The 576,716-nt window shown below is 23.6% G+C and overlaps 21 protein-coding genes, 1 long non-coding RNA gene and 5 other non-coding genes across 32 annotated transcripts; 14 read left to right on the top strand and 13 right to left on the bottom strand.

Moving 5' to 3' along the window:
• Nucleotides 1-20,875: 20,875 nt before the first annotated feature.
• On the bottom strand, nucleotides 20,876-20,973 carry LOC129612289 (small nucleolar RNA U3). Its single transcript, XR_008697219.1, has one exon. It is a non-coding gene; the product is annotated as a small nucleolar RNA U3 (small nucleolar RNA).
• A 34,484-nt stretch (nucleotides 20,974-55,457) lies between these two features.
• Nucleotides 55,458-55,529, bottom strand: Trnah-gug (transfer RNA histidin (anticodon GUG)). Its single transcript has one exon. It is a non-coding gene; the product is annotated as a tRNA-His (tRNA).
• Nucleotides 55,530-120,614: 65,085 nt separating this feature from the next.
• On the top strand, nucleotides 120,615-123,020 carry LOC129612267 (trans-1,2-dihydrobenzene-1,2-diol dehydrogenase). The gene is made up of 2 exons (XM_055525822.1): nucleotides 120,615-121,535; nucleotides 122,558-123,020. The coding sequence occupies exons 1-2, from the start codon at nucleotides 120,798-120,800 to the stop codon at nucleotides 122,807-122,809; spliced, it is 990 nt and encodes a 329-aa protein (XP_055381797.1). The 5' UTR covers nucleotides 120,615-120,797; the 3' UTR covers nucleotides 122,810-123,020.
• A 15,874-nt stretch (nucleotides 123,021-138,894) lies between these two features.
• Trnah-gug (transfer RNA histidin (anticodon GUG)) lies at nucleotides 138,895-138,966 on the top strand. Its single transcript has one exon. It is a non-coding gene; the product is annotated as a tRNA-His (tRNA).
• Nucleotides 138,967-148,591: 9,625 nt separating this feature from the next.
• On the top strand, nucleotides 148,592-149,719 carry LOC129612242 (uncharacterized). The gene has a single exon (XM_055525782.1). It carries the CDS (start codon nucleotides 148,592-148,594, stop codon nucleotides 149,693-149,695), a length of 1,104 nt encoding a protein of 367 aa, XP_055381757.1. The 3' UTR covers nucleotides 149,696-149,719.
• Nucleotides 149,720-154,003: 4,284 nt separating this feature from the next.
• On the top strand, nucleotides 154,004-157,748 carry LOC129612276 (spore coat protein SP96-like). The gene is made up of 5 exons (XM_055525831.1): nucleotides 154,004-154,143; nucleotides 156,582-156,635; nucleotides 156,714-157,037; nucleotides 157,116-157,266; nucleotides 157,331-157,748. The coding sequence occupies exons 1-5, from the start codon at nucleotides 154,099-154,101 to the stop codon at nucleotides 157,510-157,512; spliced, it is 756 nt and encodes a 251-aa protein (XP_055381806.1). The 5' UTR covers nucleotides 154,004-154,098; the 3' UTR covers nucleotides 157,513-157,748.
• A 1,727-nt stretch (nucleotides 157,749-159,475) lies between these two features.
• LOC129612285 (general odorant-binding protein 66) lies at nucleotides 159,476-167,644 on the bottom strand. Its single transcript, XM_055525841.1, has 5 exons — nucleotides 167,197-167,644; nucleotides 164,828-164,881; nucleotides 164,048-164,149; nucleotides 160,112-160,268; nucleotides 159,476-159,715 (listed from the first exon to the last, which is right to left on the bottom strand). Exons 1-5 carry the CDS (start codon nucleotides 167,251-167,253, stop codon nucleotides 159,492-159,494), a joined length of 594 nt encoding a protein of 197 aa, XP_055381816.1. The 5' UTR covers nucleotides 167,254-167,644; the 3' UTR covers nucleotides 159,476-159,491.
• A 6,023-nt stretch (nucleotides 167,645-173,667) lies between these two features.
• Nucleotides 173,668-174,448, top strand: LOC129612259 (40S ribosomal protein S24). Its single transcript, XM_055525809.1, has 2 exons — nucleotides 173,668-173,762; nucleotides 173,958-174,448. Exon 2 carries the CDS (start codon nucleotides 173,967-173,969, stop codon nucleotides 174,357-174,359), a length of 393 nt encoding a protein of 130 aa, XP_055381784.1. The 5' UTR covers nucleotides 173,668-173,762; nucleotides 173,958-173,966; the 3' UTR covers nucleotides 174,360-174,448.
• Nucleotides 174,449-175,389: 941 nt separating this feature from the next.
• LOC129612216 (NAD kinase 2, mitochondrial) lies at nucleotides 175,390-179,655 on the top strand. Of its 4 annotated transcripts, none has more exons than XM_055525743.1 (8): nucleotides 175,390-175,553; nucleotides 176,086-176,353; nucleotides 176,687-176,915; nucleotides 176,973-177,179; nucleotides 177,245-177,381; nucleotides 178,054-178,178; nucleotides 178,241-178,366; nucleotides 179,364-179,655. In XM_055525743.1, the coding sequence occupies exons 1-8, from the start codon at nucleotides 175,517-175,519 to the stop codon at nucleotides 179,465-179,467; spliced, it is 1,233 nt and encodes a 410-aa protein (XP_055381718.1). In that variant the 5' UTR covers nucleotides 175,390-175,516; the 3' UTR covers nucleotides 179,468-179,655. The 4 variants fall into 4 exon arrangements, with proteins under 4 accessions (XP_055381718.1, XP_055381716.1, XP_055381717.1 ...); XM_055525741.1 differs by having other exon boundaries at nucleotides 177,245-177,417; XM_055525742.1 differs by having other exon boundaries at nucleotides 176,675-176,915.
• A 29-nt stretch (nucleotides 179,656-179,684) lies between these two features.
• On the bottom strand, nucleotides 179,685-181,711 carry LOC129612215 (probable ATP-dependent RNA helicase Dbp45A). Its single transcript, XM_055525739.1, has 7 exons — nucleotides 181,546-181,711; nucleotides 180,780-181,488; nucleotides 180,581-180,723; nucleotides 180,433-180,517; nucleotides 180,227-180,357; nucleotides 180,018-180,171; nucleotides 179,685-179,940 (listed from the first exon to the last, which is right to left on the bottom strand). The coding sequence occupies exons 1-7, from the start codon at nucleotides 181,622-181,624 to the stop codon at nucleotides 179,688-179,690; spliced, it is 1,554 nt and encodes a 517-aa protein (XP_055381714.1). The 5' UTR covers nucleotides 181,625-181,711; the 3' UTR covers nucleotides 179,685-179,687.
• Nucleotides 181,712-182,309: 598 nt separating this feature from the next.
• On the top strand, nucleotides 182,310-184,286 carry LOC129612218 (putative uncharacterized protein DDB_G0282499). Its single transcript, XM_055525744.1, has 4 exons — nucleotides 182,310-182,488; nucleotides 182,591-183,206; nucleotides 183,451-183,790; nucleotides 183,846-184,286. Exons 1-4 carry the CDS (start codon nucleotides 182,434-182,436, stop codon nucleotides 183,966-183,968), a joined length of 1,134 nt encoding a protein of 377 aa, XP_055381719.1. The 5' UTR covers nucleotides 182,310-182,433; the 3' UTR covers nucleotides 183,969-184,286.
• Nucleotides 184,287-184,766: 480 nt separating this feature from the next.
• Nucleotides 184,767-187,748, top strand: LOC129612214 (diacylglycerol kinase epsilon). Its single transcript, XM_055525738.1, has 8 exons — nucleotides 184,767-185,110; nucleotides 185,171-185,745; nucleotides 185,811-185,910; nucleotides 185,985-186,098; nucleotides 186,158-186,364; nucleotides 186,434-186,599; nucleotides 186,674-186,828; nucleotides 186,897-187,748. Exons 1-8 carry the CDS (start codon nucleotides 184,955-184,957, stop codon nucleotides 187,014-187,016), a joined length of 1,593 nt encoding a protein of 530 aa, XP_055381713.1. The 5' UTR covers nucleotides 184,767-184,954; the 3' UTR covers nucleotides 187,017-187,748.
• A 79-nt stretch (nucleotides 187,749-187,827) lies between these two features.
• LOC129612219 (nascent polypeptide-associated complex subunit alpha) lies at nucleotides 187,828-189,110 on the bottom strand. The gene is made up of 2 exons (XM_055525745.1): nucleotides 189,014-189,110; nucleotides 187,828-188,818 (listed from the first exon to the last, which is right to left on the bottom strand). Exon 2 carries the CDS (start codon nucleotides 188,786-188,788, stop codon nucleotides 188,126-188,128), a length of 663 nt encoding a protein of 220 aa, XP_055381720.1. The 5' UTR covers nucleotides 188,789-188,818; nucleotides 189,014-189,110; the 3' UTR covers nucleotides 187,828-188,125.
• Nucleotides 189,111-189,459: 349 nt separating this feature from the next.
• On the top strand, nucleotides 189,460-190,957 carry LOC129612240 (nucleoporin seh1). Its single transcript, XM_055525780.1, has 4 exons — nucleotides 189,460-189,687; nucleotides 189,750-190,399; nucleotides 190,459-190,604; nucleotides 190,660-190,957. The coding sequence occupies exons 1-4, from the start codon at nucleotides 189,577-189,579 to the stop codon at nucleotides 190,833-190,835; spliced, it is 1,083 nt and encodes a 360-aa protein (XP_055381755.1). The 5' UTR covers nucleotides 189,460-189,576; the 3' UTR covers nucleotides 190,836-190,957.
• On the bottom strand, nucleotides 190,886-192,622 carry LOC129612238 (methyltransferase-like protein 25B). The gene is made up of 3 exons (XM_055525779.1): nucleotides 192,282-192,622; nucleotides 191,216-192,226; nucleotides 190,886-191,155 (listed from the first exon to the last, which is right to left on the bottom strand). The coding sequence occupies exons 1-3, from the start codon at nucleotides 192,486-192,488 to the stop codon at nucleotides 191,000-191,002; spliced, it is 1,374 nt and encodes a 457-aa protein (XP_055381754.1). The 5' UTR covers nucleotides 192,489-192,622; the 3' UTR covers nucleotides 190,886-190,999.
• LOC129612237 (presequence protease, mitochondrial) lies at nucleotides 192,589-196,285 on the bottom strand. Its single transcript, XM_055525778.1, has 4 exons — nucleotides 196,086-196,285; nucleotides 195,204-196,010; nucleotides 194,239-195,137; nucleotides 192,589-194,165 (listed from the first exon to the last, which is right to left on the bottom strand). The coding sequence occupies exons 2-4, from the start codon at nucleotides 195,890-195,892 to the stop codon at nucleotides 192,697-192,699; spliced, it is 3,057 nt and encodes a 1,018-aa protein (XP_055381753.1). The 5' UTR covers nucleotides 195,893-196,010; nucleotides 196,086-196,285; the 3' UTR covers nucleotides 192,589-192,696.
• A 930-nt stretch (nucleotides 196,286-197,215) lies between these two features.
• On the top strand, nucleotides 197,216-198,418 carry LOC129612279 (ARL14 effector protein). The gene is made up of 2 exons (XM_055525834.1): nucleotides 197,216-197,436; nucleotides 197,524-198,418. The coding sequence occupies exons 1-2, from the start codon at nucleotides 197,318-197,320 to the stop codon at nucleotides 197,867-197,869; spliced, it is 465 nt and encodes a 154-aa protein (XP_055381809.1). The 5' UTR covers nucleotides 197,216-197,317; the 3' UTR covers nucleotides 197,870-198,418.
• A 10,301-nt stretch (nucleotides 198,419-208,719) lies between these two features.
• Nucleotides 208,720-413,224, bottom strand: LOC129612220 (diacylglycerol kinase 1). The gene is made up of 20 exons (XM_055525747.1): nucleotides 413,176-413,224; nucleotides 330,459-330,531; nucleotides 325,496-325,572; nucleotides 282,206-282,404; nucleotides 280,495-280,668; nucleotides 276,975-277,151; nucleotides 276,733-276,858; nucleotides 274,007-274,131; nucleotides 265,072-265,180; nucleotides 263,283-263,414; nucleotides 245,912-246,114; nucleotides 242,625-242,762; nucleotides 241,000-241,183; nucleotides 237,501-237,587; nucleotides 232,905-233,126; nucleotides 230,738-230,781; nucleotides 229,534-229,689; nucleotides 225,376-225,604; nucleotides 222,797-222,978; nucleotides 208,720-208,895 (listed from the first exon to the last, which is right to left on the bottom strand). Exons 2-20 carry the CDS (start codon nucleotides 330,529-330,531, stop codon nucleotides 208,806-208,808), a joined length of 2,727 nt encoding a protein of 908 aa, XP_055381722.1. The 5' UTR covers nucleotides 413,176-413,224; the 3' UTR covers nucleotides 208,720-208,805.
• Trnah-gug (transfer RNA histidin (anticodon GUG)) lies at nucleotides 377,189-377,260 on the bottom strand. The gene has a single exon. It is a non-coding gene; the product is annotated as a tRNA-His (tRNA).
• Nucleotides 379,915-379,986, bottom strand: Trnah-gug (transfer RNA histidin (anticodon GUG)). Its single transcript has one exon. It is a non-coding gene; the product is annotated as a tRNA-His (tRNA).
• Nucleotides 413,225-450,188: 36,964 nt separating the features above from the next.
• LOC129612272 (NADH dehydrogenase [ubiquinone] 1 alpha subcomplex assembly factor 2) lies at nucleotides 450,189-450,969 on the top strand. Its single transcript, XM_055525826.1, has one exon. It carries the CDS (start codon nucleotides 450,284-450,286, stop codon nucleotides 450,731-450,733), a length of 450 nt encoding a protein of 149 aa, XP_055381801.1. The 5' UTR covers nucleotides 450,189-450,283; the 3' UTR covers nucleotides 450,734-450,969.
• Nucleotides 450,970-453,507: 2,538 nt separating this feature from the next.
• LOC129612260 (tyrosine-protein kinase transmembrane receptor Ror2) lies at nucleotides 453,508-456,510 on the bottom strand. Its single transcript, XM_055525810.1, has 5 exons — nucleotides 456,432-456,510; nucleotides 455,498-456,266; nucleotides 455,155-455,434; nucleotides 454,859-455,101; nucleotides 453,508-454,798 (listed from the first exon to the last, which is right to left on the bottom strand). The coding sequence occupies exons 2-5, from the start codon at nucleotides 455,795-455,797 to the stop codon at nucleotides 453,621-453,623; spliced, it is 2,001 nt and encodes a 666-aa protein (XP_055381785.1). The 5' UTR covers nucleotides 455,798-456,266; nucleotides 456,432-456,510; the 3' UTR covers nucleotides 453,508-453,620.
• Nucleotides 456,511-457,428: 918 nt separating this feature from the next.
• LOC129612261 (serendipity locus protein beta-like) lies at nucleotides 457,429-459,730 on the top strand. 3 transcript variants are annotated; one of them, XM_055525812.1, is made up of 6 exons: nucleotides 457,429-457,511; nucleotides 457,578-458,189; nucleotides 458,245-458,504; nucleotides 458,565-458,884; nucleotides 458,949-459,087; nucleotides 459,147-459,730. In XM_055525812.1, the coding sequence occupies exons 3-6, from the start codon at nucleotides 458,269-458,271 to the stop codon at nucleotides 459,454-459,456; spliced, it is 1,005 nt and encodes a 334-aa protein (XP_055381787.1). In that variant the 5' UTR covers nucleotides 457,429-457,511; nucleotides 457,578-458,189; nucleotides 458,245-458,268; the 3' UTR covers nucleotides 459,457-459,730. The 3 variants fall into 3 exon arrangements, with proteins under 3 accessions (XP_055381787.1, XP_055381786.1, XP_055381788.1); XM_055525811.1 differs by having other exon boundaries at nucleotides 457,449-458,189; XM_055525813.1 differs by having other exon boundaries at nucleotides 457,449-458,189; nucleotides 458,245-458,517.
• A 2,683-nt stretch (nucleotides 459,731-462,413) lies between these two features.
• LOC129612229 (zinc finger protein 287-like) lies at nucleotides 462,414-513,560 on the top strand. Its single transcript, XM_055525769.1, has 11 exons — nucleotides 462,414-462,848; nucleotides 462,911-463,161; nucleotides 463,244-464,109; nucleotides 464,177-464,235; nucleotides 464,409-464,495; nucleotides 464,567-464,727; nucleotides 464,790-464,882; nucleotides 468,821-468,905; nucleotides 498,171-498,665; nucleotides 500,256-500,477; nucleotides 513,209-513,560. The coding sequence occupies exons 1-11, from the start codon at nucleotides 462,622-462,624 to the stop codon at nucleotides 513,399-513,401; spliced, it is 2,739 nt and encodes a 912-aa protein (XP_055381744.1). The 5' UTR covers nucleotides 462,414-462,621; the 3' UTR covers nucleotides 513,402-513,560.
• A 3,867-nt stretch (nucleotides 513,561-517,427) lies between these two features.
• Nucleotides 517,428-521,779, bottom strand: LOC129612230 (protein HID1). The gene is made up of 13 exons (XM_055525770.1): nucleotides 521,539-521,779; nucleotides 520,692-520,832; nucleotides 520,590-520,620; nucleotides 520,289-520,482; nucleotides 519,981-520,231; nucleotides 519,511-519,922; nucleotides 519,365-519,455; nucleotides 519,183-519,308; nucleotides 518,543-519,118; nucleotides 518,355-518,482; nucleotides 518,071-518,285; nucleotides 517,844-518,002; nucleotides 517,428-517,772 (listed from the first exon to the last, which is right to left on the bottom strand). Exons 1-13 carry the CDS (start codon nucleotides 521,602-521,604, stop codon nucleotides 517,709-517,711), a joined length of 2,454 nt encoding a protein of 817 aa, XP_055381745.1. The 5' UTR covers nucleotides 521,605-521,779; the 3' UTR covers nucleotides 517,428-517,708.
• An 18,853-nt stretch (nucleotides 521,780-540,632) lies between these two features.
• Nucleotides 540,633-555,989, top strand: LOC129612277 (uncharacterized). The gene is made up of 3 exons (XM_055525832.1): nucleotides 540,633-540,896; nucleotides 553,059-553,177; nucleotides 555,613-555,989. The coding sequence occupies exons 1-3, from the start codon at nucleotides 540,804-540,806 to the stop codon at nucleotides 555,779-555,781; spliced, it is 381 nt and encodes a 126-aa protein (XP_055381807.1). The 5' UTR covers nucleotides 540,633-540,803; the 3' UTR covers nucleotides 555,782-555,989.
• Nucleotides 555,990-558,378: 2,389 nt separating this feature from the next.
• LOC129612236 (uncharacterized) lies at nucleotides 558,379-571,348 on the bottom strand. Its single transcript, XR_008697215.1, has 4 exons — nucleotides 570,942-571,348; nucleotides 559,175-559,304; nucleotides 558,733-559,010; nucleotides 558,379-558,651 (listed from the first exon to the last, which is right to left on the bottom strand). It is a non-coding gene; the product is annotated as an uncharacterized LOC129612236 (long non-coding RNA).
• Between the last annotated feature and the right edge of the window lie 5,368 nt (nucleotides 571,349-576,716).

Below are 576,716 nucleotides of genomic sequence, written 5' to 3'. Positions count from 1 at the left end.
TTAGAAATAACATTTAGGAGCGTTTTTAAAACATTGGACATAAATTTATAACAATTAATAAGTAATTAATCATTCAGTTGGATTTTTTTGTAAAGAACTCTGACTAAAATAAATCTAATTCTTTCATTCATATCTGATATAATTTTCATACTTATTACAAAAACTTTATAGCAATAAATTTTATAACAAAATTTGTTGCCGTACTTGATACTAATTACCTTGGTTAAGCTATATTAATTTGTTGCAGTTACCTGAGTAACTTTACGGTAAAGTGAACTCGTCGGGTACCATTGATTCGGAATATTTTCGCTTACACCTCTTGAACCAGCTCGAGCTCTTGAGAAAGTCTATTAAACCAGCTAATCTGAATATTTATATTCAGTTTTAGTACTTTTTTTTAATTTACCGGCTTATAATTTGTTTTACTGCCGCTTATCATTGTTTGTGTTTACTGAAATAACTAAACATATTTTCATTTATAAGCAGAATTTCTACAAATCTTCCATGCCTTGTTGTCAGCGTGTTTTTTTTCCGAGCTTCATTGTGTCTTAAAACCCAAATCACATTCAAAACAAATTACCATGCCATTTCATTGAATAAATATGTGGAATAGCAAATATAAATGCGTAGATTTGAGAGAAAATTTTGTACAAAATTTATATTATACAAAATAAGATAATTAATTACATAAATATATGTATATACATATAATTTAGTTACGCACAAATAGATATGGATTTTCAATTAAAACTTTATAATTAAATTTCTTATTTTTAAAATCAAAATTCACTCACTACACTAAACTTAAAAATTTAAACTAAATCTACTTGCCAATGCTGTCGATATTTTTTTATAACTGGGTTAAAAGAAATTTTTCTTTCCATTTTTGTTTTTTACATAAATTTTAAATACAATCAATATGTCAAACTTTTAAATATAATTTCTTAAAACTTTAAGGATAAAAATTGCTTTAAGCAATAAATAATTATTCAATTTGTTCCGCAAAGAAAGAAATATGTATATAAGGAAATGAAAATATAAGAAAATTTTTCGGCAATACCACAAGCAATATTCGAATAAAAATTGTGCTATAAATGAATTTGAAAATTTTCAAATATAGTGCTTGGTACATGTACCTACAACATATTGTATATGTACATAATATGTATATTTATGTACATACATTAAAATAAGAATAAATTCAAAAACACAAGGTCGAAATATAAAATTTTTAATATTTTATTTTTTAGCATCCTTTTTACTAATTTTCATTAAAAATTTTATTTGGCCTTGATTTAAAATATCTTAAAAAGTTTTTTTTAAAGTAACAAAATTATTATTTTATATACTTTCTTTAAATTTTTGATTTTGAAAATAAATAATTTCCGATCGCCTCCACAGTTGCTCCCAATTGAAATAAATTCTTATATAATTATTTATATGAATAGGTACGCAGGAAATCAATAAACCGATAAATGATACGCAAATTTTTCACTTAGTATACTATTGCTGTTCAAATTTTAAATTCAGGTCATCAGTTAAACTAAGTTAGTTATGATTAAATCAAAGTATAAATCATTCAAAGTTTTATATAAAACACAAGTTTCATATAAAAACCTGCTATGTACCTCCGTGATGATTTGGTAGAACATGGACAAATATTATGTTATTTTACGTTACTTGCGAAGAATAGCAAGTATATGTATATTGAATAAACATTATTCAATATACATATATATATATATATTCATAAACACTTGATACCTACTACTATTAATATTTGATTATTATATTTGAATTTAAGGTAAGACTTTTATAAATGCAAACAGATACTTGACATATTAACTTAAACTTTTCATAATGTAGGTACCTAGATTGGTTTTGCAAATATTTTCGAATATCGTTTTCACATTGTAAAAAAGTATTTATATTACTTCTCGTAATAAGCTATTTTGCACAAAACTTACGTAATATAATTGTACAATTATAAAATAATTCAATTTTTAGTTCAAATAAACAATAAGCTCAACGATGTTGAAAACTTGGAAAATATAAACATTTTATGTGTGAATATGATGTAAACATAACCTATAAGATAAGAGATAAGATATGATTTATCAATTTTATTTACTTCAAAATGTTGAACTCTGATAAGAATATAAAAAAATGCCACATTGTCTACTCTGCCGCTTTATAAACTTTTTTAAAAAAAATTTTGAAAAATAAAAATTATTTTTAATTTTTTTTAAATCTTAAGTAACATACCTACATACGTTTAAGTTTAAATGCTTAAATGGATCATTAGTTTAAGACAGTTCGCCTTTGTACCAATTATAGGAAATATTCATCAGTAAATTACCTGGAAAATATTAAAAATAAGATTCTTATTAGAAAATTTTGAAAAGTATAATTTAAAATATCTGAACTAAATTTAAAATTTTAAATAACTTTATTCTATTTATCATAATATTTAGTTAATAATATTTGAAAAATAAATTCTTAGCTGGAAGATACATAATTGTTAAAATTGGAATATGCATAATTAATGACTTTATCAATATTTTATAACAATTTGCTAATTCTAACAGCATGTTTAATCAATCAATTAACAATAATTTTTATACACTAAAGATACTGTTAATTGATAAACTGTGTACATATAAAATTTTTTATTTAATTAAGAAAAATTAAATAATCATTTTATATAAATCTAATTTATGCCAGATTAATCTGATATTTACTGTTATTGCATATTTATTATTTCCATACACATTGCACAATTATTGTGGTTATTGATTTTATAACAAGTTTTTTGGAAAGTATTGCTTAATATTGTTTTCAGTACATTTGATACAAACATTTGCAAAAATACCTTGTTAAGCTTCCTGTGGGATCCTGCTTTGTACTCTCAATTGCAATGTCCAACAATTTGAAAATGCATTGGATCACAATTTATTGCTAGAATTATCTTTACCGCAACTGCAACAATCTAATCTAACATCCAATATCGAAATATAATAATTTGGTGGTTTTTAATCGGACATTTTCCGTGTATTCTTTGATTTAGCATTTCTAAGTTTCATTCCCGATTCTAATTCTTAATAGCAGGGTTCAAAACTGGAAACTACATTGTATCACAATTTATTGTAATCAATTGTTACATATTATATAAACTGCAATTTGTCTTGTCCAACATCCAACAACGACTAAAATTTGGAATAAACATTTCAACTATATCTTGTTAGGCTCTTTATGAAGCCCCGCTTTTTACCACCAATTTCACTATCCAATACATTAGCTACTTGATTACATTGGATCACAATTTATTTAAAGTCATTGTTATAGAATAAACTGTAATTTATCTTGTTTTGCAACTGCAATTTCATTAAAATCGAAGTATAAAAATAAATTTGTAGAAAATTTTAATTGTAGTTCTATGTACATATACATACGTACGTGTATGTTTCTAGTATAATCTTTTATTCGGCCTTTCTAACAAGCTCCACTTCAATTTCAATAAGTAATTTCAATATGGTGGTGAATATTGATGTTTTTTTTTAATCAAGAAACATACTTATTTCCAATTAATAATTAATATTACAAATTATCTATTTATATGAAAGTAATGTTAAAATTATAATGGAAAAAAAGATGCAACACTAAATTAATAACTAAGACCGTAACGGCGGTAAACTGTAATGACGCGCACGTCATTAAAAAAACTAGTACATCATTCACAATGGTATTTCAGTCAACTATTATCTCTTTAAAACGACGACAGATGTCAAAAAACCTAGTAGAAGTTAATTTGGCAAACTGCAGTGGTCATTGTTAGATCATCTGTTTAATACCATAAAGACCTACAATAATTGTACTTCTAAATCATTTTACAAGAAATAAACCAGAAAATTCATCAAAAAAAAAGAAATAAAAGGAACAAGGTATAATGAATGCGAAGCTGAAATACTCCGAAAATTGAAAGAAGTAAATGAAAATTCCCTACGCCAAACAACTCAAAATTAAAGAATTATTTTTTATATGTCCCGATTGCACATAAATTTGCACCATCTTCAACATTAAATTTAATTTTTAACAAAATTTTTATTAAAAAACTTTAAAACAAAAATTTTTGAATTAAAAAAAAAATAAATATTTTATTTTCTCATTTCTATATTAAGACAAATTGTATCACAAATTATTTATTGACTTCTTATATTTACCATTTTTAGCACTTTTCCAAAAATTTTTTGAAAAAAAGTGCTTATTAGTTTCACTCTGTCCGTCCGTCCGTCCGTCCGTCCGTCCGTCCGTCCGTCCGTCCGTCCGTCCGTCCGTCCGTCCGTCCGTGTGTCTGTTTACAAAACTTTTACACCCTTGAAGATAGAAAGCTGAAATTTTGTACGTACATAGACCTTTACTAGAAACTTATTTCCGTAGAACAAAATTTTCACCTATCTCCCCCCCTCTAGAAGTTATACCCCCCCAAAACACTAAAAATGGCCTTTTTTAACTATTTGTTGCAATGAAACCATAAGCATTTTTTAAATTTTGCAAACGCATAAAAGCAGCGGCTTGCTTCCCCTAGCCCGGTATACTATGGTTAAACTTTAGAAAAACAAAATGGCCGTTCAAATTTACCGTTATCTAAAGTCTTTTTTTTCCAAATTTTTGATGTCGTTTTTCTTCTAGACCCCAGCTTGTAGAAGCTTGAAATTTTAGGGGCTTTTAGACATTAATAAATAGTTCATTTCATTAGAAGAAAATTTTTTTCCATCTCCACCCCCTCACAAGTTATCGCCTCTTGAAATTTGTAAAATTTGAATTTTTGACACCTTATATTTCCGAAACCGCAAGCTTTTTCAAATTTCTATAAACACAAAAAGCTAACGGTAAATTCCATGAAATTAAAAAATATAATTATTTTTCTTATCTCACACAATTAACCTTTAAAATCGAGCATTATGTTAACCCTTTTTTATATTAATTTTTGCTTTATTTCAAAGACTGCATATATGCGTCATCCTAAATATATGCCATCCTAGCAATAGTTTTGTATATGAATGAAAATAATTTTAATAGTATGATAGGTATACATAGACTGTATTTAAAAGCAGAATTTTCCCTTGTTGAAGGGAAAAGTGCTATAATACAAACCATTGGTTTGACCCAACTTTATTTTTTGTAATTTGAATTTTTCTTGTTTTATTGAAATTTTAATCTTTTCATTTTTTCCTTCTCTCTATTTATAAATTAAAATAATCAATAAATTTATCAAAATCTATTCATAAAACAATTTTGTTTTTTGCTTTTTCTTTAATAAATTAATAAAAATTATCAACATAATTTCCTTAGAATTCCCAAAGTAACTTTATAAATAATCACGATTTTCAAGACCTATATGAATTAAAAACAAAAAATAACAAAATCATTATACATAAATCCGGTTTCAACTCAATTTCATTCAACTTGTATACGAGAATAATATAAGAATGTTATGTCATCTGATAGTTGGTTAACAATGTTTGACTACTATTATTTTTTATATATTTTTTTTTTTTAAATGTCTAAAAGACTTGAATATAATTTTTTTTTATATAAAAAGTTATAAAAATCTCATCAAATTGGTCAACCTTGCTAATTGAAATGTATATTTCAATTTTAGAATTAATATTCTACAGCTTTATATTTTTGCAAAAAACAAAAAATACATTAATTTTGAAATAATATTATACAAACACACAAACTCGTCCAGATGTATATTTTCATTTCTAGTTTTTTTGTTAAAACAAAGAAAAAAAAATTTTCATTGTTAATTTTTCTATTTGTTAATAATGAATGAAAAATATAAAAAAATGCATTAAAATGAATACAAATTCAAATATGTATATATAAATAGAAGTTATTGTGAACATAAAATATAAAATGTTAAATAAAGATGAAAATTAGCATAGATTAATATTAAGTGACGCGACTTTTAGTATTAAAGTGCAATCCAGTCTCTGATTATGTGACAATGCCTAAGTTTAAAAAAACATACACTTACCTGTTAAAAAAAAGACAGGTTATTGTATAATCACATAAAAGGTGGATTTATTGATTCATCGGTTTCAAGTCAAACAATTTAAAATCGAACTGTATTAATTTGGGATTGATTCAACATACTGAGAGGGAGAAAAACAGCTGTGCAGAAAATAAAGAGAATGTCACATTACAAATTTTCAGTTTAATACGTCAAAAATTCAATTGAATATTTTGCATGAATGATACAAGAATAAAATTGTGAACTGAAAAAATATGAAAAAAAAAATTAGAGATGTGGTTGCGGCGAAAACGGGGTGACTTGTATCAAACTATTCGCATTTTAGCTTGACATCATTTTCATTGTCATCGGCGTCATTTCTTTCCGTTTTACAGAAAAACTGTTATTCAAACAAAATCATTCCTTCATTCTTTATGATTCCTTCTATTTTTTGAACTTTTTAGCAAATGTCCTTCGAGGAATTACTACAAGATATTGATGGATGGCTTTTCTTTTGCGATTTCCAGAAATTATTTGACATGGTCCCAAACGTATTTTAAGGAATCATATTATATGTATGTGTATCTCCTCTTTTTTATTTAATTGTCGCGATTTACCATAAATTTATAAACATATGTATATAAATATATATATACTTATATATATCTATATATATATATATATATATATATATATATATATATATATTTATGTATGTATGTATGTATATATGTATATTTTCTATCCTAATAAAGTGAATTTGAATATTTTCGATAGCAAATCTAATCATCTAATTATATTTGTGTAGTTGCATTTGCTTAAATAAGCCATTGAATTTTCCAAAAATGTCTTTTATTTTAATTAACTATTAAAGATTTTTGACTATAACTTTGTAACTTGCAATTATAAGACTTTTATTATGTAAGTGGTAATAAAAAATTTTGTTTTTATGCTATAATTAATATTATTTAAAGAGGACATAAAATTTAAATATAGCTGAAAATTGTGCGCCTAATTTCAATTTATTTTCGAACTTATCTTTATTAGTTTTATTAATTCAGATAAAACCGGAAATCAATGTCGACGCTAATCGGTTAATTTTGTACGTTATACTCGTAAAATGATAAAATTTAAGGTGCATACATAATATGTACACAGAGAGAGAGAGAACGTAAATGTAACTTAAATTGCGTTACAATCATTTTACTATGTCATGTAGATTACATTATCATGGCTCGTATTGTTAAGATAGGAATATGTAAAAATGATAATAGAGATCGGGATTAGTGATATGCAAGCATTAGATTTAAAATATGTATTATGTACTTCAGTTAGCGAAAACGGAATTGTAATCACATGAAATTGAAAAATAAGTTTTATAACAAGATGCGATACCATACAGATCAGCTCAATATTGCATAAATTTATTTAAGATAAATTAAATTACTAAGCTAAGTCAATTTTGATTGGCTTCCATACATTAAAAAATGATAAATTACATTTAAATAGTATTGCCGTAGACTGCACAATAAAGTAGAATATTATCAACTTTTAATATAGAGATTGGTACAGCAAAAATATTAGAACAATTCTTAATTTTCCAAATTCTTTTATTTTCAAGGACAAAATTGAATAACGTACAACACTCATTGTGTTACAATTTCAAAAATTAATTTGTTCAACTTATATTGTTTTTATACTATATAAGCTGAAAAACAAGTTCTTAAAAATTTTAAGCTTTTACACAGATTTGTAATGTGAACATACACTTTGGGAATGTTCCATATTATATACTTATATATTTGCAGAACATTATATAATTAAGTTATAGTTGTTATGACTATGCAACTAAGTGTGTACAAATTCACTTTTATCCACCGGCAGTTAAAATTGAAGCGTGACATAAACAATATTTGCAAAACCTAAAAAAATTAACGATAATAATAAACAAATTAAAATTATATATACACAGTAATTTTTAAAATAAAAAATTACAAGCCGCTGACTATATAAAAAATATTCTTAATTCATATTGTGTTTGGAAAATTTAGCAAAAAAAAAAAAACTTTCCGAATTCTAGGACATTAAGACATTTTGATCATTAAGTTTTTCCAAAGTTTTAATTCCAATATAAAATGCTGGTTCGTTTGTTGTGATCCGATCAGTGTGTATCCAATTTTGTACAATTTTTATATATTTACAAGAAATCCAACTATTTAGATATCAGATCATAGAGTTTTTTTTCTATGTAATTACTTTTTAATGTTCAGTATAGTAGTGGTGTAGTTTGTGACCTGCCATACCATTGATTAAAGAAATAAATATTAATTTGGCATAAAAAGAATACGAAATAAAAATGTTCATAAATAAAATAAACCAATGAATATTTTTATGTCTACAAGAATTCGATCGTATACATATCTATGCCCATGTAGGTACCTACGAGCATACATCAAATGTAAACAGAAAGGTAACCATTCTATATAACACGAAATATCTAAAAGATACACCTGAAAAGAATTTTAGTTTTTGTTCTGCGCAAATAACATAAAATATTGTTAAAATTGCATTTTTACATGAACGCGCGATTTCCTTCAAATTTTTTTATATTTTTCTTTTTTCATTTTTGGTGTTATTTAAGTTTTAACATTTTGATTTTTCTTTTATTTTTTCTAATAAAAAAAATATTCACATTTAAATCGCAAAGAAACCTACATGCATGGTGTTTTCTTTCTTGTTAAAATAAATCTATAAAATACAATATAATATAGAATCGATCAATTGCATGTTCAAGTTAGCGCCATGCTGAGATTCATGATCTCCGCGTTTACTTCTGATTATTTTTAACTTAGAATTTTTAGTTTTTACTACTTAGTGTATAGACATTGTAGACATACTGTAATTTTTCTACGTTACTTATTGTACATACATGGTACATAGTTCGTAAGAGAATGCGTTACCATACCATACTTTACTATAAAATGCAGAATGCCAACTGTTTCAAATTTACGCGTTACTTATGTAATACATTTAAATAATTGTCGCAGTTATAACAAATGCTAGAATGAAAAATACGTAATACATATAATGTATAAACTCTGAAGAGGTTTGGAAAAAAAACCATTTAATTATTGCGCTACATTGTATTTATAAAACTTTTTGCTTAAGTATCGAACATTAGAAAACATTTAGCTACAAACCAACATTGTTAAATATGCCAGTTTACACGACATTTTTGACAGCTGTAAACTTTTTACGTATATTTTTTGAATTTGGTTATTTTTGTCTGCATCCTGTTGCTGGTTTTCAGCACAATACTACTGATTAATATTATTCTGATAATATTATGTACTAATTAATATTATTAATTTACTAAATCAAATGAAAATTGAAGCATGCAATTTTTCAATTCTTCTGTTGAATTTTTGATTTTTGAAAGAATCTTCAAATTTACAAAACGGCCCAGTTGTCGCGAGGTCATAATATATTATCTAAAGTGTGCGATCACTCAGGTAGCCGATCGATACGTATTTATACGCATAAACTTATACGCTTGGCAATCCTCTTATATCAATTCAGGAAAATATTTGTCTTAATAGCAAATCAAGTTTTATAACTCTTATACATACATATTAATATTATTATTTACTTAATGTATGATTTATTCTCATTATTACTATAGGAAAATGAATTTTAAAGCTTGTTTTAATGTAAGTTAAGATTTTATTATATAATATACAACAGTTTTTATTTTCATATAGAAGTAAATTGTATTTTCTCTTTATTTACTATTTTTATAATATAAATAGATATACTTATGTACAAAATCTATATCTTTGAAGATATGGCGGCGATGACATTTTGCTGCTGTTTTCATTTAAAATTTTTTGTTATTATTATATAAAATGGGGTAAAATATAACGAATAACTAACAACTTATAATACATGACGGTTGAAGACAATAACGCCGACGATGATGGCGACGACGACGACGAATTTTACTATACTAACGAAACTGTAGTAATGAAGAATGATTATGATGACGACGATGATAATGATGATGATGACAGTAGTTTCATATGGTGTATAATTTCAATTAAAATTGACAATTTTGTACATTTTCGCAAATAATTTTTTAAAAAAGTTATTATTACCCAAAGAGGAAAATATTATTGATATTTTATGTAAGTATGCATGTACATAGTTATTTATACAATATATTATACAAAATATTCAATTTCGAGAGTACTAAATTTAAATACAGAGTTTTTTTCTCTAAAATGGAAATTAATTTTTTTCATTTCCAAAATTTTGAATTTATCCAAAATTAAATGAAAATATCTTGTATGCACACAATATTGTAAAATATATTTGAACAATTTAAAAATTTTACATATTTACTTTGCAATTTATAAATGAAAATTTTTTTTTAGAGGAAAAATATGGCAATTACAAGCGATTTATCAGTTTGCTTATTATATTTTTACGTATGGGTACATTATTTATAAAAAAAAATAGTTAATGAACCGTCATTAGTTCGTTGTTAACACAATATGTGCACAATAAAATAGTTGATTAAGTCAAGCGCTTATAGAATTCATGTAAGAAAAATACCGGGCGATTGTGGTAAATCATGTGAGAACGATTTCCAGACGAAAGGAATATTAATATACAAAAAAAAAAAGAAAAGCTAGCCATCAACTGTATAAGAAAAGCTAGACATACTCGTAAGTATGTGCATACATATGTACATCAAATCGTAGAATGACATTAAATTGTAAAATTTGTTAGTGACTTTATTATTTTGGTTTTTCTTTGCCTTTTATAGAATAACTTAAGCTGTAAAGTTGGTTTTATTAAAAGAAATTAAATTTTCCTTAAAAAAATTTTAATGATGTTTTGTATAAACAAGAGTGTTTTTCAATCTCTGCAACTGCAATTCTTATATTGGGGTTTCAATATCAAAATATTCATCACCATAAGTTGTTACAATAATAAAACATTCCAATTTTAACAAATTTTTGTTGCCCAGCTAAAGGTCTTCGGATAAAAGAAGAAAATGAAATAACAAAAAATAAAAACATCTTGTATTTAAAAAAATTTACCAAGATACTTTCATATGTTGGTAGGTACCTACCTTCTTAATTTTCCACGTTTTGGTAAGAAATTTAATCCAAATAAATTAATTTTTATGATAAAATTATTTCAGATCAAAACTGCACGTCCAATAGCGAGATTAGACTTGGTTTGATTTTACAGCAATATCATTTGACAAAAATATTTTGTTGATTCAAAATCATCTGCTGTTGAAATTCATCAGGGAACAATTTTCTTACTATCAATTCATCAGAGATGGGTACAGGGAATTATCCTACCAAATGCAACCAATCTAGAAATTGCTAAATCAATTCTCCAACCAGGTACCTTCCAACCAGTTTTAAAATTGGATTGAAAAGCAACAGAACCATTTAAAAAAGTTGAGAAACACTGCTAATATTGCCCAAATTATAAAATGATTTTTCAATTAAAAAAAAAACTATAATTTTAATTCTCACAAATTTCAATTTAAAATTTTTTTATGATTTTAATGAGGTAGACACAAATACAATAAGAAAAACATGCCTTTTATATACATATGTATATACATACATATATGTATTCACATAATTCAATTTTTTAATATTTTCAACTTTTTCTTTTTATTACTTAACGTGTTTGTGTATACGTTAACTTCCTTTCAAAAATGGGAAAGTTAAAAAAAATAACAATATAAAATACAATTTTTTTTTAAATATCTTAATAGTGAACGCATTTAAATTAAGTTAATGCACATTAAGATTGCGAAGCGATGAAGCGAGTTATGTCACCATTATAACATTATAATAATGAATTTTATGTGACATACAAGATGATCCTAATGTAAGAGGTAAAATGAAAAAAGTTGTTGATGTACACAAGAAGTATTTAAAATAAATCTAAAATACTAATGTTCGTAGATGTCGACTGGATTTTATTTAACAATATTCCAATGTAATCCGAGTTAAAGGTAAAATTTTTGGATAATTTTCTTACTAAGTGACTTAAAGTTACAGAAATTACAGTACAATCGAACTAAGGAACCTCCAGTATACACAACATACCTTTTACCAGGTTCAAGAAGAAGGTCGCCTCGAACTGCCACTAAAATTGTCATATATGTAGTCTCATTCTCTTTCCAAAAAATAATACTCGTTCTGAAGTTACTTTTCAGTTCGTATGAGGGAATCAAAGTAATAATCATGAGTTTTAAAAACTAATTCTGGTAATTCTCAAGATATTTTTTTAGGATTTTTTTTTCTTTTTATATAATACCCCCGGAGAATTATTTTTTTTATAATACTTTACGAAAATTTGTTTTATATTACTTTAAAAATTGGATTTGGAACACTCTATAAATTACTTATAAAGAATAAATATCTTGTATTATAATTTAATGGAATCATCATTTTAGATTTTGACGGTGTCTTCTGATGATTATGGATACCATATGAAATGACACAAGAAAAATCACAAAATTTAAGAAGTGTGTTTTAATGTGATTCAAAATGACACATAAATGTTGGCGTGATATGAATTTGTTGAGTTTTATATGCACACATAATTACATACACTATATGTATATACAATTCATAAAATTAAAACATAAAAATAAAGAATGTATTTAAAATCTTTTATGTTTTAATTTTTAAAAAGTGACTTAAGAGAAAAGAAGTTACTCAACATATATGGGAATTTTTACAACTAATTCATTTTTATTCAATTCTTTCCTGTAGCCGGTCTTTTTAAATTCCCTTAGTTAACTATTTTGTCATAAAGATTTTAAATCTTAATCGATAAATTTTATTTATTAATTTTTTTTTATTATGATTCGATTAAATTCATTAAATATTACAATAGAGATTAAAATTTTTTCTCTGAATAATTTTTTAGTTATAATATAAAGGTATTTTAAATTTTATGTTCTATGCTTAATTTTTATTGCTATTTTAATACTAGATTGCTTACATTTTTATGATGAAAATATATATTTAAGATTTGGACAGCCCATGAATATTAAGGTAATATTTTAATCTAATCATTTGTTTATCGAGAATAATAATGAAATTGAAATTGACTTTTAGTATATCACAAGCATCCAATAGAAAAAATGATTTGGAATAGAAGAAATAAATCCAACAAATTCAATGTTTCCAAAGTTTCAACCTCCTAAGAGAAAACTACAGATTATAAAGTTATTGAAACGCTCAATGTGAAATCGCAGTTGTTACTTAACGCTGCCTTTTATGCAACTCACATTAGAGGAGTAAATATTATTAAAATTTCAAATTATCTTACTATGATGCTGCTCTCCTTCAGTAGATTTAGGAATCTAATAGAATAATTCCAATAGGATATTTCTAATAGGATAACAGTCTACAATTTTAAAAATTCTTATTTAAATAAGATTCTGCATACACACAGAGCACTAAAACAATATTAAATCAAAAAGTAAATTACAGTGAATCCTAGTTTTTCTCATAAAACAGAAAAAGTGGAGAATTTTTAAAGTCCTTTTAATATTCATGAAATACAAAGAATTGTAATAAGTGTTCATAGTCTTATTTTCTTAGCCATCCCGTTTTGTTCTTTAACATAATAATTTAAACTTGTAAATATGATTTCAAGTCTATGTTATGTAACTACATATGTAGAAAATATACGAGACTTAAATATTCGCTAGAAATACTATATGTATTTAATAAAGAATGTAAGACTGATACAAATACTTATTAAGTAATTTAAAATTAATTTTCCGAATTCAAAATATCAGCCAACGTTTATTACATATGTAATTCAATTAGAAAAATGTACATTATGTATGTATGCATGTATGTAGTCATGTATATGTTTAAATACTATTTCAATCTTAAAAAGACAGACACAAAATAAATATCTACTTGAAAGGAAAACGGGTACAAGAATTTTAAATGAAAATCGTGTTTTCATTTTTTAAAAGTTTAAAAATTTTTTTCTAATTCAAGTCATAATAATTTGTACAATTTTAAAAATAATGTCAAAATTAATTCTTATTTAAGTGATATATTAAATTTAATTGTTTGTTTCGTTAGAGATTTCATGATGTGCTGCTGGTAATAAATTTAAAACATTTTCTTTTTACCTACATACGTATATATACTTATTTCTCAAGAATGTCTGCCAGTTGCAAAAATTAATTGTAACGAAATACGCGTTGGGGAATGTTTGCTTCTTAAATTTATATGTATGTTTGTGTATGAACATAGATGACATGTAATTTTCAACATAATACGAGCATGAACGTGGAAGCTAATAAGTATTGTTGAAAAGTTAAATATGTATGTGTTAAAAAATGTTATTAAAAGATTTACAAAGTAGTAAACTAGAATACTTAATGACTGCTAAAGTGTAAAAACAGAATCAAATAGGATAATGAAGACGACGAACGATTTTCGTTGCAGCACAGCGGAACGGAAAAATCAACTGTTCAGCATTTTGCACTAAATCCCACCCACTTATGGAATAGGATGTCAAAAAACTCGCCACAAATAAAATAGGAATTCAAGTTATTTTATCGTTTTGGGCTAAATTTCCGGTGGTTATTTGATTTGGTTCTGGCAATCATATTTATTTATGTAAGTATCTAAATGAATTTTGATACTTTGTTAAAAAGATCGGCTCAGGATTTCGACTATTAGCATTTTTATTAGCATTAGAATGAAAGAGTATGTCCACGAAAAAATTAGTCAGAAAAGATATTGAAATTAACGATAGATTAAAGACAATATATATGTATATGAAATCACCAGAGGAATAAATACTCTCTTTGGAAACAATAGCAGAAACTTTATCACTCTGTACCTGTGTTAGAAATTAATCTGTGATTATCATTAATCCTTTAACATCAAACTGTAATTTCAGTGACATTTACCACAGACATTTTTATTCCTATGAGCCTGTGTTTACACATTACCTATAAATTTCAAGTGTGTTCACACTAAATTATTTTATGGCAAATAAGTATTGATTTAAAATGAGCAAAACAAACTCATCATCTGTTTAACTCTTTTTCTTTTCAAATTAAAATTAATGTTTATACAAAATACGAAACACTTTATTTCAAATAAAGATTAATTAATTTCTTATAATATTTACATATAAGTATGACATTAAAAAATCAAAAACTTAATAGGCGTTTTATAAATTCATCGTTCAAACCTGAATTGACCTAAATAATTGTTTACTTTAACATTAAACTTTTAAGGTTCTATATATGTATATATAAGCTTACCTACCACACAGATCGAATTTTAACGAGTAAGTCACGTTTTATTTTATATTTATTTTACATATCTACATCGTAACATATATAAGTACGTAAATAAACTAAATGAGTACGCAAAATTAAACCGTGATACAAAACAGAAAATTCTATATACAAAAAAAAAAAAAAGAGTTTTGTGTCAAAAGATTTGAGGTTTCATTTTTTTTTTTTGCTTTTTTTCAGTTTTTATATCGTGTCCCAATTTTATACATTTATTAATTAAATTTACCTTAAAAAATGTACATGTAAAATATAACAGTGTTGTTTTTTACCATTTTATTTATATTTTTTTTATCATCAAATACCAATCAAGTCACCTTTCTTTTTGTTTTTGCTCTGTTTTTTTTTTTCGTTCATATTCCAAATGATGTCTTGACAGTTCGTTTTTTTTTTGTACTACATATTTCTTTTTAAATGACGTATAAGGGAAATTAAATTTGAACAAAAATAAATAAAATTAAAAAAAATTGTTTTTCTACGTTGCCATTCAATTAAATCCCACAAATTACAGAAAATTCTGTTACGAAAAATACTTTAAATTAATTATTAAATAAAAAAAAATTAATTTTAATTTTGAAAAAATTCCAACTTAATCTACTCGTTAATGATAGAAGGCAAATGATCTCAGATCAAATTTTGATTTTGATATGATGAAATCCGTAAATGAATTTATTTTGCAAAGAAAAAATTATTATCAGAGTTCACTGGTAGATTTATTGAATCAAGATGTAAGCCTAACGTACTGCAAAAAATCAAAGAACGTAAAAGTATTCCTTTTATTAATTTTTCAAGTTTTGACAGCATCAAGTGACAATAAGCTTATATGCATCTCAAACAATATATGGTACAATTTTTTACTGCTAAAAAAGTTCAATTAATTCAAAAAGCAATTTTTTACTGCTGAAAGTTTAACTTTATTATAAATTTCTCGTGCTTTAATAATTTCTAAGCAAATAAGCAAATATTTCTTAGCAAACAATAGACTAGAAAATGATTTGTTTCAATTATTTTAGGAATTTGTTGTGCGACCCACCATAAGTCTCAGCATGTATTCATAAATTTTTATAACTGTCAAAAAAAATAAGTCCTATTTCTTAAGAGAGTGACGGTTCACAGCTGATGAATTTATACGTGTTCTTATAGGAGCTAGAGAGAACCTTTTTTAAATGTCAGTGGAATTTTACATATGTATTACTTTTCAAAGCGAAGCGTTTCGCCGTGCAAAATTTATTTTTATCGAGTACAAATTTTTATTTCATACAATGGTGTATTACTTTAAACAACATGAAAATTCAAATTGCAATGGAATGCAAATTTCATATTATTTTCAGGATTCTGGGTGTCATTGAAATAAAAACATTAAATACAACCATATATACGGGTACGTATTATGTAATTTACAAATAACTATGTAATTATATTATATTTTTTCATTTTTCTTGTTTGATAATTATTTTTAAGTAAAAATTTTTGAAAAGTACACAGGTATGTATTTAAGTTACAAGTCACAAGTAAGTGTTGCCAATGTTGAAAAACTCGTTCAGAAAAAAAATCTCATATGTATTATCTGCCACCTGTTAACATTTTTAAGGTCACGACCATAGATAATAAATAACCCATAGATAATAGGATATCTGTCATTTATGGTCACGACAGCGCTACAACATTTTTAAAGCTTTGTTTAGTGAGAGTGGTGACAAAGAGACTTATTTATTAAAATCAAAAAACTTGTTGGTAACCCTGTAGTAAACGAAATTTGTAATTAAATTTGAATTTTTATAATTTTTTTTGTTATTTAATTTTTAAATCAGACATTTACATGTGAAATTAAATACAATTAATAACTTTTTAAAAAACTGAAAAAATGCAAGAATAAAGAAGAATTTTGAAATTTCATGATTTAAGATCTTGATTCAAAAGTAAAAATCTTAATATACCAACTTTGATGCAGAGATCTGAATTGTTCACATTCGTGTTGGAATAAATTACGAGATGTATTTGGCTGTAATGTACTGCATTGTGTAATTTACTTAAAATTTTTAATGTTATTTCTTATTCTGTTGTAGAATATGCAAGATAACAATAAAAAAGTGACTACAAAAGCACAAGATGAAAAAAAAAATTGGCTCAAATGTAATTTAATATTTTAAATCAGGAACCTGTAGGTCTTATGCATCATTTATGATGCTTTCATAATTAATTTTTTAAGACATTTTCGAGTCATCAAAAAAAAAAAAACTTCTTTTATATTAAATATTATTTCAATGCACATAAAATACTTGTTTGTGTAATTAAGAATAATGAAAGGAAATGATTTAATAAATTTTTTGTAAATGTAATAATTTGACAATGAGGATGCGCTGTGGCAGACTAAAAAAAATGCATGTGTGTAATTGAATTGAAAGCAAAAAAAATTAATTCTTTGACTTATAAATTTTCTTTAAAAAAAATAATATTTTCCATTATGAAATTTTTCAGGTATTACAATAATAAAGAGTATGAGACCGATATTTATTGTGTGTTACCGGATCATGTACTACATATCTCTTAAGTATATGTACAGATTGACTAAATTCAGAGTCGCATTTATTAGCGTTACAATCCCAGATTGAAGTTTTAACAAGAAACACACGCTTACTATTAAATATCTATGAATATATTTTTATACCCTAATGGTGCAATGGACCAGTGTCAGTATATGTAAGATATCTTAGTCTCATTATCTTCAATAGAAATTAATTGTCATATTGCTTCGCTATATGGTTTCGCCGGATTCTGGAATATTTCCTCAAATTGAATTTAACATTGTAAAAAAATATCAGATTTTATATTTAAAGATACCATAAATATCTTCTGAGCTGATGGAATAATGCTCTGATGAGTAAACATGACTGCGTGATGTTCATAATTTTGCATTACACTGGATGAAATCGAAAAATAAAATGAATATGAAATGATTTATTTACTTTTTACTGGAGCTGGGATTGAGGGATAATAAACAACAAAAGTTAAAGTAATAATTTTTGATACAATTTGAATGGCAGTAGCAGTTATCTTAAAAAGGCTTGCTTTTTAAAACTACACTAACAATTATTTGCAAACACAACTCAAATATTCTTCCACAGAATGTGAATCGCATTGCTTACTTGTTTACGTTTCATCAATGGTAAGATATTTTTTTCTATGTAATAAGCCTAAAAAATAAACCACTAATTTGATTAAATTCATTACATTTTTCAATTAATTGAAAAATTGTTTAAAGAAAAGACAATGTACATACATATAATAAAATAATTAAAAATTTCGTTTTTTTTTTTTATAATAAAATCTCTATGGGACCATAAAAATAACTCCAAGCTTAAAAGAACCTTGTTGTAAATTTTTTTTTTGAAAAACAAAAATTGTAATTTATTAAAATTCCGTCCCGCATAAAAATAAATATATAGAAATAAAATACTTCTGTATGTACATATTTTTTGGCATCATATAAAATATAAAATAATTATTATATTTTTTAATTAATTTGGTTTATTGAATTAAAATGTATGTACGTATAGATATAAAATTAAAATATGAAATATAAGAACAAAATTTTTGATATATTTGCAAATACCATTTAGGGTTCTCGCAATTCCAAATTTATTTGGGTTTATATAAAATTTTTAAGAATTTTTGAATTTATTATCAATATTTTCAATGGGTTCACACTACACGATTCTTTAAATTCAAAAAATTCATTTTACCTTGCAGACTCTATATTGTGGTTAATTTAAATGTAAATTATGTTTTTCAGAATTCCTGCTCATGCAAAACCGTATATATACTGCAATTTATATTTTAAAATTTTTAGGAAATATTACGGGTTTGTACATCATTATGAAAAGTTTACTTACCTGGTGGTTATTTTATTGCATACATAGAAAGAACAAATGCGCTTCTTCGTGGAACAGCATGTAGAATTTTAAAAGAATCAGAAAAGAGAATCACATTTACGTTTTTGTTTTACTATCCAGCATATTTTTCAAGATATTAGGGCATGGAAACTGTACATTTACTAGGACCCAGTTAACACTCTTTAAGCATATCTAAGGAAGTGATCAACAAAATTTTCTTAAATTATTTTTGTCAACAGAATAAACTAGAAAACTTTTTAGTGAACGATCACAAATTTAGATGTGATGATAATACCAGCTTAATAATTTAGCAATCAACATTCTAGAAATACACAATGCGGTCACTTTGTGCTAACTACATCAGAATTTGTTTCTATTTTTTCCAACCCTCTGGTATTCTTGTACGCGACAAAAATGAGTACACAAAATAAAATTTTATCCTGAACAAATTTATTCTTTTTTAACTGTCGAAATCAATTTTTTTTTTTCTGTGGTTCGAAAATCGAAAATATATAATTGCAAGTTTTTCATGAAAAAAAGTTTTCCTTTAAAAAAAAAAATTTAAACAATACAAATTGGCAGTGAAAACAAAATATTAAGACAAAAAAAGAGAGAAAAAGGAAATTTCAAAATTGTATAAAAATTTTTTTATAAATAAATTCAGAAGAGGTGCTTTTTTTTTAATTTATTTATTTTGTAATTTTTATTTCGAGTTTCATGAAATTACCCAGGAAAAAAAAACGAAACATCTCGGAATACAGTATGCAAATAATTTTGGTTGTATATGGCATTGGAAAAAGGAAAAGAAATACCAAATTGATTCAATTTATACAAAAGTTATGATTCACATCAATATTTTCAAAAAATTTTACAATAAATATAACGAATGGGAATAACGAAATTTGTACATAAATTTTTTTATATTTTATCAATTAAAATTTATATATAAGTACGTAAAATTCAATTGAAAACTTAAAAAAGAAAATTATTTTATGCAATTATTCAAAAAAAAATGAAATAAAATAATTGAACGAGGACATTTGAATTTTTCAGGAAGGAATTGAAATTGATAAATGATGCCAGAACGCAAATCAAATGCGATTAACAAAAAAAACTATTTTGTAGTATCAACTAGGCGAAATACATAAATTAAATCTTGAATTGTGAATATCAAATGAGAATTTAAGGACAATCATGAATTCCGCTTTTGAAAACAGTTAAAAATATATCAGATCCTTCAAATTTTGAACTTAATAGAAAATTCTGTCGAAGATAATTAATAATTTTTTGTCATATTTTTGAATTAATCCGAAGATTTTGATAAAAGTTGGATATCATGAAAGGAGAAAATTAAAACATTTAATGCATAAATCAATTCGGTATGTTCAGTTTCTTGAATCACAAGGAATAATCTGCTCTTAAAGATGTCAGAACCGGTGTACCGCAAAGAAGTATACTAGGACTAATATTAACACTTATACTGCTGTAACCACCGAAAAATGTTAAATACTTTAATTAATTTGCTGGACACAACAGTACAATAATTGAAACAGAATGACAAGTAAATGAAATCGGATCATTTGAACTTTAATAACAGAAAAATTAGCAGTTTGGTTTAAGCTCAAATTAATCGGAAAGTATTGAACATTTACTACAGATATGAACCTGTGAAGTGTAGTCTTTGAACTTCTGTAATACAAAAATTAGCAGTTCGGTTTACATATACTACCGATATGATCCTGTGTAATGTTTAGTCTAGAATCAATGGTTTCCAAATTAAAGGTTTGACCAACGTTATTCTATTAAAAATTGTTTGATTAGTGTTCTCTTTAAAAATAGTGTAGATTTCAAATTAATTTCTTTTTTTTTTTTTCAAATTTTCCTCAAAAAAAGTTTTTTCCTCTCAAAGTTTTTTCCTTTAATTTAAAATTCATAATCAACTTAAAATAACTAACCTATCATTTATTACGGTTGAATTTTTAGAAAATATTTTTCCAAGTGAATATCCTTTTTTTTATCTACTTTCTAAAAAAGCCCAAATAAGCACTTACAAAATGCACCTCAATTCTGATTAGGTTAAAAATTGTTTCAATTTATTTTTGTATATATAATAAAGATTTTTATCCAATTTTAACACAATTTTCTATAAATTTAATCAAAATTCAGATTATAAAATAAAAATAAATTATTTTTGTTTCCATTTTTTTTGTATAAAATCACGTAAATTATTTTATTCTAAATAACATATTTAATTTCACATTCCATGGTTTTTTGTTTATTTGAATTTAATTTATTTAGAAAAATCATTTTATGTGTTTTTGCTTTTGGAGATTTTCCAATAAATAAATTTTAAGTGTATCAATGAGAATTGCATTTTAAGCTCACAGAATCATGAGATTTACTTATATGTATATAGAGAAAAACTTGCCTTTCAGTTATACAAAAAAAAAATGTATTGATTTGAAACAAAAGCCAAAAATATAATTTGGAAATCATGCAAACACATATGTACATACATAAAATATTTTTTGCTACAAAATTTTTATTTTTTAAAATAAATTACTGCACATACTTGCCACATATATTTGCCATATTATAATACATTCGTAATAAAAAAAATATTAAATTTTTTCATCCTTTTTTTAATTCTATTACAGTTTTCCCGGTACATATGGTTAAAATATTAAGGAATCAAATCAGAATCAAAAAATTAAATGTGGCTGTTATGTTAAAAGTTAAACTGTTAGTTCAAATGTATGTATTATTTGGTAGAATTAAATACTTAATTCTAAGTAGCAAGCTTTGTATATTTATAGCATTATTATTTATAGAAAGGTGTAGACATTACCGAAATTAGCACGTTGTCACATACTATAACTAAAAATATTAAAGCAATTCCGAAGAAATATACTACAATTGAGTTTGGGGATTTAAAATAACTTCGTGAAAGTAAAGATCAACAAACAATATATGTAATAATGTTAACAGTTCGAAGAAGATCATTGTGAAAAAAAAATACTTCACGTAATACAAAAGAAAAATGTAAGCTATCGTAGAAAATGTAATCCGCAAGATAAACACGTTCTGCAGCAGTTAAGTATTTATTTCAATTTCATTACAGCTACATAATTTTTCAAGGACCATATAAAATTTTCATAATTTTTTTTATTTTTTAAGGTTGAATACCACAAAAGCCACTTACTTTTTTCCATGCAATTAAAATAAATTTAAACAAAAATCCGATTTACATACAAAATTCGATTGTTCGCTTTCAAAAAATTTAATATCCTTGTATACTATCAAATCACAAAAGAAAAACTAAAAAAAAGGATCAAAATCTATAAATAAGGCTCAATTTTTAGAACAACTGAACGTGCTGAAATTTAAAATTGAATTTGAATTTTTATAAATTTGTTTTTGGTACGCTCGTACACGTGTACCGGAAATTTTTGTATTTTTCTTTTTTAGACAAAATAACGATCAATGACTATATATGTACTAGTATACATATTATATATATCGAAACAAAAAGGAAGGACTGTACACCTCAAGGACAACAAAATTATGTTTTCCGTTTTCTATCCTATACTTGCTATTGTTGTAATTTTTAAAAAATTCCGAGAGTTACAAATTTAAAACAATGAAAAGGGAGGAAAAATTGTATTATTTTGAACACGTATCGGTTATGATGACTGTAACCATCTGAAAATGTCACACCAAAAATAAATCACTTGTGTATACCAATAAATTTTATAAATTTCAAAGAATTGAACGTGTAATTTTGGACGTAAAAAAATTTTTTTTTGATTATTAAAATTTGAAAATATTTGAAAAATATTTTTAGCTAAAAATTTTTAATTTCGAAAAATTTCGTACGTACAATTATATTGAATTTGATATTTGTTACGCTAGCAATGAAGTATTTGACACAAAAACACCCAGAATTTCCATTATATAAGCATGGAGAATTGAAATTCATTCATGTACGTGAGTGGTTCAGTATTGCAACATTTAATTTTTGTGGTGGAATAGACCTTTCATGAAAAACGTTTGTATTTGGCTGCTTCCTTTTTCAAAAATATAGTAAGTAGAGGAATTCTTATTTTGTATTTAATTTTTAGGCTGACAAGGAAATTGATAAATAATCTTCAATCCTCTTGTCAATCTCATACGAAAAAATTAATTACCTTAATAAAAATTAAATGCAAAATAAATATTTGTACATTTAATAAAAATTAAATGCAAAATAAATATTTGTTTTTACAATAGTTAAAGATCTAACATGCAACAATTCATAACGGTATTGTTTGTTTATCTATAATTAATTAATTAAAAATAAACAAAATTCGTCTTAATTAAGATAAAATCAATTTTATGGCACAAAATTAAATTTGAATTAAATTTAAAATCCCTCACAAACCGCTCACCATTTTTAACCTAATTTTCTTTTATTAAAGATATTTTCAAATTTACCACCATCCAATTAAATAATTATTTCTAAATACATACCATATATATGTATGTATATATTATGCATATATTTTGTAAAATAAATAAATATAAACTATCACATTACGTAATTTATTTTGATTCAAATTAAATTATTAAAATCAAATTCTAATTATTTTTTAATAAACACAATAATTCTGTAAATTTATGTTGAACATTTTTAATATTATTTAAAGTACATATTGATAAAGTATATAATTTCATTGTTTTTACAGGTTGTATGACACTGGAATGTTGGTGTTTCCGTGTCTAAGGTGGTGGAGTATGAATCAAGAATCAATACCGAACAAAATTAATAATGAAATTGCTCCTGTTCAGAGATGCGATCAGCTGATTTTTAGTTTGGTTATAAATTTTGTAAGAAAATTATTAAATTTTGCTGCAAGGTCTAAACTTTAATCGATATTTTCATTTTGATATGTAAACAGTCATCAGATTTTGTCTTAGATTTAATCATGGATTTTGTTGTGGTAGTTTTTACACACCTTGCGGTATAAATTAGAAGCGAAATCAGTAAAAGATAATTACGGGTGAGTGAAAAAAATCATTTTTAAATTTTTGGCATCATCGAGTTTCGAACACACTGTTTAAAGCACTCACCACTACACACACATATAAATAACCATATATAGTATATAACAGAATATTTATTTTTTTTTTTGTGTTTTAATAACTTGCAAAAAAAAATTTAACCACTAATATTATTTAATTTAACCACAATCTCATCACAAAATCAAATTTTCATTGAATTTTTATTATTTTGTACAATTTTGTATTTTTTTTAGTGATTATTTATGTGCATACTTTCAGTGTTATATGTTTGGGAACTTTAAATAAGCTATCGCTGCTACTATAATTTTTCTATTATGCAGTTTTTTAAATTCTAATTTACTTTACTCTCTTATTATATTCTATTTTACCTTGCAATTCCTAATTTGATTTTCATACATGAACCAATTCACATTATAAACATTTAAATTGCATTATTTTGTCACTTCTATTTATTTTAAATGAAAATTAAACAAAAAAAAATAACACTTTGCCGACCACAAATTCTTGTCAATTTATATTATAAAATTTTTAAATTTTAGTTTATATTTACATATGTATGTATGTGCATACATAATATATTGGTCAACTATTTACTATTTTTTTTAGTTCATAAGTACTGTTATTATTTATATTGTTGGCTTATAAAATAGCAGTAAGAATATTTTTTTTTGTTTTGTTGGTTTTATGGTTTTCGGTAATATTTTGATTATTTATAATAATTTTGACACTCCTTTGTAAACAAATTAAATAAATATATGTATATATATGTATGTGTAAATACATAAAGAGCTGCCATATATCACAAATTACGAAAAAAATCTAAAACGAACACATAACATAAAAGTACTATTATAACAACAAAAGTACTATTAAATTTTTCTCAGAAAGAGCTTAATTATCTAAAAATTAAAGAGAGTTAAAAAAACACAAGATTATTTGAATCGGCTGCATTAAATTCTAACAATCTATTTTCATTTTTACAAAAAATGCAGTTTTTTAATAATTTTGGAATATATATTTGTCTTTGACATAAAATTCTAAAATGGCTAGATATGTACACCCATGTTTTCCAAATGTCGTGATATACATACAAATTGCAATATTATTCAAGATTGAGTATAAGTGTCGCAGGAAATATGTATGCATATAATATATGTATAAGCACCAGTAACTTTTTGGGAATGAAGGAAATTATTGGAAATATTGTGTAAAAGCAAAAATTTTGAGCTGCTTTGTATACATTCACCGGCAATTTGTTCAAATTAATTTGTCTGGCAACACTCATTTTTAAAGAATATAATTTTGTTTTTTGTGTGTGTGAATAATTTTTCTATATTATTATAATTTATTTTGTTAGTTTATCATTTAAATAATTTAATTTTATTATTTAGAATACCATAAATTTGTTTTGAATTTTCGTGATTATAAAATTTCAATAAATCATGAGCCACATACGTTAATATATTTATGCATACTAAACACAAATCTATGCATATGCCAGTGTATATACATATGTACATAATTTAGCCATATTGCAGGCACACCAATAAAATATAGAATTTTGCCAATAAACTTATATGGTATGTATGTATGTACATACTATGTGTAATTATTACAAAATGCGTGTCAGAAATAAAGCCAACCATACCGCTAAAAATAAAGTTAAAAAAAAATTTAATAAAAACATTTTCAACTTCAATAAAAATCAAACCACCGCCAAATCATCGGGAAAAACCAAAAAAAGAACCACCATACAAAATAAAAAAAAAAATACCAAACTCTAAAAAATGTTTTTCAAAATGATTTTATGTCGAAAAATGAAAAATCATTTAGAAAACAGAAAAAAAAATCCTGGTCGCGTGCTAAAATAAAGTTAAATTCAGAAATGAAAAATTACAAAAAAAAAAAAATAAAATTATTTTGCAAAAAATCAACTGACATACACGGTTCTTTATACTTTTCTTTTTTCTCTTTCGCACACTCTCAGTCAATCAATTGAAATAATTTTTTCTTGCTTTTATTTTTGTTATATGTAATTTTTTTTTCTTGTTTCAATAAGTTAAACGTGAAACTATTTAAGTGAAAAGGCGGTAAGCATGGAATGACGAAAACAAAAAAAGCAAAACACTCAATGATTCGACACCACAGGAACACAATTTTGTGTGATTAAAGCATAACGTTTATAATAATTTAAAACAATAATAAAGAAAATTAGAGGGCGAAAGAGAAACAGAGAGAGAGATAGAGAAAGAGAAAAACAGTAAATTACAAAAGCCTTTTTCTTATTTCTTCTTCGACACTTAAAAGTTTTATTGCGTACAAAATTGTCATTTCCCCTATATTTTTCTTCCCGTTTTATAGTATAATAATTTTGAATAAAAATTCATTTTGTCGTCCTGGTGGCACTTTCATACCCATAGATACATAGATTTTTGAACTAATATATACCCAAATAAACTGAAATATACACATACAATTTAGGGGTTTGTGTATAGAAATAGCGACCTAGATGTAAATATATGTACATATGTATGTAGTGGCAAAGCAAGGTATTCTAACAAGGAACGTTATTAGAAGCCATAATTTTCGGAAGAAAAAAAAATCCAAAATTTATTAACTGTGTTTCCCCAAAACGTCTTATCCTAGTAAAATAAAAGAAAAAATAAATAAATAATGATAATAATAAGGCAAAAACAAAAAAAACAAAAAAAAAAGAGGAAAGTATAAAATGGCACGCATAAATATTTTTTTTCTCTTTCTCTTGCACTGTAAAACAAAACTAATTTGTTTGTGTTTCATTCCCTCACCTGTATTTTTCATTTAGATAATTTTATTAATTGATGCGTTCCTTTTACAAGAATATAATGCTCCATAAATCCAAACCACAGTATAATAGTTAGTGCTCTTATGCTAGTATGCAGTTTGTGTTAAAGGAATGTTCAAAACAATATTGAAATCGTTTAAATCTTTCAATAGTAAAGAGACCTATCACGATAAATGTGAATTTGTACAACACTCAACTCAATTCCTATGGAAGTTTAGAGTGTCACATACCAAAAGTGTTCTACGTTTAGGCTTTTATAACTTTAAAGTGTTATACACCATTAAATGAAATGTCTTAGATATTATTTATAACTGTTATACACATTTGGTATTCATAATCTGGTAATAAATGTATATATTTTTGTTTTGTTTTATTCGGTACGACAACAAAGTGTTCTATGATTAGCATCTTATAAGGTCGGTAAAAACCTACGAGAATTTTTTCAAAACTTTAATAGCATTTTCCATCTACCACTTTTAAAGAAATATAGAGATTTTCAGTTATCCACGTTTTGTCGTTAAATTGTAGTCGTTCGTTTTGTCGTTAAATTGTAGTTTATAGTTAAAAGCTAATCTTCTGTAAAGGGCTATAATAAAATACATTTAACTGAATTTTCAGCCAAGTACAATTTCCAATATTGAACGAAATTTGTTATATAATTTCTTCCATTTTATATTTACCGTGTTTCCATTTTATAATTACCGTCGACAATTTCTCATTTGTAAATAACGTAGAAATAAAAATAAATAAAATCCTTTTTCTCCCCTCTCCAATCGAGTCAAATCAAAAAGGAAATAAAAGGACATTTTTCATAATTTTGTTTATGATCTCATCTTTAAAATTTTCTGATTAATTTTATTATATACTACTTATAATTTTTTCTTTCTTTAATAAAATGCTACAAACTTATTTTATTCTTTGAATTTGATAAGTGTGGCTGATAATAAATAAAAATGGAAGAAAAAGTTTATTTTTTTTTGTAAGAATGTAATTTGAAACGTAGGAGTGCAAAATATTTTATCATATTTCAGGAGAATCTCATTAAAGACAAAGCAAAAAAAAAATGAAATTTATGTTTTAAAATATTTTAATAATTTATTAATAATTTATATTTAAATTAACTACGTATATCGTATACATACAATGTGGATATATTTTTAATTTTATGAAGATTATAAATTATAAAAGTATATTTTATGAGTGAAATTAATTACATTTTGGTATTCATTTCAAAGTTAATATTTATTTTCTTTAATTGTATATAAAAATTTATAATAAAAAAAGAGTACGAATTGAATAATTAAATTATTCTTAAACTAATTAAATTTATTTCATATTTTACGAGATATATGGCAGAAGAAGGTGTTCGTATACAATAACACGAAAATTTCAATAAAATTTTAATTAAAATTATTAATTAACCTCAAAGTTCTTTCATTGTTATTATTCGAAAATTATTATTCGAAATTTAGTTTAAGGAAAAAAATGTCTATTTTTAGGATTAGAATTAATTAGAAAAGTCCGAATTGAAAATCCGTACATATTAATTATTAGTTAAAAAAAAAAAAATTAAGACAAAGGTTAATTTGAACGGCCATTTTGTAATATTAAAGTTTTATTAACTTAAAGTAAGAACGAGCAGGTTTCGACCAAATATCCCAGTATCGTATTAAATAATGGTAGTTTTTGACTTTGAGGCGAAAAATTTTTCGAAATAATTGCAATGGTTTTAGAATTTTTTCCCCCTTATTATTTCTTTACCGCATTCCCTCATATATATACTTAATATATTAAATTTATATAAATTATCCTCGATTCGCACATTCCTATATATATAGATGAATTTATAAAAATATTTTTCCAAATATTCATTTGAATCTTCAATAATAAAATGAATTTCGTGATTTTATTGCTGATTTTATAATTAAACGACGTTCAAGAATTGTAGTAGAAAATAATTAAGAAAATTTTAATACGTGCATAACATAATGAAAGTAATATGAAAATCATTTTTAATTTTAATATTATTTTATTCTTGAGATCATCATTTCATATCTCCCTCCTTCCCTCTTTTTTTTATATATTTTTCTCTATTGCTCGTTCTATAATTTACTCTTGCTTCCCTTTATATAGGCTTATATATATGTAGGTATATAGATATTTATTTATTACTGTCATTTAAAGTCCTTAAATTACTGTAAGAGATCCTGAAATAGGATAATTTTCTTAATTTCATATTTTATTACAAGATCTTCCGATTATTTTTATATTATTTATGTACGTTGTATGTATGTATGTATATATGAATGTTTTACCAAAAAAATTTAATGAAATATAACTAACTGATAAAATCAAATGTATAATTTTACAAGGTTATATTAATTTAAGAAAAAAAAACGTTGTTCCTTCTTATAATAGGAATAACCTAATTGTTTCATAACATAAAATTTTGGAATTTTCATTTGCCAAGGGGAATATAGATCTATATATTATGACGTTATTGAGTCTATGCTTCAATTCGTGTGTCATTTTGAATTTTTTATTGGAAAATTGCTACTCTGTCGTAGTAATATACTTATTCTTGTTGGGATAATATTTTTTCCGCTTAAGCCGTCAATGCAAATCTGTACAACCCTTAACCTCTTCGGTGATGTTTAAGATTATTAACTAGGTCAGATGTCAACTGTTTTATAATTGTGATTTATATTTAAAATTTGTGATATTAAAAAATCGTTGCCAAGTGAATGTAGGTAGCATTCATTTCAAAGAATGAAACCAAGCATAAAACTAGAGGATATAGAAGCACCGAAGACGAGTTTTCGCTCTTTAATCTACATTTTACAAAAATTTAAATTTATAATAATATTTTCTTGTTCGCAAAATATCTAAGAACATGTCAGAATTTTATAATACAGATCCAAAGTGAAAAATAAAATTGCATAATATGCTTTCATGTTATAAAAATATAAAAATATAATAAAAATAAAAAATGTTTGAATAATTACTATATATACCTGTAATATAGATAAACCCCAGTACAAGGAGTTAGAAATGATTCTTATAATAGTGTAGGAAGAAGTTTTTATATAATATACGAAATCGCATACAACCTATGTATAAATATGAATGAAATATTGTTTTATGTTAATGAAATTACCAAAAAAAAAAATTGTTGGGCTTGTACATTTTTTTACCATAATTTATTTTCTACTATACCAATTAATTATTATTTACATTTAAATTAGAAAAAAAAAATTTTTTTTTTTATTATTATTTTAGCTAAAGGCTAGATTTAGAATAGTTTATGACATTTTAACAATGATATACACTAAATGTACGGTATATACATTTATATAAATATAAGCGTAGCTCTTATGATATGTGAGAAAATAAAGGATATTCAAGGATAAATGTGTATACAAGGTAGAGTTGCCACGCCAAAGATAAAATCTGTTTCGTTTACTGCGAAAAATTTCGAAAATTTTCTTAAATTTCCAAAAACGAAATTTTGCTGAAAACAAATTGATAGTCGAATATGAATTATAATTGCTAATTGTGCTGAAATATCAAACACAAAATTTTTAATAGACGAAAAATAATAAAATTTATGTTTACCACCATAAACTATTGTGAACAAACATTCAAAATTCAGCCATTTTAACAAAATTTCATGAGAATTAGATTGTGACCGATTTTTTCTTTCAAAATCTGATACCAAATAATAATCTGTGGTAATTTAAAAAAACAATATATTCTTAAACATTGTTTAATGTGTAAACACTGTCCTAATCTATCAAAATAAAAGTAATAAAGCAGCACAATAATAATTTTGAACGCATTCATATGAATTTTATTAGTAAATTTTATTGCGTAGAGAAAGATACTGTCATGGTTATTATTATTATTGTTATAGCAAGTATAAATTTTTTTTTTGTTTTTATTTGTGCTAGGGTAAATTTATATGTATAATAATTCTTTAACGGGAATCTGAATATGGATAATATTTAAATTTTTTGGAAATTCTAATTTACCTGAATTTAATGGATAATATAAGAGAAAACAGTGTATTTAATAAGGTGTAGCTTTTATTTTAATTTTACTATCAGCTACCTTCTCTAACTATACTATTATGACAGTAAAATTTAGAATATTATGCATTAAAAAAGGTTATTCTTAACTGCCGTAACAACTCAACTAGCTGTTAATGAATAATTTTGTAATATAAGAATGAGAGTGCTGCAAATAAATTACAACGTGAAAATTTGATTTTTTAATATTATAATTTTAATTAATATTACGAGTATAAAATACATACATATATAATTTTCTTTTAATTAAAAATTTTTAAATTAAAATTTTGATTTAAAATTTTTAGGGATTCTTTTTGTATACAAATGACCCTTATAAATTTACAAGTCAACTCATAAACAATATTTTAACTGTTATACTAGTTATACTATAACTGTTATACTGTATAACAAAATTAATTTTTGTTAAAATTGTCATTTTGATCTTATTTAAAAATAAAATTTAATCGTAAAATAATAATAAAAAAAATTTAATTTAGAACAATTTTATTACAATTGTTTAAAACTCATATATGAAGGTCATAAAATAAATTAAAAGATGTGATTGGATTATTAAAAATTATATTATATAGTGGGTGGAAAAAAATATTAAATTTATATGCACAATATAATAAAAATTAAATGTGAATTTAGTTTAACAAAAAATAATTAAAAAAATATAATTTGCAATGTTATAGAGAATAATTTGGGCCATAAAATAATTTTTACTATTGCTATCTTCTTGGTGGTATAGGAAATTATGAATTTACATAATTACATGTACGCAATTTCAAAATTTTTAAATTAAATGACATTGTCCGCATTATCTTTCACCGCCAATTTACTATTAAAAATCGCTATAATAGTTTTAAAAATTTCAGCATTTATGAAGGAAATTAAAGATTTTTTTTTCTAAATATACGCAAGTACACCCGCCCCATATTATGTTTATGTAAATTTAAAATAATTATTTCTTGATTGTACAAAGTCATACTTTAATTAACTTGAATTTGATACTTGTATACAGCATTTTACGTATAGTGTTATTATGTACGCATGGTAACGCAATGATTTCACAATAAACTTACTTACATATGTAGATTCAACCTCAACATTCTTTCTTTGTATGACATACACACGTAGGTATGGGTTGTGTACATGTACATATGTTGTACATACTATGTGAAGAATTGTATTACAATGAACTTCATTAAAATCAAAGTTTTAAGAAAAAAGTATTTATTACAAGGCAAAATTTTTCTTTTATACAGAAATTTTATCAAAGTTAAAGCAAAACTATTTAAAATTTAATTTAAAAATCTTGGTTTTTGTACCTTTATTTTTCGTATTAGTTGTTTTGTAATACCACATACCTGAAATTAAAATGAAAAAAGAAAAATTAGTAAATTTAAAAAATTAAAGAAGAGAAAAATATACAAGAAAAAATTTTTATCTTATAATTAACATCTCAATCTGGTAACAACTCAATTCTTAAATTACAAAATAAGACCACAAAATTTTTTCTATTCAATCATTCACATTGTTACCATATAGAAAATTTCTTTTTATCTTCAATTCAGTTGAACTCTCTTGACTCTTTCCATTATGCCTTAAATATAAAAATCGATTTTCTTTAACAACTTATTTTATTCTTATACTTATACTCTTCTCTTGCAGCACCTATAATTTACCAATTTACAAATTAAATACCAAATCAAATCAAAATAAATAGAAGAAGCAAATAAAAAACAAAATAGAGAAGATTTTTTTTTAACACAAAATTTTTCTAAGAAAATTTCTTTTTGTATAAAAGTTACAATGTTAACCATAAAATAGCATGTGCCTAGTACTCGTATATACCCTATAGCCAAAAAGTAAAAATTAAATTAAAGAAATTATAAAAAAAAGATTTCAACCCATTTTTTTTATTCTTTCTAGCATTTTAATCTTTTTTCTTTAAAAATATGGCTATACAAACAGAAAGGGGCAATTGGCTCAAATAATTTAAAATTAACCTATTGTCTATTGAGTAAGTATAACTATAGAGTAACAGTAACTGTCTATTGAGTAGGTATAAGGAGCCTATATCAAACCGTTTGATAGAGAACTTGGCTACATAAAAAATTTGGAACTAAAATGGGTTTTTTCTAGATTTTGTAGTTCTAACTTATGTTATTGATAATTCGAACTCTGAATAGCGGTAATGTGATGTTGCTCCACAATTCAGCAATTACCACTTATAAGCTGAATTTTATAATATCATGGTATTACTAAAATATTTTTATGTGTATGGCAGTTTTAAAATATTTTTATGTGTATTTATATGAATAGTTCAAATCTTGCATTGTTTTTTTAAAATATCAGAAAAATCAGGCAGACTGCCAAAGCGTATATTAATCCCCGTTTAGCTTCATAATCAATAAAAGCAAAATTAATTGAAAATTAAAAAATATTTTGGCTTACATATTATGTATTCGTTGACTTATATATTATGTAGCACTTACATCTGGCATTACTGATGAAATATTTACATTATGTATGCCGCAACTTAAAAAATACAGTAATACCATATTGCTACACAATTCAGCAATTAAAAGTCATAAGCTGAATTGTGTATTAAATACGGTACTGTTGCGCTTTTAATCAATCTGAACGCCTATTTTGATGTATTCGAATAAATTGTTAGAAAATCATACAACAGAGCATGCCATAATTTAATAAATAAATTGAAAGGTAATAGCGGCGACAAAGAAAGTTATAGTTCAGTTTTTTTAAATAAATATTTTTTTAAAACCAAGACCAATCTGATCAAACTTTAATTTAAATTCAATAAAATGGATGTTTATTTTTTATTTCATTCGTAAATTGAAATTTTTGTAAAATTTTCCATTCTTTCACTAAATAAATTTCATAAAAAAAAACAACCGTAGTATATTAATGAGAGTCGATGTAATACTCGTATTACAATGTCCTGATTTATTTATTCCAATCGAAAAACGCAAATTAACTCAAGTAAATTTCCATATTATCAATACAATACTCGTATACCTACAATTTATTCATTCGTATTAAATAAATATGCACATAAGTATGTATGTCGAAGGAAGGTTCACAATTGTTCGCATTCGTAATGAAATTGACAACATATACGTCTACGGGTATAAAACGTTCATACAGATGTTTGTGTGTTTTACATGTTCGCATACGCAATTTAGAGTTTCTTTATAACAATATTCTTTTAGATATTCTCCAATATATTTCATTTCATTCTTCATTGTAAATCAAATGAAATTTCAATCTCTGTCTAATATAATAGAATTTTTGTTTGAAATTTTATTTTTGTATTTTTGTTGTTATTCATGAGACGCCTTTAATAAGTTATCCAGATTCCAAAATGTTATAATATTCTTATTGCATACAACACATATTAACTGTACCAGAAAGTTTGTCAATTTCATTTTGTAGCAAATACATACAGCTATAGTTTTTAAATTAATATATACAGAAATTTGTACATAACCTTGCACACACACAATATATTTAAATGCATTCATATGTATATATGCAAATATTTCAATTTTGCACCACGCGGTTTTCTATCTAAAAGATTGGGCGAATCACTAAATAGCTATAGAGAGCAATTCAAAATAAAATGAGAAAAAAAAATATAAATAAAAAAGAAAAATTATAAATCAGTTAAAAAGTTGAGATTGAAGCACTGTGCTTTACATACGCCTACACTTAATTTTCAAAAAATAAAAAAAAAACAAAAAAAGAAAACTATAATAACAGCAAAAACAGAAAATGCAGTAAACTACAAAAATAAATTAAAAAACAAAAATGGAGAAAAAAAAACATAAAAATTAAAATAAATATAAGAATTTTTCAATTGTTCCCGACATCTCCAGAATATTTATAGATTTTTTCAAAAAGAAATGCTGTCGGAGGTGTTACAAGATAAAAAAAAAATGGTTGATAACAGTAAATACTTAACTTAAAAATTTCTGGCAGATGAATTTTGCGGTCTGAAACTTCAAAATTCAAATTCTGTACAAAAAGAGCAGGATAATCCATGCTGTTTTCCGATTCTGCATTAAGCTAATACAACGACTTCCAAATCAAAAATTTAAAGTTTTAGTTTCAGTGTATCAATTTAGTTTCAATGTATTAAAATACATTGACGAACATTTTACATTTCTGACCAAGGCCGAATTTCACCCTCGCCCGTAATACAAAATTTTGCTGAAATGGAATTATTAGTTCGCCGGAAAAAAGCTAGTTTCGAATGTAGCAGTCTACAAAAATTTTAAGATTTGAACATGTTATTACCCAAATTTGACATTTTTTTGCATTTGCAGTTGACTCTTTCCGGTAAATGACGTTTTTGATTATTGTCCTCATGTTTTTCACAGTAAATTTTTTTTCAAATGAAAGTTGGATCATAAATGAAATAATAAAAAATTATACGAAATTTCCATATTGAAAACAATAAATTAACATTCAAATGATAATCAATTCTTAGAAATAATCACTAATGATCTTATCAAAATCTGTATTGACAAGGTAATAATAAACAAACTCTATAACGTTATAAGAAATTTGTCATACCTTAACCTTATCGTATTTCAAGAGAAAATTCAATTTTGCTTTCCTGTTTTTTTTTTTTTTTTTTGTTTTGAATCTTGGATAAATAAAACAGACTTTGAGATAATATTGACATGAGTTGAAGCTGCTGGTTCAATTGAGCTCAATTTATAAAGGCACATATTATTTTTAAATTCGATCATGTACAAGGGAATTGTTCTGCACGAGCTAAAAAATAAAAACAAAAATACGCAAGAATAAACACAACAAAAACGTTTGCAAAAATTAAAAACAATATTTTGAAAGAGTCAGCCAGTATGCATTTAAGGAGAAAAATTTAAATGACAACGCAAAGAGAAGAAATAAAAATATTCATTTACTATACGATGACTCTTACATGTAAAGCATAATGAACAATCCCGCAATAATATCAATTTTTATTACACAGGCTGACATCCAATAAACTTAACTTTAATTTAATTTTTTACAATTTAAAAAATTAATTAAAATATTCAAAAATTAAAGAAAAACTGAATAATTTTTCTTAAAATATCAGGATATTATAGCCTGCAGAGAAAGACTAAAATCAATTAGTTTAAGGCAGGTCTAATGCCAATTTGACTTTTTTTATGGATTCAAATTGTGTTGTGACGTCAAATCTACATTCACGAATAAGTCAAATAGAAAGCATGTAAGCATATCAAGATCTGACTTTAAAACGACATTAAAACGGTATATCGTGAAATGATATTGCAGCAATTTCAAAATTATGGTTTCTCAATATCTGTTATAGCAAATTTTAATTATATATTTTTGTATTAACTTAATGCTTATATGAATTGGTAGTCATGTAATAATTGCAATTGAGATTCAACTTTCCAACTTTTATTTAACGTTAAGATCGCCTTACGCGCATTGTCACTTACCGTGTTTTCACAATACGAATAATAATGGTAACCTTAACCCTCGGTAACAATTACGAAATAGTATAATCGTAATTCACATGTTTCTTTTTCTAAGGTTTTATTTAAGAAATCGCATTTTGATTAACGTATTAACGCCTCCAGCAATTTTCATACATTTATAGAACTATTTGAATTAGATTTCTGTTTATACCGTAAAATTTCAATTGTCTTTAGAATAACATTTAGATTACAACATTGTTTCACAATGACAAAATTGTGACATATGGAACTATATGTAGTTCGTAGAGAAATTTTAAAATCATTTCAAATCTTGAAAGATTTATTATTCATTTTATTTATCATTTAATCTGTCATCTATGAATTTAGAAAAAATAAAAAAGAAATTTTAAATTAATCTTATCGGTTTTAAAAGAAAAAAAGAGACACCACAATTTCTAAAATCATTAACTTACTTTTCGTACAATCAAGCAAATTATAATAATAACGTGAATGTAACGAGGACGATTGCAATGACAACGATTGCAACGACAACGACGACATATCAAAGATGACAGTTTATACTTTTAATCTAAGTAAAATATTCACCCAAACAGAAACTTAAATGCTATGTATACCTACATATTACCAATATATTAAAAATCAAATTATAATTGAAATTCACAATATTGCAACAATCGTGAACACAACCACACATTATTTTTTGCTTTAATATACAAATAAGAAAAAATTCGCCTACTCTGAAATTTCAAAAGAACTACATAAATATTGCAAAATTTTTGCCTATATCGTTAAAAATAGGTATGAGAACGACTTATATTAAATTTTATAATTCAGAAAATCTTATTAATTTTAAATCAGTCTGTATAGGAAAACATATACAGGAAAAAAAGAGAGACAGAGAGAGAGAGGTCCGCATGTATTCACAATAAGTAACTATATTTAAAAAATATTATGATATATGCAAAATACTTGAATTTTAAATTCAATATTGAGAAAAAAAAAAATTTATTTTTTTACTGGAAAAAGTCGTCATAATACAACAGAATTTTAAATTGAAACAAAAATAAAATTAAATTCACAATAAAAAAACAAAAAGAAAATATCGCCTGGGGCTTACTATGGTTTTAACCTTAAATTTAAATATTTAACTTTCTTTTGTTTTTTTATTTTTTAACAAGAACAACCATAAAAATTATTTTTATTTACATACATGTATGTATATCGTATGTATATCGTAAATTTTCAAATTCAATTTTCCAATATTAAGACATACCTACACTTTTCAGATTATTATTATTATTTTTTTTTGTTTCAAATTTTCAATTGCAAATCTTTTCAATTCAACATTATTTTTTTCAGTGTTTTTTTTCAGTGTTTGTTCAGTTGTTTTTCTCTTGATCCAGTTAAATTTTTTTAAGCTATAAAATATGTAACACGATTTAAGTGTAAGTATATTTGGATTTATGTATATAGCGTTCTAATTCATGAATATTATTGACAAAAAGGCTTCAAGCGACAAGAAATTTTCACTTACCTTAAAATCTGGAGTAGGCACTTATTTATACACTTAAAAATTATAACAATATGTATATGGTAGGTAGGGTACGTATCTATTTTGTGAAAGAAGGTTAAGAAAATTATGCGAATTTAAAAAAAAAAAATAAGTGGAAACGCATAGTACGCCACCTATATTCATAAGTAATACTTATATATAACAGCTTTTATATGCAAATTATTATATGAATGTGGTTAAGTACTGGCAGACTTACTTGGATTAATCGAAAGAAATGCATTCGCAAAATTATACTTAAATTTTGTAAAATAAAATTTAATTCACAATCTTTAGTGCGTATGGAGAATTTCGGGTGCAAGGAATGTGTATACTGTAATTGGATCTTGTTTTCACAATTTGCTTAATGAAATTCACAGTGGGAAACATCAAGAAAATAATTGGTTATAGGTACATAGCCAAAAGAACACCAAAATTATTAGAAATTTTTATGAGCAAAAATATACTGATTCCTTTCCTGATTACATTATTGAAGAGAAAGTATGCGAAAAGGTAATGATATTGTTTTTGTATTTTGTTTTCCTTTACTAACAAAAATTTAAATCTTAATTTTTAGGTTCTTTACCCGTAATATATAATTGGCACTGGTAATTATAATTATGTGCCAACGTAATTACTGATGGCCTTACCTATAGCGTAAAAGCAGCAACAGTCAGCAAAACGAAAGCATTCCGGATTTAACAATTTTACACACTAGTCTAACTAGAGGGTGCAAAAAGAGGGAATATTCATATTCTACTATTAAGATTATTTGCAGTCCATATTTAGAAAATTTCAATCAGGAAATGAAATTAGAACTTTAATTTAGCAATTGACTGGTATGACACTTGCATGACCAGCTTGTATACTTCTGAATTCTGGGGCCAAAAATAGTAGAAGATGGTCAAAATACGCCTAAGAACCAATGAAGAATGGTTTTAAAAGAGTCAAAATTAGGTAGTCGTTTCAAAATTCAACTATTAAAATTGGCTGGACATGTATCAAGAATGGACTAAAATAAAGCAACATATAAAATATTTAAATATGGTTCAGAAGGAAAGAGAAATGTCGGTCGGTTAAAATTACGTCAGCTAGATAAAATCTTTTAAAGGAGGCCAATATTCAATATGGATCGCTGAGTCAACAATAATGATGATGAATGAAAAACGTTTTTTATATTGTAATTTTAGTGTTATAAAACTACCACGATAACATCACCGAATATTGAATTTTTTTGCTTTTTGAAGAAATTTTCACTCCTGAGTCCGGTGATTTTAATATTATTTTACAAATTTACGATTTAAATTAATTTCATTCAGCTTCTATATACGTAGTACACACATGTACTTTTATAAGAACATAATAGGTGAATAAATAAATATAATTGATGAATCATGAACACTTCGACTTCCCTCTGATTTTTACACATGTAAAAATGATTTTAAAGAATTTTCAGTGATTTTAATATTAACAATAAAAAATAATCAAAATAATAATAACGAAATAAAATATAACATTGAAAGCCTATACACACACAAGCATATGTACATTTTATTATAAAATTATTTGTATGTATGTATGTATATAAATTGTATATAAAATGTAAGCATTAAAAAAAAAATGTGAGAGAAAAAATATAGGCTTGACGCCATGATGATTTACGTTCGATTAAATGTCATGCTGTTTTTAAAAGGCGATCTACACTGACTATACTGGAATCCCCAGAGAAGAAAATTTAATAATTTTTTTTTGATGATGACTTAAAAATTTGTTTTATGTCTCGACTTTCGAGTCTTTTCCCATGTTTTATTTATTTATTTATTTTTTTTTTAATTTCTTTTTGTTCTTTGTTAAATTTTTTGCTTTTATAATTCTAAAAAGAAAATTTTTTTAACATCCATAGATGGGATTTTTTTTTTGTTATTCATAAATTTTCTATTCTTCTTCTTCTTCTTGTTATTCTTGTGGTTTTATTGAAGATTTTATTTTGTAAATCTCCTATTATTATTGTAGGGTTAACTAATTACAATCAAAGGAAAAATGTGAAGCACAAATTTATTCTATCCTAAAATATTTTTAAAATGTTATACATAGTTTTGTTAGTGTTCCATGGGCAAGATAAAATTTTTGGAATTATTTTGGCCATATAGGTACTAGGTATAAGTATGTTTATAGTATCTATAGCCATAGTTATTAGTTAAATTCTTAAGATTGATGTTTTGAGGTCAATGAGGTTAATGGATGATAATTAGTGTAAATAAATCTAAAAATTTTTAAATCTGACTCTCTTGTATAATATTATTAAAGTATAGTTAGGTAGTAGTTGAAAGATCCTATATATATGTATGCATACAAAATATAAGTAGAATAATAACTGAAAATCACTTTTAAATAGAAAGAATTTATAATAAATGTAGGTAGGTAGATGTGTCATACTATGTGACCATACTATTACTTTTAATAGGGGATTTACTTTAAAATCATGGTATAAATTAGAACAAAGGTGCATTTTTCAAAGGGTGTTACTTAAAAAAAAAAAAACAAAAACGGAAGTCAAATTTATTTTAATAAATTTTAATATATTTTTTAAATCCGCTGAGATTTGTTAACGAATTTTGTATGCACACTTATAGTGACTTACCCTATATCAATGTGAAATATTGGGGATCACATAAATTCTAGTGAAATTTTAATATTTTTTTTTTATATTAGTATAGAACATTATAAAGGTGCGGTTTCGATTCTGTATGTTAAGATAAAGGTATAAGATAATGCCATGTATGTGTATGTAATGCAGGAGAAGGAAGATTTCTCATAGTATGTAGGCACACAAAGTTTTCTTATAACAATTTCTATATATGGTAATGAAGACAGAAGGAGACATTTAATTTTTTTTTTACCTTAATTATTTCGAAAATATTAAATATTTTTTAATTTTTTATATGTACATGTATGTATATATGTATGTGCATATTTTAAATGAGTAATATTTCATTTAATCTTCCATTTTTTATAACTTATTTTTTAAGTAGCTTAAAAATTGAATCAGCTTAACTATAACTTAATGGTTTAAAAAAAAATTATGTATAAGACTGTAGGTATAATATTAAAGGTAGAAGATTTTAACCCTTTATTGGTTATTATTAATATTGAATTGGTTATTATTAATGGCAAATCCCATTCAATCAAAAAAATATAATTATTTTTCTTAATCCACTCAATTAACTGTCATATTCCACTACTATGGCGATGCTTCATTAAAAATTTTTCTCTTGCTAATTAAAATCTCTTTTAAAAAAATGTGATTTTCTAATCTTTTGATTTATAATTTTTCATAAGATTTTATTGACTTGTATCCTTCGATGAACTCTGAAATCATTTTTACACAATAAAATTATTATTCACTGTTGCAGGGAAGCAGAAAACAAAATAAACAATTTTTTTCTCTTCTCATTTTTATTTTTTTTTTCTGTTAATTCTACCATAAAAAAATGCTTAACATTTCCATGAAAAATTTCGCATTTTACACGGTTTTTTGTGTTTTTTTTTTATTCTTTTCTTTTTTCATTTTTATTATTCCAAATGAATGAATTTTTAAAATGTCACAAAAGTACAAAGTATATAGAGATGTACGGAGCGATGCAAGGGGTTAATTTTATATATTTTCACATATTCACATGTGATATATTTAATATTATTTTCATATTTCTACTGACATATATGAATAATAAGAAAATGGAAATTTTGTTTTTTTTTCTCTCTCTCTTTATGTTCCCATTTTGAGCTTGAGTGCACTTAAACAAAATTATATTTGCTATGCACAAATTTAACCTTTCATTCAACTCATCTTACATATTTTCCCCGCGCATATACCTTCCTTATTGTTTTATAACTCATTTTAGTGTTCTAAAAGGAAAATTAGAAGTTATAAAAATGATTTTTGCAATAAAAAAATAATTATACGATCAAATTTACGTACGCACCCTATGTATTACAATGCGAGTTTGCAAAATTGTATTTGATTTTTAATTTTACGGAAAAATTTGAATATTATTACAGTTGATAAATTAGTTGTTAGATAAGAGTAAAATTTTAGGAAATTTAATGGGATTTTTTCTCAGTTCATATAGAGAAAAATTACACGAAAAGATTAGTTAATAAAAGTAATTTACGTAGAATAAGGTCACATGGGTTTACCGAGTTCGTTTTGTAATTTTATGGATCGAGGACATATCTATGTGTATTTAATCTTTTTTTCATTGAGTTCCATATTGTAGAGAGACACTATTTCAATCCGATAGCTTTAGTCGTACATTATTGAATTTATCTTAAACATACATTTCTGAATTTTACTCAAAAAACGTATATGAGTGTATTTTACTCGTAGGAAGAGCCATTGAGCTAACAAACTCTGTTCAGAAATTTTCATTATTTTTTTTTATCCACTCTAAACGCTATTTTCAATATTTTTCTATTCCTTTCCAATTTTATTATTTTTAGAAAATTAATCTCTTATAATAACAATAACTTTCTTTTAATTTTTTTTTTATTAATTTTACACTCAATAAATTCTTATATTACTACTTACTTAAAGAAAAACACTTAGGAAAATATTTATACATATACATACACGCATACACCTACAAACATAGAAATGCGTATTGAATGTATACTAAAAACTTTATTAGCCGAGATAATTGAAATAATCATAATATTCAAATTTATAACGCGTTTCAAAGTACATGTGCCCGGTGCCTGTACCACCCATTCCACTCCAATTCAATATTACACATCCATATACTTATGAACATTCAAATGTAAACACAATATACGAGTATACTCACTCAACTTTAAATAAAATAATAAAATGTGCAAGAGCGACCATAAGAATGGAAAAAAAAAACAAAATAAAAAAAATAAAAAACGATAACAAAAAATTATTACAATTGGAACGAAATGCACAATTTATTTTCTTTCCCACTCATTCACAATCATTTTACAATATTTCCTTTAATGAGTTGTTTTTGTTTTCTCTTTATTTCTTTTTACATTTTCAATATATTTATAGTGAGTAGTTTGAGCGTGGGATGAAATTGAAAATGTAAGTCAAGAATAAAATGTTCATTCTAAAAATAGAAGATCTTGGGTACATTGACCATAAGGTTCAAAAAGAAGAAAAAAAAGAGAGAAAAAGAAAAAACGGAACAAAAAATATTATTGTGTATACGTAAATGAATTGAGTGAAGAATGAAATTTTGTATTTTATTCTTTTCTTATTTTTTTTTTACTGCAGTTTTTGTGCTTTGAGTGGAAAATTATGCCTTGCAAAAGGTATAAGGTAAGTATAACAAAAAGTTGATATTTACAATAAGTACCTACATATTATACCTAATGCATTTTTCAATATTATTTTTATTCTTGACTTTTTATGTTATTTTGTAGTTCAAGATGAATTGAAGAGTTAAAAAGAAAAAAAAATTTTTTTGCATTATACTCTTAATAAAAATTTTGAAAAATATCGGTTTGTAAATGATTTTCTATAGAAATAATATTTATGGTTCAATACTTTTAGAAAAATTTTTAATAGTAAGCACAAATTGTATCGAGTAAAAAAAATGTTAGAAAAGTTTTAATGCAACTGTTTGATAATACTCATTGTTCTTTGAAATTTTGAACCTATTCAGAATATTGTGCAGATAATGAATAACAAATTTAAAGTTAAAAAATTTATAAATATAAATTCAAAAATTCATCGGCATTCATATTATACAATTCAGCTCAACAGAATTATATGCTGAATAGAATATCACATGAATGGATCAATTCAATTATAATTTCACGAGCAGTTCAAGTAAGTTCGTAAACAATATTATCAATTATAATTTTTAACATTTTAAAATTTTGAAATTGTAATAGTACTGCATTTATTACAGAATTCAGCAATATAATATCATAAGCTGAATTGTATAATAATATAGTATTACTGCAATCAATGCAATACTTTCATAATCAGAACATTTTTCATAATCAGAACATTTATTTCATTAATTAATACAAAATTTTAACAGCTCTCATTCATGAATTGAATTATTTATTATCATGGTATTACTTAAAAAAGTTTGGAGTGAGAATACTCCTCAGATTGGAAATATAATACTGTATTAATACAAAATTCAGCTTTGAAATGCCAATTGCTGAACTATGTACAAATATAGTATTATTACAATTGTCAGGATATATCAACATGTTTGGGATATTACATTGCTAAATTACTGGACCATTCAGCTTTTAATACTTGTAAGCGGAATTGATTAATAATACGGTATTACTGCAAGCTTAATTAAAATACTTAATGAAAGGTTGCAAATTCAATTATAAATGCTTGCATTCAATATTTTATAGTACATAATATATAGTGGTGTTGGTTGTATTATTCAATTTCTTAACTTACTTTGATTTCTAAATTGAAATTTTAATGTGTTTATAAGCAATTCAGCTTATGACTTGTAATTGCTGAATTGTGTATTGAAACGGTATTATTACAATTCTAAGGGATAATAATTATTACAGTCCATTTTAAACTGAGCTGTCGGCACTGAATTAAATTTTATTAAATCTAGCTGCTATCATACTACTATTACTATTATACTTTCATCCAGATAGAGTTATGATCAACCTTACTTAAATAGCTTTACCCTTTTTTTATTTTTATTGTTATACTACATTAAAACTTTTATATTATTATAGAACTTCTCCTTGATGAAGAATGATTTTAAAAGTGTGATGTCTGAGCTGACATTTTTATTTTTTTATTTTTATGTTCTCAGTTTTGTAAATTTGTTATACATACTGTATAACTTAATATTTTTGTACAATTTTATTTTTCATTGTTTTGTTTTTTTTTTTTTTAATAGTTTTGCAGTGGTTTATGACACAATTCATAGGGTTCATGAACATATTTTATAAGCTTTTGTATTTTTTGTGTTTTCTTTTTTTTTAGCTAAAAGGCACGTACAAAAAAGTGTCTTTTTGTCGGCATTTTTCAGGTTATTTTATTTGTACATACACTCACATATACATGTATATACAAATATTAAAATATATTATTTTTCTTACTTAAATTTTTAAATATATATATTTTTTTTATTTAATATTTGTACATTTGTATATGTGTGTATATCTTGCTTAATAAATAAATAAAATGTGGGTATAAAATGCATTAATTTTGTAGGAGTGAGAACAAATTTTTTTGTTTATTTTTATTTAGTTGTTATTGTTATATTATATAGTTGTTGTATGACTCTAAAAATGAGAGGACTATATTTTTATTTGCCAGGATATTATAAGTTATTGTTATTATTATTATGTGTGGTTAATGGAATTTTATGTAAAAGAAAAAAAAAGTGTTTATATTTTTTTTTTTGGTGAATTTTTCTTTTCTCTTCTCATTTTTTGCTTAAATTAATAGAAATAATATGTGCAAGTACGTATATACATATTTGTATGAATGTATATGGGGTACGTGTATATTAACAAAACTAAAAATTGCTTTTGTGTGTTATTTATGATTAACTTGTTATTTACTTGCTTTTTATGAGTATAAGGTTAAATTACCGTATTAAGAACTAATGAGGTTTAACAGAAAGAAAAACAAAAAAAAAAACAATAAATAATAATAATGATAGCAAAAGATCAATTACATACGTAGACTTTGCCGAAAGAAAAGCAGAAATTAATAGCCTGTATATTTTAAATTTGAAAATATTTTAGGAGAGAAATAAACAAAAATTTCATATAGAAGAACGTGTGAAACGCATGCTTGTCTTAAATTCAATAAAATATTTAATGGTTAATGTCACTTTGAATCTAATCTTAAATTATTGCATCTGTCACACAAAAATTTTGAAAAAATAAATATGGTTTATAACCATATACAAGAATTTTTATAAACCATGTAAGAATGGTTATAAACCACATATTTCAATGTATAATAGCTCAAAAGTATATTAATGATGGACATTTGAAAATTAGATCTCAAAAGTTCTTTCAATGCATGAATTTGATGATAATAATATAGAAAAGATTAATGATTATATTTTAGAAAGATTTGTCCTTTATAGAATCAAAAAAATTATTAATTAACCAAATTTTTCATTTAAATAACAATACTATAGTTTTTTTCATTGTTATAGGGTAAATTCTATTGAATTTTTCTTTAACAAAAATTTATTCAATAGAATTGTTGTACTCATAAAGTGTTCTTTTCACATTAATACATGTACAAATTAGTTCAGAGTATATGGGTAGTAGTAGTTTGCAATTGGAACGTTGCTCTGTACGGTGATAGTACACGACAATATAGTTTAAGATTTTACCTTTATTATTTAGTTGAAAATGTGGAACCATCTAGTGAAATTAATGTGAGTAACTACACCTATTGATTACTTTTTTGATACGCTGATGTGAGCGTGTTTTTTGCTGTTGGAAAAATCAGTTGCCCCGATACACACAAGAAAGAATAATACGCCGTGATAAATTTAATCGAAATGAGATAGTAGAGACACGAACCTTTTATAACAAAATTACGTACATTTATTAAATTTATTCAGCAATTACTAATAAAAAACTTAACTAATCTAATACTTACACCCTAATTAACACTATTTGTGCATTCATGTTGCACTTACGTGTTACTAAGACTTTTGTTCAACCATCAATATTTTTTATATCATCTGAGTTATATTTAATGGCCTTACATGTAACTCGTCTATTATAGTTGTTGTCTATTATAGTACATGAATTTGTCCTTGAATATAACCATTTTGATATAAAAAAGATGAAATGCTCAATGGCTATATATCACATAGGCAAGGTCTTTTTAATGTACTCCCCATTGCGGTAGAATATACGTGATATCAGACAATTTTCAGAAGTATTTTGTGCTTTATCATAATGATTTCGAATAAATTTTATAAGAAAATTATCGATTCTGTGTTTGATTCCTTATACAAGTTGTTTGTTGGAATAATAGGGCTTGTAATCGGTTTCGGGTTTTCTGTATATTACGGTGTAGACCCTTATATGCATTGTCTTTGATATATCTACCTTATGCAAGCGTAGATTTTACTTATGATTGGTAACAAATTATTTTTAGCCTGTTAACAATGTTTTCATTGTAAAATATTTTTTTTTGCCATCATAAAGGATTTGTTACCTTTGATGTGCTCAGAATAGTTTAAGTTGCGATGTAAAAATACTCCGAGATATTTAACAGATATTTTGTTTGTTAGAGGTGTGCTTTTACAGTAGTCTTTAGAGTGAAGCATTTCAATTTTTTTTTATGTTGAAACTTACTTTATCAACCGTATTATGAAATGGCACCGTCTTACATTTATTGTAGCTCAATTTTAATATCGAAATTTTGTAATTATCGTAAATTATATTAACATTTTTTGAAATACAGTTTGCGCTGTGTGCTAGGAACGAAACAGCATGCATAATTACAAAATCTGAGAAAAAATTTATTAAATTTTCAAGTCAAACAAATGAAACAACTTTACCTTTGGAATTAAAATCCTTATTATTAGTAAAAACTAATGCATTTGAATTCAATAGAAGAAGAAATCTAATTAATGATAATTCAACTTGCAAAATTAATAAAAATTTCAAGAAAACAAAAATTTATTCAATTAATTTCTAATGAATTCAATTAACTGCTTGCTCCATAATTTTTTCATATATAAATTTCAAATTTCTTCCAATCAACGAGCCCAATTTCAACTCCTCCATTTTTTTTTATTTATCAATCTTATATTTATTCATGGTTAGATATTTTACTTTCATATAGAAACAAGTAAAAACTATATGTACACATTTGAAACACATTAGTAAATTATTTTGTATATATATTCTTTTTGCTAATTCATATACAATGCACGTTGTTTAAAATCGAAAAATATTTTCTTCCTTATAGAAAAAATAGAAAAGTCCAAGAAAGCAACACAAGAATCCAAAAAATATATTCACGTTTTGTTGAATTCTGTCGAGTGTATTACATTAAAATATTCAATATCTAGCTATATTTTAATAGTTTAGAAAAGCAAACCTACTTATATAAAAAAAACTAAATAAATGAAAAGAAAAATGATTTTAGATTATAAATTCAAATATTCTATTTCCTTTTTTTGTATTACAAAACCATATACTTACACATATGAAAAAAAGCAAGCAAAAAATGAAATGGAAAATAGATTTTTCCTTTAGGCAAAGGAAAAGAATAGCAGTTTTTGCTCTCTTCTTCTTCTTCTTTTTATTTTCTCCTTGATAAGCATATATATACAGTGTTCATAGAATAGAAACAGACCGATTTAAAAAGAGAAGAAAAAAATTACAACGCCTTGATTTATTCCATACGTTTAAAAACGTGCCAAAATAAAAATTTCATATGTACTAGCTAAGACATACATGAAAAAGCAAAAAAAAAAAATTTTTTTTTCGAAAATATGCATAATTTAGAATAAAATACAAAAAATATCGAATTTTTAGAATCAATTCATATCATTTTTGCTACATAGAACATTATTATCGTAAATAAAATATAATATGTATACTATGATATAAAAAAAATACTGGAATATCCATATTTTTGAGTTAAGCCTCTTGATTAATTTCTAATAGCACATTTCCTAAAATTTTCAATACGGATTTACCTCAAAATATTAAGTAAAACAATAAATATAATATAGCATACTTTTAGGGGCATCCGGATAATTCATTAAAATGGAAAATTTATATTTAAAAAAATTAAAATATTCGTTGCTAGCTCAAATCCGTGCTGCTTTACGCAAATTAAGACGAAAACCAAAAGAATACTCTCCGGTGCTACTATTTTCTGCGGTAATATAAAAAACAAAAAAAGAAATCGAAGAAATGGCGGCAGTTTTCACAAAGAGATCAAAGCTTAAGTTATTCGAATAACATAATTATTTAGATTAAGTCAGGCAGAAATTAAAAGAGAAATGATAGCTATTGGTTAGAATAAGAACAGAATATCCAAGAAAAGGCATTAGGAAGGCTATAGTGATGTGGGTACAGAAAGAACCAGACAAAACTATAGGCTATAGCTATGTTAGAAGGAGCTATAAAGAGGGAACAAAAATTAAAATATTCGATGCTAGCGCAAATTCATGCTTTTTGACGATTATTTAGATGAAAAAGCCGTAAGTGTTCGTTAATATCTTATTAAGCAAGTGTGCTTAGGTGCCTAATATTAATGTATTGTATTTTCTTTAGTTCAGAAGAATAATTAAAATAACAAAAACCAATCTGAATCTATATAAAAACAGAGTCGAAAATGGAGACTTATAGGCTGCATTCTAAAAAGTATTTACCTGCCCGCTAAGCAAGGAAACGCAGAACAACTTTAAGGAGGATCGCGTGTGGGCGGAATATCGTCGAACCAGTGAAATATGTTCTAAATTTATATTTATTTTTCTATTTCTAATTTTTTTTTTTATTTTTCCTCTATATTATAATTCCTATTTATTATTATTATTATTTTTTTTTAAATATCCTCTATTTCTAGAATTATTTATAAAGGTTAGAAAATCCTAGTTAAATAACTGACCTTTCTTTATGTATTATGTATTTTTAGTTATCTACCATTATATATTATTTACGTATGTACGTATTTAGTAAAAAAAAATATTGTTAGAAGAATAATAATAAATGTTGCTTTTCTTTTTTAGAAGAAGAAGAAAAAGAAGAAGAAGAAGACAAAATATTCAAGGATTTGAACCGGATTGAAATTATTTAAAAATTTTTTAGTTAAAGATTAGATTTTGTATAGGAAATAAGAAAGTAATATAGAAAAGGAAGTGTATAGGAACATTTTTTTTTTCTAAACTTTGAAATTCTGAAAAATTTCTAAATTACAAAAAAAAAAATTTATTTGCAAATACATGTATGTTTATGTATATGTAAGAGTAAATTATTTTAATATTTTTTTCAAAATGATTTTTTCTAAATGGAACAGCTTTTTCCTTTCCGTGAGGGAGTACATCCGTTTCTTTTCATTTTTTCTTGTAAAATTGGGATTTTTAGGTTTTTTTTTTTTTGTAATTTAAATCACATATATTCCATTTATTTTTAATATTTTGCTTAAAATTAAATTAGAAAAGAAAAAACCTTTTTTTTTTTTGTAAAAATAAACCTTTAAAAAAATTTTTCTTTTTCTATTAGGTTTAGGAAATTGTTTAAGATTTTCAATCAATTTTCATATTAAAATTCAAATTTAATAAAGTATAAGTAAACAATATTTTATCCATAAAATATCTAAAATTTTTAATCTAAACACACATATGTCGGTAAATCCCATAATTCAAGAATATTTTTTGGAAATGAGTAAAGTTAATGTTGATTTTAATCCGACAACTTATCTTAATAAGTAACCTATTAAATGAAGAAGTAAAGATCGAGAAAGTGAATATTTGTTAATTCAATAACATTCTGTAAAAAATGATATTTTAAAATACAAAGTATTTAAGGTCCTTTCGGCGGAAAAGAGAGATATTTTCTTTGTATCGCTCTTACTCGATTAATAGTCTATTAATTTTGTGATCGGAACATTCGTATTACTTGTACTCTTAAAAATGGCATAAAAAATAAAAGTTTTAGTCGATTGAAAATATTATTGTAATCAAGAGATCTTTGTTTCCATTTTGTGTAAAATTACATTTTATATACTTAATTATTGCAATTATAATTGTTCCACATAAATAAACACATAAAACTCTAATGCAATACACAATTTTTTTCCCAACTAGTGCAAATTTACAACAAAAAAATGTTACTTAACTCTCAATTTAGAGTATATTGTGTTAATTTACACGAAAATTGTTCAAATGGTGTAATTTATGTAAATATTCAAAAATATTATAGGATTTTTGATTAAAAATTGATGTATATAGTTATTACGGAATAGCTTTTTGGCTTTAAAGTTCTGATCTTTGAAACTATCTTACGTCAAATAGCAGAGCTGCGTTATTTAACACAAATATATACTGCTAAATATTAATAAAAATAATATGAAAATAACAAATATCAAAGAAAGTGAAACACAAAAAAATAATAAATAATAAAAAACATTGTTGCCTAAAAACAAAAATGTTGTTTAAAAATTTTATACTATAATTACAAAGAAATGGTAAATTTACACTCAGAAGTTGTAGTTTTGCCTAAATAATTTTTGTGTATTTTTGCAATAGTGTAAAATTACTACTGAATTATTAGTTTGTTATTTTTAGTTATTTTCTACTAAATTTTAAATACATATTTAAATTTCAAAATTTAGAATTCAAAAATTCAACTCACGAGCAAGATTTCTCAATTTTGTATTATTCTCCTACAACTCTAATCTGTTATTCAACAGTTACATACATATTTAATTCACTTATAATAGCATGCTATTTGAAATATTTTTCACTTTACACAAACTACAATTCAACATTTTTTCATTTTTCACTATTCTTTAATAGTAAGAGCGTGGTATAATTATTAAATTATAAATCTAGAATGGTAAATTAAAATTTTTAAAAAAATTAATATTCTTAATTGTATTTGTCGTTAACAATTGCTATTTTAATTAAATTATGGTCTTAAGAACAAGGTGTTTTACACAATTACACATTTAAATATTTTCTGTTCTCTTATTTCGTTTTTTTTTTTTAATTCCCTCTCTCTCTTTTTCTCTATTATTAATTAACATGACATTTTTTTATAAGTATGAATTATTCACAATATAGTTAATTAAAATACTATTGTGTTCTAAAATGTTTAACAAGCTATATAATTACCATTTTTAAATTAAATTATTAAATTCTTATATTGTTATTAAAAGTACCATAAAATGTATGCAAGTATTAAAAGTAATTTTTTTTTTATATAGCAACATTGTTGTTGCAATATAAATTAAAATTACAAATAGTTACAATCGAATTGTATAGATAAATTTTATACATGGAATGGTAAAATTGTGAATAGCAAAAAAAAAAAAATTGTTTTTGTTAATAAATTTTTTTTAATGTTTATTGTTTTATTTGCTGCATTTTAATTGAATTTATGGCAACGGAATAAAAATGGTGATTAATGAAAAAAAAAACAAAGCGAAGTAAGAATTGTGACTGGTGTTCCTGATCATTTAGATTTGGCTTCTAAAGAAAAATAAAAGATTTTTGAGTTGGCATTAGCGATGTTGAATTGTATCACGGGATGTTGGAAAATTAACATGAATACAGAGTAGACAAACCCCTTAGAGTAGACATACTTTTTGGTGAATTCTATAGTTTTAGTGTATAAAGCGAAAATCTAAATTTAGCGAACTTTATATGAAGTTTCTGTATTTCGAACAAAATTTAGGAAGTAAAATTTATTTCACAATCGTTTTTTAATTATTTTACAATTGATATTTAATTTTTAATTATTTTAACAGCTTAATTTGACGACTTAATCTAATTCGTTAAAATTAACCCTATTTTTACTAATAATTATTTAACTAAAATTACGAGTAGGCGTATTTCCGTTTTCATGCAGGTTGTAGGCAAGACACAGTTGTGTCAGCAATTTCAATGGAAGTCATAATTCAATGTTTTTCTATAAAATTTTCCCGATTTGTCCTAGACATATGCGATTTTAGGTATATGCAATATCAGTACTTTTGATGTGAACAAAATAATTATTGCAATAAAAATGTAGTTTGACATTCACTAAATAGATGGAACTTGCCATGCCGATAACTTACATACTCGTATAAGTGCTTACACAAACCAATTAGCTTCAGTTGCTTATTGCTTTATTTACTCTGTCGAACGAAATCTATTACTAAAAATTTAAGTTTATATTTTAAAATATAAATCCGGAATTAAAACTACTATAATTTTCAAATTTCAGAAAGAACTGTATATAAAATTCATCAGTTTACAATTATAAAATTAAAATAAAAAATATTTCCCTTGGACACAAACCTAATGAATTTATAAAAATTCAGATCCGAACCCATATATTTTCAGGTAAAACCAAATTTATGGAAAGCCTCTATATTATTAAACAGGTTTTTGAAGAAGCCACCATCTTATATAACTTTGTGACAACATATGAAGAAGACTAGAGAATTCTTGAAGGGTATTTTAGACTTGCTTCGAAAACATTTGTCTAAAATGAATCAATACTTTTTAAAACCGCGAATAAAAAATTCGTATATTAAATTTTATGTAATTACATACATATTTATTAACTACTTACATAACATATTAAAATTAATAAATAAATAGAAAGAAAAACAAAAATTCAATTAATATTTTTTTTTTATTATTATTGTAAATCCCCACCTTACAAGTCTTAAAATGGATTATAAATTAAATCGTATTAAAATATTGCAACAACCCAACTTTAACACTTGGTTTTTTTTTTAAATTTTATTTTTCAATTCACTGAATATTAATTTTTGTTATTAAAATGTTAAAAATAATTTTTTTTTTAATACTTATGGCATAAATATTATTTTATTAAGTAAAATTTTTAATCTTTTAGATTCATAGAGCCCATATAAAAGAAGGTGTTTTTAAAGGGTGGATATTGAAGATCCGAAAAAAACCAAACACAAAATGTAGAGATGATCATAGTCTATAATGTATGCCCTTGCATATTCTATACGTACTAGTAATATGTAAAGACAAAAAAGGTGTCATGATGCTAAAAGATAAAAAAATAAAAATATGTGGTTTTTTTTCCATGCGTCTAGCATATTTTCAAAAGAAATCTTAATAAATTGTGTTATATACGCCCAACATCACATAAAGAGTTTATTAAATATAAATTACTTAAATGTGTATTATTTATGCACACAATAAATAACCATGGAACTGACAAAAATAGGTTTTTGTAAGTACAAAATTTATTTTATTTTTATAAAAAAAAATTTCCATTATTTTTAGAATTTGAGAAAATTTTAAATATTTATAGATTTTGTCTACAATATTAAGAATAGTCCCATAAATGTTTATTAGAAATTTACACAATAATGAAGGTCTACAAAAGGTTTAAAAACTTTTGCAAAAAATTTGTTTTGCCCATGAGTTTCCACTAATTTTGTGTCAGAGAAAATTCAACCACTGACCCTATATATAAATAATAATTCTGGTGCAAGATTTTCAAAAATGCTCTAAATACGAATTGCAACAAATTTAAAAAAAATGATGAACTTGGCTCTTTACAATGCAATTTTTTTAATATGCCCCCTAATATATGCAATTTTTCACATATTTCCCATTTGCTATTTTGTTTTATACCAATTATATTTTGATTCTTTTGATTTTGATATACAAAACAAATTGCTAGTTCTTGATATATTTTTTTCAAATTTAATGACATTTAATTTTGCTTTTAAATACGTCATAATAATTAACTTTTGATTATTCAGCCAATGACTGTTGTTTCTCTATAATTAAAAGCAAAATAAACTTGCACTTATTTTTTCATTAACCTAGAAAATAAATTTTCTTTTATTTTTGCATTTGCCTTTTGACTTTGCGAAAATTTTCACTTTTTATTATTTAAATGAAAGGCAACCATTTTTAATTTAGAAAATTTATTTTTCAAATCAAAATCACATCAAAAGTTATGAATAAAATTTAGAACATAAAATAAAAGCGTAAATGAAAAGAAGAGTTTTCTTTGAAAATAAAGAACTTAAGACAGCCTTCATTTATAATTTTAAACAAAATTTGTTATTTTCATTATTACTGCATTGTTTAGGCATTTTTCAGAATTATTTCTTGTATCTTTTTGCATTTTTTTTTTTCTCAAACAGACATAAAGGGGTTATTTTTGTTCACACTAAAAATTTCACTAAATAATTATAAAAATGCAATTCTCAAAACAATGAAATATTTAGGTTGCAATTTGAAAGGAAATGAAATGAATTTAAATTAGATTTTTAAGTAAATTTACTGAAATGAGGCAAAAAATATTAATAATGAATAATGTTAAACGGTAAGGCTAAACACAAAATTAAAATAGAATTAAATTTCATTGATTTTAAATTATCACAAAAAAAAAAAAAACTGTTCTCCAATCCGTGACAATGAATTTTTATAATCATTGCCGTGACCAGGATTCGAACCTGGGTTACTACGGCCACAACGTAGGGTCCTAACCACTAGACGATCACGGCTATATGAAGAACTGAAATTTATTTATCAATTCAATGATTTTTATTTTTAATTTTTCACCTTTATGCCTTCACCTCTTATTCACATCAGTTATTTTTTATACTCTTTTAACAGCCTTTTCAATAATGAGTACTTATATTGGGTTTAATACGATAATTATATAATAACCAAAAAAAAAAAAACCTCAAAAGAGGAAAAAAAAAGCAATGATTGAAAACAAAATTCGATTTTGCTTGAAGCAATTTCGTTTTTTCTTTGAATATTTTTTTTTTGGTGTAGTGCTAATTTTAGTGCTTTTAATGTGCCTAAATTGAGTATACTTGTGATTTTAATTCATTTTTAAGGTTTTTATCACCTATTTAAGAAGAATAATTATAAGATTATTAATTAATAATGAAACCTACAATTAAACCTTTGAGATTTGAATTTGTATTGTTAAGGCAGATAATTTGCATCTTATATGTGATAGGTAGGTGTATGTTATTGGAAGAAATGAAAATTTAATGGTGTGATAATAGACCTAAAAATATACATGTACCAACCTATTAGTATGTGACATGATGCAATGTTATTATTGGTAATATTATGAAAAAATAAACCTTAATTTAATATTCAAATTTAAAATGGATGAAAAAAAATCTAAATTAACTTCTATATAGGAATTGGCTATAATTGTTTTTAAAACGTACGAGTGGATCACTCTCCAAGGCCAATAAGATAATGTCCTATTATAACCAATATCACAGCTATAACGTTTCCGTTGCAGAGAGACATCAGAGGCATTCTAAAATCTTGCATTAAGGTATAGAACTTTAAGAGTCGTCCCATTCCATCATACAATTTCTTTGGATATCGCTGTGTTCCAGAATCCAAATCAGTTCAATTTCGACCTGATCCATAATTTTGTTGAGAAATTGCTTGCAATCCGTGAATATTCTAAAAGTAGATGTCCCTGATTATAAAGCTTTTATCGCTGCCTTGCTGCTAATTAAGATGCAAATTATTAAAAAATCAGTACAGAACGCTGTTTGATGCGCCCCTTTCCGTTATTTTTAACTAATTATCAAGTATTTGAGCTGCAAATTATTAACATTTATTACACTATTAAGTTTCAATTCATGTACTCACTCTTTTGCCTATACACTCTTCTGTTCTACCTCATTAAATATAACTTTGAACTTGCATCGATAAATACCTTCTAACACCCTCTTTAAAATTAACGGAAATTGAAATTAAATTGACAGGAAATGAGAAACAGGTAAAAATATAAATATAAAGGGTCATATTAAATGTAATTTCCTACCATTCCTTTAATTTATTTCACTATGGTAACCACCAATTAACGTGTAATTACATTTTAATAAATTCGATTTTCTGATCTAATTAACCTTATATAGCACAGTGTCTCAATAACAGCGAGCAAAATTTTTAGAAAAATTCCAAAGTATGCAACACTGAAAATATTTGGTGTGCGCTTAAGAGTAGTAAACAAAAAAAATTTAATATCTATATTTAATATGTAAATATCGCATGAGATAATTTTTCAAATTAATTCATACATACGCATACAGACTCGTACATATCGTACATATCTAAAAATTATTGCTGTCATAAATTTTATCAATGAATTAATTTGTTTTATGATTAAATTATTTTATTAATTTACGAGTATCTATATTCTTGTTAAGTGAGTAAATTTATCGATTAGTGAATGAATTATTAATCTAAATGTATACATACAGACTTTCACATGCTTTTCATAATATAATAACTACTAGTATAACATATAACAAATTTTAATATTTTTATTTTTAATTACAATAAATATTTTATTACAAATTATAAGCATAAATAAAATATTTATGAAATTTAATTGAAATTTTTTATATTAATTTTAAATATTAATTGAATTAAAACCGATTTTTATTAATTTACGCACATAAGCGTGTTAAAAGGTTAACATGCTTATGTGCATGTTATATGTGTGTGTGTATATGTATGTGATATTAAATGCATTAATTCAAAACGAGATTAATATTTTATTGCAAAAGCTTTTATTGAAAAATTCTAAAAAAAATTTAAAATTTAAATTTTTGTTACTTTGATCTTAAACGATTTATTATTATGGTGCTCCGGATGTGTCAAGAATTAATTTGCCCGAGCGTATTAAAACTGTTTACCATCAAATATAAATTCACTCTTTCAATAATTCATTCTCTCAATTATTGAGGGAGAGAGAATGATAGAGAGAGAGAGAATGAATAAGGAGAAGACTGAGGATAATATGTTGAACAGTTGCTCGGCTATTATATTTCAAAGGTGGATTATTGGACGATGTACTAGAGTTAAACATTTTAAATTTCACAAATCAATACTTAAAAACAAAAATTCAATATTTAAATGAACCGAAATTATTTAGGACAGTGTGTATTTCTGAAAAATTCTTCATGAATCTCAATGAAAATTCTATAATCCATTCACCTAATTGTCACATAATATAAAATCAAAATCGCCTAGCTTTAAATACAGCAAGGTATAATATTGACATAAATTTTCAAAAAGGATTTTTTAAAATTTGTGAAAATTTAAAAAAAAAATTCTTATTCAAAAAATGTGTTTCTCCTTTTCTCCTTTAACCGCAAGAGCTATTTTCATATTAATTTTAAGATCATTGTCACTTCTTTGTAAAATCTTTCTTTTATTTTTCGAAGATTCGATTTCTGTAACGAAATAATCGAAATATTAAGAAAAAATTGAAATTATTTCATAAAACGACGACATAATGTAATTTTCCCGAGTAGTTGTACTTTAAATTCATATAGGAACTACAGTGAAAATGTTAAATATAGGTTGAAGGAGTTCTCCAGTACTGAAACATTTAATAAGTGCCGACATAAAACACGATTTTGATAGCAACTTGAGCTGCATGGAATTTCTGTTTTTGATAAAAATGACGATGAATTTTTCTCAGTTAAGTAGTTGCTTATTTAATCAATAAATTCCCCTAAATATTCTAAAAACCCAAAACTCAACTATGTTTATATGACAAACATATTATTCGTCTATACACAAAAAAATACACTCGAGTATAATAGTTACGTGTTTCATCGGAAAATTATTTTTAAATTGACAATAGCATAATATTATTGATATTATCATTCTATTCTCAATTTAAATAAATTGGTATGTATTTACAGGTGTTCTAAGAGTACAAGACTCCCAATAGAATTAAATAGATCCTACCATTATGTCATGTCTGGCATAAAGTAAAAAAAAAAATAAAATTGAATGGGTGTTTGTTAAAACACCCTAATCCTTTTTATAATAATCAGAAAAATAAAGATTTTAAAGATACTTTTAAATAAATAAAAAAAATAAAAAAAGAAAACGGCAAAAGTACAAACAATTTTTTTGCTTGTTTGAATTGGAAAAAAAAATTCGGTGTCTGCCTATATTCCATTGAGAATACATCGATTCTCACTTCATTATCTGAACGCAAAAACATAATGTATAAAAAATAAGAAGAACAGAAATTCGAAACGCCAAAATAAAATCAGAAGAAATAAAAAAAATTAAAATCCTTTTTGTACTTGCGGTTTCATTATAAATTTTTTTATTCCTTCTTTGTTATTCCGAATCGCAAGTCGCAACTTAACTTATCATTATTTTTGTTCCCCAGGATGAGTCGAAAAGATTGTAGAGAACTTTAATTTCAATGTACGCAGCACAAAGCAGTGAATAATTTCGTTTGTCGTAAATATACGAAAGCAGTTCATTCCATCCCATACTTCTTCATAAAAAGGACGCTTTAATATTTACTTTTACTTTCTTTTTTTTTACCATCATTAAAAATTAAAATACAATTTTTATATTTCTGTTGATTTTGTTGTGATTTTTTTTAATAAAAACCAATAATCATCGAGCATCTTAAATTTTTTCTTTCAGAATTACCCGTTTTTAATTAAATTCATTAAAATCTCTTGATTTCTGGAGAAATTTCTTTACAAACTTATCCTTTAGATTTTGTCGCCAGTCACTATATGGTAGGAACTTAAGTTTTAAACATGTACGCACTTTATAAAATAAATTTCGAAAAGTACTTAAACTAGATGAGAACATTGGTGAGAAACATAACTGCAAGTTGTACTGGATTTTTCAGGGGTAGTAAGTACAGTTTTAGCAGAATTTTGGAGGAATTTGATTCAAATATCGGCGACCTGCGGACGGAATATCTGTTGAAGACAATAGCCGTTAATATCAGGTAATATAACGTACTCATTGCAAGCAACGGCAAATGGCGATGAGAATCGTATTTGGTTGAAGACATTTTCATTTACACAGACGACTCCAATATAGCTGATGGAATAGAACGTGAAATATATATCTGAACAGCTTGACTTTATTTATTAGATCGCCTGAATAATGCAGCGTACATTTGAGGAGCTTACAGTGTACAGAACTGTGTTGAATACGAGATTACCACTGTAATTATTAGCTAGATGATTGTAATGGAACTGGGTTTTTATATCTGTATCGTCAGATTCTTAGGGATCTTGATTATACTAACGGTATTTTGACCGAGCACTGTCTGTTAAATAAGATTTGACCAGAATGTTATGGCTGCTGGGGATGTTGTGGCACTCGCCTTGATGTTAATTGCAATTCTTGTTGTAATGTCTGAAGGAATTACCAAAAACATTATTGGAGGGACCCACTCACATTTAATGGAACATATGCTACCGTATACTTGAAGGTTTTTTGAATTTTTATTGTTTTGAACACAGTAATCCTTTTCGTAAGCATTTCTGTACAAGTACACCAAACAATCCAACTAAACAATTGTCATCATCAATTCTATTATTATTATCACAATTATAGTGACATCATGATGATCACCACTATCATTATCGTGCCATCCCTATCATCATTAATACTTTTTTTTTCAAAATACAAAAGGAATTGAATATTGTGTTTAACATACGCTTATATTTACAGTAAGTCCCCAATTTTTTTTTTTTTTTTGAAATTGAACCCTTCATTTTCGTTTCTTTTCTTCTACAAAAATTGTTTTAGATATAAAATCAAAATACAAAGGAAAGAATTCATAAAAATTGTGTTGATATTTTTTTTTTGTTTCTTCTATCTTTGGTGCTGTTTAAAAACCTACATATTATATGCAAATTATACATTCAAAAACAACGCTATAAATTAAAGAATAGAAATTTTGATAAGTCCAAAGTTATTCTAATATAATAATATTAGAATAATTGTTTAAAATCAACTGTGTAGAGTCGAAATTCATTCAATATATTTTGTACACTGCACTTAGTTTCAATGCGAAACTGTGACACAAGTTCTTTCAGTAAATTTTAAAATTATTGGTAAACTACGAATAACTCTCAACCCTGCTCAACGCTATTAGTCATCCTATCTCGTAAACGAAAGGACAAAATTGATTATACCATTCGGAGAACGCATTTAATATATATATGACAAATATTTAATGAAATTCTCAAAAGGAAATGTTATCCAAAGGCTTAAAATAAAACAAAATGAAAAAAAAAAAACTCTCATAAATGGATGAATTGTGTTAACCGTCATTTTCTTCTCGTTTCTATATTCAACTTTTAATTTAGCTTTGTATTCTTCCATTTGCTTTTCTTTTGTATAAATGATGAATAAATTTGGAATTGAGGTTGTGGTATATCTTTTAAAGAACACATTAATATTTTTTAAGCGCTAAAAAATTAAAACCAAAAAAAATAAGAAAAAATACAAAAGAACAATATTCTTAAAGGAATACAAGAAAAAAACAACAACAACAAAATTCAGACTTGAAATGAAAAAGCAAATCAAAAGTGCAATTCAATCTATAAGCGGTGTTTGAACCATCAGATACAGTGATCAGATCCAGAACTTTTACAATACAAATTTCTTGTATTTCAAGAACAAAAAAAATAGAATAACTTGGAAGATTTATAAGAACTTTCAAGGATATTTAATATGCGTGTGTGTGTGTGTGCGGGTATGTAATTGTAAATTTTTTATAATTGCATTTACAAAGTAATAAAGAGGTGTGGTAGGAAATGCAAATTGTCTTAAATTATACCATCCAATTTTACTTATACTTGAAAAAAAAAAATTTCAATTAATATGCGATTTGAATATGATGAGATTTATGTGAGTATATAGAAACTGCGCACAAACTGCACAAATTATACAAATGAATCAAAAAATATTAATGAATAGTTATAGAGTTGGCCATAAATTATGTGCAATTTTTATTGTAATTTAAATCCTTTTTCTTTGTTTTTGCTTTTTCTTTTAAAAAGTTTAATCGTTTACACATTTGAACTTGGTTTTTCCTTTAACATATATTTATATTTGTGCCGGTGCTTATTGAAAAGTAAGTGATTTTCAAAGATGTTGTTTTTATAAAAAATGTAAGTGTTTGTAAAATTTAATTTCTTCCCTTCTTTTGATTCTATATTAAATGTTGTATAATTCTACATTAATCACAATTTACGATTTCATTTCTTTGCATATAATTATTAATTTTAATATTCTGCAATACATATATAGAGTGTCTCAGGTTGATTACAAAAAAAAAATCTACAGTTAAGAGAGGGTCAGCTAAAAAAATATTTTAGTTGATGTAAAAATAGTTGATAATGGCAAGAGCATAGTGGAATTATTGATTAATTTGATTAATTCAGTTTTCAGCTCTGTAATCCCGCTACATGTCATTACTTCCTCTGTCATTTTCTTCTATATTCATTTCTCTCTCCCTCTTTTAATTCAAAACGATTGTATTACCATTAAATACAATCACTTAAATTTAATTGAGCATCATTGATAAAATATTTTTGGTTTTAATTGAAATTAAAGCTAAAAACTAACAGGATTTATAAAATACAGAGTGTATACTAATAATATAGAGTTGTAAGACTACATAATATTATCAAAATCACTGTATAAGTATGAAGCAATTCAAACTAAGCTTAATTGAAAATTAAATTGTATTGCAATTAAAAAATTTTTTAATAAAGTCGCAGAAATAAGATTACGTGAAACTCTGTAGAAATACATATGTAATTATTTTTGTACACAAAGCCATATATGAATTTTAATTGCAATTATATTGCAATTTCTACTTTTCCTTCGCTTTTATATAACACCGAAATTGTATTCGATTATTACAATTAATTAAAATCGGGTCAAATATGCTATAAACCTATGAAATAAAAAATAGTACAATTACTAAATTAAAGCAACTATTTTAAATGAATAGGAAATAAAGGCGGTATATGTACACCTGTGTATTTAAACTGAACAAAAACAAAGTTATTTTTAGCCTTAACGCAAAAATATTATGAGCAAAGAGCAATGAAAGTAAATGAAAGAGAGGAGAGGATTGTAGAGAACAAATTATTAAGAAACACGTTTTTAGAACAAGTTTTTAGAAGTGAATTTCATAATAAGAACAACTTCTAACCTAAAAATTTAATTTTGTTTTATAACACTAAGAAATATATGACGAAGTTTTTACTTCTTCTTATTTCACCCCATGTAGCATTTCTTTTTTTATGATTTAAACTCTCATTTTGAACATAAGCTCAATTATTCCCAAACGAAAAGTATATACATATACATTTATTCCATTCAAATTTCATTCAATTGATTATCCTTATACAATTACCCCACAAAAAAAAATTATTGCCACAAAAAAAAAAATTAATTTTTTTCATATCAGAAAAATTCAATAAGAGAATAATTTGCATACTTAATGTAAATATTTCCGAATAACACAAACATACACGTAAGTAGATTGCATTCACGTATATTAAATTTACATTTAAGGTGCTGGTGACCACAAAAAATAAATTCAACTCTTCTCCTCTCTTTCATTTACTTTCGTTGCTCACAAGTCATAATATTTTCGCGTTAAGGCTAAGCTCTTTTTAAAAATGACTTCGTTTATGTTAATTAACCAAAGATTGCTGGTGATTTTCACTACATGATACATAAGGAAAACAACAAAAACAAAAGAGCGTGACTTCAAAAAAATAATTTTCTCAATTTTTTTTTTTGTTGTTATTGTAAAACATTATTAATGAGCAATATGGAAAGGAAATTTTGAAAAGAAAGAGATCAAAAAAAAAAATATCCCACAAAATTGTGGATAACCACTAGAAGAACCACCAAAAATATAAAATGAAAAACACAAAAAAAAATGATAATTACAAACACTTTTATAATGAAAAATCGACCAAAAACTTCATCCAAAAACGCCATGTTACTTTCGGGAATTGTAAAAGCAAGTTGTTCGTTTCTGATGCTTCAAAACAAAACAAAAAAAAAATAATTTTAATTTTTTTCTCTCCATTTTTACAATTGTTTTTCCTTCGTGACAATAAAAATTACAAAACGAAAAAAAAAAAAAAAGACAGGAAAATTAAAAAAATTTTTTTTTTTGAGTAAAAAGTTTTCACGATAATCCCTTTGTCCTACTTGTGCTTTTACTTTTAATTTTTTTCATTTTTTTTTTCATTATTTTTATTAAAAAGGATATTAGTTTTAAAATTCATTTTTTTCCCCATAATTTTCTATTATTTTTTATTTTTTTTTTTTGAGGTGATATGAAAAATATTTTCGTGCAACCGTGTAACTTTAACATTACTGAAGCGAAAAAAAAATCGAGTAAATTAAAAAAAATTAAAAAAAAAAAAATTATTTAGGTTAAAACGATTTTGCATGACAAAGCGAAAAAAAGTCAAAAAACCAGAAGAAACAGAAAAAAAATAGACAAGATAAAAGTTCCGTTAAGCTTTTTAAAGGGAACAGATTTTTCCCTTTTTCATATTTTATTTTTTTTTAACTTGTAAACTCTTTTGTATTGTAAATATAGTTTCTAGTTAACATACTTTTCAGTTCAATAATTAAAGGTATTAAGACTATAATAAAGAAAGGAACGAGAGAATCTATTCTTCCCGTAACCCGTCTCATATTGTAGGTACTTTAAAAAATTGCAATTTTAAAATTATGAATTTCTTTATAAAATATAGCACCAAGCACGCCACAAGATCTTTATAGGGTAAAAATATAATGATAATGATGAAAAATCGAGGATTATTTTAATATTAAAATTAAATATGGAAAATTAAATTAAAAATAATTTAAATATATTTGGCAATTTAACTGGTTTTTATTAAAATTAATTTAGCTGAATTAATATAGCTGAAATCTTTAATAGCTTGTGGCATGAAATTAAAATAATTGCTAATAATTAAATAGCAAAATGCTAAATTTAAAAAAAAATAGACCACATAACTGTAGGAATTTTTACATAGGTCATGCTTAAACTGTATGGTCCTGCGGCAAATAACGTAATACTAGGTAATTATCGTAAATTCTCATTACACGTTAAGTAAAAACAAATATTTTTAATTTATTTTAAATTTTGTTACACCTAAAATTTAATTGCCTACATAAACATGTAAGAAATATTTGTTGGCAAGCATTTTTTATATAATTCTTATTGTTCATATTCTTACGAACTATTGTGAAATCTCTCTGAATTTATCATAAAAACAATTAAAACTATCCTGCTATCGAGAGAAATCTGTCTAGAGATTTTGGAATCATAGCGTGTATAACTCAAAATTCGTTTGCAATTTAATAATTTTTACAAAATCCACTTTTATTTTACAGATTTTAAGCAATTTTAAATCCCCAATATATTAAATTTGTTTTATATTTTTTGGAGTTTTATAAGAATAATTTAAAAAATTCAAATATTACCGAGAGCTTTCATTTTAAATCCTCGCGCCTTATTTTCTTCTTTCTTAAGTTCTCGTACCTTATTAGGTGTAGCTACATAAACTGTTAACTCCAACAGGTATACTTGAAAGTATTGAGCAAATTCAAATTATTATCAAAGGGAAATATAGGATTCGATAATACCCCCAAAATTCTGTTACAATTGGCTTATCTTTACTGTATTCAAGTCCTATACTAATATTTGTTCAACAAAATGCAAATACTTTTGTTATTGAAACAATTCTTGATTCAAAACAATTCCAAATCAGCCATTTATAATTTTCCAAATTCAATTTAGTTTTTAATTTATTAAATAAAATTATTAATTGCCTCTACTTTGTTCTGTTCATTTTTAATTGACACACTTGAGTGAAAATTTGTGTTAGAAAAATTTCCGAATTTTTTAATTTATTCTCACTTTTCTATTTTTCAAGTTTAAAATACAAAAAAAAAAATAAAATTCTTGTTGACAAATTTTTTTTTCTCTCAATATAAAAATTTTCAATTTTTTGAAATAAATGAAAATTATATTTGACAATTCTATTTGACATTTTATAAACTTAAACTTCAAAAATATTAAAAAAATTTTACTAAATGCGAAAAACTTTCATCTTTTTTATTTGTACGCCTCCTTTTTTTTTGAATTAAATTTATCAATTCATTTTAATATTGAAAAATCGCATATACTTTAAAATATAGCAATTTTTTTTTGTTCTTATTAATTAAAAAATTGCAACAAAACGAGTATAATTTGTCAACACTTGCATAAAAAGGCGTAATACTGTAGCCGACAACAAAACTGCATAACGACAACAACAAATAATAATATGACAAATATCCATTAATAATTTTATAAATAATGTTGTAAATTTTAATGCCATGATGAAGAACGTTTCCTTTTACAATAATTAAAAAAAAAAAGAGAGACAAAAAAAATTAGTAAAATTTTTTTTTTCATCTCCTTTCGGTTGGTTGTTCGTTCGGTCGGTAACGCAAATCTATTTAAAAACGAAAAAAAAAATTAAACAAGAACAAATATAAGAAAAAAAAAATATTTTAAGTCTATAATAACAATTTATTGGTGCTATGTAGGACATTATAATGGCGCCAATAAGTATTTGTAATCTCAAAGACATGAAAATTGCACACAAACTTTCCAATAAATCAAAATCAATTCAATTTATACTCATAAAATTTATTTATAAAAGATTAAAAGAAAAACTTGAGAAAAAAGAAAATCAAAATTTAAAAAAGCTTACCAACCGTGCAAATATTCCTTTCCACATATTATCCGGCAACCTTAAACAAGACTTTTTAACAAGTCCAGCTTAATTGTGATATATTTTCATAAACAATTCGGTAATCGACAAAACCTTTATTTAAGGTTTTACACACCATTCCAAACAAGATTCAAGACTGTTCAAGTCTTCAATAGAAATTGCAGATTAGACAACCTGCTATACTGCATGCAAAAATTCCGATTAATTTGAAATCACTTATTCATTTGTATCGGTTGTATACTTATTTATGTGTGTGGAACGGCTGACCATATTCTCTGCTTTATATGCGACACAGCATATACACTGTTTTATAAAGTTGAAAGTGGATTAAAACATACGACAACGCCCTCGAACTGGCTCCTCAGCAAAAACTTGGATTTGTAAATAACGTGGCTCTAGCAGAAATTTTAAAGCTTTAATACTTTAGCCTAGGGTCGACCCCTACTAAAATCATCCGGTTATTGGAATCTACTTATCTCTCTCAACAAATGACAACTTATGTGAATGTGCAACTTATTTTATAACATTTTAACAAACTGTGAATGACAGTGAATATTTTTATATTCTAGTGTATGTATCGTATGTGCTCACCGTTTTTAAACTCTTTCAAGGTGGTTGCAAAATACAATTTATTTTTTGAAGTGAAAAAAAAAATAAAGGAAACTAAGAACAAGAAAGAAAAAAAAAAACTCAAAACCTTGCGTTTTCCTTTTTAATTCAACTGGACCAGTTATTAATTTTTAATCCGTTTTGTCGAAACTCAAATGTCGCAAAATTTCGATTTTTCATTCTATAGAAATGAAAAACGAAAAATTAACAAGGAAAAAAAATTTTTTTTCTGCGTGGCTTCAAAATAACATTACAATAACAGTAATAATAAAAAGTTTGCATTACATGCGAACATTGTGTAGTCGCAAATGCATTTGCCATGTCAATTTTGATCGTCAACTTTAAATTTAGATTTTTTCCCTCTTTTTCTTCTTGCTTTTCCTTCTCTTTTCTTTTTTGTTGTTTTAGAATTTGTTGCAATATTTTTTAAGATTTTTTTTTTTAATCTGTCATATTATCTACATTTTGGTGCCTACTGAAACTCAAATTTTATCGCATGACATAAATAATTTAACGAGAAAAAATAAAATTAAATTTTAAAGTGAACAAACAAAAAAAAAACAAACAACATTGTGTCTTAGTTTGTTTTTGTCACAAAAGAGGGCAATAAAAAAAAATAAAATATATTTTATTGATTTGCTGAGAATATTGTTCATTGACAGATAGAAAGAGAAAGAGAGCAAAGCGAAGGTTTCTCGTTTTATGTATTTTTTTTCTCTTACGTTTCTTATTCAATTTCCGAAATAAATCAGAACATATTAACAAAGATCAGTCGGTATCTTTAAATATAAAAAAAAATCCTAAAATTTATGACAAGTAGACATTTTGAATTCACAGTTTGCACGTTATGACATTCAACTAAATTGGTTTTTAAAAAATTTTGAAATTTTACCTCAAGAAATGCAATGCCTAATAAATGTGTTTAAAATGAAAGAAAGTGATTTAAATGATTTACAAAATTATGACTGCTATTAAAAGAACTTATCAAAACGAATTCCATTTTTATAAGTTTTTTTTTTTACTTTTAAAAAGTGACCATCAACATCAGTTGATTATCAGTAAAATAAAAAGCACTGCATACATGCATAGAGTGTAGATATTTAAAATGGGGATAGTGGTAATAAAATGATTAATTTTTATGATTTAATTGAAAATAATTTTAATTAAAATGAAAGTTTCTTTTCCACTTAATGTGTGCTCACATTAAAGTTTTTTTTTTATAAAATTAAAAATATTTTCATTGGTATATTTGAAATTTTTAAATTTTCCATTTAAGAATGACATTAATCGGAACCGACGTAGCATAATATCAAATTAGTCTTGCAATTTTCTGTCATCTTATTAAACAAAACTCTTTAGTATGAAAATCATGATTTTTATCAATTAATTTTAAAGTTTATTTTATTATACTTTGGCATGAATTCACTTAGTTTAGTTAAGTTTATAAAAAAATTTTTAAAAGAATGTTGGCGTTTAATTTAATTAATATTCTTTAATAAATTTTAAGAGAAATTTTAGTTATTTTAATCAAAATTTATTTAATCATTTTATGGTGATATAAGTTGTTGATTTTAAAGTGTTTATTAAAAAATAAACATTGAAAAATTGGGAGTTTATATTCGAATCGAAAGTATATTTAGTCTATTTAGTATTTCACTTTTAGTAGCAGAAAATTTCGGCTAATATAGCGGTTATTATTATGGAAAGCAATACAGACGGTATCGTCTTTAAAGAAGTGCGTGTTGAAAATTCTTCCTGCCTCCTCAACGTTTTTAATTCCGTCAGTTGTTAATCTGACAAGGTATAATAATTTTGTTAATAGTGTGATAATAGGCTGTAGCAAAAATATTTTTGGAGATATTTAAAAAAATCTTTTGCAAAACTTTCAACGCGTTTTCTGGCTAAACTAGAAGAGATAGAGCGATTCTAAGTGTTTTTTGTGATCACTGGGAATTCACAGATTCTGCCAATATATGATAATAGGCTGTAGCAAAAATATTTTTGGAGATATTTAAAAAAATATTTTAAAAAACTTTAAACTCGTTTTCTGGTTAAACTAGAAGAGATAAAGCGATTCTAAGTGTTTTTTGTGATCACTGGGAATTTACAGATTCTGCCAATATATGATAATACGAGTAGGCTGTAGCAAAAATATTTTTGGAGATATTTAAAAAAATATTTTAAAAAACTTTAAACTCGTTTTCTGGCTAAACTAGAAGAGATAGAGCGATTCTAAGTGTTTTTTGTGATCACTGGGAATTCACAGATTCTGCCAATATATGATAATAATCTGTAGCAAAAATATTTTTGGAGATATTTAAAAAAATCTTTTGAAAAACTGTAAATGCGTTTTCTGGCTAAACTAGAAGAGATAGAGCGATTCTGGCTAAACTAGAAGAGATAGAGCGATTCTAAGTGTTTTTTGTGATCACTGGGAATTCACAGATTCTGCGAATATATGATAATAGGCTGTAGCAAAAATATTTTTGGAGATATTTAAAAAAATATTTTAAAAAACTTTTAACTCGTTTTCTGGTTAAACTAGAAGAGATAGAGCGATTCTAAGTGTTTCTTGTGATCACTGGGAATTTACAGATTCTGCCAATATATGATAATAGGCTGTAGCAAAAATATTTTTGGAGATATTTAAAAAAATCTTTTGAAAAACTGTAAATGCGTTTTCTGGCTAAACTAGAAGAGATAGAGCGATTCTGGCTAAACTAGAAGAGATAAAGCGATTCTAAGTGTTTTTTGTGATCACTGGGAATTTGCACATTCTGCCAATATATGATAATAGGCTGTAGCAAAAATATTTTTGGAGATATTTAAAAAAATCTTTTGCAAAACTTTAAACTCGTTTTCTGGTTAAATTAGAAGAGATAGAGCGATTCTAAGTGTTTTTTGTGATCACTGGGAATTCACAGATTCTGCCAATATATGATAATAATCTGTAGTAAAAATATTTTTGGAGATATTTAAAAAAATCTTTTGAAAAACTGTAAATGCGTTTTCTGGCTAAACTAGAAGAGATAGAGCGATTCTGGCTAAACTAGAAGAGATAGATCGATTCTGTGTGTTTTTTGTGATCACTGGGAATCCACAGATTCTGCTAATATATTGTCTTTGCCGCTTCGCGGAAAATATATTTTTCACGGAATGTACGTTTTTATAACAAAATTCGCTAGTGTGGAATCGTCGTTCGGCCGCCAATTTCTGAATGGTAAAATAACAAAAAATCATGAATGCAGCTTAAAATCATGAATCATGAAATCAGCTTAATAGTAATGAATTATCGTTAAATCTGTTTTAAGTATAGACAGTCTATTCTTTGCTGTAAGTTTTTTGGTAATTATTTCGCCAATTAAATATAAGAGAAGTTGAAATTTTCAACAACAATATTTTAATTGCTAAGACTCTTTTTCTCTTTGAATGAAAAAATTTAATTCAATTTCATCAAAAATTTGTTACATTTTTATTTGCATGGTTTTCCAAATTAAATTGCTAGTTCTTAATAATTTTTCATCTCCAAAAAAAATTATTAACCCTAGAATAAGATCAAATTATTTAGATTATTCGATTGTAAAATAAAAAAAAAACGATATTTGTGCAAAACAAGATCCAAAAGACTAAACATTGTTGGATTATGGTTAAATAAAAAAATTCATTCTGGAATTGAAAATCTAGAACAATTTACAAATAATTTTTTTTAACAAACTTTAAAAATAACATTAATGTTTCTTTTCAATTATGGCATACCGTGAGATAAAAAATCATCATTATAAAATAAAATAATGCAACCAGCTATAAATTTTAATAATGATTTTTTTTATATTTTATGATATTTTTTTTTTTTTAAATTTATTATTTCTGATAATATCCTTTTCTTCCAAAGATAACTGGAGCATAATCAACTCTTAAAACTTGGCATGATTATTGCACACGGAGAGAATTTTTGTTTTTATTTTTCAAATTACGTATGTACATTTGTAAGTATATATATCGTAAACATGCACGTAAATATTTTTTTATTAAAAATAACAATATTTTTTTTTACAAAACCATTATTTTAATAAAAATCTAAAAATATAGTAGAAAAAAAATTTATCTTAAAAAATTCATCTAGGATTTTTAATGTTTTTGTTATATTAAATATATAGGAGGATAAAATATAACATTGTTATATTGTATAACAATATGTTATCCTTCAAATTTCATTATCGATAATAAAAAAAATATATATACTTACCAAAAAACAAGTGCATTCGCATTGCACTCCTAAACGATTAAAATTTAAAAAAAAAATTATATAAGCACCCTCTATATAACTGATATACTCGTAATATGTATATTATAACAAAAGAGAGAGAGAAAATTTTTTAAATTGTACTTATTTTCAAGAGCACTTTTTTTTTTTTAAGAAATTGAGGTTATATATATTTTATGGTCTCATATACAATTCAGTTCAACACTTCAGAGATTTGAGTATAGTTTATATATAAAAATATATTGTTATACAATATGCTTTTAGTTATACTGTTAAAACTATAACTGGTTTAAGAGGAATTTTTACGATAATTCTATAATATATTTTTCAATGTTTAATTAAATAGGGTAGGAATACTTATGTATATTGCATATACATATGTATATGTTCTTACTAACCGTGCGCTTGTATAAAATTTTAATTGCTGATATGCAAAACACTTACTTTTATATTAAATGAAAACTATATGATTTATTTCCATGCATGTTATAAATATATAGATTTTGATAATTTGCATCCCATATTATTTGTATATTTATGTATAAAGATAGTGTAACCATGACATCGTTTTGAAAAAGATCTAGTCTATCTTGATATGAGCTTCAACATTTTTGAAGTTTGCATATATTTATTATATAAATCTTGAAATTCTAGTCAAAATCTTTATTTTATATTTTGATAGAAACAAACTTCAAGAAAAATTATTTAAAATTTTCAATTTATTTTTAGCTGTATTTTTATTCTGCATGTCTGCATGAAGGTGGTTTTCTGCACACTCTATAGGATGCACATACTTTTCAAAGCAAGGACACTATAAAAATAATATTTATTTTGTAAATATAAACTAAAAGTTTTATGCAAATTGCGAATTAGTTGACGACACTTAGAACTTCTCAAATGGTATGCCTGGAGTCTACTATACAACACAAAACGCTAAAATATCTAAAAGAATGTTTTGCTATATCTACTTCCAGTATAGCAATTATGTCATTTATGTCGGGCACATCACACCATGATCATCTCAGACTATATTTTCACACACTTTTTCCAGCCACCTCGACTTAATTTATAAAATAATCATAAATTTTTTATTTTAAATTTAATAAAACATAAGATTACAAAATTTAATACTTTAATCTTCATGAATTTCAATACTAACCACAAAACAGAAAAACCAAAATTACAAAACAACCTTTTTGATAATTTTCAAGGACAATATTCATTCAATAATATTTTCTTCTTTATACCAACTTCAATTTACCATTTTTTTTTTTTGATAAAATCTGCGTAATTTTCTCAGTTTTCATTTAAATTCATCTTTATAATATTTTGTAAAATGACCAGATCAACTTCAATTACAAAATAATAATTAAAATATAAATTGCAAAAATTAATGTAACAAGTTTTAACACTCAAAATTCACGATTATTATGGCTCTCCAATCGAATTTGCTGTTTTTTAAAGTATACCGCGGGATTGTATATGTGCGTTTAAAAAGAGTTGCAGTTTCAGTATCTTTGAGTATTCAATTAATTTATTTCAAACTTAATTATCATCTTCTTCATAAAAATCATAAAAGACCGGTTTTAAAAATGAAGTGGTACAACAACTTACATACCTACACATATAGTAGTCTTTGAATGCATCTATTATATAAGGTCACTGTTACATCACTATGTAGACGATGAGTTTTCGTACATGAATGCATCTGTTAAGGTGCACTAACTGGAATATGTACAATAGGTTTTCTTATTCTTCACAACTGTTTTTTTCTTTTTATTTCATTTCGATTTTATGCCCTTACAATATATGCTCATAAATCTTAGTTCAAATAGCATCCTTGAAAACGTAATAATAATGATCATAATAAAAATAATAACGATAATAAAATCACAAGAATATAAAGATGGTGGAAAGGTAAAATTTTATTCAGATTGTACATTTATTATACAAATAATAATTATATTGAATAATCTGGTTAATATACTGTGCATAATGCAACTTAAAACGCGTAAATTTAATAAAGAAATAAAATTTTGCATTAATTAATTAAAAAATACTGTTGAGCGATCAGGTTTAATTAAAATTTAACTCACAGAAACTATACAATTTAAATGAAAAAATTACAGTTAATACACAATAATTAAAAAATTATTTTTGGAAAGATATTACATTCATTATTCACTTCTTGGGACGCAGTGTATGGTTACCCCATTCAAAAATCTAAAATCTCTAATACATTCATTAAAATTCAAAATATTATACTTTAAAAAGAAGGCTCGTTCAGTCATTATTAACGCTCATTAGCAGTAATTGATTGTAATCAAAAGTTGCATTGATATGTCAAAGTATTAAAGCTTTTCACGTGATAAACAAATTCATTTACTTATTTAGCGATCAGTTCGATAATAGCCATAAAATTTATTGTATATTATATATTCAGTGATTTTATAACAAAACACTGACGTTTTTCTAGTACACTTATATGAATTCTCGTAAGAGGCACTAAATTACATAATTTTGTTTTATTAAAATCAATTTGTAAATCATAAAAAATTGTAATATGAACTCGAACCTGAGTTTACTATTGAATGAAACTTAAAAATCACAAGAATTTACAGCCAAAATAATTTAACCTTATATGCTTTGTGAATATCCTTAGATTATTCTAACTTCAACTGGATAACTTAGAATATATTAATTTTTTATTTTCATATAGTAGCTCGTTATACAATAAATCGATACCATCGTTACCTACAAAAATCAAGTAATAAATCATATACGAGTACTACCAATTTTTTACAAAAAATAGAAAAAAACGATTGTCAATATTGAACAGGTAGCTAGCTGTACTTGGATATGTTCCATGTTTGTATATGTATATATACGTAATAAAACAAGTGTCATTTGATTTTTGTTTTATATTCTCTCCTTCACCTTTTTTCTCTTTTTTTATTTTTTGACTTACTTATTCTGTTTTTTCTTATACTCTTCATTTAAATTTCATAACAGAATGGTGATCATTATCCTTCTGCATCATTTAATTTTGCTTTTGTTTTTCGAATAATTTTTTTTTTGTTTTTTGTATTCTTCATTATTCATTCTGGTTGTTTATTATGGTTTACACACTAAATAATAGCTCTAGTACAATACTTGGTTATATTGTCGATTATCATTATTTTTTTATAATTCCTGTTTTATTTTTGTTGTTTTCATTATGTCAAAATATCTGACATTCAGGTAATTTAAAAAATACAAAAAAAAAAAAAATGTTTTTGTTTTTTGTCATTGCTTTGCTTCAAGTTATGAATTTTGATATTTATTTGTTTAATATGTAGTGAAGAATATGACACATAAGGTATGTATTTGTAAAATCATTTATAAGTGATGAAAGCGGTATGCAGCAAACGGCATGAAATTGTCAAAAATTCTACATTGGGTTGGTGAAAAGCCGAATTAGTAACGGGACTGGGCGGCAATATTTGTTCTTATAAGTGATTGACATTATTGTATAAAATGTCAAAAAGGGTCGAAATTATTTTATTAATTGCAACACCGACCGCTTAAAATTAAAATTCGAATTCGGTGCGGTTGTTTTCTGAATTCCTATTTTGGTATTTTTAGTATTTTAGTTAACGCAGGCCCCATGTTACTCTCCGTTCCAAATATTTTAACTCAATATTTTCAATTTTTTAAATTTTTATCCTATAGTTAACATCATTTAAATTCTATTTCCTTTTAAAATTTTTTACTATTTTTTCTGAACATAAGAACTGGAATAAGGATTAAAGGAAAGGAAACAGATTAAAAAACTATCAGATGTAAATGAAATGATAAAGACACTACATTTATACAAAAATAAAATAAAAGACTGGCATGAATAAAACAAGAAAAGAAAATGATTTTTAGCTTCCTTAACACGTAAAGTAAAATCTAAAAAATGGAAAGAAAAAAAAAATTAAAAAACAAATGACAACTAATCATTTTAATATTTTTTTTTTATTTTGACAAGTAAGGGATCAAAAGGGACTAATATTCAAAAAAAATATAAAAGAATTTTATTTTATGTTTAAAAAAAAACACACAAATTCAAAAGGAAATTATGATTATGACAAAGCCCTCGCAATTCAAATTGAAGAATTTTGAATATTAAATTGAATTTCTATTAGAAAAACAAACGTAAATGTACAAAGACAATGTTTTTTTTTTCAAATTATTTTTGTTTTACAAAATTTATGACTTAAAATTTAAAGTGAATTTAAAAATTATTTGTGGTTACCTGAATATGAGTGTAGTGTTACCAAATATTTTAAAAATAATATTTCAGGCATAGAAAACTTAATAGAATTTTTGCAAAATTATATAAAATTTCTGCAATTATAAAAAAACCGGATCAAATCAAAGGTTTGTAAAATGGCGAACCTCTCGAGCTATATGTGGGTCAGAAAAAGGAGAAAACCAATATTTCCATCATTTTCTTAATACCATAAATTTACTCCTGTTTAAAGTTATGCCAAAAATATCTTTAAGAATCTAGAATTCCAGGTGGTCTTATTTGCTAAGATCTCGGACTTGAAACTCGCTTTTGCAGAGTCTATCAAGCATGCCAAAATTTGTGTCAGGAATGTTAAACCGGGTGTATTTGAATACCCTGACTTCGCAAACGGTACAAAAGCTATTGTTGATGCTGGTTAATGAATTTAAAAGCTTCAATATATTATAACTCCACCAATATACATACATAATTTAATAATTACTTCCTTAAGTCAGTAAGTCACTCTAATATTCTAGAATCTAGATATTTATTGAATATATTTTTATATAATTATTAACTAAATTCTATTTAATTCCATGAATATTAAATTTTTTTTTGTTTTGCTATGTGAAGTTCAAAAACTACAATAAATTATTATTTTAATCCGATAAATTATAGTGACATAAATGTAATAAAATAAATTATTTTGCTGTGTCATGCTAGCATATTATATTGAAATGATTGAAATAGATAGAAAGAGTTGCCAATCACAATCATTTTATTATTTAAGAACAATAAAAAATAAAATTCTAAATAAACTGAAAATCATTATAATTTTTATTCTTGTAAAACTAAATATATAAATTTTAAAATTTTCTCGCCGTAATTCATAAAATGGAAACTAAGGCGAAAAATAAGTCACCACAATTTCTAACATAATGCAAAATATTGAAATGCCTATAAATAAATGGAACAAATTAACAAAATAAAAAGTGAAATATAAAATTATTCAAAAATTTCAATCATTTTCACACTATTCCTTCTTATTCTCTGATAAATTCACTTTAAAATAAGTACTCACTATCTATACTTTACACATTAAGTTAAGTTTGTAAGCTACTCGAACTACAACGCTATGCATTATTGTGAATAAGTTGTGAATACGCTATGCATTATTCTTGATCTTTTCATTCCTCTTATACTTTTCAATTCATATAATTTAAATCACTAATCTTCACGTCTCCACCTTGATAAACGTGTATTAAATTTTAAAAGCGAAGAAAAAAACAAAATGTAAAATAAGTGATGGTTAATACTTAAAATAAGACATGTCACACGTTGTTATAATCACATGTATATAGACTGAATATTGGTAAGAAGAATAAGAAGACTATATAAAACTCAATAATAACTATTATAACCTAAGCCTTCAATATTAAAAACAAAAACCAAAATCAGCAGAAGAAGAATAAATTTATAAAAATAAGAATAAGTGAAAATCGAAAAAGGTTTTTTCTTTAAAAACCAAAAACAGAACAATTTTTTAAGTTAAACTACGAATAAATTTAAATTCGTTCAAAACGTATAAGTACTTAGTAAGAAAAAAAACTGAATAAATCTAAATAAAAGAGAAGCAAGAATAGTAAAGATAAGATCACGGATTATCTGATATCAGAAAGTTGTTTTATATTTTTTATATTATTCTGACATGTAAAACTACAAATTACCAGACAACTAAAGTATGTTAGTGTAAGCCTTAAGCAAAATCAAATCAATAAGTATGTACTATACCTGAGTTATATGTATAGCTTTGATTACCTACGTCTATAAAACAAAATATTCTTATTCTTTTCATTATATTTATAGTCTAGCATTAAAATATTCAAAAATTTAACTATATTATTTTAAAAATTTAAGAAATAGGGAATGACAATCAAAGAAGTTTTGGTTTACTATAGGATTTTTTGAAAATTTGATAAAATATTAGAAAATATTCTAATTGACATGAAAGTCAACCCTGTCATTAATTAAAATTAAAATTAAAATTTTTTGATTTTCTCTTAGTTCGGGCACAATGTTAGGCTATTAAGCTTGTTTGAAATTTTTTTTTAAAAATACCCCCCTAACTTACAGGTTATGGTTCGCAGCTCCTTCACTACAAAGTTTACATCTATTCTCCTGCAGACAAATGCTCCACATTCTTAAAGAAAGTGCATCAAAAATCGCTCTGTATCCCCGTCAAACCTATTGACAACTTTAGCCTTTAGATCCAACTTCCTCAGGTTTTCTCCAAGTCGTTAATGCCCCGTCAGGAGAGCCCTTAGAATTCCAAATCGCAAAAATGTTCTTGAGTCGCCCGTGGTCAAAAGCATTAGAACTTTATTTTACTTGCTGAGATACTGAGGAATTTCTCCTCTGGTCCAATAAGGGTTGCATTTTCCCCCTTTCGCTGGCATGTTAGACACCTAAATATAGGTTATGTTTATTAATAACGTTTTTCTAAACGTTACCAAACATTTATAATTCTTTTGTTTCCAAAAATTTGTTTGTTATTTTTGTTCACGAGTATGAAATTTAGCACATATAAATTTTATTATTGTCTACGCTACACACCATCATTCTCTTTAGTTAGTGTTTGTGTTGTTTTAAAATTTACAAAATTACAATGGTAATAAAAGTAACAAATTAGAGTAAAAAATAAAATTATTCTATAAATTTACAATAGTTACGATCACTTGTATACAATAAAAAGTACCAATATGTAAATGCACAATATTTTCAGTTTTTATTTTTATTGATTGTTAAAACTTCAGGCGTACACAATATAGAGAGAATATAACAATTTATACAATATGTACATATATTTGTATATACATATACTTTTCGAAATAGTATTAAAAATCAAAATAAAATTTTTTGTCAAGCCCATTGAATTGAAGTGTTCATATATTATTCGTATATTATTATGAGCATTCAACATGTTGTATAAGTGTAGTAGAATATTTTTAATTTTAAAAAGTATACAGTAAAATTCAAAAATATATGAACATGTGCTAGTGTTTAAAGTTTCTGTGATAAATAATTTCGAATATTTACGAATATTCAGCTCAGACGTTAAATATAAAAATACAGTTTCTTAAATCTATTTGTATCACTTCCAATATTGAAGAATATGCAATAAATAATAGGGCAATTTTATAGCGAAGAATTATTTCGACAAGTTGTTTTTCACCTTCCTATAACAAATGTTCGAGAAATACTTGTATTTTGCCTTATAAATAAAGGAGAAATACTCAATTTGCCTTATAGGAAATGCTAAGAGCAGCCATACCGTTGAAAAAGTTTTTATTCCATCTTTAGCTGTTTCGAACGAACCCCGCAAACCAAAAAAACAATACTGCTTTAATACAAAAGACTTGTGCATTGAATTTGGCTTATTTTGTTTTATTAATATAAGCGTCCATATTTGATACAACAAAGTTTCTATAATATACTGAGAAATTCATGTTTGTGTACGTAATGTGGAAGAATGAAGGTATCAACTCAAAGATGGCTTACATAGCACAAGACTTAAGAAATATTTTTATAACTTTTACTGTATTTAATATAGAAATCTATAATAGTAAACTAAAAAAATATCAGTACATCAGTAGTTAAATTCAAGCCCTTAAAAATTTTTATTAAGTTTTTATTATGCTGATTTTTTTTTGTACTTAACTTGATCATTATATTATTTTTGTTTTAATCCGTAACTCTAAAGTATATATATAGAATTAATATATTCATCATTCTAAGCAAGATAAAGAACAGAAGCAGCAATCAATTTAACCATCAAAAGTGAGATCAAAATGATGTACGAGCACATAAAAAGAAATCTGCAGTGTTTCTATTAGAGTGGTTTTTTTTAAATTAAAATTGTAAGTGTAAACGTGCGTTTACATACGTATACATGGTATGAGTACTAATATGAAAATTCAATAAAGAATTCAGATAGATTTTTGTTATAAACTGGTTCTTTGATTTAGTTTCAGAATCAGTTGCATAAAATATAAGAATGAACAAATTACAGAAAGTTAGTTAATACTTACAGCACTTTGAAATGAAATACATCAGAAATTAATTTGTTACTTCTCCTTCTCAAAATAAATTTTTAATGAATGACGTAAAATGCAATTAGTGTACATCAAAGATATTCAAGTTAGTGTCTAACACTTACATCAAAGTTCAAGAGATTTAGTGTAAGAAAACATAATACTCATAGACCCTTATGATACCAACAATCACTTATTTTCTAGGTAAAAATTCAATTTTATACTTTATCGGGATATAAGAATGAAAACTTGTATGAAATATGGTATGAAGCATGGCTGGAAATTTAATTGGAAAATTTATTGGATTTCTCCGCGATTCATAATATCTGGAGCAGAAAACAATTAATTAACGTCAGTCTTTTGACTACATACGTCATCATCTAAAATTCCAACGTACTCTAGAAGTTTTCGCTTTTTATTCAGTTAGATCAGTTTTAGTGAGGCGGTGCAGGCACAGATAGGAAATTAAAAAAAGGAGCCACCACCTTGTGAGAGGAGGCTCGCAAGTGCGTGATGGTCAGTACAGTAGAGATGAAAGTAGATGAAGGCGGTGTTGAGATACGGTAGGGCTGATCTCACGGACTTCGCGTGGGTGGCCTGATGTGTTCCCCCTATCTTACTGCTACTGCTTCTACTAAATTTCAACATTTTTCTCGATGTCCAACCTTTATTCAACAAAAATCCTATGAAAGTAGGTACTTTTTTAGAAATCGATTACTTTTATAAGAAATAACTTGAAATTGGTTGGAGTTTGTAGAGTATTTGGTACTCTACAAACAAAGAGTAAGTTTTGAATAAAATAATCTTACAATATATGTAAGTATATTTATTGACTATTAAATCAAACCAAGGTGAAGCAAAATATTATTGTTATTTTTAATTTTTGACAAATAACATCCGCCATATGGTCACAAAACTTATTACAATAATATTAATCGGCTTTATAGTCTGAATTTATCTCAACAAATTGATAAAATGTGTTAATATATTACAAACTGCTGCACAAATGACTTGCTCATAATATACTTGAATCTTGAACAAAATTAATTTACTTTTTTACTACTATAGTCAATATATATTGATAACATTAAAAACTAATAAACTTACAAATAAATTTTTTCTCCTTTCTTTATTGCACCCCTTATGTGCCATTACAAATTGAATACTTGTTTAGTAACCAATAGCAAAATCATAATGTAATGAAAGTACTTCTTAAATTCACAAACAAAATTCTCAGAAATACAAGACCCAATTTACATCCTCATGTATGCACACAATAATACTTTAAAATTCTGATATACTTAACTTAAGTACATAATATTGTAGAATATTTTCTACTTTATTTATTGTATATATAGAAAAATTATTTTACAAAAATTGCATCGTGACATTGTAAGCATATATAAGCAAGTAATTTTATGAGTAAATATTAGAAACGGCAAAATAATTGAAATTCAACTATTCAACTATAAGAACTAACATTCATACATATAAGATGATGACAATGACAACAAACAAACAAACAAAGAGAAAATCTAGTTAATTAATGATGTGCCTAGTACGATAAGAGATTCTTATGGAGAAAAAAACTATGCGCTTACTACGAACATACAAAACCATGAAAATACATAAATGCAGGTATGTAATTTAATTCTTGACTCCTCGCATACTTAATACAAACTACATATTTTTATTTTATTTTCATAACAATTTGGAAGCTATACACAGGGTATATGCTCATATAATCTGCACAAAGTAACTTAGTCATATTTATCATTATATTTAATAAAACCTCTATAATTCTATATAGCCTTCATATGTACACAGCATAGTATATAATAACTGCATATAGTATATACGATATAAGGTAAGTGTAGCTAATACTGACAGTGGCGGTAATACTGACATATATGAGGTTTTTTATAATTATTAAGAGATTTTCTCTATACAACATATATATATATTTTTATTTCTAGATTAATTCAAATTATCGCAATACTTCCTTTTATTTAGTTTTGAAATAACTCCAAAATATTGAACATAAATCAGTTTTGTTTCCATAGACATAGCAATGGTGGGTTGAATTGGAGAATTTCTTATACTTTTTGCTTAATTTTTCCGATTTTGTTTTTATTGCTTTTTGACTTATTTGAGGGTTAAAAATATATGTATTTATATTAAATTAAATATTTTGATTATTTTTTATCTTATTTTATAAGTAATTCGGAGTAAAAACGTTAAATAAATAAGAATTTTAACAAATAATTTCTGTCAGTATTAGAAACATCTAAAATTCGACCATGCTTCTATTACTGACATATGTGTCAGTAATACGTCAAAAATCCGTATTTTTATAAATTACGTCATTTTTAAAATATTTAAATTTTTATTTTCGTATTTATTTAATTAAAATCGAATTTGAATTTTCTTTCTAATGTCCGAATTCTGACACTAAGAATTTACTACAGGTTCGGAGTATTTTACCTTTAAAAACTGGTGTCAGTAATACGATCTAAAGAGGGTCAATATTATGTACAAAATTATGTCAGTATAAAGTTTTAATTTTTATATTCATTTTAATTAATTAAAATAATTTCTTTATACTTTAAAATTGTTTAAACTATTTCAGTCAAATAAAAATCGATTACATTTGTGAAAACCTATATCTGACTACGACCTTTTTACCTTTTTAATAGTGATATTCGTCTAATAAATTGTGTATCAATATTGTATACAATACTGTCAATAAAACAGTACAATTCGGTTTCTAAGAAAATGCTTTAAAATTACTGTAAACGTTAACGTTATAACAAATATCACAACGGAAATGGTTCTCTTTAAATAAGAAAAGTAGTCCTTTTTAATAACCCAAAATGTTGTTCTAAAAATTGAGAATGGGTTGCTTTCGTTACGTACTTAATACATAAATAGTCTTTGTTAAAGCAAAAAGCAGCTTTAGAATAGGCTTATTAGCAGCTTTAGAATATATTGATCTGATTTCTTATAATTTCGTGTGATATGGTACATCATATTTTAGGTATTATTTATAAGAATACATTTGTAGCAAATATTACTTATAATACTTTATAAAACATTATGTAATTTCGAATTAGATTTTTATAAATATCTTTTAAAAATTTTTATTTATTCATTGTTGCATATTAAGACTACTAGCAAAAGTACATTCTACAGTAATAATAAATTCAAATCAGCTGAATTTCACATATTTTTACCTTTAATTCAATAAAAAATATGTTTTTTATTTTTGTTTGAATTATAATATGATAAATTTTTAATTTTTTTTTTAAATAAAATGAAATATCCGTAGAAATCCAAATTATTATTCCATTTTTATTGAATATTATCATTTTAACCATTTTAAACTATTATTCATAAGTATATAGAATATGGATTACAGCATATAAAATTACATTGTCAGTATTAGGAACACAAACTGTCAGTAATAGGCACAAACATTTGCGGTTATGTCAATATTAGGAACATTTTTGCTCTTCATTTTTAATGGAAAAATTATGAATTAAAAAATATTTTGATTAAATAATTTTATAAAAAACATTATTCTCAATTATCCAAATTATTCAAAAAATCGGAAACACGATCATTTATTGTGTCTCACATATAAAATATCTCACGCCAAAGTTGAATTTGTTGCGAAATATGTCAGTAATAGGGACACTTACCTTACTATATATAGTATATATACTATATATAGTATATATAAAATATATATAGTATATGTGGTCATACAATATATTGGTAAAAACGGATAGCTGATGATTGTAAATGGTGATTACAAAAAATAAATATAGTAATATTCAAGTATATATTTATATACATAATATCAAATATATCCAAAGTATATATTAATACAAAAAAAACAAGAAATCGAATTTTCCTTCTTCTTTATCGTTTAGTTTGCATGCCATCAACATATTATATGTGACTTAAGCATCCACGGATTCTGATCTTAATTTGGGTGTTAAACTTCAAGTCACCACATATATTTTGGTACCAGCATTATAGACATATATACATATATATGCAAGATATATATAAGGTATTTAAAGTGCAATGAGATAATATCATATATATACATTGGAAGCAACGTATAAGTGAAATAATAAAGTGACTCTTAAAGATTGAGAAGAAACGATGTAAATAATATGTAGAAAATGAAGAAGAAGAGAGAAAAAAATGTTTCTAGTTAAACCTTTTTAATGAAACGGGCCAAAATAAATTTGGCTTCATGAAAGAAAGCTGCGTCAAGTAGCTAACTATTAAAAAGACATCAGAAAGTTAAATAACTGTGTTCGACACCTTTTTTTTTATTGCCGGACTTATACTGTCCCAACTTCCGGAACCACAATGAAATTCTGGGAAGATGCAAACAAATCACTTTCTTAGACCATTCTTATGTATATGAAGAGGAATAAAGAAGCTGATAAACTGGTGAAATGCAGAACAGACTCGTACTCTATATAGAGCCAGAGCCATTATGTATTATTGAGTCAAGCATGGACTGTGAATATCGCCCATGCGTTACTATAGAAAACGCTTTAAAACGATCATCTTGATCGGGGGGCTTCTAACATGGTATTGTACTTTTCAGGAGCATCTAATAAAGCTAGGATTACCGAGAGGTGAGTATACAAGAAATAAGTGTATATTGCTAAAGAATATCGCTTGGAGATGTTGGGACGGAGAAACCACTTCATGGGTTGTTTAGAAGCAGGGTTTATGAGAAAATCTTCTCGACAAAACACTGACTGAGAGGTACAACAGATATTTAAGATTTCGCGAGGCATTGTCACCTCAAACTTCAATTATCAATCATCTAATCAATAGTCTTCCGTTTAAAAAATTTTTTTTGATCACATATTTCTTTAAAATTTCGCCGTGATATATGGTGGGCCTAATGTTGCTCATCTCTTAATCTACATTTAATACAAATTTAAATGAAATACAAGATGCAATACAATAAACTTTTTAAAGCGTTAAAAATTTCGTAACTTTAAGAATAAAATCGAATAAAGACGAGAAAGAAACAAAAAAATTTTAACATTTTAAATTTACAAAAAAAAAAAAAAAATTTGCATTTTATTTAAATAAAAAGAAAAAATTGGCAATTCTTGATTCCTACTTGTTATTTTTGTTACTTGAATTTATAAAAAAAGTTGAAATTTTCCTATTTTTTTTTTTGTTTTTTTGTGTGTGTTGTATTTGGGCGAAAAAAAGATTGTATTTCTATGTTTTTCATAATCAAACGATTTGGAAAAAAAAATTTTATGTATTGAGTTTATTTTTGAAAATTGTGAATATTGTGAATTGTGATATCAAACCACACAAATTTTCTTTTATTTGATTTGAATTTTTTTTTATTATTTTTTTTTTTCTTAGATTTTCTCTAAGATTTCTTTTATAGTTTTACCGGTTGATTTCTTCCTCCTTAAATTTTTTTTGTTTTTAGTTTTCTTTAATGTCATTTTTAAAAGGTATTAGCTGTGTAGGCATTTTGGTAAAGATTACACAAAAAAAAAATTATATTTTTAGTTGAAGAGAAAATTATTTTACAAAGGATGATTTCATAAATTTGCTACTTTTGTATGGAAGAATATGCTATATATGTAGTCGAATACGATTTACTTATAAAATATATGTGTGGGTATTTATTAGACTTAACAGAATATGAACATATATTTCAATGAAAATATATATATACTTATTAACTATTATAAATATTATTACAAATTTTGAATTAAGAAGTGCGATTTTAAAATCATTTTGTTTATAATATAAAATGTCGGCTATGTTATACATGATTAATTAATTCGAATTATAATAACAATTACGAGCAAGTTTATAAATGTATTTAAACCGAAGATATTGTTAATAACATGAGAAGATGACTAGGGTTCAAAATTATTAACAGATTAAATTAAGCCGAAAATAGCCGAACATACTCGAAAATAGTTAAATATATGACAGAAAAACTTTAAATCTATTTTGCAAACCATAAGATTACAAAAAACACGAATTTTAAATCAAATTTTAGTACTTATTTAATTAAATTATCATTTAGAAAATTGTAGAAAATGTGAGTAAACTGCATTTAGAGGTCAAGAATGTTAAAAAAGTTTAAGTCAATTTTACATATTATTGCTGTATTAAGAAATAAAATTATCTATTTTAAAGTTAGTAATCTTAAAATTGCAATAATATTCTATTACAGTACGATTTGAATTACAGCCCGTATTTTATTCAATTTTGTGAAGATTTACGGAATTCTGCTTTCGGTATTGATAAACACAACAACTGAAAACGTTCCTATATCACTTAATTGTTTATAGTTGTGCAAAAAGACAATCTTACTGCAATTTTAATACCAAAGAACGCTACAGATTGAAATATTATTTTTCACACACTATAGAATTCAGTAATAGATGTAATTATAAATAAAGATTTTTTAATTTTACAATTTCGTTATAGTCGTTATATATTCGTTAAATAATAATAATTATGACTGCGCTATAATATACTAAATTATTTAATAAATTAATTATATTTTCTCAACAAGTATGATTGAAGTTACAATTCGCTAGAATTGTTGAATAAATAGAAAGCAATATGTAAAATGTACTGTAGCTTTAAGTACATAAATAATTACAAAATTATTTTATACCTATACCTAATAAAATACTTTTAAAAATAAAAAATTTATAAGATTATAAAAATTAGATATAAATTTTATTCATAACACCCAATGAAATTCTTTACACTCAATACAATCATTTAGAAATTTTTCTTTAAAATAAAACAAATAAACTGTAGGTTGTCTTATATGCAAATGTAAAATGAAAAAAATATCTTAAATATTCCACCTTATAATCCCATATTTATAAGATTTGATTTCACCACCTTAATTATTTCTTTAATATTAAAATAAAAATTTCACTTTAAATTTTAATTAGATTTTCAATTAACAAAAAAAAAAACCAAACAGAAAATCAAGAAAAATAAACATGATTTTTTGTTATACAATATACTTAGAGTTTACTGGATTTGAGAGTTCAAGTAAAATTGCACGAAATTAAACTTGTTATACTTATTGTTTTTAAAAAAAAAAATTAAATTTTTATTGTTATATATGTAGCTGTTATAGTTATATTACTAATATTATAGAAAAACATTTTCTAGAAATTTTGAAAGCATAATGAGTAGGCCTTTTCATACTTTTTTAATGTCAGTAGGATCAAAATAAAATTTTTTTTGATAAATTTGAAAATTTTTGTTCCTGAAATATTTTTAAATAAAATTCTAATAAATTTATTTGTAAAAGGTGTATAATTTTTTCATTAATCGTTTCGAAATATTTTAGACGTATATGGGGAACATAAATAAAAATATTAAGAATATTATGTAGGCTGTATCACCTTGAATACATCAAGCAAGATTCGGCTATATCGGATTAACACTGAACTGTATAGAGTGAAGTAGTATTCATGGTGTATGAAAGAAGATTCAGCTGCATTGAAAAAATATTGAACCGTATTGAAAATATATTGAATGGAAGGCAATGCTGTAGTATGGATTTAATATGCTTAATGAATTATGCTTTGAAAAGATATCAATGTTAATTAGTATTTCGATATTACGTCCAAACATTTCATTTACTTATTAAGTACATACAATACACATTTATCATCTAGCTGAATAAGGCGTCTGTTTTTCCGTATAATAGTATTATGATTTAATTATATTGAATTTGAGAAGATATTGCATCCGACAATAATAATTATAAAAGTATCAAAGTACCATACATGTGATTATTTTGATCTGGTGATTTTCAACACACCACTCACCAAATATATACGCAATTATATACCATTTTTTATAAAATTTATTTTCAAATTTTTTATACCCAAAATTTGAATTTTAATTATCCAAAACGGATAATTAAAATATTTGGATTTTTAGGCATACAATAACAATTTTTCTCATACTATTATATTAAAAAAATTTATAAATTTTCATATTTAAAAGGGTAATGTGTAAAATACACAATACTTAATTTTATAAAATTATTTTACTTCAATAGTCAATGATATAGGCCTCAAATATTCATAAATAATGGCTGTGTAACATCATTATAACATTTTAATAATAACCCTTAAAAAAAATATACACAAATAAAAGTTTCAATGTTTAATAAATATTTAAATAATGGCCTTGTGCTGAATACGTGCTTTCGTCTTCATCTACACATATACTGTATTGGTAAGGTTATATGTACGTAAGCATATCAGGATATACAATAAGCGCTTCTGCCTATGGACGTTTGTAAAATTCATGTTTATTATAACAATAATAATTTATAAATATCCTTTTAAAATTTTAACTATGTATTTAATCGTGCTATGCATTAGAATAAATTTAGTATATATAAGTATATGAGTAAATTTATGAATTCAGTGAAATTATCGAAAATAACAATGAACTTAAAATATAATTTACTACCTTTTAAATTTTTAAAGTCGATTATGTGTTAATTATATTATTTATTTCTGTGTTTTTATTTTAGAAATGGATACTAGATATATTGCATCCCATACACGTACGTTTTACGTACATATTCAGTGGAATATACAGCAGATTATGTTAATATTAACAGGCCATTCATTTTATTTTTATCCTGTTAAAATTCGTTTAAGAACAATAAAAACGTGTTATTATGATCTCAAATAGAATAAAGCAAAATGAAAAAAAAATAAATGTATAAATTTTCATTTTAATAATAATAACGTATATATATGTTTTAAAAAAGGATAAATATAGGGTTATTATAAGAATATTCTGTGTAGTTTGTATATATTAAGAAAATATTATTATTTATTTCTTAAATTTTAATAAATGGTCTTATAACTATAATATAAATAAAAGTAAATGAATCGACAACCTGTAGCATATAGTTAAGTTGGAATATCAAGTTACCACTAACCAGATTTTAATAATCACGTAAAATTCTTGAAAATTTTAAATATAGCTTTAAATTTAAAAAATTATATAATTTATTTCAGTAGATTCCAAGTAGATTCCAATTTTATAAACAAAACTACATAAGTTTGTGTGATTGAATGTTTTAGCTTGATATGGCTTGAGATCATATTTAAAAATTCAAACCCATTAAAATAGCCCATTATTATTGCCACTGAATATGAGAAACACTTAAGCTGAAAAAAATTATTTTAAAATTTTCTTAAGCAGAGCTCTCCCATACACTATCTATATGTATATTATATGCTCTCGCACCATCTATGTGCTACATCTAAGCATATTTAGAGCTATGCGCTCACCCAGCGGGATATGCAGCGGTGGTCAGAAGGAAATAAACGTTCCTTTATCCATACTTACATTTCTTCAATAATCTACAATCTACAAGGATAACGTTACGTTGACTTATTCAGCAAACACATTTTGACTGCTGAATAAAATATATAATAAATTAAAGTGCGGTTAAAGTCCCATTAAATTAAAATTTGCCTGTAATCGAAAAGTTTATTTGCTAGTTACGTTTCCAATATCCAGCTTAATATGCAATTAATGATTTTGTTCTTATATTTAAAAAATTTAGTTATTAATAAAATATTGTTCTTTTGGCGGCAAAATCTTTTTCAAATAATCACATTCAATATTCTTATATTATTATTATATTAAGTGTTATACATCACAAACAATAAACTCATAAAAATGAGATGGAGACCCAGAATTTTCTTTATAAAATATTTATATTTAAGTGTTAATAATGCATATTTATTGTACAAAGGAAATCGGGCAAGTATTAACACAAGCATAAAATCAAACACAATAATTAAATTATTTTCTATTACATAGTGAGTTGTACATAAATAAATCACCAAAAATATAAAAATATTTTCAATTCAATTCATTCACATAGGATAAGCATTAAAATTAAACGTCATTTATTTCTAATTCAATATACACTTACATCAACCACTATGATGACAGCAATATTTTTTTTCTATTGAAAAATAATATCAAAAGCCATCAAAAATCGAACCAAAAAAAATAATTTATCATTTTTATATATGTATATATAGATCTATAGAAAATTTATAACAATTTATTTGGTTAATTGGAGCCTATTAATTGATAATAGGGGTATATTTATCAATAAAATAAAATAATAATTATAAATAATGTAGTTGTTCCGAAAAAAAGAAGAGAAATAAAGAATTTTTCTACTTTTAACAAAATTTTGCTTCAAGCAAATCAAAATAAATCCAAGTCTCATCAAAATTGAAAGAAAAAAACATCACAAACCTCAAATGAAAAAAAAAAGAAGTAAAACAAACCGAAAAATGAATTTGAACAATATTAAAAAACAAAATGTATTGACTAATAAGTTTTAAGTCAAACTGTCCAGATTTCAAGTGTTGCCGTACCAGAAAAAAATTACCCCTGCATTCTTTTCCCGAAAATTAAAAAAATTTGCACCAGAATTACAATAGAACTTTCTTTACAGAAGAAAGTGCTATATTTCTAAATAATATAGAAATTAAAGCGCATAGGCGGGATATCAAGAATTTTCGGCTACACGCAGTATTAAAGCTCTGCTGTTTTTTTTATATTTTTTACTAATATTAATAATTAAAGTTATTATTTAATCTGATATGCGAGGTGTTCAAAATTTAAAATTTTTTAACAGTGAACTTTATTCAAAATAATTGAGTTTCAAGGAAATGTGCTTTCTAACAAATAATATTAGTTATTTTAATCAATATGATAAAAGAAATTTTTGGATTCTTCTACCCGAGTGGTTATACAAAAATGATTTATATTCATTATTAGTTTATAACCTGAATGACGATTTGTTGTATATTTTAAATTATATAATACGCATACACATACATACATATTCATAATAAAATATCGAAAATGAAAGTTTTATGAAAATACTTGTATACTCATTTGTTGATTTTGATAAATGATCTAAATTTTGACAGAGAAATAACAGATATACCCGCCGCTGGGAAAAAATTTAAACAAAAAAAATCTTTGATTTTATTTTGATTTCGGCTTTTCAAACTCAATTGTACTTGTATAATATAAAAGTTGAATTAAAAATAATTTTGTGTACTAGCTACATTTCGATTTAATTATTTTTTTTTATTTATTGCCCTTATCAAATAATATTAACTATACACTCATTAATGCAGTATAATACCTTTAATTTCCAAAAATATAGGAAAAGGAAAATAAGTGAAAAAAAAAATTTTGAGAATAACATGAATAGCCCGCCATTTTACATAAAATAACGGTATAACATTGTATATTTAATGTTTATTTATTCACATTTTTTATTATATTTTCTTAAAAATCCCGCTAGGGGATTTAAAACAAAAAATAGAGAGAAAGATGAAAAAATTAAAAATAAATTAAAAAATTCTACAATATTTTTTCAACTCTACTTTCTTTTGAAAATTTCTTTTTTTTTTCGTTTTTCAATGATATAGAGAGGAAGAGATGTATGATTCTCTACGTTTTTATAGATCCAGAGGGCATTATATAAAAATTTTAAAAAATAAAAATTTCCGGATATTAAATTATTTTAGCAGACATTCCGATTTTCGTTTTTAAGTAATGTAAATGTGTATGATATTTTTATGATATTGTGATTATTCTGTAAAATAAACTGTTTATTTTTAAAGCTCCAAGAAAATTCCCAAAATTCATTTAAGGTTCCTGTTATGTTGAAAGGAATTTTATTTAATTTCTGTATTTTGTTTTTCTGTTTCTGGAATTTGAATAAATTTCAAATAATTTATTTAAATATGTAAGAGCAATGTATTTAAATAAAAATAAAGTAGATACTTGGAAATGTCAACGATATTAGGAATTTTAATAAATATTTTAATAAGAATTTCAAATATTCAAGTACGTACCTAGTGTCTATACCTAAGTTCATTAATATTATTAATTTTAATATTTTTGTTAGGTTTATTTTTTGTACTAAATTTTCATTATTGTGAATTATTACTGTTATTGAATTAAATATCATTCCTGTCAAATTAAGATTTTCTGTACTTAAACGAACTCAATTTTGAATATTGAATTCAGATGAATATTTAAATTTGCTAATCAAGATATTATGTATTTTCCTCGGTAGTGTAGTGGTCAGTATCCCTGCCTGTTTGCTACTACTGACTTGCTAATCAAGATATTTAGGTATTCTCCTCGGTAGAATAGCGATTAGCATCTCTGCCTATCTACTGCTATTAACTTGCTAATCAGGATATTACGTATTCTCCTCGGTAGTATAGTGGTCAGTATCCCTGTCTGTCTACTACTACTAAGTTGCTAATCAAGATATTCCGTATTCTCCTCGGTAGTATAGTGATCAGTATCCCTGCCGGTTTACTACTATACTAACTTGCTAATCAAGATATTACGTATTCTCCTCGGTAGTATAGTGGTCAGTATCCCTGCCTGTCTACTACTACTAACTTGCTAACCTGGATATTACGTATTCTCCTCGGTAGTATAGTGGTCAGTATCCGTGCCTGTTTACTACTATACTAACTTGCTAATCAAAATATCACGTATTCTCATCGGTAGTATAGTAGTCAGTATCCCTGTCTGTCTACTACTACTAAGTTGCTAATCAAGATATTACGTATTTTCCTCGGTAGTATAGTGGTCAGTATCGCTGCCTGTCTGCTTCTACTAACTTGCTAATCAGGATATTACGTATTCTCCTCGGTAGTATAGTGGTCAGTATCTCCGCCTGTCTACTACTACTGACTTGCTAATCTGAATATTTGGTATTCTCCTCGGTAGAAATGCGATCAGCATCCCTGCCTATCTACTGCTATTAACTTGCTAATCACGATATTACGTATTCTCCTCGGTAGTATAGTGGTCAGTATACTTGCCTGTCTACTACTACTAGCTAACTAATTAAGATATTATGTATTTTCCTCGGTAGTGTAGTGGTCAGTATCCTGCCTGTTTGCTACTACTGATTACCCGAAATGCAGATTAACGTGAATTTTTCAGTAATACAGTTTTAATTATTGAATCAAGTGGACAATTTCTTTGCATTAACTAATGCGATTTGCAATATTAAACAAAAATCATATTTTCTAATTTAATTTTGTTCTAACTACTGTCCGACTCCTTTGGGGATATCTCCAGCTTTGTACTTGAAACATCAATATTATAGGTGAAAGTATGGGGAGGCTACAATAATAAAGTCGCGAATGGCTGCGGTAGGTCGTGGGATCCTCCTGCCTCACTCCTTTAAAAACCTACAATCTAAAATCGATAGATATTTTAGAATATATTTTAGTACATTAAATAATAAAAATCACATTCGCAATTTAATTTTGTTTTACGTAATAATTAATAATCTAACAGTTGCAAGGATTTTTGTAACCAGTTCCATTAATTACATAATTATTATATAAGTAAATAGAAGAGGTTGTAATTATATTAGCATTTTACAAAAATTAATTAATGATTATTAATATACAAAGGAAACAGCATTCAATTTCGTAAATAAGTAATTTATTTTAACTACAGTTACACTTTAGAATATTAATGATGTCATAAAATATTTAATTAACTATGATTGAACATCTTAGATCATTATAAAAAGGCTGAAAACAACTACGTATGAATAAGTAGATTTAGTTAGAAAGAAATTAATTAAATTTTAATAAAAATTTGACATTTAACAACAATGTGTCCAATTAACTAAGATTCTTGTATATTTTTTTCTCAAAAATAAACACAACTTCAAAACTAAAATATTAATGATTTCTAAATAATCTTTAAAATATAATCTCATATTTTATTTTTTAATTTTTGCAAAAAAAAACATTGAAAATAAACATTTTATCTAACCAAATTCTCTAAGATATTCAAACATACTCATACAGAAACTAATCCAGATGTATACATTTATACACACATAAATTTCATATTTATGTTTTCATTTATTTCAAACCAACTTTAAATAAATTACTTAGATTAATTATTCAGGTATGTAGTCTATTCTATAATTCTTTGTTACTCCATTTAATTTCTATAAAGAAATCCAATCCAAAAAATTTTAAAAATACATTTAATTTTTTTAGTACATTTATTTTTTGTTGAAAATTGGTGCTTATAATAAAGAACCGAACCTTCGAGTAACTTCTCATATTTCATTTGTAATAATAATAATTCTATATTTTACATTCTGATTCATACATATAAATTATACGTATACATACATATACACAAAAAATATATTCATACTCATACATAATACTCATACTATATGTATGTATGTGATTTAGTTATTTCCTTTTGATTATAAATTATTATATTTTGCAGGCGCGATAAATAAATTTATAATTTAGAAGTTTAGTTTTCGTTCTTATTTTTTTTTTTTAATTTTCGGCTCATGCAACACCATAAAATTACAAAGAAACAATCAAAATTGTGAAAATATAAAACGGAGATGGAGTTATGGTCGACTCAAAGGAAAATATATTCTAAGGTAGTATTTAGACATCTAACATTGCTTGATGAGAATTGGATATTATAGTTTATCAAAAAAGTCAAACAAAATTGGCGGAGGCTTACGCTTCACATTTACATCAAAATTTAATAAAAATCAAACAATATCTATGAACAATGTTTGAGGTGTAAACCCTGACTAAAACAATTAATTTCATACATCAAACACTATTCAAGAATTTTGTTTGATCAAAATTGTTTAATGCAGGGTGTATGCAAATAAAATGTTTTATCACAATTCAAATTAAGACAAGTTAAACGAACAGGAAATAAAATTGGTTTGCATAAAATTTTAAACTGCTCATTAATAAGAGTATCTTTTGTGATTCGTGATCCACTCACATGAGAACTATTTCTAGGTCCCTGATAAATACCAACATCCCCTGAGACCTATGAAGCGGTAATAAAGGCACCACAACGTTACACTCGTATAATAGATACTATGCTGTGTCATCCTCTTCCAGGCAGAGACAACTTCCCACCTTAGTTGTTTTAATTAAAAGAGATTATTTCTTCTGATTCCAATTTTAGAGCTAAACAAATATTTTTAACTCTCTCACATATTCAAATTATCGTCAAAAATTGGGCATCTGTCAAATTTCGTTTGAAAATCTGTAAAATTTTCGTTTTGTAAAATCTATAAAATTAATATTTTTTCAACAATATTACCATACTAAACATTCTCCAAAATGTCAATTTTAAATCGAAGTTAAGAATTATTTGTAAATTTTTATAAGATAAAGAAACAAAACAAAGGAAAGAAACAATGAAAAAAATAATAGAAAATAAAAGAGAACAGAACAATATCAAAAAGTAAAAACAAAAGAGTGACCCACCCAGTTATAGGGTACCCTAGTTATGCCTTGGAATCGAAATAACTAAAATAAATGCTAATTTTTTTCAACAATATTTTTATTTCCTTCTCTTTTGCATCGTCCAAAAATTTATTTTTTATGGTTTTTCTTTTTGTTTGATTGGTTTTGATACTCCAAAAATAAATTTTTTCTTCATTTCAAATATTATTATTAAAGTGTTATCGTTTTCGTTTTCTTCTTCCTTCTTCATTTTTTTTATCTCAAAATCAAATCTTTCTACCTGAATTAACTCATAATAAAAATAAATAATAAGAAAATCAGAAAAAAAAATTAAGTTCAAAACATCATCATCGTCATACACTGTGACATGAAATTGATACGACAATATTTTAAAAAAAAAATTGAAATTAATCATGGAGCAACAAAATAATCATAACATCACCTACAAACAAGAGAAACAACAACAAAATTAATACAAAAACCAAATAAGTACAAAAAAAAAACTTGATTCGTTCTAGAATTTTTAATATTTCGAATTTAATTTTTATCGTAATTTTTTTTTTAATAAAAGTGGGTAATTGGAGAATAATATTCGTTAATAATATTGTAAAATATTATATAATTTAAAAATCTACTTATGTAGGTATATGACACCATAATAACAAATAATAACCAATTTCATGGAAATTTGAGATTATTAATTAGAATTTTTTCCATTTTGAATATTATTTTCAATTTGATTATAGAGAAATAATAAGCAATTAATCAAAAAAAAAAAAAATGTAACCTAGAAACGATAAGTATATGTGCATATAATTTTATTATTATTAAATTACAACGAAATTCAACCATTTTATTTTCATATTATTTACGTATTTTACATACATTTGTATATTTACAAAAAAATAAGTAAATTATTTAAGAAGAAAAATAAATTTGACTTATATTTAACCTTGAAATTCGAAATATTATTAATTTTGTTATCAATTTGTTGAGAATAATCATAAAAAATAAGTGATTCTATTTAAGTAATTAAGGTATATAATGGTAAATAGATAAATTTATTGGAAAAATAATAATTGCAAGGTTAAACTAATACAATTACATGAAAATTGAAATTTTTTAGGCATGCACGTAAAAATATTTTCTAACTAATTGCTATTACACTTTTTGTTTATGAGAAAATCTAAAATTTTTCAACAGAATTCTTTTGAAAAGTTCGAAATAATGTGATTAAATAAAAAAAAAATATATAAAATATTTTACAAATACTAGCTCTTTTCGGTTATTATTTACCTTACGATCTAAAAATTTCAAATTTTTTAATAAGTTAATCATGAATTAAAATTTTTTGTTTCTTAAATTTTTACAAAATAGTTAAATGAGAATTAATTTTTTTCATAATATTCCTCTTAATATAATTTAGATGTATTTGAGATTCAACCCATAATATACATTAAGTATTTCTATTTAATAATGCGCTCCAAAGAATGACGTTTGACATCAATATTTTAACAAGACAATTTAAGAATATTTGATCAAAAATATGCAGTTTTTTTCAATTTCATTAACAGACCAAAAATTTTTCCAGAATTCTATAAATTCATGAATATTATATCGTAAACAGTGCCGAATGCCCGAATCTAATGCAAGCCCGAAACTAATGCAAAATTTGAAAAAAAAAAAAAAAATTTTTCCAATTTTTTTCCATTACGTGTTTTCCAAAAATGTTTTTATTTCTATTTATCCAAAACTGAATGTTTAATCTCAAGGTTCTATGACTAATCTTACATTAATCATTATAAAATTAAGGGCGCTGAATAAGTTGAACCGGGCCTGATTGTAAATCTTGCAATGTAACATTGAATAAGCAATATTTTTATGAAAGAAAATTCAAAAATCTAAAATTATGAAACTTGAAAATTCTCTTTAATTAATTTATAATTACTTAATATTTATTGCATTTTCTTTCAGATTATATGTATTATACCCATTATAAAATATATAAATTATTATAAAAGTTAATGACTTCATCTATGATAGATCTAGCATTGCTTAGATCTAAATTAAAAATACAGCATTATAATGTGATTATAAAATTTCTAAATAATCTAATGCAACCTCGCATATGTTAGTATTAGTTACATTGACATACGAATGTATGATTTCCATAAAATAGAACTTGTTATATAATTATTATAACTGTTATACCATATTCAAATATAACATTTTAATCTTATTATTTTTGTTTCTTTTTTTATATAACTAAATTAAATGCATTATAGTAACCAGTATATCTACCTGGCTTGACCTAGCCTTAATTCATTTATTAAACTATATTAATAGAAAAAAATTTAAGTTAAAAAATTTTTTTTACAGCTAAATCTTCAATTTATGATATTTTTATGCATAAATATTTTAATTTTTTATTTTCTTTACTCTTCCAAATAAAAAAAAAAAAACAAAAATTCTTGCTAACTTCCAATCCAATCAAATTGAAATTTTTTATATAAAACACAACAACAACAAAAATTTATATTTTGATTCTATTTTCCGTTTTAACATTATAGGTACAGCAATTTTATATGCAAAGTTAGTTAATTTTAATCAACAAAATGTTAAACATATACCAGTGTCTATTCTAAGAGCAATTCATCCAAGTATACATACATGCATACATATTATGAACAAGGAAATCTAGTCAAATAAAATCCGAATAAAAAAGATGCTGTATACACACATAATGATGGCCAACAGTTACATTTTTTTAATACCTACCACATTTCGAATTTTACGCGTATTTCTTTAGAAAAAAAATTATTTTTTTTTTTGCTTATTATAAAAAAAAAAAGAAAATTAAATAGAGGAAAAAATGTACAAGTGAATTCCGCCGAAAGATAAATATTTCTCTCATAACTAATCAATAGATGATTATAAGTAGTAATGATGGGGGAATGATGCAGATGATGATAGAAATGATGATCAATAGTTATTGATATTCGAAAAAAACTAACATATTTTTTTGTTTGTTATCTATAATAGTTTACGATAAACAAGAATTCAATGTTTGTATATAAGGTGTTTAAGAAAAAAATATTCTAAAATCTAAATCAAATTAATAAGATTTATGGCAACACTGATTCTAGATTTTTGAGTTTATAACAGTAATTCAAGGTTATTATATGATTCAGAACTTACATATGCTTGATTATCAAGTTAATGCATTCTTTTCCAATTAAGTAGAATTCGCAATTGGTACCAATATGTTGTGATTTTCATTTCGGATATGTGGTGTGGAATGTGGTAATTCATGTAACTAAAAGCCTGTTCCTTTAAATGAAAATTTCTTCTAGTTTTTGGAATATTATCCATTTTCCAAGAAGTTCATCGAAAATTTCTAAGGAAAATTGTTTGGTTGGTTCAATATTCCAAAATCTCATTTAAGTACGCCTTATATTAAAATTTTATTATACAATAATTTAACTTGTATAAAGCTGTTATAATACTTAAGTCTACTATTTTCTAATCAGTTAACTGTTGGATTCACAACCACTTATTTTCTTTATTTAAAAATTTCTGCTCATGTCATAATTATCCGAAAAATTTACTAATTTTCCTCTTAAATCCTCACAGCCTTTATTCACCTTGTAACTACTTGTATAACATATATACCTATACAAACAAATGAATATTCTTTACAAAAATTACAAAGATGTTTAACTTAATTTTTTATTACAACAATATTTTAATACTTACTTGCATTAGAAAAGAAAATCGAATTGTAATCATTAAAGTTTTCCCAACAAAATCGAAAAAAGAAAAAACTGTAACCACGATTACTACAAACCATAATATGTACATACTCTACACAATATAACATAAGAATTATATAACATCGAACATACTATTATTAGATATAAAAGTTAAAAAAAACAAAAGATAATAAAAATATCAAAAATCTTGAAATAACACTTTTCAAAAAAAAGAAAAAAAACTTGACCGATAATTTCATACCATTACCATAAAAGTAAAAACTTGATATCACAAAGCTATTAAATTGAATCGTGATATTAAATCAGAGAAAGAATGAGAGAGAGAAAGATTTGAGAAGCGAGCAAACTAAGTTAAGAAAAAAATATTAAACCAATAGATCTAATAGTTTTTTTTCATTTCTTATTTCTTAATATTAAGTACCATCAAAGATCTTAAACACGTAAAAAAAGTATATCAATCAGTCTATACATTATATTATTATACGTAGACCCATATCTATATATAAATGATATAATATTATATTACATTTACAGAGACTCGGTTTAAGGTTCATATAGAAATGAATGTGTGTAGAACAGGAATGCACTCTTTAGTAGTTCAAGAAAGAAAAAAAAATTATGGTTTTTCTTTTTTAATTTCAACTTTCAACTCTAGATATTTTCTTATCTATATATTTTCTTTAATGATTTTGTCGATTAAATTGTATGTATATATAAATGCAAGTATCTCAGATATTTGATATACTAGTATATCTAGTTAATACTGTACGATTACAAGCTCACATACAATATGCTTACATACATATCAGAACAATTTATGTATCAAATTTCAAGAAGTTATTTAAAGTATAACTATAGGATGTTATTAGACGACTTGATAGGCAAATTATTTCAAATTAATTAATTAAATTTAAAGATATTGACATTAAAAAGTATAAACTTACTTATATTGAACGAGAAAATTAATATAAATGAATTGAACAATAATAATAAATTAAAATGTTATACAAATATGTGGTCATTGCACTATACTCTTATATACTCTTAAGAGAGAATATGACAAAAAAAATTTTGAACTAAAAAAAATATATGTAAGTATTTTGAACTTTAAAATCAATTTTCATTTATTTTTTTTTAATATTTTTTTATAAAATATATATATATATATATATGTATATATATATATATTGATAAATTACAAAATGATTAAGTTAAACAAGGAAGATCAAATATTTTGGTTGTCATTTTAATTAAAACAAATTAAAAATTTTTTTATGGAATTCTCTGTAATAATAAAAACAAGATTTTAAATTCTATTTTAATAATTTTATTGAACTTCTATTGAATAAATTTAATGTATAGGTAGTCGCATTACTAATGAAAATCGCACTGATTATACAAATAAAATTTTGCATTAACCCTTTCAGACCCAAACATAAAATTGTTTGCTTCTATTTATTTTAATTAGGTAAAACAAATCAAGCAAAATACCTTGTGTTGCCTAAAAATAATATGTTTTTTTATGCTCATCTTTGAAATCATTACTTAAATTTCGAATTCGAGATAAGTGAAGTTGGGAATTCGAATAATGCATGTATACAATTAAAATCTGGTTTTTAACATTAAAATTAAATTTGAGAATATGAAAGAATTTAAAATTTTAAATAAATTTTACTTATATCCAACATAATCTCTTATATTTTTTTGGATCTGTTATAAAATATTTTACTTCTGCTTTCCTGTCATACAAGCAACTGTCATATTAAAATTTTCCATATAAAAATATCTTTCTCACCAAATTTCAATTTCAATTAAAGATGCGATCATCTCTTAAATTTACAAAATACTACAATATTTTTATAATTTAAAACAACTTACAATGCCCTCTATTCTTAAATGTTAAAAAAAAAAAACAAAATAATAAAATAATTTTTATGGTTTCGATATATACAATGTACAACTGACTGTAATCCTTAAATACTGGTAATTTCAAAATTAATTTTTATACGTCAAAAATTATTATACTAAAGTCATAAAAGAATACAAGAAAATATTAGAAAAAATTTAATTGACACTCGTAATATTAAAAATTCAAATAATTTATTGAGAGCAACTTTTTTAATAGCGAATCGATTATTTTATGGTTATCGATATAAAATGTAAAGTAATAGAAAAATTATAGCAGCATTACAAATCTTAATTTAGAATAACGAAATTGTTACACACATATTAGTTCTCTATCTCTCTCTTTCTCTAACACAGTTTGTTACTCTTTAGTATCACATTTTGTTGGTTTTTTTTTTTTGCTTCTTAAATCTCTCCTTTTCTTTACTTAAATCAAAATGTCATGATGCAACCGATGATAGACGGAAAAAACAAAAACCAGAAAAATCGAAGAGAAAACTATAAAAAAAAATTTTCTATTTTTGATTCTTGATTTTCTTTTTAAAGTTTTTGCTGGTTTTTAATGCGCCTTCTGGGAAGTAAATCTTGTAACAAATGTACAAGAAACCATGAAAAGAAAGAGAAAAAAAAATAATTTTTCTATATATATGTATATATATATTTTTTTTTAAAAATACACACAGAAGGACTTTAAATATAAAGTAAAAAGAGAAATGATGGTGAGCATTTTCTCTTTTTTTTTGTTTTTGTATTTTTAACATAAAAATTCTTTTTTTTTTTATAAATTTCACGTTTTTAACGTTCTTTCTATTGTGAATTCTAACTATTTTATACGAATAGAATATTGTGCTTACAATAACGAAATATAATCTTATTAAAGAAAAATGTTCACATATTAGCAGTCATCCATTTTCGGAATTTGTTTCAAGTCACTAAAATCATCAATAATTTTTCTCTTTCTATTTTTTTTTTATGGTTATTTACTTGATCTGTTTTTCTTATAATATTATACTTTTTTATATTTTATTCGTGTTTTTGTTTGTGTTTTATCGATTTCCACATGATGGCACTGGATTCCGTTCCCTATATTATATTTTATAGTTATACTTGTTATACGTTTTCTTATTATGTACAACTACTTAGATAAATGTACGTGTTTTTTTGTTTACATATTTGATAAAGATGAAAAGAGCGAATTTTGTGTATTTTTCTTATTTTATATTATCAAGCTCATTTTATTTTATAGTGTTGTGTTTTTGTTTTATTATCACCCTTCGTTATTTAAGTATAACTATACATAAATAGTTGTAATTTAGTATGTAGTGGTTTATAGTTATGTTTTAAATGATAACAAAGTATAAAGAAAAAATATGAGACTGATTGGGTTTTCAACCTGCTTTTATAAACAAAATGTGTATGATAAAATAAACAAAATTGAAATATAAGTATAGTTTAATATTTTAAATAGGGAGTTATTCAAAAGTTAAATAACAATAATTAAAAGAAATTTATATAATATTTAAAATTTGGAAAATAATAAAAAATGGTCTAATTTTTCATATAGGGTTTTAAGCACGTATTTAATGCTAAAAATAGAAGTATAACACTTGTTCAAAAAAACAAATATCTTTTATTCCGAATGAACTTGAGGTCGGCAATTTCTACTTTATCTTAAAATTTTTTATTTGACGATATTTAATATATTTTATGGTCAATTCAAGTACTCCTATCACAACCTAAACCCACATAAGTACCGCATAATAATTATTTTCGAATTCCGTTTCATTATTCGTCCCGTAATTTAAATATCTAATAATTTCATTTTTACGTCTAAATATCTATATTCACCATGTGGTGAAAAAAAACTATATTCCCCATGTGGTGAAAAAAATATATATTCACCACATGGTGAAAATTTTATATTAATCGTTCTATTACTATAATATTCACTAAAATTATATTCCCCTATGCTCACACTTATAATTGCTATCCCCCAACCTAATCACAGAATTATTTAAATGGAATCAGTTTTAAAATAGCCGTACGATTGATTTAAACAAAATTTTCAAATAAAGGTCATTCAAGGTTATATGAACTCTAAAATGAAAAAAACATTTCTTTTTTTCTTTTAATCAATAAATCGATTCTTTTTCTTTTTTGTTTCTCTTTCATTCAAAATATTTTATTTAAATTTATAAAATTTAATTGTTTTGAAACTTTTTGAATGATCCTTTTATATGAATTATAAAAGTTGAATGTACTTGATTCTCTCTTCCATTATAAAATATAAGAAAAAAACATATAATAAAAACAAAACAAAACAAAAAATATAATATCGTTTTCTTTGGCTTATTATGCTCAGCTGGCTACTGACAATTTCTCATTCTGTATACACACATAGTTTATCCGATTTTTTTGCGAATTATTCGATTGCTGTTATCGTTTAAGTATAAAGCAAAGAGAATATAACGTGCAATTTATTTTAAAGGCGACGGTTGTTATTAACTTTGTTTTAAGGATTTTATTGTAATACGTAAACGTGTATGAAGTACATTGTTAAATACATAATATTACATACATGCATACAAATATACGTTTACACATAATAGTACTCGTATTCCTATAAACAATAAACCAGTTCCTTATTATCTATATATGGTGTTATACGTAAGTTTTTATTTTATTTTATTATTTTGAGATTTTTTTCGGTTATATTTTCACCCTCTTAAATAAGGGTATAACTAGATAGAATTTATTTTTTTCTTTTTTTTTTTTTTTAGATTTAAGGATACAAGCGAACATATATACATATTGTGTCCCATATACTAAATGGTATGAATTTTCAGTTCACTGACGCTACACGATGGTTAAATGATAAATGTTTCTTCGTATTTTAATTTGAAAATAACAAAAAAAAAATTAGAATAAAAATAAGGAGTAAGAAAAATAAGTTTGTTAGCCTGTTAGCCCAGTTATAAAAGATTTTCATCTTTTCTTCATCAGAATCGTGTAAGTATACTTTATTATAGTAAAGCAGTTGAGAAACAGTTAAGGTCTCTGTATATGAGGAAATTAAAATTTTTCACATTTTAAGTATTTATTTTAGTTCTTCTGTCTCTTTTTAGCACAATTGTCAACAAAAACGTACACATATACATTTATACATATAAATTTTTGTCGTCCATGCATAACTTAAGTACAATTTTTTTTTTTTAGGTCATCTAAATTTTTTTTTTTTTTAGAACACTCGTAACTCTTGTTTATTCTTTTTAGTCGTCTTTTTTTTTTTTTGGGTAAAAAAAAAAATTAGAGCAAGTGAGGAACATAAATTTGGTTTTTTCCCTTCTTCCATTTTTTTTTTGTTTTTTTTGCGTAAATATTTTTAAAAGTATAATTTTTGTTGTTGTTGTTATTGTTTTTTTAATAATATAGAAAAGGTTAAAACCGTAAAATTTTCCAGTTCTGTTTTGTTTTTATGATGCTTTTTACTCTTATGTGCTACTAAAATATTATAAAATTGTGGACTTTAAGACGATATTTTTATCGATTTTGTATGTTAGGCCTAGATAAAAAAATATTATTTTATATTTTATCTATGTATGTATTAAATAAAATATTGTACATAGTTACATATGTACGTATGTATGAAATTTTTATGTAAAATTATATTTTGTTATTCGTTTATTGAACGACAACAACAACAAAAAATTAAAATGGAAAATTATAAGAATTTTTTTAGGATGACATAAAAATTGTTTATGTTGAAAAACAAAAAAAATATATGTAGGTATATATGATAACAATAATGATAATAACAATAATGAGTAAAGGTTGTTCACCAAATATTTAATTTATATAACTAAATAAATGTACTAAAGTTTCCTGCCAACTCCTGCCCCACGCTATTCAGTTTAAATTTTATTAAAGCGTTTATCGTAAAATTAATGTTTAGCGAATGTATAAAATTCGTAAAAAGAAAAACAATTTTTTATAAATAATTAAATTTTATCTGTTTTTCTTAATAATGTAATTGTAAAAGTGAAAAGACTAGGAAAAATTAAATCCAAAATAAGCTGCTCCAAAAAATAAAAATTTGAGTATAAATTACATTTTTTTTAATATAAAAAATCATGTTAAATTAATTTTTTTTGACTTAAAAAAATAATTAAATGTCATAATATTTTCACTCAATTTTGTGTTAATTAAAAACAACACACATTAAAACGCTTTCTCATTTTGATAATATTATGTATAACACAAAGTAATAAGCGCATAATAGTAAACACAACAAAATCAAACTTGTATGAAACGAAAGAGAAAATAAAGTTAGATCATACCAATAGTTTGTAGAGTAGCAATTCAACAACCGCTATTAAAAATAATCTATCATATTATTTAAATTACTTTTATTGATATACCAAAATATTTCAAAAGATTGCATACATTTAGGATAAAAGAGGCGATTAAAAATTTGAAAAAAAAAAAAAAGGATTCTATGTAAAGGTTAATATTAACAGCCATTTTGTAATTAAACATTTGCAGATTTTAAAAAATGTTTTTGCTGTCGTTACAATAAATACTCGAGCAGAGGCATTTTTAAGGTTTTGGGGGGGGGGGGGTGGGAGCCACGTATAGTTTCTAGTAAAGATGTATTTATGCGTAAAATTTTAGTTAACTATATCTTAAAGGATATGGAAGTTTTTTAAAGGGGTTAATAGATGGACGGACAGGTAGAAACTAATAGATATTTTTTTTTTTTTCAAAAAATTTTTGGAAAAATACTTATAATACCATTCAATATGAAATGAAATGGCATAACACTAATAAGATAATATGATTTTTAATCATCCTTTCCCCTATTGGACAGGATATAGCAATACTTAAATATTTCTTTCAATAAATTTACCTACATGCACGATTTGTATAGCATAAATTAAAATTTTAGCAAATTATGCGAAAAAATTCTTCTTTTTAAGTACATTATGTAAATGGAAACGTTTTTAACAAAAGCAATAGTAACTTATTCATGATGCCTTAACACAAAATCAGTCAAAATTTTACTTGAGTAGAAAACATATCTACTTATATGTAGAAGAAAGCCTACACAATTAACTCGCAATAAATTCTCAGAGGGGAATTCACGCAAGTTTTATTGCGTTTTCTAAAAAAAAACAAAAAATTTTTTTTCCCCGGTATAAAATAAAATTTACAATATGTTCAAAATCATATTGGTAAAATTACTTAATCCCCTTTTTTTCAATTTTTACCTTTATACCATCAAAAATAAAAAAAAAATTAAATAATAAAATAAAAGAATATCAAAATTAAAATATGTAAAATTATTTTTATTTTATTTTTGTTTTTCTTCTTCTTTTGTTTGTTATTAAAATATGTGTTTGTGTTGAAAAGTTCCTTTATTTGCTAGTATAGCATGTTGTGTATAAAATTTTATTTTTAAATAAGGCAAGGACAACTTTACCATAAAACGAGTAAAATAATAATTTTTTAAAAAACACTTATATAAACAAGATTTATTTTTGTTATTGAAGGATTCTAAAAATGCGTTTTTGAAATTATGTGAAAGAATCAGACAATATGGTGAATTTATTTGTGTCAATATAGTGTGCGTATATACATATGTATGCATATAATTAAAAAATAATTGTTTTATTTCATATTACTCAAAATGCTTAAATATTTGAATATGAAGGACTTGAAACAGTAGACGTGCAGCTCGATTATTACTTTGCAACAGTAATTGTGCAAAACAGTAGTGCTTAACGATTAGAATCGTAATAATAACGTAAATCTTGAATAACAATATACCCATACCAAATCATAAAGATAAATAAGTTCGATATATAAAAATTTTACATCTCATTTTTTTAAATTAATAAAAAAATTTCTAGCACCATTCCTTGCACTATTTTTAAATGTATAATTAAGAATTTCGTTAGCAGATCGTCTCGACAATTTGTTGTAATTTTATTACAATTTATTCTTATTTACTCCTACTACTTTTTTAATATAACAAATTTTAAATTTAATTTAAATAAAGAAACAAACCATTTTTAAATAATTTTGGAAAATTTTTTCTTTAAATTATTTTAAATTTATGTAAATTTTTTTTTTAACCCCAAACCATTAGTTTCCATGAATATATGCCTATGAGAATAAAATATAATGCTTATCCTTGAAAGTATCATAATAAAATTAAAGTAGGAATGAAAAAATACAAAAAAAAAAAGTTTTCATTGTCATTTACTCTCCTATCGCAATAAAAACGAAAAAATAAAATAAAAGAGAAAATTCCTACACAAAAATAAAAATAAAAGATAAGCTCCCAAATCATTTACTTACCTTTTCTCTAGAATTTTTACTCTTACTCTTCTACATATATACGTAATACGTTTATATAGAATATATTTTCTAAAATGATATTATCAGTCTTATACAATATAACAAAAATAAAATATTTACACATACACATATTATATTAAATACATGTATATACATATATGTATAGTTAATGGAGAATAGAATGATTTCTGAATTGTATAAAATTTCATTTTTAAGTTAAAATGAAGTTATTATTATTTATAACATATATGTATATACATATTATCACATATATTACATACATATATTTAAATTGAATATAAAGTTTACTTTTTTTTCCTGTTAAAAGGTCACATCTCAAAGGAATAGACAAAGTACTTATTTTAGAACTCACAGCTTATGTCAGAACTGTTATATATAATTATGTATATATATATACGTAAATGTAAATTAAATGTGTGTGTCCTATTACTGACATTTTGTTAACGTATTTGAAAAAATAATATAGTAACTAACAGACAAGAAAAATTTAAAATAAAAAGTAAGTATACAAGAGCAAAAATATGTTTATTTTAAAAATAAAATAAAAAAAAAATTGAATGGCTTGAACTGTATAACAGTATAACAGTATTTAATACGTATTATTAATATACTAAATTACTTATAGTATACAAATATTTTGAATTTTATTTGAGTTTTATTTTTAATTTGGATTTTCGAAAATTTTTGAATTATTCATTGAAAACTTTTAGAAAACAATAATGTTATATGTATATACTTTATAGAAATAAGACTAAATTTATATATTGATTTAAAAAAATCCCCTGACTTTTGATTCGTGTACATTCAATTATTTTAAAATTTATTTGGAAAATTTGAATAGTACCTATAGCAAAAACACTAGAGTAACATTCAACGCCATGTTGAATATACCGTTATATAAGAGTAATACCGTTCTGCGTTTAAAGAGAGTTGCCGCTCTCTCTTGGTCTCTAGTAATTCACACTTTACTGAACTTTAATAAAAAAAACATATTTAAATTTTCTCCCCATTGTACTACTTGAGATGCTCTTTAAGGGGCAAATTTAGATTAAGAACTTGAATTAGAATATAAATTTACACAAAAGTAAGGAAAGAAATATACTTTGCTAGAGCCCTTTAAAATAATTTAATTAAATACTTATTTAAAAAATAATAAGATAAAATAATAAAATTAAAATAATAATTCAATACTTTTTTTATTAATGTAGCTAGACGGAAATGATCAAAATTTGGCAAAGGATACTGCCTCAAACTCCCACATTTCCAACACATTTTTTTTTTTAAATCAACTTAAATACTTACACAAACACATAAATTCAAGCTAATAATTATATTATGAAAGTATATAAAAAATATTATTAATAATGGACAGGGGAAAAAATATTTTTATTTAACTTAAATTTCCCTTTCAATTTTTATATATTTCCATTTTTATAAATAAGCATATGTATGTATGTCTGTATATATGAACTTGGTAACAAAAGAATAAAATATAAAAATAAAAAAAAAACAGAAAGAAAAATATAAATGTAAAATTGATATTTTTTGTTTCATTCATACTCATATATGAATGTATGTATATATAAATCAAATTTAAGCCTCTGCAACATACGCATACCTATATAGAGAGAACGTGCAAATTTATGAAGGAAGTGATTCAATACTTCAAAAAAAAAAAAAATACTCAAAAATGAAAAGGTGAAGTGAAATGAAAGTGCATTTTAAAGAGCAAAAAAAATAAAAACTTAATTACTTAATATTATATAAAATAACAATAATAATAGAAAAGATGAAAAGATGAAATTAAATATTAAAGTATTTTTAGATAAAACATTATGGTTATGGTTAAGAATTTTCATATCCTGTTAAAATATTGTTTTAGCATTTTAACAATGACTTTCATTTTATATTTTTTTTTATGCTACTCTTAAAAAGGAAAACAAAAAATATGGTAGGAAAAGGAAAATTATTTCAAAGTACAAATAATTCATAGTTATACTCGTATGGGGTGGAGGATATTGTTGCTTTTATATTTAACTGTACGTCTGTAACATATAAAATAATTGTTTTATACACACATACAAATTTTGTAATATTGTATATAATTCTTGATAAAAATTTTATCTAATTATTAAAAGCATAATGAAAATATCCACCATATTTTTTTTTGCTTTGTAAAAGAATTTCATTATTGTAATTGTTTAATATAAAAGTAGCCTCCCTCTTTACTTATTATTTTCAGTTTATTCTTCAGCAAGTTCATTAACAGAAAAACAAACAATATTCTCTTTTTAATCTCCAGACCATTAATTAAACAATTGAAATAATTAAGTATTTTAATATATATATATATATATATATATATATATATATATATATATACTTATATATGTAAATCTGTAGTCTATTTATTTTAATCACAATTATAATCACAATAGGCCTTCATGATGCAAAAATAAAAATAAGATTTTCAGGACAATGCTGAATTTGCACCAAAGATTCTGATAATTAGTTATATATCGAATCGGAGAAAATGTATATATAACTTGATTTTTTAATTAAATTATTGATTTTCTAAATAATTTTGAAAATATAAATTTGTTTTCTGGAATTTAAAATCTTCTATTTTTCAATTTTTGTTCAATTTATTTAATCAAAATTATTGACTAATTTTATTCAATGAATTTGAGTATAGGAAATATAGAAAATAATTATTGTGCAGAAGCGCGATTGTATTTAAAGTGTTCCAAATCATCCCATACAGTCGAATAAGACCTTTTATATTTATTTACTTCCTCACGCATATAAGTAATGCTGATGACAGATCGGAATAAGAATTCTTAGTTTCATCCCTTATGAGTTAATAGAACAGATATTCTATCCTACAAACTGACGATAAACTGAAAAATATTTCTTGAATTTGTTTTGAAAAAGAACGTATCGGTACAGATTAGAATGTATCAAATAATATATCACGTAAATTCAAAGCTTATTAAAAAGTTTCAGATCAATTATAAGTCATGTTGCGAACTATTCGACAAATAGTTTAAATATTTTATTGACTTTAGATTTATAAGGACTTAGTAAAACCGAGTCTTCATATACTTAATATTATTTTAAAATGCAAATTTTATTTATGATCTTTTAATCTCATTTCATGCTTTTCAATTCGAAATACTCGTAAGTCAACTTCAATTTGAAATCTAATAATATTTTTCACATCTTACAATCTACTATACAATAAAGGTAGATTATAGTACAATTGGTTCGAGAACCGACTGTACAAAATAATAATATTTGCATATAATTACTTAATTAATAAAAAAAAAAATAAAATAAATAAATATTTATAAATTCATTCAAATAATCAAATTTAATTATTTAATTATTCTCCTAATAGACGCCTTTTTCTATACATTAAGTGATATAAGTATTACTTATTAGCCGGAAAGCATAATTTAAGAATATGATTGCAATTAATCTTTTAATTAATGCATTAAATACAAATTTTATATGCTTAATAATTAAAATATAAAATAACATTTTATTATAATTAAAAATTTTTACCTTATATAACAATTATTTTTTTTTTAATATTCAAATCAACAGATTCGTTTTACTGACACAACTTATACTTTTGCATATAAGCATATAACAGAAATAAAAATTTAATATTTATTTATGAGTAAATTGATGATGGACAACAACACTATTTATTTGCATTAAAATTTTTAATATGGTAATTAATCATCATGTATCGAAGTAAAATAAAAAATAATTAAATCAAAAATTTTTTTTTAATATTTGAATATTAAAATACAAGACGCATATACTTATAAGTAGAGGAATTTCAAATCAAGAGTGAGGAAATGATTGATTAATAAAAATGTTGAAATATTTCCAACACCTTTTTTAATAATCACTATTTTCTATAAGTAAATAAATCTAAAATTGATTAAAATGGTATTTATTGCTTAAAATATAAGGCACTTCTAATAGAGTACTAAAATTTGTACTTAAGTACTTGACTGACAATTAATAATTTAGTAAAAAAACCCTTTAAGAAATAGTTTCATACCATACAGTCAATCATACATTATGTTTGAGACCAAAACAAAAAGAAATTGATAGTGACAGATACATGATTTTAAATTTAATTTTTTTTTTTCTTATACAAAAAGGTTAATAGAAAATTAGCATTTCATTTACCATATCTACAAATATATTTTAAAATTTTATATTTTTTTTTGCAATCTTAAATTTAATTTGTTAAGGTTGAAGGAAATATAATTTTATGTTAATTACAACCATAAATTAAAATAGAATGGCAAAAAAAAAAATATCGTTTATGCCAGTAATGGGATGGTGATAGTAAAAATTTATTTACAGTTAAAAAATATTCAAGTTACTTAGTTATTTTTAAAATTTTCTATATACCTACTTTGTTAAAATTTAAAACCGCATGTTTAATTAAACAGGAACTACTATAACATTTAAATGTTGTACTAATTTGTTTAAATTAAAAATGAATTTTTTTATAGCGGGCTACATAAGAGAGAATGATATTTTAATGCTATTGTTTATTATGAATTGTCATCTCTCTTTATGACATAAACATTTCTTTGTAGTATGAGTTTTAATTAGTGGAATAATTTTGATTAGCAAATAATAATTGTCAATACGTTTTGTGCAATGGCATGCCATTACCTGTTCTCGTCCAGCTAAATCTAGTTAATAATTTAATTATAACATATGTATATGGTAGAAATGTTTTTTTTTTTGACATAAAGAAATTAATTTTTGTTTATGATTAAACATGGTAGTCATAATTCTAGTAATTGTTCCCTTGACTCACAATAATCAAACTAAACTTTCGGAAATTCAAATACTTTAATATTATGCAAGTACATATTATAATTAATTTATTTAATTAATCAAAGAAAAATTTATCATTGATTCAGTAACTTCTTAATATCTGTCATTTTTTGACAGCATAACCGAAAAATTTTGACTTGATGAGAGAATAATATAACTTATTTCTTCAGTATTGAGAGAAACAAGATGGTATAGATTGTATAAACTATAGTTGAACTGTTCTCAATTTATTGCACATTTTTTAACGATTTATACATGTAATTTTTGAACGATTGGCGAAAATTAAAGCCAACGATTTCAAAATTTTCCAATAAAAGCACTTTTGTTTTTTAAGTGAATCGGTTATAATAAATTTTCTCAAAATTAAAATTACAAAAAAATCAATTTAGCCCATTACGAGTACAAAACTTAAACTCAAGTTCTCAAATTTAAAAAATTTTGACATACGTCAGAGTTAGAACGACGAATTGATGATATGCACATATGTATGTTACTCATTACATATACTAACATTATATTCACCACAAACAATGTTACATAAAATAAGCATAACTTTCGAAAATATCTTACAAATGTCAATATCAAATACATATTTTTAATTTATGATGCAATTATAAATTTTTTATAGTTATAAATTAATGTAAAAATGAAGCTCGGTCAAATGTCATGGATTATTTCACATGTATTCACATTGTGATTTACTCTTCATTGGTGTCAAAACAAAATAACATTTTTTTTTTTAACTATTCTTTTGCATTTTCATTTAATTTTTTGTTGTTTAATAAAATCAATTATGACGAAAAAAAATAATAATTTATTTGAATGCTTTTTTAATGATTTTTATTAATGTTTTGTTTTGTCTTTTTTCTTTATCAATTTTTTTTTTTTTATATAACCAAGGCCGAACCTTAAATTAAATTTATTACCATCAATGAATATTATAGGCATTATAATTAGATTAATTAGTTAAAATATGAAAAAAATCTTTTAGTATTTAAGTATATAGATAAAATCTCGAATTTACATAATTAGAAATACCAAAAAAAAAAAATTTAATATTTTAATAAATATTATTATTATTTATTGAAAATTATTATTTTGAAATTCTATACCAACATTTTATTTATTACTGTTAAAAAATATAAAAGTTTAGGGTTTGAAGTAATAAATTTAATTTTGTAATAAAAATAAAATATGACAGAAATTAGTTAATACACTTATTTAAGACAAAAATTATTAATTAATTCAAAAATTAATTAGGAAATATATTAAATAACTTTGTAAGACTCAGAAGATATGAATCTTTAATAACTATTTTAAATAGCAAATTCAAACAGTAAGAAAATTAGGTGATGAAATTTCGGTGAGTTTACACAAAATTATTGAAATCATTATCCAAATAATCAAATAATTTTATATTCGCTTCTGTCATTTAAAGCATATAACCAATGTAAATAGAGTTTTAAAGTCACAAACATTTAAATAGGTTGAGAGTATCACATCGCTTTTAAATTCGTAAACATTTAAACAGGCTGGGACAGTATTACGGTCTTGACAATTATTTGTGAATGTAAAGTTTAATTAAATTTGTTATACAAAATCCAGATAAGAACAAAATCAAAATATAATAATATATTAAATAAATTTGTAATTGAAATTAATATACTTAATATTTAGTAAGTATATAAAATAAGCAATTTCAAAAAATCACAATATCATAATAGTTAACATCCAATACCAAAAACATCCTATAATAATTGACATAACTAACTACATTCGCCGTATATTTAAAAATTTGCAAATTTGGAAATTATTTTTTAGGTTCTCGTAAAATATAAATTTTAGCTTTCTCTATCATCTTATACTAGATGATAATGAATTTGATATTATTCATTAATAATTATGACTACATTATTAATTATACTTATTAATTAATGATTTTACAGAATTTTCTTTCGTAATTTGATTTTTAATTAGAATTTCGTATAATATTAATTACTAATGCCTTTAGTAATACGAACAGTATGATTTCATATTCTTCGTGTATTTCTCAAAAATATGAATTTAAATTGAAGTTTATAAAGTATAGAACATTATTTTTAATAATATTTTAATATCATTATTTTATACATTATTTTTAATAATATTTTTATAGTATATAAATAATATGAACATCTGTAATAAATCAATAGAATCTACAAGAATATTATTGGTAAATTGGTATATTGGTATATTGGTATTGCAAAAAAATTTAAATATCAGATTTAAAAAAAACTTAAATTCTTGTATGAATTAAAAAATTGAAAAATTTTTATGCTTATTAAAATTATTTTTAAATTAAATTCAAGCAAAAATAGAAAATTTCAATTAATTTTTTAGAAATTTCCAAAAAAAAAACAGAAAAAAAGTCATCATACCTAATTCTCATGCAAATTTCAAAATTATTTTATAAATAATAAACAACAATTATTTAAAAACTTGAATATCTCACTTGAACATCTTAAATTTGAGGTTCTAGATCGGAAATCTAAAAATGTCCGAGTCTTCAGCTGCTTACCTCATACTCATTTACTATATATTCAATAGTAATTTCATAAAGAATAAGCTCCTATTTCTGAATTAAACAAAAAATACCGAAAATTATGATTTTATAATTGAATTTATAGGTTGAGTAATTGTCAAACAAATAATTTAATATTTATAACTCTTCCCTTCATTATAACTTATTAAATTCATTTAGATATACTGAATATAATTTTATGCTTATATTAAATATTTTAATTCTATATTAAATTCATTTTATCAATTCCAAGAATTATAATATGATGCATATTTAATTAATTAATCACGAAGTTCTCATAATAAAAAATATTTAAAAAACATAAACATAAAAAACATAATAAAATTAAAATAAATAATAAAATAAATAATTAAATGCATAAGTTCAATCCAGCACAACAACAACTAATAACAATAATAAGAGAGAAATGTAAACAAATTTTACCTTGACTTGCATGACATTCAATCGGAAATGTAGCCACTGCAAAGAATATCAAACCAATTGTTAATGTATTGAATAGCAGCCCTTGTTGTTGTTGTCGCAGCCGGTTCATATTTTCTCGTTGTTTTTCTTTTTGTTGCTTTTCAACTAACTGAAATTGTAGTTTGTGATAGGTTTTTTGTTGTTGCTTTCGTTTCATTTTTATTTGTATTTTTTGGTAAAATAAAATAATAAAAGGAAAAATAAAAATATCAGGAAATAATTTTAGCACTTCTTTTTCCCTTTTTTTTAATATTTTTTTTTATTTTTTTGAAGAAGCAAAAGATTATTTATATGAAATCACAATAATATTAAAGATTTTTTTATAAAAAAATTTAAGCATTTTCAAAATATTTGAATTTTTTTTTTTATAATTTAATTTAAAAAGTATTTAAAAATTTTTAATTGAAAAATTTTATTTTTTGTAAGTTCTAATTTTTGAGACAACAAAATAATTTTTTATTTCATTATTTTCATTTTCTAATACAATTGAAAGAGTAAGAAAGAAATTTCCTTCCAATTCGAAGAAATAAATTTAATAAATTCCTTTTTTTTTTACCAGAACTCCACACACAATAAATAATGCCACCTACACCATTATAAAATTTTCTCTTCTCTTATATTTTATGATAATTTCAATTTTATTAAATTTTAATATTAATAAATAGAAAACAATATTATTTAAAAATAATATAAAAATAATGAAAGAATTTTTTTATAAAATCACACAAATATTAAAAAAAAAACTATTTTAATTCAAATAGAATTTATTTTTCATTTTTTGTAATTATAATTTTTTTTTCTCTTAAAACATGGTATGACAGATAATATTAAATATGAAACACAGGAAAATAAAAATTTCACGACGCGCTGTACACATCCAAGGAAATCAAGTGTGCGATATAAACTAAAATCAAAATTCAAGAGAGAAATCAAATTTTTGTTTACAGCGCTTTACGCAAATAAAATAAAGAATTATTTGTTTTTTTTTTATATTTGTATATACATAAATATAATATGTATGTATGCATTTTGTATATAAAAATACAAATAAATTGTATGTATGTATATTTATATTTATACTTACGTTTATTTACAATAAACATTGTCTACATATTTTAATTCTTTTAAAGAAGTTATAAAACTACAATGCTACAATAAATATGAAACGAGTTTTGAAGATTGCGCATTGCACGGATACATAACTGTTTAAAAAAGAATATGGTAGAAAATAATATATGTATAGAATAAAGAGAAAAAGAGAGGAATACTATACATGCAAAAATAAAAAAAAAAACGAAAATAGTAAAATAAAGCTGTGAATTGAAGTTAAGCGACAAAACGGCAAGCTATAAAATGTAGTTTCAAGCATGTTTTCAAAAAAAAATAAAGTAAAAATTTCAAATATAATTTTATTTTCTTCTTTTTGAGTTTTACATTTTATTTTGTAGCTATAATAATAGTCTAGCTACAAAAAACAAACATTTACATTTAAGTATGGACATATTCACATTTATAACAACTAATACATACGCACTCTTATATGTAAACACTTACATATTGTCAACTTTTAAATACTATGCATATGAAACATGAATTTTATAAATATTTACGACGACCAAAATTGTATAAAAAATACTTGATTAAGTGCACCGAATTGGACACAATGTAAACAAAAGTTCGATGTCTATTCAAATGTCAAAATTGATGACAAAAAATATGAGGACAGTTTTTGATTTGGTGCACGCACCGAATTCAGGACAGTGTTTTTCTTTCGATATCTATTCAAGCGTCATAATCAAAGACTGATAGTAAAATCAAATCGAACTCATCAAATAATATTATGAAACTCAATTAAATAATATTTATCACTTACTTTGCCCCAATTGTATACTCGATAGCACGAATATCAATTTCATATACATATACTATACTCTACTATCTTTCGAAAATTCAATAAATTTTAAACATGTCCTTAGAATTTGTCTAAAAACAACAATTTACACTCAGCTCTTTACTACTCTTTCTAAGGAATACAAAATCTATATACTATTTCATATTCACGCATATACAAACATATGAATGAATATGTTGCATACATGCGTAAATAAATATACATATTATAAAATATATTTATAAATTTTTTTACAAACACAATCGCAAAACATGCCGGCTACAACACTTTCAATAGTATTTATAATATTATGTTTATAAACATATTTATAAACATTATACCCCTATATTTTATGTTAAAACGGTCTTTGAACCGAAAAAAATCTAGTACTTTAATGACATTGAAGCAAATACATAAAATTTGTAGTTATGTAGTATTATGATTGATTGTGCAGAATATCAGCTGCTAAAATAAATCTAAAAAATACAATTAGTATATGAAATTGTAAATTGCATTTTGTATCAGGTTTTTTCTTTAAAAAAAATGTAAACGCTGCAATAATTTTTGTTTATAACTACATGACATATATGTATGTATGTATATAAGTACATATATTTGTACATAAAATTAACAATATCAGTTATGTCAGCATATTATGTTTATAGTTGTATATGTAAATATACTTTATTAAGTCTTACTGTTTTATTTAAAATTATTTTTACGAGTTAGAATTTGTAGTTTTTTGCTAAGCCAAAATAAAAAAAATCAATAAGCCGCAACATCAGCCGCATTTAATGTAGATTTGAGCCGTTTAAAGTTGCTTTGACTTGTTTATCTTCAAAATTGTTATGTTATATAACAGCATTTTAGTAAAAGAAAATAAGAATAAGAGTGGAAATATAAATGTGTAATTTTGAGCTTGAGAATAAAAATTAAACTAGTATAACCGAATGGCTAATATGTTATACATATAATATTGTATAATACAAATTTGTTTGCATATGGACGTGTGAACAAACATTTTCAAAAATGTTTACATATTTAAAATTTTTATTAATTTAAATAAATTGTTCCAATTTTCCAAAACCGTGGTTTCTTTTAAAATAGACTGATTGAAAGAAATTTAGTAACTCAATGAAAAATAGACTAAACATTAAAAACTCTGAGCTATAGTGTTTTTTCCGGACTGTTATATTACTTATTGTGTAGATATTACGCCTACAGATATGCAAAAAACTTGATTTTTTTTTTAACTCTTAATGAAACTTTTATTTACAGCAGCCTTATGATTTAAAATTTTTGTAATTAACAAGATAATTAAATCTTTTCTAAAATATTTAATTTAAATGGTTTACATTAAAAAATGAGTAAATAATTTGCTTGTCAAATATGCTCAAAATATTCTCTTGGAAATCAATCGTATGGTAAGTTTGAAAAAAAAACTTCACATACTTGCTATAACAAAAAAAAAATTTATCATAAAAATTATGTTACCACATTGATAACATTTACATTTTTGCTATTTTATTATCAATTTAGTGATAATGTCATAACACAACACTGATAATACATATGTTCACTCTACCTACCTGTATACGTACCTACACAAAAAATGATAATAATAAAATAAATTTTGGCTTAAATACAGAACGTCGTATACATATTTATGTATTTACAATAAATTATGACTATTTTTAGAATCTAAAATTTTGCCTCACTGGCGAGGAACACATGAATACATAAAGTGTGCGTGTATATACCTACATACTAACAATTTTTAAAGATATGATATTAAAAATTATTGTCACTTCCACGTTGATAATTAAAAAAGAGTAATCGAAACTTAAAATTTGATATTCTTATATAGATATTCGTATTCAATAATTTTAAAATATTTAAATTGTAAATAAATTTATATAAAGAAGAGAAAAAGTTAAAATAAAAATAAAATGGTGTGACAAACTAATTTTAAGTGAGTGCCACAAATAGCTAGATCTATAACGCAAAATTGTAGTAACAAATTTAATTGATGTTTTATTCCAATAGTTTGTATTGCAGTTTGATATTAAACTGTTATAATACAGTTAAATGAATTGAATTATATTAACATCAACACCATGACAAGTAAATGGCATCATACAAATGTAGATAACGCATTCTAAGCATTATAAAAAATAATCATTTCAAAACATGTAATTATATTACAAAAATTAACATTAAGAATTATAATTCAATGGCAAAATTTTACAGTATAGATTATACCTAAAATTTCAGAAGTTTATTTTATACGTGTTTGAAATCATACAAATGGTATGCGAAGCAAATGTATGATATCAAACATGCATTAAGCAAAATATTTTAGCTGTAAATTAATTTAAAAGTTAATTACAAAGAAAAGGTTTGAATACACTGATAACTACTCAAAAAATATCATAGACAAATTTCTTTTCAATTAATATTTATTTTGCAAAATTTGTTTTTCATATTATTAAAATTATTAAAAAAAAATAATAAGAAAAAATACAAATAGAATGAAAAAAAAATTCACTTGAACAAATATGAACGCACAAAATTCATATTTTAATTTGATATGTACACACTCTTATAGGTACATATATAATATAGTACATATTTACAAGAATACATAAGACCACATAATATCGTATATTATATAAAACATTTGTACAAATATTTTTATATGTATTTCTATACATAATTAAATTATGTGTTTATTATAATAATAATATTCTCCGATTATAGACATGAATATAATAAAAAGCTTCCATCTGAAAAAAAATTAAGCAAAACTAGAAATTAAAAATAAAATAAATTACGAAAGGTAAAAATGTTTACGAGATCAATAATAATTACTTTTATCATAATAATAACTATTATGACAATAATTATTACTAAAAATTTCAAGCCACAAACCAAAAAAAAAAAGAAAATTTAAATCACGTTCCGTATATTCCATAACAATTATCTATATACATAAAAATATGTAAATTATATATACATACATACATACATATTAGACACTAGTGTACATATACAAATTACTAATTTATTTACTAACTATTTTATAATAGTTTTATTCATTCATATTATTCACTCTTGCATACTAACTAAAAACATGCTGATCTAATGTTTTACGATATTACAAAAGGTTTATTATTATTTTCATATATGTAATTCTTATATGTAATTTGTACTCATCATCTGTGAAAGCACATTAGAAACACAAAAAAAATCAAATATCAATTAAATTCATTTTACATTCTTCTTTTTATATACACACATTCATACATACGAGTATTCATAATATACATTTATATTAAATATTATTAGTTTTATTTATGTACTCAATATATAGTTACTTTTTAAAGTACTCTCTTAATACCTACAATATAAATAATACCTAAAATAATTGAAAAAGCTTAAAATTTTATTTAGTTATATTTAAGCTTTCACCGTTGCTTCTTGGTTTGCTAAATGATCATTTAATATAATAAATTCGAAAATATAACAATAATTGTTAAAAATAGACAGTATAATATAACAATAACAACAATAATAAAAAAACAACAAATTATATAACACAAAGATAACAATAGTAATAATTAATAAAAGGTAACACATAACAAAAACCAAAAAAAAGACAAAAAATGGAATTATGTTGGGGTATTGCTGCTGCTGGCCGTATAACACATGATTTTGTTACAGCACTTAATACATTACCAAATGGTAATCATAAAATTATTGCTATTGCTGATCCAGAAATACAAAGAGCAATAGATTTTGCAAATAAACATCAAATTAAAAAACATTATGGTAGTTATGATGAACTTGCTAATGATCCTAATATTGGTATTATATATATTGGTACTATAAATCCATTTCATTATAATGTATGTAAATTATTTTTACAACATGGTAAAAATGTATTATGTGAGAAACCATTATGTATGAGTTATACAAAAGCAGAAGAATTATATCAATTGGCCTATATTAAAAATGTATTTTTATTAGAGGGTATATGGTCAAGATTTTTTCCATCATATAAATATTTAAATGAATTAATTGAATTAAAAAGTATTGGTGATATTAAAGAAATTCATGTTGAACATGGTTTTAAAGCTGATATTGATAGAATTTTAACAAGAAAACTTGGTGGTGGTATTACAATGGATATTGGTATTTATTCAATACAATTAGCACAATTAATTTTTAAAGGATATCCAAAAAAAATTAAAGCAATTGGTAAATTAAATGATGATGGTATTGATTTAGAATCAAATATTGAATTAGATTTTGGAAATGATTGTAAATTGTATGCTCATACATCTGGTTTAAAAAATTTAAAAAATCAAGCAATTATTAAGGGGACAAAAGGTGAAATTTTGGTAAGAAAATTTTTAATTTATAATTTTTTTATTGTATGTGTTTAGAATTTACATTAAGCTTTTTACAATTACCGTTAGAGTTTTAGCCTTTTACCCTGATAGTTTCTAGTAGATCTTGTGGAAAAAATTTTATGATGAAAATTTTTTGAACTAATATGCTTGGAAACTGAAAAATATTAAAAATAATCATGTTATTACAGTAAACTGTATTTGGTGGGTCCAACACAATTTTAATCAAAATAATTATTTATATATTTTAAAAAAATATTTTGTAGGGCAAGCATTATATATTAATTTTTTCGCAATATTTTCAAATCTTATCAACTGCTGCCTCAGTTAAATTCAATTAAAATTATTTAAAAATCAATATTTATAGCCTTATCATGCATATGTTCAAATTTAATATAATCTCCTTGAAAATGATCAATAATAACAGTGATAATTGACAATATAATCTATGTATGTATATAAATAACCTGCTATGATTTCTATTTTTTAATCATATCTCTATATACATAAATATATTTAACATATAACATACTTGTATATTTAAGATGACTTTTATTTTTGCAACTTACGATCATTTTATTTTTCTGTTCTATTATACTTGACTTGATATTTATAACATTTAAAATTAAAAAATTACCCTTGGTTACTATAAGAATCATATATTAACTGATTAAGTTATCAATAGTATTATTGATCTTATATAACATTAAATAATAATTTGGATAGCAATTACTGTACTGTTAATTCGAAATTAATATGGTATAATTAGATAAATCTGATGATAACACTTCTCTTAAATAATTGTGATTGCTAATATTTCGTGCTAATATTTATTTCTTAATTTCCTCTTCATCGAATCCATTTATTCTACAATTAAAGTCATAATTTTTTAAAAATTTCTTAAAAATTTATAATTTTGTAAAAAAAATTTATAATTTCTATTATATTAAATTTTATACAATTTTGATTACTGAAATTTTATTTAATATGAGTACTTTTCTTATTTTATATAGTTGAAAAATTATTGGTGTTGTGATAGTATTGTTGGACCAGATGGTAAAATTAAAGAATTTCCATTGCCAGAAGGAAAATTTCCATTTAATCATTTCAATTCATGTGGATTACGTTATGAAGCTGAAGAAGTACGTAATTGTTTAGAAAAAGGACTTAAAGAATCACCATTATATACATGGAAAAATAGTTTAGAAATGATTGCAATCGAAGATGAAATACGACGACAATTAGGAGTATTTTATGATTTCTAAATGAAAAATTCATTTGATTTATGATATTAAAATATTATTGTACAAAATTTATATTTTATATGTAGTTAGAAAAATGTTAATAAAATTCAATTTATTGCATGCTTATGTTATTAGGAAGACGTGCAATAGATATTGAAACACAATCAAGTTACATTAAGATTTTATTAAAACAAAATTGTTAATTGAAATAATAAAGATTGATTCAAATATAGTGTAACGGTAGAAATTTGTTCGCGGAACAATAACTAAAAAGACCGGCTCATTCCATTAAACTAAAAACTTTAATTTTTAGTTTAAAAATGATTTGGTTATAGTTTATTATACAAAATGTTATTAGTAATGGAGTTCTGTTTAAAATTTGGTAATGGGGTCTTTGAATCAGTTATTGCTAGATTCGGACTTACCTGTGGAAGTTTAATTTAGAGGATGTTAGCGCCTTCAAGTTCTTTGAGAAAGCTTCAATGAACATGCTGGGTAGACAGTAGGGAAGATACTAAAACTTACAGAGGCGTCATATCATATACATAGTAGGAAGGCACAGCAAATGTTATTTCAGCAGAAGATACTGGGATTTATTAAGTGTCGGGAAAACATTTCAGATGTCATTTCTGATACATAATCAAGTGGCACGCCAAATACTATTTAAGGGAGCTACTCATTTAGAGTCATAGTATTAGAGTCTTAGTATTTATTCGATTTCCTGTTCAAATTTTATTTCCATTTATTTCCTAAATACTTTATTATTACAATTTACAAAGAAGAATCTTCGAGCATTTTATTTTATTGTTAATTTTTAAAAAAAATAAAATAAAATCGATTGCTGAAGCATAAATCTTCCTAAATAATGCTTCTCAACATGTTTTAATTAAATAGTTATGTAAAATATTTAAAATAATCCTAGAAAATCGTTCAGTAATCCTAGAAAATTTAAGAAAACATACAATAAATTCTGCACACAATACGAGTATCATTATGAAAAAAAACCCAAACAAAATGAAAATTATTATAAAGGTGAATAAACTTTAATAACCTTTATTTATAATAAATAAAATCAAAATAAATGTAGGTGCATCTACCTAACACAATATATAGGTATTATAAAATTAAAGTCATCAAGGTAAATTCTTAGAATTTTTGATCATCTATTTCGTATTGCTATTTTTTGCTTCTTCTCTCGAGTTATTATTATTCAAAATTGGGCTCTATATAAAGTGAACTTTCCTCCTTAAGAGATAGAGCGAGAAAACTAGAAGAGAGAGAGAAAGAACCTGAAAAGTTGAACCAGATTTTTTGGTTATTTTTCCTATCTCCTCCGTCTCCCTTCCCAAAAACAAAAATTTTCTCCAACAATTTCTTTACATCCTTATTTCATCCGGAAAAGCTAAAATTATTCTAAATTATTTTGAATAGTTTTCTTAATACTTATTATTTATGCTTCGTTTTAAGAAAAACAAAAATAAGAAAATTACAAAAAAAAATTTCTTATTTTTTTTTTTTTTGTTTTTTTTTTAGATATTTTTAAGGATAACTAACTAAAGGATAATTAAGTTATGAAGTTTTCTATTACGTTTTTTCTTTCCTTATTTTCTTGGTTCGGTTTCTTTTTAAGTTGAGGTTGCGTGAATTACAATCAGGGTAAGAAATTTTTCAAAAAAAAAAAACAAGAAGAAAAAAAAATAATATTAAATTAAAAGTAAAGTTTTTCTATTGTTATTATGGGGTCTATATGGTAAATTAACTTTAATAGCTTTTATGGTGAAAATATAAAAAAAAAATTAGAACAATTTTTCAGTAAATAAGGAAGGAAATTTTTTATATGCATGTTTGTATATGTATAGGAAGCATTTAATAACAATTTATTTAATATTTACATCATGTACAAAGAATTTTCAAGTATAACACAAAAAAAAAATCATTTTTTATATTTTCCTTTTGTTTTTGTTATTTGTTTTTGTTTTATAATCATGTTTGCATGTATGTTAGTATTTAAATCTTTTATATAAGAGTAAAGACAAATTAATTTAATTGAATAAAATTTCTATATGGTGAATGATGTAAAACAGTAATAAATAAATGTGATTGTAAGTATAAGAAAAATTTAGGGTTAAACCAAACAACTTTAGGATACTTTAATGAAAATTTTGATATGCCATGAAAATAGCAAAAACTTTGAATTTAAAATGTGGAATAAAATTGATTTTGGAAATGACATTGAAAATATTCTCAACCGTAATAACATAAACGTATATAGTGGTGTTGTACGGTTTGGCCGACTACCATAAATAAATTCATATTCTAAATTAAGAGTTTTAACTAGCTAGGATTACTTTGCCGCAGTTTTTTTTTTTTTTATATCAAATATTTAAGGTTATTAATATTTATTGTTTGTTTTCTTAGTTTTTTAATATCGAATATTATGAATATATGAAAATTATTTGTATAATAATTTTGTTTATTCATAATTTTTATAGTGCCTGACCGGGTTTTGAACCCAAGACCCTTCGATTAAAGGATCGGTGCCACAACCCAATGATCAGCTTATCACATTAGAAGCATTTTCTAATTAACTAATTTCGTAATTGATCCCATTATAGTGCCACATATACATATTGAAGGAAAAGCATAGCTATACGTACAATATAACATCATCCAATACTTGATTTTCTATTTTTCCATTTCATTATTTCAACAATTCCTCCAACAAATAGAAAAAAAATTATTATAAACTTTAAATGATGTTCATGTAAGTTTTGCAAAAATTTAAATAGAATTTAAAAAACAACAACAACAAATAACTGCGGCAAAAAAATTAATGAAAATTTTAATAAAATTATCTTGATTGTTTTTTTTTTACAAAATGACCTCTGAATTCTTACGTATATTTTCACTATTTTACATTTTATTAAAAAAAAAAAATTCCTATACATCTACAATATTGAAATTTAAGATTCCTTCAATTAATAAAAATTTTTTTAAATATTCAATTGCATTATATGCACATAATTGAACTGAAGATATAAATTAGTAAATAATGTATGTATGTATGTATATATAAGCGACCACATGTAATAATTTCATTATTGCAATAGAATTCATTTTAAAAGCTTTATTCCAATATAATTATGATCTAAACTATTTTCTGAACAGCGAAAATTTAATTTAAATATTAAATTTATTTAATAAGGAAAAAATTTAATATGATGCTTATGAAATTTCATTAACATTTTAAGGTAATCAATAGCATTTATCTACTAGACGGTATATATATATATACTAGAGTGTATAACAATACTGTATAACATAAATGATGATGTAAAATTATTATGAATATGTGCAATGAATTTGAAAATTTTTATACTATGAATAAATTCTAAATATTTTTTGGATTATTGATTTAAGATGAAAGAATTTTGTAAGGTAAAATTATAAAAATTTGTGGTTGCGGTTAAAATTTAATTTAATTATTATTTGAAGAGATTTTTATTTTCTCACACAGATATGTGTGTTTGTTCGCATATATATGTAGATAAGAAATGACTGGATGCTTACACATGCAATTAGAAAATCGGATTTGTGGAATTGAAGTCAAATATTTTTTATATATCTGAAGGTATTAATGTATAATATTATTTTACAAAATTTATTAATAAATTATTGCAATTGAAATTTTTGAAATTCAATATTGAATTTTTAAAGTTTAATTACAATATCCGCAACAGACAAGTAATGTATTTACACTTAATATGAGTAATAATAAGTCCGTAAACCTCTGAAAAACATCTGTAATGGCTCAGTAATTTCCTCGTATTTTCACAACATCCCGTCATCATATACGACCCACTTAGTGTAATTATTGTTATATGCTAAGAGAATGTAGAGAAAATATTAACTTTTCCTATGGATATTTGCTAATTTTTCAATATGAAAACTTGATTCATAAATTGTGCGTTCCAAAACCTAAAAAAAATAAGTCAAATTAGTCAACAAATTCCACTTAATATCATTTTTAGTTATAAAATTAACTATTATATTAATGTATTCTTCCATCAATAGATTCAAAGACTTTATAATAGAATTGGAACGGAAAGCAATCTACTTACAAATTTTCTTTATCTCATATCCTTAATAATTTTATATTTGTTTAATCTCATAATGATAACATTCCAACTAAAGCGCCAACTAACTAACAATATAACATCTAACTATCGTATAATATAAAATATTTTAATTATATATGTATTTCTATAAAATATTTAAAACATGCTAATTCTTAATTATGATATTATTCAAACTATTATACAAGTATTCATATAACATGATTAAAAATTCAAAGAGACAATTACAATTCAATTTTATTGTATAATAAAGAATAATCGGAAATTTTGTATTAATTTTTATTTTGGGGAAAAGGAAAACAATGTAGATATAAATTTTTATTAATTATATTAAATATACAAGTTAATTAATTGAAAACGTTTGACCTAATTGAGGTATTAGATATTATATACTTGTATACAAGATTCTTTGCTTCATGCTTAAACAATATAACAAAATTAAACTATGTATATTGTGCCATTATAATTGAAAATAATAAAGTGTGTACGAGAGGTCTGTGTTTAAAAATTTCTTTTAATTATATGATGTGTTCCTTTTGGAGAAATAGGTGGAAATTGTTTATAAATTGAACGCTATTTAGTTAAGAAATTCTGTTATATAGGAATACAACTTATTAATTTAAATATTGAAAATAAAAAGAATATTTTCCATAATGCATAAGTATTCTCTCGAAATGCAACGAAAGCTGTACATAGCAACGAATGCTGTGCATAGGCTAGCAGCCGGCTCTGGTGTCGTCCGGAATATTATTCATATTATATTGAGCGTTGCTCATATGGACTACAGAGTGTTGCGCGTTTAGAGTGTTATACGGCCTTTAATGGAACGCTTCCTTATATTTAAAAGATTTTTATATGTATATTAAAAATATTTTGTTCACAATAACCTTTGAATCGGTTTTAGAATTTCAAGTAGATTTAAATAAAGAGAACAATATTCTTACACATTTATATATAAAAATTATTTCATTTATATTTTCTTATTATCCTTTTATTGTTCATATTTTGTTTCATATTAGACTCTTTATACATAAGTACATACATACATATAAAAACAAAAGAATTTTTAATAACATTAAATGAAAGGAAAAATAAGAAAAAAAAAAATTTCATAAACACATTCAGACAAAATCACTTATAAGAACACTCAAACTACAAAAAAATAAAAATAAAATGAACTATCAACTTCTTAAAGTTATACAAAAGAGAGAGGAGAAAAGCATAATAAAAAAAAATTCCTTAAAAAAATGTTAAGTTTTAAAAAAATACTTTATTATATTGCATTCTACCTACATTTCCATTGTGATACAAGCACACAAAACAATACAAAATTGTTATACCCACATCTCAAGTGTATAACAATACAAATTGTTATACACTTTAGATTTAAAAAAAAATGGAGCATTAATTTGTAAATTGATAAAATTTTAGAATTTTAAAAGAATTGCACTTTAATTGCTTTAAAATAATCTTTTATATTGTCTTAAGAGTATAAGAGTATAATGTACACAAAGAAATTTTAAACAAAATATTATTGGAATTTTCTAGGTAAAAGTTTTGGTCACCTGTTACAAATTAATTTATGCTACTAAATTGACGTCAGATATAAGAGAGATATGAGAGAATACAATACGATAATAAAAGAAGAATAGTACACAAGTTCGGTCATAAAGGTAATGCTGTACATGCCAGTATGGGGTCGGGTGAAAGAAATGCGTCGCAATTCAATTGTAGCTCACTGGTGTTCTACGTATATAAATTAAGTTTGAAGGTATAGATATTCGTGCCGATGGTTATTGCACTGTATTCCAGGAGGAAGTGCAAGTAATTGAGTTGTACTTGAGATAGATTGACTTATATTTGAGAGAAACTACAGCAATCATATATTAGCAATCAGACATATATTCTCCCGAGCAGTAGAGCAGCTCTATTTCAGTTTTCAGTTAATAATAACGTGGAATATAAGTTAACGTGTGAATGTAAATGAGCTGGCAGTTTTAAACAGAGTTAAGTCAGGTCAATACGAAGCACAGGGAAATAAGGCGGACGCCTCTGATGTCAAATATGTGGGATCGCCACCACTCTGTGGATTATGTACCGCTATCATCAAGATGAGAACAGAAGACTAGCTAGGCTTCGAATGCGAAAAACACTTGTTGAATAAAGCAAAGCACCGCCACGCACTCTACGCACTCCAAGAAATTTTCTTTGGAATACGTCTGTAAAATATTTAGCTAAAGGGAGTATGACCAAATGAGTCCACTCCTTCATACGATACGGATGATGAGACGGCACTTCACATTTTATGTACACGCGATATGCCAGATATAGGGAGAAGACTTTTGTATTTGTGATGTGGTTATTTAAACCTCCTGGATGTTATGTTCAATTTATTCTGCAATATCTAAGGATGTGTCTTCACACTACAATCTATCATCTACAATTAGTTTGATCAAAGTTCATTTAATTATTACGACGAAAATTAATTTGTTGTCATAGACGTATAAGAGCTCCAAAACCTATTTTCTTACACAAACTCTAACAACAGCACTTTATATAAGTTTAAATATTAAACAAAACTTCATTATAATAATGTTTACATAATAATAAAAACAACATAATCAGAGGAGTAAAATATACAAAAAACCGATTCCCGCCAGCTCTTATTATCATTTTGGTATACAATCAAAGAAAAAATCTTTGAAAAATATCCTTAAAATATTCTATTCAAAATTTATTATATTTAATAAACAATATATATATCTATATATATATATATATATATATATATATATACACATAAATATTTAGAAATCTTTATAACTATATGGAAGATTAAAATGTTTTCTCGCTGTCTGCTAGAGTGTGCATATAAGTATAACAATATCTTTGGTATATTCTAGAACTTAAATGGTTTCTTGTCTCTGATTATACAAACTTTGCCTTAAAACAATCTTTTAACTGTTATTTTAACAAATCTATATCTTTTAAAATAATCACAATTTCTTTAGTCTTCTTTATTTTTTGTTATACATTAGATAACTTAAGGGAAATTATACTCGTACATAATTAATTTTTAATATAATACACAAATTTTGTAAATTTTTTGTTTTTGAAACTTTTTAGCTGCATATAAAACAATATCCGTGGGAATATATACAAAAAAAAAAAAAACCAATTTACCAAAATAAATATCAATATATAAAAATCTTATTTTCTCAAATGTTATAAAATTCACTTTAAAATATTTTAAATTGATGTTTTTAAGTATGTAAAGTAAATTAAAAATTAAAATAAATATTAAGTTCAAGTTTATTTGCAAAAAATGTTATGTTGTGATATGTTAAAACATTACAAAAATTACATTAATGGGGAGGGGGAGGGCAATGGGCGGAACCTTCCCAGGATGTTATCAACGTGATGGTCGTATCAATCACGACAACTACTTTAATTTGCAAATAAAGCAACTTTAACCAATTAATTTGCAGTAACACCATAAATAAACCGGGAAAGAAAATAAAATAAAAACTGATAATCACTTGCGTTAGCAACAAAAACTGCAACTCATGACGCTATAACCTCAAAAAATATTGGATTTCATGACTTTTGCAAATTGTGTGCAAATTTGGGGAATATGTCACATTGGTCTTAAGGAAATGTTGCCCGAAATATATGCATATCTGTAATAGTTTCTTGTTTGATGATTTTGCAGCCTCGAGGAGCAAATAAAGCAGTCTCCAGGAGCATTTCTAAAAAAATAAATTATTTTTGGAAAACTTTCTTGATGGAACTGTTTGTTTGATGTTCAATAAAAATTATAATTTAAACCTAAAATACTGGCACTCCTTTGTATTCTGTAAGCAACAAAAATTGATCTTCTGTATCGAAACAGATATGGCAATCAAATTTTTCTGCGAATTTAAATAATTCAAAACAGTTTAAACAATTCCGCAAACACAATAGAATTACGGAAATTTCTGAATTGTAGATTTCTATAGTGCACGCAAACTAAACAATAGGTATGTAATATTAAATGAAACACTTTACTAATACTTGCCCCTTAATTTAAAACCCCAACAATATTTCATTCATACTTACTAGAACAAATCATTCAGTAATTATTCTAAGTACCAATTTATTTACATAGTTATTTTTATATTCTTTATTTATTTATACATTGTATATTTTAATTAAAAATTATTTATTAATTATGTATAACAGAAAAAATATGTTTTTATATTTAAATATAACAAAACCATGTCATTATATTTAGGAAATCTTGAATAATATTTACTTTTATGGTTTTATATAATAAATTTTATTTATTGTATTTAAATAATTCAATGAATTATTCGAAATTAAAAAAACGGAAACGGGATTATAGATATAATAGTTGATCGTGTCGACTCTGTGATTCCTTGAGTTGTGTGGTAAATCGCACAATGATTCTACCCACCAACGAATTACGTATTATCCTCACCTTCGCCATATTTCTTATTAAATTTAAGCGCTGTAGCTTGAGTATTTTCTAAAAAATATAATTTAAGAGTTATTGGATCAATGGTGATAATTGACTATATTACTATATCCCTTTTGGAGCTTAATTTCAAAATCATATACCTTTATTAGCTTTGAAAATCACTGAAGTGTGTTTCAGACAGAGTTTGGTTTCAATTGAGGAAACTTTGCGCTGCCTTAGCTATAATGAGCTGTCAGTGAACTGGTTTAATATCTGCACAGACAGTTAAGCGCTAGACTCTGAGACTTCTACGTTCAGAATGATCCTAGATAGCATGTCATCTCTCAATGAAATGGCGGGGCAGTTCGAGTTTAACTTGATTTGGGTCCATTTCTGTGCGTTACGAACAGAATGGTTAATTTACAATACCTAACGAACATATGTTCTTGCGGGTATAAAAGGTACTAAACCCCAGTACCATAACACTGCCAACGCATATGTGTATACTCGTATATACAATGTGTGATCAAAAAATTTGCAGAATTTTAAAAAGTTTAATTGAATATTATTAGTTTTTATCAATATATTTCTAGTTTGAGATATTTACTTGTGGTAAACAATAATTTAATGTAGACCTACATACATATATATTCTTACTCATAGTAGATTTACATATTGCACTGGTCATATGGTTTTTCGAGCAAGATAGCTCAAAACTTCAAAAGTGTTATACTTGTATCCTTAAAAGAACCGGTTGGCTTAGATAGACCACCTGTAATTGTACGCTCAATAAAGACCTAGTGGCAACAAGATGGTGGTAGAAAAACAGCACATTTGTTCTAATTTCGGTACCGTAAACTTACTGCACCGAACATAACCAACCAATCAACCAATTATATTGCATTTTATGAATAAAACCTATACTTAAAAAATCATCCTGTTGATGTTAAAAATTCTAATTACTGTTTCTTATATACAACTCTATTGAAACTGACAACTTCCACTGTAAATTTTGACACAGTATTAATACAGTCAATTTCGTGTAGAAGAATGACCTTGTTCTTAAAATACCAGAAATCTCAGAGTTTTCAAAAAACTGAACTCTAACTCGTTTTGAAATTCATAACACTAAAATCTTGCTCGTTTTAAAAGTCAAAACCAATGATACACCCTTCCATAGATTGCTATTTCAAAAATAAAGTTGAATAAACTAATTTAATTGTTGAATAAGGAAGAAAATTATAAAATCTATTCAACAATATTATCAAAATTATGCAGTACTATACCAGAATCTGTTAAACAAACTACGTTTGTACGTATATACATAGTCTTGACTTATATCATAACGATATACTCAATTGATATAAGCGATGAGTGCAAATAATTTCCACCAATTTCCCATATATTGTAATGATTTTCTATTTTATATCTTTTTAATTTTTTTCAATTTTGTGAGTATTTTGTAATTTTTATATTATAAATATTAACATGTATGTATTCATAAATTACAATATTTATATGTATGTATGTATATTTAATAACACTGTATAGAATATAATATTCACCATCCTATATTTATAAACTAACTAACCATTTTGTTAAGTATGATTTTCCTTTTGTTCTCCAAACAAACAAAAAAAAATCCTTTTTCTCATTTCTTATTCTATTCTCTATTCCGCTTTCTGTATACCGTCTACATACGAGTATTATAAAAATTCTCAATTTCTTTTTAAAATTTTCTCTTTTTTTTTTTTGTTGTTGTTTTGTTTTTCTCCTATGTTCTTTATCATCTGTTATATTATAATAATCGGATTGAGTTTTTGTTTTTTTTTTTTTTGCTCTTTCTGTTTCTTTTTTCCCCATTTTCGCTTTATTTTAAATAAGTTGTTTGTTGAATAGCTTTTGCTATATCAGAGAGTTTAAAAAATAAGAGTTTTTTTTCTCATTCTTTAAAATTATCCTTATGCTCTAGCGCTTTTATTTGCATTTTGGTTTTTACTCCTTTTTAAGTATTAAATAGTAACAAAGAGAAAATGATAGTTACTATATGCTACTGTTTTTTTGTTTTTGCATTTTAATACCCAAATTGTTCACATATTGTTATGCAATCTTAGAATATTTTTTAAAAAATATTTTTTCGAATGAAGCTTAACAAGTTTTCTATAATAATTTTAAAGAAGTCAAGAGAATTAAATGAAAAATATTATTTTTGTTTCTGTTTTCTATTTTATGCTATTTTTCGAGTTTTATGCTACGAGTATGTATATTGTATCCTTATATATGTATATCAATTGTAATGCAATTGTATATAAATTTTGTATGTATAATTTTGTATAAAAAATAATGTCATATACGTTGGTGATAACATTTCTCTTATCTTTTTCATTATAATTTCAATAAAAATTCTAACATAATATTATTATTTTAAGAAAAGTTAAAAACATTTAAGATTAAAATTTTTTAAAATTGAAACATATAGGGAATATTGTTATATCCATTAAATTTTAAAATCTTATTATATTTGTATTCTTATTATTACTTTTAAACAATTTTAAGGAATATTTAATAGTAACGTGTATGTAAATTTAACAAGATTACTATCTAAACTATGTAGTAATTGTCACTATAATAAAAATGATAATATTTGTGCAATAAAAATAAAGAAAATTCTAAATTTAAAATCTTATTCGTAATTTAACTGAATTTAATAGAATGAAAAATATTTCCAAATTAAATGAAATAAATGGAATTTAAAGAATATTTTTCTTTGGGATTCAGATTTTCTCATTGATTTTTATATTAAAATCTGGAAGTATGAATGTTTTCTCGAAAAATTTAATACTAAAACCTATGAGAATTACACGTAACTTTCTATGTCTTTTACAAGAAATATTCAAAATTAAGGACTTAAATTCTTTAAAATCCTAAGATGTATTAAAATTATATGCTGAATTACCCTTGATTTCATTGTTGGTTAAAATTACTGAGACATTAAAGCGAGTATATATTCATATTTAGCTAATTTATATTTATTTAATTACACGAGCAAGTAATATTACATTTTATTGCTGTAGCAATTGACATTCTAATTTCAATTTAAAATTACTTAAAATAGGCTCAACTAGTTAAATTGTACTAAATGAATGTCGCCTAAATATATGCAATTTTTTTTTTTAAAAAGTTTATTATATTGAAATATTGTAATTCATATTCAAAATTTAATTGAATATAGTGGAAAATGTAATATTTACTGTAATTAATTATAGGTAAATGTAATATTAATGTAAATATTACCTGTAATATTTCTAATATTATTTTTTGTTAATTATTCAATAATAATTTCAATTTTCAAGATCATATATTGTATACATAGTATAACTATACAGCTACTTAACAAACAATTTCTAACAAGAATTTTAAAAGGTATATTCAATGAGTGTAATTAAGGAAAAATTAATTTCTAGGCGTAGACAAACAATATTACAATATTACTCTTAATAGCAAAATGCTCATAAACAAGAAAAAAAAAACTCGAAAATTACAAAAAAAAAAAAATTTATTTCAATAAAAACCTAAAACTTCAATCCATTTATCAATATTTTGTTTAAACTTACATAATTATATATATTTATTTATATATTTTCACCCCTTCTCTATAATATAAGATCTTTAACAAAAAATAAATCGTCTAATAGCACCCTAATTAGAATTCAATGAATTGCCCTACTATAGCTATGTATCAAAATTTTATTAAGTAAAGAAAAATTCTTAAAAATTCTTATACAAATTATAAAATTACTTATATAATAATTGTTATACAGAAATATAAACATTTTATATTATAAAAACATTTGCGTATTTATAGACAAGTGAAATTTTATTATAATTTATTGCCTATTAAATATATTTACAAAAATTAACAAGAATATTTAGAAATAAATGATAAAAATCATTTTTTGAAATATTTTATATTTATTTCCTTAATATTACAAGCTTATAATTTTAAATATTTTTGGCATTATACTATAGTTATACATTGTGAAAAATTTTCATAAAATCATATAAAAATCCTTTAAATGTACAAAATTATTTATTTTATCAGGATATATGAAAGGACTTTTTTTAACAAGGCATTTTATTATATTCTTATAATATTATTTGAATCAGGAATTTTCTCTGAACTTTAAATTATTATTTATTCGAAAATTATTCAATATAAATATACAAAATATAATATGAATGTATTATCGATTAAGAAAATATTTTACTTTTATTTGTATAGAATATGATAGTATTACAATTTGAGGAAAAAAATAAATGTCGAATAATTACAAAATTAAAATGAGCTATATCAAAATCAAGGGAAATAAGAACACATTAAATTTATATTTTATAATTTCAATAATATGCTAACAGTAATAGGGAATTAATGTCTACAAACTGTTATGTACAATACTAAAATTCATTGTTAGTTTTAGTTCAGAATTGAAAAAATTTGATTCGAAATTGAAAATTAAAATTTACTCTAAAACTAAATTTAATAATATATTCTATTATTTTGCTTTATGCTTATGGTGAAAGTATTGGAGTGTTACAATTAACATTTAATGATGAACTGAAATTAGATTCCATGGAATGAGGGTAAAATAGCAAACGGAATCATTGCATCCTATATAAGATTTATTACAACAAACCATTTCAGTTTAATCTGATTAATTCAATATTGTAATTTTACAAAATAGTTTCCAAATATTCAAATTGAATTCCCTTAAGGTATGCAATCTAATATTTTATTTTAAGAAAAAAATTTTTAAAATTATAAAAATCTATACTCAATTGAGATGCAACATTTTGATTCTACTGGCCCTGTAGAAAGTATACAAACTGTTATGTTATATTTTCATATAAATAGACATATAACCAGATATCGTGTGTCTTAGGCAAAATTATGAAAAAATTTATATTTTTATTATAAAAAAAATATTACATAAGAAACATATTATTTACAATGGATTTTCCATTTAAAGCTCCTTTTGAATTTTATTTCAGTAACTGAGAAATTTTTATAAATTTTGAAATTTTCCTACAGGCCATAACTACTATATAAAGAAAATTTCTTTAATTTGTTTATGAATTTCATTTTATGCAATTGATTATATTATTTATTTTAATATTGTTATATTTATAGTGCCAATAGTATATATGAGAATTTTTCTTTAAGACATCATTGAATATTTTAGAAAATTTCTTTTCTAATATAGCATATAATTGGTAGCCTGACAAAAATATTATAAAAGGGAGTATAAAACAATTAATTTTAATAAAATTCAAAAGTATATTACTCCAATTATTGTTATACATATACATATATTATGTTATTTAGTTTCTAAAATGAAAATAATTGAAATTTAAGGAAAAAAATGACCACAAAAATTTGTTTATATTTTTTTTTTATATACAAACAGGAATTCTAAAACAATTGACCTATTATGATGAGGACATGACAAAACAAAATTAAAGAATTTTCATTTGACCTGTGCTTTTTATTTTATTTCTTTTGTTTTTCATATTTTTTCTCGGCTTTGTTAAGAAAGAATCTTTGTATATTGTGCTCATAATAATTGGTCCTTAAAGGATTTTATTTTATTCTCAAATATATATTAAAATCTTTTTGTATTCAAAAATTTTTGAAAAAGACAAAAAAGTAAAAATGACATTTTTTTTTAAACAATTTAATTTTGTTAATTTTGTAGGTCAAACAATTCCTTTTGTATGCTTGTTGAATAATAATTTAAGTACAATATAAAATATTTTTATATTTTAGCAAAACTATTAAATTAAAATTGTTAAAATCCTTTTGTATTTAAAAAAAAAAAATGGGAAAAACTGAAAATTTATAAATTTTTTTTCTTGTTTTTTTAACAAATAATTTCTAAATTGCTTTAATAAAAGTAAAATTGTTTGTATATCTATAATAAAATTTAAACTTTTTTTGAGAAATTAATAAAATTTTTGAATTATAATTAAAAAATTATTCAAAAACAAATTTTTTGAAAATTCTTAAATTTCATTCTTAGAATTGAAATGATATTTTTTATACAAGACTACAAAATGCTGGTAACATTTACGTTCATTTTAATTAAAAACGTGTTTCGTATTACAGGACTGTACTGTATATGAAATATTTCAATAACTCATATGAAATATTAGAATATAATAGTACTATAGGATATGAAATGACACTAGGTACTCATTGGGATATGAAGTACACTAGTTACTCATATTACAGTATTCCTCATGAAAGGGGGCAATATTATGAATTTATCTCATATTAACTTTTTATTTCTACTCGTGTTAACTTTAAATCTACTCAGATAGTAGATTAGTTACGATTTATTTAAAATATCTTGATTATAGTGACTGATTTCCATATATATGGCGAAAATATAGAAAGTAGACTAAAAAGTAGCAATTTTATTTTACAAATATTATTATGATTTTAGTATTTCTCATGAAAGGAGGCAACCAATTAGTAATTTGTGATCTCATCACCCTGTCAGCTTTGTTATATAATTATTTTTCAATCGCATTTTAAAATTTCAGTTGCTTATTAATTAACTTGATCTTTTTATTGCAAAGCTGATTGAAAAAAATTATTTATAATTTTATAATTCCGGATGAATATTTACTGCAAATCATTGAGTAAGAACAAAATTTTAATTTCTCCTGTAAAATTTTAGTAATAAAAATTATAATTTGAACTCTCAAGTATTTATTCTCAGATATCAGATTTTGATCTGATCACTAGTTAAAATGATTAAAGTCACAGTTTTCGAAAAATTAAATTCATCATCTTACAGCATCACATGAATTTTTTAATTGTGTTGAACATAATCTCGCCAATCCTCATCACATACCACTACCATCACAATATAACTGTCTGCTTTGGTTCGATGGACCATTTTGTTTTTTTTTGTTATTTTTTTTTATTTTTGTTTGTGTGTACTTTCTTCTGGATAATTTTTATTATATTTTATGCCTTTTCTTTTTCACAGTCAGATTTAATTTTCTTTTCAATTTTTTTTTGTTCTTGTTTTATTTCTTTATTGTTGTAATTTATGCTTTTATATTTCACTACATAAAATGTTATGGTGAATGATTACAATGTTTTGAAAGCAAAAATGCTTTAATTTTTTTGGTTTTTCTTATTATGCTTATTTTTTCTTGTATAAAGATTTTTTTTCTTTTGCCATAATTGCCATCGGCTAAATGGTATGTGCATTTGAATGTAAATGTACTATAGAGATTCATATATACCATATTGTGTGTACCAATATTTTTGGTTATTAATTTAATATCTTTATTTTTATTTTATTTAATTTTTTTATTTCGTTGATTTTATACAAGTATATCAAGGTAACATTGTTACAAATCTTTATAATGAATTTTGTTTATTCTGTTTTCTCATTTTTATACAATTTTAATATAATGTATTTATAGTTCTCCATATAGCCGTGATCGTCTAGTGGTTAGGACCCTACGTTGTGGCCGTAGTAACCCAGGTTCGAATCCTGGTCACGGCAATGTCCGATAACAGGTCATTGTCACGGATTTGGAGAATTTTTTTTTTTGTAATTTCTTTAATTTTTCTTCCATCAGTTTGAATTTTTTGTTTATTAAAAATTAATGTGTGCTTTAGTACCGACTGCAAAATATTTTCTTAATTACTATTCAATAATGTGTTAAAAATTTTCACATGGTTTTCTTCGCATACCTATATAGATTGCACAAGAATTGACTACATCTGCAATATATTGAAATTATAATTTTGATATAGTTTTAAAATATGTGTTACAAGGCCTTTCAATTATAGAAAATTGTAAGTCATCAAAGTGTGGTCAATACCGCTCTGCCTCTTCTAATTAAGATTTTATCGCATATTTTTCCCGTAAATAAATCAATTTCAGATATCTCTCTTCTAATTTATTTATCTCTGGATTTTATGAATGAACCATCATAATAATTCAATAAATTTGTCAGAAAATTGCTTTATTTCTTCAAGTTTTACATCCCGTTCAAATTTTCCTTAATGTTTCTTTCACAGTAATAATTCTTAATTTTGTTATTTTCAAGATTTTCAAATAAAATTATGTATTACAGATATTTCTCATTAATTTTTTCTCTCATTTTTTCTCAGTGATTCTAAAATTATGATCTGAAATTAAATTAAGAAATTACAAAGATTTTTTATAATATTATAAATGTATTCGATACTAAGAAATTTTTTTCTATATAAATAATAAAATAATTGCTAAAAAATTGTCTAAGGAATATACGAACAAAAATAATAACACAAAACTACCCTAATATAATGCATGATAAGAAGGTTAATATTGTATTATTTTTGTAAGAAAATTTAATATTCCAATTTTAATTTTGTTATCCAAAGAAAGAAAAAAAAATTCATCCTGAAACTGCCTTCAAAATAATATCAGTTGAGAATACTAATTCTATGGAAAATAAATATATTTTCCACATCATGTATACGATTCACCTTATAAAATATTCACAATTTACATAACCTTATATACAAAGGTACGCATATGCGTTAAGCTATATATATGTATATATATAAAAATTTAATTATATAAAAATTTTTTTTCCAAAACTAAAACTCATATTTGTTTTTTTCCTTACAGTACACGTTTACCTACATTTTGTTTTTGTTCCTGCTCCTAAAATTATTAAATATTAATTTGATATTCCTTGTGTATATTGTGTATATACCAGTCATGAAAAATTAATATTACATTTACACATTTATATATATACATAAATGTAGATATATTTCGCGTTGAAAATTTGATCTTATTTATACTGTTTTTCTTATACTTTTACATGAAGTTCAGATTTCTTTCAATTAATCAATTTTATAATTTTTTTTATACTTATACCCCCAAAATTGCCTCTCTAATGTATCAAAAAGCTCATAATATACTATATAACAATAAATATTAATGGTGTTAAATGTTTGTGTACGTATTATAAGAATGCCAACAATAAATCCTTTAAGACTAATCTCAAGACAACCATTTGTTAGCTAACAAGTTTTAGAGAAGATAAAATGTTAAGTCACAAAAAAAAAAAATGGCAAGAAATATAAAAAAGGAAGTCAATATAATAAAAGTGGTGGCAGGCAACACAAAAGAGGACAACATATAGCAAAGGAGAATGAGTAAGATATTAAGCTTATATAATTCTATAAAAGTATATGAGAAAATTTAATTTTACTTACTCTTTCTTTAATATTTTAGGGAATAGGAACTTTTTCATGTTTAGATATTAGTACAAGAGAGTGTAACAATAATTTACCATTTTCAAGGTTATTTACACAAAAAAAAAAAAAAAACAAAAATTTGTTATTCAACAAAGTCACCATTTAGATTATTTTTATCTCATTTTTTCTTTATATTATTTTATTTCTATCTCTTATGTAATAAATTTTCATAATACAACAAAGCAATAAATAAAGAGAATGAGAATTAAAGTAATATCAAATGGTAAACATATTGGCAAATATGATGACATAAATTTAAAATATTCGATACATGATTAAATTAAAGATATTTTCAATACCTTATACAATTGAAAGAATGGATAGGATCAGGAATTGTTAATATTCATAGAGTACCTAGAACTCTTTACTTAAATAAAATAAAATTTTGCTAAAACGAAATACAATATTGTGTAGTAAAAATACTGTAAAAATTGTGAATTTGTGAATTGTTATTAAATATTGCATACTTATAGGTTAATATTTGAATTAAAATTGCCATAGTTATTGTTATTATCATTCAGTAAGGTACAAATAAATTGCATATATTTAGGATGCTGCGGAATTATTGAAAAAAGAAGTAGATTGAATTATTGAAATAGAAATAGAAGTAAAAATTGACTTACAATAGTAAAATTGAAAAAAAAATTAAAATTTTTTAAATAAATTTCAATTTATTACAATTAATAAATTACAGTTAATTCTAAAACAGAATATAATAATAGCAATAACCGGGAAATCTTATTAAAAATAGAATTTGTATATGTTATTATAAATCACATTTTCAATTGAATTTAACTTGAAATTGATGTTAATGTACTTAGACCGATTTAACCCTAAAATCTTATAACTTATTTACTCATCTGAATTAAACCGTACAGCGTATTATTCTTGTATTTTATACTTTTTGGTACTTTCAAGCTAATTCCTTAAAAAAGTTTTCTCTTAAATAATTTTTAATTTAAGAGCAAATTTCTTTCCAAAAATTTTTAAACTATGCCAATATATTATTGTAAAAATATATTGTGAATAGTTTATTGTGAAAACCATACTATTATATAAAATAGATTACATACATACATACATGCGTGTTCTAATTTAAAATTTCGTTAGAAAACTTTGAAGAAGCCAATACGCGCACTAATATTCGAAAATAAAATAGAATATTACATAAGCAAAATAGTCGTGTCCCTATCCAAATACGTGATTGCATATATAAATCCTTCTCAGTCATTTTTCAATCGCATGATTATTTAAAGTTGATTGATTTAAGTTTTATTGCATCGTCGTTTAGAAAGTTTTTTAGAATGACAATATGAGTTTATTGATAAAAAATATGTGATTTTTTTTTAAATTTTCAGTTAAATAAAAGATTTATATTTGAAAGAATGATATAGGCTGAGTGGTCATATATATTTTTTTCTTCTCGATTGTCATTCAACTTTATTTTATGCTTTTATTCTAAAAGCTAGATTTATGGGTCAAATCACTTATCTTCTTCAAAATATCCTTATATATATATTGTACAAAATATGTATTTTATTCTTCTTAAATATAACGACGTAAGGAAATATATGGATTAATTGTTGATATATAAGTTGAATATGATATATAAGTATTAAGAATATCAAATATTTATTTGTTAGTCCTCTAAAGGAATTTGTTATTTCGTGCAAATTTATTTGAATTTTAAGTTTCCTTATAATTTGAATTGAAAACTCTTATATGATTTACCTGATTTTCCTGCCAAAGTGTAATTTATAACAAATAATTACTTAGCTGAACTATAATTGCTGAACAGATGCATGACGTAATCACAAGAACGAGTCAAGGCAGAAATTTTAAAAAATGTTTCTCTTCGGAAACTAAACTCAAACAGCAGTGACCTTCCATTGTTTTGGCTGACCCTTTACCAACTGAGCTACAGAAGTATGAAACAAAATTGCTGGCAAATTATTCTTCACATTGCTTTTTACCGAAATTTACATGATTACTGTTTACATGAGGTGCTACATGCAATATTTTATTTGAAACACACAATCAGAAAGAGCATGTAAATTAAATTATGCATTTTGTATGCTAGCTTTTGATATTAATATTTCAAAATGAATACAATATAAAAAAAAACTTCATAAATTCGATTCTTTTTCATATTTTACTCAAACTCCAACTTCAACTCATACTGATTTCCGAAAGTAAGTCTTACAATAATTTCAACATTTTTAACACAAAATCTTATACACTTTTACTTGCATTGTTCAAAAGTTTTGACAGAGTCAAGAAATTATACCAGAACAAAATAGCATTTAATTTAACAACTTTTAAATTTGACGAGTATAATTAAATTCATTTAACAAAATGCTGAACATTTCACCCAATTAACTGTTGCAGTATTATACAAGTACGTACACACACTCCTTCACACATCCAGTCTTCTCTATTCATAAATGAAAAATATTTTAGATAAAAAAAAAAACAAAAAAGATTTTAATGAAATTTTTTTTTTTATTTTTTTCATTTCGAAAACAGAAAATTCCCTATTTTTTCACGATGGAAACAATTTTTAATCTTTAATGTAAAAAAAAAAACAACATTCTCCCACCAGATAGCGCATTGCTTTTCATCCATTAACAGTTCGAAAAAAAAAAGCCTTGATTTTTATATAAAAACGGAGGAAAAGTAAAAAAATTAAACAGAAAAATTCATAAACCTTAAGGGTATTGAAGTTTTTTGTTTTTATTTTGATTTTTTGTTGTGTTTGTGCACCCGCCGCTTTTCCTATAAATAAAAAGATACGTATGTATGAATGTATGAGAAAAAAAAAAAACACCCTTAAAACAAATTTCATCAAAATCTTTAAAATTTGTTTTACCTGTAAATGACTCATAAAAAAAAAAGAAGATATTTTTTCATATATAAAAAATAGAGAAGCAACAACAACAACTTGAACGAGATGTAAATTAATTTTCTTAATGTAAATTTTATTTCCCTTTTGTTACTTTTTATTTTACATACATATTATAATGTGCACGTCAACAAAAACACCGTCATATACAAAAATTTAATGTAAAATATTATTACACATAAGTATATGTAAATGTTTTTCTATGTATGTAATGTTAAATTGTATAAATATACAAGGTGTAAACGCTCACCTCATGTTACCCTATATATTATGTCAAATGCTAATGTCAAATATGGCAATAGAAAATATGCCAATAAGAAAACGATAACGAACTCTATGACCTAGAAATTGTTATTTGGTACCAATGGTGTACTACAACCCCTAAGGCAAATGTACATACTAAAAAAATTACGAAATATTTAAGAAGAAAAATGATTTAAAATAAAAATTTACCGTATAAAATCTACATCATGCATAAGAGAATTTTCTCCATCACATTACAATTATACGATTTCGCAAGATCCGTGTTCGGCCCACGTATAAAAATTGGGTAAAAATTCTGCAGTTCACCTACTTCTTTATTTATTGCTCCAACATTGCTTCCATATCTATAGTATTCGTATTTTCGTCTGCAGTATTGCTTCATTACCAGCGAAAAGTGAACGTTTCTTATAAATTTTCCATCTTTTTAATGCTAGCAAGCCAATCAAAATTACATACGATTACGAAGACAGCCGCATCCAAAATCACGCAATAAGAATATATTACCCAAAAAATTCCCAACGTTGTTTCGAGCACAATGATCCACATCGAAATCCACCTGCCCGAATCTACGCCTCATAAAATATTATCAATTGGGATAAAAATCAACTAAAGACGTCTTTTAAAAAACCATCGATATTTTTCATTAACCTGCTTAGTTGGTTTGTGACTGCAAACGGATATACTGACAGAAGTTTAATATTTTATCTAAATTTATCACTATACACAATCTTGATTGCTTCTACTCGAATGGCAACTGATTTGAAATCATATTACATATACTTTACTTAAGAATTATATATGCGAATATCCGGTCTCTAAGCAACACCCTATATATACATATGTAAAATTTCTAAAAGTGTATAATTTAAATATTAAAGAGATATAAAATATGAAATAAAAGAATGGAAGCTTCATACATTTTGTTTTATCATGAAACGCGTAAACAAATTATGCCTATAAAAAAAAAATTCTTAATAAATTTAATTTCAATGTTTTTCATTTTATATTTTTGAAATTAAGAAGTTAAAATATTTTTGTTTAAATTAGTTTAAAATTTTATAAAAATAATTTCTTTATTTAAATTTTTTTCATATTGATAGAATTGTTGATAATAAATTAAATGAATTCGGAGAATATGAGAACGTGTAATGCTTATAAAGCATATAAAAGTGAAAAATTTTAGTTGAAAATTAAGATTACACACACGACATATGCTCCTAACAATATTATGAATAATATTGTGATACAAAATTAAATATTGAATTATATATTATAAGGTTAATAGCAAAAATATATCAAAAACTTTTAAAAATTATTTTCATTAAAATTTGCTAAGCGAATGATAAGAAAGTATACCTCAATTCCTGTCAATCAACGTTTTTCTGTTACTTAGGTATAGATGTTAGAATAATCTTACAGTATTGCTAAATACATTAAAGGGTCCGCACGGATTCTGAAAAATAATTTGTAAATTTGTAAAATTTTCAGATCCACAGGAGTTCTAGCATAACTGTATTGATATTTACCATTAATAAATCATTTTTTAATAATATGAGCGGACAAATATACTGCCCCTATAAGTAGGCAACAATATGAGAATGAATGTACTATATAAATCAAAATTTACTTTCTTTTGTTCGAATATCACTATTATCTCTTTTGATAATACGGCATTTTTTCATTACAAATTTTATCTTAAGCAACGTATCTAGCAATATTTAGCAACATACCGCAAATTATAAATGAATATCAATAAAATTAAATTATTGAAAATTAATTGCTTGTATCACATACAAAAACATAAAATCCAACTAGTTTTTCTTACAATCCTTAAGGGTTAAAACATTAATTCCTTTACGATAAAATTCCAATAAATTCACAAATTCAATAAGTTTATTATGTAAAATTAAAATACGACCGTGTAGCTCATAATACAAAATTTTAATCTTATTTCCATTATAATCTCATAAATTTTCAAAATTTTACAAAAGAGATTTTTCAATATCTTTATTATAAGTTTCACTTGTACTACATAATACTTGGTGTTTCATTATCATATAGGATATTTTATATAACATAATCAGGACAAAATATAAATTCAGATAACAAAAAAGATAACAATCAAATAAAAAACATGAAAACTTTTCTTATTATCCTGTTCCCCTTGATTTTGGAATCGATATTCGATGATAATGATTTTCATGTTCATGAAATAATAAAAAATATGTTAAAAAAATTCATTGAAAAAGTTGAAAAATTTTGTAAGGAAAATAATAAGAGGAAAAACTGAAAGAGATGAAAGGTGAGAGAGGATTAAAATTTTGTAATAATTCAAAATATTCATAACCTATCGAGTGCAGAGAAAGAAAAAACAACGAAAGAAGAAGAGAACAAAAGCAAAAAATGAGAATTAAGTTAAACAGAAAAAAAAAAATTATATAAAATGGACGTATAGGCGGCGGCATGTTTATTAATGTGTGCGTATATGTAAACAAGGAGTTCTAATCATAAATTCATATTATTCCTTATTATAATGAATGATTGGAATATAAAATGAAAACAAAAAACAGAAAAAAAAAAATTTCCTTTTATTCCTGAATTTTTACTTTTTATTTTTATATTTTGTTTTTCACTTGTATCACGTATTCTACAAGGATCTTTTACATTTTTTCTCAATTTTTTCTTATTTTGTTTTGCTTTCCTATACATAAATATTATGTTTTCTCTTTTTGACATACAAACTCATTATATACATTTTCATATATTGTACATAATAAGGTCCTATTGCGTATATAGAGAATAATATGAAAACAAATGAGAAAAAAAAAATAAAAGCAAATAAAAATTTAATGAAATCACAAAAGTGTTAAGTGATTTTATAAAGAACAAAATATAAAAACAAAAAAAAAACATATTGAAAATGTTAAACAGGAAAATTTATTTTATAATCTCACTTCCTGCGGTTTTTTTTTTATTTTGTCTTCTTAATTGTTATTTGAATAACGTCTGCAAAGGATGCAAATTAGAATTTTTGTTTTTTTTTTTTATAAAAAGAAAAGAAGAAAAATACAAAACCTATATGATTTTTTTTTTCTTGTTTCAATTTTAACAATGATGACGAAATTTCATAATCAAAGTAAAGAAAAAATTGAATACTTTTAATCCCTTATCTTGATTTTAAAAATATCTGAATTCTTTTAATTCAGAAACGAAATATTATTTGTGTTAATAGTCTAGTTTTAACAATGAATTGAGAAATTTTGAAAAATTAACAAAAAAGACTCTTTATACTTCTTGAAATTGTTCTTCGTATAGAATTCAATAAGCACATTATATAATATTTCCTCTTGCTCTCAGATGTCTGAACGTTATTCATTTTTAGCTGATTTTTATTAAGTGGGTGAAACAATGATCATTAATTTAAGTTTCGAATGGTTTTTCTTCGTGTTGCATGACTCTTGGAATTCCTCTTCCATTTACTTTTTCAACTTCCAAATAAATAATTAAGCAATTAAAATCGAAAGTGGGTTACCAATATATCCAGAAAGTTTTTCTGATAATCTCTATTCTCTAGCAGCAAATACCTATCTTAGCCACACTCCTTCCGAGGTTTTTCTGATTCTTTAGTACACACCACAATTTCGAAATTTATTTAACACTAAATAACACTAATAATTTCAATTTAAATTGAAATAAAAAATATTTCTCTGTTTGAAAATAAAATCAATAAAGAAGCTTTAAACAAAAATTTCATTGATTCGAAAGTATATATGTATGTATGTATGTACATGTACAAATAATTAATGAAAAATATATTGGCTACACGTGGATCACTTTTCTAACCCATAAACATGTCATATTCAATCCGTCTAATACGTAAAAAGTAGCGAGCATAATTTTCACCTTAACAATGGAAATTATTAATATAATCTAATGTACATGAAATATAATTCAAATCATACAAATATAACAGTTATGTGTATGCACATAAATCTTTTGAAAATTTTAATTCTATCATGTCATTAACCTCAATACTTTCTCTTCAAATCTTTTCAATGATATCAAACATCATTATTCTCTGTCATAAATTTTTACTGCACTGTTTTGTCATTATGATTGGAAATTATTAAAATTTACATATTATATGAATAATATTGTTAAGCCTTCTATAACTATGACAATTATAATACTTATTTACCTATACACACAGATATACGTACAGAGTTGTTTATAATAAATTCAAAAAAAAAAAAACCATTTAATTTGTAGCATCAGATAAAGTACACTATAATTAGTTTTCTCTGTACACACAGATTATATCAAAATTGACGTGTTATATTGGTACTTAATTTCATATAGTTGATTTTAATAAAATAAACCAAAACAAATAATTTCTCATTTTAATATTATTGAATAGAGAAAATTATAATTGAATTTTTAAAATATATTTTTAGTGTGAAAATTTCATAGTATATTAAAACATCTTTCCGGTATCGGACAATTTCAAAATAAAAAAGTACCTTATATGATTAATTATTCGCAAAACAATTATGAGTGAATTAATATTTATAACAATTCTAGTTAATTATAATTTAATAATATATTTAACACAATATTTATAACAATTGTTTTTTTTTTTTTTTAGATATCAAATGCATTAATTTTAATTAATAAATCATCAGTGCAATGTTATTCCCGGAACAATATGAAATCGCATGATTTCCATAAATTTATCAGAAATATACAATCAGATATTAATAATTATGAAAATGAAATACCTAATTTAGGATATTTACCAATTTTTGCTCAATTAAATTATAATAATTCTTCATATAAATCTGTACCAGTAACAACAACCACAACACCAGAAGATACAGTAATAAATGAGACTGAAACTTCAACGAATTTCTCATCAATTTCAACAACAGAAAAATTAGTCACTATGTCACATATTACTACCAACAGTAATCCTAATATAAATATAACAAATGAAATTCTTACACTACAATCTAGTATGAATAATTTTCTTTTAACAATGATAAATTTTATTACATCTGAGAATAATACAATATCTTCAACAATTTCAACAATAAATTCAACTATTTCGCCAATATTAGCATCTAATGAAAATTCAAATTTAATGCAAAGAATGATTAGTTCTAATTTAATAACATCTACATTTAGTAGTGTTACATTTGCTCCAATAAATTCAACAGCAAGTTTAGCTACAGTTACAGTTTCTTCCCTTACTTTAGGACCACTAATATCAACATTAGCTGCAGCGGCAGTAGCAGATAGTTCAACAACTCCAAATTCACCTGTTACAACTAGTAAAACAACACTTAATACGTCACCAACTACTAATCCGACAGTTTTATCAACTTCTTCAAGTATGGCACCGAATACTGTAGTAACTACAGCTTTAACCAGTACACCGAATATTACCTCATCTCTTGGAACAACAACATCTATGCCCTTAACTACTATAAAAACTTCGGTTGCTACAACACCTGGACCTTCAACTTCACAAACAACTTCAGTTAATACTACAACATTGAACTCGAATGCGACCCAGTCAACACCAACTACTCCTGCTGCAATAACGACAGCAGCAATCCCTCCAACTACTTTAACACAAGCAACTACTTCTAAACCTCTTGTTACTACTCAAAAATCACTAACTTCAACAATAACCACACCTTCTCCCGTTCTTACCACGAAGGTTATAACAACGTCAACAACAGCGAGTACTGCGAATTTAACAACACCCATAACAATCGGAAGTCCTTTTACATTTTCGAAATTATAAAATTTTAAGTATGCAAGTATTAATTAATGAAATTGTTTTGTACATACAATGATTGTAATAAAATTTGAATAAATTGAAGTAGATAAGTTTTAAATGGAAAAAAAAAATATAATACAAACTTAGAAACTTTATCTTAAAAACTCCCAGAGAAGATAGCACATTTCGCAGTTTACGTAATGCATTCTGTGAATCAACAAAAAAAATATTAAAAAATTACTGACCACATCGTATACAATAAGGGAGATCATGTACCAAATTTCGGATGTTGTGTTTTGGGCGGCAATACACTTCTCTGTGGTAGGGAAACCTAAATAAAGTTATTTTCGAAAGATGTCTGTTTTTCGGTTGCTCTGTCTGTCAGTCTGTGCAGATCAGTATCTCAAGTTAGACCGTACCGATTTTCATAAGAATTTTTATCTAAATTTGCATAGGTCACGGATTGATCAACTTGTACAATATGTTAGGTGTCGCGGACTGAATTTTTATTACAGGCCGATTCGACATTTTTGCCTATATTTAAGAAAACATTCAGCGTATTTTCCTGAAAAATTAAAAGCTTTTTTCATCACAGAGCTTTCGTGTTCAAAACTCGACATCTCAAATTCGCTGTGATTACATAACCTTCCTTACCGTATTAAATGCGGTCAGTAAATAAAGTGATAGTTTATTTTTCGATATGATGAAATGGGAAATTTTAATTAAAAAATTTCACTTTAATTAAATTATTTTGTAACATCGTAACAAAATATAATTTTCTTATTAAAAGTAAATAAACAATTTTCTAATAAATATTTTGATGATAAATAAAAAATCAAACTATTTATGTTTGTTAATATTTTTTATAAGGAAAGCAGTCAATAATTTAAAATGTTAGGTAAAAATTTTTTTTTAAATAAATATTATCGATTAAATACAATGAAGTAATTTGTTAATTGAAATGAAACAAATTTTTAATTTTTGGTTTTTTCCTAATTGTGAATATTGTAATCAGTAATTTTTCAATTCTTAAATTGAAATAAGGTTTATGAAAAGCTGCTTGCTTCAAAATAGGTACCTTACAATAACTTGTTTGCAAATATATGAATAATAAATTTGATCCAGTCAATCCTCGAAAATCTAAATAATTATTTTTTAATATGGTTAAAATTTTCCGCATTCAATTATGATTGTCGAACCAATTGAGATATAATTCACAATTGAGATAGTCGAATTTTTCATAAAATATTCAATTTAATTTTACACAATCTAAAAATTAATCCAATTTAGAATTTAAATATGGCACTTGTGAAATAAATACTGTCGCATATCGAAAATTTACGGTACTCAAAGTATTATGGTAAAATCATGTGGACTCCATGAAAATGAAGCAAAAGAAGACTCACTTTGTATTTTCATTACCTAATATATTTACCCTATTTTTGTATTTTGACAGTGTTTTTTTAAAGGTGCGAATTTATAGAGTAAAATAATTATACAGGCAGTAGCTACTCGTTTATGATTTACTGATGTTTTTCTGATACACAAAATTAATTTTGTTGATAATAATCTTTATTTTTTAAAAATAATTAAACAAATTTTTTGTCATTCAAATATTTTTAGAAAATCCCCAAAAAAAAAAATATTTAGAAATTAAAACTTTTATACTGTGTATAATAAAATAACTAAATAACTTTATACAATATAGAATTCATTAGAACAAAAGAAAGTTTTTAATTAATCTGTTGAAATTCAACTAATTTCTCGTTTTATGTATTTTGACTTTTTACCAAAAAAAAAGTTTTACCACGAGTATTGTTTGCGTATTTAATTTACATATATAAAATTAAAAGTATATTTTATGGTTTTTCTAACTGGTATACGTATATAAAGTTTCGTATATGCTTGCATGTATGTGAGAGAAGATTTATAAGCGCGTCGAAAACGCGACATAAAAGTTATAAAATTGTTTTGCTAAATTGAAAATTAACAAAAGAATATTTTATTCGATATTTTTGTTTTATTTATTAAATTATTTTCAACTATATAGAAATAAATTCACCATGATTCATTGTTATTTGTACACTTTATACTTTTACACTCAATTTTGCAAAAAAACTTATCCAGAACGAATTCGTTATTTCATTCTTTCATAATCAGTGCTTGTTTAAGAATATTTATTTTTTGAATAAAAATTTAGTAATATTTAATCGAATTGTCAAACGTACAACATTCATACATTTAAGTTGTAAATTATAATAGATTTTGAATGATCTAATTTCTCTGAGAGCATTGTATTGGCAAAACGTTACAACAGTGGCATTTAATGAGAACAAATTATTATAGTCAAGACACAAACCTTTGCAATCTACGTATTGTACTTTCATACTAAACATATGAAATGAAATTTAATTTATTTCTACACATTTTATTCCGAAATTATATGATGTCAATGGAATTTTTTCGTACTTAAATTTTGTAATACATAAATCTGCCTTAATAATATTCGAGTATAATATTATTAAAGAATAAAATAGAAAGAAAATTATAAAAAATAAATTACTTTATACACATTTATGCACAGGGTTTACTTTGTTTATATTTACTACACTTCATGTATTTCCTGTGGTTTTCAAATTTTTAATTATTAACAAAACTTCGACCACATTATGACCTTGTCCACGCAATCCGACACCGCTAAATAATATAGCTTACAGGTAAACTTGAAATCAATTTTTATTATTAACTGCAATTTTCCTGAGAACATTAGGGTCTTTCAGTTGATTGTTTTAAGAGGCAGGCTTCAGTTTCAAAAGTCATTGGGTAAATTAAGCGGTAACCAACCTGCCGTAGTTTTTCTTTATAATAAATATTGAAGATTTTATTAATAAATATTTATTGTTAATTTTCATTGACATTTAATATCGAATATTATGAATACTCTGACCAGATTTGATGCCGAAATCCTTCAGTTCAAAGACTGGTACCATAAAAACTACACTGTTAGTTAGATATTGAATGTTTAATTGGCTCCTAATACTCCAAACGAAATATCTTAAAAATGTACTTTAAAATCTGACTATTCGAATAAGCCACTTAAAATTTAAGGGTGATGCCAATGAAAATTGACTAGAATTGATTTGTCGATTTAATTAAAAAATTACATGCAAATTTTTTGAAATCACCCCTTATTTTTTTACACTTTTATCTTTATAAATCCAAATTATTCTATTAAAATCAAATTTATAATAAGATCATTTTAGAAAAAATTAAAATCTATTTGGGTTGCATATATAGACATAAATGTATATATATGTTTACATATTTAGAAAATTTAATTAATTAATTAGAACTTTTTATACAGAAATGATGTGTTTGCAGTCGTAGCCGATTTCAAACAAACAAAACTATAAAAGTTTTAAAGAAAACAATTTTTTTTTTATACGTGACCAAATCGTATAACTACACAAATACCTATATAGACCTGAACATTTTATAATTTTAAAATTTATACGATTACAATTTAAATTATACACCATTTTAAACGCATATATAATAAATTTCAATTTATTATTTTTATAAAATTAAAATCTACAAAAAAAAATAAAAATAACAGCAAATTTTTTTTTTTTCTGTTTTAAATTGAAACTAATTTATGCAAGTTTTAAAGGCATCATAAATAAAAATTTTTCTGTTTATATACAATTTACCAAATAATAATAATAATAATATAGAAACAATGTATTTATATTTTAAAATTTTATGCCTAATGCTCTAAAATTAAATTTATAACCTACTATTCATTCTATTAGTCGTTTATTAGAGAGAAAGAATTTTGTACTAAAATAATTTAAAAATTTTATAATATAGCCGCGTGTATATTCAACAGGCCAATAGCCATTGGTACAATGTGTATAACAGTATATATAACATTAAAATGACATTAAAATGAGCTGAAGTATGAAGTGATATTCTTTGTATATATGTATATGAATTTTAAAATGATTTTAATTACAATATTACTAATTAGAATAATATTAGTCACAATAAGATAAAAGTGTTAAAACAACAATATTATAAAACGCCATTTGAATTTCATTTTTATTCTTGGGTTTTTTTTTTATTTTTTTATATTCAATTTAATTTTGCTTCAATTTAAAATACACCTATTTTGGGTTTTAATAATAAAAAAAAAATTAAATAAAGAAGAGAAAAAAAAACCTAATTACATTTTTATCCATACTTTTTTATTTTATTATTTTTATTTTTTTTTGTTATTTTATTCTACCGTAATAAAACTACAGGCTAGAATTAAATTTCTCTTAGTTCATTTCAATGTTGTGAGTCGTTCTGTTCGGTTCCATTTTAAACAAAAATTTAAAATATTATTTTGGAAATTTTACCCAAAAATAAAAAATAATTTAAAAATGTACGGATTCACGGTTTTTACATTGATATTATGTGTTACAAGTGTAAGTGAATAAGAAAATATAAAATGTTTTTAATGTTCATTAATGTGTTGAATTTTAATGGTTATTTAAGCTAAAAAACAAAACAAGTTTAAAAAATTTTAATAATTGTAATTTTATTAAAATTAAATTTTCAACTCATAAAAGGACTGCGACTACACATATACTTAGTAATTTTTGTGTCGTATAATTTGAAGACAACGAATTCTATTATAAATTCTGCATTAACCAATACCGGCAACCGTCTGTATATTAGTCAAAATTTGATCAATAGGGTACTTGTATATAAACCATGAAGAAATTAAGAGATTGTCTGCATTACTATCCAATTTCGTATTCTCGTATACGAATATAGATTGTCCGTATTATTTCCCAAATACTCGTATCCTCCAAATACTTAATTCTGCTACTTCTGAATAATATTATAAATCTGAAATGAAAATATGCATTATATTATTTATTATTAATATCACAAATTAGATAGCCAGATCTACTTAAAAAAATTAAAATTTTGTAGAATAATATTTATAAAATAATGCAAGAGAAACTTACCGGTAACATAAACTCGATTAAAACAATTACAATTTCAGTTTTCTATTTATTTTATTTAAGAAATTATAATTTTTGAATATTTTGATTAATTATTAAAGAATATTACAAAAAAAGGGAATATTATATTTATATAACAAGTGCGTGTCACTAATCACCTTGACAATACACTATAACAAATTCAGATATATACATAAATTAATTTCCGCGTGGTCGTTGAATAATAATTACAGTAAAATAATCAATAATAATTATATCAGTCCTTTCTAATAAAAAAATAAAGAAATTTATTAAAAATTTGTCAATAATTATTCAATAAAATAGTAAAGTTGAAGTTTTATGTTAAATTTTAATCAATTTCATTAGAAATATTCTCATTATCGTATTCAATACAAAATCCGGAAAAAACATAAAATTTTATTTAGTATTCATGTAGTGTCAAATTAATTTAACATATTTGCGAATAAAGTTTTACGATAATTTACCATTTAATCTTGAATAAATTTTTAAAATCAGGTATGGTAAAAAAAATAAAAGATTATGCACATTCCGTTAATATTAAACCAATAGGTTTCTGTACTTAATTCTACTTTATTCTGGTTACTTATTGTTTTACGTCAATAAGTTTTTAAAATCAATAAATTTAACTTAATCAAGTTCACTAGCTGACCTAAAACCAAAACCAATAACTAATTTTGAATTTAAATCAAAACATTGAAAAAAGTCTTTAAAAAAAAAAAATATAAAAGTTTTAAAATTAATTTTATAATTAAGTTTTAGAATATGCTTTAATAAAGAAAAATGACTAAAATAAATAATTATATAGGTAAATTAAATCGTATTGTGCAAAGAGCAAATCGGAATCATTCAAGCAAAAACTTATGTTTATAATTTGAAAAAACAAAATTTTAAACAAAAAAAAAATTCTTCCACTTGAGAAGTTCTAGTATTGATTAAAATGATTGAAAGGAAATTATATTCAACTCATTTCTGTATATACAAAAGCATTGTATAGAAAATAATAGTTAGAACAAGTGTATTCGATAAACATTTGTCAGAAGAGTTTAAAAGAATTTTGATATTGGTACGTTTTGTGTTTTCGAATCAAGTCTTCTTTGGCGTTTATAGACTCTGAAAAATCTTTATAACATTTGTTCCAGAAAATTTTTAATAAGACGAAAAAAGATTCGAACAAGTAGTACATTCAGAAAGCTCTCATTTTTTCAGTATACCAAAAGTTTCGGAGAATTACAGAATAAAATTTAGTGACATGCTATATCTAGCGCTGCAATCAAAATTAAATTGTTTTTTGTACTCATATGAATGTTTAAACAATCTAGAACAATCAATTCTAGGTGATTTTATGTCAGCTTATCAAGTCAATAATTATAATTGAATTTAATTACCACATTATGCTATCAAAATCTTTTTTACTTGTATTACATTTCATTTCAAATTTCCGATTATACCCTAAACGGAAATCTACAGTGACAATTAATAAAATATAAAAAATTAGTTTAAATCATTTTTAAACACGAATTATTTAATTAAATTTATAAACATTATAAATGACCATGAATTTTATAAATTCATCAGAATTATAGGAAAAAAAAATTAATTATTTTAGAATGCGCGCAATGATAATTTCTTCATTCATAAAATAAAAATTTACAATAATGTACACTAATTCTCAAAACGGGGTCATATAATTATTAAAAAAATAAATATAGTTGTTGAGCTTTAATATTACAACAAAAACAATTCAATAAATGCACAATTTATATTCACAATTTCTATTTACAATTTTAAAATTACAATTTAATTGTGTGTACTTGTAAATAAATGACACCCATAAAATAAATTTAAACAATTATTCTACATTATTATTATAGGTATTATGTGCACCACCGAATTGCTCAAAACCACCACCAGAAGTTACAGCTCAGGTATTTTAATATACCTAAAATATTATATTTAATAGTGTTAATTTATAATTTTAAAAATTCATAAAAAAAAAATTATAGAAAATACGTCAGTGTTGTAATGGACCACCAATTGATAAAATTATGAAAGAAACCTATGGTGATCAATGTAAAATGGGACCTCCAAAAGGTACAACATCTGGTACAATATCCTCATCATCATCAGCACCAGCTGCAGCAGCAACAAGTGCCGCATCTACTACAGCAGCTTCATCAAGTACATTAGCTAATACTGCAGCAAGTTCAACTGCTGCAGCAACTTCAACAAATAAAACACCAGGATCATCATCAGCTCCAGCATCAGGTTCACCGACAAGTTCATCAACTGGTAAACCTGCAGGATTTAAACCTTCCGCAGCAGCATCAGTATATAATTAAATACTAGATATGGAAATAATTTTTAATATTAAATATTTTTTCTATTTATTTTATATGCATATATAGTGTTCAGCTGAATGCATGTTGAATCAAACTCATGTATTTGCTAACGGAGAATATAATAAAGCAAATGCAAATACATTCCTTCATGATGTTATTAAAGATGATGATTTTACAGATATTTTACAAAAAGCTATGGAAGAATGCTCAGATAAAAGTAATATGAAAAATATTTTATTTTGGAAAAATTTTATTAATGTTGTTCTTCTTTGTTCTTGTAGGCAAATCAACAGCTAAAACATTCGAGGATCCCAATGGAAAATGTAATCCATTCTCAAGTATATATTTGCATTGTGTTACTGAACATGCTAATCAAAAATGCCCAGAAAGTCGATGGTTACAAACGACAACTTGTAATAAAGTTCGAAGTTACATTACAGCATGTGGCGTTCCAAATTTTTAATAATTAAATAAGGAAAACGGAATTTTAAATATACAGTTATGTTATATTTCATAAATGTTAATTTTTATAAAGTTGCAAATTTGAAAATCAAGAACCTCTTTAAGTTTTAGAAAAAAAAAATGGCAGTATTTACATTGAGTGTTTGTTTACTTTTTTTTTTATTTTATTATATTATTGTTTAATATCAAATAAATTTATAAATTATTTACAATAAAATTTAAAAAATTACAATAAAATTTCGAGATTTTATAAAATATTTTTTAAGTTGCAATTTTCCAACGTTAATATTCATATAACTAATACAGAAAGCTGATTAGATAGCATTTAAGATCAAAACAAAAAATTAAAAGTGGAAATATGTTCTAAAATTTTCAATTAATTCAACTAAAACTCATCTTTAACCATAATCAACACAGCTGCTCTCGAACCTGCAATTATTTAAAGCTCTTCTTAGATTCGTAGATTCCAAGGGAATCGAGCCGGGTGAAAAGACATATCTCCCGGGTCACCGCAGTCATTCGCGACTTATTGTAGCCTTCCATGCTCGCGCCTGTAATATTCCTATTCCATTTTTGAGCAGCAAAACTAGAAATATCCCCTAGAAAAATAGACGGTAGTGTCCGATACAATTGCGTCACCGGACAGGAAGTACCGAATAATCGTAAAGAATGTTAGCGGCGATCTCGGCACCGTTTGTCTAGTCACAACTAGTTGTTCGATTTCCCCACCTCAAGCAGATGGTATTTTACTGGAAAGTTAGATTATCTATTAGTCACGAAATATCTCAAACCCGGTTTCTTTCCCAACAAATTATATAAAAAATTATACTTATCCAAATGCACTAAACCTTATTCATATATAACACAAATATTTCCTAAAATTAAAATCTTTAGCTCAAACTGATTATACATACTATATTTCTCACATCAGGAAACTATTTGAATGCAAAATGATTTCACATATCTACTGAACTATACAAAACACATAAATAAATTTATCTCATAAAATACAATCTGCATAAAAATATGCTAATTTTTTAAATATTTCTAAGAAAATAAAACACCGGCTTTGAAATAAATTTTGCAATTTTTGTGTTTAATAAAACAATTCACTTCATATACTCGTATAGATAATCTAACGGAAAAGTATAGTTTTATGCATATTATAATTAACTTCCGACAATATTTGCCATAATGGTGTTATTTATATAGTACAAGTATATAAAATGTGATTCATAGATATAAAATTAAAATTATTGAGCAAAGACAGTCTATATATAGAAAACCTTGAAAATGATTAAAAACTGCAAAATTAAGTTTAAAATCTTTAATATATGCACATAATGTATGTATTAATTTTGCATTTTATATTGTTAATTAAACCTCTCTTCATCACTTTTATATGCGGTAATTCAAAAACAAAATTAATACTTTAATTTACTAGCAGCTTGCTATTTTAATATTGCAAGTACAAGGTTTGTGTATATGCTTTAGTTTATTATTAATAAACACCACCAAAATTTAATTGAAATGATTTATTTTAGGTCGAAATACAGAAGAAAATAAAGCTGTACTCAATAGAATATAATTGGAACTGTGTATTGAAAATGAATTTTATGGTATATTCCTCTTGTCACCTTGTTTCCTCGGAAAAGTTTTGCATCACAGATCCGACGCCATGGAGCTGCAATTTCATTCGATAATTAAAATTTTTTTACTCCTTGGCCCATATACATTTCTAATCTCGTAGACACATCATACTACATACTTTAAGAAAATTTACTTTTAAGAATATGTACTCGTTGTAATTTAATTATTAGAAAAAATTGCATATTTATAGGAGTAGTAAATTCTGTCTCTGTAAATCATAATATTATTTAACGTCTTTGGCAAAATTATCAATGGAAACTTACTTTATATATAAAGTAAAAAACATAAAAAAAAAACTCATCATAAAATTTTATATAAATAAATAAATAATCAATTTTCTTTATCAAGATCATTTGAAAATGTTGCACATTTTTTTAAAAAATCATTTGCATTATTACAAACAAAATCATTTCTCCATTTATCACCTGGACAATTTATAAATGTTTCAGCTTGAACGCATGCAACCATCATTGTACTATATGGACTGCACATATCATGTTGTAAATAATGATGTATTGATGATGGTGGTCCTCTTTTATCTAAGACATCTTTAACTGCGAATATTAAAAAAAAAAAAACAAGAAAGAATAGAAAATGTTTAGAATATTTGAACTTAGATTTATTCAATTTATGAACATTATTCAAAAATTTTTGATATTTCCATTATTAAATGTAATAATTTTTCTAGAAAATCAAATAATTTTCATAAATCACTAAAACAAGAAACTATTATAGAAGATCATAAACTATTTATCAGTGAACTAATCTCGTAAATTATTTCAGTCTTGTTAAAAAACAACACAACATACATACATGCATTTAATTTCAAAATCTTAATTGGTATTAATTGAATTATTTCTTATTTTAAAAAGCTTATATATAATATATGGTATCCAATTTATTTATAAAATATTTAATTTAATTAAAAAAAAATATATGTATATATTTACCTTCTGATGAACATTTTTCAAATGCAATTTCCATAATTGGCAAAAATTCTTGGCTATTCTCCAATACTTTTGATAAAAATGTTCTGATATTCGTTTGATGAATTTCACGGTCGTGATCAAAGATATTTGTTGCATTGAAAATGCATTCAACAAAACACTATTTTTAATATATAGGAAATTAAAATTAAAATTAAAATACATACATATATAAAATAAATTTTAAAATATAAAGAAATTTTTTTTTTCCAATTCAATGTTTTTTTTATAATTTAAGTGGGTTAAAGTTAAATTTAATTAAATATATAGAAAAAATATTTATTATGGTTATTGTTTATAACTGACTTAAAATAGGAGAAATTATAATTGTGGTGAAAATATTTGGTGTGGTGAATAGAAAGAAATAGTAATGGTAAATTAAACAGTTAGGTTTAGTAGTTTTCAATTCTATTCATAATTCGATTTCTTTATAGTTTACCTTACTATATATTGGCAAATATCTCAAAACAAAGAGCTTACTTAGGAGTTATGGACAAAAATATAAAAAATTTCGAATTTTCTTTTCAAATATTAAGTCAAAATTTTTAAATTTCATTGGCTATCAGCACGTAAATTGGTCAACATAATAATTAAATTATTTTCGTAAATTATTTTCAAATATTTAGTGAGCTTAAAATCAGTTCTAAGTTAGTAATTTGACCGTTAAATTTTTCTCGTTCCGTGATTCATGTAAGAATTTTTTATATATTTCTTCTTCAAGCTTAATAATTAATAATTATTAATACAATAATTCCCAGTCTAAAATTTTAATTCTTATTTGCTAAATTTCTCATAAAACAAAATCTTCTAGTTTAGAAGATTTGAAAATTTAAGAACCTACCACCATACACTTTAACATATGAACATATACATACTTATACTTACAATGTAATTTAATTGAAATATCATTGACACTTATATACTAAATTAACTATTATTATAAGTACAAATATAACAATTGTTAATATTGTTGAATTACAATGACCTTGTCCTTTTAATATTTTACTTGTATAATGACCTTAAATTAAAAGTTCAAAAACTATAAAACAGAAAATTTTTGCTATTATGATCTTACTATATATACCATAATTTTTACCCCTGATCATTTCTTTAAAAATATTATTGTGATTTATTTACAAATATTATATATATATATATATATATAGATATGTAATATGTAATATTTATGTAAATATTTGTACATACATATATATGTATGTACATAAATTTTTCAACCTAAATTGAATTTATTTATATTTTATATTCATGTAGGTGTGATATATATAAAATATATGTACACATATACATACGAATATATTTATTTATCAACACGCGATTAAAATTAATAAGCATATATATGCTAAAAAATATTAATAAAAAAAAAAAATTGCTCACAACAATCATTTTTTTATTAATTATACATTTATGTATGTTTTTCACAAATTAGTTGGAAAACAAAAATTTGTAATAATATATTATTTGTATGAGAAATTATCGTAGTTATTATAAATGTTAAAAATTAAAAGTAAAATTCATAAAATCAAAGGTTAAAATTATAATTTACAAACATACATTTATTATTTATATATATATGCATACATATGTATATATGTGTACTAATATGGGGTGTGTATAGGTGTCTGTACTAGTTTTAAATATTAAAAAAAAAATTAATCTTAAATTAATATTGATTTTAGTGTTAAAAGAATAATATACAATAAAATATTTTAACAATAGTTAAGTAAGTATGTAAATATATTATTTATTTATAAAAGTAGAAAATGATTGAAAATTTCAAAATAATTTCAAGTACAAAAATATTTGTATTTGCATTTTAAATAATAATCTTAAATATTTTGTATACACAATTGAATTATTAAGCAATAATATTTTAATTCGCTAAAAATATAAAAAATTTCTAAAAATTTTTCTATATTTTTAAGATTTTTCGAAAAAAAATCGTGAAAATCCAGAAGAAATTGGCTATTTTATTGCCTACCTCTAGGGGGTGTTGAGTTCAGAGTCTGTGTACAATAATTTGAAAATTTTAATTCTATTATTAATTAAACTTTTACAAAACTTGTTAAATGATCACTTTAAAAATTATTTTCTTGTATAGGATATGAATACGCTATAAAAGCTTGCCAATTTGAAATTTATTTAAAAATTTAAAAAATTTATTTCGGAAATGTTAACAAGGAAGATTTCTTCATACAACTCCAGAACAAATGGATTACATATTATCAATTGAACAAGTCAATTAATTGAATTTATTATTAAATTTTATTGAATTGAATCAAATTTTGTATTATATAAAGAAATAAATCTAATGAGAGAGCAATTCATTGCTTTGATTTTCGATATTCCACCGAAAATATACAGAAACTTTAATATTATTAAAATATAGTAAACTATTATAAATAAACTGAAAGAAATTGATATATATCAAAAATAATTGATATATGTGTCATAATCTTGGTGAAAAATATTCTTAATCTTATTTAAACACAAAACTTAACTAAAAAATAATGAAATATTTTACAAAATTTTTAAATTTATTTAAATAAAGTATAATACCATTATATATTATTATAAATTATCAAATTAATAATATACTTGTTTAATCATCAGTAGTAAGTATTATGAAAATAATAAAAATGGTAATCACATTGTCATATTACATTTATAATATGCGTAACCAGTAATAGTAAATGTTAAAATTATTTTAGTTTAAATTTGAATATTTTATTAACATATGACTGAAATATATGTATAAATTTATCCGGTATTATAATTACGATATGTACGATATATAAATATACGATATCATGAGCTCTTTTCCAATTGTCAATTAAAAATCCAATTGAGCAATTAAGAATATTGTTAAAACTATTTTACAAATTAATTTTACTATGCGATCTAAAACCAATAATCAATATAATTCTAATATAGTAATCAGTAATTTGTAATACCATAGTATTTTATAAAAATTCTAAAAATTTTTGAGTAAAACTATCAATATTTTTTTACATTCATTTCTCATAAATTATTTTCAATTTTATTTAGCAAAATTTCTTTTAACTTCAACTTCAGTATTTTATACATTTATATGCATAGACAATATGTGGCATCTTAAAGTAATCTTAAATTAATTTATATACATATATATATGTATACATATTCACATATATTATATTATATATACACATAATATAAAATTAACCCGTTTTTAATCGATAATATAAATATAAAGAAAACATTAACAATTATATAATTATAAAATAATTCCATATTTAACACGATAGATTAGGTAATATAGATTTATTCAGGTTATTCTGATTTCTCATATTGTTATACATGAATATATATACATTATATATATTGTTATATCGGTTGTTATGATACTTGTTTCTTCATTATCATTATCACGAATTTTTAGAATACCTTGAATACTTTTTTTTTTTATTTCATTTTTATTTTTAATTTAGAATTTAATAAAAAGCATTTGTATATTTTGTATTATAATAGCAGTTATAATTCTTGTTATTTATTATATAAGTAATAAAATTAAATTACTAATAAATATTGTTTAAGATAATAAAATGAATTAAAATAAAAGAAAAATAAATAAACTATTCTACGGAAAACATAAAATGTGCATTCATAAATTAAATATTTTGTATTCAACGAATTCAACTTTCAAAATCAAAAAAACAAAGAAAAACATAGAGAAACAATAAAAAATTAGTAAAAAAAAAAATAATACAAATTTCTATTGAAAAAATGAATAGAAAATTAAATGAACTACAAAAATAATGAAAACACACAAAACAAAAAAAACAGTGACAAAAACCCATACACAAACATAAAATAAAAATAAAAGTAAAAAAAAAGACTTACTGGTGATAATGAAAACTTTCCGGAACCTCTTTGAAATTCAGTACAATTAGCACCTAATTTATCACTAATAATATCGGGTATAGGACAACAATCTCGAATATCCTATATATATGCATATACATATTTAATATATATACACATACAAATGAAAAGAAATGCAATAAAAATTTAATTGTGGTTTTTGGTTTTTTCTACAAATTTTTTTTTTAAATCTTAATTTTATTTATTTATTTATGCTTTGATATTTTTTTTTTGTTTTGATTAATTTATGCAAATGATAAAGGCATTTAAAGTACATACATACATACACATATATGTACATGTTATATATGCACAAATTAATTTTTGTGACAAATAATTATAATTTGAGACGAACACACACAGAGCACTAACAGCCTGATTCAAAAATTTTTACCGGTAAATCTCTTAAGCCGAATTCTGTAATTACTTAAAAATATTGTTACCTAGTTTATAAAATAACAATTATTGATCGTAATTTAATTTTCCCGTCTTATAAATTTTGGGGCATTAATGATAACACATAACATAATTGGGGCATTAATGAAAAAAAAATTATAATGAAAGCTATTACATTGATTTTATTGATTTACAAATTATGATTTGCTAAAAAACAAAACGTTTTTATTTATTACAAAATTAAAATGCATATCTCTTAATATAAGCTCATTTACTCAAAATATATTATTAGACATTTAGACTGCAAATGCTCTAGAGTGACTCTCATTTAAAATTTTAAACAAAATTTTTAATTGCACTTACCATATTTGGTGGTGGTAGTGCACAATTTATCTCTTTAGATGCAATAAATTTACTCTGAAAATATAAATTTACAAACAATAAATAAAAACAACACAAAACGATAAAAAGAAAACATGAAAACAAAAGAAGAAGAGGTTAAAACAAAGAAATAATAAAAATGAAAAAAAAATGTAATTCGTGAGCGTAAACCTCGAAAATTTTCATCAAAATTCTACAACATAATAAACAAAATGTAATTTTTATAAACAGTGTTGGAACTTTCATTTATAAAATTCATCTACAAAAATTAATTAAAATTTTCTGTTTTTTTTTACAAAATTAATTTAATAAATTAGTTTTTAATAGTATAGTGAGTCTAGTATAACTATTTTGAAAATAATTGTTGATAATTATAGAATAAAAATTGAAAATAATTAATTATTAAATTAAAATACATAATTAAAATTTCACGTTCATGTCATTATGCTCTTAATAATTTTGATCTCATTACAATTTTAAGGACAATGGGGCGGAACTTATAAATTCTCTTCAAACAAAATATTTATAATTTTAACATTAATTTCTTGTAAAAATTAGAAATTCATCATACTATTGTTATATTTTTTAAATAATTAAAATTTCACTAAAATTATTTTATAAATTCATTATTAAAAAATAAAATTATCATACAAGATTTTGGCCATAATAAAATTTATATAATAAAGATATTAAATTTTTTTTTCAAAAAGACTTCAAATTACAATAAATTTAATTAATTTTATAATTAATTAAATTAATATTATTAAATATAAATCTTTTATATTTTTAATTTTATTCTTTTATTTATTTTCTTTTATTCTTTTATATAATAATAACAGGCAAATATAATACATAGTTCCGCATTTCACTTTCACATCACGAAATTTAAACAAATAAATTCAACATCTTTATCTTATTTATGTTATTTTTAAACACTTTCATTGCCATTCTTATAGCTTTAAAAATTAAGCTAAAATAAAAATATTTCGCTAACAAAACAAGTTAATACATAGTCTACTATGAATATTATACATACTATATAAATTAAAGTTGAAAAATTATTTATTTAATTTATTGCAAATATTATTTTAATATTATATTTTAAATTAGATTTTATTATGTCTAAATACAACATGAATATAATCAATAATTAAAATCAAAATGATATGAAGCTAGTTATTACAAATGATAACATACAAGATCTGAATTACTGATATTGCTAGCATGGCGTATTAATTGGATTAATTATACCTACTTATGATTATTTAAATTATGTATATGCATATTTAATTACTGTATATGAAATATTTAATTTCAAATCACATTAATTCTATCTAGTATGCATTTTTGAGCCTAGATTATTTAGTAAATATAATAAATTCAATTGATTTTTTTTTTAAATAAATTATATATTTTAACATATAGTATGGAAGAAGTTATAACTCATTCATACATTCATTCATACATAGAAGTTATTCTCATTCTAGATATATATTTTTTCGTATGTATATACATTTAAAAATTTTCAAAGCTCTATTGAAACATAAATGTTATATACTTCAAAAAAATATTGTTATAATGTATATGCTACTTATTCAAATAATAGAAAATCAAATGCAATATATTATTATGAAATATTTTATATACAAGTATTTAATGTTAATTTAAACAAAATTCATATCCAAATATTGAGATATATTTTGTGAAGAGTAAGTACACATATGTACACCCTTCCACTGTCAATCTTGTTTAAAATAAAACTGTTTTTATAATAAATATTTCTAATTTAAACCGATTTAAACCAAATTTATAATTTTATTATATTTTCTTTTTAATACTGTTATAACCGGTAGTAATTGATTAGTTTTATGAGTCTTTTAAAATTTCGTATTAAAAATGTCAATATAATAAATATTTTTTTTATATAATATTTTATGTTAATATAAACTTGAATTTATAATTCACCTTATATATACTACATCTCTATACTTAGTATATGTATATTTGTTCAAATATAACAAATATTTGTATATTTGTTATATTTGATAATTTTATTTAAATTTTTTTATTTTTCTTAATTTTAAATTTTATATAATATGACCTCTAAGTTTTATTTGTTTTTAAAAAAAACAATATTATTGGTAGGTAAAAATTTTTTAACACAAAATCTGTTATACTACTCACTTATAAACCAATCATATATAAAAATATAAAGTTCCATCACTGATAAAAATTAAATATACATAATATACTCTCTTATTGCATATTATACATGCAAACACATATGTACGAACACACATATAAATTATATTTTGCATAATTGCAATGCAATATACATTTCATTTACTTACTTTCAATAAAATGAAGTAAATTACTAAAATTTGTATCACCGTTAGTATTTTATTCATTATTGTATTTTTTTTTTTTATTTTTTTATTATAATTGTTGTTTTCTTTTAAATCAATTTGTATACAAAAATTGAAAGTTCTTATTAAAAAATTTTACAAAATTTTTAATTGAAAATTTTTTTTTTTTTTAGTTTAAAATTAAAAATTGTTAAAACAAAAAAATAATGTAGGTTTATAATTGCATATAAGTAATTTTTTTTTTCAAATTCAAAATTAAAAATTTTTTCTTTATTTATTTTACTTTTTTTTTTAATGAAAATTTAATAAAACACTTTAATAATAACTGTCGTCTACCGTACTGTACATAAGTCGTTTGCCATCTATATAAAAATATTTTAAATATTGCCGTCTACATACAATATGTAACGCATATGTTATTGTTATTGTTATTGTTATTATTATTATTTATCGTTATAATTTTCTTTATTTTTTTTTTGTGTTGTTTTACTATTATTATTTTATCGTTGTCTATACTGTTATTTTGTTGCTTATTATAATTTTGTATTGACTTGCTATCTATTTAGTGTTGAATATAAAATGTTAATTGTTCTAGCCGTGACATCAAACTAAATATATTTTGCTTGTTAATGGTTAGTTTTGTCAAGTTAAGTTATTTTATTATGTTATTTTTTTGTTTTTTTTTTTTTTGGTTTTTTTTTTTGTTACTTATTTCTTTTCTATAGTATATTTTCATGCACTACATCTGGCATATTTTATATTATGTATATATACACATTCATAATATACGAATCTTATTTTTAAAGCAGATATTTGTTAAAATTGTAAATTTATGATAAGAATTGATTGGTTTTCTTAAATTAGATTATATCCTTGTAATAAACTCTTCGTAAATAAAAATATACCGTTATGATATATTATAATAAACAAAAATGATATCATTGATAAAAGCTTAACATATAAGGCTTTTTCATATCGTGATATATAGCGAAAAAGACATTGTGATATATAGTGAAAACTATACGCTATATTTGTATTCATAAACAAATTTTGCTAAATTAATTTGTTCATAAACATTTCTAATGTTTCGCAATAATATAGTGAAATCAACTTGAGTAGCGTAGTTATAAAATATATTGCATATTCATCAAGTTATTAGTAATTCGCAAGATTGCATTTATAAAAATCTCTATATCATTATAATTAGCAACCCTGTATATCATTTGAAAATCGCAAATTAATATGCGATCAAGTTTTGATCACATATTCATGTTTTGAGGAAACGATCCCTCCATAGTTTTCAAAAATATCACAATTTTCGAAAACATGTGGGTGTTATACTATTTTTTCATACAAAATATCTGTCATACAAAAATTAATGATGGCCACTATAATATTAATTTATTATTATCGTAATTGTTATCGTAAGTAGATATTCATTCTAACCGAATTTAATCCTTTCCTTATATTTCATTGCTTTAAATAATTTGTTTTCTTTCATTTTTTTTGTTTTTAACTTTTAATTTGTATGATTTTAAGCTCCGAAAAAATGTTTAAAACTTTTGTGATGTGCTATCATGTGTATTTTAATTTTTTTTTTTTTTTTTTTTTCATTTGTGTTTTCTTTTTGTTTTTTTGTTTTATTTTTTCTTAATTTTATTGTTATACTTATATTGTTATTGTTGTTGTTTGTGAAGAGTAACTTGCTACTCTTCCAGTAATATTTTAATTTTTTTTCCGTAAAAAAAAAAATTGAAAAAAAAAAAATAAATAACATAAATGACATAAAAACCAAAATCGCTCAACCGAGTTTTAACAAAATACAAAACAAAAAAAAAAAAACAATAATAACAATGATAATAATAAAGTTAAAAGAAAAAGAAATAAAAAGCTGAAGGAAAGTCACTGATGGATAATTGTGCTTACTTAAGGATACTTTTTGCCTCTTGCATCTAAAATTTAAAATTGATTTATTGAAGAAATACACAAGTTGTGATACAAGTCAAATATTTAATCTATTATTATAATAGCTATTTATTTTTCTTAGTTTTTTTTAAAATCGAATATTAGGAATATTTGAAAATTACTTGTATAATATTTTTATTAGTATTGTATATTAAGTTATAATAATATTGAATATAATTTTTATAGTGACCTGACCGGGGTTTGAACCCGAGACCCTTCGGTTAAAGGACCGGTGCCATAACCACTGCACCAATGTTTTTTTAATAACCTCAAATAATTAATATATAAAGAAAAACTACGGCAGGCTAGTCACCTACCTAGTTAAACCCTATGACGCTATGAAACTAGTGCATGAGAAATCATTAACTAGCCCTATGCTCCTTCTAGGAGTGAACAAAGGAAAAAAAAAAAAAAAAAATTATTATAATAGCAGAATTCTTTTCTTAATTATATAAAAAATAATTATTCCTTACAAATATTTCATTAATTATAAGATTATTTTATACTTAATTTCTTTAAAAATTTTATTTTATTCATTACTTTCGTTTTTATAACAACAAATAATTTTACACAGCTTCCTAAAAGCTACAATTTTAAATAATTTATTTAATTTATTTAAATAAATTCTATTTTAAAATAATATTTTATTTATTTTATAATTGTCACATGTAAAAATAAATAAGTAAAAATAAAATTAATTCACAATAGTATTAAATCCGAAAATGTCAGCAGCTATTTATAATTAAATAGTAATTATGTATTGTTTTTATTAATAAGTCGATGTATTTAGATATAAATAAATTAAAGATAATATTTTACCGAGTCCATTTAAGAAAAATACGTTTTCATAAAATTTAATAAATTTTCATGTAATCTCAACAAAAATGGTAATTCATGAAATCATTCATTTGTACATGCAAATAAATTTATTTCAATTTAATTTTATACTTTTATCATTTTAGGTAACAAATTGAGAAAAGAAATTCAATTAAAAAATTCTTAATGTGATTTGAAGATAATAGATTTTCATATGTGTTAATTTGTTAAAATGTCTGAAACATATATAATTATACTTATATAATTTGAAAATAAATTAACCATTGAATCATTTTTTAATCCAATAAGATCACTTTTGAACCAAAGGCCATTTGCTTGCTTAAATGGACAGATCACTTCTCAAAAAAAAAAAAAAAATTTGCAGTATTAAAACTGCTTCATATTTTCCTATCAATGTCAATAGAATTTAAAAATTATGAATTGTAACACGATATCGAAAACTTCGCTCATAAAATGTTGCTAGCCTAAACATGCGTAATTTTACGCAATATAAGAAAATTACTATGGGAAATGCAATTAAATCATATGAACTGTTTTACTTTTATAGAATAGTTAAAAATATATTGCGTATTAATCATGTTATGTTTTTTGCAGTATTGCGTCTCGCATTTATTTGCATTATTGAAAATCTCTAATATATTAGACAAAAAAGGAAACGATTCGTAATATAGTGTATTATAAACTTAAGTGTTAAAACATTATAAATTATAAAAATTAATTTTGCGTGAATATGAAAATTAAGTTATTATAATAACTTTACTAATATAAATTTAAATACATACATATACATACATACATATTTAGGTATATGCACGCTTTAATATTGATATTTACTATGCGTCATTCGCATTAATTTATATTATTTTGTTTTTTTATTCTTTTTGTTTTTTTTTATTTATTTCTGTATTTTATATTATATTTGCTTTTTTCTTTGAAAATGTTAATTCATGTTATTATATAAAAATTAAACGAAAAAGAGTTTATTTTATTTATTTTATTTATTTATATATTATACATATACATACACATTCACATATACATATATTATATATTTCTCTTCATATTTTATTTAATTTTTTTTTTTTAAATTAATGTATATATACATATATATATATAGTGTATCTCAATATTGCTCATATCATCTTGATATAATTTTAGTTTACTATATAATTAAGGTCATGGGAAACTTTTATTGAAATAACAAAAAAGTTGAACAAACTATACAGAAAGTAATAAGCTTAAATGAAAATTGAAGTACGATAACTATATGTATACATATATGTAAATATATATATGTATATTAAAATCATTCTAGTTGATTCAATTACATAATATGTATATAAAAAATATTATGTTTGCTATTCTTAAATATTTAGAATATTTATAATTAAAATTTTAATTTGAAATAAAATCAAAATGATTTAAATTTTCTCTCTTTTGAAAAAGAATGTGTAATGTCAATTATTCAGAAACTAAATGTAATATTAATGATTGTACAAATTATATATTCATTAAAATCTTTTAAAGTCTGATAAGTTTTCCTTCAAATACAAACTACATGCAACTTAGTTTGTTACTCCTATACTATAAGTGACATAAATAATCAGCAATACAGCAATGAAAATGTTATATAAAATACTTTCCTGATTCAAAAAGAAATAAATTTAAAAGTGGGAATTATTCGTCATTTTTATGTTAATTATAAAACACGAACGATTCCCACTTTATTTCTCAAAATCAAATTCGATAATCAATTGAAAAAATTCGATAAACAATTTAAATTATTCCATGGTTTTATTATATTTTTCTGGTTGTAAAAGAAAAAAAAGTTATAATATACTAAAAATTAGTCATTCATTTTCTTAATATAAATAGCATATTTATATAAATTTTAATTATAATAATAAGACATTAATTATCATATCGATATAAATATTATTTTATAACATATAGAGTGACCAATGTGTTTTAAATTACATAATATTACATACATTTATACATATTATACATTTTAATCTCTTTATAATAAAAAAATATTATAAAATATTATTTTAATTATAATTTACATTAAATAGTCTTTTATACTTAATAATGACATTAATTTTGATTAAATGTTTAATCTAACTAAAAAGTTTCTCTTCCAAGTCTTTTGTTGTGCTCTCTAAATGAACTGAATTCAGTTTTATACAAAAAATTTTTAAATATTTATTAAACTTTTTTTGCTCATACTCAAAAGAAATTGTAAGGAATTCAAAAAAAATAAATAATTGAATTTTAATAAATGAATATGAGGTGACATTAAAAGTGTTTTATTGTTATCAAAATTAAAATACTTAAGTGTAACATAAAAAGAAAATGGATATATAAAACGTTATACATATATATCATATAAATAGTATATTTATTAAAAATACGAAAAAAAATAATAATATTAATTCGAAATCCCTTTAACATAAACAGTACATACATAAAGAAGAACATGCGTTTTAAAAACTAAAAAATTTTAAAAAACTTAATTTTACTTTACAAAACTTGAAAAAACTTTAATGATTGAAAAAGTATTATCTCAGCCCAGCCGCTTTTCATAAAAAAACTTTATAAAGTTTCTTTCAATTTTTGTAAAGTTTTTAAAAACTTTCTTATACCAGACAACCTATTAACTATTACATATACAACTTTTTCAGCTGAATTTTAGGTATATTCCAAAACTAAAAAAATTCAAAATGTGATATTGCAACTTTGGGTAGAAAATGCAGTTCTTATAGTTAGAACTTCAAAACTTTCAAATTTTTATGGTACAAATTAAATGTAGAGCTTTTAAAGCTTTGCTGATGAAAAACTTGAACTATATATTCATCTGCATTTGTTACATGGTACCAATTTATTAACGCATCGAAACTCAAATGCGCATGAGTTTTGCGATGAGTTTTTTTACATTTTAGGGTCCCTGTTTTAACAACATCCATAAACCTTTACAGTGAGAGCTGATTGTCTCTTGAGAATTGGTTCGAGACAAAATCGGATCATGGGTACAAGTACCAAAGATCTAAGGGTTTTGCACCTCGAATACTCGTCGATGGGACGAGTATTTGAGTGTACAATAATTTTTTGTCCATAATCAATTACTATAATTTGTCAACAAATGTAAAAATACATACATACATATGTCAAATAATTAAAATTATATTCTATTTTGTAAGTCGTATAAGTTTTAACTATTCCTTGTTAATAAAAGTGGATATCCACTAAAAATATTGTAGTAATTTAATTTCGTACATTTGAGGAAGTGCCATGCAAACAAAAATATCGATTTTAACTAATTCCAATGAATTCACGTATTTAGTTTTTTTTTCTACCAAAAAATATTTTTAAAAGAAAAAAAAGTAAATACAAAAACTTGGTAGAATTATGCCAAGAACATATATGTATGTGTGCGTTTTCGCTTCAACTGCCAACCAATAGTTAAATATTTTTTAACTCAAATAATTAGTTATCAAACCAGTTTAGTTTTCCATGTTGTGTGTAAAAGTAAAATTAAAAATAAATTTTATTCAGACGACAAGACATTGAGTGGAAATTTACTTTAAGTCATTCTATTTTTCTTTGTAATATACGTTGCTATCTCTACTTTTAAATTGACATCTTACTTTCAAAATGACGTTTATTGTGTCATTGGAATTTTCTATCCTTTCCACATAAATATTTCATAAACGTAGGACGTGTGTGAAACTGTTTTAAAATATTTAAAAGTAAGTAAATTAGATTTCCTATTTAATTATTAAATCTATAGAATGTGACAAAATAATACTATTTAAAATAAAAGAAATTCATTTTAAAAAGTTGTTTTTGTTGATGATATACACGTGCGTAAAATAAACCTTGTTTTTGAGGTTATATGACCGCACGCTTTGTAATGAAACAAAACTAATTTTAATTAATTTTAGGTTTCAAAAATGACAACAGCAACTATCCGTACTCGTAAATTTATGACCAATAGATTATTATGCAGAAAACAAATGGTCTGCGATGTTTTACATCCAGGTTTATCTTCTGTTAATAAAAAAGAAATCAGAGAAAAATTAGCTACAATGTACAAAGTCACTCCTGATGTTGTATTCTGTTTTGGTTTTAGAACTAATTTTGGCGGCGGAAGATCAACTGGTTTTGCTTTAATTTACGATTCCCCAGATTATGCCAAGAAATTTGAACCTAAACATCGTTTGGCGCGTCATGGTCTCTATGAGAAGAAACAACAAACAAGAAAACAACGTAAAGAACGTAAGAACAGAATGAAGAAAGTCCGTGGTACGAAGAAAGCGAAAGTTGGACAAGCTACCAAAAAATAAGTTAAAATCAGGATTATTTTTTTTAATTATAAATTTCAAAATAGTATATATTTCATTATGAATAAACTACTGTTTTGAAAACAATCAAATTTTTTTTTGACAAATTATGCATTTAATATACGTATAACGTATTTCATACATGGATTTGTACGAAAAGTTTAAAAGCATTAAATGAACAATAATAAGGGTATCAAAGAGGACATGCCAACGATACAACCAAAAATATTTCAAGTTTTGAATGCAAAATCTATGTGCTAGCTCTGGTATTCAACTGAGATGCCTAACTATGTTGGACAAAAATGTTTTCTAGGTATATGACAGTAAAACTATAAACCTAATTTCAGCACCCCCCTCATTAAAATTCACTAAAAGTAACTAAACAATGTCCTTTTAATTATTTCGACAGTTTTTATTTTAAAATTATAGGATTTTCATGCATAGCAACCTTACATTAATATGATTATTGTTATCAATTACTCTAATGTAATACAATGTGCATAATTTGGATTAATGCATTCAAATATGTGCAATACTACTCGAATTTACATTTATTTTAACCTTGACCTTCTACTACCAGGGTTCAATTTTCGATACATAATGGGTATAACAGGTGATCTCATACCTAAAATAAAATATTCTATTATTGTTTTAAAAAAAACAGGTGGATTAGTTTGAAGCAAGCATTATATAGATTTTATTTTACTGTTTTCCCGCTTCGTGCAAGAAGTGAGTTTATGATGGTTTTTTGTTCTTTGCTTCAGGTCACACATATATGATGTATTCAATTTTCTTCGAATCCCATATGAACGAATCTTTATCCACTTAGTGCATTTAAAGCCGTCTTGAACCAGAGTAATGCTCTCACGTTTTATTGTAGCACCGAAAAATCATTAGCAAAAATAGAAGTGCAAAAACAGTACGAAATTGTGATAACATTGTGGTAACACTATTGAGCTGCCATATTTTATCCCAATTGACACTGACAGTATGCTTCAATAAAAATTAAGAAAAAAAGAAAAACAATTAGCAGTTTAGCACTATCTTGTGATAAGGAATAATTTGCGATTTTATTTAAACTTGTTATAATATAAAAAGGAGAAAATTTAATATAAAATAAAATAATTTAAGTAATGTTTTAAGGAAGGTAATTAATTCAAATGTTTAAACCGAATTTGCTATCACGAACGTTTAAAGGTAAATATGCAAAATTTCTATTAATAGATTTAAAATTTAACCTACTTCTAATCAATCATGATGAACCTACTTTTAATCAATCGTTCCTTAAAATTGTTCTTCTGCTTTTGGTTCTGATATATCATAAAATATATGAAACTAATTATTTAGACTGACAAATAACTTTTAAAATTGAACTTAGAAGTAACTTTAAATATATAGGTAGATATATAAATTCGCTTATATTTAACTATGTATGTAGATTGCAATCAGACCTCACCATTTATGGAATTTCTTATCACATGTGCTATTTTTTGTTCTAAAATAATTTTTTAGTTATAATCTGAAATGAAGCTTTCAACAAAAATTTTAAAATTCCACTTGAGTACAGCTCCTTTTTTAAATTAATGTAAAATAAGTGAATAGGTGTCTATCTATATTCATACATTCATATGTAGGTTTGTATCTATTTAACAGCACAGAATAAACACAATTTACAAACAAGGAAAAATATAGAAGCTATAATATTAAATATGTTAAATTTTTTTTTCAGTTTGTGAAGTTTTCCGAAGAAATTTTACGGATTTACCACCAAAAAATTTTAAAATAGAACGTGCCTTATTGGTGACAAAGTTATCTAGATATGAGTTTGAGCGTTTGCGCAACCCAAAACTCTCTGAAACTGAATTAGAAAAAACTTTAAGAAGCCGAGGAACTGACTATGACACTTTAATATTTCTACATAATCTACATAAGAATTTTGAGCATAGAGTTGCAAAAAACTTTAAAAATGCGGGCGTTGAAGTGAAGCTAATAAATAGGTAAATATAATTGCAACTTATTAATTTTATTTACCCATCAATATATGTATAACAAAAATTTGTAAATTGGAACATTGACGCTTGTCTTAAATCATTTGGAACTTTAGCATTTCTAAATTGAAAAATTTCTTTTAATTACTTTTATTTTATTTTGAAACTTTCGTGTATAAAAAATAAAAATGTTGGTGATTTTCTTTTGTACTTTACAATATTTAATTTAATTTTTCTTTTGTGCTATTTTTATTTTTCCTCTTCCCTTCCTCATTGATTTTTTTTTCTCAACTCGTTCATTGAAAACTTTAAACAAAAAAATTAAAACAGAGTCGAATTTAGGACTAGTTTAGAAAAAGAAACACTGAAATGGGCTGACGTTCTTATCCCAATTGGTGGCGATGGAACATTTTTACTATCGGCAAACCGTGCAAGTCCTTTATTTGCAAAAGGAAAACATAAAACACCAATTGTTGGTTTCAACTCTGATCCAGAAAGATCGGAAGGAAGACTCATGCTTCGTAAACAATATTCTGAAAATGTGGAGGAAGCTGTTAAGAGAATAATAAAGGTAAAATCCGTACATGATATATAAACTTATTATTTTCTTTATAAATTTTTGTTGTAGGGTGATTTTAAATGGATGCAACGTTCAAGGATTCGCGCAACTCTTTTGGGAAATAATGGAGAAATTCCTGAATCAGTAGATTTGCACGGTCATGCTGTTTCTCGTATGGAACAAGAAGAAACCCGTCCAGAGTACTTAAGCCCTGAATTCGCTCTCAAATATCGAGCAAAAATGAAAAGAATTCTACCTTATTTAGCTTTGAATGAAGTATATTTAAAAAAATAAATTTCACTTAATTTTATATTTTTAATAAATTCTAATTTATGTCTCAGGTTTTCATTGGTGAGACAATGTCTGCTCGTGTGTCTCATTTACAAGTTGTTTTAAATCACTCCGATGTAGTAAATAAAACAAAATGTTCTGGACTATGTGTCAGCACCGGAACAGGCTCCACATCATGGCATACAAGGTTAGAAACCAACAATATCTACTCCGCGTATAACAAGTTAGTAATATATTCCCTGGGTTGTTAATTTCTATTATTGTTTAATTATTTTTCAAAATGGATGCTTTTTTTTTTGCTGATTAACGTTATTTAATTTCTTAAACAGATCTGATATATGTCCAAGATGAAAAGCTTGTCATCGTTTTAAAAATATATTGTAAAAGTTATAAAGAATTCTACACAAAATCCAGTATCTATATTTCAATGAAATAATATTCATCTAACAAAAAAAAAAGCGATTCTTATCAAATTGCTATTCAAACAGTGCAAAGACGTTAATATTTTTACCCCCTTCGTAGTGTGATAAGAGATTTTGTTGTTTATGTGTATATACCTATACGCTATATATGAATAAAAATAGATACATGTTACACTTATATATTTTCCAAACTTATTCTATAAGTAAACGGTTGTCCTTCAAAAATAATTGCGTTTTTGCAAATTGTTTTGTTGTTTGTAGCTAAATAAACTACAATATTTCGCCATATTAATATGTATTACTAACTTTATTTTAAGTTTTTAACGCAATGAAAAACTCGAATTGCAAAATATTTTGTTTAATTTGCTTGGTTTACATTTTTATTTCAATTTTATTTTAATATTATTGAAATTTATGATTTTATGTTATTTTTTTAGCATTAATCGTATTACAAATCAGCATATTGAAGATTTAAAGCAAGTTTTACCACAACTCAAAGAAATGAATGTTAATGTTGGAGAAGTAGTAGAAAAATACAATCAAAATTTAATATTTCCAGCTGGTATGTTAAAAAATTTTACAATATAATATAAATTTCAGTTGATATTTTTAAAAAATTTTTAGATGATCCAAGACTTTGTTATTCAGTTAGAGAACAAATTTGTGTTGGAGTATGGCCTAGTCCAAAAGAATTTCCATCAAAAAATTTTGTTGATAATATTGTTGTTAAATCGCGATGCATTGATGCATGTAAGTTTTAGATCCAAAAATTTGATTTTATTAAAAAATTAAGTAATCAATTTCGTTTCTTGAGCGATGTTTTAAATCAGTAATATTTATTTTATTTTCTGATTTACATTTGAATTTTTTTTTTATTTAATTCATCCACATTTATTCTGCTTTCAAGATATATTTGATCGTAATACATAAGACTTTCTAATATCAATAACAAATGTAATCCTAACAGGAATACAGTTGTTAAAACTAATTTTATTATAGTTAAATAATCAGAATTCAGTTTAAGAGAATCATATATAATTTCAAAAGCGTTATTGAAAAATGATACAGCAGCATGTACATTCCATAATAAACCCATAAATAAACATATTTTAAACTTGGCATTCTGAAAATAACTTGATCAAAATTTATCAATCATGAATTACTTATATGTACATATATTCATAATTAAATTTATGTATATCACCTTAAAAAGAATTGGAAGTATCATTAAACTTGAAAAAAGAAAATTAAAAAAACAGAATAATAAGCCAAATGAAGCAGTGGTAAGATTTTTGGTTATTTCAATTCCAATTTTTTCAGCATACTTCTTATCAGTATCTACGAAATCGTTTTTAAAAATATTTTGTTAAATCTCTTGAAATCAAATATAAAAATGTTAAGTATACTTAATATGTCATTAGGGAGCCATTGTAACTCTTCCTGTTTATATAAAATTAAAAAAATTACATAATTGTATATTATTAAAACTGCTACTGGTAGTGATTTATCATATCCTTTTGAATGCTAAAACTTGTAATTTTTTAATAAAGTTTTTATTTTTAAATATTTACTTACATTTTTGAAAAGCATTGTATTCGTAAGAATTGTTTTGAATTTAAAATCAATGATATAAATTCAATTTTTTGTAAAAAAAGAAACAAATAGAATTGTTACTTTGTATTTATATACATATGTTAAATTCAAAATAGTAAATATATATAATTAATTATTTTTCATTTCTTAAAAGGCCTAGTGATTGATGGAAGCATTGCATACCCTTTTAATGATGGAGCAAAAGTTTTACTGGAAAATCATCCTGAAGATGCCTTGCTTACAATTTCATTAGACTAAATTTACAATATTAAAAAATATCTTATATAAATGGTGTTTATATCATAACTAATTATTATTGTGCATTTACTTCCTTATTATATTAGAAGTTATAATTTAAGATTTTATTTTTAATTTATTTTGAAAAGCAGAGCTTAAGTGATAAAATTTTAACGAATAAGAAAATAAAGTAACAATTTTATTTTGTACATTTGATTTAATTGTTTTGATTTTCAATTAGCTAAGATTTCATTTTGTTTTTTATCTTAACATATTTTGGTAATTTTTTAATTTTGTGCTTTTCTTCTTCATTTGTCCTTTTCGTTTCAGTTTTCTTCGGTTTTAATTTCTTTTCAAAACGTTCTGTATCTATTGTCTTAAAACGTTCGTCTTCAATCAATTCCGATGGTTTCTTTGACTGCTCCATTTGTGCTCTCCTTTCTTTTTGTTTTTGTTTCACTTTTTTTAGCTTTTCCTTCTGTTTTTTCTTATACCTAAAGTTTTAAATATATTTCTTTAAATTTATTGAAATTTTTTAACTTACTGTTCTCTTTATTGAAGATTAACTTACTGTTCCTCCATAAAATCTGGATCTAAACCTTCTAAAATCCATTTTTTTCTTCGATATACATGAGCCCTTTCATCAAAATCTTTATTATCCAACGTAATTTCATTTTCCCTCCGAGCTACATTAACTTGCATAAATATCCTTTCAACTAAGCGTTCTTTAAATTGAAGAATATTAATTTGATATTGTAAACTACTAAAATATCAACTTACGATCGACAGGATGTTCCGTTAATTTAGTATTAATTTCAGCTTCAATTTCACCTAAAAGCTCTAAATCGCGAGGAAATCGAAATATTGAAATCGAAAGTCCAGAACGGCCCGCCCTGGCAGTGCGCCCAACTCTGTGAATTTTATTAATTGCATATAAAGTACGTAATAAACCAAAGAAATGAGTAAGTGTGATATAAATATTTTACCTGTGAATATATTCCTTTGCTTGTCTAGGTAAACGATGGTTTATTACTAATTGAACATTAGGAATATCCAATCCTCTTGCGGCAACTACAGACATATTAAAATTTTATTCTGAAAAGGTATTAATCTAATATCATTTTTATAATTTACCATCTGTTGCAATTAGAGTTCTAACATGCTTAGATTTAAATTTATTTAATGCTGCAACCCTTTCTTTTTGCCTCATAAAACCATGCAAGCAAACATTATCTTGTCCTAGACTGTTAAGCGTCATTGATAAAAGTTGACAATACCTAAAAAAAATTCATTAAATTTGTCTGATTCCTTAATACAAAATAATTTTACGTACTTTTTAGTGCTTGTAAAAATCATCACGTTAGCTTCTTCATTGTCTTCCCTATATTTTCTCAAAACTTCCACTAACACCATGTCTCGATCATATTCTGCACAAAGTACATATCTTTGATCTAAGGTTTCTACAGTTGCTATTTCACTTTCTTCCGTCCACTCAAAAACATTATTGTTTAAAGGGAAAATACTTGACTCTTTAATAAAATCTTTTAGTGTTGCAGAAAAAAATAAATTTTGTCTATCTTTTGGTAAAAAATTACGTATTGTTGATAAACTTTCATCAAAATCCCCATTTAACATTCTATCGGCCTCATCCACGACCAAAAACTTCAGTGAATCAAAAGAAAATGTAGCACAACCAGTTAATTGATCTGCTAAACGACCAGGCATAGCAACAACTATATGTGGCCTAGCCATTAAATTTTGACTTTCAATCATTTGATCGGTTCCACCAGCAACAACACACACTCTAACCCCCATTGGCTGCCCAGCAACTTGAAATTGTTCTGATATTTGATAAGCCAACTCATGAGTAGGTGTTAGAACTAATGCAAAATATGCAACAGGTTCTTCACTTAGTTTTTGTAAAATTGGTAATGCAAATGCAAACGTTTTTCCAGATCCAGTTTTAGCAGCTCCTAGACAATCATCTCCATTTAATATTTTTGGAATACATTCTTTTTGAATAGGTGTAGGCGCTTTTAATCCTGAAATTCTCCGATTATTAGAAAATTTAGTTTATATTTAAAAAAATTTATTTTTACCAAGTTTTTTTATTTGTTTTATTAACCAATGTGTTATTCCTAAGTTTTTAAATGCTTCTTCGGGCTTTAATGAGGTCATTTGAAAAATATAAATTTTTCTGCTTATTATTAATGAAGATTAATAAAAATATTTACAACTATAATTTATAAGTGTATATTTACATTTTCGACAATTTCACATGTGGTGTTTTGACAATTTTGCATCACAGCTTATCATGTTTACATATTTGTGATTTCTCACTGGTTCGTGCCCAGAATAAAAAAAAAATTGAATTAAAGGGGTAGTTTACATATCAGATTGACAATTTTCATCATACTTAGATTGAAATTTAAATTTTAAATGATAATATTAATAATGAATAATATTACCTAAAAAATATGAGATTATTATAATATTCATTATAAATTATATATAATTAGTACCTTTATGCCATTTAAATTATCAAAAAAGCTTATATAGTAATATTTTTGTAATAAGTTCAAAACTTGATTTTCATCGAGCTGAATTCTTTAATATAAAAATTAATTGTTGGAATGAAAACTCAGAACAACGTAAACACGTAAATTTTCAAATAAAAAAACAATAAATAAATTTTTGTACACATGTACACATGTAATGTACTTAATTTTACTTCGCAAAGGTGCAAATTACAAAAAGCATCTGGCCAGCCCTTTAAAAAGAAACACAAGTTTTTAACGGAATACTTTTGACGTTAGTCAAAATAAATTTAAGAATGAAAGCTATGAAAGTAGCTATTGTTGAATTTTAAATTTCGAAGTGGTTTTGGCTTTAGTAGTTAAATAATTTTTTTTTGAAGATTTTTCTAAAAATTTTCGAGGTATTTTTTTTAATATCTCTTTTATATTTCGGGTGCAAATAATTTAAAAATGATGAATGAAAATGGAAAAAACCTGGCCGAAAAAGCAATGGACCTGTCTTTAGGTAGGTAATTAGGTTGAATATTTATAGCCTATCAACATGTGTAGTTTGCATGTTTTAAAATAAAAAATTTTTAAATACGTTTATGAATTTTAATGCTTTCAGATGAGTACATAAAACAAAGTAACATTTATGTTTCACCAATGTTAAAACAACCAAAAATTGAATCTAATAATTCTAATAAAACACAAAAAAATAATTTACGAAATGGTGCAAATAAATTTACAGAGAGTGATGAGATAGAAGAAATGGAAGAAGATTTTCTGTGTATTCAAGATGATGATATGTTTTTAGAAAAAAATATTGATTTAAGAGAGAAACTCAATGGAAATTCAACATCAGACAATAATCTTCCTAAAGCTAAATCAGCAAGTTGGCGTTTAATGCACCCTAATGTTACAACCGAGAACCGACCGGCAGGGATGGCACCACTTATTCCTACTGAAATTTTAAATGGATTGGAATTGTACAAATCAAATCAAAGAAAAAATATTGTTCAGGAAAACTTTTACGCAAAGCCTGAATTTTCTTATCAAAATAATCATAAATACTATAATCAAAATGTTTATAAACGTATTTATCAAAATAGAAGACAAAACCATTTAAGCTATAACAATCATTATCGCAATACTTCACAAAATTTTAACAATATGTATCAAAAGAATAATTCAATACCTTACAACAACTATAACAGGCAGCATCCAAATAACAATCAAAACAGGTAAGTAAATTGAAAAATAAAATGTGATTTTCAAAGATAATGTTAAACCATTTAGGAGAAAAAATGAAGGTTGTTAAATATTGTATAAGACAATTTGACCTTTTGAGTTATTTGTTGCGCTAAGCCACCAAATTAAGTTAGGCCAAAGATAGATAGTGTATATCTTACTGTATTGTATAATATCTTGTATTACGTTTTTTCCTTTCTCTTTTTTAATTTTTGCTATTATTTTCTCTTCAAACAGGACATTGAATGGTTTGTCCTGTAATTTTCGGAGGATGATTGATGGAAATTATGCAAAAGAGATAAATGTACAATCGGATGTAACGAAAAATAATACATGTTTCAATGAAAATTTACAAAATGTTCAATCAACGATGTTAAAACCTCAGCATCCACCAATTGTTTACGACCCATCACCAGCAGAACTGTTTTTAAAAAATGGTCTTAATGTTTTAAATAATTTGTCTGGCAACAATGGTATACCACAAATAGCATCAAAGCTTTTAGAAATAATTGGTACTTCTTCGAAACCTGAGCCAAAATATGATATGAAGATTCAAAAGGAAATTCATGCTCTACAAGTATTTTTTTTTTATTTTCCTATTTTGTATATAATATTGCAAGTATTTATTTTAGAATAAGCCTATGATATATCGGTGTCCTGATGGAGAAGTTATTAGTTCAGATGGTCCTGGAATTCGTGACGTACCTGTTAAACCAAGCTCTACAGGCATTACTCTAAATCAAAGATTTGCCTAAATTTACTCACATAAGTTGTAATTTTTTTTTTTTTTTTGCTTGAAGCGAAAAATTGAATTATCGATTTGTAAGGAAATTTTATACTTAAAGTTGTCGAAATTCTAAATTTAAGTTGTTTTTTAATTTAAGCGGATTTTTTTTTTTATTCTTTTTGACAATATTCTGTACATAGTTTATTATAGCGGAAGTCTAATTTAGTTTTTTCAGTGCTTTTTTTTAAATTAAAATTTTATCAAATAACTTTATACCTTAAAATTTTTAATGACCAGATACTTTATCTAAATAAAAGTACATTTTACTGGAATAAACAATAATTGATTAATAAAATAATAAAAAAGATGTTAATTGAATTGAGATGTTAATTGCATTGATTAATAATAGTTTTAGTTGATTAGCAATTTCAATTTGAAAACTTAAAATTTCAATCAAATTAAAGAATCAAATTACAGATTACGAAATTAAGAAGTTATTCTTTAAGCATTTTTCGTCATTTTGTATTTGATTCACTTATTATTAGCTAAAGAAGTGTACGTCTATGTAAATTGGATATTGAATTATGATTTATATCAGTTTGATGCAACTAAAACAATTTAAATTTTTAAAATTTAACGATTGCCGCAACATCTGTTTTATTCAAGAATTTTTTATATCCTAAATAAAACAAATAAAACGATATGTAAGATAAATTAACGATAAAATAAAATTGATTTAAACGTCAGCTGATTGGATACCTGTTTGCCTCTTATAATGTAGTTTATATTTCTCTTTTACGTCTTTTCCGTGTAACTTCAATTAAATTCATAAAATTTATAAATTAATCCTTGTTTACCATTCTTTTTAAAATATGTTACTGAAAAGAAATATTTAAAACTAATAATGTAGCAAAAAAAAAAATTTTTAAATGATATTAAAATTAAATTTTGGCATAAAAAAAGTATCCAAAGATTACGTACATATTTTTGTAAAAACAGAAACTAAAATATAATATGGAGGGTGTAGAATTAAGTTTCGAAGCTTTAATTGGTTCATTTTTGGCCCTTTTATTATTATTTTTTTTCTGTAGAAGTTTATTAATTGAAAATGTTGTTTATATACCAGGAAAAAAACGTCATGGTTGGAAACCAGTTCGAATACTTGAAAGAGTAAGTAAATGACTTTTTAGAGGTTTCTTTAAAATACTATATAAAATTGGTTATTTTTAGGCTTGTTATTGTTCCGTTTGTGAAATGCTATTACCACCATCTACAGGGTTATTTTGTGATTCATGTGGTGTATGTTCCCATCCAAGTTGTACAAAAAAAGCTGACAGTAATTTTAAATGTAAAGAAAAATATTTGAAGAATGAAAAATCAATAATACACTTATGGGTAAAAGGAAATCTTCCATTACATTCTGAATGCTTTGAATGTCATGAAGATATTGAGTCTTCAATTATAAATGGTCTTGTGGGTTATCGATGTTGCTGGTGCCAAAGAACATTCCATAATAACTGTTATAAAAAATTTGATATAAATTCTGAATGTGATTTTGGTGAATTTAAAGATATGATATATCCACCAAATTGTATATTGGCTGCACGAACGAGGGGTGCTATAAAATTACATTTAACTGGCATTAAGCCACCCAACATAGAAAATTGGAAACCTTTAATTGTTATAGCAAATACAAAATCTGGAAGTAATACAGCATCGGATGTTGTCGCTCTTCTTAGAGGAATTTTACATCCGTTACAAGTAATGGAATTAGGTAGACGCGGACCAGCTGATGCATTGCAATGGTAAATATAGTTCCCAAACTAGAAAGAATTTAATATTTGAATAGATGAATAAAGCTATATTTTAGGGCTGCTGTAACAGGGCCAAGAGCTTGTAGAATATTAATAGCTGGAGGCGATGGCACTATTGGATGGGTTCTAAATACAATTTTTTCCTTGGAAATAAAAGTAATTTCAAAAGTTGAAAATATTTTGTTTATTTATATTTATATAAGTAAATACATAATTTGAATATATTAAAGCCAATTCCTGAAGTGGCAATAATACCTCTTGGTACTGGAAACGACTTGTCAAGGGTGTTGGGATGGGGCTCGGAACCGCCAACTGAATTAAATCCAACACAAATTTTAAGAAATGTAAGATTTATGCATAAGAATTAAGCAATTATTCAATCAATATTGTCGATTATTTTTAGATTCGATGTGCAAAATCAGTTAGTTTAGATCGTTTTATCATGGAAGTCGAAGTATTGAAATACAGACTACCAATTCATAAACCTCCAATCAAAACTATTTACATGTATAGCTACTTCAGTATCGGTGTTGATGCTCTTGTTACTTACAATTTTCATAAAACACGAGAGTCAAAATTCTATTTATTAAGTAGCCGAATATTTAACAAGGTAAACTTTATTCAAATAACAATTGATTTTTAATATTTGAGATATAAATATTTTATTTTATTCTTATAGTTAATATATTTTGGTTTTGGTACCCAGCAAATAGTTCAAAGGGACTGTGAAAATATAGAAAAACGTTTTGAACTGTATTTAGACAATAAATTAGTTGAATTACCTGAATTACAATCAATAGTGTTTTTAAATATTGACTCTTGGGGTGCTGGTGTAAAACTATGCGGTAGTTTTATTTTACTATTTTTTTTTTTGAGAAGATCATAAGTAGAATACAGACTTATCAATGTATATTTTTAGAATTAAGTCGAACTGACTGTTCCTTAACTGATTTGAAGAACAGTATATCTGATGGATTGATCGAAGTTTTTGGGATTGTATCTTCATTCCATATTGCTCAACTTCAAGTTGGCATAAGTAAACCAATTCGAATAGGTCAAGCCAAACATATCCGGGTAATATTCAATTTATACAATGTTATCTTAAATGTTATATTTTATAATCAAGCATATAAAAATTACAGATTTTAATGAAACAAACTTGTCCAATGCAAGCTGATGGGGAGCCGTGGATGCAACTACCGTGTGATATTAGAATTCAAGCAAGAGGTCAAGCCAGAATGTTAAAATTTAGAAATATGTAAAAACTTAAACTGATTTTAAAATTTGATAAGGAAGGATTTTTGCTGGGAAATTTTAAAATTTTATTTATATTTTTTTAAAGCATTTACGAAAAAATATTCCAAGTTCGGAATGATATAATTCCTACGCGTATTTTTTGTAAATTTTACTTTGTATATGTATGAAGAAATTTTTTTTCATATTTTTAAATACACTTAATTTTATTTGATACTCAAAGATGGCTATATAAGAAAGGTTTCAACTAATAAATCTTTTGTATGCTTTTGATTATTTATAGCTGCAAAAATTATTAGGAAAATATGCAACAAATATTAAAGTTTGTTCTTAGTAACTCAAAAACTAGTCGATGTAATTCATGTACCTTCTAATATACGTTTTATAATTCAATTTAATACTCAATGTGATATGTTATTTGTATAAAAAATTTTGAAATTTTTAATGTGTATTTAAAATAAAAGCTGGAATTGATATTGTAAAGTTTCTAAATTTTTTTTCGTATATACAGAAACTTGTTAATTTGCGATAAATGATCTTTGTCGGGGAACAAAATTTTTCATTTAGGTTTACGAGTATTTATGTATTCTGTTTAGCCCTTTTAGTTCTAATAAAATCGGAACTCCATAACATAAAAATTAACTTATTAAAAATCACTATGTACAATTAATTCTAACACATTCTACTTTGTATTTGTTAATTTATGTAGCTATAGAAATTAAAATTATGTAGATAGAAAGTCTAATAAACACTGATAACACAAAGATTTTTTTGGTTTACTTTTTTATCCAACCCATGCACAGAAGTGATAAAAAAATATGCTTTTAAAGAATGACTAAATTGCGGTTTATTTTTTTTTCTTATTAACAATGAAACTATTTTATGTACTCTTAAGTATTACGTACATAGCTATTCTTTAAAACAAAAATCCAAACGTACATAGTTTCAAATTGGTATTATTACAATTTATGTGTAGGTATATGTACTGGGTTAATATTCATTCGAAAATTAATTAAAAAATACTCGAAATAAAAAACTTATGAAAAAAATTTAGTGAAAGTAATTTAAAAATGCAAAAGTACATTTTTTCCAATAGATAGGTATATTTTCTCGGTATTTACAGCATCGTCAGTTCCATAATTGCGTTAACGATGTCATTATTATTATTCCGAAGTGCTTTAATTGCTTTAGCTCGGGTTGTATTAGCCTGTGTTATAACCAATTCAATATCCTTTTCATCGACTCCAGTTTCATCAACTTCTTCTTCATCCTCTTCGGCGATTGGTGCAACTGAAGATGTTGTTCCAATAGTGTCTGTAGCACCTGCTGCACTTTCTGGTGCCTTGAATTTTTCTGCAGCGGCAACTTGAGCTTGTTGCGATAAATCTTCAATTTTAGCTTCACCAAAAATAATGTATGTGTCACTATGGGGATTTTTATACACATCTGGGTTATTTATAACAAATAATATATTTTTTGATTTCCGAATAGTAACTCTGTTAACTCCTTGAATTTGTTTCAATCCCAATTTTAGCATAATTTTACGAGCTTTTTTCTCTCCTCTTGATTGTTTGGCTTTTGATACCATATCAATTGGCAAACCGGTAGCACCCCCACCCAACTGTGTGGTTGCAGCCCCTGCATCTTCCAATTCAGGAATAGTATCTTCTGAATCTGTGTCGCTTGCATCATCTTCAATGCGTACTTCAGATTCGGCTGCAGTACTAGGTTTTGCTGCTTCGGCTTGTGTTTCGGTCTTAATTTCTGTTAATTCGGGCATATTTTCTGATTATTTAACACTTATTACTATCTAAAATATAAATTGAAGATATAATCAACAAAAATTTATTATATTCAGAATGTTTATATATTGAATGACAAAAATTTTACAGAGGCATAAATAAAAATATACTGAATTTAACGAAAAACTTCGAACGAAATCACTTTTATTATATAATAAATAATAACTTTTAACTACAATAAGTTCATTTAAACATTAGATTACCTTAAATTTTTAAGATTATAGTTTAAGAAATTTTCACACAGGGCCGATTTTTTGCAAAAGGATAATTTGTTTTTGACGTTTAAAATCTATTCATAAATCATAATTGTCAGTGTCATATTTTATTGTTATAAGAAAAAAGTTTGTATAAAAAACCGCTAGAGTTCGATACTTTACTTTTAGATCACTAATAATCTAAAGAATTTGCAATCAAAATTTACGGTATTTACTGTTCAAAAATAAATGCACCATAAATATTGCGGGGAAGTGTTAAAAAGTTTGGACAATGGACTATAACATAAGAATAAACTTAAAAATAAATACAGTAAAATAATTATTAAACTATGAATATTCTGTATTCGTCAAAACTGTTTAATTGACAATTGCAACTCCACCTATTTTAACACAGCGTAAACACAACATTTTTTTTAGATTGTTGTCAATTATGTCAGACTCATTTTCCTAAATAAAAAAACTTCAAAATTTTGCCGCTTGTTGAGAATAAAATTAGAATATAAAATAAAACACAAAAATAAAAAATATATAAGTAGTTGCATTATTTAAGAATGTTTGAAGTTGAAAGTATTCGAGCTGATCACAAAGATGTTATTCATGATGTAGCTTACGATTATTATGGCAAAAGATTTGCTACATGTTCCAGTGATCAAACTATAAAGGCATGTATCAAGTTTTACTCAGTTTAATAATATACTTATATTATTTTATAAAATCTGGGCAGATATGGGATTTGGATGAAAATGATCATTGGGCAGTTTCTGCGAGTTGGAAAGCACATTCCGGCTCTATATGGAGGGTTTCATGGGCTCATCCGGAATTTGGTCAAGTCATTGCTACCTGTTCTTTTGATAGAACAGCTTCAGTTTGGGAGGAAATTGTGGGAGAAAAAACGACTCCAACAATGAGTCCAGTTAAAAGATGGCAGAGAAGAACAGCTTTGGTTGATTCTAGGACCAGCGTAACAGATGTTAAATTTGCTCCAAAAATTTTAGGTCTTTTATTAGCGACAGCTTCAGCAGATGGAATAATTAGAATATACGAAGCTCCTGATATTATGAATCTTTCTTTATGGCCAGTTCAACATGAAATTGCTTGCAAAGTTCCTCTAAGTTGTTTATCTTGGAATAAGTCAATGTATAGATCACATTCCCCGCTAATTGCAGTGGGCAGCGATGATAAGTCGGCTGACGGTGGCAAAGTATTTATATTTGAATATAGTGAGAGTGCTAGAACGTGGTCTAAAGTGGAAATTATAAATAGTATAACAGATCCAGTTCATGACATTGCATTTGCTCCAAACGTCGGTAGAAGTTATCATATTTTAGCAGTAGCCAGTAAAAATTTGCATATACTAAATATAAAACCAATATCGTAAATTATTCTAAAACATTAGTATCTCTATATAAGTTCTTAAAATATAAAAATTTTAGAGATCCGAATGGCACAAACCGATTAGAAGTGCAGACTGTAGCTCAGTTTAGTGATCATTACTGCCAAGTTTGGAGAGTTTGTTGGAATATATTTGGTACAATGCTAGCCTCCTCTGGGGATGATGGTTGCGTACGAATTTGGAGAAGTAATAAGAAAATAAAGATGTAAAAATATGATTTTGATCAAATTGTGTTTTTTAGTGAATTATATGAAAACATGGAAATGTGCAGGTGTTCTAAAATCTGAAGGATGCCAACCACCTCAAGAAAAAACTAATGTTCAAACTGCTAATAATGCTGGTTCGTCAACTCCACAATACAAATATTATAAACGTGGAAATATTGTTACCAATGCGACACACGTTCCTTGGCATTAGTATAGTTATCTATTTGGGTTTACAAACATGCATTTCCAATAATATTTTATTTGTATAAAGTTCAAACTATAGCAATTTATAATTACAAGTGGAAGCAAGTTTTTATAAAAAAAAATTTATTAACTTAATTGTAGTTATGATTATTAGAACTTAATTGTACACTACTAGCTATTTTTCGATGACATTAACACAAAACACCTTGGAGACAATTTGTCGTCTAAAATTTTTTGATATCTGCTGTTTATGTTCAAGTCTTTCATTTGCGATTGTTCATTGATATAACAAATTCGATCATATAAAATTAGATTTTCACATATTCCCTGAAATAAAGCGCAACCATAATAAAAACATTCAACAAACACAAATATTTTCGAGCTAACCTGCATACTTGTTTGGAGACAAGTCAAAGCCTCTGCTATTTTTCCTCCATTAGGAAATTTTGCTAGCATTTTTTGTACTTGAAGTTCACGTTCTTTTGTCCATTCTAATACGATACCATTGCTTTTTAGTTGAATTTCATAAATTGATTTAATTTTGTTCACATTAATATCAAAATATGAAGTTTTTGTACTTTTATTTTTTTTCTTTGTGATAACTTCATTTTCATTTCTAATTGTTTCCAATATTCCTCTTACAAACATTTCTTCACCATGATTCAAATGCTCTAGATTATCCATCACGCGCCATCTCGATGCGGTTTGTTGGCATGCTAATCGTAGAAATGGTCGATTCAGAAAATTACTGAACTGGAAATTTGCAGCTTGATCCTTAAAGCAGTTACTAAGTGGAAAGTTATTAAATAAAATATTAGCATCCTTGTTAAGGTTGTTCGAAATTGTTAATTTGTGATAGCAACAAGGCATCATTATGAGTTTTCTAATTTGTGGATTTAAAAGAAATATATTTATAGAAACAATAGCCAAATCTGCGCAAGAATGAAGTCCAATAATGCAGATTTTTGGATTTTTTAATTTAGGGAAATTTTCCTCTATACAGTTTTTAATGAATATGTCTGACGACTCTGTTATATAATGATTTTGGAAATATATGTTTCCTATGGCATTTGGGTAATATTCTTTAATTCTTTTTGTCGCAGTTAAAATTCGATCAGGATCCGATTCTAGCCCAAGCACTTTGCTTTCATTATTAAGTCTATACAGGCATTCACTTAAATAACCTAAACCACTTCCAAAATCAACAAAAATGTCAATTTCCCTACAATTATCCAGAATTAAATTTGCGAGTGCTGTTATTTCATGAACTTTCTTCACGTTAACCTTTTTAAAATTTAAACTGTTGTTGATAATTTTTTCCGTGCGAAATTTCTCTATATCTGCTTTTAGTGAACTTATTTTTAATTGGAATTCTTTTAATGAGTTGGGTGGATTGTCCTAAAATTTTTGAATAGGCAATTTGTTCTTACAAAATATTCATTTAATTACTTACGGTATTCAAATTTTCTGGGAAAAAGTTTAAATTGTTCTCTGAAATATTTAAGAAATAATTTATCCATTCCTGTGGAAATTTATTTATGACATCTTCTTTAATAAAACATGTATTCGCTGTTGTATATATCCAAGAATACTTTTCAAGAAATTTTAAAATCTCCAAAAAGTATTCTGTAGAACTAGAGAATCCAGTTGGAAGAGACATTGATCCACAATTAAATTAAACTATAAATAAAGAAACAAAAATTTGAAATAAAAAAAATTTCACCGCACAATCACTTTAAAAAAGCATCATTTGTTTTTACTAAATAATAAAAATAACTTGTATTTTAAATTTAACATTCGTTTTATTGTATTTAGTTATAAAATTCTACTATGAATAGAATTTGTTAATATTAAATTAAAGCTAAAATTTAGTTATTCTGCGTTATTGTCTTCCAATTTCCACTACTTTTAGCAATATCACTATTTTCCGGACCTAATATTGTTTTACCATAATGTTCAGGTTGATTTTTGAAATATTTTTCTATACAATTATTTAATTCATCAACTGTAACATTTAATACTTTCTGTCTGTATTTGCGGAAAATTTCTTCTGATATACCATACAAGAAAAATTCATTTCCACGATTTCCCGGTGCTATTGGTGCATCTAATTGCTGCAATACTCCTAATTTTGATTCAAATAGTGTTTGTTCATTTAGCACACTTGTGTTCTTCTTTAACCAGTTGTAAGTGTTATCAAAGGTATCTAATGTTTTTGTCGAATTTGGATCACGATAACTGAAAAAATTAAAGATACCATCAGAATTCAACTTTGCACCAGAACCATACGCTCCATTTTGTTCTCGTACTACGGGTAACAAATATTTGGCAGAGATATATTTAGCTAATAGTCTTAAAGTTGGGTGATCTCTATGGGTATATGGCACAGTCATAAATGCTTTTGCACAATAATTTACAGGTATATTCATTACAAAATGTTGACAACTTGGCTCTAACAAATTTATTTTGTTTTCTGGCTTTGTTCTTTCTATGTTTGGTAATTGTTGCACGAATTTTTCATATTCTTTAATTAACGTAGGCAAAAAAGTTTCTGTTGTGTTGACAGCTACTCTCATTGTATAAGCATTGAATATTTTGTGACCAAGCTGTGTTATATTGCCCATTATTTGTTCTGGTTTTTGAGTTTCTGTTAATTTTTTCATGTATTCTATATGTTCAACTCCAGCTAGAATTGATTTTAATTTTGCTGAATCTGTAACCAAACCATTGCAACTTTGCATGGCATATAAATGTCCCGATTGTGTAATTCCAACAGAAAGAGATGATAAATAATTGTCTAGAAGCATGCTAAAACGTTGAACATCATTCATATTGAAGTTGCACAAAAGTTCTTGACATAATTCAAACATTTTACTTGCATTGTGATCTAAAGCATGAGTTGTCATTAGAATTCCAAGATCGTAAGTTTTACTATCGTATATATTTTCAGCAAAATGTAATTTAAACCCTATCCCAGACATTGAACTGGTAACAATTTTATCAAATGTTCTGTAATCATATTTTTTTGTTCCCATTTCATTAATCACATCACAGAATAATGGAATTAAATAAATTTCTTCTTTTGTTAAAGGTGCTGAATCAAACAAAACTTTTAAGTACGAAATTTCATTCGTTGGAACCGCGCATATTTGTGTTGGACATTTTTTAACCTTAACAACATTTAAACCTGTTGCTTGCGGAGGTTCTCGTACGTCAGCAATTGATAGACATGGTAAAAGCTCCGTATTTGGTGGAGCTTTTTGACTTTCATCTAGTTTCAATCCATCTTCGTATATACGAATTTTGTCATCTTCTGTTAAATTTTTAACCTTTTCAGCTAAAATAATTTAAAAAATTTTTCGATAATAAATAAAACTGTTACATAATAAAATTATAATATAGATTGATACCTAATAAAGCTTGTTCTGCCTTTTGGAATTTACTTTCGTATTCATCATCAGGAGTCATGGTTAAAGTTAGTTTATGTTTGTTGTTTATGAAATATTGCTCAATTTTCTTTTGCAAATATTTTGGATCGTTTTTCAAGGAATCTCTAAAAAGCTGAATCATATTTGAAACCTTTAGAGAGTCTACAACGTTCCCTTCATGTGACCATAACGGAGTCATGTTAAACAATAATCCTAAACCAAATTGTGGGGTTTGATGTTTTAAAGATAACTCTATATTATGTAAAACACTTTCGATATGATCCTTTTCAAATCCATTTTCGGCAACTTTGTGAATTGTTTCCTTAAAAATTTTTTGAACTCTTGAAAAGTCGTCAACTTTTATGTCTTGTAATCCAACGCTAAATAGGGTGTCTTTCAAGTTCGATTCATACCCAGTTGTTCCATTGTACCCACCAGAAATGTTGGGTTCTATTAACGACTTATAAAAATAGGAGTTGGGACCTCTTATCAATAAATTCGATAAAACTGAAAGTACTAGATTTTCATATATATCCGTAATATCACTCATAAGCATAGCTATTGAAATTTGATTTTGTTTTTCAAATGGCGCCCCCATGTTATCGAAACGGCTATATATATGAACATTTCTTGGTTCAGTCCAACGTGTTTGACTGGGTATTTTGCTGTATGAATTGTCAATTTTGTCATATTTTTGTAAATATTCTCGATCTATATATTCTAACGATGGTTTCAAATCAAAACGACCATACGAATATATTCTTGCATTACTTGGATGGTAGTATTTTTTGTGAAAATCAACTAAATTTTGATGAGTTAACTTCGGAATATCTAATGGATTACCTCCAGAAACAAATCCATATGTATGATCGGGAAGAATACTAAAATATGAAAATATGAAAAATTAAATTTTACTTTACTACAATTGTATCTAAAATAATACTTACCTATTTAGCAGTTGTTCTCCGAATATTGAAGTATTGTCGGAAAAAGCACCTTTCATTTCGTTATAAACTACTCCTTTAATTACATAATCAGATCGTTTATCTTTTAAAATTGAGTGTTCTAATCTCCATCCTTCTTGCAAGAAGTCCAAATATTCTAAATTTGGCTTGAATACAGCGTCGAGATAAATTTTCTGTAGATTTCTATAATCTACTTCATTCATAGAAGAAAACGGGTAAAGTGTATAGTCTGGACCGGTCATAGCGTTCATAAACGTTGCTACTGATCTGTTCAACATTTTGAAAAATGGGTCCCTTACAGGATACTTTTCAGAGCCACATAAGACACTATGTTCTAAAATATGAGGTAATCCAGTAGAATCGAATGGTGTCGTTCGAAAATTAATGGAAAATACATTATTCTGATCATCTCTGTCAATATACCACAGTTCCGTTCCAGTTTTGTTATGTTTAAATGTATAACTTGTTAAAGCAAATTCTGGTACATTTTCTGCTCTTGTACATAAGAAATTACTGTATGTTTCACCTGGCGTAAACTTACTTTCCCCTGTAATAATAGCCGGTGACTCAATAACATTTCGCTGAATGTCTGGCTGTTGGAAATTTGCTGATAAATATCTTCGAGATAAAATCTTCAACTTATTTCTGACTGTTGCAATTCTACGGATCATATTGAATTTTAATTTTATCCTTTACCAATTAATGTTAAGAATAGTTTGCTACAGGACTGTCTATCAATTTCACAAAATTACACAATTATAAAAACTTTGACAACTTAACTACGTTTTTCTGCGAATCAAGTAAAAACTTTTAATTCGAAACGCTCTTAATTCAAACTTATTATATAATAATATATATACATACCTGTTTTTTTATGCAATGATAGTAACAATTCTTATCTAATATTTGAAGGACGTTAAAAAGAGACTTTAATCCATTTGATCTTTCGAAAAAAAAAATCCTTTTATGAGCATTCAGCATGGATTTAGACTATCAAAAATCATATGTATTTATGTCAAAAAAAAATTTTACCGAAGGAGTCGAAGTTCAAAACATTTGTAATCCTAAACAGTCATACTAGTTTCTCCTATAAATAAACCTAAAAGTCATATTTTCATGAAAAAATACTAATATTTACTTCACTCAATAGCCGACTACAATCCCTTGTGTTTGATTTGTATTATTATTGATCAATAACTTTGTTTCGAGCGTCATTGTGGCCTGTACATGTTATATTGTTTGTTAATTTTTATTGTTTTATTAATTTTCAAAAATTACTATACGACAAAATTTAAAAATAAATCTACGATAAAGTATGATTATGTCAAATTTTATTAATTTGCTACAAACTAACTTAGTTATATAGTTGCTTATAACTAACTTATTTTTTGACAACGTCAAAGTATATATTAAAATTACTACGGCATTAATCAAGAAATTGAATAATAATACTTAAAAACAATATTGGAGCTTATTCTTTTCTACTGAGATAACCGGTTTGAAATTTAATACGGTCTTGTGGAGGGACCTTAAATAAAAAAAAATATCTTTTAGAAAAATCTTTTAATTGTTTTTTGTATTGTTGAAAACTACTAGTAAATAGTAATGAAAAAGAAAAGCTAGTGTATACATATTGGAAAAAAATAGATGTATTTATTTTTGGAAAAACTAATACCGGAGGATGCACCTAGTATCAAACAACTTAATAAATTTATGTAAATATTTATCTACAAAATTTGTGTAGAAATAAATTTAATTGAAAATAATATCTTAAAACGTAGAAACATATTCCTTATTTATTTTTAAAGCTCATTAGAGAAATTAGTGGGTATTGGAAAAATCGTTTGCCAACTGTTTGCAAATTAAAATCATGAATTGATCTTTTCCTATTTCATTCACAATACGAAATAACGTTTTCTTTTTGCCTTATTGTGAATAGGAAATTATACAATCGTGAATAGAACACCGAGTTGGGTATCAATTTTCTGACGTTTTTATTTAATTTTCAGAAGTTGATAAACAAATGAAAACAAACGCACTCCACAATCATATATTTTTTAAAATAACAACACAATAAAAATTTATCTCAACATAAAATGAGTACAATGGAAGCTGGAGTTTCTGAAATTTCTATTGATGATGGAGATGAGAAGCATGGTGATACAATAGAAGAGGACAACGATCGCCGAAGAAGTTTGAGAGATACAAGACAAAGGTATTAAAATTCTTATTTAATGCATTTTGTTTAAATGCAGAAATATATGCAGAACTTGTCTATATGTTCTTTGTGACTGGTTTTTAGGGCCGCTGCATCTAAAACAGTACAAAAGCTTCGAGAGGATTTATCATTTTTAGGTGATTTTGATCCAGAAAAGTCACGTCGAAGAAAAATAAAAGTAAAAAGGAAAGTTCCAGCTATTACTAGAAATACAGTATTTGATGATAAAGGTAGATACCGCGATAGTCTTTTTGATGTATGCGACTGTATGAAATACAATTGTCCTGGATGTTTTTGGCCTTGTCCCAGTTGTAGGTCAACAAAGTGTGGTCCTGTATGCAGATGTAACAGAAAATTTGCATATGAATCAATTGATTTTGATGGAAATAATGATGTCATTTCAAATATATACTATTATCCTAAAAAATAAATAACTCAAAAAACCATGTTACTTTATTTATATTTTACATTGTATAAAAATATTACTGGAGCTTTGAATGAAAAAGGGAACAACCTCTTCAAGCACTAAAATATTTAAATAGATTTCATGAAATTGTTTTTTTACTGTTTGTAGTGTTGAAAAATTACCATATCCTACACATAATGAAAAAATTCTACGTTCAAATTAATTTAAGAGACTTCTTTAAACAATCGCAAATTTTATATGGAGATGCAAAGCATGAACAAAGTATTTCAGGAATTTAAGTATTGTTTGTAATAAGAATTAAGATAAAATGAAAATCGAACTATTTTGAGAAATGAAATGAAGAAATGCATATTAATTACATATGTATATTGAAGTAAATTACGTTAATGTGTTCATTTAGAGAATGTGTTCATTGTCAGGTTGGAATTTTTTAATAGAATTTCGTTGAAGATTTTAAGAGTATTTTAAGACTAAAACTTTAAAATTAGTTTATTACTTCAACAAATACTTACATATTCAATAAATACTTAAATATTTTTCAAATTTGAATACAATTCAAGGTATTTTACAGAATAGTTCCTTTCAATTTAATTAACCTATTGTAAGCTAACCAATCAAAAACTTGGATATTTAAAGTATTTATACAATATCTAATATTATTATTTACCGAAGAAATAAATTTAATGATAATTAATTAAAGAAATTTCAATATAATTTTAGTTAGATAAGAAGTATTATGAAATGAAAAGCATTTAAATTTTTTTTTTTTGGTATAACATAGTTTTATTATTTTTTTATAATTATGCAAAGAGTTTTACATAATGGACATAGTTAAGCACAATTAGGCATTAATATTTTTTCTTTTGATTACCTTAAAGCAATTTAATATTTTTTTTTTTCTTTTAGTTATACAAGTATATATAATATAGTAATTACAAATAGTGTAAAATTAAATTATAATTTTTTTTTTTAAAAATTTCTTATTTATAAATACTTTACAATTTTTTTCATTTTTGGAAAATTTTCTACTTAAAATTAAATAATAATTAGATATTTTAAATTTTTAACATCTTTTAATAATTTACTAATTTTTATATTACATGTAATTGTTTATACAACGCATTATTATGTAGATATCTTGGTTTTTTCTTTTGGGAATTTCAATTATGCATAAATGGATTAAATAAATGAATTTTTATTAACTTAATAAAAATGAATAATTTTTGTAAAATTAATATTTTGTGATCTTTAAATTCATAATGTATGCAAATTGGTGATATGCAGACATATTTTTTTCTTTGCCATAAAATTTTAATAAATTTTTAAACTCTATTAATTTTTTTTTTGTTATATAATTCTGGATCTATTCTTAATTTTAATTTAAGTATGAGATTTCTGATTTTGATTTTATTCTATATGAGATTTTCGAATTTCTAATTTATACAATTTTATAATAATGCTGAATTTTCAAAAACAATATTATATTTGAAATGGTTTTTTTGTTTTTTCTGAAAAATGGAGAATTTTTTAGAAATAAATTAAAATTTTTTTTTTTTAATCAACTACATATTTTATGTGAGTAGATAAATTAAAATGAAAGTTATGTTCTAAGAAATTATTAATATTTTTTAAAGGTATTTTTTTTTTATTATCAAAAATAATTTAATTTATAAATACAAATTGTAATAGTTTTCTAATTTAATAATATATTTTTTATTTATTTTTATTTAATTGTTTAAAAATAATATCTGTTTTATGAAATGAAAGGGTTAAAATTAAAAAAAAAAATATTAATTTTAGCTCTTAATTCTTTTTAACATATTTTTCATATTTTTTTTTAATAATATTCTATTAGTTAGAATAATATTATAGTTTTTTAAGACTTTAAATTCTATTTAATATAATTTATTTATTTAAAATTTTTGTAGTTTTTAAATTTTTCTGTATTTTCTATACCCATTCTATGTATATTATATTCTATTTCTTTTATTTTAAAATTTCAATTTACAATTTTTATCAATTTAAAATATTTATTTTTTGTAAATTAAATTATATATTTTAATATTATGTATATATACGAGTAATGTATATTATATAAATGTAGTATTCGAATGTTAACTTCTACTGTGGTGTTTCTGAAGCAAAGATTATTTTGCTTGTAAAATAAAAAAAAAAAAAAAATTTTTTTTTTTCTTTTAATTTTTTCTTTTCACATGAAGACAAATATTTTATTTTTAATTTAAATTCAATAGAAACAATTACATTGAATGAAATAATTTAAAAAAAAAATTAAATATTTTTATTTTTTTTTTTTGTTTTGATTTTATTATGAATGATAATGATATGTTTTATTTTATAAAATAGCGAAATATATTTTAATTAAATTAATTTTAACATTTAATTATAACTATAACCGATTTAATTAATTTTTATGTATTATTTTATAACATATAAAATATTATGTTTTTTAATTAATTATTTTGAGAAAAATAAGCAAAAGTTTGCTGATAACGAAACACCAATGTTGTATATAATTGTTTTGTTTTTTTTTTTTGCATACATACATAGTAACAATAAAAATATATTACAAGACATTTTCATAAACTGCAAAATGCAATACTGCAAAAACATGATGAATATGTAATATATTATTAACTATGAAAACGGTATATATGATTTAACGGACGCTACTCATACTAATTTCGTTACATTATGAAAAATTTTTCAGATTTATGTACAAATTAGGTTAGCAATATTTTCGTTATGAACACAACGTATAGCACAGTTTTCGCTATATGTCACGATATACTGCGTTTATGAAAACACCTATACTTATATAACATGCTTAATAAATTTTTATTAATATAAATAATATTAAAATAATTTATTAATATAAATAGTAATCTAGTATATTGAACTTTTATTTTAGTACAGATTTCTAGAAAAAAAAATTTCAAACACAGGATGTGAAATTATTGCCGGAAAAAAATTTGAAAAATTTTAAGAAAAATTCATATTTACATACACAAAACAGGATTCGTATAAATAAATAAGATAAACTTGTGTACATAATTTATAGTATGTGTTTTAGTAAAATAATTTATAGTATATCAAATACTAATTAAATATATAGTTATACACTGAATGTAACAAATGGAACGCTATTTTTATATGTTTCAACAGTAAAAAACTAACTTATAAACTTAAATATGAAGAATTTTTGACGTAAAGTTTCTATATCAAAATGTGATGTCATCTATACTGGGAGAAAAATGTTCGTCCTCTACCTTCTTACATAGGCTGGTTTACTTGAGTGTAGAGAGGCGTAAATGTGAATAATAAAAGGGAACGCTTATAATGTATTTATTTTAATTTTACTTTGGTATTATTGTATGATTTAAAATATAATTTATATACAGTAGTTTTGTGCTATACCATCGAAAAATAAATTTGAATTGATAAGTTGGCAATAGAAGTTTGAAAGGTAAAAAAAAAAACATACTATTTAATATTATGTAATATATAATATATTTTAATATATAATTTATGTATATAATCTATGTATATATTTAATTTTTTTTCTATTATTTTATATTTTTAAGTAAATAATCCAATGATATTTAAAATAATTTTAAAAAGTTTATTTTTTATTTTTAAATAAATAATTATTATTTTACATAAAATTCCAAAAATAATTTAATTAATATATAAATATATTATATATTTTGTATGTATGTATGTATATTATAATTAAAATATATATATGTATAGTTGCATATGCGTACGTATTTTTGTATACAATTAAAAAATATTTTTTTCTTTACTATTTCTTTTGTTTTTAATTTCATTTTTACAAAATAAATTTTTTGTTACTAAATATTTATTAACAAATTAATATACACTCATAATTTATTTATTTTTTTTTTTTTAGAACTCTTTAAGAGCAATAATAAAGTTTTATTTTATTTATTTTATTAGTTTACTTTATAATATAATTATATTTTTTGATCTTTATTGTATTTATATATAGTTTTTGATAAATTACACATATTCGGAAAATTTTGTAATTTTAGTGTAAAACATTAAGGATTTTTGTCTATAAAATGTGTCACATATACATTTGTGACATCTCTTGGAGGAAATTTGCACGGAAGTCATATTTTTAGTTCTAGTTGGAGGAAAGTTTAAAAATTGAAGAATTGTGGGAGAAATAAAGTTTTATACAACTCTGAATTCTATTTTGATGTTAAATTTGAAATTTCTATAAGAAGAAAAAAATACATGGTGTTTACAATTTTGTCAACAATCGAGTATTTTAATTAATTTAAACAAAAATTGACATATATTCCAAAGAATAGTGAACTAATTCATGATTTGTAGGAAACAAAATATTAAAGAAGGAAGAAATTATAATTTATTTATAAATCAAGAAAAAGAAGAACGGTTTTGGATAACTTAACATATAATTTATAGACAAGCTCTTTATTTGTTTTCATAATATATTTTTATAATATTATGTAAATTACATTATCTGTACAATTATTTATTTTTATATTTAATTATGTAATTTATTTAATAATTTTGATTTTATTTTGTTTTTATAATAATATAAAGTTTTAGAAATTTTCTAATAATTAACTACTAAATTTATACAATAAATTAACTATTATAAATTGTTTGCAATAAATAGACAGATTTTAAAATATTAATCTATATAATATTTTTATATTAATTCTAACATGAATCAGTTTTTATTATAACTATACATTTCTAATTTTAACGTTAATTAAATAATGATTAACAATATTAATTTTATATAGCTAAAAGTATCGTACCACAAGTACCTACTATGAATTACTAATTAATTTATTAGAATTACTAAATTTACTACTTAAAAATTTCAATATATATTAATGACTACATAAATATTTCGTTAAATAAGATGATTTACTAAAAGTTTGATCCCTATTTTTTTTTTTTTTTTGCAATGACATAATCTAATATATTTTCTTTTCTAATTTTTTAAACATTCAGTTTTATATTATATATTGGATATAAATTAGTAAGATTATGTTTTCTTTTTTTTTTTGTTTATTTTAAAATATATATTTTGTATTTTTAAAAGAACTTTTAATTTACCTAAATTTAAAAATTAAAATAAAAGCTAAATTCTAATTCTAATTAGAGTATAGACACATATTGTATTTTTACTCTTTAATTTTCTTTTAATATGTGGAATATTATTTTTGATTTTTATAAGTCTAAGCGCATTTTTTTAAATACTATTCGAAAGAATCAAGGTTATTCCCGAATATTAGCTTTATTATTTTTCTATTGCGGAATGTTTTTGGTATTTAAGTTAAAAGAATAATAAAATTTTTAGAATAAATATTGTAAGAATAAAATTCTGCCGGAATTAGGTGTTAGTTATACAAAAATTTTATTTATTATTAAAAAATTGCAAATTATTCAAAAAAATAAAAAAATTATCAAGTTATAGACCTATAAGGGTTTTCTGATATTGTTTGACAAATTAAAAAAAAAAAAATGCGCTCTTATTTCAATTTTCTCAAATTTTTACACTCCTGTTTTTGAATATGAATAAATTTGTTGAAATATTTGTATTTCGGCATTCGAAAATATTTTTTGGAAAAAAAAAAAAGTAAAGCTCACTTTAAAACAAACTGTGTATGGTAATTTAAATGCAAGAAATTGTACTTATAACATTTTGATTTGGATAACATCCAGTTATGTCACATTTGACAAAAAATGTCAATGCAGAATTTATATTAAACATAAATGCTATATAATAGTATGTTAAATTAAAGAATAAAACTTTTAAAATTTAAAAATTGAATTCAGTTTAATAATTATTAAAACGTAAAGTATTTTCAAAGAACTAATTTCTAGCAACAGCATAAAAGCAACACCAAACCATTATTCAACACTAAGGTTATCATTCCTAAAAAATTTCATAAAGTCAACTTTAAAGAAAACAAAAGATTAATCTTGATAAAAGGGATTAAATTGTAAAATTCATAAATTTATAAATAAAATATTTGTTTCTAATCGAATTTACATCAAGGATGAAAATAAAATAAATGCATAATTTCGAACAAATTAGAAATGCAAACAGGAAAAAAAAAGTAAATCAAAAAATTTTCAATCGAATATTTCTCAAATTAGGAAAAATTCTAGGAATAATAAAAGTGTCTGTATGTATACTCGTAATACAGGATAGCAGAAGTTTTAAGCGATCAGGGAATTAAGGAATCGCAATTAGCAGATTATAAGAGAATAACCCCACACAGACGGCATATAAGAGATTTATTAGTAATATATACCATGATTATCAATAAATTTTCAAGTACATATTATATAATACGGAACACAGATGGTAAATTTTGATAATGGATATGTTTCTCTAATGAATCACATAAAAATATTCTTCAATTTTTAGATAAATCAGAGAATACTCATATAAAAAGGAATAGATTGCATAAAATTAATTTTTAAGAGTACTTATACAATACTAAAATATGACCAAAAAGATGAAAAGATAAGAATCCTAAATCAAGATTATGCCGAATTTTTGTTTTAAGATAAGGAATTATTTTAAAATTGCGCACGATATTTTTTAAGCTGATTTACAAATTTAATCATATTCCAGTCAATATAGATATTAAATAAATTTCGTATGTATTTTAATATTTTCTAGATTTTACTAAATTAATGTTTCTATTTCTATTTTCCTTTTTTTTTTTTTGTTGTCTTTTGTTGTCTGGTTAATATATAATTTTAAAATTGAATTTACTACTAAATACGAATATAATATTATTTTTAAATCGGATATTAAAAATATTCAGCACAGCAAAAATGCAATAATTTTCTGTTTTTTTTTTTTTCGTTTCTACAAAGTTCTACCACATTTTTTTTTTTTTTTTGCGAAGATATATCTCTATATATCTCTATATATATATATATATATATATATATGTACGTACGTAATTGTAATTTTCATATATTTCATAAATTATTTAAGTATATTTAATTTTTTATTTTTTGTTTTTTTTTTGTTTTCTATTTAAATTACTTTTTTAAAGCTTTACCATCATTATTTCATAAATTTTGTACAAGAAAATAATAATAAAAACATTAAATTCTAAATTAGAAAAAAAAAAATTAAATCAAAATTTTTATTTTAAATATTTTTATTTATTTATTTATTTATTTATTGTTTTAATCTAATTTTCATAATAATTTTTAATTTTTTTTTTCGTTTTATAAATATTTTTACAATTAATGAATTATATAAAATTTAAAATAATTAAAATTATATTAGTAAACTCTTAGATAATGCAATTAATTTTATTATTAGAAATTTAGAATAATGTAAACATGTATTTTATATTTAATATATATATAATAAATAAATTAATTATATATAAATGTAAATTAAAAGTAAAATTTATAATATTATTTATTACAAATTAATATAATAAATTAAATATGAAAATTATTCTTAAAAATAAACTTAAAATAAATAAATAATATTATTGAAAAAAATATTATCAAGCTACTCAGAAAATTTTATTAAAAACTGAATAAGTATATTAAAAATTTTTTTGTAATTAAATTAATAAATTAAGAGATTTTATTTAAGAAAACTAAAAAATAAATGATTTTAAATTAGTATTCTAATCATAGAATCTATAATTTTTAAATAACAATTTTTTTTCAATACATTCGAGATATTTATACAATTGATTGCAATTAATATATTATTAATTTTAATTATATTAATAATATTTTTTATTAAATTCAAAATAAAATATTATAAATTTAATTTTATGTAATTATTTAACTCAAATCTCTAAAAATATATAATAATTTTTTATTGATACAAAAATTTTGTAAATTAAAACTGGTTGCATAAAAAATTTAAGTAATTAAATAGGATTTTAGATTATTATAATTTAATTTAAATAGATGATTTTAGAAATCTTTTAAAAAGATATAATACTAAATTGTAATTATTTTAAAAATTTATAAAAATTTTATTAATTATTTTGAAATAATAAAAATATCAAAATATATAATATGTATATTGCAATTTTTCTGTATATATCGAATTATATATAAATGCAAAAAAAAAAAAAAAAATAAATAAATAAAATAAGAAAGCTATTACTATTAATTTAATTACATTAACAAAAATATAGAAAATTATAGATTTTGAATTATAAATATTCAAAAATAGTAATAAAAATGCATTTAAAATAATTTTTTTTTTCTTTTTGTATAATATTGAAAATTTATAGTCTTTTAAAAAAAAAAAATTCAAAATTGTAAAATCAAGATTAATTCATTATTATTTCATATTATTTAAGAGACAATCATAAATAAATAATTAAAGAATTTAATATATTAATATTAATTAAATATTTTAAAATAAAAAAATTATTTGAATAGAATTATTTTAATATAATTATAAAATTCATATTCGATATCTGGCAGTTTATAAAAGAGAATAAACAATAAAGAAAACAAAAATTGAATTCAATTTAAAATAAATAACAAAATAATAAATGAAATATTAATGAAGAATTAAAAAATTATAAAAATAAATAAATAAATTAAAGTAAATAAAATTAAAAAAATAAGAAACAAATTTTATAATAAAATAGGATAATAGGACAATAGTTATCTAGAGCTATTTAATTTTTTTTTTTAAAAAATATCATAATAAAAAAAAAATTAATTCGAGAAATTGCATATATCTAGGTACTAGAAAAAATTTATATTAATTAAATTTCTATTAATTTTAATTTAAAATATAAATAAAATATAATTAAAAATAACAATATTATGTAATTTATTTCTATATTATATAATATTTATTATTTAAAATAATTAATTTTTTTTATTAAATCTAAAACATTTAAATCTTAAATTTAGAATACTATGAATTTTTTTTTTCTATTTTCTTCTAATTTCTTTATTTTTTTTTTTTTGTATTATTTTTAATATTTTTCTTTTAATGTTTTTTTTTCTAATATTATATATAATTTTAGTTTTTTTAAATAAATTTATAATAAATAAGAGATTATACAATTTAATATACATATAATTTTTTTTTTTATAATTATATAATTTATTAAATTAATATGTATATGTATATATATATAAATAAAAATATATTAAGTTTAATATTCAAGTTATTTGGTTCTTGTTTTACATTTTAAGATTTTTATTCAATTTCATTATTATTTAGTAAATACAGAATGTTTTTCTATTTTTTTGTTTTTTAAGGAAAATATAATTTTTTAGGTATATTTATTTATAAAATTTAACATTATTTAATTGACATTATTTAATTAATCAAAATAAATTGATTTTTTTTAAGGGGGGAGGGGAGGCGAATTAAATTTTAATTTTAATTACTTCTAACAAGGAACAACCTGGTTTGTTTTAAATTAAGCACACAAATTAAAATTAGAATATATTCAAATGTATTGTGATTGTTAAGAAAATTATTTAAAATTTTCAGAATTTGCAAGCTATATTTAAATTATGGTTTATAAAGATTATAAATGAATTGTTATTAAAGGAACAATAAGGGTTCTGGTTTCGTTTTTCGTAATAGAAATTTTATAAAGATTTCATTTCGCTTTAATATATTGTTATGCGTAATATTAACAGATTTAATATAAAATCAACAGATTTAATGTATGATTTATACTAATAGGTTTAAATAAAATAAAATAAATACCATAATTAAATTATGGTTAAAAATTTTAATTTAATAAAAAAAATACAATAATGTAAGTGGATATTTTAATATAAAAATTTTAAAATACCTATTGTATTATTAAACAGTTTAACAACAATTGAACTACTTGAATAAGCTTTCATTATCCAGTATTTTATCGGTAGATGTTTTGTTGAACAAATCTTGTGGAAGAATAAAATCGTGACAAAAATACATAGTATAAAATATTAATTTACCACGTTTATATGGCAGCTTTAAGTGAAAACTCGAAACCTATTTTATTATGTCCGGACTCAAGTCATTACTTGAATTGAAATGTTAATAATAACTTAAAATGGAACAGTTAAACGTCATTTTCGAACTTTCAAGAAGACATAGTAAAACTGATGTAGCTTATGTTTCGAGATGATTTCAAATCAAGTACTCAAGCTACATTATAAACGTTACAAATGACTATTGTTCACTTATTGTTAAAATTTAATGTCAATCGATCAATTGTTGTCAAATAGATAAAATGTCAAAAAACTAAAATGACAATTTAATTATTTATTAAATTTAAATTTTATAATAATAATTTTGAAAAATTTTGTAAAAAAAGTTTTTAATAATTTTATTTAGAAAACATTCTGTACTATTTTAAATTTTTTAATTTAATATAAAATATTAATGTTTATATCAAAATTCTATATATTTATTATAAAATTATATATACATATACTAGAAATATATATTAATATTTTATACTAAAAATATCTTTTTTCTTGTGTTTTAAATTTTATTTAATAAAGAATTCTAATTGTTTTTTTTTTTTGTTGTTTTTTTTTTTCTGAAAGAGATATGAAATATCATTAATAATTATAATTTATTTTTACAATTTATTTAATTTTTTTTTTGTTTTGTTTTTTTTTACAATTAAATTTCTAAAATATTCACACTTACTTATGTAAAATTACCAGGAACAATAACAAGTAGCTCTTCTTGATTTTACAATCAAGAGATTTTTAATTTTTGTTTTTTTTTTCTCTTTTTCAATATTTGAAGTGTAGAAAAGTGGAGAAACAAAAAAAAAAATACAAAAATAAGAGAAAAAAACGAACAAAACAAAAAAAAAAAAAGCAAGTTAATTTTTTAACATTGGACGGTGGTGTAATTTTTGGTCTTTAAAAGTTATCTACGCAAAAAGCATAATAGTCCTCTTCCTTTCTGTGAACGTGGTGCCATTAGCATTGGTACTTGATTTTTATGAGTCACTTTAATCTGAAATAAAAGAAAAAAAATGAAGAGATGAGAGAATAAAAAAAAATAAGAGAGAAATTCTTTCTAAAAATTAAAATAATAATAAAAAAGAAAAACAGAAGAAAAACAAAATATAGAAAAAAGGTTGAATTAATAGAATAAATTCAGCTGAAAGGAAAAGAGAGAGAGAGAGAGAGAGAGAAAAGAAGACAATAAAAAATACAGAATCAAGAAAGAATAAAGGAATTTTAAATAAAGGATAATCAAGGTTATAGAAAAATATTCTTCTCCTTTTTTTTATTTAATTTAGATAAAATTTTTATATATGATTTTTTTTTTGGCCCTTTAAAATATTGCATGTTATTCGAAATTGATGCTTAAACTTTTGATTTAACGAAAGAAACAAATTTTTTTTTTAGAATACGAAAAAATTAACTTCCCCCTTGACACATAATTATACAAATTGCAATGCAATCTTGAAAGATTCTAATTCCAGTATGAATTCAATAATAATTATAAATAATTGACATATAAGAATATTGTGAAAATTTTAAAATTTCTTCATATACTATATAAGAACTCTAAAAATATTACCACTAGATTGCTCAAGGAAGTCATTTTGACTGCTTTTTAATTAGCAAAAAAAAAAAATGATATATGCAATGATTATGAATTTTATAATATTTTATGACTTTTTATACAATATAAAAATGCGTTCATTAATAATTGTAGTTACCACTCCTCCTCCCCCTCCCCCAATTCCAATCTTCATTTCCGGTATATATATTGTGTTATACCTATATTGCCCAAAAACAGTCATCTTGACTGCTAGTGAAATTTTAAAATAATCAAATAACTTATTATTGAACTGAGTAAATTTTTATATATGACCCGTTTTCAGCTCCGTATTGAAATAACAATTATTTCGATGACCGGTTATATAATGGCATGCAAGTATATGATAAATTGTCGATTCGAATGTGCTTTAACTAGATAATTTGCAGTGGCTCAATAATATACATTTTTAGAAATACAGTGATATTTGTTCTAAATAAATTGTTTATTTTATTAAATTTAGCGCCCTAAATATTTACTAATAACTTGTTATTTAACTGTAAATAATATAAAAAATATTAAAAATGAATTTTAAATAAATTTCTAAATTAAATAAATTTATACATTCTGTTATTCTTTCACAATGCAGTCATGTTGATTGCTTTTGGGCAATATAGGTATATATAAAATTCCGGTTTTTCTAGTGTTAAGTACAATTAACATTTTGATAGATACAGCTAAGAAATCAGCGAAATTCGGAGGTAAGAAAAAAAAAACATATAGAATCGGAAAAATTTAAAATAGAATTTGGGGTAATTGCAAGATGAATCTATTCCTCGGATTCAATCGTATCCCGTATTCGTATCCCGTATTCGTATCCCTGGAGATCAATAATAATGAGGAGATATACATAATATTTAAGTTAAAGATAAAACACGTAATTATACTTATAATTCAACGGCACAATTATAAGTAAAGGTGGACTGTATAACACAAAAAATGTGAACTGTATATAACATAAAATATAACAAGTACACGAACCTTATATATTCCTAACATATTATTTCATATTATTATAACTTGTAAACTGTATTAAATTCCCGGAGAAAAAAAATAATAATTAACATTTACAATTTTAAAAAATTACAATTAAAATATTAAAATGGTAGAGTTGAGTTGGTTTTTTTTTCTCTTCTTCTTCTATTTTTTTCACCGTACATTTAAAAGTTATGTTAAAGGTTTAATGCCGATAGCATAATGAGATTATTATAATGTTATATTTGTACATTTTTTTTATCCTCATTTACTTAGTTACATTTGCTTACTTATAACAGTTATAATTAATGCATATGAATAAAATTATATACATATAATATTACCTAGTACTTAGATAATTATAAATTTTGGAAGATAATTTTAATATTTAATTTTCTTATCTATTATATTACATAATTATAACTTGAATAAAAATTTTTATTATTATATAAAAATTCTGTTATACAAGATTTTATATGCATAAATGCGAATATGTATTTTAAAAAATAAAGTAAAAAAATATTGTTAAGAGTGTGAGAAGTTTTTAAACAGACCACCATTTCAAAACAACGAAAGATTTTAATTTTAAAGGGAGTTCGCTACTTTAAAAGATAATATTAATTTGAATTATTAAATGAAGTTTCAAATAATATTTAAATGAGATATTTAATTTTAATACAGCATTTAATTAAATGTACAATTTAAATAATTATAATTTATTTATAATTTCATTAACTCTTTTATATTTAAAAGTCGAATCCCTGAATATTTTCGACGGGAATTCACTAGTATATGTAGGGGACAAAAACCAGCTATAGAAAATATTTATATTAAAAAATTTTTTAATAGTTTTTTTATACCCTGCACTTCGTGAAGGGTATATTAACTTTGGTGTGGAGTTTCTAACTACTTGAAGGAGTCATCTGCGGTATGGACATATATATATATATTCTTGCTCAGCGTAAAATTCTGCGTCGATTTAGACATGTCCGTCCGTCCGTCCGTCCCTCCGATCGCACGATAACTCAAAAACGAATAATGCAATCGACACTAAACTTTCACAAGTTTTTTCTGTTGTGCCAAGGACGAACCCTATTGTTATTGAACTAAGTCGGACAACGGATTCGGGTAGCTGCCATACAACTCAAAGAGTTTATTTTAAATATTTCAAAACCTAATAAAGCTATAAATATATAATTTTGTATAAATGTGTCCAATTATATCCTACACATGCTCTAAAAATTATAATGGAATAGCTGCACCGGTTCGGGTGGCTGCCATATAACTCCAACAGCAAATTTTTTATATTCGGCAAAATAATAAAGTCAGATTCATGAAACTTGGCAGTCATATGTCCAATTATAGGTCAGACATGTCCGTGAAGTTTCTATAGAATGATTTCACAGGTTCGAGTAATTGCTATATACAATAACGAAAGGTGCAGGGTATAATGCAATCGGTTTATACCGACTGAAACGTTTTTACTTGTTTTTAATTTTATCTTTCTCATTTATTATACAAATGAAGGCAAATAAAAAAAAGGTAAGCCAAAAGGTAATAAACAGATTATTTATAACATTTTAATTCTTAAATGTCTTAAAATAAAATTAATTTTAAAAAGATTTAACAAATGAAAAAAAAAACTGTTTATATAAAATTAAAAGGGCGATAGAATTATCAAAATTAATTTTTTAATTGCTTATATATTGTTATATACGAAATAAGGTTTTACTCTTATATTTTCTATTTGCAATTATAGAATGGAAGGGATAAAATTATAGCATTAGTTAAGAATTAAAAATAATGAATTTCAAATAAAATTAGAAAAAATTTACTTCGAATTAGTATTAATCTGTCTGTCAATCTGTTCACAAAACTTTTAGATCGTACAAGTTAAAAAACTAAAATCTCAAGCGGGAAGCGAGTACAAATTAGTATATACATTATTTTGTAGAAGAAAATATTCTGGTATCGTTCCTGCTCCTCAATTTATAGCTATTCAAAATATTAAAATGTTCGTACAATTGTAATTTCAAGGTCCGTCCTAAATATATAAGAAAACATGTATATGGTAATTAAAAAATTACCATATCCAGATCATTTACAAGCTCTAACTTAAATTATTTAAGGGAAAATGTGCTATTCTGAAAACCATGAATTTGTTCTATTACATTTTTGTTATTCAATTTATTTATATACCCATACATACAATTGTCTACTACATAAATTTTAAATTTTGTTTTCTTTTTGTAAATAAAATATCAAGTGAAAGGGAATTTTTTAGTTAAAAATATAATTTAAAAAAGAAAATTCTTGGAATTAAAGAAAATCACTTCCTTTTGCCACACAATAATTTTTTGCAAAATAGAAAAATAAAATGAAATTGTTAAATATAGAAGACAATTTAATTGGAAAACAAAAATCCATTTTATATCCTGGTGAAAATAAATTAAAATTAGATAATTATATAATATTAATCTATTATATAGATTTTCGGATAAGATTAACAGAGTCCGAGAATATCATTATTTATCTAGAAAAGTGAGTCCTTTTTTCTTAATTTTTTTTACTCGATAATAATTGTTTTTTGATAAATTTCCTATATAAATTTTGAAATTAATTATTCTATACGTTTTATAGCTTATTTTTCGATTTTTCCAATTTAGCATTAATCGAATTGAATTTAATTAGTGTCGAATAAAATTTAGAGAAAGAATTTGAAGCCAAAAATTGAAGCAAGAACGAATTTTGAAGCGAAACACTTTAAGTATTGATGTTGTTATACAAACTCGTATTACAAATATAGAAATTATTTAACTCATATATTTTTGTATTTATATATGAACCGATACCCTATGTGGTTATTCTTAATTATTATAATAATCATATTAATAAATCTATGTCATGATTTCTTTAATTAAAATCTTGTATATATGAAAACGAAATTTATAAATTTTAAATGTTATTAAGTGTTCATATACTACACCCTATTCGAAATTCAGACTTTCTTCTGTAATTAATTTTAAAATGAAAAATTTGGAAATTAACTCAAGAAATCTTTACTTTTTTTTTTGGTTTAATTCTCGCTTACTCTATACATATATAAATATAAAGTTTAATTCAAATTGTTGCTTCTTTTATTTCAGTAATTTTTAAAAACATACCAAAAACCTTACAAATTATAGCCTAGCCTTGAAATTCAAGTTATTATGTTATACAAAAATTAACAAATTATTATTTTAAGTGAATAAGATCAGATTAAAGAAAGAAGAAAATAATTTTTATATGATATTATTTCTATATACATATTTCTTCATAATGTATAATAAGATCCTTTTTTTGAAGGACATTATTTTAAATAGTATTGCCACAACTATTCGAATATTATTTTTCGTATAATTAAATAATTGCTAATTAACATTTATATAGTGTTTTAATATTTGTATGAAACGGAATTACAAAAAATTTTCGCTATATCTGAGCGAATTCTCAATTATATTGAATTCGCTCAGATATAGCGATATATTTATATTATACTTTTGTAAAATTAAAAAAATTTCCTAAAATTTGTAAATTAAAAAATTGTATTCAAAATATTTAATATATTGACACAAATATTGGCAATACTGGCAAATAATTTTATTTTTTTTTTTGTGTTCTTTAATTATAGCGAATATTTTAATTTGAGAAAAAACCAAACTTGTAATATTCTTGTATATAATAAAATACAAATGAAAATGCGGTATAAAAGAAAAATTTTTTCACCATAGTAAATTTTTTTTTTTTTTTTGCTTTCCTCTTTTTTTTTAAATTCAAAGAAGAATTCCGTAGAAAATTTTTATAATTATAGTACATTCATACATACTAAATACTTAACGTATAACAGTTTATGAATATTGATATACACAAAAAAATATAAAACTATACATTGAATTCTATTTAATTCTAATTAAGATCAAGAGTAGAACCATTAAGATTATATTTTGAGGTTAATTTTAATTGTTCTCGATTTGTCCTTTTTATTTTAACTTTATATATATTTTTTTTTTTTGAAATTTCCTTTTTAACATTATTTGTCGAATATTTTATTTTCCAAAAAAAAAAAAAACAAATGTATATGTATACCAGTATAGCTGTATGTTCCCCAGCGAATTGGGTCTTTAAGTCTTTAAAACAATTGACATTTTAATTTCATATTTATAGAGAGTATATATGTGTGCATGTGTATATATGAATATTATTTAAAATTAGAGAGTTACAATGAGAAATTTTCATATAATTTTAGTATCTCATGATGTATAACAGATATATGTATAACAAGGAACTGAAAATATTATTTGAATTAAGTGAAAGTTGAGTGTAAGTGTAAAAAGATGTGTTAAAATTAAAATAAAAAATTTATTTTATAATATATACGGTATGTATGTATGTATGTAGAAATTTTGTTGTTAAACGACAAAGTGTTGTTATAAGACAAGAAATGTTATTATAAGAGCAAAATATTTATTGTATAACACTTATATATAGAGCTCTTAAACACTATATCTACTTTTACATATATATATACATATTTGAGTATTATATATACTCGTATAAAAGGTTTACATAAAATGTTATATTTAACAGATGGCTGCACATAATATATAGATATAGTTTTCGTGTTTGAAAATGAAGTATACTTAAAAGACAACACGTTTATATTATATAAATTTCAAGTGAATATTTTTATTTACATACATACATTTAGTATATATATATGTGTATAATAAACACATATTTAAAATTGAGTGCCTCGTTCAAAAGTTTAAGAGGACTTGGTTTTTTTTTTCTCATTTTATTTTTCTTTTTCTTATGATTTTCTATTTTGTACTTCAACAATTGTCGGTCTTTCATTTCAAGGGTTATCTTGTTGTTTTTTCTTTTCTTATTTTTGCTTTTTCTGATGCTTTAATAAATTTAAACAAAAATTTATGTATGTGTGTATAGATAAATTTTATAAGTTATTCGTATCAGCTATAAGGCTTTTAATGAATTTGGAAATTTTTTTTTTTTTTTGGGTTTCGAATTTTTGAAATTTTAAAATAATTTTTTGTCAATATTTTTTGTCGTGATTATTATATTTTGAATTGGAAGTACGAGTGTGCTGGTTATTGTATACAGTACAAGATTTTTTGGTCGAAATTTAAAACTTAGACAATTAAATGAGATACCGTAAGGATTTATATTTAAAGAAAATAAATAATAAATATTGGGAATGCTCTAAATTTTTATCATTTACATAGAATTCAAAATAAAAGTGTGATTGAAGCCGATTGAATCATTAAACATAAGAATTTTAAAATGGTTTCTCTTGTATTCGTAAAACAAGTCTTATTATTTCGAGTTTTTGTATATTTGGGCATCATCAGTTTAAAAATGACAATTTAGTATTGCATGAATTCAAGTTAAAATTTCCAATTAATTTAAAATTTTCACATATTTAAAAAAAAAACAATTCATAGTACTAATAAGAAATTATATTAGTAAAGATTCAGCAGAAAGCACTATTGGTAATTATTGAAATTAATGCTATTATTCAATTCTATGCTAATTTGGCGACAATGTGCCTCAATTCGATTGAAATTTTGTTAAGAATATTTTGTATAGTCTTCCTTTTTCTTCATAATATTTTAAGATATGCATACAGAATTGATTTTCCTTAAAATAAATTTTCAATATAATTCTATTCAGAAAAATGTGGAAGTTTTTCTCTTCTTAAAATTCCAAAAAAAAATTTATGATAATTTTCAGAAATATTAATAATTTCTTTGAAAAATGTCTATACATATTTGATAATTTTGGAGAAAAATTTTTTTCTTTAAGTAATACGCAAGTATTTGCAAGGACACTTATGCATAAAACAGAACCCTATACTTTTATGAATTTTAAAGAATAATGAAAATTTCAATCTCATTATTCGGAATTATTTTAAAATAAAAAATTATTATACCATAAAAAATTTTCAAAAAGAGTAAGAAAGCGTTTGTTTCTTACGAAATTCATTAAAAACTATACCATATACATACAATAAATGTATTATATTTTGTCATTTATAATTTAAAAAATAATTTCAAATAAATTAAAATTTTAAATTCTTCTGAAAACGCAGAAAATTATTTACAAACAAACGTTCTTGCACTGATTGACAAACTGCAGAAATTTATCGTCTCTTTTGTAGTACAGTCAAAAATTTTTTTCGCTGAGATTTTAAGCTAAGCTAATTTTGAAAATGCAGTTGTAGTACTAAATTGACGTTGTCATTATGAGAATTCACAAACGCATCAGGGTTCGAAAAATGAATTTTCGGAAAAAAATTTCTTAAAAATTATAAATTTGAATATTTTGAGATCTTGTTTGATAATTAACCTATATTGTAGTGAGAGAGTTGAATAAATACGTTGTTGCTTCAAATTTCTAAAATGTCTTTATTTGCAGTTGTAGTTTTGAAAAAAAAAATCTGCTACAGTAATTCTACATTTTTAAAAGAATTGCTTTGTACAGTTTAAGTAGTTTTCATTAAACATACACGCTGCAATCTAATACTAAAGTTAGAACTGCATTTTCAGAAGAACCTTTTTTTTTTTTGTAAAATTTAATCGTAAATTTTTTTTTATCGTATTTTGATATTATAAATGGCAATTGCATACATTCATGTAATTATTTTATTAAATTAAATTACAATTTTTTTTTTTGCTTCAAACTTGGAATTTAAGTGAAAAGAATAATATGGAAACTGAAAAGGAAGCAAAACACAAAAAAAAAAAAATGTTAAAGAAATTTATGTGTAATGCACCTTAAACCATTATGACTGTGACATCTTTTGTGAGGCGTGAATGAAGATGATTTTTCTTTTCTCTATCCTGTTTTGACATATTTTCTATTTTTTTTTTTATTTCTTGCCGTTTTAATTTTTTTAAAGAACATGTTATAAGAAACGGTATATTATATACCGTATATAATATGTACTTGAACTCACTCTCACTCTTTCTTTTTATCTCAATTTCTTTGTTAAGTCTCCTTTTTTCCTCTTACAATTTGTTATATGTTGCTTATAAATATTCTTCAATAGAATATTATATAATATAATATGTTATACATACATATAAAATATATGTTATACTGTTCATATTTAATCAAAATTCAGGAAATGTTTCGAAAGGAAAAACGTTTTCCAAGGATTTGTCACGCAAAATATGAATCACTTTACTTACTCGTATGTAGTATGTATATTTATAATATAAGTGCATGTATGTACAGTATAATTTTATAAATAAGTACAAAATACGCTTATATTTATGTATGTATGTATGTAATTCATGTATATGTAGCTCATATATTTGTATACTTATAAAATTATGGTACTTTGGTACTTTATACATTGTTTTCTCTTCGTTTTTTTGTTTTTTGTGTTCTCTAAAAGGATTTTTTTTTGTTTTTTTTAAAAAGCTCATAAGAAAGTCCTTAACTGAAAATCTTCCTGTTATCCTTCTAGATATATTCTAAATGAAGAAGTGCCAAGAGAACTTATTTTGTAAAATAAATAAATTTATGTTTTGTGGGTGTGTATGTGTATGATTTTGTATTTTCTTTTTTTTTTTTTTTGTATAAAATGAAAAAGTTCGTGAAATATTTTTCTTTTTTTTTTTATAACTTTAAAATGAGAAAATATTGCTACTATCCATTTTCTATTGGTGTCTTTTTGTTTACTGTTTATTACTGTTAGATGTAGAAAATATAGAAGAGGGACTCTTTTTGAAATAGATAGAGAGATAGAGAGAGAGAGAGAGAGAGATGCAAGGGACATTTTCATTTTGTTATTTTCTTTTATTACTGTCATGTCAGTTTTCTGATTTTTTTCTGATTTTTTTTTTTTTTGTTTTTTATTGTTACTTCTTTTGGTTAGATATTTATTTTTATAATTCTTTTGAATTGGTTTTAATAGAAATTTACTCTAAAAATTCTTTTATTTTATATAAAAGAATATTTAATGGATACAGAGTGTACCAATTTATTATTTTAAAATGGTCTCAATCTTGTTAAATTATGAATATTCTAAGGGTCACTTTACGAGAATTTATTAAATTTCAATTCAGTTATGTTAGTGAAAAATAATAAATTTTTTGTCACCAAAAATTATTGTTTAATTTTTTGACAACTGGTAATTATTTTAGCATATACTTTTGGCATTATCAAAAAATTACTCGGTTATTCTTTAATCAAGTTATTTCAAAACTAGTCTCGAGGCTTATTATTTATTAAAACATCATTTTTGTCTCGTTAAGAGAACTTATATATTATAATAATTATATTTGGAGTAATTGTAAATGACAAATATTGTAGCTGTCAAAAATATGATTAATTTTCATTAATTTCGTTTCAAATTAAATATATCTGTCAAAACTTCCACACAATTTTTTTGATTATGTAATTTTTTTTAGGTTTGAAACTTTGAATTCTTTAAAATTTCTATATCATTAATTTTAACGAACGTATAAATACATTATACATAAATATTATTCAAAGTAGAAGCTTTTTAGCTTACCTAAGTTTTTGTGTATTTTATTACTTATACAAATTAAAATTATTCATAATTATTTTTATTTTCTCTTAAAATATTTCCTTAAATCGAATTTAGCAAATTTTGACTTCAATGTTAGAAACAGATTTACAAAGTATAAAAAATCATAAATTCAAAATGAATGGAACATTTTCAAAAAAAATTTTAATATTATTTAAACTTTCATATTATATGAATAGAACAGATACACTCTGTATATAAAAGAAAAAATCAAAAATTGTCATATAAAAAAACTGTACTCACAATTTACAATCTTTAAAATGGAAAAGAACCACAAATAACAAAAAAAAAACAATAGAGAAATTAAAGAGACAAACAATTGAAAGCATCGTTGTTTACTTATATATTGGGGACTTTACTTTGCTAGTATATAAAAAAAAATTAAACTAAGTATACACTATAAAAATTTTATGATTTAAAGATTTTTTTTTTATTTAAAAATAAGCGTGAAAAAAAAAAATTGAAACTTAAAATATTGTGATTTCATTTTAATGGTTAAACTAAACAAATTTGTTATATTTTTTATTGTAAATAAAATTAAAGGATTTAACCACATAAAAAGGAAGAGCAAAATATTTTGCACACTGTGTATTTTTACTGATAAATTTTATTTGCAAAATTAATTAAAATTTAATTAGAAAATTTTTAGGTTTTATGGTGTTAAGAATGAAAAGTTGTGTTCGTTTATTTTAAAGAAAAAAATTTGTTATTACACAAATACCTAAAGTTAAGTTTTGTATAATAGTTCTTTAATTTTTTATTAAAAATTTGAATTTTCGATATACGAGTATAAGTTTCATTTTCATTTATCGTGTATGTTCTGTCGAAATTTGTTCACATATACACCCTAAACAGGCCTCTTTTAAAAATGTCACATAATGATTATGTGACATCTGTCATCATTTTAAAACCTCTACCCTGCAAATTAGATTTTAAAACCGTTACCCTGTAAATTATATTCGCAGCCCTTTTATAAATGTCAAATATATCAAAATTGAACCTATAATTGTTTTTATGCAACCATTTATGCAGTTTTAAAAAAATAATTGCGAAAATGAGTGAAGTTGAAGAGGATAGAAAATTTAAGTGAATATAGCGAGTTTGATGCAAATGAAACTGTGTAAGTGTTAATTCTTTCTTTATAGAAATATAAAAAAGTTAATTTACGTGATGTTTTTTGGACCGCACAACGAGCACCTCTGTTTCAAAGACAAATTTCATTAAAGGAAGAGAAGTCAAAAATCTTTGTGGATGAAAATCTTAGATGAAATAAAGAAAATAAATGAAAAATTTACATTTGTGAGGGATGAAATGATTAAAAAGTTCATAAATTTATTTATAACGTATATCAATAATTTTCTTTCGTTACGATGTCAAATCACATTCGAATTTTCAAATATCAAATGATTTTTTGCAAGTATGTGATTAAATTCAAAAGTCAAATGAATATAGTCATGTAATGTCAGTGTCAAATTTGCAAATGATGGTCATTTGCAGAAATAATATGACATTTTTAAAAAGGACCACCCTATATTATGAAAAGCAGCATGAAATGTTTTACAAATATATTTCTGGCAAAAAAATTAATTTAAATTTCGAACATTAAGGGCTGTTTGGAGTAAAAAAGGTCTCAATTGAGTCATTTTTTTCTTCAAGCAACCAATTTCATATTACTTTAAATTTCATTTTGGATATTACATTGTTCGAAAAAGATCTTGTATGATAATTGAATACATACGATTTTTGTCATCTCTTTACATTGCAAGCATCTGTAATAATATAATGTCGAGAAAGTACATCATAAAAAAGAAGTTGTAAATTTTGGATCACTAATCATTGTTAATAAAAAAAAAAGGAGTAAACTACTAACAATAGTTAAAATACTTTTTTAAATAATTTTTATAATTTTCTGTCATATTTCTGTCATATAGATATATTCAAAAAATTCTACTATTCTTTTGAGATTATAAAAAAAAAATTAAAGTAATAAATTAAATGGAAAGAGTTTTCATATTATCAAAAAGGGTTTTTTTCATATTAACACACAATGTTGTTAAATTTAACATTAATAAATTGTTATATTAAACGTTAATATACTTTTTAGCACTTTTCCAAAAAATTTTTCAAAAAAGAAGTGCTTATTAGTTTCACTCTGTCCGTCCGTCCGTCCGTCTGTCCGTGTGTCTGTTTACAAAACTTCTACACCTTTGAAGATAGAAAGCTGAAATTTTGTGTGTACATAGATGTTTACTAGAAACTTATTTCCGTAGAACAAAATTTTTAGCTATTTCCCCCCCCCCCCCCCCCCCCCCCTCTAGAAGTTATATCCCCCCAAAACCCTAAAAATGGCCTTTTTTAACTATTTGCTGCAATGAAACCATAAGCATTTTTGAAATTTTGCAAACGCAGAAACGCAGCGACTTGCTTCCCCTAGCGCGGTATGTTATAGTTAAACTTTAGAAAAACAAAATGGCCGTTCAAATTTACCGTTATCTAAAGTCTTTTTTTTCCAAATTTTTGATTTCGTTTTTCTTCTAGATCCCAGCCTGTAGAAGCTTAAAATTTTAGGCTTTTAGACATTAACAAAGAGTTCATTTCGTTAGAAGAAAATTTTTTTTTCCCACCCCCTCTCAAGTTATCGCCTCTTGAAATTTGTAAAATTTGAATTTTTGACACCTTATATTTCCGAAACCGCAAGCTTTTTCAAATTTATATAAACACAAAAAGCTAACGGTAAATTCCATGACATTAAAAAATATAATTATTTTTCTTAACTCACACAATTGACTCTTAAAATCGAGCATTATGTTAATCCCTCTTTATATTAATTTTGCTTTATTTCAAAGACTGCATGTATGCATCATCCTAAATATATGCAATCCCAGAAATAGTTTTGTATATGAATGAAAATAATTTTAATAGTGTGATAGTTATACATAGACTGTATTTAAAAGCAGAATTTTCACTTGTTGAAGGGAAAAGTGTTACAATACAAACCATTGGTTTGACCCAACTTTATTTTTTTATACTTTTTATAAAATATTATTGAACTTGAAATGTAATAGTAAAGTTAACTACCCCGTGCACTTTACGTCGCTTTTGTTCTGTTCTGAAGCCTTTTGGCTATAACATCGTAAAAAATAGTTTATTGCCAGACACAAAGATCCCAAATCGCCTTAAAACACTTTTAAAAAAAATTTTATAACCTTTTTTTTATAAGTTCTTTGCTTTATAGAAATTCATAAAATTTTACCCCTAAGCACAGTTCGTATATTATTATAAAAAATTATCATAAAAAAAAAATTAATTTTTGAAAAAAAAATGTTTAATTTATCTTCCATAGTTTTTAATATCGCGATTTTTATTTCAATAATAATTTATATATAATAATATTCAAATATTTTATTGTACGTGGATTGGGGTGTTGTAATCTCAATAGATAACATACTTTAAAATATTTTATTGAAAAAAAAACCTACTTTTATAGCTGAATGAAAAGCTACACGTGCTCTACACCTAAATCAGAATAACAATATTTTTTCTTAATTTTAGTGAGAGGAAGAATTGATAAAGAAACAAACACGGCACGTTTCGGAAAAACAAAATCAAAGTAACTAATAATTTAATAACAAACCTGAAATTAATTTTAATGAATTAAAATTAATAAATTAATAAAATTTCTATTAATTCCAATAAAAAAAATAAATATACTTACAGTACATGGTGCTTGCATCCATGGTTCACCATCAATTTGCATAGGAAATGTTTTTTTCGTTTTAAATATCACTTCACTGCATTGTGCTAATCTACGACCAGATGCACGTAATCCAGTACGTACTTGTCCCATATGTAAACAATTTTCTAAACCAATGACTTCAATTAAACGATCTCCAATATCTATATATATATATATATATATAATGAATTTTGTTTTAAATTAAAAAATGAAAAAGAAAAAAATATTTTTTTGTTAATTAAAGAAAAGTTGAAATTTCAAAATAAGAAGAAAAAAAATTGAAAATTATTGAATTTTTAATTGAATGATGGTACGTATACACATACAAGTAAAAAAATGAAAATTCTTCAATAGAATTCAATTGTGTTTCCACTCAAAAATTCATATACAATACTTTAATAAAAATAGAAGTACACGCGTACGAAAAAAATATAAAAATTTTTTTTATATGAAAAAAAATTTGGTAGAAGTTTTTTGCTTTTTTTTTTAATTTTCATATACATACTGCTATGTACTTACTTATATAAATTTTAAAACACGCGGATAATACATAGGAAGGAAAGATTGGTGATTGAAAATAGGGTAAAACAACACTGTTCGATACAGCAATATTGAAATTTATCACTATGCAAGAAGATGGCATTAAATCGCGAAAAAATTTTGTTATTAATTACTTGGCCTACAATAGATTTGAATATAAAAACACAAAAGAGTTTTTGTTTGTAAAAAATTCCTACAATAAAAATTCAAGATTGCATAACTTTAGGGTACAATCGGCAAAATTATTGAAAATATTTTGATTTTCTCCTATAAATTGTAATTATTTTTCTTTTTATAGGTAAAAGTGTAAAACTAATTACGTCTTCTCTATGGCGTCTGGAATAGTGAATAATAGTCCCATGAGATGCATAAGAAAAACCAGACAAAATTTTACTATTTAGTTGGCAATTTTAAATATTCATATACTTCGTGTTAAATTTGTCAAAAACTTTAATATTATTAAGGTGTAAGAAAAATTTAATAAATTTTTTAAGAAAACCTAAAATTATATAAATAAATTTGAAATAATAGTAAAAATATTTATTTGTGCCAAAAATTTTGATATTGCAGCCCGTTTATATAGCATTTTCTAAAATATGAAGATAGTATTTTTAAAACTGTTATACGCAATACGCAAAAAGTAATAAAATAATGTAAATTTGATAACAGTACCTTTGGAAGCTGTGAACATCATCTTCACACAAAAGTTTTGCCAACTCATGAGGGAATATACAATGGTATACAACAGTGCACTTAGAAACGAGACACCCAATACAAAGGCGTAAATATATTTTATTTAAAATAGTAAATCCAAAATAAAAAATTTAAAATTATTTTATGCATTCAACTATTTTATTCATTTTCATAAATTTGCAAAATTCCTAAAATTTATGTATTACATACATATACATAAATTTTAGGAATTACATTGAAAATGTATATTGTTCTATTTATTTTATGTGGGTACAATGTAGATTGAAAAATAATAAAAAATATATGAAATTTAATTATATTTTTTCTTGGCTTATGAGTTTCTTTCGGAAATGGTACAGAATTTTTTCTTGAGTTTTGATTTTCATATGTAATTGCTATTTATAATGACAAAAGAATTAATAATTTACTCTTAAAAATTTCAAAATTTTCAAAAATAAATTATAAGAGTAATAAGAGTAATAGTAGAATTTTAAATTTATAAAAAAGTTTTGTTTTTAGAATGCCCTTTACATACAGCCTAACATGTAAACAAAATTTCACTAAAAACTCTCAATATTTTAAATGAAATATTGTAAATATTTTTGTAGATATTTACGGTCCTAGAAAGTGAAATTTTGAAAATTTTAGAACAAAAGCAAAGAATAAATAAAAAAAATACTGAATAAATATAAGAAAATTTTACGTATAGAATTTTGTTGCTTAAGGCCTGCCTCAAAAATTAAATATTGTTGATTTAATAAGGGAAAAAACCAATTTTCTTTTAACAATAAAGTGCAAGCTTTCAACTTTAACAATACAAAATGCATCTTAAAGCATGTATATATATATACATACATTATATGAAAATATATGTATGTATTAAAATTCTATTATAGAACGCAGTAAACATGTTAAAATTTTTGAAATAGAACAAAGCTTTATTTCCAAAAAAAAAACCCCTGTGGTTTAAAAAACAATTCATATAACCGTATATATATAACCGTATATGCAATGTAATCATTATAATGTTCTATATATATAGATCTATATATATATTTAATGTTTAATAATAAAAATGGATTTAAAATGGAAATCATTATTAATGTGAGCTTTGTAGAATACAAATGCAATTTTATTACTAAGTTATTATATGAAATAGAATTTTTCTCGTTTTTTATGTTCTTACTCCCACAAATTACATATTATATTGTATTATATTGTGTTGGCCCTCATGCATTTTATATATATATATATATACCATCTTTTCATATTACATAGATAAGGATAAATATACTAAAATTTTTATTATTATTATGTACACTTACCCTGAATAGCTACAGATAAATCAACTGAATTAAAGCTTGTTGCTGATAGCTCTTTATCAGATGATTTTAATTTTTTTCCTTTTAAAAATGGTCCACCACTTTTACGTATACGTTTTTGTGATAAATGTTCACCCCATAAATTTGATCCACCATGTGTATATGGAATATTAAGTAATGCAATTCCTTGAAGTTGTGGTCCATTTGCTAAATCCAAGGATACACCATCACACTACACAAAATATGATATACAAATATATAAATGAATATTTATTGAATATTAATATAAATAAAAACAAAAATATATCTACATAATAAGTATTTATTAGAATTGAAAATAAAGAACAAAAAAATAAAATAAAAAATTAAAATAATGTTTATAAGGAGAACGTAGTCTCAGCCCTCTCTAATTCTTGTTTATTGTATATTGAAATATTTAAAAAAAAGAGGACAATAAAATACGCAATTTTGTGGTGTTGTAAAATGTAGTTGTTAGATTTTTTGTTGTTTTCAAATTCAATATCACATATGTATGCCAAATAGAAAAAAAAAGAACAAGAATGAAAATTGTGTATAAAAACAAAGTGTGTACCGCATAGATTTCTCAATTGCAAATTATCTATATAAGATTTTTCCAATTATTTTTAATTGAGGACTATTAAAAATTGGAAATGTGCGGTAATAAAAGTTTAATTTAAAAAAATCATGATTCCAATATGGTCCAATAAAAATTGAAAATTGGATTATATAGCTTGCTTTATATATATATATATATATATACATATATAATATAAACAAAATGTGTAGGCTTTTTGTTGCACATTTAGTTCAATAATAATAAAAATCCAATGTGCATACAAATGCAATTAAAGAATATTTGATTATACAATAAAAAGGACAATTAAATTAAATTACAAAACAAAATTGTATAAAATTTGGAATGTGATATTTGTCATTATTTTATTATTAGGACTTCCGACGTGATTCATAGCAATTGTTAATATAATAAATCGAATCGAAATTTGGTTTTTTATTTCATTAGGGACTGAAGCCTCAAGAATGATTCTAAATTAAGAAAGCATTCAGTGATCATTAATTTTTTCATCTCTAAAGACTCTCCAAAATATCTTATTTATATACATAGATTCGTCCGGTATCAATTGCATATTTGGAAAAAGACACTGAAAACTTAATTAAATAATATTCTGACCGAAATGCCCCAAAAAAGTAGCTCAATAATGAAGAATTGTAATATTTCAGAAATGAAATATAGATTTTGTATAAAGTAAATTAATATCTACATTTGTTAAAATTTTCAATGAAAATACGAATTATAAAATTTATAAAAGAACATTGTAAAAAATTCCGAATTTAATCTTGAATCTATTTTGTAAATGAATTGATCTTGTTAAATTGTAATTGAAGGATTATGTTCAATTCTGTATAGTCTATTAAAAAATATTTTATCATTTCCAAATAGTTTTTATTATGTACACATATATTACGTTAATTATATACTAAGATTTTCATTCTTAAATCGACATGAACACCCTTTATTATTTAAGCAATATCATGTGCTCCATATTAATATTTAAATTATAAATACTTATATAATAAATAAAAAAATTTTATTAAATATTTCATTAAGAAACAATAAAATATAATTAAAAATATGATAAAAACTTTAAACTTTTGTAATTAATATTCATTTGCTCTCAGTTTTTTCATAATATTTGCTCTATATAAATAAGCTCCTTAAACATTATAATATTATTACAACATATAAGTGCTACATCTAGATCCTAAATCCTAAAACTTGATTCTATATAATTTTGTTGAAAATAATTAGGTATGTATATGCAATTTATATATTCATTTAATATTAAAATTTATTTGAAATAAAATTTTCTATCAACACAAATAACTTTTATTTTACTTATATGTGAAAATGAAAAGTTTAATCTTACAATTTCTTTGTAAACAAAAAAAAAAAAAAAAATATGAAAATCGCGTAATTTACTCTAAAAAGAGAAATTAAAAACTAAAAACTTCTTTTATTAAAATTTTCTTGTATTTTATTTATTTTTATTCTTTTTTATATTTTTAATTGTTTTAATAATTTTTCATATATGCAAAACTTTTTATATTTTGTAATACAAATAAACTTTGTATACTTAAAAACTTATCATTAAAAATTAATTTATTTCAACTTCTTATATACAATTATAGTAAATTAGTTTGGAAAATTTGTGAATTTCTCCATATGTGGAGCACAAAATTTTGTAATTTTCTGCATAAGAATAAAATTTTTTAAGAAAACTTTCATAATATATGAAATTTTAACATTTTATTTGAATATGTAAAATGTGCTAGTATATGTGTAATATGCACAAAATGTTAACATTTTTTTGACTTTCAAATAATATTTTACTGTAAATTATGTAAAATACTTTGTAATTTTACATGCTGCATACCCCACATAAGTTAAATGCATACTCGTATAAATACTAAGTACATTAATCATATTTCAATTTTTTACATTTTAAATTTTACATTTATATTTCTAATGTGTTGTACCACATAGAATTTATGAGTAAATTGTACAGGGTGTTTAGAAATTACAAGAAATTATCTTATAAGTAAGCACAATAGAAGAACGGGGAAAAAATAATTGCGCTTGAATTGAATTATATAATTGTGCATTTTAACAATTTTGTATAAAACATAATAAAAATAAATCGTTTTGAAAAAAATATTCTCAAATCAATTATGAAAAAATTAAAAAAATTATTAACACAGAATGAAATTTTTGAGAATTTAATAAATTTTTTTACAAAAATCATACATTTCCCTCAAATGTTTTCTATCAAAAACTAACCAAAATCATGAATTTTAGGATATTTCCCACAGAAAAAGCGGCAATGTATGCGAAATACCTTTTCCATATATTTTTTTTTTATTTTCATATATTTCGCTATCATAGAACTTAAATTTTTCTGACTAAATCAAAAAATAATATTGTAATTCAAATAAAAGAGACCCTGTATAACAATTTTTTAACACAATATTTGTAAAATAAGCGTATGTATATGAAGTTAATACTCTTAAAACGAACACAATTTATAAGTACTGAATTTCCTTTTTTTGTTTTAAAGTCATAAGTTAATGGTAAAGAACTTATGGAATAGTTTAAAAGAAAACTAATAAATTTTATGCTGGAAGAAATTAAGAAATTTATTCTTTGACATTATTTTGAAATACTTATATTTGTAGAAATAGAAAATCCTTTGATAATTTGAGAAATTTGTACATAGATATTTGGAAAATTTAAAATCTACTTTAATATTTTCAATTAAATATTTATTATTTTTAAGTTTATATGTGTATGTAGCTTCAAATTTATTTTAGTTTTTGCAGTACTTGAAGTTTTAGCAAGTAATGGAATGATTGGTATACAAAATCGAATTTAAAAAGGAAAAATAATTTTTTTAATTGTGTACAATATTTGGATAATCTTCAATTTGTGAAATAAAAATTATGTAAGTAATTTAAATTTGTTAGAATTTCAAAGTTAATAATATTTTACTCAAAAATTTTCATATTCCAAAATTCATTTATGTGATTTCAATAAACTTTATCAATAATTTGAAAATTATAATTTTATTTGAGATTAAATTCGAAGGATTATTTTTACTTTGATTCTTTTAATAAGTAAATTTCATTTAATCAATTGTTCTCATATAACCAAATTCGATTCGATTCGATAGAAGATAACAAAATAGAAACATTTTAATTATTTTCATTTTAAGGTAGAATAAGTTTGTATTTAGAATAGTAACAATTTTTTATTTAAACTGCATAGCATATTTAATTTAAAAAAAAAAAAAGGAAAATTAGTACAAAGGATATTTACATGCAAGTATGTAAACTAAGAGTCATGAGACTATGCAAATTTTCATCTAATTTCTATTTCTTTATTATTAAATAAAAAAAATAGTTTATAATTTTCTATTCATTACTTATGATTTGAGTTTTTTACATTATCATATAATTTTTCTTTTCAACTATAACTAGATACATTATATTGATGAACATTATGATTTAAATACATAAAATAATATTAATGTAGAAAAGAAAATCTGAAATTCATAATTTACTTACCATTATTTCAATATTTTCATGTAGATTTTTACATGATGCAGCAAAAGTTTCTGATGTTGCATATTCAAAATACCACAATTTATTTTTCATTCGACTATTAAATTTATGTGGATTTTTTTCACGCTCCAAATGAAATTTAACACAAATGGCTGCATCCTATATTAAAAGAAATTAAAAAGAAATTGTAGAATTAAAAATTTAAAAAGAGAAAAAAAAATTTTTATGATGTCGTTTATAAATAAAAAGTTTTTAAATGTTATGTGAACTAAAAAAAAAATTTGCTTTATAAAAAATAAATAGAAAATAATTAATTTTTTATTTTGTAATTGGAAAACAAATGAAAAATTTCAATATAAGCCTTTTTTTGTATATAAATGGAAATGGAAATGCATTGTAACAACTCAAAAGACCAATTTTACATTAATTGTAATAAATGATTAAAGGATTTCCTTATTTTTTAATAAGGGAAATAAAGTTTGTAAAAATTCTTTGAGTAATACTTGTAGTATATTACTAAACAGACAATATTTTTTTTATCCTACTTCTCTCCATAGAGGGGAGCATAGGGCTGGTGCATATGATATTGTAGATAATAGTGAACCAGTAGTCTCGTTTTACTAAACGAGACTACTGTAGTTAAACTGATAATATTAGTATTTCATATTAACATTTACGCACAGGCGTTTAAAAATCTTTTGAGATGTAGATTCTAATTTAAATTCTTTTTATTATTATAGATAAAATAAGAATTATTATAAGAAAATTTGATTTGAACTATACAATTTAATTGAAAAAAGTAAAAGTAATTGTTAAGTTTGGAAAAATATCAAAGCAAATTGTCTTATTATTGAAATTGTAATGTGAAAAATTCTTATAGTCCATGAAAGTATTATAATTAATAATTCATAATTCCATAATATCGTAATAATTTCTGATTCACAGTATATAAATTCAATTGAATTTAGTTTAAATGTATTAAAATACAAACATATTGAAAACCTTATTTTTAATAAAACATTTCTCTACTTCAAAATAGAATGTGTAACAATAAATATACTTAAATTTATAAATTAGAGCTTAAAAATTTACATATAGATTACATTTATTTATCATTATTTTTTGACAAATTTTAATTTATTACAATTTTTTTCCTAATCAATTTATTTTAAGATCTTAAAATTATAATAATTGTAATAATACTTACAACACCAATTGAAAAATAATTATTTATAATATTGTATGGTATACAAAAGTCTTTTTCTGATTGAATTTTAATAGGCCGTTGAATTGGTGCTTCACTTGTTGTTGGTGATGTTGGTTTATCATCTGAACATAAACTATTACTATCTTCAATATTATTACAATTTTTATTTAATGATAAATTATTTGTAATATTTTTATAATTTCCACAATTATTATTATATGATTTTGTTGTTGTATTTTCAATAATATCTTTATTGTGATGTTGGTTCTCATCTTGCTGCTGTTGTTGTTGTTCTTGTAGTTTCTCTTGATTTTCTTCTTCTGGTTCTTCTTCTTCTTGATCATGTAATCGATTGATATTATTCGAATTTTTCGTTAATTTTAAATTATTTATTTTATTATTATCATCTAAAATAGTACAATTTAAATTTTTTTCACAATTAATTAATATATTATTATAATTATCATTATCAATATTTTCTTCTATACATTTATTTGAATTTATATTATAATTATCAATTGATGGTAATCTACTATTATTACTATTATTATCATTTCCATCAATATAATCTTCATCATTATTACTATCATTTATATTATCAATAATTCTTTGTGTTAATGTTTTTATTGTACTATTTTCAGATAATTTTAACATCATATTATTATCATCACTATTATCAATATCTTTTATTAAAGAAGTATCATTGTTAATATCGTCGAGATTCGTTTTAATTAAATTTGTATCATCAATTTTTAAATTTTCTAATGTATTATTCTTATTATGAGATTCAATTATTTGATTTTTATTATTATTATTATTATTATTATTACTACTACTACATGTACTACTACTACATATACTATTATTTCCTTCATTATGAAATTTTTCAATAGTCGTATTTAAATTTAAATTTTTTGATATAATTGTCATTGTTGATGGATATTCTTTATAATCTGATGATGATTCAGTGGTCGATGTTGATATGCTCTTTGTATTCTCAATAACTGAATATTCTGATTGAGTTTTTGTACCATTACGAGTTTCTTCATATGTTTGTATCACAGATTTTTCCACAACAATACGTTGTGACAATTCAACAACTTTTTGTACATTTGCCTGCAAAGTAACCTAAAAATAAAAAAAAAAAATCAAAATTAGAAAAGAAAAAATTAATATAAAAAATTTTTTAAGTAAATAGTAAATTTTATTATACAAGGATTCATAAAACCAAATCATTAGTGCATTAAAATCAAATGGCATAATGTAAATTTCTGGAAATCGTATTGTATAATTAAGGGTATTTTGAAATTTCCATAAACATACATTTACACTGAAAACGAATTGTTATTTTTTATTTTTTTGATTTTAAATTGGAAATTCAATTAATTTAAAACTTTTCTCCCTAAAATTTATTAATTAAAATAAATAAGTTGATTATTTTGTAAATCTGTTGCAAAATTCAAATTAAAAATATATGCGTATTTTATACATTTTTTAATAAATATTTTTTTTATAAACATTATTAAAGCAATACAGAAATTTATTTATTTTTGGAAAATTTAAATACATATATATCATTGAAAATAGCTTTAATTTTAGAACATATAGACACGTTGGGTGAATAGGAAAATATTTTTGTGTATAAATGCCAACCACATAACCTAAATAATAACTTATACGTGTCTTGTTATGAGGATATTTTTATATTATATAGAATATTATTGTTATTAATATTTATTAATGCAATCTAAAAATAAGTGGCTGAAAACGAAAACAAAATCAAGGCTTTGATAATCACAGATTTTAAGTTTGGTGACACTATTTACAACAAAATGACATCTTCAGTAAAAATCTTAATAGTACAATACAATCCGAATTATTTCAAATTAATTTTAATTAATTATTTCTTTATAAATGGTAATTGTTTAATTTTGGGTACACAAAGAGTATAACACATTATATTTGACAAATTACAATTATTAATACTATTAATTTATGTCACAAACTCAATTTATATTAATAACATTTGTATTTATTTTTTTGCCTTTATTTATTTGATTTTATATTTTTCCACAACAATATTACTTATATATAAATATTAAGTATTAAGTATATATACAATAAAGACGTTTATATTCATATATGTAAGTATATATTATATTATATTTATTTACCTTAGGTTTTGGAATTTCTTGCATTGGTGGGTTATTAATAACTTCAATACTCCATCTATCAAGCATAACAGTTGTTGCTCGACTTATTTTATCCATTAATTTTGGTATACTTTCACCTTCATAACCGCCACCCCATCTTAAACATCTGGCTAAATCATTACCAGTACCTAATGGTATAACACCAATAGCTGGCTGACAGGCCAAATCTATTGAATCTAAAAAGAAAAACAAAAAAATAAGGAAATAAGAAAATAAATATTATAAAATTTTTATATATTGAAAAAATGTACGAGCATATACGGAAAAATTGATACTCAGGAAGAAAATATTATTTATAGATTTTTATTCATTACCAATTTTTCTACTTTAAGAGTTTTTTTTTTTGTAGAAAATTTTGTTTAATTGAAATGTAGTCAAAGAGAATTACTTATTTTACTTGTGATTATTTTTGGGGGTGGGACAATATAGAAATATATTAAAGAATTATTGAATTTTTAGAAATATTCTATTATAAACTTTGAGGCACAGAAATTATTGTCATATAAGTTGATTTGAGGGAGCCTTCAGTTCAATTTAATTTTATTTTTATTACAAAATCTAGCTTTAAGGATTTTTTTAAATTATGCGTTATTCTCTGAAATAATCACATAATATGTTACATTGACTTAAAAATAAATCTACTCATAAAATCAATTTTATAAAATAAATTTTATTAAATTAGGGTTAAGTAAATTAAATGCAATATTTAACGGGCATAATAAGGTATATACATATTATATTGTATATGTATTTTGCTAAGTAATAAACATTATCCTTGCAAATGTATTAAAAAATCTAGTAGAAATGGTGACTCTCGGCAGTTTTGCACTATAACATAAAAGACAAATTGAAATTTTTTGAAAAATAGCTCTACAGGAATGGCATAAAGCTAAAAATATTCGTACATGTACAATAAATTTTAAATATTTCAATAATAATTTAAAAAATTTTAAATTTCCAAATATGCACATTGATTTTTAAATGAAATGGTCAAATCGCATTCGGTTTTCGATTAAAAAGTTTATTTAATTTAAAATAGAATGTTCCGATACTTGGCGTAAGAATGATTACAATAATTATTTTGTATAATTCAACACCGAATGCTGTATTCTAACAAAAAATTTGACTGGAATATTAGGTCTCAAGAAAATCTATTGATCATTATCGTTAATATGTTAGGATCAGAACTTCAAAATTTGGCCGCCAGTATAAAAAATGTATTTATAAATTCATCGCAAGATGACTTAAAGAGAAATCCTAATTTTCATTTAAATCGTCCGTCTCAACTGAAAGTGTGTTATATAGGAGGACTCACACGTGCACAGACATAATTCTCATAAAATTTGTTTATTAATATATTTCTTCAATTAATACATTTCTCTTCGGTTGAAAACTTGTTAAATTTGATGCGATCACAATACCTCACCTAATTGTATGGAACGCAGTCAGTAAAAAAATAACCTAAAAGAATAAAGTGACAAAATCATTTTTCCCCCATTACAAAAAACAAAATACCTGTACGAATGTATACCTGTACTATGTCGGTACATAGTACCGACAAGTACGAATATTGTGTTTGTAAATTTTATGTTAGAGTGGACACATAGAAAAAGTAAACACAGAAAAAAAAAAATAAAATGCAAATTCGTGTTAAAATTAACAAACTGGAGTGGATTGTTAAAATCATAAAAAAAAAAGAAGAGAGCTCTGAAATTCCAACAAGTGTATAACCTAATAAATCATATTATGTGTTTCTTTTTTTTACATTTTATACCAAAAAATATTGAAAACACAAATATCCTTTCGTTTATTTTTCTTTTGTTCTTTTTTTTTTATTTTCGCCTGGCTGAATATATTGATCATTCGAATTATTCTCGATTGGTGGTCCAAACATAATTTATTAAAATAAACCGCACGTTTTTTTTGTTTGTTGGTTTTTTTTTTTGTTAGATTGGTCGTGACGACGATGATGGTGCGATGATGCAGATATAGAATTCATTTATTAAATTATATTTCAACCGATAAATTGTTATTGCAAGGTTTGCAAAAAAAAAATATGCCATTGGATTTTTGTCTTGGATTGTCTACTATGCATCATTTTTGTATATTTTCTTGTAATTTGAATGAAAACTGAATGAAGCGGAAAAATTTTAAATTGGGGAAAACAAAACATATTGGAAAATTTAAAATTATTTTTATATGGTGACAATATTTTGGATATTCAGTGAAAAAATTAAAATATTATTTAATACATTTACGTTTTAATTATGTAAGTTATATAAGGATTGAATAACAATTGAATAACAATTTGAAACTTTTGTGATATACCCATATTAAATTAATTTCTATAGGACGCTCTTAAAAATGATTTTCATATATATCGTGAAGTTAATGCTGCAACTAGATAACTCGCAATTATTTGTTTAGAGATATTGACTTTTAAAGATACAAAATTTAGCAATAACAAATAATTTCTAATAAAGAAATCTAGTTTTGTCATTATTATTTTTAGATATTTAAAAATACTTTTAAGCTTAGATATTGGTCGCAGATTAAAGAGCATTCGATTTTATGACGCCTAGGTTAATTATCTAATAAAGTTGGGTCAAACCAATGGTTTGTATTGTAGCACTTTTCCCTTAAACAAGTGAAAATACTGCTTTTAAAAACAGTCTATGTATACCCACCACACTATTAAAATTATTTTCATTTATAAACGAAACTATTTCTAGGATTGCATATATTTAGGATGAACCATTTATGCAGTCTTTGAAATAAAGCAAAATTTAATATAAACAGGGGTTAACATAATGCTCGATTTTAAGGGTTAATTGTGTGAGTTAAGAAAAATAATTATATTTTTTAATTTCATGGAATTTACTGTTAACTTTTTGCGTTTATAGAAATTTGAAAAAACATGCGGTTTCAGAAATATAAGGTGTCAAAAATGCATATTTCACAAATTTCAAGAGGCCATAACTTGAGAGGGGGTGAAGATGGAAAAAAATTTTCTTCTAACGAAATGAACTACTTGTTAATGTCTAAAAGCTCCTAAAATTTTAAGCTTCTACAGGCTGGGGTCTAGAAGAAAAACGACATGAAAAATTTGGAAAAAAAGGACTTTAGATAACGGTAAATTTGAACGGCCATTTTGTTTTTCTAAAGTTTAACTATAGTATACCGCGGTAGGGGAAGCAAGTCACTGCCCTTCTGCGTTTGCAAAATTTCAAAAATGCTTATGGTTTCATTGCAACAAATAGTTAAAATAGGCCATTTTTAGTGCTTTGGGGGGGTATAACTTCTAGAGGGGGGGAGATAGGTAAAAATTTTGTTCTACGAAAATAAGTTTCTAGTAAAGATCTATGTACGTATTAAATTTCAGCTTTCTATCTTTAAGAATGTAGAAGTTTTGTAAACAGACACACGGACAGACGGACGGACGGACGGACGGACGGACGGACGGACGGACGGACGGACGGACGGACGGACAGACGGACGGACGGACGGACGGACGGACGGACGGACGGACGGACGGACGGACGGACGGACGGACGGACGGACGGACGGACGGACGGACGGACGGACGGACGGACGGACGGACGGACGGACGGACGGACGGACGGACGGACGGACGGACGGACGGACAGAGTGAAACTAATAAGCACTTTTTTTCAAAAAATTTTTGGAAAAGTGTTAAAAATAGAAATTTTTCAAGTTATCTAGTTGTAGCACTAACCTCACGAATATTAATAAAATCTTAATGCGCATATAAAAGGTGATTTTGAAAAGAAGAAAATTTGAAAAATATTTAATTAAATGAAATAAGATTTTATTTTTGAGATCCAAAGAATTCAAATGAGTATGAATGTTTTCTATGATAATTAATTACATTTTACTTTAGATTTAATTACAATTTACAAGATATTGAATTTCAAGGTTTTTGTAATTTATAAAGTGAATAGTTCTTTATACGCGTAATGAATGAAATGCAATATTCTAACTAGCTTATAAATAGGTTATTAGAGTCATGTATTACTGGACATCAATATTATGTGCAGCACATTAGGCCTACTTTAGATTATGCGTGCCTAGGGTTGCCACTTATTAAAAAAAAAAATTTTTAAAATATCTCAATGAAAAAAATAATTCAAATTGGGAATAAATAATCACAGGATGGCATTTGTATAAGGTAGTCCAAATTTTAGACTATTAAATTGCTTTTGCAATTAAAGTCTGAAATTTGTATATGTTCTCAAATTTTTGTTTAACAAATACAATACAGAATGAAATTCAAGAGTTATGCAAATAATTTACAAATACGAGTACTTTGAAATTTTTAATATGAGAAATTTTTATAGAAAAAAATTCCCTTTTAAGATTAAAATGCACAAATTTAAATCAAACAAGAATAATTTATGCAAATGAATTAGAATCAATCATCTGATTTCTGGAATTTTAAGATAAAATTGCAAAATTAAAAATTTTTTTTTTTTTGTTTGGATAAAATTATTATAAAAAAAAAATTCTATATTTTAAATTTTTCTACTTACCCATTGCTTCTAAAACCCAACCAACAGTACCATCACCACCACAGCATATCACTTTAAAACATGGTAGATCTTTAAAAAGTGTCAGTCCTAAAAATCGGCAAAAAAAAAAGAAATAGAAAATGAAAAATATTTGCGATAAAAATTTTTAATTTAACACCTGGTTAAATTTATTTTATACGTTTATGAAAAAAAAAACGCCACTTTAAAACGTGCAAATCAACATTTACGGTAAATTTTTTACAAAAAAAAAAAAATAAGAGGAAAATTCTTTTATTTCTTTCTGTTGTTTTTTTTTTTTTTCTCCTCCTCTTGGCATACAATTTGATTTTCAATAAAAGGAAGAAAATGACTAGTCTTTTTAATTTTTTTTATGGTTGCTTTGAATTCAAACTTTTTATTTTTTAAATGCTATGAAAAAAAAATTTTTTTTTTTTTATGGAATCTATATGAAGAAACTATGAAAAACAAATGGTAAAAAGCACACAATCGTCCTTATTTTTAGCACTTTTCCAAAAAATTTTTTGAAAAAAGTGCTTATTAGTTTCACTCTGTCCGTCCGTCCGTCCGTCCGTCCGTCCGTCCGTCCGTCCGTCCGTGTGTCTGTTTACAAAACTTCTACGCCTTTGAAGATAGAAAGCTGAAATTTAATACGTACATAGATCTTCACTAGAAACTTATTTCCGTAGAACAAAATTTTTACCTATCTCCCCCCTTCTAGAAGTTATACCCCCCCAAAACCCTAAAAATGGCCTTTTTTAAATATTTGTTGCAATGAAACCATAACCATTTTTGAAATTTTGCAAACGCAGAAAGGCAGTGGCTTGCTTTCCCTTGCGTGGTATACTATAGTTCAACTTAAGAAAAACAAAATGGCCGCTCAAATTTACCGTTATTTAAAGTAGTTTTTTTCCAAATTTTTGATGTCGTTTTTCTTCTAGACCCCAGACTGTAGAAGCTTGAAATTTTAGGAGCTTTTAGATATTAATAAATAGTTCATTTTGTTAGAAGAAAATTTTTTTCCATCTCCACCCCCTTTCAAGTTATCACCTCTTGAAATTCGTAAAATTTGAATTTTTGACACCTTATATTTCCGAAACCGCAAGCTTTTCCAAATTTTTATAAACGCAAAAAGCTAACGGTAAATTCAATGAAATTAAAAAATATAATTATTTTTCTTAACTCACAAAATTAACCCTTAAAATCGAGCATTATGTTAACCCCTTTTTATATTAATTTTTGCTTTATTTCAAAGACTGCATATATGCGTCATCCTAAGTATATGCAATCCTAGAAATAGTTTTGTATATGAATGAAAATAATTTTAATAGTGTGATAGGTATACATAGACTGTATTTAAAAGCAGAATTTTCACTTGTTGAAGGGAAAAGTGCTAAAATACAAACCATTGGTTTGACCCAACTTTATTTATTCACATTTCACCTGTTTTTTTTTTTTTTTTTTTCGTTTTATTTTCAACTATTAGCAAAGAGTATAGAAAGGAAATAAAAAATGATTTTTTATTGAAATTGTAGTTTTTATTGTTCATCGCAAGGGGCTGATTTAATTTTTATTTTTTTGTTCTTTTCTTTTTCATATTTTGCTTCCTTTTGTTCTATTACTTTTTTGAGTTCCTCTTTTCGAACTTAATAAAAACAATAGGGTTTTCCTTTTATATTTTTCTGGTTTTTTTGTATGTTTTTTCTTTTCTTTTATTTTTTTTTAACTAGCTTTAATATTCTTTATTGTTAATTTATTATAGAAAGAAATTTTCTATGATTGGTTCAAAATGGATAATATATATGGTGTACAACTAGCTACCTATATACGGTGGGTTACTAGAAAGCACGTGATTTTTATTACTAGTTATAGGGATCGTATTCTGTTGCCGTAATTTGTTATCATGCCGAATTTCAGTATTCGAAAATCTCAACTAAAAAATATTTCTATTATTTAGAGTTATTTCGTGGATTTCATATAGTAAAAGTATTTTTAGTATGCCGTACCTTCTTATCATAGTGCATTGCAATATCCTTAATGTTGTCGATTAATCAATTTTCGTGAAAGTTTTCATTTCAATTTTCCTTGTGAATGTTAAGGATATTAAAAAATGTTTGAACAATTTTGTTATATTTCTGTTCTGTTTCTTTAAATTTTAGAAAACATTAATAATTTTTTCAGAATATTAGGTCTTGAACACTAATCGTTTATTAAAGGAGTCTAATCATTTATTAAAGGAGTTAATTTTGTGATTCTGGTATAAGTTTAGATTTATTAAACAAACGTTTCTCTGGAATATACCGTTATTAAGGTACTAATTTTTTGTTCTTCGAGCGTCAGTTGTATTGCATGATTTATAGTAGTTCGTAAATTTAAAATTTCAATAATTTGCCAACATTTCTGGAAAGAATTACTTAATTTAATAGATTTTCCTAAGATTTAAAGATCTAAATTCAGTTTCAAGTCAAGAATAATTGTAATTAAATATTTTTATGAGTACTAATTAGTAATTACTTTATTGCTTTAATTTATTATTTTTATCAAAATGATAAAAGTAAAATTTTATTCAATTATATTACCTACAATTTTTCGTTATCCTTTAAAGAAAATAAATTTTACTATAATTCCACGGTAATAAACACTTTATTGTGATTTTAAATGTTGGTTAACAGACAAATACTATAAGAAATTCTTTAAAAACTAAATTTTATAATAAAGTAAAAATATCATGGACTTGCAACATAGCACATTTTGTTTTAAGAATTCAAATCGAAATTTAACATTAGTATGAGACTTGAAAAAACCAAAGAGAAAGTTTGATTAAAACTATTATACTATAAATGCCTATTATTGCATAATTTTAGAAGTAATTACTAGTTACAACTTGGTTTCGACATAGTATATTGTAAAGAAATGCATTTGTAGAAAATTCGGAGTCATAACTTGTAAGAAAAAGCTGGGCAGGTTGAAATTTTGTTCTAAAAATATAGTTTGTAGCTAACAGCTATATAGGTTTGTAAAATTTCAGATCTTAATCTTAAAAGATTTAGAATTTTTGTAAACATATGCAAGGATGAACCGACGAACGTTTTTAATTTATTTTTTCTTTAATGTACTATAAACCATCCGAATTCTTATTCTCTTACTATTATAAATCCACACCAAGAACATAAAATTTTTATGCCGGTATAAAATTTTATGAAATTTTGACAAAAAAAAAAAAAACCTTTTTTACTTGATAATTTTCATCACAAACTTTCGTAAACAATCTAATAAACTTTTTACTCAAGAATTTTTGGTTATTAAGGATGAAAATGGTAAACCTACACTGACGTTGATGGACATAGTATAGGTATATATACATATATTTGACAGAAGATTATATATTGACATATTTTTATAAACAAAAAAAAACAAGAAAAAAAATGAAAATTATAATAAAAAACTAAAAATAAAGTTAAAAATTTTTTTTTTATTTCAAGAAATTTTATTCAATTTTTACCTTCAATCGGTCCACCTTTTGTTAAATCATAAACTTGACGTGGATTCAACATATATTGAAATTTTCTTAATATACGTTCACCTTGACGACCACCACTCTTTGGATTTACAAATACTAAAAGAGGACATGTGCCTGGAACAGGAGTTATTTGAAAGTGTTGAACTTTAACTGCTGCAGCTATGCTCTGTTGTTTAAATAATAAAAGAGAAAATAAAAAAAAAAATTAATAAAAAATTTTTTTTTATTTTTCAAATAATTGGACGAAGTCAAAACAAAAGAATATTAAATAAGAGAGAGGGAGTGAGAGAGAGAGGGATTGAGAGAGTAGAAAAAGTGAGAAAAGTTTTTAATTTATTTATTTTTGTCTCATTTTTTCTCTTTTATTTTTCTGTTTTGTTTTGATTCTTAAAGTTAAAGCTCAGGTATTTTCATCTTAATCAAAGTTATATAAACAAAAAAAAGCAACAAGAAAAAAACAAAATCAACAAAATAGGTAAACAAATTGAATATGTGTAAAAAAAGAGAGAAAAAAATTGGCAAAAAAAATAAAAAATTTGCTTTAATTTTTTTCTCTCCTTTTTGGATTTTGAATAGAATTTAAATCGAATTTTAGGAATGAGAATGACTTTCACCCAATACAAGAAGAAGTATAAGTTATATGGGGTTGAAAAGTGTTTGTGTTGTTTAAATTAAAAAGGAATAATAAAGAGGAGAAGCACACCACACGTTTTTAAGAAATTCCTTTGAAGTCAACTTTTTTTTCTTATTCTGATTTTTGACTTTTCAATTTTTATTTCATTTTTTATAGCCAAGTATATATAAATTTGTTAATTTGAAAATGTACGTTTATGAAAATTAAGAGTTCAAGGTAAAACAACAACTAAGTACATAAAATAAAAATCAGTCATACGGCAGGATTTTTTATAATTAAAAAAGTTTCCAATGAAAATTTTATTATTTTTATTTTTAAATTTTTTTTTTATGGACAAATTTTTATAAGATTCTTATTATATAATAAAAATTCTTTTTTCTAATATGGAAAAGATGTGTGTGACAATCAAACATAAAAAATATTTTCGTTTCAACTCAGAATATTAAAAATTTTTAATAAATGAGTGCAATTTTTATAGGTTTTTTTTTGTTGTAGTTTAATTGAAATTCTGTTGATTATGGCAATACTTTTTTTTTTAATTAATTAATTTAATAATAACATAGTTTTGAGATAATATTAATGAAATTCAAATTGAGAATATCAAAAATTAAATTTTTTAGTTTGATTAGTAAAAAGATTCAATTTGCAGAAATGAGTGAGAAATGAAATGTGGTTCGAAATCAAAAGTTCCAAGAAAATTACAATTAAATAGTTTTCGTCAAATTATTTTTATTGAAATTAATTTTAATTGAACTAGTCTATAATTAATTATTTTATCTTAATAAATTGATTGTAATTTGTTTTAAAATTTTTAGTAATTTTACTTCTCATATTCTATGGAATGAGTGAAATTTCATTATTACTCATATCTGTATGCAATTTCGAAAATCTTTGCATAATTTAAATTAATTTATTTTATTATAATTAATCAAATTTTTTAATAAATATTTTATTTGAAAACAAAAGTACTTACCCTCGATTTAATTGATTGATTAACTGATTTTTGTCTTTCAAGAACAGCTGGCGATATAGCTGATGGTGGTATAACTAAACTGGCAAAATCACCTAATGTACATTCTTTTTTTACAGATGCTGCACAACGATTATGAAGCTATATTCAAAAAAAAAAAAAAATACAAATTAATATTAAAAATTATTTTTATTATATTTGAAATTTAAAAAAAATTTTTTGAAAACAAATTTAATTTTTTAGTACAGTTTTTATTAATTTCAATTTGTTCACCCATGCGGCCCTCATCATAAAACTTTTATACTTTTCAATTTAATAAGGTCTGAAATTTTATACACAAATATATTTGGAATTTTGCGAACCAGGGCTGTAACAGAAAATTCTTACATATTCATCTTCTAAAAATTATAGGCCTAAATACAAAGTATAAAAATGAATTTTTTTTGAGTATTTATTGGGTCGAAAGTGGAAGGAGCTTACAATGAATTTTCTCAAATATTGGTTACCTTAAATTTGATCATAAATAATTTCAATCTTTTCTAACATATTTCCTAAACATGAATTTTAATGTAATATTTTTACTGGAAATATTGAAATTTCAAATAAAATTAAAAATAGTTTTTAAGGGACAAAATTCGGTTTCATGTATCGCTGGCAAAACCAATATTTTTAATATTACACTTTTTGTTTTTTTGTTGTCAATCAATTTTCTGTTGTTCCTGTGTCTATATCCAAGCTATTTTTTTTTTCTTATTATTATTTATTTATAAAAAATATTTTATATGAAATTTTCTATTTTTAGAACTTTAATTTCAATTTACTTAGAAAATTCTTTTTTATTTTGTAAACCATCATACAATATGTGTAGGAAGTAATGATTTTATATGTTATACATGTAATTATATACGTTAACATGTGTACTTTATGTTACTTAGGTACACGCACATATACATATGAAATTTTTTTTATATACAAGCTGTTTCCGTTACTAATGCATTGTTGCAAAAATTTTTGCTGACAGTGAGTATATTGGACCAATGTTCACAGCACAAAAATTTCTTGAAATATTGAGTTTTGAATTGGCACCATGTTAAAATTATCAATTTATAAGAGTTTGTTGAACGAAGCTATGCACTTAGAATAGAAACACCTTGGATGTGGAGAAATTTAATATTTTTCGTAATATAAAAAATACATTATATTAAATGAATTCCTTTAAAAAAATATATTTAATTTCCGTTGAAACTTGTTATAAGAAGCACAAAAAAAAATAAAAGGAAATATTCTCTTTATACAATAAAGTTTTATTGCTAACCATTTAAAATTCTCTTTTTTTAGCTTTTAAGGATTACTTTCTCATCTTGTAATCAAATTACATACACATACATTTCCGTTATCTTTGTTTTTTTGTTTTTGTTGCTTTAAATGTTAATATAAAAATTTTTGTTTTCTAAAACAAAAATAATTAAATTTATTTTTGAAATAAGAGAAATTTTTCATATATGTATTTTGAGAAAGAATGCAATTTTGAAAAAGTTTACAAACATACTAAGAATTCGGGAAAAAAATTTCTATATTTTTTTATTTTTTGTATATGTGAGCAAAAATATTTGTACACTTGATGAAGAATTTTTGATATTTGAACCGAAAATTATCATATTATTAAAAAATTATGAATGAAGCATAAGAATTAACAATTAAAAGAAATGAACCGTGGGAAATGTTGTGGTAATAAACTTTTTTCTGTGTAATTTAAAAATTTTAATGTTAACCTGGAAGATTTCCACTAATTCGTTTCCCATCAAAATGCTGTTTTTAAGAATATTTTAAAAAAATTTCATTCTTTTTTTCTTATAGCTTGCAAAATATTTTAATATTAGTATTAGATTTCCAATTAAAATCAACAGGCACAGTTTAAGAATTTTTTTATAGAACGAAACGATAAAAATTATAATTTTTATTTTCAAGTTTTCATGGGACTAAAATTAATGTACTATGAACTAAAAGCACGAATATATAAATACTAGATAAGTAAAAAATATAAGTAGTATAAAGATTCTATAAAAAATCTTGTCTAAAATTCAAACTTTAAACTCATCTAATATTCTTAATGGTTGTTTTAAAGAAAAAAAAAAAGTTTTGTTTTTTTTTTTCTATTTAAATATTGAATAGAGATATGCCAATAACGATATACCAGCAGATTATTGATAGGAAGAAAAAAACTTTAAAAAAAAAAGGAAGGAAAATTTTTCAATATGATTTTTATTGCTATCTATAAGAATTTCGAAAAAAATCCCAGGATATTTTAATCGAAAACTTATAAAAAAGAGTAAACCCACTCAATATTTTTACTCACATATATAGCATAATATGCATAGTGTGGGTGTATATACCTTAGTTTTTAGTTAATCTTTGTAAGTTTCAATATTAGGGTATATCAAAATTGTCAAATTAAATTCTTTTCACTTATAAGAACTGAAATTTTTAGTAAACATTAGGTACCAATATAAAATTTGTGATTGCCAAAATTTATTTCTATAAGAATTTAAAATAATTACTTTGTAAAAGGGGTAAATGCAATATTTTTTAGTGCCAGAGTCTTAAATAGAATGCATTCGTTTATGATAAATTTGATTATTCAAGATTTGACGCTTATTTTCCATATAAAAATTTGAATCCATCTATCGGAGTAAATATGTGTAATTACTTTTATTAATTATGTTTCTTCATATTTTAAACACCTTTCATATAACTGCGTTCCAAATACACGTATATTCGTATTTTAACAGATTTTCATGTAAACAGCTTTCCAGGCGGACATTTCTGCCCAAAAATGGTTCTGTATTAAAATCTTTAAGGAATATGAAAATAAAATGCTACATTAAATTTGGTAAATAATTGATCTGATAATTAATTGCGCCTTTCTCAAAAATTTCGCTTCACTTCATTCATGAACAAAATTTCGTCTTGAAAATATTGTGATCTAGCCCGAAATTATTTAACATCTAGCGTTAAATTTTTAATACTTTATGCAAAGATTAAATTTGTGCAGAAATAAAGATAAGAAAATTCTTTTTTAAAATTCTTTCACCCTTTCCTTTTTTTTTTATTTTTCAAATTAGAATATTTCAGTTTTTAAAGTAGCATTTATCTATATGTCGGAAAATATATAATTTTGTCCTATATATCCACATTTACCCATATACACTTATATATATTATTCTATACATACTTACTATAGGATATTAAAAATAAGGAAAGAAAAAAAAAATTCAATATAAGGAAATTACCATTAAATGACACCATCTACATGTTAATCCTTGATAAGCTTTAATTCTTTTCCGACATTTTGAACAACGTCCATAACAATTTCCATCTACCCAATGATGTAATTGAGTTCCACCACCTTTTGCTTTTTTAGTTTTAACATAAGTTGTTATACAAGATGCTGGAGCATGTTGAACACACCTTTCATGTACAGTATATTTACATACTTGAATGAAAAATAAATAAAAAAAAAACCATTAAATAGAGAAGGGAAATTAAAAATAAGGATTTTTTTTTTAATTTTTTTTTTTTCATTACATATCGGGTACATCATATTATTACTTATTAAATTGCTTCCTGAATAAAAATATTATATATGTACAGTTTTTTTTTTAAATTATTAAATTATAGAGCATATACATACTTTTGAGAAATAAAAAGAGAAATGGAAAATTCAAAATGTACTCGTTGGGAAACGGATAAAAAAAATTAATGGAATATTTAAAATAAATTTAATATTAGAATGTTATGTAAAATAATTAGAAATTTAATATTCAATTAAAATAACCGAATAAAATTACAGTTCTGACTTAACTATAAAAAAAGATTTTTTATGTTAACTGCTTTAACACAGAATTAAAAAGCGAAATTCAATTCATTTATGCAAAATAAGAAAAAATTGTAAATTTCTAATGCAATCTCTGACATTATTTGAACATAAGTACTAGGGAAAAGCAACTTCATTTCCAAATAAATTGAATAAATTAAATAACATACAACAATTTAATATGTAATTTTACTATTTGCCCTAAAATCATAATTAATTTATGATAGCTTAAAAAAAAACTAAACGAAACAGAACTAATGTCACTGCATATCAGTCAAATTACACTCTTTGTGACGTATAGATGACATTTTATTGCCAAATACGTTTTCGTTAACAAAAAATAAGCATTACGTTTTAAAATACATTAACAATAAACACAAGACTCAATAAAAATTGATGTTAAAAATAAATTCTGACATTCTCTGTCAAATAACTCTCTTCATTTGTCATATTACATACTTCTATTGTCACTACTATCATAATACCCCCCCAATGGATTTGTCATTAGAAAAAAAATATCTATATTTGTATTTTTTAAAAAAGCAAGTGCAATAAATGGAATGACATTAATTATTGACATTGAGAGGACATTGCCACCTTCATTGATATTTTATTTCTATATTGTCATAATAATATTGTTTAATTTTTATATTTCGCCCAAATGTATGCAAGTTTTTTTCATATAATTATATTAATGAGCTAATTATAGTTAATATTTCTGATTATATAATAAATCTCATTAAAATGATTAATTTTAATATTCAATACCAATACATATAAAATAAAATATGGTATATAGATATTTATAAAAACATTTTTTTTTTTTTAAATTAAGAAAATAATCTCATTAGGTAAAAAGAAAATCATTATTTTATATGCAAATATCTATATAATAAATTTTACTAAGAAAAAGGTTCGTTTCCTTGAAAAATTCTGTATTTTTATGTACTAGTATATTGAAATTTAAAAAAAATGAAGGAAATGTATTACATTTTGTAGTATGTTATCTATCAAAAAAAAAAAAAAGAAAAATATCAAATAATAACTACAATAATAATTGAAAATTTATACTAGAATAACAAATAATTGCACATGTTAGCTATGTGTGTTTAACATAATATTATTTAGTTGGATTGAAAAATACATTTGTATAACATATTCTATTACAAGGACAACAGTATATATATATATATATATATTCAAGTATGAAATATGATATACAAGAATGTGTATGTAGATATACTTGCATTCGAATTACATGAAAATATATCGCGCCGTCATAATATTCTTCAAAAAATTTTCTATATATACATATACGTTTCTATTCACTCCAGGAATGTTTTCATATAGAATTCCATAATATAGAAAGAATGATGAAGAAAAGAATTCATGTACACACAAAATATATTTTCTTATACTTTATTTATTTTTAAATATTTATATTTTTATATCTATATTGGCACATTTGTACACACAGATCCTATTTCAATAGTAATGTTATCAATATTTTTTTTTCATTCTCAAGGATATTATATATAAATAAGAATATTATATGATTGTATTGAAACTAGACAAGGAAATATGTTTTACAATTTTTTTTTTTCAATTTCTTTGAAAATTCTTCATTATTTTAAATATATGCATACATACATATATATATACACTTATGCATATATTTAGATTGCTAGTTATAAAAGTTTCTTATTTATATTTGTGAAAAGTTTTGATCGTAAGATAATTTTTAAATTATTTAAAATTTTCTTCTTTTTTTTCATATTATAGAAAGGAAAATTCAATTTAAAATATCTTGAAATATAAAATTTTATATGTAAACTTCATAAATTTTGTATGTTTTAAAGCCTTCATGTTGGGATGCTTTAACGAAATTGAGAAGTCTTTCTCAAGGACTGTCATCAAATTTACGAGAATTTCTGAAAATATTTGCAAGCAGAGCAGAATGAATGAATTCAAATAAAATTTCGTGGATGCTTAAATATATGCCATTATTCAAAATAAATTCCTTTTAGAGGACTGTAAACGACTACAAAAACAAAAGACAGGAAAAAGTCCAAAAAAAAAAAAAAGAAATCCAGGAATATTTTTTATTTTTCAATCCGTCAAATAAAATATTTTATTTTTATTTGGTGATCCTTTAAACTTTTCGTAATCGATCAAATTGTTCAATTTATCCAAAATGGCTTAAAATAAATAAAAACCCATAGATTACAATAATAAAAATTTGAACCCTTTAACAATTATGTTTTTCTTAATACATATACTTGTACATATTTGTATGTATGTATATAGTGTGGTAACTATATGGATAAACATATTTAAAATAATTTGTCATAACAAGTAATTTTGATCCTTAACCATCAATTTTCTATAATTGATACATCGATTTCTTCCTTCTTTTTTTTTTGTTTTATCCTTTTTGTATTTTTGCATTTTTGTTCTTTTATTTTAAAGACATTGATAAATTTATATCTTTTGGATATTTAATATAAAAATTCCAATGATTTCCTATTCATATATACATATATGTACATATATACATACTATTGTATATATGTATTAGTAAGGATATAAGCTTATTATATGGATTTCATTACAGTTTTAATATATAAGATGTAAATAAATCTCCTTTAGGCTAGGTCAATAAAAAGTCAAAGGAAAAGGAAAAAATTCTTATGCAATTATTTTACATATACGTCTATACAAATATATACTCGTATGTATACATTCTTTATGTATATTTCCGTATTTAGGCATGAAAATCATTTATTTTACAATAAATGTGATGTGTTTTATAGCCCCTTAGTGTATAACTATATATATGTAATCTAAATTTTACACGTTTCTAATTTTGACAAAGTAAAATAAAAACAATATGAAAGAAAAAGAACTTTTCATTCGTGATCCTTCAGAGATTTTAAGTGATAGAATTTTTTTTTTTTTTTTGGTTTATTGGAAGTATTCAGTAAAAGCATAATAAGATATAAAAATTACGTGCTTTTATTGGAAAAATATTTTCATTCTGAAAACTTCTAAAAATATTGTAAACGTTTATTAATAATTGTGAAAGACAAGGAATGCCATATTATAAGCAATAAATTCAATATTTGGACTGAATACTTCAGCTAAAAATCATCTAAAAATCACTAATAATAATAGCCAAATGCTGTGGCAGACTCTTCATTAGAATTAATGAAAATTAAAGCTGATTAACAGTAGCAGTTTCTATAATTGAGATTATTTCAAAAGCTACATACGAGGACTTTAATTATATAAGAAACGACCTAAAAATATAATGATTTCCCGGAACACTGTGCATGCATGTATAACCAAAAAACAAAGAATTTAATGGTTTATTTTTATTATGCCTTTTTCATTTTCTTTTCATTATGTATAAATTCTCTTTAGAATCATAAAATAAAAAGCAGAAATATAATCTCATAAAATTTTCTTTTCTATTTGATCGGATTGTGAACCATTTACATATACACTTATAGATTTTTAGCTATTTGATTTTAGTACATTTGTCAAATAATTAGGACAAAAAAAATGTACTCATTTGGTTTATTCTATTTTGTTAGTTCGACTCTAACTCTGTCGGCACATTGATTACGAAACTTCATACATATCTAATTTTAGGTTGAAGTCAATTTTTAGATGTAAGCTTGAAACATGAAACTTTTGAAAATAACAGTGCTCTCTTTCAAGTTTCAATTCTGCAAAATGAAATAGATTATTGTGACTAAACAGCAATTACTTGTATAGAATTTCAAATAAGCGAAAAGATTGTGTGTAAGAATTTAAGTACGAATTCATAGTAGCATCAACGAGCATTTTTTATAAATTTCTGACCTAAATTGTTTAAAAGACGAAAAGGTGAACAAAGATCTCGTAAATTATCTAAGTGAAATGTGCCACTTTGCAAATACGATAATTGGTTTGATCAGAATTTATTTTTCATATACATACATTTCTTTTTCCAAATACATGATGGAAAATATCAAAATTAATTTTATGTTTCTTGTTATACTAAGTATAACTTAAGGATGTTTTACATTTTACGCAGCAAAAATTAATTAATTTCCTTAAAGAATTCCAAAAATTTTAACCCAATTTTCGTTTTCTCCATATTTTGTTATTCATACAAAATTAATTTAATTTTTTTAACAATATATTATAATTTTATATTAATTTTTTTATATTTATAAGAATTTGGATATTTTAATCTTTTTTTTTTAATTAAAATTTTTGGTAAAACGTGAAAAGAGCTATGATTTTTTCAAAATTAAATTTTCGTATCAAACTTGTATTATGTGTTCAAAATTGATATCAAACATGTTGCAAGTAAAATCTCATATATTTTAATTTTGAAATGAGTTAATTAAATGTCATTTTAATGTCATTGCCAAAATACAGTGAAAACGCAAATAATATAATTTAAAAGTAAGATTTTTAAATTAAAATCTAAGCGAATTTGCACTTTTTTTTTCATTTTGTTATACAGGAATATAAAGCAATAAATGCATAAGTAAAGTCGTACTTAATTATTAATTAAAATTTTCAAATTTTAATATTAAATTGGAAAAGGATTTTCTCGCACTCAATTTGTAATGAAATTTTGCGTACATATAAAAATTTATTCAATTCTTATTGCAGTTTATTTTCACTTTATAAATTAAAGATTCAATTAAATACGTGAAAATTTTTTTTTCGTATATCAATTTTCAAATACATTTGTATATGTATTCATCTATATATAATGTAAAGCCTTATAAATACATTAATAAATAATATATGAAAATTTTCCAACAAAATTGAAAATAAATTGAATAAATAATTCAACAAAAAATATTCATTAATAAATAATGCAGTATAAAAGTGTAAACGAAAAGGATCAAAAATAAATTTTTCAAAAATTTATTATTGCATAAAATAAAAATAATAAAACTAACGTTCATATGAGAACTGTTAAAATTTTGCGCAACCATTTATATTTATGTAGTTACTTGGTTTTAACTTTTTCATTTGATTATAGTCACAAAAGCACAAAATAACAATAAATCGAAATATTTAAAATGACTGCACATTTTTCTCATTATTTTATTTTATCTTAATTAAAACAAACCTGGGCTATGTAGCGAATTCTTTAATGGTACTGAAATACCCTTAACGTTGAATGTTGTTAAAGTTGTTTCGTTTCTTGTCGTCAAAATATTTAAAACCTGTCAGCAGATCTAGCCTTAAAGAGGACTAGTGAGGACGTTACCAACGAGGCAGAGAAGGTATTACGGATATATCTGAACATAATAAAATTAAATCAAATTTTGGTGAGTGGGTCTATCCCTCTACCTATTCAATCGTCGAAATGTTAAAATCGTCGTATTTTAGTTATTTCAACTTCTTTAGCTGGGAGAGAATTCGATGGTGGCTATAAAATCCTATTGGACTTAGATGAGCAGGCAAAGAGCAGTCTTTATTTTCGATCCTTAAAAAAATTCCTTCTTAAATTGTTACAGAGAGCTTTACTGGGAGAGATCCCAAAGAAAAAATACTTATTTTCAGCTGCAAAACTTGGTCGCAACCATTTCTGAGCAGTATATATAGGTATTTAATAAAAACGAAATTTTTCTACGTAGTAAAGACCTATTCAAATTATCCAGCAATAAATCAAGTTAGATTATAAACATATTATAAAAGCTTCGACAATAAATTAGAAAATTAAGTTATTTGTTCAACAATATCGTAATTTGTAAAGGAATATAATTCGAGTATTTATTTCTTTAATGCTTCAATTGCAGCAAACAAAAATCGGAGTCATTGACATTTTTTTAATCGAAAAAATGAATTTAAAAATTCAATAATTTTCAATTTTTTTTCATATAAAACATTTTAATTTACATATGTACATATATCGTAAAACTTACAATATGAAATTTATTTTTCATTCTTTTATATCGTATATGATATGTCAAAATATTATTTATGTTTGACATTTTGCAGTCTACAGGTAAACAATATTTATGAAATAATAAAATTTTTAATGAAAACTTCATACACACTTCATAATATTTGTGTATTTACTTAAAATTTATCTCAAATATAAAAAAAAAACATTATATGTACACAATATTATGTAGATTATTCTCTCACAAGAAGAGAATAATAAAAGTGCAAATACTTGTGTACATGCACAAAAAGAAAAACAAGCACGGATTTACAAAACATAAATTTATTTGAATATCAAACGTCAAATTAACACAAAACAAAAGAGTAAGGGAAATGGAAAATCATATTATATGTATATAGGTATGTATAAAATAAATAGTATAATATCGTATATAACGTTTACCCGTATTTTTACAATAAAATGAAATCTGGATAAGTTTTTACCTTTGAAATATTTTCTTTAATATTTCATTTTTATATACCATCATAATTTTTTTTTCTCTTTTTTTCTTTGTCAGAATCCCTGTTATTACTGAGAATGTTTTTCATTAAAAAGTTTTATTAAAATATGAAGAAAAATAAAACAAGATATTAAGAGATGTTTTTTTTAAAAATTATGATGAAAACTGCCGACATACAAACAAAGAATCGCAACAAAGAATGAAATAAATACAAGTATACTACTTATACCAATTTAAATAAAGCAGAAAATAATTGTCAGAACTCTTGAAATTCAAAGTTTCCCGTAACTTGCTTTAGAGTTGCCTTTTCATTTTCGATTTAATTTTTTATAAAAAAAACTTAATTTATTGTCATACAGAGCCTTCATATATATTTTTAAGTAAAACCGTTAATTATTTTTGAAAAATTACCAGAAAGGTAAAATTGAGCCGCAGGTTACAGCAAACGTTGGAACTTAACACAACGACTAGAATTTTTGGTTCATTCGAACTTAAGGTACCAGAGTGCTTAGACCAACAGATTGCTTTTATTGATCCATTTTATATGCAACGGGTTCGATAAAAGAAGTCGATGTATTAATTACCCACTTTACAGATTTCTCAATGGTTAACATTTGACGCTTAGCTTTCTCTTCACTGTGCATATTTATATAAATACTTCCAGATGGAATTCCTAACGGAATATGGTGTTCTCATTCTCAATAGAGAGAAATAGAGGAATGATTATATAGTATATGATATATACTTGTTATAAACCTTGAGGCATTTTGAAAATCAAAAATTTACTTGATGGTGCTAATAAAAAAAAATTTGAAATGTGAATGCGAAAAGAAGTGAAAATTGCCCCTTGAAATATCAACGAAATTAGAATGAAAATTTTTAACTTTATATTTTGGATTTTTTTTTTTTGTTGGTAACAAACAACTTTTTGTTATGAATTTGAAAATTTGAAATTTGTTATAATTAAAGTTTCATTGAAATTATAATGTTAACATATTTATTATGTATAATTTTTTTTCCTGGTAGTGTGTGAGAATGAACATGAAACTGTGTTTTTATGCAAAAATTTTGTTTTTTATATTCCTAATACAGGATATGCGTAAGTATACCGTATTTTGTTAACATATTTTCAATTTTCACAACGTAACAAATATAGATAATTGTTCAAAATTATCTATACTTCTCTAGATTTCGGGACAAAAATATAATGATCTTAAATATACATCAGTATATATGTGAGAATAAATTCTTGATTGGTAATTTTGTAAAGAGTAGAAAATGAAAGAAAATTAAATTGACATTGACAGTTGACTGTGGATTATGGAATATAAATTTGATGATAAGTTTAGGTATGTATTTCACGCAATGCCATCATTTTTAAATGCTACCGTATAGGAATGACAAATTTAGATTATCATTTTGAACCATATGCACGCGTTCGTTCGGCCGGGTGGAAAGAAATAAAAAGAATTTTGTTTTTTTTTTTTGTTCCATCCTTTTTGAATTAGAGTTTTAATTTTTTGTTTTACTATATAGCATTCTATTTACGATCATCATGGTAAAAGTAGTAAAAATAGATTGGAATTTTCGTTTCTTTTTTTTGTTTTGTATTCTGTTGATAAGTCCTTAAAGGATGAACGCGTGATTGTATATGAAATGACAAAGCAATTTCTTTTTTTTTTTTTTTGTATACAAAAATAAAACTTTTACTGAAATGTGAAAGTGATTAATGATTTTTTTCTCTATTTTTGTTCAAGTATTTTTTTGTTCCGATTTTCTTCAGGAATTTTTTTTTTAAATTATCATTGGAAAATTTGTATCATTTTTCTATTTAATATAAAAAATAAATATTATATAATATTCTCATAAGGATTAAGGATAAAAATTGACTTATAAAGATTAACTTATTGTAATTTTAAAAATATTTTGGATAACAAAATTTACTAACAATAGGAGGGCAGTAATATTACAAGGGAGAGGAAGTTTTTTATGGGCGCATATAGGTATAATCTCTGGAATTCAAAAATTCAATATCTGATTAGAAGCTATTAGATGAACGGAATGTGATTACTCTGTCGTGAAATTATTATAATATTTTATAAGTTATTGAAAATTAGCCTAACATAAGATACAATCAACTAATGAGTAGTTGAGCTTTAAAGACGGAAAATTGTAATGTGTTACGAGATTGAAATTCAATTTTAAATGCTTGCTCCGCAAATTCATTTATTCATTTATTATAACGCCAGTATATCGTTGATTGAATATTTTGGCATCATAATTAGGTGAAGTGTAATGTTATTGAATTAAGGCAGCTGTTTGTCTAGCAACTTTATTGCAGCTAATTAATATTGAAACTTCTTCGTAATGTTGATCTAATTAAAAAGAAACATTAAAGTCAAATATCTACATTTTTTTTACAAACAATGCAAACCATAATTAAACGAATAAAATTCAATACTTTTAAAAATAATAAAAAGTATTTAGTATAAAAAATTAATGCGTGTTCAGACACATTAGGCACATATGTTGCAAAAAATCAAAATCACAGTGTGATTAATAGATTTTGTCTAGCTTGTAATATTTGCTGATGATTCAATATTTCAAAAATGACTCAAGTTTTGTCGAATTAGATGAATTAACGATTTTTTTAATTTATTTAATTTTATTGTAGAATTAATTATTAAAGTTTAAATTAATAAGCTTGTATTTTATGAGGTAATTTTTTTCTCTCATCTGCAAGCGTCTACTCATAGGTTCTTCTAAGATAGAGAAAACAATTTTTATTTCGTGTCATTGCAAAGCGTAAGTTGTTTAACATTAAATTTTGTTTTGCTAAAGAACCTTAATTAAATAATTAACAAACTGTGCTGACATTTGAAAAACAAAAAAGCTTTATTGAATCATGCGATCCCACTCAAATAATCAAAAATACACAAATATGACTTCAATGATCTTTATTATTCCATAAAGCATTGACTTTATTTAAAAATTATATTATTTTTAATGACAATAAATTATAAAGTATAGGAATATTACTTATTAATGTTTTCTAGTGGTTCTAACTCACGAAAATTGCTATTAAGGTTAACATTCTGTTAAGAATTAATTTATGAAAGTAAGCACATGTCGATATAAATTAAAAATTAAAATAAATGATTAAATAATAATAAATTCTTTATATTAAACACAGATTTTTTAAGAAGTCGAATGCTGAAAGGAAGGGATTTGAAAGTTGCTAACTATTTATAATGAAATAAAGTTTAATTCGTAAAACATTTGTAGTAGAAGTTTTGTTATAGTATATAAGAAGAATTTGAATGAATTGCGATAAAATCGAGAACTGTTATTGACAACTGCACATATTATTCTGTTTAATACTATTACATTAAGAGCAAAATTGATTTGCATGACAGCAAAATCTATTCTTGGAAGGTAATTTTACTCGCAAAATTATTCTTGGAAGGTAAATTTACTCGCAAAATATTACTCTTTTGTGGGTATTAATTTCTCATAATTCTATTTTTGCAGTTTATTTAGTGTAGGATTAAGCTAAAAACTTTAATTTTTAGACTTTTTTACTACTATATTATTCAAAATATTCTTCTGAAATATAGACTCTGCTTAAATTATTTCAATATTTCACAAAATTTTTTTAACAGTATTACTATAATTCTATTAAATATAAACTTTTTTGAACTTATAATTTTATACTCTTTTCGAAACAAGCCTCAATAACACAATTTTATATTTTTCGCAACAATGTCAAGTAGAAAGTGGGTAGCTATACCTACCCACTAAATTTGAATCACTAAGCTCTCAATAGTTAGAAGTATCTAGTCTCGCGTTTAGTTCTCAATCTAGTTAGAAAGAAGTAATTAAATGCTATTAAAATTTTTTTATTATATATCAAATTTAACGAGAAAATTTCTTTATTCTGATATTTTCACAGATTTACAAAATTTCCATTTTAATTCTTATAAATGGCAAGAATTATATTTATTCAATTCCGTTTTTTTTTTTTCTCCAATAATTTTCTAAAAGTACTTGTATATCTAATACTGCATGATATCAATAAAAAGACAAGTAGAACAAGTAGAATTCTCGAAATATCAGAAAAAAAAACAACTATATGCAAAATCGTTTTCAAAATAAAAATAAGTTAAATTTTTATGTCTGAGTCCTTTTCCCATTTTGACAACCAAAGAAAAAAAAACAAAACAGAAAAACATTGAAGATGAATCGAAAAAAATAAATTAAATATTCAAATATTTGATTGTCATCGTACCTCAATCTTTTGAAAATCGATTTTTTTTTATTTGATTTTATTATTTTTGTAACCCGAAAAAGTTGTAAATTATTCAAGAATGAAATTTTTTTCTAAGGCAATAGAAATTTAATATAAGAAAAAGAGAAAAAAAAAATAATTCTTGTTTTCTCTTAAAAAAAAATAACAGACATGTAAAAATAAAAAGTTACAAGTTAACAATTGTTTATGAACTCTAAATGGAAAGAACATGGAAGAATAGGGAAATTTTAGAAAAAAAAAATAAATTTTTGATTGTATGAACTTGGTTGTAAACGAATGTGTTATTCGAAGATCGATAAAAAGTGTAAACGATTCTATAGTAATTTCAATATGTCAAATGTACTAGAGTGTGAATTTATTTTAGCAAAATTGAAAATTTTATTTCCTTGAAAATTCAATTTAATTTTTGAAAAATATTGTAATTGAAATAGAATTCTCTTAGAATCAAGCTGTATTAACAAATTATTGATATTGCTGGGTGTAGATACAGCGATATCAGATTAGAAAAAGTAATCAGAATTGCTTGAATTCGGAAAATAGAGTACCCATGAACATTTGATATAAAAACTGAAGGAAACAAATTTGAACAAAATGAACAACTTAAATTATTTTTGGAATTCATAAAAAAACAAAAAGGCAAGCTGATAGGTAAATATACAATAAATACTTCTAAATATAAAATAAATATTTCTGACATCAATTATAAAAAGTTTGATTTTAGGTACATATGTAATTCATAAAGAATTCAGAAAACAGAAGACACGTTATCCAATATCCACCAGATTCTTATAAACATTACTTAAAAGAAAATATCAAAAGTAAAAGTCATATAGTTGAGAAATATTAGGGAAACTGATCTGAAATTAAAAAAATTTTTTAATATTAGTATGTACACATGATTTCAATTGAAGAAAATTATACAATGCGGGCCGAAGAAATGGATACTGCGCGTTAAAGAAGAGATTCTTATGAAAACAATACATAAATCCAGATTTTATACAAAATTTCTATTTTCTATTTTAGTAGATACTGAATTTTGATGAAAAATTTTATGAGATATGCACATAAATTACTAGAACAATAATTTTATTAAAAATCCTATTTTGATTTCAAAAAATTAATTTTGTCAATAAAATTTGAATGTAAATATGTATAATTTTTATTACATATTTTTTTATAATATTTAAAATGCTTTTCAAATTTAAGTGATATGGGAATTGTATAAACGTACTGTTCTAATGTTCATAAAAAGAAATCTTGTGTATAGGTATATGAAAAATTTTCCAAATTTTGTTCATTAATATTGAACAAATGCAGTAAAATTAATGAAATATTTTGTTATCACATAAAAACATACATAAATATTACAATGTAATTAATGTAGAGGGAATTCTCATCGAAAAATTTCTATTTAAATATTCAGTAATGATGGTCATTGTTACAAAATATTTCCAAAATTAAAAATGATTTTATATAATGAATAATATTGTCATCAACCTATAGAAAAGGTTTTAAATTAAACAACCTAAATAGTTGTATGTGTATACCTGTATAATGCAAACAAATCATTAATGTAGGTAAATTTATTATCAGGCACGTATTCCATTAATTGACGATATTAACTTATATAATATATTATACAAAATTATTTATATGAATGTATAAAAACTATTGATTTAACAATTATCAAAATTACAAGGTAATTTGAAGTGAGAGACAAACACATATATTATGTGATGTGTTAATTTATATTGTATAGTTAGGGCTTATTTATAACATATTATGCTTGTAGCTGTAACTGCTACATAATTATAAAATTTATTTATGTTGAGTACATTTAGTTGTACATATTAATAATATTTTAATATAAGATAAATAAGCGTTTAGAATTTATAATTCATTTTGTTTACCTATATATATAATAATATTGGAACATATGCATGAAAAACTTTAAATTTTTAGTATAATATTTATTTATTGTGTTAGAATAGACCATATTTGGAAGTATGTAGCATAAAATTGATATTATGAATATTAAAATGCTCATTTTAACAGTATAAGCATAATATTAATGTACTGGTTTAAAATAAATTATTTTTCAATTATATAGAAACTAGTAGAGAAATTGAAGAATTTTTTAATTAAATTACATACACGATTGTTCTAATAGAATTTTTTTGTAAAATTTATTTAAAATTCAAGTTATTTTATTTAATAACCTAATAATAAGCAATATTTTTTTAAATCTATTTTTACGATTTTATAAATTTCTGCATAAATTATATAATTTCTACCTTAGTGTTTACATTGTACCGAATAAACTATGCGCAAAACGAGAGCAAACTATGCGAATTATAATATTATGCACTAACATTTATTTTTGCAATAAATAAAACCTATTTTTGATTTTTATATTATGCAAAACTTTAAACAAATAATGTTATTGTTAGACATACTTAAATAAGAACTAAAATACCGCATTTTTATGAAAAGAATTAGAAAAGCATTTTATTGCTCTTTTTTAAGTGAAAATTAAATTTTTTATTTTTTTAATTTATTCAGTAACTAATAAAATGTCTGTAATAATAAATATTTTTTTATTTTCTTTAAGTAGGTTAAAGCTATAAAAAAAAAATTTGTCTGCACTATAAAATTAGTAAATTTAATATTCGCATTAAAGAAATTTTCTATTAAAATTTTTTGAATAATATTGAATTTAGAATTCATAGATATGTAGAAATTTTTATTATAATTAAATTAAAAATTAGTTTTTAATTATTCTTAAAATTAATTATAGTCAATTTATTATAGAATAAACTAACCTATACCATGGTATTATAAACTAACCTATATATCATGGTATAATATTTTAATATTCCTAATTATAATTTAGTACTCTACTCTTTAGTTCGATAAAAATTTAGGCAACACTGCTAGTGTAATACTAATAATATATATGTAATTTAAAATCTCTTTCAAAATAGCTCGTTTTCTAAAAAATTAATAGCACTCTAATTTTTATTTAAAGCAATGCATAATTTTTATGTATTTTTATCAAATAAAATCTTAAAATTCTGCAAAATTCAAAAATAGTATGCAAATTTTAAAAAATAGGTTTTTCTCATATCCTATAATTTGGAATCAGTTTATTTTCAATATTTTTTTGCTAATAAACATACAAATATTTACATTTTTGCAGAAAAATATAAAATCTTAACAATATTGAGAAGTAAATATTAAGCAATATTAAATACATGCATATACGTGGTTAATTTAAATAAATTTATTTGTTTTTGATATTGTTGAATTTAATTTTTATATTAAAAATATTAAAAATTCCCTATACTCGTACAGTGTTGCTTTTTTGAAATTTACCTTTGGGAGTATTTTTGCATTTCAAATTAATTCATTAAATTTCAATAATTTTATTTCACTAAACCAAAATATTTGAAGCATACTAATTATTAGAATTTAATTATTATAAATGCATATTATGCAGTCATTTTACATGAAAAACAAAAATGAAATCTAAAATAAAATTTAAAACTCTGATTTAATTCAAATTTAAATTTTAATACGAAAAAAACAAAAACCATTTGAACGTGACAAATAATTATTTTAACTTCCTTTTTCCGACACTCATATTTGCATATATGAACAGTGTACACATTTGTATTTGATTTTGTTAAGTACAAAATTTCTATTTAAAACTCTAGTCTCTTATAATAATATTCTTATATTGTATATATTAAGGAAAAGAAGAGAAAAAAAGGACATTATTGTAAATGCCAATAATAAAAAGAAGACATACCCAATAATAAAATTTGTATATATTTTTAAATATACGTGCCCTGTTTGAATAATTTTTTCAATGAAATTCCAAAACAAAAGACAAAAAAAAAAAAATTAAGAACTTGGAGGATATCATAAAAATTTTTCTTATTTTTTCTTTTTTTGTTTTTTTTTTTTTTAAATAGTAGCGCAAATAGAATAATATACAAATATTAAAAATCTAATTCTATATTTTTAAATTATGTAAAACAATCTAGATTTTTCTTTTCTATTTAAATCAGTTGATTAAAACAAAAGGAAAATTTTATGTCAAATTTGGTAAAATATTTAGATTTTTATTAAACGCGAATAGATTTTTGGGAACTCACTTCATGATTAAATTTTCAAAAAGAATTTTTGGTAGTCAATAGCAAACGCAACTCAAATTTATATATAAAATTTGATTGTGGGAATTTCCAAGTATGAAGGGAGTGTTTGTATATCATTTATCTAAAACAATCGCAAATAAGATCGAAACGTAATTAAAATTCGAAATTAAAATCTTATTACAGAGTTCAATATAAAAATAAATGCAAAAAGGAACGTATAACCTTAATATTACCCGAAAACGTTATTTTCTGTAAAATGTAAAAAAATTTGCTCGAAATCAAAATATAAAATTGTTGAAGTTATTAATATTTCTATCTGTAGTCAACATATTTTAGATAAGTCAGGAATTTTATTAATTTCATGCTACAATTTTCATTATTACACTAAAATGTTATTCTAAGAACATGTTATTTACTTCGATTTTAGCAGTAATGTAAAATAATAACCAAACGAGAAAATTACGCTATAATGAAATGCTTAGATTATTATTTTTTTTTATTGTACACGTTTTATATAACTATAATATTGTATGTACAAATATATAAGTAATATATGTTTGTTATGACGTTCTTTCGATCTGTAATACTCATGTAAATTAATATATAAAAAATTTTTTTTTAAAGCTTTTCTATTCAATTTTTTTTTATCTTATGTTTTTTTTTGTATCTCTCTTCTGTGTATAGCTTTAAATTGATTGTATGTAGGTTACGTGACAAATCTCGAGAAAAAAATAAGCAAACAAAAAAGCGAAATTTCTAAAACAAGAATTTTTTTTTTTGTTAATTTTATATTTTTCTACCCAAAGTTTCATATAAATGTAGAAAATTTAATAGATAAAACTAAATATTTTTATATACATATGGTTAACAAATTAATTCGTTAAAAAATTTACGCATTATAATGACAAAACTATTATATTTTATAGGAGAAAGCGATTTTTCGCGAATAATTCATTTATAGAAATTTTTATATTTATAAAGACATAATGCTTGTAATTAAATATATTGTGTAGAATATACATTATATTAATGTATATTCTACACAAATGTTCTTCTTTATAAATTTAATTATAACACTTTATATGAACCAGTAACAATTATTTTAATGTATTTAATATTGCTTTGTCTTATTAAATCTTCATTTTAGTATAAAGGCATTATTGTCACATAAAATTTAAGAAAATTTATAGTTATTGTGATTTATATATTTAAAAGAATCTCTAAAATGACATCACAAAGGATTGTAGTTTTATTGCATTGTGTTTTTGTGTTCCATTTTTAAGAAAATAAATTATATATTAGTATTGAATATTTCAAAATTCGTTTATGCATATTTTACAAGCCCTATTTCGTATACCAACGCATCTATATAATACAAATGTAAATTTATTTTTAAAATTTGATCATTTAGAATCTTGAAATAATTTTAAATTCGAAACAAATCTGATTTCTATCATATTTGGATTCGAATTCTGAAATCAGATTTTTTAATATTTATTATTTCAGATTTTCAATATTTTTCAATAAAAGTAGAGAATAACAGAATTTTTTAAAAGAAAATCTTGGAAATATTATTTGAAATTAATTTGGTAAGCACTTAAAAATTATGAAACAATCATCTAATTTTCATAACTAATAAAACTTATTATATAACTAAATGCAATTTCTTTGAATTTTCGTAATTTATTTTCAACTAAAATATTAATATATTCACTTTATTCTTTATATATTTTTTTTTCTAAATCAAGGATTTCTTTTTTGCTTTTGCATTTAATTTTTGAAATTGTTTCAAATACATTATTTTTTATTGAAACTTATATACTATTTTTTTATAATAATAAAAAAATATATATATGTATATATTTATATACATATATACACAAATATGATACTTACACACACAACATAATCCTTTTTTTCCTAATCCAACAAGCATATTTAAGCATAAATTACAATAAGCTGGTTTACTAAAATGTTTCAGTCTCCATACATGCATACCATCTTCTTTAAGGGCGGTATTATCAACTCCTTTTTATTTTTTTTCCCCCAAAAATATATATATATATATATATATTTTTTATATATCCAGCATACAAACAATATATTTGTATAAGTATATCCAACAAAAGTATAATATATATTAAATAAGATGAATTAACCATAAAATATGTAACCAACAAAACCACCACACCCCCCAAAAAAAACAAAAATATTCAAATAGGATCCATTGATGTATTAAAAGTTATTTTCATTATATTCAGAGAGTTGTTGATGATGATGATGTTGATGATGGTGATGATTAAATTATATTCAAAGTTGAGTTAAGTATAAAATCAATGTTGATGACATTGATTGCGATATAAAGCGATCATCATCAAGAGACGATAATTGTAATGATGTAAGGTAATGATGGAAGAAAAAGAAAAATAAAAAAAATTTGAGACGATGTTTCAATTGTCGTTGTCATGCCAGTGTAGATTTTTTTTTTTGGTATTTGAAGAATTTCCATATAAGAACAATATGTAAAAGAAAAAGAAAAACAAAAAAATTAGATTAAAAAAATCATTTTATAAGATATTTAAATAAATAAAATAAAATATTCTTAAATAAAATTTAAGTATAATCAATAATTTATTAATGATATATTGTTGTTATTGATATTATTCATCGTAATGAAAATTATTATAATATGTAAGCACCTATATAAAAAACGTGTTATTTATTTAATATTATATTCACATATACATTATGTATAGGTATATTTTCATTCTATTACAAATTCATTATTATGAAATATATAAATTTCATATAAGTATATATGTTTACAATTCAAATAATATAAATTTCACAGTAAATCGCGCATTCATTTCGCACAGGTATTGAAATTTTTTAAGAAAATGAAAATATTTTCTAATATTGTGTAAATGAGCATATGACAAAAAAAACTGAAAGTGTAATTGTCGACATGCTTAAATTTTGAAATTTTTTACTTTTTTTTTCAAATTAAGTTTATGCAAATCTGTAATAAATAATCTTAACCGACGGAATCTGAAAATATTGTTGTTAGTTATTGTTATGTTATGAAAAGTTTATTTCAAAAAACTATTAATTAAAATTAATTAGAACTAGATTAGAAATCTTACAATTATTTAGAATTTTAATTAGAATTTTAAATATAAGTGTGTAGTCGAATTTAATACACTCGAATAAGTTATTATTATTGTTTTTAAAATTGATAAAATTCAATATTTACTTTTTTAATAAAATCTTTCAATCGTAAAGGGCATGACATCAATTAAAATTTCTAATCTGTAGAGTGTATAATTTTTTTAATTACAAAATTAATTTTTCAAATTACAATCAGCTAATGATAACAGAATATTGTAATTTTAAGATGAAACAAAGCCGAAATTCTTTTTTGATTAAAATTTAACAATACAGAAAAATTAATGTTATTCTTATAATTTTTACATTTTTGCAAAATTCTCTCTTTTTTTAATTTTTGCTCAAATTTTTTTGCTCACAAAATTCTTTGCTCCTTAAATTATACGTTACATATTATAATCAGAAATAATTATGTATATAAAACGAAATGTGATTCTTGTATTTGTGTTATTGTTAAAGATTTTCACAATTTCTCATTCTTTATAAGTCTTCGTTAAATATTTTTTCTTTTATTATTTACCTAATAGAACTAGAAGTGGAATTGTCGTCATGCCACCTCGTTGCCATTCTTCTAATGATACAGTGCCATCAGCATCATAATCAATTTCTACCATCATGTCTTGAAGTATCTGAAAACATAATAAAAATTTAAGATTACTTTTTCATTTTTTATAATCTCTTTCATATTTTTTTTGTATTTTCGGTTTTGTTTTTCTTAATACTATTACATATATTATAAAGTATGCTGCATGAAAACAGTGTATTATAATGTTTAAGTTGAATATATTAAAAAAAAAGAACAATTTGTACACAAAGCTAAGAAAAAATATTAGAAGGAATAATTTCGTGTTAAATACAAAGGTTTTTAAGTCACAATTATTAGAATTGAAATGGATATTGTTAAAAATTCTAATACTTATGTAAAATTAAAAATTGAGGAATTTCTTGTTTTTTTTTTTTTTGAATTATAAATGAAATATTTGTATTGTGATTCTTGCACGTGTAAGTACTAATGTTTTCTCACTGATTTTATTTTTTGTTATAAGGAATTTCTTAATATCTCAAAAAAATTTAAAATCTACATATTATTTAAATATTCTTTTTAATAAATTACAAATTTCATTTCAACAATTATTGTTGTTATAATAATTTGAAAAATTGCATAAATTCAAAATTTAACATTTTAATAACAAAATTATTCATCTCTCTTAAAATAATACATATTGAATTTTTCAAATGTTTTTCATAAAATTACAATGAAATTTTTCTATCAATTGAAAATTATTTAAAATAAAATAAATATTTCAAATTATTAGTTACGAGTATCTAAATTTTTGATTTGAACTTCTTATTTTGAACTGAAAATATCAATTCAAAACAATTTCATTAAGGTAAGTACCTAATTCTAAATACAATAATATTGGTGGATTCTAAAATTAAAAAGGTATTATATTCTTATTTATTATTAAGTAGTATTGTAACAAATAAATTTCTAATAAAATATTTTTTGTAATTAATATGATTTTTTATTAATCTCACCTCCAAAATTTAAAAACTCAAAATAGATAACTAACATCCAAAAATTTTATTTGATTTATTGCGTATAATTATAATTATTGTTAAAGTTTGAAGAATATCTATAGTCTGTACTAATCAAATATGTATATTTAGATAAAAAATTTATAAGTTACTCGAAAAAAAACCGGTTTTTATTAACGTTTTACGTAAGCGGCGAAAAAATAATGAAAATTTTTTTGTATAGAAAAAAATAACAAAAATACTTTGAATTTACAATTTTGTATTTCGTATATTTAAAAATCATAATGAGTCACTGATATAATTGAGACTTATTGAATAAAAAACCATAGATTTTTTTTCATGTTAAGTGAACCGAATAATAACAATAATAATAAGTAATACATAATAACAGAATGATATTTTATACAAAAACAAATAGCAGATATCGAATAATTATAATATTAAAGCTTTCCCACAATATATGTATAAAAAAAATATTTAAATAGTATTCTAATATTTAATTTATGTAGATACGAATTTATCTATCCATATTTACATAAAAATATATATAGAATAAATTTAACCAAGTAAAATTATTCAGATAGTTCATTCAATAAAATATCTAGATTTACCTACATTTAGATATATAAAATTCATATTCAAAAATGTTATTGTAGGTAAATATTAATGAATTAATAAAAATATTTTTCTAGGTACAATATTTTATGCATATTGTGATTCATTAAATCCGTCGTTATATTAAAATATTTGCTTATATCATTTTGTAAATATATAAGAATAAATACATATTGTATCTAGATAGACACCTATACGTTTTTGAAAATTGAAATTAATTTAAACCATAGTTATGTGATATTTTTATTGTAGAATACCGCAAAACTATAAATTGTAAATGAGTTTAACTGAAAATATACGTTTTTAGGTTTTATATGAACATAAGATTGTATAATATGTAGGAATATTGTTCTCAGTTCAAAATAATAAACATTTGCAATTTAAATTAAAAATTGCTCTTCTGTTTTAAATTCTTTTCATTACCTAAAATAAATAAGCATAAAGTTATCTATTTGCATTTGATTAAATAATGATCTATACATACTAACATTTTTCTTTAAGCTTAAAATTAAATCCGACTTCTGCTATCTGCCCTAATATTGGCTGGTATAAACTTTTATTTTTCTTTTTGTTGTGAGGCTGAAATAACATCATATTCGATATCTACATACATACATACAATGTAGCTATTATTTTTTTGTAACATCATTTTCTATTGAGATTTCTTTTTTTTTTTCACAAAATTCCACATTTCTAAATGGTTTCTTCTTAAAAATGAGCTTATTATTTTATCTACTTTCACCGCTACCAAACAATATTTCATTTCATTTCAATAAAGGAAAAAATAAAAATAATTTTCTTGTATTTTATCTCATCGGAATGAAAATTTTACCTTCACAAGTTTAGCCGACTTTTTTTTCTTCTTTTGAATTTTTTTTTTCTTTTGCTCAGATGTTATACAAACACATTATATGAAATTTTTTATCAAAATTATAAAACACATAACACAATTTAAGTAAATATTAATGACAAATGAAAATTATATTCACAAATATTTATTTTTTATGAAACATTTACATATTTTTCCAACTTAGAAAAATATCACAAAATATAATTTTTTAATTTCGTTAAAATGTAAATTGCATTCATAAACATAAGTAAACAATTTACGTGAACTGTCAGAACTGATCTTTTGACATCTGTTATTAAAAAAAACAAAAAAACAAAAAAAATTAATGATAAATTTGCAACAGTACTTCTCAAACTAAATTTATGATGACATCTGGTATCGAAAAATAGTACTATTTAAAATTAGATAAATGGATAATTTTAATGGTGCAAAATTTTAAGGATTTGAATGCCAATTTTTGCTGATTACTAATTTTTATGAAATCTAAAAGAAATTTACTTATTTTAATAATTAAATTAGCCAAAATATTACTTTTAAAATTTAATTTTTTGTACATTTTAAGTACATTTTTCTTAATTGTTTTAATAAACAGGTTCACCCAAAATGTTTTTGAAAGAATTGAAACATGTAGAAGAATTGAAAGCAAAATATACTTGAATGTGTGTATGAAAAACTTCTATTAAAAATTTTCATTGTTTTTATCATAGTAAAAACAAGATAAGATAACACATAAAAATAATTTTTAATTTTCTTCTCATTATTTATTGGTACATTGGAATAACGTGCAATTGAAATTATAAAAATATTATTAATTTTATAATACAGAAAAAAAATTTAGTGTAGATGATTTTTAAAATTATTTAAAATTCTTATTGTATGTCTAAATTTTGCTGTAATTATAAATTTTGATAAATTATTATGCTTCTCAGATTCATGTTTGATTAAGTTTATATGTCGTTCAATTTGCCTTGAAATAATGGTAATGGTGAAATATTGGTTGTCATACAGAAATAATTAAATAATGAAACGTATATAAATCGTATAACAGAAACATAATATTATTTGAAACGTTATTTATACTTATATCACCACTGACATTTTAAAATATTCTTTGCAGAGTTATTAATAGAATTTCTCAAATTATAAATTCATTATTTCTGCTTTAATTTTGAATATAGGAATATGTAAATTAAATATGTATGTATATTGTATAACTGCTTTCTATGTTTTTGTACTCATTTCAAACTTTAAAAATACATTTTTTTTTATAAATTTTTACAGTAGATTTCTTTTTCATTAAATAAAAGAAATTAAAATAGATCTCTACTTATGTCGAAATAAAATGGCAGCCCTGTAATGAATTTCAGAATCAAAAAACCAGAAATAATAATTTTAATGATGATTTAAAAAAAAAAAGAAAAAATTTCACAATAAGCAATATGTGACGTCAAAAACAGCCTTTGCAAAAGTTATTGACCATGATGTTATATTTATCTATTATTATAATATGTATATTATTATAGGCACGATCACATAATATCAATTATGTATAAATGTATATAAATAAATTATTTTTTTTTTTTAGGAAAAACTTTACATCCATAAAATAATTGAGTTTTTATATTTCAATTATTATTATATATGTATCTATTAATAAGTATTTTTATATGTTGTAGGTGTGATATAGTTCAGATGCTATATGTTAAATATATGTGGGACAAATAATGTAATTATATTATACGAGTATTGTGTGTATAGATATTACGTGTGAAAGCAATAGAATTTGTCTTTAAAAAATAAGATTTTGTTATAAACAAAAAAACGTCATAATATGAAAATAACAAAATATTAATGTGTACTCGAATGAGATTCTTAATAATATAATGAATAATAGTGGCAGTTAGGTAAAATATGCAATTGTATGTATATTTATGTACAAATTGTTATATTGCATTCATATTACAAATGTTTACTGGTTAAAAATAGGTTTGTGCATTGAATAAATTTTGTAAATAATATTATGCACCTATAATAATGCAGTAAATTTGTTATAAAATTAATTTTTCTGGTTACCCGAGAACGCATTTAAAATTTAAATTTAGTTAAAATATACAAAAATAATTAAGTTTAATTTCCTTTATTTTAATGTACATTTTCAAAAATAAGTATAAGTAAATTTATTTATTTTATTATACAAGTGTATAAGAAACTCTATCTTATAAATAATTTATTTTTATAATAATATTTAATCACATATTCGAAATAATTTTTCTATACGTATATCAATTCATTTTTTCTATAATTTACATAAGTATAATATTTATATAATGATTTTTGAATTCGAATATAATTAAATAATTAATTTCTATTATTATTGCATTCACAAGTGTTTTAATTAAAAGTCAACACCTACATACATAGGTATTCAAAAATACTTTTATAGTTTTTATCTTAGAGCAATAAATTTGCCCATACTTTAAAAATAAAAACAAAAAAATATTATAATTTTCTAATTAAAATTAATTGTTATTATTTGAATAAAATATAAAAATATAATATTATTATTCAATAATATGTTTAAGCATATATATTTTTATATTTAATACTGTTATACAAATATATAAATGCATTAGTATATTTTGCAATGAATTTCATATACAACATATAAGTATGTATTAATAAAAGATCATGTTTTATATATATGTATACATAATACGTATGTTATTACAACAGTAATGTCATGTAATTGTTATACTCGTATTTAATTATTTTAAAATGAATAGAAAATCTACATTAAATTTCGTTAAATTTTATTTAATCCTTATATAGATTTACATATATCCTTTTATTAAATTGTTCTACATATAAAATATTGTATTTTACATATATAGAAATTAAATACGTGTATACATATACAATTATATTAGTTTAATACACAACAATGATGTTATGTTCATTCAATGTAAATTGATTTTACAAGATTTTCCTTTTCAATTATTTCATTTATATATGTATACATTATATTATTTATAGATTTTCTTTAGACCAAACTGAAAAACTTGTTATTGATTACTTAGGTATTAGTTTACGGATATTTTATTTGAAAACATTTACGTGAAGAGCATTTATTTATACATATATGTAGGTATCTTAACATTAAAGTAATCAATATGTTCATTTCTATAAATTATTTTTTTTTTTAAATTCCATTTAAGAATAATGATAAATACGTATATTAAATACTTGTATTTCAAATATGTACTTATGTGTATGTATATAAGAATATATGTATATACCAATAATTTATTATTATATAATACACCTGAATTATTTTAAATATACAGGGTATATGCGAAACAAATAAAATTAACAATTTGGTACGAGTATTTGTAATGAAAAATTGATTTAATGAATTCATTTCATTTTTCTGTACACTGAAAAAATAAGTAATTGTCAAATTGAAAAAATTCAATTTGTTAAACATTTTTGTTAAAACTTTTGTCAATAAGACAAAGATTTGTCAATTCGACCTATATTGTCATTGTCAATTTGAATACATATTTTGTCACAATGACAAAATTACATTGTTCATCTTTCTTTATATTTTTATATACTTTTGTATACAGCATTGTTTTTATAAATATTTTTTTAAATTTTAAATAAATTTTAATTATTTTTATAAAAGTGGTTGATAATTTCGAAAATTTAATTACAGACGTTGAAAGAAAATGCACTTATGGTAAGTTTTCATTAAATTTTATTATATTTTATTTAATTCGTGCTCAATTAAATTTTGAATGTAATCTAGTCACTTTAAATTTTACAATATTTAACTTTAACATTTAGTATGAATTATAATTCTTTGCATACAAATTACTTAATTAATTTATTTAATAATTAATCGGATTATTATAGAATACTATCATTAAACCCTATGCTCTATTAATCCTCAAATAAATATCAAATGCAAAGAAATATGGTCTTAAACGTGATATTCATCAAATTTTAAATTAAAATATTTGTCATATTTAAATTTCCATTTATAAAACACCCTGTATTTTATGAAAATTTTACATTTAAAAAAAAAAAACATGTTTTCATGTTGAAAAACAAAATTTTATTTTCAAGTTAGAAGTTGTAAAATTGAAATGTGAAAAGAATATTTTTACAAAATCATTAATTTTATTTTTTATTAAAGATCGTGCTAGAATCTTAAAGTTCTTATATTATACTTGTTTATATATAATAATGGTATTGTATATCTATATACACTACATATAAATGAGTAATTAAACACTCTGTGAAAAATTCCCTCTTATATATTTAATAAATTTTTTCTTTCTCTTCCATTTTATAGTCCATTACTCATTAAAACCTATTGTTATTATCTTTTGTTTTTATTACTAGTTTTTTTTCTTTTTTTTTTAATTAAAATTAAATTTAAATGCAAAAAATAGAAAAAAAAATATGTAAAAGAGCGCAACATTATGTACTATAAATTATATATATATGTAAATATAATTGTAATATAAAAGAAAAATCCCACATGTTTTTAATAATTTAATTGAAAAGCTAGCACGTTTTTAAAATGGTTATCCTTTCATTTATGTTATCAGTCACGTCTTTAAATATATAGGTAATGGTCACTAATTAAAATTATTGCATACCATTGAGTATACCACTAAAAATCCTTGTATTTTCTTTTTTTTTTTTGCTTTTTGATTGGTTTGCACTTGAAATTTTATTATTATGCATAATAAAATCATTGAGATACTATTATAGAATATATATGTATATATATGTATATAAACCATGTAATTAAAATTATATAATCGTATAATTTAAAATAGAAAATTAAAAATCATTGATAATAAAATTAAAATCCTATTTAATGGCATACAACAATTGGTTTATTAATTAAAAATTCTGAAAATTTGAAATTTAATTGCAGTTTTGTGCATAATTTATAATTATTGTACTTTATAAAAAATTGTTAGAGTGGGCCGTAACAGTATGTTGTGGTTTTAACTTATTATTGCAAGATATTGAGATATTTGAACGTTATAGTCAAGACTAATATTTTTCTTTAATAAATATTATTATTTTTTTAATTTTTAATGAAAGAAGCACAAATCTTTTATTATGACAACGAAATTGTATAAATAAATAAATTTTTTTCCAGTATGTTGCAAATGGAGTAATTTTTACTGCATTATCTAATTTGACTTTTAAGTTTGAAATTAAAGAAGAGTCCAAAACTATATATTTTAGAAGATTTGCATTTCCAAAGCCGATTTGTATTTTTATAGCCTCAAGATTTTCTAAAATTTAATTCAAACTTATCTAACTTAAAATAGATGACATGAAAAATTAAAAAAAAATTTAATTTATAAATTTTTATTTTCGAATTTGAAAAATAAAAAAAAAAGAGATGTATAACAGATATAATTTGAGATATAACAGTTATAAATTTTTACTGAATAATTAAAGAGAATCGCTTAATTTACAAATCAAAATAAAAAAGAGAAATCAAAAATAAAAAATTTCAATAAAATTGAAAATTTTTTTATACCAATTATCTCTTTTTCTCTCTCTCTCTCTCTCTCTGCATGTATCTATTTGAATTAAAGAGATTTGCACGTGCCAAGTGCTTAACATAATGTAAACATATTTATGTAATTCAATACATTTCATTATAAATATATAAGTATAACAAATATATTTTTTTCTAAAAAAAAAATTGTTTTTCTCATTTTATTGATTGTAAATCTTTACGCAAATTATCCAAATATGTATATATAATTATAATTATATACTAAAATATAAATTTCACTTCAATTATATTATTTAATTAATATTCATATATATGTTTATATGTAATGTAAGTATTACAGTGAGAACATTGAGGTATACATATAACAATTTTCATGCCACAATAATTAATGATTATATAATACCTATAATATTTATCATAAAAAATATTTTGTTAATTAATTTTACATTGAAACCCAAAAAAATGTTTACACTTATAAGCATATTATTCTAAAAATGTGTTACATGTGTTCATTTATATATATATAATAATATTATATCTACAGAGTGATTTTGTAATCAGTGTCAGTAATCAAAATCAAAAATGAGTAAAATTTTTGTTCAGAATTAGATGTCAAATCTCAATCTTCCTCAAAGGTCAAACCACTTTCATCTCAAATCCCTGACAGTACAGCGATTTTAAGGAATCTCCGCGAAATTTCTACGACTAATTTTTTTTCAAGCTTTAAATAAACAATTTTTGGAAAGGCTAGCATAGAGCTTGGAAGCAAAATATTATTTGATTTTGTATTTCATGCACATTTTATGTCACTGATTACTGAATCACCCTGTATAATAATAATAATAATAATAAAATGCTCTAATTAACTATATTATATGTTATAATAATTGTAATTACCGGTTTTAATTCTGATACATCCCATCCAATATATTCAGCAACTGACATCATTTGATTAACAATCGCATCCATTTCTGCTGTATCTAATACACCATTACCATCAGTATCATATAGCCGAAACATAACTAAAAAAGCAAATAAGAAAATAAAAGAAAAACAAGAAAGGAAAATATAAATTAGTAAACGAGAATTTGACAAAAAAAAATATAAAAAAAAAAAACAAAAAATTCAATTTTTTTTGTTTCTTTTTTATTTTATTTTTCTACATAAAAAAAAAGGACTAAATATCATGTGAGAAGAGTGTTTGTAACAGTATAAGAAAATAGGTTTTTGTTTTGTAATAATATGATACCTAAATAAAAATATAAAAGGATAAAAACAATGGAGAATTAATTATTTTTAGTTGGTCTTAACAATTTTAGGCTATTGTATAAAAAATATAATTTATATGTGAATAATAATTGGCGACTATAGAGTTAAAATACAAAATATTGATAAATCAAAATGTTGTCTGAGCTCTAAGTCTTATATGCTCTTAGTCTGCTTCAAATTAAACTAAAGAAAAAGAAAGCGAAATCTATGATAAAAGTTTAGTGTAATATTAGTGAAATTGAAGCCTCTAATAAATTTATGAGACAAACATAACTTAATTTGTGAAATAAAATCATTTGGCGCACATTATAGGTAGCTACCTGTATTCGTAATTACTCAATTTCTGTTAAATAATCATTATAAACGTTCCCCAGTTAATAGAAAACATAGCTTAAGCCATTTTTAAATCAGAAAATTAAGTAATTAAATAGAAATCCTATGAAATATCTAACAATTATTTTGTAGATATTTTTAGTTTGTAAGAAGAAATTACACGAAAAGAATTTGAGTTTAAAGAATAAAGAAAATGTTCCTGTCGTACATGAGATATTCAAAAAAATTTCAAATGTTTCAAACTATTTTTTAAATTTAAAAAAAAATCAACTAATTTTAAATGTTTGCAAGACTTATGTCGGTCTGTCGGTCTGAGTGTGTACGCGTGCGTCTCAAGTTCGGCTGAACTGATTTTGATGAAATTTAAATTGTACGCTAGAATTATTTAACTAATTTAAGTATTTTTAATATTTAATAAGCAAAATTATTTTGGTACATTCAACAATTTCGAACTTGAATGAAAATTGAATGAAAATCGTACAAAATTTTGTCTTTAAAATCGTTTTGATTTTCGAATACATAATTTCCGGTTTCAATAGAATACTTAGTGAAGAAAACAATATTTTCCTATCGCTCTTACTACCGCAATATTGAAAAAAAAAACAAAATATCTCAGAACACTCAACATACACAAAAAAAAAAAAACAAAAACACTGTAATCACAATTTATTTCCTCCGTAAAAGATACGAAAGAAAAAAAAAATATAGAAAAAAAAAAGAGTATCAATTAAGTGGGTTCATTTTACTTTTAGTAAAGCTTAAATATATTTATGCCAAAATGCAAAAATAGTAAAGGAAAAAAAAAGAAATAAGAAAAAAAAACAAGAGAAAAATTTCATTTCATTAATGATAACTGACTGTCACCAACAGGATTTCATTACAAAAATACAAACATACACACATACAAAAATATTCCATAAATATTTATACCGCATATATACACGCATTTACATATAAATTGGTTGAATTTGTGGATAAAAATTTGTAAAAGTTAAAATTATTATTTTTTTTTCTTGTTTTTTTTTGATTATATATGTTCAAAAGGACTCATTAATATTTCAACACTGACATTGATTGGTCCTTAGCTGTTGGAAACAAAAAAAAAAAAAAATTAAAAGTAGAATAATTGAGAAAAAGAGACACCATGATAAATGAGAAAATGTAGTAAAAGTGTTATATATTTTATCAAACGAAATATTGATTTATATATTCCCTATGAATTTGCATTTATGTATATGTATGTAAATAATGTTATATATTAAGCATTTATGTGTTATACTTGTAGTATATAGTTGTATGGTAATATTAAATTTTAATTAATTGGCTTTTATTTTGTAAATAAGTTTTATGAGAAAAGGATTATGTGACATTTTATTAACCCATATATAATGTTGTATATGTGTGTGTGTATGTACTTGCGAATATATGAAATAATTTCAATTTTTTAAAGTTTTTAAAGCCACAATATTAATTTTATGGGTTATTTAAGTTTTAAATTTTAATATTTTTTTTTAAATGGCAATAACAGCAATTATAACCATTTTAAGAACAGTTGATACTCTCCATTAGAATTAGAAAAATAAACGAAATAATGTTCTCTCTATAAGAGGAAGAATGTTATATAAGTTTGAATGTTATATAAGGTTTTTTGAGTTAAGAAGTAATCAATGATCTTGAAAAAATTGTTACTTTTCTGAATTTTGAAATGAATCAAGTATTTTTTTGTCATTGTTACAAAATATTGTGAATTATGTAAGGCAAATAAGAACACTTAAAATAGGAAAGAAGTTACACATAATTTTAATAAGTAATTCTCATGAAACAGAAAATTTGGACGATTTTATTAGAAATTTGAAATCAAACGAAACCTATAAGTCGAAGCTTACTTTATACTTAAAATACTTAAAGCCTTACTTAAAACTTACTCTCAGCTTACTTAAAATTTTATTACAAAATAAACCTCCTAATTGTACCCCTAATAATAAATGTAATTCCAATTAAGAAAAACAAAATACACTTACATTCCAACTTATCTTCTGGTCGTCCAGCTTCCAATAACGATAAATAACAAACAACATCTTTTAAAGGAACTTTAAGTAATAAAGGATCAAAATATGATAATTTTCGTGTCATCATTTTTAAATCCACTAAAAATAATATTGAAGTAAAAATTTAAAGAAAAAAAATGTATTAATTTTAATAAATTTATTGTTTACTACTTATATAATCAAATATTGTAGTATTGCCGAATATGTATACTTACATTCATTTTTTAAATTAACCGAGTTGTTACTTTTTTTCGATGAATTTCTTGACATTTGTGAATGATTTTGACTATGTGAATGTGATGGACTAGATTCAGCTGAACGTTTTGTTTGTAATATACTACTTGGACCACCAAGTGGGCTAGGTGTTACCGTAACCATTGGATGTACGCTACCTATAAAAGAAGAAAAAAAAAACAAATAATAAAAAAATAGTTTTGCAAATCAAATAATAAAGAAAATTTTCAAATATTCCACTAATTTTCTGAACCCTTAAAAGTTAATTTTCTGAGCTCTTTAACAAAATCTTATTTCAATTACCCAATTAGATCAATTTCTATATTTTCCGTATTCCAGTTAAAAAATCTAAGTAATTTAAATTATTTTGATATACCAAATTTATGCGGTATTTTTCCCGCAACATAGAACAATTTTATAACAAAAAAAAAAAAACAAGTAGCTTAATAATTTAAATTCTAGGTATATTCCTCAACCTTTTAAAACTTTTATATTAAAAATTAAATTTATACACACATATAAAAGTATATTTGATTGAAATTAGCCGTAAAATAAAGTTTTAATTTATACATAGTAGAGTTCATAAATTAATTTTATATTCATCTTCAATCTATAATACAAAATTTTAAAAGTACAAACCTTTTATACAAAATTCTGTAATATTCATCTAAATAAGCATACTTCAGTTAACAGCTAGAGTAATAAATAAGTGTGTGGTAGAAATAAAAAATGCCAGGAATGCAAAACAAAAAAAACAAGTCTTTTGTATAAAAGTTTAAAAGCTACTTAGAAACAAGTCTACCTCAATATGGTGGTCTACATTCATTTTAATTTTTATTATAATAGTTTAAATTTAATCCTTTCCGGGGTTTTTATAAAAAATAAAATAAAGAATCACATATAAGTTGTTCTAAATAAAATTTTATAGTTTTATGAGAATTTTTTTTTTTTTTTGAAAAGAAACCACGAAAACTTTTCTAATTTTATAAAAAATACTGAGGATGCTTATTTTTCAAATAATATTTTGAAAGCATATAACAACACAGCACCCCATTAAAATTTTTTCCAATGCTTAGAGAATGAGGATATACCATTGTTGTGTTCCTACACTTTATTTCTATTTTTTATTATACAGAATCAATATTGTTGCATTTTATTTTTTAACTTTTGTATAACAATTATTCTTATATACGAAATTATAAATGAAATTATTTTAAATTATATATAAAATATAAAACTTTATAAAACTAAGTTTTTAAATTCTATGAAATAAATTGTAAACCCTCACTATATAGATACTTTTCCTTATTTATTTGTTGGGGAAGCATAGTGAAAATCTAGAATACAATTAAGAAAAAAAGTGAAGTTATGTAAGGTAGGTATGAATAGTTCACTTCATATACAAACTCGTGTCATGATAATTTAACATTAAACGATCAATGATCGCTTATAACAAACTTTTGGGTATCACACTTTTGAATCTATCATGCCACACCTCACCACATAACTTTTGGTGAGGTGTGGCATGATAGATTCATATACGTGGACGGTGACCGTTATCTCGGTTTTAGGGCACGTCCGGAAGTCTTAATCATGTTGGACAGTTTAACTGCGATTAAAACGCTGAATTAATTTTTAGTATCTCTTTTAGCCAGTGTGGGTTTGTTTCGAGGGGCTCAACGAATTGGTCAGATGCAACTGGGTTACGCTGTGTTGAATACCCGGATATGTAGTCGTGGTTGGAAATGAAACGGCCAACAAGTTGGAGAGAAAGGGGGCTAGGACACTTCTCTTTGGCCTGAGCGTTTCTGCGGAATCGAACTAAATTCGTGAGGGATTAAAAAAGAAAATGGAGAGGCGGCGTTTGGAGCGCTGAAGGGGTTTTCTAGGACTTCGATAGACCAGTGAGTTTCTGGGAGATTACGACCAGTGGCGCTTTATTAAGATCATAAGGTTGGGCAATAACCAACCGGGCATTATAGACTAAAGAAACACTTTAGAGGACTGAACCTGATACGTGTGAGCACTTACAGATTTTGTAAGGAGGACGAGGAAACTTCAGCGCACTTTCTGGGGAAAATGCAGTTACTGGAAAGCTACGTACTCGCTCCGGCGAAAGTACAGGTTGCCGGATTTTTAAAGTTACTTGAATTAATCAGTGGGTCACAAATGTAGCTAGAGCATAATAAGCCCATATATGCTGGTCACACTGAACTCTTACCATTTTTGCTACGTGTTGTTAACAACAAATATGCAGTGTTGATGCATACTAAAAAATTTGTTCGAGAAATTATAAAAAAAATATTTTGCAAGATATTTTGCTACGCTTAAATAGAGTAAAATTGACTTTGCTATGAAGGACTTGAAGGAATCGTTTACTGTATGAACATGTATTTAAATATTCTTGCTTATCAGCCGGCCGATGGTAGTATAGCCCAAAAGCGAATGAAGCGAAAACCAAAAAAATCTCAAAAGTTGTTTCTTTTTTACCAAAGACGGCTCCTATTGTAACGGGACTAATTGGAGCTTAACTGAGACTGATTTGAACATTTTTATTTTTACTGCGGTCTCTAAATTGAAAAAGAGCTTCAATTCAAAATTTTTATAAAAAAAATCAAAATTTATTATTTCGAATTTAAAATGATTAAACAAAGTTGATGCACAAAAAAGGAAAAAATTTTTCAATAACAAAAAATTATTGAGAATTTAAGAGTAAAACAAAGATTTATATGCAAGTTTATTTTAAGCATAATTCGAATATCACAAACATACATACCAAATATACTTATAAACCTACGCCTGCTTATGTACATATACGCATATACGTGAATACATTAATAAAAATTCATATTGTTTAGGTAATGGAAAATTTTTAGGTTTTTTAAAAAAAAAATTCTGATGAAAATTCTTTGTTGAATTTCAAAGAATTTTTAAATAAAAATCTATTTATATACCGTTATATAGAAAAGTTTCAAATATATTGAATAATATGGATAAATTTTTAAAATAACTGTTTTTGTTGTAATTTTGTACATTACAATTTTGTATACAGTGGGAACCTGCATATAAGAGATAAGTAAGGGTTTCTCATTCGGTCGTCAGCTTCAGCGTCACATGTATTTTGTATTCTGCGGATGTTGTTAAAATATTAAAAGGAGAAATTATTTGTATATCAATTAAAAAATTCAATGGAGGTGCGGGAATTGTAAAAGTGTTTCGGTGTTTCGTGACATGCTCCATACTTAAATTCTATACACAAAAGCATTCAGTTCGAGAGAAACTATTTAAAAAACTAGTGTAATTCGTCTCTTTTTAAGAAGTGGTAAGAAATGGTTTGACATATCAATTAGTCACAGTAATCGTATTCATACATAAATAAAAGAGTGAGCAAGTTTGCAACGAGTACAATTTGGAAATACCCTTAAAAATTTCACTACATTTTCACTTCAATTTAAAATTAATTTTAAAAATTTAAAATGTGCCCTAAGAAATAAAAATTACCTTTACATTTCGTTTCATTCCCAAAATCTGTATGACTTCCTAAATGACTTAACGATTGTAATTTATCTGTGATGCCATGAATTTTTTCAACAAAACTTTGCCGTGGTTCACTTGAAGCAGCATTCTGTGATGGTGATGATATTTCTACAATATTATTTATACTAGGAATTGATCCTGTTTTTTTTTTTTTCGTTTTTTATTTTATAGTTTTTTGATAATCCCATAATGTTATGTGGGATGATATGTTTATATATTATTTTTATATATATATATACAAATATATATATGTAGAATAATTGGAAAGGAAAAAAGAGAATTCAATTACAATTAGTGAAATAATTTCATATTTTTAATCACATTAAAAGTGTATGCATGTATATTTGTTATACAATAAGAACGAACAGCGAGCAAGAGAATGAAAAAGAGTATTGTTGTATGAAAGTAAATATTGTATAGAGAATTAACTTTAAAAACAAAAATATATATATAGAAATAAATTCTCATCATAGTATTTTTCCACACAAACACATACATATATAGAAATTTTTTTTAAATATAAATAATTGATACATTTCAAATTAATTGAAATTAAAGAACATTTAAATAAATTAAAAATTAAAAAAAATAAAGTTGGGTCAAACCAATGGTTTGTATTGTAGCACTTTTCCCTTCAACAAATGAAAATTTTGCTTTTAAATACAGTCTATGTAGTCTATGTACCTATCACACTATTAAAATTATTTTCATTCATATACAAAACTATTTCTAGGGTTGCATATATTTAGGATGAATGATTTATGCAGTCTTTGAAATAAAGCAAAAATTATTATAAAGTGGGGTTAACATAATGCTCGATTTTAAGGTTTAATTTTGTGAGTTAAGAAAAATAATTATATTTTTTAATTTCATGGAATTTACCGTTAACTTTTTGCGTTAATAGAAATTTGAAAAAGCTTGCGGTTTCGGAAATATAAGGTGTCAAAAATTCAAATTTTACAAATTTCAAGAAGCGATAACTTGAGAGGGGGTGGAGATGGAAAAAAATTTTCTTCTAGCGAAATGAACTATTTGATAATGTCTAAAAGCTCCTAAAATTTCAAGCTTCTACAGGCTGTAGTTTGGAAAAAAAACGACATCAAAAATTTGCAAAAAAAGGACTTTAGATAACGGTAAATTTGAACGGCCATTTTGTTTTTCTAAAGTTCAAATATAGTATGCCGCGCTAGGGGAAGCAAGCCGCTGCTTTTCTGCGTTTGCAAAATTTCAAAAATGCTTATGGTTTCATTGCAACAAATAGTTAAAAAAGGCCATTTTTAGGGTTTTGGGGAGTATAACTTCTAAAGGGGAGGAGATAGGTAAAAATTTTGTTCTACAGAAATAAGTTTCTAGTAAAGATCTATGTACATATATTTCAGCTTTCTATCTTCAAGGGTGTAGAAGTTTTGTAAACAGACACACGGACAGACGGACGGACGGACGGACGGACGGACGGACGGACGGACAGAGTGAAACTAATAAGCACTTTTTTTCAAAAAATTTTTGGAAAAGTGCTAAAAAATAAGAAAAAAATTAATACTTTTTTTTGAAAAAGATTGCAAACTAAAATAAAATGAATACTCAATTTTTCTCCCCATTTTCTCAATTATAATAACACATTTATATATATTATGAGTACATATACATATATATGTATATAGACGGATAGTATTACCTTTATTATGTGATGTTACCGGTGCACATGCTGTATTACTACTAATCGCAGCCATTTGATTAAGTGCTTTGGCATGTAATTGTGGTTGACTAATATGTGGTTTGAAAAATGATATGAATAAATGTTTTGATAGCTCTTCTGGTGTTTCACAATCAAGAAATGAATCAAGAAATTGACGAAATCCATCATAATCAATATCCTGTAGGAAAAGAAAAATAATATTAATAATTTGATGATGAAATGAAAATTAAATATAATTTTAGAAATTTTAAAATTTAATTGGAAAATTTTAATACAGTTTCAATGCAATAAATTAGTTTTAATAAAATTGCACTGATATTTTTGGCGATCAGAGCAATTTGTGTAAATAGGAGGACATTTTTAAGAAAGGAATTAGATATGTAAACGAATAGTTCAAAAAAACGGGGTGGTTTTGATGTGTTGACCAAAATTTGATAAACAACGGTGACCCGGATTCATGAGATGGTGGAAGTAGCACAATGGTTGTAACTCTGTCATCATTCTAACCAGTGAACCATTTAGAAATGAAATTTCTTTTAAGTTGAGAAAGCAAGTATTTCTGCACATATATTTTGTAAATTGAAATCATATTTGATTATGAATTAATCAAATTTATCAAGAACTTCTCTCTTCAATAGGAACCACAACTTGATAGTATAACTAAATTTTTTATTTAATAATTTAAATATTTTAATGATTTAAGATTTCCGAATTATATAAGAAACACAGTCCCAATTAAAATATAATCCGAAAATTTAATTTTCCTTTCGAGCTACCGAAAGTTCATATACCCAAAAAATTTTGCTTAACATGTATATACGTAAATATGTATAATATATGTATATGTCAAACAAAACGTGCATAATATTCATTTAACTATTCCCATATTGTATGTACGCTATCAATCTCCCTCTATACTTATATGCAGAATTTTACATTACATATAAATATTTGACATTATAAATACAAGAAATTTATCTCTTTAATTTTTCTTCCTTAAAATATTAAAATTATAGATGTTTTCTTCAGAAAATTTATTAAGAAAGAACCCATGTTTCATCTATATATATAAATAGATTATAATATTATTTATAGTTTCGCAGAGAAACATCAAAAACTAATATAATATATTACTAAGTGTTATAAATAAAAGTCCTTATTAACATTTCTAATATCTAAAACATTAGAGGATAAAATGATTTCCCATATACATACATACATATATAATATATTATGTCCTAAATTATTTATACTAGCATAAATATTATACAGCTTTTAAGAACTTTATTATTTTTATATAACAATATTAAAATTTCATATCTAAATTACATCATTTTGGTTTTTATCATAGCACTACCATTTCAACTGATATTTTTTTACAGTCTCACGTTTCAACTATCCCATACAAAACAATTTATTTTATATTACCGTTCTATATATTTTTTTTTTGTTCATAATTTGTTTAACAAGGCCTATAATATATGTGAATGCAAATATACTGTACAAATATAAGCGGTTAACTATATGGTATATGGAAATTGGCAATAAAACTAGAGGAAAGCAACAAAAAAAAAAAATTTAGTTGAACAAAAAAACCAAAAATATTGTCAATATTAGTTCATATGTATATATACATGTGCATCTGTGTATATAATGATCTCTATTATCCTTTTTTTTTGTTTTTTTTATTTTTTGGGTGAAATTCAAATATTATACAAATGTATACGTAATGTGCTTGCAAAGATACATGTATTATACGTATAGGGTGTGTCAAAATTGTGATAAACCTCTTACATATCGTTCAGTTCAAATATGGCTTATATGTCAATATATTACGTCAAATTATTCAGGAGTTGCGAATAGCTTTCGAAACAATAACATATCAAAAATATGACTATTCTTTTCGGTTTTAATTATGTTTTTAACGTTAAGCGCGGTAACGATATATATATTCACGATAAATATTAACGATAAATATTCACGATAAAGATTCAAATTTTTGAATTTTATTATATTATGAATATTAAATATTGATTATAAAAATATTCTTGACAAATATTCACGATAATTAATATTCTCTACAATTAACGATAAATATTCACGATAAAGATTCAAATTTTTGAATTTTATTATATTATGAATATTAAATATTGATTATAAAAATATTCTTGACAAATATTCACGATAATTAATATTCTCGACAAATATTCATTATAAAAATTCACGATAAATATTCTCGATAAATATTCAAATTTTTTAAAAACGACAAATATTTGGGTTAGAAGTTCACATTCACCACAAATATTCATTTTAAATATTCACGATAAATATTAACGATGAATATTTGCAATGAAAGTTCGTCCTAAATTATGACGACAAAATGTTCAAGTTAAAGACATTATCACCTGAGCTGTTCACTTATTTTTATACAGTGTGAATAAATGAAATTAGAGAATCTCCACTCATTCCAACTAGTCAGAAATCCTATCCTCTCAGAAACTTTCTTCTCAGAATTTAATTTCAAATCTGGTACATCTTGTGCTTATTATAAATTGAAAAATTATTCATATGTATAGACAAATTTAACATACAAATTATATACAAAACAGTTTGCAAACAAAAAATGAAAGTATACTGATACTATGGTATCATTAAAATGTTAGAAAAAAAAAACAGAGAGAAAAAAAACCTGAAACACAAAATTTCCGGTTAAATATGAAAAGGTCCACCACAATTTTTACTTTATTTGTTATGCAATAATATAACACATACATACATGGAAATATGTATGATTATATATTGTAACAATATGACAAATTGGATATCCAATTTGTTCTAAAATATGTCAGGATATCATTTTTGATGAAGATATAAAACAAAGAGAAAAATATAAGCACACGTTAAAATAAACGAGATGAAAAATGACAAAAACGGTTTAATGACGTCACATAAAATAAGTCTCAAATCTAATTAACATTTTATAGAAAATTTTGGTTGTATCCAATTAAATATTTAATTATAAATAGTGTTACAAATATTTTAAAGAATTTATTTTTGGTTAAATTGCAAAATGCAGAACAATAAATTTAATTTGGGATTTGCTGGAAGATTTCAATTATTCGAAGGAAATTTTTAACAATGCGGGAGAAAGAATAAATTTTATTTGTTTGTGAAATTGGAGAATATAATTTTATGATTATAGGCAAACGTGCCAGAAAAGTTATAAGCCAGAATATGAAAAGATGATAAAATTTTCATAAATCAAAAATTTCAAAAAATCTATCACATTTTTCCACATTAAAATCCAACTGGAATTAAATATAATGAAATTTTTTGAATTTTTATTTTAAATTTGAATTTTTCCTTTTTTTTTTGTTTAGATTGAAGAAGAAGAACAGTGAAAAATGAAGGTTATTTCAGTTAAGCTGTGATGTGGGTCTAATTGATACTGGATCCCAATGTTTTTTTTTTTGTAACAAAAGAAAATACTGAAATAAAAATTTCAACATTTCTTTTGTCATGAGATTAAGTAAGATAAAATATAAAATTTAAGCATTTTATTTTTGGCATAATTTAGTATGAGAAGTGTTGCAAGGCTATTTCATTTAAAATTTCCGAATTCACATAGAAAATGTTAGTAATGAATTTTGGTAGTACGAAATGAACACTTACGTATAAATAAAACAAACGTACGTAGAAAACTCCTAAATATGGAAGCATTCTGATTATTGTGGTTTTTTAAAATTAAATTTGTTCTACGGTTCCAATTGTGGACATTAAAGAAATCTTGATTTGATAAACAACCCCAATACGATAATAATCAAGAAAATGTACTTGATATAACGAAGCATTTCATCCATCAAAATAATAATTAGTAATAATGGATTTTTTGAAATTTATACTCTAAAATTATATATGTTATACTTCTATAAATATTCTGTAAAATTTTAGCTGGACTTGAACATATTATAACGTATATGAATAAATAAGTAAGTGAAGTGAAAATTATATTTATATAAAAAAAGAGAGAAGAAGAAAAAAAATTACGTGATAATATGAAATGCTTGTGTATACCTTATATATTTTCACGTAAACAACGTATAATGAAAGGATATTTACTTAAAATATAAAAATTCATTTTTTTTTGTTTTTTTTTTTGTATTTTACACTACATTTCATTTTTACGGGCTATTCTTATTTACTTGTAAATTATACATATTTCCATTTTAACTTATTTTATATTTTTATGCTTTTTATTTTTTTTTTCTCTTGTTTTTGTGGAATTTTCCAGCACTTCTTACAATGCTATATTATGTATATATATACATATATGTGCTATATATATTGAAGGAAACTCTTGTAAATGCCAATTTCCTTTATGCTTTGTTAACCAATTTCATTTCTTTTTCCCTATTTCTTGTCATCTCTTCTTTTTCTTCATCCACTTATTCTCTCTGTCACTTCATGTATGGGGAGCATAAAATATTTGCTTTTCCGTCTATCATTGAAACATATATAGGGGAAACTAATAAACATTGAGACGTATTAAATTTGTTCTAATAAAATCCTGAATTATTGAACATGAATTACACGTATAACATTTTTATAAACATAATATTAAAGTTATTATTTACTGCTTGAATTCATGCATATTTGCTACGCGTTACTATAAAATTTACTCACAGGCTAAATATTAAACACCAAATTGTCTACGATATTAGGTTAGGTAAGCTTAACGCGGCTCCCCGAAAAATACACATAGGCTCCCTAGGCCCGTTGTAATACTACCGAATCTGTCCCTTTCCGCCCCTCAATCAAACCAGTCGATCGCTAGCATTACGACAGATCGGCTAAGTCGCAGCAGTTTCTAAAGAGATCGTTTGCGGAGCGGCCCATTCTCTTTGCATATTCACCAATCAGACTACGGCCCGTCCAGACCCCTATCACAGCACCAATATCCTACCGTCGAAGAGATGTTAGAGCCCTTGTGCGACGCAAGTTTAGCTTTCTTATCGCAATACACGTTGTTCCAATTGCCCAGCTAAGATTGTTGCACTCTACTGCCGCCTTGCGTAACAGTAGTTTATTGTGGCTTAGAGTCAAGCCCAGGTTCTCCTTTCTAGCTAAAGTTCCAGGGGTTGTTACATGTCTCGCAAGCTCATCTGCCTTACAATTCTCCGGAACTATCTATGGTATTAACATTAGGCAGTTTTTGAATACTAATAAGTATTTCGATCGCGTTTGTGACAATTATAAAAGTTCGGAGATTTTGGTTAAAACTTTAGTTTTGGTGTTTAATTAAACTATCTTAACCTCACCTTCAATCCAAAGTTTTTTTATTAAATTATATACATATATAATTAGTATTGGATATTTGACCTCTTTAACTAATATTTTTTAAGATTAAAAAGACAAAGACAACTAATTTTGTTCGACAAATTGAAAAATTATTAACTCGGAACATCGGGTTAAAAATATATATACCGGTTACTCGTAGAAACAGAGGAAACGCTGTTCTGTTTATTGGGACTAAAATAAAAATTCTTCTTAATTTAATAGAATTATTAAAATTATTAATTCTCTAATCAATTAATTTAAGTGACCTGTTAATCTTTTCTATTTGATTATCTTACGCACAGGGGTACCCCAAAGAGTTCACGTCATCACTGAAATATGCGAAAGCGTATTTAGTTGCTCATTTTTGTTTGTTTGTTTTTTTATTTATGTGGTTACGCAAAAATTATTCTGCATTTGAAATTTTCCTTTCCATATTTCAATTTTTCTCTTGCTTTTCTTTGTTGTTGTTGTTTTACTTTAATCTTCCGCATTACGTGTTGGGACTTTTATTATTAAATTATTGAATGAATGAATAAAACGAAACAAAACAAAACAAAACGAAAAAATTCAATGAATGTATGAATGAATGATTCGATAATAGAAAATAAAGAATAAAAAGAAAAAAATACAATAAAGAAAACACGAGCCTTGTTTATATAAGGAAGAGAATGAAAGGCTGAATAAATATTTCGATTTGTTTTCTTTTCTCTGTTCTCTTTATTGTTATTCTCTTTACGCACAATGTGTTTAACTCTTTTGCTTAAATTTCTCAATATAAATTCATGTAAATATCTGTATGTGTAGGTTTTTAACATAATGACAACGTTATTCATGTAAATGAAGGATGATCAAGAAAATACATGGACAAGTATGTATGTATGTATGTATATAAAAAAGAAAAACATGTTTCGACATGTGTAATGCATTAAGTATAGACTTAAATGACGAAAATAATACTAATCCAAAATAGTTAATATTTTTCTTGTATGTATTCTACTTATGTAATGACAATTAAAAGAATCTGGTGTGAACGGCACGTGACCGATCAAATTGTGTACTTTCTAAATTCTGTTTCCTTCTTTCTATTCCCTTAGAGTGCATATGGCTTTTTCTTAACTAATTTGCGCCACGCGTCTTTCGGTCTCCTCATTTTCCGCTTACTGTGAGGATTCCATTTTAGGAACTTCCTTTGAATGCTATTCTCTAGTCTTTTGAGGGTATGATTGATCTATTTCCGTTTTCTCTTCTTTATTTGGTTCACTCTATAAAAAAATTGATTTTGTACAGGCGTTGACTATTCTTTTTTTATGTAGCAGAATTTAATGGTATCTTCTATTTCTGTGTTGTTTATTTTTAGTGGGGCATTATTTGGGGCGTTTTCTCATATTTCTTGTGAGTGTTTATTTTGGAGACCAACTCTCACAATACTTTAAGAACGATATTTTATAAATATACTAAATGTTGGATGCAAAAATCTAAAAAGCAAGTTAATAAATCAAAAATCCACTTGCCGACACCCAATATAACCATGAAAAGATCTATATTGATCAATTTTCACTTATTGTTCGATACTAAACTCCAAAGGTATTTCTATTTCATTTCAAATACTCCGGAAGACCCAAGTTTTAAGACAGATTAAAATACCTCAACATATGTCCATGTCAGTGAAAATTCTTAAATAAAAAATTAAATTTTCTTTTTTCAACATTTATTTTCCTAGAAAAATTTCGACACGTGTAAAATTAAATTTCAATCGAAAGCAATACCTTCCTTTCTGTTTTGCATATATTCATACTCAATCTGTTATGAGAATGTTTTGCTGTTAGTTAGGCATTATTAAGACATGGTTACTATGTTGAAATAGATTATTTTACGCACATTAAGTACAGCTATAAAATGCATAATTGCGAAAATGTAAGAAGGTATAAAAATTATTATTCATCTACACTATTGTGTTTGTAAATGTTAACGCTTATTCAAACTAAAGATTCTTGCTTTTATTTTATTAGATTACTAGTAGAAATGTGTTAATTGTTGCCAAATTTTTTTTCATATTTTTCATAATATGAAAATTTTATGATAACTTCTAAATTTTGATAATGATTTCTAATTTTTGATAGTAAACCGAAGATTTAAAGTTGACAGTGAGGCGGAACTTGTAACGAAATTCTAAGTTAAATTCAGTGTTACTATTATTTTTTCTTTAGAGTTAATAATCAAACATTTACTCTCAAATCATTCTTATGAAAATTTCGTTATCGAACACCTACAATAGTTACTTTAAATTTATTTTTGTTTTGTCTGGAATTTGCATATTTTTAGGTGTAAATATTTCCTAAAAGATATGCAATTTTTATTAACGCTCGAAAATAATTAAAATATCTAGTAAGAATTAAACAAATATGAAAGCGTGAAATTTTGATTAAAAAGAAAATGGAGTCTGGAGCAGCCTTCCACCTTGCACTAGAGAGGTTACTGAGAATTGATTTCCATGTGACAGTCGTATTCGTCGGGAGAATTATTTTGGAGTAATCGCCTTAAACGGCCTGCCTATTATATAGTCAGGCAAGATGCTTACAATGCCATTAAATTAGGCAAAACAGATCTGATTTTCACTTTAAAATACAATGTAGCGTTACTGCCATACTATATAACCTACGCTTTCAGTTGAGAAAATTTTCTTAATAATAATATTGAATTTAAATTGTGGATAGTTTTCTTAAATTTAATGATTAGTTTTTCAAATTGATGAGTTTGATTATGAAATTTTGGTGAATATTTTCCAAAATTTTCTTTTAGCACTTTATACTAAATCCCGAATATTATAAATTCAATCTAAAATCTTAAATTTTCGGTTTAACAAGAGGAAATTGAATATTTTACTTTAACATGATTGTATTTTATTATTATAAGTATGGAATATTCCGTTCCCTATTGACATTCCCTAAAATTTTTTTTTTTTAAACATGAACGAATATTGTACATGTATGAAATTTTTGTAATAAGGGATACATAAATCATATACGTATGTATATGTGTGCACTGAATTACAATCATGCAGATAAATCGTGTTATTTTATACACTTTAATCTTAAAATAGAAATCTTTATTATATTTCATTTCTGTTCTGCTCAGATGATTCTTTGCTCCATTATAAAGTATAATGTACATATTCATTATACACATATATACATACATATATGAGAATTTTATGGAACAATGTAAAGAACAATGTAATATGAATTTTTTGTTTGTATAACATTTCAGAGTAATTCAGTTTCATTTTCAAATCTTTTTGCTTTATTTAAGATGAGAAAAAAAAAGAATAAAATCACAATGACATAAAGAATAAAACAAACACTATTAAAAACAAAGGAATAGAAATAAAAAAAAAAAGTTGCATGACATTTAGCCTGTAGCAATATGTGAAAAAGCCACCTTTCATAAATGTCAAGATATTCTGAGACTATTTTAATTTTTAAGGACTTAAATACAAAGTAAACAATGCTCATATTATGTAAGCAAGCATATAACAGTTTTTTGTCTCGTACATGTTGCAGTACAACACTAGTGTAATGTTTAATAATAGAATTTTTAGAGGCTGTTTTAGTTCCGATTAATTAAGAACACTATGTGTGTAAAATTGAAAAATTTCTGGAATGGAAGTAGTGGAACAGTAAGCAAAGATCCGAATTATGGCTATAAGTATTACCAATAGCCTTAGCAAAAGCAAGAAACACACATCGGAATAGCAGATTTTATTGATGTTATTTAAATAGAACAGCTTACTAAAGGCATGAGGAATAACATGGCCATTTCTTTAAGTTATGATCATTGTTCAATCAATTTGATAAGTAATCATTTAAGGTAATATATAAGATCAGAATATTTGAGTCCAGCTAAAATTAGTATTGATCAGGAACTTATTAGGTACAAATTTAAATAGAAATTCAAGTAAGAAATGCAAGGTTATAATTGTTATAATTGTTTTAGATAGGCTTGTAAAACGAAACTGTAACAACAAATTTAAAGGAGTATTTAAATGAAGTAAATAGTGTATAATGTGACTAGAAATTTACAGGAGTTTTGAGCTATTTATATGGAAAAGATCACATAGTAGCCGAAAATAAAGTTCAAATTTTGTAAAAAAGGGAAAACCAAGATACAAATGAGAAATATTTAAGAGCTATAAGATTTTGTAGATAATTACATATGAATGCAACAAAACTAATAAAGTCTGAGGAGTTTTTCCAAAGAACTAGTTTTATAACACTTTGAATTTTCCACCTAAATTAAGTTTTCTTTTAATATATCCAAATAATTGCAGTCGTTTACACATTTTTAGAAATATCAAAACTTTTTCATTTGAAAATGTAGGCAAAGCTTGTATAACAGTTAGTGGTGATCGTAATTACAATATGAAAACTAATTTCTTTCTTAAAAAGACAAAAAAACTCATAGGCCATTTTGTTTTTAAGAGATTTGGCTTTATTTAAGGGGGCCCTATAAAGTTCCCCTATAAGTTATAAATCTTCACACTTCTTTTATTAATTCTTTAATTCCGTGCAAAAATAATTATTTTTGCTTCTAATATTATCAAAAAAATAAACATATATAATTAAAGCTAGAAAAAAAGAAGCAACAAAAAAAAATTGTTTGCAGCAAGTACTTTTCCGGAAACAAAAAATAACAACAACAACTAGAAGAAAAAACCAAATAACCACAAAGGACTTATTAAAATTTGTAGGTGTACAACTTTTTTACTATAGATTACTATATATTATATGCGAGATACCATCACCCATTTTTGTTGTACATTACTTTAGTTTTTCTTTTAACAACAATAAAATACACACAAACCCGTATTATCGTAAATTTCACATAAAAAGCAGTAAAATTTTTATTTCATTTCTTCAGTTCCTTTTGTATTTACTTTTTATATTTTCTTGATTTACCAAAAAGATTTTCTTTTATGATACTGTTGGTGGTATAATATTCATTGTTATACAATATAAAAGTAAAATACATCAGGATTTGTACAAGTTTGTAAATTAAAATGTGGAAAAAATATAAAAATATCCTAAGGCTTTAATAGTATTAAAAAAAAAATTGAAATATGAATTTTCTTGTTTAATATTAAGTAGGCGTGAAATACTCGTATTTCAATGAATTTATAAATAATTTTGAATTGCGCTTAGTCTGTTATCAAAAAAAAAAAATGTTACAATTAAAAATGTACTTGCATTTATTTAAGATCAGTCAGTTCTTCATATTCCAAGTCAACTGAAACACTTGTTTAAAATAACAAAGCTGAAATAGAAATTTATTTCTCTATAAATTGGAATTTTTAACAGTGCTTCTCCATAAAGGACTTCTCACCACAATATTATTATAGTAGCTGATGTGCATTATAAAATTTTGTTAGTTCCATATTATTTCAGTATGTACTCGCATACATGCATATGTTCGGCATGAAAATATTACGAATCCAAGTGAAGCGGTAATGAAGAACAGTTGATTATCATTTTTTGAATGGAAAAATTTTTTAGATCTTAAACAAAAATCTGATTTACCCGTTTCTGATGAACTTTGCTCCGTGCTTCAAACATGAATTTTTTGCATAGTTCTTCATTAAATATTAAATTCTTAGAGCAATATTAAATTTTGAAAATTCTTCCTTTATGTTTCGTTTCCCCTTTTTATTTTCGCTTTTCTTCTGCATTAAATGTTGCAGAAATATAATTATCAAAAATCAATGATAATTTCATAAATGGAAATACCCTGTTTTACAGAACATTGAACAGATCATTACTTATTATTTTTTTTTTTCATTCAAGTATTCATTCATTTAGAATATCAGAAAAAGTATAGACTTAAAAAGTGTCATGTTTTTTTTTTTTGCTTGTATTTAAAGAGATAAATATCCTATTATCCGATAATAATTCAAATACATATATATATATATATATATATATTTATATTTTAATACCATATTTACTCCTCTACATCTAACACATTTTAATATTCATTACATTATTTTAAGGATATTGTTAAAAATAATAAAAAAAAAACGCAAAATATTTATGTAGGAATTTTATTAGAATTGAATAAAAATTGATTGTAGGGTAGTGGGCAATTAATAGAAGAAATGCAATCAAGAAAATATGGTGGTACAAACTGATGATATTGCAAAGTGGCTCATTTTTTCTCGATTGTAAGAAATTAATAGTTTTAGAGCTTAAGTAGTTGAAATGAAAATAAAGAAATTCTATTCAAATCTGAGAAAATTGCATACATTTAGGGATCTCATCTAATAAAATAACAATATGATAGCAGAGAAATTAGGAAAAGTTTCGGCCTTTTAGTATTTTAAAATTCTGAATTTATTTCCACATAATAATGAATCATCAAAAGTGTTAATAAGAACAGAAATATCAGCCGCTGAAGATAAAAAAAAATTTATTGAAATTGAAAATTAAATTTAATGAAAATTGAATATTTTTTTGTGCTTTATTAAAATTAATAGCAAAAATCTTTTTATATTTGGTGGAATAAATTGAGAATAAAAAATTAATTCGAAAGCTATTTTTAAATAAGATTTTACGGGCACAAGTGTCTTAACATGATTCTAGATTCTTAGAAAATTATGAGAAATTTAAAGTTTTCTTCTCGAAATTTATTAATGTACACATAAATGCGCGGATGGACAATTAGTAAGAGTGAAACTAAATGGTACATTTAGATAGAAATTCATTTTTGTACTCCAATTACAATGCATATATCTTACAGATTTACAGCACACATTGTACAATACCAATTACATAAAAATTAATTGAAATTATGAATACCTACATCACACATCGGCAAAGGGTGTGTGATGTAGGTATTCAAAAATTTTTAGAAGTATAAATTGAAAAATACTTTTTTTTTAAACTTTTCCTCCACTAATTTCTTTCTGAACTTTAATTACATTTTAACGTTCTTCTGGTTTTCATTTTGTCTGAATAATTTATCATTCCTAATGGTAATTATTCCTTAAAGAACGTTAAATTTGTACTAAGAACAATTTCTATAACAAAAAACAATATGAGATTTGTAAAAATTAGTTTAAACAAAATTCCCAGAAATTCTTTAATTTAAAAAAAAGAAAAAAAAGAAAATTAAAAATGTATGAATTTATTTTAAGTCTTAAATTGGGTGAGGATCAAAAAAAAAAAAATTGTTGTCACAATAAAAATAAATTTTCTTCACATCAAGATTTTTTACAGATTTTTCACGGGGTCTTATTTTATTTTTTTGACTTCATGCTCACTCATTCCTTATAGATTTTTGCGATATAAAAAATCTATTTTTTTTTACTTTTTGTTATTTTATAGGTTTTTTCCTTGCTGTCATTGTTATCATTTTCACAAGTATTATATAGCAAATAAAAGAAAAATCAAGAAATATAAAAAGTTTGACACATCTTATCATAGGACAAAATACTAAAAAAATCGACTAAACTTTTTCTCGAACCAATTTATTCGAGAAAAAGTTGATTACATTTTGTTTATTTTAGAAATAGCGTTGCCAAAAAGAAGAACTTAAAATTTTGCAATAATGAAAATTATTTTCTTATTTTGCATTTTTTGTATTGTGGCAACACTGTGACGTTTCGTATATTAAGGATGCTTATTCACTTGCTTATTGTGTCTCTAATGATCAAAAAGTCAAATTTTTAAGAGTCCTTAATTATTGTAAGTAAAATTATTTATGTTACGCATTGTAAAAGAAATTATTTAATAAATATACCCCTAAATGTATGCAATTTTTGGTGAACTTTCATAATATCTTTTAATATCTCTTTATTTTAAATCTAACTTTTATATTATCTTCAAATAACTGTCATATGAAAAATTTTATTAACAATTAATAAATAAAAGATAAAAGATGAATTTTAATTAATTGATTACATCTATTAATTAAAATATACAGTCGAACACGCTTAATTGTAACACGCATATAAGAAAAACATTTTTGTATGTTTGGCATATTTTACCCCAAATTAATTTTTTCTAATTCTTCATAAATTTTGGAATACTTAAATGGAACCCACTTAGTGACACGCATAACATTTATAACAACAAAAAATTTTGAGTGTTTTGTTAATGATTCACGCAAAAGTGTTTTGTTTGTAAACACAAATTCATATATTTTTATCCAACTCATGTACAGGATATATGGTTACGTGCAAAAAAACTTTTAATAATTAAACAATAAGAAAGAACTTGCTAAGTCTCCTAGCGTGAAATATAAAAAATATCAAATTTATGTAAAATATCATGAAGCATCAGAACTCTGAATAAGTTGTCATTCCTAATACGAATATGACATACACAAAATCGAAAATGTAAGTAGAAAATGGCGTGACACAAATCCAAGCACAAACAAGGACTTACTGCTTACACTACCCGTAATTTCTATTTCCCATTACTAATCCATTACAATTTATACAAATATTCATATTTATTATTTATTACTAAAAAATATTTTAGAGCTGGAACGTAAGTATATTATGTTTCAAGAATCTATTATTGAATAGCTTTCAACATTTTCCAAGAAAAAAAAAAATAAAAAACAAACAAAATAAATAAATAAATAAATGTGAAAACAATGTGCAAATGAAAAATTCATATGAGACATTGTATGTATACATTGTATACACACATATCTAATATAATTTGATCAATATTGAAAATAGTAGAGAAAGAGAGAGAGAGAGAGAAAAAAGCCAAAAAGTACTTCAATTTTAAGCCTAGCTAATACAATAACAATTTTTTTTTTCTATTTTATCCTATAAACATTTTATAAAAAAAAAAAAATAAAAAAAAATATAATAAAAAAAATTCGGAAGGAATGAGGGAAATTTTTTTTTTTAACATATGCAGTTAAATTTGTGCTATGAATAGAAAATTAAAATAGGGAAGAAAATATAACAAAAAAAAAAAACAAAAACTTTGAACAGAAAATGAAAAGTTGAAAAGGATATGTTTATAATATTATTACATATATATTGTATATATATATATATATATATATATATATATATACATATAACATGAACAGGAAATATTTGATGCAAATTTAAATGTATACAATGTAAAAATGCTTATATCTACATATAAAAAATTTTAAATTGTTCACTTGTATTCTACTGATACGCAATTTAGCCTGTTGTAGCGATAAAAAGCACGTATGTTATGGACACGTGTCTTATTTTAAAATATAAACTGATAAATTCAATGGGATTTTAAATAAGAGAATTTTTTTTGTCATATTATATATACAAGTAAGTGTTATACAGTACAGTTACTTTTTCCTTATTTAGCGAATGTGTTTGTGTGCATATGTGACTTGTATTTTTATTGCTTTTTCTTAGGTTTTGGTTTTTGAATCTAATCGAGCAGAAATTTATGTATATTTATGGATATTATAAAAATTTGTCAATCATATTTCAAAAAAAAATTTCTCTCTCTGAATTTTTAAAGAGAATGTGTCGTAAAACAAAATTGTGTGTCGTAACATATTTTGAAAGGATCTTTTCGATTTATTTTTTTTTTTTTTTTTTTATATATATGTATATGTATATTATAATGAATATTTATGTAAAAAAAAATTTTTTTTTTGAATTAGAGATTGATTAAGGGTAGCTGCTTGTCATTGTGATCATACGGGTAATTTTTTATTATACATTTATATACTTATAATTTTATATGTAGATGGCGTTTAAGAGAGAAATTCAAAATAAAAACATTTATAAATTAGAAAATAAAAAATTATATTTTAATATGCAGGTAGAATATAAGAATAAAATGTGTTCTTGTTGATAAACCTATAAATATAATTATTTAATATACATACATGTATACTAGAATTTCAAGCTCGCGTGTACTCTACTTAAATTAACTAATATTGTAATGCGAATATAATATTACACAGAAGATATGCGTGTTGTCGTGTGAATTAATTTCAGTTTGTGTTTAAGGATTAAAAGTATTTTTTGTTATCTATACAGAAAATGTTATTACAACGGTTAATAAATCATTTACATGGACTGTAAGTTAAGGGTATATTAAATAGGTGTCAAGATAATATTTATTATTTTTATATTCATTTTAAATTAACACTTTCTATACAAAAATTGTTATGGAATTATAAATTGTATAAATTACTGAAGGAGGCGATTTCGCTGAAAGAGGCAATTTTGTTGAAGAAGGCGAAAAATATTGGGAAAAAAAAAAATGGTAATTTTTGTCTCAACGAAAATAAAATTTTGCATCTACAATAAATTTTAAGTAAAATTTATTAAAAATTTAATATGATTTTGGTTTTGGAAATTGAAAATTAAAATTTAAATCATTTTCTATTCAAAGAATTAATTCGAAGGTATAATATGCAAGGGCCAACATAATGCAAGTTAAACGAATGCTAAAAAATTCTTGATTCTTAATTCTTAATTGTGCGAATACGCGTAATTCGAAAGGTTCGTAAGATAAAACAGATCCTAAGAATACTAAGCTTCTTTTGTGTAGTAGAATTTATGAATTAGTAGTATAAGTAATTTATCAAACACACCATTTCCTTCCTTGTCGATTTATGTAAATTCAATTGTAACAAAAATCAACTTATTCGCTTTAATAAATTTTAAGAATGAGAGTGTGTTTACATGTTCAAATATTGGTTTAAAAAATTTATTTTAAATACTATGTAGCCATCTCCCGTCAAGTAGTTATACTTCAAATTACTTAGGTTATGGAGCTAGTTCATTTTAAATATTCAGGTTTTTTACTTCATTGTTTATTTAACAATTTTGACAATTAATAAATTATTTCCATTACATAAATCCAAAATATAATGTAAGATATTTAATTATTAATAATATGTAATTCGATACATTTCATGAAATTTTTTAAATTTTAATCAGTTTAATTATTACTTTTATCTTTGTAAGATTTATTTAATTAGTTTTATCGAAAATTTCCTTTTAAATATTGAATAACTTTAATAATATACGATATTTTTTTTGAGTTATTTAATTAAATCTTGATTCCTTTACATAAATATATATACATATACATATACATACATATATCACATATTATTAAGTATTAATACTTACTTACATACTAAAGCAAAAAGTTTTAAGTTATTGTTATTAACATTGTTAATTTGCACCCTTAAAAGTAGATTAAATATATTTCACAGTATAAGCAATTATAAATTTTGTTTTGCTAATTTTATTTAATAAAAATGAACATTTATGGGAATTTTGTGAAAAGGAAACAGAAATTCTATAAGTACTTAATATGAAAGCGAATAAGAGCGATTTGCATGACACACAAAGCCTTTAGAATCATCACAAGCAAGTACGAATTAATGTGAAACAAAATAGATGTAAGAGAATGAATCAAAACTGTTCTACTCCTGTTGCCATCTATATTTCAGTAGATTAAATAAACATCTGCCTCCTATAAGGTATAAAATAGAGATTTTTAGATATATTTTAGCAAACACGGGATTTACATACTCCTAATCGATGGGTATACGGGAAATCAATTTAGAAACGGGAGTAGATAAAGGGACTATGCTCTTAATCTACGAATATTTTGATTTAATATTGAATTTACAGAGGTGAACAACATTTCAAAGTGTACACATTATGTACATACATACATATATACATATGTGTATAATATTAACAGTAAATTCTTTGTAATAAGAATTAATCTGATTATAATATAACTTAAGTTATTAATTAATGCTCCAGTTCGTATATAAAATTTATATTGAAGAGCCTATATGTATATACTCGTATATATATATTTCTATATGAACAATATATGTAAGTTAATGTGTGTATGTGTATGTAGTACAAAATACAAGTTTATAGTAATTAGTAATAGCAATGAAAAGTTTCTTTTGTTACGTTTCTTCGAATTTTCACAATAAATTTTTCCATTTAAAAAGAAAAACAAAATTTTGTAAATCTACTTGGAAAACATGTATGTGTGCGTATATGCCTTGGATATTCTGTCTGCTTTTTTTGGAAAATATCATATTAAATTTAAAACTTTTATTCTTTTTAAGAAAAAAAAAACAAAATTAATAAATTATGACAAAATGGATAATATAATTTATGTAAAACACAAGAAAAGTAAAATAAATTGAATTTTTCAGTTCGATATTTTTCGATATTATTTCGATTTTGTGAATCTGAAGGAAATTTGTGATGGAAAATTAAATTCAATAATTAAGTTTCAATTAAATAGCAAAATTTTCTTTACATAGTTAAACTATTATTGTTTTATTGAAACCAAATTATTTAGTTTTATTTTTAGTACAACAAAATTAAATATTCTCGAAAAATAGGTCAAAATTGAACTCAACTTTCAAAAATCTTATAAAATTTAAATATTTTATAAATTAATTACGATATTTAAGAAATCATTGCAATATTTTACTTGAAATTGCATTCATTCTAAGGATTAATATAAGATGCACATTCATGAACTTTAATTGATGAACTGTAATCATTAATATCGTAAATATTAAACGAACTTTTAATTACTGAAAACTAAGCTGAAGATCCCTAGTTGAACTGAAGGTACTATTAAATTCTATTGGTAATTATAATTTATTGTTAATTCATTAAAGACTTTATATATTTCAATACATTTTTTAATAAATTCAAGAATAATTCTATTTTTAAAACATTCTAAATAAATTAAATTTTGCCAATTATCTATATAGAATATATGATGCCCCTAAAAGTATGCATTTTTTTATTATTTATAAATTCAATTACTCTTCAATTAATATTTTTTTTATTTAAATTTTATTTTAATCCCTACCCTAATCTAATACTTATACACTAATAAAAAATTATTTGTTCATTCATATTGTACTTACGTGTCACGATTCATATTGTACTTACGTGTCGCATAACTCACAATATGAATGTCCAACCACCAATATTTTTATTTTGCATATGTTTGCCCTTGTCTGAAGTTGACATGTGATATTTTAAATTTCCTAGGTTTATGTCATCTGGGTTATATATCAATGACCTTGCATGTAGCAAGTCTATTATAGTGGTATTATAGAGAGACATGACCTTGATCTTGAATATAATCACTTCGGTTTTAAAAGACGAAATTCTGAAGGGTTATAAATCCCGTAAGCAAGGTATTTTTGAGTTACTTCCCATTGTGGTAGAATATATGTGATATCAGACCATTTTCAGAAGTATTTTGTGCTTTATCATAACGATTTCGAATCAATTTTATAAGATTATCAATTATCAATTCTGTTATTATGTTTGCTTCCTTGTACAAGTTGTTTGTTGGAATAATAATGTTTATAATCAGTTTTGAGTTTTTTGTGTATTCTGGTGCAGACTCTTAGGTATTTTCTTTCAAACTTTCATATTGGTGCGCTACATGCAAGCGTAGCTCTTATTAATGATTTCTAGTCTACACATCTATAGAAATCAAATATTGGATATGCTCGGAATAGTTTAAGTTGCGAAGTTAAAATGCTCCAAGATATTGACCAGATTTTTTGTTTTTTAGAGATGCGTTTTCAAGAGTCTTTATAATGAAGCTTTTTCAGTTTTTTTTATGTCAGAACTTACTTTGTCAATTGTGTTACGAAATAGCGCGGTCCCCAATATAATATTTATCCTATATATAGTATTACCCGCGATATTCTTCAATTGATACGGTAACATTGGAATTAAAAATTATTTAGACTATAAAATTTGAAGATTTTTCTATTTGCTTTCTTCTATAATAAAATGCCATTTTATCTGCACATATTCAACATAACAATTTGATTTAATATAATTTAATTTTTATTAAGGTATTTTTATTGTCTCTTTTAAGTTATAAAACGAGAACCTATGTAATAAAAAAAATGTTGTGATAAAATTTAAAAAAGCTAAAAATAATACAAGATGTCTGCAATAACTGTAGAAATAATATAGATCAGTTGTTTTAGATTTTTAAAATGAAAATAGAAAGAAAAGCGTAGGAAATAATTTGGACAACGTTGTAAGGATTTAATTGGAATAGAACAATTCCAGTGTTTGGAAATTTTAAACAGATTTCGAAATATTAGTGTTTTCGTATACTCTCAAATGTATTCGAACCGATAAATTTTTGAAATTTTTTAAAACTTTTAAAATGTTTTATTAGAAATTCTAAACTTAAATTTTTCAAATCTAATTTCTCTAATTAAAAAATTGCTTTTAATAATTGCTTAATTGTTCATTTCTTAATCGAAACAGTGAAAAAAATTTCTATACACAAAAATTTTGTGGTTCAAAGAAAAATTTTTCTACTGCATCGCCTGTCGCGCAGTATTCGTATTCGGCGGCCCCTTCGGAGTGTATCTCTAATCCATTTCCATTTTCTTCTCTTTATATTGGACTCTACTGATTTCTGCATCTTAATCTCGCAGAGCTCCGTGTTTTGTCATTAGTTTGGGCCAGTGTATATCGTTTTTTCGTACGTGCCAGATTTCACTAGCATACAGCAGAACCAACCTAAAGGAGGAATCATAATCACGACACCCAGTACGCTTTTTTAAAATTTTGTGATTTAAGGGAGTAGTTCTCCCTTAAATCACAAAATTTTAAACTGGCAACCTGATAATATACAATCCAGAAATATTATGTTTATTGAATTGTAAAATTTTTACCAACATCAAAGTCATTACCAAAAATACTCAATAATTTCATTTCAATATCTCTAAAATATATAAAGAAACAAAAAATTTTTGAAAAAAAAAATTTCTATAAATAGATTTTCCCCAAATACATTCCCAGATCGTTCCAAACCACATTCAGCATCCAACCCTTATACACACACTTTAATTCAATTTAATAGAAAAGGTAAATCTATTTAAATGCTGGGTGTAGAATACATGAATATAAATGTAAATACATATATATATATATATATATATGTATATATGTACTATGTATTTGTGTACATAAGTAATTGTCGGCTGGTTGCCGTATTCTATATAGGTATTGATATTTTATATGTCTAATAAATATTTAAATTTAATAATGTACCTTTTTCTTTAAATTATCGGGATAGTAAAGAACAGAACCATTTTTAATGTGTTAAAAAAAAAAGAATTCTCATACTTATTTAAAATCAATACCTTAACATTGGTGTATTAAAGAATTGTAAGGTACACAATTTTTTCTATATGATGTTACGGAACTTACTTAAGTATACATGAAAGTGATTGGCCTTTTTTTTTTATTTTAAATAAAAAATAAATACATTTTCTATAGAAAAGGTATGCATGCCTTAGAATGTTAGAAGAAGGAAAGAGAAATGAAATCTTTAATCCCTCTGTATTGGAATAACGGTATGTTTATTTTGTTATTCTTATTTCAAAATCTTCTCTAGATCTTTTCGGTTCTTATTTGTTCCTCCTTTTTTTTCCGACTTTTATCTTCTCTGATAATATTACGTTCTTATATACACTTTCTCAATTTTCTCATTCTTTTCGTTTTCAAGTTCCACGAAAATTCTGTTTGTCGTCGTATTGCTCGTATATACGTAAGTAACGATTTTTTTTTTCATTGTTTTGTGTTGTGTGTGACTTTATTAAATTTTATCTTTTCCTTGTTTTTTTTTTTTTTTATTTTCATTTTTATAACATAATGTGGCATAAAGAAAACGTTTTTTGGATTTATCTCAGACAATCGCTTTTTATTATTATATTTTTTTTTCTTGTGCTTTCTTTTCTATTTTATTTCTGTTATATAAGTAAGCATTGTTATACACGTTATGTGTGTGCGAATATATACATATATCTACATAAATGAACATCATGTATGCATGTTTGTAGGTATTGATATTGTTGAGGTAGATATTGTAATAGCTAATAATAAGGATGTGACTTAATGTATAAATATAAAATTTAATAGTAATATAGATAAAAATGAAATCGATTAAATGATATATATCGAATTTAAAATAAATCGATTCTAATACATTAATTTTTGTTTCTCTATCTCGAAATTCTAATGAAAAAGGTTGAATTGCCGTCTGCAGTTCTAACTGATTAATTAAAATTATACTGCAATGGAACTACTAAAGCAGCGCTGCCAGCAAAAACAATATTATTATTTCAATAATGTCTCTACTCTCTCAATAATAAATTTTCTACTAACTGAGATTATGATTATAAAAGCAGAAAAAAAGTTTTGCTCCCGATTTGACAGAAAATTTTTTTGCAGTTCTACTAACAAAAACGGAATGTTTTTTGAAGCAAACTACAAAAAAGCGCTGCCACTACAGATCTTTGTTAGAACTGCCAACATATATTTTACTCATTCTATTCAATCGGTGCGTAATTATCGGTGAGTAATTGAATGGCAATTAGTAAATTAAAATCTTACGTTTTAATTACGGAAATAATAATAAATATTTTCTTTTAATCAATATACTCTCTCAATTTTTGATTTTATTTTGAAATTTCTCTACTAAATTTCTTAATTTCTGTCACGTTCTTTATTTATAATCACGCAAATATCAGTACGTTAACAGATGCAAGCGTTAATATATGATTAACTTTTAGTGATTGTTTTCAATTTTTACCTTTTATCACCAAATTATTTGTAAACAGATAACAATTGCATTTTTACAGTTGGATGCCAAATTTGTCGGCATTTTTTTTCTAATGTTATTCAAGGCAATTATTGTGAATGATCATTTACATGATTTAATTCAAGTGATTTGAAAAGGGAAAATTTGAGTTCAAATAAAAAAATTTCCCAAATTCTAAAACTGTTATATTTTTCTTTTTTTTTTCAAAAGAAGATCAAAATCAAATAACAAGACTAGTGATCTCTGGTTTAAGATTACTACAAATCGCTACATACATAAAGTTTACATTATAATTTTTCCTTCTTCTTTTAATTTATATTATTATAGCCATTAGACATATACATATAAAAATGTTTATGAATTCCTTTATGGCCATCTAGGATTACGGGTTTTTTCTTCCCTTTATATAATGTGTAATAAAAGAAAAAACAAAGTATCAGAAAGAGAAAAAAAATATTTTAAAGTCTTTTTTACCTTTACATTAAGATTTTTTTTTCGGATTTTTATTTTTTAGGACTTTATTATATTGGATATACCTGTCAATATACATACATATATATAGTTGTATTATACATATATAAAAGTGAGTAAATATGTGTTCAAAATAAAAAGCCCTTAAGAGATTTTCATGCTTTAAATATTTCCTAAGGACTATTCATTTGTGTACTCTCTTTGTATATACTTTGGCCTCTTAATGTTTTCTTATTGTTTTTAAAAATTAAACATTTACACAATCATATATATGTAATATGTATATGTATGTAATTGTATATACTGTATGCTATAGTTTATTTGAAAATAAGGTAATGATATTATCAAAAAAAAAAAAATTGGTAATGTTTAGTTTCTTAATTTTGTTTTTATTTTTATTTTTATTATGTTAACGTAATGATAACTGATATCAATAACTTTAGGCCTATATTCAGAATTCTCAACATTACATTTGTATATATCAGTTTCTTTTAATATATATAATAATGATAGTTGATATAGCTTTTAGTAATAAGGATATAAAAAAGGGAGAATATGAGGATTTTTGTGTTATCCAAAATATTGAAAACAAAAATAATATAATTCGATCCATTAATTAGGGTATAAGGTAATTTAAAATAATTTTGTAAATGGTCATATTACAGGTATTTTGTATTTATTATTGTTTTAGTAAATTGAATTTAGTTTTCAATTTGAAATATTAAAAAAAAAAATGCATGTTTTCAATTTAATTGATATATTTAAAATTGAATATAGGTGTTGCCAGGATAATGTTTTAATATTTGTATGGTGCTTGTTTATTAATTGTATTCTGTTATTGCCGTTCTGTTACTGTACAGGTGACGGCAATGACAAAGCTTTTATATTAATTTTGACATACAAAAGAATTAATTATTTTATTATGAAATTTTATAATTTATATAAGAAATATGTGCTCTCTATTGTATTACATTGGGAATTTTCACATGATTCTTAATGCTAACAAAATTATTCTATTGGTTAAATTTTGAAATTCAATTAGTGAAATCTATGCAGTTCGAAAAAATTCTTAATTTGTAAGGTATTTGTGTAATATTTATGTCGCGATTTGTAGAAGAGGAACAAAAATATTGAAGTATTATTGGAACAGTGCAATTATTGTAGTTTAATTAGAGAAAGAGTTTTTTTAGAAAATTTAAAAAAATATTAATAATTTATTTAGTTTTTGCTTTAACATTATAATTTTCAAGATGGATTTCCATTCAATGTCCGTCCTGGCATCGAAACAGAATTGTTAATCAATCGAAAATTTTAATTTTTCGATCTTTGAGAGTTGAATTATCTGCTTTCTTTTTCATCTGAACAATAATTTAACTAACAATATATATGACATATTTCTGACAGTCTCTTTGTTTAACAGTATTAAAAATTGAATACCTCAGTGCCTTAAGAATTAGAGGAAATCGCCATTTTTATTTGCACGTAATAATGTTTGGCCAATTGTATAAAAATATTCTTGTCAGTACGTTTGGGCATTGAGTGTAAAACCATCAACATGAAACGTGTTTCAACTAGTTTTGTAACAATATATAGAAAACTGACATGATACTCAATAGCATGACAGTAAAATGATTATATTATTGAGAATATTAGTACTTCTGAAGAGTAAAGGAGTCAAAATTTATAAAATCTCTTTTGAAATTATTAAAAATTCTCTTATATCTTTCGAATAAAAGCATTTTATACAAAGAACATAATATTAAATTTTAATAAAACTACATGATAAAACACTAAAATATAAAAAAAAATTATTTAGAATTTCAATAAAAATAAACTTTTATAAACGCAAAATAATTAGGCTTTCTATTTCAATATATTTTTTCCAGAACATTAAAAAAATATTAGATAGAGAAAAGAAAATTAAATTTTATGTTGCCAACTCATTTAAATTGATTATATGCAAATTTTAAATTAGCTATATATATATATAAAATATAATAATAAAATTTCCTTGTTATTTTACTAAAGTGTTGCCAGCAAATAAAGCATATCCAATGAAAAAAACACATTTTCTCATTCATTTATATTAAGTGAAAAAATTATAAAAACGTCTTTATTTTTATTACATTTACGGATATAAAATCTATACATTTATACATACTAACATATTATTAATTTAGAATATTTTTATAGCCCTTTTATATGTACATATACATAATATGAAGGTTTTGAATTCAATTGCAACAGCAGTTTAAAAATTAATATTATAGTTGGCATTTGGTCAAGAAACACAAGAAAATCAATTTAAAAAAAATTCTAAATTGAGAAAGAAAAAAAAAAGAAAAACACAAGTACTTATAGATAAAATGTTATTGCAGTGGCATGTAATGTAATGTAATAACAGCATGTTATACGATAACCAACAGTATTGATGATTAGTACACATGTATATTTTGTACATTATACGAGTATATAAAAAATGGGTTAAAACGGGTTGAAATATAGAACTAAATATTACGATAATATTAAAATAAAAAAAAAGAAAAGAAATTATAGTAAAATTTTATTTTTATTATTTTTTTTGTATAAGGATAATTAAATGCGGATATATACAGATATTTAAAAATAATAATTTGTTATGTGTGTGAAATTACAATGGTACAGAAATTTCTTTTATAAAATTAATTCCTAATGTTAACATTTTAATTTTTCGATTCAACATTAATATATTAAATTTAATATTTCATTTCATTATTCCCGAAAGATATTATTGAATTTGCCAGTAAGTTTGGATTGCAACTATAAGAGAATTCAGCCTGAGAAATATAACTTCAAATATAACCTAACACATATACATAACATAGTTAATATTATAATCAATATTAGCAGAATTAATTAAATAAAACTTCATCCAGTAATAAAAGTTTTTCATGTAGCTAATATAATCTGAAGGACTTGTTGAGGAAGGCATAGTCTATCAGCACAGAAATCATCATTACGAGCGATGCTGATGCCCATCAACGTGAGTCACTTTTTGAATTTATCATGAGTACTAACCTCACAGTATGTGATAAAGACTCAGAGCCCACTTTCGTTACTTCAAATTGGCAGGAGGTCATAAATATAACCCTTGTCTCACAAATTATTATTGGCATAGTTACGAATTGGGAAATATCGCAAGAGTTTTCCTTTTCTGGCAATAGCTATATAGAATTTGAATTTTTTGTTAGGTAGACAGGAACCGCAAGCGAAATGACTGGTCAAAGTTCTAAGATTTGCCAAAGCGATCTACTTGAACTCGAAATTTCTTCGCGTCCTAGGACGCCTGAGGACTTCGACGTTATTTTCTGCACACCCACTGAAGCAATAAATGCGGCTTATGCTACCAAATATGCGGTTTACTGGCTATACACACCGCAGTGGTGAGGCCGGACATGATGTACGGTGTTCTAGCGCGGTTGGCAGCGTTCTGCACAGCTGTGAACTTCAGATTGATAAGCAAAATTCAAAGAATGGCAGTGGTGCCCATTGATGGGGCGTTACGCTCTTACTCAGGCTCGACCCTGAATTGGCCTATGTGGATCCTTTTAAGTAAGGTTTTCTCTAAAAATTTTATTAATATAAAAAATCACTAACTAATATAGAATTTTAATTTTAAAATTTATTATGTAATTTAAAACAAAACCCACACTTTTCTCACAGATTTTAAAAATTTAAATTTAAAAATCTGTTATAAATTCAATCGAGAATACTTTTCTATCTATTTGTTAAATTAATTTTATTATGTAATATTTTACACAATAAAATTTGAATAAGGATCCTTGAAATATGAAAATTTACCTTCTTTTTAATCCTTTCTCTTACCATTTCCCGTATCGTAGTCATACTCGAAAAAAATTAAAGTTAAAGTAATGATTTCATTCATAATGAAAACTATTTTTTTTTTGCTATTTTTTTTTCTTTGAATAAATTTACGCTAACTAGCTATTCTCAGAAGGGAATGTTGCAATTAATTAATAAATTTTTCCTTCTGGAGTGATAATGATTATAATTAATTAATTAAAATTCTTTTGTATAGCAAATTTTCTTTTTTTTCTTGTTTTTATTAAAGTAAATTTCACTTATATACTTGGGAATAATAAAAATTATTTCTCTATTTCAATTTATTTTTTCTATCTTGTTTTTTAAATTTGAATAGGTACTTTTTGATTAATGTTGAAAAATGAAAATTTATGAGTTTGAAATATTCTTATATGTACAATGGGAAAAGTTATGAATTCGTTGAAATTTTAAAATATTCACAAAAGAAGAAGAAAAACAAAACGCGAAAAAAAAAACTTTTATTTATAACCTTCACAATTCTTTTAGAGTTTTGAATTTATTTATTTAACACTGGGTTCTTCTATCTATTTAACATCATTTACAGAAATATTGCGATTTTGCTGGTTCTTTTTTGAGGTTTTTGGTTTTCTTTCGATTTTATTACAATTGAATTGCTAGTATTTAAATTTGAATTATAGAATCGAATGCTATAGAAATGTAGAATTCAAGATGTTTCTTCTAAAATACTGTAGAAAATGATTTAGCTATGATTTCGACTAAAATAATAACTCTGTTGCCGCCAAATTCTTCCATATAAAATATTTAAATGCTCTATAGACTTAACAATTTCTGAAATATGAATAACGTATTCGTGAAGAGCAAATAAGGATGGAATAGCTAATTTTATTGAATCAACATTAAATAAGTTCGATTAGATAAGGAATTCGATTTAGCTCAAGGAATTTTTAAGTTATTTCGTGAAACATAATTATGCAACAAAATTGATTAAATTTAAGGAGAAATTCACTATTCCGAGACTATGACTGTTTAGTTACAAGCTTGTTTAACAAATTTTTAAGGATTTTATCGGCATCTTGCAACAACACTTTTAATTTTACAAATCATCGTATTCAAAATGTAATTGACTTCTTTAACATCTTTTAAAATATTAAAGTAGAATAAATAAATTTATTTTAGGAAACGATAATTTTGAAATCGATTTTCTTAAACACGAAAATTCAAACGTATCAAGAGCACGTATATGTCGTACAAATAACTAAAATCGAATTAACTCTATAAGTCAATTCAATTGTTCAAATTGTAGTTATCAAAGAGAGAAAACTTTTTAAACTACATTCTTTAATATTTATTCTAAACACGAACCATTAAACTATTTTCCCTTCTCTCCTCTCATTCTCTTTTCTTAAATATAATTTATACAGCAGTAGTAGCACTTTAATAGCATAACGGATAATACTCATATTTTGTGTTATGAAATTATCTCTCACTCCATAATCTTACAGTCATTCTGAGTGTTATAAAAGACAATTTTTTTTTATAAAAATTATTTTCATTAAATTTCAATGGGAGAGCAGGGTAAAACATTTGAAACAAAACAATTTTTATTTTAATATCATTTTTCATGAATTTTGTTACTTATTGTTCATTAATATCATTTTTCATGAATTTTAACTTATTGTTCATATATTTTTCACAAAAACAAAAAAAAACATAATAAAATAAAATATTTTACTCTTCTTTAATAGTTAATAACCCTTAACATTACGTGTTGAAATAAAACAAGAATCCCCATTAAAATGAATGAGAAAAGTCCTTATCAGAACTAATCATGAAGATGAAAGAATATTTATTTCATTTCTAAAACGCAAAAACACACACAAAAAAAACAAAATGGCAACACAAAAAATGAAAACAGAAAACTGAGAGCTTTATAATAAAGAGATAGCGATTGTAACTTTAGTTATAAGTAAGTAAGAAACTTGTTAAAAAAACAAAAGTTCATGATCTTTTACAGATGCTTTAATAAATTTTCCTCTTACAAGACACTTTTATGAAAATACGAGAAACAAAAAAAAAAGAAAAACTAATAAAAAAAGATTAAGAGAACAAAAAATTATTTTTTTTATGTACCTTAATAATATTTTTTTTTTTTGCAACAGCAGCAGTAGCATCACCAACATGAATCAGCTTTCAATTAACTAGATTTATTATATATTTATTTCGGGAATGGAATCTCTATGGATTTAATTCTAAACGATAATATTTTTATCTTCGTAACGTAATCCAACAGAGAAAATAAAAACCAACATGGTAACAAGAGAAAAATAAAATGAAAAAATAAAAGCGTGACAATGTTACGTAATTTTCTTGACGGTGATGTTTCGGTGTTATAAATGGTATTGTCAGTGGAATTCTTGAATAAATGGAGTTTTTATTACAAAAAGAATTATATAATAAGTGAAGATCTAAAGGAGACTCTTTGTGAATAGACAATATTACTTAGCTCTTCATAAAGTAATGATTGAATGATAATGTTTTTGGAGGCAAATATAGTTTAATACTGCATCCTCTGCTCAGGGATCCCTTAATTCATAAGTAGTCACTTGAAATTTGGATATTATTAATAAAATATTGTATTTTTTCTAATATCTTTTATTTAAGTGAAGCAGAGTAAGCATTTTGCCTTGTAGCATAAAGTATAAAATGCCAATTATAGTTTAGTTCTATCAAACGGCCATCTATTTCATAAGCCGCTAAACGAAAAGCATCAAATGGCATATATGTAAAGAAAAACTAATATTATAGTGTGAATAATTAATACAACATTAGTAAAACAACGAAAAAATTCGGATCTTTCTCAAAAACCTGATAGCATTATATAGAGCAAACCAGTACTATAATAAAATACTAATAAAACGGCCAGCTGAATTGGTAAATAGCCCAAATAACATCTATGCGTTCTTGGGTAATATTATAATATCGAAGTTCTGGAAATTAGAGTAGCTTATACATCTTGCACGATCATCTTACATAGTCGATTTTAAACTATATATTCTGAAATAATGGCGACTCAATTCTGAAGAAAAGACCATTGATTCAGCGAATGAACTCATAACATCCGTTCGCTTTACTAATGGTTGCTATAGTCGAAAATATAAAATATTTTAGTAGAACAAGAAAATTCAATGTTAACGTTATAATGCGGGAATCAGAGAAGGAATTTCAATAGATTTTCAGAGTAATTGTAATCTTTAATATTATGATCCTTAATAAAAAAAATATACAAATGAAATATTTGTTAAAAAAAAAAACACAAATCCACCAAAACACCAATTTTCGTGGAAAAATTTTACAGATAATTAATTTTTTTATTTTTATTTTATATTTTTGGTAAGAATCATTTTAAAATTGTGTCCTATAAATTGTAAAATAATTATTCAAGTAAATAATGTCATAATAATTAACTGTTAAAATGAATTCGATAAGAATTTCAAGGTTATCAGTTTTCATGGAAATTTATGAAAGTAGGGTCAAATTGTACAAAAGGAGAAAAACAAAATTTAAAGGAGTTTCTTATTGCTTTTTGGGGTTATTAAAAATTATGACCCATTCAAAATTAATAACTTCGAAAACGGATTAAACTATTAATCTGTTAAGATTTAAAGATTTAAAATTAAAATGAATTAATTGAACTTTGAGACTATTTATTTGGTTTAATATCAAATAGGTTCCCGAATTTAATTGTTAAAACTGAAATTATGAGAATTTTTGAAAATTACACCTTGCATTCTACAAAAAAAAAATCGGAAATATTATTTCTGTTGTGAGCATTCACTTTAATATTTATGACGGATCGCCGCCACAAATTTTTATGTATATATAAAAATTGCATACTTTCGGGTGAAATTTTTTTTTAAATTTTAATTAAAGTTATTTTAATTCAAAAAAAAGGTTAATTTTTATTAAATCTCACTCACAATTTTTATATTGTTAGCCAAATTTCGATCTTACACTATTTTTCGAAATTTTTGTGCTACAATATTGTGATTATGTGCTAAGTTTTTCGCCTGTAAATATACCATCAAATATGCATATATGCTATATCATTTTTCTCAATTTAATGTTAATTATATTTGCGTGTAGGCATAAAAGAAGTAAAAAAATTCTACAAATTAGTTCAATTTGTGGGTAAAAATTTTCATTTTTATTTTAGTTCTATTTTCCAATTTTTTATATTATTTCAAAAAATTTCCCTTAACATTAAACTCTCAGCATTATAAAATAATGTGAGTAGAGGAACACAATGGAAAAAACTGTTAAGTAGTAGCCTAAACATGTATCTAAATAAGTGATATGGAGAGGTTTTTAATGTCCAGAATGCTCGCGCTACTCAAGAAAGGAACATGTTAAAAATAGTTGAAGTTTGATTCGTCCACACAAATCTTTCCACCTTTATAAAAAAAAATATATACGTATTGGATAATTTTTGTTTGACTGAAATCGATATAGCATGTGGCACTAGCAGCAACTTTGAACTCCATAACACTATTGTGAATGGGACAATAGCTATCTATTGTAAATGACAAAAAATAATTCATCTTTCAAAAATTTCTTAATAATTTTCAATCCGATTTTGTAATAATGAAAATTTTTAAAAAACCTTTTTTCACCTCAATTATTATTTCTCTTTGAACAAAATATGTTTATATTTTTGGTGTTGAAGAGTTTACCAATAAAATATATGGTAAGTGTTAAAGCTTATGTATATAATACAGACGCCACATATGGAAGAGAGGAAAGATAAGCTTACTTAAATTTTTTTTATTATTCTTGTGTTTTTCTTCATTTATTTTTATTTTTTGTTTAGATTTTTTTCTTGATAATGGAGAAAAAAAAAAGGTTTTCTTTTTTTGTAAAGTAGGCGAAAAATTAAGGTATTGGTAAGATATCAAAAAAAAGAGAAAATTTTGAATTATTTTTTCTTTTCTTGTTAAATTTTTCTCATCAAAATAATTTTTATTTTTTTGTTCTCAATTTGTTCTTACAGGAATTTCTCTGAAAAAGATATGCTCTCAAGTTATAACAGATTTATCAAAAAAAAAGGTTTGTAGGGGTAGACAAGAGATAGACGACTAAAATGTTTGAATGTTGACGTGACAGGGTGGACGAATGTGGGGAGAAATAAAAACGTAAACAAATTTTTGAGAATTTTTTTTGAATGAAAGCATTTCAAAAAATATGATAAATGGTTTATGTTTAGAAAATGTGAAGCTAAGCAACACAGAAGTAAAAATAAATTTTTTTTATTGTTTTTGAAAAGTGATGAAAAATTTTTTGGTTTTTTTTCGGTTCGGCATCACTAAAATGAGAACACCAAAATATAATCGGAGAAAATGGTTTTCAATTTTTACAAATATTCAAAATTTATTTGTTTTTCAGAAAGAAATTTGTTTATTACTGTTATGAAGGTGTAAGTAAAGAATAGAATTGTAATCGAAATCATCACCTTTCAAAAAAAAAAAAAAGAATAAATTTCCGAGAGAGTATTTCCATAAAAAAAATGATTTTTATGTAAAAAAAAAATTTTTGATTGTTATACGAAAAGGATAAACATGAATAAGAATAATAAGAGTATTTTGAATTCTTTTGTATAAAAATTTGAAATTTTAGAAAAATTTTATCTGTCAAGAATTTTTTTTCTTAAAATTTTTTTTTGTTGATATTTTGAACAATTTTGGATACCTTCCACTTAATATCTATGACTTTTAAAAGAAAATCAAAAAAAAATTCTATACTTGAATAAAAAAATATTTTAAGTAGACGATAAAAAAAAAAAATTTTTTTTTTTGAAAGTGAAAATTATATAAAATAATCTGATATGATATTGATTAAATGATGTGATATCATCAGTACATTGTGAGGATATTTGAATGAATTGTTCAGGAAAAGAGAAAGAAAAGATTTCAGAAAGAAAGAAAATTTGTTTATTTTGATGAATAACATTTTCATAAAAATCATTCTGTTGTATAACAGATTAAAGATTATATAAATGAAAAAAGTTTATTATTATTGAAACTTGAAAATTTATTTATAAAATTACTGTCATGTCATAATAATAATAATAAATTGCTACTTGTAATGTTATGACGGTTTTAAATTTCTCACTCAATTCCAAATTTCATTATTCTCTTCCTGTACATATTTGTCACTTTTATATTTTATCTCTCTTAGTACTGTTAAATAATATATGAAATGCTTAAGTAATCTTAATGTTTTCTTATAACACAATTTAGGTGGCACTGTAATTGTAACTATTGATTGTTTTAATATTAAATTAATTTGCTCTCAAATAATTAAGAAAGAGATAAAGAGAATTATCTGATTATATAAATGACCGTATTGTAGTGATTAAGTGTAGTACGATGCAATTTCTGCGTGAGTCATTATTTCAAGTAGTTTAATACTACGATGTAATGTATTAACAAAACGGATTTTTGACTTTTGTTGAATCGATTGGGTAAGTCAGTATTTGAGGTACGTATGAAAAACTTTTACAAATTATATGGGCTTGAAACAATTTTATTTAATTGAATTTAAAATGAGAGAAAACAATGCCAGGTAAAACACAGAGAGATTATTTAAAAATGTAAACATTTACAATATTAATATCTGTGTTGCCATATCATGAAGTGTTTATTTTCAAGTAGATTATTTTCAAGCTGTATGTTTTCACAGTCTTCAAAATAAGAATTTGTAGTTGGATACAAAAATTTACTAAGTTGAGTATAATATTCTTCAATTTTATTTCAAATTCCGATTTTCTATTACTTTATGAACATTTAAGCAAATATTTGGTAATTCTATTTCAACTAATTCCAAAATTATATCAAAAAATATTAAACTGCTATTTTCATTCACGATTTTATTACTAAATTAGTGAGTTTTTAATTAATAATACAAAAATTTTGTTTACTGTAAGAATTTTATTGGCATAAATTTAATTTTAAGAATAACCTCTTTTTATTTTAAAAATCATTCGCTAGAAATGGGAATCCCAAATTCTAAATTTTACATCTGTATATAAGCAGAGCCAAATTGGATAATTATTAATTCAAATATTAATTTAAATTTGAAAAAAAAATTAAATAATAAATGTTATTTTCGAATGCAAATTATTTCTATTTTTAAGACGACCTTATAAACTTGCTATACTTAAACTAAATATTTGAAATAATTCAAAAAATCTTAGAAATTTTAACCTTAATTTTTCTTTTTTGAATTTCAATTCAATAGAAAAATCTGTAAAAACTTTATTATTCACAATAATTATGCCTAATAAATTAAAAAAAAAGTATATAAATTGCATAAAAAGCATTTAATTATTATAAAGATCCTTTATGATTTATATTGTATACAATATGTAACTAATCCTATATAAATTATTATTGTAGCAGAAACAGAAAAGGATATATACAAAAATCATATAAAAATATTGGAGGGCAATCTCTTTAAGTATTTATTCATAAGAGCGTATAAAGAAATGAGAAAAATAATAAAAACAAGAGAAAAAAAGAGATTATGTAGCGAAAAAACAAAATCAAAATGAAAAATGTGAGACGAAATGAATTACTGCCTTTATAAAACAATATATATATATATGTATATATACACCTACAAAAATATACAAATCTAATTATATACAGAGTGTTTCGCTGAAAGTAGCAAATAATTTTGGAGATTATTCTTAGATCAATTTCCAGTAAAAAATTGTATTGGCAAGGCGAAGAAAAATTGTATGGGCGAGAGGAAAAAAATTGTATGGGCAGGGAAAATCTGGCACATTTTTTCTAAACAAAGAAAAAGCTCGAAAGCGAGCATATCTCAGCATACTTCCATTACAATTTTTTGTTGGAAGTTGATCAAGCAATCATCCCTGAAAATGTTTGCCACCTTATGTGAAACACCCTGTGCATATATATTTTTTATGTAAATATAAATATTTATATAAGTATTTACTAAAAACATAAAAGGATGGTATCCTAATTAAATTTATTTTTAGGTTGGTTACTTTTTTACAAGATTTTCATTTTTTTTTTTTTTTTCATTAAGGGGTGACAGAGTAAGAACATTAAAATACAAAATTAGAAGAAGAGTAAACCAATAACAGGTTTTAAAGAATTAGAAAATAAAAGAAGAAAGAAGGAACAGAGATGTGAAATTAGATTTATTATACACGTGTTTTTTTGCTTTATATAACAGTATAACACTTTTATTGTATTATATTATTATTATTCATAATTAAAAATTTTTCATTGGAATTAAGCGGCAAGGAAAATAAGAAAAAAGAAAACATGTTATTCTTATACAGTTTTCATTTTTTTTTTTGTGTTGTCTTAAAAATGGAATCCTTGAATATTTGAATTTTCCTTTCAGTTTTTGCGTTTTATACAATATATAAGTGAGATTCACACATACATACATTATATAAAAAAAAATCTTTCTTATTTTTGATTAAATACCTTTGTTAAAATTTTATTTTTGTTTTTCTCAAAATATAATTAAAGATGATGATTACAATAAGAGTTTAAATTAGTAAAAAGATTTGTATTTTGTAGGTTGCGAAAGATTAAATGGAATTTCTAAGAAGATTGGAAAACACAATATGCGCATTCAAAATGAAATTTATATATAGAAAGGTTTTTTGGTCGGCAAGAAGAACAAATATGCAAAATAAATTATTATTGAATTTAATGAATTTTTTTTTTTAATTTGAAAATTATCATTTAAATTTTTCCCTTTTTCACTTGTGTATTTTTTTTTTGTTTTTGAAATTTATGAATAATTTATTGTATGAATAAATTTTGAAAAATTTCAAAATAATTTTAAAATTTATTTATAAATATGAAAAATTTGCCATTTTTTTCCTATATATGGTAACATTTATGGAAATTAAATTAGGTGTATAGGTACACGTTTTACCAAAATGATAATTTTTTAATATTTTTCTAATTATATTTAGGATTCTTATACTGATAAGAAAATTACATTTAGATTTATTATCATCACACTGTACCTGTATTTTGTTCAAACAGAAACACTACCACGACAACATTCATCACAGTAACGCTCACCAGAGTAACACTTACGAAAATAATAACAATATGAGATTTTTTGGTTTGAGACTTTGTTAATATTTTATAAAATATTAAAATAGCTGTTGAATGTTATTTTGTACTTCTTATTAAGCCGCAGCTTAAAAATTATAAGATTAATAAAATTTAATTTGTAAGATTAATAAAATTTGTTGTCCATTCCGTCGTTCATTGTTGTAAAAACCAATATCCGTAATTTAGGATACAATAAAAAACCATTAATTAAAAAATTTAAAAAAAATTTTAGAATTACAATATGCTTCCCCTGAAAATCGATTGTGATGTGTGTGCGGGGTAATTTGATAAAAATCGGACTAGACTAAAATTTGGATGAAGAGAAGGTGTAATTATGATAGAAGGCAGAAGTTATATCATAGATTAGGCATAAGAATACTATAATTGTGCAAATTTTTGCATAACATTTACAAATTTTATGACTATTTTACGGCAAATTATTCTTAAAACCAAGCAAATGGGAATGTACATTTTGCATTTTTTACTGTCTTAAGGCGTGAGCTTGGTGAATTCATATATCGATGTAAGAGAATTAATTTAATTATATAAATAACTTGTCAGCTTAGTTAAGTAATATTAATTGACACTATTAATTTAAAACAGATGTAATTTACAGCTGATTTTCTAATTCAAATATTTTACTTAAAGAATTGTTAGATATTGAATTTACATTATAATCATATTATTGCTTATATTATAAAATTACTAAATTTCAATTCAAATTACAATTATGTATAGATACATTACAATTATATATAGATATTTATCATAATTAATTATTATTTTCTCAGTATTATTTAGTAATAAATCATTCATTATTCTAAAAATAGCAATCATATGCTATTATATAAAATTCAAAATATACAAAAATAAATACGAGTACGTTTACAAACACATATACATTATAACCAACATATATTTTAATTGACCTAACCTGTAACTTTTAAACTTGTAAAATACCTTAACATAAATCGTATATACAAAATATTGTACAATATGTAATTTAAATTGTTGCTCTTCTTTATCTGTAAGGATATAAATTCCAATCAACAAATTTTCCATATACACACAATAGCTAATTTAAAATATTATGTGTTCATATATGTTTACACTTATATACCTATGTAAGTAGTATTTATCTTAAATCTTGATATTTTAATTTTCTACTTAAAATATTTTTGCATTGAAATTTTTTTTTTATTTTTTGTTTTGTTCTCTTATGTCCATTTCTTTTATACCATTTATAATTTGCCAAATATCCTTATTGCTATTTCCTTTAATTCTATATAGTTTATAGTTTGTAATATAAATTATTTTTATTGTATATATATATATATATATATCAATATGATTTTAATACTTTGAAAGTATATTTGAAAAAGAAAAGAGTAAAAAAAAAATTCTAGATTATCAAAATGTTTTTTTTTTATTTCTTTATTTTTTCTGTTGAAAAATTGAAACAGAAAATCCTTTTTTTTTTTTTGTCATAAAACAAATTTGGATCAAATCGATGGTTCGTAAAATAGGACATTTCCAAAACGTAAGCATGAGCAATGTTTTTCAACAAAAGATGATTCATATAATTACATAGCTCTTGTAATATAATAATTGCATACTTTTAGGATGGGAACTACATTAAAATAAACCGCAACCATAATTTAGTTAATTTTGTGAATTACTTGAGTCTGATAGGGCATTATTTACCGTTATAAATGAGAAATATTTAAAAAAATGAGTTGCCGAAAATTGTGATTCGGGAAGAGGGGTGAGATAGTAAAATATTGAAATTATGCGTTTACTAATTTCTATAAGCTATTAAAATTTTTGATTCTATAACTATAAATCTATCGTCTTAGAGAAATGAAGTTACTAATTTCTTGTGTTCATGGAACTTAAACACTCCTTGTGATTTCAACACAATAAATTGTCAAACAATTACATTGTTAGGACTTTGAGAATTTTGAAATTAAGTAGACAAGAAGGAGGGTAGAAATGTTCTGCTATATTTAACAGTATTCGTTTGTGTAGAAAATTTCATCTTTCATGCTCAAAGGGTGTAAAAATTTTGTAGAAAAATCAACGCTAACATACGTGCGAACAGAATTAAACTAACAAGCACATGTTTTCCTCCAAATTTTATTAGAAATATGCTAAAAAATACATTCAAAATCTATAATACAAAATAATGTTTGTGTAGGTAGAGAACCTACTCAATTTCATATAGTCGCCTACGATAATAATAATGAAATATTTATAGAGTAATTTTTTTTTACTTCATTCTTTATAATACCAAATACAAAAAAAGAAAATGTTCATTTATGGTTCAGGATCAAAATAACAAGATACACCTCTAATGACTCTCTTGGCATAGTGCCATCTCAGATTGAATAGAATTGAATACATATATATAGTTGAATAAATTCATATACTTGGGTATATTTATTATATAATGTACACACACATATATGCTGTAAAGTTATGAAAAGTTTACTTTTTATTTCCGCTAAATTATCTTTTATATGCGATATTTTAACCTCAAGTTCATAAAAGTGTACATAAAGTTCGTGTAGGTAATATACTTACATTTATAGTTGCATATTTACATTTGTAATTTATCTACGAGTATACATATATGTTCTTAAGGTATCCTATTTATAAATTGAATATCAGGTGAAATGTTTAAAAAATTCATAACAATTTAGAAATTAAAAAATAAATATTGAAAAACATTAAAGAAAATGAAAGGATATTTTATATATATTTTTTAGATAGTACTCAATATAATTCATATTTACGGTATTATAAAACCGACCATATTGCAAAAAAAGAGGGAGGCGTTGTGATCCCACTAAATTGCTCATATCGAAGTTTAAACGGAAATTTATTTCCCCTCATTTAGAGAAACTTCAGATTAAGAGAAATATTCATTTGTCTGTTTATCCCTGTACTCCTTTATCACATAAACAGTTTCTTTTCTATAGGAAAACCATTACGAACGTTTAATTCTTTTGACTAACGAATGCAGATAGATTTATTAGTATATATAATTTAGAACCATAATTTGAGTAATGTACTACTTAGCACTAACATGTCTTTTTTTTCAGAATTTCATTTTCGGGACCTAGTTTCTCAGAGGGCTTTGAACAAAAGTTATAGATTTCACCGAAACTTTTCAAAAAATGAGGTATGGCCATATTTTCCAAATTTTTGGTATAACAGAGCTTGAAAGGGATCAAAAAATTTGTCATCACTTTGGAACCGGCTGATTTTTCGAATTTTTTTTTAAACCACGGCGAGTGTGTTTTAGAAACCTTTCCAAGTTTTAATTATGATAATAAACCATAAACGTAAAAATAACTAAAACAAATGATTTCACGATTTTTCGGAGGATGGTTTGCTGAGTTAAGAGGAGGAAAGTTAAAAAAAATGTAAAGATATTATTAGAAATTTGCTCTTTTCGCCTTTTAATCAGAGACGCTTATTATGTTTATTGCACATTGTAAAAAATTTACATTAAGAATAGGTGGTTACCTCAATTTTGACAAGATATTAGGTATACAATTATTTCTCTAACACTCGAAACATATACAAAAATCACATCCACATACACTTCTAGACGCCTTTTATTTATCGCATGTAAACAAGCACTTTGTTTTCTCAATAAATTCGAATTTGTTGAACTTCAATTTTGAATGCCATGTAATTTGAGAATAATGGCATCGATTTCTACATTTATATGGTTGTTATGGCGTAACAATTTTTATTTATGCGTTCGTCGCGTATTTTGTTTGTTTTATATTCGTTTTTTATTGTATTACTGTTATTGTGCGTAATACAATAAAAAATAAAATGAAGCTGCTAAATTTCCTTTTTTTTTTTCTTCTTTTTTACAATTCGGGTGACAGATTGCTTATGTATCCTTTATTTTTCGCAAAATTTGTTACAGTAATTTTTTTTGTATGCGATTTTCGCCTCTGTTTTTGAACATTTGTGTTAATTTATTTATACGCCATATATTATACGAGTCAAATGTTTATGTAAGAATGAGTATATGTATATGATTTCACAATAATTGTTATACAAACCTGATGGTATTATTTATTATATAAAAAATTTCCCTTTTTATTTTGGATAATTTAATGGAAAATTTTATTTCTTCTCAAAATTAAAGTACTTTTAACAGGTGAAGAAAATTTTGTTTTCTTCATATTTTGTTCTTTTTTCGTCTGTTAATATATGATCAATTTGTTTTTTTTTTTGTTTTTTCTTTTGACAGTGACATTAAGGAGAAATTCTTTTAATTTGACATGTGAAAATAAAAATTGAGATATGATTACGTTGTATCTGATGTATGTGTGTATATAAAATTGACATTTATTTTGGCAAGATTAAATTTTTTGATTTGAACCAATTTATTTTTATATAAATATATGTATGTATACAAGAAAAACGAGATAAAGAGATTTTCAGGTGAAAATAAATATAACGGTATAAGATTTACTTTAGAAAGGTGACAAAGATTATTTGAATTAAGATTCACTTTAATAATGAAAATTTTTTTTTTAACAATTTTCAATGAAATTTTGTTAAGCTCCAAAAGCTTAAGCAATTTTTAAAGATTTTTTGTTATAAATTAAAATTTAAATAACAGTTTGCAGTTTCTTTGATCTGTCATCTTTGGCGAGGTCATCTTTGGACCTTTCATCGGCTAGCTTGACGACATATGATTTCTAAATAGACTTAACCTACATTCCAAGAACATGGACAGTTTCTAGTGTTGTTTTCATTCTTAAGACTGAGAGAAGCTCTCGCGACATCATTTCTATTAAAGATATTTAAAAAGTTGTTATAGAAAATTAAAGCGTATATATGCTACGGACAAGATAAAGCGATCACGGCTGGCTTTGAAAAATCATGCAACTATTGCGTTTTAGCCATATAGAAAAAGCCAATGGGAAAATGTGGGACCTTAAACCAAACACAGATTATTGCTGATACACCCTGGTGGTCCTAATGTGCGGTGTTCTACTGTAGTAGCCAGTGATCCGCACAGTTGTGAACTTCAAATTGATAAGCAAAATTCAAAAAAATGGCATTTGTGTGTGTGTGTGTGGAATATTACCCTGCAACCCTACTCAGCTTTCACTTCTCAAAGTTCAATCTTTATTCAATAATGGAGATGCTAATTTGTTTTAAAAATTTCATTCGAAAATAATAAAAAAATTGCTACAAATATAGAAAAATAGTTTGGTCATTATTTTAATACGACCATTTCATACAAATTTCTTACTTTCATAATTTATTATTAAAACCCTAATTAAGTTTAGGAAAATGTTTTTCACCACTGCTTTAGTAGCATTAGAACAATAATTTTAAATGCACATTATTAAAAGAACCAAACAAAATAAAAAAAAAAATTGTTTCTATTTGTAAAAATAATTAAGAAAATTTATTTAACTAAAAAAAATGAAAAAAAAAATAATAAATAAAACAAGAAAAGATGGCAATAAAGAAACCTACAAGACTTAATAAATAAAACAAAAAAAAAACAAATAAATAATGGGATAAACACAAGAACAACAATGAAAATTAAGGTAAGGAACTTAAGGAACAAAAATGAAGAAGAAATAAAACAAAAATTGCGAAAAAGGTGCGAAATATCCTTGTAATGAATCCTTTTTTTTCTTTTTTTTGATTTTCACAATACAAACCTATAGGAATTGAAATATAAAATTTTAATGCGTTAACGTGAGTGTGTGTGTGCATGTGTTCAACTCTATTTAGTTTGATTAGTTTTTTTTTTTTTTTGGTTCTGTTATACAATAATAATGAAATAATAATTTGTGGGTTTGAAAGAATAATTTCATTTGAAATTTTTCATTTCTTTCTTTTATTTACAACACCATATACATCTTAATTAATTATAATAATAAAGTCCTTTATTATATTTCTTAAAAAAAAAGGCAAGAACCCAAAAAAAAAAATGGTGTTCACATTTTAAGAATTGAAATTAATTGAGTTGTTTTATATGTAGAATGTATGTATGTATGTACAATCAAATATTTGTAATGAATTTCTTAAAATGAAGATGAGATGACAAATTTTATATGTTTTATTTAATAACCAAAGAAATTTTTTCAAATATTTCGAATTTTTTCTCAAGTTAAATGAATATAGCATAAGTACTTAGTATAATAGAAGTTGTTAAGAACAGAATTTATATCTTGATTTATTAAAATAACAAAAGAGAGGAAGAAAAATATATTGTATATTTCTGAATTTAACGATTCATGAATTACTACCCATACAATAATAATAAAATGGAAAAGTATGTGAAAATTTTTTGTTTATTTAAAAATATTTTTGATAAAAATGACAATTATGTGAAATCGAGATGATATGTTTCTGGTTTTTATTCTAAATATTTATGAAATTTTCAAGTAATAACTGATTAATTTTATTTTTAATCAGTTATTACTTGAAAACGATAAGTCTGATATCAATCATATTTATAAATTACCATTATGTAGTAATACTAGAAAGGAACGGCCAAAGACGAACAAGACACGTATTAAAACTTCAAAAACCATCTACCTAAACCAATTAATTTCGACTAGGCCATCTAGAGCTAGAATGGCCTAAAAGAAAGCCCCTAGAATGCGCCTCCTATTCCACATTAGTGACGGGCAAGCACAAAGAAAATGTTCCACAGACTGTTCTAACTTCAAGCTGTTACAAGAGTCTTACACTACTCTAATTTCATGCTCTTCGTAACGATATATTGATCAGACTATAAAATTTTTCAATTGGATTTTCTTTAATAGGTACTCCAAAACTACACCTAGATGTTCGACTTCCAAACGGCGCCCCTCTCCCCCCCCCCCACACGAACAAATTATTTTTCAAAAAATACAATAAATCACCCTCGAGAGCTATAACAAAAATTTTTAATTCCTCTGGATTGAAAGGTTAAGAAGGTTCTTAGATTATTTATTAGATCCTAAATTATACTAAAATTTCAAAATTAAAATTCCTACTGTCTTGGAGAGACAACAAAAAGAAATTATTTAATGATAACGATTGCTAAATGCTAAAACCAATTAAAAATTCACCAATTGAAATTAATTCAAATTATAAAATTTTAGTTTGGTAACACTGTTATAATTATACATATTATTGTAATTATTGTAAATGAATACTTCCGAATCACAGATTTAAATAGATTAAAAAATAATTACGAATCCTAGAAAATCAAAAATTTTCGAAATTGAAAATTTGAATTTATTTTTAAAACTATTTTTAAATTAAAATTTTCTAAAAATAATTCAAAAACTGGAATTTTAACACTCCAATCTAACTTAAACCACACCAAAAAAGAAATTATTTTATTAATAGGAAATTTTAATTATAGAAAATATTCAGTGAAAATCAAGCACACGCACTAAAAACACCTACTTAAATTTTGATCTTAAATTTTTAAAAATATAATTTTGATTGAATAATGCTAATCACATATAATTTTAATAATAGATTTTATTTAATTAATCTTTTCATTGAATAATCTATTTTAATAAGCAAAACATTTAAAATAATCAAATAATTTTCATTAATAAATTGCATATTATTTTTTGTATAACGAGCAAATTCATTAGAATTTCGTCTTAATAAATTTTAAAATAAAAATATTTTTAATTTAAATTCTTCTTCTCATATATAAAAAATATTTCACGTAATTCAAGTCTATATCAAGTCAAGAGATGAAAAATATTAAAAATACTTACGCCATCAGGTACAAATCTTGGTGAAGAGTTTGGTGAACAAAATTCTTGTAAAACATCTTCGAGTTTTCTTGTTGAATCTACAACAAAAAAAAAAAAAACACAAAAAATTTTTAATAAGAAAAGATTTTTAATTAAAAAAAATTTTTTTTCTAGAATTTTATAAATAAATAATAATGTTTGTGTATGTATAATTATAAAATTTGTGTAAAATTAAAAAATATTTATTATATTTTAATTAGATGTGGAAGGATAACAATATTTTTGGAAAAAAACACTTTTTTCTGTATAGAAAGTTCAAAATAAAATTAAAATGTAATTTTAATATTTTTTTATAATAGCTATTTTAATTTCAATTGTATTTTGGGAGGAATTCAATTATATTAGGGAACAGTGAAAAATTCATTTAAATTTAAATGAAAATAAATTAAAAAATTTTTAATTTTTCAATTAAAAATTTTCTTCTTATTGCAAATAACAGGCCTTATATGTAATGGAATTGCAATTATTCTAGATATTAGTACAATAACGGGTAACAATGGATTTATTAGCTCCACATTAGAAAGCCCTACTTCTATACAACTTGCAGAATCATTTATTTTTTATACGGAAACTTGGAAGCGGCTCAAATTTTATTACAACAAAAAATTTATCTTCTTTCCCCTTTTGAGTTATTATTCCTTCAATTTTCAGTCCCCTATCTATAATTCGACACTACAAGCTATTTTATTAGAATTTTTTTTCATTTTCTAATTGTGTGCCCCTAAAAATATGCAATATTATATGGTTTGAACGATTATATTTTTGTATTGTGAATGAATGTACATATATCACGGACATTAGGAGATTGAGTTGGCCATGGTGAAAACATTCTACCTGAAAAATATTCATAACAACTTCGAAGCGGTTGAAGTTAGAATAGTGTGTTGTACACAGCTTTCTTTTCAATTAATAGATCTACATTGGGATAATATCAAAGTCGAAGTAAGACTTTTCGATTTCCAGTGAAAGCTGCTTAAACATGAATTTTACTTATGCCTACTTTTATGGGTCGAAGTTTTCTCCCATTCCTGCACGAACTATATTTTTTTGTAAACTTTCTTGTATTTTTGTTTGGTGTAAATATCATGTATACTTTTTGAACCAATTTAAATTATTTTATGAATACTCGTACAACAATAAATTTATAAAGTCAAAGAGCTCATAATGTAATTATGTAATCTTAAGTAAATATAATATATAAATGATACAATAATAAAGAAATGATCTGATAACATTAACATTTTTAAAATTATATTTTAAATATGAATGTGTGTATGTTTACAATGTATAAAATGAAAAACATCAATTAAAAATGACATTATTATGAATGATTAATGTTGAAGTATGTAAATGGTTTAAAATGTATGTACATACGTGTAAGTATGTGGTTACAATCATTTACATTGTGTATATAATTGTGATATTATTTTACTTTAATGCAATTATTAAGTACACCTCAACCTTGAATTACGATAAAACCCCGATATTGATTGCTTCACAATATACGTATAAAAATAAAAATTTCGCGTTTTTAATTTAATTTTGTACATGTGTTTCTAAAATATTTTGCTAATATTTTTGATCATTATTTTCTTTTTATAAACATATAAATGAATAAATATTTGATAGTTAAATGACATTTAGAAAATCTCGTAAATCAAGATAGAGGTGTACAACAACAATAAATATAAAAAATTTTCGTAGCGCCACTGTGTGGATAAAAAATAAATATTATATGTTATATTGTTATTGTCAATGATAAAAGGTTTTTAATAGCTTTACTGTCATAAATACAAAAAGATATATTTTGTTTATCTTAGATCTTATACACAACTTATATTATACATAATGTCCTCCTTAATATTGCATGCTAGAATATTATTGCAACAGGTCTCTTTCATTTCTTTCTAAAGACGTGTATGAGTATAGACTTATATATTGTTCGTGTGCATTTAAAAAAGAACTATACAGTTATTTCTAAAATTATTTGAACAGACGAAAGGTTTAAAAGTTGCTTAAAACAATAAATCTCTTATGCAATGGTAAACCCTTATAAAATTGAAAATCAAATTTTAAACACTCATAATTTGAGGCACATTTTCCATTCTAAATTTAAAGCCCTCTAACGGAATAAATATGTGTAACTATCCATACCAGTCTCAGACATTTCATTTTATAGGCTGTAATTGTTGTAAGTGTTATATACCTAGCTAGTGTGTTATACTCCTCTAAATGGAGAGGTGTAAATATATTTTTCCGAGAGGTGTAATTATATTTTTCCGAATAAATTCTTTTACTGTTAACTAAATTTTGGTTAAGACTGTAATTGAAATGTAAATAAAAGCAAAAGAAGAAAATAAACACGATTATTACAATTCTTTTGAGAATTATAAACTTAATAGATAAATACAAGTATAATAATGTTCATGAAATTCTATAAAATTAATTTTTCACTTCATTTTACTAATCATGCGATACAAATATAATATACCTATATTATATTTGTATACATACCTATGTACAAAATTGAATGACAGACACACAATTCATTTCATTTACATTTTTAACTTCTATAAATAATGTTTATTCATGAAATATGCTAAAAAGGTTTAATAAAAAGAGAAAAAAGAAAACGGCAGTCAGCAAAATATACAAAATTTTATGACAGTGAAAAGAACTGTAAAGTGGAAATGAAATGTCGATATTAGCATGCCAGTAAAGACGTATGAAATGTATAACATTATTTTTTTTTTCATACGTCATCATACCTACCTACATACAAACATTATTTCATACCGATGCGGTTATTTTATATCCTACATAATATATATGTTACATAATATATAAATATGTATACAGAAAGAAAGGATATGATGAAAATTTTAAAAGGTTAACACCAGCTGATGAGCTCAAAAAATTAACCATATCAAAGAAAATGAATGGAATAATTAAGTGTGCGGCAGCATTACTGTGAAATATTTTTTTTTTATAATATTTACGCGTTATTGCATACCTTACATTCTTTATACATACATACCTTCATATATAAATATATATTTATAATAGACGTAATTATATTATGTATGCGTATTCGGATGGAAATGTATATATATATTTTTAGGAAAAGATAAAAGTGAATAATTTATAAACCGCAATGGATTTGTATAAGGATATTATAGGGTTTGGTTGAATTTTCTTGTTTATTTTTTTTTTTTTATTTTTCTCCGTATTATAAAGAGTGTGTGTGCGTTAAATCGATTTTTTGTTAAGATTCCGTTATTGATGACAACTAACGAAATCGTAAAAATGATGAGGAGGAATTGTAGTCCTTGCATCGATTTTTTTTTGTCTTTTTCTCTTTGCTTGTTTTTAAATCATGCTGTGTTTTTTTTTAATACGCAAGCAAAACAATTTTTTTTAAAGCGTTATTTTTTGGCAAATATTTTTTGTAATGCTGTTTGCATATATACATACTGTATGTATGTATGAATGTGCTTGTCTTATTTATTTTTATACATTATGTACATAGTGATTTCTTTAAGAAAATATCAAGAAGGATTTAAAGGATATAGTAAGAAGATAAAAATAGATAAAGTAAGAATTACAGTATTGAGGATCAATAAAAAAATAAAAAAGTGAAAAAAAAAAAAATGAAAAGTAAAAAATTATTTATTTAGTGTTTGAATGAATGTTTGTTTGAATTTTCTAAGAAGATTTTTTCAATCAAATTTTATTACATAATAAGAAATTTTTCCCTTTTTTACCGAACACATTGCATACAATAAGGGAGGTCATGTGATGACATCAAATTTCGGATATCAAGTGACAGGTGAAAGGTGACAGATGGCAGATGAAAGATGACAAATGACAAGTAACATTTGACAGGTGAAAGGTGACAGATGGCATATTGAAAGGTGACAAGTGTCATTTGACAATTGACAGATGACAGTTGACAGGTGACGGGTAACAATTGACAGTTGACATTTAACAGTTGACATTTGACAGTTAAAATTCTATTAAGTGACAAATTTAAATTTTTCGAGGAATATTAACAAAGAGCTTACGAATGATCTAAAACTTGTAAAGAAGTGTTAAAAACGCGTTTCGACAATCTTCTGCAACATTTTCACTAAACTAGACAATATGCATTGCGGTCGGTTATGTGCTGACCACATCAGATTTTTTTTTTCTGTTTTCTTGTTATATGCTATAGAAATTTAATTCAGTCAACTTTATATTAATAACCTTGGATTTTTATACTTGTGATAATATACTTGTTTTGAGTATAGACAATAAATTTTTATTTGCTGTTAAAAGTATAGCTATATGGAGTTTAAATATTTGAATGATTGCATACCCTAGAACAATTTTATTGGTAAAAAAAATAGAACAATTTTAAAGTTATCAAGCATAATATGGTTGCGGATACCATTGCGGGATTGTGTTTTTAAACCAAAAATTATTTCAGAATTCCAAAATCTAATGCGAATAGGACAATACTTTCAACTAATCAAAATTGCATAGAATAATTAGTTTTTGAACTAAATTTCTATGAAAAGGTGTACTCAAAAATTATTTTAAAGATTTTTCAAGATTTTCATTCAAGATTTTGCTCATATTTTAGAATATTGGAACATAAATGTGGGGTATTTCATACTGTGGCACTACAATACAAAGCCTATATGTAATATTTTTAATATTTGGTCGTAAAATTTCCAATGGACTCATTGATTTGTTAAGTTTCGATATTTTGTGAAAATAATTCAGTATTTTGTTCGAAAAGTAATCTAAATTAAATTTTAACTTTCATAATTTTTCTAAATTCATTCAAATTAAAGAATAAAAAATTAATACAAATAATTAAGTGAATTTTTTCAGATTTTTTTTAATATAGTCAAGAAAAATAAGACTAATTTATACTTACATGATGCCAACTCCTGTAAATGCTGAAATTCACTTGGTGATAATTTATCCCATTTTTGTGCTGTCGAAGTCATCTATAAAAATAATAAAATATAAAAATAATTTTAATTCAATAGTGATTATATGTCTATAGGGCTATTTATTATAATTTATATTCTAAAAATTATGAGTTTTTAATGTAATACAAATCTTGTTCTGTAAGCTAAAATCAAATACTTCGAAATCTTTCAGAATTAAGAATTTCAGTTTATCGATAAAAATAATAAAATTTATTTATTAAAATTTTCGAGAAGTAGTTGATTTTTGCACTATCCATAAATTTCATTCAAAATAAATTTCATTGGGCTTGTAAAAACCAATTAAACAACAGAAACACAATTAAGGTTGAATAAAATTTATTTTTTCACCATAAATAAATCAATCAATTTTTTCCATATTCAGGCTTTCTTTCCAACATTTCTTTTACAAAATTGCAGCAGAATGACTTCCCACATGTACAAATATTAAAAATTTTTATAAAATGTTCGAAGTTATGTTAAGAAATTCGAAAATTTTAATTAAAAAAATGTTGTTTTTTTTTTCTTGCAGTTTGTTTGAAATTCTGTTAACATTTTTAACATAAAAAAATAATTATATTTTATTCAACAAAAAAGAGGAGCATTTTGTATTTTTCTTCTGTCAGTTTTCACTTTTTCTTTAACAAGAACTTTTATGAAATCCTAAAAGTATGCAAAATCAACCATAATAAAGATCAATTGCAGAAATTTTCTTGTGCTTCGTATTCTTATTTACAATACAGAACTATACAATATAAATTTAATAATATTTTTTTTTTTATAAACCATAAGTGAACTGAATATATTAAAAATAAAAATAAAAACTAAAAAGCATAACACTAAAAATTGTGAACTGTTAAAAATTGAAATATTAAAATAATTCTATTTTGCAATTCAATTTTATTTTAAATTCACATTTGAATTCAATTTCCGATGAACGTAGTGGCATAACATTATTTTCATTATAGTTAACTGTAAATGTACAAGTATACATGTACAAAATTACATTTCTATAATATATTTTGAATATGTATGAATATAGACTAGTTGTATTATATCTGTATGTAAGTATAATATGTGTGTATGTATTTATAAACTGGAATTAAAGAAATATTTCAATATTCATTGTAAAAAGTATTCGTAGCACTATTGCATTTTCTTTATAACATTTTGTAAATAGTAGCAGCACTATTTGCATTTATAATTTCAAGAATATTTTGCATAAATTTAATTTTCTTAACTATTAGAAATATATTTAATATTCAAATGCATTTATAATGTAATATTATATAGTATGTATATGTTCAAATGTCCATTAACTCTATTTTAAAGACATTATATTACACTAAATTTAATTTTAGAAATACACATTTAAAGTAAAATGTTTTATAATCTTGAATATTAATTATTTAATTAATTTAAGTTATTAAAAATTTTCAAAAAATTAGAATCTAAAATCTTCATCTATTGCATGTTTCTTCGTTGGTAGTAGGTTACACTTATTGAATAATGGTATAATGCGGTTGAGGCTAGAAAGTTGAGGTTTGGACCTTTAAAACGTAATTGCCAGTCCGTTGGAAAATTTTCATTGTTCGGTTATTTTATTTAAAGTGGCTTTTGAGTAATTTTCTGAGCGTTTTTTTTTTTGAGTGATTTTTTGAGTGAGTTTTTTAAATCATGACTTTTCAGTGATGTTCACACTTGAGTAATAATTTTATACAAAATATTTCGATTGAATTCTTTTACGTATTTTTTAGTGGGTCAGTGACAAAAAGTTTTGATAACATTCTTGAGAGATTTGTGAATGAAATTTTTTTGAGTGAGTTTAAAAAGTCTAATATTTTAGTGGTTTTCAGATCACGAAAAATTATATTGAAAAAAATAAACTGAAACAAGTACACATTCGTCACAAATATATGAATACATTTAAATTATCTTGTACAATTATTTTTGTATAATGGTATTAAAGCGAAATGATTATCTCTTAAAAAATTTTCAAAAACAAAAAAGAAAACAATACAAAATGAACATAAAACATGTTAAATTTTAATTTTTTATTTATTTTATTGTCTTTTATGAGGCACAAAAGAGACAAAAACTTAAATAGAGACAAAGAACAAAAGGCAAACAAAATACAAAAAAACAACAAACTCAATTCGGAGCATAGTAAATAGGTTGTAAAGTAGCACATTTCCATTCTGTTTACGATATATTGCATACTTTTAGGGGTATGCATGAGGGGGACAGATGAGAGGAAATTACAAAAAGCCTATGCAGTTACGTTATACAATAATATTTTTTGAAAAGATGTTTACCGTTATTCCTGAGTTTTAAAAAAAATTTGATAAGGCTTCTTACTCAGTTTTAAAACAAAATGAGTTGCAGAAAATCGAAGTTTTAAGAATTTTGACAGGTCTCAAATGAGATAACTATGGTTACAAGATAACTTCTTAAAAAGGTAAGAAGGTATAAAATATTTATTAATTTTTAGAAACTCTTGAGAGAAAGAAATCAGACTACCGTGGTATTCCACATCTTTATACAGCACAATATTAAAAATTTGAAGGAAGAAATTACGGGTTGAAAATTTGGAAAGAGAAGGGGAAAGAGCTAATAAAAACTTTTTTTAAGCAAAACAAGTTTTTTTACCCTTCTTCTATTTTTTAAGGTTTGAATCTTCAATAAAAAGATGCACGGACGGTCGGAAGAAAAAATAAAATTAATAAGAACTTTTTTTCCAAATTAATTTCAAATATTCTAAAAATCATACTAATATTATCGAAAGGTAAATGTTGCGTGTCCTTAAACGGTTTCCTCTTTATTATACTAGTGATTTTGATAATAACAAAAGAAAAAAAAAAACAAAAGAAAAATTATTTTTCATATTTCTTGTTTGTTTTTATTTTTTTTATGATTATTGGTGTGTGTTAGAGATCGTGATTTATCAAAAATTTAATGGGTTTTTTTCTCTTCTTTAGTAGTCTATCTTTCTCTCTCTCTCTCTCTCTCTCTCTCTCTCTGTATTCCCTTTAGTGTGTCCTTTTTGTAAATATCGAATAAAATTTGAATAACAAAAAAAAACCAAAACAAAACAAAACGTGTTATAATTGGTGACAGACTAAAATAAAAATAATTTTTCTTTTTTTTTCTTGTTTTTTGTTTTCTTCAAATAATTTAATAATAATAATCATTATGATAATAAATTGACAAAATATATTCAATAACAAAAAAAAAAAATGAAGAAAACACAAAAAAAAGAGCCTCTATTGGCACAACGAACCTTAACAAACACAATAATAAAAAGTTGAGTCTGATGGGAGAATTTATTTTTTTTTGTTATTGCTAATTATAATAATAATGAGAATCAGATAATAAATTAAAGTATTTTTTGACAAATTGGTTTTTATTGATGCTAAAAAAAATATAAATGGATTTTATGATAATTTTTTTAAGAAAATCCTTGAAATTTAGATTGATATGGAAGAAGTCCGAATTTAGTTAGAAAAAGAATATCAGAAAGAGTAGAACAATAAGTAGCAAAGGAATTTTTTATTACTATTCATTGGTAAATCCCGAATTCGTAGTTATTACAAATTGGTGTCCGAGAGCCTGCCTATATTTTGTAATTTTTGAATTTTATATTATCACATACAAGTTAATAGAATGGGGAGAATCTATCGCCTTTAGTTACTTGGTTTGTTGGCAAAAATCTGCCATTTTGCTATAATCATCCCTTGATCATCCAGTTATCATTGGATTGGAGATCGCCTGTCTAAACCCCACAACAGAGAGGTTAGCCGAAATCTCGCCAGCCTTCCATATATAGCAAAAGCTATCGCCAGAAAGAAATTTGCTTTGTTAGGAAGATGATACAATTTCCGATACCCTATTTGTCTCAGTGAAAAAACTCGGGCATCGACCCATTTCCATCCTTTCAGGTATTGATAAAAAAAAGTCACATCAAAATTTCGGAAAGGGTCTCGACACAAAAATTCTTATCGAACCACAAACTGAAAATACCAATCGTACCCATATCGGTTGTTCCAGTTGAAAGTGACCCAAGAATATTTCTATAACCATATGGTCTTGCATTGCTCTCAGCCTGACAGTCTGGTTTGCACTAAAAGTTCCGCTTATGAAAAAGCCCTTTCAAAGCATCCATGAACATCATACGGTACTGTTGTATGTTTTCTCTGTCACCGCTCATCACATGAGCGCTCCTATTAGAAATGTTCTTAAATATTTACATTTGTCCATGCTCGAGAATGATTATATAACCGTAGAGTAGCATTGTTCTTGTTTGACAAGTCTAAAATATTTACGCTTATAAAAATTAAGCGTTATCAAAAGAGAAATTGGTGCAAAGAAATTAAAACTTGAGAAATTTTAAGTATTCTGCGTATAAAACTAAAAAAAGTCCTTAAAAGGATTAAGAATATATGTTTTTTTATATCCCTTCTTTTATGCCTTTACATTTTAAGATAATTATCCTTCTTATATGGTCTCCATACTACCACACTTTTTTATATATGTAGCTTAATAAAAATTTTTAATTTTCTTTAAAAAAAGGTGCAATAAATTTTTCATTATTGCCAGAGTATAAAATTTACAACCATTTTCTTATAAAATTTCTTATCGTAATTATCATTATCACCAGGATCATCATCATTATCATCACATTTCAGCATCATTGTCATCATCTTCACCATTATCATCACCATATTGAGATTATATCTCAGGTATATAAGTGGCGTTTTATTTTATCATTAATATATTAGATTGCCACAATATAAATTATTAAGAAAAAAAAAATAAAATAAAGAAAATTCAATATTGTTTACGTTGCATTATGGTTGTTAAGGTGTGTGGTTGATGGTTTGAAGACAAGAAAAATAAAAATGAATTTAATTTATACAGAAAATTTTTTGTTACACAATTGTAAACAAAAGCTGTTTGATTTAAGGTTTTTTTCTTGAAGTTCAATAGAAGTTAGAAAACTGGTGGTCAGTTATTAAATTACTTTATTTCAAAGAAATATTAATATTGAGAGAAACTCAAGAGAGAAATGGAAAAATGTAATCCGGTAATGTGGAAGAACCCCCTTGAATTGCGAATAAACTATATAACTAAATGAGATGCAAAGAAACTCTTGTAGGAATAAGAAAGGATGGTAAATTTTGATTTTAGTATTCAGGATTATTAGAAGTTTTCGACGCTATTAGGAAGAAAAAAACCCTGGAATTAAAAACATCTGTGAGAAGAAATTTTTGCATGACCCTCAAATTTATCAAGATATATACTTAATACTCCAGAATAGGTCTTGTAGTAGTTCTCAAAACGCAGACATTGCGCAAGCATTTGTTACCTAATCGACAATGTCAAATTTAATGTTATTTATTAAATTTGCTCCCTCGATTATATTGTCTGTTTCTCCGTCAAAACATAAAAAAAATTTACAAATTAGAATTCTATAGGTTCATTATTGAATTTAGCATTAAAATAGCTTGCTATGCAATTTTTAGCATTAAAAAATGCTTGCTAAAGTATATTTTATAAAAAACTGTAATAAAATCTTAAATGGTATAAAATCCAAAAATCCAATAAAATATATATGTAAACTATTAAATAAAATGACATTTATATTATACTTAACACATATTTATCATATTCTTAAAAAAAGAGAAAAAAACTTAGCCCCTTAAACCGTAAATGACATAAAAAATGTATGAGTAAAAAAAAAACTACCGGTAAGTTCATTCAAAGTATTATACGGATATTATATGCTTAGTCCATAAAATGTATACATAATAGATTTATCTATTTACAAGTACCTTGTTACCATTATCAATGTAAGCAATTTATCACAGAAGCTTCTCTCATATTTTCAATAATATATTGGTTCTGATAAAAAAGAAATTACCTGAATCTATATGCAATAAAATATAATATCATAAATTTTTATTTTATAAATAAAATACAGATGTCTCTTATATCATTTTGCAAATATTTTCTCTTTTTTCTTTACATAATACAAAATTTTTTTCCTTATCTATAATATGTACCTATGCTTGGTATATACAGGAATGTTTAGGTGAATAAAATTATGGGGTATAGGGATGGGGAAGGGTAATTTATGTTTTTCTATCAGATGAATGAAAATTTTGTAATGATAATAATAAAATATTAAAAGGAAATTTTTATGTTAATAGATAATGTTCTGACAATAAATTTTGTTATAAATGGTGTAAAGGGTATTTCATACCAAAAAATTTAATGAAATTTATTAACAATTCGTAAAAGTTTAAAATAAATATTTTTCTTGTTACAATAAAAATTTATAATTATTTTGGAATTTAAAAATTTTATTGAATAATAATTACTTAGTTGATTTGTTGAATATTTAATAAAAGTCATAGATGCTGTCATTAAAATTTTATAATTCTGAAAAAGTTTTAATACATATTGGGACCCTTATTTCGTAATTTATGAAATAAATTTCTAATTATTGATATTCTATTTTCGATTTTATTTAGCTTAAATTCTAACTATATAAGTGAAATCTAAAAAAGAAATTTACGTACAATGTTATCGTTGAAATCAAATTTCATAACTGTTGTATCGTTATGAAAGCTTTTATTTAATCGGTTATCGCTTTATAAGATGAAAATAAAACGATATCGACACGCATAATCTGTAACTTATATCGTATTTTTTTTTTCCTAGTAAGTGAAAAAATCTCGAAAGACGAAGAAGGCGTCTTTTTCCTCCGACAGTGGAGGAGCGTGACTCCTACTCTACAAAATCACCTAAACTCTGAACGGATATAATTGGTTATACAGACCAACTATTACCTCAGTGCTAACTTGGTTTTTCCGTACACGAATTAAATACCTTCCATAAGAAAATTGGTATTCCGTGTTAAATCGAAACTTATATCGTATACGATAAAATATTTATGAAAGTTAGAATATTTTTCGCATAATAGTTTCTCAAATACGTAATTTTTTTTTTGATCTTCTCTAAGTCACTAACTTCACTTCATCTGTCACCTGTCGCCTGTCATCTGCCACCTGACACGTGACACCTTTCATCTGTCTTCTGTCACCTGTCATCTGTCATCTGTCACCTGTCCTCTATCATTTGTCATATGTCATTTGTCATATGTCATTTGTCATCTGTCATCTGTCAACTGTCACCTGTCACCTGTCACGTGTCACCTGACAGCTATCACCTGTCACCTGTCGCCTATCATTTGTCATCTGGCAACTGTCACCTGTCACCTTTTGGATTTATGAGATAAATTTATTCATAGGAAATTCTTATAGGATAATCAAATATAGTAAAATTTTAAGAATTTTTAAAAATAAATTTCTGAGAAAACTTAAATACACACATACATATTTTATTGCAACCGCATTTGCAATCAATCACCCATTCAACAATTTTGTACACAATTTTTTATTATTAAAAAAAATTATTTGAAAATTTCATTTTAAATACAAATTACATGAAAAATTATTTTATTATAAAAAGAATTAGAATTTTAAATTAAAATATATTTAAAAATAAATGCTATTAAAATATTTTTATCCTAAGGATTAAAAAAGAAAGAAGATATTATGGTATAGTTGCTAGGTATTTATGAAAATGTCTGAATATTTATATTAAATGTTAAATAGAGAATTAAATATGAAAAATAAACACATAAATAAACAAAATAATAAAATCAGAAGAGAAAATCTCTATTCTATAATAGAGAGAGAGAGAATAATATAAAATAGAAAATTAAAATATCATAAAATTTTTTTACTCCTTTCACTCACATAATTCCCATTTAATACAATATTTCAAAAATATAATAATGAAGGATATTTTATATTTTAATTTAAAAAATAATTTTTTTTTTTCAATAATATTTCCAGTATTTTAAACATTAAAAATTAAAATCCTTTAAAGATTAAATGTTATTATTAATTTTGTTTTTTTCGTTAGAAATTAAAAATAAATTGCATTAATTTTTGAATTTTAAATGATTTTAGAATGTTAGATTTTAGAATGAGAAAGAGGGAGTCGAGTGAGACTGGGGACACGACCTGACTATTAAAAATAATTTTTAATTCAAAAGCAATAATTTTCTTTAATGGAAAAATTTATTCAAAATGGTGAAAATATAATATTGAATAGAATATTTTTTGATATTGTTGTTAAATACTACGATATATTTAATTGTTATATTTAAACTCTGCTATAAAATGATATACATACACATATTATGTAAATTGAAAATAAATGATTTTTAAAGCCATTTAGTATTTTGCGACCAATATTCTAAATGGCATATTGAATTTTATTTCAAATCATCAAAATTTCAAGGAATATTTTTGAATTTTCAGCTCGTGTGAAATTTTTAATTATACGAAATATTCAAATATACTAGAGAATCTGAAATTATTCTTTAAAATTCTGATGATTTGATCCCTTTGAGATCTTATGTGCCCATAACTCATTATATAACATTCCTGGTTTTGTTTGAAACAGGAATAGCATATATAGGACTTGTGTCAATAGAGTTTATTATAGAATTTATCAGATAAGTCGCAATGACTTTGGGATCTGTGTACACCAGCCCTAAGAAATTAATTCATAATATCAAATTTTGAAAGAAATGAATGCATTTTTTAATTTCAGTTCAATGTCATTTGAATTAAAATAAAGGAAAACTTAAAATACTAAATTCAAGAAACATATTTAAAAATTTTAAAAATATACTTGAGAAAGTATGAAATTCCAATCGATTCCGATCTCTTATACCGTTATATAAAATGCTCTTATACCGTTAATATCAAATCAAGTTATGTACTTATAATATCAAAAGTATGAGTGATGGAAATGTCAAACATTCAAATCCATTAAATAAATTTAATTGCATACTTTTAGGCCTTTCTTATCTTAATATCAAGATGATCAATTAAATTTTTTTTCGTTTACTCTTCTCTTTTTCTTCTTTCCTTCTTGTATTATTTTATTATTCCATTCCTCAGCTACTTTTGATTATTCCCATCGGTCTTTTTGGATTATATTTAATTTATTTTCCTTTTATTACACATTTTCCTTTCTCCTATATACCTATATTTTCTCTCTCATATTTATACTTTTTCATTATACACTTAAATATCATGGATCCTTTGGCCGATTTTTCTTAATTTTTTTTTTTTTTGCTTTTTCATTAATATTCAATGTAAATTTGCATTTGAAAAAAAAAGAGGAATCTGCTAAAGTAGCGGGAAATGTACTAAAATTTACAAAAAAAAAATTTAACAAAAACATTTGGTATTAAGAGAAAAAAAAAACTTGAATTTTTACACAGAGAAAAATAAAAAAGAAAAATAAACCCAAAGGGATTTCAGTAGGATTTTCTTAATTTTTACGTTTTGTTTTTGTTTTTTTTTTTGTTAAGATTTAAGAAATAAGCACTGACAATTCAATGGCAAAAGACTTAAAAAATAAAGAAAAAAATATTTAAAAAAATTAATTAAAATACAAGGAGAGGAAAAAACGTAACAAAAGACAACAAACAAAACAGAAAAAAAAAATTAAATTTTTCTAGGCAATTAAATTCGATTTAAAGGTAGCCCTACTCTCTGTTACATAATTTCACTATTTTTTTTTTCCTGGTTGTATTTTTCTCTCAATTTTTTTTTTCTACTCCTACTCCTTTTCAGTATCCTAGAAAAGAAATAAAATCGCTAATTCGAATAAGTAACTAAAAGTATGAAAAGAAAACGTGAAAGAGTAACAATAAAATGTCAACAACAATCACCAGAATATAAAAAAGAGAAGGGAAGAGAATACAAACAGAAAATAGAAAAGAAGAGAAGAAATTATTGTAGAGTAAAAGACCAATGAAATTGATTAAAATTTAAAATTAAACCGAACAAAAAGTACCGTTCGAATTCTTGCAGTGTTTTTTTTTCTCTCTTTTTTTCTTGTTTTTTTTTTTGTGAAAAAATTAACAATTTTCTCTTTCATTTATAATTTTATTATGATGGCAAAAATTAAATATTTTCCAGAAAATCATGAATTTTTCATTTTATTGTTTTTTTTTTTTTGGTTCTTATAAGCTTTGAGTGATTGTGAAAATTATGAAAAATTTTAAAATAAAATTTCATTATTTTAATTATATTGGGGTAGTTTGAACAAGATTTTTGAATATTTATTATGGAATTTGCAAATTTTCTTGCGAATATTAAAATAGATAAATAAAAAAAAAATAATTTTAATTTTTTATTTAAATTTAATGGACTTTCAAGATTCTTTTAATACTATATAGATGTAGATATGGCAACAATAATATTGTGAATTCTAACATACGCCGTTTAATTTAATGACAATTATGACAAATTTTTCATTTGACATAATGACATTTGTTTCTAAGCCCCAGAGATGGTTTGTCATTTTTGAGAAAATCGAGACTGCTCACAGATAAGTTACAGATAAAATAGAGAAAAAATTACGCACAAGATGGAGAGAAAATTAATAATCGATGACAGTCAAAAACAATACACTCAAAATGCAATATGTCAAAATTAAATGTTAAAAATTTTTTGCAATTTCTGATTAATTTAAATTTATAGAGAAATTTATTAATTAATAGTAAGTCGTTAATTATTATTATTAATTGATTTTTTTATTTTATTACCAATATTTTTGTTGTATACTAGTATTCTTAATCCGTTAATTTTTCGTACTAAATTTTAATTTATATATAGTTTAATTAATAAAACTGACAGTTGGTTATAAGAACATTAATTCTAATTCAAGTGATTTCTTATGGGTTCCATACTGGTATGGATTAATAATAAGGACTTATTTTTTAATATTTCATGCAAAAATACATATGGAAAACACTTATTTCCAAGTATAACAAAAAACAGTAGTAGAAAGTATAACCGTAGCAAAAGTTCTTGAAATATTCGATATTCGAATTCAGATTTCTACTGAAATTTTATACGAACAAGTTAAAATTATCATATATGGCGTTTGGATTGATACTCTAGGTTTAAACTCAAACTTGAACCGAAAATTACTTAGTTTCCGAGAAGACTTTTGCAAAATAACAATTTAACAAATTTTACATAATTGTTATTCGGCAGAAACTATTGAGAAATGTTGAAAAATTTCTGTATTAAAAATTATATTAAAAATTCACTTATACAATCTTTGAATATTCAAAATGGTTTTCAAAAATATTTAAAATCTCTTTGATTGATAAAGCATGATTCCTTTTTTATATAGCCTAAATATTATAATACACAATAAGTGTGTGCTTGTATTCTTGAATACTTCAAAATCATTTTAAAACTTGAATAAAACTTGAATTATTTACAATTAAAACAAAAACAAATTTCAACTGTTTTGTTAATTAAATTCAAAAATTTTTTTTTTATCATCATTCACGTGCCACTATAAAAGAAAATATTTTTTAATTTATTTCTTTTTAAAAAAAAAAAAATTCAGAAAACCCTGGAATGCTTACATAACTTATGCTTTTTTCTTACAGAATTTTGAAAACGGAAGTTTGTTTTTTAAAAAAAAACTTTTTTGTTTTTCTTTTTTGCTTTTCCGTTTTTATATTTTGTTATATAAATTTCGAATCATAAAATACCACTCAGTGGGTACCAACACCAAGCTCTTATAATTTATGATTTTTAAATTTCAAATCTTAAAATAAAAAAATTTCAGAAATAAGAAAATTAAAAATCAAAAAAATATTCAGTTATGATGGTACTAACGGTACAGAGTGTTCAACACAAAATTTGAGATTATTACATTAGAAAAGTGGTGTATGTAAGATATTTGGTTAAGGAAATTGGATTTTGCATCAATCGAATTGGACTCCGATTAATTATACAGCAAAACTTTTGGGCAGCAAATCTAATACGTTACAGAATTTATGATTTAAAACTATAATTCTAGGAGAAATTTTAAGATCAAACTCATTTCTTCTCTTTTATACAATGATGAAACGCAAATTACTCAGCTCAGCATCCAATAAACAAAAATATAGCAAAAGAAGGAGAGCAGTTTTAAAACATAAATATGTCTATTTCAAATTCTATTCTCTTTGCTTTTCATTTGATACACTCTGTATCTGCCTATCTAATACTAACATATTTACATAAATTTGGTAAGCGCAAAAAATGCTTTAAAGAAAAAAATTAAAATTTCCCTTTGTCTTTTAAAATATTTACAAAAAATTTTCTCTTATAATTTTTCTCTTATCATTTCATATCATATAAAATTCATACATACACACATTATATAAGAACGCAATACCATATTTGAATTTGAAAAAGGAAGAAAAAAAAAATTAAATTACAAAAAATCGCACCATATACAAACATCAATAATAAGGATATATGAAATTGCATAAAAGGAACAGAAAACAGGAAAAAATAAACCCAAAAAAATAGAGAAAATTTTACAAGTGAATGACTTTAAAAGAGTCATTTTCCGATTGAATTACAATATTTATTAAAGAATTTTAAATTTTTATGGTAATTTCAATGAAAAATTCCAATGTTACGTACACATACGCTTACACATACGCTGATACTTGTACATTACATTTGCACACACTTAATATTTTCCAAATTGTGTAACTGGGAATAATTTAAAATGAAAAAAATTCCATTATATAAGATTTCCTTTTTCTATTTTCTATAATATTTTTTTTATATATATTTTTTTTTTAATTTTCTAGGATATTTAAATTTTTTATTTAAATTTAAAATATGTTTAAGTTGCTATGCAAATTATTAAATTTCCAATAGTTTCTTAGTTATTTACATGTTTTCTCTTATACAAATTAATTGGAAAGGACTTTTTATTCTTTGTTAACTAGAATAGTTATTATAAATATTTTATTTGATTAAAATATTCAGAAAAGGATATTAAAAATTTTAACTTTAATTATTTTTACTTAAATATTTATTTATTCTGTATAAAACTATGGAGCAGTTAATAAATTTTAATATTAAGTGTAATAATATTTTAAAAGTAACGAAAAACTCTGAAAGATTCTCTAAATAAATCGAAGAAAATATGTAAATAAAATATTTTAATACATGCATGCACGTTTTTATCCACATTATAATGAAAAAACATATTTAAATTTGACGTACAAACAGAATAAACGTGTATACACAGGGTGTGCCGAATCAAAGTGCATTGCTATATAACATTGTATACCATTGTAGAAAATTAATGGTTTTTAAAAATGAAAATTTAAAAAACATGAGAAAAATAGATTCCGAAATCTGAACTGATTATAGATATTGTATAATATTCATGAGAAACACCTTATTCTGAGGTTTTCAAATCATATTTAATAATGCGATTGTCTTACACAAGCATGGAGTTATACTTAAAATTTCACGAAGTAAAAAAATCAGTCGAATTTGACTTTAAGCCTTTGTAACTCCGAATCTGTTCAGATGTGAACATCGCCTCCATATAAAAGTTTTGTCTACTCATGAGGATCTATATAATGGTATATAGCAGTGTAGTTTGACAAGAGACACCCTGTATGTATGTATATAGGCACATTCTTATGTACATATAATAAAACGGTAACTTTTTATATTTAATGTCTTAGTCACGTCATAATTATTTTTCATTTTTGGTTTTTTTTTTTCATTTAAAAACATTTAATAAATATTCCAATATTTATATATATATATGAGAATATAATATAATACTAGGTTAAAATTGAAAGAGAAATAAAAGTTTCGATTCAAACATTTTGTTTTTGTGTTCTCATTTTACCTTGAGTAAAAAAAAAAAACTTTTTCTAATAAAAAATTCTAAGAATGAAAATTATGCTGACATATAAATAATAAATGTATATACCCTTGTATGTACACTTATATATAGTAGAACATTTAAATATACATTTCAATAAAAAACTATATAAATATTAATTAATTTCCTTTCACATTTTAACTATATGTAATCATATCTATATATATTTATTTTGATGATTTATTATTTAAGTTTTTCTCCTCTATATACATACATATACATCTATATAATCAAATAAGGATTCCAATTGAAAAGTATATATATTCGTGACTTTATTGAATAATAATTTTGAATTTTATTTTTTGTATAACATCTATAAATATATACACATATAAAAATATATATAGTGTAGTGTTAATAAATAATAAATTATTAATTTATTGAAAATAATATTCATAATTGAAAGCTTAATGGCAACAGTTGGTTTAAATTTAAATTATATTTTAACAATAATAATTATATATAAGTAGTTTAGGAAATGAAATTAAATATAATGTTGGTAAACAGGAGAAATAGGTGAGAAATAGAATTATAAATAAAAGTATAAATAAAATAAATCATAACGAGAAAAGATTAAATGGAATTTTCTTTTGAAATAAATTCGAAAGTATACGCCTGGAAAATTAAAGTATTATATGAGAGAATTAATGTATAATTTTTACTTCCATGTTTATAGCATTCGTGGAATCATTGTAATTCTGTGATAAATTATTTTCTATTTGTCCATAAAATTTTGATCTTAAAATAGTCACTTGTTCTCTATTTGATGTAGATCTTTAAAATAAACGAGAAAACTTGTTTTTTAAAAATACGCCCCCCTATAAGTATGCAATTTTTTTTTATTTTTTGTGTAATACAAACAGTTGGCATATATTCGGAAGAACATTCTGTTAAATTAGACAAGATAATGTTTATGATTTAAAAATTTCAAATTGAAGCCTCAAAAAAATCAAATCAAATATTAATCATGACAAACAATTGACAATAATTCAAAAACTCGTTGTCTCGTTTGTAAGCGTTCGTTCTCATTCAAATGAAGGAAGTGTTGTTATAATATTAGATTCAAATTGATAAATAACAAGCGATTTGACGTTGACAATTGCAACGAATTGTATTTGGCTACTATTCAATCAAATACAATTACAGAAATCAAATATTGAAGTCGTTTTCACATTGGCATATACAAAATTAATTATAATTTTCGATTGATATTCTTAATATTTTAATCTGTAGATTGAATATGATGCCTAGCAAAAAAAAAATAACAAAAAATCTGTTGGCCCTTATATATATTATACAATTTTATAAAATTATACATACTCTTATACAATGTATCTAATATGGTATTTGTTGAATAGATACTCGTAGAAAATAATCACATATAAAAAAAAACTCAATTGTAGAGAAGCTTAAAGTATCAAATTAATTTTTTTTTTGAGCAATAACTTTAATATTTTTCATATACGCTTATAAAAACTTTTATACAAAATTTATATCTATATATATGTGCATATAAAAGATTCGAAAATAGAAGAATTTATTTATACAAACAACCTTTAGGGGGTCTGTATAAGAAATCATTACCGTTATACATATATGTGAATAAAGGACATAGACATATTATATTTTTTTTTTTGCGAAATTTATGTTATATAAGTGTACAAATAGCTACAATTCATTCACAGCATACGACAAATAGACGCCAATTTTAATTTTCTTTTTTTTTTTATTCGTTGCCTTCTGCTGTCGCTCCTCTCTTCTCTTTTTCTGTAATATCAAATGATACACCATGTTGAGAGGAAAATAAAAAGAAGTTTTTTTTTTATTTTTTTTTACCTTCATTTGCCTATACTTTTTGTTTTGCTCTTTCTTTTTTTTTTTGTGCCTGGCCTAGCCTGGCACTCTTGTCTACAACAAATTGATATATTCATTTTAATTTCATATTGTATTGCTTGGTGTATATAATAGATGGCGCACATAAATGAATTTGCTCTCTAATCGAAATATAAAAATAATTTTATGAGCTCTAATAAAATTTTTTTTTGCCTATTCGAAATTCTATTGCCTAGGCAAAACAACATTGTAAGTAACTGAGCTATATGACTTTAATAAAACTATATGCATATATATGCATGTATGTATATATGAAAATAAGAAAGGGAAGAAAAAATAACAGCAGGCATGAATATTAAATTTATTTGTTTTTTTCTTGTTTTTTATTACTCGTTCCTTATTTTGAAAAAAAGAGACGTCCTTCAAATAAATATGTGTGTATATGTATGACATGTGTATAAATACAAATTTATAAAATATTAATTTTTAATCCTTTAAATTCATCTCATTCAATCTAGTTTAGGTAAATCATAAAAAAAATTCGTTAAGAATTTAAGATAATTAAGATGGAGATGAACGTAAAATTCGAATTTTTGAAACAACATTCAAATTTCTAGCATTAGTTCTAATTATGGTAATGATTTAACATATTTATACATACATAAATAAAATTAATTCACAATGATAACGTTAATATATATGATTGTTTGCTATAAGCTCACAATTTTTGATTATAGTTTCGAGCCCCTATAAACTCTGTTGACAAAGATCCAAATTGTTGAGCGTTTCATTGAGGTATCCTGATCTTCAATGATTCCAAAAGTATTTATGTTAAAAAAAGATTGATCAAATGCTTCTAATTTAAAGTTCTTCAATTTCTTCAAAATTTGTTAGTTGAACTTTGAAATTCTTTAAATAAAATAACAAACGTTTTTACACGCTGCCATACGAAAATGAAAATTTTCAGGGACTCGCCCCCAAATTATTTCATGGAGCAGAAAAATCTTGTTCCGAATATTGTATTTCATCTCTAGAATTTTTCTAACTCTTTAGACTACTTTTTGTAGTGGTTTTGTGAATTCCATTCTCACATGAACATCCTAAGGGCAAACGAACATGCAAATGAATACACATTGCCAAATCCATTTAGAAGAAGTCGACTCTAAGAAAACATCTTTGTCACGCCACGTTCTATATTAAGTCTGATATAACAATAATATTTATTTCAACAAAATTAAATTAGTTTCTTTAATTTTTAAGATTTCACTGTTAATTTCAACCCCTATACAATATATACAATCTCACTATATTAATATTTACGATATAAATCTCAAATTATATACATAATATTTAAAATGTATGTTCTTTTGTCTCACAAGATGACACAAAATAATATAAAAATTACAAAATTCACTCCTTTAAAAATGACGTCATTATATTATTACTTAAGAAGAAAAGAGAAGAATTATACAATATAATGAAGTAAAGAAGAAAATCGTATGTCACCAAAAGTTGAGAAACAATATAAAAACAAATAAAAAAAACACGAACAACAACAATAACAATATTGGAAAAGAGCCAGAGCAAAACTTTAAACGACGCGTGTTTTCTCTTTTTGAATTTTCTTTTTTTTTTTTGTTTTTCTTTTTTCGGCAATATCATCAAAATTAAAGTAGTAAGAGAAGAAGCTAGCGTACGAAATAAAATTTATGTACGCTCTAAAATAAAATAGCACAGAATAAAAAAACAAAAAGAGAAAGCAAAATGCAAGAATTTTTTCACACCATGTTTGACATTTCATTATTTTGTTGGTATTATTCGTAAGTATATGTAGATATTCAATAATATATAAGTATGAATTCTTTGTGTATATTATTAATTTTGTATACTATGTAGTGTAGCTATTCATATATGTACGGTAACACTAAAGATTTAGGCGACAACATCATTTGATTGTGAATTTTTTTATTTTTGTTTTGTTTCTTGTTTTGTTTTTTTCTGTTTTTTTTGGCAAATATGTTTGAAAATAATTGTTATTGAATATGATAGAATGGGGTGAGCAGGACAATATACTTGTGACATGTAATAAAATGGCATAATCGGGTTGTTTCGTGTCGCGTTTCTATATACTCAGTCAGCAGAATCAGAGAAATAAACAAAATTGTTTAAATGAAAATTGTTTTTTTTTTCTCTTTTAACTTTATGCTTTCTCTTTTTTTGTTTTTCTTCTTTTTCTTTTGTTCTTTATTCATAAATTCAATTACTAATCGTCTTTTTGACTTCAATTAGGCTTTTTATTTCAACAACTTGTTGTTTTTTTGTTTTTGTTGCTGCCGTCGAGTGATAGATATATGTATATACAGAGAGATTAAAATTTGTGTTGTCTTACAAATATGTTACAAATAATAACATTGTCATTTAAGGATTTAAAACAAACAAAAAAGTAGATATTTGAGGGAAATTTTGTTAAGTCAGATAGGATGAAAATTAAAATTTGTTTTTTATTTTTTCTTGTGTTTCTACTATTGTTTTTTTAATGAGTCTGAATAAAGATGTATGAATAATATGAAATTTTATACGACATATGCGTGTCTGTTTTTAGTGTTGTTTATATTGTAGTTTTGTGTGCTTTTTTAAATGTTTATTGTTTGTTAAGAAAATTACTATTAGATTTTACTGTAAGAGAATATTATTATGCAAGTATAGGAATGTGTTGCAACATGATTGCCTTATCCTGTCCTTTAAAACCATGTACACAGTTGCTGTATTTTTTTTTTTCCTTCTTCACTCCTAGGAGGAATATTGGGCTAGTGCATGATATCTATCATGCCCTAGTTTCTATAGTCATAGAGAGTTAGCTAGGTAGGTGACTAGCCTACCGTAGTTTTTATTTATATTAAATATTTCAGTTTATTAATATTTACTGTTTATTTTTTTTTAGTCTTTTAGTATCGAATATTATGTGTATTTGAAAATTACTTGTATAATATTTATTAGTATTGCATATTAAGTTATATAATATTGAATATAATTTTTATAGTGACCTGACCGGGGTTTGAACCCGAGACCCTTCGTTTAAAGGGCCGGTGCCATAACCACTGCACCAATGGTCAGATACACAGTTGCTGTATATGAAGCTATATTTGTATTTATTGTGCAGATTTTAGTATGATATATAGTAGTTCGTACAGAAATCAGCGGCGACGGCAGCAGCAGTAATAATTCCAAGCTGTATATTATAACGATAAATTACCAAATGTTATTAGGAAATCTCAATCAACATTGAAATAGATTTAAAAAATTTTGTATTGGTACTCATAGAATTATTTTGACAGTATCTGACAAAAAATTCGTGGGCTGGGGGCTGGCCCTGAATACGGTTTTATTAAACATTTAAATGTTCAAAAATATATGATATAATAGCTTGCACAAATAATTTATTTGATAAAACTCAATTATACTCCAAAAGATAATGAAGAAATAACTTTATATTTAAAAAAATTTATTTAAATTTGAATAAATTTTCGATTCTAGCACATCAAATTTTCATTACTTAAGTGACAAAGCAATTTTTCTTTAACTTTTTTTTTTTTATTAAATAATTTTCTCAATATTCATGTTACTCGTATAAGTCAGTCATTCTTGGTAACTGTAATATTATATTAAAATATTTTTAACAAAAATTTTCTTATATTCTAAGTAAAATTTCAAAGAAGTTTAAGTTAATGTAAGAATGTAATTGTTTTGGTATTAAAGAGCATATAAAACAATTTTTTTTTTTGAAAATATTTATAAGATTTACGCACCTCATTTTCCAGAGCTTAAACAAAAAAAATATAAAAAAAAAAGAACAAATTTTTCAGGAATTTTAAATTAAATTAAAAAAAATAAAAGAAAATACCTAATAAATTTACATTCCTCCCCTCATTTTTTATAAAAAAAATATTATATTTTTTTCTTTTATATTCTATATGTATAATGTAGGATTCTATACCATTATAGAAGGTAAAAAAAAAGAACACTATTCACCTCCCATAATAGGTATGCTCTATCCCACTCAAACTACCCTGGTCCCAAGCAAAAACCCAAAAATATCCCTCAGGGAGTTGGACGTGAGAGATTCTCCACATTGAGAAATCGCCGGGCAAACCATCTGCATCTCCTGATAGCCAGAGCAGAACAGCCACACAGAAGGTATATGGATGTCACATCGCCGTTCCGACAGAACAAACACAAAAGGGAGTCCGACTTACCATAGGCATAAGTCGGCTTTAATTGGTATGCTTACTGTTATAATTGAAGAAAAACAGCAAGCCATGTAGTTCCATTTTATGAAATTACTCAATTCCTTATACAAAATAATGTTAAATAACTTTCTTAAAAGTCAAATAAATCTCAAGTTTAACGCATTTAGAGCGAAAAAGTACAGAATTGAATTTCTCATTTTCTAAAATATATTTCTCAATTTTTCCACAATAGCAAATTAATCAATTTTTTTAATACTCTTATTTTCTATCTATATAGTCAATATCATGAAAATATTTTGAAATATTGACCAAACATTCAATTATCTAAAATAAAATGAGTAAATTCTGAATATTATAACTCACAGTTAGCCTTTTTGTTATGTCATAAATAAGTGAGAGAATTATATTATAATCACTCATTTTTTAATCATTCTATGAATACATGTGTCATGTGTGATAAGTACTCTCTAATTTGGTATAATTAATCATTTTCTTCTCATTCAAAAAACAAAGATATCTTCTCTCATTCGTGACAGATAGTGAGATGAATACTTTAGCGTTTATAACTCGGATGAGTAGACGAGAATACACTCACAAATTATCCGCATATTTAATAAAATTAGTGGAAAATTCAAGATTTAATAACAAAACATTACTAACTAGTATTAATTTTTTTAAAATATTAAAAATTAGTTTATCGAGTTTCATAATACCATTCAAATGTAAATGAAATTATATAAAGCCAGTGAAAATATTTATTTAAAGCTTTTTCTTGTTAAAATAGCTTAAAAGATTTTTAACTTTTTTTTTTCTTTCCTACCATAAAAATTCTTTTTTATATTCCTATTTTTTTTTTTTTTAGGGTAATGTGGTGAAGTTGATTTTAAAATGATATGATCTTTATATATTAAAAAGCAAAAAAGAATAAAAAGCAAAAAAGAATAAAAAGCAAAAGAATATTTTAACTTTTAAGCTGGATTATATTTAAAAAAGATTTAAAAATGCTGCTGATGCTGCTGCTGCTGCTGCTTATTGGCGTTGTTACTGGAATAATAAAAATGAATATTTGCTTTTGTTCTTTTCATTATTATTATTAAAATAGTACTGTACCTCATAATTCAATTTAGAATGAAGAAAAAAAAAATAAATATTAAAATAATGAAAATGAGGTCGTCTTTTAAAATTTTACTTAACGACTTTAAGTAAGTATGCCTTTGTAATTATTAGTTGCCCATAAAAAGAGCAAGAAACGTATTTAATCATTAATATGCCTAATTAGTTTAAACCATTTATAAATTAATTAATAAATAAAAGATCAGCATTTTTATTATTTTATGATTTTATTATTATTATTGTATAATAAAAATTTGTATGGCCTATATTTTTTCGTGAAATTCATAATATTTTGTGTTTTGATATTTGAAAAATCCCAAAAAATACATGAAAAAAAATTATTATAGAATTGTCCTTAAAAATTATTTGAATTCTTTTTATTTGAATGAAACATGACGCCGGTCATAAAAGAATTTTATGGGAAAATTTGAAATGAGAGAAATTGACATAAATTCTGTTTTATCCTCTATATTTGAATATCGTATATTGAAAAATTTTGATATATCATGAACAATATTAATTTTTTAATAATAAACAAAATTAAATTAAAATTTTTTCGACAAACACGCCAATCTGGACTTACGGCTTTCAACCGGAGACTGGCTAGTGAAGCTATAATTAAAAATAATAAAATATTTCAAAACAAGGAGTTAAATCATTGCTAATGCTTTACGGAAAATTGATTAGCATTATCACTTTAAATTTTTCGGGACGAAATAAAAATTAAGCAAGCCTGATCAATATTTAAAATTATTTTGTTAGTATACCCTTAAACGCTCGAAATCGTACTAAAACAATAAATACGACTTTAAGAGGTAACAACATCGTTAGTCAAATCGAAAATTATGGAAATTTTGATATCAGACATTTGACAGAACAGGTGTTATTGTCAAAGAGAAATATGCTACTTTGCAAAACCAGTAATTTGGTGATAATTGAATTAAAATTTAAGTATAATTTGTTCCATATCCGTTTGTTTCATAATAATTAAATTTCTCTCTTATGAAAATTTGATTTCTCAACTAATAATTCAATTAAAATTTCTCTTTTTTTTTTTAAAAAATGTTATTTACAACTAATTTGTTTTGCCAATTAGCACCGGTAATTTGGTTGTACATCCTATAAGTATGCAATTCAAACTTAAACACTAAAATTTATACAAATGAAATTTACCTTAAATTTAAAATATTTTTCTTTTATATAAAACAAAAATTAAGAATTCAAAATTTATGTTTGATAAAAAAACATATAAAAAAAAATGTCGTGTATTTTTTATCCCAAATGCATTACAATACTAGATTTTTTTTTTTTTTTTTGACTTAGTACACCTTTATCTATTATTATACAATTATTTATTGTCTCTGAACGCACACATTCATGTATTTTGGTAAATATTTTCTACTTTGTATACTTTTTCCTTTAAAACTTTTCTCTTATCATTTTAATAATTTTTTTTTCTTATTCTATTCTTTACATTGTAAGCAAGCATTCATTTATTATAATTGAAATTATCAGATGGTTGACTTCTATATTTAATGGCAAAAATATAGATAATATTACAGAAATATATGTTTGTATATATGTATAACAGTTTTACAGTAATATTTTACGTATATGAATAAGAATTTAAATTTATTCAAAGATGGTAACGGTAAAAAGAAAAATTATTAGTTAAAAACCAACCGTTTTCATAACAAGAATGTATGTGAGCATTATATATGAAAAGAAAACAGAGAAATATATATGAAGTATACGTATATAAGAAAATTTCATTATCAGTTCAATAACTTTTAGTTTTACACGTAAATGAGAGAACAGAGAATAAATGAGAAGAACTGAAAATAGGGAAAAATATTTAATAAATTTCAATAATGCTATTAAAGAGTTTTATTTATATTTTACTTTAAATATTATTAAATGTAATTATATTGAAAATGATAATTTTAAATAAGGATTTTAATAAAATTATATAAGATATTGCATATATATAGGCAAACTCATCGCATACATAATCTTTTTCACCTATTACGTAAGAATATTTCACCTATACGAAAGAAGAGTTCGCAAACCTATATTTTTGTGTTAATTATAAATTTTACAGTATTATTGCTAATTGATAGCAGTTGACAAGGAATAAAGGATATAAGAAATGATGAATTCTTTCAGTAAAAATTTAAATTGGTAAGTTTTTCATATTTAAATTCGATTTAACACGAAATTCCAATTTCCTTATGGAAGGTATTTAATTCCTGCTCGGAAAAACCACGTTAGCGCGGAGATAATAGTTGGTCTGTAGGACCAGTTTTATCCATTCAGATTTTAGGTTTTTTTTTTATAAGGTAGGAGTCACGCTCCCCCACTGTCCGAGGAAAAAAGCAGATAGAGCCGTCCTTCTTCGTCTTTCACCTAGTAGAAAAAAAAAATTTTAATTTGCTATGAATTGAATGCAATCCATTATAATTAAATATTTTAAGTTCAATTCTTTTAAAGTCCCAAGGAGATTTATATCACATAAATTCGTCTTTTATATTTAATGTAAGTCTTCTTAAAACTACTATTATTATTAAACAATTAAAAAGTCTCCCTCCTACCGAAAAGTAGTTAAGCATCAGTTCTAACTTAAACCATCAACAAATGACCCTTCAAAGTAATTCCATTCAAAAATCAATATAAATAAATGTTGTTGTAACCTTGAGTACTGCATAAATATTTTCCATTTTTAAAATTTATGAATATTTTTTAATTAATTTAAAAATTTCAAAAATTTATTTAAAATTTTGATTTCTATTGCACTTAAAAAACTCATTCAATTTACAAAAATTTCTGTTTCTTTTAAATTTTAAAATTTATTTTTTAAGTATTCTAAAAGCAAAACGAAATTTACAAGATCTAGAAAACAAAAAATGGAATGAGAATGAGAAACGCATTTTTCTCTCGTTTTTTTCTTTCTTTTGTTATTTTTGTTTTTATTTCCAATAAATTTATTATCAACATCAAAAGTACAAAATGAACAAAAGTACTAAAAAAAATAACGCAAAAAAAAAATGAAACGAATGAAAACTCCTATCAAATGAAAAATACAAAGTTTTGCTATTTTATGGAACAAGTTTTGCCTATAACACTCAGAAAAATTTCCAAATGAAAAAATAAAAAAGTAAAGAAAAGAAAAAAAAACTTTTCATTATCATTGCAAATGTTTCAAAAAGGTTGCCGCCATCTCTTAGGAAATAGAAAATCGAAAATATTACGGTATAAAATATACGAAACGAAAAAAAAAAACGATAAAAAATACCGCCTAATTACGATAACAGACATTTCATTAATCATTTAATTCATAATTTTATGGTGATCAAAATAATGGTGTCATCTACCACAATTTACCATTACGTAACAGAGATAGTTAATTTTAAAACTGTATAACACTTATAAAAATACATTAATATTAAATTTATGATAATACAGTTCAATACTTTTCAAATCAAATACCTGAAAGCCATCTGTGTAATTGCAAATCTAATGTCAACTTGACTGTCCAATACAATTTTAATTGCTTGTTAAAGTAGATGGCAGACTAGTTGAAATTTAGTGAAAAAATCCCAATGAACCTTATGAGTGTAGTAATGATTCAATCAGCGAAGGTCCCCCCACATTTTGCAACCTGTCTTTTGTTGGCTGCCTATAGTTTAGGTAAGTGCTCTAAATTTTGTAATTTCAGAATAATGTGCAAAACAACAGCAAAAAACCAAATGGCAGACACATTATTATGCATCAAATAAATATCGATAAAACTGTGTACAATTGGCAACTCTTTTATTATTACACTTATATTTTATATAAACAGAAGGTGGCATGGCAGGCGGAATTAATGTTTTTGGCATTCAATGATACCAACACGATTTTTTTTCTTTTGTTTTTTTTTTTTTTTCATCTGTTTTGTTTACATTATTCGATAGGCATTTACAACAACATGACTTAGGCGTGCTGTTTTTTAAATAGGATACCATTATATAACAGCACATGCATAAATTACATACATATACATATAATGAGTACATATATATATATAGTGATATATAGATCATCAATGTTTTAGCTCCTTTCAGTTTTCATTATTTGTATAGGTAATTCGTTCGTTGTTTCATTGTTTCCTCTTCTTCTCTTTCTTCTATACACATTTATGATCTTTATGAGATGATGATGCCCTTTGGGATTTCTCTAAACTTTTATGTTTATTCTTTATTTTCTTGATTATTTTCTCTTTCCTTTTTAGTCTGTTATTTGTCAAAATGGTAGGTTTTTATTGTGTTTTTCTCTTAAATTTTGTGGGGTAAACGGTGGGAAAAAGTTTTTCAATTCAAAAGCAAAAAAAAAAATTTTTTTTTTTATTTTTTTTTCGTTTTTTTTATTGTTTTCCACTTGTTATTTGAGAAGAGTTGTAAAATAATCTTAGACATTATTGTTGAAATAATTCAAATGAAAATTAAATGAGACTAGAGGCATAATTTTTTATGATTGGTTGATTGTGAAGGTTGTCTGATTGGACAGTAATTTAATATTTTTACTCCACTCTTTTGTTTTTCATATTGTCGAAATATTTTGAAGATCAAAACAGAAAACAAAATTTTTAAATTTTTTTTTTCATCTTCAAACAATTTTGATTAAATTCAAGTTTTTTTTTCTTCTCTTTGTTGATTTTTTAACTTTTTTTGTTTTTATTAAAAATTTTCCAAGCAAAAACAAAAAAAAATATTGGAAAAATCTTTTTAAAATAAATTTTTTCTTTATTGTTTTTTGGTTTTTTTGTTTTGTTTTAAGAAAATATTGAATTGATTGATGTTTAGTGTGTTTCTTGTAGTGATTTTTAAAAAAAAATTTTTGTCAAATTGATTTTAAGTAGATTAAGTGTATTGAAGCATAATTATTGAAATTGTAATTGAGATTTTAAAATTTATTAACAACACTTTGAATTTATTTTTAGATTTTTGAAGGTTTTCGAACATTAACATTAAATTTACTGTTATATTGGAGTACTTACATAATTATCGTGCAAATCAAACACATATTGACTGGCATTTTCTATACACTTAGACTAGTAAGCAAAATATAGTAAATCACACGAAAGCAGTATTAGAGAAAGCAGATTAATTTACAACATTAGAAAATATAAGGCTTTTAAAGCCTAAAATGGAAAATTTATAGTCAAGCTAAATTATTTAATTGATAATATGATCTTTAAACAGTATGTTGTTCATGCAATAATAATAATACAGGGTTAATACAACAGAAACAACTTATTTAAATTTTAAAAATCTTAATATTTGAAACCATATATGCATAGCAATGCATAGGTGACTTTTTGGCCACCAAAATCGAAAAATTAATAAAATTTATGATAAATTTGGATTTTATATAAAAATAATAATTACTTTCCAATTAGGATTTTCATTACAATTAACGAGCATATTTTAAATATTGAATACAAACACCGACAACAATCGTATTTAATCGGCAATATTCGTTTATCATCGGCAATATTCGTTTATCATCGGCAATATTCGAGTCATTAGTTGACTTTTTCATCATAGTGTCTCTTGAAGTCAGTTAAATCTTTCGGAATAAAATTTACACACCTAAACTGTCTTTCTTTCTCTTTAGAAAATTGGTGTATATTCCTGATACTATAATATCCCATAACTAGAATAAACTGGTTACCTTATCAATTATCTGTTTTCGGTTTATTGGAGCAAATAAATTTTTATTTTGCCCAAATTTACCAAATAATTAACAAAATTCAATAAAAAAAAATTATTCAATATGCCAACATCTGTCTAATTACTTTTACAGTTAATTTCTTTTTTTATATTTTTATTTTTTAAATATTAATATTAAATGACAACTTAACACCACATGTAATCTATTTAAAATTTAATATTAATTTTAATTTATATATATAAAATTTTCTATATGTAAATTTAATTTGAAAACTATTTTTAAAAATTTTATTGTCTAAATTAAAAACATATGTTATACAAATTATATTAATAAAATGTTGCCAGAAATCTTTTACCACAAAATCTCACTTATTTGTGTTTAACTATAAAATCCTTTTAATAAATATGACACCTATATAATATAATTGTCATTAATGAAATGAAAAAGAAAAACAAGAAAAAATAGAGTTGACTTTGTCAACTCTGTGATACCCGTACGAATTTGTTATCCTATGTGCGAATAAAGATGCCATAACTGACTAGGACTGACTATAACTTTAAGTTGTCGTATTACCATATTAATTTATGCAAAATTTCAGTACAATGTGTTAATATGTGTTAAAGTTGTATGCCAGCTACCAGAAAGAGCCAAGAACTTTTAACGAATTTTATCAAGCAAATCGACCCTACTAACATATTCGCTTGTGTGAAATTTTAATACCATAGCTTTTATAGTTTCTGAGATATTATAGCTTTTATAGCGAAATAACTTTTAAAGTTGTATGGCAGCTACCCGAACCGGTATCCCGATCATGCCCAATTTAAATAGGGTTCTGGCACTTTTTACAATAAATCATATGTGAAAATTTGGTTAACTTAGCTCAATTAGCTTTTGAGTTATTGTTGGGACGGACGGGAGGACGGACAGACAAAGCTAAATCAACTCAGAATTTGACGCTGATCAAAAACATACACTTGAGTCTATATCTAAGACCGTTATTTCTTAGCGTTACAAACGGTAAGGCAAATTTAGTATACCTTTCGAACATACATTCGTACGGGTATAAATAGTAATTTTTTTTTTAAATTACCACCATTTTGTTATTTTAATTTAACAAAAAACTATTATTCATTTGCATTTCACGTTTCTGACATTTAAATTAAATACGTAATTGTATAATTAAATTTTATTTTAACTCTCATTTAATTTTATTTCCAGAGAAATTCTTATTTTATATTATATACCAATATATTGTTATACACGTATATAAGTTTAAATTAATTTTTTGTATATAGAATGGTTTAACAGAATGTCTGTGAACTTTCAAAAGAAATTAAAAAGAAACGTGTTTAATTATGTAATCAGTTTAGTTGTACACACATGGAAAACTTTATTTTTTTCCTTAAAGAAACAGAAAATACAATATGCGTACATATTTATACAATGATATTCGGGTATACAAAATAAACAAGAGTAACAAATCTATACTTATATACCTAAATCCCTTAGCGCTGATTTAGTCCTATACACAAATGTATATACGTAAACGATTATACACTTAGGTCATAATCTTATTATACACGTATGTATTTACGCACAAAGGATAAGAAATACATATACGTATATAATGCATATTTCAAATAATAAAAAAATTTTGTCATTTTCAAACTCATATACACATACACATATACCTATGTAAGAAAAACAAAGAGAGAATAAAATAAAATAAAATAAAGGGATGTCAAGCTCTTTAATTGTTGTTTTAATTCCAAGTTTTTCTCCTTTTATTTTGTTTTTGGTTTTTTTTTTTTTTTGTTTTCTCCACATTTTCTTTATTCATTTTTATTGCAGGTTTAAAATTACTTGTATATTGCTTTAATGATATTTTTTTTCAAGAAATTTGTTTTTATTTCTGATGTTTTTTTTCTTTTTTGTAATATAAGAGTGTAAAGAAAGTTTTTCACTTTTAAACTTTGTTCCTTAAAACGGACAGGATGTTTTCTGATTAAATAAAGAATTAAAATGAATAATTAATTAATTGAAAAACAAGTTAACTATAATCTGAAAAATTTAACGTAAACATGTGGTTTAATAATGCTGAATCCACAAAATCTTCGGATGTCTTTGCTGGGCGGACCCTCATATGAATCAGCCCGAGATTTGTAAAAAGAAAAGCGACCCAAGGCATTTCCATGTTTTCCTTACCAGAGAGGGATATGAGCAAAAAAATTAGGTCATCGTCTCTCCCTCCTGCTTGCCAAAGCAACTACTATAGAGACTTACGCTTGAAAGCCGTCCTACCGTTTCTCCTTTTAAAGAGACGGTAGAACTGCTCTCAAACGTACGGCCAATTTCGCCGCCAGCCACTTCGCAAAAATATCCATCGAAACCTTAAGAGCTTGTGTGGGAGTAGAGTGCAAGAGTGCAAAGGTTCCCTCACGCACAGCACTGCCTTCCTTTGGACTTTGTTTATCAGTTTCAAATTGTCGGACGTATTCACAATAGAACTCCTTACATAAGCACGACCTAAGCGACGTGGTGTAAAACCAGTCAACCAGCTGACAAAAAAGTTCATCTATTTACATTTGATTCTGCAGAGTGGACATTTTGCTTAACATATTCTTGTGAAATCTGAGCCGTATATAGTCTATAAAATTATCAAGATCAATATATGGTATTGAAATTTATTTGAACCATTTGCTTTCATATTCATTTCAATGCGTTTTAATTTGACGCATCAGAGATCCTGTATGTGCAATAATTTGTACACAGATGTGTACAAATATGGTTAATAAAGTATAGAAATCCTTTTCTATTTATTGTTCTTTTCTTTTATAGGTACTCATATTCCTATATTTCTATGCTGACTTTAAGTTTTATGTAACAAAAGAAAAAAAAAATTAAAACAAATTAGAAAAAAAAAATTTTTTTTTTAGGCGACTTTAGAACTTTTATTCTTGTCAACTTGGTCATATGGTTAATCCTGTTATAATAGTAAAATGTTATACTTCCTCTGAATGTATAAAAATTTAATAATTTTTAATTTAATCAATTTATTTCTTGCCACTATGACTATACAAATTTATGAGAATTGCTAAATAGAATTGTTTTAGAAGTGGAAATGAGGAAAAACTACCTTAGTAGACTTAGGCGAAATATAACAACATCGATACTTTCCGAATTCAATTTTATAAATTAGTTAAATTCTAGATTTGATTTAATTCAAACAATATTCTAAGTTTGTATAATTTTAGTGAAAAAAAATAAGATTTTCAATATTATAGTCGAAATTTTCCAAACATAACTTTCATCAACTTAAATTACGCACATTAAGTAGACTTTTCTCAATTACAATCACATTTAGTAAAAATACAGGAAATATAGGAAAAAGTCTATTAGAACTTAAATTAAAAATGAAGGCCTCTTGATAAAATTCGAAAAAATTTGCCTTTAAGTCCCAATTTAAATAAAAATAATTAATCGAACAAGCAAAATAAGATGAAAGACGACTAAAGTTTTAGAGATCGCATTGCGTATCTCTCCCGAAATACACTCATGTTTCATACACTTCCCTAATGTTTGACTCCCTTAAGTCTAAGTGTTATACTTTTTCAATTATAATTTTATTTTTAAACTCATATTTTAGATGCCGTTTAATAACAACTCTGCAGTTTTTAACAAAAGGATAGTTTAGATGATATACACATCTCACAAAGTGATATATATACGGATGGTTTGTTTTGAAAGTGACTTAAAGCAAATAGCCACATTCCACTTTATAAAATTTTAGTTAAAGGTTTGATTGATGGCTACAAACGGTGTCATATTTCATTTTCATTTAAAATGAACTTAGGTCACTTTTAAAATAAAACCATTGATAAATTTGCATCACAGAACATCAAATTAATTGTTTATAAAAATCGAGATTACCCATAACGTTCACAACCACATAGAAGACCACATATTCCATAAATACATTCAATATTACACATATTATTATACATATATACACAAACGTATAACATATAATAGATTCCTTTTTGTTTTTATTTATTTATATATTTTATATATACTTTCAAAATAATAAAGGCGACCAAGTGATGACGTACTCCTTGTTACCACATATGTGGTTATATTTTATTGTACCTACATACATACATATGTACATAAGTAAAAATATATAGAAGTATATTAAAATAAAACAAGAGCTTTAAATAACTTTTTGATACAATAATAAAACAGTAAAAAAAATAATATAAGAAAAATAATAAATTTTACGGGTGCGTTTTATTATCCTTGAAAAAAAAAAATAATAATAGTAATAACAAACAATATATATGTAATACAAAATAAAATGGCAATATAATAAGTATATGTATGTATATATAGAGAACAATAATAATAAATTGCATAACCCAAATATATATACGTGTATATAGGAAAATGAGTTATATAAACACACATATTCCAATATTATGAACGATACAGAGTAAGTATATAACAGTATGAAATTGAATTTCAACAAGGATGGGCTAATAAAACAAAAAAAAAAACAACAAAGAAAATTATTTTAAAAATTTATTATTGATCAAAAGTTAAAGACCAAGAGTACAAAATTATTAAACTGCGAAAAAATTATATATGTATATATATATATATATATATATATATATGAATCTTGGTGGAAATTTTCAATGACTCTTGGTGGAAATTTAAGTATACATACAAATACATATAGTTTGTATGCATGTAATTTTAATAGCAATGAATAAAAATAAACCAAAATAATAAAAATTTGTTCTGAAAATAAAAGAAATTTGGAAGTGGAAGTTATTTTTTATTGTTATATAACTAATATTCTACCACTATTATTATTATTTTTATTACCAATTACCGATAATAATACCCCAATATACAACATTCATATACATTATTCCTTGTAATATTTCATTTTATTCCGAAATTTTTCATACAGACACAATAATTTTGGAAGAAAATTTTAGAGAAATTATTTATTATAGGCGTTATATATAATATATAAAGCTTATTATCAACGATAATTATTATATGAGTTCATTTAATATTTAATATTTTTTTAACTACTTAATTATTTCCTTTTTAATATTTCACTGAAAATTTAATTATAAATTGTAAATTAATGAACAATTAATTAAACACATAATTTACGATATTATTGTTATATTATAATTAGAATTATTTATATATAAGATTATATAACAGTGATTGTAATTTATGACATTTGGTAACAACGCACTGTAACTTAAAAAGTACATGTATATGTAATTCGTTCTATCTACGCTCTCTTCTAACTTTTTTGTTATAACTTTCTATTGTCGTGAAATACTCTACTTTTGAAATATTGCCTAACAATAAATTCAAGTAACTCTTTTGCTGTGGACCAACAATTCATGTTTTCCGAAAAAGTGATTCCCATTAAATCGTATTAGGGGCTATTCTATACCAACATGACCATAATAATTATAAATTTTAATTTGATTTATTTATAAAATTTCAATTCATATTATTTAATATTCTATTCTTATTATAAATTAAAAATATTTTAAAAATTTTAATAATTTCATTTTATTTATTGAAAATATTTTGCGATGATTTAATTTAAAATAACTTCGGGCTATATAATTGAATTATTATTAAAATTATATAAATTTAGTTTGAAATTTTTCGTATAATTTAAAATTTATTTTTATTTTCAAATTATTATTTACTAGCTTCTAATATTTCTCAAATAATTATACAAAACAGTGTTATAATAATTTATAGTAGTTAGGTATCTGTGCGATAGTGTTGCCAAAAATAATATTCTACAATAATATTGTCATTTTAGCATATTATGTACAGAAGTTGACAAAATTCTTGTTTCATTACGTAATAAAAGCTGAATGAAATTATTTTAATAAAAAGGCAGTCGAGAATTTTTAATTGACTCTATCACTTTTTTTATCATACATTTAATTTACATATAGTAAACTGAAGATATTTCAAATGATTGATAATAATTGGCTAGACAGCGCAATTTGTATTATAACAGAATAATCAAAATAAATGTTTATTCGTCAATTTTACATATTTGGTAAAGTAAATTGTAAATTAAAATTTTGTATTTTCTCAATTATTTAACATTTTTTTTTTTTAATTTTCATAATAATTCTTTCAGGTTAAATGCTCAAGGATATTAATTTTAATATTACTATTAAGTTAAAATAAAAATATCAAAGTCAATACATAAAAATAAATAATATTAAATTTCATTTAATTTTTTTAAATAATTTTTGTATTTAACAATTTTTTCCATTTAAAAGAAAATTATAGTCAGCCATTATTAAATTATAATAAAATATAAAAAATTGCATACCTTACGGCGTTTATGAAATTTTTTACTCAATTTCTTACATTTTTTATACATTTCAAAAAATATTTTATTTTATTTTATTTTTTTCTTAAAGTTTTTTATTTCTAGATTTTTTTTCAATTTATTCACTGGCGTAACACAATATTCAATGTTAAGGATAACTTTTAAATTAATATTGACTTTAGAATTTTTATTTTTTTCCTTTCAAATCAATTCTTTACTCAATATACACTCTTTCACTAGAGAACTGATTGATCAAATATACACTCTTTCACTAGAGAACTGATTGATCAAATATCAATCTATACAAGTTGAATTTCGAAATTAAAAAAATATTTTTTTTTTAAATGCATCCAATTTTATAGGACGATTTAAATTTTACTTGTAATTGAAATAGAAAAAAAAATAATTTTATAAAGGATAATAAATTTTATTTTTAAATGAAAATTTGTATTTGAAATTGGAAAATTGCATCAATATTATAAGGAATATAAAATTTATATATGCTTACTTTTTCAAATAAAAATAAAAAAATTCAATAAAAATTTAATTTTAAATAACAAATAAAGTAATTTTTTTTTTTATGTAATAAAATTTTTGTGTAAAATTATTTTGGACACAAAACTGTGGTAGCTAATTTTAAATTATTGTTTTAATTTCAATATTGATTTTGGATTTTTTTCTTGTTTTTGAATTGAAATTTAACATTTCAAATGTTATAATGTTATTTAGAGACATCAAACAGAATATAAAATTTATACTCTAAGTGTATATTTATGGTTTTATACATGTATATAGGAATTATAGGTAATTGAATTCAATTTGATATTCCACAAAGAAAAAAATTGCAAATTTAATTTTCTTATTATAATTGCAATGTAATTTCAAAAATATTTTGTTAATATTGAAAAAAAATGTGTGGTTAGAATTATTAAATTGTAATTTTCAATATCCTATGCAACATAACCAAACTCATAAGTATATACAGAAGTATATATGTATATGTATTTAAAATATTTATTATGGTAAATATTTTAATTATTTACTTATTCTGAACAAGAGTTACCTACTATCAGTTTTCGATATTTATATTTTTGCAATGATTTAGAACCAGTCGTTTTTTAATTGCAATGATCTAGAACCAGTCATTTTTTAATGTAACTTAAGACATAACAATCTGATATTTTAGAATTCCGACAACTAAATTGCTTGAATATTTCTGATTTTAATTTTGAAAACAATTGAATTAAATCACCAACGTAACAAGCTCCTATAATAACTCATACTATTAATTTTTACTTTCATAAAAACTGTTATACTAACTATAACTGTTATACTTTTAATTATTACTGCATTTACATTAAATATTATTCTAAACGCAAACTTCTCATTTTAGCTGTTCCATGTATAACAGTTAGTATAACATTACTTTTTCTAATAGATTTCAAAACAAAATATATGTTTATAACAAATTTAAAATCACAGGAAATTAAAAATTTTCTTAAAATAAAACTATTTTAATATTAAATAATAAAATTTTGATTAATGCACTCGTAATTTCAATAACCACAATAAATGTCATAATTAAAATTTACATTACATACCACACATGTAAATCAAAACACAAAGAATCAAGGTATATATAATATATGTATATGCTTATATATTTTGATTGTCAGGAGTCATATATATATATATAATATATACTATATACCCTCATATTTATTTTACATATAATAAACACGTAATTTTATTTATTTGTATTACATTTTTATTATTGACTTTTATAATTGTCTCATGAATCTTGTGTTTTATATACATATATAATTTTTATTATACCAAAAAAAAAAAATTTAACTTTATTACATTTAAAATTTATTAACTATATAAAACAAAAATTCTTTTTATTATATACAAAACACATAATATAAACAAGTAAAACAAAAAGACCGGTAAAACGAAAATACAATTTTTATAATGTTATAATAAGTATGTATGTATGTAAAATAAATAAATATAAAATAATATTTCTGTTATATGTATATCAAACGGTTTATTTGTCTACATACGTGCATATATACGTAATATATTGTGAGAGAATTAATAAAATAAAATAAACATATTTTACTAATTATCATAAAAGTTTTGTTTATTGCATCGCAGGTATATTTTTTTTTTATTAACGTAGATATACATATATAATTAATTATATTATTTTCTCTGAGAGTATATTTATTTATATACAAGTTGAAGACCTGTAATATTTTTTACTTATATGTACAGAAAACAACACAATAACACAAAAAAGAAGGCAAGAGAAAAAGTTCTCAATTTTAAGAGTTGAATAAATTTAAAACAGCTGCATCTTATATGTACGTCACTAGTAGAACTGTCGCATTACAATTTTACAGATTAGTCGATTTTCAAGAAACAAAAAGGTATTTTCAAGCTTATTTAATTGGAGTTATCGTCATTCTATATAGTACTCTACTATACTCTATATATTCTAATACTTAATACTAATTAGCAATAACACTAATACTTAATGCTAAAGTAGTTGCGAGATGTTTTGTAAAATGAAATTTAAAGATAACCAATCAATATTTTTAACACATCGTACATCTTTGTTAAAGCTACCTATGTAAGAAATTGGAACCATCTATTACGAATCTAAAAGAATGAAATAATCTTTATTTCGATTTCTTAAGATATAAACAGGTAAGATTCATCCTTACATAGGTAAAGACTAATCTTTACACAGTTAAGGATTAAAATAAGGTGTAGTGTTCCTTCAAATATAGAAATTTTATAGAAAAGCAGCTGAAAAAGCATGTAAGCATTTAATTGAGGAATAAAATATTTTCAATATTGAAAGAATTATACAGACACATGAGAAATTAAAAGAAAGACAGGAAGATAATTTCTGTCGTAATTTGAAATATGCGGTTTAGAATTAACAAAGTGATAACTATAAGCAATCTTTATCGAAATTTTTGCAATATTAATAAAGGATAATTCTGTTGTAGATCAAAATTAATTCAAGCTATATACATAAATAATATAAGCCCCAATCACAATTTTTCCGAAACTTTGACTTCCGCTCCCATTTTATGACCACCATTGAAATATAAAAATACTAAGAAAGAATCACCCTATACAATTGTAAAATTGAAATTCAATTTTATTTCGTATAATTGCAAAAATATTATATAGTCCAACAAAAGTACAACAAAAATAAAATAATTACTTAATTGTTTCGGAAAAAAAAAAAAAAAAAAACAAAAATTAAGGTCAAAGAAATTTTCTTTACAATACAAAAATGTAAACAATTTCGCGAGTATATAAAAAAATCAAAATTATAGCGAAAAAAATAATCAAAATAAAAAATAACAAAAAACAAAATTCACAAAAGAAAAATTTTGTAAAACAATTAACAAAGCAGGAAAATGTAAACAAAAAAAAAAAAGAAAAAAAAAGGCAAATGAAAATTTTTTTTTGTTTTTCTCCATTTTACTTCTTTTTATTAATTATTTTTATTATAAACAATTAAAAGTGGTTTTTATATCTTAAGAGATACGCGAAAAAATCTACAACCTTACATACAAACGTAAAATTTCTTTATTTTCCTATTGTGTATAATTAAAATTGAAAAGATACTTAAAAATTTGAAATTTTTTGAAATGAAAACTTTAAAATACCAAAATTTCTAAAATCAATGAAAAATTTTTCAAATGGAGACTCGCAATTCCTGATATTTTTCAAAATAACAAAGAAAAAATTTTTCTCATCTTTCTTCTATTTGTGTTCTTCATTAATTTATATCGATTAAAATATCAATTTAGAAATGAGGGTGGTCTTCCTCCAAAACAATTCAAATTCTATTTAAAAAAAAAAGCAACAAAAACAAAAATAAAATGGTTATGAGATTGTTGAATGAAGTGTACGCCGAAAATTTAATTGACATTTTGATTGACAAGATTTGTTGGAACATAAAACAACACAAATGAAAGAAAGAAAAGGGTTAAAGTAATTAAAAATGATTGGTATCAATTAAAATTATAAGCTAAATAAACTTTTATTTTTATGATTACATTTTAAAATATATTTGTTGCGCATATAATGTATATGTATACAAAATTATAATTTAAAGGATGTTAAGGACATTAAACACTTACTTATACAAAAATTCATTTAATTTATAAAAATTATTAATGATATTTTTAAATATTTAAAGGTGAAATGAAATTTTTTATTTAATTTTTAAAAGTGTAGGTACACAAAATACTTTTAAATTAAATGACAAAAAATTTTAATTAATTTTTGAGCAAAATATATAGATACTATGTATAAACATAGGTAGACCAGGGGCCGAGAAATGGAAAGGTAGTACTATACAAAATCGGTACTAGCTTATCATTTTTCCGAAAATCGTTTCACAAAAATCGAATTACATAGTAAGGACCCAGAAGAATAAAACGTAATTAACAAAATTTTAAAGAATGTGTATGTTATAATGTCTGTTAAGAGTTTTCAAGAGCTTTGTTGAATTAAATATTGGTAGATATAACAATTTCCATCTAACAACTAGCAAGCTGAGAACCATTCAAATAAAAATGCTAAAATTAAAAAAATTACGAAACAAACAAACCATCAAAATTAAACGGAATAAACACCTGCACCAAATTAGTGTTAATATTTTCGTTATAAATTCTGTGGCAGAACTTTTGCAAAACTACAATTTTTAATGGACTGCTGTTTTTACAATAAAGTAACAAAAATGGGCTGTGATTGCAGTCTTAACTTAAAATTGCCAACATAAACTCAATCACATAGTTAATTAGAAATAATTCATCCTTTAAGAAATTTTTCAACGATCTGAACTTTAATGCCTTATGGCTCTAATTTGCGTTATAACAAAATCCAACACAATTACTTTCATTCAAATATATTTTCATAAAATTATAGAAATTCTTGGAAAATCATTAAATTTCTCATTAAAATTTCATTTACACCAACTATAACCTGCTGTATATACTACAGTGTCTAGTCACAAAATTTTTAATATTTTTTTTTACTATATAGGTACATGTATAAAATTTATTTATGTGTTATATGAATTTAATAATGCGTGTCACATAAAAATTTTAAAAGTGTTATTTTTACAAATTTTATAGAAATGGGAAAAATAAAAATTAGTATGTCATGCTAGACACAAATAATGTGAGCCATGCATCGTTTTTGTTTTCTAAAATTTAAAGTAATTAAAAATTTTTACAACCCTCACGCGTTCAAATATTTAGGCATTAACTTATATTATACATACAGTCTTACATATTAAAAAAATTATTAATAAATTTAAATTTTATGCATTAAAAATCTTAAATTTTAAACTACAATTTATATATTTAAAAATTCTTCAATATTATTTTGTTTGACAATATAATTGTATTATAGAAACTCAATATCTTAAAGATCTAAACATATACGTATGTGTATATGTATGTAGATAAAATTAGCTCAATAAATCTTTGATATGGAAATAGTAAAATGAATAGTCATTTATAAAAGGAAAAATGAAATTTAAAATATTATTAGTTATTAATTTTGAAATAGAATTATTAATAATGAGGCTCTCTGTCTACAATAAATGCTTGTAGCATCCTTACTACTGGTACACCAAACAAAGCTAAAAATGGACTATTAAAGTGCTCAGAATGATTGATGAAACTGAAATAGAGTAAGAAATTAAATAGAGAATACGATACAAAATCTATATAATATAATTACCGAATTGAATGTTTCCTTATGTTAAATTGAGCAATTGGCTCATTATTTGACTCTAACTTTGAGCATTTAGCTAACACTTGGAATTTAAGTTTTAAATGAAAAATATCAAAAATACGTAAATTGTCACTTAAGGAAATGACACATTTACAATTTAAAAATTTAAAGAAAAGTTATTCTGTGAAGGTTTTGATCGACAATAATTTAAAGGTTGCAATAGGCAGACCGATTCATTCTTCTTATAGAATGTTCCGAAACATAGTTATTCTTTACAATATTGTTGTTATTTCTGAAAAAAAATTATTTTTTTGTTTAATTTTATACCAATAGCTATTTTATTGACAGAACGGTAAATTTATGATATTAATTACACCTTTCTAAAATTATGGAAAATTTAATTGCCATGAACTCAAATTGAATTTTATTGTTGAGGGAATCATCAATGAGAACTTCCATAACTTCAAAAGAATTTTATAATAACTAAATTCTTCAATTATTATCTTTTCATACAGGAATGTAAATTTATATTTTCTCAATAATGAAATTAAATGAAAGAAAAAGAAAAAATGCTACTCTATATACTTTGCTCTTCTACTCTTCTTTCTACTCTTTCTATTATTCTTTTCTATTTTGAATTTTTTCCCTTTTTTCTCTCTTTTTTTTTTTTTGGTAAATCTTAATGTTTTTATTCTTTTATTGTCTTTGTTCTTGTTTTTCTTCATTTTCTCTAATTAATATTGTATTTTTGACCTTCTGGATATGATCAAAGATTTTTTGGTCTATTTAAATTTTTTTTATTCCATTAGAAACCTTTTTATTTTCTGTTTTGTATTCTTGGTAAGAATATTTTAATATTTTTATTAAAATTATTTCAACTAAGCGAATTGAATTTATTAAAATGAGAGAAAAAGAAATTAAGAAGAGAGAATAAGTGAAACACCAAATACAAATTAATTAAGAATTTTCTTTTAATATTAAATTTTTTAAGTAAAATTACCAAAACAATAAAGATTTTCTATGAATTTGTTTTTAAAATATTTAAGAAAAAAAAAATTTTTCTCATAAATTTATATTTTTTGATCATATAAACAAAATTTAATGAACACCTGTCAAAATTCGTTAAGAATGAATATGAATTTAGGAATGTATACGAGTATGTAGTATATGTATGTGCATGTGTTTATGGAAAATTTAATTAAGAATATACATATATTATAATGACAATACGATTGACTCCCGTTAGTAAGGAATTTTACTCGAATCAAATTAAGAGTTGTATTCTAATTGCCAAATTGTTTCACTCTGCCTTGGTTTGGTATTGTAGTAACTGCCACATATAATGCTATTTTATATACCTTAGAACAACTTGACGCAGATAAAGAGAATTTCAAAATATATGGATGAGTTTACAGGAAACTGGAATTTATAATAATATTGAAGTTGATTTTGACAAAAGCTGGTTTCACAAAGAAAAAATTAAATTAAATTGTATAATACTTTAACAAAATTTGTTATGGCCATTAAAAAACATATTCCTATGTTAGACAATAACAAAAAAATTAACTGTAATAGAATTAGAAACGTCACAAAAGCATGTAAACATTATCTGGCAACATACTTAATGGATAATGTACGTATATATAAACTAAGCACCATCTTCCGGTAAAAAATATTAATTGAATGTAGCCAAATATTTTTATCTCTCTTTTTTGTTTAGCGCTTAAATTAAGGAAATTGTACTATATAACGTAAGTTCGTAATATATGTTGATTAGTTTCAAAGGGAAGGCGCTGCCTGCGCGTTGAGATTAAATGTTTTCGTATGCTTATGTATAATAGTTTCATAGTCCTGATTAATATATTATTTTATATAGTAAGAAAATATTAACAAAACACTTAATTCAAAAGATAGATCAAAAACGGATCTAGTATTTTGACATGCAAAATTTATGCCTTATTACCGACCGTATTGTGTAAACAATAGGTAGGTTATGTGATGGCAACAAATTTTGCATATCGAGTTTTCGGTGGGAACGTACTTCTCCATAGTAGGGAAGTGTAAATAAACTATTTTTAGCAACCTGTCGGTCTGTCGGTCTGTCGGTCTGTCCGTCTGTCGGTCTGTGTGTGCACGTGTGTATCTCAAGTTCGGCTGAACCGATTTTGATGAAATTTTATATGTAAGTTTGTTTCCACCATGGCACGGATCGATCAACTTTTGGTATATATCAGGCCTCGGGAACTGCACTTTTTAGCGGGCCTGTTTTACATTTTTGAACATTTTGAAGAAAATATTCAACCGATTTACTTGAAATTTTATATATAAGCTCAGCTCGACCGTCCGCAAAAATTCGTTTGTTTTGGAAGAAATCAGGCATCGGCAACTAGACGTTTACTACGGGCCAAATATACATTTTTGTGTATATAAAGAGAAATAATCAACCGATTTCATTGAAAATTAATATATGAATTCCCCGTATTAAAACAATGAACACGTAAATTTTTTGGAAAGATCAGGCATCGGCAACTAGACGTTTACTACGGGCCAAACATACACTTTTGTGTATAGAAAGAGAAATAATCAACCGATTTCATTTAAATTTAATATATGTATTCCTCATATTAAAGCAATGAACAAATAACTTTTTTGGAAAGATCCGGGCTCGAGAACTGATTTGCGGGCCGATTTTACATTTTTCACCATATCCACAGAACAAATTGATGGAATTTCTTGAAATTTGATATTTGAGTTCTGGTTGTTACCGAAACTAACTGGCGAGCATTTCAGGGAATCCGGGTAGCACAAAGCGAAACTCTACTAAGAGCCAAATTTACATTTTTCTAAGTATGTTAACTATAAGCTTATTAATGTCCTAAAAATTGGAAAGAAGTATTTAACAGACATTTTTATAATATTCTGTAACACTTTCATTTAACTAGACAATACACAATGCGGTCGGTTATGTGCTGACCACATCAGATTTTTTTTTGTATAGCAGCACATTTATTTTTATGGGGAATCAAATCATTTTTTTTTTATAAAACATAATTTTTCACATTTAATATAAAATTTTCCTTTACGTTCACATTAAAATATGCAATTTTATTATAAAATATTCCAACCTATTTATTTGTAATAGTCACGAATTATACAAATTTCTGAGTGGAAAAAAAATTCTCTCTAATTTTTAATTCAATTCATAAAAAAATAATGAAAAAAATTCTAAAAAAACAAAACCAAAATCAAATCAAATTCACTATTAATTTTTTGTTTTTGTTCGTCATGCATTCGAAATTCTGTTTCATTTTACTTTAGTTTTTTGTATAACAATAAAATATTTATAACATTTATTTTAGCACTGATTCTATTTACCTTCGGACACCTTTTGAATTGGAAAAGAAAAATATTCAGAAAAATTGTAATAATAAACAAAAAATTAAAAAAAAAAATTCACTTTTATTTTTTATGTAATTTGGGTTTTTGTAATTTTTTTTCCTTTTCTAAAATATTCAGTCGGCAACACAAACGTATCGTAATATAAGATCAACTAAAATATAAATAAGTATATAAAACATGTACACATTTATATAAACATAAAAAAAAAACAAAAAAAAAAGTCTTATATAAACAAAAAAAACATTATTTGACTTATTTTTTTTTTCCTTACCTTTATCTTCTCACCTTAAAATTATAATCAATTTTCCACGTTAAAGTTCAACATAATAATAAAAACGCAATGCGAAAATTCAAAAAGAAAAAAAAAATGTATGCGTATGTATGTGTGTATGGATAAAAAATATGAAGTGATTTCTTATAAGATTTTGCCGTATATTAAAGTTTAAAAACTTTAACTGTAGATGGCTACGAAATTCATTCATAAAATTTTAATCAAAATTTTGAATACCCCGTTTGGTTGTATAATGGCCATTGGACTGGAATGGAGAATTGTTTTTTATTATACAAAAATTTCAATACTCCTATAACTAGGCCCTTTAGCTTATTAAACACTTTCCTAACATTTAATGCAAAACTAACATTTATAATATAATGTTTAATGTGAACTTATGCCACTCAAAGGTACACTTTCCGAAAGATTAATGTCCACAACATATTGAACTGCCGAATTTTCTCAAACTCATCCTCATGTAAATAGAACATTCAAAGTTAAATAAAAATATACTACCAAGAACTTTTTCCCTGTGCCCAAAAACCGGCTGCAGGCAAATGTGATTTACATACCATCATTTCCTTTCCCGCCGATTCTTCCTAAACATTTGTCTATTTCTCCTCTGAAGCATTCCTCTTTTAATCATCACAACATTAGTTCAATTCTAATTTAATTGTGCTAATGGAACTACCATTCATCCTGCCGTAACTCTTTGTGTCATTATATTGAAATTTTACTATTTGATACAAATGACCCAATATAATTTTGACTCTTACCCTTTAAAATCAAGCAACAAATGTACTATAAAACAATCCGTTAGATGAATTTCGTACTTTCACTGTAATTCCATAAAGTGAGTAACGAAAGTAAACAAGGAAAAAAAAATAAAGTAAAAATTATTTAAAGAACAAGAAATACGAAGAAAACAAGAAAAAAAAAAAACAAACAAAGAGGAAAACAACAATTTAAATAACGGCAAAATTTGCTTGTAAAAAGCCACCATATAAAAAATAAAAATTATAAATAAAGTGAAAATCGCGATAAAAAAAAAAAAAAAAACATTTTTTTTTGTTAAAAAATAAAAACTAAGGAAAAAAAAAATGCAAAAACTTCGACAGCTGGTGGTTTTGGAGGTGAACCACAAAATTTTGTTTTTAAAAACTTTATATAATTTGGTTAAATTACATACGTATACATTTTGTGGTATAGGTATACGGGGTGAAACGCGTATGAGTGTGTTTCAGAAATGACACGTACGTACATACTTAAATATACATACATACATGTAAATTTTTTATAATGTGATAAAGAAAATGATAAACGGTGTATTAAATTTAACAATATTAACATTTAAATTAAAAATTAATTTCGTCAAGTTTACAAAACACGCTACATTCGTCAAGTCTACAAAATAATGAAGTATTGTAGTGCACTTTTTCAAACTCATTGAATCCTTTGCAGGATTCATGCTTTGAAAGCTGTTTGAGACTCTATTCTTCTTAATTACTTCTGACATATCTCGTTAAAAAAATTTCCGGCTTTGAGTCGAAAACAGAACACGAACGATTTTATCGTCGCGAGTTTAACCGCCGGCAGTACCCTTGAAGTCTTAAGTACCCTTGAAGCTGTAATATAAACGCCATCTGTTATATGCAAGCTCGTCTGTTACTGTCATTAATGTCAAAATGGCTTATGCAGTGTGATACGTCCACATTTTTTATGCTCCCGATCCGGTATAAAACTCAAACTATAAGTTTTTGCTTGTTCCCAAAGAAAATTTAGATATTCTTACTTTCCGTTAGCATGTTGTCATGTTGTGTTGACTCGATAAAGACAAGATTTTTTTACCCTTTCAAAAATTATAAAAATGACAATGAATAAGAGCAAAAAAATCCAAGTTACATAATAGTATAGTGATTTATAGCATCCTTATATTGAAGGAACAAATTCCACTTTTGTATCAAATTTTTCACTTTTAATTACAACAATTTTTTTGCTGAATACCCGCGAAAAAAAAATAAACACTTCCAAATACGAATATGAAAAATACAACAAATATCAAACACCGCAATACAAACATAAAAAATAATTATCTCTGTTCTCTCCGATCTGCCTCCGCTTACTTACAATTCTATAAAAACTTTTCTTATATTTTTCAATAATTCGTAATAAAGTACTAAAATATTTTTATTTATTCTGTTGGCCATGAGGTTTGAAATTGATAAAATAAAGAAGTAAAAAAATAAATATAAATTAAAGGTTAAAAAAACCAAATGGTAAATAGTGACTTATCATTATTATTATTGTTATTTGAAAAACAAATTAAGAGGATATCAAAGTTTTTTTTATCTCATTCTATTTTTTCTGGGTAAGTAAATTAAATTGAAATCTTTGATACAATTATAATCTTCTAAAAAAGCAAAAGAAAATAATTTCGAAAAAAAATCCTCTTTTGAACATTAAATTTCCCTTTCACTCTAATTTTCTCGAATTCTCTCGAATTACTCACCAATTTTTTTTCAATTATAAAATTTCAAAATGTAAAAATATAAAAATTTTCATAATTTATTTTGTATTCGTAATGGAATGGAATGAAATGAAGCAGTAAAATAATTGTGATTCAGAGGTAATTGAAAAATATTGGCTTATTCTTCAGTTTTCCTTCTCTTAAACATTAAATTTTACTTCTACAACGAGGCTAATGTACTTTTACGCCTTATATAATAGTTATTGTCCGATCTATTAATATTGATGTTTTTGACATTTGTCCAGCTAAAAGTTATCAAAAGTTAATTAACGTGATTGTACCAGTCGCTATTGCTTTATCTCGGAAACGGCTTGGTTATCCTAGGAGTAACCCTGTCGAACTTACTAGCACTAAAAAGCAGGTAAATAAGATGGCAACACGATTATCGACACTCATTTCATGTGAACATATCTGTCACCAGTACTAGAGAAAATCGTCAAAATTTGTTTAAGAAGACTACTACGTAGAAAGAAGCCACAATAATATCTAGATTACCAAGTATAAACACAAGCCATTTAAAAAATCCCTGAACAGAATTAAAGAAGAGCACTAACTTTATAAAGAAATAGAACAACACTTAAGGTAATTCGACGGACAATTTCCGATTCGATGAGTGTGGATTTTTCATTATGGGCGTGTACCAGATAAATGCTCCGACAAGAAATATTTAACAGAGTGTTGCCGTGCTTAGTTCTACCTTAATTTAACTAAGGGATTCCATTAACCGCTCAACATTTTTCCCAATGTCGAAATCCAAACAATCCGAAAAGTTATTCAAGGTATAGTATAAATTAATTAGAAAAAGCAAGCAAAATTCATTTGCAATTTTTTTTATCCTTTCTTGTTTTTAATTTTCATTCAAAAATTTTCGGGATTGGCGGTAAATAAACTTTTTGAATTCCAATCCAGTTGTTTTTCCTTTCCCTATCTTATTTAAATAACAAACAAAATGATAATTAAATAAATTATTTATGCATACATACATATATACATACATATATATATATGCCGAATATTTCAAATGCAAATTTTTATTCTCATATACGAGTATAATTCATTTTGTATCGACAATAATAAGATTATTTTCTAATTAAATCCGATAAATTCGTATTTGTACGAAAGGATAAAAAACCCAATAAATAAATGATTTTTTTTTTGTTATTATTGTTGAAAAAAGGAAAACAAATAAAAATTTTCGAAATTTAATTTCTGAAAATTGAACAAATTAATTCAATACCGATCCCAGAGAAGTGTACACGCGTTTAATTCGTAAACGTTTTATATTCAATTTTATTTGATTTTGATATCAAAAATTGGAGAAAAATGGTCAAGTTATTTCGTCAGAAAGAAGAAATACAGAACGGCTGAACATCAGGGAACAATAGTTATTCGAGAATTAAATAGACTATATTTTCATGTTTAATAATTTCACATTATTATTTTTCATCATTGTGATCACAGCCATATGTATAAAAAAAAAATCATCCCCCCTCAATCACCACTACAACAAATCCACTGTTCCGAATTGATTTAACAATTGCCGTGACCAGGATTCGAACCTGGGTTACTACGGCCACAACGTAGGGTCCTAACCACTAGACGATCACGGCTATATGGGGAATTGAATGAATAAAATATTAGAAAAGATTTTAATTTAATTTTTCTTATTCATTTCACTTACAACTTATGTCAGGTAAAAGTGGGGCCTTTATAATGATTTCAACTTATACCGTAAAGCAAAACTTTTAACTTTTGATTTTCATATTATCGCATATTTAAGTATCAATACTTTAATTTCTATATTTTTACCGACCGTATTGTGTAAACAATAGGTAGGTTATGTGATGGCAACAAATTTTGCATATCGAGTTTTCGGTGGGAACGTACTTCTCCATAGTAGGGAAGTGTAAATAAACTATTTTTAGCAACCTGTCGGTCTGTCGGTCTGTCGGTCTGTCGGTCTGTCAGTCTGTCGGTCTGTGTGTGCACGCGTGTATCTCAAGTTCGGCTGAACCGATTTTGATGAAATTTTATATGTAAGTTTGTTTCCACCATGGCACGGATCGATCAACTTTTGGTATATATCAGGCCTCGGGAACTGCACTTTTTAGCGGGCCTGTTTTACATTTTTGAACATTTTGAAGAAAATATTCAACCGATTTACTTGAAATTTTATATATAAGCTCAGCTCGACCGTCCGCAAAAATTCGTATGTTTTGGAAGAAATCAGGCATCGGCAACTAGACGTTTACTACGGGCCAAATATACATTTTTGTGTATATAAAGAGAAATAATCAACCGATTTTATTGAAATTTAATATATGAACTCCTCGTATTAAAACAATGAACATATAAATTTTTTGGAAAGATCAGGGCTCGAAAACGGATTTGCGGGCCGATTTTACATTTTTCACCATTTTGAAGAAAGTATTCAACCGAATTACTTGAAATTTCATATATAAGCTTTGCTCGATCAGACGCAAAAATTCCTAACTTTTGGAAGAAATCAGGCATCAGCAACTGGGCGTTTACTACGGGCCAAATATACATTTTTGTGTATATAAAGAGAAATAATCAACCGATTTCGTTGAAATTTAATATATGAATTCCCCGTATTAAAACAATGAACATATAAATTTTTTGGAAAGATCAGGCATCGGCAACTAGACGTTTACTACGGGCCAAACATACACTTTTGTGTATATAAAGAGAAATAATCAACCGATTTCATTGAAATTTAATATATGAATTCCACATATTAAAGCAATGAACATATAACTTTTTTGGAAAGATCAGGGCTCGAGAACTGATTTGCGGGCCGATTTTATATTTTTCACCATATCCACAGAACAAATTGATGGAATTTCTTGAAATTTGATATTTGAGTTCTGGTTGTTACCGAAACTAACTGGCGAGCATTTCAGGGAATTCGGGTAGCACAAAGCGAAACTATACTAAGAGCCAAATTTACATTTTTCTAAGTATGTTAACTATAAGCTTACTAATGTCTTAAAATTGGAAAGAAGTATTTAACAGACATTTTTATAATATTCTGTAACACTTTCATTTAACTAGACAATACACAATGCGGTCGGTTATGTGCTGACCACATCAGATTTTTTTTTTCGTTTGCACTCACACTCAATTCAAACGCCAAAAAATAACAAAGTTAATTTAATTTAGCTTGAAGCGGTTTTTTATTTTTTTTGTTTCTGATTTCACAGATTTTTTATATTCGAGTATTTATTACGCTCAATGGTTTTTATAATTGAATAAATAATTCAAGTCAATCAAAATATAAACGGAATGTTAAATTTTTCACGTATAAGACTAGAGTACTTAAATGATATATGAGTTGGAATTGAATTTTTATTTATTTAATTTTTGAATCAGCCTTATAACTCACTGATTAAATTTTTTATAAATCAATTTTATGCTTTTTGAATTACTTTGATTTAAATTGCTATTTTGAATAGTGATTCCAGTACACTTTTCCAATTTAATTATTATTAATTAGCAAAAATATTTGCACATAGTACGTTACCAAGCGGTGTTAATTCAATCAAGATGTTAGAGTTAAATTTATTCGGCTATCGGTATTGGTTTTTTGAACATCAGTGAAAATCTCGGGTTCGTGTCCATGTTCAGTTAAGATACACTGAAATTTGGTCGGCTTAGGGTTCAGTTTCATGGGCTTGAGAATTCTAATTATAAAAACGGGAAATCGAAATTGAAAACCGAGTAAACATAAAACTTAAAAATTTATTTAGAACATTTTATTAAACAACAAAAAAAAATTAATTCAAATCGAAATAAATTAGATTACAAAAATAACACTTTACCCAAACACCTAATGTAACAAAAAAAAAAAGGTTATATTACAAATTTTGGGTTATAATCCAATTAAATTGTTTTATTATACTTTTGTTTTAACCATAGTGAAACAATTTAGGGATACATGAAAATATTTCGACTTCAACCATTTAAAAAAATTATCATTATTTTTTTCCACTTTATTTGATTATTTATTTAATGAAGTTGAGCATATTATTACAATTAAACTCAATTAGATATATATATATAAAGATATAAGAGAAATAAAGAATATTTAATTTTCATTTATTAAAATTCTTTAACGAATTTCGACCGCACTATACCACAAATACCATTTGATATACCAAAAAATTAAGACAACAAAAAAAAAATAGTTTTCCTCATTCCATTGGATGGATAACAACTCCGAAATTGGATTTCATGGAGATATTGCCGTGACCAGGATTCGAACCTGGGTTACTACGGCCACAACGTAGGGTCCTAACCACTAGACGATCACGGCTATATGAGGAACTGTACGAAATATTCATATAAAACAAAATGAATTATTAAAATATTTTTTTTTGTTTTTTATATTAAGCTTATGCTTTTAATAATCCGTATTAGGTGAGTGTTATAATTTGCATTAAAATTTTATTCAATTTTATCTGATTTTCTGTTTTCAAATTAATTTTTATAATTAATGCTGTAGATTTTTTGAGCTTTTCAATTTAATTTCTTTTATTACTGCCCACCATTTTTATACAAAATGAAAATATTATTTTCCTAGAATTACACGTTAATTTGATCTTTCTAAGTATAAAAATTTTTCAGTATAAAATGGCCCCTTTAATATTTAATTTACTTCAGTATCTAATTAACATCAAACATAAAGTATGGAACCGCGTAGAGAAGAGAGAACCGCGCATTTATAATTAGTTAAATGGAAAAATCTTTTAAAATAGAAATAAATTCTCTATATAAAGTAATTTTTAAAAGCGTCCAGAAATTTAAAAAGAAAATTTTTTTTGTTATTCAACTTTCCATTTATTTTCATTACGAGTACCATAAGCAGAATAAGCAGAATATTTCTTCCATTTTTTAAATAACAAATTTTTAATAAAATTTTATTAGTTTCATTAACACTATTTATATGTTATAAATATAGACTTTTGATCTTTATACTTTCTAATTACACTAAAATTAATGTTTTTAATTAAATCTTAATGAAATACGCAAATTTAATTTGAAATAAGAAAATTTTTTATAACTATGTAGATATATAATATCCCTATAATCTTTATTCTATGTATGTATACTCGTATACAGTGTAACCAAAGTAACTTCCTTTTTACTGTTAAAATTAATAAAATTTAGATTTTCATTATAATTTTTTTTTTAAATTTCTATTGATCTTTATAATCTAAGATGACGTATAATCTATAATTTAATATTATATAATATTATAAAAATTATTTTTGATTTTAATTTTTGATTTAATCATGAAAAATCATGGTTACATCCGGACAAAATAAATTAGAATTTATTAAAAAATCAAAGAAATTATATTAAGTAGTGTACTTTAAAAACAAAAACAAATAATTTTTTGTAAAAGACGTCATACATCAATAATTTATTATCTAAAACAAAAAAAAAATATTTTAAATACAAGAACCCCAGACGACATTGAAGTAATTTCCCGATTAATTTCAGTTTTGTCATCGGAAAAAGATAGATGACTGACTCGCAGTACCCGACTATTAAGATTTACTGCTTAATCCTGTTTTAGAGAAAGTCAACAGAACTCATTCTCCTCTCAGCTCAATCACTGTTTTTAAAATTTTTCTCAAGTTCGAATGGCCATCAAGTGATTTGGTAGGTGTATTATAACCCCAGACATATATTTCACCATCTACACCTATGCATATCTCTCATTTTTACAAAATTCTGACATTTATTTCAAAATTGACACTCATGTCAAATAAATATAATACCAAATAATTGAACAAAACCTAATTTTGTTTTCCTTAATAATCGAGAAATCAATAAAATACAAAAAAAAACATAAATGCAAAAAATAAATAAATTTGAAAAAACTTTTTACATTACGTTTTTTCTCATAACGAAACAACTACATATACATATATAAGGGTCCTTCTCATAAAAATAAAATTCGATCCCAATCAAAAAATATTTACAAGAATTTCCAAGAATTAAATTATATAAAATAAAATATTTTAAAAATTTTTATAAAAATTTCTAAAAATTTTCCAAAAAATCCTGAAATATATGTACAATTTCGTATATACGCACATACACAAATTGATTTTAAATAAAGTTGGGTCAAACCAATGGTTTGTATTGTAGCACTTTTCCCTTCAACAAGTGAAAATTCTGCTTTTAAATACAGTCTATGTATAACTATCACACTATTAAAATTATTTTCATTCATATACAAAACTATTTCTAGGATTGCATATATTTAGGATGACGCATATATGCAGTTTTTGAAATAAAGCAAAAATTAATATAAAGAGGTAATTAAATGCTCGTTTTTAAGGGTTAATTGTGTGAGTTAAGAAAAATAATTAATTTTTTAATTTCATGGAATTTGCCGTTAACTTTTTGCGTTTATAAAATTTTGAAAAAGCTTGCGGTTTCGGAAATATAGGGTGTCAAAAATTCAAATTTTACAAATTTCAAGGGACGATAACTTGAGAGGGGGTGGAGATGGAAAAAAATTTTCTTCTAACGAAATAAACTATTTGTTAATGTCTAAAAGCCCCTAAAATTTCAAGCTTCTACAGGCTGGGGTCTAGAAGAAAAACGACATCAAAAATTTGGGAAAAAAGGACTTTAGATAACGGTAAATTTGAACGGCCATTTTGTTTTTCTAAAGTTTAACTATAGTATACCGCGCTAGGGAAAGCAAGCCGCTACCTTTCTGCGTTTGCAAAATTTCAAAAGTGCTTATGGTTTCATTGCAACAAATAGTTGAAAAAGGCCATTTTAAAGGTTTTTGGGGGTATAACTTCTAAAGGAGGGGAGATAGGTAAAAATTTTGTTCTACGGAAGTAAGTTTCTAGTAAAGATCTATGTACATATAAAATTTCAGCTTTCTATCTTCAAGGATGATAGTTTTGTAAATAAAGTTTTGTAAAGGATGATAGTTTTGATAGAAGTTTTGTAAACAAAAAAGTGTCCACGGCGGACGGACGGACAGAGTGAAACTAATAAGCACCTTTTTTCAAAAAATTTTTGGAAAAGTGCTAAAAACAGAACAAATCTTTAATTCACAAGTCTTACTCAAGTTTTTCTGGCTTTTCTCATATACGCTCAAGTATATGCAATGAAAATTCTAATATGTACAAAATAAATTTAAAAAAAAAAAGTAATATATAATAAGTACCTGAACAGAAAATAATAAAAAAGAGGAAAAGAAGAAAAAATACTTGTCATAATAAAATAAAATAAAAACGAAAAGCAATAAGAGTAATAAAGACAGCAACAATTCAAAAATTATTATATTAATTTTGTTTATCCTCGCACGAATACGCATTTTATATCCAGAATATTGAAAATTCACCTTGTCAATTCTACATATATATATACATAATATATAATGCGTATATATATGTATGTAAAAATTTTGTGCTATCTTAAAAGAATGTCAATTTGTTTTAAAGTGACCAAATTCACAATATACACGAAAACAGAAGAGTGTATAACTGTTTTAAATGAAAACTGTTATACACTCCCAATACTTGTAAAATAAATATATAATCAAATAACTTGTAGAATTTTTGTTTATTGAAATATACCTTCACGGTATCAATAAATCTTATATCATCATCTTTGGAAGTCATAAATATTCATGCCACATAAAACGATCATATTTGCAGGACTATTGCAGGATAACACAGGAATCATTTAAATAATATCATAAAATTTAAAATAATGTAAAACAAAAACAAGTGGCCATTGATAATTTTCAATCGAATTTCCAAAAAAAAAAAACTAATAATTTTTAGCAACATATGGTCACTCTCCGTGTTATAAATAAAGTCAAATTTTTTGATAACTTTATATATTATAATATTCAATATAAATTTTATTAGATTTTCTACTTTTTTTTTTCTTTTATGAAAATTGAAATTACTTGTAAAATCTATGAATCAATAAATCGCTTAAGGATTATTACTTGTAAATCATTTAAGGCTTTATATTTTATTATTATATTATAACTGTTATTATTATTACTATAATAAATAAAATTTTATTTTTAGGTAATATTTATTTAAATTATTTAAGAGCAAACATATACATTTGTATGCATATATACGCATATAATATAGGAACGTTTATGAATTTCGCGTAAAAAATTCGCATAAAAGTGAAATTAAGGTAGAAAAGGGTAAAAATAAAGTCATTCTATATAGCCGTCCTTATCGTTAACAAAAAATCATACATACAAAAGAAAAAGAAAGAAGGAGAAAAGAATAATATGCCAACAGACAACGGTAAACGATTTTATTATTCCTAATACAAAATCAGAAAAAAAAATAAAAAGGATAAAAAGGATAAAAAGGATAATAAATTTTATTATCAATATGGGGCATTTTATTTTTTAGCTACTGGTATATTTTGTTTAATTTTTTAGGGCTGGAAAAATATGCAAAGCGAATGAAATATTGCAAGTAATTGCTATTCTGCCAATTTATTTTTTTACACTCATTCACAATGAAATATTCGACTGACATTAATAGTTAGCTCAATAATTGTCTCCCAAAACGAATACTCATATCTAATAATAATTATAACACTACATCGCATTACGCATTATTTATTGTATATTGTTCGTTGTTTTGAAAACTAGGGGATGGGACACGTACTTAGGGCGCCGGATAAGTCAGAACCGGGTCTGCCCTCATATATAGATTCGCTTTACAATTAAATTTTTTAATACAATCAAATAAATTCGCCCCAAAAACTCACACATCAATTTTGATCAAACAATCTCTCTTAATAATTTTCACATTAACTCCCTATAATATTAAATACCCTATATTATATCGTAACGATAAAAATGAATGAAATTATTACCCATAATATTAAATATATTTATTTTAACAAGAATTTTTTTGTTAATAAAAATATTAACAAGATTAAACTTTAAATAAAAATACATTTTAAAATTCATCGCATATTATAGGAAATTATTTTAACATTATTCTTTGACCCTATACACCCCCAACGAAAAAAAAAAAAATGTTGAAAGAATATGACAGAAACATTATGTATGTACTCGTATAATATTAGAAAATATTTTGGATTAAGGATAATCATTTTTTTTTTTAATATTAAATTATAAAATGATTGATTCAAATTTAATAAAGGGCATAAATAACCCGATGATGATCGAAAAAATAGAAAAAAAAAATTTGATTTTATTTTTTTTTTCATTCTATTTTTTAATATTTTGCCTTCTATATTCTTATATAAATATAACACAAATATTATATAATTTTGAAGAAGAATATTAAAATTATGGACACGTGTTAAAAACTTTTCAGATTATCATAATATAAAATAATAATTTAAAATAGATTAAAAATATTTTATTTGGTAACCATATTCAAAAATCTTTCTTTTTTTTTGTCTATAATACGCAAATTATTATACTTGAAGAGTTTAATATGTTTGGGCGGTTCTTGTAAGAAAATAAAAAATCATTTTTTATTTAAAAAAATCATCCTAGATTATTTTTGAATAGCTATAAGTTCTATATATTGTCAATATATTGTTGCCACAGTAAAGCAATATTATAAATTATTTTCATTTATTCAAGATATTTTTATATGTTTGAGTGGTTTGTAAGAGATCTTATTAAAATATAATAAAAAATTAAATAAAATTCTCATTAAAACTTTTGGGGGGTTATAAAACAATTAGTTAAATTTAGAATTTAAATATATTGAAAAATGAAACAGATTTTACTACTTGATCTTTTTTTAAATTTAATTACGAGTACCATTGGCAACCCTATATATTCGGAACGTTATTTTGTATGGAAATCTTATAGTTTACAAAGGAGTAAAAACTATTAAAGCTATAAATTCAAAATTTGAACATTGCGATGAACGTCAAATAATACCACTGTAAAAATGTCAAGCCATCTACCGGAATAAATGTCCTTAAGTATTGTATATATACTCCTTTCAACTATTGCTTTATATAGGCTGATATATTTGGAAAAGTTACACATCTAGACTGTTATACATTTAAAATGTTATATGCATATTAAATGTAACACCACAATTGCTCCTGAACCTAAAACACCAATCACCTATTTTAAATGTTACACCTTAAACACAAATGTTGTACAAGTTTAAGAAATCTTACATGAATTTAAAGTTGAACAATATCTTTCATTAAAAATTTTAAAAACTTGTTTGGTTTAATATTAGTAAAGAACGTCTTATTCGAGTACTAAATTCTTATTTAGTCCTCAGGCACTAACTTATTAATATTTATAAAATATCACCAAAATAAACCCATTGCACGCGCAAATTTATAATACATTTTAAGCCTTTAATACTAAAAAGATGGTATGCAGCAATGTTGCCGTTCTATTGGACTTTTATATAATATCACGAGTTCTGATAAACTTTACATTTTTTAGAAAGACTTTGAAATTTTATACTGTATAATATTTAAAAGTTTAATTTTTTTAAAATTTTGTATGCACACTTTTAAAAAAATATCCTTTATCTTGGTTATTTTTAGATTTATTTTTTTCTTATTTTATTAAAAGGAAATATTATTAAGAATGATTAATGGTAAACATGAATTTATGTTATACAAGAACGTCTAAAAAAGTTTTAATCATGTTTGGCGTTTCTGTTTTCATGAGTTTTTTTTTTGTTATCTTAAATTATTCCTTAAATTAATTAATTGAAAAACTTTGTAAATACTTAAATGTATATTTAATATAATTGTATTTACAAATTTTTTTGAAATTTTTAATAAAATATGTTTTCAAAATGAATCAGTTCATAATATAATCATAAAATGTTAAAATGGCGACAAGTTTATTAATAAAAATTTTGCCCAAAATTTTCAAGACTGTTGCTGTAAAAAAATTACGCTGCAATGTAATAAAGTGAGAGTACACGAAAGAGAATAGAGATAAAACATCAAAAAAATAACACAAAATTATTTTCGTGTTCTAATTTTGAATCTCCTGTCTCTTAAAACATACATCAGATTTAACTCCTTGTTGTTGTTTTACTACACAAAATTGCCAAATTTTAAAACTCATTTTTTCATCCTGATAATATTTATAGCTTTAAACATATTATCTAAGACATATTATGTAAGTCTGTTCAAGTATACATATGTCAATTCTAAAAATTTCACTCTATACTCTAAAATTTTCACTCAATCGCTCTAAGAATTATGAATGATTTTCTCTCTCTTATACGTAAATTAAAACAACAGTTAGTTGAGATTGAGAAGGTGTCAGTTTTTATATAAACACAACAATGAGTTCAATTGTTCAGCAAATGAGTTCATTCATTTTACAACAATTACATAGAATTTTTTCATTTCATATTATTTTATTTCTTGTTTCAAAATAAAAAAAATTCACAATTTATAAAATCTTTTCACAACTAATTTTCTGAAATGGAGCATATTTACTGCATTTTTTTGTTATTATTATTATTATTAATTTGAGTACTTTATGAACAAGTTTTCAACATTTTACAACAATTTTTATTAATTTAAGTTTCTCATATTTTATGAAAAACTTAAGACAAAAATTATATATTAAATTAATTTTCAAGATTGTTTTAAACTTTTTGTAACTTTAACCCAAATTTATTATGTTCTGCAATAAAGTATAAAGTATTATGCAAATTTATGTAAGTGAAATTACGAGCTAAAGTAAATTTAATATTTAATGAAATTATATATGAGTGTACATTTTCACAGAATATTTCCAGTCGCAAACACATTATTAAATAAAACGAGAAAAAAAATAGAGTTGACCTTGTCAACTCTGTGATACCCGTACGAATTTGTTGTCCTATGTGCGAATAACTAATGTGCCATAACTAACTATGGGGCAGACTATGACTTTAAGTTGCCGTATTACCATATTAATTTATGCAAAATTTCAGTACTATGTGTTTTTCAAAATACTGGTTGTGCCAAACTACTATTGAAGTTGTATGGCAGCTACCAGAAAGAGCCAAGAAATTTTAGGGAATTTTATCAAGCACATCGGCCCTACTAATATATTCACTTGTGTGAAATCTCAATATCACAGCTTTTATAGTTTCTGAGATATAGCCAAATAACTTTTGAAGTTGTATGGCAGGTACCAGAAGGAGCCAAGTAATTTCAACGACTTTTATGAGACACATTGGCCCTACTAATATATTCGTTCGTGTGAAATTTCAATACCATAGCTTTAATGGTTTCTGAAATATAGTCAAATAACTTTTGAAGTTGTATGGCAGGTACCAGAAGGAGCCAAGTAATTTCAACGACTTTTATGAAACACATTGGCCCTATTAATATATTCATTTGTGTGAAATTTCAATACCATAGCTTTAATAGTTTCTGAAATATAGTCAAATAACTTTTGAAGTTGTATGGCAGGTACCAGAAGGAGCCAAGTGATTTCAACGACTTTTATGAAACACATTGGCCCTATTAATATATTCGTTTGTGTGAAATTTCAATACCACAACTTTTATAGTTTCTGAGATATAGCCAAATAAATTTTGAAGTTGTATGGCAGCTACCCGAACCGGTACCCCGATCACGTCCAATTTAAATAGGGTTCTGGCACTTACTACAATAAATCATTTGTGAAAATTTGGTGAACTTAGCTCAATTAGTTTTTGAGTTATCGTTCGGACGGACGGACGGACGGACGGACGGACGGACGGACAGACAAAGCTAAATCAACTCAGAATTTGACGCTGATCAAAAACATACACTTGAGTCTATATCTAACACCGTTATTTCTTAGCGTTACAAACGGTAAGGCAAATTTAGTATACCCTTCGAACATACGTTCGTACGGGTATAAAAATATATGAACAACAATATTGATAATGCTGACATTATTAAGGCATTGTGTTTTAAGTAAATTTCATGTTTAAATATACATGTATAAGTAAATGTTACAGTGGCACCCATATTTTAAATTGTAATGCCAGTAACGTTTATAATAAGAATGTAGAACAGCATCTTTGCCGACTGCATTGCGTAAAATAAGGGTGATAACGTGATGGTATCAAATTTCGGATGTCGAGTTTTCGGTGGGAACGCATTTGTCCATGTTAAGGAAGCATATGTACAGAATTAATTAATGGCATTTCTTGAAATTTAATATTTGAGTTCGGGTTGATACCGAAACTAACTGACAAACTTTTCAGTGAAATCGGATGGCACAAAGCGAAACTATAAACTGCTCAAGAGCCAAATTCATATTTTTCTATGTATGTCAACTAAAATCACTCTAACTTTTTTAAAATTGAAGTATTTAAAGACATTATTATAATCTTCTGTAACAATTTCGCTAAAATAGAACTGCCATATAGTTATTCGAATATAACTCAAATACTATAACTCAAATACTATATAAATTCGGCAATGTTGAAGCACTTTGACTCTAGAATTCGCATTAAACTTTAAAAAGAATTCCGATTTAATTTTTGATCGACAATTGAAATTTAAAATAAATTTGAAAAATATTTTTGAAAAAAAAAAAAAAAATTTCAATATTTATTCAATTTTTGACTGCTTTTTACAGTTGTTTTCTTTTAATTTTTTTTCCACAAATATTCAGGTGAAATATTTATATACAATTGTATATATTTATACATAAGTATATAGCGAAATTTTTCTGCCTTATTGTTTATATTCAAAATTTACACATGCACATAATATATTTTAAATGTTTATAAACAAATATTTACATTTCTTATGTTAAAATATGTAGGTGTTTTCTTTTGGGCTATTCTAAAAACTAAAAAAAAAAATAATAATAATATTAAAATGTTTTATTGAAGAAATTCGCTAAATAACACTAGACAGGAATGAAAAAAAAAATTCTTTTGTTTGTTTCAATTTATTTTTTTTTTGATTTTTTTAAAGCTGTTCTGGAAATTTTAGAAATAATTCTATGATCTGTGAAAATTTTCATATTTTATTCATAAATTTTCTATATATTCCATTTAATTTTTGGGGTCAACTTTAATATATATTTTTATTTTAAATTACATACTATAGTTTAATAATTTAATTTTGACATAAAATATGCCTATCTATTAAAAATTTTGTATTCCAATTCAAAAACTTTTCTCCTAGAATAGTGTAACATTAAAATCATTTGCAATAAAATAAGAGCTGCATTTACTTTAGTATTATTTAAATATATTGAACAAGTAGTACGAAAAGAACACACACATATGAAAAAAATACAAGCATATTATCACTGTTATATTTCTTATATTGTTCCATCAATAATAATAAGGTGTTTAGCTTAGATAGGCATACAATTATCAAGAAAAATTTGAGCCCGTTGTATTTATTTTTGTTCTATCGAAATTATTGCAGATTAATGGGATTACCAATTGAATTCGAATTTTCAATTTCAAACGTCAATCATTATTTTATAAGAACAAATATATAAATACCGCGCGATATAATTTCGGTATACTGCAAACAACGTCTTTTCAGGTTTAACACTTAAGCGTTGCAATGCATCGAATTATTTCAATGTTCTGAACGTATTCAGTATCGTAAATTCTTATAAATTCTCTAGAATCCTACAGAAAGTCGGAATGATTTGTTTATTTTATTTTTCTTTTTCAAAAATTCGATATTTTTAGAAAAAATGTTTTAGTTTTTTAGATTTTTTTTTTTTTTTGTAAATAAATATATTAAAATATAATATATGTATATTCGCATGTGATATAATATAAATTATAATGAAAGAGAAAACATCAACCTAAATTTTATTTGTTTTATAATTTCTCTTCATAGTGAAAATCGAAAGATTAACATAAAAAATGTTAATTCATACATAATAATTATGATTTATTAGTTTTTTTGGATGAGTAATACTAAATGACAAATAGATTAATCCCGTTATTTTAATAATAATATTAAATTATAATTTTTTTTTCATTTTAATTATGACATTTCAGATTAAATAAATTAAGTGAAAATTTTTAAATATGAAATGGAATTTTAATAAGTTACATTTGTAATAAGTGCGTGTTAAATATTTTACTAAAAAAAATTTTAATAGCATAACATAATAAATATATAAAGTATGTTATGTATAAGAATTATTAATAATATTTTAATTAATTTTTATGTATACATATAACAAAAATCATCATTGAACCAAAATTTTAATATTATAATTCAGAATATTTAATAAAAGCATACTTTAAATAATTTAAAAAAAATCATAATACCGGGTTACAGTAAATTAACATTACAGTATTTTATGTTACAATGCAAATAAATGAATCGAAATAATTATCAACGATATATTTAATTTTATCAGTTTTGTTTTTATAATTAAGCACATTTCCTATTCTAATTTTATTTAATACCGACGAATATTATTATGATCACTCAACATAATTTAATCTTAACAGTATCTTATTAGGATATTTTAGGCATTATTCGATATTATTTTAGTGTAATTTCAATACTTGCTTCAATACAAATTAATTGGCAAACCTTACTTTCCTGCATAATAAATATCAATGTCTTACAATTGTTACCGCGGATATGTCTAATGCAAGCTCAGTTAACTGAAACAGTATAAAGTTATGAAATGTATACCTTATTTACGCATAAACTTTCAAAATTACCAAAATTTTATTTTAACAGTAACACGTCTTCCTAAAAGCATTTCCTTTCAAATTACGACTGAATTCTAAATAAAAGAAAAATTATACATTTTTTTACATTACAACAAAAAAAAGAGCATTTGCTAACCTCATATTTTATTTGTCTAAACACATTCAATGGGTAATTTTACTCTACATAAAATTATTACAAAAAAAAGAAAAAAAGTTTTTTACATCATAAATTTTGCGCCCATTTTTCAAGTTTTTTCAAGCGTTTTATAGACTTGATTTTTAGTCTTTTTTTTCCACCACAAAGTATATCATATAATATGTAAATGTAGTACAATTTATTCACCTTTTTAAAGATTAGAGCAACTATTGTATATTCCCCCAAAAAAAAAAACTTCTCTTATTGTATGCAATGCGGGTCGGTAAAAAGAGAATTTCAAAAACAAAATTGGTTGATTTTTATTTTAACAAGAAAAATTGCAACAACTTGCTAGTACTCCCATATGTATGTTATGTATGCTGGTATACATAAGGAGACTTATAAAATTTAAAAGTATAATAAAAAAACCGGATTTAAAGTGAATTACTATAAACAAGGATAAATTTTGTGAAAAATAACTTTAGTAAAAATGCTTATATTATATACCCGTGTAAATCAAGGATATACATATGTAAAGATAATCTGAGTTAAAATAAAATGGAGGGAAAAATAGTGCATACATTTAAATTTTTAACTGTAATATGCATTTTGAAATATTTAAAATAAAGGTCGAATATTACGTATAATCGGAGTTAGATTTAACTGTAAAATTTACGATATGAATTACAAAAATTTATAGTAAAAGTTTTATAATTTGATATTGTTGTCGAGGAATATGTTCTAAAAATACTAGAAGTGAATTGAAAACTTGTATATAGTTTCATATTTAATCATTTTATGCAAGCCAAACTCTCGAAATATGGCTTTCCATTATATACAATATGGGTTGCAAATTATGAACTTATAATTTTACTCAAAAATTTTGTCACAAATTTTAGTCAACTTTTTATTCAGGATTACGAAATTTTTTAAATCTATACTCTGCATTGTATATATGTGAGTATATTCAAATTTGAATTCTTCCGAATTTAACCCTATCAAATAAAAGACGAAATTTTCAACATAAAATTTACAATAAATATTTTGCTTTCTATTCACCAAATTTGAAAAAATAAATAAGCATATTTTATTCGAATCATTAATAGTTTTCAAATGACAGGAATATCTTTCAAATCATATAATATCTCACGCCCGCTTCGTTTTAACACCGAAATATGAGTGAAAATATCCGATACTGACTGATACACTCTCACAATATTGAGAAGTTTATTTCAAAAAAAAAAGGAGAAATTCAACTTTAAAAATGACAACGATATAGTGCAGAAAGTGAGTATATATAGAGAGTGTTGTGTAGCGCAGAACGACAGAACTCTTTCAATTCGATATTTTTTCTCAACCGGTGACTAAGTTAAAATTGAATTACGTATAAGAGACTATAAATGAATTGATATTTTAATACATGTATGTATGTAATAATATACTTTAATTTTACTATAATCTGTGATCTTTTTTGATACTCCTTGATTATAAAATCAATTGAACACAAAAACGGTGCACATTAAAATACAATAGCTATATAGAAAAGATGTTTTTGTCCATCTTATAAAAACACAAATGAGAAAAAACAACACATTACGAGTAACAAAAAAAATATTTTAAAATTTAATTAAATAACACGAAAAAATGATTTTCTCCAGATGTTTATGCTTTACTCCTCCTCTTTTTACCGACCGTATTGTGTAAACAATAGGTAGGTTATGTGATGGCAACAAATTTTGCATATCGAATTTTCGGTGGGAATGCACTTCTCCATAGTAGGGAAGTGTAAGTAAACTATTTTTAGCAACCTGTCGGTCCGTCGGTCTGTCGGTCTGCGTGTGCACGCGTGTATCTCAAGTTCTGCTGAACCGATTTTGATGAAATTTTATATGTAAGTTTATTTCCACCATGGCACGGATTTATCAACTTTTGGGATATATCAGGCCTCGGGAACTGAACTTTTTAGCGGGCCTGTTTAACAATTTTGAACATTTTGACGAAAGTATTCAACCGATTTACTTGAAATTTCATATATAAGCTTTTCTCGACCATCCGCAAAAATTCCTAACTTTTAGAAGAAATCAGGCATCAGCAACTGGATGTTTACTACGGGCCAAATATACATTTTTGCGTATATAAAGAGAAATAATTTCATTGAAATTTAATATTTGAATTCCTCGTATTAAAACAATGAACATATAAATTTTTTGGAAAGATCAGGGCTCGAAAACTGATTTGCGGGCCGATTTTACATTTTTCACCATATCTACGGAACTATTGATGGTATTTCTTGAAATTTGATATTTGAGTTCTGGTTGTTACCGAAACTAACTGGCAAGTATTTCAGGGAATTCTGGTAGCACAAAGCGAAACTCTACTAAGAGCCAAATTTACATTTTTCTAGGTGTGTTAACTATAAGCTTACTAATGTTCTAAAAATTGGTAAGAAGTATTTAAAACACATTTTTATAATATTCTGTAACCCTTTCACTTAACTAGACAATACACAATGCGGTCGGTTATGTGCTGACCACATCAGATTTTTTTTTTTTGATTTCAGAATTTAAAAAATTTCATTTAATGAAAATGAAAAAATACATGTGTGTATTAAGATATTCTTTTGCCCCCCATATTGAATTTGTTCGCCGACTTTTTGGCTAAGAGTAAAAGCATGATACAATTTAAAAAATATAAAGAAAAAGAAATTATAAATTGTGGTAAAAGTACATATATTTTGTTAATTGAAAAACTACAAAAATATTCTAGCCAACAAAAACGTCTGCAAAAAAAATTGAAAACAGAAATAACGGAATCGACATTTTTTGCAGGAAATAAAAATTTATTAATTAATGTGATAGTTTTTTATTTTTATTTTCAATAATTTGTATAACAACATATCAATACAAAAGGTAAACTTTTGCAGGAAGTGATGAATCTACACATGGCACATAAATAACAAGTTGTAAGTGACTGCCTTTTTAAAATTAAAGAATTTACTAAATCATAAATATTTCTTGGCAATCACTTAGAAGCTGCCTCATTTAGAATTGAAAATTTCGAACAAATCAAGTTTAGAAAAAATTGTAAGTATCTATAACAAAAACTGGCTTGACAGAATTTAGAATAACTAACATTGTAATTTAGAATAACTAACACTTAATAACACTGCTGAGGCAGTGTTACCTTATTACCATAAATAACGCAATAAATGTTTTAAATGCCGTAAAATTATTTTTCAATATTTAATCATCGTAAAATTACGGAATCACAATTTGCAAAAATAAATTTTTAAAAGTTGTTGGCTACTTTCAAAATAATTTTTATGGACACATTCATATTAACAATTCCTAACCATCATAATAACAATAACAATCAAATAAACATAATCCATTATATTGCCAACATTATACAAGTTTAAATACTTAATTCCTTATTTTTATAAAAAAGCATTAATTTTTTCTAAAAAACAAAACGTAAAATGCCTCATTCATTACTAAAGTTCAAAATTTTAAATTGTCGAATTAAAAAGTTTTTTTTTTATTTTTTTTTCTTGTGCGAGAACTCAAAATAAAATGAACTTCACTACTTTATGAACGAAAAGTTTCTTATATAGTTCATTTTTTAAAAGGATAAATTGAAGTATAACAGTTTTTAATTGATAAATAATATTGCAAGAGTATAAAATAATTGAAAAGTTCAAAATTATAAAGCGTATAATTTAAATGAAGCATAAAATTCTATCGAATTCTTTGGATTATTTTTTTCTCTTCATTTTATTAAATTGTAATTTTTTTGGGATAAAATGTGTGTAGCAGATGCTCACTTAGCATTAACCAAAATATTTTTTATAAAATTTAACGCATTAAAAACTGGAAAATGTTCTGTATACAGTCATCTCCAAATAAATATGTTTTCGTATTGTAACGGCAATAGCGAACGTTTTCCGTGGTTAACTGAGAACAATAGCAGAACGGCAAAATTAACTGTACAATATGTGCATATAATGTCACACAAACATATGGAAACAGACATGATTCTGGACAGCTCAATTTAAATATGCGTACTCTATATGAATTTTGGCATTTGATCACGGAAAACCACTATTGTTTTGTTTTCAATTTAATTTAGTGGAGGAGCTTAGATGTCTCTTAATTTCAATTTATTTACATCTTTTTTTTTTTTCTTTTTTTTCCCGAGAGGAAGGGTGAAAAATCTCGAAAGACACTGCCAGACGAAAAGCAATAGTGTGGAACTTTAATCCACTAAAAAACACCCTCCTCAAAATAAACTATAAAACTAGTCGAAAACGACTAACCATTAATTTTGCTCTAACCTTTTTGATTATTTACAAGCTTTTGATCTGGCACAATAGCGTACTAAGTACTCATTGTTCCAGATAAAAAACTCTAAACTAACTCGAGAGATCTCGTACGTTTAAGTCTCCTAACAAAGTTTTGATTGTCAACCAATCGAGCCGCCTCGATATTGACATGATTGGATAAACGCATTTTATGATTGGCTGCTTGCTTTTTAATTTCGTCTGTGACACTTAGGATCGTGAGATCCCTGTGTATATCGGCATTACGGACATACCAAGGGGCGTTTACAATGTCCCGTAATACTCTATTTTGAAATCTTTGTATAGATTGGATATGAGTCTGCGCAGCGCAGCCCCATAACTAAATACCGTAAGCCCAGACAGGCTTAAATATTTGATTATATATCAAAACTTTGTTGTATATTGTCAATTTGGAACGCCTCCCCAAAAGCCATTCGAACTTTCTGTATTCCTCCTCTAGTTGAGATCTCTTTTTCTTTATGTGCTCCTTCCATCTGAGCTTCGCGTCCAACGTCATTCCCAAATACTTCGCTGTGTTTGTGGACGGAATCAAGACGCCATTTATTCGAACCGAAAATGAATTGTCAATTTTCCTATTAGTGAAATTTACGTGTACTGATTTCACCTCGTTAAGTTTTATATTCCACTTTCTAGTCCATTTTGAGATCTCATCACTGGCCCTTTGCAATTTTTGTGTAGATTCATTTTCATTTCGTCCTATTCCAATAACTGCTGTATCGTCAGCAAATGTAGCTGTTGTCACTCCTTCCGATTCAGGAATATCACACGTGTATAGCAAGTATAGTATCGGGCCCAATATACTCACCTGTGGTACCCCCGACTTGATATCCCTAAGCGAAGAGTACTCCTCTTCCTGTTTAACTCGAAATACCCTATTAGTCAGGTAAGATTCGAGCAGGTCAACATACTGCCTTGGTAGTAATCGCCTAAGTTTTTTTATTAATCCACAATGCCAAACCTTATCGAAGGCCTGGGCTACGTCCAAAAATATGATAGAACATATAGTTTTTTCTTCTAGTGAATTTTCTATTAGGTCAGTTATTCTATGAATCTAATCTATGGTTGAGTGGTTGCGGCGAAACCTTATTTACATCTTGAACAATTTTAATTCGATTTAACGTTTTCATAAAATAATTATTGAATTTGACAGTATAACAAAAAATTCCAAGTTAATTTAAAATTTTTTTTACGTCTTTGAAGACCTATTTCTCCAAAATGTACACTTAAGCGGGATTGTTATAAGTGCTTTTTTCTTTTAATTTCTTCAAAATTTTCAAAAAATCTGATGACAAATTTATTCGGGTATGACTGTATATAATTACATTTATTTTTATATTACCGTAATATACTCTCATAATGGTCATTATTTTAAAAAAAAAAATATTTTTTTTACTTAAGTAGCAAAAATTGCAAGAAAAAAATTTTAAAAAAGATGTGGCAAAAATTTAGTAAATATATAACGAAAATGTATAAATGAGGATAAAATTATGCAATTCCACTTGACTACTTTATTTAAAAATTAGTTTTGTCATGTGACATACACTGCAAACCCATATAATTTTCATAATTTAGTTTTTGTATTCAGAAGTTCAAAAATTTAATTAAAATTAGAATAGCCAGCAAGTTTGCTCAACAAATCGATTTTTTTCGATATTGCGATGGCTCAAAACCCAAACTGGACCTCCTTTTGTCAATCTGATTTTCATTGACAATAGAAATCACCACACTCCAATATCACTAAAACGATTTCGAATTTGTTAGTTTCTAAGTTGTACAAAGTACCCTAAAACTATTCCATGAATAACAAACTGAAAACCACTTTAATTATATAAATATACAAAAAACGAGAAAAATTCTCAAATTTTCTCTTTGAAAAAAAATTATTTTCAAAAGCAAAAAGAAATTTTTAATGGCTTGTATTATGAATTTTTACATTTTAATAGCAAAAATATTCAAAAATGAATTAATGTAATATAAACACGTGGCATGTAAATATAAACACACAAACCCAATTATATGTACTTATAATTCTACAACTTAATCTATACAGACATATTATATGTACATACTCGTATATGCAAACTATTATTTTTTTCTGTTAAAATATTTTTCTAATTATTTCTTGTTTCATTTTGATGGATTTCAATCTTTTTGTGATTTTCAAAGACTTTCTAATATTTTACGTCAAAAATCACATGGGAAATTTCGAATTTTTAATTTAAAAATAGAATTTGATCAAGTTATTTTTAATTTTAAATACAATTGTATTCGAATTATGAATATATTTTCGAATATATGTATGTACATATATACTTATAGGAATAATCATACATACTATATCAGTGATGTTAAAATGAAAATATGAAACGTACGGGAGGTAGTGTTTTACGTTATACAGAAGAAAATTAAATAATTTATTAAATTGCTGAGCAAAAATTTGACCTAGTAATATTTTACGGCAAATTTGTGTTGAAATAATTGTCCATTTAATTGTAAAAAGTCCATTTAATATTTGGTTGGTTGATTGAAGTGGCCGGCGCGGTCCTGAAAAATATTTCGATTAACTAAAAACTTTTATCTCCTGAAGCTCGGTCGTGCATTGTATATTAAATTCGGGTCTCTAAAACGATAACAACCTACTGAGCCGGATGTTCTTTGAAATAACAATAGAGAAAAAGTTTCTCTCTTTTGAATTTATAATTTGAAATTTGAGTAGTTGCAGAATTTGCTTTACAATTTTTTAACCGAAAAAATTTAGAATTTTTTGTATATAAAAAATCCCGAAAATATTTTAATTTTGTCTGCCTGTCTGTTTTAAAATTAAAATTGTTAACGTTTTGTGTTCTAAGTTGTGATTTTTCATTATTTAAATAAATAAATTTCATTTCAATGTTGCGTTACGTTAGGATTATGCATATACGTCAGAAATAACATTTTGCAACACTGACATAAAATTTAAATTAGTAAATACAGGAATATAAATATAAATTGTGTGTATTTATAATATTGTTGATATTTTTTTATATTTACACATTTATTTTTATATATTGTTTTTGTTTTATATAAAAATTAAGTCATTAGATATCTTATACGTGGGCAAATTTTAAAACGATATAGCAATAAAATTGTCCATAAACAACAAATGGAAAATAAAATGAAATGGAATTAAACAAAAACAAGAAAGTAACAAAAAATATTGGTTTATTCGTAAATTAATTAAAAATTTTGTACCATTTTTAATATTTTTGTATTTTTGCAACGAAATTTATTAATAAAACACTATGTTTTTTCAGAAAAACCAGATATGAGACATTAAAATAATGTGTTGACGTTTAAATAATTTCAGTTTATAAATAAAATTCAATACTTATAATTAATTTTCCTTCATTTCCAGAAATTTACAATTCAAATTGTCTGAATTGCACATATTTAAAAGCAATATTAAATTCAATACATTTCACAGAATATTTATGAAGTTGAAGAAAATTTCCAGAAAAATTTTGCCATTCCATCTCTCTTTAGAATTGTGTAATATAATATTCAATACTGTTGTTCTTGTCTATTATAATTTTCATGAAAAAAAATTGTAAACTGCAGTATAATTTAAACGCAATAATAACTTGGGTGTCAGCAGCATAACATAACAGAGATGCTAACAGTTTTACTGCTTTTTGAACTAATAAGAAAGTTGCACATATAGAGTGAGAGAGAGAATATAAGAAGGAATAAAATTAAGATTATAAAAGTTAACTATGTATGTATACAAAATATCACTTGTTATATTCAATATAAGTGATTCAGCAAAATTTAAATGTTCCTGTATATGCATTTTTATTCGAATACTGGGGCAAAATTCTTAAACATTTCGATCAAAATTTATAATTCAATCGAATTATTGAATTGAATTTTAAAAAAAAATTCAAATATAAAAGAATCATAACTGACACTGACAGCTAAAAAACAATCCGAAGTTTATTAAATGTGACAACCTAACGTATGTATGTATTGTTGATTATAAGTAAACCCTCCATTAATCCTTCTAGGTTCTGTTCTTTAATTAATTGCTCAATTTGAATTCCCATACTCAACAATATTAGTATTTATTATTGAAATTAAGTTAGAGCTTGTGTATTTTACTGACCGCATTGTATACAATAAGGAAGGTTATGTGATGGCACCAAATTTCGGATGTTTAGTTTTCAGTATGTGCATTTTCAAAGATTGAGTGGGAACGCGCTTCTCTATAGTAGGGAAGCATAAATAAACTATTTTTAAAAAAATAACAATGTGTGAGCACGCTTGTATCTCAAGTTCAACTGAACCGATTTTGATAAAATTAAGTTTATTTTGGCAATGCAAGCATCTTTTTGCGAGCCGATTTTACATTTCCTTGCGGAATTCCATATGTTCAATTAAATAAAGTGTTAAAACAATTAAGCCATTTTTTGGAAACATAAGGACTAGGAAACCGAACTAGACGAACCGATTTTACATTTTTTAGCATATCTACTAAATTGATAGAATTTCTTGAAATTTATTAGTTGAGTTCTGGTTGTTACCGAAGCTAATTATCGAAACATTTCAGTGAATTCGAATGGCACAAAGCGCAACTCTACTGACGATCGGTTATATGCTGACAACATCAGATTTTTGTTTTATTTAAATGATAAATTATCCAAATACTTTTATATTAAATATGTACATTATATGTATGTATATATTTATATAGGTAAAATTGCAACCACTGTTGAAAAAAGAGGAAGAATTTTTAAAATAAGTATAAATATTATAGACGATGCGATGTCATTAATAAAATATTTTAAAACATTTATACAAAAAAAAAAATCCGAAAAAAATTAAATAAATAAATTTATTATTAAAATAAAAATAAAATAATTTATACCCAAAAATAAAATAATTTTAAATGTAAAATTTTTTACATATTTTGACAAGCACATTCATATGTATTAAATAAATTACATACGTATATATGAATGTATGTGTGAGATGAGATTATCAATCGTTGGAAAAAAATAATTTACAATCTTAATGATTAATATTGGAATGCTTTTATAAATTTATTTTCAAAAAAAAAAATAAAAATATTTTTAAAATTTAGAGCAATATTTATTATTTAATATCATAAGTGCACATATACACAAGTAAAGCTCACTATACACACAAAAACCGCTCGTTCCATATGTATGTAGGCATGTATGTATTTGGGTACTTAAAATTTGCACTCAATATTCAAAAAATTTTAAATGAAAATTGAAACAAATGAAATTTATTGTTAACTAAAAAATTTTGAATTATAAATTTTCTTTTAATTTTTGTTGTTATTTTTATATATAGATATATGTATATATATATATACGTACATAACCACTTCAATTTTCAATTTAGTTGACTAATTTCAGATGTTTGACGGCTTTTTTGACATACAAAAAATTAAAATTTTATTGAAAAATTAAAAATATTTTTTTTTCTTTAGAAAAACTTTTAAATTTTTTTTGTTTTGTAAAATTTTGTAACAAATTTTCTATAAATTTTCGAGTATCTTTTAATATCTAAATGATTTTCCGAAATTTTTATGTAAATTTTAACAGATGATATAGTGATATATTTAGCATATTATGAAAAATTGTATATAAACCAACTCTGATATAGAACTAACAAACTGCACGGAAATTTTTTTTATTTTCAACTTATATAAATCACACGGATAAATCAACGGATCACACAATTACGGAAGATAACATAAAGGTATTAAGTGAGGTAAAAGGAAAACACAGGAGAGAAGTTCATGAAAGCATGCAGATAATATATAAATCAAACAAGGACTGCCTACTGAAGACGGGCGAAGATAACGCGGCTACTTGGCTCTTTAAATTAATTATTTGACCAGTTTTAAGGTTTAAAACATGTATAATTTTAGTTTGTAATTAATAACAAAAAAAAAAAATCAAATTTTAGATTAAGTCAGATAGATTATTAAATTAAGTCAGGTATAATATTCCTAGTTTTAATAGATTTTAATTTTTATTGTTTGTTGTCTTAATTAGAAGAAAATCAGCTTTAATAAAGTGCATATGTAGCGCACGAAATATATATGTACAAAAACAAAAAAATATTTTATTCCGAATAAAAGGAAGTTTTCCTTTTCATACCAATAAAAAAAAAATTATGTGATAATTTCTTAGAAGAATACTAAAGAAATAATAATAGCACTAATAATACAGTACGTAATTCAATAAATCAAAATTTTGTATTTTTAGTAACCGTAACAGAAAATGAAATTATTGAAATTGCTACAAATCTGATAAGTATGCTGTACCAATGAATAAAAGTTACCGACATTCTGCAAATAATAAATATTATTAACCAACGTTATGTGATCTAATACATTTCTGACTAACGCAACTTATCCTGATTGCTTAAAAAAGTCTGTTATTGTACCCATCCACAAAGGTGCACAAAAAACGAACAGTGGTACGTTAATTATAGACTAATATCAATAAATTCAATAAGTGAGTATGAGAAATTTAATATAAGCAAAATATTCAAAATATTCAAAATATGAAAAATCTAATATATAAACGAATTTTTGGCTCTTTTGAATGTAAAATCCGATATTACTGATTCTGCAGTTACCGTAACACTAGATCATGTTTATTGTGCATTACATTGTGTGAAGGTTATTTGGTTGCGGGTGTTTTTTTTTGATTTAAGTAAAGCATTTGATGTGGTTAATCATAGTCGCCCTCTAGAGCATCTTGAAGGTTTTAGAATAAGAGAAGTTACTTACTGAATAGATTTCTGGAAGGGCTGTAGACTCTAAAACCTCTTACAAAATTTATTTATGTAATTGTTTATTCTTTTGAGAAAATCTTATTTTTAAAATTTCTTAAAATCGATATTATTTTTATATTTTTAATTTTAAGTATGATTGTATTTGTAGGTGCTCCTTCTAGTTTTAAATTAACAAAGTATCGAAGAATTGATTATATGAAAATAATATTATATACGAATGCCGATGGTGATATTTTTTATATTTTTAAAAAAAGAGGATAAAATTTGCGAATTTTTAAAAGAAGAAATGTTTATTGAATCATCTATATAAATCAAATTGTATAACACTCACCTGCATTTAATTTGTTTTTGCATTTCAATTTTGGGAAAATTTTCAAAAATCGTAATTTTTATTAAACATCTTTTAGCCAAATTAATTGAACGTCGATGGTGTTTTCATTGTAATTAGGCCTTCACATTTGTTCGGGTATGATATTGAATTTTGTGTTTAACAATTAGATATTTGAAAAATTCAGTATTCCATGCCATATAAACTGTCAAATACCGGACATTCAAATTTCTGACCATAAAATCAAGTACCCAGTCTCTTAAGTTTCTGAACACACATATGTACATACATTGTATGTACGATTATCTAATAAATTAGCTTTATTAATCCATTTATAGTATCCAGTAGTTCCATTTTCCTGATTATATTTATAAATAGATCTATTTTCAATTTAAATATCATTTTGAATTTACATACTTCATGTAAATTAATTTTAAAATAATTTTTTTCACAAATTTTAGCTTGTAAAACTAATAATAATTTTAGAAATAATATTTTTTGTTGAAATTTCAATTTTCCAAACACAAAAAAAAAGGAAACTATGATGAGAAATTTTAAAATTTTTAAAATTTAAATTTTTGTACAAATTGTAAATATTCTAGTTACTACATAAGTATGATTGTATTCGATGACTGTCTTTGGAAAACATTTTGTTTTTGTGGCTCACATCTTTGTGTGCTCAACCAACACTAGGGAGATTGTGTCAAATAATATCTGTAACATTTCTGCATTGAATGTTATATTAATTTATTAATTTACTGGAGATAGTATTCATTTTTCCTAATTGCATCAATATTGTCACAGACTTTATGGTGACAACAAAATTTGTACCAGCATTAGTATATACTGGAAAACATTGAAAATTAGTATTCACATGATTGTAATTAAGTAGATTCTATGTTCTTCAAACCGTATATCTTTACTTATGCAAATACATATAACCTTAAAGTTTATTTTATAATAAGCCGAATATATCATGATATTTTACTGTAAATCTATGCACAGTACAATTTACAGTATACAAATTGCAGTAAAATTAAGTAAATTTACTGTAATTATAAAACTACTGATTGTATGTGTATATGTGATTGTAAACTTGACATAATTATTCATATTTTATAGCTTGCATTACATCCAATTTTACTTACATTTTATGCTTAAAAAAAGCAAAATCAAAAAAAGAAGAAGAAAGTGTAGAAGAAAATTTTTACTTCTTTATGACTTTTTGTTGATTTAATAGTATTAAAAATTCAGTAATAAAAAAAAATTTTATGTACACAGAAAATTTAATTATTCAAAAAATTATACGAAATAATTTTTTTTTTACTATGACGGTTGCACTGCGCTATCATTGACGTCATTGTTATTAATTGTATTTTATATTTTGCATTTCTTCCTTGTTGTCTCTTCATTACTATACTAAATGACAATTTTAATAAAAATTTATTTAATAATTATTATGAATTTTTTTTTTTGATATTTTTCTGTATAAGACAAGTTTATTATTCATCAAGATTGGATTTTTGCAATATTGAACAATATTTTTCTTTTGAAATTTGAAAAATTAAAATGCCAGTGTCAGTTAAAATATTATAAAATATTTATTAAATAAAATAATAAAAATAAGTCAAAATTCCTTCAAAAAACGTCATATATGCAAAAATAAAGTATAACACTCTCACACAAGTAGATCGACCCCGTATTTAACTAGAAAAATATCTAAAATTATATTTTGTTATCACAAGGTTTCAAATAGCAATAATTTGTACAAAAAAAAATACGATCATTGTTTGTTAAAATCAAATCTATGGTCAATCCTTTTAATTTCTCTTATTCAACATTATTCCGAATAAAATATTTGTAATACCCTATAAAAACTAATCGTTTAATGAACCAGTGCATCATCGTCAAACTTTTTTATACTGTTAAAAGTTTGTGGTATAACATTATAAAGTTAAATATTAAAAATTTAAAAATAATATCAAAAACCATTTTGATATTACATAATTCAATTTATGTAGATGGGGGTTGGTTAGTTAATTTTCGGCAAAATGAGAAATTTGCTCATTCCGGAATTACTTCAAAAATTGACAACATCTGTATAACACTTGAATGTATAATTAAAATATATGTATTACAAAGTGATAAATAAAATTTCACCACACTCTCCGGTGAAATCATTAAACTTATATTAATGGTCAAACTACAAAAGTGTTAGAACTAGAGTGTGGAACACTCCTAAACTTGATGAATTTTGAAATATTGTTTTTTTTTTTTGGAATTTTAAATTTTTTAATACTTTTTTTTTGAACATTACCTTTTTTTTACAATACCGGAGTATCGAAGGCCAAGAAAAAAACCAAAAGTTTCCAACACTTTAATTCTTTTATATCAAAGTAATAAATAAACTATAAAATTAGTTTTAGTGGCATTTAAATTTTTAGTGGTAGAACTAAAAGTTGAAGGATAGTAAAATATTTTAATTTTTGAAAAGAAATTTGTAACATTTTAATAAATAAATTCTTTTTTGCATATTTCATTTATGACTTTGTGTAATAACATAAAAGAAAAAGTTAAAAATTTTTTAAGTATAAAAAAAAAAAACAAAAATTCTGTTAGTAAAATATGCAAAAAATTTTCTTTTTTGACAAAGCAAAAATAATGAAAACTTCCTTACATTTTGTTGCTCTCACACATTTTTATATTTCTCGTATACATGCTGGTATACAACGATAATTGAAAGTATTTTGTATAGTTATGCATGAATGCATTTCTGCCGGATATTTTTCTATGTTGTACAAACTATGTACACTCAAAATATTTTTCAACAAAATTTAAAAAAAAAAAATAATTTTTTTTTAATTTTTTTTTCTTGCTTTTAACCATTAAAGTTTGTTCTTTTGTACACAAAAAAAAAATTCATGTATTAAAAATTTTAAGAAGAAAATCAAAGCATATGACATTAAATTCAACTTTTCCACCACATAACTACCACACTATACTGTTGTATTCTTATAATATTTTGATTACTAAATTTTACAGCAGTTTGTGTCATCACTATACCATTTTTTTCTCTCTCTTCTGCACCATATACATTTTTTTATGATTTTTTTTTTTATTTTTGGTTTAAAAGTTAAATTAGCAATTTTGGGAAAAATTTGTCGGAAACAAGAGAAAACTTGAAAAAGATTTTTTTTTTTTTAAATATTAAAAGCAAAAAGTAAAATTAAGTCTGCAGTCTACTAAACAATTAAAATTGTAATTGTACTTTTCTTTTTTTTTTAAATTACTCTCATTTGTATGAGAGTGTGTTTGTGTGGCAGCACTTAAAACAATAAAACTTCCTGCTTTATATGTACACACATATGTATTTCAAATGTCAGACTTTTTGGCGATATTTAAAAATTATTTTGTGAATGAAAATTTTTTTTTTATATTTTTTTAAAATGAAAATATTGTTTCACATTTCAAAATTTCAAAAAAAAAAAGAGAAAAAAATTATTTTAACTAAATATAGAATGAGTGTACAATAAAATTATTTTTCAAAATCAAAATGTAGCCAAAATATTTCTTTTGTCTTGTTTTTTTTGGCATAATTTATAAGATCATAAATCACATTTAAAAATTAATTTCAAATAAGGTTGAAAAGATAATATCCTTAAACTTAATAATGTATGCAATATTTTTTAAAAAAAAAATTTTCGAACACACATACATATTTACGTATGTTTCGTTACTATGATGTGGTATATAATATGAGTTATAGAGAGATCAAAATCAAAAGGGGTTGCATTTTCCAAAAGTAGGCATTTATAAACTAGGTCCCGGGTCGATTTAACCATCACCAGTTAAGGAAATTTCAGGATTGAATTATAAGAACACACATTTCTCTCTGGTGGCATTCCATTTAACGGCAAAGAGTAGTTATGGCTTTTACTACGGGACCTACACTTTTATATATAGACTAATGTACTTAAGTGTATAGGAAGGCGTACATCTCACGAATTTATATTTTGTAAACCAAAATTTTTCCGTATTTAGTTCTGAGAAGCCTATTGGTGCCATCTATTGAAAAACAAGAAAACTGTGCTAATTTCATATCATAGAGTACCTAACCCTATTAATCTTTCCATTTTTCAATTCGACCAATACATACCCCTCTTGTTAAATTTTCACATGCGTGGTCTATAATGTTTGATTTTCTAAATTATGATTTCGCATTGTTTAACAGTATTTATATATATTTATAATATTATACTAGCAGATAAAACCTTAATTTAGCGTTACACAAAAACCCTATTGTAATCGTTCATTTTTTAATTTACATAATCCGGGTACGTATTCTTTTGTTTTAATATTTTAATTACATAAAACATCCTTTTTTTTTGTATATAGGAAAATATAACTTCGTTCACTTTGATTATTTGTACACTATATGTAAAATTATACTAAAAATTACCATATTATGACTTTGGCAGATATATAAGATAAGAGTTATAACACAAAGAACTTATTATTAATATGAAATACATTCAAATTCATTAAATATATATGTATATGTATGTTGAATTGCTAATTTTTAATTAAAGTTTAAAATAATTTTGAATTTAAATGTTTCTTAATTCATAAAGTAAAAATTCTCATATTCTCACCGCGTACCCTTTAATTTATTGTTATATATCCAGAAAAATTTCTATTCAAATAGTTTAATGTTAGAGAAGTGAAACAAGAAGGACCAATTTCGAAATAATACAAGTGTGATAAAAGCCCACTATTGTCTATACATACAAACATAAAAATTGTGGAAACAAATTTTTTATACCCCCCCTTAAAATTTTAATTTCAAATTCCGAAATCTACTGTCTACGCATTTGCTACCCGCACTTATAACAACACTTAAATAAGTTTCCGAACTTTTAATTACAACTAAAATATTAAATTTTAATAAAACTTAAACCTTTTTAATCAAATTTTAATTTTTCTCTGAAATCAGTCAAAAAAATCTTATCATAGATTATTTTTTTCTTTAAATAAATACTATACATACATATATACATTTTACATCAAGGTTAACCGTACAATTAAATTTCTTTTTGAATTTTGAGAATAATATTATTCAATTCCCTTAAGCAAAATAAAAATAGGCAAGAACAGAAAAAATGTTCGCGTAAATAAATTTAATTATTAAATTTAAGATTTAGCGCCACCATATGAATTAAATTTTATTTTTAGTGGCACAAATATAATTTATATACAACAGATGTCGCTAATTTTATACAAATTTATATATGTGTGTATTTCTGAAATATAGTGATAGAGTAGTAAAATAAAATTAGAACAACGAATAAATTGTGTAAATATAATTTAAATAAAAAAAAAATTTGTTTAATCATAATTTTTATGTTATTATACAACATTCTCTTGATTAAAAGTTCATTTACTTTATTATTTACAACTTTTATTTTGTATAAAAGATAAAATTTTGCGGTAGCAAACATTAACCGTTCAAATCAAAAAATTAATGATCAAAAAATTATCATGTATGAATGTAGACTCTTTGAGTAAAGAATTTGTAAATTATTAGATTAAATAAAATCATGATCGAATTTTCAGTTAAACTTGTATAACAGTTATGCTTAAATTTTGAATTGTTACACGCATTCCTTTTAATAAATGTAATAATTTAATCGTTATGGTTTGGTAGAGTTCTTAGACATCAGTACTCAGTAGTGTTATACGATTGGAATATTATATTCTATCAAGAAGAACTAGCCTATATAAAAGAGTATGATTGGAACGAGAAGTTGTATGATTGAAACGAGACAATGCAGTTGAAACCAGAGATGGCTTTACATTTTTTTATGTATAATAAATATTGTATATTTTGTTTACGATAATTTGAAGTGTTATATTCCTTAAATAGAAATACAGCATTTTTATTCAATTGAATAATTATAAGTTTGGTTAAATTTAGAACAAAATAAAGACGGCAAATAATTTAAGTTTCAAATTAATTTAATTCAAGTCTAGTTAATTACCATATTATATACGAGTATATATATATATACTTATCACATTTTCTTGAAAAATATATTAATCACCAATTTACATGGTATTGATAAAAATTCAAATTGAAAGAAATTATACAATAATATCAATATAACAGTTATTTATGTGTACATGTAGGTATGTATATACATATACACAGTAACCATCCTTACTTTTGATCTTAAATTTTCGAGAAAATAATATTTTATATTATGTACCTATATTATTTGATTTTTTTTTTAATAACCCCTTTCTAAGAAAATATCCTTTAAGATAATTCTCAGATAATTGATATCTTTAATATAAAATAATAAGCGTATTATTATATAATTTCATATTCCTTAAATATACATAAGTACATAATATTGTATAAAAACGAAAATATTTGTAAATAGAAAAGAATAAGAATAAAAATACGAAAAAAAAATAATTTTTTAAAGGAAATTACTTAATTGGCATACTTTAATAATTTAAAAAGGATCTTGATTTATTTTAAATTTAAAAAATATTGAGGTACTTAATTTTTATCTTTAAATTTACTTTAATTTATTTGAAATTTAATATAAATTTTTATTTTAATAATAATAATTTAATTTATTTAAAATTATTTGCTGATAGAAGTATACGCAACATTTTCAAATTCAATTTAGAGAAAAATTAATATAGAAATTTTGGTGTAGAACGATTTCTTCGTGTATGTTTAATCATCCTATATCTTACATCAAAAATTTTGTAAAAAGAATTTGTAGTATATTGTGCTGGTTTTGCTTAGCTATACACATGAAGAGATTACCGAATAAAATATTTAATATTCTTTTGGCCATATTACTATTCACAGTTGCGTATTTAGTTTCCTATTGCAAACAAGCCCTCAATTTATATCATCATATATTTTACTTGAATAATTATACTGAATAATAATACTTTGAATAAATTATTTTAAATTCAGATTAAAATTTTTCTCTTTTAAAAGTTAGTCTTTGTAAACAAAATTTTACAAATATTTTTTACATTTATTGATGTCTATATGAGCTAGAGTCTATATGAGTTAAATGATTTCTAAATAAAAATAAAACTATTATCGATTTCCATTAATTGATTTTCTCTAACATTATTCTCTGCAACATTTTGAGATAAATTTTTATTACTCGTACTAGCCAACCAATTGCATTTTGCCTAAAGAAAAGAATTGATTTTTGATACTCCACATGATTATACAAAAATTGTATTCAACATATCTGTGTTAATTTTGTGGCCTCTCGCGTGATTTATATGGTTGACCTATTGATAAATTTCCTCGTAAATCTATTAAAATCTATTAAAATCTACTAAATTATTAACAAATGTAAAAACGCGGCCATACAAAATTTATATTACATACATATTATAGATAATAAATATATAGAGATTAATGTGTTCTATACGAAATGTATTAAATTTAACGAAATTTGTCACAAAATTTTAAAATATTTTTCTCGAAATATTATTGTTAAGCTGCTTTAAATTGTAAAAGTTCTTATTCATAAGCTGCTTTAAATTTTAAAAGTTCTTATTCATAAGCTGCTTTAAATTTTACAGGCTTGAAAATTTCTGAGAATAATTTTTATTTTTTTGTGAATTAAATCAACATTTCAACTTTTTCCATTTGGGATCTTATTCATCATATATGCCTCAATTAAATTCGAATTTAATGTCGAAATTAAGATCTAGTTAATTTCATTTATATAAAGGTTTCTCTATATTAAAATTTCATTCATTTTTAATAATATTATTTTAGGAAAAATAATTTAATCTCAATAAGTACCTGTATATATACATTTAAAATTGATTAGTATGTTCAATTTTCATAAGATTTTCTTAATTTTCAATAACATTTTCCATCTTTCAATTTAATCTCATTTCATTTCTCCAAAAACAAATTGTATAGTTTAACCCAAAACAATCTTAGAAGAAAAATTAATATTAAAATTTTCATTTTGGACAAATATAAATTACATACATATATACATATTTGTAAATTATTTGAAAGTTTTTTTATCTACAAAATTTATTTTTAGCTTTTCAATTACATTTTTCATAAAGAATTTATATAAAATACCTTTATTATTTATTCTTCATGTCTTACCATTAAAATTATTCATAAAATCAATCAATTTCATTCAAATATATATTAGACGTATATATACGTATATATATTTGTAAATATATTCTAGTAGATATATTGATCTAGATATATTTTTTTTGAAAAAACATGTACAATATTCGAAATTACTTACGTATTTCGTAAATATATTTTGTTTCTTAAACGCACGTGGGCCTAATATACTTACTATACATTGAAAATGATTAAAATTGAAGAAGAGAGAAGAATTTTCTAAATTAATAATCCTGTATACATATACATACATACTCGTATGTATGTAACATAGGAAAGAAATCTAAAAAATAAAAAAAATTTCTTATTTTTAATCGACATTTTTTGTTTTTTTTTTTCATTTTCATTTCAATTCGTATTTTTTTGCTCTTCAAATATTCGCTTGAATTTATATTAAAGATATTGGAAAAAAAAATAAGAAGAAAATGTAGAAAAGGATTTGAAAGAATTTCCAGAAAACCACTTAAGTTGAAATTAATAAAAAAAATAAGAATTCTTTATATGTATGTACGTAATATAAGCGAAGAAAAAAAAAGAAATTAATTAAAAATTTCAACTGAAGCGTTCCTAAAAATTTTTCTTTCTTTTTTTTTTTTCTATAAATTTAAAATTATTTATTCGAAATCATTAATGACATTATAAATTCATATTAAATCATTTTTTTATGCCTATCCGATGGATGGGTTTGCCAAATATATTTAATTATTGCATATACATACATACATAGAGAAATTATAAATAAGCATAATCAGGATTTAAAATCTTTAAATAACAAAAAAAATATAAATAAATAAGAAGAAAAATCTGAAAATTATTTTGGAAAGGAAACGCGTTATTCAAATTTAAATCATGATTAAATTATTTTAGGCACATGTTTTGAAAAAAATTAGATTAAATTTCAATTAATTATTTAAAAAAAAAATATTTCAATATTTTTCAAAATCAATAATTATTTATTAATAAGAAACTTGTATTTCAAGTTTTTTTTTTTAAAATCTTATTAGTCTAAGACTCTAAGCAATTGATTTACTAAATATAGAAAAAATCTGTTTAATTTTGTATTTTATTTTTCAGTGAATTAATTGAGGAATTGGAAAGTTGAATATAATTTTTGGTAGAAGATCTTCGGTAATATTGATAATTTTGTATTTTCCACAAAAACACGAAGAAAATGTATATACAAAGGAAGCTTGCGCTCAAGTGTTCATTTAAAAATTATTTTAGCATGACGCTACAAAATTTTTAACAAAATCAGTTCAACAAACTCCAGTAACTGTTTAATATTTGCAGTCTGTATAATTTTCTTATTAACGGCAGTATACCTTTTATAAAAAATGCATTTTTAATTTTGATTTAATTTGAATTCGAGTCTCGAATTACTTAGAACCATATATGAATGGACAACTTTAAAATTGTTTTAAACTAAAACAATAATTTTAGCAAAAATATTGAATTGTATTAGAAAAACCCAATTACTATGCATTTCTATATTTCTATAGTTTCTTTTTATTATAAGAATAAAATATAATAATTATATGTAGGTTCAAAAATAAAAATTGGAAACTGATGGTGGCAGACGTAATATGGATTTGCTTAACGACATTTTATAGATTTCAGCTAAGTATTCAATATAACAAAAATATTTTATAGACACATCATTAAATTTTATTTTATTTTTAGGGAATTACTTATACAATTAAAAACAAATTTGTTTCAAAATCAACTTATCATCTAATCTGGCAAGTTTAAATGAAGACCGCAGTAAAATTGGAAATATTTAGACTTGATATAGTCCAAATGCATGTAAAATTATGTGGATTTTGAACAAAATTAAGGAAAATTCATAAAATAATATTAATTATAGTGATTTTAGTTAATATTCCAAAGATTTAATACAAAAATTTTGTTTTCATAAAATTAAATTTAACAATATAAAAAAAATATAAAATTTTGAATGTATTTTTTTACTTACGATTAATCTTTTTTATATATATTTTATGTCCAATATAATAGCTAATAATTTTAACAATTAATAAATTTATATTTGTATATTAAAATTTTTATTAATTTTATTATTATATAAAATGATGCTTTAAAAAAGTTAGAAATTATAATTTTTAATTTTAAAATAAGAAAAAATTTATGAAAAATTTTGAAATTTATGCATGAAATTATTTTTATTTAAAAAACTAAAAAACAGCAAGTCTTTCACCAGTACAGATAGTAATTAACATTATTATAATTATATTAAATTCTAATTAATTCACAATTTCAATTTCAAAAAATTAATTAATAGCAAAAAATTATATTAAAAATGCATTATTAAATTATTATTTAAGATCATTTTTCAGAATTTATTAAAAATTTAATTCTTTATTTACATATTATACATTATTTATTATATTATCAATAATAAATTAAATATAATTAATTAAATTTAATAAATAATTATTATATTATACAATATTGTTCTTAAATTTTAATTATTTTATAATTTTTGTTTATATTGTATGAGTATTATGTGAATTTAATAATTTATAAATTATTAATTTAATTTCTTTTCTTATTCTTATATATATATTAAATTATTATAGTTATTTATATAATTGTATAATAATTTAAATGAAAATTATATAATATTAAATAATAATAGAAAAATTAAAATAATTATATTTTTCATCAGGGTGGATAGTAAAGCACTTTAAAAAACATTTTTCTTTAAATCTTTTTTCAAATTTGTATTTATTTATTTTTAATATTTACATTAAATAATTAATATATTATTGTTTAAATACTATGTAAATGCACATTAATTATAAATTTAAAAAATTAGATGTAGGTATATAATTATTAATTTTATAATTTATTAATTTTATATTTATTTATTTTTTTAATATATAAAAAAAATTATTGTATTTATTTTTCATATTTATTTTCTTTAACTTCACATTTATTTCATTGTAATTTTTTTTGTTAATATTAATTGTTATTTTGTTTCATTCTGTTATATTTTTTGTTTAATATTAATATAATTTTTTAAATTTAAATACATAAAGTGAATAAAATGCAAAATTTTAATTATTATCAAATAATAAATTTTGCTTAAATATACTATTATTACAATTTTAAATAAATAAATTACAGTAATTGAAAGAATTTATGATTTTATAACCATTTTATTTTATTAATACTTTTACCGTAGTATTAATTTAATTTAATATAAATATTTAGTGTACAATAAAAATTGAAAATATAGAAACACTGCACAATATACTAATGTCATGAATCCAAAAATTGATTATACACCTTTTTTAATTCAATTATATGAAGCATTAATGCACCTGGTGGCAAGTGTATAAATGAATATTTTAAATAAAATTCAACCTTTTATATACGATAAAATTGTCAATACATTAGAAGTCCAATTGAATTGATTTTATTTAATATACCACCAGTATAACACATAAATGATATATGTTCTATATATTATTTAATTTAATTTGAATTTTTATTATTTACGGATAATTATATTATATGGTACTTATCTACTTATTATTATATTACGACATAGTTATACTCTAAAAAATATAAAACTAATCATTATATAAATGTTCTCTCATTTACAGGCTTGGATATTATAATACAATAAATTTGATTTATTTTAATTAAAAAATTAATTTTATTTTTTAAATTTCTTTTAGATTATTTTTATATTTACAATATTTCCAATAATATATTTTAATTAAATTTTTAAATATACTCATATAATTCGATTGAAATTTTGTTATCTTGCATGTTGATTTCACATATGTATGTCGAGACTCATATGTATAGTACAATATTTAATATACAGGTACCGTAATAATTAAAATATGAACATTATAATAATAATAGTTTATATATGTATAGAAATTTAGTTCTAAAAAATAAATAAAGTTTTTTGTTTATTTTTTTATTTTATGTCGCGTATACATTTAATTCGTATATATATTTAATAATTATAAATTTATATATATATATATATATCATTATTATTATTAAATATATTAAGTATGTGATGAGATGTACCTCTAAACACTATAAGTATATATGTATGTATGTTTTATAAACAAAAATAAATAATAATTTTAGAAGAAAACAAAATAAAAAAATATTTTATTTTTTATCACTTTTATTTAATTTTTATATTTTTTTCTTGTTTTGTATATTTTTTTACTCTCCAAATATTTAGATTCTCTTTCAGTTTATCTTTAATATATTTCAAATATTAAAATATATTCTTTTTTTTTACTTTTAATATTTATATATTGTAAAATGCTTAAAAATATTATATTATGTTATATACTCATGGTATATATTAGTTTATATAAAAAATATATATATTACTTAATATATTTAAAATTTAACATTTGAAAATATTGAGAAATTAAAATTTTAAAGCTGAAATTTTATATAAAAAACTAATTATTTTTCTAAATTCTTTATGTATTATAAATAATTTTTAAGAATATATACGAGTATAAGTATTTTAGTAGCAGAATTTGGATTTGTAAATAATAATATTATATTAATTTTTGTATATATAAACAAAATAATGATATTAATAACCTTTAATATATGTATTTTGTTTTTTAACATAAATTTTTATGCTACTTATAATAGTCACATCTCAATAATAAAGCGTAATGACAATATAACAGTTAAATAAATTATATGTTATTTCTTTTATATAATAATAATAATAATTAAAATATTATTAAAAAATTAAATATTTCATTAAAAAATTATCAAATATTTATTGTAAATAAATAAATTTAATTACTGTTATATATATTCTGTTATAATAAAATATTTGAATTTATATTGTTATATTGTACTTTTGTATTTAATTTTTTAGAGCAAATTTTAAATATTATCGAATTTTTTTCTTAATCTTTGAAATTTAAAAAAAAAACTTATTGAGAAAATTTTCATTATCAAAATTTTGGAAGTGAAATATCGGACTTGGCACAAAAAAAATTTCTTTTTGGTTTTTTTTTTTTTTTTTGTAAATAAAATATTTTTAAACTAATTTTTCCCGATTTATTTATTTTTCCACGTTTAACTTCAAAGACCGGTTGCGTTAGACTGATGATACAATTTCAAATAGAATGAAACATAAAAAGGAAAAATCTCGTGCGAACACAAAAAAAAAATTATTTTCTTTTATATTTGTTTTTCATTTATAATCTTTGAAAAAATGAAATTATGAAAAGCTTTTCCAAAAACAAGAAAATATTAAAAGCTTTTCGATATTACTTTTTCCCCTTAATTTCCTTCTTTTTGCAAATATATAGAATTTCATGTATATAATATTATTTACATATATATACATATGTTTTAAAATTGCATATAATATTATTATTGATAGTAATTTGATGAACAAGCAAATGAACTTATTCAAATATCGATATATTTACTATACATGCACGTCTATAACGGTAAGGAACAATGATGTTCGAATCAGTTTTCGAAAAACATATATTATACTCTCTTTATCTCTCTCTGCTCCTTTAATGTCAAAACTTCTTATTGAAGAGGAATTGAAAAAAATGTGAAACAAGAAAAGGAGTAGAAAGTTTTCATTATTCTGTTATACATATTTATTTTCATAGTTATATTGTATTCGTATAACAGAATAAATAATAAAAATAAAAACAGAAAGAGAAGTAAAATAATCAAAACAAAAAAGAAAATTTCGTAAAAATAAAAACAAAAATCGAAAATATTTTTCAAATCAATGACGTCATATATGTGTTTTGAATGTAAATGAATACATGTGAACATTAATGAACATAGTATATAGAGGAACATAATTATTATGAATAAAATGTAAACGTCAGATATGCACATACATATTACATGTTATAAATTAATTTAATACGTGTACACTGAAAAAAATTATAGCTATATAATTTCTATTATAAATGAATATATTATGTACAATAATTTCATTTTTATTATTATATGAGAATTATTTTAGAATGCACGTGTTGTAATATTGAAAATATAATAATTTTATTGTTGATTATACGGTAAAGAATAATTTTCATTAAAACACAATTCATAAAAAATTGGATTAATTGCATTCTCTTAATAAACTGAGCATTAAATAAAATTTTCGTTTCAATTATGCAAAACACTTTGTTTTAGTTATTCTTAGCCCAACCACTCTAAATGAAAGATCAGTTGATGAGAAGTAATTATAGATATTTATTCCATTCAAACAAATGGCGTCATTATCTTTACGATGAAATTGTCAAATTTTTGTTTTTAAAGTTTATGAATTCTAATTTGTACTATACTCTTAGTGTGTATATAGTAAATTTTAACAACATTCATAGTCGGTATAACCAATTATAAATTTTTATCTATTTTTTATAGTTCTAAATTTTGTATTAAAACACAGCATGGCGTATAAGCTTCATTCTCAAATACAAATAATAAACAAATTTATATCTAAATATATCTAATCATATACGAACATATATACCATATAAATATATAGGTACCACTTGAGTATGTCATATATAATTTTACAACATTGTGTGAGGTAAAAATAAACAATTTTCTTTCCGTTATGTCTTTAATTTTCAAGTATATATATTTTTTTTTCAGAGATTCTTTTCAATTTACACTTAATATATGTATGAAAGAGCGGGAGTACAAAATATTATATGTTAAGCTAGAGTAATTAAGTTTTTGTTTACAATTTATTTTTGTTGTAATTACATACATTAATGTATGAAATAATATACATAATATGTATATGTATGCACTTGAAAGAAAAATAAACTAAAGGCATAAAGAGTGAAAATTGCAAAAAATTAAAGGAGACAACAACGATACTAACAAACGTGAAATTTATGTACGATAAAAAGACTTGTATTTTTTACTTTTCTTTCTTGTTTATATAAGAAGCAATGAAAAGAACTTATAATAGAATATTATTTTCATACATGTACATATACATATACATTATAATAAACAATATACCCCTATAAATAATTATATAAATTCGTCTGTACAGTAATCTCACAATTTTGACAACTCTTACAAGTTCCTACAATAGAATAAGTAAAATTCCGTCTGTTTTTTATAATGCAGTTCTTAAGGTTAGAACGGCAAAATTTTTAAAGCTTTGTGTACTATATTAGTTTTCTATAAAAAAATTTTGCCTGCTGTTGCTTTTCTTGCTACGCCATTAGAATTTCATGGCGTGGTAGGCAAAACAAATAAATTTCCCGTGATAAAGTAATCGCTTTAAAAGCTTTTGTTTCTTTACTTTTCTTACACACAAAACATTAACTTTTCTCTACTATTGTTTCGCCCGCCATGACATATCAATTTTATATTACAATTTTTTCAAAATATTTTACAATCTGCATATACTTTTTCTTATTTGTGCTCGTATAAGTTCGGATTTCAAATAATTTTATATAAGACATAGGCAGCGTTTATTCATACATTTTTCTCTTAATATTAATATTTGTATTTGTTGCATACTTTTAGGCTGATATAATAACTCAAAACAAAAGATTACCATAAATGGGGTAAGACTTTTGTTTTTTTGATTTTATAGATATTTGAAAAAGTTTGCCTAATTTCGAAAAAATATGCTTCCGAAAAATTAAATTTTGATAATTTTAATTTAACTATTAATTTAAAGAAAAAAATTAATAGTGTCTATACAAACTGTGTTATAATTTTAGGACACTACAACTTGCTATCTCTTCTAAACTTGTTATATTTATTGGCACAAATTCAAAATGCACTATAACACGATATTTAATTCAAAAAAATTGCGCTTCACTGTTACAAAATCTAATAATTTCCATAAACCTTTATAAAATCAGTAGACTACTGTTTTGTAGAACAGAAATTACACTATAATATATGTATATGTACACAAAACAACACACAGTTTATGACTAAATCTTTTAATAGAAATGTGTATAATAAAATATGTGATAAAAATTTTTTAAATTAAATAGTAAAAATGATAATTTATTAAATCAAATAGATTACATATACATTCTTACTCACATATACAGACAGAGATAATGATTATTATAATGTAAGGTACCTTATATACTCGCTTATATTCGTAATTTAAATAAGATGATATGAATGGAAAAATAAATAAAATAACATAACAAAAAAATTTTTTTAAGAATATGCAATTAAGAGACGGTAAAAATATAAAAAGTTTTGTATAATATGAAAATAAATAAATTTTAAATTTAATTTTCTTATACATTTTTAATTAAGAAATTAATAAGGAATGGAAGTGAAAAATTTTATAGACTACACTTGTGAGTATTTGTTTTGTGCAAATAATTTTATGATTGCATTCCTGAAAAAGTAAATTTTTTTTTTAAATAAATAAATAGGTGAGAAAAAATGTAATTTATTACGTATTTATTGTGTAGAATGAAATGAGAATTTGCCTATTTCTAAAACTAATTTGAATATGGTTAATAATTAGTGTTGCAAGTAGGTAATTATTATCTTCGGAAATATCCGATACTCGTTAAATTAATTTGATTTGATTTTAATAGATCGTTCTATTTACATATAAAAATGCAGTTATTTGATAACAGCTGGAAGTAGTTATTTAATAATACAATATTTTGTACATGTAAAGAAATTACTTTATATATAGAATTGGAATAAAGCTAATTTTTAAAATGAAGAGCAATGGTACCTGTTGATTCTGCACGGGAGTAATGTGCATTTCAATGCAATTTCTATTTGAATGCGGGGCATGGGTAACTTCATCATGCGATAGGAAAAAGAGTTCCGGAAAACTGATCCTCATGAGGTATTTGAAACACTTGTAAAAATCTCATTCTTAGTCGGAGGGGAAAAATAGATTCTAAAAACAATGGGTGGAGGTATTTATCTAGTATTTATACAATATCACAAATCTATAATCAATGTTATATAAGTATGTGTGGAAAACAACAAGTTGTTTGTGACTTATGGTGCTTTCAGAATGTCAATGTATCTATAAATGCAATATGGTGAATTAGAAACAATAAATATTGCGTCAGTCTAAATGTATGCTTTATTTCTAAATCTTCTCCAATACAAAATATAAAATTTGAATGAGATAAAATTTAATTAATATAGGATTAAAATATTAAACTACCACCCACGTAGATAAAACTTTTGCTCAACAACAACGAATTTATACAAAAATGATTCTTCATTCCAAATTTCAATAGTTTTTAAAAGAAAAACTTTCCTAAATTTTTGTTTTCATTCATTAAATTATAAAACACAAATAATTTTAAATTTTAAATCAATATAAAACTTTTCAATTTATGAAAAAAGAACAATTTTTTTATTTTTTTTTTGAATAAAAAAATCAATTACACTTGTTCATAATAATTTCAACTGCTTTTCCTTTTTTTTTTTAATTTTCTATTGAAATTCTTCAATAAAATTCATTTAACATGAAAATAAAAACTATTGACCATAAAAGGCAAAAAGAAAACCCTTTTTTTTTTTATTAAAAATGCGGTTTATTCAAATCAAATAAACTATAGAAACAAGAAAATTCAAATTTCAAGGATTTTCTTTTGTCCTTTCGCTAATACTATACATATAAAAAGAAGAAAAAAAAAAATAAAACTGAAATTCCAAATAAAATATGTGCCATCACGAAATCAAAATTTTTAAAAATTATCCTTATTTTTAAAAAGGAATTGATATGAAACCATCAAAATTTTATTCTTTTTCCCAATATACATCTACACACAACCATATACAAATACATGGTCTTCCTTATTTTAATATTTTCTCTTATAAAAATTTTTCATTTTATAATATTGATTTAATATTAAGAGCCAATAATAAAAGTACCAATGAAATGAAAAATAAAATTTCTATTGATTTGCTTTTATCAAATTTGAGTATATGTATGTATGTTTGTGCAATTGTGAAGATAAATATATGAACACAATATTTGAATATTATAATATCTGTTTATACTTATAAAATAAAATTTGCCAAAAAAAAACTATAATCTTATATAACCAAAATACTAAAAAGGACTTCAATTTTTTATATTGATGTTGTAATTTATAATATCGGAATCTGAAAGAAGCTCATTTTTATTATTTTGGTAGTTTTTCGAAAACCTCTTAAGTACAATATGGTTTTAATATAGAAATTCTTGAAATGAAAATATAAGGTTCCGCAATATTAAAGCCGTCACGAAATGAAATTGTATTTGAATAGTCCGTTATATTCTGAGATTTATTAAAGTTTGATTAAATTCAGAAAACTCTTTGATTACTGTTAAATTAATGTGAGACAAATGCGATCCTCAAAAAGTTTGATAAGTTTTTTCCGAAATTTAAAATAAAAAAAATTATAATGGCTTAGCCTATAGATTGTTGAAAAATGTTGCTTTGAAAAGAAGCTGCTTCTATTCAATTCGTGATTTCTTTTAAGAATTTTCCCCAAAATATTGATCGAAACCATTGATATTATTTGAAACCAAATCGATTTGGGTAACTGTAATAACAGTTGTACTAAACAATGTAACTAAACAATTTAAACATGCTATAAACATTCCGATAATTATTTTAATAAAATGCTTAATTTCAACTTTGTTGAATAACCCATTGCAAGTGAATGTCCTTTATTTTACATAATATTCAAAAAATTGATATGTTGTACGTGATAAAAACTATAAAAAAACCTTTATGATAAAACTTTTACGTACCTAATTTTGATATTGTCTTCCTCTTGTCTTTTTCTCGTGCATACACTGCTACATACAGATGTACCAATATCCAAATAATATTATATTGTTCATTTTCGGAAAGATGATAATAGGATGATTCTTTATAAATTTATTGAATGAAAATGAAAAAGCATACAATTTGCAAAATTTAAATTATAGAATTGAATTTAAAGGATATTTTTAATATAATAATAGTATATAATATAGATTCAGTTGCCGTGTTTCATGTGTACGTAATATATAATATAAAGAACTTTTGATATGGCACAATATAATATTAAATTACTAAAAAAATTGTATTAAAAAATACTAAAGAATTTTTGTCATGTGAAATTCATACGTAGCAAATTTTATAGTCTAGAATGTAATTTTTGTTCTACGTGTTTAAGCGCCTATCAACAAAGATTTTTAATTTATCAACATTATTTATAGTTATACAATTGTTATACAATGCTAACAATAGTTGATAAAAGTATAATTGATTCAATGACCTTTATATAAATTATACTAGATCTTAATATTTGACTATTTTCTTTTTTGAATAAGAATTTTGGATCCTTGATGTGGAAACACTCTCTGGATAATTTCTTCTTCAGTTTTCTGGAAAAATGACTACCAATACTTTAAGCGCTTCTAATAAGTTTTTTTGAAAGAAGTTAATTGGATTCCAATGCTGCTCGATTGATTTTTATTTTTTTATATATGCGATATAGTTCACATCAGAGTTGGAGAGATGAAATGAGACATTCGCCAACATGTTTTCCCATTTGACATAGCACTGAACTACTCGTGGACGGCAAGACATCTAAGTTGGTAAGTTAATAAGATTTCCAATTGTATTTAAAAGAACATCTAAATATCTTCGTAAATGTTAAAGTTTCCATTTGCTAGTGCAATATTTTTTTGCATGAAAGTTATGATATCCTTCGAATAAACCGCAATATATGTACAATAAACCACAATATATGTTAGGTAAAATTTTAAATTTATTTAAAAAAATTTCGAAAGAAAAATGCTTTTGTACAGCTTGGATTAGAGGGAAATTGTTTGGAACGCCTGGAATTGGTACAGTAAGATTGGTAAAAAGGAAGTTTTTACTTTAAAATTTAATAGAAAACAGGCATATTTTTTCTATAATTTAAACAGCATTCGAAAATGTATTGAAAAGAAAGCAAGAGGAAAATCGATTTGGTTAAATTTACCAATTTTCACTTAAAACATTTCCGAAAAACACAAGTATATTTGCAAAACAAATTCCGGCCCCAAAAAAATGAAAAATATATGAAAATCTTATATATAATAAAAAATATATAATAATATGAAAATCTTCAGGAAGTTTTAAAATCGTATAATATAAAAATATTATTTTGCAAAAAGGTAAAAATTCATTTTAAAAATTTAATTTTCATTTCTCCACATCCCAAATAGTATTAAGGATGTATATATATATTGAATATTTGTCTAGAATAATAAATGCTTTTTGGTCAAAACTTTTCCTTCTCTTATAATAAATAAGTTTATATAAGAGAAAAATAACAGGAAAATTTAAGGATATTTGCTGATGCTTAAAATTTATAAGAATTTTTCAATATTTCCTTACTTATTTTATTTTTTTCTTAGAGGTAAATTTAATTGGAAACGGACTCAATATTTTATATTATAAATGATAATCAGATTCAAAATATATGAACATGCATATTATGCGGTCATAAAATATTTTATGTTTTTCATAAAATTCATGAACCTTTGAAGTAGAACATAAATTTATTGATATTATTTTGTGGAAAATAAAAATTTTATATTCTCCTTACATTCTAGTTATTTCAAATTTTTAAATATGAATTTTGAATACATAGTTATTTTATCGTTCTTTCTAAAATTTTGATATCTGTTGTAAAAAGATATGGTACTTTATAATATAATAGGATTTATTGAAACCACAACATAACTTCAAAAATTTTATGTATGGAATAACTACTAAATCAAATTATTTTATAGAATGCACTCGGACACATAATATAAATAAAGTTCATTTTGAAAATATTTTGCCTCTTAAGAGAAGCAACTAAGTTCTTATATTCAAATTTAGGCATAAAATCTTCTTTATCCAAAATAATCATAAATATGATTTATAAATTATGTGGTTTTGTATATATCAAATCAGGTCAACCTAAAAATATAGTGCTTTAATATAATACATAAAATCATATATTTAATACTTCAAAATACTTGAATGCTTCATATAAATGTTAAGCAATAGATTCAAGTACGTACTTAAAATCAATTGAAATTGAGTATGTGTATACACGAGTGCAGGCGACATAAAATACCTGTTACCATTATAATGAGATCATCCCAATACATGCAAATAAAATTTAAATATACATAGTTTTATTTTGTTTAATTAAAAGACCAAATCTCAATAATAAAATGTGTCAATATACAAGAATTTTATGTGCCAGTGAAATGTAATATTAAAGGCTCCACTTATTTGTTTTTCAAGTGCTCAAATTCACAATATGTGTGAATTGAAACTAAAACAAATCCTTGAAAACTTGTTTTTTTTTTTTTGAAATCTCAATTTTCTTTTCTTTTTTTTTAATTATAAAACTTGTAAAATTTTAATTTATACGTGTTTAAGTGTGTACTCATTTATATTATATGGAAAATTAGTGATTTAAAAGAAAATTAGAGAAAATATTTGCCAATTTTTTATTACATGAGTACATAATGTATACACTTATGTATGTGTATATGTAAGTACGATGCAAATATACATACCTTAATGTACTTTGAAAATTAATGGGTAATCCATTTTCCTTTATTGTGATGTGAAGGTGATTAATTTTAAATTTGAAATATTTTAAAAACCAATGTACATATATTTTTCTCAATAAATCCAATAAATTGAGAAGACCATTAGATTACTTAAGATAATTTGAAATATAAATCGGTCCAATTCCATTTGAACTCAGATAGATTCGACTAAATTTAATTCAAATGAATTTAAAATAAAATTTAACCATTTACTAACGAACAAGCATTTTAAATAATTTAATAAATAATTAGTCAACCGCGTCGAATTTAAAAAAAAAAATAATACCACCAAAACTAACTCCTACTAGTGATGCCGTTTTAGCAATTTTTTCATTATTTCAAGCGGCATTTTTCAAATTTCAGCGACGAAATTTGACAAAACCGTTCGCTTTTGTAACTAAAATATTTTTCGCATTCTTCTTGACATTTTACTTAAATGTCAATCATACCTTTTAAGAACATAAGAACAAATGTATACCGCCGCTCGGCTTAATTTCGGTATTCTGCAGCGCGAAATCCAATAATATTGATTACTATTATTGCATTATGTTCAACATTGAAGGAATAAAAATTGAACTATAAAACTTACACATCAAGAATTTGACACTTAATTGGAGTTTTGTTTTAAAATATCTGCTTTCTTTTATTAATTTTTGCAAACAATTATATTAAAATTATTATTTCCTATTAAAACTTTTTTCAGAACTTCTTCAATCGACACGATTGAAGTTGACCTAACTTCAGTATATTTCTTATATTTTTTCTCAACTTATTTTCTATTGAATTAAAATGAAAAAAGTACCAGAGCAGCAGTACTTGTTTATAAAAATTCTATAAAAATTTTTAACAAAATGTCAAAAATAAATGAATTGGCTTAGAAAATTTTAAAAAATATTTTTATTTAAGTACGTACATAAATAAATTTTGAAACATAAAAATTCTAAACTTTTTTCCTTATTTTCATTAAAAAAATATTATTTAAACGAAAAAAAAAATCTAAACATGAATAAATGTGAAAATATACAAGAAACTAAAGAAAATGAAGAAAATCTTAATGAAAGAATAATTGAACGTCTATTAGGATTAAAGAAAATGATTCCAGAATCGATCAAAAATAAAATATGTGGTTTATTCAAAAATTTTACAACATCTACTATTAAAAATATTTATAATTTTTCCTGTAATGCATCATGGATATTGTTTACAAGTTCAATGATTTTTTTTGCTCCAGTAATATTTGAAGCACAACGATCTCAAGCTGAAGAAACTTTGAAAACTCAACAGAGACATGCTTTAATTGGATCTGTCAATATTAACTCAAAACATACTTCTGGTAGCAATCATAATAATAATGGTACATAAAGAATTTAGAATGAAAATTGTGAATTGATAATTCCTAAATGAGAGAGAAGTTCTTATATTTCTAATTTTAAATTATCCTTTTTCATTTCTTGTTTCAACTATTTACTTATCCCACTCATGTTATGTTCGTGTAAATTTTTTTTTTTAATCAATAAATTGAGTTACGCTATACCTTATGCAATTTCAACAAAATCCAACTTCAAAAACAAACTTTATTTTCAAAGGTGATAAAATAATACAAACTAATTTAATTTATAAAAGTAGTGTAAATAAAAACCATACATACACATATACCATTATAACAATAAAAAAAAATCCTGTTTATTTATTTGTCTATAAAGAGAAAATAAATTTTAAAAGGGTTCAAAATAGCAAACAAAAAATGAGCATTCATATTTACTTGCACACATAAACGTGCATGGGATACCCATCTAAATAAAGATGGTTCAAATGAAATTTAGTATCATAGACTTAGAAATACATAAGAGAAAAAAGGCTCACTTCATTACAAATTCTAACAATCATTGCAAAAGCTTTAGTTGCGTAATTTATCCTTACAAAGCAATATAAAAGTATAAAAAAAAAAAATTAAAGGCAAGAGAGCAGTTATTTAAAAACGACCTACACATTATACACAATGGAAAGTACATAAACTATATGAGAAAACCATATAAAAGAAAAGAGAAACTTATTGTCGAAAATTAACACTTTTCTACTCAAGTCACGTAAGTAATTTACACGTAAACAATTCATATGAAGTACATGCATTACATATGTATTTGTGAATATATCCATAACAAAATCAGAACGAAAATGAATTGAAAGTAGTTCAGTTCAGGTTTAGGATATTTACTTTGATGTATAGTCCATTTGAAAATATTTCGGAAAAAATATGATATGACCACGTATTGAACTTATTGAACTTTAATTTTTGCTAAAAAAAAAACATACTGCCCATGAATGTTGTGTCTTTTTTATATTATTTTGAATGTATTTCTTAATTTATAAAAATAAATTACTATTCATTATATAGTAACTCTGTAAAATAAAAGTTTGACAGAGCAAAACTAAGAGAAATATGTTACGTCATCATACTTCTCTCAATTTGTTTAAGCATTTTTCATAAGAGAATATGCTCAAAAAATTATTGATTCAAAAGTGACATAAAGGAAATCATAGTGAATTAGTGACATCAACTACTTTTAATATTTATTGACGTTTCTTTTGTTTAATTTGCTTTTTGATTAATTAAAATTGAGAGGAAAAGTTTTTTTACAAATTTTTTCTTGAACAGATCTACATATTATTTGTTGATTTTTCATTTTTTACGTACTAGATGTTAATTATTGCCCTTTTCATCAAATATTTTCTTAGCTTATTGACGATGAAATACATTTACGAATTTTTTAACTCTTGTTCACTTTAATATTACAGAAAAACATAAAACTATTGGTTAAACATTGCAGAATATTTTATTCTCTACATTATAAACGAAATGTTATTTGGTTTGTAGGTACACTTTATTTTATGAATAACATTTAATCATTGTTTATTACTGTTACCAAATTACTAGCTCGTGAACTAAAAATATCATGTACAAAAAGAAAATAATAAAGTCAGATTGTGTAAATATTTGTAAAGATATGAACTTTTATATTATTTTTCTGTGATAATATTTCACAATCATATACAATCAACATTAATTACTCGATAAAAGTCTTGTAGTTTTTTTTTTCAAGTAGAATACCAAAATTTTATACAAAGTAAAGTACATGAATAGATTAAATTTTTTAGATTAACTCATATATCAATTTACCATAAAGCATAAGTTACTGTTAGTATTCAAATTCAAATAACTCTATGCAGTCTTAAGAAGATAGAAAATACGTTTAAAGTGAGTTCAACAACTTAAGCGCTTTGATGAATGACAGATTTTCGTTGTTTATCACTGCAGAGCTCCACTTAACATTTTGCAGCAAAATTCTTTTACACAATATGCTTTACGTTTTTATTTTAAAAGCGGAAATTAAAAAAAATATAACTTATATTACATTTATTGCGTTTATATGCAATATGAATTTCAAGCAAATTTCGAGCTCGTATAAAGACTAAACCGTCGATCCGATAAAATTATTTACTTGTCTTGAAAATCGTCTGCGTATATGCGGATTGAAAAATTGAAAATTACAAATTAACATAAATATAATGTAGTTTTAATGAAAAAATTTCAATCTATTTCAAGTAATATAATTTAAATCTAAAAAATATATACGCCAATTGAAATTTCTAGTCAAATACTCGACCCGCCATATAAACGAATAATAATTATTTTGATGTATAAAAGACTAATCGCTTTAATTCTGTCAATAACTAACCGTGTTCTTACATATTTTTTCTAATTTAGTACTATTACTTTGGCAGGCAAAGTAAGTTCTTTTCCATCTGTCAAAGAAGTATGTTTGAAAATGGAGTACTATTGTGCCAGTGCTCAGTATGTTTATAGTTAAACATACTGAGTATCTTTTAGTTAAATAAAAGCAATACCGACAGCACTGAGAATTGTGTTGAGAAATCTGCTACCACTTTGGAAAGTATGTGTAAATTTTCGTAAAATGTTCTTGTGCATTCGGTACGTTTATTTTAAAATAAATTCAATAAAAATGAAGTCGATAATGATATCTGTACTGTTATTACGTTGGTATTTTACGTTCTTTCATCGTAACATTTCTGATTTCAATAAAATATTTAACAAGCATAAAACATTACAAGAAATCACAAAATTTTTATTCAATTTCACTACATATGACATTTAAAATAACATTTGTATTTACATTTTTTACATAATGTAACACAAAAAATTTATTTTATCGTATGTAATTGAATTTAATTGTAATTACAACAATAATTACTAACAATTTATTCGAATTTTTGGGATTTTATTTATTATTTATGTTGTGTATGGCTGTACGTATGTACATACATATGTATATTAAATGGATATATAATTATCAAAATTAAATACTTGAAGGATCATAGTAATTTGAATATGCACTGAGTATAACATGTACTCGTATGTGAGTATAATTACATTATAATATTAAAATATTTTCAGACTCTAGAAACCATTGGAACATCCACTGATATGTTGAAATTTTTTCACGCAGAATTAAAATCCTATGATGAATTTTAATTTTGTATAGATTAAAATTCATTTTATGTTGGGTAGATGAGTATTCGAATTAAACTTTTTAAATTTTTTCATCATAAGACACACAAAGCAGAACTTACAAATTAAAATTAAAATAAATATTTTTGTTTAAGAAATCAATAATTTAATAGCAAGCCAACGTATCAAAAATTAAGTGCTTGTACCAAAACCCCAATTTTGATTAACAAGAGAATTTTTTGTTTCAAATTCGAAATTCCATGGTGTTTTAATATGTAACTATGTATGTACGTAAGTATTAACCATTCTGGGCCCTGTAAATTTGAGGTAATTACATGTGACGATGAAATATTATTCTGATTTATCTATTACACAAAATATTTACATTACAATTGATTTTGATAATTGTATAATAAATAAAATCACTACAGAACTAGCAGCAAATATTTTGATCATATTATTATTATAAATAATATGGCAATTTTAATTAGAAAATTTAATGATACTTAATCTTCTATAATGGACAATGACACAATATGATATTGGTAATACTTATGTACACATGTATGTATATGTAAAATAATTTTAATTAAAACATTAAATTTCTATAGCAAATTAATATAAGCATCGATACCTTCCCACTTAATATTAAAATATTATGGAAGTTTATTATAATAGAATTATAGGATAATAGAAACTTTAAATATTCTCATAAATTATTAAAGATACAAAATGCATACTTTCGAAGATTATTCTCAGATGTAAAATAAAGTAATAATACTTAAAGGAATAATATTTTCAGGAGATTTAAATAAGTCCAAAATATCAAAATATTTAATCCTTTTTTATATCTTAATTATAAAATTATATATTATGACAAATAAATTATTATGGAAGATTAAATTTTAATAAAAAAAATAAATTAATATTTTTAAATAAGTGCCTCAATATTGTATGAAACAGTATGTTTAACAGAATTTTATTAAGAAGTCAATTAAAAATATAATTCGTTAAAATTATGTGACTTTAAAAAGTCACTTATTACGGTAATTGTGTATATAGTATATGATATACGAGCACTTATTAGGTAATTGTGTCCTTAATTTAAAAGAAAAAATCTAATTTATGTGGGTACCAAACCACTCTATATTTTTTATATTAAATTGTGCAAAATTACCTTTTAATTCTCAAATTCATTCTATTTCACGTTCTAATGTCTTGCAATCCACACTAATCCTATAAATTGTATGAAATCTGATATTAAAATTATGTATAAAAAAATTAAAGATAAACTTCATAAAATCACATATTTTGCCAAATTCCTTAAGTTCTTAAATTTTGTAAGATGGAGTAAATTTTCTTGAATTATTTTATCATTTTTCATCAACCTTGTACATACTATAAAATTTAAACATCAAAATTAAGATCTTATTTCAGATAATGTAAATAACTATCTATTTTACTACTATACACATAATTTTGTTTTGTAATAGGTGCTTACCATTATAATTACGATAATTTGTATTGTGCTAATATTCCTTCTCCTTATCTGTTGTAATATTATATTAACCTTAATAATTTCTTTGTTTATTAATCATAATATTTGCTATGGTTGGTCAGTTAAATTCATATCTCTATTCGGATGACGTTCAATTAATTGTAAATATTTGCCGGGGCTACTTGGATTCTTTAAGAAGGCTATTTTCTCCACAAACATTGAATTTACCTATCTGTTGTTTATAAATAAAATAATAGTAGGTTGAAAATCGCTTTTTTATTCTTAACGCTCCCATAAACTATTTTCACAATTTGATGTTAATCTTGTAGCATTATAATCTAAAAGCAAGTTTGCAATATTTCACATACGCAGTAAATCATCTTTAATTCTTGAACTTGAATCATCTTTAATTCTTGATCCAGTCTGGATTTACAAAAAATAGGAAAAAAAATGTAAATATGTAGTTTAATTACAAAACATCTAATATACTTTGAATGTAATAGGTATATTTATTTTAGTTTGCAGCATTCATATCACTTCGAAATTAAAAAAATTGAAGAAATATTAAATTAAAACCAAAGAGATTTGGTGGCAAGCTGTGTTCGAGGTTTCCGTATTTTTAAGTTTAAATTACAAAGAATTTTTTTTTTTTCAAATAGAAACATGAAATAAATAAAAATAAGTAGAAAAAAATGAAATTGAAAGGCTAACCCCAAGCACTAACATATATTTTGTGCAAAAATAGCATAAATATAAGTCTTATATATACATTTATACATATTGCATATAGCGTCTATTAAAACCTAATAACTAATGCTATATTGAAATTCATTGTGACAGAATTTTAATTATTTTTATTAAAAGATTTTTATTATAGATTTTCTTCTAATATCATATAAAGACCAAAAATTTATTATTAAATACATAATTTTCACTTTAATGATCATTTACTTTATTATATTCGAATTTTATTTTTATATTTATACCACATACGTACAATTATTATATAACTTAATTTCAATTCAAATGATATAAACATAGTAATATTTTGTTAATTTGAACTACCAAATTATTTTGGAAAGATGTATGTATGTATGAAGATTATTATTAGGACACAATATAGAATTTTGCATTGAATTCAAAGAAAAAAAAGGAACAAAAAATGGCAATAATAATAAAATGAATTCAATTATTTTGAATATATGAAGCATAAAATAAACATTTAAATAATATTAAATCATAATATATTAATAAAAGATTTCATTTTTTCACGTTCTCGTATACATATGTACTTATATAGAGATATGTATATTTGTTTAGTAATATTATATATGTACTTATATAATATATTTATTTAAATTTCTTACACATATATGTAATATCCTTTGTCATTTTAGTATTCGAAATCTTATAAATTTTATATATATAGAATTTTGAAATTGAAATAAATCCAATTTTTCTTATATTTCAGGAGTTCTACTTGCATTTGGATAAAAAGGATTCGAAATTTGCTGTATTACTCAAACCATCTTAAGTATTACAAAAATTAATGGAAACTATTATATTTTTCATATTTCTTGCTAACATGAAATAAATAAATACAAAATTGTAGATAAAGAGCATATTTTTCGTCAATTAATCTGGAAAAAGAATCGAGTACATCATTAACAATGCGTAATTAAACACTTTAATGTACAAAAGGAGATTTTTCAAGAAAATTGTTAAGTATTCTAAATACATGATATAGGAACATGACCATTAAACAAATCAAACTGCAAAAATTTATACAAAAGAATAATTAGAGGCAGTTACATTAAGTATTCAAAGAAAAATCCTTGCTTATTATTTTATACTCGTACATGGTTATTCACTAATGGCTGCTTTAACATAAACCATCAAGAATAATTTGAGTTATCAAAAACGAGTTACATTATAGATAAATTTTTTTTTCAGAACTAGCCGACAAATCTCAACGGTATCGATGTAGGGATTTGGATGGTTTTTTAATGGCTCTTATTATCCAGTCAAAAAATATATGGCCTTCGAAAAGCTCATAATTTTCTAATTTTTTAAATTTTTTACTTTTTATTAAAAACTAAACTTGGTCCGTTTTCAAAATAAAAAAAAAAACCAAAGAACAATATATTAATTTATGTCCATAATATTATATACATATTATATATACACAAATAATACATTTATATTTATATTAAAAATCCACAAAATTGTTCATAAACCTTAATTTAATTATATAAGAATTTTTTCTGGCTTTCTTTTTTTTGCTTCTTTATGTGATAACTATTTGAATCAAAGAGATATTATGAAAGTGTCCTTATAATCATATTATTTAAATATACACATTATCATATTATTATTGTATGTTTTATATTAAATTGTATATTTAGAATAATGCGTGTATAATAACGTATGCGAAGCAAAACATTAACATATATAGTTAATAAAATATAAATGTAAACATGTATGTACATATATTTTCTATATAAATTTTCTATTCACATAATCTCTATTTTTTGTTGTTATAATTTTTGTTTTTAGCTTTTATTTAGATTTTAATATCAATTGTGACCTTATAGTGTGTATGAAACATGACAACAATTCATAATCAACAATATAATTTTCATGTCTTTTTCATAAAAATTGTATCATTTTAATATAATATATACATACATAATAATATAATATATTATATGTATGTATACATAATAGGTATGTATGTTCATATGAGTAATATGTATTATTTATTGCGTACACATACAAGGTGTTGTACAAAATTAGTCAATCTGGATTAAAACTTTATCCTGAAGTTTTATATTGCTCATATAAATATTGCATTTTTAACTCTAATTCAGCTTTCTGCTTATTATAAGTGAAGCTTTGCAAAAAGACAAAATTCATGCATTTGATAGTTTGATAGTGTAGAAATTTTTTCCATATATGATAAGATATTTTCAAAAATTTAATAACAAAGTATATGTGTCCAATATGATTAATCACTAAATATTTGAATTTAATATGGCTATTAATTATATATGGGAATAAAATATGCCTACCCATATAACTATAAGTAAATCTAATAATATTATTGTTAAAAAGAGCCTACATTTAAATTTATATACAAAAATGTAATATTTAACACAATTAAAATGCCATTAGCAATAATAGGATTGTTTTAAACATCAAAAATGAAAAAGTTTTAAACCCATTTCAAATAGATAAATTTTAAATTTTACACATCCTGTTTTCAAACATCATAACTTTAAACAATTTCAATATATATGTCCATACTTACATAATATATAACGTTATACTCGTATTATTGTCATATTATTATATTTTTATATAAATTTTCTTTTATATAATATAATTATTATATTATGTATGTGTATATAAAAAATAAAATATTATGCCTTTATATAATGTATATACGTACATTGTATTTTATGTCATATGCATTATTATCATCATCACCATTAAAACAGTAGAATAAACAAAAATAAAAACAAAACAAAAAGTGCTGAAAAATTAAAATACTTGTATTGTATACAATAAACACACACACATACATGTAGGCATAATATAAAATTTTTTATTCCTTTTTTCTATCTTTACATTAAGGACTTCTTTTTTGATCGTTCATTTTTTTCTATTATCAGGAATCAAATAAGTTTTGTCCACTTACATGAATGAAATATTAAACACTTAATACTTCTTTACACTATATATGTATATATTCATATACATATTTATATTATATTTATAATTTTATTGTTTTTTCTCTACCCAAAGGGATCTAAAACACGAAAAAAAAAAACAAAAAAAAAAGTAAAGAAAAATACGAGAGCTTATAAGATGAATTTATGAATAAATGCCAACAGTGAAATGCTGTTATGAATGTTGTACAGCCTCTACATACGAGTACATAAAATTTTTAAAAACTCATGATCTGATGTTGTATAAGATTTGTAGAAGAAAAAAGCATTGAGAGAGAAAATTTGTTCCGAAGCCGGTTTGATCTATGTATAACTAAAACACATTTTATATTAAATATTATTTCAAATATAAAATTGTAATTAATATTATAAAATATGTTTTAGGTTCAGCAAGAATCAAAAATATGCAGCAAAAAATATGATTTGCTTTATAAAACACATAGTTTTGCAGTAAAACTTGTTTTTAGTGGGACAACTCTATCATCTCTCACCATATAACTCTCTTTATTCAATAGTTTCAATATATTTCGTATTTTGTATATTTGTACAGGCTCTCTACAATTCTAGACATTTCTACAATTCTCATGCATATTGGGAAAATTTTTCTAGTATGTAACTGTGGATTTTAAGAGAAATTTATTATTTATAATAAGCAAACTAAAAAGGAAGAGAAGCATTTGATTTTTAAATTCCACCATATATTTTTTTATCTTATTCATTTCACATAAATGCATACGATAAAAAAAAATTGTATATCAAAACATAATGTATAATAGTTGCAAACAACTTACTACTGTATGCAAATTATTAAATTTAATTTTAAACTTTGATAAAATTTTGATTTCTTCAAATTCCTCATATTCAAGTTCAACTGTATATTATAGAAGAGCATTAACTATACAAATATTTACAAGTATACAAACTTGAATTTGTCCTTCCTTTTTACATACATAACTACATATACCAGATATCATCATATTAAAAATGAAAATATTTAACGTTTTACTATTATTACTTTCATACATGTTGCGTAATTTTTTTTTTGTCTAAAATAAGATGGCGCCATATATAATCAGATCTGCTAAAAAAAAAACAAATGCAATAATTTTGACTAATTCAAAAAATAATGACGAAAAAAACTCAAGTGGCACAGAGAGAGAGAAAATGAAAAATATTTCCAAAAAAAAGAATTTATAAAGTTATTATACAAGTAACTAATTTATAATTGTTATATACGCTCTATTTCAGTTGACAAAAATATTTCATTTTCTTTTATTACCGTTATGGTGATTTGGATTTTTATAATAAGTTATTAATTTTTTTTTTGAGAAAACAAAAATGTCAATTTAATTAAGTATTAAAAATTTATGCTCAAAGATTGTATAATCATAAACCGCAGTATAGAAATGACACAGAAAAATTAATGAAAATATTAAAATTTAACAACTTATTAAAAAAGTTAAAGAAGGTTTTATTGGAATAAGATTTTGGTATTTAAAACAGGAGTTATGCATAGGAACTATAATAGAACGTAAAGCAATTTACTCAATATAAAGATGTTTTTATATTTTTGATGATTTTAGTGACGACAATGTACTGCAGTGATTTCCGATCAGACTACCGTTTACGTAGAGACAGAGCAGTATCTTTTACTAATATGTACTCTACTGCTAATACAAGTAATTACAAATAATATATATCTTAAGAGGAGAAAAGTTTTAACAATTAAGTTTAAATATATATTAATTAGTTTACAAATATTTATTTAATTCATTCCGCGAAAATCTTTTTTAGCCCTTTTTATAATTATATAATAATTATATAAATACATGTACTTCAGCATTGTATACAAATTATTTTCCAAAATTTCCATTTCAATTTTGACTTAACAAATCAAAAATAAGTAATTATAATAGAATTCATTTGAAAAATCCAATTAAAAATTAACTCCCATTGTGTCACGACATTTTGTTTAAAAAATTAAACAAAATTCATAAATGTCTAGTAAAATTGCACTTTTACATTTTATATTTACCATTAAACCTAAACCTTTATTTAAATTTACAATATTCAATATTAAATGCAAAAGAGTAGATGGATTTTAGGAAAAAAAAAATTAAGGAAAAACTTTTACTTTAAATTTGATACGATATACTACCCCCGAAAGTATGCAATTTTTAACAAATTCTTGTAATTACTGAAATTAATTTTTATGTTAAATAAAAAACTGATTTTAAGAATCGCAAAATGTATCCAAATATTATTAATGCAGAATTCTTATTTTATTTATGAATAAAAAATAAAATTACATTGATCTACTCATAAATAATTTCAATAAGTGAAAGATGAGAATAAAATGACTATGATAAAGAAATTCCATCTTAAATTGAAATTTATTTCATGCTAAGCTAATACAAAAAAATACTTTAAATATAAAAAAAAATTATTTATTTATAATAAGTTAACTATCATACTGCATATGTACATATGTGTATTATTATATAGGGTTACAATATTAATCCTATATAAAAAAAATTTTTTAAGAAAAAACCCTTATAATCAAGTTCATTAATCCTGATTTCTTATTATTCTACACCTATATTTATTTAAAATTAAAATAAATTTCTACAAACAAAAATGATTTAATATTAAAAAAAAAAAAATTAAAATTCTGCTCAATCACATTTCTCCAAATAACCACCACATTTCTCGAAATAATTTTTTGTTTTTGTTTTTTTTTTTTATTTTTAATACAAAAATATTATTTTGTTCTTCCATGTGTAGTGAAATAAAAAAAAATTACATTTCTATGTTCCGATAACCTTTTAGAACATTAACTTTCATATCACTTACTTTTGTTTTCATTCCCCATTTTACTATTATTTTACTTTTATTTATTACATTTTTTTTGTTTTTTATTTTTTATAACATTCTCTTTTGCTTTTATCTTTGTGAAATTTTTATTTTCACTTTTCCTATATAATTTACACAAAATTTCATTATATAAATATATATTATGTATAAGTGCATATATCTATATTCGCATACGCAAATATTAATGTAGAAATACATACACATATATAATGCATTACAAATTACGTTGTAAATCTAATGATCACTTTGCCCTACTTTACAATATCTACATATATATACGTATACACTCTTACAAATATATATCTTTATCTATTACACGTATATATATATGTACATATGTAAATTTACAGATTAACAAGAGAATTTTACAAAAAAAAATGTGAATGTTATTGCAAACAAAAAATGAAAATTAAAATTAAAATTGAGAATATAAGAGAAACAATAATAAAAAATGTTAAAATAATGACGTCAATGACAAGTACGCATGACATTTTTATAAGAAAATAAACAAAAAATATATGTATTTCGAAAAAATTTAATGACCCCCTCAAAAGTATGACGTCATACATGAAATTATTTTTGTTCTATACTTTCTGAATTTATTTTTCTATTGTTTTCTTTGCAATTCCGTTCTAAGGTGCCAATATAAAACTCATAATACAAATGATAAAAATATCCTTTTTTAATACAAAAACAATATTTATAAAAAATATATATATTATATATTGTATATACATATATATGCATATATCGTGTATATATATATGTATATACAAATAATTTATTATATTATATTTTGTTTAAATGAAATTAAAAAACTATTATATAAAATTATAATTTTTGATGAAATTATGAAAGGCGGAATTGAGAATATTGTAAATGAAAGCTTCCGAAAACAAATTATTATAATGATATATGCTTGCATACATACGAATAAGTATATATATAAGAAGTATATAATAATGAAAGGAAATATGAAATATAATAAGATAAATTTATGGTTATTATAGTTATATATGATAATAATGACAATATAATGATGATAATGATAATATTGAATATAATATTGAGATTCGTAATATATATACAAATAAATATATATATATATCATATATTTATATATAATACATATATAAATACGGAAATATTCTTTACATTCTATTAAATAATAATATATTTATTGGCAAAAGAAAATGATTTTCATTAATTCTATTCAATTTAATAATTATTACTTTTTTTTTGTTTTAATTCTTATATATGTTTATGGGTTAGTAACAGAAAATATTAGAAGAACAGAATGATCCACTTATAATTTCATATATACTATAAACATACTTAATATAATAACAATTTTATAGAGTAAGTACAATCATCTTATATGATTTAAACACAACATTTCTTTTTAATACATATATCATAATAATAAATTACATAAATTAGCATTTGTGTTGGTCCTTTTAAAATTTTACAAGTCCTATATATAAGGTTATTAAAGCATATATATTGGTATATATATACATATATATATACTAAAACTGCTAAAAATAATGATGATACCTATGCATATATGTATGAACACTATTTATATCAAGTATATGATTGATATAAAATATATATAAAATCAAATATATATATATATATATATATATATACATATATATATATATATATATAATGATGAAAATGATAACTGTTTATATTGTTATTTGTTAATATGATTGGTTTATTGATAGTTCTTGTAATATATTACTGTTGTATACTGTTGTATGTGTGCATGTACCATTATATTTTGTATATGTATATTAAATGAAAAACATAATAATGAATTTGATTGAGAGCTTTCAAGTTCAATAACACTCAATGTAAATTATTACATGAACAAATCGAAAACATGTAAGTTTATGAATTTATTTCTATAAATATATATACTCGTACATATACATGGATATTTGTATATATTACTCATATATTTGCTTTTTTTCTTATAGTTATATATGTACATAGAAAATTTTCGTAGAAATATACAAAATTTTTGTAATGTTTATTTCCATTAAATTAAATTTGAAGTTTTATATATCCTTTTTGTTTTTTATATTGAAATTTCATTTTAAATGTTTCATGATTTTATATATATACATATATATGTATATATCGAGTGGAAATTAATAGATAAGAAGTTCATTATGTTTTTTTCATCATCGCTACACTCTTTTATATGTACTTTGATTTTGCATTTCTGGCTTAGTTTTAATATATATATTATGTTTAGATAAAATTATATAACAACTGAACATAAGGAGTTATTAGTTTTGTTTTTTAGTTAAAGATTTCATTTTGGAATATGAAGGTTTTGCAGTATGTCAGTAACAAAATTATATAACAATTTCATTTTAGTTGCTCTTCTTTATATGTATATAATTTAAAGCACAACAAAAATATTTTTTGGGAATTTTGCGCAATTGAAATTTCTTTCGTATATGAAGAGGAAAGTCTCATATTGTACCTCACCTTTTAACTTATCGGATAACAATGAAGTGAGTAAATTTTTAAGACGTTGTTATAATGTAAATATAAAGCGAGAATTTAATAATATTAAAGCTGCCTTTCTAGCCGTTTTGTTTTTTAAGACTAAACATTTCCTTATATGTAAAACTCAAAACTCAAATATATATATGAAGGATATTGAAAGGAATTAAATGAAATATTGCAATTATTGAGGTTGAAAATATATCATATTACTTCGGAAACTAAGAGTTTTAAATTTGTAAATATGGACTTTAATTAAAACTTTCAAGATTTTTTTAAAACTTAAATACACTAGGAAACAATACAGTACATATTTCATTATGCACAAATGCCAACACATGTCAATAACATTTTAAATATTTATATACAGTAAGGATTATGGTGCCAATATTCAATATTGAATTTTTTTTTTAATTTACCAGAAATTGTATTATATACATTTAACTTTTATACTTTCCAGTACTTAAAGCAAGAATGAACTTGAGATAATTAGTCGTTAAAATTTTGAAAATTTAAAAATAAATTTAATATTCTCACTTTTTCTTTACATTTGATAATTTTTCATGAACCATAAACTTTTAAAATATTATAGAATCTATTTATATATCTATGATTGTTCATTCCAGTACTTATAAGTTACCTAATTAAATTAACAACAAATATATATACATACATATATACATACAACAAATAGTTTTTATTTAATGATTCCCTTGAATTTAAAAGAAAAATTCAAGAATAGTTCAGTCAATCTTTCTTATTTTATAATTTAATTATAAATATTATTCTTCTGAACAAACGTATTAAAATTTTCTTGGAATTTTTTTTTTTATATTTTCTCAATAATATGACTAAATTATTTTCTTTTGAAACTATCTATTAATAATATTTTATAAATAGCTTTAAGAGTTTAATGTATATCAAAATTTGGAATAGATATATATAAATATATATGTATATATAAGTACATTACATGTAATTTTTTCAAATTCATAACTCTAGAGTAAGAGTCGGTTAAATTTGAGTTTAAAAATAAATTAAATACATATATGTATACATATATATGTATGTAGGAGTTGTTAACATTAAAAAACTAAGTCTGAATTGATTTCTGTGGAAAATATGTATGTATATGATAATAATATAGCACGATTGGCAATGGAAATAAATATAAGTAATTTTAACATTTATATATGTAAAAACTAGTATTAGATTTTATTTTTCTTCAGAGGTAATCACTCCACCTTTTGAGAAATTTCTACTATATATAAGTATATACTTACAATAATTATTTATGTATAAAAAAGTTTTTAACTACTAAGTGCAGTAGTTATTTTAAAATTTTACCATAGCATCCTAAAATAAAGAATTTATTTATTAGTTGAGTTAATTAAGTAAGAATTTGAAAATTACATATTTTTAGTATAATATGTGGTGTAACACTACTACTTTGCTGAACTATTTTGCTCTGATCCAAATTATTACAATTTACAACTTTATTCTTCTTTTCTTTAAATTCTTTTCGACTGCGTTCATAACTTGCAAAAAAAAAACGAAAGTGTCGTCAACTACATTGGAATAATTATTATAATTTTGATCTTAACAACAATACCAATATTTTAAAAAATTATTTTATTGTGAAATTTGAATATATGTACATAATTAATTATTTATATAATTAATTAAATATATAATTAAATTTTATGTCCTTTGTATGTACATGGCGGTAAAAGTTATGTAAATATCACGTTTCTATTAATATTAAAAATAAAAATTATTTAATTTAAATGTTTTAACATTGTCAAAGTAGAAAACTTTGAAATTACAAGAAAAATTTTTAAGAAAAATTGAACTAAATTGTCAAATATTCATATATATATGTATATAAAATTTTAAGATTTATAGAAATATTGTACAACTACCGTCAATATTATGACATCAATTGTATTATATATGACAAACGTATGTAAATCATGCATACATCCATATAACTTATTCATACCATCGCATATACACACTAAATACAGATGGTCCCATTTTAAATTCTACACTAAAATGAAAAAAAATTTTAAAAAAATTTCAAAACAATTTTGATTAAAAATTTTATTAAGTGTAAAAAAATTTAACAATTATATTAAAGTTTTTCCTTAATATACTTAGAAATATATGTATATATATGTATATATGTATATATTAGGTTTCATATACCGAACAAATTTGCTTTTTTTTTTATTTTATTTATAAAAGCTGAAAAAAAAAATTATAATAAAGCCAGACAAATATTATTAAAAAAAAAACAAAATCACTTTACTTATATTTCTTTTCAAAATTTTTTTTCTTTTGTATCCTTTTGTGTATCCTTTTGCATATACATATATTCTGTGAACCTGTACATATGTATATAAATCAAAAACAAGAGAATTATAAAATACAAAAGAAAAGTAATATTCAAACGACAATTTAAAAACAAAAATTCTACACAGAGAAAAAAATAAAATAATAACAACACGAAAAAAAAAAAAAACAGGAAAAAAATGAACAATTCGGTTATATATAAAAAGAAAAAAAAAAATATTTCTTTTGTTTTCTATTTTGAATATTTTAACAATTTACGTACATAAAACTGCACAACAATACACATACGAAATTTAAAAAAGAATAATAATAAAGTTGCTTTTATAAGGTTTTAACAATAATTCATAAAAGAAAAAAAATAAATTTCCATGCATACCTTTGGCTTTCGTTTTGTTCTTTTCACTTGTTACTCTTACTATACTCCCATTATTTTAATTTCAGAAAAAAAAATTATAATAAAGATTTTGTACAAAGAAATAATTTTATTTTCTATTATATTTAAAATGCATACTAACATTTGGTACTCGTATATAAGTAGGTAAATTTTGTAGGTTAAGTTAGGTTCATATTTTATATGCACATACAAATAACCTCAAACTAAAGAATAAATTATGATGCATTCAACATAAAATTCTATTATTTCTCTAAGTGTATATAAACTTGTTATAAAAAATTAAATTAATAATATAATAGAAGGAAAGGTGATTATTTATTTGGCATTCTATATACACGTGTTGAGGCTATATAAATTATTGTACTTAATTGTAATTTAACATTTTTTTTTTATTTAAAATTACATTTCTTATAATTAAAATTGTTTTTTGTGTAAATTGTATTTAAAATAAAAATTTTATTGTTTGAATTTACATAATATACGACAAAATCTTAGATTTAATCCATGGTTGTCGTTATACTACGATAAGAGTAGTATTACTATTTTGCTTTCAACGTTTTATTTTCATACTCCTTTTTCAAATTTCCAAACGTAAACCGCAATATATTTTGCTACTTGCATTGAATTGAAAATTTTTCTTTTTGAATTTGAATTTTTTTCCGTAATATTTGAAATAATTTTTTACAATATTTTACAAAAAGTAAAGAAAATACATGAATACATGAAGATAGTGTTGCCAAACTAAATGGACACTGTATTCGACATATTATGTTCTTATCAAAATACTGAAATACATTATATTTGTCAGCGTAATACATTATATTTGTTATAAAAGTATGATTGGTTTGTGTAATACTCAAAAAACAATAAAAGTAATTTTTTCAATGTTCAAAACCTTGTGTAGTTGGAAATTCGAATATAGTGCGGTGGTTGTGTGGCAACTTTTCTGCAAAATCATATTCAAGAAATGACTAGAATTCTCTAGTGATTACATATTTCCTTGACTAATTGTAAATATATGTATTTTCATTAAGCTAAAATCTTAGTACCTGCTTGGTGTCTGTATATTTATTTCTTAATTTCATGTTCGCAAGCTCGAAACAATAATCATGTGAAATTTCGTTAAAAATCATATTCAATTTCATAATTGGATGAATTTCTTCAATTCCAATTCTTGAAAAAGGTTTCTGACTAAAATTAAGCCCAAGAATATACATACAATAAATATATTTATGGTTTCCTGTAAAATAAAAAGGAAAGCTCTTGAATGTTATGCTAACATAAACCAAAGATTTCTTTAAAATAAATTTTAAATGTCGTTTCGTTAATCATTAAAAATTTTCTTAATTTCGATTTTAATTTATCTTATTGTAAATTTACGAGCACTCAAAATTCGTTAAAATATTACTTTTAACATCGTTTTAGTTAATTTAATGCCAGTTAGTTTTATATATTGTAAAATGTATTTTCCTTCCGTCATATAAGTAAATAAGTGAAATTTGATAACATGCAAAATTTTTTCTTAAAATTCTTCTCAATACGGAAGTGGAAAATAAAAAGGAGTATGTTTATGTATAAGAGACTTATTCATACATAAATTAAGTACCAGTATGTAAGTATATTTATTGAAGTGCTATAATTTATCCAAATATTAAAAACTTTCCAAATATTTTGTATATGAAAAAAGAGAACATCTTTCAAAATATTTTTTTAATAGATAATAAAAATAAAAAAAAAATCTTTTATTGCATATATTGAAAAATTCACGATATTAAAAATTCAACCTTGAAGTCAATTTTCCATTAAAAATAATAAATATTTATTATCAAAGTATTTAAAGAAAAGAAATGTTTTTTTTTTTTAAAAATAGCTATTAATATTTTTCTACATTAAAATATAATAAAAACTGGTAAAATGAGAATAAAATAAAAAAAGAACATTTAATTTTTAAATTTGTGTTAAGTACATAATTTTATATTTTTATGATGATTATCCTTTATATCCTTTTTTAATATACAAAATAAATAGAATGCAAAAATAACAAATAATTTAAAATTATTTCTTCTTTCCACCCAAACTATATCGAAAATATTGGAAATAATTACGCTTACTTAAATGTTTATACTTTTATAAATTATTAATTTTTATATTTTTATAAACGAAAATATCAGAAATTTGTTTAATCATGTAATTTATATACTTCATTATTTGTGTATTTGAATCAATATGGATGCCGTTTTGAGTCAATTGTACCTAATTTAATATTTAATAATGAAATTCTTTAATTAATTTCAGTATTCCATTTGTAGGATTTTATAAATCCTGCTAAAAATATGTATGGCACTTCCAATTACAACAGATTGTAAAAATGAAGAGTAAAGAGTAATAATTTTTAAAGTTTCTTGTAGATGAAATACGTACTTACATGCATACATATATATAATATGAAATAAAAATATTCAAAATTTAAATTTATACTCAGAATAATTTTTAGTATTATAAGTACAACAGGATTCAATACAAGACATTGTTTTATTTATATAATACTCGTACTTATATCAATAGTCCTTATTGTTTCTTAGACCTCTTACTATAATTTACATTAAATTTTTCTATATAATTATTTAAAATTTTCCATATATAATTTGTGAATTTGTGCTTTTAAAATTAATTTGATTTTTTAAATATTTGAGAAAATCATTGAAATAAATCATTAGAAAGAAATATTTTATTTTGTTTGAGAAAATTTCTGGGTCTATAACAGTCAATATTGAGCTAATTCATTATATAATCTAAAACACGTAGGTACTAATGATTTTTCATTTTGATACTTATTGGTTCGTTTGACAAAGCTGGCACTATTAAGAACCCTTATTTTAGCAACAACTTATAATTAACTATGGCATATGTACATATATCCTATGTACATGGATATATTTATATTAACATTGTTACAATATTAAAAAAGCTTTTCATTGTACGTTAACTTTAAAATAATTTTTAAAATTCTAAAATAGCCAGCTGATAACATGTTCATTTAAATTATTGCTAAAAGGCATAAAAAAAAACACTATAATAGTCAAATCTTTTTTAATATTCCTTACAGTTAATGATGTGAAAAAGTTGTTAAATTTTTCTTTTCCTATATTTTGTTTTTTTTTTTTTCCATTAACAAGAAAATTTACTTGACATTGAGTATAACGTAAAATGTATGGAACGTTTGTAAAAAATTGTTAAGAAAATTTTACAAGTAATGTAGTAAAAAAAAAAAAAGAATAAAAATGGAAAACATGTAGAGTTGAACGGGGCAATATTAAGAAAAAGGTTAAGATATTTAATCATAAAATTTACCCTCATTCTTAATTCTCCTAGGTTCTCGTGATTTATTCGATTTTACTTCTTCCGGGTATATTGTACTATGCACATATTTAGTAATCACATTCAATTTATTCTTGAAGTTGCAGCATTTTTCTCGCGGGGTTCACTGCATTTTATATATTTTTACTTCCTTTACTGCTTTTTTTCTGATGATATCTGCTTTTATTTTTTTTTTTAATTAAGTATATTTAGAAAGTTCTTCATCAGGCTTATACGCGCAAATCCTTCCTAAATGCTTGTTTTTGCAGTATATCGAGTGCATCTGGACACACTTGCACCCCATACTACATTATTGAGTAGATCAAAAATAAATAAAAATATTTCATGAAACGCACTGAATCTTTTATATTTAACATCAGTTTACTTCGCAACTATTGCCACTTTATTATGTCGTCAACTGGTTAATTGGTGTAAATCCCCAGATATTTTATATGCTTGCTTTGTTTAAATCACTTCTATCGCTCTTAAAATTATATTTGGCGGCATTATTCCTAAATGATGATCATTATTTCTGCCCAACCGGGTTCTGATCTATTATCATTCCACCAAATATTTACTGTTACTTGCAACAATTTGGACGACATCATCCGTATATCATTGTCACTTGTCAAACACCTGGTGACGCCAAACAATATTCTTATACGAGTACGCTACAATTGCTGTTATAATGATTATTTCGATTCTTGATAAGTCTACTTGATTGAATAATGATTATATCAATCCTTGATTATATCTCCCCCATAACAGTTTTAAAAAATTCACACAAACTGAATTTGTATTTAATGAGTGCATTTAAATTTCAATATATAGTAATGTTTGTATACAGTATGAAACTTATTGTAATACCTATACAAGTAGTTTAAAGTAAATATTCTATTAAAATTTATACTCGTAACAAATGATTAACGATTTCAAAGTTATACATACATACTTATTTAGTTTTCTTGAAAAATTTTTCGTCAAAAAAATATTATATTCTTATGGTAATTTTCTAAATTGCTTTTTCCTTTCTCTGTTTATTAGTAATTATCTTCTGCACAGCAATTTTTTTTTAAATGATTAGTCTCTTCTTTTTATTTAATTTGTTAAATAACTCGTATAAATCAATATAAGGCAATAATACAAGAATTAAAAAGAAAAATAAAAAATATGATGAGCAAAGGCTACTCTGACAAAGTATTTTTAAAAAAAAAAATATTTTTAATTGAAAAATAACTAAAATTTTATAAATAGATGCATAAAACACTTGAGTTTAACTTTTCAAAAGATAATAATAATGAGAGGAATGCCAGATGGTTTTAAATAAAAGAAAATAGATAGCTACTAGCAATTTTAAAAAAATTTTTTGTGCAAAAGCACAAATTTTTTTTTAGCTACAAAATTGTCGCCAGCTACAATACATTTTAAAATATTGCTATAGTGAGAAAAATATTTTAACTCTGATATATTAACATTGACATTCGACTGTCTCAAAATTTTGAAATATATCATATGCCACTGTCGTAACGAACGAGCGATTGATTATATTTGATTTGCAATTCATTTCGATTCCCGACTTACTTAAATCCTATTGATGTTTCATATTTTATATTTTTGTACAAAAGTTAGTAAAATGTAGATCAATATGTAAAATGTAAATGTATGTATGTCTTATTTCATTAATATTTCAAAACTAGTGGTAAGCTTTCCACTAAATTGGTATACATGTATCTACAATGCTAACCAAAAAGATGCCTCTTAAGCCGTGAATATATTTTAGTCTGAAAGTTTTACAAAGATGCTTAATATGTCAAAAAATGGAAAATGATAAACGAAATGTATAATTATTTAGCAAAAAATCTCAATAATATCAATATTCTTTTAACATTATGTGTACATTATCCAAAAAAAATCTATCACCAAGTAACTAACTGTCACTTTAAGTATTCGTATATAAGATTTGCGTACATAGCTTAGGTACTTTTAGAAGCTGATCGTTTATCTCACTATTTTACTCGAAAAGTAGAAATAAAGTAAGTAACTGTCATATATTTTTATGACAGTTGTTTCTCTAAAATGCATACAAATTTTATTCACTTTGCTCTTGAAAGTGAGACGTTCAGTCAAAGGAAGAAAAAAATGAGCAATCTTATTGGAAAAGTGAAATATCCATTAGAAAATACTGAGAATTCTGATTTGGAAGTGAATATTAAAATTTTAAGTAAAAAAAAAAACAACATAAATAACTGTTTGATTATGGTTTATGTAAATTTAACCTTCCAAAAAATAACGGTTAATTTAACTTAAATAAATCTCTTGTACATAAGTATGTATATTTTTTTTGCGTTTCTCTTTATAAATCATTTTGTATTTTACAAACATATTGTCACAATTATACTACCTATTTAAATTAATATGTATGTATATATACGTACACTTTTTTGTAATAACGGTTTACTATACATCTACATTTTTAGAAAATAATATTAATATAATAAAAGGAAAAAATTGTCATAATAAATAAAAAAAAATGACAAATTGAATTTGTGTACTTCCTTAAGCTTTTAAATCATTAAACTTCATTTAAAAAAAAAATATGAAATAAATATAAAAAAAAAAACCACTTCAACAGCAAGAGCATTCAGAAATGATGGAAAGCAAATATTTAAATTAATGACGTCATCTAAAAATGCGCATGTTCTCTAAATTAACAAAATAATAAAGGAATAAAAACAAAACTCCTTCAAAGAATGACCTCATTTCACTTAAAACACACTTACAAAATTTATACTTTACTTGAAAATGTCAAATTATTTTGAAATAAACTTATAGTTTCTAAAACAATAAAAATGAAAAAAAAAAAAAAAAAAACAATATAAGCAAAGTAAATCATATAGCATGCGAAACTTTGTTGAATCCTTTATTTTCTTGCAACGTATACACATTCTATACACACTACTATAACATTGTCGCTGTCTCTATTATATTTTTGTAATGCAATTATAGATGACAAAAAATTTTACTTTTTTGTAGTTTAACGAAAATTTTAAAAAAAGTTTTCAAGATTTCAAGAAAAAAAAAGAATTTTGTGTTCTTTTTTCTTTTCTCTTTAATAAAAGTTTCTGTGCTGCAGGAGTAAACCAAGAGTTCTTTTTGAAATTAAGTAGAAAATTATGCAAAAAAAAAAGACAAAAAATTGTTATAAACTTATAAAGCTGGAGTCGTAGCTTTTAGCAGTGGGGTGCTGTTGCTTCCTAAGAGCTAAAGAGTGTACACTCTCTGTTTTCGACTTTAAGTTTTTCGATATTTCAATTCTTAAAGTTAGAACTGCAAATTTTTAAAAACATTGCATTTAAATTTTATATTAAAATATTAGTGACTGTGTATATAATATAATAAAATCTACGATTTAATTTTAATATATTGAAAATCATAAGGTGAACCTTGTTTATCACAAGATCTACGATTTAATCTCAGTATATTAAAAATCGTTTTGCGAACCTTGTATTAGAATTTGTCAATTGACGCTAATGATTGAAACTGTGCTATTCTCATTAGAGTTATTGTCAGATTTTTAAATGTAAAATGGTGACAATATTAATTTTTTTGCGAAAGCTTTGAGCAGCAATCGGTTAATTTTTATTTTATTTATAATTTTCGTAGAAAATTTATTGTTAAATTTTGACGTGAAATATGATTTGTGAATAATAATGTGTAAACAGTCATGAGACTTTATCGTAAGTTTATCAAAAATTTTCTCATATATGTGAACAGTATCTTAAAGTTTTTATTTTTCTAAGATATTTGTCACCAGTAGATACCGCAAATTGACATATGAAACATAAACTGTCAGTACAAAAAGATTTGCTATTAAATTATGCACAACAATAAGATTTATATTTGTAACGTTATTATGCAATCGTGAGTAAGATAATTCATCAACAATAATTTTAGAAATGAAGTTAGCCGCTATAGATTGCAATGCAGTGTAAACCCACTTTAATCGCTAAATATTGACCCTATAAACTTTTTGGAATTAAATATATACAAATTCACCTGATATACCCTTGGGCTTTGACATTTCAAATTGTCATTATTTATATTTATTATTATTTTGATTTATATAAAATCCATAACAAATTCACAAAGTTCGAAAATTATAAATTTATTTAAATATTAAGGTTCTAAACAAATAATTAAAAATGTCCAAACCACCTAGTAGAGATCTAATTAAAATTGTACTTACGAATTTTTTGAAATCATTTCGTCCACGTCAAATACGAGGAAATTTAATTGGAGAAGATTATTTTGGAAATAAGTATTATGAAATTCCGGCAAATCCAGCAATTGGAAAAAGAAAGCCTTCAAGATGGTTTGAACCAGTTGACAAAGAATCTTTTGATAATGAAATTACAGCTGAATGGGAAGCATGGTTACGTGGTAGAAGAGTTGATCCACCAACTAAAGAAGAATTAGTTCGTAATTTATCAATAATGGAAATGAAAAGACGAAATGCTGCAAAATTAGATGAAGTTTATGGAAAAAAGAAAGATGAATTTGAAGTACCTAAAGATTCAAAAGGTCGATCATCTTTTCCTACTTATGATGAATATGAAATAATACCTGGAAAAGATCCAAATAAAAGATATTAAAATAATAATAACATATAAAATTTTAGTTTATAACAATGATTTATCTTGTTAATAAAATAGTGATCAATTTTATTTAATAAAAAAAGAAAAATAAGCTTTAATTTTATTTTTAATCGCATAATTACAAAATAAACGAATGGAAAACTATAGTAATTTTTAATTAAATTATTGAAATATTTTTATATATGTATATTGTATTATAGGTAAAAAACACTTTTTTTTCTGGCTAATTTTAAATATTTAAATTTAAATTAAATAAATTTGTATATTGATATACAATTGAAATTCACAATAAAAAATCCCTGACATCCAAAATGCAGTATGTAATAGTATGGTAATACATTTTATCTGTGTTCCATATTGTAAAATAAAAAATTTTATACAATGGAACAATACCAAAATTGTTAAAAATTGGTTTTAACTATGCAATAAGAAAAAAAACAGCCTAATTGAAAAATCGAGATTAAAATACAGTCATTTTAAACTATAGTAAAGCTCATTTCATTAAGAAACCTGCTAGATTATAAAATGCTTGAAATAAGACAACAATTATTTAATCAAATCAAATTATTAGTTTTATATTCTTACTTAATAACTAATATTACAAATTTATTCAATTACTTATTATTTTTTTTTTTTTTCATTTATTATAAAAAGATGGCAATTACAATATAACATTTTTTAAAATAAAAAAATTCTTTATAACATACACCAGTGGTATTTTATTAATTAAATATATATATATATATATATATAGTATGCATTTTATAATGTATAAATTAGACAGTATAGGTACATACATACATACATTATTTGTATGTTCTGCAATTTTTTATTAAATTACTGCATTGTTGTTTCTTAAATTAAGTTCAATAATTTTATTATATAATTATATTAAAATACTTAATGCTACAAAGGAAATACATAATAATATGATAATTTAAAATTAGTTAAGCCTTTTGAGTTGAAATAAACAAATAAAATACTATTTAAACAATCTAAAATTTAAAATTCTAAAAAAAATTTTTTTTTTTAAAAAAAATTGCAAAAATTATATTTAAAAATTTTATTGCTTATACATATTGGTGATAATGTATATGGCTATACTAATGGCTATTTAGTTCTTTTAAATTTTCATTTTAATCAATTAATCTTTGGCAAATTTTAATTGTATTTCAACTTTAATTATTGAAAAATTAAAAAAGAACCAATTTATTTATCTTCTCATTGTTATTGTTTCTTATCAAAATATTATAATTATTTGTTTATTTAAAAATGCCATATATTTTTAGCAATTTTCTATAATACGATATATGTATATTTATGTATTTGTTCCCCAATTAATATAATTATTATTTTAGTATTATAAAATAAAATTACAAAAAAAGAAAAAAAAAATTTTAATTATTTATTATAATAATTATAATATGGCATTATGAGGTAAGCAGAATATAAAATTATACTATGTTTATAATCTAATATTAAATTTCATAAAGTTTTACAAATATTTTTTTGTTTTTTTTTTATTATTATTTTGTATATTTTTAGTGAATTGTATTATTTAATAACTCTATATATAATTTTTTATTTCGTTAATTTTCTTTACATTAAGATTTCTTATTAATTTGAAAAAATAGTTTAATATTTACAATTGATATAAAATTATAAATTTTATGATACATTTTCATTTTTTTTTTTCATAATTTATACGTACATAAATATTTTTGACTACATCTGTATTAAAATTAATTTTTTTCTTAATAATAATATTAATTTTGAATATTATGTTTTTTTAATATTATTTGATATTGAGATCAAAATGTTTTTAAAAAAAAAAAGATTTGTAAAAATTTGAAAAAAAATTTAATAATATTATAAATGCAAAATAAGTCTTATTAATTGTGTTTGACTAAAAGTACGTCGTCCCTTCTATAACCAAAACAATTAAAATTAATGTGCAAAATTATAATTCTGAGGAAAATTATGAATTTGTATATTTTTTTTTAATATAAAAAATTATTATTAAAGTGAAACATTTTTTTCACAATCAGAATATCGCTGTTTTTTTCTTTTTTCTTTATTAAAGATGAAATTTCTATTCAGTCAAAAAATGTACGAAATTGCACATTAATGTTTTGTATAATATTATAGGACGATATGTGCACGATAGAATTACAAGAATGAAATTAAAAAAAAATATTAATTACTTATTCAAAACTTTCAACATATCTTAAAGAGCAACAAATCTTAAAAACCATATTTTAAAATAATTATTAGGAATCATCATTGTTTTTCCTACTTTTACTTCAATTATCAATTTTAGGTTGTTACTATTGTAAAACTTAAATATGTATTATGTTAGGAATTGAGGTACATAATAATAATAGTAAAAAAAAGAAATTGTAAATTAGCTAAAAATTTAAAAATATAGGATATATTATATCTAAAAAACTATAACACTTCAAATTACAATTCAGTTCTTAATTTCAATTTCAATCTTTATCCGATGAATATAGCACTATATTGTATTGAACGAGGAAATAAAATTTCATATTATTATTAGAATCTAGTAAATATTTACGAAAACTTTTCTACATTAATGAATGTTTTTTTTTGTTACAAAGTAATTCGCAAAAATCTCACACTAAAACATAATATTGAAACCTACAATTTTTTTTTTGTTTTTTTTCACAAAATAATAACAATTTTTTTCGTATTAGTTCACAATAATACAATTAATTCCTAAATGTTAATTTTTAAAATTTTTGTTTGAGAATATAAAAAATGTTTTAAATGCACAGATTTCACAATCTTCTATTGAATCATTGAATCAATTATTTAAAATTAAATATTGAAAAATTTGTGAACACTTATATTTTAGTATTAATTAGTGCATACTCATATTTCTACTTTCATATTCAGCTATAATTTGATGTAACGTCTGATATATTATTTGAAAGCTAGGTCTTTCTGTTGGTTTACTATTCCAGCATTTTCTCATTAATGAATAAATAGGTAATGGTGTATTTTCTGGACAATTTAATACATTACCTTCTTTAACATATTTAACAACTTCTTCATGTGTCATACCATAATATGGCTGTAACGCAAATGAAAATATTTCCCATAAACAAACTCCAAATGCCCATACATCTGATTCAATTGTATATTTATTGTATAATATACTTTCTAATGGCATCCATCTTATTGGTATAGCATCATGTTCATCACCTTTATAATAATCTTGTAAATAGATTTTATGTGAAAGGCCAAAATCTGCAATTTTAACAATCATATGATCATCAATCAAACAGTTGCGCGTCGCCAAATCACGATGAACAAATTTACGTTCTGATAGATAGCACATTCCCGCTGCTATTTGAAAAGAAATACTTAATAAATCACCATATGATAAATCTGGATGTTCAGATACAGCAACTGGACGATGTGTAATATAAGGAGAACATGATCTTAAAAATTCATTCAAATCTCCACGAGACATAAATTCAAACAGGAGACACATTGGTCTGCCGATTGCGCAAACACCCAACAATTTCACTATGTTAGGATGATCGAATTCAGCTAACAAACAAGCTTCACGTTCAAAATCTTTTTGCATGTCAGCGCTTGCATCGTCTTTTAACATTTTAACAGCTACTAATGTAAAATCTTCACCAGCAACCAATCCAGGTGCTTTAGCTTGAAAAACTCTACCAAAAGCTCCTTGCCCTAAATCTTTTATATAAATAATATTATTGCGAGGATATTCTAATTTTTCTAGTTTTGGATTTAATTGAATTCCAGTTTCGTGATATGCGGCGTTACTGGGCAATTTATTAATATCTATATTATCTTGCGTCGCTGCAATGTTATAACCGCCAGATGAATGTGGAGGTCGTGAATTTTTATGGCGACATATTCTATATAAGAGTAAGACGGTTAAATGACAAGCCACAATTCCTACGAAACCAATACCAGACAAAAGTAGTATCATAGATGGAGTAAAAAATGTTTCCATTGAAATCTGATGAGTGTTGTCCTTTGTAATAATGTCAGATGAGTTGGCTAAAAATTAATAAAATTAATATTGCTTTTAAGAAATTAATCCATAAATTAAGCACTTACGACATAGTGGTATGAGGCAGTGCTGCCACCTATCATTTTCGCTTGTTGTATAGCACCAAGGATAAGGCTCTTCTCCACCAGCATTTCGACAGTAATTTTCACCCTCTGCTATTTCAGGAAAAACTAATGGAGGCTGCATATGTTTGTGAGGATATTGCTGGTCCCATCTTTGACAAGGCAAACCAGTTTTGGTAACATTCATTGTACCTAAATAATACCTACCGTTTCCCATACGACAGTCATCTAAAATGAAATCCATGAATAATTGAATATTAAAATTGCATGCAGTTAATTACATGTCACTTCGTCTTGCGGTATAATAGTTAATCCAACATGGGAACAACTTGGTCTACCAGAACTCAAATTAAATTTTGGTAACTCTTCGCAATTCGGTAATCGAAAGTGACCTCGACTTTTAATATATATTCCACGTCCCTTTTTTTCTTCAATTAAAACCCAATCATTATAACAAAATTGTAAATGCGTTGCAACACAATCTTCGTAGCATAAAGGTAATCGAATAGTTGCTCCTTCTTCAATAATACATTGGGGAAAAGCATATGCACATAACATTCTCTACATAATCAATAAAATATTTACATAGATTAACTACTTTTATCATATTTAGATATGTATTACCTCCGCTGCTTCCCGACATAATCCATTCAAATCAGTTATCAAATCTTCCCATAACCCTGCCGTAATTTGTTCATTTTGCCAACCCCCTCCGGGATCTTCTCTGCTATACCATACTTGACCAGAAATATAAGATTTACACACCTTGCCATTGTATGGAGCACAATATCCTCTTTCATCATAATAATCATTTTTATAAGTATACGCTTCAGAAGTTGAAGTTATTTTCATTCCTTTACTTATAACACCAAAGAATACAACAAAAGTCAGATTGACGTAAATATGGTGGATAAAGGATCTCATATTTTTTTATTAATACACATGAAAAAAAATTTAATAAAATATAGGACTTAATCGAGGGCTCCTTTTATTATTAAATTTATTAAATAAATTTAGTTTTCTGCAATTTATTTTTGATAAAACGAATCGATTTTTACAAGTCCTGAAGTTTTGCCGTATCCATATCTATATACCAAACATACTTAATGTCATTTAGATTATAGGAAGTAGAGAAAAAAGTAGGAAAGGATTGCTTGTTAAATTCCTTAACGTAATCCCCAGTAGTCAAAATTGAAACTAACAAATTAATGTACGTGCAGGTATTTTTGTCGTTATTTTTGAAATTAAACAAACCTTGGAGAAATTTTCAGATAAAATCAGAGTTTATTCGATTTTTATTGCTATCCCTTATTTTTTGAACGTTCCAAAAATTTTTCTCGATTAGTACCCACATGTTGAACTTTTGGCAAGTTTTTTATCCGTATTTTTTTTTCTGCAATTGAAATTAGAAAAGGTGACCTTATGAAAAACATGTATGCATATGTACATACACACATGCATACAAACATATCTATATACATATGTGCGTGTTGTGTACGAGAAAATTCATAATTTGCTAGCCTATAAATTTAAGTTAAAATAATGAGGAACAAATTACCACTTCCGGCAAAAGTATAAATTACACAAAGTGAGGTGAAAGATGATGAAATCAAAAATGTACTTTAATGTTGTGTTTTTCTAGCATCTTCTGGGACTTAGAGTAAGTACATATTACATAAAATTTGAAAAGTTTATTATAACAATGACTCTCAAACTTTGCTTGATTGCAACCCCTCAACAATAATTTCGAAACAAAATAACACCACTTTTTCAGTTATTCAATTCTTAAAATTTAGTGTAATATTTGGGATATTTGCAGGTTAAAAAATATTTTTAGCATATTTTTCTTTCGTTATATTGTTACATAAATATTCGCTTGACTTTCAGTCCTATTCAAATATTTGTATTCTATATGAAATCTGACGTTTTTCTGCGGAAAATGGCTTTTGTTCTGTTTTCAACTTCGTGCGATCCACGGCAAAAGATTGTTAAATTTTATATTTGTACATATTAAATAGACATTGAATAATATTATTCCAAAAAATATTTTCAAAAATTTATTATGCATTATTTATTTTATAAATGTCTTTACGCAGTAATAAAATAGAGATAGCAACCAATTGATAAATTTAAGGTTTTGACAACTCGTATTAGAGTTTCATTGTGACATAAAATTTTTAAACTCCAAAAACTGTCAAAAATACAATGTTTATTAGGAAAAAAAAACATCGAAAAAAAATAACAAAAAAAAATCTAGTTGCAAATTACTATAGCATAACGTAAATCAGCACCCGGCAAACTATGACCCGCGGGTCACGGAGTGACCCGAAGCATGATTTTATGTTACCCGCTTCGATTTTTTAAAGTAACTTTCCAAATCTATGTAAGAAAAATAACAAAAAATTGAACGAAATTAAAGAATTTTTTATTTTCCAAACCATTTATTGACAAACTATGATTTTTGAATTTTTAAATTCGTAGTAGCCGTGATAACTTTTATGTTGCTATGCTCAAAACAAAAAAAGAAGAAAATTAAAATACATTGAGTGCTAAGTTTCAATTGCTTTTTTCACATTTCTTTAGTTTGAAAATTTGTGTGATTCAAAAACAAATTATATTTTTTATTTGTCTGCCTTGAGTAAGTATATAAAACAAATACATAATAGCAAAAATCTTTAACAAATATTAAAATTTTTATTGCAAGTTAATTCGCAGTAAATCATCTTGATATAATATCCACATGCTGGGCATCTCTTCCAACAAAGTTTACATGCCTAAAAAAAGTTGCACTTGCTCTTTTATCTGCATTTGGATCAAGTTATAATTGTGAACAAACATTTTCACAAATGAAGTATATATTAAATAAAAACAGGAGTAGTTTGACTACGGAGCATTCTGATGAATGTGTCCGACTTAAGGTATCAACATATGAACCAAACTTGTCCAAATTAACTGCAACAGCACAGCATCATGGAAGTCACTGATTTTGAATTTATAATATTAAATATTGGTTTTGTTATTTTTTGATTTATTTTTATTACATGTGTATTGAATTTATTTCTGTTATGTTTCTATTTATTTTATATATAATAAATGAATTAACTTTTCGTTTAACTATTCTTTTTAATTGCTTTTTTATAAAATTGCCGCTGACCCGCTATGAGTTTAAAAAAATCTGATTTTTGACCAATTTTACCCACGACCAAAAAAGTTTGCCGACCACTGACGTAAATAAATAAATAAATCACTTACATGCACATACCTATTATAATCAAAAAGGAGCCCTAAAGTATAAAGGAAATATAAAATAATATATGTAACTCATTTAAACTAATTAAATTTTAATTTGTACATAATATGTAAGTTTGTAGGCATACTAAGTCAAAAGGAACAATATGGAAAAACCTAAAGCAAAATGTGCCGAAATTTATCACATAAATTCTCGTCTAGAAATAATATGCACCATTTGCTCAGAAAGCTATGAACGGATACATAATTTTTGTAGTCATTTAATAAAAAAACATTTTAATCTCGAAGATCAAGACTTTTTGGGAAATTTTTTGGAAAAAAGCGAAGAATCAGCTTATCAGAAGTTACCCCTTGAAATTGAATTAAATAATGATGAAAAAATGTGAAACTCACAAGTAAAATTAATTTTCAATAATATTTACGCTCATACTTATATTTTCAGTGAACATCATATGGAAAATAAAATAAATATTGGTAAATTTAATTGTGAAGATAGTTCTTTTAATCAAGACTGTGAAAATACGAATTCAAAAGACAATCGAAATTGTGAAAGAGTTCAAACAAGCATTGATAGTATTTATCTCAATGTAAGCAGTAATGAACATGTAGGAAGCAAAGATAGATTAGAAAAAGTAGATTCTGATATAAGTGATGCATATTTTCAATATGTGAACACGGACTTTGAAAAATTTGGCCAAGAAGTGGACATTTTTGGCGAAACCTCTGCTCGAAATATATTGCAGAATCAATGCGTCTCGCAAAGTAAATGTTAAATTTATTTCATACCGAGAAAAAATCTAATTTTCATAAAAAATATTAAAATTAGGTAATTCTATCATGCAACCAAATGGTAAGGAAAAAAATAAAAAAGCCGAAACTTTTGTTGAACTAGAATGTGGAAACTTCTATTGTACCATATGTGGTAATAAAATAACCAAATTTAATGTGAAGAAACATGATCATAGGTTTTAGAATTCTGATAATTTGTTTTTTTATTTTTTAATCTTAAAAATTTTTATTTTAGTCGATATAAACATCAATGCAACATTTGTTATAAACTATTCATCTCAGATATTAGTTTGTCCCTCCATTCCCGTAATTATCATAAAGAGCATAATGCTCTCGAAAAAATCCTTTGTGAAATATGTGGAGAATCAATATTTAAATCTAAATTGAACTATCATTTAAAACTTCATGATGAATCTCGTTATTTATTCCAATGTGATTTATGTAAGAAAAAGTTTATGTCACAAAATCGTTTAAGAAATCATACCAAAGTTATTCATACAAAAAAATTTACTTCAAATAAATATAAATGGATAAAGAAAAATTAATTGTTTAAAGCCAATTCCATTAATTTATATTTATGCAAGTAACTATCGATATATTTTTGTATAACTATTTGTAAAGGTTCACTGCGCGGAATCACACAAATAGATTAAACCACGTATAATTTAAACTCGACTTCTCTTTCCTTATAAAGAGGAACAAAGAATAAATCTTAGTTTCACACATTTTTTAATCGCATTAATATAATTTAAACGTGCTTTGATTTTATTGCATAGTAAATTCTTACAACTTTACTCTGGAATAAATAACTAAAAAAATTTTAGCTAATTTAGAAAATGTATTTTTAATGTTTAAAGTCATAAGTAATTTTTTGAATTACTATCTTATTAATATTAGCATTATATTTGTAAATAACTAAACTATAAAGGCTTTGAAAAAATGAAATACATTTGTTTAATTAAAAATACAATATTTCTATTTTGGTAGGTACTACTTAGCCTTATTTATTCAACTATTAATTCGTGGATTACTTGAGTCTACCAGTTCTTGCAATTTGTTTTGCAGTATTTTATTCAATAACCTTAATAAAATTTCTTCTTTTTTTAATTTTGCATTTTTTCGTTTCATTATTTTAGAGATACTATCTGCGATAAAATATTTTTTATAAAAGTATTCTGATTTCTCTTTATATTTCGAACACAATATATTTTCGCAATCGTTTTCTTCCAAATAAACTACTGATTTTCCTTTTAAGTCCTTAGATTTAAGAAATTCGTTTTTTTTAATTTGTTTTATATTTTTTAATTTTTGTCCTTTTTGTTTATTTTTTGGAATCAGTTTTTTGTTTTTTAAATTTTGTCTCTTTTTGTCTTTAGAATTTTGTTCATTTTTAGAATTTCGTTCATATTCAATACTTCGCCCATTTTCAGAATTTTGTTCTGAATGTTCAAAAGAGCTTTTTTCCTTACTTTTATGTTCATCAGTTTGCATTTGCTGTATTTCTCCAACTTTTTTCTCTATAATTTCAGAAAGTATTTTAAAAGGAAGCTGATGAGAATTTCTTGAAATTTTATGTTCCGAAGAGTTGTTTTCTTCACTATTATTTTCAAAAGTTTGCACTTGCTGTAAATCTTCCACTTTTCCCACTTTAATATCAGGAGGTAATTTCAAAGTAGGCATTGAACCTTTTTGAATTTTTCCACGTCGTGCTGGTTTTTTCTCAAAATGTTCTTCGCATAGCAATAATGAATTTCTCTTTAAAATTTTATCACTTAGTTTACATCTGGACACCCAAGCATCAAACAAATATTTTTCTTTTGGGAAACTATAGAAGCTTCCCTTAAAATTTCTTCTGTTTTTTTTGCAAACAGCACAAGATCTACCCGATAGACGTTTGTCCGATGCCATTTAAATATTTTTGAATACATAAAAAACAAAATACATGTAATTTACAGGTCACAACTCTGAAAACTCCAAAACCGAGCTTGGCTTCATGTTTGATTTTCATTCCTTTTTTTATATAAATAATATGTATATATATATATATGTACAAAAAACATCACCGTAACTGGAAATTTATCCGCATTTATTTCTGAATTATTACAATTTGATTATTAGGCAGCAATATTAAGTTGCAGGTAAATTATTACCTATTAAAATAAAATTGCTGCTTTGCGAAAACCTTGCTTTATTTAAACATTTTATATCAACTTTAACAAATATTACTTTTGTTATTACTTATTTCTTTTGGGTGTCATGCTGTCATTAAACATGTGTTATTTTTTTATATAATTTTGGCAGTGGCTGACAGAATTATATCGCTGCGACACTGTACCAACAATCACTTAACATTGGCAGAGACCAGCAACAGCGACAGTAGATTAATTAAAAACAACGTAAAAAAATTTTGTACTAGAGTAATTTCTCACATTCTTCTCCTCTTAGTTGAATAATATTATGGCACTTCGTGCGATTGTTGCTGTTTTTGTGTCGCGATAATGTTATGTTTGTTATAATCTCCTATCCACGTTAAATACATATGTTCACACGACGACTTTTGCTTTAATGGTTTAATGGTTCACCTTGCCGTCAAAGCAAATCAATGGTTCACCATGTCTTGTGTTGTGAAAGCAAATCACTTCATAACCCAGCATTTACACATACAAGTTACTTGCAAGCAAGTTTGTATAATATTAATTGTCAATTAGTTTTTCGAAATGTCAAATTACTTGCTATTATGACGTAGGCGTTTAGCAAGTTAATTTTTGAAAATGTCTTTGAGAAGAAAACAACTAGCAATATATATAATTGTTTATAAATTTTAGAAACCATAAGTTTGCTAAGTTTAATTTTTTCAAAACAAAATTCAAAAATTTTAAATTAAAAAAAAAAAATCAAAACAACAAATTTTTTTTTGTGAATTTCTCAATATGTCAAATTACTTGCTCAAATTACTGGCAGCAAAATTTTCTTGCAAGTTGAACTGCAAGTAAACAAGCAAGTAGAAATATTTCAATGTGTTAGTAAAATTTTTGTATGTATTGCAACTTTCTTGCAAGTAACTTGTACGTGTAAATGCTGGGTAAATAAAAGTTATTATAATTTCGTACAATTTTTAATATATATATACAATATTGTGTATTATGTTACGAGACAAAAATTAAATTTTAACTCGCTAACTTATTGTATAATGAAAAAACACATATGACATATATCATATGAGAGTCACATGATAATATGATACAAATATTGAAAAATAACAAATAAATGTTACCTATTTGAAAATGGATTCGAGTAATGACATTGAGTAGACATTTCGTAATTTTCATGTTTTACCAAAAAATAAAGTACTGTTTTTACTTTCAAACTTATTGACGTTTCTTTTGATTCATAACTTTTACACAATATTGTTTGTATTTTCACATGTCTTATTCTCAATTTTTGCTGTCAAGAAAAACTGTGAAACTGTCAAGAAATTTTTTTAATAGCAGAATTAGAATCAGAACGGATCATGAACAGATATACTTAATTTTAATTATTATATTGTCAAAAATGAATTCTTTTGACTACCCTTAAAATTTTGTATTATTTATTTGCAATTAATAAAGTTTTATGTATGTATATTTTTATATCTAAATTTAATAATTTATATTGGCTTCTGAATACAGTACTTTAGCTAAGATAAAGAAAAAAGGAATAACTAAAATATAATGGACAAGCCTAAAATTAAGTGTGCCGAAATTTATCATCTAAATTCTCAATTAGAGATTATATGTTCAATCTGCTCAGAAACTTATAAAAGAATATATAGTTTTTGTGATCATTTATTGGAGAAACATTTTGATCTTCAAAACGATGATTTTTTGGAGCACTTTTTGGATCAGACAAAAGCAGTGGATTCAAACTTTCCTCATAAAGAATTAAGAGACAGTCAAGAGTAATAACTATAATTAGATATAAATTTAAATTTTAGAGCTTATACTAAATTTGCAATTACAGTGACTTAAATATTGAAAACAACGTTTTTGAAAAAGTTAATTCCGATGCTAATGGTTTAGATTTTGAAGACGAAAACAGTTTTACATTGGAAAGTAAACCAAATTTTTCTGATTCTGCTAAAAACACTGTATATCTCGAAGAGGAAAATGACATGTTTCTGCATTCAGTTTTAGAAAAATCAAATTCCGAAATAGATGCTTTGGATGACCAGAGCTCTGAATATTCTACACTCAAAGAATCCACGCTGCCTAGTAAATATGTTATGGTTTTTAAAATATAAAATATGTTGAATAATTTATTTATTTTATTTCTGAAATATTTTTTATGTTTTAGAATTGGGTGATGATATTTTAGAATTTGATAAAAAAAAGAAAAACAAGTTACTATCAGAATTATTGTCAAATTTCGTTGAATTAGAATGTGGAAGATTTTCCTGTAAAATATGTGGCAATAAAATAAGAAAATATTATTTAAAAAGGCATTTAACATCTCATGATCATAGCCGGTACAAGTATAAATGCAACATTTGTCAGAAATTATTTGTTTCAGACATTAGTCTTTCTTTACATTCCCGTAACTATCACAAGGAACTAAAACCTTTTAAATGCGAACATGAAAATTGTAACAAATCTTTTGTGGATGAAAAAAGTTTGAAAGTTCATTTAAGATATCACTATGAGAGGCCTTACAAATGTCCAATGTGCCCTAAAGAATTTGTTTATAATTCAAAATTGAAAGTACATATTTCTAATCACAGCAAAAATATTTCAAAAAATGTAAAATCAAATTCGTCTATAAAAGAAGAGCTGAACCACGATAATGAAACAACTGAAAATAGTCTTATGAATACTAATTCTGAAGTACACATATCCGACAATGCTAAAACAGAAGAATTTAATGCAAAGAGATTTAAGCAAGCTCAAAAAATAAAAGTGAAAAAAAAAATAAGTCGAAGTAAAGAGGGGGAAAAAGTAGTTTGTGAAGTATGTGGAAAATCAATAACTAAACATAAATTATATTATCATTTAAAAGTTCATGATGATTCCCGATATTCATTTCAATGTGATATATGTAAAAAAATGTTTATTTCACAAAAAAGTTTAAGAAACCATATTAAAATTATACACACTAAAGAATTAGAATTTAAATGCAGTTGGAAGGATTGTGACAAAAAATTTGTTGATCAAAGCTCTTTGAAAGTAATTTTATTTTTTTTTTTAATTTATTTAAATTAAGCTTAAATTAAAACAAGAAAAAAATTTGCAGGCTCACATTAATCGACATGTAAGTGATAGGCCATTTAAATGTTCAGCCTGCTTTAGAGGGTAAGCTTTTAATTATACACATATTTTAAACACATAATCTCAACAGTTTCAATTTTCACATTAAAATTAAATAACTTTAAAATAAATAAAATAAATAATGAAGAAAATAATTTTGCTGTTATATTCTAAATTGCTTTTTGAATGTAAGACTTGACATAAAAATCTCATTTCAGCTTTATTTACGAATACAAAAGGGATTACCATTACAAAACTTATCACGTAAATGGTCGATCATTTAAATGTGACGTTTGTAATAAAGGGTAAATAATTTTTCCGATGTTTATATTAATCTGAAACTTATAAAAATTTTTTTTTGCTTTTTATTTTCAAGGTTTTACGAACAACATGATTTGAATAAACATAAAATTATACACTCGAATGAAAGACCATACGCTTGTGATCAATGTCCAGCAAAATTTTTAAGAGAAAGATGTCTTTTGTGGCATAAAAAGCAACATAGTGGCGTAAAGGATTACATTTGCAAAATCTGTGGTAATAATATTTTTAATTGATTTCTATATACATAATTAATTATTAAATAATCTTTGTTAAAGGAAAGGGATATGCTTTATATAACGGTATTTATTCACATATGAAAATTCATGGGATTAAATATTCTAAAGATTATGAAAAAGGATTAACAGATGGTAAAAGTTAAATTCAAAATTTTTTGAAATTTATTTTGTATTTATTAATTTCGATAGCAATAAAAAATTAATAATGATCTGAAAATTTTCAAATGTTTATAATTAAATTGTACTACATACTTGTATGACATAGAATAGATTATAAATATATTTGCAATATCAAAATTATTTTATAATAATAAATCAATCATTTAGTTAATGAGATAAATTTGCCACACAATAAATAGTTTGAATCAAAGGGAGTTAGATTTTAGATATGAATTTGTTACTCAAAAGATTTTTCATCCAGATTATTTTCAAAATTATATTAATTTCTGTGTATTTGCTTGTAAAGATATAAAACAGTTGAATTTTTGTATAGATAGACTCTACAGGCATGTACTGTGGCAAGTGATAATTTGAAGAATTTTTCAAGCCATTATTCTTAAATTCAAGCGGAAATTCAAGCAGAATTTTTAATTCACTGTTATTTTTGAATTTGGAAACTTGCATAAAAAAATTATCAAAGCTTAAACGTAAGCTTGTTTAATAATTTATGGTATATTACTTTAAAACGACTGCTTAATTTTCTTTTAAAATAAATAAAAGTTTTTTTTATAAAAACAAGATGTTTAATAGCCTACTTCATAGTGTTTCCTTTTTTAAAAATAGCTAGAGTAAAATTTGAACACACTTAACTTTTAATTTTTACTATTTCTAAATAGTTTTAAAATAAAATAGTTTTAAATTAAACTATTTCTAAATAGTTTTTTTTACCAATTTTTTTTTTATACAAAATATGTGCTAGAATTTGCAAAATTTTTTGTTTGGGTATTTAAATTCACTACTTTATTATATTTGAACCAAACCAGAAATTTTTATTGAGAAATTGATATATTAAGAATTTTTCAATATTTCATTAGTTTACAATTTTATGTTCGATTTAAATACCATGAACCAATCATTCAAATTTCAGTTAAGGGGCATCCCATATGTACAATAATATGCCAAGAGTATAAAGATAGGGGTTATAGAAGTATTAAAGAACAATAATTACTGACTAAATACAATGATGTATTTTAGAGAATTTTGATGAAACAGCATTTGATGTTTTTATTACAAGCATTTAAATAAAAATATTAATAGTTTATATGTTTAAGTACACGGATGTAAATTTAAAAAATTTGATGGGATGCGTTGCATTTCTTTGACCTGTAGAAAATCATTTAATTGTTTTTTCTTTTGCTTACAAATACAAAATCGTAATGTACTTATGTAGCATAATTTTCTTTAATTTTAAAATTTCAAATATGGTATATTTTGTTTGTTTGTATGCTTGTTGACAATTTTTTATATCATGCTGGTAGATTAGTTAGTTATGTTTCATATAGTTATACATACTTGTCTTGTGTTATTTCTTTTTTTGTCATATTAAAAAGGATTCAAAAAACAAAGAAAAGCTTCTATATCATCATCATACATAGGTGAGTAGTCTAGGTAATTGTAATAATGTAGACCGTGGAAATGGAATGTTTTATTTTATTTTTTATTTTTTTTTCCATCAAAAATAATTCTTTTTTTGACTGAATGTTTAAATTATTGTTATCAAAATTACTGTTACCTATTTAAGAGCAGCGAAATGGAAAATATTTTATTTTTCAAACGACCTTTGAAAGCAAAAATAAAACAAAATAGAAAAAGGATTTTTTTTTTCATTGTTTTAATGAATTTTTTTGTTATTTGAATATTTTAAATATGTTTACATGAACATTTTATATTTATGTAATTCTGTAAAGAAATATATAAGTATATAATGTAATACAATTCTATAAGAATTGAAAATAACAAGATACGTTCTTAGAAATCATTAGAATTTAAGACTGTATGTATGTACTTGTATTCCTTAAGCGTAGTAGTATGTGTAAGTATAAAAATGGTAAATTGCTTGTAAATTGTTCGAAATGTTGAATTAGTTTATAAAGAAAGGGAAGTAACTTTCTTATGTAATACAAGCACAGATACAAAAAAAATATCACCATTCATGCTTTTATTACAAAAATGTTCGCAGTTAAATGTTTGTAATGAATAAAATATGGTGCGTTTTATATTGTTTTCTCTTTGATTATAAAATACTTACATACCTATGAATTCTTACTTTAGCAGGACTAAAATAAATGTTTATTTTTTTTTAATTGTGATTTTTTGTTTTTATTCATTACTTGAAAGGTAATACCGAAAGTAACTTACTTCAGTTAAATTTTGTATGATTGCTATTTTAAAATATACGCATTACAATAAATGAATAAGGTGAAAAAGACTTTTTTCTAATTATAAAATGTGCCAAAGAAATATTTGAACGTTAAACCTGTACTGTCTTTTTACGGAAAAATATAATAAATTTTACTACATTTTTAGTTTTATTCTTAAAATTCGTACCATAGTCAGGATAAGTAATTATTATGAGCTGAGGGTAAAGGATAATCAGTAGCATTGTCAGGACTGTTAAAACTGTTCAATCACTAATTTCAATGAAAAAACCAAACAATATTTTTAAATAAACTATTCTAATAGAACCTTTATTAAAATATTTTCGGTGAAAAACATGATATTTTTGTTATTGTTATTTTTATAACCGAACCGTTATTAATCGAACATATATTATTTTAATAATTTTTCTATAACAAGAATTTTATATAAAATGTTCACAGATTCTCTATTTGTTGTATGTTTGAGCCTAATGCAAATTAAACTATATTTCAACATCATACAAAATGTATCAAATCAATATCATTCAAACTTTAATTTATTTAATACATCATACATGTATAACATAATACAATACAAATTTGATTATACTTGTATGATTTACGGTAATTATTATTATTATTACTTCTTACTATATGTACCGTATTTTAATTTTAAACATAATAATTTGTAATTTTCTTATCAACAATTTTTTTTTTTCTTTACTCTCTTTAAAACCTTTCGTTTGTTCGATTCTCAATCACATTTGTTTTATTCGAACGACACTAAAAGTTATTCAATTAAAAAGAAACAATGTATTTAAAAATAATTTGAAGGTAAATTTTTTCTCTCGAAATTTTTTAACAAAAAATATTAAAAATTTTTCATTTTATGTACAAAATGAAAAGAAAAAAATTTCATGTATTTGTGAGTTTTAATTCATTTCGTCATCAAAATTATATTGAAAGCAAAAAAAAAAAAAAGAAAACTTTAAATTTTTTTTTCTTGTCTGACTATATGAAGAAGAAGAAGAAGAAAAAAATGAAAAAAAAAAGAAACAGCAAAATTAAAGCACTGACTTTTAATGTTGCACGTTGTCATTCTCGGTTATCTACATTTAATAATTGGTTAGTTTTAACGGAACAACCTTAGGACAAGGTTGTAAAAGCGCTTTAAATTTATAAAATATTAAAAGTTGGGAATTTTTCAAAAGAAATTCATACTAAATAATTTTTTAAAAATTAATTGTAAAAGAATAAAATAGTATCGTAACAGTAAAAAAAAAAATATACTTATATATTTATTAAATAAAAGAAAAATTACAAAATATTTACATAATAAAAAAAAAAAACAAGTTTAATTGAAATCAAAAATAAAAAAGAGAAGAAGAAACATAAAATAAATTTTTTATTTTATTCAAAATAACCTCAAATTAAAATTCTTATTGAAATTTAATAAAATAAAAAATAAGAACCGGGATAAATATATATATATATATAACAATATGGAAATAAATATTCAATTTATTAAAATTATTTTAATATTTTTAACAACATTATTAAATGGAACTAAATGTTATAAACATCAACATTATAAATATAATAATAATAATAATGATGATAATTATGATCAAAAATTAATTAATAATATAGATAATTATAATTTAATAAAAAAATTATCATATAATCGGGCAAATGATAATTTTATTATTACAGATTATTTAATAGATGGTGAATATGAAAAACGTATCTCATATAATGGTATTACAGCAATTGAAACCACAATTGGATTTAATTCAAGGTAAGAGAGATTAGATTATATTATTATAATAATTAACACTAAGTAGGTACTACTAGTAGATATACACTAGTATATCTACTTAATAATGTTAAATTTTGTGTTGTTATTCTTGTATCAAATTTATATTAATATTGAATACACAAAATGTTAGCCAATTTTCCATAGTCACAAATTTTTCAATTCAAATTTTTTATTTATCCTGCATTTATAGGTATTTTATTTTAATTTCGATTAATTTCATAACTATTAATAATCAATTTTAAAATTACATATTTAATGAGTAAAATATACAATATAATACTTATACAAATATTCACAAACAATTCAGCTTATGATTTTTAATTGCTGAATTGAAATTATTATTTATTCTATAATTTTTAAGACAATTTTGTAAATTTAAATTTTAAAATTAATTGGAATTGACAATTTATATAATAAATTTCATAAAGAATTACACCAGTATTACAAATTATAAAAGTTTTATAATATAAATTTACTGAACATTTTATTAATAATTGAGATATATAAAAACAGTGTACCTTGTAAATACAATTGAAACGTTAATATATAATATAAAGCATATTCGTTTACATAATTACATATTTAAGTAATAATTTACTATACCTATACACTAGAATATTAAAATATATTTGAAAAAATAATAAACTAAAATCTATAAAATATGTGACAAATAATTAAGAAATTATAAAATAAGATTATAAAGTATAGGTAATATACGGCGCACGTATACGTTACTAGTACTTAACAACATTCAAAATTATTATTAAACGGAAGGCTTAAATTTCAAACTACCATAAAACAAGAAAAATATTTTTGCTTTATAACAATTTTTTTTATTAAAAAACCAAAATAAAATAAGTAATATAAAATGTATAATCGCTTTAAGTACACAATTTATATTATTACGTAGGTATAACGCGGGTAACTTATTTTACATACCTACCTTAACGAAATGAAATATACTGGAGTAATAAGTAGGAGTGGGATAAGGGGTAAGGTACAATGAGCATCTGTTAAAAGACTCATAATATGAGCAGCTATACAAATACATAATTGGATATAAAATATAACATTAAATACTCGTATGATCTTAATTTATTTTCATTTAAAATACTTAGTATTTAATTTATTAAATTAAAATCGAAATTTATATTTATAATCAGGCATAAGTTACTAACTTCTTATTTAAAATTTTACGATTTTTAAAAAAAATATATTGTTATACATATAAATATTTTTGCATACTATAAGAATAAAATAAGTATAATTTATAACAGTTATATACTTATATCTTTAACTTTATGTGTATGTTAATGTGATCATACTTAATAATGTTTACATTTATAAAGGAATTTATTAAGTTTCTCATATTTATATCTGTTATATGATCAGATCATAATATTATATTCGCACAATTTTTTTTTCTTTTGATTTTTTTACGATTTGCGTTACGATTGAGTTTTTCTTATTAGTTTTTTTTTTTTATAATTTTTGATACCTAACAGTCAGATACAAAAACTTTGATTTAATAGTTAAAAATTCCATAATATTTTAAATATACATGTATATATGTTTATGTATTTAAAATCTTTTATATAAGTTATATAAGTGAATATAAGGCATTTATAAGGTGATGATAACTGTAGCCATGGCTATTTGATATTATACTTAACAATATTATTGTATACATATGAAAAAATTTTGTGTATAAAAAAAATTTAAGAAAATGCTAGAATATTTATACTGTGTTTTATATTGTTATACTTACTTATTTTAAATCGAATTTCTTACTAATTTTGATTATTTACTTGTATGTTTACTTAATAATTCAATATAAAAAAAGGGATTTATTAATGTAAACAAATATTTCAGCAGATTTTAGTGTTGTTTATATTAAAAAAAAAAAATAAAACAAAAATCAGAAAAAAACTGATTAAATCAGGTTTAAATTATAACAGTTAAAAAGAATTTTATTATGATTTTTGATCTTTCTTATTATCTAGATTCTATAAAAAATATCCGAATTCATGTAAGTATTTGATTCTAATGGAAAATTTTTTTCCTTCATTTTTATAAATTGAAAAAAATTAAATTTTTTTCTTGTATTTTATATGCGAAATTCAAAAATCAAACAATGTGGTTCTCTATAGACTTATTCATATGCTTATTATTATAATGTTATATATAATTACTAGCTTTATATTACAATTTGAATGGAAAAATACTTTGCTTTTCAAAGTTCCTTAAAAATCAAGATGATTTTATATTCAATATTATGTTAATCGAATTAAAAACAATTAAGTAATATGAATTAATTTTTTTTTTCGAATAATATTCATTAATTGTGAGAAATGTTTTCAATTTCGGATTTTAACTACATTATCTCAATTACATATTCAGTCAAATATTAATTTCCAGCTCTTTTATAGATTTCACACAGTCTGGCTTAGAAATTTATCAATATTGTAATTAATTCTTAAACTGTTACCAGATTTATTATCAGATTAATAACATACTGTAATTTTGAAGTAAGAAATTTTTACAATTGAAAATGTCAGAAATTAGTAACTAAAACCTTAAAATTACGTATACCTACTTAGAATAGAATAATAGAAGTAAGCAGTTGTTTGTAATAAAACTATATAAATAAAATGTGTTAGAAGTTACTATTAGAATTCGAAAGTTAATTTATTAAAGCAATTCTGAATGACAAAGTTACCACATAATTAACTGTTTTTATTAAAATTTACTATGTACATTTAATTTATAAGTAATATTTAATAAAAATATTTATTAAATTAAAATAATTTTAATTGTTACATATTAGTAACTATAAATTCAATCCAATAAGTAAATAATTGCAGTTATGTACCGTTATACAAATAATCTGAGCTCAAGTCCTTTTCACATTATATCGTATACAATTAACCCTTTGCACTCGTATATTACATTGGAGGTGACAATATTAATTTACTACTTTCCGTATGTTACACTGGAGTTGGCAATACTAATGTATATCTATAAACAATAGCACTAAATAACTGTAAAATTCATTTGCATTATTCGAGATCTTATACAAGTTGACATGCAACAATCTTGAAAATAAATCGAATGCAAAGGGTTTTTTTAACAAAATTTAAATTAAAAATTAAATGTTCTTTTAATAATATTAAATAATCCAAATAATTGGTTCTCTTTAATTTTATTTAAAGTTTCATTTATTCTTTTTCACTTATTTAATAACATTTGAAAAATTTTTTTACCCAAATTAAAATTACAATTAATATAAAGTAAATTTGAGTAACAAAATTTAAAAAATAAAAAATAAAAATCAAAACCACAATATCCTTTATTTTATAGAATCTTTAAATTATCCATCAAGGCCATAATATTTTATAAAAAAAATATAAAAAATAAAAATAAATTATCTGTAATATAATAACACTTTCAAAACAAACAAACGCACACACATCTACATATATTAAAAACAATTATTAAAAATATTCTATATAAAAAGTTTCCTTTATTTTTGAACCGAAAATAAAATTTTCAGACATTACAATTAAAAATCACTTTCCATTCCAAATTTATTTATGAGATTTATGATAATGTATAACAAATTTTACGCAATTATGTAGTTATCATTTATACTTATATAAGTATTTTCATTTTTTAATTGGAGTTTAAAAGTTAAAAGAAAAAAAAATTTCTGTGGTTATTTAAAAAAAAATTTATTTTATTAAAAAAAATTTTCATCAGTTCATAAAATCAAGTTTACTGTCTAAATTTAAAAAAAAATATAATATATATATATATATATATATATATATATATATACCTATATATATATATATATGTGTATGTACGTATATACATATGTGTCTTCTCAAATAAAATTTTAAATGACTATGTTAATTAAAAAAAAAAAAAGAAAATAATATTTTTATTTTTGATTTCAATTTAATTGTCCCTTTAAAATTTATTCCTTTAATTAATGTGTTATAATTATATACATATTGTTATATATACACAAAGATACCACTATTCACTATTCACTAAAGAAATGTGATTCTTTGTTAATTTTCTAAAAAATTGGCAACTGAATTTGGTTCAGTTTTTTATTGATTTAAAATTATAAATACGAGTATACTTATTTAGAAGAAACTATCGGCTGTAGTTATACTCGTAGTCGGAACTATTTTAACTCTCAAAATAGAAATCGTTAAAAAGCTAGTTGAAAAGTTGGTTATAATTTTCTCATATATTTTTGTGAAATTTTTATTCTGGAAAAATACAATTTGATTGATTGCCTTGGAATTTATTTAAACCAGATTTAGCACTAGCGAACCATTCTTAATCCACAAATCTCAAATTTCCGTGTGCATAATTTCTAAAATAGTAAAATTTTTATATATATACTTAAGATCTAATTAAGAAAATGCATTCGATTTTATGTAGAACTAAAATTGGACCAAATGCTATTATTAATAATACTATAAAAAAATAATATCACATATAAATGAAAGTAGATACTCGTAGTTCCAAAATTATTGTGAAATTTACATATGGCGTTATGATAAATTTGTAATACATATCACATTTTCGCCAAGTATTCTTATATAAAATATAATTCTTGCAGTGTTATACATTCTAAAAACAATTAAAATAGCATTTAAATTGTTTTTTTTTTTTAATAATTCTTAAATTACTTACCTTTTATTTAAAAAAAAAAAATGATTAATTTTGAGATTAGTTTCCAATTTTTATTTAAATTTCATATCAATTTTAAGCAAATATAAACTGTTATACGACTACTATAATAAAGTGCTCCATAAGTATTAGACTTTTAGTTTTTCATTTATACAGTTAAAGAGTTTCCCAAAAAAATTCTCTGTCTTTTTCATTTCGACATGCATAAATACTTAAATGAAATGCAATCGTGTTTAGAATATTAAAATTTTTTATTAATAAAAATTTCGATTATTGATCTTATTGATAAATTGAAAGAAAGTTTCAAATTGAATTTATAATTAAATATACTTATTGAATAAATATTTGTGAATATAAAATTATCGTACTGGAAGCAGTTTAATATTCAAAGAAAAATCTTGAAGTAGAAATCATTAGCTAAAATTTCCCTTATGAATAACAGTTGAAATAAAATTATGTAAAATATAAAATTTGCATATTAAGGTTAAAATTTCAAAAATTTAATTAAAACTTAGCTGGTACCATATTGTTTCAAATATTTTTTAATTTTAAATTTTGATTATCACCGCTTACAGATCTTATACCCATAGTTTTATTCCAATAATAAAAGTACCTATACTCTACTTATTCAAAATATTTTCTTTTTTTATAAATTTTTACCAATTAAAATTAATCACCTTTTGTTTTTGATTGATTGAAATCACTTTAAATAACTTATTCTCTTAATTCACTCCTCCACTATAAAATTTTTACTCTACATTTTATTATTTTCTCTACTGTTATGATAGTGATAGTAAAATTGTGATCTAATCAGTGATTTCATTGTAAAGAATTTGATTCACAATAAGTATTTAACAAACAATCAGAGTTGATTTTCTAATAAAAAATTAATGTAAATGTAAAAAAAAAATCAGTCAGGTACTCTGATCGTATTTCTGATTGTAACTTAATTATTATTGAATTATTTGTCATTTTGTTTAAGTAGTAAACAAATGAAAATATTTTGACAAACAATAAATATGAATATTGTAATTTTTATAACGCCTTCATTTACTTACATATAATGTAAGATTAATAAATTTTACAGTTACATTTCTTGTTTTCATTGTATGTAAATTAAAAAATTGATTTCTTTGATAAAAATTAGGAAAAAAAAAATTTATACACTTGAAATTTTTGTGTTTTTTAAAAATGAAAAAAAAAAGCGGATTAAACTTAAAAAATTGTCAAATTGATGATAATTGACAGTTTTGTTTTTGTTTATTTTTTTTTCCGCTTGGTAGTTCTTGAACAATAAATTTGCATTAAGTTTTAAGGAAATTTTTTTATTTGAAAGTGTACTACTTATGTGGGTATTATTTGTGCTTTTAAAATTGTTTACTTAATAATGGAGTAAGAGTTTATTATAATTAAAATTTGTAAATACAGGTATAATTGAAAATGACAATTGTAAAAGAAATCTGACGGCTACTTCAAAATTGTAGTAATATCTTATTGCAACATATAATTCGGTAATTATACAATTCATAAACTGCCAATTGTAATTATGTCAAAATTTATAAAATTAAGGCTTCATTCTCAACTATTGACACAAATATGTATTCGGCTCTATTTTAGATTAATTGTTTTTCTTCACTATTTTGCAAAAAGACGGTCCTGGACAATAAGTTTCAGATAGTCAACAAATAGTGTAGACGCTTACCTTTAATGCATATTTTATGTTCACTTATTTTGAAATAGGAATTTTAATTGTCGAATTAGACCATTTGACCTTAGATCTACTTAGTTGTTAGATCGCCTCCTTGGACATGATATGAGAGTGTTCTGTTTTACAAACTGGTATATTTTTGAATATAATTTAAAAATTAAGCCTGATCTAGTTTTCTATTAGAATTCAAAAAATATTTCATATATTTCCTGTTTTTCATGAAAAAAATATTTTAATAAATTTTTTTCTCGTAAATTATTTTGTTTTGAAATAAATTACAAATTACGTTTTAATCATAAAAACAAACACCCTCGTTAAATAATTTATTAAGTATTTTTACAATGTTTTACATGTATGTATGTTTATAAATATGTATATATACATATATTCGGAAGTAAAATAGGAAAACATAGAATTTTCTCAGCTACTTTTATTTTGCGTAACACTCTTTCTATCTTACCTTTTATACGTTTTCTTATCCTAACAATAAATTGGTTACGAAAATATGAAAAGGTTTTTATAATGTAATCGATTAAAACTTTAATCTGTTATACTATATACTTATAAATAAGCTTTAATAATCATGAAATAGTTAAGATCGCCATCATTAAAATGTTACACATTACTCTGTTAATCCGATAAATACAGATTAAGGCACGTGTCTAAAAGTAAATTTTTACTTTAACATAATAATCGGAGCGTTTCCAATTGTATTAAATTTACTTAATTACACAGTAAGTAATTTTATACGGTAAAAATATACACTCTATATTTTATTTAATAATTAATAAAATTATTCTGCAACCACATAATATAACAATAAAATACCAAGATCATTACCAATTTAATTAGAATTTTCTTTAGAACGTAATTATAAAAAAATAATTTGAAATTAAATTATACCATTATTTTAGTGTAATATCTTAGATATTCATATACATAATTATATCATACGATTATATTATTTACGATTAAATTTTAAAATGAAATTTTAGAAATGAAAATTGAATTAGTCAAACCTTTAACATTATTTAATAACATTTAAGTTAATATTATTATATAATTACCATATCAACAATTTGTAAGTGGATAGTGTTAACCTTTAGATAAAGGTTAATAAAAAAAAAATATACGATCATACCACTGATATATTACGTATTATGATATAAAATATTTGGTGATATTACGGAGTAATTTTTTGCGGTAAAAAATTTTGATTTGACATTTGATATTTGATTTTTAAAATGACATTACTCGCGTATATTTTTAATATTTTCGTATAACAGATTCAATATTAACGCTCAATATTTTGAAATGTCAAATTCAAAGTATCTGTCCAATATTATGGTATACAATTAAATTTCAGGGGTACTTAGCACTGCATTATTAAATATAATTAACACCTCTTTAAGAGCCAAACATAAAAAATTAAGATTATACCTTTTTGAAGCAAATTTAGTCCAAAATGAATTTTAATGGAGAAATTTAATTTCTCCAAATTCATGGAGAAATTAAATTTTAAGAATCAATGAATTTATTGATTTTAAAATTATTTAAATTTTTTTTTTTTCCAAAAATCTTTCCATCCAAATTCTGTTAATATTTTACATTTAGTAAAATAGTGTTGGTATAACAGATATCTTGTATCAGGAGCTTATCACTATAATTTGAATAAGGACACTTTTACTGTACAAATATTCAAAAAGAAATGTTAAAATTAAAAGTATTTTGTAATTAATACTAATATTTATTATACTATTTATTAATAAACGTTGAATTTTTGCAAAAGTTCTCTTGAGACTTTCATATTTTTCATAATTTCATTTTATTTACCTAATAAATAGAGAAATATTAAATACTACGCTAAAATAGTGTATGGGCATTAATGATTAATTGTATAAGACATAAAATTTTTTTAATAAATTTCATATTTCATAAAAAGCCATTTCTAATTTCTTATACAATCTTTCATTGTATACATATAGGTAAATTAATCGCTTATCGTATAACAACTCAAAAACGGTAGTTCGCAAATCTACGTATAATATACGTATGTATAGGCAACACTTACAATATTCGTAATATTATGGTCATCTCTTAAGTGTGATGTATTCTGTCAACTAGATTATTAATTAATCGGATTTTAATGAATAAATCAGATGTTACTCAAGAAACAAAAAAAAAAATATTTACTTTAATAGTCAAATAATATTGTTATATTGCACATATAATGTAAGTACATATATAGAAGATATGTATATTAAATAAATTTTTAATAGCCGAAAGACATTCATCAAAAAAATATCATGCCATTTATATATATATACTGTTATACAAATATATCATCTGTAATAACTATCAATTTTTATGTGAAAAGACATTATTTTAAATACAATGTAGCAGAAATAAAATAATTTATTGTAAAAAATAATAAATTAAATAACATAAAAAAATAAAATAGAAGAAATGTAGAAATTTTTTTTTTATTATCTATTTATTTTTGTATTTAGTTTCACTAAGATTAAATGCCAAGTATTTTAATAGAAAAATGTTTTTTTTTATATTATATACATATACGATAAGATTTACGATAAAATAACATTCGATATTTATGGTAAATTTATTATTAATTTTCTATACTTTTACATATTTTTATTGTATGAATTATATCTTTCATTCTATTATAAAAATATTTAATATATTAGTTATTTGATCTATTAATCTATATATGTATAAGATTATAATACTATTATATTGTCACTTTTAATGAACACATTTTGACCAGATTTTTAATGATTTTTGAGGGACATTTTTTTCTATAATAAAATATTGTAATTTAATGAAGTGAAAATTTTGATATATGATGTAAAGTAAATTTAATATTATATCGTATAATAGTTAAAATACAAGGTGCCTAAGTTTAATGCTACCTATATTTACATAATGTATAACAATTGAGTACGTTTTTTAACAAAATGTATGTTAACATTTAAAATTACGCCAAAATAGTTAGAAGTTGAAGATTGTGAATGGAACTCTAGAAATTTTATTTATAAATATTGGTCTATGTAAACAAAGTAAATCCATCTATTGGAAAAGATGTTCGTAAGTGTGCTACTTTCAGCTATTTCTTTCTATTATAACGCGGTGTAGTTGGCAGTGTTATACGTCCAAATTGTTATAAAACCTGAAATAAAACGGTATAACAGTATTTTTATATAAAACTTTGAGCTACAATATCTTATACAGTAGATGGCCTGATATTTTTGAATATTTGAAGTTTTCAATATTTTAAAGTGTAGGCTAGCTTGAAGTAAAATTGATTAAAAAATTAACACAAAATTGTTTAGATTTAATGATATAAAACATTTAGTTTCAAATTTTTATACAATCTGAGAATTGTATTAATTGTATTTCTACTCAAAATATTGTGTAATATTCTCAAAATTTCTTTTCGAAAAATTCCTTATTGTTTTAAAAACTTTATTTTAAGTCACACTCTGTATTTGGAATTATGTATGTATGTATATATATACCAATTGAAGAATATATATTGGCATACATATTTTCATTATATACAACATATACATATTATGTATAACAATATCATATTATAATAATGTTTTATAATACTATCATATAGGCACTTCAAAATGATTTGAAATAGAAATTAATTGTTTTTATTGAATACTCAGAATATTGAAAATTGAAGAGTATATTTACATACAAACATACATTCATAAGAAGTGTTATATATTGTTTATGTTTTTGACAATTTTATATCAAAAAATGTTATAAATGCTATGACGATAAAATTAAATTTTTTGTTTTTTTTTTTTGTTGTTTTAATATTTACATTGATTAAATTAATTTTGTTTTAATATTAAAAATTAGCTCTAGTTATTTATTTTGATTTATAAATTTATGATTTCGTTTTATTTCGTTGATATGACGTGTTACATTTTATTATACAAATCAATTTTGTTAATAAAACTGTTATACATAAATATTTTTTATTAAAATAATATTTAATTGAAAATTTTAAATTGATCAGTGGTATTTACGTATTTATAGAATTTGATGATTTCGCATGTTATTATATAAAAAACAACGCAGACAACGCTGTGATGGCAATTTGAGTTGTTTCGGCTAATTTTATTGGTTTCTTAATATAAAATATAATATGTAGATTTGTTCTACATTATATTAGAGAAGTGATTAATGAATATAATTGTAAAATATGAGAAATATTTTATCAGTTGAATTAAACTTAGAGATATAATAATTTTTAAGTTGATTTTCAGTCTGTAAATTAAACAGAAAAATATAAATCGTTAATATATAACATTTCCGAAAAACTTGCAGAATAAAACTGATTAGAAAACCCGACCGTCCAGTATAAACATATGTATAGCACGGGCTTGTTTCCAAAATTTCATGATTTTAAGTGTTCTATTTTAAGGATTACATTGAATATTATAATAATTTTATTAATATTTCCATAAGGTTTAGAAATTATTACATCTGCACTCACAAATACTAATAACATTATTGGAAAATTTTATTACATTTTATAATACAATTAATTTATATAAGTTATACGATTTATAACTTAAACTGTTATACTATCTTGATTATATAACATTTTATACATTATTATGTATAAGTTATACAGTCAAGATTTAATTATAGTGTATTTAAATAATAAAGTATTATTGTATAACAGTTAAACGATATTTGATAATTTCAATTGTATTTCAGAGTTAAAAATTTTTTACGATATTTTAAAATAATTGTGTTCTTTTTATTTTTGTAAATTAAATTTTATTTTTTCAATTTATTTAATATGTTAATTTCGAATTTCTTTTTGTACTTATTTAATTTGCATTTCCTTTTTTTTTTTGGAAAACTATAAACCACGAACTAAATACTAAAAAATGCTAATGAATTTTAAATTAAATCATTCTAAAATACTATAGGGAATTTATAAGTAAGTACATAATTCTATATTACATCATACTTATTCAAATTGTTCTACAATAAACATATATATATAAAGTATAGCTGTGAGAATATGCTATTCAAGCCGTTATCGGTAAAGACTCATATAATTATACTCGAATTATATACATTTAAAAAATTTAGCACAATTGTAAATTAAATATGCATTAAAAAAAATTTTTAAACTGCGAATATTTTTCTATAGTATAGGTTTAATTTAAATATAAATGGAAATGATGTTTATAAAAGATTTTATTGGGCACGTTAAATTTAACAATAAATTTATTATACAGTTTGCTTTTAGGTACAGAATCTTAAATTAACATAACAAAGTATATAGTAAAAGGATTTATAGCCCACTGGCTCTAAATATATAAATTCTTCAAAAGTTTCATGTGATTTTTCTAATATTTTTTAAATGGAAAACACATTTATATGTATTAATATTCTTTAATTTACCTATATTTGTAAATTTCCGTATATACTTAAGTTCAAAAATTCCAATACATTAAGAAAATTTCAACAAACAATTAGTTTTTCACACATTGTTCAACATATAGGATTGAATACAATAATGAAAAGAATAATTGCGGCCACTTCAGCACACATAATAGAAAATTTACTACATATATAAGTGTAGTGATATAAAATATCCTGTCAAGAACACTGATAATATGATGCTAATATGATGCATTAAATGCATCACTTTATTTCAAGTACATCTAATCATTTATTCTAATACCCTAGAATCTAAATAGATATGGCATATCTATACACTATTATATAATATAAACTGTGTATATACTTACATATAATATTGAAATTTCGTTGTTAAACTGGTACACTGACAATGTGATGTAATGTATAAATATTGTGTTCAATTACAGAATGTAAAGGATAAAGGATAACTACTTTATATACATGAAAGAATTCTATATATGCTGGAAAATTTGAATTTTCTAATGAAATATAATAAGTATACATACATTATGTATTATTAAGTCAAAATTCATTTATTATTATTATATATAATGGTTGCAAATAATGTCTTATAATTTAGGGATGTCAAGTAGCCATTTACATGTATGTTTGTGTATACAGATATAAGAGAATTCTAATTAATACTGTGCAGAATTAATATATTAGATCAGATTTGGTATGGCGGATGAGTTAATGAATGTATATTAAATATAATTATAAATGCCTATATTTATATATTAATTCAGATGGGTGTGTATAACATTTTTTTTTCAACAGGCAGATAAATATTGTATACAGGGTATATCGAAAATTATACAAATCATAATATGTTTTTGAAATATGTAATAGCAATCTTTTTTGTTTAAGTTCAATTTTAGTATAACAAGTCACTAATATACTGTGATTATAGGTCAAAACTGCATAAAATACATTGAAATCTAGATATACTCGTAATACAGAAAATTTTGAATTTAATTGGATCAATTTTTGAGGTGACCGAACTAAATTAGAAAAATCGATCATCAAAAATTTTGATCAAATTATTTTCCGGATAAATATACTTACAATAATTCCGAAAATCTGAATTATATTCCTTGAAGTAAGCTATAGGTACAATTATGATCTGAAATATCGAAATTTACAGTCATTTAAAATTAAGGTCATTATATAGGTTGAGAATTTTCAATATTTACAAAAATTTTTTTTGTAATATTCAAAACACCCTGTAATAATCAGTATAATATATTTTTCAGACATTATGCCTAGTTTTCATTTAACACGTTTTTGATAACGTATTTAAAATAATAAAATAAATAAATTTCCTAATATTTTCGGACAGAAATAAAAAAAAAAAACAAAACAGAAAAAACCAAAACGTTTAAAAGAAATTTATTTTATTATAGACTTTGGACTTTTGGACCCTTCCACTGATATTTTTCAAAATAATATTATATATTCTAGTATAAAACGTAAGTACGATTCAACTTGAATATCAAAAATTTTTTTTAGCATATAGAATGTATGAATTCATAAGCACAGTGTTCCAAGTATTCTAAGTATTTGTTCTTCGCTTTAAAATTCTTCAGATTTAACATAAATATTTGATTGATATTCTAAGAATAATGTCTGATTGATAATGTAATTTTTATACACCTACGTGGACAAATTCTGAAATATATTTATTTAATATTTTTTTTTTTGCATAATATTAAAAATAATAATGTTGTTGAAGACGCACTTTAACACATGTTTTTCAACTCATTTCTTCTTGTTATTGCGATGTGATTAAAATTATTTATATTAATGCTTACAATTATTTTGAATTGATAAGAATATTATCAAAAAGAATTACTAAGTTGCTAATTTTTTTGTTATACAAATTTTTCAGTTCCGGGGTATTGAAAATTTTATTTGATTATTATTAGATTGGATGTGAGTATCTTGAGTACTTTAAGACTTAAATGATATTTTTGAAGATTTGTAAATATTTTCATTATCAAAAAAAAAAAAAAGTGTTGTGTCTGCCGTCTGGTTTTAATATTTTTGAACTTAAATAAATTCATGTTTTTGTTTTTTAATCTTTCACCTTATTATTCGCTTGAATTTGGCATTTATAATTAAAGGAAAAATTTGCAAATTAATAATAAATAAGTTCAAAATTATTATGAAATAGTAAAAGTTGTTGAATATGAACGTCGTCGGTTGCATATTTTTAGGTTTAAAACTTAAAATCTTATGTAAATTACTGTGTACTATTTGAATGACACCATAATCGAATATGATTTACAAATTATATTAACAAATTCCTCATAAATCTCAAAGCAATCATCTTAATTGAATTAAATCAACACTCACCTTATAATTTTTACCTTGCGTAACAAAAAAACGAAAGCAAATTACAAAAATTTTTTAATTATATAGTTTATATATAGCATAAGTGATTACCTTAAGATTTCAATTTTACACAATAATTATTGTTTACTTACAAAAAAAAATTTTAATTATATATATATTTCCCTAGATCACCTGTTTAATGATATTGTTATACAAAAACCGTACAGTCATTCTTGAAATAATTTTTGTATATTTTTTTTTTATTCCAATTAATATTAAAAACGAGTAATATCACGCGAGTTCACGTCACTAATAATTGTTTATCGTATAATAATTTGTTAAAAAAATCTCATTAATATTACACATAGATAATATATGTATGTATGTTATATTTTAATAAATTCAATATGGAACAAATAATTGCAAAGTTTTTGAATTAATTTCGTATTTGAACGACTAAGTAATATGTGCATAAAAAATTTAAATAAATAAAATTGGGTCAAATCAATGGTTTGTATTGTAGCACTTTTCCCTTCAACAAGTGAAAATTCTGCTTTTAAATACAGTCTATGTATACCTATCACACATTCTAAAAATTATTTTCATTCATATACAAAACTCTTTCTAGAATTGCATATATTTAGGATGAATGATTTATGCAGTCTTTGAAATAAAGCAAAATTAATATAAAGAGGGGTTAACATAATACTCGATTTTAAGGTTTAATTGTGTGAGTTAAGAAAAATAATTATATTTTTTAATGTCATGGAATTTATCGTTAACTTTTTGCGTTTATAGAAATTTGAAAAAGCTTGCGGTTTCGGAAATATAAGGTGTCAAAAATTCAAATTTTACAAATTTCAAGGGGCGATAACTTGAGAGCGGGTGGAGATGGAAAAAAATTTTCTTCTAACGAAATAAACTATTTGTTAATGTTTAAAAGCCCCTAAAATTTCAAGCTTCTACAGGCTGGGGTCTAGAAGAAAAACGACATCAAAAATTTGAAAAAAGGGACTTTAGATAACGGTAAATTTGAACGGCCATTTTGTTTTTCTATAGTTTAACTATAGTATACCGCGCTAGGGAAAGTAAGCCGCTGCCTTTCTGCGTTTGCAAAATTTCAAAAATGCTTATGGTTTCATTGCAACAAATAGTTAAAAAAGGCCATTTTTAGGGTTTTGGGGGGGTATAACTTCTAAAGTGGGGGAGATAGGTAAAAATTTTGTTCTACGGAAGTAAGTTTCTAGTAAAGATCTATGTACATATAAAATTTCAGCTTTCTATTTTCAAGGGTGTAGAAGTTTTGTAAACAAAAAAAGTGGCCACGGACGGACGGACGGACGGACGGACGGAAGGACGGAAGGACAGAGTGTAACTAATAAGCACTTTTTTTTCAAAAAATTCATTAAAATTGAAAACAATTATTGTATATAAATAAAAATTAAATTGACAGCAATTAAGTATGAGAGGCATATAATGTATGTAGAACAGTTCTCATGCCTTATATAGTGTCAAACACATATAAGAAGCAAATATGAATATAGAACAATTTGCATATACCTCATATAGTATCATATGCATATTAATATGTAAAATTACTAGAGAACAATTTAATTAAAATGTTACAAAAAAAAAAATTATAACAGTTTTCGTTCAATTTTCAATGCGATAAAATGCGCGTAAAATTGTAATAATAATTGTTTTTTATTATATTTATTGTTTACACTATAAATAACTATAGATATGTATAAATAAAATAGTAAACAAGTATAAATAAATTTGCTCTAATTATAATATTAGTAAAATTAAATTGTTATTGATATTAAATGTTATTAATGTTATTATTAAAGTATATAAACATGTAAACACAATGAATCATTATAACGAATTTCGTTTTACATTCTTAACAAATAAGAGCGTTGCAAATTACGTTACAACTATATGCAATTATTCAATAATAATTGTAATGAAAATTTTTGCATAATAAATCAGTTAAAGTAAATAAATAAATAAATAATTTGTTATTTTTGAATTTTCTAAGAAAATATAAATTGTGTATTAAGTAATTATTTCTGTTTACTGTTAATAATGAAAATAATAATATTACAAATTAGAATATGGTATGATTAGAATTTCATCACATATGATGACTATTTGTTGATTTGACAAGTCGATTTACAAATTGATAAAAGTGAAAATTATTTGTTTTTGTTTACCGTTCCATTTTGTTCTGGGCTTTATTTTAGAATGAAAACAAAGTAATTTTATTTTATTTTTAAAAGTTACTCTATATTGTTAACCATAACATTTCGTTTCTAAATTTTAGTCCAGTTTTCAATATTTTGGTTCGACTTACATAGAAACAGAATTGATGCTATTCAAAAAAATTTTTTTTTTGTAGATTACAGCTCATTGACATGTTCATATCTTGAAAAAAATTAAACGTAATTCTCGGATATTACAATTAATATTCAAATTTTGAAATCGGGGCAAAATTATCATTAACACTAATTCTTTTTGTAGTACCTTTTTATAGGACTAACATTATGGTGTGCATGAGCTGGTAAACAGAATGTTGCATCTTTGGGAATAAATATAAAAATAATTAAGATTTTACAATAAAAATGGATACTTTAAAAAACCGTTTTTAATAACTTGGAAACCAGGTTACGCTTTTTTTTTCAATTTTTCTTGCATTTTTTTTTATATAACAGTATATACCATAGATTTTTTAAATAAATAAATAAATAGCTACAAAAAAATTGCATTATAATAATATTAAAAGTTATATTAATTTTGAGGGGTATCGAATGTTGTACTCTTATCGCCTGTATGGATAGGTCGTGAAAATATTTACACATCGAACGCATTCATATAATTAATATTTGTAAAATACAATATAATATTTCCCATTTCATGTTCGGTAAATCAAATTCAGTCGGTTTCGACATTGACAACATCTGATGAATAGTGTTAGAAATGTCTAAAATAAAAATTCGGTAAGTCAATCAGCATTAAAATCATCCGTTATTAGATCATTTTTTCTACGTACTTATTCTCACCAATACTTATATGTATAATCATAAAAATTTACATATTTTAAATGAGAATTTGTCGAAAATATTCCGTTAAATAAAGAACTTATTATGTTTACGCACACACTTATCAACAGTGTTATACAGTGTTATATTTTAAATTAGGAACGTATATAACAATGTTAAAAACATTTTATTTATTTTTATTTTATTTTTTAAAACTATAAAACGCTTCACAATGTATTTTTATAAAATTTTAAACAACTGAATAGCATTAAAAGTTTTGATGCTTTTTTCCTATTCTTTAAAAAAAAAATAAGTTCGGTTGCCAAATAGTTAAAAAAAAAAACAAAAATTTTTTTTTTCTGCAAAAAAATTTTTTTTTCTAAAAATCAAATCAACAAGAAAACTAAATTAAAATTTTTAGTTTTTTTTTTTTTTTTGAAAATAATTTTTGACCTTCGACTGTCCTGAAAACTGTTCAAATTTTCGCATTTACTGACATAATTAGACTGTTATTATTATCAAATTATTATTATTATTTTCGAATACAATTAAGTTTTAATGTAAAAACGTGAAAATATTTTTTATAAATTTTATACAATTAATCAAGATTTTAAAAATAGTTTCTTTTTTATATTGTAAAGAATTTGTAGTGTAAATATACGGAAATTTTATTTGCAAATATCACACATTAAAAAATAATATTGTTATACATATACACACATATACAGTGAGTTTCAAAAATAAGTGTTCATGTTGAATATATTGTTATACTAGCTATTATACTAGCTAATATAATAATATATTCAACAACGAAACAAATAATTAAATTTTAAATATAAAATTTCCCTTTTAAATAAAAATAATTTCCTAATTTCTATAGATTTTTATAATTTTTGCCAACTATTTTTATTTTTAAATTAATTCTTCTTAAAATAGGAATAATTTTTTTAAGTAATATTTTTTTTTTTTGTAAATATTTATTAATTTTATTAAAAATAATTTATGCGCCATCTAGTTTCTGTTTTATTTTTTTGTTCTGAAAATCAATAAAGTAATCTAATATTTTTTTAGAATTTACAATTAATATGGGTATTTTTATAATAATGAACAATAAAATTTTGGTAAACAGAGCTTTCACATTTGACATTGACATTTAAGAATAAAAATTGACATTTAACAAACTTTGTCGCAACAAAATATCAGGAAAATCTAAAAATATGACATTTTTAAATATCGGATCGCCACAGTTATTTAAAGTGTTGCCGCAAATATTATATAGTATAACACTTTCAATAACATTTTTTCTTTTATTTGGTTTGTTAACAAGGTAAAATGAAATTTAACGAACATTTTCTATCTTCGAATAATATTATGTAAATTTATTCTTTAAATATAATATTATAAAATTTTTTTTTGAAAATATATATGTGTATAACAATTCGTAATGACCATCTCTAAGTTTCTAAGTAAATCTAAACGTCTATATAAAATCTAAATATTCTAATGAATCAATAAAATGAATGAATGGAATGAATGAAATTTTAATATTGGAACTATATAGAATTTTGTTACCTACATATACAATAAAATATAGTTATAAATTGCATATATACGTATATATAGAAAAAAATTTTAAAATTTCTATATTATTAAGTATCTATGATATTGAAAATTTTAATAATTAAATTCAAATTTTATATATTAGTTGTACGTGTATTTATGTTACCATGTCATTTTATTATACAAATTTGATCGTGACTTAAGTATAATTTGTATATATTTTTTAAGAATTAATTCTTATATAAGGAATTTTTCATTAATATAAAAAAAGATCAATATGCTAATTAGGATATAAATTCGAATAAATTGGTAAAATATATTCAAATAGGAATATCATATTTAATGGGCTAATATGAGTATATATTTGGAAGATATTGGAAGAAAATTTAAAATTTATCTATACGAATAAGGAAATACCGATCTTTTTTCCGAAAAAAAAAGAATAGTTTCAATTCAAATGACTCATTTATGATGTAAGTCAAATATTTACGATTCTTATTAAGATATTTTTTTAATTATCTTTCAATTTATTAAGGTCATCATAATCAGGGAATTGATGAATAATATGAAGGCGAGCTTTATGTCAATTTATATGCAATTTTTTAATAATTGCCATTTTATTTTGTCATTTTAGAATGTAAGCCTACCTAAATGTGTATTTGCTTTTCTATTTGAAATTCTTTTTTCATATTTAAGTAAAAAATTAGAACAGTATTTCACGAATTTTATATCAAGTGAATATAATCTAACCTCTATTTCAATAATAAAAGTTCTATATTATTGTACCTACATATTTGAATAAGTTTTATTAACATTATGCAAAAATATTTGGGGGTTTTATTAAAAAAAAAAATATACATGTCCCGTATATTGCAAATTTACCAAGTACATACCAAATATTATTATTCATAAACGCCTCCATTTAAATCCATGAACATTTATTCTCTCCTCCTATACTTATTTTTCAACTGCAAAAGCGATTCTTTAACAATGTATAACAATTTAAAATGCAAAGTATACTAACATATAAATACATGTATAGCAACATGCCAACGAAATATTTTTCTATATTATCTACTATAGTATAAGGTAAAAATGTTTATAAACTTTTATTTATACTTTATGTCATCCATGTTATGTTTTATCCCTATTATTTAAATTCATTTTTTCAATCACCTACATAAAATAATTACTAATTACATCAAGAATGTATGTAAACATAAATAAAATATATACATATGTACGTATACTTATAACAACACTTACATAAATAAATTATTTTTAAAATACACAATTGTTTAGATGTAAGTTTGAGAGAACACGTTATACATATAGGTATATATGAAAGTATTTAAAGATTTTCTATAATTATTTTGTTATTTAAATTCATTTTATGCAAAATATTTTATCTGAATTAAATGATTGGCGCTTAAAATATTTATGCATACATTCATAAAGAAATCTATACAATATTTGTAAAGTTATGTAATTTTACATACAATTTTAATATAAACACATAATAAAAATTTATTTGTAATGTAATAAAATTTAGAATTTGCCACAGTTTAGTCAAATGAAAGTGTTGGATCGTATACAAATATAATTATTTGAGGAAATAAAACTGTACTACGTAACAGATGTACTACTTACTATAAAGATGGCATAAGATCTGCAGTTGTATGTACACGGCTTGTATGCTGCCTCCTATACTCCTGAATAATTCTGAAACAAAAATAACTGCGCTCGATAGGCGACAAGTGAAAACTATTACCTGTTTCTCGATCACTCCTATTGTTTTCTTAGATCGTCTTACTATATATAGTACTCGTATCAAGAAAGTATCCTCTTCTGTCGTTTTGTGAAAAATTTCTCTAACACAAGTTCCGCACCGAAATATCTAATTCTGCAAACCCTCTGATAGTACCTTTTTATACCAGGTCAACGGCCATGTCGTTCTTAGCTCTCCCGGTAGCCTGCAAAACTCATTATACTAATCTTTTCTAGAATATAGTTTACTTAACTAATAGTGCAATGAAAGATATTTCTCTCCTTTACTCTTCCTCAGAAGACTAACTTCTCTAGTTGCTACAGACGTTATCAACACGCTAGTTCTTGTATACCTTCAATAAATAAAAATAATTTTTTTTTTTTATATAAAATAAATTGATAAATTAATTTTAATTTAATTTATGTACATTTTTACTTTAAATACACACATACATAATTATATTATCAAAAATGCTAAAATATTCATTTCACCCAAATTACAAAAAAAAAATAAAATAAATTTAAGGAAAAGACATTCTTTTAGTGAAAGATTGTTTAACATACCTTTTTAATGTTATTGTAACAAAATAGGAAAAAAAAAATCATTCATATTGCATAAAAAGTGTCATGAATGTCAGCTTGTTACAGTTTTGCTGTCATATACAACTACTTACATGCTATTGTTCAACTATTCACATTACAAAATTCAATTGCATTATTCTATAAAAGTACTCGTATATGATAGTTATTCAACTCTCTTTCTTTACATTATGTATAATATGATTTTCGCAACCTCGAAATTACATACAATGTATACATAGTCTGTATGTTATTATGTATGTATATATTTTAGAGTTGCCGCTGTTCATTACTTTATTGTAAGAGTGCCAACTAATAAGTAAAACTAATAGTTTCTTCAAAAAGATATTGCTGTAACTGCATATTATAATAAAATAACACATACACTATTTTAAATTGTTGAAACTTGTCGTTTTTCACATGAAAGTTACCCTATTTTGTATATTGTTTTCACTGATATTTTTGGAAAAAAACTAAATAAATAGTATCTTCATATACGGTAATTACTCATTTGACTTGAAAGTTGTATTAACTTAAGAATACTCAGGTAGTACTCATTTTTGCTCATTTAAGTATTTTGCTCAATTTACATTATAATTCTATATATATAGAAGTATGTTAATTCGCATGAAGAAGGAACTGTGGCAAAAATTTTGTTTTAAAAGTTGAATAAAATTAACTTAGCTACTTAATATAATCGAAAACGGAGCTATTTAATAATTGAGACGGAGACAATTTGGAATACATTGTCGTAGGTTATTGTCAAGAATTTCACTCAAATTTTATTGAATTTCGAATATTTTTTTCTACTATCATGATTTTCACAAATTGCCACCAATTCTTGTATACAATACGGCAATACTAATTAATTTTATACTATACTTGTAACATTTTTTTTTATAATATTATTCAATAATATTCATTTCCCTTATATTATATTTAAACATAGCTAAATATACATAATTATATACATACAAACATACATTACAAAATGAAATTATCAAAATATCGTACGATATTTTTTTTTGTACATTCCAATCAGCTATTATAGAATATTTTTACAATAATATTATCGAAAATCTAAATGGTCAATTAAAAACAAAAAAAAAGTAAAATACTTAAAAAACGAAAAAAAAAAATTTAATTTTTCTATTTTTAAATTAAAAAATCTATTAATAAAAATATTCGAAAAAAAAAACAAAAATAAAAAATTAAATTAAAAAAATAGCATAAAAACCATTCAAGTATATTGCAGGTCAGTTGCCTAAAATTGAATAATTATGTATGTATGTATGTAAATATGTAGATTCGCAAAATAAAAGCAAATTTAAATTGTTTTGTCAATATATTCAATGCACTGGCATTTATAAATAAAACATCATTCATACATACGTACATACATTATGCATTAATTTGTGTATAATGGTTTGTGCCTTCACTTATGTTTACCTATCAATATATCAATGATGGTGAAGAGTAAAGATATGCTAAGTAATAAATTTTTCAAATTTTCAAATTCGAACGGTCCCCTATGTTTGGTATAATATGTAAGATTACAGTGCTGTGCGTATATTAGTTTGAGAAATCGGTGTGACTGAACTATGTTAAGTGCTAGGTTCGAAAAAAGCTTAGTGCTTTCTTAGAATGTTTCTATTACAAAAACTGATATATTAATGAAACACATACATATTATGCTAAGTACATTCAGTTCGTACTAGCAATTCTAACAGTATTACCTATTATATGATTTATTAAAAAAAACTTATTTGAAAGTAAAACCTTATTTAAGTAGTTTAATTAGGAAAAAAAAACAAAGCCAATTTTCGTGAATTTGCAAAATTTCAAAAGCCTCGCCCGTAAAATTTTAAATTTGCTATACTTAGCATATATTTGCGCTTCCACCAACGATATAAAAATTTCTTTTAAAATATTTTTAATGCTTAATATTTTACTGACTATGTTTTGTTTTATTTTTTGTCCGCCAGGTTGAAATCTTACAACCTTCGCTTATAATAATTTTATGCATGTGTTTTTTCTCTCTTTTTGTGTTTTTTTTTTTTTTTGTTGTACCTTACAAATTATTAATGAACTTCTAATATTTAAATATATGCTTAAAATTATATATAGATACATATCTAGTTATGTTTATTAAATTTATCAATTAGTTAGTATGCAATAAAAAAAACAGCATACAAAAAAATTAAAAAAAAATTAAAAAAAAATTAAAAAAACAAAAAAAAAACATTTTTAACCTTGCTTACGTTTTTTTTTCATATTGATTTTTTTTTCTTGTTTTTTTTTTTGTGCAATCTTACAGGTTTTTTCTCTTTTGCTTGTCATTTTTACTCTCTTTTATTACTGTATCATTTCAGTCTATAAAAATTATTTTAGCTGTTTTTTTTTATTATTAATTTTTTTATAGGAACCAACCAAGTTTTTTGAATATCAAAAAATACAAAAAAAAATAAAATTTATTTTAACAAAATTCATCAACGAAGCATACATCCCGCCTTAATAAATCAAAAAACGCCAGAGAGAAAGGAAAATCCAAACAAAAAAAAAATTTTTTTAAAATATGCATAAAAATAAGACATGTATGTATGTTGGTACAACAAGTATACGGAAAACTTGTTACAACTCTCATTGATTCTTTTAGATTACTCTTAAAAAGTAATGTGTAAAATATTAATGAATGTTATATGAACATATTTAAACATAATTAACACACATGTTAAATTATTTATGCTTCATTATTATTAAACAATAAAAAGGGAATATTCTTAATTAAAGTGTATGTAGGCACTTAACGTGTTAAAATGTAATAAATATTATTTTAGTTTCCATTAAATGGTGTTAAATTTAATATAGATTTTTTAAAATACCCCTCTTACTTCAAAATTCCAGTAATTTCGGTATTAACAAGTAATTCAGCTTATGAATTGTATTTGCTGAATTGTGTATTAATACAAGAATTTTACTAAAATTAAAAAATTCAAAGTATATTTGGGTATATACATAGTTAAAAAATGCTACAATAAAAATTCTATTAAAATCTATTTCATATAAAAAAAAACTTCAATTTTAATTAAAAGGTGTCTGCAAAAATGCAAATCTAACATAAACTTGATTTATTCAATAATACAATTTAGCTTTGTTCAGTAATCAATAGCTGAATAAGTTGAATTCAAGTTCCATCTGCATTTTGCTAGATGCTTAAATATGCAGATTATTTTTTTTTTATAACACCCAATACATTTAAAAATAAAAAACCTTTAAGAAAATATTAGTTTTTATTTTTAAAATTACTCTGATATAGCAATTTAATATCAGTAAGCAATTCAGCAATTAATATTAATAAGCTGAATTTGAATAATAATTTTACTGCAATTATGTTATTTCAATTACATATTTAATTAAAATATAACAGTTTTAATATATTATAATACAGAATTGTGAACAGATCTGCTATATTATTATATAGGTATCAACAGACCATTCAGCAATTAGAACTTATTAGCTGAATTGCATAAGAATACAATAATATTATTGCGCTTTTGATATCAGGGTATTTTCTTGAATTAGAAAAAAAATTTGTTTTGATTTGTTTTAAATAAATCTTTTAAGAGGTGAGGTTTTTTTTTTCCTATTTATAGGCACTTAAAAATTTTTTTAAGCCTAAAACATTATAGTTGTCCTTAGTTTTTTAATTTTTTTCACCACAAATAATTTATGAGTAAAAATTGCAAATTTTTTAAAATTTTTTTAATAACTTTGCATAAAAAGTGCTATAAAAATATTTTTTAAATTATTCCTTGCTGCTATAAAACAATTAATTGTGTTTTTAAAGAAAAGAAAAATTTTACGATTACATTAGATAAGGTATGCGGCTAGGTATTATTTTTTTTTCTTATTACACCATTAAATATTTTCATTTAATGTCTTAATTTTCCAGCCCCCTATATACTTTTATGTTATACCTTTTCAATCCGTTAAATTTTCACAAAATTTCACTCCTACTTTTCATATTTATGTAGGTAATTTTTTAGTTTTTTTCTATTTTTTTTCTACTTTTCACATTTTTTTTTTACTCCCTATAGTCTCTCCACTCGAATGATAGACTCCAGTAATATAAACTAATGTATGTATGTATGTATATGTACTACATATTTTGCATCTAATTTAACATTAAAAAAAATCGTAACATTTTTTTTTTTTACTATTATTTATGCATGCATTTCTGTCTAGAATGATCTTTAAATTTTTATTTTGTTTTTAGTTTTTCTTCCTATTATTATTATTTTATTACGATATTTTATCAGTGTTTGTACATAATTTTGTTATACACATGAATTTATGTATATGTTTGTATGAATATAGAATTAAAATATCTTAAATGCAATATAAAATTTTCGAGCCCCCTTTTTTTTCTACATTTAATCAACACACATTAAATTATTATTATGTGCATACATAATTACATATACCTAACATACATACATATATATGTATATGGTTAGTATAACACAAAAATAAATTGAAGGTAATCTGAAATTACAATGAAAATGAAAATGAAAAAAAAAAAAAATTATGATTGATTGGAACAACAATTTAAAAATTTAGATACTAAAAAGTCATAATCAAACTAAGCAACATGTTCTACATACGTACATACATACAAACATAAGTAGATATATGTATAACAGATAGGAAAAAAAATACAATTTAAAATTATTGTGATCGCGTGAGTTAAATTCTTGCGAATTGCCAATCTAATGTTTGTTTAGTGTATATAATATACAAATGTGTATATAGCGTATAACATACTTTTTTTGTATGATCTGATCATGTATATATGTATGTATGTAATACAAAATTATATATAACAATTAACACAATAATATAAAAATAATGTTTTCTATATAGAAAATAGCAAAGACACCACATCATTTTTATCATACCACCTATTTATGAATGTGAGTACCTACATATGTAAGTATGTTAGCTTTTACCTACAATCCGAATAAACTTTTCTATATTATATACATACTTAGATATTAATCTATATATTAAGTATATATGTATGTACATATGTACATATTTATGTTTTTATAAAAATAATGTTTTTGTTGCTATAATATTGCTCTAATGTTGTTCTTGTTTTTTTTTTTTGTTACGTGTTGAAATAATCATCCGAGCGCAAAGCACCATAAGATCTCTAAGGCAAAGGTGTTTTATTATTATTTTGTTGGTTTTTTCTTTTAAATTGAATACATAACAACAAGCATTGAGATATATTATGCATATAACTACATACATACATATAAGTATGTATAATTATAAAATATGAACATAGAAAAAAAAAAAGCAATGCTCATCGGTGACGTAATAACATCGTACGATCGTACGATCTGTGGAATTTGGCTTTTATTTCTTTTCTTTTTTCTTGTTGTTTTCTACTTTTTTTTTTTATATTTTATCGATTGTTTAGTTGTGTATAGGTGCTCAGTTTTTGTTTTTTTGTTTCACCTTTATTTCTCTTGTTTTTTTTTTTATTATTTTTTTTCATATATATAGGAATTTCTTAGTACAATCATCTATATACACATACATATATTAAAATAAAAAGTATGATCATACATGCTTAGATATACACTTAATATGTATGATAAATAAAATACGGAAAGCCAAAAGAAGAATAACAAGAAAGAGAAAAAGAAAAATTAAAAAAAGTAAGGCAAGAAACTGTAAGCATGTAGATATGCAATCGGTGATATTATTCAAAAAAAAAAAAAATTTTTTTTTTATGTTGTACTGCCGTTGAGAGTTAATTACTCACTTGTTTCTTTCAACTCTTATTTTTTGTTGCTTAAAAATAAATTTCATTTATTATACTTAAAGAACGTATACACCATACCACTACTATACAAATTTATGTATGTATATACATACTTATATACTTTAACATACTAATTTTAATCACATTAATACAGTTGTATACATGAATGTTGTATACTCACGGTCGGTTTATTTTTAGGTTTTTTTTGTTTTGCTAAAATTCTCTTTTTCGCATATCACCTATATCTTCTAGATAAACAACTACATAATAATATTAAAAAGATATAAGTTTGTATAAATTATAATATTGTTATACTAAGTGGTTATTCACTTATTATTTGTTTACTTCGTATCATACATGTTTGTTGTATGATAATTATTATTGTTCTGAATTAGTTGCAACATAATTATGTATAAGTATGATAAATGAAAGTAGACAATAATATCATGATTAATGAATGTAAGTGATATTACTATCAATATTTTCTAGTTACTGATTAAATACTGTTTCATGAGAAAAACCGGGAGCATAATATGAAATTATAATTTGAAAAGTTAAGGGCGGCTAGTTAGTATATTGATATTAAAATATATGAACATAATCTATAGCTTAAATAACTTAAATTATAATATCCTAAAATGAGCGACTAATTTCTAAAAACAAACGAATACGAGTATAAGAAAATAAAATTAAACATTCAAAAATAAATAGAGAAATTAGTGTGTCAGGAAATCTGTCTGACGTGGCATATAAATATTCTGTATGGCATGATATTCAAAACAAATATTAATTATAGAATTATTTTGTTATTAATAATAAGATCGCACCACTAGGTGCAAAAAATAATATAGAGGTACCTAAATAGTTTTGTTTTCTTTTACAATAATTCTTGCGTCACTTAAAGTAAAAAAAAAAATAAATTGTAGCCAATTATAAATTGTAATAAAGCTCAAATGAAAAGTAAAAGTGTGAATCATTCACAATTATTATAAGTAGGTATAATGTTTATTTTGTTGAGCTTTAAATGGTATTCCTAGTTATTTATTTGTTAAAATGAGTCAGGGAATTAGAATATTTTTTTTTTTTTTGGAACATACGATCTTTAATTACGTAATTTTTACTTTAACACTAGAAGAATTTCAAGTTAAGCATTATTATTAACAAAATTAATAGGAAATATTTTGAGAGGAAAATTTTCTTAGAAATTTATTGAATAAAATAAATATTTTATTTCATTCAAAAGAAATAATATTATAATTCTAAATCTAATATCTATTTTAGTTCATCTGATGCTATAAATTAAATTTTTTAAGCGTATATAGTAAATAATTTTCAAATAATTAATTTTCACAGCTTGGTTGCATTAAAAAAATATGGCAAATAGATAATAAGATAATTAGAACCTATACACTTAATGAACTCAAGGTCTTTTGTAATAATAAAATTGTCTACCTGAAGTGATATAATGTTAGACACCTGGACGACATTGAAATGACAATTTTGATATCCTTAACTAATTTTACATCTTATTGTTTTCTTTATTCAATTTTTAACTTGGTTGGTGGTAATTTGTTTTTTTTTTTGTTATTTTCAGAATTAAGCGTTCTTCAGAATTTGAAATCTAAAAAACATGTTGTTCTGACATTTAATTAAATAACTTTAAGTTAAATATAATATAAGAGTACCTAGAAGTTTCTAATAATTATATAATATATCAATTTTATATCACTATTAGTATATCAGTTACTATATAGAACATTACTTATATGAATAACAATAATGTAAAGTGTATAAATACTCCCATGTGCTCTATGTGCTCTAATAATACATAGTACTCACATAATAGAATAATTTGTGTTATATTCATACATAATATTTGTAATTCAAGAATAAAAACAAAAATAAAAAATATATTTTATTTCTTTCTTAACAATATCCACAACTTAAGAGAAATAAGTACTGAAACAAACGCTAATTCAACTGAAACATGTATGTTATTGTATTATCAAACAATAACAAATATGTATTATTATACTAATGGTTTGAAAATACAAAAAACATTCTCGAACATATATTTTGTTTTGTATGATTGCTATCAAATGTTGTAAATGACTTGTTTTAATTTCGTTGCATTCAAACTTCAAATTTAAATTTAAAATATGTATGAAATTTTTTCTTAAATAAAATTAATTAAAATATAATTTTTATTTTCTTATTTTTTATTTCAGTAATTCATTAAGTTTACAACAAATATCAAATGGAAAACATTTAATGCAATTAATATATGATTCTACATCAGAATTAATTGATTGTGAATATATTAGACGTAGTGATGTTGTAGAAAATTTTTTAGAACGTTTCTATTCACAATATGATATTATGCGTTTAAGGAATTTTACATCAATGATTAATATACCAAAATTAAAATCACCCTTAATATCAAATCATGAATTTAATAGATTTATTGAAGATAATATAATACCAGATGATTATTATGATTTACAAAATAAAATTCCAATTGATGATATGTTCTCAGCTGGTAAAATAACCTATAAACAAATAAATAATTATAATGAATTACCAGATAATATTAAAATAATGGTTAATTATCATGAATTAAAGAAAAAATGTAATAAATTAAATCAAGAAATGAAAAAAATTGCAATGGATTTAAATAGTCAAAATGAAATGAAAAAATTTGAAGCAACAGAACATTTTGTAAGGTAAGATTTATTTAATATTAGAAAACATTTTGGAATATTTTATAAATAAAAATCAAAGGACTTAATTAAATATATAAGTTAAATTTGAGAGAAACTTGTTACATTTATGCAATTGAATTTCAATTAAATTTATTTGTTTTTATATGATTTTCTTTAAAGATTTTTTTATTAAGATTCAATTATTTGAAAATAATAGTGCCCTTGCCTCTAATATTTCGGGTATCTAAAATACTTTAAATGAAAATATTCGCAATCCCTTGCTGTTTCAGTGTTGGTATTCTGCAATACCAACCGCATATGATAAACCTGATTTTAATTTTTACGATATAATTATGCATATAAATAAATATTAATTTATAATAGAAAAATTTATGTTTTTTCCCAATATTCAATTTAATATTCAAAAAAAAAAATTAAATTTTATTTTGAAATTTTCCAAACATTAATTGGTCGCTGTAGAATTTCCGAAAAAAAAATTTCAATATTTACCTAATAATTGAGGTGTAAGTGCGTGATCGTAAAACATAATTTCTCGGTTTTTTCATTTTTTATAATAATTTATTTGAATTTAAAATTCAATAATGATTCATCCATAATAACGTATATTTCCCATATGTGCACATGAATAATTTAAATATTTGCTCATATATAAAATAGTTCTTATAAAAGTGTTATACACTAATAATAAAAAATCCCCAAAATATATCAATTTTAATCGAGATCATTTTAGAAATTAAAAGACGAACAATATTTAAAAGAATCAACAATTTCAACTTATATAACAAATTTTTTCACAATTCCTTGCAAATTTTTTTTAAATTAACTGTAATAATATTTCATCTATTGGAAATACTGCATTAGAACATAAATAAATTAGGTTAATGATAAAATAAAATTCCATAAAAATGCAATTTCCATAAAAATGCAATTGCGTTATACATATATAAATTGTATTTATATACAATTCACATATGTATAACGCAATATTAGAGATGGTTGGTTATATGTCGCTGTATAAAAGCACAAAATTTATAGCTCCAATTTTTTAAAACTGCGTCTGCGTTCTATTGTGTGCTTTTTCTTTTGCTCTTATTATTTTCAATTCTATTATAGTTAAAAGCTAGCGCAATTGTTATGTATGTAAAGCGTGTTGTATATACATATAGGTTTTTCGTTAACAATTCCCATATATTTAATATATGAATGTTATATACAAAATTTGTTATATAAATTAAATAAATATGTATGTATTTAATGAAAATTTATTTTATCCAATGAAATACTTGTAAATTTGTATTTTTTTTTCTACTTCAATTGTGCACTTCAACTCAAGTGTCCAATGAAAAATTCTTAAATTTTGTATATGAAAAAACTGTTTTTTTATAAATCCTATTGAAAATGAAATCTAGAATATTCTTTTAAAAAATTTAAATTTAATTTAATATTTTAATGTTATTTTAATTATACTACTAATTTTTAATTATTTTTCGAATTTATTTTAATTATATTTTAAGTTTTTATTTTAAATTTTTTAATTAATTAATTATTTATTTTATTGAATTTTTTTATTTTTTTTAATTTATAATTTAGACGAAAACGTAGTGTTACAAATTTATTAATTGCACCAAATACAAAATGGTGTGGTCGTGGACAAATGGCTGATAGTTATAATGAATTAGGTGGTGCATCAAGAGCTGATAAATGTTGTAGAAAACATGATTATTGTAAAGGTAATATACCAGCAATGACAACAAAATGGCATTTATTTAATTATCGTCCATATACAATAAGTCATTGTAGCTGTGATACAAGGTCAGTTATTTTCTTATATATATATAATCCTACTAAGTATATAAAATTATGAAAATTATTATAATTCATAAATGCTATGTAAAATTTTTGATTTATTTGGAGTAATTCTAAGAAATTCAAGTCCGTTTACGCCCTTTTCACCTCAAATTTCAAATTTAAATGAATTTAGAGCTCATTTTTATGTTGAGTAATAAAAGTCGAATCAGAGAACTCATTTTCGCTACTTTAATCTTATTTTGTTTGGCTGAATTTAGTAGCGTGGTTTTCATTATGAATTTAAATTTATGTTGGTATTTAATAAAAAGATGGGTCATGATCTAATATTTGCTCTTAAATGGTGATGCTACATCTAATAATCAATGTCATTAATAATAATTTATTAAAATTCATGCAGATCTGTTGAATCTAAGGAATTTTAAGCAATATTTCTGCTTTCACGCAATAATAAGCAATCAATACATCTAATTCGTTAACTAGGTAAATTAGACAAAAAGTTTATTCATGGGGAAGATATCTGAGTTGAAAGGATTAAGGGAATAGAGCGCATAAATTATCGTTTTTAGAGGAAGCCCTGAGCCAGATCTAAACTTCCTCAAATTCCACAAAACTTAATTTTTCTTAAAATTTTTAATTTTTTATCATTTTAATTTCAATTTTGTTTTTTAAAAACAATTGCATAAATCGCATACATAAAATTTCAGAAATGACAAAAAAGAAAAAGATAAAAAAAAAATTTTTAAATCCTTTGAATAAATTTTCTTAAGTATATTTTTATAACTACATCAAACACAATGATTGTTAACAAAAAAAAAAAAAAGCAAAATCCCAAAAAGAATATTAAATAAAATTTATACAGACGTCGTCGTCGAGATATTTCACATTTATTAAGAATACCAGGTACAAGATGGTGTGGTAAAGGATGGAGTGCAAAAAAATATTCTGATTTAGGTGGCTATTCAAAAGCTGATCGTTGTTGTAGACAACATGATAAATCATGTCCCTTTTGGATTATGGGATTTCAAACTAAATACGGATTATTCAATTTTAGAGTCAATACATTAATGCATTGTAAATGTGATGAAAGGTAATGTTTGTTATTACAATGTTCTTCAGTTTTTATAGATTTTTAGATTTTAAAAACAAACAATTGTTTTAATAGAAATTCAATATTTTTCTTTAAGATTGAAAATTGAATATTTTTGATTTTCCAAATATTATTGAAAAGAACATTTTTAAATTTTTTTTTTTTATTATGATTTCAAGATTAAATTGAAAATCTTTTTATTTTTCTTTTACGGAATAATGTTATAGAAAGGGTTCTGTTTTTATATTATTTCTTGACTACTGCTATTGTTTTAAAATCTTATTTTATTGTATACAGTAGTTGGTATTCAAAAATTTATTTTTATTTTCTTTTAAGTTAATTTCAATGCATTCCAAATATCAATCTATTTTATTATACTTGGTTTAAATTGTAGATGTATGGGCACAAAATTAAAATTTTCAAAATTATTTAAAAAAAAAATTTTATATAGTAAAACTAAAATATGAGTGAATATTAATAAAGCGCAAATTTTACTGCTACTACACAATTTTCATATTGTGAATAAATATTAATAGAAAATATTATTTTAATTAACAGAGAGGGAGAGAAACAGTCCGAGAGAAAAAATAATATGAGATTTATTTAAAATCAAAATTTAAATGGAGACAATTACTGTACTGCACAATATACCTTTAATTTAATTTTATGTAAAATTGCATGACAGTACTCTCTCTACTATATTTAATTAGGATAATAGAGTTCTCTTTAATAAAATTTATTCTTGGTTTTATTTTTATTTATTTAATATCATCATAATTATTATGTGTTATTAGGAGTGCAAGTGTTGGGTAAAGTGGAAAAATATCTGTGTAGAATATTAATGAATATTAATTATTATAAAATACAATAATGTCACCTATAAAAATTTGTGAACCAACAGAGTTGTACTTCCTTTAAATTTAATGTTTTAACTTTTTACATTCAAAATTGAAACTCAAGAATAGTTGCATTCCTAAACGTAATAGGGTTTACATAAAAAATTTAAACTAAATCACGGCATATTTGTGTAGAATACTTTAAAAATTTTTTCTAATTAAATTTTTAAAATACAAATATAAAATAAATAAATTTTGTTCAAAAAAAAAACAAAAAGGATCCTTAAAGAAAAATCCTTCACATTGTTCATTTTATTTTTTTGATTCTTTATTCAAAACAATCAAAAAAATGTAAAATCAAATCTTTTTCAATTAATCGATAACACATTTATCATCAATGAAAAAAAATATTTTCTAAATTTACATCAATGTAAGATCCACACAAAACTTTTACAGACATTTAACATATTTTTTTTTTGTTTGTAATTTTGAATAAGAAATTTCATTTCCCCCAAAAATCTAAATGGAAAAAAAATACACAATGAACATTTCTTTTCAGTCTGTTAATCACAAAAACTCAGAATAGGTAGATTTTACACCCAAATTTTGTATAATATCCTTCCTTAACATACCTAAAATATCATCAAAAATTCTCATGTTATATAATTTACATATTAAACATTTTATATTGATTTGTCTCCTACAGTATAACAAAATAAAGTTGAAAACAAGGGGAAACCCATTTGAAATATAATAAAGGATATTTTTAGTGTATAAGAAAAAATTTAATATGAAAATAAAGAAAAAAAATATTGGAAAAATTTTTTTAAGAAAAATTTTTTAAAGTTTAGGAAAATTTTTGCCTTTTCTTTCTTTATTGAATTATTTATGTATTATTGTGTTAGTATAAAAGAAATGTAAAAAAAAAACCAAAAACAACAACAATAAGAACAAGTATAATAAAATACAGAAAATGTCATTTAAAAACGATATTAAACGGTAAATACGAATATAAAGAAATTTTTTCGTTAAATAAGGAAGAAAAATTTATTTTGTTGTTTTTTCTTTTATGCAAAAAAAAAAATTATTATTTTGTTAAGAAAATTTCTTAACTTTTTTCTTCCTATTTCTTTTTTTTTTGTTTGCTTTTCGTTTTGTTTTTGGTGTTAAAACTGGACAAAGATTTACAAATCTAGGACAAAATGAACAACTCAGCAAAAAAAAATATTCGGGAAATATGAAAAATTGGCATAATCTTAAGAATTAAATGAATCCTTCAAACACATTACAAGTTCACGCTCCAATAAACCACAATAGTATACTCGTATAAAAATTCTTTGTATATATATATATATATATATTGTATATATAATACTTTGTATATATATATATATATATATAATACTTTGTACAGTCGACTCATATTATTTGAGATGTGTCATTGAAAATCAAGCCTGAAATAATAAAATATGACACTTGCGTAGCGAAAGCGTACCGTTTGTGGGTGCTTTATAGAGCAATAAATATCGAAAAAATGCTCACACCTCGTAATGATAGACTAATCTCCATATAATATTCTTAATTTTTTATTCACCAATTGAGAATAATGTGAGTGAACGTAATTAATTTTTATCACGTATTTACCAAGTAAGAAAATTGTGGTTGAAAACATTTTTGTAGTCTCGTTATTCCTAACAATTTTGGGCAAAAAAAATTTGACTAATTCAAGCGAGAATTCTAATTCAATATTTTAATTTCCATGTAGTGGAATTTATTTTTAATTCCGCTGCGATGAGTGAAAATCAAAAACATTAATTTACATAATAATAAATCTATAAGAAATATGGGGTAATATAAGCAATTTATTTTATTAGGAATTTACTGTATAACTGTTTTTTTCTTATAGTAATAATACTATATAACAAAATAATAGAGAAGGGTGAATAAAAGTTGACAAAAAAGAAAAATAAGCCTGGTCGGAAGCAAATAACGATTAACAATCAAACAATGTAACAAAACACTAAATATATATGTACAATATACAAAACGATATTATTAAAACTAACATATGTACATATAATATTATATTATGTATAAATGTATAGTTTAAAATTAACATCCTGCTATGATTATGTGGTGACAAGCTACATGATCATTTTACGATTAAACACATATAAGAATTTAATACAAAACTATTAAAAAAAGTATAAATTGTGTTAATGTTAACGCGTAAAGTGATTTCTACACTCATTTCCCAATGGAATTATGAATTTGTTAATAATTAAAAGAAAAAAAAAACGGGAATTGATTTAATCAAAAATTAATCTGACGACGTGTTTGTCCTCAAGTAGAATGTATACAAAATTGTAAATAATAATTGATCTTTTATTGCAATATTTTTTTTTTTGAAGTTTTTGTAACATATTTCAAAAATTGTTATTTTAACATTTTTGGTTCATTGATTCTTAAATTGACAGATTTTTTATAATCTAAAGAGTTATGCACATATACATACTTAAATATATACATTTATTACTGTATTTAAAGAAAATTTAATACAGAAACGGTATAAGGTGAAAGATTACAAGTAATAATATGTAGAACTTGGTGTACGACACAAGCAATACAAGCAGTACAAGAATTTTTAATTGATTTACTGATTTTATCAAGATAAAATTTTATTTAAAGTGTTCAACATGTTATTATACAATTTTTTACAGATAAATGTTAAAAATAATTTAAAATTAAATAATTACTAATAACATGTTAATAATTATCATAAACTGAATGTAAATGAAATAAAATCGGAACTGAGTTTAACTCACATTTTAATATGATTGCATTAGAGCCTATCGTGGGGCAACAGTTTGCAATAAAACGGGTATTAAGCTTAATCTACCTTTAAATATGATTCATTAGTCGATAACTACATTCCAAAAATAAAATTTATAATTCTCAAACACAGCGATAGACTCCATCATGGGGCGCCAGCCATTAAACTGCGATTTTTTATCATAAACTCTACTTACAATGAATCGGAAATGAAGGTAAATCTATCTTTTAAAATGATTCATTAGTCTCTAGTTACATTTTGAAAATAAAATTTGCGTTTAAATCGGTTAAGATAAAAAAAAATCCAATTTTAAATTTAAACACGTTCTGAAACTGCGACACAATATAATTTATTCCAAATTTCATTTTACTTTTAAAATTCTACATATACATATAGGGCTTCTCTCCCTTTAAAGAATGTACTATATAAATTAGTAACCTTCAAATTTTGAAATTTAAATCATTAGTTTTAAAATTTCTGACCTAATACAACATTTATGTACTTGATTGTAATTCCAAAGGGATGAAATTAATTTTCTATTCTTTTTTCTATTAAATATTTTTTTTTCATTCCATTTCTGTTTGTTATTTGTGAATTTAACAATTAATTATTATTCTAAATCTATTCTATTCAATAATATTAATTATCATATCAATTTTCTTCCCTCAAGCTATTATTTCAATAAGATTCTAATCTATATAACCGAACATTAATATAAATATAATAATATACAGACACTTGAAAAAATAACATTTTTTCTTTTATATTTTATTCTTATTTCATACTAAAATTTAGGTACATAATTCAATGCACACACACACAATATCAATAATAATAATGATAAAATATATAAGGAAATCTTAAATTAAAAATTAAAGAATTCAAACAGTTGCATTAAATACAGAGTATAATCAAATAAATAGGCATTTATTAAGTGTATAACAAAAGTTATATCCTCTGACATCCTGACATAAATCCATGTATATATACATTATGCATAGAATGTATGTATAAAATTTCCTATAATATAGTGACAATATATACATACATGTACAATAAGTCTCTATAAATGAGAATCAGAATTTTCCTTAACAATTAAAGATCCTATTAGGCAAATATACTGCGTATGTACATGAAAAATCTATTATAATTAATTCATTTTAATAAACATATTACAAATGTGTGTATAGAGGAAAGGATGTTCATTATATACAAATAATAATAAAATAAAGAGTTCAAAATTGTATTTGTATATAGAACTAAAAGAATACACTTATCATATACATATTTATTTATTGTAATTACTCCGATTGAATTGTAGTTAAAACATCTGCTTTTCATATCCTATATATGAGCAACAAAATAAATTCCTTATAACTTCGTTTTATATGAAATTTTCAATTTGGTCGGCATATTAGTATTAATTTATCGATGAGATTTAGTATGTACATATAGTAAGTTTACTAAATTGTAGTATAGAGTGATTCGCTATTATTCTGAAAAGTTTCCAAGTGAGTTTTTCTCTTGCATATTCAGTCAGAAATTGCTGCAAATTTACTGTAAGCTTGTTAATTATCCGAATTATTATCTTGTCCGTTATGATTTTTAGTTTTTTTAATTTTGACACTTAACGCCGGATTTGTCACATTTGTCAATGTCAAATTGATTTAATTCTGTTTTTCTTTTTACCATGCAGAGACTGATACCCAGAAAGACGCTTTCAACTATTTGAAACATTTCATTAATCAAATAAATCTCCGGTGTGCAAATAATTTCAAGTTAAAAACTGTCAAAAAGACTGTTGACACTTCCGCATTCTTTGAGGTGACCATTGCAATTTTGCAAAGAAAAATGTATTGAGCACGAGTAATCGGTTATATTATGTAATTAAGAGTTTTAAGAAAATAATAATCTTATCGTAAATTGAATATCACATCTTTAGAGAAAAATATTATTTTAAAAGTAGATTCTAAATTTGCCAATATAAATTTTTAATGTATGTATGCGCCTATATAGCACGACCTTATACGACCGAAAATATGCCATTATGATATTATGCATATTGGTTACAAGATCTAGCCACATAATTTATTTTTCTTATTTATGTATTTTAATATTATTATTGATTTTAATTTTACAATTTTATAAAAATTGAGTTTTAAAATAAAAAAACTGAAATTTTTTTTTTATTCTTCTGTTTGAAATTCCTATTTGATATTTTTACATGACAGTCGAATAAATAAAAACTAAAATATATACAAGCTAAGTATATTCAAAACATTCGATTAACTTATAATCATTATCAATGTCATCATAATAATCAATTGACTATACCTATTATATTTAAGAGAAAAAAATGCTTATAGCTAGTAATGTAAATAGTACCTATTATTTGGTAAGATTATAACCATTATTCTATTATTTACTTTTAACTATATTGATATTCAATTTTTATTGAGTATATCTTCTGGTTTAAAGGTACTTCAGTCATTGATTTTATATCAATATTATAATATTCTGCATGTATATATATATATACTTATAGTTATTTTAAGAAGTTAAATAGGCAGAAGAATGGTACATTTAATAAAGTTACACATAAAAATAATAGTATAAAAATAGAGAGAGAGAGAGAAATAGAATATTAAAATAAAAGAAGTTGTAGGTTTTACCGCCTTTATTGTTTTTTATTATATATTTTTATATTATTGAATAATATTTTTCTATACATACTTACATATATAGATAATTATTATGTATAGATAAATAGAAATATATGTATACGAGTTTTACATATAAACATTTCGAATAATAAAATATTCGAAACACATTAATGTAATGAATGAGAAATTATATCTATTTTTCGCCGCCAATATGTATGCAATATAAGTTATTAGCCCTAATTTCGCATTGAGAAAATTTCTTAATTCATTTAGTGTTTTTTTTCGTTAAGTTTTTAATTAATAAAATTTAATAAAATGAGCAAAAATATAAATTGGAAATTATTTTAATAGCTTAAGATTTATTTAATTTTATATTTCCAAATTTTATATAACTATCGACTGCAGTTTATCATAATTCTTTACATAATATTAAGGCGGAAATTTTGAAAAAAAGAAAAATATTGTGGCTCTACCAAAATGTTAGTCTAAAAGAAAACCCTGACTCATGTAGCAATTTATTTTTAGTTGCTAAATTCAGTACGTTCTACAGATTATTTTTTATTTAATTGAACGTTCATGAAACAATTGAATGTTCGGTACAGAGGCCTTACTATTCGATTTTCATATTCGGAAAAATGATAAGGTACATAGATGATCAATTTGTATGGTACTACATTTCCATTTCTGCAAATACTAAAATCAAATTTCATAGTAAGATACCAGAACAGAATTTAAAATTCTTGGAATATTCTAGATTTACACATAACATTATTAAATTCTGAATTAAGGGCTCGTATAACATGTATGTTCAAATGTATAACAATAAAAAATTCAAAAAAAAAAAAAAAATGAAAAACTTATAAATGGATGAGTTTTTTTTTATTTTATTTTCTCTTTTTTTCTAATATTTTTATAACTTGCATTCGTTTATCTCTTTTTCTTCTGTTTCTTCTTCATTTTCTGGTAGACTCAATAAAACTGACAAAAACAGTTGTTTTAAAAACCGTAAGAAATTTTTCTGACCTTTTCCAGAAGGAATTTTAGTAAACTTTAAATATAAAATATTGATTGTACATTCAAACAAACTCAAAATATTGAAGTTTTATAATATACAATTTTTTTTTTTCGTAATAAAAATTAAAAGAGAAAAAAAAATTAAGATTTGTCGTTTTTGACTCTTCGATTGTGTTCTGTTTTTTTTTTGTGTTTGGTTTTTGTTGTATATAGCAAAAGAGTGTCATTGGCCATATCTACTCATAAAAAAATTTATGAGTTTTTCTTCATCTTAGAGTATTTTGTTTTTTTTTGTTGTTTTGTGAAATCTAAGAGAAAAAAATTTCAATTCAATTTTTGTTTTTTTATTAACTTTTCTTTTGTTAACTATTTGAAGTGTTTGTTAAGCGATGGTACACAATGCTGCACTCCAATATAAGAATTTGTAAATTGTACAAGTAAGCACTTTAAAATATTTTTCCCACAACAAAAACGAAAATGTACTAAATTGTACTTTACACCAAAACGAGACCAAACTAACCAAACCACACTACAATTTTAAAATGAGAGTGAACGGTTCTTTTAAAGTCAAATTGTCATTTCGTTTTGGTATTGGTAGCTGGTACCCATAAAGATTCCGAGAATTTCAATTAGAAAAAATCAAGAGAAAATAAAAAAAAATAAATACTTTGTAGCTGTCATTTTTTTTCTAATATTTTTTTTTATTAGATTTATTTATTGTTAAAAAAAAAACAAAACAAGAAAAAAAACGACACCTTCTTTAATGTAATTTTTTTTTTTTTTTTACTGTTTGAAATTTTTTTGAATACATTCTTAATTTAAACATAAAATTAAGCAACAAAAAGACATGAAAATGAAAAAACAAAAACGAAAATGAAAATGCTGTGCTGTCGCTATGATTGTTAAAGCGGTTTGGTCTCTCAAAATAAAAAATTAAAATTTTGTTCACAAGAATTATTTTAAGGTTAGGAAAAAAAAAGGATGTTAACATTTGTCACCTGTTAAGAACTTCATTATATACAAAATAAACAAAAGAAATAACAAACATTAGAGTGTTGTAAAAATTCTTGTGAATCATATTGAAGAGGTTTTTCAATTATTGGAGACAAAAGGCATAAATATAGGTAAAGTATACTTACAAAACAACAAAAAAATGTAGAAGAAAAAACATAAAATAAGATGAAAATTTTTTTGTAGAATTTCAACACCTGGATTTAAATTACAAATTAAGATCTGTATGTACATACATACATATGTTTGGGAACGAATACGCTCCGCAATATTGTGTCACCGCGTTCTTTACTTTTAAATTTTAAAATAAAACAAATATCCTTTAGTTAAATATTCAATATTTTCAAATTTGATTTTGTGTGTAGCCTTGACTCTTGTTAAATTGAATTCTTAATTAAATTTTATTTTTGAAAAATTATTCGTTTTTTTTATGATGACACGTTAATAGAATTGGATGCGTATAAAAAAAAGGAAATATTTATAATATTCTAAATCAATTTTAGGATACTAATTAAGATCCAAAAAAAAAAATTATTCTTTGAATTACTACTTTGTATATTTTTTTAAAAACGTTCAATCCAGGTTTTTCATTTATGACTTTGTATACATATTCGAGACTGTTTAATACTAAACACGTCAGCGCTTCAAATAATTTCAAATTATAAGAATTTTAAAGGGTGTTTTTATCAGCTTGACTAATAAAGTTCCAGATGTTTTTAATTTTAATAAAGTTTATTGTTGTGTAAATATTTCAATTGTTCGGTGTACAGGACAGTTAACCATTAATTTATTACAGGCCACCTATTATATATTACTTACATAACTCCTTGTGTCCTTTTTCTGCTGGGGATGTATACACATAAATTACGATAAATAGGTACGTTAGAGCAGGAATTCATGTTTGGTGGAAAGTTTTCCTAAAAAATATTAATCAAGATATAACTATAATAATTGAATATTTTAAAAACTTATTGAAAATAATTGAATATTTTAAAAGCTTACTGTTTTTTTTTTCACACCATCACCAATCTCCAGTATGTAACTTCCTCCGCCTTTAAGATTATTGAAAATATTATAGAGTTATGGATGGAGAAAGTTTTGAATGTTATGTTGATTGTAGACCACCATTTAATGAATTGTATTGATTAACTAAATATCATAGATGAAAAAATTTATTAGTGATTAGCTCAAATTCAATACATCCTGTTGTTATTAGATATAGCTATGTATGTATTTAGAAATCTTGAAGTAAACTATTTTTGTTTTGCATTGTTAAAATTTAAAACACACACATTAGTTGTAAAATTCTTCTGTTGTTCGTGTAAAATATCATTATATATAAGCAAGAGATTTTGCTTTTTAAAGATTTAAGACATATTTTCCAAAAAAACAAAATTATTTCAATTAATTTCGCATTAATCCTTATTTTGATTGGGTTTTCTTTCTTTTTAAATACTTTAGGAATATAATGAGAGAGTATAATTTGAAATACCATTAAGGTTGTCTATGAAATAATATCCTTAATGTTATGTACATATGTGTATCCCGTATGTATACATATGAAATGCTGACCTTTAAAATAAGATATTGAATGGTATTAATGGACTTTAACAATTTTGATAATAAAAATTAGAAAATCAATTTATTACAATAAGTAGATACACGTAGTTGTTTAAGAGTATTTATTTACAAGAAAGAATAAGTTATGTCTGTCCATATTATCTGTCTAACAATTATATTTAATTTTAAAGAACTCATACATTCTTATTGAATTAATTGTTAATTTTCTCACAACATGACAAAGATTTCCCAACATACATATTTAAGACACGTACATAATTCATTTTGGGCATTTAAAATTAATACAATATGTAGTTATACTTACTATTTAACCGTTATTTACACCAAAAATGCCTTGTAATTCAATTATTGTAAAATATTATAAACTTAATTTATTGGAATTTTATTGCTACTTCTTCAGCCGCTAATTTAATTTATGCTTTAATTTTTGTATATTTTAAATTAAAATTTTATTTTTTCTTTTATAATTTTCCGACATTTAATAAAATATTTTTTGAATGCAGATGACATTAAAATAATATTTGACGTTTTTAAAAGAAATTGATATTCACAATAGTTTTACTTTATATTTAAATTTTTTTTTTCCAATAAATTCAAAATTAAGTTGTAAAAATTTTAAAAATATTTACGATTGTATAATATTACAAAGATTTTTTACAATAACAATTTTGTAATAAAATAAATTCAATGGTGTTGTCAGTTTTAATTTATTGTGCCTTTATTCTACTGTTTCTGCTGTTATATAATATTTAATATAATATATACAAAAATTGAAAGACTTAAAACTTAACTTGAGGTCAACCTACAAATTTGACAGTAGTATAACAAGTAAAAAAAAAAAAATTTTTTTTTCCGGCACGTGTTACAACTTATAAATTTAGTTTTTGATTTTCTTTAATATATATAAATGATGCTAATAATGGTTATTCTGTTCTGATTATTTGAAAACACTCTTGTTGAATAATATGTACATATATGACTATTATACGGGGAAGGCTAAAATATCCCACTTTTTACAATAAAATTTTTTAATTGTTTTTGGTATTAAAGATTATTTAAAATCAAACGATTATTTAGAGTTACAAAAAAGGATTCGTTGCTAAAGAAAGGAAATTAGATTTTAAAATCTAAGAGAAATTTTTATATACTTCCGGTAAATTATTGTTATACAAACTTTTGTAATAGTTATTTTGAAATAGTGTATATATATACAAAATTTTTGCTCAAAACAGAAAAAACATTTATATTTAATAAAATTTTCAATTTCAACTTCATAAGAAGTTTTTTAAAAATTAAAGGTGTTTTAAATGCATATATTGTGAATTTAAAATCATATAGACCATTTAATAGAAAACTAAATATCTGAATTTAGAACATTTTGGTTCCATAACTCTGTAATATTCGTATTTTATGAAATATTAAATTACAATAAGGCTAAGTAGGATTGAAACTTATCTTAACAAAAATACAATTTCGGATTCGGCAAGAATAACAATTATTTTCTTTATAATTATTATAAATTTTTTATTTTAATTAATTTAATGCAATTATATTTTTAGTAAATCAAATTTTTTTATATAGCATGTATTAGCAATTTATAAGCAATTTATTTAAATACCAAAAAAAAATTTTTAATTATAAATTTAATTATAAAAATCAAATTTATTTAAATTATTAATTATTTTATTTAATTTTATTTTTTTTTTTAGATTTCGTACATGTTTAAAAATGGCTGATTCAGCTGATGCAAATATGGTTGGAAAAATATTTTTTAATATTGTTCAAACAAAATGTTTTGTATTAAAACCAGAAAAAGTATGTAAAATGCGTGATGAAAATGATAGATGCATTAAGAAAGCATTAAGAAAAAGAGCATATTTAAGAGATAATAGAAAATTTTAACCACATACATATTTAGCTTATATTTAATTTAATTATAGAAATTAAAAATTATTTATATATATATATATAAATGTAATAATAAGAGAAAAAAAAATTACAATACATTTAAATTTAAATTTAAATTATTTTTATTAATTAAATAAAAAAAAAAAGAAATATATAAAATAAAAAAAAAAATTAATTACAAAATAGTAGAAATAATTTTACTTAATTAATTTATAATTTCCTTTAAATATATTAATTGTGTAATATTTAAATAATAACTATATATATAATAATGTACATATAAATATTAAATCGTGATTAATTAACGATATTGCATAATTTATATTTAAAAAAAAAAAAATGTTCTCTTATATTATAATAAATATGTATATAAAAATTTTTATTTAAAAAATTTTATAAATTTAAAATAATTATTGTATATTTTGTAATATATGTATACAGGTTGTATTTTTTGATAACTATGTAGGTGGTATTTGAATTGCATTTAAAAACTGCAACAACTAATTCTCTAAATTGAATTCTAATACCATAGAATTCGAATTATATGAAATTTGGTCTATAATATTATTAACATATTTAAGATTAATTAAATTGTATTTTAATTAAACTATGAAAAAAATATTATTATATTGTATTAATCTCATTTCAAATTCATATTCTTTTCAAGTAATAATAATTTTTTATAGAATGTCGAGCTCCCAAAAATTAATTTTAATTATACTTAATTTGTACTATTCAAATTTATTCAACCTGTATGTATAACCATACTTATATTGTAATATAAAATAAAAACAAATAATGTAAATTTTTAATAATAAATTAATATTTTTAAGTTGAAATAAATAACACTCATAAAATTATAAGTTTAAATTAAGAAAAATTAAGTTTAAATTTTGTAATTTACCATTTTTTTATATTAAATATTTAATTATGTAGTATAATATAAAAATTTTATAATAATATTTATGTATAATGTAAGTATAGAAGAAAAGAATCCTAAGAGAAAAGTATTTTTGTTTGTTTGTAATTTTTTAAATAATTAATTTTATAATTTGTGTAATAATCTATACTTATAAAATTTATATTAAATATATTATGTACAGATTATATTTTATAATTAATAAATATTCTTTTATTATTATATAAATTATTTATATGTTAAATTGTTAAGAAAAAAAAAAAATTAAAAAAATGTTTTTGTTTTTTTTAATTATAAATGATTTATGGTAATGAATTTTTATTATTATTCAATTTTGAAATAATAATAGAAAAATGTATTAAAGTTTTAATAATTTTGTTAAAATAGAAGTTTAATATATTTTATTAAATCAGTTAATATAAATATAGTTGAAAATTTAAATATTCATTTATTAAAATTAAAAAGAAAACAATTAAGAATTTATAAATTATAAATCAATTAGTAGTACTAAATTTAAATAATTAGTTTCATGAAAATAATATGCAATATTTAATATTTGCCGCATAATTTATAATTTTAATTATTTTTTTTAAATTGATAAAGATTTTAATTATATAATAAGAAATTTTTAATGCAAAAATCCATTTTGAAATTTTCTTAAAAATCTAAATTTGCCAGAATCTTAAATCCAAATTTGCTTAAAACTCTACAATGGAGTAATACAAATATTTCAAATGTATTAAAATATTTGAAATTTATCAATAAAAATTTTTAAATTTAGTATTACAACTTACAATATTAAATTTAAAATTTTACAATATTAAAATTAAAAGAATAGAATCCATGACCATATTGAATAAAATCAAAATTTCGTATAATATTATTAAAATCTCTTCATATTTAAGAATAAAAATTAATTAATGTGAAAAATTATTTCTTATATTGACAAAAATTATTGAATAACTTAAAACTTTAAAATCTTGTTTCAATAATTATTATCATATTAATATTTATTTATGAAAATTATTGTAAAAATTAAAGATTTTATTTTAAATAATTATTAATTATTGTCAAGAAATATTGTTTTTTTTTTTATATTCTTCTGTAAATGGAAATTATAAAATATAGGGTTTGATCGTGTATCTCACTATTTTACTCGCGAAATGAAAAGTGTATAATGTAATTTAAAAGTGATAAAAATTTTTTCCAAATTGTTTTTCTCATATTTTCAAAAATGTTACAATATTTAATTATTATTTACTCATTTTGTATTTGAAGGTGATAGATTCAATCTATAATTTCAGATAAAATACAAAAATTCAATTACATAAATTAATAATCTTATTGGAAAAATGAAAATATTCACTAGAAAAAGGAAAAATTGTGATTTGCAATTGAATAAAAAGTGAGATGAAAAAGCAAGATACACGATTAGGCGGTTAATGTTAATTAAAACCATTAATAATAATCTTATTGGAAAAATGAAAATATTCACTAGAAAAAGGAAAAATTGTGATTTGCAATTGAATAAAAAGTGAGATGAAAAAGCAAGATACACGATTAGGCGGTTAATGTTAATTAAAACCATTAACTTTTACGAAAATCAAATTAAACATTTTAAAGTTTCACCAAAAATCATTTGTCTCGAGAAAAACTTTTGTTTTTTTTTTTTTTCTTAACATTTTAAAAGCAAGTTATTTTAGGTTTAATAAACCTAATAAATATTTAATTAAAACTAAATATATTTAAATTATAATTAATGCCAAATTGATGTTAATCAATTTTTCTTTTTTAAATAATATAAAAAAAAACAAAAAAATCATAAAATTAGATCAGTGGAGGCTTGATGAATGTATGAATGTGTTTTTTTATATATGTACGAATTAATAAAATTATTAGAGAAAAATTATGTAAAATAATAAAAAAACAATTAAAAAAAAAAACAAATATAAAAAATGAATGTAATAAAATAGAATTAGAGAATAAAAATTTCCAAATGTTCCTAAAAATTATAAATTTAAGTACCTTTAACCTAAAAATTACTTAAAATAAAGTTAAAAAAAAATTTCAATTTATAATAAAGAAAAAAGTTTTATTCATTGAACGAGATTAATTGACAATTAAATATACTTTGTAGCTTTCTTATTTTCAACGAGAATTATTCTAATTTTATTATAAAAGTAAGATTCGGAAGACACTTCGTAAAATTTGATTTCAAAAAGGTAACGAGGTGGTTAATTAATGAAAAATTACCTTTTACAAAGAACAAAGACACGGAGATTCTGAGTTTTGTAATTTAATCAATAATAATTTTTAATTGCTTAAATGAATACCTTCCGATATAAGATAAGATCTACCGATATACACTGAATAATACCTTTTTAATATGACTACTCAAATTGACCAATTTCTTCAATTTTTACTCATAAGACATAATAAAAATAATTAAACATAATACAATAATTTTGTAATATAATGGGTATCTACATAATTTTTAATTTGGGCACATTAGCCGTATCAAAACTCAAAGTTACCATTACAGCCTCTCAGCTAAATATTTGAAATTAATTTAAATGAGTATGTTATTTCATATTTTTCAATTTTGATTAAGCGTCTTTGTATAGGTGTATCATATTAAATATGATCCCGAACAAAAAAATTCTTTATTAATCAACATTAAAGCTTTTATGATTAATTTTTAAAACTCCGTCATTAGAGCTTGGAAGCTTCTTTTTTAAATTTTATATTTTTTGGAGCAGAAGCTTTAAATGCTTTGTATTGCTGTTTTTTTTTTGAAGAAATTCAATTAGCGATTTTTAAAATTGAATTGTGAAAGATATTAAAACTTTGCATATTTTGCGGGAAAATTTTAATTATAATTTTACTTTAGAGAAAAACTTTTAGTTAAAGCTCATAGTCAATTATCAAGAATTATCAGGAATAAGAAAAAAAAAAACTAAATACTTAATTACTTAGTTACGGAATTTGAAATTTTCGTATAATTTGCACCCATACTAAGTACTCGTATGTGTTCATATCAAAAACTTTATTGCAGACCAATAAATCTAAAAGAATATTTAATAAATTTGAACATTATGTTTATTTGATAATTTATGCATTATATTTTACATTGAAATATAAATATCTTTTAACTTAATTAAAATGAATTGCACTAGATTAAAATTAATCAAAGTGGTAAAAATACAGCGAAATTAATATACACATATGAATATGTTTTGATTAAGAATTTGTATATAATTTATATTGTATCAGTATATAAATTTATATAAATTTATAATGGAATACAGTTTTTGATTTAATATGAAGTACATATTTGTATAAATTGAGTGTAGTATGCAAGTAAAGACAAAACAATAAATTTCTAAACTCTTTGTATTTCAAATAATTTTACTTCGGTTTCGTACCAAATAGCTGGATCAACATTTCTAAAAATAAAGAGAGAAAAAAAAACTTATTCAATTTCAAATATTAATTAAACAATATTATAATATTTTACCTTAAGTAAATGACACCCCACATATAAGTTCTAAACCAAGCTGTTGTTCCAGTATTAGCTTGATACTTTCTGATTAAAATTGGATGAGGAACAGGTAATAAACCTACTAAAGTTCCATGTTGTAAAAATTTTAAAATTTCAGATTCATCGGTTAGTCCCCTGTAATACAATTTAATAAATTCTCGTATTAAATTATGCATATGTAAATGTAATTTTAATTTACTAACTTATCAATACATATTTTTTCTACTTGAGGAACAAGTACTTGCAATAAACGCATAATTGTTTGTAACGGCAATTTAGATTTCCATGAAGAAACCCATTCAGCAGTTGGTGTCCACGTTTTTCCTATATTATTCGATGATGATGAGACTCTTATACTACCACGTTGTTGTACAGATCGTTTTAACTTTTCAACTTGCTCCTCTTTTTCAGGAGAATTCTGTAAGTAAGCGAAAATGAACATTGAACTTTTATTTATAATTTTTTAATTTCACAAAATTCTTCTTACTTTAGGGCTAAGAGATATTTTTGGGCTAAGAGATTTATCACTATCCTTTGATTCAGCAAACTCAGTCAATTCATCCACTTTTTCATTTTCGGGGTTTGCGGATTCCTTTTCTGTCATTTGTGTTATACCTTCAAAATAAATAAACGTTCTTTATAAAATTTATTTTAATATCTTTAATTTTTTTATACCGGGAGTATCAAGTAAGGATGCTTGAAGTGTGCCAGGTTCAGCTTCTTTAGCTGGAGTTGAACCTTCCATAGATTCTTCAACAATATCAGTTTTAGTTTCCTCCTCATTATTCGATTCTTCATTTTCTTCTTCGGCAACGATATCTTCTTTTGGCTCTGGTTTTGAGATTACTTTTGCACTCTTAAATCTACCATGTTTCCTAGCACTTAAACATTTCGCTATTCCAGGCATATCCGATGGAAGATTCGCCAGTGCATGAAATAAATGCCTTTTTCTTATAATAGTGTAAACTAAATTTGAATTCCCATCGAACTGATATTGTATAATATTATTAAATATTTCTAATAAGAAGAATACTAAATGATGATTCGATGGTGAAGAAAATAAAAACCAAGGTGTGCTAAATGCCTCTAATAAATGCAATAACTTTACACTAGCTACCATTGACAATGTTTTCAAATATGGTGAGACATTAACTAAAATTGTTAATAAACAATCAAACAAGGGTTGCAATCTTTGGTGACCCGTTGCAATAATTTTATGAAAAACTGTAATTAACAAATCTGCGTGAGTTCCTACAAAGAATAAAAATACCATTGTCTCAATCCAAATTCTATAGTATATAATAATTTTATTCACCTGTAAAAACTGGTATATCCATTGGCACCGTCGCAGTGTATGGTTTATTTAGACGTACCCCGAAGTTTCTTTCCCCCGATAATAATAGTAATATAAAAACTCCAATATGCATTAAACCAACTCTTGCTGTAATACAAGTTTTTTAAGTATAAATTTTAAGTTAAAATTAATATAACACATACATTGATCAGCTCTGGAATCATTGAGGTGATACAAAATTGGTACAAGAACGTCTAAAACATCACTACTTTTGAGCACAAAGTACAAAAATTTCTACAAAAAAAAAATTTAATATGTATATAATTCTAAATATTTTACTTTTTATTACCTTATTGTAATCGCATATTTTCCAGAAGAAAACTAAAAGTTCTTGGTGACAATGCAACCTTTTTGTGGAATTGGGTAAGTAGCTTTGCACCAGTGGATTGTTTAAAAGTCGTGTAATACCTTTTAAAATAAATTGAAAGTCTTCATCTCGATGAATTCTTGACAGATAATTAATGAATAAATTATCTCCTAAGCCTTCGTCATAAGTAGGAGTTGTGGAATGTTGAATCATGTCATGGTCTAAAGTTACAATTAATATTTGTAAGCAAACTTCTACTAAAGGTTCAGTTGTGTCCGAAAATATTAAGTGATTGTAAGGAACACCTAAACCAACAGGGTCATAGGCGCAAACTGTATTCAAAAAAGATGTGAAAAGTGGCAAAGCATGACGATTTTCTGCGCTTGTAAAATATCTAAAATATTATAGAAATTATTAGTTAATGTCAATCAATTATGTCATGTTATGCTTACGCTATCCATTTATTTGGTTCATCAGTTTTATTTGGATTACGATAAATAGTTTCACTAAAACAAGTTAAAAGCAATTTTAAAAATTCAGTACGCCTTTGTTCTAATTGAGCGCTTTTTGGTGGCGAATGAGCAAATCCAACCCCTGTTTCCCAAATGTATTCACAACTATCTATATTACATAAATCTTCAGCCTTATCTGGACCTGCCTTTCGAACAGGTGATACAGTGAAATCTGGGCAAAATAATAAATCCTAAAAATTATACTAAATAGTAAATGAAAATTTATATAATTTTTTATAAGTGTATACCGAAATAGCATTTAATAGGCTATGTGCTAATGGTGGAGAATTGTCATCATGTTCACTGATAGTAGGTAATGAATTCCAAAAAAAATCTTTCCATTCGCTACTTTCAAATATATATGGTAATATTCTAGTTAATACGCGGACGCAATTTAAAACAGCCTGCTGTTCTGTTTGAGTTCGACAACTATTGTCTACAGCTAAAAATATTTGAAAGGTTATATTAAAAAAAGAAATATAAAATTATGTGTATTCAAATTAAAATCAAATTGTATTACACGGATGATATGGACTGTTGCACACTTACCTTTTGTTAACCTTTCTGTGGCCTTGTAACACTAAAATTAAGAAAATAATTTTAAATTGTAGGTATAATTTTGTGTTTTTTTAGTAATTATTATTGGTTTACCAGTGTAGCTAAATTAGCTGGATTATTATCCCGTAACAATCTAATCTCATTTGGAGGAATTAAAGAAAATACATCATGTATACTAGTTGAATGATCTGACCAAAACTGCTCCCAAAATGTTTCATCTTTGGCTTCGATTACCTTAAAAAACGCAATTTTATTTTATAATCATATATTAAAAGAATACTTAAAGTGTAAAAATGTCAAAAATAGCTATTTATAAAAATATCTACCATATATTAAAATTGAAATTTTATATAATACATTGGAAGATAGTAGTATGTATGTAACTAGATACATTTGTAAAATTCCAATGGTTTTTTTTTTTAAATTAAATTTTAATAATTTAGAAAGTAAACAAGAATTTCCTGTATGCCGTGATATATTACTTGTTGCTGGGACTCTCCTGGTTACCTTACTATATTTTGATATATTATCTGATAACATTTTAATTTATCGTTCTAGCTCCCTATTAGATTCATTAAAAACATAGGGAGATAAGTACCCCTCTAATACAAAATTAAAATAGCTTCAGTAAAATATTCTGAATTAATGTTTCAATCTAGATAAAAATAAAAATCTATAATAAAAATGCTAGCGCAACACAATTTCCAAAAGAACAAAAAAAAACATCTTCCTTCGCAAAATATCGATTTTCTTATTTTGGATGTGGAAAGGTGTAATCTAATGCGTTTTGTAAATATACAAAACTAAATAGGAAACCATTAAGAATTTTATGCAACTAAGAGAAAAATAATTTTTGAAGCTTTGCAATGCCTTAAAATTTTAAGTTATTGCGCAAAATATTAATTGACATCTAAATAATAAATGGTTTTTTTTTTCTTACTTGATTTTTACTGGTTAATTGAACTATTGCCTTGCGAAAAATTAATTTTGAATCAGTGTTTCCCATTATGTTGACTGTAATTATATCTTGTTTTTTAATTTGATCATAGGATATGTTTTTCTTCTTACAATTTTGTATATTTTAATAATATTTTTTTAATAAAAACTTTTCATTTAAATACGTAGCTATTCTTTAAATTTTAATGAAAAATTTAGTTTTCTACTTTTTTCTAATTCTACTTCTATTAGTTTATTAAAATTAAATGCCAACTCAAATGAAAACGTCAAATAGATGAGCAACATTTTGGTTTTGTTTATACACATATAATAAGAAATTGTTGCTGAAAATATTTGAAATGGAATGGAAATGAAACAAGAATAAAGAATGATGGAATTTCTTTTTATTTTGAATTCTATAGAAATAATGTATGTAATATATAACTGTTATTTAAATCAGCTGATTGTAAATATACACATTTGTACAAAATATACTATGGTATAGCAATTTTATAGCAATTTAACGCTTATAGTATTTTGCTTTTTAATTTATTTGTTATTCTAAATATTTGTTATATCTATGGAATTTAAAAAGAATTTATTAACATTTAATTTTAAAGTAGATTTTCCAGGTATTTCTTAGATTTATAAAATTAGTAATATGTATGTTATACAATAATTTCTGCATTATATTATTTATAATCTATTTATTATATGTATTAATAAAATACCATGGAATTATTAAATATATCTTATCAATCTTATCAATGAAATGCACATTTTATCTACGGTATGTGTATATTATAGTAAATACTTCGTTAAATTTGAAGATATATTTACATACATATGTACATTCCTTACATCCCGTAGTAAAATTTGTATAATATACTTAAGAAATTTGTAGAGGAATAAATTTTATACATCAAATCAATTTTTAGTTATGAAACAATTTCAATTTATTCATACTAACAAATCATTCACTTAAAGTTAAAATAATTACTTAGTTATAAATTATATTTAATAATAGTAAATTAAAATTTTAAAATTATTATTGTAGTAAAATGCTAGTGCACAATTAATATCTCTATTATTTACTCGTATATTAATGTAAAACTAAAAATTTGATTTTTTAAAATTTAAATATAAAAATTTTCTCATCCGATTATTATATATTTGTAAATTAATTTTAAATTGCCTATACATATACAATTTTTATGTTTATTATGTTATTAAATTTTTATATTATTAAATTCCTCTTAAAATTCCTTAATTTGCTACTATTCCAGAATATACATACCTGACACAATTTCGTTCATACACCAAAATATGATCCTCACATTTTCTATGCATAAGTTTTAAATATCAATAAATTACATAATTAAAAAAATAATCAACAATATATTTATAAATATTATTGAATTATAAAGAATTTGTTATATGAGTAACATATACATACATACATCTTTCCAAAGTATGTTATAGATTAGCTTATCATTGTTTTTTGGAAAATTTTCATAACAACATAAAATGTTTATTTTTTTTTAATTGTAAATAAAAATTAGCAAAATTTTGCCAACATTCTTAACAAATAAATTATAGCACATAAGGTATATGTAGTATATTTTGTACATATTCAAAAGTATTTTGTGTATTTAATCTAGGTACATTACAGTTACGCACATGTATTACATATACATACTTATGTATATAATATTATTTTGCGTGTAAACAATAAACTAGTGACTCACAATATTTTATAAAACCTGATAGCACAATCTCAAGTTCTAACAAGGTGTCAATAAAAATAGTTGTTTTTAAAATTTAATAATTTCATATAATGGTATAGATTTATTGTTTACAACAGTTGTATGTGCGAAAATAATTTTAATGAAAATTAAAATTGAAAACAAGAAAAATTTTATTATAATTAAAATTATTCGTAAATCACATGTAGTTAATAATTTTAAAAACTCTGATTGATTTGTTTTCTCAGAGTTTAATAATTAGATTTTTTAAATTGGAAATTTTTATTATTCATATATATTTTTAATTAAAGTTATATAATTAATTGATGAATTGATTAATTATAATTATATATGCTTTTATTCAATAGAAGTAATTCAACTTTTAATACAAAATTTTTTAAAATTCTTTATAATTTTTTTTTAGTGTGCCCCGTTTTTACTTTGAACTACATATTATATTAAATCTATATTCTAAATAATTTAATGCGGCTATGTAGATGTATGTAAGTATGCACAAATGCACTTTAATAAGCACTTATGTACATATATATAAATAATTAAAAAAGTTCCAGAATTTATCTAGAAACTCATTAAATCAAATTGAAATCATAATGGAAAATTTTTATAGAATTTAATTTTTAATAAACGATCATTTTAATTTTATTACACACACACACATATAGAGTAATATTCATTCATACTTTTTTTTTTGAATTTTATATAATACATTTATACATACATACATACATTATTATGTATTACAAACTTATGGTTCCTTTTTATTTTCATTTTAGAATTGACTTTACTACGCAGTATAACAACTTGTATTGATTATTATTAATAAAAAAAAAAGTAAACAAATGACGAATTTAATTTTTTATATTTTATTACGCGAAAACTCGCTCGGCCCCTTTTTTTTATACATATTATATTCAAATAACAAATATATATGTACATAAATAAGATATTTTTCAAATTGATCTGTAATCTTGATGTTATGTTGTCCAATTGATGATGTTATTTTAAATAATGTAGTAAAAATTTTAATTGCGTCATTCTTTACAACATAAAAATGTTTTTATCAAGAATATTTGAAGCTGTATATAATGTATTGATGTAGGTACGAGTACGTTACGGACATATGTGTGTATGTAAATGTACGTACATAATGTGTAAATCAAAAAAATTACATGATTATGTATGTATATTTAAATATTTTAGTAAATCTCTTGAATTAATTTGATTGAAGAAATTAAGGTGCCATACAGTTCATGATTTCTTGGTAGAATTTCATTTAGAGCAACAGCAACTACTATGTAGGTACTATAAAATTTTATTAAATTAAAATTTTATATTTGTATTTTAATTTTAATTCTAAATTTTATTTTCTAGAAGTATTCAACAGCATGTTGTATGACTTTCAATAATAATTTGTTTTACATAAAATTGAAGTCACAATTATAATTATTGCTCATTCGTTTACAAAGTTATTGTGAATTGTAAGAGGTCAAATTAAAACTATCTGAATTGAATGACATTTTATAAGGTAAAATAAAATTACATTTTTTTTTTGCAGATTAAAGTAATTTATACAGCTTTTGTAATTTATACAAATTGTTCGTTTCCAAAAAGTTTCCAAAATAAAAATATTGCAAATTATGTAAATATGTTTCTACGAACTTGTCGTAAGAGTGTGAAGCCATAATTATATAATGTACTTTCAATGTCATGAGTAAATTATGTGACAAATTTTGTGTGAGCGGTTTTCAATTACTCTAAAATTCATTATCGGTTTATACTGCCAAATTACAAGTTAAATAGATTAATTAGGGTTATTAAACAAAATTAAAAACAAAAATTGAAAATTACAATCTTTGAGTTTATTGAGTTTTACATGGAATCTCAAAACTAAATAGAAACAAATTTTAAGTTCTCAATATTTGTACAGGTATGTATATATATAAATAATATATTAATAAATCAATAACGGTACAGAAAATTTGTAAAACACTAAAAATCAATTTTTTTATTATTGAAAAAATTTATAATAAAATTATATAATCTACACGTTTTGATAAATTACATTTAAAATTTTATTTATCATCATAATAAGTAAATTGAAATTCCACCACATCCACCATATTTAAATATGAACAGGCAATTTTTTAAGTCATCTGTATAACAATAACGTTATTATTGTAAATATGTAGTTATATATGGTATAACACTTGAATATAATATGCGCAATTAATTTTACTATTCATTGAAAATTTATTAAAATTTATAATAAATTACTATAATAATTTAAATAAATTGTTTTTTTTTGTTTGTTTTGTTATTTAATAATAATTTCTAGTAAAAACAAATATTCACCGTATATAGAATATTCAAATCAAGTACAAATCATATATAATTGCATATGTATATGTATAGATGTGTATGAGTGTGTTTATGCAATTAAGTACACACGTTTATCGTAAAATGACAGTAATAAATATTTTTCTTAAAATTATAATCTCGCTTTTTTTCAGATCACATTGCAAATATTGCATATAATTTACTTAAATTGTTTATACATATGTATAACATTATGTACTATATATAATATAAAATATTGTACAAAATAATATTATGTATGTGTTTGTATTTTACAAATCTGATTAAAAAGGGGGCTTGGCTCGTCGTAACTCATCGTTGACATGTTCAACTTAAATATTATAAACGTGCATACCTATATAAGTAAGTGTACATTTAAATATAAGAGAAATATTAATATAAATTATATATGAGATGTGGTTCTAATTGATTCATGCATATTTTATATATACATGTGTATGTGTATACATCAATTTAATGTATAAAATATAAATTTTACTTAGTGTAGGTCAGTTAAATTTTTATTTTATGTATTCTGTTCTATCCTGTTTTTTTCGTTTTTATTATTATTTTTAAAAAAATTTCCATTGTATATATAGAAATTGGTATAAAAGGGATACTAACGCAAAAAATTACTTAAGTATGTGTGTATATTTTTTTTTTTAAAATGTCGTGATCTTTTCATTATCTATTTATTTTTTATTTATATTTGCCGTGGTTTTTACTAGGTGAAATGATATAATTAATCTTGAAAATGATTTATAGAGAATAAAAAATAAAAATTGAAAATATTCAATTACTATGAGTGAATACTGCGAGTCTTGTAATAAAAGGCATATAATAAAAATAATAAACTAAATTTTTTAATTATATGCCTTTTATATATATAAAAAAATCAGCAGATAAACTATATGTTTATTATTTATTTTAATTGTAGATAATAAGTATGTATGTTCAAATCAAATGTAACGCATAGCCTAATAAAAGTCATAAATTTAAACCACAGAATATGAGGCTGCTGTATAGAGAAATTTGAAAGAAGAGCCTATCTCACATAATATTAATTTGTAAAATAAATATAAAAAGAGAGTCAACTGCAGTGACGCAACAGGAAGAACAGGAACAAAACAAGGAGAAAGCACAACAAGCACTGGTATAATAATGAAATACGCCATTTTCCACATCGGTATATTTGAGCAGAATGTAAATTTCAAAGCTTCTTAAAATTAACTAAGGCCACGCAGCAACCATTCATTTTATAAATTCATTTATAAACAACAACTAGCTTTTTGACAGGTGCCAGGCAGTAACAGTAAAATTATAAAATAAACTAATTTTGAAGTTTTAACTTGCTGTTTCATTTTATGCGATTCCATTTAATAAACCAGAAGCTACATTATGTTTTTGCGGTTGATAAATTTTGCAGTTTGCGATGCAGTCTTATTTTTGCCCATAAAAACAATATATATTGTCCATTACCACTGATCCAGCTGAAGCTATATTTGGGAATTTTAATATACTTGAACATAAAACTACTTTTTTTCTCTAAAAAAAAATTATTAATTTATATTACATTATATGTGCATGTATATTGTTCTACACTCTACACAACACTATGTATATGTATGTATTAAATAAGAATAAAATTACTTAGTACAATATAATGCACATAAATGTAAAATAATTTAAAAGAAAATGAATAGATGTACAATTTGTATTTACAGATATACGCATATCATGTATGTAATTATGCATGTACACATAATATGTATGTATATACTACATCCAATATATCTTTGCTTATATTTTTTTGTAAATATTCACTAGTAGAGGGTTATTGTTAAAAATGTTTTCTGTAATGAAAATATAAATTTCATTATAGGATTTGTTTTTAACATAAATAGAATACTTACATCAAGAATTATGTAAAAATTGAAGCGATATATGTACAGAGTTTTCAGCGGACCAAGTAATGTTCTAAACAAAATGAGGCCGTATTTTAATTTCGTAACTGTAAAATTTGATAACTGCAAAAATTTTACTTTCAGCGCTTTATTAAACAAAATATTACAATAAAATAATATACAATAAAAAAAATAATAAATTATACTGTCAAAATCATTAAAATATGTATAACAGTCAGCAACTACCAAAAAATAGAAAATTAATTAATTTTGAAGCTACAGTTTGCGGCTGCAGTTTCATTGTGTGCGATTCTATTTAATAATCACAATATTTTTATTGCAGTTGTAAAATTTTGCAGTATGAAGTGCTGTCTCATTGAGTTATGTCCTAAATTATAGATTATAATTTTTATATGTTAAAGAATAATTTTTTTATACTTATCAAAATTATTAACTCTTTATACTACATTTTGATTTTTTGTGTTCTATAATCAACTTAGTGTTATAATAAATTTTTTAACAATTACCCTATATTTTAAATGTCTGCCTGTATGTCTGTTCGATATTGTATACAATAATGTAATAAAGTGCAATTTATGATACTCGAACAATAGTTCAAGTAAAAGTTTTAAAGCTTTGACTCAAAATTATAAATATTATTTGGCATTGACTCGAAACTTGTGGATATTGACGTCTATATAAGATATTCATATGTATAGATATATGTTTATATAAAAATATATACTTAAATGGGTAAATTAATTTTATGAGTAATACTATGTAGTGTATTTTTTACAAAATAAAAAATTAAAACTGAAAAAATGTACATATAAATATAAAAATAATGAATAAATGCAATATAATAAGCGAAATATTTGCAATTATAATAATTGGTGTTATATAAATGAAAATTAAATATGATTCTACAAATTGATTTTAAATTTGTACATCACTCCACCACATACATATGTATATATTTTGTTTAGCTTAAAGGCATGCGGTATTTTATATTTATAAATATATGTACATATGTATATGCATATAGGTATATATATGAATTTGTTTAATAATTATAAATTATTAATATTGCAATATGCACATAAATTTAAATGAAAAATTATTAAGTTTGATTGATAGTTTTGTAATAATTTTATACTCGTGTATATAAAATTGAATAAATAATTGTAAGAATAACTTGAAATAATGTTTTTTTTGTAAGCCTTTCACAATATTGTAGAATATTATTTAATCTAAAGTAAATTATTTTTAATTGAGAAATTCAAAATAAATTTTATAAATGTTTAATTAAATAATATAGCTATATATTTAATTTTTGGAAAAGTTAAAAAAAATTACACGTTAACTTTAATTAATTATGAAGTTCCATGAATTTCAACGAAAAAATGAAGACCATATACATATATAATTAAGTATAATTCAACACAGTTTAATAATCAGCTATTAAAATCAATTTCGATAATTTTATATTATATACTTATTAATTAAACATTAGTAATGATTATAATATGTTCTAGAATTTTGGTAAAATAGATAATTACTCATTTACTAATAAAAATTATATTGCATCAGAAATTATTAAAATATTATAAATATTGCCGATTATTACCATTCTTATCATTCTTATTACCATTCTCGTATTAACAGGAATGTTAAAATTTGAGATTAATTTCAGAGAGAGGTTAACAACTACAAGAGAGCATAATAATTATCGCTGTTGTTAACAGGAATTATGTCTTTCTTTTCATTTTATTTAATGGTTATTATTGTTTGAACACAATCAGATAAGTTTAAACTAGAGAGAAACATTTGAAAAGTGTTAAATTCATTCCACCTATTGCATTGTGAGATTTTTATTTTATTATATTTTATCAATTTTTAAACATTAGTGCTGTTAATTCGTTTATTCTCTTTCGCCCAAAATCTTCAATTCAAACTACTAATATGCAACGTTCTGATTATTTACATATTAAATTTGGTACAACAGTTGACTTCAGATCATTTAAAACGTTGTGCTAATTACCTTCGAATCTCAAGGGAAATTTAAAAACAACATATAAGTATTTCATTTTTCGATTATAAGTTCAAGATCGATCAACATAAAAGCAATTTGTATGAAATGTACAAAAAGATTATGCATAAAATGGTGTTGATTCAAATGATGAAGAGTCGTCCTCATATTAAAATGTCCTGAAAATTTTTAAATATTTTGATTAATTTTTTATCTTAATGATTTTTCAGGTAAGAAATTAATTATTTTTTGTTTTTATTCAAAATGTCAAAAATTTACTAGGTTTTCAAAGTTTTATCTATATATTTCAGGAAAATAATACTGTTCTACAAGCAAGAATACCCCAAATATCTAAGTCAGATTGCGAAAAAATCAACTTTTACAATTAAAAGTTAAATAATTGTATTCTTAACTATATGAGTAAAAGTGAGTGAATCATGTTCTTATCACAAATTAATGAAAGTGTAACAAAGTCAATTTCATAATGTCATAGGTCATATAGCATATATCCACTTTTCATTCGCGTGAGCTATTAGTAAATGAGGGTATTAAACATGCGACACCGACTCTCATAACTGAGAAATTAATTTACTATACTTATAAGTTACTTTCATCAAAGTAATATTTTTGTTGAAATTGAATTTTGAGAAATTTATATACCATTTTAGATATAAATTATATATTTTATTATTTCAGTTGCATATATATGCATTTAATTAATTATATATAAAAAAATATAAAAATTAAAATTACATATAAAATACCAATAAAAATAAATTATAAACCACATGATATCTTTTACGTTTTCTAAAAAAAAAAAAATTGAAACAATAAAATATACAAAAAAAAAATACAATAAAAAAAATATATGACAATTTCAATGAAAGTCAATCACCTAAAACAAAACGTTTCAAAGTTACAATTAAAAGCTACAATATTTAGAAAGAATAAAATGATATTTTATAAAGAAAAGAAAAAAAAAATTTTAGGATATAAAATGTAAGTATATAGTTTAAAATAATATTGAACAGTGACGACTCAATCATTTTTATTACATGAAAATTATATTTAAAACAAATTGCATATACTTCGGCTACAAAAAAATTAAATTTACTCTTTTCAATATGGACTAAAAGTTTTCGAGAAATTTTTAAAAATCGATAAATTTTGTTTAAATTTTATAAATTTGGATTTGTTTAATAATGTTAGCAGATTATGATAAGCCCCCCATTCATTGCCACCACATGCATTTTAAATAAATCTTACATATTCAAGAATTTTTATAAATATAAAAAACTCCACCTCAATGAGAATGTAGCAAACATTTGAATAACATTTCAAAATTATTTACTCAATTCTCATAAAATGTTTATATACAATTTAAAGGTACATTATAGTCGTCATTGATTTCAAACAAAATGCACCTCTTTAATTGAAAAGAATTTTATTTATGTATTTCAATATACAAATGTATATATACAAATATATCTTTGATATTATTAGTATCTAAAATACAGAAGTTAAATTATCTGGAATATGAGAACAGAAAATAAACAAAAAAAAGGTAAAAATAAAAAGCAAGCAATCAACTAAATTATTATATGAGGTTTTGGAAATTTAAATCGTGAGATGACAACGTAAACATGTTTACCGGATATATTTTTCTTACGATTTATAAAAAATCGTATGATACTTTTTATTTAATTTTTTTTTTTTTGCTTCCAATGACAAAATAACAATCGATAAGGAGCTTTTCCTCTTCTATATCTAAAATTCAATTTTTTGTTTAAATTCGCAAATGAATATAACAATGCGACAACTATAAGTTATTGCTTGCCATTTAAATATTTTTCAATTCTCTCAATAAATCTTTTTGTTTTTATTTGTTAAAAAAATAACATAAAAAACATAAATAAATAAAAACACAAACAAAAAAGTAGCAACATTAAAAAATAACAAATTTGCATAATACATTGTTGCATCTACACTGAAAAATCTACTTTTTATACAATCCTTTAAAATTTAAAATGAAATTTTCGCTATGTAATACAATAAAATATTTCATATGTGTATATAGTTTCCATGAGAAGTTTTCCAAAATTTCAAAACTAATACAAAACTATGGTTAAAAGGTAAATAATATTGTATGTGGTAAGGTAAATCAGTTGGAAATAGAAGAAGTTTCGGCGAAAATATTTAATTCAATAGAATTCTTTAGATTTTTTTCATAAGAAGCATTGATGTCAACTCGATATTCTTATAATCAGATTATAATTTTTAATTAATTATGTGTATATGTAATATATTAAATGCAATTAACACAACTAGAATTAAATGAGCCGCGAAATTCCAGTAATAATATAACTTCTGCAGATTTCGGGTTTTCTGTTATAATAGTAAATAACACTAAATTCTGTGGTATAAAAATGTGAAGTATAAAAAGTATTTCTAATTACATACTTAATATGATATTTATATTTTGCATATGTTACGGAGCAACAGTTTCCAAGGAAAGGAACAGTTTCCAAGGAATATAACAGCAATTTGCTTTATATAAACAATAAAAACTAGAATACAGAGAAATATGTCTATAGAGAAAACATATAGAGAACAGATAGAAGTATAGAGAATTAGAAGAACTAGCACATACTTTTATCCAAAAGGATAGTTAGACAATTTTTGAATAAATTTGTGGAAATAATTGGCCTTTAAAAATGACATGGCTACTCTTCATCATTTTGTTTATTCTTCAAAGAAAAAAATCAATTTATTTATATTAGATAACTTCGTATTCAAAATTATAGAATATGTCCGATATAACAGAATATAACAGCCGATATTATGGAATATACACAATTTAATTGATCATAACACCGAATAACTTTAGAATTTGTAACGAGATAATTAACAGATAAATTTAGAAAATGAATTTCCAATCTATAATATTAGTGCACAAATTTATTTATTTGTTATTACAAATTAGTAATTAATAATTATAGAAGAATAATCATTATATTACAGAATATTATGCTTTAATTTACCCATTTATACCTTAGTGAATGAAATGAATGAATGAATGAATATTTTGAGTGAAATGAATGAATGAGTATATAATCAGTATACAACTGAATTGAATGAATATATGTATATATGTATGTACCATTATATTAAATGAATGAATTCAAAGAAAAACGTATACCATTCTTTATACTTACAGTGAAAATTAAAACCATAAAAATATTTTAAATATACAAAAGAGAGTTAAAAAAATAAAAATAAAAAAAAAAATGGAAAAATATATAAAAGAAAACAAATCGATAAAATTTATTTTAAAATGAAATTAGTTTCCTGTTGCAACATAAAAATTGAATATATAAGGGAAAATTTTTATGCAATTTTCATGTGCATCCAAAGGAACGTGTTTTTATTTAATATTTTTGTTTTTTTTTGTTTTTTGCACAAAACTACTTTGCATCTCTTAAACAAATACTTATTTTTTTTCTTTCTTCTTGTATGCATATACAGGGGTGCATCACATAAGGTGGCAAATAATTTCAGAGATGATTCTTTGATCAATTTACATAGCAAAAAATTGTATGGTTTGGAAGGGAGGAGAGCTACAATCTGTTGAAGAAACAAGTAAAAACGTTTCAGTCGGTATAAACCGATTGAATTATACCCTGCACCTTTCGTTATTGTGTAGCAATTACTCGAACCTGTGAGATCATTCTATAGAAACTTCACGGACATGTCTGACCTATGATTGGACATCCGACTGCCAAGTTTCATCAATCTGACCTTATAATTTTTCAAAATATTTAAAATTAGCTTTTGGAGTTGTATGGTAAGTACCTAAACCTGTCAAGCAATTCCATCAAAACTTCACAAATATATCTGATCTATAATCGGACAAACAACTGCCAAGTTTCATGAATCTGACTTTATTATTTTTCCAAATATTAAGAATAAGCTTTTAGACTTGTATGGGATCTACTCGAACCTGTTAAGCAATTCAACCACAACTTCAGAAATATGTCTGACCCATAATTGGACACATGACTGCCAAGTTTCATGAATCTGACTTTATTATTTTTCCAAATATTAAGAATAAGCTTTTAGACTTGTATGGGAGCTACTCGAACCTGTCAAGCAATCGCACCAAAACTTTAGAAATATGTCTGACCCATAATTGGACACACGACTGCCAAGTCTCATGAATTTGACTTTATTATTTTTCCAAATATTTAAAATAAGCTTTTGGGGTTGTATGGCAAGTACCCGAACCTGTCAAGCAATTCCACTAAAACTTCACAAATATATCTGATCTATAATCGTACACACAACTGCCAAGTTTCATGAATCTGACTTTATTACTTTTCCAAATATTTAAAATTAGCTTATGGAGTTGTATGGCAGGTACCCGAACCTGTCAAGCAATTCCTCCAAAACTTCGGAAATATATTTGACCTATAATTGGACACATGACTGCCAAGTTTCATGAATCTGACTTTATTATTTTGGCGAATATAAAAAATTTGCTGTTGGAGTTGTATGGCAGCCACCCGAACCGGTGCAGCTATCCCATTATAATTTTTAGAGCATGTGCAGAATATAATTGGACACATTTATACAAAATTTTATATTTATAGCTTTATTAGTTTTTGAAATATTTAAAATAAACTCTTGGAGTTGTATGGCAGCTACCCGAACCCGTTGTCCGACTTAATCCAATAACAATAGGGTTCGTCCTTGGCACAAAAGAAAAAACTTGTGAAAGTTTGGTGTCGATTGCATTATTCGTTTTTGAGTTATCGTGCGATCGGACGGACGGACGGACGGACGGACGGACGGACGGACGGACGGACGGACGGACGGACGGACGGACGGACGGACGGACGGACGGACGGACGGACATGTCTAAATCGACTCAGAATTTTACGCTGAGCAAGAATATATATATATGTCCATACCGCAGATGACTCCTTCAAGTAGTTACAAACTCCATACCAAAGTTAATATACCCTTCACGAAGTGCAGGGTATAAAAAGGTGTCAGATTTTCGCTGCATATATGTAAATAAAAACTTATAACTTCGGAATGACATAGAGTAACCATCGTGAGCTTGTTTTACTTGATAAATGACTGCTCTTTATTTTCGGCCTTATAATCAATTATATTTGAGCCATAATTTCTGAAACAAAGCTCATCAAAATTAGAATTTTTGTTTATTTTTTTTTTGAAATTTTTTACTAAAACTCTCAAAATTTCTCGAAAAATTGTTTTATAACCCTGTATATATATATATATATGTATATAATATAAAATCCAAATGAATATCTAACCGTTTCGGGTAAATGAATATAGCTGTGAAAAATTAAAAAAAAAATGAAAGAAAAAAATTATTTTTATTATATTACAATTGTAAAAAGGCTATATATCCATATATATATCCATATATATATTCATTATATATTCATTATATATTCATTATATATCTTTTATATATATACATATATATATATATTACTGTATATGTATATATTACATATATATATATATATATACTGTATATGTACGAATGTTTGTACAATACTATTTAATGGTGATGCGAAAAAGACAAAAAGTCTAAAGTTACAATTTTTATTTTTGGTTTTTTTTTTTTGTTATTTTTTCTTTTGTTCTTTGATTTTTACACTATCAATAATTATTTTATGATAATTTACTTTCATTGTATTGTTAATTTGTTTGCATATATACAAACACTCGTATTATATATATTATACTTATACGAACCGAAAATTAGCGTATTAAAAGCGTTTGTACTTCAGTATATTTGGAGAAATTTCAAATGAATTTTTCTACAAATCAAATAGTCAAAAGTTCATTTTATAAATTCTAAAATTTTGGGAATGATAATCGAAATTTCAATAAATTTTGATTGAAATTCGATATATGTATGATATAAGTACAATAATGTATAAGAGTTATAACCTGCTTATTAAAATAAATGTATTTGTTCAACACTTCTTCTTTGGTTAGTATAAGCTAATCAGAAGTTCCTGATCATGTCAGTTTTTTAAAATATAAAAAGTTAATCTAATTTTCAAACTGTTAGAGGATTACAAGAAACAGCTGTTATATAGTACATAATATTTTAAACAATCAATATAAAAATTTTAAATGCAATTAAGAAAAAATCTAAGTAATTTTCTGACGAATAAATATATCTTAACCTTAGTACACGAGCAATTTATCAGATATGTTCAAAATAATTATTTCAATTTGTTGTTGAACTTTAATATATATGATATATATCATGATATTTTCAAGTGTTATTTCTTAGAGTTTATAATATTTGTACAAGCGCATATATACTCGTATACATGATATAAAAAATTTTTTACTTTTACCCATGTTTATAAAAGTTTTTATATAACTTTATTTTCATACTAAACTTTGTAACAATTTTACAAAATATCAAAATTCTTCGCGTGCTATCTATGTGTAGTGCGATTAACTAAGTGATACAAAGTAAAGTGTAAGTTGTACAGTGTTATATCATTACCATATTATTAAGGATTAATTTACTAACAGCTGATATTTTTTATTGTATGTACATATATATATATATATATAATTTTATTGCACATTTATTTCATATAATCAAGAAAAATTTCATTGCTTTCAATATAGAAGATAAATTATGTATTATAATATGAAATTTAATTTGAAAATTATAAAAAAAAACGAGAAAAAATAGAGTTGACCTTGTCAACTCTGTGATACCCGTACGAATTGGTTATCCTATGTGCGAATAAATAAGCCATAACTGACTATGGAACAGACAATGACTTTAAGTTGCCGTATTACCATATTAATTTATGCAAAATTTCAGTACAATGTGTCTTTCAAAATACTGTGTGTGCCAAACTACTATTGAAGTTGTATGGCAGCTACCAGAAAGAGCCAAAATATTTTAACGAATTTTTTCAAGCACATCGGCCCTACTAATATATTCGCTTGCGTAAAATATCAATATTACAGCTTTTATAGTTTCTGAGATATAGTCAAATCACTTTTGAAGTTGTATGGCAGGTACCAGAAAGAGTCAAGTAATTTCAACGACTTTTATCAGACACATTGGCCCTACTAATATATTCGTTTGTGCGAAATTTCAATACCACAGTTTTTATGGTTTCTGCGATATAGGTAAATAACTTTTGAAGTTGTATGGCAGGTATCAGAAGGAGCCAAGTAATTTCAACGAATTTTATCAGACATATTGGCCCTACTAATATATTCGTTTGTGCGAAATTTCAATACCACAGTTTTTATGGTTTCTGCGATATAGTCAAATAAATTTTGAAGTTGTATGGCAGCTACCCGAACCGGTACCCCGATCATGTCCAATTTAAATAGGGTTCTGGCACTTACTACAGTAAATCATTTGTGAAAATTTGGTGAACTTAGCTCAATTATTTTTTAAGTTATCGTTGGGACGGACGGACGGACGGACGGACGGACGGACGGACAGACAAAGCTAAATCAACTCAGAATTCGACGCTGATCAAAAATATACACTTTTGTCTATATCTAAGACCGTTATTTCTCAACGTTACAAACGGTAAGGCAAATTTAGTATACCCTTCGAACATACGTTCGTACGGGTATAATAAGTGAAGGATAATACAAATTGTTTGTTTTATATTATGTATGATTTATATATTTACTATTAATTAAGGGGAATGTCTATTTATTATTCGAATCTTTTATATTGTACAGTATATTTAATTGCATATTATATTTGAGTATCGTATATAAAATGTTGTACTCAATTAGAAAATGTATTCAATTAGACCCATTGTATAATAAACTTCGGCATAAAAGCAAAACTCTTTTATTACGAAATTCAAATTAATTTCAGTCATTTTTCTAATATTAATCCCTAATTAACTCGTTTCGTTATTTAGACATAGCACATTATAAGCTAAAATTTTTTTATTGTAAAACGAAATAAAGTTGTTGTATCTTAAACTCTTATTATTCGTATATATCGACTCGTATCTTAAACTCTATCGTATCGATATATCGATAAAGAAAAACCAAAAATTTTTTAATTTATACAACACTGTTAAATTTTGGAATTACAACTGTCAATGAACGTTAACCAAATTATATAATTGACAGTTCATTTTATATACAAACATAAGCTTCTATATTAGTTCTATATTACAATAAATTAAGAAAATCCTGTAATTTAAAGCGGGTTTTACTGTATTCAGTATTTAACCCAACTTTATGCAAGTATAAATTTTTTTTTAAGTTTAATATTTAATTATAAAGCATTTAATTGTTTTCAATTTTTCTTATACAAATTGATTTTGTTGCATTCAACACAAAATTTATTAAATTCAATTTTTTAAAATACAGATATGTAAGCATTTAATTTGAAAATCATTAAATTTAATCGATTGGAATATTTTTTTAATATATTTTAATTCCAAAATTGTAAAATCAGATTATAAGCAGCACATTTTCTATATTGAGCTTTTTGAAAAAAAAAAATACAATCTTCTACTTAATTTATTCTTAAAATTATATTATACACAATAAATAAGCTATTGCATACTTTCCGGCTAATAACTAAAATCGAAAGAAGCGTTACCATTATAATATTTACCGTAAGATTTTTGTTTTAATAGAATTCGAAACAGCTTACAGTTTTAAAAAATTAAGAAGTTGGATTTAAAAATTAAAAGTTAAGAAGAAGTATTTTGGCAATTATGAGAAACTATAAATTTTGATGGTAAGGAGTGAGATAAAACAAGTTATTAAAATTTTAGATTTTTTTAATGTCTCAAAGCAAAAATTTGTTCAGAAATTAAAAGGAAACTGGAATTAAGATAGTGGGGTTAATTACAACAGCTGTTTATTGTAATGTTTACCTATACTATTTTGCAATATATGACACGAATCGATATTTTTCAGCGGTTACGTAGTTTTAAAAATATTTGTAATTTTCATTCAACAAAAAGTCAAACATTTTTATAAAAAAAATTGACAGTCAAAAAAATTGCATATTTATAGGCCATAATTTTTCGGAGGTGAATAAAAATTTTCTTTTAGAATGTTCTTTGCAAAGATCCAATCGTAGATAAAATTTTAGTTTTCTGTCTGAAAGATCTGGTAAATAGACGTTTGAACGGAAGGATAGTTGACAGAGAGAAGCTCGAATACACACTTTTTTTTCGAATTTTTTTTGGAAAATGTGCTTAAAATAATAAAGATAATAAAATGAAAATAAAAACTTTTAAATTTTATTGTTGTACCATCAATTTTTATTGTATTTATAAACTTAAAAAAAATATATATATATAGATATTCTTACATTATAATATGAAACAATAAAAATGTGGAAAATTTAACGACCAGACTTCAATACAAAATTTCAATTTATGTTCATATATATACATACAAATATACTTACATACAACTATCATTCTATCAATCAGTCGGACAATTCTTTCATTCTCTCAATTTTTTTTTTTTTTTAAACAGTAGAAAAATGTTGTAAAGCATTATAAATTATCAATTCTCTTCTTTTCTTTCATTTTCCAATTTTTTTTTTTCTTTTTTTATTCTTTTTTAATACTAAATGCATAAATACAATGCAATCATACAATGCAATAATTTAAATAATTCTCTGTAATATTCTCTGTGCAGTACCTACTATATATTATACATTATGGATATATATAAGTATATTTTATATGTATAAATATAATAAGGGTAAGGAAATAAAATAATATAAGGTAATACAATAACAAATAATTTATGTAGAAAAAAAAAAGAGCAATTTATATAGATTAAGCAAACATACGGCAAGTATATTTGTTGTATGCAATAAGAAACTCTCACTCTTATTTTTATGTTTAGTATTTTTGATATACATAATGTAGATAAGATAAGATTCAAGAATTTATTGTAATACATGAATAAAATTCACGTTCAGTTCATTTTCATTTAATAAGACGATTTTTGTTTTTTTTTTTATTTTCAGTCAATTTTCGACAAAATATTCTTTTAATTGTATTATCAACTATACAATATACTAACAATATAACATTTATTCTAGTCGTATACTAAATAGCCGTATATTGACCGTATAAATAATTTATTCATTATACCTACGAACATTTTTACCTTTTCATAATTAATTGTGGTGTGGTGAAGTCTTGTATTATTTTTTATACTTACATTGTATATATATATATATATGTACATACATATATGAGCAATATAATAATATTATTTTTCAAAATCTTTAAAACTTATTCTAATTTCAACGTGCCAATGTATACTTACATACCTACATACATATATATTTTTTTTTATTTCAAATTCATATTTTTTCTTTTTCCCCATTATTTTTTTACTTTCTTAATTTTTTTTTATATATGTATATAGATAGAAAGAAAATTAATTTTTCGTTCGGTCTCTTTCGACTTTTTACATTAAATAAAAATCTTCGTCGTATATAAAATATTGTAATTCGTAAAATGTGTAAAATAACAGGAAAATAATAATAATAAAAATAAAAATTAAAAAAAAAAATCAAGTAAGAAAAATTCTCTTTTATTCTCCGAAAAAAATATATATATAAAAACAAAAAACTCCGTTATTTTCTTTTCGTTATTTTTTGAATCATCCGAATTCCCAAAACATGTTAAATACTCTACAACAATACTAACTACAATATTATACTACAACATTGTGGTGTAAATGTTATAATGTTATAATGCTATGTGATTTTCTTGATGCTGATCATTCAATCGTTGAAGCTTGAAGCAGTTAGTTGTGTTTTATCTTTTAAAGAGTACATACATATAATTTTAAAATTAAAAAAAAAAAAGAAAAAATATTAAAGAAAGAAAAATAAATAAATAAATTAATAATAAAAAAATTAAAAGAAGAAAAAAAAAATTTAATTAATTTATAAAATCAAAAAATAAGTATAACACATTTGTATATTTTTATTTAATTAAATATACATACATATATATTTATAAAATTTTTAAAGTGAAACAAAAAAAAACGAAAAGTTTTATAAATTTAATTTATAAAAAAAAAATTATTAATTAAATTTTTAAAAATAAATTTCAAGAAAAAATTAATATCTTTTAAATAAAAGAGGCAAAAAAAAATATAAAATAAAATGTTTAGAAAATTAATAATATTTTTTATATTGAGTCTCATTGCAATTATACTAATTGCACCTGCTGCAGAAAATGCAGTTATTTTAACAAAAGTAAGTATAATTTTAATATATTAAAAATAATTGCCGTAATTTATTAATGTTATAATTTGTATTTTTTTTGTTTTTTTTTTCGGAGTAAATTTTTTATTATACTCTATAGTCTCTATATAATAATAATTTATAATGTATGTTCGTATATATATAGTATATGTGTAATTTACATGATTTGTGTGGAATAATTTTCAAATAATATTTCATCATTTTTTTTTGTTAATATTTACGTAAAATTGAATATAATGTATACAACATATATACATTCTTATGTAGGGTAGATTCAAAATGAAAAATGCTTATACTAGCTATTAGTAAGTTTTTGTTTTTTTTTTTTGTTCATTAAAACAATTTCATAAAATACAATATTGTAATTTTGTATATTTTGGAAATTTTATTAAAAAATTTTTTGAGGATAACTAAATTATGAAGTGAAACGTCTTTTACGTATACATACGTTTAAGTACATAGGTTATACAATATACAAAAGATCGTAAATACGTTAAGCTGCAAAAGAAGTAGATGAAAAATAGAAATTTTGAATGGAAATTTTTGAGTTTCTAAGAAAATTTTTTTAAAGTACATAAATGCATATAGAAAATTATATCATATATATTGTTCAAGATTCACATAAGTGAACATATGTATATTATATACGTTACAGCATAATATACATAATTATGTATGTTACGGATTTGTTTTTTTTTTGAAGCCCTTGTTATATTTTAGCGGTTCAGTAACCGGAAATTTTTATATTCTTAATTCTTCTGCATGTTCCGATTATAATTAATGTAAAATAATTAATTTTTTTTTTTACATATTTCTACATAATGTAGAATATACTCGTAATTTATGTAAAATTATATTATTATTATATTATGTGTGTAGTTCATATGCATATTATTGCACTTTTTGAATTAATTAAAATTATTATGTGTATTCTATGTAGGGTATCGCCGACATAATAATACAAGAATATCTATATGAGCATATATAGAATAAATAAGTATATAAAAGTCATTTCTAAATATTCAATGCAATATGTACAGCAAAAATATATAAGAAAAATGAAAACAAAAAACGAAAATAAAAAAATTGTGAACTTATTACTTCACATGGAATTAATTATAAAAGCAGAACGAAATTGAAGAAAACAAAAAGAAATTAAAAAAGAAAAAAAAATTTTATTTAAGAAAAGAGGAAAAAGCATTGAAAATGAATCCATCTTTTCATCCATGCATCCATCGACACATTTTTTTTTTTTTTCACTTTAGCTTAAGTTTTTTATTTTACTTTTATTCTTTTTTATTTTGCGGTTTTTAAAATTTATTATGATTTTCTTTTGTTTTTTTTTTTTTGTTTAACACTATGTGATCATGAGATGTGCCGGATAAAATGAAGTGAAGAGAAAAAGTTGAAGAATTTTTGCTGATTCATTTCTATTTTTATTATTGTTATTATTATTTTTGTTCTTATTTTCGTTTGCTCTTCTTAATATATCAATATGGTGAGATATACCTGTATATATACATATATAGGTATATATATGGATATATATGTAGATATTTATATACATGAAGATTTACATAAATCAATGTCTATATAAATAGCTTCTTAAATTTTCAAAAAAAATCGGTATTACATATATATACATATGTATATATATATATATACTGCTAATGTTATATATGGATATGTACATTGTATATATATTAAAATAAGAAAATTAATAACAAAATCAATATTTAAATTTTAAAACAAGAGGAAAACAAAAACAAAATAAAGGAATAAAAAAAAATATTTCAATGTTCTTCTTTTTTTATGTTCTGTGTTTTTTTTTTTTTTTTTTTTTTTAAATAATTCTCACGTGAATTATTGCACGTAACGCGCATTACTATAAGAATACACGCGTGTGTATTTTGAATTTATAATAATAAAAAATTTAAATCCTCTTAAAAAAATTTTCAAAAAGTTTTCTAAAGTATTTCAAATTTTAGCGTTTACCAATTGCCAAAAGAGAAAAGAATATTTGACATCGCTTTTTAGAGCTTTGATTAAACTAAAACCATAAAGCCGTAATTACTCACATCATTATTTTTGAAATTAACTTGAACGTATTCACTTATACGTTATACCAATTCGTAGTACTTAAGTATTACCAATTGCAATACTATTTATTTAATACGCGCAATTCATAATATTGAATACTTTTAGGCGTTTAATTTAAATATCAATGCAAAGAAGAAAATTATACAGCATAGAGGCTTTTAAATTAAAATTGTTTTTAAATTTCTAATATTAAAGATTTAATTGTATATTCATCCATTGAAATTTTGTTTGATATTTTAAGTCCGAAATAAGTTTTGGTAAAGAAACGATAACAAAATATTGCCTAGTTCATCACATACATATTTCTATCACGAAGTTTATTCACCTTTTGTGAGAAATATTAAGTGCATACTCGTATGTATACCTGAATGCTCATGGTACCCATATTATACATTGTTATGTTATTATGAATATTATAACATTACAGAAATGTTATGATCGATAAAATATTATAAGAATATTAATAATTTTGGGTTAAAAATAATTTTAAATAATTTCACCAAAATATAAAAATAATTTGCAAAAAAATTTTTTTTTTTTAATTTTGCTTATCTTTATATATTAATGTATACATGCACATATGTATATAATAAATAAGTATATGTATGTATATATTATATACAACATATTTATGTTTACTATAATTTTTTTTATAATAAAATATTTTTTCATTTTAAAAATTGCGCGCTATTTTCATTTAACTAAAAGAGAAAAAAAAAAACTATTTTAAAAAGAAAAAGAAAGAAAAATATTAAAAAATAAAAATTTATAACAATAAAATTCTACATTAAAATTTTAGCAAACCATCACTGAATTCAAGATTTTTAAAATGTACATACATACATACAAACATAAAGAAATATACCTTTTTAATGCTAATATTGAGGTATAAATCCGAAATTCGAATAATTTTTAAATATACACATTTGAATACGAAACGATATATATATATATATGTATATAAATACATAAATATAAATACCTACATAATTATAATAACAGTATTAATAATTTAATTTTTTTCTGTTGCTCATTTTCTTTAATTTGTGGGCTCAATTTCTTATTCTCGTCATGTTTAAAAGTAGTCTGCTTTTTTTTTTTTGATTTTTTTTTTGTGTTTTTTTTTTTTGCATAATATGCGTTTAATAATAATTATGTATGATGAAATATTTAAACTATATTGAGAAATGAGTAATATAATTTGTACTATGGCCTATGGAACCATGTACATATTTGTGTGTATATAAAATGTTTGTATAACATTAATAAGAAATTGAGTAAGTTTTGCAAAAAAAAAAAAAAAAATTTTTTTTTCTTTAACGTCGTTTATATAGAACACAGTACGATACGATGTTTACTTATTCTTAACACATTTTTTTTTTGCTTAACTACATACATATATAAAAAAATAAAAATAATTGTTATACTGAAAATTATGTTCCACAAAATAAAAAAGACAAAAATTATCACTCAATATTTTATGAGCATTTATAGTGTTTTTTGAATACGAAACGAAAATTGGTAAAATTGACAGTATTAACCCTTTAGTAACCGTATTGCTTGTATCAAAACTAGAAATTTTTAAAAATTTGTAACAGATTAAAGAAATTAATATTTTGGTACATTTTGTGAAAACAAGATTTTTTGCCAACTACCTCCCACTTCGATGTTATCGCCAATTTTTCTGAATGTTGTTTGAATTCTTTGAAAGAAAAAATCTAGCATTAAATATCTTTCCATTTAACTCCTCTAATTAGTAGTCGAATTCGCTACTAAGGAATGCTCCTTTTATTTCTTGTTCCCATCCTAAAAGTATGCAATAATTATTTGTTACATAATACAGTTTTGATGTAGATACATATATTGTATTAATGGAAATAATTAAAAAAAAAATTTGTTTTCATATATGCAAGGGAAATGTGTCACTTTATAAAAAATTGATATTGTTCGAATGCACTGCCAGTTTGTTGCATTGTTTTAGTGTAAGCACCTGCATTTACGCAGTTCTTAAATTTGTACAAATTTACCTCATATTTTCGAGATTATTCATGAATTTTTTATGTATTTCATTTCATATAGCAAGATGCTCATTGTTCATTCTTAAAATTTTCACAATTACACGTTTTTTAAAATATGAATTAAATTGTAAATAATTATACACTTGATTTGTATAAAAGCATCTATGTAGTGATACTTAATTAATATTTCTATAGATAATAATTATATATTATTAATTAAAATTACATACTTAATGTAATAAGTATATTAACCTATAAAATATTGTCTTATCATACGTATATGTATATAATTATTAAAACGAATGGACACTTCATAAATTTTATTTCATTAATTGTACTCTTAATATTATACTTAAAAAGATAAGATACACGTAATATAAAAATGATTTCAATATAAAGCAAAATTGTGCGTATCATAATAAAATAAATTTGACCTATAATTATAATATAATTAAGTTCATATTATTAAAAAAGAAAAAAAAAATTACTAGTTTTTTATAATCAGTAAATATGAAACATAAGTTCTTCAAATTATGTGATTTCGAAAAAAAAAGAAAAATCTATTTGAAGTTAATATAGCTATATTCATATTTAATGGTCTTGAAAATTCTCGGAATATTTTAATTGTGGTCCTCTAGAATTCTAGATGAATGAAAAATATTTAAAAAAAATACTTTTATTTGTCGAGTTGTTTATTTTAAAAGATTAGAAATTGGTATGTGCTTTATAAATCTATAAACATATTTGTTTTCTGCTTTTAAAAATATTTTTAATTAATAATTAAAGTAATTAATTAATTATTTTTTGTTTATTTTCTAAATAAATGAAAAAATTTGAATAAACAATGTTATACATTGTATTTAATTTTTGAGATTTTATACATACAATAATTTATTATAAAATATTTTGGTTCTAGATTCATGTAGCAAAATTTCAAAATTATTAATGTTTTGAATCCATAATTGAAGAGGTTCTGGATTTATCAGCCTAAAATTATCTATTTTGCAGTTTAATATACAGGCTTAACTTGTATTTACTTTTCAGCTTTCCATATTGAATATTAATTTCTTTGAATAGGTTAATAATTATGGAAATTATAGACATTTAAGTCGATATACAAAAATTTGTCGAAACCAAAAATTTTCAACTTTGGGATTTTGAGGGTTAAATATTCATTTGCGACTCCCAGATGCCAATCATTCGCTAAGGATGATTTGTTTCATAAAATTGTTCCACCTTTTTGTGATTTGTAATGTTGTGGAAATTTTTTACAGTTTTTACACCTAAAATATTAATAAAAATTAATTGGTATATACATATTATGAAATAAAAAAAAAAATTACTTCCAGAAACTTCAAATTTTAGGATATTGCTTACACATCAAACATTGTTTATGGATTTTGTTTGACAAGAATTCGATATTTTTCTATTTTTTCCATCAAATTGAATTCAGATGGATGATGTTTTGCAGACTAAAACTCAGTCAGATTAAAGAAAAACTATGAACAAATTTTGGATATCTAAATATTGTCTAACATGTTCAGTTCATATACACGACTACATAATTTTTACTTGTGCCACTATTGTAAACCTACACTTTCGTTATTATTAGAGTGTATTATATCTTAAAAAAATCTGCATACTTGAACAAACAGTTGAGAGTATAACAGTTATGCACATTTCAAGCCTCATATAGATGTACTTACTTTCAATATTCCCATAAAAAGTAAGTACTTATTGTCTACTTTACTTTCATTCAGCCTTTATAATAATTAAAACAACAAATTAATTTAATACATATATTGAAAATTAATCTTTAATAATTATAGTATAAAAATGCAAGGGCGAATTCGAACCGTATACATAATTTGTCATTTTTAACTGACTAGTTTAGTGTTGCCATAGGTTTGTAAAATCTTATTTTTGTTCCGAACCATACACTATTCTATAAAGTAATAATATTAAAATTATTTCGAAAAATTACTCATTTTTTTTTTAAATTTTTACAAATTTTCTGCTCAATTTTTATTATTCAATTGATTATTTATGAAATATAATTTTATTCTTTATTGTCTTTTGTAATATACGGCACTTTATGTAATAATAATAATTTATTAGCTTCGCATTTGCAATTTCGTATGAACACACATCAAGAATAAATTAATTAAAATTTATAAAAATTTTATGCTCTAATTTTTAATTTTTTTCTCTCTCTTTTTCTTGTTCTATAGTGTACAATCAAAATTTATTAAAATTACGTTTTAAACAATATTATAGGTAATTCATGGCACGATATCATTTTTTACTTAATAAAATTTCTTATCAAATCAAGAAACAGCAAGAAATAATAAAAAAATGTTTTATATAAGTAAATTTTAATGCGTTCAATTTAATTTTATTATCTTATTTTAAAATATTGAATTTTAATTTATGTGAATTTAAATATGATCACTTTAAATAATAATCTTAAATAAAAAAAAAAAAATTTATATTGAAATAATGATGCGAATATATGCGATGACATTAATAGGTCGTTGATTTCACATAAAATAAATTATTTTAAATACATACATACATACATATATCAAATGAAGAATTGATTATAATTTTTTTTTTTCTCCACATATTTTTATTTCTAATTTAAATGTTGTAAAAAAAATTAATATTAAATTATATTGTAAAAGAATCATATATAGTTCAGCTATAAAATAGTAGAGTAAATGTATATAAGTATATAGTATATGTATACGTTCTAGAAACGAAAACATAAAAAATATTTTACGATGGCGGCGATGCTGCTGTACAATGTACTCTATTGTCTCTATATTTATATATATATGTACATATATATATTATTCGAGAATGTGCGTATATAATGATTTTGTAAAATTTCAATAATATTTTTGTCTTAATATATTGAATAATTTGATATAAAATCATTGAATATTCATTAAAGCTGTACGAGTACGAGTATATTATAGTGTAAAAATATAAAAATGAATGAATTTTTTTTTATGATTTTTATATTTTTTTTTTTGTTTTTTTACTATTTTTGCAATTTGTAACAATAATAATAATAATAACTACACATATAGAGTAAGAGAATAAATAAAATATTTTTAATAGTATATTTTTAGACGCAATAATAAATAAATAATATTTTTTTATTTTTAAATTTTATATATTTTTCTTATTGAATTACTTATGTAAATGTAAATTTTTAATTCTATAATTAAATTTAATCAACGTCATTCTTTATTATTTTTATTAAAAGAAAGTATGTATAATGTTTATCAATAACAATAAAAAAAAATTAAATAATTGAAAGTACGTTTATGTTATGACGATGATATATTATATACAAATATTAAAATAAACAACATATACTTAATTCGAATATAAATTTATTTACTATACATAAACGTTCTACATTACTCATATAATTATGCCATTCACATATGCTGTGCTCTTCATTAATAAATTATAGTTAATGCTCTTGAAATTACTTCTCATTTAAAAAATTTAATTATTTAATTATTATATAAAAATATAACAGATAATTACATTATATTTCCCAAAAACATTAAATAAATAAAAATAGAGCGTAATTCTTAATCTATATTTGCATATTAAATGTGAAAGTTTCTCAGAAAATCTTCTGTTCCAAAAATTTTCAATTCTGAAGAAGACGGCTCTATACTCATTCTATATACTCATTATCACTTTTATTTAAGTGAAAAAAAAATTTTTTAAATCGAAAAATTGTTTCCCATTAATTTTTATGTATATATTTGTATATATATATGCATATTTACTTAAATATATTTAATAATACTTAAATTAAAATTCTAAAATAATGATTTGTGGTACAAGAAATTGAGCGATTGTAAATGTTTTTTTCGTGATCATTGGGAAGTCACAAATTCTGTCAATATATGATAATAAATTGTGACAAAAAATATTTTTGGAGATATTTGAAAAAAAAATTCTGAAAAACGCTAAACACGTTTTCTGCCTAAACTAGAAAGAGATGGAAAATTATATTCTTCAAATGTAATTTTCAAATATAAAAGACAAGTTTAATAAAATATCAAAAAATATATACACCAAATTTACTCAATATGTTTTGGAAGGCGGTAAGTCTTAGTCGACATTTAAAAAATTTTTGCTGATATTTTGAGAAAAAAATTAATTTTTTACTTGGAATTTCTCATTTGAAAAGTGAAAAAATTACAGGATAAGAGTGAGATTAAAATTTAAGCTATATATGTAGCTAAATATTGATATTATTTATTGTATGAAAATTTTAATCCTCTCACCTACGACTATATATGCGCGTTAAATATTAAAGATACATTATAGGGACTAAGGTAATTTTCATCTTGCGAAAATTGTAAGAAATACTGCATAATTATGTATACGTACAATATACATACGAGTATACTGTTTATTTAATATAAAAATATTTAATGTAATTATATTTTTTTTTTATTAAAATTTTCACTCAATCATGTAATATTTATTAAAACAGTAATCAATTATCTTTATAAAGTCGATGACGAATTCTCAGACAAAATGATAATAATATTAAAAATAATTGATAATAATAAATTTTTTTATAATTATAAATTTATAATTAATTAATATATATATATATATGTACTTCATTCGTATACTATAGTGAACTCTTATATATGAGCACGTGAAATTTCGTAATCTCTTTTTTTTTCTCATTCTATAAATATACATGTACCGGACATTCATTTATTTTTAATATTAAACGTTATTATGAATATACATTAGGGTAAAAGGTTCTAATTATAACTACCCAGTCTGTATAGAATTAGATTTGCATAAAATCTATTTTAAATTAATTCTATTAAATATAATAAATATAATTATTTAAATTTAATATAATTTATATATTTACATAACAGAATTCAATTTAACATTTTACAGCAAATTCACTTTAATTTCATTTTATACAATAGTTTTAGATGTTATTTATTGATTCTAAATAAATGCCTAACATATAATAGTTGTACTAAACTCACAAATTTTTCATCTTGAAGGCGAATATTATTATTTAAGATGGATGACATTTCAAAAAAATTTAATTAATTATATAAATTTAATATTTTAATTACAAGATTTTTAAAAATTAAATTGCAAAATAATTTTCCTTTCTTTTTTCACAAAGTCATTTTAGAAAATTGATTTTGTGAAAATTACTTTCAAACTGACACGTGTATTAAGTTAAAATAATTTAACTATTATATTTAACACTCATAAAAGTGGTTAAAAAAAGAATGGTTTGCAAAGTAGCAAATTTCCAAATGAAAATCCTTTTTTTTTCTGTAAAAAAATGATGAAAATTTTTTAAAGAGAAAGTAGGTAGTTATTCCCAGGTTACATAAAAATTATTAAAATTCATTTTTTTCCAGCTTTGGCGCTAGCTACAAATGTCAATTTAAACTTAAGATCAAATATTGGGTGTAAAATGTCACTGAAAATCTCTGTTTCAAATATTTAATGTCCACAAGTTAGTGTTGCCAATTCACATTTTTCGAATTTAAATCACATTATATCGAAAACGCGTTGTACGATTCGGCATTATACGAAGGATACCCATTGTATAAGTGTGTTTGTACATCATTTTCTGAATATTATATTAATATGGCATCATTATTGCATAAATTTTGGGATGAAAGCAAAATCGAAAAGAAATTGATGGAATTATGCTGCATTCATAAGGTTAATGTTAAAAGTGTATAAAAGTTTTGTAAACAGACGCACAAATTAACAGATGGACGGGTAGAATGAAGTTAGTTATTTATTTTTATTTTAAATTTTAAAGAAGTAAATATTAAATTAATAAAAAACACAAAAAATCATTAGTGTGTACACCAAACTATTATATTCAAGTGTTATAGTCTTTAAAATGATTATGCAGCAAAATCTATTTATATTTCCTGGAAATAAAAAAAAATTTTCCATTATGAATTGATGTATATAAATGCAAACATGAATTTCACTTTGATTCTTTGAGTATAATTAAACTTTTACTTGGAATTTCTTGTTCGGTTTTTAATTTTTCATCCGAAAAAAAAATTGTAAATACAAATAACTTAAAACTTATATTATCTATATACTAGTATTAAAGTATATAAGTAAATAAAAGATATTAGTACATATATATATGAAAACATGTAAGCATATATAATATGCATAATTATAATTTACCTTTACCTTGAAAAATTTACCAGGTAATTAAATTTTCTTGATCAACTCTTAACACTGTGTGTGTATAGTTTTTTTTTATATACTATATATAGCGTAATTTGAGTACATACATAATGATATATGAGCACCTTTATTTACATTATATCATTATGTTTTATATTATATTATATATACATACATGTATATTATTAATGACTCATTGTATGTTTGAATAGCTCGTTCATTTCTCGAATCGTATTTTGCGAAGAATTCCTTCCATTATCAAGGTGATGACGAAATTTTAATGTTTTGTTATATCACATATAACTACTATGAAGATCATTCCTTAAAAATTATATATGTATAATATAGGAGTTTGTCCTACAATTTCAAGGTTATATCACATAACATATTAGAAAATTGTATCATTATATCTCTTTTTTTTTCTTGTATGATTGTATTTGGACAAATTATCTTCTTATTAGTCTCTTCTATATATGCCAATATGGAAGTCAATTGTAATACTGTTATATTTATAATAAGGGACCTTATATGTAATAAAAAAATAAATCATTCTTTGATAACATTATCGTATACAATACCTATATTGCGTCAGTAAACTTGTAGATATTTATCACATAATTTTATTGCTATAGTTGTAAAAATTATTGTAGAAAAGAACCGGAAATACATTTTACTAGATACTGAATAAGTATGTATTTAGAAAATCATCAAAATAATAATATTTGTTTTTCTATTTAAATAAATACTATGTAAATAAATTGTATATAGAGTACTCGTATATACAAAAATACAAAGCTTTTTAATTCCTAGGAATGTTAAAATGCGTAGAAAGTGTAAAATTATTAAATTATTATTGTAGAGAAATTTAAGAGTTTTGTTTACTTTAATAGTAAATTTCTTACAATTTTGTAATCATAATCAAATATTACTTTAGGTTTAGGTGGTGCCATGGTTCTTTTGAATTTGATGTTTTTATAATTAATCATACTATGGTGGTGCTATACTTATGATTAATTTTTGTTGATTTTTTAAAATTTTGATATCTCAATAAATTTTTTACATTTATTTCAATAATTTTTGTATTTTATATACTAGTATTTACTTTCCCATTCTTTTTAATGCGTTTATTTTAGTAAAAATCATTGCTTGGCGAAAAGTTTAAAATATCCAAATTTAAATTAATTTGGCCAATTTTCTTAAAAAATTTCGAATTAAATGCAAGTTATTCTAATTTATATTTCAAGTTATTGCTCTAATATTCTGTAAGTAATTAAAAATTTTTTGTTAATTTCAATCAAAATTAAAAATTCGCACTTAGTGTTGTAATACTAAAATAATTGATGATAAAGTTTCTCGAACATTTTTCGAAATAAAGTTGAGCATAGCTTTCCTTAAATTTTGCAGTTCCTTTTAGAATGTTAATAATTTCTTAAAAATTTCTTATGCCTATTTCTATATTAATTTTTTAATTTCTCATTATGTATTTTGTGATTGATTTTTCACTGCGGAATTAAATATGACGCGACACTCTATAGATCTTAATTGAAGATTATTAAAAAATAGTTACTTTATAAAAAATTATAAAAAAAAGAGACCTAATTTTTTTTTTTCGTTTGAATAAATTACTAGGATTTTGCGTCTTTTTTTCTAATCAGAATTTTAGGAATTAAATGAAAAATTTCTTTTATTACATTAGAATTCACTATATTTCCAATTAATTTAGTATTAGTATTTAAAAAAAAATTATTGCGATTAAATTTTAATTTGATATATTTTTATATAATTACAGAGAGACGCTGAAGATAGTTCTGAAGAAACTGACAGAATATGTGAAACATTTCAAACACCATGTGGTTGGGCAGTTTATAAACCATTCAAAAGGAAAATTGAATATTTCATGAGAAATGCGTAAGTAAACATAAAAATATTTTTTATTAACCTTAATTAATATTATTTGAATTGCATATTATTAATATTATCACATTACCTAGTGAATGTCCTAGTTCTTTTTCGCCCTTTATTGTAATAAATTATGTAATTTAAAACATTGAGTCCTTTAACTCATATTTACAAAAAATTGTCAGATCAAATACGCAGCGATGTAGATTCTGTGGCCGAGGCACAGATTTGACTCCACTTAACGTCCTATTTAGGTGTGATGACTTGGCCCGCTCTAGATATAAATTTCTCGGGGTTTTGAACTTACATTCTCATGTTTGGAATTGCAATTGTTGTACATGACGGACCTGTTAAAATTTATCGGAAGCCTGAATCTTAATTTTTAAATGATCTGGCGAGGGGATGCACAAAAGGCCTGTATGGTCAAGGTGCAAGATTAAATTCGCCCCATACATAACATAATATAATTTAAAACATTTTGTAGGAAAAATTTGATGGGTGGTGAATTTGTTGAAAAAAAAAAAAATTCTGCAATTATAAAATAGTTTGAGTTGAATAGTACATATATGAGTTGCGAGTCTCCTGTTTACTAAGATAGTATAAATTGAATGGAAGTGCGACTTAATAATTTGTTTTAAACTCTCTTTGTAAATCTTGCCATTTCTGAAAAAGAAAACCAAAACAATAAAAACACCATGAATAATTTAGAAAAATGATCTAATAATTTTAATATAAGGATGATGCAATTTTCTCTCAAAAATTTCAAAGCTAAACCCAAAAATTTCTGATCAACTTACGTATTATTCCTTATACGTATATTTTTTCTTTTAATACTGCCCATAAATTCTTTTAATATTCATTAATAAACGTACACGAAAAAAAAAAACAACAAAATTTTGGACAGGTATATTATAATTGATGCCAAATTTATAAAACAAAAATGTGACAGAATCTCCTTAAAAAAAAAAAAATTATTATTAATATTGAAAAATTATTGGAAAAAGTCAAAAATAAAAAATTTATTTTTATTGATTGATCCTTTGGCATTTTCACAGAATTGTTTCAAAAAATACGCATTATTTGCTGTCACAAATAATGTAATAAATATGACACTTAGTCTACATATGTGACATTTTACTCTATTTTAGTAGATGCAGAATATTTGTATATATATATATATGTATGTACATAATGAAGAATAATCACACCTGTCTGTTATAAATTTAAAAAATTTTCCATTTATTGAATTTACTATTTTTATTTTGTTATTTCATAATTATTGACGTAAAAGTGTTATTTTTAATTACCTAAAATTTAAAAAAAAAAAAAAAAACGAAATATTTGACAAAATGATAATTTATAAATATCTTACCTATGTATATGGAAAAATCTCGAACTTTTAATTAATTTTTCAATATTCCATAATTTTTTTTCTAAAACACTTCAAATTTAAAGAAAATTGCAATATCTATCTCTTTCCAACATATTTATTATATATACTTGTAATAAATTTGCTTCTTAATAATTTTATTTTTGAATAAAGTCATTTCAGAATTTTAATTCACCATGTACAATAGGTCCCTCATGAAAATATTGGTCTTGAAGCACATGTCTCTTAAGTGTAATCGGTTTAATACTCTATAATCATTAACTAAATAGATGGCTCATTGATTAAATACTATAATTGGCAATAATATTTATTTTTAATATTGGCAATAATTATTAGTTTTCGTATCTTTCGGCCTTTTCTTCAATATTTAATATCGCTGGCAAAACTGTGATATCACGTAAGTGCAAATATTTCCAAAAGTACTTTACCAATTTTCTGTTTAGGAAATGTCAAACAATCCATCTTTTAAATTAACGAAACAGTAAAAACTAATAAATAATTACATATTCTTTAAATACTTTTCATATTTTCATAAATTTAAAAGATGGATTGTTTGACATTTCCTAAACAGAAAATTGGTAAAGTACTTTTGGAAATATTTGCACTTACGTGGTATCACAGTTTTGCCAGCGATATGTTCTTAATGAAGGTACCATTGACTGGCAACAGTAAAATTGAATGAAAGACTATATTTATTTTATTCTTTATTCTTTGGTAACTTTCCGATAGACTAACTTAATTAATACAATTACATGTATCATATATATATATACTCGTATATTAAAATATATTGAGAGAAAAGTGGTGAATAAGGTATTGTGCCGTTAAACAACAAGAGAATTCTCATTTTTATTCTTTTGATAAATTATTTTCAGTTCTTGTGTTATACTTATTATACTTAATTTTGCTTCTTAATACACGAAAATGATATTGTTGTAAATCAATACAATATGAACACTAAATTTCACCAAAATTACATATTTTAATTTTAATTTTTTTTATAAATAAACAAATAAATATTAATATATAAATTTTTTTTTTCATATTATTTTAGATGTAAATGTTCACCTGGTTTAAAATGTATTAGAACTGATGATGATGCTTCTGTTAGTGCATTCGTATATAAATGCCGAAATAAAACAACAAGTTCAACTGTTGCCCCAGATATAAATACAGGAACAACAATAACAACGACACTTTCACCCGAAAAAGATATTTCATAACCATAATAAATCAATATTGTATTTTATTAATTAAGCGTAAACCTATACCTATAATATATTAAATTAATATAATATATTATATATATACGTAATAATTATATAGAATTAAAAAAAAAAATTAATTGACGATTTAATGACCAATAATACCATTTAATTTTCATGACCAATAATACCATTAAAAGAACGCAAGAAAATAGAGATACTTAATTTTTAAGTCATAAGTTTTAAATTATATTATACCAAAATTTTATTTATATTTATTTTATATTATAATATTATTTTAAATAATATATAACAATTATAATAATATAAATATAATTATTATTAATAATATATTAATAATTAAAAATTATTTAAATTATATTTATATATTCATATATTTCTTTTTTTTTTTATATATAAAATTTAAAAATATTAAAAATTTTTATTTTAATAGAGACGAAAAAACTAAAAAAAAAATGGTGTGAATGAAATTTAAGAAAGATTTTTTGATTATGTTTTTTTTTTTGTTTCTTTTAAATGTACAGATATAATTAAATTAAAAATTTATAAAAAAAAAATAATAATAATTAAATTGTTTAATTATATAATGTAATTATTTTTAATTTCTTTTGTATTGTAATATTTAATTTTGAGACAATTAATAATTAAAAAACAAAGTATTTAATAAAATATTATTTAAATTTATTTTAGGAAAATATATATATATACATAGAACAATAGAACAATAAAAAGAAAAGAAAATTTATTTTAAGAAATTTTAATTTAAAAAATAAAATTTTAATTAAGTTCATTAAATATTTGAAAAAAAAAAAAAATAACAAAATATGTGTATAATTATATATAAGAAATATATCTATTAAAATTACAGAAAAAAATTAATTAAAATTCAAATTAAAATAAAACAAAATTATCTAAAATTGATTGCAATTACTCAAGAAATTATAAAAATTGTAAATTTTATTTAAATAAAAATTTATTAAATTATATTTAAAATTTTTAGAATTTGTGTATACTATACAAAATTTCTTATGTTGATTCTTAAATTTCAATTATAATTTAAAATTATATATTTGTTATATTAATATATACTATTACAATAAAATTATGAGCATTTATTTTTGGCATGTTAATAATTTTGAAAATACTGGTACGAAATAAATAATAATGTTTTTAATAATAGTCTGACTAATAATGTTTTTCATAATAGTTAATTCTGACAAATGAAAAGTACTATGCTTTATATTATAAATATTCATTAATATAACAATATTAAATAATATGTTAGAAAATTTTCATATATTTAAATATTATAATAGAAATTTATTTAATTCAAATTGCTAAAATTACAAAAAAAAACTTACTAATAAAATTTATTAAATTACAAAAATATTTTTCAATTTTAGTTTTGATAATTATTATTACAAAAAAATACATGTGTACATTAAATAATAGTATTATTAATATTTTTTGTGATTAATGCAGTAGTTATTATACAAATACATAAAATTTGAGTTTTTTGCAATCAAATTTAATTTTATATTCTTGATATTTTGCAATTATACTTAAATCAAACAAAAAGTAGAAGAAGAAAAAAATAATTAAATATTTTGTTTTTAATATTTAATAATTATGTACATATATGTATGTATGTATGTATGTACATAATAGTTTTTAGAAACTTGTCACTAATTTTGTTAGTTGAAAAAAAAAAAAGCTAAAAATAGAAATCAAATAAGAAAAAAAAAATTATACTTTAAAAATAAAAAATTTTCAAATGGGAAAACAAAAGTAAAACACTTGTTGCGTTTTCTTTTTTCTATATGTGTGTATGTATTCAAAATATTTACGGAATGGTTTTTAAATTTTTAATATAAATTTAAAATTTTTTAAGGTAGGCAAATTGGAAAAAAAAGAAGAACTGTTATACTATTATTGTATTGTATTTTAGTTTGAAGACAGAAATTTGAAGTATGATTTCAAAATAAACACTCAATTGTACATTTGGGTAACCGTACTTTACAACTTAAGTATTAATTGAAGATATACTGCAGTATAACAGAATTGAAAATTTAGTACATCACTTAAATAATGGGTGCGACTTAAAAAAATACAGTATAGAAAATTTTATTACCGTTTAAATTACTGTTATACTATCTTTGTAAATTATTCAAATACATGGAGAGTTCTAGCAAAATTTCATATAGAATAGTTTTGACACATTATATTATATTTTGATAATACATTATGTCAAAATTCTGTTATATTAATCTTTATACAATATATGTATATGCCTCAAAATATTTTCTTTTATAAGATAAATATTGATGTAATTAAATTTTGTAAATAGCTCCAATTTCACGATCCAATAAGAAATGAAGATTTTATTTATATAAATTTTAAAAGAAAATTACCCTGAAAAATTTAACAATTGGATTCTAACTTGCAATTTTAAATATTAAATAATAAATTTTGTTTTATTAAATTGAATTCCAATTTAAAAACCTTAATTTCACAGAAGTATTATAAATATAACAGAATTGTAATTAATTATAAAATCACTATAATAAAATTACTAATTATTATAAATTATATTTATTAATATTTTAATAATATCAAACATTCATTTTATTACAAAAAATTATTATTATTTGGAAATTTAATAAATGGTCCACAACATTTCATTGAATATGGAAAATTAATATGTTTATTTTTAGAATTAATTTTTTTAAATGTAACATTTTTATTATTGGCATCTTTTATAGCGACATCTTTGGGCCGACAAAATAATTTCAAATTAATTTTTTTGAATTTTCGCATAATTAATTGTAAAATATAGTCTCCGACTAAAGTTTGTTGTTTGAAAATTTCTAAAATGGTAAAAAAAAACAAATTAGTTGTTATATTTAATATAATTATATATATATATATATTTAAGTTTAATATATTACCTTTCTTCATCATGATGTATTTTATTCCAATATAATTAATTTATATATTTTAATGAATATTTTCTTCGTTACATCTCGTTAAAAATTTCTAATGCAACTAATTACTTGAAAATTATTTTCATCATAATTATAACCATAATATTATAGTGAATATAACCAGTAAATATATTTTATAATTAAGTTGCATTACGTAACAATTGTATTAAATTTCATTAGAAATATTATGGATATATATATATACGCTGTAGATATTTGCACCTGTTATAATAAGCTAAATGCTATGATTTTTCGCAACAATTAATGTGCAAACCATAAAAAGGTAAAATTATTATATTTTATTATATTATAATATATAGGTAAGATATATGCATAAATTATTTATATATACATTTTTTACCTTAAATAATAATTTATAGAATTAAAATATAAAATTAAATTTTACCTGTTTTTGTTTTTTATTATTGTACGTTCATATATGCCAAATGCAATTCATATATATATAGATCTATGGGATGATATATATTGATATATTTTATATACATATAAATAATCAGAATTTCTCATATGAATGCCTGTAATAATAAAATAAATTAACTAATTAATATTAAAATAATTAGTATGTAACGATTACTTTTCTTATTGTATTTAACTTATTAAATTTATTATACTTTTATAGCTATTATTATATTCGTGATTTATTTAGGGTTGCAAATTATGAATTTAATTAAAATATTCATATATATTTCTAATAAATATTTATATTTTTAATTTTAATATTTAAAATTTTTAACTTTTTGCTATAATAGCATTCTTTAGGGAATATTCTTTGCTATATACTGTTGGTAATAGTTTGTTACTAAAGTAATTGCTAAGAGTAAAAAATCAACTGAAGTATAATACAAAAACCAACACAAAATAATTTTAAATGTAAGAATTTCATAATAAATATTAAATTTTAATAATAATATTTTATTAAATAACAAATAATTGTAATTTGTCAAAAACGTTTTCAATATATTTTTCTTATTGTGAATAAATATTCACACACTGAAAAAAAAATGCATAGCAAATTTTGTCATATTTTATGGTAAGGTGTTTATAGTAAATTTTCATATAAAATGTGGTAAAAATTTTCATATACCATATGAAATCCTACTATTTTATAGCATCCCATACAACATACATAGCAAAATTTACATATGGTAAAAGTTGTTATATGTATAGCTAATTTAGCTATGTTATTATCAGGAATATCACAATAAAATATAGCTGAACAAACACAATATTTTTTTACAGATAATGCTATAAAATATAACAATATCCCTTATGTATTATATGAACAAAAATAATGTTACAAAGTAGTTTATACAATATTTTTATAGTAACTCATACAATATTGTAGTACAATTTGCATATGGTAGAAATTGTTATATGGATAGCTAATTTGGCTATGTTACTATCAGAAATATTACAATAAAATATAGCTGAAAAAAGACTAATTTTTTTATAGGTAGCGCTGTAAAATATAGCAATATATTTTATGTAACATAAGAGAAACAATAATGTTATATAATAGTATACACAACAATTTTTTGGAAAGAAAAGTTCGATTAAAGTTCAAGACGCTAAAGGTAATTCAACTATGTATTTTATATTATAAATGACATATATTGTATTGTATGTCATTATAAAAAATATTACCATAAATTACATAAAATATCTGAAGAAAGTTTCCCTATAAAACACAATAAGTTATTATAAAAAAATAAGAGTATTTTATTTAACAGAGTGTTAAATATTTCTTGAAAATCAAAGACGTTTAAAATTAAATGTACATATGTATGTATGTATGTAGTTCAAATATTTCAATTTCAGAGACCTACTATTAAGCATAAAATTCTTACAAAAAATAGATACATATACAAAAATTGTTTCATATTAAAACAATAACAAAAATATTTTACTGTTTGTGAATCATGACCGTCAGGAATGTTTTTTTCTCTTTTTTAACTTATTTCTTGTTATTTACTAAGAATTTAGAGAAAAAAAAAATAGACCAAAAAATAGCCACATACATACAACATACATGCATATGTATTAGCATACATAAGAAATTTGTAGCGATTAGTGAAGCAATTTCAAAATACAGAGTTGGCTATATGGATGGACAAGTGTTCATTTTTTATAATTACGTACATACATATATCAGTATTGGCATAAATATATGTATGTAGTTACTTTGCTTCCAAAAATCAAAGTACATATATCTATTCAATAAGTAATTCAATTCGTCCAATGCCGTTAGTTTTCGTTTTCAAGTTACTTCCAAATTCTCAACATATTCAATTTTTATTTAGAAATAGATGAAAATAAGATTTGTGTAGGTAAGAAAGAAACAAAATATTCCAATCAAACGAGTGAAATAAAAGTAAATTAAGTAGATAAAAATTTTGTTATTTTTATGTTGATAACAACAGAATTTATTTTTCATAATAGCATAGTATGTTACTTTTCATTTTAAGTATGTTACTTTTCATTTAAACGTATATCTACTGCTTTTATGCGAAAGCATTTGATATACGTTTAAGCCTTCATGTACACATGCATGTACCTGGTATAGCAGATACACAGTATCAGGTAATGATATAGAAATAATGCGATTTTATACTTAAACGTACATACGAAAAAACGGTAGACCTCTACTGCCTACCCTTTCCTCTCCCAAGAATTCCTATTTGTATAAAAATGGAAATAAGAAGGTATACAATAGGCTTAACTCTTTTAGCTAAGGGAATTTTTGGTATACAAATAGTGGTGAATGATTGCATCAGTGTGATGTAAACGCAGAGTCGAATTACTTATTAAAATAGACATACTTTGCTAAAAATGTCAATCTTATGCACATATTGATACAAATTTGCTTATTAAAATTGCTCAAATAAATATTCGTCAAAGTAACACAAAAATATTGTACATACATAAAAAAGAAAGCGAAATCTGATTTTTTCATAATGTTTTTTTAATTTTTCGAAAGAGCTAATTTTAAGACTGTTTTCATAACAAGAATAAAAAGGTTTTTAAGCTAAACATTTCTCCTTCTATTTTTTAATATGTACAAACATATATATGTATATACATACATACATAATTATATTTTTATAACATATTATCACACTTTAATTATTAAAAATTTTTTATTTTGGCTTGTTTAAAAAATTTGTTATAGAGTAAAAATTATTTTACAGCTAGCTAAAGTAAAAGCATGTTAAAATGAATAAACGACCAAGTTTATTTATGTATTTGCCAATTTTATGTTGAAATATGTACATAAGTATGTATGTGTTTATATAACACTGCAAAGCCTTATATGTATGAGCATTTTTGTATTTGCATATTTGCCAGTACGTAGGTACGAATGTTAAATTGACGACAGGTCAAACCATATCATATTCAATTTACAATACTTGTGTTTATAATAGGGATGGCACAGAAAAAAAAAAGTATCCTAAATTTTTAAAGAGAGTGACATGGAGAAAATTTGAAAAAAAAATTAAAATTTTAATTTTTGCTCTTGTATGTATGTAAATATAAATTAAATAAACTAATTATACCCTTTCTTTTCACAACATATGTACATATGTACATACATAAAAGTAAAAATATGCCATTAAAAATGGCACTACCGAAGATATATTTTATTTTTAAGGGCATATTTTGGCTTTTAGGTGTGTTGTATGGCAGGCAACAGAAAAACTGAAGAAATTAATTAAAAAACTGAAATAAGCATTTACCTTTTTGCATAGAGGTAAAAATATTAATTTACTGAAATTATTTTTGAATTTATAAAATTTTTCGAATTTTCAAAACAATGAATGTTTTAGGTAAAATTAGTAAACCTGCATATATCATATTGTCAACCCTGTTTACAACAGGTTCATACTCGATTGTAGAATAGATGTGTATGTATAACTCAATATGCATACAAATATTGAGTATGTATGTATACATATATTTTGCGTTTTGCTGTACATTAACATAATAATGTTATTTCAACAAGAAAGAATGAAAATTTCTTATTCTTATATTATAGTTTTAAGAAATGTCAAATTCTAAAAAGAAAATTCAAATGCGTATGAAACCTTTACTAAAATTAAAAATCTCAATCAATTTTCTAAAGTATAATTTCCAGCCGATTTCACAATTCCCTCCTTTTTGACAATGTATCAAATACTTATTCGCATAAACAAACTCTGGGTTATTTAGAAAATATGTTTTAGTATAAGTAACGTAAAGTAAGTATACAAAACTATGGCATGAATATCTCAACAGGTTCAGAAATTCTTTTGTACTTACAGCCCTTTTAACACAGTTGAAAATAATCGTTCTTACATACTAAATAATAAATGTGCAAATTTTTAAAATATATGTATGTAGGTGATATGTATGTATAGTTTGACATTTCTTTTTTCTTTATTACATTTCTATAATGTATTAATCATTATCTAACAATTTATTTAATTGATTAAACAATTTTATAAAAGAAACGATCTTATTTAAAGAAACTGAGGCTGTTTCTATGTTTGGACCCCGCTGATTCGTAAGTGAATCAATTGAATACCTCCAAACAACCTTTCAAAATTTACAAATATCGATTTATGTACCTATGTATGTACATGTTAATGCAAAACATTAAATGGAAAACGATATTAATTATAAAAGTGAAGAGTAAATTATAATTAAAATTTAAAATTTATCGAAACTACTTCCGCAATCAATCCGTAAAAAAAAAGACATTAATTAATTTGTTTAGGATATAATATACATATGTACATAATAATATGCACACTCTGTTCCTTTAATTGAAAAGTATTTAAATAATTTAGCATCATTCATAATATCTATTTAATATGTTATAAAATGTTATGCTCAACAATTTTTTTATAATGTATTGTACATTATTATTTTTTCTTTTTATGGAGTAAAGGGTTAATTTTTTTTTTTAAGAACAAAGGGTTAAAAAAAGTTAAATAATGTTGTGAGTTTATTATTTTCTTTGTTGTTTTCTTTCCCTTTCCAAAAACTAAGTTGTGAGAAAGAGGAAGAAAACTTTGTTAATTATTGGTGGAGTTCTAACGGAAGACAAATATTTTTATAATTTTTTGTTTTTATTTCTTTTGTCACTTTTTGCTCTATGAAGATATTGCCAACATTTTTTAATATACATATGTCGTTCTTACCTTAGGATTAAAAATTATTTGTATAAAGCATTATTATTTTTTATGGTCTCAATTTTATAACTAATATTTAAAGGAGTTTAGAAATGGAAAATACTATTTTTAGTAATATTTTTTTATTAAAAAAGAATGTAAACATAAAACTATCGACAAATGTCATATTTTTGACTATTTTTGCTTAACATTTTAATAAAAATAAAAATATGCAAAAATTTTGGAAAAAGTGTAATGGTTTTAAAAAATTAAAAAAATAAATTATTTATTATTATTACTATTATTTAAATAAAAAATAAATTTTAAAAAATTATAATCAACTAAATTCTCTACGAGTATTCCATATAAAACTGAAACTCATTCCATTATCATCCATATGGCAATACTATTTGCAACATCAAATATCAACCAAATATGTTCTGACCAGTCCAACAACAAAACGTCCAAAAAAAACAGTTACCTCTGAGTTTTTGTTTTTTGTCAGTATATGTACGCTTTGCTCGCATTTTTGTCAGTTATATTTTATTGGTTGTGAAAAGTGCGCGCATCTCGTGTTAACAAGTTTTTTTCGTAAAGTGTGAAGGTTTTTTGTTTGAATTATTTTCGGAATTAGAAAAGAAATAGTGCTTTAAAATTAAAAAAATAATATTACTAAATAATAATACTTTACATTATTAATCATTAAATTAATAATATTAGTTCAAAATAAAAAAAACTAAAGATTACATACATAAGTACATGTTATTTGCCATTATAATACTTGTACGTATTATATATTATATTATTCTATATATTATCTTACATTATATTATATACATATATATATATATATATATATATATATATATATATATATATTATATATTATACATAATATTATATTATTTCATACAAACTATATTATTATATGTATACATACATACATACGTCCGTGCAATGGACACAAAAGAATTTTTTGAAGGAAGTTTTGAACCGTTGGGGCTTTCCTTATTTACTGGATTTTTTTTTGAGTAAGTAAAAAATTCCTTTTACTTTTAAGAATTTAGTTAAGAGTGGCAATCTAATTTTTTTTTTTGAAATAATACTTAATATTTTGCATATTATTATGTTAATAGTATATACGTACATACCCACATATCGTCGGCTTAATTCTAATAGCAAATAACTCATTTTTCTCTACTTTACAGGAGACAAAAAAAAACTATTTTGTGACAATATTTTATATGGTTGCTTGTGAATGTTTTTAGTTAATTTAATGTTTAAAAAGAATTTTAATTAGAATATAACGTTTATTTACCTTTCATTGATATATTTACCTAGAAGAATAAGTTACAGGAAGTTATGAAAAAATTTATGACAAAAATGAGTTGTTTGCTATTAGAATTAAGCCGACGATATGTGTATATGTAAGTGTACTGCATGTTATAACGTGTACTATGCTTATGCTTATTGTATATGGACGCCAGGTTTACCAAATATAATATAAAGATTTATTTGAAATGAGATTAAAATTACCCGCTTTTTGTTTAATTAAAAAATTTGTTAAAATTTGTATTATTATTATGAATTTTGTTGCATTGACATAATGCTAAAAACCTTCAACAAAGGTGTTTTTGAAAAGAAATTTTTATTTCTGAAAACTTTAAATTTTTTTTTTTGATTACGTCACAATTTACAATTTTTGAACATAAACTCATATAAATTAAAATTACCTGAGGTTTGGTAACCGTGATGCAGCCATAAATACGTATTTAATAGCTAAAATTTTTTTGATTTAATACAAAATTTTAAAATTTAAATATTATATTTTAGCGAAGGAGTACACAGTTCAATCTTTTAAGTGTCTACACTACGAAGAATTGAAAAATTTTCTTCCAAAGAGTGGACTATGACAACTTTTCTGGAGCGCGTTTCAAAAATTTGGTAATTTAGAGGTAAGTGAAAAAAATTGTCTTCATTAATTTATTATTTGTATAGTAGCAAACATTTTTAGATTACTATTTTGTTTTTGATTTTTTAAAAAACTTTAAAAAAATATTTATTGAACCTTGTGAAGGGTATATTACTTTTGGTATAGACATATGTTTAAACAATTCTACATACATAATTTTGCTAAGCGCCAAATTTTTCGTTGTTTAGTTATAGGTCGCATATATTCTAGAAGTTTTTATGAAATGGCTTGACAGGTTCGGGTACCTGCCGTACAACTCCAACAGCTTATTTTAAATATTTAAAAAAATAGTAAAGTTAGGTTCGTAAGATTTAGCATTTATGTGTCCAATTATAGGTCACATATATTCTAGAAGTTTTTATGAAATGGCTTGACAGGTTCGGGTACCTGCCGTACAACTCCAACAGCTTATTTTAAATATTTAAAAAAATAATAAAGTTAGGTTCGTAAAATTTAGCATTTATGTGTCCAATTATAAGTCACATATATTTTAGAAGTTTTTATGAAATGGCTTGACAGGTTCGGGTGCCTGCCGTACAACTCCAACAGCTTATTTTAAATATTTAAGAAAATAATAAAGTTAGGTTCGTAAGATTTAGCATTTATGTGTCCAATTATAGGTCACATATATTCTAGAAGTTTTTATGAAATGGCTTGACAGGTTCGGGTACCTGCCGTACAACTCCAACAGCTTATTTTAAATATTTAAAAAAATAATAAAGTTAGGTTCGTAAAATTTAGCATTTATGTGTCCAATTATAAGTCACATATATTTTAGAAGTTTTTATGAAATGGCTTGACAGGTTCGGGTGCCTGCCGTACAACTCCAACAGCTTATTTTAAATATTTAAGAAAATAATAAAGTTAGGTTCGTAAGATTTAGCATTTATGTGTCCAATTATAGGCCACATATATTTTAGAAGTTTTTATGAAATGGCTTGACAGGTTCGGGTACCTGCCGTACAACTCCAACAGCTTATTTTAAATATTTAAAAAAATAGTAAAGTTAGGTTCGTAAGATTTAGCATTTATGTGTCCAATTATAGGTCACATATATTCTAGAAGTTTTTATGAAATGGCTTGACAGGTTCGGGTACCTGCCGTACAACTCCAACAGCTTATTTTAAATATTTAAAAAAATAATAAAGTTAGGTTCGTAAAATTTAGCATTTATGTGTCCAATTATAAGTCACATATATTTTAGAAGTTTTTATGAAATGGCTTGACAGGTTCGGGTGCCTGCCGTACAACTCCAACAGCTTATTTTAAATATTTAAGAAAATAATAAAGTTAGGTTCGTAAGATTTAGCATTTATGTGTCCAATTATAGGTCACATATATTCTAGAAGTTTTTATGAAATGGCTTGACAGGTTCGGGTACCTGCCGTACAACTCCAACAGCTTATTTTAAATATTTAAAAAAATAATAAAGTTAGGTTCGTAAAATTTAGCATTTATGTGTCCAATTATAAGTCACATATATTTTAGAAGTTTTTATGAAATGGCTTGACAGGTTCGGGTACCTGCCGTAAAACTCCAACAGCTTATTTTAAATATTTAAAAAATAAATAAAGGTGAGTTTGTTTTTTTATTTTTTTCATTTATGAGGTACTTGTTTTTTTCTATTTTAACATTGGAAAATTTTTGAAGAAAAATATTTTTATAAAAAGCTAAAAGTAATAAGAAGAGGTTTGTTTAATTAATTCAAAAGATATTAGAAGCAAAAACAATAGTTTTGTTAATATGAAAGTTTTAGTCTTTATCTCTTGTATTAATTAATAAATTTATGATTTTAAATATCTTTTATTTAAACAATTAATATTATTATTAGAACATATTATTACTGAATGAATTCACAATATTATTTTTTTCGAAATTATTAAGTTTTGTGAAAACATTATTTTTATTTTTCCCAAAAAAATATTGTAGCAATATTTTAAGAAAAATATTTTAATACAAATATCTTTTTATTTACCTAGATGATATTCAGTGTTTTTACGTATTTGTGAATGACGTGCTTTATATATTGGATAGGCCATTAGCCGCCATTGACGTTTGTTTCAAAATAATACATGCAGTAAATGTAGAATATCAGCAGGACTGTGAAATTATTTGGATGTTTTTGCAGAAGTTTGTGTACGCAATATCCACGAAATATGATAAAACATGCATCAGACTTAATTCATTGATGTTTAACTTGGCTGCGTAAGTCAACAACTATTTTTTTTCCTCTTGGCAGTATGATTTACAAATAATTTTTTGATACAAAATTTGATTGGTTGTTTAGCATATTGTTCAATTATTTGTATTTAAACTTATTACTAGTTAAACTAATTCAAAATATATCAGTATTATTTAAGCTTTACCAAAAAAAATTTTTCATCAAACTTTTTAATAATATTAACAAGAATATTAATTTGAACTTACATCCGACTAAAATATTATTTATTTGAAACAATTTTTAAATAATGGATTGCTTTAAATGTTCGGCAAAAGAATTTAAAAATGTCAAAACATTTTTAAAACACGTTTCATATTTTCATAAAAATGAAGCTATTTTTATTGATTGATTTTTATTGGTTGAATATACCGAAAAATTTGCTTTATTGAGAATCGATGAATATTTACATATACATATTTACATAAAATTAAGTCGGAAAAGTATGTGTTACAATAGTTTTTTTATGTTTCAATTAGTCGTTAACAAACTTAGTATCAATTTTTGAAAATTTTGTGAATATAGTTTTGCTTTTACATATGTATATCTTTCGTAATATATGTATATCAAAAATAATAAAAATTTAATTATGTAAATGAAACAAATCCTTCAAAATTTGATAACATAGAAAAGAATTGCTTATCTGAAAACAAATTTTTTTGTTATATGTAAAATGATAATGTAAACTATACTGTTTATTACAAAATATTTAATATGTATGTGAACTATGTTAAAAAACATTTAAACTATCTTAAATAAACTGTGCATCTATCTTAAAAAACAATATGCACAATGTATAAAATCTGAAAAAAAATAATAAATATAAATATATTCAATTTAAGAAATACGTTACCTACATTGTGAAAAAATGTAAATGATTTTATAATGTAAAATAAATCTAAAATTAAATGTAAAATAAATTCTTATGTATTAATAAAATTACCAGAGTTTATTTTATAACAAATTTTTTAATAATTTTAGCACTTTTAAACTATAATGAAGATAATTGTAATATAATATTGGGTATATCGAAATTTATCATGTATATAATAATTCTTTCAATTACCCGTGCTATGTTTAAAATTTCCATTAATTTAACATGATAATATCTGCTATATTTATGGTAAGGATTCATAGTTTATTAAGAACTCGCATAGTTATTGCAAAGATTACAATATTTTTCACGTGCTACTGTTCTACACATGTTACCAATACACGTTTTTCATTGCATAATTTACAATATATATAGCAACCGCTACAATTGTTAATAATGAAAAATGGTACGTTTGATGCAATTTTTTCATATTTTATATAGTAGTGTTTCCGAAATGCATATGATATTCTGCAATTTATTTATACTAAATATGACAACATTCATAGTACTGTTTACTATTTCTCATAGCACAATTTTCAATACTTTTAGCATTTTATACTATAATGCAAATTAATAAAATACATGAGGTATAACAAAATTAGCTATATTTATAGTAATCATTGCAATTACGTGTAACAACAAGCGCTATGTTTATTAAAACTTTCGTTATTTTGTATGACAATATCTGCTATATTTATGGTAAGTATTCATATTTTTTTAAGAACTTGTACTATTTATTATAGTAAAGATGGTAATATTTTTCATATTTTACCCTTGTACACATATAACCAATGCACATTTCCCATTGTACAATTTACAATATTCATAGCAATTACTACAATTGTTAATAACGAAAACTGCTATATTTGATGTGAGTTTTGCATATCGTACATGACATTGTTTGCTAAATTTATATGATATTTTACAATATATTTATATTTAATATTGCAATATTTATAGCATTATTTACTATTTCTTATAGCACATAATACTGTTATACATAGTAAATAATGCTAAGGTGTATTAGATATATGAACATTTAATATAGGAAAATATACTATATTTTTAGTAAATGTGGCTATTTTGTATGGAAATTATTTGCTATAAAAATATAGCAAATACAGCTATACAATTCCACTATCCCAAAATATCCTATGTATATGGTAAAAATTGTACATAAATTATAGCAACGGCAGTCATATTTTTTTTCAGTGCAGTAAGAAAAGTAGTTTTTATCACAATAATAATAATCTCTTTTATATTTTTTTTATATTTATTATTGCAATCAGTTAAAGTTTATAGAAGATTATTTATCCAGTGAAATATTTAAAATTATTAAAATATATATATATAATATATATATATATATATAATAATATAATAACATATATATAATAATATATATATATATATATATATATATATATATAATATATATATATATATATATATATATATATATATTATTATATATGATAGTATTTCGTATATTATGATACAAATATATTTTTTGGAGATTATGTATTGTACTCTTATACATAATATGTAAGTATAACAAGTATTCTTATATAGATTTCTTATTTATCATAATTTATTGCAGGGATAGGTAAATACAAAAATATAATTGATTATCGTAAATGACAATAATAATAATTATGATAATGTGAAATCAACATAAAAAGTAAATTTTCTTCTCGAATTAGAGGTGGTAGAATGAAAATCAATCATTGTAATATTATTGATTGTGTTATACATTTCAAGTACTATATTTATTAATTAACTATATAAAACCTTTATAATTACTGAACATTTTCATACTGAATGTTGGCACTAATAACACGAAATTTGAATCAATTTCTGGAATTATCAATAATTCATACTTAAATGTAATAAAAATTCTAAATTAAATCGTAAAAAGTCTTTTCACACAATACTTACAAATCCATGCAGAAAATGAATATTTTGCATTTGCCGATTTATAATTCTCGTATACTCGAATAATTCTTCAATATGCAATATTTTTTATATTCTTCTCTTATTATTTCTAATTTATAATATTTTTGCAGCAATTATAAAAAATACTTAAAAATTCCTTTTAAGAACTTTAAGTATAACACTGTCATTTTCGAATATGCCATATTTTTACAGATTTAGCAGTTTGCATTTATCGAACGTATTTTGTATTAAGACCTAAGTTAGAATTGCATTATCCAAAAATTGTCTTCTATTTGCATTAATAACTCACTTAAAAATTTCCAATTTTTCAGTTCTATAATTTTATAGCTACTACATCAAGCAAGTGTACCAAGTTTATATACCACAATTACTTACAATTTAAATATTTAAGACATTAAAACTTTTAAAACTGCGACTGCATTTTCAAATTTTGTAAATTTTTTAAACTAATTAATTATTGTTTTGTAATATTCAAATTAACACTTTGATAATAATATTTATAAAAATATTGTTATACGTATAAAAGTAAGTATATGTAGCAATATACACGACTATTATATTTTATATCTGAATTTTAAAGAATAAATATTTTAATGCGAAAATTTAATTCTTATACTATTTAAGAAAGTTTTTTTATTCTATCTACATATTAAATGCAATTTAAATAAATAAAAATAAAAATTAAAAGAATCAAATTGATTTTTTATTTACTAGCTATACACAATTTAATTTCGCTTATTGTTCTCTCTTGTTTTTACTTTTATATTACATTATATTATTATGATATATGATGTACATATGTATTATATGATTGCGATGTAAATAATATGTATGTGTATAATGTAGAACCGTGACCGACATTGACATACAATTAAATAAATTAGAAAAAAAAAAACGCAAATTTAAAATATTTACTTGTACAAATTTTTACTTGCACACATTTTTTACTTGCACAAATATTACTGTTGCACACATTTAAAACAAAAGAAAGATACGATTTTTATTTATTTTGCAATTATGCATGCACACTCGTACAAGTAATTATTTCTTTTTTCACTTTGTTTTATCTAATACACATATTTTACTGCCGCTTTGTACATTCATACTACTGTTTTAATTATTATTAGGTATTGATTTTAATTGATAATTAGTTATTTGCTATTGTTTATTTTTTGGTGTTCTTATCATAAATGGCAATAACAGTAATAACACTAAATTATCTTACAATTATTTTATCATGCATAGTAGGTAGTGATAATTTAATAATGATAATTTTATATTGATAATATTTGTGTTCTAAGCAAAGATTGTGAATAAAGAAGGCCATTAAGTATTAGAAGGAGGCATTTAAGTTTAAATATCAAAATAAAATTTGTACTCAAAAATGAATATTTTAAATTTTTGCGAAAAAATGTTTATGTGTACAAGAACATATTGAAGTTCAATAAGCTTAATTTTTTGCTTTGTGTCAAATTTTCAAGGTCACAAATTAGAAATTTTCTTATTACTTGATAACAAGTTTATTAATTGAAATTTATTTATTATTCTATAAAAATATATGCAAATATAAGCGTACTAATCTACATATACTAAAAATTTCCAATCATTACAGATCAGTATTCATACTGAAAGATTAATTCTTTTTAAACTGAGAGATTTGACATTTTTTCCGGACAAGAACAGTATGTAAATGTAGACGCACGACATATTATATGTATATAAGCCAATAATAAAATTGCCGTTTTAAGAAAAACTTCTTTGCATTAAACCCTCTGCTCTCATACAAAATACATAAGATTGTCGCGAATCCGACGAGCCGTTTAATTCAGCTATAAGTCAGGTGTTCTCTAACAAGTGATAGAACATATTTATTACGTGAACAGTAAAATTTGTCAAAGCTATAGAAATGCAAGGTACTGAATTTTTTTTTCAGCTCAGATAATTTTCCGGGATTTACAAATTGAAAATTAATTGTGTATTTCATTATTATTTCTGAAATACAGAATAATGATTAAATGTTTTTGACATACAAAATCTTACGATTATTATTATATAATTAAATTACGATTTTACGTGTGGCCTCCTTAATTTGGAAAAATATAATATGTAATAGCCGCCAAAATATAATAATGAAATAAACAATAAATTAATAATGATATTTTATGACAGTTTCCGGCATTGACACTTTGCAAATATATGAAAAATTCCAAAATTTACAAATATTTCTTCTAGGTGACGCGTTTGACAAATTTTTCCGCGTTTCAATACAAAAATTTTATTTTAGGAACCGCGGAATTTTAGTTTTTCTGTCAAATAAAAAGTATTTTAAATTCTATGAACCGCAATTAATCAAACAAAGGTTAAGTTTTTCTTTAAATATAATTAAATTATCTAGAACTCTAAAGAGTTATCTGTTGTTTCATATTGACTAAAATTTTTTTATTGATTTTTAATTACGTGAATAAGGGTTTTTCGCTCAAAAAAACCTTCATATAAAGAGTAGAATGCAAAAATCTCGTCACGTTGCGTGAACCACGCATTTTATTACGAACTAAAGCATTATACAGATTAAAAATAATTTTAATTGGCTTAATAAAATATTTTTGAATTAATAATAAATTAAATTAAAATAAATAAATTAATTTAATCATTAAAAAAATAATTAAAATTTCATTCTCATCCAGTTGGGGTATAAACAATATTTAAATTGGGGGTAATGACTAAGTAAAACTACATTGTATAATTATGCGCATATGGACTCTGTAGAGGCAGATCTAATAAGAATAATATTTAAAAAGTAAATTCAATTATAATACATAGTATGTTCTACTTCTTTAAATAACGAACAAATGAAGGAGATGATAAGAATATTTTTATATAAAAAAAAAATATCAATGAAAAATTTTGGTACATTTTTTTTTTTTTTTTGTATAACAATGGTTTGATTCACTCATGTGTACGTCTAAAGAAATAAATAAGAATTTAAATAAATTAAAATAATTAATTAATTTGATAATAATTTTTTTACTAAATGGTATTGTGATAAGAATTTCTACATAATTCTATTCAATATAATTGAAAAAAAAAATTATATAGCAAAATTTTGAGTAATTTACATGTGGTTTTAAAGGTTTCTTTTTAAGTTTAATAATTTTAATATTGTCTATTTAGAAAAATGCTTTGGAAGTTTTTTTAGCCGCTTGCTGCTTGATAGAGTTGTTGTTTTTGGAGTGAATATTATAGTTGATACATGATTTTGTATATCAATTCAAAATCGTTATATAATTACCAATAATTGAATTTCAATTTATATCGATTATCAAAATAAAACAATTTTTAATTCACAATATTCAATATTAATATTCAATTACTTCACAATAGAATTAGACAAATATACTCCAAGTTTTAATCCTCATACTGGTACGGGTTAAATGCATAAATTAAACGTGTATTAAAATAATATATAATATAAATAAATAATAAATATATATTAACTTAAATAATAATAAATAGAATAATTATATACTTACTCAGAATAACACCTACACAATATACCTAAATACTGTATACTAATTAGCTTTTCGAGTTACAAAATGTAATAATCGTAAAAATGTAAATAAATATTGCAATTTTATAAAAATAAAAAATTCTGCATAAAATTTCCTGTTATCGTAAATAATATTTCTTTATGCATATACGAGTATGCAAATATTTCAAATCTTAGATAAATATTATTTAAGTAATAAAAATATTTTAAATATTTTTTTTTATTTAATTTCATTCAATTCAACTAGAAATTAAATTTGAATTTTAAATTAATTATGTAACAGATTTTTTCTATTATTCTATTTATAGAATTTTGATATTTAAACTGGTCTTATCTAGCTTTTAGCTTACAAAATTTTTAATATGTAATTTAATTTATTTTATATGTAATTTATTATATGTAGGTAAGTAAGGTAAAGAATGATGAAATTAATTGATTATATTATGTTAATTTTAATTGAAAAATTGTTATCTTTAGAACAGTATCCTAAATAAACCTTTAAGGAATTAAGCAATGGAGCAAATATATTGCATAGCCTAGCTATCTGGTGTATACAAATATAATTTTGAAAAGTTTCAAATGTTAACAAACTACATTACCTTACTACATTAACTACATTATTTAACACTTCAGTAAATTTGATTGATTCATCCTAAATATATGCAATTAATTTTTTAGAGTATTGGTGAAATGAAATATTATTTTAAAAGCTTAAAAGTAAATTTGCTATACATAATTTTTTTAAGAATTTTTCAGAAAAAATTATTTTTACTTTTAGTGTAATTCTGGCTCTAAAATTTTTAATTAATTCAAATTTTAATAAATGAAGTATAGTACAATAAGTCCTTCAGATTCGACATCTTCTAATACGGTATTTGTGCAGTATTTATTCAACTTGTGACATTATTCCTTATACGACATTAAGAATTTTTTTAGATTTTATTGATTTTTTAATAAAAATCTATAGTGAATTTAGTTAAACGATAAAACTTTTTCTTTTCATAAATTTCTTTTTTTTATTCCCTAGGGAAGACAACAATTGGAGTTACAGCATAATTTTCTGGGACAAAAGATGTCGAATCTCGAGGACTTGATATTACGCTCCTTGCTATAATTATATGATTATTGCTACTACGATTTCCATGGTATTGGTTATGGTTATCAAATGTGGCTTGAAAAAAAAATTAATAATAAGTTTTAAATTATAATTTTGCTAACTATTTAATAAATATTAAGTAAAAAATGTATAAAAAATGCCAACTTTTATTAAAAAAGTTACATTTGATTATAAAAATAAAAAACAATTTTTTTTTTACTATAAATCATAGTAAAATATATTTCCGTTAATATATTTATAACAAATACATATGTACAAACATTTTTTAAATTTTATTTTTTTTTTTACAATATTAATTTGATTTTTTATTTATTATTTTTTCTTTTCTCTATTTTCTTTAATCATTATATTATTAAAATGAAATTTTCTATTATAAATTTTTTTTTATTCGTATCAATATGAAACAAACAATTTTCTTTGGTAGTATATATATACATATATATATATATATATATATTTATATGCATTTTTTAATATATTAGAAAAGTGAGCCCATAATTTAAAATAAAACTTTATATTTGTATTTATTTATAAGGCCTTGAACATAGGGCCTTGCTTTTAATTATAATTTTTGAAAATTTGCATATATAAATTTTAAAATTTTGTTTTTTTTGACGAGTTGAGAAGTAATTACTTATTTTATATAAATGTTTTATTTTTACATTGGTCTTTATTTAAATTTGATAAAATTAGAAGAATAAATTTTTAAATTAATTTTGTACATGAATTTTTTTTTATATATTTTTTTTTTCAGATTGATTTTAAATATTAATTTCCTAATTTGTTTTCTTAATTAATTTCTTAATCGAAATTTGTTATTAAAGAAATCTGTAAATATTGATAATTTTCTTAAGGAAAATTTATTTTTGAGCTCAAAAATTTTCTTAATATTGTTTTATTTTTATTACAAAATTATTTTTAATATTCTTATTATTAAGTTTGATTTATCTGATTCTATATGGAAAACTAAAATAAAAATTTTGAAATTTTCTTTGAAATTAAAAAACAAAATTATTTCATTATCGAATTTGTATACAAATTTAAAAATTTAAAATAAAAAAATAATATTATTTTTTGAATTTGATTAAATTTA

This window comes from Condylostylus longicornis, unplaced genomic scaffold (assembly GCF_029603195.1).
Source record: "Condylostylus longicornis isolate FDR11 unplaced genomic scaffold, ASM2960319v2 ptg000064l, whole genome shotgun sequence".
In the NCBI taxonomy this organism is placed as follows: Eukaryota; Metazoa; Arthropoda; class Insecta; order Diptera; family Dolichopodidae; genus Condylostylus; species Condylostylus longicornis.
The sequence above is the reverse complement of the archived record's forward strand: the minus strand, read 5'-3'. Positions and strand labels throughout refer to the sequence as shown.

Bases quoted from the DNA above. Each gene is read 5' to 3' on its own strand.
- LOC129612218 (XM_055525744.1), top strand. From the start codon at position 182,434: ATGATGAATGAAAATGGAAAAAACCTGGCCGAAAAAGCAATGGACCTG. The intron at 182,489-182,590 runs GTAGGTAATTAG...TAATGCTTTCAG, and splicing joins AGCAATGGACCTGTCTTTAG to ATGAGTACATAAAACAAAGT. The intron at 183,207-183,450 runs GTAAGTAAATTG...CTCTTCAAACAG, and splicing joins CCAAATAACAATCAAAACAG to GACATTGAATGGTTTGTCCT.
- LOC129612285 (XM_055525841.1), bottom strand. From the start codon at position 167,253: ATGAATAAAATACTAACGGTGATACAAATTTTAGTAATTTACTTCATT. The intron at 164,150-164,827 runs GTAAGTGCAATT...GCATATATATAG, and splicing joins CACTACCACCACCAAATATG to GATATTCGAGATTGTTGTCC. The intron at 160,269-164,047 runs GTAAGTCTTTTT...TATTAAAAATAG, and splicing joins GAAAGTTTTCATTATCACCA to TGTTTTGTTGAATGCATTTT.
- LOC129612260 (XM_055525810.1), bottom strand. From the start codon at position 455,797: ATGAGATCCTTTATCCACCATATTTACGTCAATCTGACTTTTGTTGTA. The intron at 455,435-455,497 runs GTAATACATATC...TTGATTATGTAG, and splicing joins TATGTCGGGAAGCAGCGGAG to AGAATGTTATGTGCATATGC. The intron at 454,799-454,858 runs GTAAGTGCTTAA...ATTAATTTTTAG, and splicing joins CTGCCTCATACCACTATGTC to CCAACTCATCTGACATTATT.
- LOC129612267 (XM_055525822.1), top strand. From the start codon at position 120,798: ATGGAATTATGTTGGGGTATTGCTGCTGCTGGCCGTATAACACATGAT. The intron at 121,536-122,557 runs GTAAGAAAATTT...TATTTTATATAG, and splicing joins GGACAAAAGGTGAAATTTTG to TTGAAAAATTATTGGTGTTG.
- LOC129612216 (XM_055525740.1), top strand. From the start codon at position 175,517: ATGTTTAAACCGAATTTGCTATCACGAACGTTTAAAG. The intron at 178,179-178,240 runs GTATGTTAAAAA...AAAAATTTTTAG, and splicing joins AAATTTAATATTTCCAGCTG to ATGATCCAAGACTTTGTTAT. The intron at 178,367-179,363 runs GTAAGTTTTAGA...ATTTCTTAAAAG, and splicing joins ATCGCGATGCATTGATGCAT to GCCTAGTGATTGATGGAAGC.
- LOC129612276 (XM_055525831.1), top strand. From the start codon at position 154,099: ATGTACGGATTCACGGTTTTTACATTGATATTATGTGTTACAAGT. The intron at 156,636-156,713 runs GTATTTTAATAT...AAAAAATTATAG, and splicing joins CACCAGAAGTTACAGCTCAG to AAAATACGTCAGTGTTGTAA. The intron at 157,038-157,115 runs GTATATAATTAA...ATGCATATATAG, and splicing joins AACCTTCCGCAGCAGCATCA to TGTTCAGCTGAATGCATGTT.
- LOC129612230 (XM_055525770.1), bottom strand. From the start codon at position 521,604: ATGGGAAACACTGATTCAAAATTAATTTTTCGCAAGGCAATAGTTCAA. The intron at 520,483-520,589 runs GTAAGTGTGCAA...AAATATTTTTAG, and splicing joins CACAGAAAGGTTAACAAAAG to CTGTAGACAATAGTTGTCGA. The intron at 517,773-517,843 runs GTAAAATATTAT...CTTTATTTTTAG, and splicing joins TGGGGTGTCATTTACTTAAG to AAATGTTGATCCAGCTATTT.
- LOC129612279 (XM_055525834.1), top strand. From the start codon at position 197,318: ATGAGTACAATGGAAGCTGGAGTTTCTGAAATTTCTATTGATGATGGA. The intron at 197,437-197,523 runs GTATTAAAATTC...ACTGGTTTTTAG, and splicing joins TTGAGAGATACAAGACAAAG to GGCCGCTGCATCTAAAACAG.
- LOC129612259 (XM_055525809.1), top strand. From the start codon at position 173,967: ATGACAACAGCAACTATCCGTACTCGTAAATTTATGACCAATAGATTA.
- LOC129612242 (XM_055525782.1), top strand. From the start codon at position 148,592: ATGAAATCGCATGATTTCCATAAATTTATCAGAAATATACAATCAGAT.
- LOC129612272 (XM_055525826.1), top strand. From the start codon at position 450,284: ATGTCCAAACCACCTAGTAGAGATCTAATTAAAATTGTACTTACGAAT.
- LOC129612215 (XM_055525739.1), bottom strand. From the start codon at position 181,624: ATGACCTCATTAAAGCCCGAAGAAGCATTTAAAAACTTAGGAATAACA. The intron at 180,724-180,779 runs GTACGTAAAATT...AATTTTTTTTAG, and splicing joins ATTTTTACAAGCACTAAAAA to GTATTGTCAACTTTTATCAA. The intron at 179,941-180,017 runs GTAAGTTAATCT...TTAAAACTTTAG, and splicing joins CCAGATTTTATGGAGGAACA to GTATAAGAAAAAACAGAAGG.
- LOC129612238 (XM_055525779.1), bottom strand. From the start codon at position 192,488: ATGTCTCTTCCAACTGGATTCTCTAGTTCTACAGAATACTTTTTGGAG. The intron at 192,227-192,281 runs GTAAGTAATTAA...CAAAAATTTTAG, and splicing joins TCCCAGAAAATTTGAATACC to GACAATCCACCCAACTCATT. The intron at 191,156-191,215 runs GTTAGCTCGAAA...GCTTTATTTCAG, and splicing joins GTCTCCAAACAAGTATGCAG to GGAATATGTGAAAATCTAAT.
- LOC129612220 (XM_055525747.1), bottom strand. From the start codon at position 330,531: ATGACTTCGACAGCACAAAAATGGGATAAATTATCACCAAGTGAATTT. The intron at 277,152-280,494 runs GTAATTTTTATT...CTTCTTTTATAG, and splicing joins GAATGAAACGAAATGTAAAG to GTAGCGTACATCCAATGGTT. The intron at 276,859-276,974 runs GTAAGTATACAT...TATTATTTTTAG, and splicing joins GGTTAATTTAAAAAATGAAT to TGGATTTAAAAATGATGACA.
- LOC129612214 (XM_055525738.1), top strand. From the start codon at position 184,955: ATGGAGGGTGTAGAATTAAGTTTCGAAGCTTTAATTGGTTCATTTTTG. The intron at 185,111-185,170 runs GTAAGTAAATGA...GGTTATTTTTAG, and splicing joins CAGTTCGAATACTTGAAAGA to GCTTGTTATTGTTCCGTTTG. The intron at 186,099-186,157 runs GTAAGATTTATG...GATTATTTTTAG, and splicing joins CAACACAAATTTTAAGAAAT to ATTCGATGTGCAAAATCAGT.
- LOC129612229 (XM_055525769.1), top strand. From the start codon at position 462,622: ATGGACAAGCCTAAAATTAAGTGTGCCGAAATTTATCATCTAAATTCT. The intron at 468,906-498,170 runs GTAAGAGAGATT...TTTTTATTTCAG, and splicing joins ACAATTGGATTTAATTCAAG to TAATTCATTAAGTTTACAAC. The intron at 498,666-500,255 runs GTAAGATTTATT...TTTATAATTTAG, and splicing joins GCAACAGAACATTTTGTAAG to ACGAAAACGTAGTGTTACAA.
- LOC129612240 (XM_055525780.1), top strand. From the start codon at position 189,577: ATGTTTGAAGTTGAAAGTATTCGAGCTGATCACAAAGATGTTATTCAT. The intron at 190,400-190,458 runs GTAAATTATTCT...TAAAAATTTTAG, and splicing joins CTAAATATAAAACCAATATC to AGATCCGAATGGCACAAACC. The intron at 190,605-190,659 runs GTAATAAGAAAA...TGTGTTTTTTAG, and splicing joins TTGCGTACGAATTTGGAGAA to TGAATTATATGAAAACATGG.
- LOC129612277 (XM_055525832.1), top strand. From the start codon at position 540,804: ATGTTTAGAAAATTAATAATATTTTTTATATTGAGTCTCATTGCAATT. The intron at 540,897-553,058 runs GTAAGTATAATT...ATATAATTACAG, and splicing joins ATGCAGTTATTTTAACAAAA to AGAGACGCTGAAGATAGTTC. The intron at 553,178-555,612 runs GTAAGTAAACAT...ATATTATTTTAG, and splicing joins GAATATTTCATGAGAAATGC to ATGTAAATGTTCACCTGGTT.
- LOC129612237 (XM_055525778.1), bottom strand. From the start codon at position 195,892: ATGATCCGTAGAATTGCAACAGTCAGAAATAAGTTGAAGATTTTATCT. The intron at 195,138-195,203 runs GTAAGTATTATT...TTCATATTTTAG, and splicing joins GGAGAACAACTGCTAAATAG to TATTCTTCCCGATCATACAT. The intron at 194,166-194,238 runs GTATCAATCTAT...AAATTATTTTAG, and splicing joins GGCAGAACAAGCTTTATTAG to CTGAAAAGGTTAAAAATTTA.
- LOC129612261 (XM_055525812.1), top strand. From the start codon at position 458,269: ATGGAAAAACCTAAAGCAAAATGTGCCGAAATTTATCACATAAATTCT. The intron at 458,885-458,948 runs GTAAATGTTAAA...TATTAAAATTAG, and splicing joins GAATCAATGCGTCTCGCAAA to GTAATTCTATCATGCAACCA. The intron at 459,088-459,146 runs GTTTTAGAATTC...TTTTTATTTTAG, and splicing joins GTGAAGAAACATGATCATAG to TCGATATAAACATCAATGCA.
- LOC129612219 (XM_055525745.1), bottom strand. From the start codon at position 188,788: ATGCCCGAATTAACAGAAATTAAGACCGAAACACAAGCCGAAGCAGCA.